Below are 576,716 nucleotides of genomic sequence, written 5' to 3' on the forward strand. Positions count from 1 at the left end.
CAGTCCAAAGGAAGCCCCAATCCTAAGGAGTTGGAAAGTTTTTCACTTACTCAGGTCCCACAAAATTTGAGGGCTAGTTCTAAGCAACAGCTGTTCTGAACTGGTGATAACCAAAAAGACCCATGTGGTGTTTGAAGGATTAATCACCCAACAGAGCACTTGGAGTTCGGGGGTGATCTCTGGTAAGCTTATTAATATGTGTATTGGTTCTTTTACTTTAGGATTAAATGTGCTTGCTTAGAAAGAGCTGTATTGTAACTGTGACTGCTGGCAGGTACAGCTGTTCATAACCTCTGTAGAAAAAGCAAAGTGCAGATGCTAGCCAGTCTTGCTAGCTGGGAGTATCAACATAGTCAGGGAACAGTGCAGTCTGGAAAAAGCACTGTCAAGAGGGAGAGAGTTATGTGTCTCCACTCAAGAGGGGTGACAGCCTTAGGTTAGCTACTTAGGGAGGAGCCTGGGGCGCAGAGTGGAGTAGTCTTGCTAGACCACGGAGGGAGAATAGAAGGGCCTCCTTGTCTTGAACACACACACCCTGGGTCCTTGCCATGAAGGGTTTGAAGAAAAGGACCAAGATCTTCCTTGAATTTGTTTGAAATTCTATGGGAAGCCACCGTAGAGAGGACAGATGTGATGCATTTTTGGTGGCCTGCATTACTGAGGAGATGCTCTGTAGCCTTCTGTTCTAGTTGGAATGTCCAAAGTGCTGAGGCTTCATGACCAGAAGTTGCATTACAGTAATCAAATTCAGAGATGACAAAGGCATCCATAAATGAGACCACATCTTCGTTTGATAGACTGGGATGAAGTCTCCTAGCCAAACAGAGATTGTAGAAAGTGTTACTAGCAGATGACATTATGTGAGAGCTCAGCATCAGCAAGAAATTCAAACACACTTCTAGACTATGGACTAAATTGAACAATTGTGGGTGTATATTTTCAACCAATGGAGACTGCACGGTGGCTGCAGGCTCTTCAGTATACTCTCCTCTATCCACCAGCAAAACCTCTGTCTTGTTTGGGTTCAACTTCAACCAGCTGTTCTTCATCCAAGAACTGACCTCATCCAAGTACTGGATAGTGGTGTGTTTGTCTGTGGAGAACAGGTAAGAATTGTGTATCAGCTGCATATTGTGGCACCCAAGTTCATGTCATCTGACCAGTTCATCTCATGCTTGCATGTAGATGTTGAAAAGGACTGTAAGAGAGAATTGATCCTTGTGGAACTATGCAAGAAGAGTCTATTGGTAAAGGTGCAGTTTCTCAACACTCCAGTTGTGAGTTTTGGCCCACTTGACCCACGTAGGTGCATATTCTATGGCTCGCCCTACTCACTGGTATATTCAGATCTGGCACGAGATTCCCTTCTACAGCATAGAGAAGGTGCCGAAGCACTTGTGATCTTTCTGTACGGCTTTAATGCAAGATTTAAGTGATGCAGTGGGCTACATATTTCCTCCTCAGAGTGAACTTCTAAATTAAGCCTTTTCCAACCAGAATTCACATTTTAAGCCTTCATCTCTACCACAGAGTGCTGACAATAGGTTTTTTGAATGCTTTATAATATATGTTCTCTTCAGCTTTGGTTTAATATGGCAGAAGAATTCCAATTACTTATAAAATAACCATTCCAGGGAAACCAAGCTTACACGTTTTATATAAGCCATCATTCCTAGGAATTTTTCAAGAATGGATGGAAGTTAATTTGCCTTATTTCTAAACTGCATTAAAATGACAGTACTTTAAAAGAATGGCACTTGGCAGTACCCTGGGATTTCCTATTTAATACCGAATTTCTAATTTCTTTCTCTGCTTCTAACCATGTAGAGTCTTGGCTCTATGTCAACTGCATTGGATAGAATGTAATTTTTTAGGAACCTCTAACCTTCCAGCCTAATTAGCATCTTTGGTGTCATTTTCATATGCGCTTAACTCTCATCTTCTGCACCATGATAGTCAAGCTTTGTTTTAGACAAAGTCTCCTCCCCTATCATTTTATAAAAATGGATGCAATTATAATTTGACATTTCCTTCTTTTTGTCTGTGTTCTTCATTATTCTTCTTAGAAAGAAGGATGATCATTTTATCCTTGATCTATTCTGGCTGCATAGCAAGTGCATTATTACTATTATTGCAGATCTTTGGGGTGCTCTCAGAGTCCCCCTTTCCTATTTGGTTTATCAATTATTTTATGAAAATTATTTAGGTTTTAAACTATTTAATTTTCTTACACAACCTCACTAGGTACAATAGATGAGGTGAAATACACCAGTATGAGTAAGTTCTTTTCAGGTCAGTTAGGCAGCCCGGCAGGGCCATCCTTAGGATTTATAGTGCCCTACATAGTACTACTAGACTGATGCCCCTGTGCCCAATGGTAGCTTCAGGGAAGAGAGGAGGAGGGAGGATTTTTTTTTTAAGAGATGTGATTTTACAATCTTCAATAACACACCAATGAAATATTTTTAAAACAAATTTTAAACTAATATCCTGTAGCCTAACACAGCAAATTCAGAAACTGACAGTACATACCTAGGGTAGGCAAATGCCTGTTAAATGGCTTCATTACCACTAGAATGGCTCTTTCACAGGTTCAGGAAACCGAAATCATCAGCTCCAATTGGGCACAACATACAGTGCTGGTACTTCAAGGTCTCTCTAGCTCTCTTTGGCAGTCTTCATGGTAGGTCTCTGCTTTGCCCCAGCTTCCAGCCTTCTGAGCTGTATTGCTCCCATTTTAATCCTGTCTCCAACTGGATCATGCCCTGCAAGGTTGGGGAGTAGGGATCACTGTGCTGAGTACTGTCCTTTAACCCCTTCCATCTGAATGTGGGGTTTGTGTACCCCACACAGGCCCTTCAGACAGTACAAACACCTGGAATCCTAGAAAGATTCATTTAATGGAAGAAAGACTCTAGTATACCTGAACCTCCTTAATCTGGGTGTCCCTTATCCAGGAATACCCATGGTTGAGAGATCCCAGCAGGTGGCGGAGGAAGTGTCTTGGTGCTCTGCCACTCCCCTTCCCTCCCCCCCCATCTAGGGGAATGGTAGTGCACCAAAGCAACATTTTTCTGGAGGCTTTTCCTCACTGCTCCCATAGGGCACAAAGTCATGAGTGCTCCCAGGGCACCAGTTAAGCACCCCATTTCCCTCACTCAACTTCCTTCCTTCTTAGGTCCTGATCCAGCACCCTCCCATGGTCCAAAAAATTCTTTTATCTGGTATACCCTGTTATCCAGGGTTGCCGGATTAAAAAAGTTCAAGTGTACCTCAAAATCTGGCCTTGGGACTATCACAGAAGTTGTGGAACAAGACCTCCTGATTAAGATGGAAGGGCAGAGACCATCTCTGTTAGAAAACACAGGGACATTCAGATCTATTTTATACAAAATGAGGTGCAGGAGATTCCTAAGTAGGAGAGCAAGCTCCTCAGTTCTCTTAGCTGAGGAGGTGGCCCTGGAAACACAATATTCAATGCAGAAAAAAACTGGAACAGCAAAGCTCATCCCAAAGCAGATGCATTTATGACCATCCAAATAGTCCAAGTTGGAGGAAGAGATAATAAAGAACCCAAGATAAGAGACTTTCCTAAGGAAATTCATTAAGAAGAGATGGGACCCTCTGCAGCACCTCCAACGGTGCTCAGGGTATGTCTACACAGAAAAAAAAAGGCAGCTGGTCCACGCCAGCTAACTTAGGCTAGGTCTACATTAGGAGGCAATATTGAAGTAAGGTATTCAATTCCAGTTACGTGAATAACATAGCTGCAGTCAACATACCTTAGTTTGAGTTACCGTGGCATTTCCGCTGTGGGAGTCAATGGGAGAAACTCTCCTGTTGACTCTCCTTACTCTTCTCGATACAATGGTGTACTGGACTCAATGGAAGTACGATCAGCAGTCGATTTAGCGGGTCTTTAAATCAATCCCAGGGAGCTCAATTCCTCGAGCGCTGGACTCCCACTAAGTGTAGAGAATGCCTGGGATTGTTTCACTTCTGTGTCAACTTCTGGGCTTGGGCTGCAGCTTGAAGTCTTGGACCCTCTGAACCCACTGACACATCCAACTGGACCCACTGACACATCCAACTGGAGGGTGTTCTCTGCCTTTTTCTGGGAAGAAATTCTCTTTTGGCCTTGTCTGAAGTAGGTCACTCTGTGGCCTGGAAGAAAGGATGGCACTTCAGCAGAGTACACCAACTGCACCTATTTTCAGCAGAGAACAATTGGGAAGCTTGCCTGAAAACTGGATCGAGAAACTGGGCATTAAAATCTTGCATCTGGATTGGTGATCACCAGCCTTTCTGAGGAGGACAACTCATCCATTCACCCACAGTAGTGACAGCTTCTTCACAAAACAGGATAGATAATTTGTACCGGTTTTCTGCTCCTTGTGTGTCTGATTTTCACAACCTTGTTAAAACTAGTCACTGTCACTCTCTCTTTTCACCCTTAGATCTCTTTGGATTGAATATATTGGTTGTTCCTTCTGAACAGTTGTTTTAAATGCTGCATAATTTCCCATAGTAGATATTTTAGATACAAGCTGATTCCAATCAATTTGCTTCACTTCATATTGCATTCTTTCAGATTCTGTCCTTATAAATCCAATATTTTTGCAATGAACTCCCAAGAGTGTTTCAAATATATTAGAGACAGACTGAACTATCAAAAAACATTTAACATGGTAGGCAATCACTACTAAAGGATGAAACTGAAGTCCAAATCATGAGACTGATTTCCAGCTTGAAAAACTCCAATCAGTTCAGACAGAACACTGAAGATATTACAAAAAAGATGTATAACTCAGATTCAGAACACATTTTTTGTGACATGCTATTTGCAAAGTTGGTAAGAGCCAAGATCATCACCATGGTATATTATGTGATCATGGCAGAGCTGTACTTCTTCTAATTAACTAGAACTCTTGGCAGAAAATGTTTGCTGTAATCCAAGGATTTCCTTTAAGAACTGTGTCTCAGTTTCTCTGAAAGTCACTTGCATGGTAATATGGTTTTCATGGAAATACATTTTTCTAAAGTATCTGGGTGAATGAGTGAAGTTTTGTCTAATTATTCCAAAACTACATGGGATATAGTCTTATCTTAAAGGTGAAGCAGGCTAGAATAGATGTTGATAAACTCCTTGTTTCATTACAAAATTTTCCTGTCTTAACATTGTCATCATCATTTTGAGGTCTTTTGCAATAAAGTGAAATATATAATTACATTTCATTGAATGTTATATCTAAAAATACTCAAATATACTAGGGATGTTAACTGGTAAGAATACCAGTAAGAATGAGACTTACTGGTACGTTTACCAGTTAACTGGTTAACCAGCCCATGCCAGTTAACTCCAGCGGTGACCAGCTACACTCGGGAGGAGGAACCCTTCAGCCACAGTGGGGCTAGTGGTGGGACTGCAGAGTTGCGGCAGGCCCAGTGGCAGGCCATAGGTTGAAATGGTTAACTGCTATCGTTTAATTGGTTAACCATTTTAACATCCCTAAAATATATTCATCTATAAAAAGAAATAGTCATGATTTCTTCAATTTAAATTTAATAGTTAGTTGTAAATTGAATACAGGAGAGGCACATTCATCTGAAGATCTCTGAACCACAGGATAAGAATCTCCTCCCCCACCTTCTTTCTTAAATTTTAGAGCATGCCACTAGGATTTGCAAGAACAGCTGGACTTCTCTTTACTGCACTGTAGGCACAAACTTATGCCTATAGCACAGTCTGCAACATTTTCTTCAGGAAGCTAGCAGGCAGTGGCTCTTCACTGCATTCCATGTTTTGGCTACATGAACTATAATGAAAGTGACAGCAAAACTGCTGGGGAAACCACTTACTATTAACTAAAAGTGAGGACTTTCATTTTCAAACCCGAGTGCCCAAAATTAGGCTCCTGCATCCATATTCAGTCATCTACTTAGAAGTGGCCTGACATTTGAAAGTGGGGGTACCTTAATGTCTTTGAAAGTCAGGCTACTTCTAGTAAATATGGGATTTAGAGGTCTAACTTTAAGACAGAGTTTGAAAATTTTGGCTAAGAGATTTAGTTACATGGATTGTGCTGTAACACACAAGAAACATTAGAAAAATAAGAGGGACTATGATTTCCAAATATTTATAAAAATCAGTTGGTGTAATTGATAATGAAGAATGAAACTGCAAATCTCTTCATTCAAGGTTACAAGCAAAACCAAAAGAGAAGCTAGGAAGGATTATCTATCATTTGTACTGCAGCAACCTTCAATGTGTGAGATTTAATACACACACATGGGATAGTCTCTGATCCAAAGAGCTTACAATCTAAATACAGGACATAATACCATTCAGACAAAGTATAAGCAAAATGCCAAAAATAGGTATATTGCGTGAATGTCTGAACATTCACGTGTGTGTGTTTTTGAATGTTAACAAAAATTTTTGTAACAAAATAAAATTGGCTTTTGTGTGTGGCTAGATTTCCCTGAAACCTTCTCAATCTTAACACTTTTTAACAAGGTATTTTGTTTACAAAGGTTTGAAAAATTCTATTTTCATTAGGGGGTATTGGGTCCTGCAGTGAGTGTATTACACTAGAATGGCAAAATAAAGTAATAAACAGGTCAGATACTCATTCTAAAGAATTCAGAAAAGCATTAATCTTCAGGAAATTAGTGAAAAGATAAATTTATAAGCAACGTATTTGTATGGTTTGTTCATTTTGAAATCAACTGCTTGATTAGTTGCCATGACTTTACAACCAGATTTATTGAATGTATAATGAACACAAATTTTTAAAAATGTTCCTACCTTCAAAACATATGGTATGCTTAAGAGTTGATTTTTATCACTATATATCCTATACATTTTACATTGAAAGGTCTAGGGTAGATAATTTCTTACAGATATGTCTTACACACTAAATATATTAGCAATACTTTCTTGCAATTCCTAGTTCAAATTTTGAATTCTCCTCATAAATTAAGAAAAAAATCATTTAAACAATACCAACACTGGCTACAGATTAATCATTTACATATGAAGACTAGAACACTAAATGTGTACAAATTAAAATAGCTATTACTTTTCTTATTCTGAACTGCCAACATACAATTTTGGCATTTACATTAACAATACAAGAGATCCGTTTTACATTTCAAGGATGATACAAAAATGAAATGATAAAAGGCAACATTTTGTAAAAGGTTAAGGCCACCATGGCTAACTCTGTGTTACTAGAGTCAATACAGCAGTCACTTCCAATTTCTTAGGTGTCTTGAGGTTAGAAGTTGATTCGACTAAGGCAAACATAATTTCTTTCTTGTCCAGAATGACTGAACAGATTTCAAGACCGCTCCTTTGAAATGGATTGTTCAGGTCATGTTACTTCAGAGCCAGGTGACTTACAGCTTCAGAGACCTCAGTGCTGATCTGTGCTGAAATGCTAGGTGGTTTGATGTTCAGATAAATGTCATACTGTTGGTCCATTCCAAGATAACTGTCACTCATGATATACAATGTGTAGATATACCTAAAACATAATAGGAGTAGCATCAATTTTTTTTTTCCAATATGTCAACATTTAAAGTCAAACTACTGGATAATTTTAATTCAAAGCTCATCTTACTTTCCAGGAGACTCTGGAGTAAAAAAAGCAACTGAGACAGCATTTCGATGTCGGACATATCCAACTCTTTTCAGGGCAATGAGTTCTTTTTTATCTATTTCTCCCAGTATCAAAAACCATCCTTCATCTTTGGCTTTGGGGAATCGAGGAGCAACTGCTTTACTGTCTTGCCTTCCCTGCTAGGCAGAAAATACAAGTGAATACAACTGGGCATCTTCCACTCAAACCATCATTTGTCTTTGAAGAGCACCACCACCATAATGGACAAGATGATACATATTTTACAGAAAACTTGAACTGAACAAGAACACTTTTGTCATTTTTTTAGAAACAGCCTTTTGGAAAAAAGTTATCCACAGGAACATACAAAAGAGAAAACCCAATAAACGTAATATTATTCCATATATTGTTGAATGGGTTTATATTTATTTTTTAAGAAATCAAATTATGAATTAAAAATCTGCTTCTTTTGACAATTTCATTTAAAACACGGTGATTGCTATTTTCTCAAAAATGGCTGATTGTATTCTTAGCATTTTTAAATAAAATTAATCAACATTGTCTGAGATTAGTATAAAGGCAATGACAATACTTGAAGTCTTTATTTTAGGTTGATGTAGCAAATTGGAAGATTATTTCTGTGATTCTTTAAGACAGGTGACTTTATTTCTGGAAGCTGAATGTATTAATAATGATGCACACTCACTCAGCATTCACTTAGTGTAGTACAGATGGAAAGGTTTTGCTAACAATCCACAGGAAGAAAAAAAAGCACTAACAAAGCAATGAAGCTTCATGCAGAGTCTGATCATGCTGCCTTTACAATCAGTGCTATTGTTTGGAAAAGAAAGGTACTTTTAGGATGACATTCTTGCAAGGTAGAAGTCAAACCCTGATCTTAAAGCCTGAGCCAGCTACCTCAGCACTAATGATTTTTACAAAAGCATTAATAGTACAATAGAAACTTACTGTATGTACACTACACTTCCAGTAACTTAGTGACTAAGTATCAAAATCTGGTATATTACAGAACGAAAATTATGAATACCCTACCTTGTGATGCCTCATTTGGACTCTCTGCAAGTTTATCTGGAGGACATATTCTTGATCAGCATGTAAAGTGATCCACTTTTTGTCATCTCTCATATCTGTTGCCAGAGTAGGGATAGGCAGTTCATTCTGCTCCCCAGATGAGCCATTCCAGCATCCTCTAATGCTCAAACTAACATCTATAACTGGCAAATGGGACAAGAAATTCCAAGCCTGTGGAAGAACAGATCATGCACAAAATGACAAAGTTCATTTTCAGCTACAACACAAACCTCTGAACTGCATTCTGCTGTCATAATATTAGAAAATGTCATGATGTATTCTACACATTAATGTACATTTTGATCTTACTATTAGGTATTAACAAATCTGATGCATTTTAAATTATATAAACTCCAGCTCACTCTAAGAAAAAGCCTCCCTTATTAACCCCTCTTACAGTATTTCTAAGCAAATAAATCTAATGCAAAACTCAAGTGCACTATATATGCTTCAACAAGATTATGATATTTCTGAACAAAAGGAAAAATCATTATTCCTGATTATGTATTTTTTCTATAAGCCACTAAAAACTAGTATAATTAAGGTCTGAATTAAACTTCCTCAACATAATCCATAATGAGTGAGTCAGTGCAGTGCTAATCAGTGGCAGGCAAACCTCAGAGAGTTCAGAGGATCAATTCAGATAATTATCCAAAAGTTCAAATACTTATCCGAACTTAGCCATACTTAAAGTTTTCTCGCATCTATCCCCATGAAGCATCCCTGTCCTTATAGTCTTCCTAAAGGCACCCGAGCCTTTCTTTTTTCACTTCATGAATCTGCAACAGTCCTTCTGTTATCTTTCTCCCCCAGGATCCCACTATGTTGAACTGGTACTAGGAACAGAAAACTGTGTGGGTGGAAGTAGTGATCCTTCAGCCCCACATGAGATGATTTGTGCTTTATTTGTAAAAACATTGTAGACCAATTGAGCTAGATCTTCAATTGGGGCAAATCAGCACAGCTCCATTGTCTTCGGTGAAGATGTGCTGACACATACTAACCGAGCATCTGACCCTTTAATTATACATGAAGTCTCATTTACATGTTAACACTACTGAGCTCAAGAACTTCATTATAATATTGGTTGAAAAAGTTTTCCAGCTGTAGCCAAACAATGCTAAACAAAACTTGTTTGAACTGTGTTACTGCCTGGAACTTTGTGGAGATGTATTATGTTTCAAGAACATAGGTTGATCCTGTATATAGTGTATTTCCTTACCATGTTTTGATTGTGTCAGAGGATATTGTCTGGTAACTATCCCACAGTATAATAATTCTTTACTGTGCAGACACTATCATACTGTAACACAGTATCACTGAGTGAAAAACTGAACTAACCACAATGTAAACGAATTACTGTCTCCAGATCTAAGACTGTTAACTTTGGAAAGCAATGACCATCCTATGGCAGTTTTGAAAACTGTATGTTCTAGACAAAATTAGCTTCTAGATTTTGAAATTTGAAAAATTTTACTTTTTTTGGCTATGCAAAATTACTCACCTTTTATACACACACATATATATACATATGATGATGAACATTCCTTTTTGCATGTGTACATATTCACATGTACAATGCATGAACCCACTAACACATGCACGTAGCCAATATACAATAGTGATAACCACATAAGAATTATACTATAATTTTCATGAATCTTTGATGGCATCATTCACACTTTTACTAATAATCCTTATTTCCAGGATTCATTTTAGCATTTCCAGGATTCATTTTAGCATTTCAAGAGCTGCCATTTAGAAATTATCAATCTTCCTCAGAAATATTTCCTTTTTTCCCAGATGTAGTTTTCTTCCTCTTACCTCCCCACCTCCCGCTAATTTCACTTATCTAAAGCTCAGGTTAGTCACCCTTCAGACCTACATAACGGCAGATTTAAGTGCTATTATGAACTCACATCATAGCTTGACGCAGGAACTTTGTACCACTGTAAGGGAATATTCTAAGCTTTCCCATGGGATACTTATCACTTGCTTTGAACCCTGAATGGTTTCAAGATATCAGACTTTAAATCTGTCATATTTTTATATACAGAAAACAAGTTTTTGGTCTTTTAAACATTTTAGTATTTTTTCTTTTCCTTTGACCTCTGTGCAGTTGTATGTGCGGCAACTAAGGCACTTGACTTTACAGATGAAGTATCAAAAGTAATCCCAATAGAATTAACCCCCTCCCCAAAAACTCAATAATATTTCTGCAATAGTTTTTGTGTGAAAGATGTGTTGCATGTACAGAATACGTAATGATATTAAGGTATTATCAGCCAATATTTGGGATGCCCTGCATGACTCCAGACATGAGTAATGTGGCCATCCCAAACTCATATGATTGAAATTTTTCCTTTACACTGTAACACATCATATATCCCCTCTCTATATGTATCTATATTTACACCCTCTTCCCCATACACTCGGTATGTACACATCACATACACACAAGCTATTTTTGAAGAAACTGCTAAGACATTTCAATACCAGCCAAACATATTTATCTGAGGATTAATCTTCATCTATTGAATCAGACGAGAACACTGCCATGCATACAATTATTTAATTAGAAGCCAAATCCTCTGCCAGTCAGCAGCCGTTCCAGGCATACTGATGGGGCAGTAGATGCAAATCTCACAGTAGTACTGCTTTTTCTCATTACTACTGCAATTAGCACTTAAATTGATGCTTTAAACATACTAATTTCTGGAATAATTCAGGATTTGTATGTTACCTGGGATCGCCTCACTGCAGAGACGGCACCAGATTGCTACGCAAATTGAAGCACTTTTGAGCCAAATAACCATCATCATATCAGACAGAGCCAATTTGCATTTGCTTTTAAAGATAACAGAATGGCAATTTATGCAAATAAATTAAGTAAGTTTACTTCTGAGTTCTCCCTGAACTAATTATAACAATGTTCTAATTTTTCATCACATCTAAAACTTGGACTGAAATCAATATGTATTATGTTAGAAATGTGTTGTTGTTAAAGAAGGCCTTGTTTTTATTTAAATAATTTTATTCAAAATTTTGATGGTAATTTAGTTAGAAATGCAGATATCGGTTATGGACATTTAAATGCTTTCCTTTTTGTTTTCATGCCAGTGTTAGATTTAATACAATCTAAATTGTCAAGTTCTGTATTTCCCTTTCAATTATGAAGAATTTTTTAAAAGCCAGAACACATTTTGATGTTTTTTTCCTTTACATGTCTATTAGTGATCAATATATTCGTGTTACTAATATTATATTTACTGCTAAGATTTAGAAACAGCTTAAAAAGTGAAATAAAGGGCAAGAGATATCTTAATTAATTTGGGACTATACAGGATTTTTATCTTCAAAAACAGAAACTGAACATTGGACCATCTACAAAATATACTCCCAGCAAATATTCTGTTTGAAAGAATATTTCAGGAACCAACTATATTTTAATGCGTGTTTTCATAGAGCATAGATGACTACAAAAAAGGTGGATAACTATCAGTGGACTGAGTGTTCTACACAAACATCTCCAACAGGCCAAGGAGCAGTGTTAACATCAGCTATGACCCATATGGGAGTAGGTGGATAACAGGGAAGGGGCGGATGGAATAACTAGAAAAGAAAGAAGGGTGGGAGGAAACCCTTGTAAAATTAGATCTTTCTTGAAATTAGAGTAACAATATGGTACAGTTTATAAATTTATATTCTGCAGACTATAAGAAGATATTTGCTGATAGGATGGAAAAAGACTTTCGCACCTACTTTTCCTTTCCAATCACACTTACAATAAACTCTAAAATCACTACAGAAAGCATTACCTGTGTAATGTGTACAGCTTGCAAATCACTGCCTACAATGGAAGTAAAAACATTTTCTTTTCCTTCAGAGACAGCAATCAATTCCGGAAGACACTCAATAGGTCCTTGATAACCTCCACACAAGCTCTTTCTTTTGCCTTGGTTCCACTTCCTGACAAAGACAACAAAACATATTTCCAATGTGGCATTAAACTATTTTACAGAGGTAGATTAGAAAAGGGTGGTAAGAAGGAAAAGAAAGAGAAGGTAGATATTACATGAAAGTATCTGATGCCTTTTGCTCAGATTATTGTCTTGAAAATTTTCCTGATAAGAATGAAGCTCCTTTCTCCTTAATGAATTATAAACAATAGAATCTGAAAGGTTGATTAAAATGATCAGATCTGCTGTTGGACACAGTGTTTTAAAATGGAATAAAATGTATTGCTAATTATGTTGTAGCCCAAGGTCAAAGATCATTAAACAGTTTCTATTCAGATTCAAAACGAGTTCAATAATGAGAAGAGATATTCACCATTCAATAAAATCTGTAATATTAATAATTTCAGTTTATATCTTACACTTTATATATAGGAAATCCCCAAACTTGAGTAAGATGGGGTTAGCTGTCTTAACAGTATGATTTTCTATTGCCACAGAAGAGTCTCATTCTTATAGTTATTTAGAAGTGATTTGCTATGAGGCACATTCTTTGGAGATACTGAATATTTGTTTTCCATATTTTGATATCAGGACTCAACACTGACCTCTGATACTAAATACTAGTAATTTATTTTTGCATTATAATAATTATTATATTACCTGGGTTGTATATCAGTTTGATGTACAGTACTGCATGGCCAAGTTAAAATAGGCCAAGGTAGGGGTGTACTTCTATTAGTAAATAGTATAGATCACTATATAAATAGAGTTAGATTTGGTGGAGTTGGGACTCATTCAAAAAATTCAGCCCTTGTTCCACTGTGTCATTTAAGACAGTGGAACAAGGGATGAATTTTGGAAGGAGTTCCAGTTCCACCAAATCTAACCCTGAAATACCATCCAGGGTTGCCTGAAACATTTAATGAGTTCTGAAGAGGTGGGTGAACTTATAAATAATTAAAAACAAACAAGTTGTTGGGAGAGAAATAGCAAGAGTGAGATGAGTTTAGCCTCTACTCTATTAACAACATTTCAGGACACAATGAAATTTCAACCAATATTAGAAAATGAAGGCTGTGTCTAGACTGCCGGTTTTTTTCAAAAAAAGTAGACTTTTCGAAAAAACTTCACCTGCGTCTAGATTACAGCTGCGTTCTTTTGAAATTAAATTGAAAGAACACGGCTTTTCTTTCGATGGCGGTAATCCTCATTTCACAAGGAATAACACCTTTTTTCGAAAGTGTTCTTTCGAAAAAAGGCGTTCTTGAATGCAAACAGGGCTTTTTCGAAACAGAGCATCCAGACTGCCTGGGTGCTCACTCTCTTTCGAAAAAGCGGCTCACATTTTTGAAAGAAGAGGTTGCAGTCTAGACACTCTCTTTTGAAAGAGGCTTTTTGAAAGATTCTTTCGAAAAAGCCTCTTTCAAAAGAGGCTTGTAGTCTAGACGTACCCGAAGAGTTAGAAAGAACTATAAACATTTTGAATAATCACATACCTAAAAAGGTGAAGATGGTGTTGTTCTATATTGGGCAAAGTAAGCAGAGAAGAGTCGTGTTTCCATCGGCCTTGGATAATCATCTGCACCAGACTAGTTATATTCAGAGCAGTCACTAACCAGCCCTGGTTTGCGGCAACATCCAGCATTGCCTAAACAAACAAGACATTTAATACAGGAATACAGTTGCAACTATCTCCTCGTTTGTGTTCCATATACAAGCAACAAACAACATTTCTTTACTGTGAAAAGTACAGAGATTTAGCTGCACAGAAAATGGGAGACTGACAATGAGTAGTAACCCAGCTCCTGTTAAAGTCAATGGAAGTCTCTTTGTTGACTTTAATTAGACTTGGGTTAAGTTCTAAATCATCACTAAAAATATATCCCAAAATGTAACAGCAGAGGTCCATTTTGGAGTTTGCCTTTAAGAACATAACACTGCTTAGGGGCACTACAGCTCCATAGAATGGGACTTCAAGGACAGTCCAAGCATTGTTTGCAAGGTACAACTTTAAGGATTTGTTTTAAAGGGATGAAAAGCTACCACTAAATTCAATATTGTTTTTGAAGATTTCTGTATAAGAAAGAGTTTATGGATGATAAACCTGAAGATCAGAGGTAAAATGACTTGTTAAGGCCTACAGAGCAAGTCAGTGTCAGAACTGGGATTTAAGCTCAGGTTCCTGACTCCGAACAATCTCTTCAGACAGACAATATTGCCTCTCAAAATGGTAAATGGGCCAATGCTAGTTTCCAGAGTGACTTAATTTTTATGTAGTTGAATTTTTAACAGAAAATAGAAATAAAAATAAAATGCATGCATAAGTAGCCACAAAGACAGGTACTTGTGTTCAACATTATGTACAGTGATAGCTTCACTGACTTCAATGAAACTGCTCACAACATGTAATTTAAGCGCATATGTAAGTCTTTCTAAAAGTGTGTCTAAGTGTTTGCTTGTTGAACTAAAAGAGAAACTGAGAACTTTCAAAAGGACACAGTTAAAAATTGGAATATTTAGTTTCAATATAACACTTTTACACTGAATACAAATATTTAAATATATAAGAGTTTTTGCATTATGCACAATACAACAATTATTAGAATTACTGGGGCATTTCAATTGGTAAGAGATTCTGCTATAATACATTTATTGGTTTGCAAACTACAGAAACACTTAAAATAACAAAATCATATTCTTTGTGCTAGGTTGTGCTAATTTCATATCAAGATGTATTTTCAAAAACAATAATTAGGTAAAAATTTGAATGGAAAAGTCAATAATAATTACAATTCAGTAATCATTTCATATTGGAAATTCAATAATCATTTATGTTCAATAATAATTTCAGTATGGAATACATTGTTTAATCTAGGTTCTTCGTCTGATACTAGAATCATGTAGACTCTTTTTAAAGAAGATGTTTAAGAGGTATTTGTGTTTTTTCAATACATGACACTGTTTGATGCCTCCTCAAAACTTGCAATACTTCTAGGTCATTTTATAGTCCACTAGTGGAATAATGAGGAGCTTTCTATATTAGCCTCTACATTTAATCAAATGTTTTACAGACAAACAAAAGGCAACATTTACTTAAGGCAAACTAAACAGTTAAATCTTCTTTAAACAAAGGAGTTGTTTACACATGCAGAGCTATTTCAATTAAGTTATACTGATTCCAGAGAAATGCTGAGTTTAAAAACACACAAGTTGGTTTCAGTCATGGTCAGACACACATCTTACATTAGCAGATTACATTGCAATTCCAAAAGGTTTTGTTCCAGACTAGGGTGATAGGATCACCGACATATAGAAAAATATTTAAAATGTTGTCTTAAATTACATACGTTTCTCATGAAAGATGAGGGAAAGTGTCTTCCAATTAATAATATTCTGAATGTAAGGAATCTTTTTGTGGAGTAAATCTGAAATTTTTCTACTTTCCTGATAAATATATATTTAAAGGCAAAATTATCAATGTTGATACTGTTATGATCTCTTAAGAAACTCAAGTTGCTTTGTATTTTTTTCTACAGAAAATCCGATGAGGCTGGAAATTAAATTGGAAAGGAGCAATCACACAGTCTTGAAACTTGTGTGTCTCTTCACACACAGATTTCTAGTCAGACTGAAGGAGATGATACTCTAAAAGCATTTAGAAAGGACAAGACTGCCATTTCAAAAATTTACTTACTGGTAAACTAACCTTTTCCTGCTTGTAGACTGTACAAGGTATTTCTTAGCCTTGTAAAATCTCACTTATCAAAAGGTAGCTATATCTCCAGGACAGACATAGCTTTAATGGCCACTACTCTTTTCCTGTTCTTCTTCCTTCCTTACCTTCTCTATAGGTGTATTTGAGGACCTTTTAGTTTTCTGGGGCTGTGAAGGCAAATGAGGTCCTACAACAGAGTAGAGACCTCTGGTTTTTTTGGACTTCCCCTCTACTATGTCCAGGCCTCCTTCTTGTTAAGTTTCATAAGCCTGTGCAACAGCTCCCCCATTTAGATTTAATGTGTAGGCTTCCACCGAGGGTGCTAACATCTCGCACAAAAGTCCTGTGATAATGGATGAATGGTGATGGGGACAGGAGCAGTGATCTCTGGGATTCAGTCCCTCGACACAAATATGAATGCAGGCAGCAACTATGTGTTGGTCGACTTATGCTTGGACTTGTGAGACAGATGTGCAATTTGGTAACTGTAGCTGCAACTGAGTGGTCCTTCCCAGGATTCCCTCTACAAACCCTGAATGCGGAAGGGGCTAAAAAGGTGCAGTAAACATAGGCTGTCCCCGCAAGCTGGATGGTTGTGTCCAGTGGAATCACTTTTTCTATGGTCCGAACATACAAATCAAGGTAGTGAAGCTCATACTTTTATAGATTTTCTAAGCATTGAGGGTATGTCTAGACTGCATCCTTCTGTCAGCAGAGGGATGCAGATTAGGCAGGTCGACATTGCAAATTAAGCAGGGATTTAAATATCCCACGTCTAATTTGCATAAAAATGACCACTACATTTTGCCGACTCAGCACTTTGTCGGCAAAAAGCGGCAGTCTAGAGGGGGATCTGTTGAGAAAGAGAGCCTTTTTCGACAGATCCCTTATGCCTCCTGAAAGGATCTTTACAGGATCTGTCGAAAAAGGCTTTCTTTCTCCACAGATCCCCCTCTAGACTGCTACTTTTTGCTGACAAAGTGCTGAGTCAGTAAAATGCGGTGGCCATTTTTATGCAAATTAGGTGCGGGATATTTCAGTCCCTGCCTCATTTGCAATGTCAACCTGATTAATCTGCATCCCTGTGCCAACAGAGGGATGCAGTCTAGACATACCCTGACTGTCCTGAAAGAACTGCCATAAAAGCTTGAGAACTTGCAAGACATGACATTGATGTTGCTGCCCTAAAAGAGATCTGTTGGTTAGATGAAAGCTAACTGAAAGAAGATGGCGATGACTATGCATTCTTTTGGAAAGGGAAGCCATGTGAAGACAGGTATATTCATGGTGTTGGTTTTGCCAATAAGAACAAAATTTCTAGCCAGCTTTTAGAACTTCCAGTGGATAGTAACAATCCATCTCATGACTCTTTGTGTTAAGCTTAGTAATAACCAGTATGCCACAGTCATCAGTGAATATGCTTCCATACATGATGACGATGATGACACCAAGGAGCAGTTTATTGTGCTTTTGATTCAGTCCTGATTGCCATAGCCAAAGATGACAAACTTAACATCAGAGGGAACTTCAGTTCAAGAACTGAGTGACAGCCCAAACTCTGCAGAGACAATATAGGGGAAAAAAGGGACAGAGAAAACCATCTCTAATGGCATTCTATTCCACAGCAAATATGTGGAGCATGACTTGCTTATCACAAATACCATCTTTAGGCAGAGGGACAAATATAAGACCATCTGATACCATTTGCATTCCGGACAATGGCATTTTCTGGACTGTGCCATCATCAGAGCCCTCGATCATACTGATGTCCATATTACATGAGAGGTACACGTGACTGCTGGATGGACCATCATTTTGGTCAGATCAATTACAAACATGCATCTTGCAACACAAAACCATATACAACAGAAACAAATGTGGAAGAGATGTAACATCAGGGCACTTAAAAATTACACTCGTTGTGAGACCCTTCAACAAAGCCTTATTGAGAGGCTATCTGATTTACCTGAGATCATCAATAATATACAAATTGTGAAGAGTTCAAGACCATTATTAACAAGGCATGTGGTGAATTAAGTGAATTCCTCTATCACTGCCATCAGGATTGATTTGATGAGAACAATGAGGAAATTGTAGCACTACTTCATCAGATGAGAAGTTAATTTTGCACTTGGCACAAAGAACCCTCTAACCAGCACAAATGAGAGACGTATTATCATCTTCAAGTTGTAGTTCAAAGGAGGCTGCGTGACATTAGTGGTGACAGGCAAAGACCAAGAAGATCCAGAGATTTGCTGGACAACATCAACTGAGAAGCTTTTTTTCCAATCAACAAATGCCATTGATGGGCCAAGCTAAAGCAGCACATTCCTGTGCACTCTCAGGACTGCTCCACTCTTCTTAAGAACAACATAGCCCCCAATCAATCCTGAATGGAACATTTTGAGATTCTATTGAACCCTGAATGTGAAGTTTCAGAAGACCCCAGCAAGTCCATTCCTCAGTATACTGTAATAGAACTTCTTACTGACACTTCATCTTCTAAGAAAGTTTGACATGCCATTACTGAATACAGAAACAAGGTGCCAAGTCCAAACAGCATTCCTCTGGAAGTCCTCAAAGCTGGTAGAACAGCATTTGTGCAAAAACTTCATCAATTTCTTTTTAACAAGGTTTGAGTTAACAAGGAATTTCCACCTGCTGTAAAAAATGTCTATTTTATTATCTGTAGCAGGGCTGTGCTACTGTTCCAATCTTTTTTTCTGTTTGTCTTGCTGTGATCTTGATTCTTATTCATGATCACATTCTGGAACTGGTACTGAGTATCACATGGAAAACTAGCTCCTGAACATGCAGTATCCTCATTCTAAAACAAAGTTAATCAGGACTATTATTACCAACCTACAGTATGCTAACAACTGTGCTATTCTTGTGCACACCCAGCCTAACTTGCAATCCATCCTAGATGTTTTCTCAGGTACCTATCATTACCTGACGGGAACATTGGGAAGCCTAAGATGCTCTAGCCAGTGTGTTTCAATATCAGCTGCCACCCCTTCCTCCACAGATTGTCATTGGTGGTTAAGCCCTGGAAAAAGTTGAGTAGTTCCCTTAAGTTGGTAGCCACTTCTTCCAGACAGACAATCTTGATGTTGAGATTGAACATAGGATCTGTTGTGACAGCGTACCCTTTGGAAAGTTTTTTTGTTGTGACTTTATTAACAGAGGTCCGTAGATGGTAACTAAGACTTGTTTTTCAATGCAGTAATAATACCCACTCTTCTTCATGGGTGGGAGATGTGAGCAATATACAAAGTCATCTTAATCATCTAGACTGATAAGAATAGTGCAGCCCTAGAAAGATTCTCCCTATCAGATGGGAAGATTGTGAAACTAATACCATCACTCTCTCTGTGCAGCTAACATGTAAGTGTTGAGGCAAAGATTATTAAACGCCAGATGTGCTGGGCTGATCACTGGAAGTGGATGACTGATACTTGTATTCCAAATCCAGTTCTCTTTTCTCAACTTAGACATGGTAAGAGGACCTATGCGGGACAGGATGCATATCCAGAAAGTGTATCTTAAGAAGGGAGGCACTGATCTCATTAATTGGGAAAAGCTGGCTGGCAATAGACTGCAATGGTTTGTATTGTACAGGAAGCCTCAGCCCAATTTGAAGAAAATCTCCTTGCTCAAGTGGCAGTGAAACAGGAGAGGGGAAAGTACAGCATCCTGGCCAGAAGTTGTACTTTCTCTGAGCAAACAACTATCACATATGTGGGAAAACCAGAGCTCAGATTGGACTCGTTGGCCGCTGCAAGCCTCATCAATGACTTTCCCCTTCCTCCCCCGCCACAGCAGACATGCTCGTATTGAGAGATAGCTGCTGCCAGCTGTGTTAATAACGGTTATTGTTTTGCATATATGAATATAGTTTTCTTTGTGCTTCCACTATGCTGAGTTAGTTTTTTTTGTAATCTCCTTTTGTCATTTGTAAACATTTGTTTTTTTCCCTAAAAATAGAGTGGATTTTTGTTGAGAGTCGGAGGAGATAGGTACAGAGAGTAAGAGTTCACAGAAGTGAACTAAAGTATCCTTTCTTATAGACTCTCTTGTAGACACTGACAGAGGCCTACTCACAGATACCCCTTATACAGTACTGAAAATGTGTGTGTGTGTGTGTGTGCGCGCATGTGCGCGCACACGTGGAGAGGAAGTTGGGAAGGGAGAGAGAGAGAGAGAGAGAGACTGTTTGTTCCAGTTTATTGGTAGCAACCCAGAACAGCAAGTCACCTTTTCCTCTTTTATATTTTGTTCCTTCACCCACAGAATTTATCCACAGAATCTCTGTCTTGATGTGAAATACAAGACAGTAACATTGTGATGGAGCTGGGACAATGGTAAAGTTTGCTTGTTTCATTTGCTATTATGTAAACAGACACACATCTTCATTTTATGCTAAATGCAAAACATACATATGCTTGAGACTCAATGAAAATTGAAATCCTTGTAAATGCTGAAGATAAATTGAGTCATTTTGTTTCCTCTAAATTGGCCATATATAAAACCTAGTAGCTAAACATTAGAAAACAAACTCAACAGATTTATTTCCAATAATAATAATTATTACTATTACTTATTACTATAACAACCCGCTGAAATAATGGTACTTTTCTTGTTAGCCAATCCTTTAAGTAAGCCATTTTATTAATATTTTACAGCTAATAATAGGTTAGACTAGAATAATAATGTTGTTCCAGAGTGAAAAATTGCACATGAATAAATCTAGTTGCTGGAACACCTCATTTCAATTTTAATTCTATTTAATTAAATGTATGAATTTTAAAAAAATATGAGAGAGACACTGATTATGCAAGAAATGTTCTTGCAATAAAGTAAAGTAAACTAAAAAGTACGTGAACGCACTTATTTTTTGGATAGGAAAGAGATGCGCTGAATGGAAGAACCTGGGAGCATTGTATTATTCTTAATTTTGGTATAAAAACGACAGAGAAATAAAAGAAAAAAGTAGGAATTCTGCATCATCATATTTTAGCACCATTCCTGCACTGTTTCGGCCCCGATCCGACACGGAGATGGGCTGTGCTCATGTGGCTCTTAATGCAGGATTAAGGCCTTAGCTTTTAAGCCTTTTAAGTACTTCTTGTCTTTAAAGTGCCATGTGCTCTGACTTTGCTATATAAATAATTGCAGCAACAATTAATGAGGTGTACTACAGCACTGTTTTGGCCTTCATGCCACTCAGCTTGACTAAAGGGACTGAAAGTTCATTTACTACAAAAATCAACTCTAGGTACTCCATAAATGGGACTTCTGGGTCACTCTGCAACAAAGCAGATGCAGAGTAAGATAGTAAAAACAGTCATTAAGGATGAGTAAATATTGTTTAAAGTTGATATTCCGATTTCAGATCTCCTATATTTGAGTGATATTTTGACACTGATTTTGACTATTTCTCTTGTCCCCAGGAATGCCTCCTGTATGAGAGTGTCACTGCCCACTTCAGATAACTCCGTCCCCATAAAGGAATTTTCAAGGGGTATTGGGTGGCTTTTTCTCAAGTTGGTGGTTGGGGGAGGGGTACAAGACAAGTCATATGAAAATCTACTCTTTATTCTATATCTTTGTTACATGGGATCTTTTCTGTTATCACCATTGGGAGATCTTCATTTTCCTTCCCTCCTCAGGTTTCTTTTTCTCTCTGACCAAGGGAGGCCTTCTCCCTTTATTCTATATGCTTCCTATTTTGTGTTGTTTCGTGTGTCCTGAATGTCCTTTTCTCCAGCAAGATCTGCTGATGCTGAGAGCAGATGGTAGAAAGCAGCAGGAAGTTGTCTCTTCTCTTTCTGGCTCTCTGCCAGTCCTTTCAGGGGCTTCTCCTCTGCTCCCTCACTATGGTACATCAGAGATACCCATGATATGCTACATTTCCCACACAGCTCCCCTGGCTCCTTTATGCTTAATCAATCACGGTGGGCAAACTATGGTCTGCAGGTTATGTCTGGCCCATCAGAGCTTTTAATTAAGCTCTCAAACTCCACTGCCCTGCTCCAGCACTGTGCCAGGGAGCAGGTAGGGAGTTTGTAAGCCCCGATGCCCCACTCTCTCTGGCAGGAGCGCTGGGCACTTGAGGAAGAGTGGGACAAGCCCCATACCTCACTCCCTGGCTGATGGTGTGGGCCTGGACAAGCAGTGGGTGGGCCACAGCACACCAGGCCCACCTGGCACAGTGTCTTTTCTGATTAAAAAACCCACATTGCCTTTGCTGCTGGTGTTTTTTAACACAGTGAAGTAGACTGAAAAATTTTAGCTAACATACAATTTGTGTTCAAACAGAAGCAAAATTGTGTGGTAAAATAAACAAATAGCTCAGTAATGAAATCTTCTGAAAGCACATTGCTCAACACAATTATTTCAGTAGTACTGATTTTGAAATAAACTTGTGTTGTCCCTGTTTGAACATGAATTGTTCATTTCTCAAGCATTTATGGCTTATCATACAATTTCCTTACCCAGATGTGGTTCTCAATCAAAACCTCTGAGGTAGACTTCACTCTACAAGAGATTTCTATGTAGGTGACAGGGACTCTTGTCTCTCAAATTGAAAGTTAAGCTAATTAGCAGTCTCAAATGCCAGAGGACCTTGACAAGCTAGCTGTCACTTGCAAGATCTGAAGGACCAGGTAGTGAGAATCTACATAAAAACTACCAACATAAGATCCTTTGCAATCCTACATTTATGATTCTGTGAAATAAAAGGGTAAAATAATCTCTTGTACTCAAGATTCCTTTTTTAATGCATCCAAGGATTACATTAGGCCTTCTGGCTACAGCATTGAACTAGAAGCTCATGTTCATCTGATTATCCATTAAAATCTCTAATCTCCATATCTAGACTTGCAGGAAGATCGATGCTGAAGTCAATCTTCTGGAATTTGATTTGGAGGGTCTAGTAAAGACCTACTAAATTGAACACTGAAGGCACCCCTGTTGGTGGAAGTATTCCTCGCTGTTGTGAGGAGTAAGGGAAGTCAACGGGAAAATCTCTCCTATTGACTTCCCACTGTGGGAATAGAGCTGAAGTTTGGCTTCAAGTACATTGACTCCAGCTATTTATGTAGCTGGAATTGCGTACCTTAAGCAGACCTTCCCCTGTAATACAGACCTTGCCCAAAGCATCTTTCTAGTCACTCCTTCCCAGGATATTGTCCCTCACCCTGTAAATAAGGGTTACATTTTTAGTTCCTTTATCTATATTTAGTCATATTAAAATGTATATCATTTGCTTGCCTCCACTTTACCAAGCAATCCAGACTGTTCTGAATCCATGACCTGTCCTCTTTGTGGTGTACCGTTCCCCCAATTTCTGTTATCTGTATCTGTAATCTTTGACACTTCAAGAGATTTGGCATTTCTGTCAAATCTCTTCTTTCTTTTGGACAATACAGAGTAATACAGAGTAACACAGACTCTTCAAACCTTTCTTAATCTTGTGTATCAGTTATGTTGGAATACATTAATTTAAATAAAAGTAAACTCTTAATGATTGTTTATCTAATTGCCATGACTATACAAGCCGCAGACAGACCCAGCTGAATTAAAGAGGAATCACTGGAACATTAAAGATAACGTAGTCAATAATCTCTCTCTCTCTCTAAAACTGATTTGTAAGCAACAATTCAATTGGCTGTAGTGACCTAGTGATGAGAAACAGATTGGACATATGTCATAATCTCACTGGTGGGTGATTTGGTCCTTTACAGATTCTCTGGTTGCATACTAATTTGCGTACCAGTGATGCCCTGGCTGAATTGCACATTGAGGCAGAAGCACATGGGCAGCCTGTAAACATAGGCATGCTGAAATTTAGGAAATGGACCCTCACTGTCCTCCTTCACATAGTGCCAGTTTCACCTGAAATTTAAGATTTCAGTGAAAAAAATCCATATAAATGCAGTTACATCATCCAAACAACCATAACTCTGCTATGTATGATGCCACAAGGGAAAAATATGAAAATATTAATATATTTAAAAATCAGTTTTAATCTAATCTGAGGCCACAAACATCCAAGTGTATTAATCCCAATCTGATTATTAATCACAATTTGGTTACTGTACAAAGTCAATGTAGGGAACATGCATTAACTGTGTATTTCTTCCCTAAATATGTTTGGGTTTCTTTTAAGTGTAAACTTAGAGCTACATTTTTGCTCAATTTATAGTGTTTGATTCTGGGATAATTACAACATTGCTGTCATCTTGGTGCATCCTAATTTACTGAAACACACACAGGTTTCAGACCACTTTAATGTGGATTTGTTTGTTCTGGGATTACACTGTACTTCACTGAAAATAGAGGCCAAGTTCCTCAGTGCAGTATAAACTAGCATAGTTCTGTTGAACTTGGAGGAAGCAATGCCTGTTTACACCCGATGAGGCTCTCCGCCATAATTTCCACGAGAAATATAGATTTTAAAATGCAATAACTGTACAGTTTTCCTGAAAATTAACAACACAGAATAATGATAAATATTTTTTGGACCTGCTTAGCCTATGTGACATACTACAGAGTGTAACTTTATATTGTATTCCACATCAAGATCACAATATAAGGCTAAAATATTCTTTCCAGATGTTACAAGTAAGCCAGATATCATAAACTAAATTCCAAACATATATTTTAAAATCATGATTACCTTGCCATAATTATATCCACCAGTAACAATAATTAAAAAGTCTGCTGAATCACATATATGTTTATATCTATTTAAGCAAAGCTTCTTAGGGTCAGTACCTATGGAAGTTCATATACAGGTTGGACCTCCTTGGCCTGTCACCCTTGGGACGTGACCTGTCCCAGATGAGGGATTTTGCTGGATCTGGCTCCACTTCTACCAGCCTCTCCATCACTGGACCGCCCGTAGGCCCCGCTGCCCTGCTGGTCTCCGTCCCTCCTCTTTGCCTGCCATGCTGGGCAATGCAACTCACAGCGCACTGGGCTCCCGCCTTGCTGAGCAGCCCAGCTGGAGCACACTGGGCTTCCGACCCCTCAGGGCAGCCCAACTGTTGTTGAGAAGCCCCGCTGCAGCGTCCTGGCCTCCTAACCCCACCGGGCAGACCTATTGGGGCATGCCCAGCTTCTCAACTGTAGGGATCTAGCTCCTTGCCCCACTGGCAGCTCGCTCCCAGGAGCCCACAAGCCCTGCCAGTCTGAAGGGCTCCTAGGCACCAGCTCTCCTCCAGGATTCTCTGGTCCTGAAATATCCGTGGTTGTGCAGGACCATGGATGTTGCTGTACCAGAGAGACCCGGTTTACAGAAGTTCAATCTGTACTGGCTTCCCAGTGTGTTTTGAACTAAATAGCTATCCAACTTCTAAACTTCAGCGTAGAATTACAGTAGTCAGAATTTTTCCAACCAAACTTAGTTTAATCCAAAAATGCTGATTCAGTAGGTTGAAATGTTGCCAAATCTCTTACAAGTTTGGCTAAACTTTCGTCGAAACAGCACCAATAGCACCCAGCCACTCCAAGAGATGGAGAGAGCACTGAGATGTGCTACTTCCTGCCTTCCGCACTCAGATCTGGAGGATGGGCAGTGCTCCCCATGACTTCCAGAGCTGGGGACCTGACAGGGAGGCAGAGTGGTGGGATTTCTGCTTCTCAGCAAATGATCTAGAAGGCTTCTTTGAAATGAATAAAAGCCTTCCCTGGAAGTTAAAAAAAATATCTATTTCAAGTCTCCTGAAAATGTTCATGTTTTTCGTATTTTGCTTAGCTTCAGGACAAAAAACTCTCTCAACCATGAAAGAGAGATTTTCATGCAAAAGGGATTCCCTTTTTTTCCAGACAGCTGTACTTCAGAGTACCAGGTTTAGGAAGATGACTTTTTGGGGAAAAAATGAATTACTTTTGCTCTGCAAATGTAAAAAACATTTTTTTCAAATGTGATGAAGCAGACTTGTATAGCTGTATCCCCATAGGAAAAGATAGCTTACTTTGTTTGCAGTTAACAGGAATGTAGTTAGTAGAGCAGGAAGCACTCTTGTATTGTTTTCTGTAACCCCTCTCTACACATTTTTGCTTCCAGTCCCTCTTCCATCTGCATTGCCATCCAATACTACACATGCTCTTCTCTATCTCTCACCTCCTTGAAGGTTTCACTGAGGCATGCAAACTAGAATGTTCCTAAATGCTTTTTAAGACCCTCTTTTTGTTTGTCCCTCAGTGTCTATTGTAATAATATCCATGTGATCAGAATGTATGCGAGAAAGCACAATTCTAAGTTTCTTACTGGTTTTTGCTTTAAAGTTTTCCAGGGACAAGCCAGCCCTGAACGGTGATACCGGCAACATGAACATTACAGTATTTTATCCAACCAGTCCAAAATACATTAAGTTCCAGAAATCCACTGTATTCTTAAATTGTTATTAACTTATAAATTGATATATTGTACTATGCTCATCAAGCCAACAGCACAATAAGTATTTTTGAGAAATTCCCATGGAAACGAAAACCCACTCTCACCAATATAAACAAGCTCCAAGTTCTTAAAGATACCATTATATTCAGTTTCAAAGCTTATGTCAGTCTACCAAATGCACCAAAAAATACAGTCATTGTTTTTCAAGATCAATATGCCCCTTTTAAAGGTTAAGGCCAATTCCCAAGTAATAATACAATATTTTGTCAATAATTAAAATATTTTAAGTGCATTTATAAGAATTTCTTTTCAACAGCAGCAGTTGCTCACAGTAACTTTCTCCTGAACTTTTAGCCCCATAAGGTTAGCATTCAGGAAGCTCAGCTGCTGTCTAACAAACTTAATTAATCAAAAAGTCATTTCCGAGCAGTAACTATGAGTAAAAGTGCTTCAAGTGTGCTAGCAAGCCTACAAGTTAATCAAAATGCTAATGCAGTACAAATTAAAGTTGTGATTAACATTTCACAGTAGCTGCTTAAGTGAATTGATCACACAAATGGGTTAAGCATTAGTCATTTCCTCCAGCCCCAACTGGGAAAAGGTTTGTCATGGGTGGGGGAGGGATTGTACATAAGCAGCACCATGTCATCATTAAACTGTCACCAAGTGCTGCCACATAATAGTTTACAAGTTTATCTATGGTGTGCCAAAAAAAATCAAGTAAAAAAAAGATCATAGGTCTGCAAAATAAATTGCCTCTGTAAAGGCAGCTGGCATATAAGTTCCCCTGAATATCTAGTATGTATAGATACTCCACTACAACACTATGTATCTGTGTTTATTATCTGTAAATGAACACTATCCGTGCAGCACACATTCTAGGTGAAGGGTTTTGATTACTCTGTTGCTTCTGCTCTTCTGAGCTAGGATAATATCAGTCCAAATGTGGAAGCAGCTAGTATTACAATTGTGACTGACTGCAGCTATCATCATTGGCATGGCACACACATTCATACACAGCATACGTACCGTCAAAAAGAATGTATTTCAGAAGCTGGGTCTATACTTTAAGATTTATTTAGCTTTTCTCCCCCTTTTCCCTCCTTCAAAGACTCCCTGTTTATTTTTAGTTAATATACACATCCATTAAAATGGAGCAGCTGTCCTTTACTCCAGGCACTTCTCAACAATTCTTAAGTTTACACCCATAAAATGGACAACTCCTGTAGCTGTCTCCCTTAATCCATTAATCACATTATCTACAGCAACCAGAACTAACACAGCAGCTATAAACATACTTAAGGTCTTTAAGATCTCCCATCAGAGCCTTCCTACTTTTGACAGCTAGAGAAAACAAGTGGACTTTGGAACATGCTCTGAAAGTAGGGCTATTAATGACAAAAGCGATGGGGGAAGCAAGCTTCAAAGTGGAGGTTACACACTCACTATCATATGTGCAGGACTATAGGTCAGGCACCTTTGCTGGTCACAAATGTGCTGGTATGGAAGCAAACTATCTTCTAGCTGAGGAGTGCTGGACACAGTCCCATCTAAGAGCACATCAGTCAGTCCCATCAATCATAAGATTTTCGTGTATATGTTAAATTTAACTTATTTCTGTCACATTTTCAGGTGCCTTCTGAAAGGCAGCTAATGCAAAAGACCCAATTTAATTAGCATAAGCTCATTATTATTCATTACTTTACAGTACCCCAAAGAGTGTGCTAACCAGGAGTTTTGGTCTCTGCTCTGAAGACCTAATACTCTAAGTCTGGACATGACATAGCACAGGGATAACAAACCAGTTGTGAATAGTCAGGATTATGGCACTACAATCCCCTGGTTACTCAGTTAAAGGATGTGCACATTTCTCACTGCAAATTGTACTTCTGTCTACAGTTCTAAACCCGACTTCTCTTCTGTCTTCTCTCAATGTACAGGTATCCTACTGAGATGTGCTTAACACATCTATAGGCAAACACTCTTCAAAGGTTAAGGCTGAACTCCATGGCAGTCCTATTCCCTGGAAATACTAAAAGGTTTTATCAACGATTATACTACAAGTGGAGTCTCGTAGCCATTTCAAATGCAAAGCCAGCCGCTGTCATATTATTTCTCAGTGAAAGTGACTGCCCTGCTGAAAGTAATAATATCCATTTCACAATCTCAATTATCCATTACAATTAATACAAATATAGTAGGTAGTTTCAGAATAGGAGACTAAGAGCTGATCGCTAAATACACAGCCAGAAAGTATAGGGCTTGAAAAGAGAAACAAGAAAGAGATTAGATTTATTCTATTTCACATATTCTTAAATCAGGGAGAGGAACAAAGATGGGGCATTGCTTTTAAAATAATAAGCATTACTACTGCAATATCAAAACATTAGATGAATAATTCAGTTAAAAATAAACAGCAGTTTTATCTTTGACTATAATTGTCTTCCTCACAAGACTGAAAATAATATCATACTTTGTTGAAGCCTGTGCAGTTGTAGTCATATTGGTGTTGCAGGATATTAGAGTGACAAAGTGGGTGCAAGAATATATTGGACCAACTTCCCTTTGTGTGAGAGAAGCTTATGAGATTACACAGAACTCTTTATCAGGATCTGGCAGGCACAACAGAAGTCGGTCCAGTGGGAGATACCACTCTCACCCTTGTCTCTCTGAAGAAATATCAATTAGTTATGCAGCTGTTGGCATGGTCAGCACCATTCCATAGAATCTTATGTCCTCTTTTAGTGAGACAGGATGGTAGTGGAGTATGGGAATTAAGATGACCATGCAGAGATAATTTAAAAATAATTTGTGCTTTGGTAATGTTGAGAGATTTCAGCTGAAACTGATTACTATTGTGCTAGATTTTTTACATTATACTTAGCAAAAAACTGCACTCTTTGGGTGAGGATCAATCTAAATAGAAAAGACAGAGTATGAAAAATGGAGTAATAGTCCCCTTTTACAGTTGGGGAACTGAGGCAGAGAAAGATGAAATGACTTACTCAAGATCAAACAAGAAGTCTGGGGGCAGTGCTGGAAACTGAATCAAGATCTCTCAGGCTCAAGTCCCACACAATAAGCATAAGTCCATCCTTCCTCTCACTGTAAGGCTACGTCTAGACTACAAGCCTCTTTCAAAAGAGGCTTTTTCGAAAGTATCTTTTAAAAAAGCCTCTTTTGAAAGAGAGCATCTAGACTGCAACCACTTCTTTCGAAAAAGTGGAGTCTGGATGCTCTCTTTCGAAGAAGCCCTGTTTGCATTCAAGAACACCTTTTTTTGAAAGAGCACTTTTGAAAAAAGGCGTTCTTCCTGTAAAATGAGGTTTACCATGGTCGAAAAAAACGCCACGTTCTTTCAATTTAATTTCGAAGAACGCGGCGGCAGTCTAGGTGCAGTGGAAGATTTTTCGGAAAAAAAGACCTCTAGTCAAGATACACCCTAAGTGACTTCATTAATCCTTGTTTCTTACTTTTCAACTGTAGGTCAGGACCATTCATACAGAAAATTCCTGAAACCTGATAAATGACTGCAAAGACATTAACTGCCAAGCTGCCAAAGCTGTCATTCAGACCACACAACAACATTCCCTGGATTTGTGCAGCAAATAGAAATGGACAATATATGCCCAGTTGCCAGTCTCGAGTATGTTTATGACAAATTTCACTGTAACAAAAACCTTGTTACAATGAACTGAACCCATGTTTAAATTATGTTAATTATCCAAAGGCTGTAGTGAAATGCCCTTTCTTTGGCAACAATTGTATTTGTTGGGACAGAAGTGAGACTGCTGGAATCAGTTTATTGTTCTGTAATGTGGGGGTAAAGCTCTTTAAATGACATTTGATAGTTAAAGGGGTGGGAAAATCTCTGGCTCTGGAAAAGTAATTTTATGATAAAGATTGCAAGCACTCTGGATTAGGAGAGTAAAGGTTTTTAGACGAGTGCCCAAATGAAAGTAAGCTTATTGAAACATATTTACTATTGCTTACTCTGATAGAGGCTTTTGTAACAGAAATTAAAGTTTAAAAGAGATAAGAGGACGTTCAATCCAAGGGGAAAGAAAGTGGGTGCACCCTGGTGTGCAGCTCTGGCAAGAGCTGGCTGAGCTGCAGCAAAAGACAGCAGAGAGCTATTTAAAGAACTGGCACGGACCCAGGTTGCAGTAGACAGTACCTGTAAGAATTGGTTAAAGTTTCACCACTGATTCAGTATTAAAAAAAGAAGTTATTTTAAGATGGAAATGAATCTTTACTGGTCTCTAAGGGTGTGTCTAGACTACGTCCCTCTTCCGAAAGAGGAATGCATGAGGGAAATTGAAAATGCAAATGAAGCGCTGATTTACAAATCTCACGCTTCATTTTCATAATCTCATCCGATTGTTTTTTTCGGAAGAGATTTAAAAAAAAAATAAAAGCAGTCTAGATGGGGTTCATTCAAACCCCCCCTTTTTTGAAAGAACCCTTATTCCTGAAAATATGAGATTTAGAGGGTCCTTTCGAAAAAGGGTTATTTTTTTAAAAAGAACCCCATCTAGACTTTTTTTTTCAGAAAAAAAAATCTGTTATTTACTATTAGTAAATAACCAGTACAGGCAGTCCCCGGGTTACGTACAAGATAGGGACTGTAGGTTTGTTCTTAAGTTGAATTTGTATGTAAGTTGGAACTGGCGTCCAGATTCAGCCGCTGCTGAAACTGACCAGCGACTGACTACAGGAAGGTGTCCCCGAGAAAAGCCTAGTCTGCTGGGTGGGCGGGGGGCACACTAGCTGCGCCCCCCCCCCCCAGCAGACCAGGGAGACGCGGGCGGCGGGACCGAGATGCGCCGCGGTCCCGCCGCCCGGGTCCTCCGCGGCTTTGCTCCATGTCTCCCTGGTCTGCTGGGAGGGTCCCCCCGTCTCCCTGGTCTGCTGGGGGCCCTCCCCCCCCCCCAGCAGACCAGGGAGACGCGGAGCAGCTTTTCTCGCCCCGGAGGACGCAGGCGGCGGGACCGCGGCGCGTCTGGGCGGTCCTGCCGCCCACCTCCTCCGGGGCAAGAAAAGCCCCGTTCGTAAGTATGGATCCAACATAAGTCGGATCCGCGTAACCCGGGGACTGCCTGTAAATGTATAGAGATTAGAACTTAGTCACAATTAAGCTTCCCCCTTTGATCCTTTAAATGAAATGAACTGGTGAATTTAATCTCCAAATTTGGCTCAATAAATTTTCAGAGGACCTACCTCACTCATCACCAGATCTTCTCAGCACAGAGCTAAATGTAATGTACCTGGTGAAGACACACTATGTTGATGGGAACATGCTCTCCTGTTGACATAATTAATCCACCTCAGTGGGAGACAGAAACTACTACGTTGGTGGGAGCCACTCTGCAGCTGACCATGGGAGCCGACAGCATTGTTGGGCTCCTAGGCAATGTGGGAGAGGGGCAGTTTCATGCTCCTGGTAGAGGTGAGATATGGGGAAGGGCTCAGCTCTGCCTGGACTGTGGCGTACCCCTTGGCTAGCCCTCAGTGCTGCCTGGAGTGTGCCACATGGAACTCCCATTTCCCCTGGCAGCCCTAAGGGTCGCCAAGAGCTCGGGGCCCTTTTGAATCACTGGGCCCCAGGGCAACTGCTTCCTTTGACCCCATCCATCTCCATTGGTAGACATGCTGCCGACATAGTGCAGTGTGGACACTGTGTGAAACCAATGTAACTTACATCGCTCAGGGGGGTAGTGTACACTAGGCCTAAGAACTAAGTGGTAGACTCAGAAGCAGAAAGAATGATGAGATGAGTGAGGAATATGTGGGAACCTGGAGGGTAAAGAGGTGAAAAGTAGGAATCTTCCATTCCGCAAGGGGCCCAGGGCCTCTCTGTTGAGGCATAAGCATTTGAAATTCCTCTCCAGAGCTGCTGCCTTGGCTCCTGTGTGGAGCCCACCTTTGATATGCCCAATGTCAGGCTTACATTTGGTTCACATCTTGAAGTTATCTGCACACATTTAACAGCTAGAGACATTTTAAAAATAAGTAAATAAATAGAAGCTTAGTGTTTTAAACACAAGAAGAAAGCTTCTAGGAAAAAAACTGAGTCACAGCAATATCTGAGTCTGCGCATTTTGACTCTTGATGTCATTCCACCTCTTCCAATGTTTTACTTACACACACACACACACACACACACACACACACACACACACACACACACACACACACTCTTCTACAATCAGTTCCTTTCTCACAACTAAGATTTTTCCCCCCACCTCTGTTGACGTAGAGTTCATCAACAGGTCAGTGCTATGAAGAAAGTAACAACCAGTATGGAACGTGTAACCCTGTCTACTGTTTAAGCTTTAGGAACTTTAACCTTTGTTTGGAAAGCGTGACTAATATGAGGAAGCAAATAGTCTCTCAAGAGACATAAACCATGTGACAGTTTCAAAATACAAAAATGTTTTTCCTCCCTCTTTTTTTTAGAAGCAATTTTATTTCCTGCTCATATAGCTATGCATACATCAATATCTACAGGTAGAAGACAAAGGAACAAACAAGTTCTGTACAGTAATATGATTATTTGGGAACTTTTTCTTCTGTTTAATGCAACTCCTGAATATGTCACTTTTTAAAAAGTGACAACAATTTTTATAAATCACTACCTTGCCATATGGATTAGCACATTAGTACAAATATTTGTAGTAAATATAACTAAAAAGTTCATAAGTTCATTTTCTTTTTCAACTTTTGCTATGTAAGTAAAACCCTCTGCAATGATAAAATATTGTGTAAATGAGTTAGCTGCTTTATGTGAAACTGAAATGAAAATTTGGACCTAACTATCTGACTATCATATGAACTCCATTCATAATCAAAATTTAAAAAAATAATTTCTATTTAAAACGAATCTTTATCACTTTCATTTTAGTAATTAGAAACACAGGTAGAGTTCCTTTCAATGTGTTTGGCAAGTTTCTGGCTTCAAAAATAAAAAATATCTGTGATATGATTTCCATATTCCTCTTATTCTTAATCTCAAATTCACCCGGTTCAATTATTATATTACAAGTGGTGCTGCCCCTAACAGGTGGTGTATTTTCCTAGGCCAAGGCCTGAGATTCACTCCAGCCTCTGGGCAATGCTGTGCTTCCTAGCAGACAATAGCACACTCTTTGGGAGGAGTATTGCCATGTGATCGCTCTCATGCACTGGTTCTACAGACTGGCAGTTTGGCACAGCCAGTAAAATGACTCTTACTATTTATATGAATTACAACAGTACATAAAAGCACTATTAAAGATCTGGACCTTCTTATGCTAGGTGATGTACCTACAGATAGTAAGACCACCCTCAAGATGTTATAATCTAAGTAGACAAGACAAGGGAAGTATTGCTATCCCTATATTTCACAGATGGGGAACTGAGGCAGAGACTGATCAAGAGGTTTGCCCAGGGCTACACAAGAACGGAATCAATCTCCTGAGACTCAGGCCAGTACTTTAAACCACAATACTATTCCTCTCTAACAGCAGCAGGTAGAAGCTGGACTATTTTTTGCTTCAAATTACAGCTGCATTTAACTTCCTTTCCAGAACTGTGTAAATATTCCTTTTAGAAGTTGCAGTGACTATTTCAGATTTAGATTGGTGCTCTAAAATATCTTTGACAGGGGCAGTTATGTATGTTATAGGTATTCTTTATGGTTAAATCAGAATACCTGGTGTGTATGGACTTTCTGTTCACAAATCTGGACAAAATCACAGTTTGGATAGTGATAGTTTGCTCTTCTAGCCCTGTGGTAGGTGAGAACTGGGAAATAAAGCAATTGAAAAGCACATCTAAAATTAAATTGTTAACATTTTAAGGAAAGTTTTATTTCAGCTTTGAGGTGTCTAGAGCACTTTTGGGTCCTCTGAAAGATAGTTGATAAATATACAACAAAATAACAATTGCCCATAAAAGTTGGGCCTGCAAGGGAGCGCATCTCTCAGCGAAAGGATAGGCTTTCCAAAGCCCATTCACCTGTAGTGAACTGCAGACTAGTTTCAGATAGTACAATGGGGATACTCTGTCATAGGCACTGGCTTCCTCCTTGCCCAAGGGTGCTCAATTTCCACTCTGTTCCAGGTCCTGCCTCACTCCATCGCTTTCTGCACGTTCCCACACCTCTGTTGCCTCTTTCCACCCCTGTTCCACTGCACGCCTTGTGCCTGCTCAACCCCCTTGTCTTTATTTAAATTATGTTCTGTAATAATGTGGGCACTTTCTAAATAAATTTGTGTCTGTCTTAGGTGGTTCCAGTCCTCACTACATTGGCAATACTTCTCCAGAAAACAATGTGGATTTTTCCTGGACCAAAAATATTACAACACATTAGTGCAAAAGAGTAAACCAGTAGACAAGATAATTAAATGGGTTACTGTACCTGACATATTCTTATAGATTGGTCCAACACTGTCTTGGTATCAGTAGCATAATCTGGGCAAGGCAGCATGGCACGACTAAAATAGGCTTGCAGCAGAAGATGCGTTTTTGTGTGTGAACTGTCAAATGAATGAGGGTTGACTTCAATGGGGAGATGTTTTGCCAGGTCACTATTCATCTGATCTTCATTGTGTCTCACTGGAAGATCTGCATACTCTTCAGCATCCTTAACAAAAAATTAAAAGGAGGGAAAACAAGCTTTTAGTGCATAAAAGCAAGAAAGCAATTGTGATTAAGCAGGATTTTTTGCAGAGTCCTTTTTAGGACATTTACAATAAACTAGATGGAAATCAGAGAACACCGCTGAGATTTTGCTAAAAGCAACCATTTTAGTCAGTGATGTTTAAACATTACTTTGCTTACTCAGTTATCCAAACCACAGATGCTTCTAAGAAAAACAGTAATTTGTTAAAATACTCAAAAACCATTAAAGCATTTGAAATACTCTTGCTATATCTCATTTGTATGTTAGAACACAATAGTGAAGATTTGATAGTAAGTACTGAAACTGAGTATTTGAGGTAGACCCATTAGAGGTCTATCACCTGAAATGGCCCATAAAGTGATATAATGAATTGAATCTTAGACTTTGAGCAAGCAGTCAATAATTTACACAATTTCTGTTTTTAGCTAATACCTATTTTTTTTCTCCTTTTCTTTACACATTCAAGACACATAGTAGGGTTGAAATAAAATACATCTATTTTGCTTATTTTAAATATTATAAACGTATACTATCCAAGCAACAGAGTATTACACTCTGAAAGTATATTAAAACTAATTATTGAGGGCTAAATACTAGCCTCCTTCTCTGCCTTGCAGAGGGGCACACACATTAGCTATTCTTTGCAACTGATGTCTGTGCAGCCGAGGGCTTTTTAGAATTTGCACAGAAGACCTGAGTAACAACAGGAGTTCCCTGTGTGTTCACATGCAAGGTTTTGGGGATGACACAGGGACAGGCTGGGCCAGCAACTAGGGCAAAACTCGTGAATCTTGTACTGCACTAATAAACAACCCTCTGTGGACTGGGAATTCAATAGTAGGAGGAATATTGCAGCCTCCATACTGCAGTTCTGGCCACTGAGTGGCTCTACTTTAGTTCTCTAACCCTGAATTGAGAGGAATTCCTTTTCCTCACTTTTCTCATGCACTAAGTGTCTACTACACCTTAGCTTAGTGTGAGAAGGATTTCATAATTTCCTAAAAGTATGATTTCATTTGCAAAATTTCAACACATGATGTCTTTTGGACCTATAATTAAAGTAAACAAATTGCTTTTACCAACTTGTCAATGAACATTTTGATAGTCTGAAAGACAAGGCTGCTATAAAAGGAGAACTCCTTCATTACTGTGGATTGAGCAAAGAGACTGTTAAAAGATAAAATATTCAGGGTTTTGTATCTATCTTGCACTACAGTTTGATACTATGGGTTTTGGTCTGTAGTATCCAGTCAGACTTCCTGCATATCCGTATTAATTAAATGTTCACAACAGTAAATAATTCAGAGTGATATACAGAAAACAATGCTCTTTTTAGCACATCTTGAGGAACTACCATAATTCATAGTATCTCAATATCTGATTTATGTCCCAATTTATAGTACAACGTTGGCACTTCTTTGATATAAGTTCTTCTGTTAGTTTAATTATAAACACCACAAACATTATTTTCCAGTTACATTGCCCTTGCATATTGTAACATAAATGTGAAGGAATGACTCAGTCTAGAAAGTTTAGGAACAAATAGAAATAAAAACTGTCTCAATTTATTTCATACTTTGAGAGCAGATTAAAAATGAAGACTGGCTAAAGACAACTGCTGCTTAATCCTTGATGTCTCTGCCAGATCTCTTGTGAAAACGGCGGTCATTTATTCACCTAAGTCACAATCTTTTTAAGCCCTATAGAATGTTGCATGCTTGCTCTGCTCTTTTATTTAGCTCACATCCCCTTCAAAGATATTTTAAAGAATATTTACCAAGGAGATTTTTTACTTTGTTTTGCCTTGCTGTTTCAAGCAGCAGCAGGAGACAGGAGCAGGAGCAGCTGAGCGACTTCATATCTACTAGTATTCCTGAAAATACACTTTCACTAGTTTTACCCAGTAGAATGTGTTTTATTTACTTCCAAAACAGTCCTCTTATTTCAAACAACTTGCCTACTTTATTTCCTGTATGCAACTGCTGACTGTAAGCAAGTGAGGTTCATTTTCTTATCTGCATCATGTAAGTAATTAAAGGAAATTGAGAATGGGTAGCGAAGCTTTTATGCAACTGGGAATGAAGCTGAATGGAGGGCACTAAGGTCAGCAGAGTCCATTATATTTTTATGTGAGAGGCCGGTATGTCTGCCCTGTCCTTGTTTGTTTAGTGTAGGCTGGACAGACTACTAACTGCAAATCTGTTTCTCTGATTTGCCCAGCTGTCCTTGAATAAAGACATCTTCCCTTGCAAATGTTAAATGACAGTGATTGACAATCCTATGATGAACTGTGCTTGTAACCCTCTCTGATACTGTTTTCAGATAGCACAAGAAAAGAGAGAATAAAGAAACATCCTTCATAATCATCTCAAATGGGTCCTGCTGTTCACTCGGTATTCTCCATTTTCATTTCCCTTTTCATTAAAAACCTCAATCTGTTCTGCAAATGCTATAGACTCAACTATGTCAAATAATGTATAAAATATATATTTTATTGCATTTCATTTGAATGTTACATAATTAATCAGACCTGGAATTAGGTTGAATAACAATTTAATGTTATGACACTTCTTAGGACAAATTTTGCAGTTAGACCAAAAAGCATTGCTACACATTTTCTTCCTTTCCTTGTTTGTCCCTGATGTTGTGTTAAATCAGTACAATTGTAGCTGACAGCCCACATGCTATATAATCTTTATCTACATGAACATCTATTAAAAGCATAAAATGCTTGGATGATAATCAGCATTTGACTATTATGAATTCATAGCCCCGTCACTCTTCTCTGCTGGAACATTATTGGATTCACCCACCATATCTTCTTCTAGCCCGAGACGACTGTGGAAAAGAATTTCAAGCAGCTAAACTGCTTCCCTCTTCTGCTTTGCTCTTACTGTTCACAAGGAATCAACCAAGAGGTTAAGGTGGCCAGAGGAGATACGGGGAGACAAGAAGGTGGCAGGACCAGATGGATTCAAGAAAGTGTGGTTGGAGCTGAAGGGACAGCATGGATCAGGGCTTGAAAATACAATACAGAAGGGATGGAACAATTAAAAAAGGCAGAGAAGACCTTTTACCCAGAATGGCCCGGGATCTCCTAACTGCTCCTTTAACCCATAAGCCCCAGGCTCACATCAGAAACACACCTGGCATCACCACCAGCTTCAGGCTATTTCCACACTTCCTCTCTAAACCCCTCCCCTAAATTGCTTCTGTGATTGAGCCTGGTTCTCTCAAGTCCACATTTGCTTCTGAGGGATTACAAATAGCAACTTGTTCTCACCACTGAGAAATGTCACATCTGAAACTGCACATTGCATAGCTATGTTATGCTCAACGACCGCGATAATCTAATCAAATCACTCCTTAACTTTCTCTCTGGTTAAAGATCGATCTCTGTGAATTCCCCACTATAAGGCATATTTTCCAATCCTTTAATCTTTCTTGTGGCTCTTCTCTGAATCCTCTCCACAGCTCAGAAATAATATTGAAAAACTCAACATCCAAAATGAATACTAGTATTCCATTAATGGTCTAGGTAGTGCCAAATACAGAGGTAAACAGAACCTTGTTACTCAAGATTCCCTTGGTTATATACTCAAAGATCCCATTAGTTTTTTGGCCACAATATTAAACTGGGAGTTCACGACCAGCTGATTATCAACCAAGATCCCCCAATCTTTTTCACAGTCACTGCTCCCCACTATCAAGTGATTAATCCAGTAAGTATTGCCTTCATTTTGTTCCCTACCTGTATGACCTTACATTTGGCTGTACTGAAAAGCACATTGCTCGCTATTGCCCAGTTTACAAAGTGATCTGTATTACTCTGTACTAGTGATATGTTCTTTTCATTAGTCATCGCTTCTCCAATCTTTGTGGCTTCTGCACACTTGATTGGCAATGATTTTATCTTTTATTTCAGGTCATTGAGACACTTTGTTAAATAGCATATCACAGCACAGGGGACCTCATTTGAAACATATCCATTTAATGATGATTCCCCATTTTCAACTATGTTTTGAGACCTCTTAGACAGTTTTTAATACATCGATATGTGTTATGTTGATTTTGTTTCAAACTAGATTCTTAATCAAAATTTTATGAGCTACTAAGTGAATGGCTTACAAAAATTCTAAATGTATTGTGTCAACACAATTACCTTCATCAACTAAACTTGTAATCTGATAAAAAAGATATTAAGTTATTTTGATCAACACTATTTTCCATAAACCCATTTTCATTGGCTTTAATTACATCACCCTCCTTTAATTCTTTATTAACTGAGTTCCCTATCAGCCATACAATTATTTTGCCAAAAATCAATATCAGGCTGCCAAACCTATAATTACATGAGCAATGCTGCTTACATTTAAAATATTAGAAAATATTAGAAAAACATTAGCTTTCTTCCAGTTCTCTAAAACTTCGCCAGAGTTCCAAGATGTCTTGAAAATCAACATTAAGGGGCCAGAGAGCTTCGCAGTTCATCTTTACATAGCTGTACAATTATTCAAGGCCTGACCAAAAGCCCATTTAAATCAAAGTCTCAGGATGTACCCAACTCAGGGTCTGATCCTGCAAGCATTTGCTACCAGATTAGACCAGATCCTACAAAAATACTATAGTATCTATATGCTTTTGAGCAGCCATAAGGAGTTTTATGGCAGATACTCTGATAATAAGTATCAGACTTAGTATTTATTATTTCACATTCTTCAGCTCACTAGAAACACTAATATATTTTTCCTAAATCATTGATTATAAAATAAATGATGAAATGTGGATTTGTACTGCTAGTACATCTTCTGTGAAATTAAATATTTTTATTTTTAAGCAGCTGCACAAGCTGCCTTCTACATTTAAATAAGAGATGAAAGGAACCTTATACAATATACACAATTGTAGGAACAATATGAGGAATTAAAAGAAGCTTTATGTTTTTATTTAAGTTCAGTCATGGGAACAGTAAAACCTAAAAAGTTAATGAATCCTAGACTTTAAGTAGCAGTTGATTAATTTGTAGCAGTGAAGATCTAAACACTGCTAGTTTCTCACATTCCTTGACTGAAGCAGTAGTCTTTATTATTTTTTAAAGAATTAGTATATCTGTAAGTACCATGAAATTGACCAACTGAATTAGTTTTTTTTTTGGATTGATCATGTAAACACAAATATTACATATCTTTAATATTTTTAAAAATATTGACACAGAAAGAAACAAAATCTTCTATCTATAACTATTGATTGCCATGAATTTTCCAATATTCAATTTTTATAATCAATTAAAAAGGACTCAATTCGATTAATAAAACATGATGGGAAATTTTTTCATGTCACATGTCAATCACAATATCTTCATTAGCATATTGGAGCTAATTAAATAACATTCGAACAGCCATAATGGGTCAAATCAATGGTCCATATAGCTCAGTATCCTGTCTTCCAATGGTGGCTGATGCAGATGCTTCAGAGGGAGCAAGCAGAAGAGGGCAATTTTCAAGTGACCCATTCTTTGTTGCCCAGTACCAGCTCCTGGTAGTCAGAGGTTTATGGACACACTGAGCACACAATTGCATCCCTGACCATCTTGTCTAATAGTCATTGATGGATCTATCCTCCATGAACTTACCCTAACTCTTTTTAAAATCCAATTATACTTTTGACCTTCACAGCTTCCTCCGGCAATGAGTTCCACAGATTCATTGAACACTGCATGATATAATATTTCCTTTTCTTTGTTGTAATCCTGCTGCCTATTAACTTAATTGGATGACCCCTGGCTCCTGTGTTGTGTTGGAATGAATAACACTTCCTTATCCACTTTCCTCATACCATTCATGATTTTATAGACCTCTTATCATATTACACCTTAGCTTTCCCTTTTGCAAGTCCTGTTGTCTTAGTCTCTCCTCATATGCAAGCTGTTCTATAGTCCTAATAAGTTTTGTTGTTTTCGTCTGTAATTTTCCCAATTAATACACCTTTTTGAGATGAGGTGACCAGAACTATATGCAGTATTCAACATCTGGGAGCACCATACATTTATATTATGGTATTATGATGTTTTCTGTTATCTATCCCTTTCCTAATGGTTATAATGTTCTGTTAACTTTTCTGGCTGGTGCTGCACACTAAGCAGGCATTTTTATCCAGATATCCATGATGACACCAAAATGTTTTTTCTTGAACTTTAACAGCCAATTTAGACCCCATCGCTTTGTATGTATAGCTGGTAGAACATGCAGTACTTTGCACTTAACAATGAATTTCATCTGCCATTTTGTTGCCCAATTACCCAATTTTGTGACATCCCTTTGGAACTATCAAGCCGTGAACTTAACTATCTTGAGTAATTTAATATCATCTGTAAACTCTGACACCTCCCCACTCAATTCTTTTTCCAGATTATTTATGAATATGTTGAACAGTATTGGTTCCAGTACTAATTCTCAGGGGGACTCTTGTTTACCTCTCTCCATTTTAAAAGCTAACCATTTATTCTTGCTCTTTGTTTTCTATCTTTTTAACTAGTTACTGATCTATGAGAGGACCTTTGACAGCTTACTTTGCTTAAGAGCGTTTGGTGTGAGACCTTATCAAAGACTTTCTAAAACTCCAAGGCAGGTTACATACCACAACAAGTAGTTAGTTCTGCAATTTCATATTGCAGCTCTAGCAGAACTCTCAAGTGGATTGCATCGGGTCCTAGAAACTTGGTGCTATTTAATATATCAATTTGATCCAAAACCTCCTCTATTAAGACACCTCACATCTGCGACAGTTCCTTAGATTTGTTACCTAAAAAGAGTGACTCAGATATGGCAGCCTCCCTCATCTTCTGCAGTGAAATATGCTGCAAAGAATTCATCTATCTTCTCCACAACAGCTTTGCCTTCCATGATTGACCAATGGCTCTGCTGATTGCTTGGCAGGATTTCTGCTTCTGATGCACTTACATTTTTTTTTAGTACTTTGGTGTTCTGAAGTTGCTCTTCAAATTCTTTGTTGGACTGAAATATTAAACTTTTGCACTCAACTTGCCAAAGTTTCTGCTCCTTTCTATTTTCATTGCTAGCACTAGATTTCCAATTTTTAAATGAGACCTCTTTGCTTCTAACTGCCTCTTTTACTCTTTAATCATGATGGTATTTTTTTATTCTCTTAATTGTTTCTGATTGGGGGGGGGTATACATTTATTTCTTCTTCTTCGGTACTTCCCCAAATCAGCCGTAGAGATAATTTGACATTTGGTCTATTCCTGTTGGACCGGCCAACAATAGAACAGATTTGATGCACTCATGAATGGAGCCTTGCCTCTGGGCTGCCTCTGCCCCTCAGTTGGTGGAATTTTATCCCAGACAAGCCACCTGGAGAATGGTTTTTGCTGGAACATCTTGCGGCATTCTGGCGACCAGTGTTCCCTCTAAGCTGTGCTATAACATAGCATCACAGCCCCACCCAGTCAGAGGCTCAGGGCCTGATTAATTACCTGTGAAGCTAGCGACATGTCAGAAAAGCATAAAATGCTATCTGTGGACAATGGCTCCAGTAGTCTGACCAGAGCGACTATAAATGTCTACATCACAAATGAAGTTGTTACACTTTAATATACAATGTTGATATTTTGTGAAGAAAGCCACCAGCTTTGCCCAGTCTGAGCAGCATAGCAAACATGTTTTGCAAGTACATCACAACAGAGAGGATGCAACTCAAATAAATCCTGAAGTTTTAGTTCAAGCCTTTATTACTATTTTTAAATACTTTCCGGACAGTTCGCAAGCATTTCACTCTTGTGACGATTCCTTTTAATTTCCAATTAAGCAACATGCTCATTTTTTCAAAGTTCCCCTTTTTGAAGTTAAATGCTCCTGTGATGAATTTCTGTGGTATTTCTCCACCGAGAGAATGTTAAATGTAAGTACAGGCAGTCCCCAGGTTACGTACAAGATAGGGACTGTAGGTCTGTTCTTAAGTTGAATCTGTATGTAAGTCGGAACTGGCGTCCAGATTCAGCCGCTGCTGAAACAGACCGCCAGTTCTGACTTACATACAGAATCAACTTAAGAACCCCAGGCGTCCCCAAGTCAGCTGCTGCTGAAACTGATCAGCAGCTGATTCCAGGAAGCCCGGCGCAGAGCAACTCTGCCTAGGGCTTCCTGTAGTCAGCGCTGGTCAGTTTCAGCAGAAGCTGACTTGGGGACGCCTGGGGCAGAGCAGCTGGAGTGCTGCCGGGTTGGTCCAGTAGCGCCCAGAGCGGCGCTGCGGGACCAACCGGCAGCGCCCCAGCTGCTCTGCCACAGGCGTCTGGAGAAAAGCCTAGTCTGCTGGGGAAGGCGGGGGGGCCTACTAGCTGCGCCCGTCCCCCCCCCCCCACCCCAGCAGACCAGGAAGACGCAGGCGGCGGACCAAGACGCACCGCGGTCCCGCCACCCGGGTCCTCCATGGCTTTGCTCCCAGTCTTCCTGGTCTGCCAGGGAGACGGGGAGCAAAGCCTCTGAGGACGCCAGCAGCGGGACAGCCGCAGGGCGTCTGGGCTGTCCGCTGCCGGCTTCCTGGAGGCTTTGCAAAGCCGTGGGGGGGGGGGAGGGGGCTCGGGCAGCGAGGCAGCCCAGGCGCGCCTGGGCTGCTTCGCTGCCGACTTCCCCGAGGCTTTCCAGGTAAAAATACATGAATCCAGGTATTCCAGGTAAAAATACATGAATGTTTACATTTCAATTTTTATCTACAAATCAATTCCTGTACATTTTAGAAATGGGGGTAAGAAATTAATATTTACTGTGTTAATAATAAGACTTATTATTTGTATTACCACACTTCCTAGAAACCCCGGTCAAGACTGAGGTTCCATTGTGCAAAGACTGCTCTACCTCAACAAGTTTTCAGTGAAAGGCCCTGTCCTACAAGTGAGGCTGCTTGCAGATGTTGCAATCAGCTGTGTAAGCAAGTTGGGGATGGGATCTTCAAACACACAGACAAGGGATGTAAGCGACTAATCGACTGAAACTTATTGGATAGTCGACACGCTAGTCAACTAGTTGCTTCCCCCCCTTGCTGCCTCTATCAGAAAGAGGTGGGCGGGGGGGGGGGGGGGGATGGGAGAGGGAGGGAAGAGGAGGAGGTTCTGGGGGGAGCTGGCTTAAAAGCTAGTTTCCCCCAGTTCCAGCTCCATAGGAGAGGGCAGGGGTGCAGCAGCAGTGTTCCAACTTTGAAATGTACAAGAGTCCCCGCCGAGGCTCTTGTACATTTCAAAGTCGAAGCAACGCACGGAGCCAGTGGCGTAGAGAGGGAGAGGTATGGGGGGGGGCAGTTGCCCCCTGGCGCCACACCAGAGGGGTACCAATTTAGCAGTGGAGGGAAGGATGGCATTAGGAGTCCTAGGACCCCGCGGGCGCTGGCCAGACAGCAGAGGGAAGGACAGAACTAGGACCCTATGGGCACCAGCTGCTTCCACACCTGGAGGAAATTGAAACAGAGCATGAAGCGCCCAGCGGGGGTGGCACACAGGGCCGGGGTTCAGGCTGAGCATACGCAGAATGCAGCTGGTGCACAGGTCATGTCTGCAACTACAAGCCCCACAATCTCCTTCACCGCCAGTCGGTCCAAGGTGCCGCCCATTGGGCCGCAGCATCCAGGTCCTCGCCTGTATCCTGCCCTTCTGAGAAACCACAGCTGCCGATCGGCCAGAGGGCGCATCAGTCTGGCTGGAAGTGGAATGGTTCTGTGCACCAGAGGGAGCCCCATGTGGCAGTGGGACAGACAAGAGGTCGGTCTGGCTGGGAGGTGGGGGGGGGGTGTCCATTTTCAACAATTAATCTTTTTTGTGTTCTTTGTTTATACTTCTGCTAAGTCCCAATTTTTAAAATTAAATACTTCTCGGCAGTTTGATTATAGCACTGTTTAGTTCACCATTATGTTTGTACATACCACTGATTTTCAAAGAAGTTTATGGGAGTTTTGACTGGAAATTCAATAGCTAGTGGCAAGGATTGGCAGAGATGGTCTCCCTAGCCTGTGTTTGTCAAACTGGGAACAGGTGACACAGAATGACTCTCATGATGGTTATCTGCTTTGTTCGTTCCTTCTGAGACACTTGTCATTGGTCAGTCACAAGACAGAAAACTCAGCTAACCGGTCTTTTGGCCAAACTCTGTATGGCTGTTCTTATGTTCTTCTTATGTAGACACATTTCCATTAATTTGCTTTAAAAAATATCAACCATATGGTTTTAATTTTCTATTGTTGCCTATAATATAATTCAAACAATACAAAATAATACTAAGTAACACAAACACAAGTTCCTGGACCACACTTTCTTCCACTGTCCATGCTCTTCCAACCCAGGCCACTGTTACAGGTAAATAGTTAAAACATCTCACACTTTGGATCTAAGTTAGGAAAATATATTTATATGACCAATACTTTTTCATTTTATCAATTTTTTGTTTTGTTACAAGTATAAACCAGATTTATAAGGAAAAACATCAAAGGAACACAGATGTGTACTGGCAGGCAGCTGGAATTCAGTCAAGCACAGATTTATGTGCAGAAAATTAATACATGCAAAAGGAAACACCTCTTTTTTACCCTTGCCAAAAGTGAGCACATGCTTAACAGCTGGATTTCAGGAGTATCCCTAAAATTAGGTTACATAAAAAAATTGGATTAGAGAAATACCTTCTAGCATTGATGTAGATAAAATTATATCAGCATTACCAACTCCATTATAAACACTCATAAAAGTTTGTTCTTTGGTTTCAGTTTCATAGGATATAATTTATGTTTTTTAAAAAAATCCATTTAGATGTTTCTTTATTCTTAAAGATATAAAGGGTCTAGGACAGTTTCCCAATTAGAGACAGTAATAGATGAGTATTATTAGTTCTAAACTTTCTGAAGTGCAAATATCACACACGTTTTCCAGATTCCCATTCTAGGGGGAAAAAAAGACAATTCTGTCAGACTGCTGAAGTCTCCATGATAGACACTTATATTTAGAATGGAAACTCTTCATTAAGCTAACTCTTTGAGATAGACCTTCGCGCCATTATATCCGTTAGACTGATGTCAAACTCCATTGTCTTCAAGAGGTAATTTTTAAGGAGCAAATTTGAGGGGATGTTATTAAATAGTAGCTTGGTGAAGGCTTGGAATGTAAGATTAACTGCCAAAGGCAATAGATTGGAAGGTAAGTAAGTTTAGGAAAGGTGCAAGATACATTTATTACCCGGATATCACCTCCATATATGTACAGTGTATGTGTGTACTCCACCAGGTTGTGAGAAGTAAGGGAAGTTGACAGGAAAGTTTCTCCCATCAACCTCCCACAGTGAGGATGCTGCGGAAATTCGACCTAAGATATATAGACTCCAGCTAAACTTCGGGGGTAGCCGAGTTAGTCAGTTACAGAAAAAAAAACAGCAAATAGTCTGGTAGCACTTTATAGACTAACAAAACATGTAGATGGTATCATGAGCTTTCGTGGGCACAACCCACTTCTTCAGATGACCGGAGTTATGAGTTGGGGATATGAAAACTTGAAATAAACAGGAGAGGGAAAGGGGAGGGGGGGGAGAAAAAAAAAGGGAGGAGGGTGGGAGACAGAGCATCATTAAGTATCTGGAGAATGGGTACTTAAACTTAAGCAGATAAAAATCAAAGTCAATAGATAGTTTCAGAATTGTGTATCATAGGTCAACTTTCTCATCTAGTGTAGATATGGCCTCAGTCAATCTAAAACAGGTACAATAGTACTTCCTTTCTTCCTCACCAGTGTGTTGTGAAGATAAAAACAAAGTGCATTCAGGTACTACAATGATGGTATCATATACACACCTTAGATAACACATACAAAATGTGGGCATGAGGCAGGACTGGAGAGTGAGACAGAGGAGGAAATAAGAGTAGATAAATTGATTGTAGGTGAGTTTGTCCAGACTTAAAAGCTGAGCATAGAAAGTGTGAACTAGATCTGAAAAGTGAGAAGTTAGTAAAGGGATTATAACAAAGGATTGACATGGTCTGACCAGTAGAAGTGAAATTGGATTTAGCAGCAGCATTTGAATGGAATAGAGATGGAAACACAGAGACTGCAAAGAAAATGGTTGAAGGAATTAAGCTGAGAGTAGACATCAGGTTTAGGTTTAGAGATGCAGAGGAAGGGATCTATTTTAGTGGTGTTTTAAATGAAGGAAAGAATGGAGAGCTGTTTTCTATAATTGAAAATACTTGGTTTGAAATAAAGTTAATAAACAATAGCTGTGTCCTTGTGTATACACAGTACTGTAAGGTTCTTTACTACTTTAAATATACATCTACGTGTAATGCCATTAGGGTAAACAGAATGGGTTTCTAAATTCTCTCTGGTGTTCTGGTATCCCCAGGGATAGTGGTGAAGGCAGAGGAGAGTCCTTCAGACATGCCACTGGCAACACTGCCACTTGTATTAATTTTCTAATATGTTTGGACCTTTAATACAGGGACAAGCACACCTCAACGCCCTTCCTGTGAAACCAGTGTTTTTCCTTTATCTTTTCTATTCCCCACCTGAGAATTGTTTTATGCATTTTTATAGCTAAAAAAATAAATGATAGAAACATCTTGTGGGAGTCAAAATGCATTACAAGGAAAAATAGCTGAGTGTCTGTATAAGGGGCCAGGGGGTGGCTTTCGGAGGGGCATGTTCTGTGCTTCTGCTGCAGTACAGGGGGCGGAGGAGCTTGCTGTCCCCACTGTGACACTGGAGGAGCTGTCAGCTACTGCCGCCACAGTGAAGGAGCTTGCTCTCCCTGCTGAGGTGCCACGATGGGAGGAGTTCTATGCCTATTAGTGGAGCACTGCCCCTGCTTGCTCCCCATGAGCCAGGCAGTGTGGTCTGAATATGTTTAATCTCCTCTGATTTTAAAAGCTAAACAGGGACAGGATGGGAGACCTCTAAGGAACACCTGAAGTTGTGGAACACATCTATCTGTTGTAAGTAATGGAAATCTTTACCTTAATTCATTTTTTGAAATTGAACATTCAAAGTTTAATTTGTAACTAAGTTCTGGGATCTCAAGAATAGCGAATTTCAGCAGTTGGCTCTATTTACATAGTTGATAGGATCACAAATATCAATGGACTGGAGAAATAGTGTACATCTGAATTCTTAAGCTTCTTTCTTAATTAAACGATAATGAAGAAAGAAGAGTACACAGCCTATTTTGGTTTTTATTAAATGACGGCACCTTAGGAACACCACCCATTCTACAAGTCAATTACAATCCTAAAATCAAGGGAAATTTTATGTGAAGAATAAGCTGGAGCAGTGGAACAGTTCAGTGATTGCTTAAAACTGCCGGAAGAGTTTAGATTTCACAAGTTCATCTCTTACTTAAATGTCCAAGCTAAAAATTACTGATAGCATTTCTGATGTCCTGAAGCCAGGTGTCTAAAAGACCTTTGCCACTGCGCAAAAGGTCAGTTATCTTAGCTACCAGTATTAGGGAATGACTCTAATACTTAAGACTACTTCCGAAGTGTAAAGTCAAAATACAGACATTATCTTCAGCATGGAGATGCTAAAAGAAAACGTGCTAACACAGCGGAAAGAACCAATGATTTGGTACCTGAAAAAAATCTGTTTAGTACATACTAGTCATATGTGCAATAATAATTTGAATTTATACAGTGCAGTTTTAAAGCCCTCTAAGCGCATTACAAACATTAAGTTTCACAGCTCCAGTGAGAGATACAGTAGTAAGTAATGAATGTAATGTACTTATTTTACAGATGAGTCAACTGAATACTGGTTAAAATGATTAGTTGTATTTTAAAGTTTTGTTACTGTAAAATGCACACAGTGCTAAAACATATTAAAAATGAACTATTGATCTCTCACTCACTTTTGGTTCTTTAGCAGTGCTGGAACAGTTTTTGGAGTGGGGATGCTGAGTTGCACCTCCCACGTACAGTGCCCATACCCTAGATAGCCCTCTAGAGTTGGAGGCAGGTGCAGGACATGGCTTGAAGGCGGGGGAGAGGGGCTCAGACAGAATAAGATGGTGAGGCTGGGGCCACATCTAGGATAGGGAATGGGAATGGTGGCTGGGCGAGACCCTGGGTGTGGGGCCAGAAGTGAAGCCCCTGGGCATGGGGTTGGTGGCAAAGCAGAATCCCCAGGGGCAAAACCTGAGGGTGCTGCAGCACGCCCTGCACCACCATATCCCAGGCTTATGATCACGGTCTACAATTTAAAACATTTTCTTGTGGAAATTTGGGAATGATCTTTTAAATAAAACAGATCCCAGAATAGGTCCTTGAGTGCCTAAGTGAAGGTTATTTATCTGCAATGGGAGGTTATTCAGGATGTCTGGTTCCTATTTATACTCCAAACGCAAGAGGTGCTGCATCGTTTCAGCAGCGATGTCCATTGACTGGTACATGTTTCTTATGTTGCCACATGTTCCAGGAAAAGTTTTAAAAGTCTGAAAGGAGCAACCTGCCTGTAGTCATCCTTGCAATCTGCAGCAGAAGGAACAGTAGGCAGGTATTGGGCTACAAATAAGGACCACATATCTCAAAAAACTAGAGTAAGGAGCAATGATCAGCTTGGGTGCCAGAGCATAATAAGAAATGGCTGCTGCAGGATGATGGTGAAGTGTACTGTGAAGGTGTGGATGGAGTGGCAGGTCACCACATAGCAGATCTTGTACCAAGGGATGTCTACCATGTGCTTCTGAAGGTGTTCCCAACCCTTGCATGGCACGGCTATCTAGGTATGAGCCCCTTCCTGCTAGAGAAGTATCCATGGCAAGCATGGCTGTAGGGACAGAAGTGGCAAACAGGATGTGAGATTTGGCGAGATCAGTCCACCAAATGAGGGAGTCGTGGACACAACTTGGAACAGTCAAGAGCAAGTCCAGATGGTGAGGTGGGCAAGACCCCCCGGAAGCTCTTGGGGCAGGGCAAGGTGAGGAACTTAGACTAGCCTCTTCATACTATCTCTAGGACTCAATGATCCAATGTGATCTGTCCTCAGTGGCAGGTGAAAAAGGGCAAAATGGCCCTCAAAGGTGGCAAGAGGGGATGGAGGTGATGATGCACAGCTTCAACTGATGTGTCAAAATTAAGCCTTCAGATGGTCCTGGCATAATGGAAAAGGTAGTGATGGCTGATGGGTACAGACACTGGGATCTGGGTGCCTTTGAACTGGCTCCTGGAACTAGGTGCAGGTCGACTAATATGGCGGGCTGGGGGAGTTCAGGCATGAGAGGAATGACAGCTTTGATTACCAATAATAAGGCTTGGATCATAGATCCCCAGAGACTGGAAGGCTTCCTTCAGTGTCCTGGCAGATAACAGTTTGTCTTCTTCAAAGGGAAGGTCCTGAATGGTGGAAAAAGGGAAAAGCCTCCCTGTAGTCAAGCCTCTCAACACAAACTATGCCCATGGCCAGGAAGTTGTTGTAGAAAATACAAGTGTGAGGAGAGAAGATTCTGACTCTGACTGCAGGGCAGTAAGAGGGAACTGAGGAGTGCATCCTCCCATACATTTTCTTATAAAACTGCCTGGAGCACATGGCAATGTAAGACACCCTTATGGGTCAATAGACACTGCTGCTGAGAACTTCCAGCTCTGGCAGATGGTATACATGTGCACCCCTATATTTGGTGTATGTATAGGGACCATCACGCAAAGAACAATTACCACATTCTGGGGACGTTGTGACTTTAAAAATCCCATTTCCACTTCCCACACATTGCCTCCTTCAGCAATGTTCTTTACAGTATCAAAATGATATGCCTTTGTTCAAGATATGCTGCAGTTCAATCAAGTTTTTAAGTTGCATTATTGTGTATCAGCAAGTTTACAAGCAAGTGTCTAATGGTTTAAATTAAAAAAAATAATAAGGTGAAACCATGAAAGCAAATGTCAGAATAATGCAGTATATAAGCAGGCCCTTAATTAGTTATACTCAGACCATGGCAAATAAATATGATGACAGATACCGAAGACAATTCAACATGGTGGCAATAGAGAGCTAACTTTGATAAAATAACTCCTCCCCTAAAGCAGCTCAGAAGCATTCACATAGTTGTGAATGTTTATATAGGTAGCACTCTAAAAATGCAGATGGAAGAAAAGAGGAGAACTTACAATTGCAAGGCATTACATTTGTCATTGAAAATTTAGGATGAAATTTTCAAAGATGCCTAAGGAATCTGGCCGCTAATTCCCATTACTTCAATGGAAAAATTAGCTTTAAAATCTTTTCCATGAGTTCTCAACTTTGGCATGGTAAATAGGAGCTTGCAATCACCCTTCTCTTTTCTATGGTCAGCTAGGATGGGGACCTGAAACCCACTCCTCTTGTAATATGGGGTCTTGTAACATGAAAGAGGCCGAGAACCACTTCCTTAAGTAGCTTTCATATATCAGCCTTAACTTTTAAAATTATTTCAGTGCATGAAATTGACAATGTGATAATACACAGTAAGAAAATCTTTGCAAGTATGTACTGAAATATGATTGTCGTGAAACAAGTAAATTTTTCTCTAGTTCCTCTGAGATTTGTCCACATTTTGAAGATGAATATGGCTGAATTGACTGTGTTGGCTCAGTTAGCTGAGTTGCTAACAGAGATGATGACAGTAATAAGTCATAACAGCAGAACTGCAGAGGAGAACTTTCCTAGCAGCTGTCTCCAAGAGAGTGATCAATCATGTTCTGTTTTAGGCTTTGATCCTGCACTGGGATCCTCTAGTTGCAGATCCCTGAGCCAATGCTGAACCCCACTGAAGTTAGTGGGATTCTGCTTAGAGGCAGAGGCCTGCATTAGTAGATCTTGATGCAGGATTAGGGCCTTGCACACCAGTGTTAATGAGTAAATGCTCTATATGTTGAAAAATAGATTTCAGAGTTGCTGACCTGTGGCAGCTTCCAGATTAGGAAGTCACAGACACACATTGGTGCATTTTTCTACAAGATTAAACTCTCTGGAACAAGACAACTACAACGTGATCAGAGAAGAAAGAGAATAAAAGGTTCAGAAGTATGAATACCTGTAATGTGGTAAAATGACTAGCAGCCTCTGTTCAAGAATGGCTCATGCTTGGAATAACAGAAGAATAGTGTAAATTTTGAGAAATATTTGCTAAACTAATATATCTGATTACCAAGTCTGATTACTGCTCTTACTTGCAGGAACACAAAATCTACCCAATAATAGTGTTTTTTTTTTTTTTTTTTTTTTATAAATACACAGTAAGAAGAAACACACCAAAAGCTGTAGGAGGAAGTAAGAGCTACTGCAACTAAATGTATTGGGCCAGATCCTTAGCAGGTTAAAATTGGCTCGTCTCTACTGAATTCCATGGAACCAGGGCAGGATCTGGCCCAATGTTTTGAGTAAATTATGATTTGTAAACTAATGTTGAGACAGGAGAGACTAAAGTTGGCAGTGGAATAACTGTCAGAGGAAAACTGCTCTATCATGTCTTTCTCTCAGCTTATAAATACATGTAGAAACAGAGTTAAATCGTAAGGATTTTTTCATCTGCCAAAATTGACAAGGAATGATAACTAAGAATTAAAAGAGTTACAAATATTTTGGCACTGGTGTAAAGTTTCAAGAACTTCTATTAAAAAACAAAGAAAATAGAGATTTTCCATACCAGATGTCTGGGAAGATCCCATTTGGATTTGAACTACTTAAATTTGCAATCATGTATTTATACATCTAACAGAGCTTCTGTTTCCCTTAGAATCTGAAAATTAACTAGCTTTGTAGCATCTTCCTTGATCTGCCACCCGTGCCCTGAGGATTAGAGACTCCACCTGAGCTTGTTTTACAAGCATAACAGAAAAAATTAATCTCTGCTGGCAGCAATCCCACTGGGATACTGATGAATAATGATATCCCTCTCTTGCTGCCCTCTCAGTCCACTAGAAAAGCCACTCTAACCCAGCAACGTGGAAACTGCTGAAACCATTCCAGCTGTGGATTAGCAGACAGTCAAGCATCCATCTGCTCTGTGTGAATCAAGAGAAAGCAAACATGCATTATTATAGCTAAAGTAGCATTCACAATTAACATCTTATAGCATCATGTATAGTAAATATTAAGATAATCATATACAAGAGAATAAATGAATCCATTGCTTACACCTACATGTTTTATATTTTCTTTTGTACTTTTAACAATACTTACATTGAATTTCATATTAATCACCTATAGCATAAGTGAAAGGATTTAAGACCTATACAATGAAATTTCTCAACAAATTTGTATTTTAGTTGTACCTACAAAATGTGTGTGCGCTTCCACTAAGTATATTCACATTCACACACATTAAATAAATACATGCAAGTACAAATGCCTACCTTACCTCAGCAGGAAAAAGGAAGGTATTTAGTTATTCCTTTACCTTCTGGGGGGTAGAAAGAGGCCTGGTGGAATATCTCCTCCCTTCCCCCAAAGGCTGGCAAATTTGAAGATTGGGTCTATTCATTGGCTCCCACCTTTTCCCCACTGGAAACAGGTATAAACTGCCCAATCAGGGCAAGAGAGCATTTTACTCCTATATTCTCATTATGTTGCAGGCAGCAAATATAGGGTGGAGTTGGTCAAAGTCACAGCAACTGGCTCAGGGATTTCCCTTACATATTCCAGGCTGGCCAACCTGGTAGGGCTCTGGCTCAATCTAGCGTTGTCCTGCTGGTGGCCTTTTAAGGTGTGACTGTGCAGTTAGGTCTAGACATTGGCCTCAGCTGGTAGCAGGATTCATGCTGCAACAGACAGTTCTATCCAAGTGGTGGAAGGTAAAGCAGACATCCTACTTCTTCAGAATCTCCTCCTGAGGTTTGTCTCGTTTCCAGTGCTGCTACCGTTTCCCTGAGGTGAAGTGAGAATGGCAGATGCAATGCACTATATCCAGTAGGGCCAGTGGGATCTGCTCCTTTGCCAACTGGTGTGTGTCTGCCAGTTTGGGTGGGTGGCAATTGGCTGCCACTCTAAGGAACATGCTCATAAATACCCATTTGCAGACAAAATTATCCTGCTGCATGCATAAATTACCTGGCTTTATGTAAGAGAGATACTTATACACTGAGAACTGGAAATCAGGCCCACAGCTTGTTAGTCTTTGTAAGGGGCCTAAGGAAGCAAAGTCTCTTCTCTTCTCAGCTTTTTTAACTTTATTGGGTACATGCCATAGGGTTTTCAATTCCTCAGCAAATTGACTTTTAATAAGACTGGGTCTATCTAACCAGTAATCCTGGATTTTTTTCAGACTAGTTTCTCTGAAGATAAATTTTTTCCCTAATAACAGTTCCTCCTCCTTTGTTTTTGCTACACTCCCAGAATACTCATGCCTATGTGCTAGCCAGCCTTTCTTCTCTGTATTTGTTCAAATGACCACTGGTCTAAGAACTGATAAGCCAGAGTCCCTCTTATGACAACGCACTGCTGCCCATGACATTGATTTGCCCATCTGTTAACTGATGATGACACCAAAGATTTTTCTAATTTATCATCATAATCTGTTTGATCAATAAGATGAAATATCTGCACAGGAGATTTGGGTACCCATATTTACTCATCCAAACCAATTCTTACAGCTGTGAGTGCCAAATGTCTGCACTAACAATGTCCGCTCTGTCCTTAAAATGTCAAATTTTGACATTATATCTTTTGCTTAGATATAAAAAAAACCAAACATTTTCGCTGGATGGAAAGGCTGCTGAGGTGAAGCAAAATCTGGATCTGTCTGTTCACTAAAAGCAAGTTTACCATAATGTGGTTCTCACAGGTCCATCCATACACAAATTTTATATTTATTCTTTAAAATCCTAAGCAGAGTTTTTGCTTTTTGGTGGTAGGAAATTGTCTACGCTTTATTTTAGCACTATGCTAAATACTGAAATTATTAGGAATTCCAAGGAATTGAGGGCACCTCCCAATACCTGGCCCTATATGAATCATAAACAATGAAAAGACTGTTTTCTAAAGTTTTGTCTCTAATGTTAAAGAACTCCACAGCCAATGAGGCTCAAATTAGAAAAGGTAACACATGAACGTGAACAAGTACAAATCTTCTGCTATATATTTTCAAGATATTGTGCGTCTGACTGTTTCTTCATCTGTCAGTGAGTCCTTTTGTTCAAGAACTCTTCCTAAATGGTAAGAGCTAGGACCACCAAATTTGGAATGCAACTTCCTCTTATTATATCTTAAAGCAAAGTCAGGGTTTGTTTGTGCCAGGACAATTGGATGTGTGTGGAATGTGACTGTCTCACATCACAGCAGGGACAATTAGACTCACAAATGATCCCAGCTTTGGAGAGCAGCTGTTGACTGCAGCACAGTCTCCTCCACCGGAGCCTGACCCAGAGAGTAGCTGCCAGCTGACCCTGGGCCACCATGCTATGCTGCCCCCAGCAAGCAGGTGCTAACCAGGGTGGTTGGGTGTCCTGCACAGCCCCCCTACTTTGGAATGGTCCTAGTGAGAAACCAGAGAGCGGCTGCCCCCCCGGCCCGGGCAACACTGGGTAAATCTTATAGGCTATGTCTAAACAGCAGCTATTCTGGAAGAGCTTATTTCGAAATAGGGTATTTACACACAAAATGTGTTTCAGAATAGCGCTTAACTATTTTGAAATGGAGCGTCCACACTGATTGGACACTGAAACACATTTAAGGCCACCTGGAACCAGTTCAGGCAGGGCATCAGGTCAGTAGTTACCTCGTGTGGCTGCTGCTTGAGACTATCTGAGGCTCATGCTTAAAGCTGTTTCTCAGATTTCCCTGCTTGCTTGCCTATCTCTCTGAGGGACAGCAAAGCATTTTCTCTTTGTGCTCTGGTTGTCCTGATTCAGGACATCACATCTCTCTCTGCTATGGAGCCGGGACTGCTCTGGGCAGTCTTCAGCTCTTGGAGCTTTTGCTGCAAGTCATTCAGCATTTTCTGCAAGCTGCTTCCCAGGCTCTGAAGGAACCCAACCCCCAGGGCTTCTTAGAGACCCTCCTTGGTTATTTGGGGGAGTGGCTACAGGACCTGGATGCTGCCCGCCGTGCCCTGCCGCATCTGGCGTCTGGACACCAGTGCAGACTGGTGGAACCACATCATTCTGGAGTGCTGGGGAGACCAACAATGTCTCCAGAAATTTCGAATGAAGGACATCTTCCTCAAGCTGTGTGAGTGGCTCGTCTCTGACTTGAGGCAACGGGACATAGACATGAGGCTCGCCGTCCCCCTCCAGAAGCGTGTTGCCATTACTCTCTGGAAATTCTCCATACTGGACAGCTACTGATCCATGGGGAACCAGTTCGGCATGGGAAGATAGACCGTTGGGGCTCTGCTCATGCAGGTATGGCATTATCGGGCTATTGTCCCAGGAGTGGGGTGGAAGGAGGGAATGGGCTTCCCTAGGGTAAATGGGGTAGGGAGTTGGTGCAAGCCCCCTCCTTGGAAGGTTTGTTCTGTCCCATCCTCAGAAAGCCCTGCCTGGGGTGGCCATGATTGCAGGGGGTTGCTCCTGGTCAGTGTGGGAGAGGGGGACTATGAGAAGGGAGGGGAGGCAACTCTCAAGCACCCTGGAGCCCCTGTGGTTCTTGGTTTATTTGTCTTCTTCTGCAGGTGCTCAGGGCCATCAACAGCATTCTTCTCGGCGGAGTCATCTGCTTGGCAGTTATGGACGCTGTCATTGAGGGGTTTGGCGCCCTGGGCAAATTGCGTATCTTATTTCGATTTTAGAGTGCAGTCTAGACATACCTAAGTGACCTGGTTCTTTTAAAGTTAGTTTATAATTTATCAAGCAATTCTGTTTGTTATGATCATTTACACCTGTATAATCCCATCAAAAGCAAAGGTAAAAATTGAAGGAACAAATTGAAGACAACAGGATTGCACAATATAGTTGAGCATCTAATTTGGTCTGAAGACCTTCCAATACTGGAAGGCAGGAAGACTAGCTGTAGGAAAAAATAACTTTTGCCTACAAACTGCTGAGCACCTCTGATATGAAGTCAATGAGAAATAAGACCTACAGTGCAATTTCTACAGTAAAACTTTTGTAGTAAAACTGCATTTTAAGAAGTTTCCTTCTTTCATCTGCCTTGTAGATGTTTCAGTAATTTTTTAAATTATTTTTGCCCTGCATTAAAAAAAGATACCTAACATTTGAAAACTCAAAATTTGCTGGAACACTCTGACCACAGGTTGATTACCATGGGAAACCCATTCAGCTTTTAGTAATTATATCCAAATGCTCGGAGAAGATACCTTTGTACTTAAACTGATACCTTAATTATGACTAACTGCAATGCCAAGTGCCATACTGTAAGTAAAGACATACACAATACAAACTCTAATCTGTACAGGGTCAAATTGCCTGCAGCTTTATCAAGTAGAAAGTTGCATCAAATCAACCAAGTCCTTATAGGACTTGCCTTAAGAACACGAGAGTTGATGACTTGTCGCTGGGATGATCTGCCACAGCTACCTGCTGTTGATAAAGTCTAGTGAAGTAAATAAATGAAACAAGGCTAATGTCTAAAGTAATACACGGGATACCTGTGGCCAAGCATTGGAACAGTTAGGAAAACTAAACTTTCATGTGTATTTATACAGATATTAGAAGGTAAGGCCTGTCATTGACCAGACAAAGTAATTTTACATAGATTACACTTTTAGGAAAGGTGAAGAAATTAAATGTAATAGAATTTTTTATTAATGTGCTTGCAAAAGTGAAGTAAAAAAGAAGTTTTAAATTTGTAGAATTTCAACTTCAAACATTATTCACTTTATTGAATAATTACTATACGTAATAAATTTGAATCAGAAACTTGTAAAGTTTCTATTACTCTTTCCATAACTACTTTGAATTATTTGGTGTTACGAAACAGTAAACATTTTGTTTGCACTAAAATGACAGTTGAATAAGCGACTCGATTTTAATTTTGTTAGCAAACATTTTTATGAACACTAATCATAATAGTCATGACTTTTTTCCAATAAAAACAAAAAAAATTGTTTAAATCTTTCACCCAGCATATTCCAGTATAAATAGAGCATTCAGCGAATTTAAGTGGCAGGATTGTTTATGCAAAATTTGGTATCTGTAGGTAATTGCGAAGTATGACTTTAGTTTGCACAAACAAATCCAAAAATAAACAAACTCTTCAAAATATATAATAGATGTTCCTCCAGTCTATTGCAAGTGGTATTCCTTCCTGACCTCAGCGATGGCTGGAATCTAATACCAGGTGTGCTTGAGGGAAACCCATAGAGAAAATGAGCAAGCAAGGGAAAGCAAATCTGCCTTTTGTAAAGCCACCAAAATCACCACTGGTGAGCACACACCACCACAAAAGAAAACATGACAGATGTGAGAACAAGTGGAGGAAAAATTCCCAGGTGATGAAAGCAGGAATGAAGTTTGTTTAATCTAACAAGGCCCCTTCCAGTAGTTCTGCAAGGGAAATTGCTGGCCATTTAAACTAGACCACTGGCTGGTTTCCAGACTGGTAGCTGCCACTCACAAAGGACCAACTCTCCCTCCATTTAAAAGCATTGCTACAGACCTAACTGTTGAAATGGTAAGCAATGCTTTCCCTGAACTGGAATAGGTAGCTGTAGGACAACTGTAGCATGCTCAGGATTATGGAATCACTATCATAAAGAGGCGAGCCAGGAACATCAATGACTTCCTCACTGCTTTTATCCACTGCCCGATTTGTGCACACAGATGCATGACATTAAAATCCTTGATTTGAAGACGAAAGAAAGAAAGAAAGAAAGAAAGAAAGAAAGAAAGAAAGAAAGAAAGAAAGAAAGAAAGAAAGAAAGAAAGAAAGAAAGAAAAAGACTCTATTATCATAAGCTACTGAAATAAAATGATTGACCCGGATGGCCTAGAAGATTAAAACTCAGAGCCATACAAGGAAACATGCTGTATGTTACTTCCACTGAGATTGTACATATATTACTATTTTAATGAACAAACTGAAATTGAACCATGATTTTCACATAGCAATGAGACTGTATAGCAATTTAACAAAATGATGTATATATTCCCTTTCATGAGATTTTTTTCTTATCATTAGACTATAATAAAAACAAAAAAATTAAATTAAATTAAATTATGCTATAGTCATGGGGAGCATATATCCCTTTTTCAGTCTTTTGTCTAGTCACTAGGAAGCATATAGTACAAACTTTTCACTGTAAACAAAAAATGTAATAGGTTCCGTGGGTTTAATTTTAGTTTGAATTCAGCAAATTTAAGTTGTTTTAAGGTTCTTCTTCAGTGCCTGTTGAAGATAATGGAGATAATCCTATTGACTTAATGGGCTTTGGATCAGGCCCCAAGATATTCATTTACCTAAAGCGTTTCTTTGGTATTTAAATCCAGTGGCTTTAAGAGGGCTACATTTTTGTTTTAAGCATAAAAGTAAAAAAGGATAGAGAAAGAGAGAAATCTGTGTGTCTGGCTACAAGTCCACAGATACCAGGGGTGGGCAATAATTTTCGCAGAGAGGCCAATTCATGAATTTTGGTACTGGTCACTGGCCAGCTCTATCCCGTGGAAGGGGCATGGCTGGAGCAGAAGGGGTGGAGGTGTCTAGGACCAGAGACTCTGAAAGAAATACAGAGCAAAGCTCCAAGCCCCACTGCTACCACATTGCCTGGGCAGGCACCCAGGTTACTGTGTGGCTATTTAAAATGCTTACGGTTCCAGGCGCTTCTGAGATAGCACTCCAACTGGGAGCCATGTGCCATTTAAATAGATTCTTCTGCCTGAGCCACCACCTGGAAATTCTGTTGCACTGGCAGCAGGATATAAGCAGCCATATCAAGTCTGTGGTCTGCATCATAGTGTTAGGTGGGCCAGATCCAGCCACTGGGCCACATCTTGCCAGCCCCGAGGAAAAAATGGTAAACCAATGTGCTCCATTTTTCATCTCATCTGCATCTCTTTTAGCTGTGCAAAGGAGTGAATTAGCTGGCCATATTTGTTCAATGACAGATAATGAGGAATTAATTAATAAACAAACAAATGGAAAGCCCCATCAAATTTAATTACAAACTGGGTAGTTCAAAGGATTTCTTAACATTGAATTGTACTTGTTGATGCTTGACATTGCTTTCATTAGTGTTTGTCAATATACTTATTTTATAGAATTTGATGCAAAATGCATTCAATATTTTATTTTACTTTTTTATATACTATGTTTTAAAATTCTGACAGCTATCTTGAATATTTTAAATAGAGAGGTGGGGTAAAAATATTTTAAATAAATAACTAAATAAAGAATAAAAAAACTTTGCTTGCACATTTGTTCTAGTGTTTTTAACTGACGAACAGAAACAGATATGGAATAACATGATTGTAATAGAAGGGAAATTTTTTTTGTCATAGATGAAAGCATGAATGTCTACCGAAGTAATGGGGCTCATGTTTTATTTCTCAAATGTCAGATTTCTTCTTCTGCTTTTTAACTTAGTTCTCGCCTTGTGCTGTAAGAAAAAAAAGATGTGCCACAACCAGCCAGCCATGAGTGGTGGGCATTGTCATTTTGATTTACCTACTGATTGTGCTTTACTGGGAAGGCAGGCAGCACCAGGTGTTTTTAGTTTAAAGTTCGCTCCAGAACTAAAAATCAAACAATGATGGTATTACTTATGTCTGGGGAGACACTCAGAATTGAGGTCATCAGACTAGAATGCCTGTAGCGAAAAATTCACTATGCCCTCTTGTTTGGAAAAATGACTATGTACAAGTACTACAGAATGAGCTGTATTCCAAGCTGCTTCATCTACTGGAACTAGAGAAAAACAAGGTAATTCTCATTTATGAATTAACTCAGTTTTCAGCTACAAAGTTATATGTTACTAGGGCTGAGCTAGAAATTGCCAATCAGCTATGAAAACCACAAAATATAGAAATTACAGTGTTTTGTTTTACTTTCTTGTAAGTAATTACATGTATTTACATTAGGGTAGTGCATGAGGTCTTCATTGCACAACTGAGTAAAACAAAGATGAGTCAGGGAGCTCACTGTTTAGGATAATGACAACATGCAACAGATGAAAGGACAGACCAACAATGGACAGTATAACAGTGAAGATAGGTTCTTTTGCATAAATAAGCAGTTTTAATGGTCAAAATAGTCACAAGTGGCCAAACCACATTAAAAATGGTTCTACTTATGAATAAAAACGTGGATTTTAAAAATGATTTTGTACTGCAAAATTTAATTTTGATGATCAAATTTCACCTGTAGCACGCAATATAACATGTATGCTTCAATGCAAAAAGCAGTCATTTTGTTTGACCATTGCATAATATATTGTTTTTGCTTGTTGAAATGACCTCCAATAAATTTTCTTTGTGAAATTTAGTAAAAATATACAGCTTGTGTGCATAGCATTGTCCATTATGAATGCTGAAAATTTATTGTTTGCAGTTCCTATGTTTAGAATTCTTAACTTTTTGTCATCTGAATTCTGATTTATCATTGTAGAACAGGAACTAAAAGACGTGCATAAAGTTTGATATATATAAGAAATCAATATTGTTTTATTGGATTATCTCCCCCATTTGCTACATATTATTGCACACATTGCACATTAGGCCTTTGATTTTGTCTCAGACATTTTTAATAAATTTCACAGCAGAGGTATGAGAAAACAGTAAAGATGCCATAAAAAGGGGGAAGCAGGAAGCCTGCAGGTTTTGGTGGGATGAGGGGTTTGGAGAACAAGCCTAGACCATCCTCATCCCATGGGGGGCTTCTGTCCTGGGCCCAGCTTCCCCCTCCAGGCATAGACTTCTTGCCTATAGGTGACATGATAGAGTCAAAGTTCAAGGGAATTACCTCACAAAGCAGCCTGGAGATCCAGATATCATATTGACTACAGCTTCAAGAAACCCAATGGGAAATGACCCAGCCATGTGGAGTGAATGGTATCTTCCAATACTATAGGATCAGCATGTTGTAGCTGGATTCCTCGCTGACCAAGTGGCAGACCATTCCACCACTCTTAGGGCCCTGGCTGGGGCCTAGTGGAGTGAGGTGGGCCTGAAGCCCCATATCTGACCATTACCCACTTCGGTGATGGCCCTCAGATGAGGCTATTTGGTTGTGAGGCCCTGCACTAAAGCTCTGATATATTGACTCTGGCCACTAGGCCACACTGCCCTGCATTAAAGGGTCATTCTATTGATTCTAGCCATTAGGGCACTTAGTCCTGAGCTTGAGGATCTTTACATTGACTCCAGACATTAGGTGAGTGGCTATATTGTCTCAGGCCAGTCCAGAACCCAAGGGCCACTATTTTGACTCCGGCCATTGGACTGCACTGTTGAGAGGCCCAAGACGGTCAGGTAAACTGTAACCACAGTGTCAGCACTCCACAATCCATCTTGAAGGAAGATAGGAGATGCATACTCTCCCCACTGATGTTCATGACAAAACCATATTCTTAATTATTAATCATTTGATTGTTATGCTCTTTAGGGAAAAAATCCTACAATTACAAATTAAAAAATGAGTCTACAAATGGACCTGTATAGGTCAACAACTAAACAGAACATGATATATACAAATTAAGGCCCTGATCCTGCAAAAGCTTATGCTTGTGCTTAACTTTATGTGCTGTGAGTAGTTCAATTGAAGTTATTGGCACTAACTTCCAGTATATGAATCAAGATATTCATAAACCTTTGCAGGATTAGGGTCTAACATGACTGATAGCTATTTCATATGAAATGAAGCTTGAGTGGCAAAGCGTATGTAATCAACATTCCCTACACCAAAATCCATTCTTAGAAAGAACAACCTGTTGAAAACAGTCAGTTTTAGATTTATGTCCATAAAAAATTTAAAATAGTACCTTCTCTTGAAATTAACCATCTCTTAGAACCTATCTTAGAACCTACCCTGTTTTGTAGAAGTGATCTGTTTTTTCATAAATAGGTTCAGAGAACAGAGAAAAGCAGCAAAAATAATTTAATAAAATTACCTTAAATTCTTAATGCCTCACACATTTTTACTTGTTAACAACATGGTGGGACCAATAATGTTTTATTGACATCTTGTGGAGAACATAAAACAAAAAATTGTCTACATTTCTGTAGAAAATTATTTCACAATTCATTAATTTTTTCTTTCCTCCCAACTAAGTGAAACCACCTCAGAAATTTCTTGCTTAAAAACAGGGTATGGGTGGTAATAACTTACATATTGATAGAGTAAGGTTCCAGTTCTACAATGAAAATGTACTCTGTTCTAATGCAAGCTTGCATAAGCTCACAAGTGCTTAATTATGACTAGAATAAGATTGCCATAGACATGCACTAATGGTGACATATAGAGTATAAAGAATGGCAGTGAAATAAACCCTAAAAAAGAAAGTCATAACAGTTGTTGAAACAGGGAGAGGTGATCATAGACCTTTTCTGTTTTAATTGACTTCTCACGTATTTTTGGTACTTAAATGCCAGAAAGCATAATAGTTATCTCACTAGCTCACCCCATTTGGTACCACAGCAGTGCCCAATTGCTGCCTAATTCCAAGAGGGGTAATCCAACACAAACTACAACAGCAGCATATTGCCAGACTTAAGAGACAGGGGCTGGATGTGTGTGCACTTGGAGTATAAACTGATGCTTAAATCCTGGGAAGAAGGGGGTACATCTCCACAATTACAGCATAGTTCTAACCACTATTGCACTCTTTCAGGATTATAAACCTCCAGGTAAAAAGTAGAAAGAAAAAGCATGCCCTGCATAAGATTTACATTTGCTTAGTAGATTTTAATTTTTTAGAATAATTTTGACAAATAATATTAATGTTTATTTTAAAGCTTTAGATTTTTACAGATGCAGGAAATTATGGGGAGAGTTAGACATTGGGGAACCCAGACAATAATTACTTAATGACAGTTGATGCTGAGATTAAAACATGCCAAAATATACAAAGTAAATATCCTTATATCAAATTCTAATAAGTTCTAAACTGGCATTTTTTTAAAAAAATCTGCCTATCTATGAATTTTTATTACCACCATTAGAAATATTTTTTGTCTGTGTGTGTGTGTGTGTGTGTGTGTGTGTGTGCATGCATGCGCATGTGTGCACACATGCATCCTGAAATTCACTTCACTAATATTTACCAACAAAATCCTAATTCTTCCAAGCCTTCATTTAAGATATAGGAATAATCACAGAGAACCCAATGAGCTCCCTCTTGTGGGGAAAACACAGAAAAACAGAAATAAAAACAACATGACAGGCAGCTAAGCAAAGGAGGTAGAACAGGGGTGGGGAACGTAAGGCCCAGGGGCTACATTTGGCCCTTAGCTTGCTTGAATCCAGCCCCTGAGGCTTGGGGCTCCCCCACTAGCATTGAGGACCCTGCACTAGCCTTCCAGCCCTTTGCCACTCTCCCACAGAGCTGGAGCACACAAAATCTACTAGCCTTGGCCCCCCCCAGGCTCTGGTGTGTGAGGAGAATGTGGGGAGTGTTTTTCTTTTTCTCAGTCAGGGACCACATCAGTGAAGGTTGGGGTTGGTTTTTTTTTTTGCTTCTCATTTATGTGTGGACTCCGACTAATTTTTAAGCGGATCAGCAGCTCCCAACCCTAAAAAGGTTCCTCACCCCTGAGATAGAAGATGGGAAGATACTGTCATTTTTTTTCAAAGTACAGTAAACTTCCGATAATCTGGCACCTTTAGGACCTAGGGGGTGCCGGATTATTAGATATGCCGGACTATCAGAAGGGGGGGCTATGAGGGGTCTGGAGTGGGGTGAGAGGGGATGCCACCCCAGGTCCCTCATAGCCCCCCCCTTACGATAGTCTGGCTCTGCCCCAGGCGTCCCTGATTCAGCCGCTGCTGGTCAGTTTCAGCAGCAGCTGAATCGGGGATGCCTGCAATAGAGCAGCTGGGGTGCTGCCGGGTTGGTCCCGCAGCGCCGAGGGGCGGCGCTACGGCACCAACCCAGCAGCACTCCAGCTGCTCTTGGGGACGCCTGGGACAGAGCAGCTGGGGTACTGCCCGGTTGGTCCTGTAGCGCTGCTGCCCCTCGGCGCTGCGGGACCAACCCGGCAGGACCCCAGCTGCTCTGCCCCAGGCTGCTCTGCCCGGCAGGACCCCAGCTGCTCTGCCCGGGGCTTCCTGGAATCAGCCGCTGATCTGTTTCAGCAGCAGCTGAATCGGGGACCCCTGGGGCAGAGCAGCTGGGGTCCTGCCGGGTTGGTCCCGCAGTGGCTGAATCCCGACACCTGGGGCAAAGCAGCTGGGGTGCTGCTGGGTTGGTCCCTTAGCGCCACCCCTCGGTGCTGCGGGACCAACCCGGCAGCACCCCAGCTGCTCTGCCCCAGGGGTCCCCAAGTCAAGCGCTGATGAAACAGATCAGCGGCTGATTCCAGGAAGCCCGGGGCAGAGCAGCTCTGCCCCGGGCTTCCTGGAATCAGCCGCTGTTCTGTTTCAACAGCGGCTGAATCGGGACCCCTGGAGTAGAGCAGCTGGGGTCCTGCTGGGTTGGTCCCGCAGTGCCGTCCTTTGGCGCTGCGGGACCAACCTGGCAGCACTCCAGCTGCTCTGCCCCAGGCGTCCCCAAGAGCAGCTGGGGTGGTCCCGCAGCCCTGAGGGGCAGCGCTACGAGACCAACCCGGCAGCACCCCAGCTGCTCTTCTCCCGGCTTCCCCGATTCAGCTGCTGGTCAGTTTCAGCAGCAGCTGAATGGGGGAAGCCTGTCCGGCTGCCCCAGCACTTCCGGGTTCCTGATGGTGCCGGACCATCAGGAGTCCCAGAGCATTGGATGCCGGACTAATGGAGTTTTACTGTATGTAGTATAAATACCTCTGAAGTCTTTGCAGAAAGATAAATCCTATGTCCATTTGCTAAGATAGTAAGGGAGATATGATAAAGGTCTATGCATTCATGAATAGTACAGAGAAAGGGAATAGGGAAATGACAGTTAATTCTTCACATAGACAAGAATTGGAGATCATCTAATGAAATTAATAGGTACAAGGTTTCAAAAAAAAAAACCCATAAGAAAGTACTTCTACACACACAAAAAAATGCACAGTTAACCTGTGGAATTAATTGCCAGGAGATACTGTGAAGGCCAAAAGAAGAAATGAAGTTTAAAATAATCAAAAAATGTTCTTGAAGGATAAGCTATTAGCCAAGATGGTTAGTGACAACCCCATCCAGATGCTTTGAATGTTCCTACATCTCTGAAAACTAGAAGCTGGGACTGGATGCCTGGGAATTGATTGCTCAATAATTGACCCGTTCTGTTCATTCCCTCTGAAGGATGCCCCATGCCCATTATTGGATGACTGGATATTGAGATGGACAGACCCAATATGACATTCTTATGTTATGAAACCCAGAAGATGACCAAAAATAGGGCATGAGCATGGAGTGTAGGGCTCACAGGAAAGCAATTGCTTTGGTCACAGGGAAGGAAGTTGAAGAAAATCTTGCTTTTTCCAATCACTTTCTATTTTGAGAGAAGAGACACTATTAATGCTATGAATTCAGAGGACCAGAACCAGTTTACCACGAGATAATTTGCAGGTATCTAGGTGTATAATTCAGAATGGTCATCATACGCATGGAATATTGAATTGTGGCAAATGGAGTTCTTAAAATACCATTAGTGGAATCACTGATTTAGAGGCCAGAAGTCACCCAATTTGACCTCCTGAATAAAACAGGCCAAAGCACCTCACCTAGGTAACAAGTGTCTGTGTAAATTACATGTTGGTAATTTGTCATGAATCAGTGTAAATTACATCCTAAACCTTCATGTTGATTTCTTTCCCTCTTACAATGTCACACTTCTGCTTCCCCAGACTGCAATTATACCAATGATGGTTGATGGCTACATTGCACCATGTCACCACATGTGACTGCTGCATTTCGCTCAAAAGAATTAATCTTTCTAAAGTTTGTAGGGCTGAAAAATAATGAATAAAAAAGACATACTTCAAAGCTATAGACTTTTGCGGACACATTTTAACAGAGTTTAAATTATCTTTAATTCATGTATTCAAAGGAAGTCAAAATTTTAAAAAGTCACATAAGCAGAACAGTTAAAATTATAATCATGTTTTGCAATGTTGACATGCCTTTTTTACTATAGGCTACTGCTTTCAGTGCCAGCATCATTAAAAGATTCTTCAAATTACTTTTTAAATATCCTTTTCCCCTAGGATTTTCACTTACATCTAATTAGACTACTTACCCCATGCCATGTAACTCCCTAGTGCCAAAACTGCTAAATGTTTCAATAAGTAGAAAGAGGTCATCAATGGAGCAAGACAGATGTAATGTTATTTGTTAACAATAGCGGTGTGAAGTGACTGCTTTAATTATAGAGCTCATTAATTCAGTGTTGAAAAAAACTTGGTGATAATTTTTTAAAAATGCCTAATCTTTTCAAGACAGCATCTGATTGTGAAAAACTAATTTTACACCTTTGATAAAGAATGATGAAATAATAGTTTAACTAGTAATTAAGAAAATCAACATCTGCATGAAAATAAGCAAAACTGTAGACTATAAAGTTTTTTCATTATTAAAATAATAAGGATTCCACACTTCCTTTCCTCAGTTTTATCTTTTCAAGTTTATATATCAAAGAATTAGGATCTTGTTTGATTTTATTTTTAGTCTCATTAGCTTTTAAAATGCAAACAGATATTTTTGTAGTCTCTTGTATTGTTAGCAAAAATCATATGTAGGAATGGGCATCAGCCAAAAAGTTTGGGTCTGAAATTTTCCAAAGTTTGAAGGCTGACACACAACTGGCTAACAATGTTAAATGAAGTCCAGTCTAGATAAGTACAAGATGATGCACATACGGAGGAGAAATTTAAATAATGATGGATTCTATGTTAATTGTAATCATTCAGGAAAAACATATGGGCAACACTATGGACAGCTTTGTGCCCAACAGTGGCAAAAAACAAACAAAATGTCAGCCTGCATTAAGAAAGGGAGATATAATAAATAAATAAATAAATAAATAAATAATAGCAACAGTAATAATGTAAATATTATCTTAAATTGTAAATCTAAGATATGTTCTCATCTGAATACTTTTCTGGGTTCCTTAGTAAATACAATGTGTGTCAGAAATAAAAGGCCAAAGAAGGACAATGACAATGATTAGAGACATGACAAGAATTTCATATGAAGAGAGATTTTAAAAGTTTGCCTATTTGAGAGAGAAGGTAACTAAGTGTACATACGCTCTGCACCCCGCTAGCACACATGTAAATAGCACTGTAGACTGTGAGGCACAGCTTAGATGAGTGAACATATACCTGAAACCTGTGGTTATGTACCCTACGAAGGTTATGTACCCTTCTTGACATGTTGAAGCCTCCCCCTAGCTAGCCAGCCTTTCATCACTGTCGGGGCTGCAGGATGCATGCCACTGGGGGCTCCAGCAGTAATTTAAAGGGTCTGGGGTTGCAGCTTCTGCCAAGGTAGCAGTGGAGGGGGTGGCTGGGAGCACTTGGCTCTTTTACATCACTAGGCCATGGGGCAGCTGCCCCTTATTCCTGCTCATGTGAAAGTCTTCAATATACTCTTAGTCAGTCTGGGGTTTGTCTTTATCATCAGATAAGATAGACATCTAGCTACGGTGTCTTGTACATTTCTCTCTAACATTCAGCTAAGGAGGTAAGTGACAGAGTTCAACATGAGGCAACGGAAAATTACCACACTTTGAAGACTATCAAAGTCATTAAATACTTCAAGGATAAGAGTAGAAATGCTATTAAATAACGCTTGTTTATGTGCATGCATATGTACTGGTTCAACAAGTTATTTGTGCCTTTTAGATTTAAGAAATATATACGTCAAGATAAAGAAAAAATTACTACTTACTGCCAAGACTGAGAGCAATTCTTCAATACTGCATTCAGGTTTCAACCGTTCCTTGAACATCTTAACAGTCTGATGCTTCAAATAGTAGTAAGAAGCAATGCGGCCATATGTCAGAGGTTCAATGCTACGGTTATCCTATTAGAAGAGAAAGAAAGCTTAGCATGAAATGTATAAAAAACATGCAGAAACATTTTAAGATTACATTTTAAAATACATGGTGATGAAAAAGGAATTTCAAAATGGTTCAAGAGCGTGACACTATTCTAGTTGCCAATTTCATTGGACAGTTCTCAGCACAGCCAGTCTTGTGAGAGGTTTTATTTCTGAAGACACACATGAAAGTTCAAGATCTATGAGCAGGAGTTGGTCTCCCATTGTCCTCTCATTGCAGGAGTTTTGGGTTATTGCAGGGCAAATCTATGGAAGTGTGTAACAATTAGATAATTAAATCAACACACAAACAAATTAAACTTTGCTGAGAAAAATAACAGATTGGCATTACAGATGAACTTTATTGTATTTTTAATGACTGATTTTTAAGAAAGTATACATTAGTCTTACCTCCCCGATTTCAATACAGTAGGAACATTCCAGGTCAAGGAGAGATTTCTCAACAAGGTTTGACAGGAACTTATTCATGGTGTCATGGCTCACATCGTCTAAATTATAATAACTAAATAAATTTAAAACAGATTAATTACATAAGCACACTATAAATATTTAACAATAAATGCACCTTCTAGAAAGACTATGAATATAACTAGGCTTCTGTCTTACAACATGCACAAGCAATGTGGATGAAACAAGAATCTACACTCCTCATGCAATTAAATGTAGAATTTTCCCCCTTTACAGCTGAAAGAGAAATCCATGCTCCTTTTCTCTAACTCTTAAATGGATTGCCTGGCTATACTGAAAGAAGGAGAGGAGATATCTAATATGGATTTAATCAGGCCACAACTTTATAATTAGATATCTGGGACTACCCAGCAGATAACATATACAGTGCAGGAAATCCTCCCTTGTTTTTTCCCATAATTAACTAGAGGAGTGTGCCTTTACTAGCTCCCCCTATTTTTCCACCCAAGTTCCTCCATTCTGCAGATTTATTGCTAGGACTGTACAATACTGGGGGGAGGGTCAACCAACTCCCCCCCAAACTTTTCCATCCAGAATCATCCAGTGAATCCATTGCTGAGACCTTACCAACCACCCCGTCACAGGAGGGGTAAGGTAGACTATAATGATAATTCCTTCCCAGCCCCTAGTGTAATGCCTGCAGCAGATATAGCCAATAACCTGGTGTATTTACCACATGAATAAGGAAGGAGGTGCTGCTGATCCTGCTCAGTAGAGAAGAGGGATGTGTCCTTACACGAGTTGACATTTAAAACCCCCACATTCCTAGGTAACCAGTCAGTCACCATGCTGGCTTCTTTTCTAGCAGTTTTACCTATCCTCCCTCTCCCCATAAGCTATCAAGAATCATTCTATTCTTCTGGCCAGCTCCACCAAAAATCATTTATCTTAAGATGCATGTGGTGACCGGGAATAGCTAAAACAATGCTCATATCTACATGTGAAAAGACAACATTTTAAACAGCTTAGGATAAATCAAGCAATATGAAAAAATTTATTTTGTGAACTGGAGTGATTTCCAATTTACGTGGCTATAAGCTTAAACAGGCACTAATTAGTCAGGTAAGGATATGTTTCTTTTAACGGGTAAAATGATGGAGAAGGAAGTGTTTTTATATTTTCCAGCCTAATTTCCACAAAACTGAAATTAATAAAAAGGCTTTCTACAATAGGACTATTTAATACACACCATAGTGTACATTTATCACACTGTATAGTAATATATATAGTATTACTATTTTTTTGCTATTTGAACTAAAGAAAGATATTTATAAATGTGCTAGAACCTTTTGCTATAACTATGCATAATAAAAGGCTAATTAATATTTTGGACCAACTCCTACACACTTTGTGATGGGCCAAAACCTCAGGTTATTATACAGACAAACCAAATGTGACTTTGATGGGAGTTGTACCTGAATAAAACTGGAATAAGGACATATGAAATTGCCCCATATGACCACTCAGGAAATGAAGTGAGGAATTGGCTCTACAATTGGCAAAGTAAATGAGTATATTCTTGAAGTTTGGTTTTAAATGTTTAAACACTATTTTGAAATAGAATTCAAACATTTTTAAGATAGAAAAAGTTCAATAATTCAAAGACATAAGAAAAAAGGGGACACACTGCGCTCCTGTGAACTCAAATCTGTAACTAGATGTGCTTATATTTTAATAAAAAAAGTCATTCAAAAATAGCACACTGAAATGGATGCAACAGTTAAATAAAGATGCTCTTTTAATCGCATTTTTGCTTTAGAAACATTAGGACTCTTCCTCAAATTTCCCAGCATTACTATCACCCATTCAGCTACCCCACTGGTGATAAACATAAATATGTTAAAGTAGTACAGATGCTGCAGCTACCAGTGTTTTGAACCTCTCTTCTGAGCAGTTACGTGCAGCACTATGTAATTATTTTTTTAGGATCAGGCCCTATATTAGTATTCAATCTTACCAAATTCTTCACTGTAGCTTAGTCACTATTGCTGTTTTATACGTTCTTTTGCCTAATTTGCTATTCTTCACAGCTTCAGAAATCATGACACCCAGATTTCTTTTGAGAACCTTATAAAACAGTATTTGTGCAGATCTTTTTAGAAGTTTTCTAAATTTGCCGAGGTCTACACTTTTGGCAATGTTACAGGGAAGAAAAATCTTCTAAGTGCCCAGTGCAAATCTGTGAAAAGGAGTATCTTCAAATTATTTGTGATCTTGAGTGAAGTACCATTAACATCTGTTAACTAGAATCTGTATTAGAATAAATATAATATTAACCACATGTAAGGGAACTTCTCAGTCACTCAGTGCACGCTTATCCCCATAAACAGTATAGGCATTCAACTGAAAAGGCAGCATTATTTGTTTTGAACAATGATTGTATGAATGAGATTACACAATATTTTGAAGAGTGCAGCGGATAAAATACTGATCTCCATTTGCATACTAGTATGTTCAGTATACAAACTGTACTTTTCATCAGTTCTGCTATGAAGCTATATTATCCAACTATTTAATTAGGATAAAGAATAAACAACAATGCTGTTTCATGCTCACTGCATTGAATCATCTAGTCATTATGTTCCCTTTGCTATAAACAGACAGCCTATCTTTTTATCAGCACACCATTTCATTTATTTCACTGTGAAACCCAGTTTCACAATAATTGACTTGTCAGAAGCTCTAATTTATGAGGCTGGGCTCTGTAAGCCTTTTCCTATATTGGGCTCAACCTGCACACAAGCAGGGTTGAATATTTACAATGCTGTTAACAGGTGCTGAGTTGTTTAATGATTCTAATAGCCAGAAGCGTACTGAGAAAGCCAGCGGGATCACAATTACAGGCTGTTTGAACACAACAATTACTCGTCCCCTGAGAGGTGTGAAAGTCAAAGACAGTTTTATACTAACACCATCTAGCACATGGGCTAGACAGGCTAACTTCCATTAGTAGTCTATTGGGAAACAGCAATAACAAACCCCTAGGTTACATAAAAATGTGCAAAGTACATAAAATTTAAACAATCAAAACTGAAGGAACTAACTTTTTATTGTCTTTTAAAATAATATTATTTAAACCCTGCAAGCCTAGTAGAATTTAGCAAGAATAATAAACCATGAAACATGAACTTATTTATCTAATCTAAGAAAGTGTGGAATTTCATCAGTTGAGAATGATAAAGAGATGTATAGCAACATAAAATGTAGATGAAGTTACACAAAACATTTTGGATTTAATGTGGATAGTGGCAATCGTTTCCTGTTTTACTCATGTAGATCTGACCTGAGATCTCTCCAGGAAATTTTTCATCAGACTTGAAATGGCCCCGCTATAACTGTCAGTACTGTGAGGTCATTTGTTACAGCGCCATGTTTTTTATGTTCAGGTTATATGGTACTAACGACTTAATTTTTAAGACTTACAATTCTGAAAACAGAATACCCTTTATGTGGGACAGGCATTCGTCATCATCTTCACATGTACTTTCACTTGGCGTAAAGCCTTGCATAGCCAGATGGGTTCACTGGGAATGGCATTTTCTCATCCTGTCCTTAGAAGTGATATGTCTGAGTTGAATCCATACTATTGAGCACATCAGTGCTAGGAGGAGCACTGTAAACATGTCCCAACAGTGCTTATGGGTGTATATCGTGTTGGGGAAGTCCCCTTACAGTGGTTGGGTTTCAAAACGTTTTATTGGGGAGGGAATTGCCCAGATTCATTAGCCCTGTAGGGCTAATGTGTTATCATTAGAATGTGTCCAGTTATAGTTTGTATGAGTACATTTGTCTATTTATTACTGTTTTGTATTTGCTTACTATTTCTATGGCTGAAAACTCATATAATTACTTTTGGCAGGTTACCTATCTATTTTATTGTATTCCTTTGTATAATACCATGGCAAGAACTCTAGGTCTTGTTTTCTGGATTTGCATTGTGTCATCAGAGGACCCCAAGACATTAGGTCCCACTTTCTCAGTGGTGAGAAAGGAATTTGGCAGCACGTTTACTGCCTTAATTCAGCCTTTCACAAGTAGTTTCACAGCATAAGTGAGTTTTTAACACAAATTCAGAAACACTGGACACCTGTAAATCTGAGGCACTGCTTCAAAGTTGCTTAGAAAGTTAATTTTTCTGTTATAATCCCAGATGCATTGTCCATTAAAGAACAGCTGGATCACGTGAATTGGCTTCTCAATCTGTAGATTCTGTGGTCTAAAAACTCTCAGAGAAGAGATCACCATTCACATTAAATTGGGGAAGAGGAGATAAGGCATACTTGTGCAAATGCCAAGCACGTGAAGATTTAGGAGCAACAAACAAAACTATAGTGCAGAAATTCCTCCTCATCTAAGTTTCTGATAAACAATATCAACCTTTCTCTACCTACTGAACAGAAACTAATGTTTTGCTAAACTGATATACAGTATAATTTTTGTTTAGCAATTAAATCAAGCAACTTCATAATCTCAAAACATGCTGTTAATCTGATCAGCATCAAAACATGCTGGTAGTGATGAAAACTACTATATTTACAGATACAATCCGGAATAAGTATTAGTTACGTTATATTTCTGTGCTTCCTAAGATATTTGGGAAGAATAAATTCTTGTTTCCCTGCTTAAATAGTAACACAAGTGTGCTTCATATTTATGACATAAAAACAATATCCTGAAGTAAATAAACACAGGAGCCAAAAGCTCATAGTAGATTAACAGGTGTTTATTAACATGGGCTATCACTCCAGGTTATGGGTATTAATTATTATACTGCAATGTAGTCCCATCCTCTTACCCTGGACTTGGATTAATATAAATTCCTGTATGCTCATTTGCTACTGCCCTTTAACTTCCCATTCACAATAAACATGGGCCCCAGAACTTTTGAGTCTTCCCTTCAGTTCTTTTTATTTAACCTAACCTTCTGAGGTTCTTCAGCTACTAAGAACAATTCCTTCTTAAAGTAAAATGAGAGTGAAAGGTGATAAAGGCAAAAGGCTAGTCACACTGGGAATTTCTGTACTGGTCAAGTTTACTATTGCAACCTTTAGTGTAGATTCACTATCTGGGTTTAAAAATGACTTTGCCAGTGTAAATTATCCTGACTGACACTGGCATAAGTTGTTCTGGTGAATGTCACCCATTTAAAAAAAATGTACCAATATTACGGAGTTGCCCTAGTGCAGCTACATCAGCGCAAAATTCCAAAGTGTAGACAAGCTCTACATGGTTTAGGGAAGAGATGAAAGAGAGGACCCACGAAAGAGCTGCATAAAGCAATGAATTGTCTGGGGAAGACTATTCTGGTTTTCTACTTAACTTTTCTATTAATACAAAGTAACATCCAATGAAATTAAAAGGCAACAAATTTAAAACTGATGAAAGGAAATGTTTAGTCACACAGATCAAAATTATGCAGGGGAACTCATTACTACAAAATATTATTGAGGGCAAGAATTTAGTGGGATTTTAAAAAGATCAGGGAGTTTTGTGAATAAGTGCATTGAGAATTATACTGCATTTGTAAAGAAAACAAACTTTCCCATTCTAGGAGCACATGTCAATAACTAATCAGCGATAGAGAAAATGTCTATTTATAGGTCATTTAATAATTGCCCAATATGACATTTATTACACCTGCCTCTAAAAAAAAAAAAAATCTGTTTTTGGCCATTGTCATAAATCGCTGGACTAGATATATCATAAACACAAGTATTGTATCCTCACTGAATTCATTTTCTAGAGATAGCTGCTGTGATAGGCCTGTTAGAAGTGTCAGAAATTTAGATGCCCTTTGAAGAATGAGCTTATAGAGGAATAGCATGAAGGAATTAGTGATTAACAGTTGAGAGTTTTGCGTACTTGCTGTTTGGTCATTGAGAAATAACTATGGTTTGATTATGCAAATTATGCTACTTTAAATAGTTAATAACTATCAGTCTAATATTAGAATCTGCTTCTTGAAAGAGAAATAACCACAATTATGTTAGACACAGTTAGCCAATCATTGAGCAAAAAATGCATATGTGAGATATAATGTAAAATTGTGTTCTAATAAGAACATGTAATTGACTGACAATTCCATTTTCTATAATTTATGCTATATTATTCTTTCATTGTGGTAAATTTTCCATGCTTGTCACAAAATGGAAAATCTTTTTTTAAGGACAACCTTTGAATGAATCAACAATAAAATCTGTCATTACTGAACATTCAAGTTTATATAAAGAGAAGTGATTTAAAGACTGCTCTTCAATTTGAAACTATGTGGAGAGAAAGTCTGTCATCACGTTTATGTTCCAACTGCAAAGTTAATATTTCTTAGCTTCACACATGTAGTAAGTTTCTCTCTCTTCTATTTTCTGATTGTATAGCATAAAATACTGGGGCTTGATTTTCAAAAATGTTTCAAATAGTCATCTCCCTTTTTAAGTAAAAGTTGAACTAATGAAGTCTATCCTTTCATAACGTTAATAGAATGGACAGAGTTCATTAATTTTATCCAAAGCCAAGGATCCCTTTTCCTTGCTAATGAGATGTAGTCTTCTGTCTGGGTCTCCAACCTGCCAGCTGAGAGTCTCATCTCACATTATTTTTTTTCCACAGAACAGAATGCTTGGCCAATCTCATTCTCTCTGGCCACAGCCCTATAAATAAATATTGATATAGAAACACTGCCTGGCATGGCAAAGTACCTGCTTGCAATAAGACAAAAGCTTTAACTCAAAACACAAATTTCAAATCCCTATAATATTTAGAACCATTTCTAAATTAGTAAATGTACTAAGAATATTTACTATGTTCTTAGTACAATAAACAATGGACCTGAAACTGGACATGTTGTGATATATTCATTTGGACTGCCCTGCTCATATGCATATCAAGGCCTATTCATGATCTATTTAAGAAAGTGACTACTGTTCAGCATTCCGTGAACAATAAAAGCTGCCAACAGGCCCACCCTCCAAATCAATTACTCATTTTATCAATAAAGTTAGGAATGCAATTTACAGAAAACAGGACATATGGATTCAACAATTCAATAGACCAGGGAAATTAATATATTTCCAATGGCATAACAAAGTAAATTGCTATATCAGGCATGACAAATTAGTTAAAATTTGTTGCAGAAATATTTTCTTAGTATCTACTTGATGCATTCTGAAATATTGAGATGGTGCCTCACAAAATTAGAATAATAATGAAAAGTTCATAGTTCATTTTGGGGGATTTATTTTAAGATTTTGAATATCATGACAATTTTTTATTCCTATTTAACAATGGAAAAGAGAGGCTAAACTGTATCAGATACCTGGATCCTTAAAATGAAAATAATATTTTGATTTTTATTTTTCTCTCAAAAAAGAATTAATATGGTTTAAACAGTCATTAGTTTTCAGTAAGACTAATGATTTTATTATTAGACTTTGCATGTATAGTTTGACAGATTCTCAATTTGTTTACATAGCATTAGCACATGTGTAACTAAAAATAATAAGCAATCAAACAAATGAGAATTTTAAGTCTATTACAGTGTTTCTTAAACTATGTTCGGGGGAACACTGGTGTTCCGTGAACAACTCGCAGGTGTGCCGCGACCTCTTCTTTTTTTTGTTACTTCTTTGTTGTTTTTTTTTTTTGTCTGACAACAATTTATTTTTTTGAAGAAAATTTTCATAGGCGTTTTGCATAAAAAACGTTAAGCCTGTTCGTTTGGGAAAAATGACATCACTGGGCATTTATATAATGCTTTTCATCCCCCAAAATACCAAAGCACTCAACACGTCACACATGCAGAAATTACTTCACTGCAAACACATGTTGGGTGAAAAGCATTAGCTGTTTCATAATAGAGAAGAAGGCTACAAATGAGCTTATGTTAGGAAGTGATGAAGAATATTATAGCCAACTGAAAACTGTAGGAGGAAATTCAGATACCATGCACATACTGTAAGTATTAAAATGGGAATATAGCCAGAATACTTCTACTAATGTGAAAGTGACACTAGATCCTTAAGGATTGCATGTACTTAGGATTTTGTTTTATGTCATTCAAAAATGAAGCTCCTCTATGGCACAATACCTTCCATTACTATATTTGGATAAGCTTAGATGTAAAAGTATGGCTTAAATGAATCTGGAGTCCTCCTTCTGACACACACGGGTTTTCCTAAGGTGTTTCTCAATGAAATACTGATCAAGGCTGACACTTGACTGTCCCGCACACATAGCAGCACTACATACAGAGAACACTTGGTCAGGTTTATTCACCTCTCTGGGTACGTCTAGACTGCAAGCTTCTTTCGAAAGAAGCTTTTTTGAAAGAGAGCATCCACACTGATTGGATGCTCTCTCATACAAAAGGCCACCCGGAACCACTTCAGCCAGGGCATTAGGTCATGAGATGCATGCTTACAGGGAACCCCCCTAAGCCAGCCGTTTCTCAAATTCTGCTGTGTGCTTGCCTACCTCTCCAAGTGACAGCAAAGCTTTTTCAGTGCGTGCTCTGGTTGCCCAGCTTTGCTGGACGCCATGCTTTTTTTTTTTTTTGCCATGGAGCCAGGGCTGCCCCTGGGCATGCAATGGCCCCACACAGCCATGCTGCAGGTTCTGTAGCAGTTTAAGCAGACTGTTTTGGTGGTCCTGCCCCAGCTCAACTCAGAGCTCATCTGTGAGTCCCTCTGCCTGGATGTGGGAGCAAGGCCCTTGCACCTGCACCCCATGGTCGAGAGACTATTCTGGAGGCTGGACACCAGTTCCGACTGGTGGGACCAGCTGGTGATGGAGCAATGGGATGACTAGCAGTGGCTCAACAACTTCTGCATATGGAAGGCCACCTTCTTGGAGCTGTGGGCTTGGCTTGCCCCTGCCCTCTGGAGACGCAACACCTACCTGTGGTCCGCCATCCCCCAGGAGAAGCGGGTTGCTATTGCCCTCTGGAAGCTTGCCACCCTGGACAACTACCGGTCAGTGGGCCATCAATTCAGGGTGGGGAAGTCCACCGTTGGGGTTCCTCCTCATGGAGGTCAGGCACTCTTGGGGGTGGCTCCTGGGATGTCTGAGGCAGGGAGGAGGGGGACGGGCACCCTCCAAGGGCCCAGGCACTCCCTCTCATTCTCTGTTTTTTGTGTTTCTTTGTCTCCTTCCGCAGGTTGTGCGGGCCATCAACTCCACCCTGCTGCACAGAGTCATCTGCCTGAGAGACCTGGACCTGATCTTGGTCAGATTTGATGCCCTGGGCTTCCTGAACTGCGGAAGAGTGATTGATGGGACCCACATTCCGATCCACACAACAGATTCAAGCCACCGAGTACATTAATAGGAAGGGCTATTTCTCCATGGTGCTGCAGATCCTGATTGACCACCGTGGACAGTTCCTGGACATTTTTGTTGGGTGGTCAGGCTGGGCACACTATGCTCGCATATTCAGGAACTCTAGCCTCTACCACAAGCTGGAGGCTGACACATTCTTCCCGCAGCGGGACTTTCATGTGGGGGATGTACAGATGTCACTGTGCATCATTGGGGATGCGGCCTACTCACTCATGCCCTGGCTCATTTAAGCTTTACACTGGCCACCTGGACTCTACCAGGGAACAATTCAACGCGCACCTCAACCGGCCCTGATGCAGGTTGAATGCACCTTCGGGCACCTCATGGCCAGGTTCAGGTGCCTCCTGACCCACCTCGATGTGGGGAAGCACAGCATCCCTGAGGTGGTCGTGGCACGTTAGGTTCTCCAAAACATTGTGGAGAGCACAGGGGAGGCCTTCCTCCCAGGATAGGAAGGGGGTAGAGGCCTGCCAGGAGGGAGGGGCATTTGAACAGACGCGGACAGCTGCCATCCGCCAGGCGCATCAGGTGAGGGTGCGCATCCGGGAGGCCCTGAAGGAGAGATTTTCTGAAGGATCCTAGTAACTCTCCCCCGGACCTCCCCAATGGGGGCCTGTGACTTGCCCTCCTATGCCTTTCCCACCACAACCCATCCCTACCCCCCTTCCCTGTACAATCAATAAAAACGATTGTGAGTTGAACAATGAAAACTTTGTATATTAAAAAAAAAAAGTAACTGGAGAGATGGGGGGCTAAGAACCTGGATGGGGGAGGGAGGGATCAGGTCTGCGAGTGGCATGTGGTATGGCTGCAAGTGTCACCTCAGGTCCGGGGACCTCAACAAACTTGGGGTTGGACGGGGCCTGAGGCGGGGGAGGGTCAGGAGAGGGGGATGGAACGGAGTCAGGTCTGGCAGGGGGAGGGCAGGGAGAGGTGGCATGGGCATGACAGGAGGTGCTGGAGTGGGGAGAGTTAGAGTGGGAACAGAGCCGGGTGTGCTGCACTTCCTGGATGGTGGCACACGTTTTCGCCTGCTGCACGAGCTGGCCCCACATGCGATTGTGCCACTCAGTGTCATCGTGGACCTTTTGGGCCAGGGTTTGCTTCGTCACGCAGGACTGCAACGTGCGCTCTCATGAGGGCCTCGTAGATCCTCCAGCACTTAAGGCACCCCTGGCTTCGGGGGGCTTCCTGTGATGGTGTGGATTGCCCCTCTGGTCCGGCTGTGGAGGAAAAGAGGGAGAGTCATCCACGCAGACATTGTCCCTGAGACCGTGCCCTCCTCTGTGAGTAGTGAGCAACTGTCCTTGGTGCAGGGGATGGTGATGTCCCGAGAGCAAGGCCATGTGTGGGCTGCACAGCAGGCCCTGCTTCACTAGGGACCTGAGGTAGCGTCACTGCTCTTCTCCCTCCCCACACCATGGACAAGTAGGCCAGGAAATCGTCCGGCCACCGTGGGATCCCATGGATGGGAGACAGGCCTGGAGTGGCCTGGCCCTCCCTGGGGCTTGCACCTGGCAGCGCTGTCTGCAGGAGCGGGTTGTGGCTCGCGCATGCAGGCATGGCCATGTACTATGTGTGGCACTCCTTGGTCTATGTGGGGGTCTACGCGCACCCTTATGCCCAGCCTGCTTCTGGCTGGTGGGAGGAGGACGTCCCTCCCAGGGGCTGGATGTGTGTGGGGCTTCCCCCCCACCCGTGAGCAGCAGCCCATGTGTGCTCCGGGGCTGGCTCCAGAGACAATGTGGTGCACACTGCCGCTGCACATGCACAGACAGCAGCACGCTGCCCAGGCCGAGCATGCTGAGCGACAATCACACCCCATCCCCTCTGAGCCCGTCTCCCCTGTCCTGTGTATGACAAATTGAGAGCGCTCACCTGATGATCCCTCCCCGGCATCAGATGATGCCTGGGAGATCTCCAGGGCCTGAGGTACCGGCTGCAGGCTGAGGGTGATGATGCTGCCAGTGTCGTCCTCCTGCTGCAGCTGTTGTTCCTCATCATCATTGTCATCCTCCTCAAGGAGCTCCGGGCGGGCGAGCATGGGTGTCTCCATGCCCGAGTCCACCAGTACAGGTGGGTAAAGGGCTTCCCCACCCCTCAGGATCTGGTGCAGCTCTTTGTAGTAGGGGCAGGAGTGGGGTCCTGCCCGGAGTGAGAGCTGCGCTCCCTGGCCTGGGCGTACCCTTGCCGGAGCTCCTACACCAAGGTACAGGGGTGGTGCACCCTCTGGGCCAGAGCCTGGGCCATCCGGCTCTAGATGTCAGTATTTTGCCTTGGGTAGTGGAGATCCTGCATCATTTCTTCCTCCCTGCACAGCTCCACGAGGGACAGGATCTCTGCCCTGGATCAGGAAGGTGCCTGGTGTTTGCTGTCCCTGGATGGGTCCTTGGAGCCCTGTGCAAGTCAGGGAAGTCTTGGAGGGGCTTATGGCTGTTCCATGGGTGAGCAAGCCTTTAGCACTCAGAAAGGCTGGCTTTCTGCCACAAGGCTAGTCCAGGGTGCCTGAAGCTTTAAGAGCTGGCAGGAGAGAGGAACTACAGAGCTGTGATTAGTATGGATGGAGTGTCCACCCTGGAGGCCTCTTCTTTCGAAAGAGCTCTTTTTGGAAGAGCTCTTTCGGAAAAGGCGTTTTTCTGGAAGAGCTCTTTCGGAAAAGGCGTTTTTCTGGAAGAGCTCTTTCGGAAAAGGCGTTCTTCCTTGAAGAATGAAGTTTACCAATGTGAGAAAACCCTTGCATTTTCGATTTTCTATCAAAAGAACACAATAGCAGTGTGGGCATAAGTGAAGTTTTTTGGGAAAAATGGCCGTTTTTCTGAAAAAACCCTGCAGTCTAGATGCAACCTCTTACTGTTCATCACCACATGTACAGAAAACTGTATTTTGTTTATCACATATGCTGTTCTCCTGGCCAAGATTATTCAGAGATTATGGCTCAAAGTAGCAATTTGTCCATGAGTTAATGTTGAGTTATAACTTGATATGTAAGTTTTCATTATCATGGACCATCATTAGAGAAATGCTTCAGAAGCATAGCCCATCAACATAAACCTCTGATAAGAAATGTTTTTTAAATCCTCGAGAGTTTGCATATTTTTCAAATAATAACTGCATTATATCTACATCTACCTATGTGATCTAAATTGTATTTAAGAAACTTCTTTACAAAGGAGACTTGTGTTGGAGCAGGATACTGATGGATAGAAAACATCCACTAATTAAATAATTTAAACATGAAAATCCAGTATTAAAATTCATTTCTTTATAAAGTTCTTCTATGATAATTCACAACCCTGAATTAGCATTTGTGCATGCAAATCCACAATGTAGTTTATCTCAGCAGCCTAAATAAGCACAAAACCACGCACACAAGAAAAGACTTTTTGTATTTTCCATTTCCAAAATGCACTTGTGAAGGTTGCTTAAGAAAGATTCAGGATGAAGACCTAGATGCAAATATGGAACTAATTAAGAACTAAACTTGGTGTGAAGGCAACTTATTAGTTGGCTATTTCCACTTGTGAACTGCTTATAAGAAATTCAAATTAAAAATGCTGCCATGGGTCCAAGTGCTATGGAATTTGTTATGTGGTTTCAGGAATATTATGATCCTGTGTTAGAGTTATGTCAAGTTATAACTCAACATTAATTTTCAAGGACAAATTGCTGTTTTGAGTCAGAATCCCTGAATAATCTTACCAGAAAAGCAGCACATATCATAAACAGAATTCAGAGTTTTCTCAACAGGTGGTGATGATCAGTAAGAGAGAAATTAAATAAATCTGATCTATGCAGTGGTGGTATGGATGGGGGACAGTCAAGTGGATGCAGAAATGGAAGGAATAGGGATACCTGCTGACTGGTTTTGTGAGGGAGATTAGGATGGGATTGTATGGGGAACACAAAATGATGTGGAGAGAAGAGGCAAATATTTCAGATTCTTAACAGGGTAGATTAACTGAGATAGTAGGTGTCCCTTCAGAGTGGAGTCAGATGTTATTTAAGAAATGGCAATATTCTAAGGACTAATCCTTTGTTCTCTACGATATTTTGGTTGGTGAATGTACACCAAAACAAAGTTGAAGCAAAGACGGATCTACATGATTAGAGTAGCACACAATGGTTTGCATAACAATCTTCCCTAAAGAAGGTAAATATCACATTGGTAGTTATTCTATAAGTGATTAAGAAATTCAGCTGGTGATAGATTGCCCACAGGAAGCAATACATAATATGTCACTATGATCAACAAAAACAGGATTAAAACACTGAAGAGAACTACTGTATATAAAGTAGAGATGCGAACATGTATCCGAGTACATAGTTAAATGATGAGCATGAGCAAGCTGGTGTTTGTGGGGAGACGCCTGCTCCCCCTCACCACACTGCTGCCTTGTGCATGCTGGCTCCCATGGAGCTGCTTGCCCTCCTTTCCCCTGTGCTGCTGTCTCCCACAGAGGCGGCATCATGGGGAGGGGACAGGTGGGAGCCGGTGTTTGGGGAGAGGCAGCACACTAGGGGGGTAGGGGAGACAGAGGTTCCAGCTTGTGGAGATCCAGCTTAAAAGCCAGCTCCCTGTGAGCACCAGTGCCTGCCTCCCCCACAGTGCGTAAATAACCACATTTTAACGTGCCTAATATAAAGCAATTTGATGATCTGGGATTTTAATTTATGGATATTGATTTAGCAATTTTGATTGGGTCCTCTTAACAATATGACTTTATAATTGGTACTGAAATGAAAGTTCTCTCAGTTATCTATCAACAGATGTTTTCATTTTCAGAAAAAATGTGAACAATTTGCATGTGGCTTCCTTTCCTAGGAAGGAGTCTGTATTAGCCTGACTGTCAGACATGTTGAGTATTTGGGATTCTAATTATAAACAAAGGGAACTCAGTTATATTATTTTTCATTTTACACTCACCTGGGGTTCATGATAAGACGACGGAAGAAGTAAGTCCAGGTAATATAATCCATTGCATCCTGCTTGGAAGTAATAGTTCCAGCAGCAATTTCAGCATTCAAGTGATCAGAGAGCACTTCCAACAAGCTAAAGGGCATGACACAAAAACGCATCAGTTAACTTTACAACAGATAAATATATGAACATAAGAACAGCCATATTGGGTCAGACCAAAGGTCCATCCATCCCAGTATCCCGTCTGCCAACAGTGGCCAATGCCAGATGCCCCAGAGGGAGTGAACCCAACAGGTAATCAACACATGATCTTTCTCCAGTCATCCATTTCCAAACAAACTGAAGCTAAGGACACCACTCCTACCCATTCTGGTTAACAGCCATTCATTGACCTAACCTCCATGAATCTGTCTAACTCTTTTTTGAACCCTGTTATAGTCCTAGTCTTCACAACATCCTCTGGCAAGGAGTTCCACAGGTTGATTGCGGTGAGTGAAGAAAAACTTTAGTTTGTTTGTTTTAAATCTGTTGCCTATTAATTTCATTTGGTGACACCTACTTCTTATATTGTGGAAATAACTAAATAACTGTTCCTTATTCACTTTTACCACACCAGTCATTATTTTATAGACCTCTATCATATCCCCCTTTATTCTCCTCTTTTCCAATCTGAAAAAGTCCTAGTCTTTTAAATCTTTTTAATCTTTCTTTATATGGCACCCATTCATATGAGACCCATTCTCATTCTTTTAACCTTCTCTGAACCTTTTCCAATGTCAATATATCTCTTTTGAGATTTGGCGACCACATCTGTATGCAGTATTCAAGATGTGGTCGTACCATGGTTGGCTATAGAGGCGATAAGATATTATCTGTCTTATTCTCGATCACTTTTTAAATGATACCTAACATTCTGTTCGCATTTTTGACTGCCGCTGTACACTGAGTAGATGTTTTCACAATGACTCCAAGATCTTTCTCCTGAGTAGTTGTAGTCAAATTAGTCCCCATCATATTGTATATATAGTTGGGATTATTTTTTCCAACGTGCATTACTTTACATTTATCAAACTTAAAAATGTCATTTGCCATTTTGTTGCCCAATCACTTAGTTTAGTTTTGAAGCCCTTCATAGTCTGCTTTGGTCTTAACTACTTTGAGCAGTTTAGTATCATCTACAAATTTTGCCACCTCACTGTTTACCCCTTTCACCAGATCGTTTATAAATAAATTGAATAGGATTGGTCCCAGGACAGACCCCTGGTCTCAAAATACTCAATAGTATTTTGAGGAATTGTACATAACCATCACTCACAGGCCTGGGTCTATACAAAGCAAAACCGCCTTTTTAAAAGAGTTTAAAATTTTTAATCTAAATATATTTTCCCCATGGGGGGAAAATATTCTTGTAATGTCACAAACATTATCAGTTAGAGCAACAATCTAATATTAATGGGATGCAACTTGCGTATACTAATGAGCTATACCTCAATTAGTTGACAGTTACGTCTAAAACACAGTCATCTTAAGTCATATTTCGAAACGAACTGTAGCTAGGGTGGCCAGGTGTCCGGTTTTCTACTGGACAGTCCGGTACTTGCACCGTCTGTCCGGTAGAAAAATTCAGAAAATACCGGACACACGCAATGTCCGGTATTTTGTGAATTTCTGGCTGGGCGCTGGATGGAAGCCTAGCGGGGGCGGGGGAGAGACTGGGAGGCGGAGCGTGACTGGCTTTGGGAGCCCTGTGGTCATGTGTAGAAGCCAGGTGGGGTGGGTGGGGGCAAGTAAAGGGAGCACCTGCTGGGTGCACAGCTGGACAGACCCCAGCTGTGGCCAATGGCTGCTCCCCCCCCCACCAGGTCTGCTTCCTGCCGCCCCCCTTCCTCTGTCCCTCCCATCCTTCCCTCCAGTCCCATGGCCCCCGATCCTCCTCCAGCTCTGCTTCCCGCCCCCCTCCCGGCCGGTCCCCCCGCCCTTGCCGGACAAGCGTGTCCGTTTTTTTAACGGGGTCTACCTGGCAACCCTAACTATAGCTATCCATAATATTATATGGAGACTGCATGTTCACCTGGCTTGTGGGATACTTGCTGTATTGATATATTGTGTGGCAGAGCTCTGGCTGTGCCCCAGGGTTCTGAATTTCATGTGGATAGTGTTCAGCCTTAGTGTGACCCTCCAAACAACCTCTTTTTTTTTTTTTTTTTTTTTTAAAGAGGTAAGGGTAACAGCCTACTGAGCTATAGTCATCACAGGCTAGTCCATAATATGGGGTCAAACTCTGGGACAGACTCTGTTTTGGCATGGGAAGGATTGGGGGGAACCCAGGCCCACCCATTACTACAGGTTCTGGCCCAGGAACTCTAAGGCAGCAGCAACAAATGGGGTTTGTTCTACTCTCTGTCTGGCAACTACTTTCCTGGACCACTTCCCCAAACGATTTCTCCCAGAATCTTTCCTCTGATACCTGAGCAGCCTATCCTGCTGCTTTCACTGCACTCTGCCTGACTTGAGGTCCCAGCTCTCACTCAGACTCCTCTCACTCTCAGATCTTTGACTCCTTCCTTTCTCCTCATGTGACACTGAACTAACAGAAGAAGGAGCCCTTTAAAACCAGTCTGCACTGGTTCTTGTTTGGCCACAGGTGTGCGAATTAGCCAGACTCCCTTGGCTCTGGAAGGTAAGGGTGTTCCAACTGGCCTGGCTGTCCAGACTGATTCTGGTTCTAGGCCAGCCCCTGCCAGTTTACCCAGGGAACAGAGACCTACTTAATCTGGGGCTAACATACCTACTTTCAAGTACTATCCTATCACCATCTAGCCTGACCCGGTCACAATTGGCTTAGTTTTATAGTGGCTGGTAAAGAAAAACAAGCAGGAATGGAAATAATGGTTCAAGATAAGCAATCTCTGAAGCAAACACTTGAGGACTGTTAATAAATAATGTCCAAATGTTAAGGTTTGAGTATTTTACCTTCTCTGGAGTCAGCCTGAAGAGACAAAGTCCAGGAATGCAGCAGACCAAACAACATTGGCAGTTTAAAAAGGTTTTTTTCCTCTCAAGAGAGGGAGGAGTTATTTGGGTTAGCGAATCAGAAATACAAGCGCCTGGTTCTGGGAGCTGAAGAAGTTAGGCCTGCCTATATTATCATCAGGGGATACTAAATCTTTAGGCGAGACAGATGTTTGTATTCTGTTTATTATTTTACATTTCTTTCCTCCTAAATATTTTGTTCCTACTGTTAAAATAAAGAATACTTTGGTTATATAATGGCTTTTTTGTAACTGTGAATCACTGGCTATAGGCTCTGAAAGGGAAGAACTACAGATGTCTGAACTCAGCTGGACTAGCTGGATAAACATGGTTGATACACTAGCTAAGTGTACATTGCCCACTAAACTCAAGCTGTCAGTTGAGCCCAACCCCCCCCTTCTGTACACACACAAAAATAAGATCAGAATTTTACTGTCACTTGGACTCAAGCTCTGTTAATTCGCATGTGGAGGTAGGTCAAGCTGCAGACCCACGTCAGAATGTCTGCATAATTATTAATTATTATTATTATTTCCCTTCACTCCCTGGTGAAGAGGGAACAGCCACATGCAGTGCAGCATAGATGCTATATCACAGACTTGAAAACACCATTTCCACATGCCTGTGTCTCTCAGATCCACAGTTCAGAATCAGAAAGGCTTCATGGTTTATTGCCAAAATCATATGATGTGGGTAAAATAATTTGCATTTTATTGCTCTATTTTTGGTCAAGGATTACATCATACGGAAGATTTCCTTTAGTTTCTTTTTGTTTGTATCTATATTATACTTTTCTTTGCATGTTTCCTGGTGTGCCAAACACTGAGCATAAGTGTTTGAAACAAAGCACATATGTGTGTACCATATGACTGGATAAAGATTTATAAATGCTAGTTGTTCTTTAGGAAAACAAATGGTACATTGATTATCTACGATAGAGGAGATTATACTAGCTTCTGTTATATATACTTACATTGAATCATGGATTAGTGAGTGAGGTTAGGAGAGAATCAGAAATATTTCTTAGTTTTCCTATTTTTTAGAAATCTTGCAGCTCCTACTTTGAAAGAAATATTGCCAATTCTTTACAAGACCAATTCTCCTTTGAGCTTGATCTGTATTTCTTAACAAGACTAGAATGGTATGAAAATCCCATGTGAAAAGTACTTAAATCATATCTGACCCCCTCCCACTGAGCACATTTTCTGATGGAGTTGTCCGATGCATCAATAACTATTCTACAAACACTCAGAAGCATACAAACATTTATCTTGTGATGTACTAAATACTTGGAGAAAACGTCCTCCCAGGATATGATTGGTGGGGAAAAGTAGAAAGAAGAATCTGTCATTGAGGACTATGGTTGGAAAGATTACTGTCTTTAGAGGTCACAGTATTTTGGTGCCTCTGTGGGTCCCATTTCACTCTCATCTACTGCATATTTGCTGTATGCACTATCTATTTTCTTTCCAGACAAACTTTACCTTGATTCCACTGGAAAAGGCTCATAAAGAAACTTTTTGTAGAAGTCTTTCTTAATATCATGGACTAAAATCACAGCTTTGCCTTGGTCATCAAACTGTGGTCTACCAGCACGTCCCATCATCTGAAGTACATCTACAAAACGAACAACACATAGATTTATTTAAATATAATTTACAGTAGATATATTGTTTTTCTATAACCTCATTTACCCGTCTTTGTTACTCCCACTGGCTAAATCTTGTCTAAAATCAGACTGAAAATTCTTTGTGGCAAAGACTTTATTTCTAAACGTCTGAACTGCAACTCTCATAATGCAACAACTACAGACTTCTATCACTGAAGTGTCAGGCCTACCTAGATTAGCTGGCAGTGGCAGCAGGCTGTTTCACCAGAATAGGGGGGTTAGTAACCCATACTGAGTGACAATAGATCGTTCTTACAGGAGAGCCTAGTTGAATGCTCACTCTCTCACGGTCCCCATCCAGTTGGGGGAGTACCTGACATCATGCTGGGAAATGGAACACTGGGCACATATGCTAGTTTGGAAGGACAAAGAGGCTATCAAGAAAGCACATTCTGGCTTCTACTATTCTGTATGCTTCTACTATAGTGTGTCTAGTAGTGCCCCACATAACCAGTGCAATGTATTCTACTCTTTCTGGTGCTTTGGTGCTGGCAAGTGGTGAGGACTTTAGAACATTCAGTAATTTTATGAGGCTGCCAAAAATATTCTGAGGAATGCAAGTGAAAGAAGGGACACTGTGATTTTTAACACTTTACAGCTCAATCAGATCTGAATGGAATTTCCCAGAAAAAGAAAAGGCCACTTGTATTATCTGAAGATTATCAAACAACTGCAAACAACAGAGATGTTGTTTTCTCAAGGAAAGATCTTTTCTCAAGGAAAAGATCACAAGAACACTTCATAATGGAAAGTTTTAGGTAAACTAAATACAGGCAGTCCCCGGGTTACGTACAAGATAGGGACTGTAGGTTTGGTCTTAAGTTGAATCTGTATGTAAGTCGGAACTGGCGTCCAGATTCAGCCGCTGCTGAAACTGACCGCCAGTTCTGACTTACATACAGATTCAACTTAAGAACCCCAAGTCAGCTGGTGCTGAAACTGATCAGCAGCTGATTCCAGGAAGCCCGGGGCAGAGCAACTGTGCCTCGGGCTTCCTGTAGTCAGCGCTGGTCAGTTTCAGCAACGGCTGACTTGGGGACGTCTGGGCAGAGCAGCTGGGGTGCTGCTGGGTTGCTCCAGTAGCACCGCTCCTCGGCGCTACTGGACCAACCCAGCAGCACCCCAGCTGCTCTGCCCCAGGAGTCCTGATTCAGCCGCTGCTGAAACTGACCAGCAGCGGCTGAATCAGGACGCCTGGGGCAGAGCAGTTGGAGTGCTGCCGGGTTGGTCCAGTAGTGCCCAGAGCAGCGCTGCGGGACCAACCGGCAGCGCTCCAGCTGCTCTGCCCCAGGGTCCACAACAAAAGCCTGGTCTGCTGGGGAGGAGGCCACACTAGCTGCGCCCCCCCCAGCAGACCAGGGACACAGGGAGCAAAGCGGCAGCGGGGGGGTGCCTCGCCTCTGAGGCTTTGCTCTGGCGCCGGACCGCTTTGCTCCCGGTGCCCCTGGTCTGCTGGAGACCGTCTCCAGCAGACCAGGGACACCGCGAGCGAACCCGCAGCAGCGGCGGGGTCCCCCGCTTCTGAGGCTTTGCTCTGGCAAAGCCTCAGAAGCGCGGGAACCCGCCACTGCTGCGGGTTTGCTCCCGATGCCCCTGGTCTCCTGGATACGGTCCCCAGCAGACCAGGGGCACCGGGAGCAGCTTTTCTCGCCCCGGAGCTCGAGGTGGCTGACCGCTGCCTGTGAGCTCCGGGGCGAGAAATCCCCGTTCGTAAGTGCGGATCCGACATAAGTCGGATCCGCGTAAGTCGGGGCTGCCTGTATAGGGCTCGCAATCCCTCTATGATAAGAATTCAAGCAGGATAGAGTAACATTCAAACGAAAAGACCAAAATCCTTTCTTAAATACCACTTTTGTAGTGATGTCTATAAAACATATGATCAGAAGCGTGGTGGCCCGGCACCCAGTTGTGACTACTCTGAGTACGAAAGTTACTAAATTATACAAACACACCTGTCTTTGTTGTTACCTGGTCCCCCACCCTATCTCACTCAGTAGGCCTCTTCATGTCTGAGTCTGTTGTGCCTGGTTACTAGCTATGATTGTGAGTTCTCACAAGCAGGCACTGTTTTTTTTTGTTGGGTTGTATTTCATCACACCCATGAATGCTATAAGTGAAACCTGAAAATAATTTTCATGCATGAGTTACTGTTTACCTTTTAACTTTTTCATGTTTTCTGTTCTGTATTTTCTATGAACTATATAAACAACAATAATCTTGATGCAGTTTGTTCATTGTTAAACTAAAACTGATGTTCAACTGTAAAAGTAATGGATCCCAAATGGTATTCATGAATAGATGCATACAAGGAAGAATGATGAAATATTTCCTGCTATTTGAATATAGTGCATTAAAATAGTGTACGATAATGCATATGAAATGGATTTACCAAAAGGCATCAGGAAATGATTTTTGCCAACATCCACTGTATAGCTAGCCAAAACCAACATTTTCTTTTCTGACTATACACTGCCTGAACTGTTCTTAACTACTGGATTCAACTACTGAAACGTCAAATACAAGACTCAGCCAGTTGGCGTGAATCAGAGATTGGCCCACCCCAAACCCTCTGATTTGCATTCTCCCCAACCATACTTAAATTCAAACGTGAACTTAAAGACGTAGGCTGTGCTATTATTTTCAAACTACTGGCCTTTATGCAAATATTTGAGAGACCTCATTCTGCCCTCAATTGTACAGTAGTCACCAAATTCAGCCCTAGTACAGGCAAGGAATTTTAATGGAGATGAACCAGTTTATACCGCATCTGAATTTGTGCTGTGCTCCTAAGATATTTTGAATAGAAATTATACAGGCATACTTGAGGGCAGAACTGAAAGTGAAACAGAGGTTTTGGTCTACACTACAAAGTTTTGCTGGCATACTATTATGGTTAGGAGTGTGGACACAGGCAACATAGCTCATGCTGTAGATGCAGCTATGCCAGGAGTGGGCAAGATACAGTTGGCAGGCCAGGTTCAGCTGCCAAGCCATCTGATTCAGCCCATGGCCCATCTCTGCCACCAGGCCAATCGGGACTAGTTGGCGGGGAGTGTGCAGCGTCTCCTCACCAGGGGCGCGAAGCACCAGAGAGAACTACTTCCTCTCCCACCTCTCCTCATCGCATGCTGTGCCTAAAGGGAATCGCCCCTTCTACCTAGGCCCACACCTTCAACCTGATGCTCCATCCCTTCTTGGGATCCGGCCCGGGAATCATTACCAAATTTTGTGAAGTGCCCCCCTACAAAATTTATTGCCAACCCCTGAGCTATGCAGACAGAAGAATGATTTGTCAGCATAGGTAATAAGAGTATGCCTACAATGCAAAGAAAAAATCCACTGTGCCAAATCTCAGAATCAAGGTCAACTAATTTGGGCTGATGGGGATTGGGCTGTGGGGCTAAAAATAGTAGTGCAGTCATCTGGGCTCTGAAACCTAGTAAGGTGGGAGGGTCTTAGAAACCTGGCTCCAACCTGATCCTACACTGTTATTTTCAGCCCTGCAGCCTGATCCCCATGAGCCTGAATCAATAGATATGGGTTCTGAGACTCAGTGATGCAAGTTTTTCTTTGCAGTATAAACCTACCCTGTTTGAAGGCAAAACCAGGGATGTACAATAATTTGTGTTAATGACACAAAGAACACTCTGCTCATCAAACTGCTGATCCTTAAAACTAATCTCCTTTTCCCCATGACTCTCAAATACCATCACTCTATTTTATAGAAAGTTAAAACTGCAACTACAGCAAACTAGACCACATGAAAACATAATTCAATCCATTTACAACTAGCCATTTCCCCTTCCACATGTATTTGAATTTTCTGTTAAATTACAGAAAGCAAAATTAAATCTATGAAAACGGGGAAAACGCTATTATACAAAATGTGTCATTTCCCTTTGAAAATGCTTTCAAGAATCAACAGGCCCACAATACCCAAAGCTTATTTGAGAATCCACACATAAGTAGGGGTATATCTATACTACCACCCTAGTTCGAACTAGGGTGGTAATGTAGGCAATTGGAGTTGCAAATGAAGCCCGGGATTTGAATTTCCCGGGCTTCATTCGCATCTTGCCGGGCGCCGCCATTTTTAAATGTCCGCTAGTGCAGACTCCGTACCACGCGGCTACACGCGGCACGGACTAGGTAGTTCGGACTAGGCTTCCTACTCCGAACTACTGTTACTCCTTGTGAATAGGAATAGGAAGCCTAGTCCGAACTACCTAGTCCGTGCCGCGTGTAGCTGCGCGGCACAGAGTCCGCACTAGCGGACATTTAAAAATGGCGGCGCCCGGCAAGATGTAAATGAAGCCCGGGAAATTCAAATCATGGGCTTCATTTGCAACTCCGGTTGCCTACATTACCACCCTAGTTCGAACTAAGGTGGTAGTGTAGACATACCCTAAGTGTGCATCTCTACCCTAAGAGAGAAGTTGATTTACCCAAACCGCCCCCCCCCCAAAAAACCCAAAAACCAAAACAAAACAGAGGGGTTCTGTGATTATTGTGCCTTAATGATTCCCATTTGATATTTTCAATTAATTTATTTACTTTTTAAAAGGGTTTTCCTAAATTCCAGTCTCGCAGGCTCAGCCAGAAATCTGAAAGTCAAATTAGGTTCTTGTCTGCTAATTCTTTGCCACTAGTAATAAAAACAGGTATCACTATTCTTACAACCAAGGAGTGCTAGATTTGTCCTCATGAAGAGTTTGTTAATATTACAGTTACAGCAAAGAAAGAGTGATATAATGGACTCTCAGAAGTACTAAGCATGCTGCTGTGGCTATGCTCCCAGGTCATTCTAGAGCCTAGAAGCAAGAGACTTGGCCTAGAAATTGATCCAAAGTTTTCTGCGTAAGAGTGTAGAGCACTGACATTAAATAAAGTGTATGATGGATTAGCAAGATGGACATCCTTGAATATACTGGGTTCTAATGTTTTCAAATAAAAGTCTTCTATCAAAAGGGACATGTTTGGTTGAAAAATTATTAATCTCTACCTATATTACAATTTACATTTAGATAATTCCTAGGAATACATGTTTCTGCCCAAGAATCAGATACTTTAAAAGCAAATTATCTTTCTTTAATGTAACAGATACATTGGACCGGGAAACTTGTAATAATTGGACCAGGAAACCTGGTTCTTCACTAAGCTTAGTACCATTCATATGAATGTTCACCCTTGCCTGAATTTTTCAAGTCCTTCCAGTGTTAAACCATATTGCAACAATTTTAAGAAACTCCAGAGAATTATCAAAATTTGGGTGGACTAGAGGCAGACATGAAATAAAGTTAGAATTTCAGATCTTTGCCATGCGGGCTGGGCCCTTCACCACATATCAGTCTCAGGCCCCAGACTCTGCTTGCTTGCCCCAGGTCCCCTAGAGTTTGAGAGGCCTGGCAGCTGCCCCTGATCCTAGAACTAGTGGAGTGGGCTGGCCAAGAGTCCTCTAACCTGCCACTTGTGGCGGACCGATTGCTTCAGCCATGGAGCTTGCAGGGCCCCAACCTTCGACTCTCACTATGTAGATATCCCAGTTTCCCAACCCCATGGGGCCACCCTGGACTCCCAACCCTGGACTTCTGCCCACCCTGGACCCCTGCTATGCAGCTGCCCTGGACCCTGGAGGTCACGAGGCTAGCCAGGAGCCCTGGACTCCTGCTATACTGGGTGGACTGGCCTGCTGGGTGGCAATCCAGCTTTGGCCCCACTGTGCCAAGCAGCTGGAAACAGTGGACCCCAGCCTCACCCTCAGCATACAGCTGAGCTGGGGCATGAAGCCCACAGGTTGCAGGAAGAGAACTGCTGCTATAGAGGTTGTTTAAAACCTTTTTCCTATTAGATATTAATAAAATAAACTCAAGGAAATAATTTGTTTTTCACATTTTTAAAAAAGAATATATAATTTATTCATGGGGCAAAATGATTTACAGCATTCCTTTAAAACGAACTGATCATGTTCAAATGGTCTTTTGCTTTTAGGGTTTTTTTAAAAGCCTCCTCGTAGGATGATACCAACTCAGAAGTTTTGCAAAAGAAAGGTCTCCAAACAAGGAAAAGAGAATACTGTATATTTAAAAACTTCTTAACAGGTTTTTCCATGAGACACATTTAAACAACAAAAACACAATAAATAGATCTATTCGAACTAGTGTCTATTATGAGATTCAATTTCTAAAACTTTAAATTATTATAGTTCATATTTGCATATGTTTGAAATACATTCCAGCAACTAAGTATTTGCAAGATTACATGAATACCTGTAATGGGATAGTCCACATAACGCCTTGTTTTTCCATCGTAAAATTCTGTTCCTTTAACAATTACTAAATGAGCTGGAAAATTTACACCCCATGCTAACGTGCTTGTGGCAATAAGAACCTACGAGAGAAAGAAAGGTTAACGTAACAAAGACAACTTTTAAAACCGCATTTAAATCTCATTTTTCTATTACTAAAAGTACAATTTACCTGGATTTTGCAATTTACAAACAGTTCTTCCACAGTTTTTCTGTCTCTTTCATGTAGCCCTGCATGGTGCATGCCTATTCCAAAGGCCAGAGTCAGCTTCAGATTAGAATCTCTTACTGTCACTATAACATCATTCATCTGTAACACAGAGGATGGTTACATGATTTAAATAGTACTAGATATTCTTCTCAGAAGTTTTTAACATTTTAGGGTTCTTGTTATTAATAAATTATCTGTTGTCTATCAGAAACCACAATGTGCTACACCCTGTCTATGCTCACAGAGTTAAACAATTCCTGCTCGGAATAGTTTATAGTCTAAAAAGACAAGAAACATATGAAGGACATAAGAGAGAAATAGTTAAAATGTATAGCGTTTTATAGCCATATTAGTTGAATAATGTATTCATCATCTAATTTTTTAAAACCAAATTTATTATGCATACATTGTAGCTCCGCAGGATTCTCCTAACATGACAGAAAATATACTGCTTTTAAAAAATAAGTTATAAAAATGTCTGAGAATAAAAATACACTTTAAAGAATACTGATATGCTTTTACCTATTTAGAAAATCTAGCTTGGCAAGCAGAGCAAAGCATTTTAAATAATTTTAAAGGTATCTTAGTTACTTTAGCAATTATGGAATTGATGAAAGTAAACAAGAATACAACATTTGCTAAAATACTGTTAAAGTTTTGGCTACTCGTACAATTATCTCATGATACCTAGGTGCTTTTGACTGATTTATTTTATTAGTCTAATGACGTATATTTAATAGTTAATATAAATACACTATACTAGGTTACCATGTTAATACAGAATCCGGGTATCTTTCTCTTCCATAAAAAACAAGGATTAAATTGGTTGATTACAGTGCCTAGAGTCAATCAGAATATTTCTTCAGCAATAATAGTTTTATAATGTTAGCTATTTTAAGCAGAGATCCTGTGCTATTCCTTTTGGTCATGTACTTCTACTGCATAAAATATCCCAAATTCACACTGCTAAGAATTTATTCAGAGTTGTTGTTCTTGCTTTTTGCAATCTGCAGTGGTTATTTTCTTCTTCTCCTGACTTGTATTACAGCAGCGTCCTGTGGTGATGTTAGTCATACCTGCAAAGCGGTGTAATTTACCACAGGAAAACTAAAGAACCCTTAGCAGGAGAGCTGGTGCATGCAGGACTATCCTGTCATTCTAGCAGCAGGGAATCCTAGTTACTTCTAGCGAACTCCCTTACTTTTACATAAATCAATATAATAAACAAAAGTATTTCTACCCATCGGCAGAACTGAGGACTTAAAAGTCTGATGACAATTTATTTCACAGCAGAACTCCTTTTCCTATACCCATTTATTGCATAAGTATTAAATGATCACAATATAATAAGATAATAAGGTAAACTTAGTATTTTTTACACAGCAAACACCAACATGACATACTATTAGATGCAAAGATTTTACATCATTATACATTTGACTAAAATTAATATATTTGAAAAGAAATATAATCATCCTTCTTACCATTTAAAAAAGGTAACCCTTTTCTTAAATTTAAGTATAGAAGGAACATTATAAATAGAGCAACATGACTATACAAAGATTTGACTGAAATGATGGTATGTGCATATACACTCATTAACACATTAATATTAAACTAATTTAGGGATCAAACCTGTTCCAGGTGAAGTCAAGGGGACTTTTTCTTTGGATTCCAATGAAAGAAGAATTGGGCTCATGCTGGGTAACTTGGGCTTCCTAAGTTTTTGAAATATGAACAGAACCCCTCCCATTCTTCCCCTGAGTGTAGTTTGATGAAGAAGGTCGCTATTAATGAACACCTCTGAAACTGAACTGGAATGTGTAAACATTGCAAAATATTAATTACAAAAAAGATTATAAAATGGAAGAAATAAACTTTTCTCTGGTCATGTTAGATTTCTCTGAAACTATTAAGTAGTCATTTTTTCTGTTCCTGCACATATGTAAACTGTTGAACCATTTACTTTAAGTTAATAGAACTGCTTTTTATATTTTAAAATTTATTATACTTAAAAAGCTTTTGTAGAAAGATAGGATTCCATTTAAGTAGATACATTACCCTGTGCCTGAAATACATTCCAGTCAGAGTATAATTCAGCAAGTTGATGACAATACTGGCTCCAAAAGAAAGGAGGAGACCAGATTGGACAAGAATGAGCTAACAGATTGTGCAGCCCAATTCTGTCCCTTTGAGTGTGATATATTGTTTCAAGATGCTAAAAACCCATACTTTCTCAGAGCATATCTGTTGTGCTGGTTTTCCCATTTTCACAGAATCCTCATTATTAGTACTCTGTACTCTTTTCAAAGCATGTCAGACTCAGACCATATGCCACTGAATAATGCTTATCAATTGTCTAAAATGCCCAATAAAAGAAAGATGTGCCAAACAAAAGAATTGTGAAAGTTATGAAGTCTTTTACAAAAATAATTACATATTTCACATCCGCCACAGATGTTAAATGAAATAAAAACAACTCCTTGTTATAACTAAACGTTAATTTTTATGACACAAAAGTGTGTCATAAAAGCAACTTCTTGTAGAAGGAAGTTACACTTCAGTAACGAAAGAAACATTTAGAGCTCATTCTTGATAACTGCTAAAGACACATAATCAAGTTCTCTTATTAGTATTTTGGCCCAGGTATTCTTATGTGCTAGTATTCCAAAACAAAAACAAGTAATAATCTCCATCCCTGACATCCTTCTCACTTGTGTGTGGCCCCCAACTGATTTTTCTGTAGATCAGTGGACCGCACCACAAATAAGGTTATTTGAGTTAAACGGGAGAGACAGAAAAGCCAAATGGCCTTTTCTCTCTCCCATATTTTTTCATACATATGTATACATACTGCCCCCACAATACACATAATTATCTGTCTCACACTCCCAGTAAATAAATATATATACACCACCCAGTTTCTCTCTTTTGGAATTCAGAGGTCGTTATGGGCCTGACTAAATTCCAATCAAAGTCAATAGGAGGAGTCTTTCTACTGACCATAGTGGGAAGTGGATGTGGCTCTATATGAATTTTATGAAAGATCATGATTTACAGAAGGTATATTTGGAACTTAGCTGTATCTAGAGGTTTCACACTAAACATTCTTAAAAATACAATACATAAGAACGATGAATACATTATGAGAAACCTATGTGGTTATAGTTCAAATGCTGTACACTGGTAGTTGGTTTGTTCCCTCGTAACAATGAAATATATGAAGAAATTCAAAAGTCTGGCAAGGGAAGGCAGAATAAAATAATAGAAAATATTAAATTAACTTTCTTTTGCTGGGAAAATGCTATCTAATTATAATGTGGCTCAATAATAACAACACATGCCACTTTCTTAATTAGTTTTAATTTTCTATTTTGTCCTTAAGACAAAAAGCAATACAAACATAAGAGAAAAGAAAAAGAGGAATATGAAATTAAGGGGTACAAATTGGTTCTAAGAATTTCTGCTGTATGGAGACAGCCTTACTGCTCCACTCCACAGCCAGACTGCCACAGAGGTGAGGACAATTTGGAGGAGAGGGAAAAGATTGGTCTTTCCCACACCTTCCCTCTACCCCCAGGTAGTTGTCTAATCCCACCTCCTCCTTAGTGAGCAATCTATGGTGCCACCAACTCCTACTGTTGTATTTGGTAAATTGGGACCTTAAGATTCTAGCACATTTCAAAATCTCAAAGGTGGGGTCTCTTCTAGTGTAGTTAAAAGGAGTGAATGGTCCATAAGCTTGAACAATTCACTCTTGACTGACAGCTACAAACCAGAGCTAGTGCAGCCAATCTCCGTGGACCCACTGTTAGGTAAATTGAGGGGCATCAGCTGGTAATGGGATAAAGCTCTCAATGTGTCTGTCTAGGGAACAGGCATGGACACTGTCTCAGTGTCTCTCTTGCACTCCAGGCAAGAAAACCCCACAACTGGTCAGTAAGGTCGGGAGCCAGTTTAAGCAGTCTTATGGGGTTTATTAACTGGAAATGGAGCCTAGTATTAGCCCTAATGTAGCATAAAATGGCCATACTGGGTCAGACCAAAGGTCCATCTGCCCTGTTTCCTGACTTCTCACAGTGGCCAATGCTAGGCATCTCAGAGGGAATGAATGGAACAGGCAATCATCAAGGGATCCCTCCCGTCGCCCAATCCCAGCTTCTGGCAAATAGATGGTAGGGACACCATCTCAGCCCATCCTGGTTAATAGGCATTTACGAACCTATCCTCCATGATTTTACCTAGCAGCATGAATGACTTCAGTAAACAACACGAATCCAGGAGTTTTTCTGAGAGTGCTGTTGTATTTTTTAAAGTAAAGTACGATTTTCTATCCATCCGAAGGCAAAATAAAACTACTAACGTCTAGGGTAAAGCTTCAAGATGCCAACTGTTTATATAAATAGATAGTTTATATTTCCTCTACTTAATACTCTCCTGTTAAACTTTACTTGTACCAATTCCAAAATCATTGAAAATAAAACTATTAGTTTGAGAGAAGATACTACAGAAACAACATTTTGCATTATGTAAACAGACTTGGCAGTTATTTTTAAATTATTTTTAAAAAATAATGTTGGTAAAGAATATAAAAACTTGTTTTAAAGGATTTTTCTTTTTTTTTTAATGTATTCAGATGTTCACAGTTGTGCAAAATGAATTTTAAACATTATTTTATCATTTTGAGTTTTCATAGTTGTGGGGAATTAGGGTGTGTTATACAAAATTATTTAATGACAGTCAACTCTGACTCAAAAAGTTAAAGCTTTAAAACCATTAAAAAGACAAATTGTCAACATCACATCAAAATATATGAAGTAAGTATTCTTACATCAAATTGTAATAAGTTTTCAAGCAGCATTTTTCTTGTTTCTAATAAAATCTTGGATCAATAACAAGTAAAGGGATCTTGGGGTGGTTAATATTGGTTTTAAACAATATTAATACCCATTTGGACACCTACTTGGGTATTCATAGGATCAGCAGGGATGATGCTATGCAGAGTGGCCAGTCTCCTGCTACAACCTCTCAGCTGTACAGAGCTTTAACAAGGAAGATTTAGTATCACTGAAATGAAGCATAGTGGAAGTCGGACTGTGAGAGTCTGGCTCTCAGAGTCATTGGGGAAGGAAAATGGTATGTGTGTGGGATAACTAGCAGCTTGGAAAGGAGGGGACAGACAGATTGGGCAAGGAGACAGGAAGAGGGAATCACGATAAGATAAGCCTGGAGATTGGGACTTGGAATACAAAGGGGAGAGATAGTGCTGGAAGAAGACTTAACTGGTGAGGCAAAGAAACAAAAACATGGATGGGAAGCCTGAGGAATGGAAATGGAATAGGCCATGAGAGTGACACTGGGACAAGGAGTTGGAAGAAGGAGTACTGAGACAGGGATATGTTGGAGAAATAAAAGAGGATCAAACTTGGGTAGAACAAGCACAAGTTATGTGCCAACTAGAGCACACTCTCTTTCATAGTCTGAAATGGAAATCAAATTCCTGAATCTCAGCAATCCTCTATCAGCAAATAGCTGTGAAACCCAGTGGACCAGTGTATATCCAAGCCCCCTAATGAAGGTGTACACAAGTGTCAGTTTTTTATTGTTATCATTTATTCTGTTGGCTCAATTGGCAGAGGTCTGGGGTGTGTACTTAAAGGTTCCAATTCTGCTGATGATGCATGTGGCTGTCAGTACGATACCACATGATGAAATCTGTTTTTTTTAAAACCAGGGAAATTACACACGAAAATACATTAAAAGAACATTCAGGTTGCTAGATTATGCATCTTAATTTGCCTCTCTCCCTGATTGTGGGATTGCATTACGATTCATTACATGATAACATACTACCTTTTCCATAGACCCTCCTCAAGGGAATGAATCGGAGTCTGCCTCTTGCTGCAAAAGCTGGAAGAAATGTGGTGAATGAAGCAGGGAGGGGATTCAGGAAGACAGAAAATTGTCTCCTGACTAAAGAAGTTGAATGCTGCCTTGGAGTTTCTATCCCTGTCTCTGTCAATGAGTTCCTATGTGAAGGTAAGTCACTTAAATTAAATTTTCACAAGTGCCACAACTAATGTGTTCCTCATTTTCTGGGTGCCCACCTTGACATACTGGGGTCTGATTTGCAGAAGTACTAAGCGCTCAGAGATATAATTTTAAGTCAATGGGCAATGGGCTTTGAATAGGAAAAATATTATTCAATGCTAAGTACTCTGAAAAAATCAGTTCCTAGGCACTCAAAGTAGGCACTCAGAAACTCATTGACAATTTTATGTTAATTTCTCTATGCCTTAGCTCCCATTTGTAAAATTGGGATAATACCACTCCTTTATCCCATACCTGTGTTGTGAAGATAAATTAAATTAATGTTTGCTTGCGAAGCATTCAGCTGCTATAGTGACAAGTGCCATAGAAAAGCCCATGAGAAAATTAATAATCCTGTTTTCAGAACAGGGTTTGAATAGTGTGTAGTAATTAAGGCATGGGGCCATTCATTGAACAATGAGGATACAACAAAATATTGAATGGCTGTTCATTAACTGATCACTATCCATACTGTGCACTGATTGAGGCTGGAGTCCAATGGTACATGTAACTAAGGATAATAACTAAAGATACTAATTAAAACACTGTGTAAAACACACTTTTTTTTCAACGAAAAATCAGAATAGTGTAAATGGCAAAGTGTTAAATTTCACAGAATATGCTTGGAATGAATATAATCTAATTTAGGCTATGTCTAGATTGCAGGCTCTTCTGGAAGAGATTGTCATGGCTCCTTCCTCCCTCTGGCACAATAAATGCAGAAGTGGGGGCCAGCAAGTGTACCCCAAAGCCTTATCTACCAGGCTTTGGTATAAAACTTCCGCCAAAATCTTAAAAACCTAGATTTTGGGACTAAAACTTCCGCTGCCACCACCCAAATATTAATAACGAGATTAGGGGAAAGATCATTTGGGAAATCTCACCCCATTATAAAAATCAGGACACACAAGTAACCAATGCCAGGTTAATAAAAAGAAAAGAGAAAACTTTTAGTATTACAACAATATTCCTGTTGCAAGCATAAGGATCAGATAGAAAGGTAACAAAATATACTTATGGAGGAGTTACACCATGGGCTAGATCTTAGTTAAAAAGAAAAGCCAAACATCTCTTAAGCAGTGCCAGATATCAGATCCCATACTCAACCCTTAAAACAATAAAGCCTAACGAAACTACCTAAACTTTACCCTACTTACAGAAAGTGAAGAATTGTTTCTAGGAGAGAAAGAGAGACATGCTTGTCCCTCCCTGTAGCGGCAGAGGACTCCCCAGACACACAAAAGGAGAAAGGAAAAGACCCAAATTCCTTTGTCCCAGTTTGAAAGTCCCACCTTCATTCCTAGTGGTCACTCCACCTGGCAAGGTGTAGTTAACCCCTTAATCCCCAGGCTGCTGGCTAACCCTCATAATCATGACAGAGATCTTCCAAAAAATCTTCTTCTGAAAGAGTGCATCTACACTGTCATAGCACATCGAAAAAGTGATCTGCTTCTTTGAAAGATAGCGTCCACACCAAATGGACGCTATCTCACATTTAAGCTGTGATTACAATGGGCGGAATGGCCACCACAGCACCTGTGCCTTTTCCTCTTTGCTCTTCTTGCGGAAGAACTCCTTCTTCCCTGTCCACACACGCCGTTTTCCGAAAGAGTTCTTTTGGAAAAAGGCTTCTTCCTCATAGAAAGAGTTTACCAATGTCAGAAAAACCACTCAGTTATTTCGATTTTTTTTCCAAAGAAAGTGATTGCAGTGTGGACACAATTGAAGTTTTTTTCAGAAAAACAGCTGTTTTCCCGGTGCTCAAATGCACGTGCTTAAAGTTAGGCACATGTGCAACTGTTTTCTAGATTGGGCCCTAAAACAGGTCAAGTAAACACTAATGTTATGTTTACTTTCCTTTTAGAGTGATATTGAAAAATGAAACACACATATACAACTAAGACACATTATATTACTGTACCTCTCTTTCATCCATTTTCAGCCATTGCTTTGGATCATCTTCAGTGGCCAAGAAAGCAATCAACTCTAAGGCAGTGAGTCTAGTCTGACGTCTTGATGACACAAACACAAGAACAGGTTTGGCTGGAGAATGGCTCCTAATAGCTGTTATAAAAAGACAAATTCAGAGTGAATCCATCCATGTCAGAAACCAGAATTTCCCATTCAATAGCTATTGTTAGCAACGGAGACTTTTCAACTAAAAGTGCTAAGGATTTAAATCCATTCTTCACTTACATTTTATGTTTATGCATTGACAAGAATTCTAAACCAGAAAGTGACCTTTCCATAATTGCCACAAAACCTAGTCACAGTGAGGTAAAAGAGCTTTAGCTCTGCACTTGAATGACAGGTTCTAAATAGTTAAAATAACCATGTCTTTTTAAACATATTGGCTGGGTCTAGACTGGCCAGTATTTCCGGAAAATCAGCCGCTTTTCCGGAAAAACTTGCCAGCTGTCTACACTGGCTGCTTGAATTTCCGCAAAAGCACTGACTTCCTACTGTAAGAAATCAGTGCTTTTTGTGGAAAAACTATGCTGCTCCCGTTCGGGCAAAAGTCCCTTTTGCACAAAACGGCCAGTGTAGACAGCTGAGATTTGTTTTGCGCAAAAAAGCCCAGATCGCAAAAATGGCGATCGGAGCCTTTTTGCACAAAAGTGCGTCTAGATTGGCCATGGACGCTTTTCTGCAAAAAGTGCTTTTGCGGAAAAGTGTCCGTGCCAATCTAGATGCTCTTTTCCAAAAATGCTTTTAATGGAAAAGTTTTCCATTAAAAGCATTTCCGGCAAATCATGCCAGTCAAGACATAGCCACTGTCTATATTTGAATATTTTCAGATTACAGCAATTCTTTATGATCTTAGAAATGGGGATAATAATGGAAATACTGATACAGCCATGACAATACTCTGTCAAACAAGCTGGAGAAATAAGTCTTCAATACATTGAATTGCTATATGTCTTCTAATAACATGAGCTGCTCGAAGTAAATAAACAGCTTGTATGTATTGCTTCATTTACTTTTACTATGATGTTATATGTATTTGAAATGTTTAAGTATGATTTATTTCATATATAATGTTTCCAGTCTACCAATTAATACTACACATTCATACTTAATTGATGAAAAACAAGTGCGCTACACTACCCATATCTCTATGTATATCATTGTAAAGTTATATAAATACATAGTATAATTTGTATGACTTACAAATATAGATGCCAATAGACCTATTTATTTTAAAGCTCAACATTTAATGGATTTTTGTTGCTTCAGGAACAGGTGTGGCTGAAAAGCCCAAGACAGATTTATTGTTCATTAGTGTTTTTGTACAATACGCCTGTGGAGGTGTAAATAATATGAACTGCCAAAATGGGTCTCTAGTCCACAATCAATACTTTGGTTCTGTCACAAGGCTAATTAGAACAGCTAAAAAGTCACCTCACAACTGTCACCTCCTGATCAACAGCAGTTCACATTACAAAATTTATTTTGGAGGTTATTTTTAATTGATATAATAAATATTCCTTATGTAACAAAAAGAAAACATGTTTCAATAAAATATGAGGGTTTTTCTTAAATGAGTCCTGCCTGCTAGCTTTGACACATGGGTCTAAATTTTATGGTTATTGCTTTGACATTAGAATTATGAGATTAGCTTGACTTGTAACTTCTGTTCACATTTTTTTTAAAATCTTACACAGAGTGATCTTTAACAAAACAGATTAATAGTGTGAATGGTTTTATGACTTTCTAAATCTCAAATATTTTCACAAAACCCTGTTTTCATAGTGCTGACCTCTAAGAAAAAATACATTTTCATTTTAAAAGATTGCTCTTCGTAATTATTATGGTCACTGATTCTGCTCCAAATATAATTACATTCCTCTGATTTATCCTGCCTTAACAACCAGACCTGACGTTTGAGATAAATAGTTTTTGGGTCACCAAGAGAAACATCTCCCCTAAACATTCCAAGAACATATATAAGAGCAGGAGTTCCTAAACTTTTTGACACGGGGACCAGAAAATCAATTCACGAGCTTTTGGAGGACCGGTAACATTCATTTGCATATTCATTAAGCAAATGATGAATCTTCAAATAAGTTGTTTCTGATCCTCTCAAAGCCCCCAGTGCCAGCTTTAGTAAAGCTTTTGATACGGTCACCCACAATATTCTTGCCAGAAAGTTAAGGGAATATGGATTGGAGAAATGGACTGTACGATGGATAGAAATCTGGCTAGACCAGGGTTTCCCAAACTTTTTACTTTAATTGGAACCCGTTTTTTTTCAGTACTGTTTTTTGCAGCCCAAAAATATAAACGCATATAAAAAAGAATAAAAAATGAATAACTGTTCAGTGTTTCACCCGGCTGCATCCTCCACCCAGGTCAGGCCAGGGCTTGGGGGACCCGGCGCCACATGGGTACTCCAGGAGGTGGGAGCAGGAGCAGATTGGGGGTAGGGTATTTGGCTACGAGGGAGGGTGCAAGGAGAGGTAGGGTTGCCAGGTGTCTGGTTTTATACTGGACAGCCTGGTATTTGAGGATTCTATCTGGGAAATAAATTGAGAAAATACCGGACATATAAAATGTCTGGTATTTTCTAATCAGGTAAGTTTTATTATAATTAGGTGTATCAATCCGTAGCCTCGAACTGCCTGCTGGTAGATGTGCTCACGTTGCGAGAGTGTGTCTACCAGCCAGGCAGTTTGCAATTACTCAAGGGAGGGTATGGCGGGGGGAGGGGGGCAAAATGGAATCCTCGCGGACAGATTCACTTGTGTGCCCGGGTCAGTTCTGCTTCCCGCTGGCCAATTCGCTCCACCTTCTCCTCCCCCCAACTTCTCCTCCCTATCTCCCCTGTCCAGCCCTGCTTCCGGCAGCCGGTTCCCCCTCACCCCCCACAATCTCCCCCTCCCAACCAGCCAATTCTCCCCCGCTTCTCCTCACGATCTCCCCTGGCCAGCCCCGTTTCCAGCAGCTGGTTCTCCCATCCTCCTCCTCCCAATCTCCCTTGGACAGCTGCCTCCCCATCCCCGCTGCCCCTAACCCTGCTTCCCGGAGGCCGGTTTTCCCCACCTCCTCCCAGCCTGCCCCACTCTCCTCCCAGCAGCCACACTGAGGCCTGGTATTTTTTTCCTGGCTGCGGCCCATAGTTTGGGAAATGCTGTATAAGAGCATATGTTATAAATGTGTCTCAAATGGACTATGCAAAAATGGTTAGAAACCCCCACTTTTTTTTTTTGTAAATTGAATGTATGAAATGTCCTGTTTTTGGCAGCTTACCCTGAAATGCAGGTTTATTCATACTAGCCATGCGAGGACAGTAATGCTGGCCAGGGAAGCCCTGAATGTGTACTTCCAATGGAACTGGACGTACAGATGGTCGGAAGTTGAACAGACCCATCTAAAGTGAAAATATAAGCATTTTTAGTTGAAGCTTCAAGTATTTTGGAAATATTACTGGCTGCTTATCTGAAGCACAGATATGTACAACCCTTTTTCAGAAATTTTCCACATACCTGATTAATATTTAGCCAGTCAGCAAGGTCTCTAGCATTCGCTAATGCTGTGGATAAACCAACTACTCTTACAGGCTTTTCTGTGTGAGATGAGATGAAGTTAGTTCGAGACACAATAACTTCCAGTACTGGGCCTCTCTCATCCCCTAAGAAATAAGAGAAATATGCATTAAAATTTAACATGACCATATATTTAGAATTCCATGCAGATCTAATGTGAGAACACTTTTTCAAAATTAGCCACAATTGTGATGAAAAATAATGCTTACCTAGCAGATGGATCTCATCTATGATGAGAATGGCAACTTTCTGAACATAGCTCCTGTTTTGCCAGCTTCTACTGACTCCATCCCACTTCTCTGGTGTAGTTACAATAAGGTCAGCTTGGGCAATAGCTTTCATATCAGGTGTCACATCTCCTGTCAATTCTACTACCCTGTAATTAAGTTAAATGGTCATTGCGACTGGATCCAACTCAATTTTTAAACCAATGAACCTTTCTAACCTTCTGGGGTAGGGTCTCCAAACATTAATCCAATTAATCCAAACATTTACCCATTAATTTGAAAGGGAGAGAAAGAAAAGTTTACATGGATGTTCAAAACTATTAATAACGTTGCAAGACAGAGACTGAAGCAAAAAAGATAATAAACGAATATTACTATGGATAGTACACTTAAGTCAAAACAGTCTTCTATGATCTATATGTTAAGATCTTATATATTTTCTAGTGGTGGAATATTGCCCTGTACAACTTGCCTAGCAGTGATGACTGTCAGAGAGGTTAGTTAGAAGCAACTGCTGCTCTCAATTGTTAGGTTCCATTAGGACTCTGCAACAAAGATAGTCAAGCTCAAACTCCCTGTTTTGATGGCTACCATTGGAAATGGAATGTATTTGTTTTTCTATTCCTGATCCAGTTTTGTTCCCCTCACCTTCTTTCCGAAATCTGCCACTTCCTTTGGTTTTCTGTTTTTTTGGCACTAATTTGGAGTTAATTCTTGTTGTTGGGGGTTAGCTTGCCTTTTCATTAACTTGACATCTATCCAATTTTTCAACACCAGCTTACTGATTTAGGTCAGGCTACCCTTGAGACAGATGGTTCTTTAGACTGAATGTTATCTTTTATTTTGATATTTTTATGGCAACTTCTTTGCCAATTCTACAGCCTAATTTTACACTTCCTAAATTTTGCTACATGGAATTTTTTGGCTACATGGAATTTTTATCTCCCCAAATCAATGTTATAGTCCCATAGATGGGACTAATTTCACATAGAAAAATATTCCTGGATATTAAAAATAAGCTTTCAAAATTGTCAGGATCATTAATTTATTCACAGTCATACCCCATTAAAACAAACCACAAAGAAATACAACAAAATAACTACCTTTTAGGAAGGGTGGATTCTGACATGCTTACACAAGGAACAGTACCTTCTTCAAGGAGTAGATCTATTTACAACCACTGAGGAGTGCATTACTATTCAGCCTGAGCAAGGATTGCGATATCTGGATATAAACAATCCACACTTGGAAGTTGTTGATAATTATGGGTACTTTTAGAAAGGACTAAAACTACTCAGATACTCTTTGTGTCAGCTGCAAAGGGCCCAATCCTGCCGATCCAAAGTATCCCAAATTCCTGATGAAGCCAATGTAAATATATGTACAAAAGTTTTTTTTTACAAAAATGGAGCTTAAAAGATATGTGAAAGGTCATATATGGACACTCTATAGACAGATTAAGCAATTTACGAGAACCAGTAAAAAATCTTTGAAGGAAAGATAATTCTGAACTGTAACTTCAAAAAGACCAAGATAATAAAGACGGAAATTGAACTTATTTGTTAGCTTGTCTGGTTGAACAAAACAAGAAAAATTAGCAATGTATTAAATGATCTTTCAGTTTTGTGTCACCTATTTTTTTCTATGCAGCGTGTGCTTGCTATGATACAGTCAAATTGTACCAATGCTCCACATAAAAAGTCTGAAAGATGAGAAGTATTTGTACAAATAGCAAGACACTATACATATTCAACTGGGTTTGTTCACACTTGCAGGACTGTTCTGGGAGAAACATACTTTTTACCAAGTTTTTCTTCAATCCTGACTTTCCAATCTTCAATTCTCTCTCGTACCAGTGCTTTTAAGGGAGCAATGTATACTGCCTGCAAACACAGACACAAAAGCAGAATTAACTAGAAAAAGCTGTGTAAAAATTTAATTTACAAAGAATAATTTCCTTTTAGACATCTAAGGACTTGAATTAACTTATTAAGTATAAATCATTAAGGCATAATAATTATTAAAATCACATTTAGTAACTTACAACAGGATCCTGATTAAGACAGACATTATACTTTAAAAATTCTTTTGTTCCTTGAGCCAATAATATTCATATAAATTAATGACTAAAAGAATAATTTATAAAACTGTAATGCTATCATTACACCTAAAAAGTAAACACATGAAATCATTATAAAATGAGTTTACATAAAGTACTATCATTTATTGCCAAGAACATAAAACCTGAAAACTAGGATTCTGAAATGCACCAATCCAAACAAAAATAATATAATATCTTGAATGGATTTTAATCTCTTTAATTGTATTACTAAAATTAAATAAAGATCATTATAAAATGTGCTACTTTTAAATAACATCACAAAACTTCCCTAGAGAAACACTTTGTATGCTGATGTATAATAGGATAGTTTTTATAATATTCATTTAAAGATTTAGGCTCAGGTTTTCTAAAGCATTAGCATACATCTGAACATGTAAAAACTAATACATATTTGGGATGTGAATGGGTAATACTGGCAGCCCTGAGGACTGGAGACTGCTCCAGCTGGACTAGAGTGGTCCCCTGCCTGGGACCCCACTTAAACAGTTAACCAGTTAAACCTAAAATTTCACTGGGTTAACTGATTAAATGGGATTTTACACTTTAGAATATCTGGCCTATAAATTTTGAAGACTGCTTTTTAAAGCAAAATTTCTTAATATTCCTTTAATATATACTTATTGTGGTACAAAGGTCCCATATGATAAATTATGGATGTACTTTAGTGTTCTATTTTATCAGTATTTTACTATTTTCTTGTATTCCACTTCAATTATTACCAACAAGTTAAAACACACTTAGGTTGAGATTTCCAAATCACATTTCAGTGGAGGTTTTGTGACTAAATCACATATTTAGAATAGGACTGGAAGAGACTCAAGAGGTTTTCTAGTCCAGTACCCTCTACTCAAGGCAGGACTAAATATTATCAAGACCATCCCTGACAGGTGTTTGTCTAACTTGCTCTTAAAAACTTACAGTGATGGATATTCTACAACCTCCATAGGCCCAGTATTCCAGTTCTTAACTAACTTGATAGATAGGAAGTTTTTCCTAAAATCCAACCTAAACCTAAATCCCTTGATGCAATTTAAGCCCATTACTTATTGTCCAATTCTTAGAGATTAAGAAAAACAATTTTTCTCCCTCTCCGTGACAACCTTTTATGAACTCAAAAACTATTATGTCTTCCCTTTATCTTCTTTTGTCTTTAAACATTTTTTTCCAGTTTTGCCTTATAGGGAATGTTTTCTGGATGTTTAATAATTTTTGTTGCTCTCTTCTGAGCTTTATACAATTTGTTCACATCTTTCCTGAAATGTAGTACCAAGAATTGGGCATAATGCTCATGCAGAGTAGAGCAGAAGAATTGCTTTTCAGGTGTTGCTTACAACATTCCTGCTAATACATTCTAAAATGATGGTGTGGGTGGTGGTGTGTGGTGGTGTGGGTTTTTTTTGCTTTTTTTTGTTTTGTTTTTTGTTTTTTTGCAAGAGTGTACTCTATGCAATTATCTAAATCATTGATGAAAATACTGAAAATAATTGAATAAAATACTGATCCCTGCAGGATCCCACTTGATACACCCTTCCACCTTGTTTCTGAATCACTGATAACTTTGTCTGGGAATACTTTTCTAATCAGCTATGCACCCCTTATATTAGCTCCAGCTTTAATCTCAATCAGAGAACCCAACTTTTCAATTTTGATGCTTTTGATGGTCAAGTGCACATCTGGCTGAACAATTTGGGACCTCCACCCTAGTTTATTCATGAACAATGAATTTCACATATAAAGCCAAGCACATCTGATTGTTGAGCATTTAGGCCAGGGTGGGCAATAATTTTTGGTGGGGGGGCCACTCCAAGATTTTGGAAAGTGGTCAAGGGCCACACTTTTCTGTGGAGGGGGTATAGGGTCTACGATGGAGGATGGGTACAGAATGGTGCAGGGATAAGGAACTGGTGTACAGGAGAAGGTGTGAGGTCTGAGAAGGAGTTTGAGTGAAGGAGGGGGTTATGATCTCGGTCAGGGAAATGGAATGCAGGGTCTGAAAGGGTGTTTGGGTGCAGGAGAGGATTCTGGACTGGGGAGGCATGGAGGAGGGGGGGTACAAGGTTTGGGAGGGAGTTTAAACCCGTGGCAGCTGTGTGCCTGAGGGTCCCGGCAGAGTGATCTATGGGCCAGATCCAGTGGCTTTGTGGGTCCGATCCTGCCCTCGAGCCATATTTTGCCCAGCCCTGATTTAGGCTCTCATAATCTAAGAAATAAGAACTGAAATTCAGGTTGAAAAGACAGAGAATCAGCTTGAATTACTGGCTTTCAAACTAATTTGTTGATATAAGGAGGAGATCTGGCCAGATATCCTGACTTGGAAGGACAAGGTAGTTTGGAAGCAAGACCTTGCTGATGGGAGGAATTAACAAGAAATTCATCACGGATGCAGAGAAGTCCCCAGAAAAAAGATCTCAATATGCATTTAAACTTAAGCATGGAAAATATGCTTGTTTATATAGCTGTGGTTTTTACTTTGGTTAAATATGTAACAGTTGAAACTAAAAGGATAAAGTACATGAATTAGTACCATTCAGTTTACATGTACTTTTGAACTTTAGCTAGGAAAGGTATTTTGCTGGCACTACTAATTTTTATAAAGTTTTGGATCGCTGAAAGAAGTGTACAGACACTGCAGATTTTTAATAAACATTTTACAAACCTTTGATGTGGGATACTTGTTGAAAATTCTGAAGATGGCTAACTCAGCAGCAACAGTTTTTCCAGAGCCTGTGGGGGCTCCAAGAAGAACATTACAGTCTGTATGATACAGCGTATGAAATATCTGCGTCTGGATAGGGTTGAAATGGGTGAATTTGTAGAGGGTTTCATACTCTCGATATCCCAGAGCTGTGATAGGCAAAGGCTGAAGATCCAGTAGTTCTAAAATAATGGAGTAATCATTTAGTACATGTCAAAATATGCAGCCTTGTAAAATACTTTATTATAGGACAAAACTAACAAGATGTTGATTAGGTATAAACTTATGTATTGAAGGGAAACAACTCAAATTTGAAGTCTTTTTTTGGTAATTTCTTATACTATAAAGGGCTCTAATTTAGGATCATATGGATCCCAGAAAGCAACAATGAAAACTGTTTTGCAGTTTGACATGTTTCCTCAAGGTACAACTGTTAAACATTGTGAGCTTTGAAGTGTGCAATTTACATAGATTCATCTGTACATCAAAAGCTTTTCTTTTTTTTAATACTTGAGTAGATCTAAAGCTACTATACCAATGAAAATATATGACAATTCTTATGAAGACAAAAGTAAGTGAAAATGATTTATAGAAGACATCACAGTCCCTAAATTCCAGTTATACGGAAAACAATTCTCTGCTTTTAAGACGCATAGTAAGGATCCTTTAGGGACAAGGATAACATATAAAATAATATGAATGAGGGATATATACATGTTTTACATATAGTTATTTAAAATGTCACAGAGATAGATAAGATATAAATACACAGAATCAAAGAAAATATCCCTTCAATACATAACTCTTGGAATATCCTGGGAGACATCTGCTATCCAAACAATTAGAGATTGTGGAATATGGAAGCTAATACATCTAGACAGATTGGATTTAAATTCCTACAAATTAATGAGACTTGTAATGATTCTGTTATGCAGATGCTTTCTTTGAAGTTTTTTTTGTGGTTGGAAATCTGTCTTTTCAGGTGCCCCACATTAAGGTATGCTATGAGAGTCATAAAATCTGCGTAGGCTGTGATGCCTAATATTCTTAACATGCTTTTCACTGATACCTTATGTCTGTTTTATCATTCCCACTAAATCTGTGATTTCTTGGGGTCTGTTGAGAGAAGAGAAGGTTTTCTGCCTAACAGGGCCTCTACGTACTTCACTGCTGAGTGGGAACCAGATGGGAATTGAAATCAATTACCATAAATCCTAAGGGCTCCATAACCGGTGATGTGTAAATATCTTACTATTTTTTCTAAATAGTAGTCAATGGTCAATTAGGTAAAAAGGTTACACATGCCTGTCCAGACAGTACAGTAGAACAATAGCTGAAAAATTCACAAAACACATGTGATTTTGTGTATGCCAAAGAAAAACACTGCACGGGAAGTGAAGTGAATACTTCTGAATGCTCCCAATTCACAGACATTTAAATGAGCCAAATGTGATTGTAGAGAAAGTGTTTTACAGTGATGTCAAACACATTGACTATATGAGGCATTCTAAGTATCCAGATTAAAAAAAAAAGGTATGTTTCTGTACCAAAAAACTTGACTCAGTCACTAATGCTGAGATTCAAATTGGATGCATGCTACACTCTGCTATAATATATAATTTTAGTGGAGCTGGTCAAAATATTTCCAATTTTCAATTAGATAGATTTTTTTTCTTAAAAATCCACCTATTTTATGTATTTATTTGGTTTTTAGAGTTCCTTTTTGGTAAAAAACATGCATAATTTTACAACCAGGTTAAATTTCCAGCTGCAAAGACTAGTGCTAAAAATATTTTAAGTCCCAAAGGCATTCTCTGAAAAAACATGATCAAGTCTACGTACGCTCAATTTGTTTGCACCTATGCTTTGCTTATGGGAACTAGGTTTTGATGAGGCTGAGAACAGAAAACCTACTTTCCAAGGCATATTCATATGCTTTCTATGCTCAAGAATAAATGCCTGGAAACTGGCTGGACTTCTGTTGTAAATAACTGAACTTCTTTGCTCAAGGTAACAAGATGATGAATCATTTCATTCATTTGCAAATATTGCCCTCCTCCCCTGAAGATCTCCTCAGAAATAAAGAATCTCTTAAGAGTCAGAAGAGACTTAAAGTTGTCCTTTTCATGACAAAACAGGATTGTTGCACATTTACCAATATTCTGTCAAGTCTAGTTTTCAGATCTCAAGCAATGGGAGTTCCATTGCTTTCTCTGGGTTATTACTCCACCGCCTGACAACTCTTGTCAGTAAATTTTTCCTGCTTTTTAATTTAATTTCAATATTAATAGCTAAATCCCTTTGTATAGCATCTCTGTATATAATTCTTTATTTCTTTGGTTTCTAAATTTGTCGGTAAGTAAAATATTATCTTGTTCCCCTGTAATCACTTCCTTGCCACATTTAATTTATTTACAGAGAAAATCTGACACCCTGACTCACAACAGTAACACTTTACTTTGTGAATACTTCTATATTTTTTCAATTGGATGACTCACACAGGTGCTATTCAATATGCCTTTCCAGTTTTGGAATTTATGGGGCAAGACTAAGAGACAGATTCTCAGTTTTATCAAGTAGTACCTTATTTGATAAGCATTCCCATCTTTTCCAGAAAAGTTATTACTGATGTAAGTAAAAGACCTCAATATTGATGCAAAAAAGGGTTAAAAACTATTAATTTCTTTTGATGTTCTCTATGTCGTTACTGAATATTAAGAAATAATGAGAAGTATGTTCTAGCGAAGATGCCTGAAAACATAACAATACACATAATCTTTAGCTGATTATGTGACAAATGTTCAAGCTAATCAAAGAAATCCTAGGAAGCTTTTGTGTCCCAGGGATAAGCCAATGTAAGGAAGATTATCCCTCCTTAGACATAAAACCATGCTTATTACTCCAAAGAGTTTTTTAAAAGATTTATTTTAAGCTTTACTTCGCTTTAAATTTATACTATTTTATTTTTGACATATTTAAAAGATGCATTGTCCAAAAGCACAAATTTCAATAGCCAAAAAAGTTAATAAAACCATTGTAACAAATAGATTGTAATTCTAAGGAGCTCTGGGCCAAGGACAAACCCCCTCAATGAGTCATATCTAAACTAGGATTTCTCTTTTGGTATACAGTACCAGTTAGGTAAAAATGTAATCTTTATCTAAAGAAAAAAAACCATGTAAAACATTCATGTTTTAGGATTAGACCCAGTTGTGAAAAAGGAATGTAGAATTGTGTTATCAGAGCAATAAATCTAAAGGGTGGGATTTTTCATCATTCCAAGAAAATGTCTAAGTAAACACACACAAAGAAGTCTAGAAATATTGTTGCTGAAATTAATTCTATAAGTACTCTAAAACTTCATTCAAGAAAAGCCTATGAGAAAAGCATGTGCAGCTGGAAATATTTTAATTCTTTTGTTTGTTTATTAAGTGTTGAAATGGCAAACATCTTTGTGAAGTGCATTCTTCCAAATACGTTAGCTAATACAAAGCTCCTAATATCATTGCTATGTAAATCTAGTGCCCTTGATAAACTAATTACTAAAATGATATGTTATTTAAGTATATTTATATTTGTGGGAAACTAATTAAGTACTGTCAGTGATCAAGAAATTCACACAACCCAACTAAAGTAGACAAGATTAATCTTTCTTAAAACTATTATGTAGAATCAATAACTTCTAAAGACGGTCTTTAAGAATGATTTAGTTTTAAAAGACTTTTTAAAAAGTGAAAATGTGTATGTAAAAAATATAGGTATTTAGACTTTTTCAAAACAGAACTTCATTTCCTGCTGAATGCTAGTAAAATTGAAGGAATACAGGCAGTCCCCGGGTTACGTACAAGATAGGGACTGTAGGTTTGTTCTTAAGTTGAATTTGTATGTAAGTCGGAACTGGTACATATTGTAGGGGAAACTCTAGCCAAACATTTCTCCAGAGCTCAGTTTTATTCTCCCACACCTCACTTCCCTCAGTCCTTTATTCTCAAGCTGAGGTGTCTGCTGAGAAAAGCCGCTCTGCGTCTTCCTGGTCTGCTGTGGGGGGGCGCTAGCTTCGCGTCTCCCTGGTCTGCTGGGGGGAAGCAGCTAGTGCGGGGTTGCCTCACCCCGTTTGTAAGTAGGGATCCGATGTAAGTCGGATCCATGTAACCCGGGGACTGCCTGTATTACAGAAAAGGTATTGAATAAAAAGAAAAGAACTTTAAGAGGCTATCTGGGGATTTTCCCACTAGTAATACAAAGGCAATCAGAAATGCTGTATATTTGCATGTTCATAAGCTGAAGGTGTCATCTAAGCCAATCTTCAACAGCATGTCAATAAAAAAGATAGCAAATAGCTTTGTGTTCTCACATATGTATTGTGTTACTGTTTACCTTTCCTTCCTGGCTATTAAATAGCCATAGTTAATAATTGTGAGTGAGTTTTACGTCAATCATGGAGTCACCCAAAGTGTACAAAAAACCCAATTGTAGCTAAAACAATAGGAGTCTCTTACTTCCGATTCAGGAGTATGAAACAATTACAGGTTGGACCTCCCTGATCCGGCACTCTCAGGGCCTGAATGGTCCTGGATGAGGGATTTTACAGGACCATGGGAGGTTATATCTGGCCCCCTGCTACTGGCTCCTCCCAGATCTGGACCAGCCGCCAGTCTCCTGGCCAGCTTCCCCCACATCTCCCCACTGCCAGCTCTGTTGCCCTGCTAGTCCCTCCCCGCCCTTCCTTGCTAAGTGTGCACATGACCTCAGCTTGACTCAGGTCGCAAAAGTCTTCTGGATGTATTTCAGAGTTCCTTGGGACAACTTCCTTAGACCTTTCTATACTGACTATATGCCGGTACAGTCTATTGCAGTCTATTCCAAATAGAAGTCACATCTCCCATTGCTAACAGCAGCAGCTGTGAGCAGCGTTAATCCATTTTCTGCTGAACACTGCTCTGCAAGCACATTATTGAAAACCCTGCAGGCTCTCTGATAGAGACCAAACAGAATACATTTTTTGCAAAGAGGGTTTGTTGACTGGGGTAGCACATGCAGCCCAGAGAGGGTGGGCCAGGAGCAAGAGCCAAAGAGAAGGAGGCCAGGAACAAGAGCCGAAGAGGGGAGCAGGGACAAAGTGAAAAAAACAAACAAAAAATAAAAAAAACCTTCATTCAACAGCCAGTTTCAAAAATTAAGAAATTGCAAAATTTCATTTTCATAGTTTGACAACCCTGGAGACTGATGTCCTGTTATCTTCTGAACAGGTGCATGGGGCCATTTTCCTTCCAGTATGAAACAGACTAGCAGTGGAGAGTCAGATCCTCAGATTAGATGATAGGTCACTATCCAACTATACAGCCTTTTCAACTTGCAGTCATTCTATTGAATCAGCCACCAAAGGTGCTATTTTAGGTACTCACTCACTCTTGGGCACTCAAATCCCATCAATCACACTGTCACAGTCAGGAAATAGGATGGGCACTAGAGTTTTCCCACAGTGCAACTACATTTGTAGTGTCAACACGGGAGCAAGATGCTGGGCGGTCTGGAAGAGGGTTATTTTGATTTGAAAATCTGTGCATCATGGATGCCACAGCACTAGGTTTAAGAAGTAAAAAAAATCCTCAGTCTACTATTAAAATGCAATGTAGATACTCATATCCAGAGCTCCCTGACATGGGTCAGCTGACTTGAGCCCAGCTAACTTGAGACTTACAGTGCTATGTAGACATACTCTAAATTCCTTTTAGTAATACTTCTTTTCAACCTTTTCTTTCCCACCGTTTTAAATTAATCTTCCTTGGCAATATTAATCTTCCATTTTTACAAAATAAATCACTTATGCTTATAATCAAGTCCCTGTCCTTTCTGGGTTTGCAATTACATCCACTTTAGTATGACACATTCACTAAAGCACCGTGTGGTCCTCTTCCTGATATCTGGCTATATACTTTGTCTATGCTTGTGACAGCATGTAGGAGATGTGGAGCGCACAAAGCATCAAAAAGCAGGCTGGTGCCCACAGTGTTGTGTGTAACTATATGACAGTGGAGACAGGCTGTGGCAACTCCCTGCACTAGCGAAAGGCTGTGGTACTGAGGACCTTCCAGAGCTGGAGTCTGGCTATAGGAAGGCCACTACACTGTAGATGTAGTACTGTAGATGTGATAATTACTGCTTGGACATGTAGACAAACCTGTATGGAAATATACATCAACAGAATAATGATAATCTTCTGATAATGATGAAATATTTCAAAGATCTACTGTGCAAAATGAGCACAAGAAAAATTGAAAAATACCCAATACTACACGAAAGTACTACAGAATGTTTGTTAAGCATGGTAAGAAAGTTTGAGATATAGATAATGGTTTTAAATGGTGAGTAATAAAACAGAAGAACTGACAAGCTAGTATTTAAAGGAGCAGCAGTTCAGCTTCATAGTCAAGGAGAAACGGAACTGTTGGCTGAGTGAGCAGGTGGCTCTATAAATAATCCTGGAGAAATGCATAGTATGTGAAATGAAATTAGTTTATAAAGTAGTTTAGCATAAACAGCTCTCCTCTGCCAAATGTTAGAGAAATGAGGATTCAGAAAGGATACTTCACTTTAGAGAAATTTTAAAAACATCACATTATAATTTGGCATATGGAAAATACATATATACATATGGAAAATATAATCTCAATTTAAGAAAAATGAGAATGCACAATCTAACTTATTTTATATAATACAATGATACTTCTCCAGCTCTAGATGTTGATCCTAGAATCACTAACAAGCAGGACTATTTTAAGAAGAATTAAACATCATGCTATTAAAGACAAACATATTTAATTTTAGTGATAGGCTTTTTAAGTGCCCTTCTACACACACTTTTGTCAGTAAAACCAAAAGAGTTGGATCTCTATTATTGTATTAAAATAATTTAAATATGTATTATCAAGGCAAATCTTTAAGGAACCAAAACAATAAGGTTTCTTATAACTTTACCTGTGTGAGGTGGATGTCTTTCTGGAAGAATCAGATGCTGAAAATTGATGATACAAACAGCCTCTGCTCCTAACCATCTATCAGATACAGCTCGAATGTAATATTGGGAAGGCAAAGGTTCAAAAATAGGGATTGTGAAAACCAGCTGCTGAGTTTCTTTAGAAATGACCTAATGTAAAGAATAGAGATTCATTTTGAACAGCTAAAACAGCTTGTCACTCTCTCACAAGCACAGGCAACACAAGCAAATAAAGTATATGCACAATATGAAGTTCAATATGTTCATGCATGTGTGGTAGACAGCATAGATAAGGTAAATGACCCCTCCCTTCTCAACTTCAGAAGATTCTGCTTCCATTAGCTACAAAACGGGCAAGATAAGCTCTTGGTCATTCAGTGCTTTATTTATATGTTGGGATGGAACCACAGTGAGTACAGGCAGTCCCCGAGTTACGCGGATCCGACTTATGTCGGATCCGCAGTTACGAACGGGGCCCTCCCTCTCCCTGGTCTCCAGCAGACCAGGGAGAGGAAGCAAAGCAGAGCAAAGCCGCGGAGCACACGGGCAGCTGACAGCCCAGACGCGTCTGGGCTGCCCTGCTGCCCCCGTGCTCCGCGGCTTTGCTCCGGACGCCTGTGGTACAGCAGCTGGGGCGCTGCTGGTTGGTCCCGTAGTGCCGCTCTGGGCGCTAATGGACCAACCCGGCAGCACCCCAGCTGCTCTGCCCCAGGCATCCTGATTCAGCCACTGCTGGTCAGTTTCAGCAGCGGCTGAATCAGGACGCCTGGGGCAGAGCAGCTTGAGTGCTGCGAGGAGCGGCGGCGCAACTGGACCAACCCAGAAGCACCCCAGCTGCTCTGCCCCAGGCGTCCCCAAGTCAGCCGCTGCTGAAACTGACCAGTGGCTGACTACCGGAAGCGCCTGCCCCGAACTTCCTGGAATCAGCCGCTGATCAGTTTCAGCAGCAGCTGACTTGGGGATGCCTGGGGTTCTTAAGTTGAATCTGTACGTAAGTCAGAACTGGCGTCCAGATTCAGCCTGATCAGTTTCAGCAGCGGCTGAATCTGGACACCAGTTCCGAATTACATACAGATTCAACTTAAGAACAAACCTACAGTCCCTATCTTGTACATAACCCGGAGACTGCCTGTACTACATATTTACAATCCTAATAAAAGCAAGCATTACAGATTTGATTTTTCATCTGCATGTAACTGTCCATCAGAGAAGCCAGATAAAGGGGTGAATCCTTTAATGGATTTTATTTTTGTAACAACATTAATGGACACCCATGTAGAAGCCCAGTTTTAGCATATGCATCAAGAATCGAAAGGCACAAAACTGATTTTGAAAATTTGATGATGATGTGTAAATTTCAAGTTTGTGCCAACATAGAGATTTAGAGTAATTATTCCCAAGGTATCTATTAGCTTTTTTATTGTTACATGCTTTGATATTTCACATAAGGATAGAGTTACCTGTTTTTTCTGAATGACAAAATACTCTGAATGATAAATGTGATCATTAGTAGGGTCTTCTACCCAGATCCACCAGGGCTCTCCAACTGTGCCATGCACCTAAAAGAAGTGAAAAAGTTCTCTCATTGAAAGTACTTTATTTGGAGATCTAGTTCAGTAAGATGTGAGTTTACTTTTTAATATGACAAAATCAGGGGAGCAATTTAAAACTTCTGATGAAAACCTTCCATCTGAAATTAGTCATTAATTGTACTTGATGCATTATATTAGCAGGAGTGAATGTTCTGTCTCTGTGGCTGTTCAAATACCAAAACTTGGGTAATAACATAAGAGGAATCCATGTTTCTAAAACTAACTTTCTTTATTAAGAGAACTATTTTCAGGAGCTGCAACTGCAGCTAGCATCCAAGCCATGTGCTTAGTTTACATTTTTGTTTATTTAGACGGTAATCTGCTTTGATTTGTTTGTCATTACTTAAAATCCTCTTTTTGTAATTAATAAACTTATTTTTAAGTTTGAGTCTAAACCAGTGAATTTGGAGTGAAGTGCCTGGGAATCTTAGCCCAAGAGGTAGGGCTTTTGCATTTCCTCTCCACATTGGGGTGGAGGAAGAGGGAAGGAAAACTGGATAAGAGAGTCATACTGGTTGGGATTTTGACTAGGGCAAGATTGTACAGATCTGGGATTCTAGGCTAGAAAGCTGGTGTTTAGTTTGACTGAAACCGATTGTTGGTTTACAAAGTGTTTAAATATTTGCTCGGGGTTTTTCTTTTTTCATTTTCTTCGCCTGTCATTATTAGCAATTGAGAAATGCCTGTTAAATGTGTGAGAATTAGTTTATTTTGTAAAAGATACAAATGGTTCTTGTCAAGAAATGAAGGCTCCAATCCTCAAAACCAGCTCAGCTGTGTTCAGCAGAGGACCATAATGTAAGAAGGGGTAGAGGTGACTGTTTTAACTAATAGTAACAAAGTTGTTTCAACTAATAGTAAAAAAAACAGCTATTGGGGATTGCTAGAGTGGAACAGTGCTCTGAAGACCCTACTCCATAACCATTTATTTAAACCAGCACTACAAGACCCAGGGATCTCCATACTACCTGTGTGGCTTTGTATCACTCTTCAATTCTGTCATACTGAAGGAATGCTCACTACCCTATTAGAACAGCTTTTCATAGCCCCTGCTATGCTAGAGTAGGGTAAAGGAAAAGTTTTGTAGCCAGGGATCTGGCTAATAGAATTTAGTTGAACTGAAGGGCTCCTATCTTTGGAAATCACTGTAATTAAAGAGAAGAATGAACTCATGTCTCACCTTTTCTACAACACACAGTAAATAGCTTTCTTTGCAAAGGTCTTCTCCCAATAAATGAAAGTATAAAATGAACAGCAAGATTGTTTCTTCACCTACCTCTAGAACAATCCAAGAAATATGATCAAACTACTGTGATTTCCAGTTTTGTATTACTTTACTTTATTTGGCCCCTAGACACTGTTATGGTGCATGCTCTAGAAATGTTTAACTAGGTTAGGCATTTTAATTAACTACATGAATTTTTACAATTCTGATTTTGCTGGTGCATTTCTAGTCTTATTACAGCTGGGATTCCCTTGTAGTCAGTTTTTGTGCTGATGACAGCTCTTTTTGTATTGTTTTCTTCTGGCAGTTTACCAGCATACTAGAAGTAAGCTGATGGGAAAGCAATTCTTTAATATTTTGCCAACTGTTAAATTTAAAAATGATAATTAATTTTCAGTGACAATTAAAATCACTATAGTTCTTTACTATAATAAAGTTTCTTTCATAATTAATTATAAGCTCACCAGATATACAGTGTCACAGCAAAGCAAAAAATGCAGCAACCTTTTCGGGATTTGATAAATTCCAATATACATATTCACATATTAAGAGCGCCATAATACAAATTGACACAATGCTTGTAATGTTTCCAAATCAGGCATTAAGAAATACTGTGCCAATAAGCTTGGGCAAAAATCTATTGTCCCCTATGCTTCCTCTTTACTAGAACACAACTCAAACTAAAACCAGATTATTGTGACTTCTTTGGTAAATGTTATGGTTTGCCTTGAGAAGGCAATGATATAAATGGATTCAAGTTAAAGTGTTTTGTCCTTAATAATATATTGGCTCATCAGTACTGAACTTTGTATTGGTAATACTGATGCAAGACAGAGGCTCAATTAAATCTTTCAAATTATCTCCTTTTGTAATATAAAACAGTACATGTTCAAAATTAAGGCATCAAAATTAGTTGATGCAAAGTTAGGTTAGCAATTCAATAAAAGATATTCTTTTAATCAGTCAAGGATGTGAACAGAAAGAAATTGCATGTATTTTAATCACTACTCCTATTCACAATCTTAAAACAGAACCTTTCCAAAAGAAAAAAAAAAAGACCTCATGACTAGAAAAAACAATTTTTTTAAAAGAGTATAAATCTATTTTTAGAACAGAAGTCTAATATATTCACTTTGTGGTCAAGTTAAATTTGATGCATGCATTTTTTGTTTAACAGAGGGGTTGGCTTTAAAAATGGAATTCTAAAATGTGCACCTTAACCCAAGAACAGGCATTTAATTGCTAGCTTTGAGAAGTACAATCTATCCAGTCTCATAAAGGTGGAGAAGACTAAGAGGCTACGTCTAGACTGCAAGGGTAAGTGGGAAAAAGAAATGCAATTTCAAGTACACAATTTGCGAAAATTTTTCTGCTTTACTGTCGAAAGAAGCTTTTCCGAAAATTGGCGCATCTACACGGCACCAACTTTTGGAACAAAGTCCTCTTTTGACACATCCCTTGTTCCTTGTAAAAAGAGGTTTACAGGGATGGTGAAAGAGCGTGTCCGCTTTTCCAATTTTTTTTCTGAAAAAGTGGATGTGCTGTTGCTTTTTCGGGATACCTCCGTTATCCCAGAAAAGTGCTGCAGTCTAGACATAGCCAGACTTTTGTGCCTAATGGAGAAGTGAAGCCTGTTTGTACCCAAGGTTTTATTTTGCATGAAAAGTTTTACCATATATCCATACAACAGCTCCAAGTGGTCACTCATTCCATTACAAGTTTGTCTTTGTTAGTTTAGCTTCCTAAGAAATATAGACTAACTGAATAAAAGTGTTCAGTTGGGAGATAATGGTGGTGAATGGAGGAATCATACAAGTATAATTATTAGTTCAAATTCTCACCTATTCATACTGATATAACTTACCTGTGACTAGAACTTTAGCCTATATTAATATCATTTTCCTGTGTAGACAAGACCTTATACTTTGGCATGGTTTAAAAATGTAAATGTGCAAAGGTTCCAATAATAACATCTGTTCTTAAAACAACTTTTTTATGAAATTACAAAAGAGTACAGTATTATTTACACTAAGTTGAATGATAAAATAGTTTCTTTAGGTATATTTTTCCCTAGGCACCTCAAAATTCATTCATCTCTGTAGATTATGTTGTCTTTCTAACTATTTAAAATTACATTTTTACATTATTCAAGTAGTTAAATTCTCACTATAATTTTCAGCTAATTACTAAAAACTGGAAGAGTGCTTTCCCCCACCCTTTTTATTTCTACCTGATCGTTCCACTTGAAGTCAGGAGTGATGTTCAGCCTAACACGGAGCACAGTACGTGTAATTGGCTGAATAGCTGCTTCCATTGTAATGGAGGGAATTTGATGGACACACTGTTTGACCTTTAACCCAATATGCACATGACGTAGCATGTGACCTGCCAAAATAAACAAAAAAAGCAGGTGAAACAAATGTGCATTTACAGGAGAAATAATACAAATCAGACTTTTAAATAGGGTTTTAGAGATGGTGGTATTGCTTGCTTGCTTCACTGTTTGGTGTGCAAGTAACTGACTTTTTTTACCCGGTATGTTGGAATATTTTTTAATTATTCAACTTGAATTAGCGAATGTACAGATCAGAAAAAAAAATCAGCATTAACTCTTCTGCTGGATTTTACTTTGACATTTTAAATACAATGATAATAGTTATACTGCTCACAGTGCAAAGCTATATTACGAATGGCAGTCTAACCCTTTCTGATGCCATTATACAGCATTTGTATACGAATCCCAATACAATGGTAGATAAGAAATCCTATGCAAATACTGGCTATAACTGAGAAAAGATACGAAAAACTTTCCCCATTATTTCAGTATTTATCATTAAACTTAGGAACATAAGAACTTGAAGTTGGGCCAGAGAGTGGGGGGTCGGCGAGCATAGCGAGCAAGGGGCAGCCCCCTAGTATCTTTAAAAATAATATTTTTTTTGGTTTTCTCTCTGTGGCCAACATGCTTCACAAGATGGTTGTATCTCCCTGACTCAGACCTTATCTATACTAGAAAAAAATGTGCTGATTTAATGAAGGCCTTGCTTACACCAGATAAATGTACAGATCCAGGCCTGCCAACAATAATTCTGGGCTCCAGGGCAGAACAGTCAATTGGCTCCACACGTGCACAAGCTGTGCCTGCCTAGACACAGTCTACTTGATATTTGGGTGGCGCTGCACCTTCACTGGCTGCTGTCTAGAGACCTGGGTGTGCTCTTCTGGCCTGGTCAGAACTTAAACCTGCTTGCTTGAAGGGTTGACAATTGTCTAATTACGCAAACCCAAAGATCCTCTCTCACCCCTGCTCCTCTCCTGAGGCCACAACTCTGTCTTGCCTCTCCTCTGAGGTCTCACCCCAGTCACTTCATCCCTCTTTCATCAGGTGACTAGCTTTCCCCCACCCTCACTAACTTTCCCCAAGGTGGGATTGGGATGGAGGTTCTGGGATGGAGTTTGGGCACAGGACAGGGATGAGGGTGGGGATGCACAAGGGGGTTAAGGGAATGGTGTTTACTTCAGGCATCTCCCAAAATGACCAGCATAACCCTCTGGCAGTGGCTTCTGCGGGAACAGGGGTCTCCATGCACTGATGCCACCAGGCACCATCCCAGCAGCTCCCCTAGGCCACTATTCCAGACCAATGGGACTTGGAACTGTAGAGTCAGTGCTCAGGGTGAGGCAGCACATGCTGACCCTCCCCACAGGGTATACTGAGATTTGCTGACCACATCGGGGAGCAGCACGGGAAGCCTGCCTTGTCCCCACTGTGATGCTGATGGTGATCTCTGTGAAATTTCCCCCTTTTGTGCCCCTCATCAATGGGCCTGTAGAGATCTAACTCAATTTTTTTAGAAATGCCCCATCTTATATGCATTCCTGTTCGGTTTAAGAGTACCTTACATTGATTTTATTTAAGCTGATTCTTGCCTACTTAAGTTGAATCGATATGAGGCACTTATGCTGATATCTATGCATGGAGGTTGTACTGATTTAAGTAAATCAGTATGTAAATAGATTGATTTAAAACTATATAACGTTATCACGTAGACTAGGCTTTACTCAATTTAAAATTGATCTAGTTAAAGCAATGCAAACTCCCCATGTAGACACAACAGGTTTAATCCTTGCTTACGTGTGTATATTAAGTGTATCTATATTAAGAGTGTGCACCATTTTTACTAGATTGGTTTTAAATCAATTTAATTAAATGGGTACAACTTCTCCAGTCCAGACATGCCCTTATTCATCTTGTCATGTCACTATTTTTCTTACAAACAAAAGCAAAACATCAAGACATATAAAATATTGGTGTTCCTACAGTTCAGTTATTTAGCTCAAAAAGACTGTACAGAAGATCAGTCCTACAATGTGATGCATGTAGGTGAAACCTTGTGCCTGTATGAAGACCCTCTGCAGCTCTGTAGAGGGATCTGCCTCTATTGGCATTGCAGAATCAGGACCTATCAGGTGACGCGGTGGTGCTGTTTTAGAGTCACACCGAGAGAATGTTATATGAAATATCTATGACTTCTCAAAATTCAGAATAATATAATCTGCTAACCCAAGAAACTGGCTGCTTAAAATATGCATTTTTAACTTGATAAAACTTGATTCCACAAAGACTAAACTAATTTTTTCAGAGAATGTGACAATCAATTGAACTGTAAATAAATACGTCCCAGGGGAAGACACTTGATTTTCATTACCCATTTTGTTTTAAAGTCAAGGTTTATATGAACCTTCTAATATTGTTTTTATTCCTATAAATGTAATTGTGGATGTCCTCATTACTGATATATAGCGAATCCTTTATTAAATGACACTGTGCTCTTGGCTGCAATGATAATCTTGTGGCAATGAACTCCTCAGGTTAAATGAAAATGAATTTGATCATTCAAAAACAGGCATGAACCATTTATTGGTAGCATCCCTTGCTATTCCCCTTTCATTCTTTTTCACGTAAACTGTATACAAGTTGCAAGCAATGAATGATCTAATTTGTCAACTGTGAGAAATCAATGGGATTAATAGAGCTGAATCTCTCTAGTCCATTGCTCTCTGGTCTGGCAACATCCATGCTCCAGTATGATTTTAGTTAGTCGGATGTCCACTTATCATGAGTGTGGCCAAGTTTCCCATGGATCCATAAAATTTGTTTACCGATCAGTCCTGGCTCTCAGTGTTCTGTGTTGTTATTTAGCTCTAAATTACCTTTGGATGTCTTCTAAGAGCCCAGTAAGCAGTAGAAGTATTGGTAATGCTGCTATATAGACCTGCCCTTGTTAGGCACATTTTCTGGTTCAGCATCAGTTAGCACCTGAGGGTGCTGTACTAGAGAGGTTCAATCTGTATCAAGTTTCTATTCAATGTAAAGTTGAGAACATAGAGGCAAAGGTTTTGTTTAAACATTGCTTATTGTGTTTTTTTTACCTATTTCGTCTTTTCTCATGTCCTTCATCTTATCTATTGTGAGGTTCTTCTCCTCCAGTTTCGTGAGGACCGATGGTGGTAGCACTGAGAACTGTCGCAAAGGGTTGGCCCAGCCCCACAGCCTCTTGTCAATGACTTTGCTGAGGTTCAGTAGTCGGTATGTCATTGCAGGCCATCGTTTCCTAAGAGCAACCTCAAAAAGGGCTCGAACAATACGAGCTGCATTCTACAGAGTGAAACATCAAGATGCAGAAAAGTATTAAAATCAGAGCAAAACATTTCTCATTGGATATAGCATATACAGTAGGTTTTGTTTCAGACTACCAAAATAATATTTTAATTAAGTTTTAGCTAAAATATTCCTGAAAAATTTAGTTTGCAGCTTCTACCTAATGATTGTTTGCATCTCTTAAAACTGCTTCATCATTACTTACTGCAATTATGACAATAAATACATACAATCACAGAACTGTCAAAAACATGTGGTCCTGTGGCACCTTAGAGACTAACAAAAATATAGATTATCATGAGCTTTCATGGGTGATTTTTACCTATGAAAGCTCACGATACTATATATTTTGGTTAGTCTCTAAGGTGTCACAGGACCACTCATTTTTAAAGTTACAGACTAACATGGCTACCCCTCTGAGACGATCGTAAATGTTTCTACTGCTGTAGGAAACAAATGATTTTTGATGGTAATACTTTTTCTTGTTATGATTAACCTGACCATGTTAAAAAAATTAAAATGGAACATTCATGTTGTGGTGGAGCATGGTCTCACGAATAAAGCCCAGGTCTGGTAGTTAGGAGTACTATATTCAATTGCTAGGTCTGCCGTAGGACTCCTGTCCCTGGTTTTGATTTCCATTCCCTATAAACTTAACTTAGCATCTGAACATTAAGATTAATTCTTCATATATTTTACATCAGAAATATTCTATTTATCCCACACTCATCTACTACAACAATGACAAACATTCTGCAGGCCAGTTCCGGCCAAATCACACAGCATGCAAGCCCATTGTTTCAGTGGGATTGCCCAGGTGTAAGGGAGGAAAGAATTTGACTTTACTGTGGGAAATTATCTAGCAGTTCTATTGGTGATTCACTAAGCAGTGCAGCATTCACTGTATGCTAGATCTGCAGTGCTGATTGGAGTTAAAAAAAAAAAAGAAGTACTAAAACATTTGTCACTAAAGCATGCAGCTATAATTCTACAACTGAGAAAGAAAAAGCACATTTTTTTAAATAGTCACTGTTCAGAGTAGACATGCATTTTTTTTTAAACGTATGATTCTAAGCTCTAGCACCCATGTAACTGGTTACACACATTTATGAATTGAGCACCTGAGTACGGGACCATAATACCTGCTTTAAAATGCTACAGTTAAGAAACAAATAAAAACTATAAACTGCAATTGTGAGACCTTTCTTAAAATGATCTTGTTCTGCACATATCACAATCTTTATGGTATGTATAATGATCCCAGCAAGGCAATGTGCACTATAAAAAGCTAAGGTGGCATGAAAATCTTAACTCAGAATACCTATACTTTTCAATGTTTAATTCTCATCTCTAATGCCATTTAAATACAATTTTTATTATTTCTTCTTAAAATGGTTTGGCAGGATGTGACAGCACTAGTCCACAACATGCTGTGCTGATTATTAACGAAGAGACAAATATTCCTAAATTGGCCCAAAAGCTACAACCTTATAAAACATCACACACATTTAATATTGGTTGACATATTAGTTGTTTATGAGGTGTGCATTATATCATCTGCCTTTTTCTAAGGTCAGAAAACAGATGACTTCTTCAGGGGAATTTCAAGTGGCCCCGACTTTCTGAGATGGACCCTTGACTTGTGAAGAAGCAGCAATATTGCACAGATTTCCTGTGCTGTTGTATCCATGGGATGACCAAGCATCCCCTCAAGTTGATGACCAATTGGGTGTTAAATTAAGCCATAAATCAAGAGCTGTCAGCTTAGTGTAGACCCCAGCAGTGGAGGAGTTTTCCATAATATCTGAGGTCCCCTTTCATGTTTCTTATTAAGTCCAAACACTACCTGTCGCAATGCATAAACATCTTGAAGTTATATTTTGCCACTCTACAAGATCATTCAAGATACTCCCTCTCAAATAAGCATATGTTCAAATTAAGCAAATGCAATCTGTATATGGCTGGTGAACTTCTACGGTGAATCTAGTTATTTAATCTTATGTGAAATAAACTTAAACCAATTCTTATCACTGTCGTTTTCCCACACCCATGCAATCTACTTATGATTTGTAAAACTAAGATAGCACATTCTGGTGTGAGCCAATTTTATAATGTGTAAAATTAGAATGCAAAAAAGCTAAACAGAATGATTTTTTGGGAGTAAATTTAAGGAAACACTGAAGTTTAAGACTAAACTGCAACTTCGTACAAGGCGTTAAAGTACAAAATATAATAAACAAAAGTTAATGGCTGCTGTACTGGAAAACTAATTTAAATTTAATTTCAAAAGTACAACTTTGCCTTCTAAATTAGCACATACCAATTATATTCTGTATAAAAATCACAATAGTTAGTGCTCAGAATTTCAAATCATATGTGCATACATGTTTGAAAATCTCGGCCCACATACCTATCCATACATCTGGGTAAATGAAATATGTGAAGACAGACAAAAGAATAGATTTTATGGATTTTTTTTACCTGTGCAACATATGCAGAGTCTGAAATGAGAGAGAAACTATCAATCTCTCCTCGGCTAATATATGTTTGAAGAAGGATATTTATCTTCCCATAACTGTTCTCCACACCTCCAGGAGCAGAAAGTTCACAGAAATTGTTCAGCAAGGCATCCAGCTCCTCTATTTCTTCTTCTCTTACCTAAAACACAATTAATAGGTTTGAAAAGGTTGGAGTAACGTGGTAAAAACTTTCACACTAAATTAAGTTTCCATTATCTCTTACAGACATTATTTTAAAAACTGTCTACTTTTACACAAAATAAAAAATATCTCCTAGACTGTAGTTAATAGAACCTAATTTAAACTATCTTAATAGTGACACAATTACATTTTATTATTCATCACTATCTATTAAGGTTGCCATTGACACACAAAAATTTGATATGCCACAAAAATTGAATCTTCTGACCCTACCATCTTCCATCTGATGAGATTTCATTTTTTATTTGACCAGAGTAAAACCTCTGTCCATCTGGATTAGGGCAAATTTGAATTAACATTAAATGCATTCATTATAGTCATATAGTTTGCATGTAGCATAATATGTTCTTAGCTCAAAACTGTGAAGTACTATGATTCATGATATTAGAATTTTCATTGTTAATAAGATTAAGTCTTAATACAAGTAAAGAAATATTCATATCTACAGTTTGAATAATGCATAACATTTTACACTCTCACTGATGAGAATTCAAAGCACACCATAAATCTACATATTTTTTGATTTACTGACAGTCTTCATTTTAAAGTTTATTTAAAGAGGGTAAATGTTTGGCCCCTATTGGGACCCAGTTGGGGGCCATTTCCAACAGGCTATGGATGTCAGTTAGTCATGAAACTCAGAGTGTAGAGTTAAAAGCCCCACTCATTCTCCAACCACTGGTCATGCATTTTATGGACTTGGTGCTGTGGATTACGGTCTACTTACATTAAAAAGTGTCCTTCTGGATGAAGTGATACAATCTTACCTTGATCTGTTCAAATTCTTCTGCCTTAGATACTATAGCAAGAATATCACCTTCTGTTTTGTGAGCATCAAAAAGTTCATTGAAAGTCTATAAAAATAAAATGATTTGATTTATTATAAAAATAAAATTGTGTAAACAATTATTTTGACCTACAAACTTAAAATTAAAAATAATTCTACAAGTTTTCCAAGATTTTTAAAAGTAACTAAGTGTGGATACCCAGCTCATGACTTCTTAGAAGAAGAAAAGGTCAGCAAGCCTTCTCAGACCTTTCTTTAAAAAAAAAAGAGCTGCTTTTAAGTTGTCTTCAGTTGGGGACCCAAAAACTGAAGTACCCCAAATCCACAGTAACTTCTGGAAAAAAAAATCTTGGCTATGCTAGAGGTTCAAATGTATAAATGAATATGTCTAATTATAAAACAACAACAGTTAAAAAATGTAGAAGGCCATTATCATAGTTCTTATTCAAGGAAAACTCCTGTTACTCACAAGCAAGTTTTATAGACAGAGTTTCAGCTCCCATCCTCCAACAGAGTAGAAACAGTTTTTGGTGTATACAAATATTTCTGCATGCTTCAGCAGACTAACATTTGCCAGTGCTGAACAGATAAACTCTATCACATGAATGAAAAGGTGATTGCATTTGCACCCACAGAAACATTTATATTAATGGGCTCTGAGCACGGAAGAGCTGTTACTGGCAAATGGATATGCAGGTGAATATCAGGGTCTTAGGAAGAGGCAAAGAATGTAGAATTCATCATCCAAAACCAAATCTGACCAAATCAATGCTTCTGAACTTTCACTATTGCCACGTGCTTAGGTGTTTTTTAAGAAACCATGATTTGAAAAAGACATCTGCATGTGCTATAATATCTTCCTGTGACCATTCTATATAAAGGGTTAAAAAGAAAAGTATACCAGAAGTAGCAGGTTGTTGTACCTCAATAGTATTATACTTAATGTAATAGTGGCTGGCAATTCTGCCTAAATCTGTAGAAGAAAAAAATTCAGTTCTCTCTTCAAAACGAATCATACGGGCTTTGTCTAGCTTCCTGCCAACTTCAATCACCAATTGTTCTCTGTGCTTCTCTAGTCCGGGATCCATCTGAAGACCATGCACAAAGTACAAAAGTGCAAAATTAGGTATTTCACTGAGATAATCCAGCTTTTTTAAAGCCAGAAACAAAACACAGTTGCAAAACAAAATCAGTCCATGATTATCAAACCAATAATTAGTTCAGACCTCATTGGTGTGTCATACTCACAATAAGTCCACAGAAAGTTGCTACACATCAAAAATGAAAAAAAATAAGAAAATGCAGTTTATTCTGGTTCATCCTCAAATTATACTGCATTTCAACAAATGGGGAAGTTAATTGATTCTGGGTAGTTACAACCATGAATTACTAATGATGATGTTACTGTATTTATTACTAACATTTAATTGTGACTGACCTGATGGCCCATAGTTGTGCCCAGCACTGGTTGCCCCTGTCTGCTGCTCCCTGGTTGCAGATTCTAGATGTCTACTCCCTGGGTACAGCTCATAGCCATCCGTCAGGGACTAAGGGCTACACCATAGCCCAATGGTCCCCAGTGCGGTGCCCAGGGGTGTCATGGTGCCCTCCAGAGCATTTGTGTGTGCCCACTTACTGACCAGGACTGGCCTGAGCCATTCTTGTGCCCTGGGTGCACGGGCAGCCCCCCGCCCTGGGCGCACAGCGCATGCACGGCCCCTGCCCTGGGCGTGCGGCGCATGCATGGGCCACGCACCCAGCAGCCCCAAAAGGTTGGGGACCACTGCCATAGACCAATTCACTCTATCCATACTTTCAAGTCTAATGCCTTGGGGACTCAGCTCCAGAGCAGTATATCTTGACCTAAATGAGTCACAACTCCCAAGGGAAGGAAGGTGTCAGAAGTGGCAAAAAGAATTTGAAGCATTCAACATTTTATTATAATTAATGAAAAGATACTTGCATACTTCAGGGGCAAGTATTCAATGTTAATCTCTTTTGAAAGAGACATATATAGGCTTATCATGGCTACATTTTTATTCTTACTTTTATAGTAAATGTAAGCAGGGAGCACAAAAAACTTTTGACTTTGCCAAATTGAAAAAATTGAGCAATACACTTCCATAGGTATGTGCCTTTGTGATTAGAGTCCTCAGAACTCTACAATGAGGAATCCTGAAGGACTTTAACAACAGAGAACACGCCTAGAGCAGCCCTTACCAAATCAGACAATTTCACCTCCTAAACACCTGCAACTGCAACAACAGGTCAGGCGCAGCTAAAAACAGCAGCCTCCTAGCCACTACAGAAGACTGAACACTATTCATGCGCATAAAGTTACGCACGTGTGTAAGTTTACAGAATCAAGGCCTAAATCAGAAGAAATTTCAGTTTCTTTTTATATTTACATTTTAATGAAATATTCAAAATTGAAATGAAAGAAAAAAAAATCAGGAAGCCCAAATATGGGCTGTCAAAACGTTGAAAAGGATGTCATTTTAGAAATTCTTTGATCCATTTTAATATTCATCTTCTTCTTTGTTTCCCCATATTCCTAAGCAGCAAAGCCTTTCTTTCAGAATATCAGATATACATATTTATTTACAGGTTTCCTAAGAGGACTAACAAGGGAAGAGTCTGGGATTTTCCAAAATTTAAAAACATTGTAAAACACCATCATATAGAAGTTATGTGGACAAAAAACTTTGCAGAGTGGGAGAAGCATGATTAAATCAATTAATAATTTGCCACAGAACTCAATACTGCTGCCAGAGACTTAGAGTGCAAAATAATTCTACAGAGTTAGGATGTTTCAAAACTCCCACTGTTGAGTCATAGCTAAATATAATATTTGATAACATCTTAGATTATGTAAGGTTTGTAAACCATATATAAATACATGATAATGCAGTACTTTATTAATTGGTATATGAGATGACTGCACTCAGAAAGCCATAAATCAGTGCCCATAAAAATGTTCATTATACTATAATGTATTGAGAACTATGGAAATCTTACCCAATTTCCCTATAGTTTAAATCCAACTTCCAACACTAAAGGACAAAGATATTAGACCTGAATCCTGACACAGGCATACTGTTATAAACGTTTTACATACTCAAAACATGGATATTGATATTCATGTGACAAGCTATGAAGCTATGCAACAAATTGTGGAGATGTGAAATAAATTAATTACCATGAACTTTTGACCATCTCATCTGCACTCTGACCATTACATCGCATCCAAGAGGACTATATCTACCACTAAAGCCTCTAAACAATTTCAAACAGTTGCCATTAAAAAAAATCTTCCAAGCAAATATTTCCTTCATTTTTCTCTTCCACCAGTTTACATTCCTTTCCTGCTTATCAAATTATTTTTGTTGCAAGCTCTAGTAGAGCATATATATTATGGTTAAAGAGAAAACAGACATTTACATTTCCCGTAAACTATGAACCACCCTGAAATGTAAAAATAGTGAATTCTACTGGGAAAAATATATTTGTGTTCTGATTCTAATACACAAAATAATATCTATAAAATATTAAACAAAGGAAAAAACCTCTTAAAACGATCAGGTACCAAAAGAAAAAGACTTCTAATATAACTAAACATTTGATGTTATTAATCTGTTAAGTTAACAATTCTGCTGTCTAGTAATTTATGATTGTGCAAGTGGCAAGGTCTTCTAAAATAAATACTTGACACAGGAAAAACTGTGTGTAAAGCGGAGTTATGGCTTCAGAAAGACTTGGCTGTATAACTCATATCTGACTTGTACTTCTGAAATGCTAACAGTGACTAAGGCATGATAGGTGTTTTGATAAAAGTGAGTGCTATGCATTGATTGCAAATTTGGCCATTGAAAGCATATTTTGTAAGCTAGCAGATAAAAGTTTTCAACAGAAGGGACCTTTTCAACCTCTTTTTTTAAACAAAATAACACTCTGCTATAGAAAATATTTTCTCCCTTTCAAACACACACAAAATTGCTGATGTCATATAAGCAGAAATAGCAAATATTTATCCTTACATCAGGAAAGGATTACAGAACCAGAAAGCAAGTTAATTTTTTTTAAAATGCGTTTTCTACCTGATAAGCCTTGTGACTGATGCCATATACTAATGGATTTGCTCTCATCCGTACATAAAGGTAAGTGTAACTTATCCACTTTACTGCTTCCTCCACATTAGTTACTGTTCCAAGAGCAATCTGTAAGTTGGAAGAGAGATACAAAAATTGAACTTGCATATTAGAGGAAAACAGAAGCATTAAGTTCATAAGATGCTGAATTCAAACCATTAGCACTAGATTAGAGAAAGTGTCTGTAGCTTTCCATTTAATTATACTAAAATAATAATATAAAAATCCCTTCTGAACCACCTATATATACACATTTCTAAAATATGAATCACCATGGTACCTTTTTCACAATATATTTCAGATACTTGAGAACATAAATGATTTTCTCTAATGTTTATAATTTTTAAATTAAAAGATCACACAATAGATACTTCTACTACAAGGAATTTGTATTCCTTCTATTAACAAGGCTCATGTGAATTTCATATTTCAAACTTTAACCACATAAACATACTCCCTGCCTGAGATAATGTGAGTTTGCAATCTGACTTAAATCAATGTTTCAATTATATACTGATACGTGTTTAAGACGACATATTTATAAGGGAAAATGTCCTGGAATTGTGGCAATAGGATGGATATAGATATTTTGCAAATCTAACAACACTGGCATATCAGACTTTTACATCTTCATATGCTGTCTACAAAAATAGGATTTGGACTCACCTGCCATTTATCTTTGAACTTTCACATACACATGGCCTCTAGCCGGGGCCAGTGGTAGGCAAGCAAGGCACTCACCATGGGTGGGAAATTCCAGGGACACCACGCTTTGGGCATTTTGTTTTGTTCCACTATGCCTGGCCAGCCTTTTTTCCTATTATTATTGTTATTTTTTGCTCTGCTGATTGGTCAGCCTTTCCCCCCTTTTGGCTCAGTCGCCAATGGCAGGGTAAGAGGCACTGTGAAAATATTTTCCACCCTAGTTAGCAAAATGGCTAGGGCTGCTCCTACATCTAGTACACAGTTGTGGTTTCAGAATGTAACTGAAAGGTGACAGATGATAGCAAAGTCTGCAAAATCAGTCAAAAACAAGCTTGCTTCTACTTTAGTCATTCTAATTACTCTTTTTAAATTTTAATTTAGATTTTGCTCAAAAGTAAATATGTCCATAGTAAAATGTGAAGCTAAGGAAGAAAATGGTAAGAATGTGTTGCGTTGATAGGTTGTTCGTAAGACTTCAAAACCTATTTATGCTTTTTCATTATGTTATAGACTAGTCACTGAATGCTACATGGAGAAAGAAGTAAAAACTACTTGTGAATATTTGCTGCCATCTAGCGACTACCTAAAGTTCCTGTGGATAAGAACAACATTGGTTTAACTAGCAGCAAATAAGAAAGTACAGTACTTTCTACTGCAAACTCGTAAGAGTAATTATGAAACAAACGCTCTACAAAATGAGAAGGTAGCATCTGGTAGATCTTGAAACCTAGGACTGGTAAGTGGCATAAAAAGACAAAGTTATTTTCATATTTAGCAAAATCAGAAACAAAATTCAAAATTTTGTATTCAACAGTCTTAGTGCAGCAATTTGTATTTATTATTATTAAGTTATTATTTAACTCCTTAAATAGTCACTTAGCAGCTATAAGAAGCAGCACTGACAAAATATGTGTCATGTTGCAACTGAACTGCCTTATTGCTACTTTATATCTACAGGATAGACAACTATTAAATACACTGCCCATACAAATAACTGACTGCAAATTCATTTCCGAAAAACTAAGGCTGGGTTTTAAAAATCCAGCTCATAATATGCACTAACATGAAAAAGGAAGTTGAGTTATCTCTTGTAGGAATTTTTCAACTAATTGTTCAAAGCTTCTGACAATTCAAGTGTGACTCTAAAAATATTATAAAAAAGAATTGTAGAAGCAATAATAAATAATTTTAGTTTTAAAAATTCCTATAAAAAAACTCAGGGAGTTGAGCAGCAATTCACAATTCAGCTTATTTTTCCAGTTTTATTTTAAATAAGTAGATATTCTTAATAATACATAATCTGCATAAATATTTCTACATAATAAAAAGCGATCTTTCTTCTTTTGAGCACATATATAATAAAAGAATTGCAGAGAAAATAGGGTTAAAACATTTTGAACTGTTTTGATGCAAAATTTGCTAGTTAATTGAAGTATTTAATGTTCATGTATAATTGATTACAAAGACATTGCACAAATGTTTTTGCATGTCAATCTCATATTTGCTTTTTAAGCCAGCACAGCAGGAAGTCTCCACTAAAGTGTCTCATCAGCATTTTTCTATCTTCATTTGTTCTGGAAGCACTAGGATATTTTGAAAAGTCACCTATTTTTTTTTTATAACACATACTTTTAGATAAGTGTCAGGACTTAAATATTTTTTAAAAACTGACTAATATCTTATTCACCTCTCTCTTTTGACATCTGTTCTTCAGAGCTACAAGCATTTCATTAAATGGAATAGAACACTATGCTATCATCTCTCCCTGTGTGTATCCAGGTCTGACAGGACCCGTTTCTCCTTTCCCATCAACCACTGAACCCATAATGTTTAAATTAAGAGTTAAAAAAATTAAATTTTGGCCCGGAGGCTGATTTCTCTTTATAAATATGGCTCAATCAGAAGTACTTTCAGTTTTAAAGGAGAAATTGTCCTTATGTCTTTAATAGAAGGTTGCTTTCTCATTCTTCATTAAAAATAACTTGAGTAAAAGGCAAAGACACAGTGAAGAGGGCGAATTTGTCTAAGTAAATTTGAATTATATGTGAAACATTCTACTTAAGTTTAGGATTATAGGAGGTTCTTGTTTTGTAAATATAACAACTATTTTTCTTAACATTTCTGTGCATCCTTTTTACAAAGATTAATTTAAGTCAATTCACTGCATTTTAAACAGTATCTTTGCTTGAGTTAAAAACAAAAGCTCATAAATCTTGCCAGAATCCATCACATTCTCCTTAATTCTTTACCTTTCCATGCTAAATAATTTTAGGCTTGGTCATTCCCTCTGAAATGTAAGATCAACCACTGATTAACTTTTCGGGATCGATTCTATTTCAGTTTCTTCTGAAATAGCTTGTTAATACTCACCTCATTGTCCTTAATTTTTTTTTATAAATCTTGCTAGCATAGGTGCAGCTTTAGAGAATTGAGTAATGGGTGGATTGCCACCATATATCTTCTAGACTTGATATAAAAGGGGTTAGACAACCAGTGGTAATATGCTGGTGACCACTCTACATCCTCATTCCCACTGTTGCTGCCACAGTCAATCGTTAGATGATTCTGAGGTGGAGGGGAAACTGTGTAGACACAGCTTATATGAGGCAATCAAAACTGAACACACTACTTCAGATGATGGTGTGCCACTGTTTAGTTTAACGGTATCCTATTTCCATTTTTTCAAAAGAGTTTATGATGATTCCTCTAATGCTGCAAATTTACACCAGGGTGTGAATATCTAATCAGTATATAACTATTGCTGATCTCAGAGAGATAAATGATCAGGTTGCCATCTAGAAAAACAATAGACTCTTGTAACTGGTATGACTTAATATTGATTTCCTGTAATCAAGCAAACACTAAACTTTCCTGCCATGTCATGATAGTAGGATTAATGCTGAATATCAGAGGCCATAAAAATGGTTGCTTAATGGTCTTGTCAATGCTTTGCTTTTCAGCATTTTCAGTTATACCTACAGTATTGCTACTTCTACTAAAATATTCATAAAAATAATTAACACACTTCTCAACAGATTCTCACATGGTTTTGCTGCACCGAACTAGTAGACTTTAATTAACATGCACCAGCTGGAAATCTGGACCTTAAAGTACAATAGCACAATTATGTTACAATACATTTGGTCTTTTAAAAAATAATCAAACTTTAAAATGTTCAGAATTTCATTTGATTCCTTTGCATATTCATGTGATGGACCAATAGTCAAGAGACATTCTGCTTAGTATTGCAGCATATCACAACTTCTTAATTTAACAGTTTAAATAACAATGATATTTTTTATTCATTATTGTTTTTAATTACCGCAGCACCTAAGTGCCTCAGACCAGGATGCCAGTGCTAGATAATGTACAATCACGGAACAAAAAAAGTCATGCTTATTTATTATTTTCCTAATTTGATATATCAAATATTTCTTTCTATACACTCTCTTACTCCAAAGTTTTTTAAATAAAATGACTATATTTTAACATATTGCATATTATCTATTTTTTTGTGATCTGGTGAATCTAACTACTAAAGTAAATGTACTATGCGATTCAGTTACTCTCCAATACTTCTTTTTCTTAGTCTCTCTAACTTTATAGTGAGTTGCTTTACATTTCATGCTGTAGGTAACTGCGTGACATAGGATATTGTCTTTGTAATAGCCTTTGTATTACCTTTGTTAAAAAGCTTTATTTTTACAGAATGCTATTTGGGTATTCTCTTATTGTTAAAGGTCATTTCAATTTCCACTGAGTCCATCTTTGGGCTTAGAATGGATTTTATTAATGTCTGAAGATATTAAATTATTAGCACTGTGAAATACATGCTTAAATTATGCTACATAGCACCTGTAAAATACTACAAGTTGAACCGCTGTGGTCTGGGACTCTCTGGTTTGGCAACATCCGTGGTCCAGCAGGTCAATGACCTGGGGGAAGGAAACCCAGTCAGCAGCCAGAGCAAGACAGGGCAGAGGCCCTGCCAGCCGAAAGTAGAACACTGTTCTTGTGGACACGGAGTCCCTGCTGGCCACAGGTGTGGATCTGCTACCAGCCAGAAGCGGGGAGCTGCCAGCAATCGGAGGCAAGGAAGCCTCCACTGTCCAGGGGCAGGGAGCTCCACTGGCCAGAGCAATGTGGCAGCCAGGAGTGAAGCTCCCCAACCAGCTGGGGGAACACACTGGCCAGTCCAATGGCCAGGAGGGAAAACCCAGGAGAGCCCTATACCTGACCTCCCCTGGTTGGCAAACTTCCTCCTTTGGAACCACTGAGGTTCCAAGGGTGCTGGACCAGGAAGTCCAACCTGTATCATAATACATCTCTGTAATAAATGTATAGCCACAATACTACAGATTTCTTACAATTCTTCATAAACAGGCTAACTTTGGTATGGGTGTCAGTCTTACTAGGAATATGAAATACTGTACTACATAGTGGGTTTTTTAAACTTAAAATAATTTGGTGCCTATCAGCTACTTCAAATGAGTATCATTCCAAGATTACAGAGGACTTTCTCCCTCATCAGTCTTGCTTTATTAATACTCTTTTTCCCTGTGACTTTTCTACATGAGGATTAAATGCCCATTTGGATACATACCAGCTCAGCTGGTACTATGGAATGATATTTACCTTTCCAAGTCTTCTGTAATTAATGTTGTTTGATGGTGTCTAAGCTAATGAACTGTGGATAATTTATTATTAAATGGAAGAAAAACAAATAATGCTACATTAAAGCCTCATAGTTCAAAATCACAAAGCCAGAAAATGCAAAATTTAGGGTTCCAAAAGCAATACTAACCTAGCTGCAGTGCACGTATTGCACATTTGTTTGCCAACAAACAGCTGCAGAAACTCTGAGTTAGCAAAGCTTGGTACATTAATTTGTTATGTGTTTGTACAGTGCCTAGCACAATGAAGTACAGATTAACTGGAGCCTCTGGATGCAGTTAGGCTAGAAATAATAAATCATAATAAATTATACCAAATTCATCTTTGCAACAAATTAAACAAACATTTAAAGTGTATACTGAGACTTTTCAGAATATTCTAGAAGGAAGCAGGATAGGAAAAAAAAAAGATAAATGTTCCTAAAGCAACGTTTACCTATCTTTGATCTGAAGTAAGCAAGAACACAGAATGATAGAATACTAGAACTGGAATGGGATTGTGTGAGGTGAACAATTCTAGTCTCCTGCACTCATGGTGGGGAATTTAAGAAAAAAAAATTGCACTTTTAAAGAAGGTCTAGAAAGTTAATCCTTTCCCTTAGAAAGACATTTGTTTTCTACTTGCTCTTTTTTAACCTTAGAAATCTCAACAACGTCACTGGAATTAAATAGACATTAAGAAAAAGAAACTCCAGAATGTTAGAAAGATTGACTAAAAGTTCGTTTTCTCTTGAATTAGTTTAGATAATTGTGATGCTATCATTTCACTAGTTCTTCATTTGTCCTAGTCTCTTTTATGGCAAAAACAACTTAAATTTCTAGTGTAAAGATAAAGCAGAAAAAAGAGATCTTGCAGTCACTGTCGCTTGTTCTCTGAAAACTATACAGTCAGAGAATATCTTATTGCCGCTATATAAATCCATAGTACATCCACATCTTGAATGCTGCATACAGATGTGGTCACCTCATCTAAAAAAACGTATCTTAGCATTGGAAACAGTTCAGATAAGAGCACAAAAAATATTAAGGGTTTGGAACAGCTGCCATATGAAGAGAGATTAAAAAGCCTGGAACTTTTCGGTTTAGGAAAAGGAATATTAAATAGGCAGCAAGTTTAAAACAAACAACAGGAAATACAGGTTATAACTTCCTTAACAGGGACTCTCTGGTCCAGCAATATCTGTGGTCCAGTAGGACCACCGATGTTACTGGACCACAGAGCCCATGTATATCGAGGTTGGGCTCTGGGACAGGAGCAGCAGGAGGGGATGGCAACTCATTCGGGAGCCCCATGTGGGGGGGGGAGGGGAGAGGAGCATTAGGGAGTCCTTGTGGCTGGACATTAGCAAGGGGCCAGCAGAAAGGGGTCTGCAATGGAAGTCGCAAAGCTCTGGCATTGGAGCTCGGGGGGTCAGCAGTGACAATCATAAAGCTCTGGTCCCTACCGCAGAGTTTGGGTACAGCAGCGGCAGCCATGGAGCTCTGATGCTGGCCATGGAGCTTGGGGACAGTGGTGGCATCTGCGGAGCTCTGGCCCTGGTGGGTGCCTGACAAGGGAGATCTAACATGTATTTCTTCATGCAACACACAGTCAAGCTGTGCCAGAGGATGTCGTGAACCTTTTAACAAGGTTCAAAAAAGAACTACATAAATTCATGAAGGTTACGTTCATCAATGCTTATTAGCCAGGATGATAGTAATGGTGTCCCTAGACTTTGTCAGAGGCTTGGAATGGGTGACAAGGGAGGAATCCCATGATGATTCCCTAATCTGTTCATTGCCTCTGGGCCACCTGCCATTGGCCACAGTCGGAAGACAGGATACTGGACTAGATTGACCTGTAGTCTGACCCAGTATGGCCATTCTTATATTCTTATGTAAAAATAAGTATTTTGGAGGGAAGGGGAAAACTATTAAAAAGTCACCTTTTTATTAAAAATTCATCCTATTTCATACATCATAAGAAAACAAATAAAAGACATAAACCCAATATTTTCCTATGACGTTTCAGAGATTTTGATGTATGTTTTTTCAGGGAAATATGCACACTATCCCTAACACAAATTGTGCTATCAGAGTTGTTAGCATCAGCTCCTATGTTAATCAAGCCCTCTGAGAAGCTCAGAGGAGTCACAACAGGGATAGGGTTCAAGAGTGACTGTGTTTTCTAGTGGAAAAAAATAGTAAAAAATATTTTCCCTTACCAAGCAAAGTCACTAATTCCCAATGAGCACTTTGTTAAAGGAATGTTTCAAACTGAAAGGGACAGATCTTCAGCAGATGCCACTAAATTGCTCTCTATGCCAGTTGATGATCTGGCCCAGGCGGTTTCTAAATTAGTTCTATTTACTATAGTATAGCTTGATTTTGTTATTTAAATGTGTTATTTAATTCATCTATGGGTGCATTAAAAAAGAAAATAAATTGCAGCAAAGACTACATGTGTAAAAATTAATTTAAAAAAGCAAATATTTCAGAGTTATTAATGAGAAAACAGTATTATAACATTTAGCAACTTGTAGTGTTGTAGGCACTACCAAGCACAGTTAACATGTTATTGTTCGGATTCATTAGTTCACTTTCCTTTGAAGCAAGATCTTTATTTATATCATTGTACATAAATTCATAATACATTTTTAGATTATTGTGGATTTGGATGGGATCAGATATGGGGTTCTCGGACTTCATTACAATCTACTGTTCTGTTCCATAAGTGTTATTTAGCAATGGTGTGTATGTAACTAAATCACACTTCCTATGTTATCTTATAAAATTATATCAACTAAAAATAATATCTTTAGAAAGTAACACGGGGAAAGATTTACATGGCATTATCAATTATCTTCATTATATTCCATGAAAAGGGTCCTCCTACATCCATCAGAGTTAAAGGTTTATATCACAGATGTACTGCACATTAATCAGTAATTACCCTGTAAGAACTGTGCATCTGTCAATGTGATTTACAACCTTCTACCTTCTTCCTCACCTCAACCAGTAATTACTATTTCTATTAGAATATATGAGTTATGGGCATCAGTCATATTAATACTGGCATATCATATATGTTGTGCTATGCCAAGTAACAGTTTTGTTAATTCCTGCAGGGAGTGGAGAACTCACACATTACTTTTCACTCTAGTTTTCAGTGAATGTCGGTACCGGGGGCTTGTCCGATTCTTTACACGGAGCCAGCACCTTCCACTCAACGATGACGCACTGTACACCGAGGCAACCAACTGTGGTCCCGTGGCCTGTGGTTCTAGATGGGGATCTAGGGAAGCCTCCATTAAGAGATTTGGGAGGCAAAATTATCCTTTTGCGTTCTTGAAGTAAAGACCCTGCAGATCTTGCACTTATCTTCTATGTGGGCCACTTAAAGCAGGAGTCATGTGGATCGTCCGTAGGCACAAACTTCCTGCACTGTCTGCACTGCTTGAAGCCAGGGAGCAGAGGTACACCCCAGCTCCCAAGTGGGGAAAAACAATAGGAGTAACCGTAATAAACTTGATACTTAACTAACAACTACTTAACACTTGAAAGAACTACCTGCAAGCCAAGCTAGGGAAAACATGCTTGCCCGAGGCAACCATCATTGGCGGTTAGGAGGAACTAAGGGAGGTGGCAGTCAGCAGGGTACTAAATACCTAGCTACACTGGCTCCACTCTAGGGTCTACCCTGCTGACCTACGGTATTCTGCTAGGGTAAAATCTTCCCAGCTACAGTGCATGCAGGGCACAAACACCTAAATTGGAATGCAAATGACCAATCACTCGAAGAACAACATTTATATCCCATGAACTCTGGAAGGAACCCGCTCACTAATCACAGATCAGCAACATCCACCCTCCAGTCATGGGCTAAAAGTAAGTCCACGTCTATTTCTGACTGGGGATCAATGCTTCTGTGATTGATGAAGTGAAATCCTGCTAAATCCACTGAAGAGTGCTCTCCTCTCAACCCACCTTGCTCCTCTTCTTCTGGTGGCATAAGTTAAGTCGACGGGAGCGTGTCTCCCATTAACACAGTGCAGTGTAGACATGTCTGTAATTTGATCTAAGATAATTCAGCTCCAGCTACATTATTCACATAATGATTCATGTCAAGGTAGGTTGACTTACTCTGGTAACGTAAACAACAACTAAGATTGTGTTTTTATGATCTACTGTGGGCATTTCACTAGTCATCGTTTTTTAAGGGATGGGAAAGAATTTTTCCTTCACTGCCAAAATGGCTCAGGTGGGGTGAGGTTTTCACCCTGTCCACAGATCAGGGGCCCAGTGGGGTAGAGGTTAAGTCAAGATGCCACAATTCAGCAGGTGTCCGGTGCAGATACTTGTTACAGATATGATACAGTTCCTAATAAATAGCAGTTGGAAGGTAGATTTAGGGGAAGGCAGCCATTAAAGAAGCTGGAAAAAGGAAGGTTGGAGCTCTTAAAGCCAGACAACAGGGATACAACTCATGCCCCACTTTTCCTAGTTTTTCTTAACTCTCCTATGAGAAGAGCACTTAAGGTTCCCAACCAGCATTCCCAGGTAAGTTAAATGAGGAGAGTTGAGGCTTAATTAAACTATATCTATTAGGGAAGTTAGACAGTTGTGTAATTGAATAATTATGTAACTGCATGACATTTTAGTGGTTATTCAACTATTTGATAATCCCCAGAGATGGGGTCGGCAGCCAGTGCACTCCCAGCCCCACTCACGGGGAGCCCTGCCATTCCGTGCTGCTGTCTCTCAATCAGAGGCAGCAGCATGGGGTGGGAGGTCGGAACTGGTCCATGAGGGGAGCTTCCCATGAAGACTGGCTCCCCTCTGCCGCCCTGTGCTGCTGCCTCTGATACAGGCCTTGTCTGTGGGGAGCTTATCCCAACCCTCCAGATTGGGGCTGCTGCCATAGAGCAGCCTGTGTCCACAGCAAGCCCTGGATCTATCAGAGGCAGCAGTGTGGGAGGGGGGGACTTGGCAGCACTGCAGAGCTGGTGCTGGGAGCAGCCAGCTTTTAAGCTGGCTTCTCCCAGCACTGATTCCTGCCTGCCCATCCCCAATTGCCTCTTAGGATGCAGCAAGTGGGGGGCAGGTGGGTCTGTGGATTTGGCACATATGGGAAGCCTTCTTAAAAGCCAGCTCTGCATGCATATCAGCTCCCACCTGCCCCCTCATGCTCTGCACTGCTGCCTCTCTGTCACAGGCAGCAATGCGGGAGGGTGGAGGTGGGAAGTAGATCCAGTGCTCGTGGGGAGCCAGTGTATAAGCCAGCTCCTTATGGGTACTGGCTCCCACTCTCCCTCCCCCCAACCTCACTGCTTCTAATACAGAGACTGCAAGGGGGGGGGAGGTTGTGTGTAGTGCAAAGGATTAACCGATAAAACTAGGCCTATCAGTTCATCATGTAGTTGTCTACACACTGATATCTCTAATATCCATTGTCTCATCTGCCTTTCTGTTCACTAGGCCAATGGTTGTGGAAAACTGGAAAAGCTTCATTAATAAAGTTTCTGCATAAAACTTCAAGCTGGGAGAAATTAATTACTATAGCTCCCTGTACATTAAAAGGTCAGATTTTACAAAGACGGATGTACAGCCAGCTATACTTTTATGAATGTTAAGTTCACAATAGAAAATCTTTTTAAAAAATACAATTGTATGTCTAAAAATCACAAAAGTAGAAACCTATCACTATAACCTACAAAACAAAACTTGATATTGCTTTGGCAATCTCTTGTGGCATGTTTCTGAATAGGAATAATGTCTTTTTCACAATAACCATTATGCCCCAGTGTTGGGTTAAAACAGAAAACAGAACACTTAGGAAGAACCATCACTCTACTAGAAATAAAAAGTTATTAAGAATCTCCCTGTTCAGAATACTCTTGGCCAAGAGGTTGTGTCAGAAATTTGTCGAAGTTCTCTTTCCAATCTCTCAATCATATATAATTTTTGTTTTGTTGTAGCCAAATTAATGATTAAAATACATTTTCTAGTTAAACACTTAATAAATATTTAACAGGTATCTCAGCTAAAATCCTAGTTTTTCAATTACAGGATTATTTATACCTATTAAATTGAACTTTTTATTGGCATATCTTATCAGGTAAGGTAGCTAATTGGTAGGATTGCTTTAACTTTCTTTACCCTACTTGATTTAGAATACATCCTAAAATTTCTTGAATGTCCTAGAAAAAATATTTTTAAATTGGTTACTAAAATGATCAGCCTTTGAAAATTTATATTTTTGTATGCAGACTGCACTTTGCTTTAATTATACAAATATGACATTTCCTAAGAAAATATATTTTCATTTGAGATTTTAATTTAAGAAAACCGGTGACTTGCTATTTATAATATCTGTTTCAAGTACCACTCTAAATCTAAGATCAAAGAGAAAGAACAGGTCAAACCAGAATACGTTATATTTTCTAGCTCCAGTTCAATCAATTAAATATTCAAGCTTTTAAAAATAACGGATAACTTTTAGAAAATGCGACTTTTTAGAAAATGCATATACACATTTTAACTTTAAATGTTTTCCATAATTAATATATTTTTATAGAACAATGGATCAATCCAGTTAAGCCAATTAAAGCCCCTAAAATAATTGTGCATAAAAATATAAAATATTTTAGGTTTTTTCTTATATCTGCTATGTTGGCTTTCCATATAGTGATTTGTAAAATTTAAAATTACTTTCAACTGTGCTTGTAGTTCCTTGTGAAACTTACCTGTGCAAAGTATTACTTATTGTTCATTTCTCTTAAATAAAAATATACACTAATATATTCCTGTTATTAGGTGGAGTTTCTATGAATTAATAGACATGTTGAATATATGAATATTACATTTTTGTGACTAAAACTGGTCATCTTAACCTTTTTTTCTCTTAATAACTTATCAAATGTTACCTCTGCATTTAAGTGGTCAGCAAGGCTTTCAAGAAACTGACTCTCAATTGGGTTCTGCTGAGTAAGGAGAGTCAGGTAATGGCTGAGTTTATCATGAGTTGTAATAATGATGCCTTCTCCAAATTTGTCAAACTGAGGCCGTCCAGCTCGACCAAATATCTGCATGACATCTAAAATTCCAAGGTCAACAAAGGAGCCTCTTTTTGCAGCATATATTTGTGTTCCCTGATTGAGGAAAAGATAATAAAAATTAACATAAATACACATGAATATAATCCTGATGAGCTGAATACCGAAATTAGGCAAATATAACATGATCTCAAAAGTGTACCTTAACTAATCCTTTCATAATCTATAATATATTTAAATATTTACTATACAAACTAAATTCTGACTGGAGAGAATCAGTTTAACAACATTTCAAGTCAATAAGCCCTCCTCCCCAACCACAGCAAACATCTTGATATACATACATTTTTAGAGATTGTTTTAAGATACATTCACTTGAAGATTTGTTTTAAGATGCATTCACTTGAAGATCAAGATAAACTCTTACCTTAATAATTACAGCATGAGCAGGGAGATTGACACCCCAGGCTAATGTGGCTGTACAAACCAGGACTTTGATATGTCCATGAGAAAACAAGTTTTCAACCAAACTTCTGTCTTGCCTCAGCATTCCTGCATGATGGATACTAAATCCATCTGGAAACAGTTCACGTAACTGCTTGTTTCTGGACCTTTGCACCTAAAATGGGCAAAGGAAACATATTAGTTCACTTAGAGCTACAGTATGGTCAATACCATACTTAAAAAAGATTTGAATGAACACCTTTTCAAGAAAAACTCAGTACTATTATGAACCATATAAAGAATTAACCCTTTCCACTAATGGGAAAATAGAAGCACATACAAAGTATTTATACACCGCAAGCAAATCAAATTGCTTGCTGTAATTACTTGCAAAATAATGTATTCACTTGGAATAGAGAAGCTAGATTAGCATTATACAACACAAATTGACTGATTCATGGTATGAAATGTTATTTGAAAGCTTACATTTTATTCCTTTTGAACATAAATTCTCCTTATTGGCAGGAATGATTGTCAGCTCCCTGCTAACTTAAGTATCTTTTTATATTTCATTACCAACTGAGATACTATATATTTATCTGTGAATTGCTAAAGCGCTCAACATTACTGTTTTTCAGAACTATATATTATAAGTAATTTATTCTATATTCAGTTGTGGCAAAATGTCAATTTTTGCTTTATCATTAGCCCCAATTCTGCTACTCCGTACATATCATATCTACTAAGCGTTGCACAGTGGGCAAAGCAGAACAGAATTTGGATTATGCTGGCATGTTGCCAAACACACACAATACATCACTGCAAGTATAGAAATAAAAGAGATGAGAAGGACTTAAATTATCAAAGAGAAAGAGGAAAACAGATACTTAATGACGTTTGTATCTACTTTATTTCCTGAGTTCTTAATTGAGGGTTTTGAAAACTAGTGGGAAAAAGCATATTGGGGTTAAGGAGAGACGTAAGGAGGGGGGACAACGCTTCTCAATGCATGAGCTATACTGTCTCAATAGTACTTATTTATTCACTTAAAGAGAACCAAAGTAAGATTAAAACTGGTGAAACATTCACAAAGATTCTTATGTAAGTCAGTAGAAAATCACATTATATTTAACTGCTGAACTGCTCAAGAGGAATAAATATGAAACTTAGAACAGATAAATACAGAACAATGCATTTCACTGGAACTATTCTATGAAAGTTAGAAAAGGAAAATAAACTATTTTAGAGAATACACAAATGTGCAAAAGGATACCATATGCAGTAAAGCAATCTCTATAAACGAAAATCTCTTCATCTGCCTTATATTCTTAATACAGAATAAATGCGAATTTGCTTCATTGTCAAAGTTGAGAATATTAAAATCAAGGAACTTCTGATTTGATTTTAAATTCAATGGACCCCAAAGCTACAGAGTTTGCAATGTAATTAACTTCGGTTTGAAAAAATGTAACCTCTAAGGGTATGTCTACATTGCCACCTTAGTTCGAACTAAGGTGGCTAATGTAGGTATTCAAACTTGCAAATGAAGTTGCAAATGATTTAAATATCCCAGGCTTTATTTGCATGTTCCCGGGCGCCGCCATTTTAAAATGCCGTGTAGTTCGAACTCCCTGCCCGCGGCTACACGCGACACGGACTAGGTAGTTCGAATTAAAGCTCCTAATTTGAATTACCGTTACTCTTCATTGCAGGAGGAGTAACAGTAGTTCGAATTAGGAGCTTTAATTCGAACTACCTAGTCCGTGCTGCGTGTAGCCGCGGGAAGGGAGTTCGAACTACGGGGCATTTAAAAAGGGGGGTGCCCGGGAACATGCAAATAAAGCCTGGGATATTTAAATCCCGGGCTTCATTTGCAAGTTCGAATGCCTAAATCAGCCACCCTAGTTCAAACGAGGGTGGCAGTGTAGACATACTCTACGTGTGATTTTATTGGCTTGCCCATGCATGTTGGATTGTACACTATGACATCATTTGAAAATACAAACCACAAGTATAAATTCATATCAAAATTTCATTTTATTGATATTATGCACTGTAGTTAGGTCATATTGCTCATTACATGTAAGTAAATTAAGTTATGGTACATTTGGATCAAAACAGTTGTCTCAAAATATGGCTTAAGTATCACAGTCAAAAGCTAAAACTATAGAATATAAAGCATTCAAGAATGTAAAGCATTCACCCAACAATCCTTCACTTGCTGGCAACAATACTGCGGGAAATCGTATCAAAAGCTTTGCTAAAGTCACTGACTTCTCCATGTCCACAGAGCCAGTTACTTCATCATAGAAGGCAATCAGGTTGGTCAGGCATGACCTGCCCCTGATGAATTCATGATCACCTTCCTCTCTTCTAAGTGCTTCAAAATGGATTCCTTGAAGATCCCCTTTTCCAGGGAATGAGGTGAGGCTGGTTAGTCTATAGTTCCCTGGATTGTCCTTTCCTTTTTAAAAATATGGGCACTACATTTGCCTGTTTCAAATTGTCCGGGACCTCCCCCCACCTTCATGAGTTTTCAAAGATAATGGCTAATGGGTCTGCAATTATATCTATCAACTCTCTCAGCATCCTCTGCTGCAGTAAATCTGGCCCCATGGATTTGTGTATGCCCAACTTTTCTAAATAGTTCTTAACCTGTTCCTTCTCCACCAAGGGCTGCCCACCTCCTTCCCATACTGTGTTGCCAAGTGCAGTAGTTGGGGAGCTGAACTTGTCTGTGGCAACAGAGGCAAAAAAAGCAATGAGTATTTCAGCTTTTCCTACATCATCTGTCACTAGGTTACCTCCCTCACCCAACAAGGGTCCCACACCTTCTCTGATCACTCTTTTATTGCTAACATGATTGTTTTGTTAAAAGGAAATTTAGTGTTACCATTATAATTGTTAATGCTAAATTGTATGCAGGCTCACTTATGGGAATCGGGAAGTGGGGGAAGAGGCAGTTGCCCTGAGGTCCAGTGATTTAGAGGGGCCCCGGGCTCCTTGTTGCCACCACTGCTACTGCGCCAGTGGTTGGAACCAGGCCCTTTAAATCAAAACCAGAGTGTCACCCACTTTGTCAAGTGTTCGACACAGTCAATCTAAACAGTGACATGATCCTTATGGGAATATGAAGGTGCATTATATCTCCATATGCATTCATTCCCAGCAGTGAATGAAACATTGTGTGAAGAACAAATATATTTATATTACTGCTCCTCCTTTCATGTAAAAGATATGCTTTAGGATTGTTTTGGAACACAATGGACAGGAGATCAGATCAAATGATCATAATGATTCCTTCTGCCCTTGGAACCTGTGACTCTACTTCACAATGTTTGGATGGGAGTTCGGGGTCAGGATGTCACTGAGTATGAGGCAGCTGTGCTAGACCCACTGCCAGAATGAAGAGGAATTCAGCTGATTCAAAAAGGGGAAGAGGAACTCTTCAGTGGCACCTATTGAGAGCTGACTGAGCACTCCTTGCAGCTGGACTCAATTCAGATTTACGGAATTCCCCTGCCACTGATCTGGCCTGAAATAAGATATGATCTCCAGTTTTATATTGTGGAAAGGAACAGAATGACAGGTTTCTTACCTATTAACCCCACTTTCCATAATTATTCTATTTAAAAAGAAAAAAACCCCATAAGAATCTAATATTTTAACTGGGGAGCACCAGTATTATTTGGTTCATATTTAAAAATAGCTCTGGGATATCTGGCTAGAAAATTCCAGAGAAGCCACAATAACTAAAACAATTGTGCATAATTAATCTTTCCTTTGAAGGATGCTTTTCTACATCTGTAATTCTGTAAGCATTTTTATTGTGAATACACATGATGCTCTCTTTTAAGGCTGATTTTTTGGCACAGGGCATTTTTCCTTTGTGCAAATTATTTTTATATATATTTAAACAGTAGTTAGTAAAAATATACTGCATCAATATTTAATTCAGAATCAGTATATAATCTGCTTGTCTAAAGTTTGTAAGATTGATCCTTTTAAAAAAAAATCCCTATCAAAACTAAGTAGCTCACCAAAAGACATCATAATCCATACATTATAATTTTAAAAGGAGGTTAAACTGATACTTTAGTGATCAAATGAATTAATTCCAGATTTCCTTTCCAAATAGCACATAGAAATTATGGGAAATGACGAAAGTGTTACATCTGGCTGAAGTACATTAGCCTCTGAATGTTATCTTTATTTACCAGTACACATATTATGTGTTCATGGCTAGAGGAAAGCACACAAGATGCCATACTGGGATTTTAAATTATTTTCATCTTGTAATTATATTAACAGCTTTGCCCCTTACAGATTAATAGCCTTATTTTTCAAGAGAGACAAGCTGGGTAAGATAATGTCTTGCATGCAACCAACTTCAGTTAGTGATAGAGATAAGTTTGTGAGCTGTTCAGAGCTGCTCTTGAGCTGGGGAAGGTACTCACAGCTAAATGCAAGATGGAACATATTGTTTAGCATAAGTTATTAGCACATATAAGGGATCATTCCTGATAGTGACCCGTGAATACCTCTATAGTAATAGGACAAAAAGGAGGGTTTAGTGCTTACTGATTGTTGCAATAAACCATAAATCCAATGTCTCTGTTAAGTCCATGATTTTGAGGCTATGTCTACACTACACTGGCTTTGTGGCTATGTCTATACTACACTACACCACACTTGCTTGCACTACCAAGTTGTGTCATCAAAACTTATGTTGATACCCAAATGCTAACACAACAAAACTCACAAGAAGGTGCTCACATTTGCTCCCTCTGTTAACAGGTCATGTGCACCTTGGTGGGCACCATTATAATGTGAGCAATACACAGGGGTATGTATCCCACAGTGCAGTGTTGTGGGAATGTGGCACAGCCCTGGTTTCATAGTTTATAATGATCAATTTTCTGTCTCTCTCTTTCTCTAAAAAAAGACTTTCCTGCAGGGCAACAGAATGATGCCATCGCCCTCTCTACCATGCAAGTAAAAGTGGCCAGAGAGAGGGTGTTCGATGAGCGTAGCAAGCAAGGGGCGCAGCCAGATAGTAAACTATCAATTATCCTACTCATTGCTTGGGCTGCCATCACTAGCTGGGTTTTGAGCAGGGAGCTACATCATTGCACAGAGGAAGTGACCTGGAATGGCTCCCCTCAGCAGATAGGAAAAGCACCTCTGTCCTGTCCCCTCTGCTGCCTGTCAGTGCATGGCTGCTGGGGAGAGTGGCTAAGCTACCTGGAAGTGTCCCCAGAGGGAAATGCAACACAAGGACAGAGACTGCCTCACTCCTGGCAGGTGTAGCAGAGTAAGCCCAGGAGCAGCAATTGAATTGTAAAGAAGGATCAGGAGTTGGAGAAGTAGCAGAACTGGGCACATCAGGCCCAAAGAGTGCGTGGCCATGGGCTCTTCGTGGGCCAGTTTGCTAGCTCAGTGCTCCCAAAAATCTGGAGGGAGGAAATGACGTTACCTGATCTCCCCCCCACATCACCACTGAAGAACAGGGTGTTGAAGCCAGGTGTAGTGCCCTAAGTATTAGCCTTTGTTTCCTACTCTAGGTTTGTTTTACGGTCACATTTAAAACTTGGTAAGTCTTTCTCCCATACTATTCGCTTCTAGACAGGGTTAGGTGGTATTCGCACAGAATATTGGTGATTTACTGGGAACAATCAGGTGATTTTTATAGGTTCCCTCCAACTTGCTCTAGTTGTGGTAGCTGACACTCATTTAATTCAGACATTACATAGAAAAAAAAACAGTTTGAAAAATGAAAATAATTAACTACTATAATGAAAATATCAATCAGGACCCTTTCTCCTGGGATTAAGTTAAAACTGATTATTTAAACTGATAGCTAGAAAACTGATGGGCTCTCATGATGTACTTGCTAAAGTTTAATTTAACTTATTCAGCACCAGTAAAAATAGCATATATACTATCCTACTGAAGAAGTAGAAGAGAAAAAGACAATGCATAACAGAAATGTTATGCTATCTTAGAGAACTTCCCCCAATTTTCAGCAGGTTTCCATAAAATCCCTGCAGATACTGCTAAAATCTTCCAAGGATTTTCATTTTCCTCATGCCTTTTCATTATATTTCAACATAGACCTATGTGAATACTCCAAACCCAATACTGAAACTTACTGAACAGTGGAAACAACTGCTGAAAACAGTTACAATATTTATGCTCTAATTTTAAAACATCTCTATACTGCCTTGTGATTACCCACACTTTTGTGAACATTTAAGCTACAATGTTAGTGATCACAATACTTGTGCAATAAAGAGAGATCCACAAGGTGGCTCTCAATACTCAATATTTAAAAATACAGTTAATCTGTTTGAAGCTAAATAAAAAATAACAGTCTTCTAATCTGAATTTTATTTAGAGCATTTAAACTTGCAGTTAATAATTGAACCTTAACTGTTGTAGTAAGCTGAGACACAGTAAAGGCATTTCTCTATTATTTTGGAAGTTTCCCTTCTCAGTCCCATGATAGAGAAATGCTTTAGGGTACATCTACACAGCAACATTATTTTGAAATAACTAGCATTATTTCAAAGTAACTTAGTCCACATCTACACAGCAGGCAGTTATTTCAAAATAATGTCAAAATACTGTCCAGCTGGAGGACTTACTCCTACTCCAATTGTATGAGGAGAAAGGGAAGTCGGAAGAAAAGCGCTCTTTCGAAACAAGTGCTGTACAGATGCTTCCAATTTTGTAACTGACATAGCTTAGTTTGCATAGTTTATTTCAAGTTAAGCCCTATTGTGTAGATGCACCCTTAGGCTGTGTCCAGACTCAGGGTTTTTTTCGAAAAAAGTAGCCTTTTTCAAGACTGCAGCCGTGTCTTGTCTAGACTGCAGCCGCGTTCTTTCGAAATTAAATCGAAAGAACGCGGCTTTTCTTTCGACGGCGGTAAACCTCATTTCACGAGTAAGAATGCCTTTTTTCGAAAGTGCTCTTTCGAAAAAAGGCATTCTTGAATGCCAACAGGGCTTTTTAGAAAGAGAGCATCCAGACTCACTCGCTGCTTTCTTTCGAAAAAGCGGCTTGCTTTTTCGAAAGTACTGCTTGCAGTCTAGACGCTCTTTTTCAAAAGATACTTTCGAAAAAGCCTCTTTCGAAAGAGGCTGCAGTCTAGACATAGCCTTAGAAAACAGTGCATCAAAATAAATTAAATTATCATCAAACGTTTTTGTAAAAGATGTAGATAGAGCCTTTGCAGATTGCACCTTAGCTGTGTCCACATCTTCATAAAAGAAAAAATTGTGCAAAAAGAAATCTTACTGGTAGTTGGCTGTTATATATACACAATATAAGAGCCAAGTCAATTATTTATGTACTTATCTCTGTTGAATTTAAAATTACTTAGAAGAATTAGTCCTATATCATAATTAAACATGGAAAAACTTTCACATCAAAACCTGAAGAAAACAAAGGGCAGCTTGGAGGTCTTCCTAACTCATGCATCTTACTTTTTCCAAAATGCTCAAATTTCATTATCTTTGTCATCTATTAGGTTTTTTAAAACTTTTTAAAACTACTAGAAGACCCCTTTCCAATCTCCCACATTTTTCATAGGGCACTAGTTAACCTTCTCCTTATCTTCCTTATTATATGAGTATAAAAGCAAGGCAGCTGCTAGTGTCCTTCCAAATTTTCCTATGTGATCCTTCTGAAGAGAGCCACCCGATACCAACAGAAGCTAAATGGGTCTAATTTCACTCACTTTTCCCTAGTGTTTTCAACTACTTTGATTTTATCACGCACGATCCCTGTGATATTTAGTGGTTTTCTTCAAATTCCAACTTTTAGAGTCACCTACCTATGTGAGAATCTTTTCTAACATTTTCTAAATCTCATGAGAGTCTGAAAACATGAACCTTAAAGGGTTAAAAACCAGACAGCAAATAAACAGACCTGGAAATAAACAAACTATACTTGTAAATTATTGTTTTTGAAGTCTAATGATTTTTAAGTCAATCTCATAATTTTGGGGGGATAATTCATGGCTTTTGCTTACATGTGCTAGGACTGTATTTTGCTCACTCTAACGCTACCTCTCAAGAAGATTCTTATCTTGGGGAAAGAAAATATGGTGTGTATGGGGAGGGAGAAAGATGGGTTGAAATCAGAGTCAGCCTGTCTGAGTCGCTAAAAAACAGGAGCACGGAGAAAACTAGTAATATGTACCCTGAGTATATCCCATATATAATATGATATAGAAAGGAGGACAAATAATTAAAAGTAACCACGAGTCAGTCTATTGGGGGATCACTTTCTTAACTATGTGGTATAGAAAATACCTCTTCATGAGATCTGCAATTTCCATCTCGTTAAAAAAAAAGAAAGAATTCATAAGAGGTAAAAATCTACTCTGTTTCTGTAATTTTATATATGCCAACACAATGTGTTCAAAAGGCAGGAAATGAGTTTTTCCAACTAGTGACATTAAGACACATCTCACACTAACTAGCCACCTCTTTGATATTGTACAATGAACCTGATGCCTGCAAATAACAAAACAAGCATATTCTGAGAGAAAACAGCATCAATGGAAAGTTTTAGACACCTAAGAGCACACTATGGGACCAAAGAAACCTACCACAACCATCATCTTTCATTTGCTCCTTAGAGGAGTAATCCTGTAGCCACTTATAAGGAACTTGATCTATCTGAGGACCAATTCAAATAACTGCATTTGGCTTTTTAGAAACTGCTCCCCATGGAACCACAAATCCTCCAGGATCTAAGATTTCACTGAAGAAACACAATTTGTATTTTGCACTGTAAGCTTTTTTCCCCTCAAAAATCTCTTTCCTTGATTACTCTGACCTAAGCCATGTCAATTCTACAGATGATGATGAACACAAGTTATGTTGACTACCTGAATTGGCACTGTGCGTACTTATCAAGAGATTTGCATCATTGAACTTTTTAAGAGTTCAACATGATTTAAAACATGATAAAAATCTCAGATTGGTACATTTTTACATGACAATTATCTCTAAATTTTTAGAAGTGATAAATGATATTATAGAGTAATGTACATAAATGGAATGATTTCTTCACTCCTGATTCTTAAATGTTGGGAACAGCCTCCTAATCAACATTTTCCAACTGCCCTTTCTTTACCTTCTACAGAAATCGGCTGAAAATCCAACTGTTCTGTGTATCATTCAAATGCCACACTTCTTTTTGCTCTGTCATGCACTAATTTTTATTGCACCAAGCTGTAACTTCAGGACTTGATCCAAAGGCTACCCAAGTCAATGGCATTCCTTCCCACAGATTTCAATTGGGTTTTCAATGAAATCCTTCATCTATAAGCTCTGGCTAAGGCTCATTAATTATATGAAATACTTCAAACACAGTCATGTACATTTATGGAACCATATCAGTAATATTAATGGCTCCAGCCTAGTCACAGACTTCAGTTTCTAATCACTCCCCATGGTAAAACTGTGCAACATAATAAATGCACCAGACTTAAATTGTTGCAAATTTTACCATCTATGGAAGAATTCTGTGTTCAATATACATTAATCAATTTAGTAATCACACATGTAATGCTACTGGAAATCCCCTGCAGATTCCAGAGCTAATTGGTTTTCAAATATGAATATAAAGGGCAAAATAAGGCAAGGCTTTTTTCAAACTATTGACATTCTAAAGAGTCTTACATGTTTCCCATCCATTCTTAGGGTTTTAGAATTATGTCAACAGTTATCTGATATTTTAGAAATACCAAATTAATCATCTATAGACAAGCTGTCACCCTAAATCTTAATTTGCCTACATTGAATCTTTTCTTGATTACACATTTACCCCTCCAAAAGACTAATGGATCTAGCTGTCCTTCTAGTGGCTATCAGGATATATCCAGGTCTTTATGACCGTGTCAAATATGGCTTCTTTAGATCACCATTCAAATGATTTAAAACAAGATGAAAATCTGAAATCCATATTTAGGCAGAAGTGCTATATCACTCCATAAAATATCTAACGGGTTAGTGTAAAGAAAAAAAAGAGAGTTGCCATTTACTGACAAATGACGCTTGAGAAGGGTGTACTATAATTCTCAGTTCAGTTTTAGTCCAATTCATAAGACAAACACTGTCTTTAACAGTGTTTGTAATGATTTACTCCTGCATGAAGTAGATGCCAGTTCACTGTCTTTACACTAATAGACTTATTAGCTTCAATCAATTCCATAATCACAGAATGGCCATTTGATCACTTTGAGCATTTTTCAAGACTTTCATATTCTTTGTTGATTTGCTTCATCTCTCACTTTTTAGAGAAGGACATGTAAATGGACCTGGACTTGATATGATTCACAGTCATTTTGTGTATGGACTTAGATCCACAGCCATCATGTACACTCAGCCACCATAAGTTGGAAACAACACTACAGAGGCAGGAGAATTTGGTCTTGACTTAGGCAGACAGATAGAAAAGTATCAGCTTCAGCATTACTAACAAGATAAGTATATATTCAAAGTCATGGGAATGGGGAGTAAATGGATGAGATAACCTGCAGTGTCTGCAGCCTTTGCCCAATTAAAAAGGATCAGGTTTTATTGTTGCAAGTGTATCCCACCAACAAAGCATAAAGATAAATAGACCCGAGAAGTTTAATTAATTGTGAAAAAATGCAAAAGGTAATGATTAGACAGCAATAGGCATGTGAATCGCTGTTTAATAAAAATGATTGATTAGTGGTTTTTGCATAGCTGTATTTTAAGTAAAATAATTTGCTAAGGCGAAGATAATAGAAATCCTCATTTCAACTATGGTAGATAATGAGGTTCAGAAAATAAGCTCCTTGGAACTTGATGCTGGGAAACTGCTCAAAACTAAAGCTACTAGGATTTTTAACTCTTGCATAAACTAGACCATGTAGAAGCCTGAGCCCACGACAAGATAAGATCCTGACTGGCCATCGGGAGACATCCATCTGTTTTGGAAGTGATAAGCATTAGATGCGTGGCATGTATACTCTACTGATGGATTGTTATTTGCAAATAAATACATGTTTAAGCTTCACTGTGTGAAACTCTTTTACTGGGAAAAGACCTCACAGGCACATAAAGCTCCAAGTCCACTGGGAATGGGTGTTTATCCTGAGTCCATGGACATTTAAAGTTGGGTTCCTTATGCCCCAAGTGCCCACAAGGATGGGTATAGAGGTGACCTCTATAATTACGCCTTGATTGCCCATGAGAGAGTATGAGTCTGTAGCATGCAAGTAACAGAAAATACTGCAAATAGATAGTCTTTTCTAACTCTTGAGGCCCTAACTAGGTCAACCAGCTGTGTCTCTTCATGAGGCCCTTAAGAGGATTGAGAGGATTAGATGTCACCATAGGAGTGGTCCTATGATCTCTGTTGCAGTGGGAAGCACAAGGCTAGGTGTGACACCAAGTTTTGTGAGGTTTATGTCAGAGTGGTGGAGCAACTTGTCACATAGTTCTAACCTGAACCTCTTCAGCATATACTGAGTGCAAAACCAGTAACATATTTTCTTAAATGGTTAATCAATTGCAGTAGTCTTAAGAGCTGAACAGAGCAATGGATTGTTTAAGACAGTGGTTTATAAACAAGTATAATACCTTCAATATTTTAAATTTCCATAACTCATACCTCCAATTCCACATCTACAAACCATTTATAAATGGAACTTTTTCCTGTAAAAAAAATGCCGTAATTTTTTTATGCAATCCAATGAAATTTGAGGGAAATTCACCTAAAACAAGGGAATATTTTAAAATGTAATTTCTATAGCAGATTAAAAATGTCACTTTCAATCATGGGGGGGGGGATATATTTTGAAAATTCTTCACTGAGGCATGAAGTAGCAAAGGACTTACATTTTGATATTAGTATGAGGTCAAAAAATATATGCACAGCCTTCTGTTAAAACAGTATACTAAATGAATCATAGTGTGACATGTATTTTGAGATGAAAGCACTTTCACATTAAATTTTGTAGAAAATTATTGGAAAAGCTTCAAATCCACCTTCTATTACTACGTCAAAATAACTCCATTTGCTTTCATATTTTTTTTTAAATTTTGCTTATAGGTTGGTAGAAATATTAACTGTCAAAATACTGAAAACCTCTATATTTGAGAATCTCTGTTTAGATTTGCAGATTCCACTTGCTTCTTTTATCTAAATATTCATTTAGGACACATCTATACAACAGCATTATTTTGAAATAACAAAATGAGCATCTGCACAGCAAGCCTGTTATTTCAAAATAATTTTGAAATAACGGGCTTCTTATTTTGAAAAAGCTATTTCAAAATAGGGTGTGTGTAGACAGGGCAGCTGAAGTTATTTCTAACTAAGTGGCCTCCAGGAAATCTCACAGCTGCCCTGGTGGCCACTCTGTCCACACTCATCAGACCTCTATAGTTCCCCTTCCCCTGCAGTCTTTAAAGCTGCAGGCAGAACGGAAAGGGCTTTCAGGATGAAGCAGGCCCTGCCTGCATCATGCCACATAGCAGGAGCCTGCAAAGCCTTTCCTGCTGCCATGGCCAAGTCCACCACTCCAGCTGAGACCCCCACAGCTGCCAGCACAGCTTCAGGAAGTTTCTAAGCCCCTGCCCAGTGCCAAAAGAGAAAGGCACCATAATGGGTCTTGTGAGGAGATCCTGGATCTCCTTGAGATCTGGCTTGAGGAAGCAAATATGCAAGAGCTCTGCACCAGACACAGGAATGCAGACATTTATGGCCGGATGGCTCACAGCCTGGGCCACAAGGGCACAAGCGCACCCAGGAGCAGGTGCACATGAAGGTCAGAGAACTGAGGCAGGCCTACACAAAGCAGGGGGTAGGGGAGGAACACCTTCCTACTGTAAGCCACCACTAAGGAGGATGAGGATATGGACATACACTGCAGTGCTGCATGAGCCTGCTTGCACTTCTAGGGCAGCATCCATTCCCAGATGAGGTGGAAGACCCCGAGGCCCTTCATGGGAACCTGCTGGGGGAAGGAAGTAAAGGGGACCCCAGGAGCACCCTCACTAGCAAATGGCATTCATTTCTCATACCAACACCCTCATACCTTCTCCAATACCCTGCCCCCCCAGCAGGGATAGAAGTGTTCTCTCTGTGGGATGCCACCACTGCTAGACCCAGCAGGTGTGGGGCACAGAAGGAAGCTGACCCACTCCATGGCCCCACTCCTGTCTGCAGGCTCAGTCTGGCTGGCACCTTCCCACACCTCCTTTGTCCCTTTGACGTGGGGGTAGTGAGGCTCCTCCTGAGACATCTGTGCCCCTGCAGGAAAGGGCCCACTGTCTAGGACACAAATGGCCTTGCTCAAAGCACATCACCCTCATTTCACGTGAGACCTTTTGGTGTCGGCTCAGAGATGAGGGCTGGCTTCAAGCATAGTGTTTCCAGAAATGACTTTTACTGACAGTTCCCAATAAATATCTAATGTTTCCATGCCTATCCATAGTACATGATACAGTCTTAGGAAATGTGCTACAGAACTTAGTCTTTTGTTTTCATTTCGTGGAACATGTTCCTTCTGACATGTATAAATACTACTTGGAAGACATTCTTTCTTTCCTACAAGTGTTGGTGTAATGACAGACATAATGAAATGGAGAAGACAAGACAGTTTTAGAAGATCTAGCTTTCTAATTTGACTTGATTTGACATATCTTACCATAATTAGGCTTGATGAGATAACAACGTCCCAGGAAAGACAATACACAGATGTCAATATTTCTGTACAAGCATACAGTTAATATGTCTCAGTTAATATGATATTATATAGAAGATAGCAGAAATCAGACCTGGCTGCAGGGCAAGTAAAACAAAAAATGAGTAACAAACGCATAGCGATATTGAGCATATATTGATCCATCTACAAATAAGATTAGTACCATGTTACCCATGGTACTTTTTTACCCAGCAGTTTCATCAACAAAGAAAATAACTGCCCTGCAAAAAAAATGTACATATAAACTAAATATCATTTTGGGGGGCTCAGTGAAATCTTATATCTCATTTTGGGGCTACATTTCAAATGCTCATCACTTTCTTTCATATATTTTCTTGAATCCAAAACTGAAAAACTTCTTAACCATTGTCTCATTACCTTGCCACTATGAATTTCAGATATTTTTAACAAGTAATCTGACATTTTGAACATAATCATTCATTGGCTTACATATGTGACCAATATGTGGGTTTGTTGCTTTTCAAGCTGTTAAAATGAGATGCAGAAGCATTCAATGCACTTGATCATACAGATCTCAGATATCACTAGGTAGCCCAGTGGGACAGTTTCAACAGTCCACTAGCTTTCTGATTCACTTCTTTTAGCCGATTAAAATATTGTTTGTAAAATCAGATTAACATCTCTACCAATTATAAAAGATATTGTGATTCTATTTAATATGCCTTTTTCAGTGATTCTATGATTATCCAATTACATTATATTTTGAAAAGACTTCTGATCTTAAGAAGAAGAGCTATTGTGAAATGTACTGTTTTTATTTCAACTGGTATGGAGACTATGTTTTCTAAACAAAAATTAATCTAAAAGTATTTTGGAAAAATATCAAAACACGTTACACAGTCTGTGCTAAACCAGGATAAAATACTTAGTTCCGTTATCAGCCTAATGTATATTTCATGTCACAGTGTGCATTTGTTGCCTATATTTACTTTAACAATGCCTTTAAAGAGAAAAGAATATTCAATACAACAAAGGAAGATAACCATCAAGTTGGATATCTCTGAAAAGGCGACATTTGAAATGGTCAGTGATAGAGAAGATCACTGTGAGAGCTAATAGTCTATAAGAGTATGTGTATTCCTTTTACATGAGCACATAGAGTGAAATCTGTCTCAAGCAACCATGTAAGTGACTGAGGAAAAATTGTCACTGAATGGAGGGAGTCTTCCGAGGAAAAAACAAATCAAACAGAACTGTACTCTATTGCGGGAGGGGGAGTGTGGCAGGGTGTTTAAACAGTATGGTAGAGGTTTCATTATGAATTTACGCATTAACATTTCTGAAGAAAGACTTATGATTCTGATGTTCAGGAAATGTCTAGGTGATTGTAAATTACCAATATGCAGTAAGTTTCATCTGAGGAACACAACTATTATGAAGAAATTGCATTGCATATAGCTTTACTTGGCTAAGGAATACACAATGAGGCTTGGAGAAATGTGCTGAGAAAATAAGAACTATAAATAGAATAAAATGAAAGGAACTACAAAGTGTCAGTGTTTAGTAAAAATTCAGCTGTCTAATTCTTCTCTAGGATATTTCTATTACTTTAGTTCTCACCACTACCTTTTCAAAAAATAGAGGAAGAAAATACAAGATAAGAAGAATTGAAATGATGAGTGGCAGATTATCCAATAGGTCGAAGGTGGCAGTGCTCCCCAGCAGAAATCCCCTGAGAGAAACCCACAGCCCTGGAAAAGGCATCATGAAGAAGGGTGGGGGAAGCCTCTATACCTTGATCCTGGAAGAAATAAATATTACTCTCTGGTAATATACATCACTGAATGTTGACCTACATTCTCCAATTGTCTTGAAAATATATAATCGCCCCACTTAGTAACCTTTCCTGATTTGACACTTCTGTGCTGCATCCCCATCAAACACTATGCTGAATGTAACTCAAACCTAGTGTGACTTGTCAGGTCCAAAAAGAGAATTACTTGATGATAGTCGCTATGGGGTACATCTACATTGCACCATAACTCAAAATAAGATACACAATTTGCATATCTTATTTTGATGCTATTTTGAAATAGCTTATTTTGTCATTTGGCGCTATCTACACAGTGCTTAATTTTGAACTAAAGTACTATTCCAAGATGTCGCATACTCCTTGTAGAATGAGGTTTACAGGGATGTTGGAATAGTGAGCCCAAAATAACGGGTTTGCTGCGAAGATGCAGGATAGCTATTTTGGGAAACTCCAGTATCCCTAAATAGCATTGCAGTGAAGGACGTATCCCAAGAAAATAAGCCTCATCGGGATACAGAATTGTTAATACATTTGCCAGACAATCAGCCTGCAGTAGCAAGTCTGGATGTAAGCAATATAATCACCCATGAGATTAAAAGTCTAGCTGATCATTATACATCAGTGAAACTACAATACACTAAGTGCTGTCATATACACAAAGCAAGCAAACTAAAAAAACAATTTTTTTTGTTCTGATAACTTCTTTCAGTTATAATTTTATACCTGAAATTATAGGAACTAAAACACTTTCAGAGAAATGTGATTTTCAAGTAGATGGCATCTCTTTAAAATATGAAATTCAATTTAGCATCGTCACTAACCTTGATTTGCAAATAAGACACAATTGCAACTGTGGTCTGGTGTGTCACCAAACAACACAAAACAAAACAAAAAAACCCACCAGAAAACAAAAACACCCCTGCAAACCAATCCAAAAAACAAAAACCAAAAAAGAAAGGACACATGAGTCTTTGGTTACTGCATACAATCTATTTGTGAAACATATAGCATCAGGATCTCTTCTGCAGCCAAGATCTTCTTGGCACAGTATAGGGTGTTTATATTTTTATAAGACCTGAGGGCCATATATGAGCCAATTTGATTCTGAAACTGTCTGGCTCAACCCCGGATTTGACTCTGGTTAGAGATCCCTCAGGGCTGCTGAAAACCAATGACAACAGCTGTCAACAGTTCCAAAGGGAGAGTCCATACCAGTTGATAATAGTCAGAGCTCAGCTGAGCTCTAGCCTGCTCCAAAAACTACCTCATTGTTAGGGCTGGGAGAGGGATAGTGCAGGAAACATCTACACTGCCTTTATACCAGCCAAAAACACCACCTACCCTGGGTGGATTCTCAGTTGGCCAGATATTGCCAGATTTTGGACCCATGATATCTCCAGATACTGGAAAGGAGAGAGAATTAGATCCATTTTTCTCTGAAGGTCTGTCGTCTTATGCAATGTGATGAACTAGCTAGTATGTGTACATCACTACCTTGAACTGGATTGCATAGGGACATAAATTATTTCAGGGTCACCAACAAGGAAGGGCAAGGGAGCAACTGTCTGGAGGCTAACAAATTGCAAAAGGTCTGGGCACTTTATATCACTGCTGGAGCACTATGCTGGTGCAGGAGGATGGGGGGTTGGAAGGAGGGCAGCAGAGGACTGTCTGCCCCCAGCCCTGCCCCTATCTCCTGAGGTCCTGCCATTTCCAAGAGCATGGAGCTGGGTCTCCCCACCTTTCCCAGGGGCCCAGCAAGTCTGTCAGCCCCCTTGAACTAGAGGTTTAAGTCTGCTTTTTCAATAGACAGATTATATTCCATCCTGTGCCCCTGTCATTGAGAATGACCAGATGTCTATACCATAGACTAAACCATACAATAAACACAACAACTATAAAGTTATTAGATGGCCAATGATTTTTTTTTATATGTTTAACAATATGTTCACTGAAAAACTAATAATATATTACTAAAAGTCAAGTTAACAAGCAATTAACAGGAAAACAGTTCCAAATAAAGATTTACGCTGCAAAATGTCATCAGGATGTGGCACTATTATACAGTATGAGTCATTAACATTTCTTAAAAGCATCAGTAAATATTTTTTTTCAACTAGCTTCATTTAAATGCTGTAACAGACCATATGTTCTGAAGGATAACTGCAGAAAAGTTTCAAAGCAAAGGGTCAAAAAGACAAGATGTTCTAGCTCCCATAAAAATGAGGTTATAAACTAGACAAGACTAATTAACTCACCAATTCAGATTGTAAGGGATGTTTGAGAATGCCGATGGAAAGAGTACTGGTTAAATATACTGGGTATTAAATTAAGTGTCTTTAATAAGTAATACAGCTTTAAAATTTATGTAGAATTTTAAATGGAGCAAATGCAAACTAAAACTGTAAGTATACGGAGACAACCACATGTACCTGTATATGCAAACCTTTGAATCCTACAAATGATGCAAGTAGGAAGTCCTGAAAGTAAGTAGAAGATATAAAGCGATAGGTGTTTACAAATCCATGCTTTACAAACAGTCAGAATGGATTTGTAAAAAACTAATCATATCAAACCCATCTGATAGCTTTCTCTGATAGGATAACAAGTATTGCGGATAAGGGAGAGGCGGTAGATGTGGTGTATCTAGACTTTAGTAAAGCATTTGATAAAGTCTCACATAACCTTATAAATAAACTAGGGAAGTACAACCTGGATGGGACTACTATAAGGTGGGTGCATAATTGGCTGGATAACCATTCTCAGAGCGTAGTTATTAATGGTTCAGTGTCAGGGTGGAATGGCATAACAAGTGAGGTTCCACAGGGGTCTGTTTTGGGACCAGTTTGGCTTTGTATCTTCCTCAACGATTTAGACATTGACCTAAAGAGTACTCTTATTGAGTTTGCAGATGATACCAAGCTGAGAGGGGTTGCAACTGCTTTGGAGGATAGGGCATAATTCAAAATGATCTAGACAAACTGGAGCAATGGTCTGAAGATATAGGAGGAAGTTTAATAAGGGCAAATGCAAATTACTCTACCTAGGAAGGAACAATCAGTTTCACACACACAGAATGGGAAGTGACTGTCTAGGGAGGACTACTGAAGAAAGGAATCCAGGGGACATATTGAACCAAAACCTAAATATGAGTCAAAAGGGTAACACTTGAAAAAAAAAATCAAACATGATTCTGGAATACAGGCAGTCCCCGGGTTACGTACAAGATAAGAACAAACCTACAGTCCCTAATTTGAATCTGTATGTAAGTCGGAACTGGCGTCCAGATTCAGCCGCTGCTGAAACTGATCAGTTTCAACAGCGGCTGAATCTGGATGCCAGTTCTGACTTACATACAGATTCAACTTAAGAACCCCAGGCGTCCCTAAGTCAGCTGCTGCTGAAACTCTGCGTCGGGCTTACTGTAGTCAGCCGTTGGTCAGTTTCAGCAGCGGCTGAATCAGGACGCCTGGGGCAGAGCAGCTGGGGTGCTGCCGGGTTGGTCCAGTAGTGCCGAGGAGCGGCGCTGCGGGACCATCGCAGCAGTGCCCCAGCTGCTCTACCCCAGGCATCGTGGGCAGAAAATCCTGGTCTGCTGGGGGGGAGGGGGCACTAGCTGCGCCCCCCCTGCCCAGCAGACCAGGGAGACGCGGAGCAAAGCCGCAGAGGACGCCCGCAGTGGGACAGTCCAGGCGCGCCGCGGCTGTCCCACTGCGGGCGGCCTCCGAGGCTTTGCCCCGTCTACCTGGTCTGACCAACAGACCAAGGAGATGGGGAGCAGCTTTTCTCACCCCAGAGAACGCGGGCGGCGGGACCGCGGCTCATCTGGGCGTCCCGCCACTCCCGTCCTCCGGGGTGAGAAAAGCCCCTTAACTCCATTGCTCCATCACTAGGGCAGCAGTCTGGCCACTCCAAGGGTGGGTGGGACTTGAACCCACAACAAGTATTCTGTCACAGCAAGTATTTGATTTTTATTCAGCTTTGAAAAGTTTTTTTCCCCCAATAGTGCAACATTACAGAATATAGAGTAGTAAAATTAGGTAAATAGGCATGGAGCAAAATAAAAGCATTCCTTCTTAAAATAAGCAATATATTGTTACCAATATATTTAGCTGCAGCTTTCCTTTTCTGATCTGTTCATTCAGCCTCAATTTAAGCAATTTTAAGTTTCCAAAAGTATGTTGCTAACTTTCTCATTCAGCAAAGTGAAAAAAAAATCCTTATTTTCCATTTTCACTCATCATGAGAGAAAGCCTTTTTTAAAGCACTATGAAATGACAGAATTCATTACAACTTCATATCCAGCTGAAAATTGGAATTTAAAATACCAAAGTGCAGAGGGGAAAATGTTCTAAGGCTGCTAGAAGCATTAAACTTTTGCACTTTGGAACAAGGTTACATTTGAGTGAAATCTTTGACACACAGTACTGCACACATATTTTGCTATGATACATGTTTTATTATTTTCTTAAGTGATCGTTAAATGTTGAATACAGGAGGAAAAATAAAACTTTTACCCTTACTTCAGCACACAAGAGTTTCTCTTCTTCCTCCTTTATCTCCCATGGCAGTGAATATGTCATTCAATTTTTACTAACAAAGGAACAACTGGTTACCTTCAGAAGCAAATTATCACCTGAAGAACATTTTATTTCCCTTGCGTAAGACTTGGTGCTTGTTAACAGATTTATCCCAATTTATATCGCACACTGATACTAACAGGTAGCAATTAGATGAACATCTTTAACATACTAAATTAAAAATTTGTTGGAATATAAACATCTGTGATGGGGCTTTACCTGTATCAACTGGAAAGATATGCAATTTGTCATACTTTGGCACCTGGGAAGATGAGTAGGTAACTGGCTCCCTTGAAAGAGATGGAGGAACTAAGCCTTAAGAAACTCCATTGAGGGAGAAACTGTAAAAGAGACATGTCTTTCTCACCAGGGAAAAGTCCAGTATTAGGCTAACAGTTTGAGATAATGTAAGCAACACACTAGACGGGGAGTATAGTCTTCTGCAGGGGAAGCTCTACTATAGGGTTGTGTAAGTATGAGGAGAGGACTTTGGTAGCTAAGGGGCCAGGAGAAGTAGCCAGATTCACCTGGTCTTGTTTGCGATACCTCAGAAGAGGTTTGAACTTAGAGGAAACCTGGAGGATAGAGCCACAGAAGATCATGAAAACACAGTTTCTTCTTTTAGAGATAATTGTACCACTGGCCCTTACGTGGTATTATCATATTGTATCCTAGAAAAGAAATTTAAGAATGCTCTTTTCCCTTTCCACCTTGAGTAAGACAAAGAGAATTAAAATTTCAATATTTTTCTATTACTAAGAAGAAAATTGTAATAATTATAAAACAAATATGGAATTCAAATATTAATGCATATTTGACATTTAATGAAGCCTAATGTATTTTGGATACAAATCCTCATGGTATTTTTTTTAACTTTAATAACACATAAAATATTGGATATTTTAAATAAAATAAAATAAAATGAGAATATGCATTGAAATAAGTTTATATTAAACAAATGGGTATATGTCAAATATTTAATAGTATCTAAAAATCATCTTCTAATAACTTTCAAACATTTGAGAGACAATTAAGTGAATTAGAGGGACCTCTTTTGAGTTTTAAAAAAAGGGACAAATGGTACCAATTTTTTGGTATTATACTTATTTTACTTAGTAAAATTCATCTATGTCTATTTGGTCCAGACTGGAAGATGAGTGGTGCAGGTATTACTTCTCTTTTAAATTCACAAAAACTCGGTGTTAAGTGTATTTTTAAGGATTTTTTTCTGAGAGCACTTTAAAATTTAAATAAGATTTAAGAAGAAAATTATGCGTTTTTCCTATCCACTTTCTTCCTTTCCATTTCTCTAACTTATTTGAGAAATCAGTGGTTTTCAAACTTATTTGATCATAAACACCCCACGTCTCTGGATAGAAAGTAGTTTACCCCTCCCCCCAACTCCTATCAGGATACACACCGATAAAAAAGAATCAACATGCAATTTTCACTAAATATTAAAAACCAGTAAAGTGCCAATTAAAATGGTACCAACAAGACATTGAAATAAGAGCAAAAACAAAACTAAAATTGTGCTGAATGCTAACAATTCAATGTGCACACTGAGAGGTAACAAACAGATTAATGTACAAATGGCAATAATTTTGTATAATGCCATTCAACCTTAATGGAAATCTGTCAAAATCACAGCGCCATCTAGAGTCAGATTCACAGAACTATCTGAAGACTTGATACATCTGAAGTAATCTGCTTTGCTAGTTATTCACTGATATGGATAAAATGTGCATAGTATATTTCCCCCTCAACCCAAAAAAGCAGAGAATCAATAAAGTGTCACTGTGGCTAAGTACCACAGTAAAAGCAGCAGCAAGGGGCAAAAAGATATCCTTTAAAAAGCCTTACTGAAATCAAGATATATCACATATACTGTCCCTCCCCACCCCCGTCCCAGTTCCATTCTGCTATCAATGCTGTGAAAGAGGAGAATTAGGATGGCTTGGCATGATTTGTTTGAGATATACCAGATACTTGCAAGTGGATGGTTTAATAATTTGTTCCAGTATTTTTGGGGGTATCAAAGATAAGTGGACTGACGTATAATTGCATGTGCCCTGTGTGTTCTCCTTTACAGAGATAAGGGTACTATGTTTGCCTTCACCAATCCTCTAAGATCTTACTCCATGAGTTCTCAAAGATAACAACTAATAATTCTGAGATTGCTGCAGATGGTTCCTTGAATATGCTAGGATAAATTTTTATCAGGACTGCCTGTCTTGAATCCATTTAGGTTATCAAATATTTTTAAACCTGTTCTTTTTCTATTCCATTTCATGTTACTTCCCCCTTATTGTTAACACAATTAATGTTAAGTATCTGGTTATCATTAATCTCTTTAGTAAAGACTGAAGCAAAATAAAATATTAAACACATCAGCCTTCTTGATATCATCTGCTATTAGCTCTCTCTCCTTGCTGAGTTGTGGATCTATGCCTTCCTTCATTTTTTCTCTTGGTCCAAATATATTTAAAGAAGCTCTTCTTACATGTCTCAGAGGACATAAAAGGTGTCTTTCTGATTTTGTTCCTACATGCTCATGATATTCCTTTGTACTTATTCTTGCTAATTTGTCCATGTTTCCTCTTTTACAGATTTTCTTTTGGATTTTCAGGTAGTTAAAGAGCTTGCGGTGGAGCTATATTTGTATCCTACTATTCTTCGTATGTTTCCTTCACATTGGGACACTTTGTTGATGTGCCTTGAATATGATCTCTTTGAGAAACTGCCCACTTTCCTTAACTTTTCCCCTTACGTTTTCTTCCCACAGAACCTTACCTACCACTTCTCTGCATTTGTTTCAGTCTGCATTTTGAAGCCCATTATACTCATTCTGCTGCTGTCATTTTTTAAAAAAGCATAATGAAATCTACAATTTGAGGGTCATTTTCACCCAAAGTGGCTTCAACCTTCAGATCACAACTAAATCTAAAATTGCTGTCTCTCTGGTTACTTACTATACCTTCCAAAATAACAGTTATTAGTGTTCTACTTAAAAACAAACAAACCAAACTTACAGATACAAAAGAAAAAATATTTAGACGGTATGGGAAAAGTTTTAATAATTTCTGAATACCCCTCACTATAATAGAAGGTCTTTGTGTGTTTTAAAAGTTTAGCAATATTTTAACTTGAATTGTTTCGCAAAGAAACATTATTATTTCAGCTATTGATAATTGCCAATGCAAGTACTTAAAGTTGCTGCCTAAGTTGAGAACATATCAAATATGTGCTCAATCTCATCACTTGTCTTATCTGAATAAATAAAATTTGTTGCTTTAAACATATACACTGTGGTAAATAAACATGATCATATCAAACATAGCTAGGCTTTGATGTTTACCTTACTAACAAAGTTTCCTAATTCAAGGAAACAGACACTATACTGCCTTTATTTTTAAAGTACAAAATGTCAATAAAATATATTTGTCAGGTAATACAAGCAATACCAATCCATAACTTTCATAGTAAGTATGAAATGATCAGTGACCAGTGGCTAAAAGGATGTGGTCATAAGGACAGAAATTAGAAAAAAACACTGAGTGCAGTCCCCTCCAAAATAGAGTGAATGGGAGTTTGGTCATTCATCTAAATGGTACTGACTTCACACTACACCTTCAGGTTTTATATATTGTGCTATTAAAGTATCTAAGTGGTATTTAGTGATTTTTCAATATACAAATCCTGAACTATCTTTCAGTAAGATGTCTCTTTTTATACATGATATTTGATAGATAACCTTCTATACCATTCCTACTTTTTTTAAAAACTGGCCAATCCTTCAGTACATGAGAATGAACAAAATATATGTGGACAAAGATTTTGTTCTTAATGCTGATAAAACCACATTAAAAATACAGCTTCTTGACCATTAAATAATATCCATTCCATGGACAAAAGTGACAATATGTAATGAACACAATGGATTGCAAATCGCTGGAATTTGTTTAAAAGCATTAAAACAGTATAACACACACTTCCCTCTTTCTCCTCTTTTTTTCCTCCTGATTTTCCCTTTGAAGCAGGATGCAGGTAATCAAGTCGTTGAGACAATGCCCTTTCTTGTTGAATGGCAAGAAACTGCTTTTTCTTTGTGATCCTGTCTAATATCTGTTTTTATCCTGCTTCAAAGACCTTTTAGCACCAGACTCTGAACTGTCATTCATGCTTAAATTTGACACTTTACACCGAGGTCTTAACACGGATGCTAATTACATTACCCATTACAAAGATAGCGTCCCCAATTATCACCTCTAATATCATTTGCTCACAGACCTTTACCTCTATCCCTCATCCCCCTTCTGTTCTGAAATTTGATTTTTCCTTTTCATATGTGTTCATTTTTTTGATTGTATCCTTTGGTATATGTGGTCATGTCAATTTTCTTCCACAATTTGATCTGAGGAAGTGGGTCTGGCCCACGAAAGCTCATCACCTAATAAACCATCTTGTTAGTCTTTAAAGTGCTACATAGTCCTGTTCTTTGTTTTATATAGCACAGTGTGTATAGGCCTCTCCAGGGGGCTCTAGAGACTGCGTAGGGAAAAACTTCCAGCACCAGTGCACGCGGCAGGCACACACACCTATGTTGAATGGACATGAGCAATCACTTGAAGAAAATAATTTTCTCTCAGTACCTCAGTTTTCCTTTTCCATCCGTAGTTTGTCTTGTCTATACAGATTGTAAGCTACTGGAGTTATGAATTAGCACTGACTTGATTTCCTGGGGTCTACTGAAATAAATATTTAATAATAATAATAAACACTGCTACTACTAAGACTTGGCCCTACAGTTCCATTTTGCTACCATTTACTGTCTGTTCCAAAACAGAAAGGGAAAAAGTGGTAAGGATACTTGCAACACAAAACAAAAATTAATTACAAATGGTAGCATGAAGAAAACTCACTTTTCCTCATTTACAGCTGATACTACAGGCTTCTAGTTTACCTGTGAAGAACAGGAAATTGAAAATCCTTCAGATTGTCTCTCACCACCCCTTACACACACAGCTGTTTCATTTCTCCACTTAATATGAAATAATTTGTGTTAAATGCATACCTCCCTTGTGAGTTTTATTTAAATTTCCTTATCTTTCAACAAACAAATTTTCTTATGGAGTATCCTCTAAATACAATTTTTTTGCAATTATTTTTAAAACTATATATTTCAAGGGGTTTTTGTTCTTTCTTCTTCTTTTAGTTGTTGGGAAAGACAAGAGCAACACCAAATTAGCTCAAACCTTTCTGGCTAACAAAGTTATCTTTGTTTTTTTTTTTATTCTCTCATACCTTCTACTCACTTTCCTCACACTTCACTCTGAATTCTTGCTCATACATCTCTGACCTAGATTCCCTCCACTCTGCTAGTGACCCTAACCTAAATATTTTGTTCATCTTCCCTTGATTGAGCCTCCACATCCTCTTTCATTATGCTCTGTGGTGAAAATTCCTATCCAAGATCTATTAAGCACCCATAATTCAAATTATTCTTTAAGAATCATGTACGCTCCATTTTTGAATGTGGTGCAGTGCATTTACAGTTTAAGAAGAACAGAGAAAAAAAAACTAAAATATGCTCCTGCTCCTATCATTATGAGGAGTAAACATTGTGGTGACTGACGTAAGACTCTAAATACAGTAAAACTCCATTAGTCCGGCATCTAATTCTCCGGGACTCCTGATGGAAGTGCTGGGGCAGTCGGACAGGCTTCCCCCATTCAGCTGCTCCTGAAACTGACCAGCAGCTGAATCGGGGAAGCCAGGAGCAGAGCAGCTGGGGTGCTGCCGGGTTGGTCCCGTAGCGCTGCCCCTCGGGGCTGCGGGACCAACCCGGCAGCACCCCAGCTGCTCTTGGGGACTCCTGGGGCAGAGCAGCTAGAGTGCTGCCGGGTTGGTCCCGCAGCGCCAAAGGACAGCACTGCGGGACCAACCTGGCAGGACCCCAGCTGCTCTGCCCCAGGGGTCCCCGAGTCAGCCGCTGCTGAAACAGATCAGCGGCTGATTCCAGGAAGCCCCTCGTCCCCCTTCTGTTCTAAAATCTGATTTGTCTATTTTATATGTGTTCATTTTTTTGATTGTATCCCTTTGGTATATATGGTCATGCCAATTTTCTTCCACAATTTGATCTGAAGAAGTGGATCTGGCCCACGAAAGCAGCTCATCATCTAATAAACCATCTTGTTAGTCTTTAAAGTGCTGCATAGTCCTGCCTCTTGTTTCTGGACAAATGAGTTTCCCTACCTGGATGAAAAGGGATGTTGTCACTTAAAAAGCTGTCTTCAACAGGGGAATGAAGGGAGAAAGGTTGCAGCAAGGATGGACAGAGAGTCTTTGGAAGCAAGTTTTTTGTACTCTCATATTAAAATTAAAATGTGTATTTTAGATGAGGGTTGTCTTTTGAAGACTTTATTTAAAAAAAACCTTCCCATCTGTCTGAAGATCCAAGCATTTATGGCTAAAGTTAAATAGATTTTTAAAACCTATGTAAAGATTTTTTTAGTGACGTGACTTTATAATCTTTAGCAACAAACTAATGAAATTTTCAACTAAGGTCCTGTAGACTAACAGATTCTGAGTAAATATGTAATGCACAACTGGTTTTGTCAGCAAATTTAGAAACTGACAGTATATAGCCAGGGGCGGAAGGGGACTGGCAAATACCTGTTAAATGGCTTCATTACCATTTTAATGACTCTTTCACAGGTTCAATGTTATGCTAATAGCTCTGGCAACCTAGATGGCTTTTCACTTTTAAGAGCTTCAGGGGGTAGTGGAGTTAGTCTGTTACAGGAAAAAACCAACAAATGGTCTTGTAGCATTTTATAGACTAACAAAACATGTAGATGGTATCATGAGCTTTCATGGGTACAGCCCACTTCTTCAGATGACCTGCGTTATCTTTTAAGTTACTTGATCTTCTCTGGAGGAAGGCTCACCAGGCTTTAACAGCCTGGTATGGGAGCCTGCAGGAAAAGTCAGAATATGGACAGGAAGGGGGGAGGAGAAAGGAATGCATTTCATTGCTTCTTATACTCACCTCCCAAGATAATGACCTGGACAATTTGGAGAACTGGTCTGAAATCAAGGTGAAATTCAATAAAGACAAATGTGACGTACTTCATTAAAGGAAATAAAAATCAAAGACAACTACAAAATGATAGTAGTACTGCTAACAAGGATTTGGTGGTTATTGAGGATCAAAAACTGCATATGAGTCAACAGTGTCATGCATGAGCAAAAAATGAAAATATCATTGTGGGTTGTATTGACAGGAGTGTTTTTGTGTAAGAAACTCAAGATAAATTGTCCACTCTAATCAGCATTGGACTAGTGTCACCAGTTTTGGGTGCTGCCACATCTTAGAAAAATATGGACCAACTGGAGCGAGTAGAGAGGACACCAATAAAAATTATGAGAAAGGTTCAGAAAATCTGACTGATGATGAAAGGTTTTTTTTTTAAAAAAAAAAACTCAACATTTAATTTGGGGAAGAGAATATGAGGTAGTGTCACAGGGCGGGCTCACCGCTGAGATACCTCCTGCTGGTAGCTCTGGGAAATTAGTCCTGTCATCATGGGGTACCTCCTTCTGGCTGGTATCACCCTCTTTCATGCTTTGTACTCTTGTTCCAGACATGAGTCACTCCCAAACCACGGCATCCTTTTCAGGACAATGTCCTCCAGCAGTGCCATCTATAGTAGTCTCTTCTCCCCCTTCTGGGGGTTAACAGCAATCCTTGGTCTAGTGTCTGCCACTGTGCCCAATGACAGCCTCAGTCCAGCTCCTCATTTCAGGAGCAAGCCACAGTCCTTCCAGGCCATACAGAGATAACACTACAGAGACACACTGAAAGCGCATCTTAAGAAAACTAATGTGAACATCACAAGCTGGAAGGAGCAAGCCACTAATCAACCCCAGTGGTGCCATATCCTCCATCAGTTAGTGGCTCACGTTGAGGAAAAGTACCTTGCCCTCAAAGCTGGAGAGAGAGAAACTGGAAGGAAGAAGAACATGCTTTCTCCCAGCAGGAAGCTTGCCTGTTACAAAATGGCTGTATGTCCTGTGGGCAGATTTGCAGTTCCAGGACCCATATGTAAATCTATGGCAGGTATCAGTAATGCATGAACGAATGAAAGAACGAGACATAACTTATGCTAGTAAAGACATGCCTGATGGATGTGACTACATACCAGAGTACATGCACTACCTGGTTCTCGACTCAATCAACAAGACTCTGGGTAAACTGCTATTTTTAGCTTTAGTATCTCGCTGCCTCCCCGTTGCTCAAGGAAAAGCTTGACAGTAGGGAGTTGCTGAAGCCTTTAACTGACAGGTAACTATACTGACAGGTAACTATGGACACAGCTTGTTTTTTCACTGCAGCATGTTGCTACACATAGTCTACATGCTGTCACCTGTAATGTGTACTATAATCCGTTGCTATGTCTACACCCAAGTTCTATTTACTGAAAAACAAATATGACAAGGCAGTAAAATGTGCTTTCTAGGTTCTGAAAGCACCTTTTTTAGCAACTGGAAAAAGAAAAACATACAATACAGGCAGTCCCCGGGTTAGGTACAAGATAGGGACTGTAGGTTTGTTCTAAAGTTGAATTTGTATGTAAGTCGGAACTGGTACATATTATAGGGGAAACTCTAGCCAAACATTTCTCCAGAGCTCAGTTTTATTCTCCCAAACCTCACTTCCCTCAGTCCTTTATTCTCAAGCTGAGGTGTCAGCTGAGAAAAGCCGCTCCACATCTCCCTGGTCTGCTGGGGGGGGAGGGGGGGGCTAGCTTCGCGTCTCCCTGGTGTGCTGGGGGGAAGCAGCTAGTGCGGGGTTGCCTCACCCCGTTTGTAAGTAGGGATCCGATGTAAGTCGGATCCATGTAACCCGGGGACTGCCTGTACTGGAAATGGCCATTCCAAGAAGATGAAAGCAAGGAGCTGAAAAACCTACACCTAAATATCTACATAAGATTTACATTTTAGTCTCCTAAAATTAGGTTAAGAATATGCATTATGCTTGTTCGTCTACTATACAAACCATCATGCATAAGGAGACACAAGAGCAATTATGAAAATGCACTTGAATCTAGGACAGTATAAAATATGGTGAGTAATTTCATTATTAGCTATGGACATTAAAAAGTATATGAATTTTTTATTAAAGCATTTTTCTAATTACTTTATGTTTTCCTAAATAAACACATAATTAACTTTTACTTTCTGTTATTCAGATTTTTTTTTACTATTTATTCATATAGTGGAAACATACCAACTCCAGTCTGTATCCACATTTAGTGCTCAGTCTTATTCACATGAATTCAACAAAAACGCTTAGTAAGAAAGAATTATTTATATGGGTAATGGCTACAAGATGGGCCTTGATATATTTATAGAACTGAAAGAGCAACGGTATATTTGTATTAATTTACAAATGAATTCATGGATTTTAAATTTTAAGATACAATAATAAATGAAATAGTAAAACCTAGATACTTCAAACCTGCTTTTCATTTTTATGGAAGGTAATACCATTGGAAATAATCACTGGGTATTGTTATACTATATTATACTATATTACTCTACATGTTTAGACAAACTTTCACAAACTGTACTCATCACAGAGCTTTAAATGAAATACTGTACACAAATATTCAAACATATTGCCAAGTACTAGTATCTTTAATATGATAGTTATTGCATGACTGGCTTCTACAAAGTTAGCAGAATTCCCAGCCCTGTCCACTGAAATTTATTGAGCACCAAAATAAAAGAATACAATTCTGATCAAATTAATTTCTTATTTTTGTGTTTCTTTTATTATTATTATTTACATTCTTAAAAAGTTGGGGAAGTAAAATGAAAGCTATAGCGTCATGTTTTACTATAATATGTCGAATTAATCTTCATAATGAAACTCATATAATTCACCAATTACTTTTGATATTATACAGTTCCTATAAAGGTTGAAGGGAAAATGACAGGAGTAAAACATTTCCCTACTACATGAATGCCATCTTAGACTCAATGAAATAAGTCATAGGAAACATCACAGAAGGATATCCCATATTTGTAATCATGCTGAAGATTTTTGTTTTGCATTATTAGAAAAAAAAAAGAATGTCTATCCAAGCACTTTCATATACATCTTTTAAAATAAAATCAGCATATCTGCAGTCTTTTTGAACAGATCAACATTTGTGACTGCAATCCTCAAACAATTCAAGTTTTGATATAAAATAGATGTTTGGATTCAGTCCAAACAAATGCATATTGAACAACTAAACACTGAAACAGCGGGGGAACTTGCTCTAGCAAATTATTTCAGTGTCTTTTATATTGAAGCATGATGGATAAATATCCTGAGAGAACAGAAGGATCTATTTCAGACAGTACATCAACCACCTAACCCTGATCAGTGCTCACAAATGTTTTGATCTAAATATACCCATGTCCATTTATAGCATAGGGGTCACCTTAGCAGACAGTACAAGCTCAACTGAGTCCATCTGCACTATTTTATATTTCAAATTTAAAAAATACCTGCAACTTTTATAGCCTTTAACTGTCCTATTCCAACCATTGAAATAGGAAGCAGATTATACAATAAGGAGATAGTGGGAGGTCTAAGACAGAGTAATGATTTTCACGGAAAAAAATGCTACCATGTGCATTCCCAAATGAACCTTCACATCCAAGGGTATGTCTAGACTACATGCCTCTGCTGAGAGAGGCATGTAAACTAGGCTACCCGACTCAGTCAAATAAGCTGTGATTTAAATATCCCTGGATTCATTAAAATAAACATGGCCACCGCGCTGTTGGCTCAGCTGATCATCGGCACAGCGCGCGAGTCAAGACGTGGATCGGTCGAAAGGGGATGCCTTAGTTGACCACTCCTATAAACCTCATTTCATGAGGCATAAGGGAGCGGTCGACAAAGGCTTCCCCTGTTGACCGATCTGCATCTTGACTTGCGCGCTGTGCTGACGATCAGCTGAGCCGGCACAGCGCAGTGGCCATGTTTATTTTAATAAAGCCAGGGATATTTAAATCTCGGCTTCTTTGACTATGTTGAGTAGCCTAGTTTACATGACTCTCTCAGCAGAGGCATGTAGTCTAGACCAGAGGCCTCCAATCTTTTTGGGCACAAGATCACTTTTTGAATTTAAGTGCAATCCAAGATCTACCTCACACCCAAATACCCTTGCCCCGCCCCCTTCATGCCCCTTCTCCGAGGCCCTGCCCCTGCTCACTCTATCCTCCCTCCCTCCCTTCCAACCTTATTCTCCCTCCCTTTCATCAGGCAGGGGCAGAGGGTTGGGGCATAGGCTCTGGCCTTGGGCTAAGTGATTTGGAGTGTGAGAGGGGCTCTGAACTGAGCCTGGGGCAGGGACTTGGGGCACAAGCGGGGGTTCAAGACTGGGGCAGAGGATTGGCGCTGGCTCCAGCTGGACACTGCTTACCTCAGGTGGCTCCTGGGTGGTGGTGCAGTGAGGCTAGCTCAGGCTCACTCCTGCCCTGGCCCTGAACCACTCTCAAAAGCAACCAGCAAACTCCCTCTCTGCTCTGTGGAGACAGAACACAGGAGGAGCGGGGGGCACCCTGACATAAGCACCCTTCTTCTCCCTTCCCTGCTCTGTACCACAAGCAGGAGGCTCCCAGAGAGGAGCAGTTCCAAGGCAAAGGACAGGAGATGCACAGCTGTGCTGTGAAGGGCAGCTGAAGTGCCCGCACTTGATAGCCTCTTGGCCAAACCAGTCAGGATCACCTGTCAGAGGCTCCAAGATCTACCAGTAGATCCCGATCTACTGGTTGGTGACCACTGGTCTAGAAATACCCCAAAGGAATCACACAGAATGTGTCTCAAACTGGCAAAATATCTTCAAACTTCCATTGACAATAAAATTGCAAGTCCTGAACTACAGAAGCTGATATATATTATACAATGGAAAAATATGTTTTGTCCACATAAAAAAAAATCTGGTCAACTCTTGGCTGAACAACTTTAGCACCTCCATGCTTTGGAACAGAGACCAGAATTTGGTAGAGTGGTGGCTTTGCGGCAAGGCATGTGTCTATGGTCCCTGTGAAAACTGACTACAATTTGTCTCAGTTAAAAGCCTTTCTCCAAAAAACCCCCCCACAAAAAAACAACCCTTTCCCCCCAAACAGTCTGCATATTTTCAGTAGTCACAGTTCCAAGCTTCAGAATCTTATTTCTTTAGGTCAAGCTGTAGCAGCTCATCAGTTTGGCTCTAGAGGTCTTTGGTTCAAACCTCAGTCTGTTGACTAAGAAGCTTGGCATCATACAAGCTTCAGTTCTTCTATGTTCCTAGTTCCTATGTTGCTACATTACATATGTGCCATCCCAACAGAGCAACTAAACATGATGCCTTGGAGAAAGGCTTTTAACTGGCCTAGAGGGTAGAGAAGCTGTACGTTCTCTGCAATGGCTGCTCCAAACTGGGCTGGAACTGGGGCGGAGACTGAGAGCAGGGACCTGTCTCTCCTGTGCGTTCAGTGACTTTTCCCACTCCCCTTTCCCCCACTCATACCGTGGGCAGTGTGGAGTCACCAATACCAAATTGGGCTCACCCAGCCACTTTGGTGACTCTGATTTGAATGCAGAGGAGGCAGACTGGATGGGGGAGTGGGAAGGAGTAAATCGGGACAAGTAGTCTGGTGAATAGGGTTACCAACCTTCTAAATGCAAAGAACCAAACACCCTTGCTCTATCCTCTTTTCACTCCATCTCTCTGCCATCCATCACTCACTCTCCCCCACATTTGCTCATTCATTCATTTTCATCATGTTGGGGTAGGGGTTTGGAGCATGAGGCGATAGAGGCTCCAGTGTGGGGACAAAGGGGCTCAGAACATGGAAGGGGGCTCTGGGCTGAGAGCTGGGGCATGAGAGAGGGTGAGGACTCCAGCTGGTGGTGAGAGTTCTGGGGGAAGGCATGGGATAAGGGGTTCAGAGTGATGGAGGGGTTTCGGGTGCAGGGAAGTGAGGGCTCCATCTAGTAACGTGGAATCTGGGGTGGGACCATGGATGAGGGATTTGGAGTGTAGGAGGGGACTCTGGGATGGAGACAAAGAGTTCCAAGTGCTAGAGGGGACTCAGGGTTGGAGAGGAGGCTGGATGATGAGAAGGGAGAATCACCATGCAGGCTCCAGGTGGCAATGATTTCAGATAGCTTCCAGGAGCTATGTCCCTTTAACTTCTAGGGCTGCGGCAGTGGCAGATGGGAACTCTGGGTCTCTGGCAGCAATCTGAATGGCCAGAGGCTTCTGGCCACTGTAGAGGATGCAGCAGCAGCATCTGGCAGCCCCAGACACTTTTTAAATCGCTGGGCCCAGGCAACTGCTTCTTTTGCTCTTCCCTGTCAGCAGCCCTGCCGGTAGGATCCGGAAACGCTCCTGGCATTGGACCCTACTGGCAGGACTACTGATGGAGGAACAAAAGGTGCAGTGATGTTAAAGTGCTTCCATGGCAGTCAACCGTGTATGGGCTCTTACTTTTCACTTTTTATATACATACACTTTTGTCTTCTAGTCTAAATAGTACAGGAAAAAAATACCGTTCAGTTGTCGAACTAATTTCTAAATGTCTGTGCACATTAGTAAACCGTTAGGAACAAAATTAAATTTTGCAGTGTTTTCATATTTTACTTTGTGAAATATAGTCAGTATGTCTGTTCATAGTACTGTCAACTTTTATAGATAGAATATTCTCACTTACAAATCTGGCTGTAAACAATATGCTAAAAAATATCTAGTACAGATTCTCTATAAAGATATTCATGGCAGTTCAGAATTATGAACTAAACACCCACAAACCTTTAGTGGCATTAAAAATTACTGGGTCAGACTAAAACCCTCCATATATTCTTCAAAGCAATATGAAGTGATTTTCAAAGGACACTTCAAAGACAACATACTTCTTTAAAGGGAACTAATGCAGAAAGCTTAAAACACAAAATTCTTATGACACAGGGGGTCCACGAGCATCTTCAGTGGTAGAGGTTAACTTATATGTATATCAAACATATAGAACTATAAATTAATGAACATATCCCTAATTTTCAAATATTTGACTTTGGGTAGTGGAAGTAAGTTATTTCCAAAGGGAAAATTGCCCATCTTCCACATTCCACTGTCATTTTGATTCATAGACTGAAACAAAAATAAGAGTTTTCCTACTTTTCCAATTTCTAGTCGATTTCTTAGCTTTGAGTGACTAATACCAAACAATGAAAATATTCGCTCTGTGCTTGCAGAAGAAGTTACTGCTGTGAAAATTGAAGGAACCCTGTTTCAAGGGGCCTGAGTGGTAATCCCCCTTCCCCAATTCAGGAGAATGACTTTGTTCAAAACATCATTGGTAAATATGTAAACATATGGTTTCATTCCAGCCCTGAAATTTATTATGGGATGGGCATAATTGAGGAGTGATTTTGAGATGCAATAAAATGGTACCATCATCTTCAGAAGTTAGGCATCTACCTTTATATCTGGGCTTAAGAATATTTGCAAGAAAATGAGGTGAAGATAGTTTGTTCCATTCACTTCTTTATTACCTGTAGTTTAACGTTCTAGTGAAGTATTTCTTTCATCACTGTCTCTTGAAGTGCCTTCCAAATTTCAACAGCATTAACAGTGTATCAACAATTTCTCTAAAGTTTAAGGCTATAGATAACAGGTTTCAGTATACTGACATATCCTCTACATTCCTCTTTAATCCATTGTTAGATTGATTAAATAAGTAGAAGTATCTCATCCAAACTTTGTTTTCTTCAACAAATTTACAAAAATAAGTCAGTTCTTAATAAAGAGTTTAAAAGAATCAACCACAGAATTCCCAAACATTTTGAGGGAGAATTAGTTTTCTTGGCATAATGGTTTATAGCATGGGTGGGCAATAATTTTTGGCCAGGGACCACTTCAAAATTTTTTGAAGTGGCTCCAGGCTGCCCCAGAAGGGGCGGGGCCAGGATGCTTCTGAGCTTCCCCATCCCTGGACTATAACTGATCTGGGGGTGGAGCAGCCCCTTTACCTCCCCCTTTCCACTAGGGACCCATGCCCCTGGCAGAGTGGGAAGAGTCTTTGCATGCTCCCCCACCCCAGGCCAATCAGGGTTTGGGGGCAGGGGAGCAGTGAAACCTCCTCCCACCCTATATCCCCCCTCGCCCCTAGGCCAGGAGCACATAGCCAAATTGCTCCCCGCAGGGCAGGAGGAGGCTTCACACTCTCTCCCTGCCCCCAGGCCAATTAGGGCCTGGGAGCAGGGGAGCCGTGTGAAGCGTTCTTTGTCCTGCTCCCACCTTGAGCGAGCGTAGTGCTGCGCGCTCCTCATAGGGTGGGGGGAGGGCGGAGGAAACTGTGTAGCTCCCCCCGCTCCCAGACCTATCAGGGCTTCGGGGTAGGGGGAGCATGTGACGTCTTCTCCCACCCCGCAAGCAGTGCCATGTGATCCCAGCAGGGAAGGAGGAAGATTCACATGCTCCATCCCAAAGCCCCTGATTGGCCTGGGGGTGGGAAAGCTTTTTCCTGCTCTTGCAGGGGCATGGGTACCTAATGGGAAGGGGGGGGTAAAGGGGCTCCTCAAGGCCCGGATCCAGCCTGTGGAGGCCTTCGTGCCCATCCCTGGTTTACAGAGTTAGCTGTGACTTCAGTCCTCCTACTCTCTTCAGTGAAGCTGAAGCAAAATGGTTATTACAAAAGAACTTTGAAACTTCAACAACATTTTTTTTTAATCCTGGAGAAGACGTATTTAAATCTTTGGCTAAAAAGGTGCATTAAATGGGAACTAGAGCCATATGTTATTAAGGAGCATATTTCCATCCTTTTCTAAGCATCTTATCATCTTTGATATGTCTGCAGCAGTGTCCATGACTAAACTGTGCATGCGACAATTGATTGTTCAGTTTATTTCAGCTTTCACTGCCACTTCTTTTAAATATTCTGTTGTGCGGGCATTTCCAAACATATCTATTGTTTCTCAAAGATAAGAAACCCCATCTTCTGTTGTCACACAGGCACATTACTGAATCATTGTATATGATGTCTTAAACTGGCAAATTTCCCCTCCGTATTTCTTGCACGCTGTTCAAGTTCTCTCTCAGACAGCATACCTTCCACCAACGTCTGCTCTACTTGATGGAGTGCAGCCTGGTCATAAGGACTCACCATGTCAATAAAGCTGTTTATTGTTAATGTGAAAAGGAGAATTTGTGGCTTAAATGAACAGAACAATCTTTTCATCTATTGTTTCTCATTGGTATTTGATAGTCCTTTCTACAAACACATCCATGGTGGTAGTATTATCGGATGACTGAAGTCTTTTGCTTGCTACTTATACTTTGTTGTCTGAAATATGTTTAGTGGTAGCATTGCTGCTAAAAGTACCAACGGATAACTCTGAAGTTGTTGAATATTGATAGACAACCTAAGTCTCTTACAATTGAATGGGATCCTGAAACAAAATTCAAAAATGTTGATTTTAAATAGTGGCTTTTCTTAATTCTTCTCACTCTCTTATTTAGTTAATCATTTCCGTTTTTTCCAGCAAGGATACAGATCCAAATCCAAGCTTCCAAAAAAGCTGACTGTGCTTAGCATACACTTAATTTTGGAGTAAACCCCATTGAACTCACTAGCACTTCTGTTTTTTTGAGGAAACAAGTATAGGATGGGATTCCCTTGGGAAAGCTGAATTATGTCTAAGTAAAATAGGGAGTAGGCTTACGGCATCACCATTATGGTCTGTGACCATGATGTTCCAAAATGAGGGGCATGCATTATGTAATATAAAATAGACACTCAGTGACAACTAGTAACTCTAGATTTCTCATATTGCAGCTTCCTGTACTGTATACTTGGGTGATAGATGTAAACCTAGTTAAACAAGTCATAAGGACTAGCAAAGCTGAACTTTTTTTCTAGAAACATCCAACACAGCAAACAACTTGGGAATTTACTTGTTAAATTACACATACTAAACAGCATAGAGAGATGCATTGCAAAGTGAATTATTTAAATTACTAATCAATTGATCCACATTGTTTTTCAGCCATAGCCACATCTTCATCCACATCATTTTCTCCCAATAAGCAGTTTTTCTTCTGATGTTTCATTCTTGCAACATCTTCTTGCATCATCTTCTTGTACTGCTTATACTTGATATATTTTGTTTTTTTTACCCAGGGAACAAATTTCTTCAAAATATTCACAGATAAGGTCTCATGCCCAGAGGCCATGACAGTTTTTCTCTGGCAGAAGTGTGGGAGAATATTGGAAGCTGTGTGTGTGCCGAATAAAGTCTTCCCTTTTTCTTTCCAGTCCACTATTCCTTTCTATGCTGCCTGCATCCTTTCCTATGCATTGTGTCTCTGTGTTTAGAACATGTTTTAACTAACTCCTCTGCCATGTTTGGCCCAGGTCCACCACTACATAGGCATGGAACAAAAACAATTCTATCCATCTTTCTTTGCACATGTTACTTTAGTCTGCTGAGAAACAGAAAGCTCAGAACTTTAAAGAAACAAGAGCTGGCAGGTTTGGCTAGACAGACAAGAACAGTTAATTTCATTTTTATGATGCAATAAGGGTAAGTATAGCATGTTTGCAATGAGATTCAATTGTCACATTTTTAAATGAGAAATCTAGTATTTTATTCATGTATTTTATTTATTTATTTTATTAAATAAATCTAGTATTTATTTAAAAAAATCTCCTTTAAATTAAAAAAAAACAGATTTTTTTAAATAAAAAATACATGGATTTTTATCCACTCTATCACATCACTGTACTCATGCCAGATTGTACGGGGCATTTCTATTAAATAAACTTTTCTACCTATTATTGTCACCCTAGTTTTTATTAAAAGAAACCTTAAATAATAGTCTATCTGAAACCAAAAGTTATTAATGTCCTAGTTATTAAACTTCACATGCTCAAAAAGATAAGTATTCAGGGAAATTTAAAAATAACCTCTTTAAAAACCAAACTGAAATATTGTTTTAACAAGAACCTGGATGAAACAGATTATACCAGCACTGACAAAAGTGATGATGTATTTGTCATTTTTAGAGAAGTGCAATCAACACAGAATAAATAACCATAGGATAATCTAACAACATGTGTCACTGTTGAACTCTTCAAATTCAACTTTACTAAGGAAAAACATTTCAAATGACAATATAAATCTGTAAAATGAGTTCTCTTGAAAATCTCACCTATGCTACTGAAAATAGGCATCTGTTAAGATCAAGCTGTCTCAAAGCTGAAAATGAAAATTTCATACTAATGTACATTCCAATATTAAAATAGTGAGAATTTTATACCATCATGAGAATATATATAAATATATGGGGGCATGCAGAACATGTCGTTCATGTAAGCCCACGACCATGGGGGGCCCAAATCAAAAGGTGAGTGTTTCAAATTTAAATGATAAGACATCTGATTTATTAGTAACTTTGATTTTTACTGTTCTTTTAATGAATACTAAGGTCAATTAAAACTACACAAACTTATTTAAACTGAGAAAATGGGGAAAAATAATTAACATTAGTTAAGCAGTAATGCTCAAGAGATGAGCCGTGAGAGGAAAGGGGTGCTCAAAGTCACATCTTGCTTGCCCCTCCTCTAGAACAGCTAGCTACGCCCCTGAGTATATGAACACACGGACCTCAATAAACCAAGTCTCCAAACAAAGAGTAAAAAGTATGCAAATATAACACTACCCAAAAATAGAGAGCACTGAAGTCACAGCTAAATCTGTAAACCATTATGACAAGAAACACTAAAATAGCATGCTAAGATAAATTATTACCCCTAACATTTCACTCTGATGGCAGACATATTTCTGCTCTGGTGAATTGCAAGAGGAGCAATATCCCTCTATACTGAAATCCTGCTGTGCTGGAATCCAGTAATTACATGAATCTAAGTCTATAGCTAGAAAAATCCAAGTCGGTTAGAACTACTGGGCTAGAGAAACAGTCTTTCGGGTTGCTGAGTCCCAGATCATCAGGGCTTTAAAGATCATTAACCCATTAATTAACTTATCACTTACTTGTTTTTCAGCTTGTCCATAATCAGATCCTTGCGTTGGCAAAAAGTAGCAAATATGACCATTGTTTTTTGCTTTTTCTCGAAGAGCCATGGCAGTTCGCACAGTGGCATTTCTAGCATGAACAAACACCATCACCTTAAGATAAAAGAAAAAAATGTTGATAAATAACAAAAACTTAATAAAATAATAAATCTCTGGAGTAATGGAGTTATTTCTGCTGAAATAAATGGCATCTTTTTTATTGAGAAATACAGAAATGTTAGAAATGTTTCACTTCATATACTTCTGCAAAGCCATTTCAATTTATACAAACTGTTATTTATTATCCTGCAAAAATACCAAAATAATTTCAAACATCTTCAAAGTGCTATGCTTACCTATTTTAAGCAGCATATCTAAAAACAGAGAGGAAGGGTTTCTCTAAAAGTTTAAGAAGGAGATGAGAATTTACATGCCCAAATTCCATTAACTTCCAATGTCAAGTGGATGCTTAACAGCCCTTTATAGGTTTGAAAAGCTCTTCCTCAACTGTTATATGTAGGGGAAAAAAAGGTCTAATTTCTGAAGCAAATCATGCTCTCTACTAAGCCTGCTTTGCATTGCACATGTAGCCTTAAGTCCTCACTTTGGCCCAGACCCGGGCAACACTGGGTAAGTCTTCTAGTTTCAAAATAAACTGGTAAATTAATGACAATTTCTTTACCTTAAGTTCTAGACACACCAAATCCTATCATCCCATTACAGAAAATCTAAAATTTTAAACATGCTATGAGAAATTCTAAATTAAGAGGGCTATAGAAACAATGCAGTTAAAAGGCTATATGGAAACAATGTGTGTGCACATTTGATCATCATGTATTAGGAAAAATGACCTTACCAGACAAGGATGAATACCCTTAATATTATTACAAAACAATTGCACTATCAACTATAACATTAAATACACATTTGTAGATTTTTATATTACCATAAGTATGTTGTGTGTTCATGTAATGGAAGATTATTTGTGCTAATGTATACATAAAATGTGACAGATCAAGAAAATTTTGTTCAATCTAGACATTAACATCAGAAAAAACGACGGATTTATTAAAAATAGGAAAAATAGTAATTTCAGTCTAAAAATCCAAATGAGAAAGTCACATCTTTGATGATGTCAAAAGAATAATACAGGAGCAGAAGGTAATACAGTAGATACACTAAGAATTTATCTAGAAAATATATTTTTCAATTATTTTGTAACATACAGAGCTTGGAATTTCATTAAGACCTCAACAAACTAAGAAAGGCTGGTATGTAACACGAGTTCATGCAAAGACAGATCGAAAATTCAAATCAGAAAGTATTTGCCAGTTGATGGCTGCAGAGGGAATCAATTGTTTTATAAGGGGTAACAATGATGAAAAAAAATCTTATTGAAGTGTACCAAAATTTTTCTTAAAATCTTGAGTTCTGGTCCCCATTACTGGATTTGCTGTTGGAGTGAAAGTGGAGTGGTGAAAAAAAAAGGTTTATACTTTCATAGTTTCACAGTTTAAGGCCAAAAGTTCATCTAGTTTGACCTCCTGTTTATCACAGATCATTACATTTCACCTCAGTAGCCGAATACTGAGTCCACTGACTAGTTTAGGCTGAAGTATTTCAATCCACAGGAAATTAAACTATTGTGTGTCACAAAGAGAGAACAGGAGAGACTGAGGTGCCACCCATGCAAGATGCCCCTGCAAAAATCTATTTATATATTTTAAAAGTGTGTGTATCTGTCCATCCACGAGCCCATTTGTTCAAGAATTGGTCCAAAATAGTAAAGAGCTAGAATCACCAAATCTGGTATGCAGATTTTTCATATCCTAACAAAGCAAGATCAGGGCTTGCTTGTGTCAAAAAAATGGGATGTGCATGAAATGGGATTGTTTTCCATAATACAAAATGGGGGGCTGCTAGGAGAAAAAGTTATACTGAAGAGTGATCACAGAGGGGTGGCTGCATCAACTGTCTGCCACAGGGGCAGCCCAAGCAACTACCTTCCAGCCTCAGCTCTAGCACTGGACGGGAGGCCAGGGGGGTGAGCTGTATGACCCTAGGGAGCTGCTGCTATCAGCAGCTCAGCACCCCTGTGCTAGTCAACCTGGTGAGCAAGCATGGCCCTAGGAGCCACCGCTGCACCTCAGGCAGCCGGCAGCACCCCAGTGACACCCTCACCACTGCAGACAGCCCAGGTGAGACCCCCAGAACTCTCAGCCCTCTGCCCTAAGTCTCCCTAAACCCAACTCTCTGCCCTGAACCCTGTACCTCAACCCTTGCTCTGAGCCCCCCGACTCCTAATCTGACTCCTCTACCCTCTGCTCTGAGCTCCCTACCTGCAACCCCCCTGCTCTGATTGCTGCACTTCACCCCCTGCCCTGAACCCTCCAATCCTCCTAATCCCCTTCTCTGACTCCTGCAACCTCCAAACCATGCCTAGACTCCTGTATCGCCCCCAAAAGTTAAGCACCCGAGCAATCCTGGGTATATCTGCTAGTATTTTCATACTATTCAGAACAGTATGTAAGAAGGAATTATATTTTGAAGATTATTTTTTGTTATATCCAGTAGAAAAAAAATACTAGAAAAATAGTATATTATCTATGTACTTTCTCCAGACCATTCTCCCTTCTATCTGATATTGCTTTCTTTTTCACACTGAATTATCTCCTTTACTTGGAGAAAAAAAAGTTTCAGTTACACATGAAAATAAGGGAACTTGCAATAAACTTGATCCTTCGAGAACAGCTTTCATCCTATTTCTTTAGGGCCAAACCTCAAAATATTATTAATTTATCTTGAAAGATGTGTTAATATTAAAGATTTATTCCACAGTATACACGTTAAAATACATAATCTGTCAGAAAGAATTTATAACTGAAGAATGGAAAAGTGAAGTCAGACTATCGAACAGATGAAGGGATGGCATGACATGCATAATTTTGTGGTTACTTTGATTAGGTCATGCATGCTTCATGGCAGCAATTATCAATTTATTTTAATTACGTATTTTTGTTAATTACATGATTCCATAATAATCCTTTATAGCAGTATGTCTTTTTCAATTATACCCTTTTGCTTAACTAGAAACATCCTCAGATGTGGTAAATGCCATTGATGACTGCATACCAATTGCCTGTTGTTTACATGCCACATAATGGCAAAATCGAGTTTAAATTTCTCCAAAATGGGAGACATTCAGACCTGTAAGGGAGAGTAGACTATGATCCTAAATCATCATTAATCATTTCAGTGTGATTTGTCACTTGATCATTTTGTGATTTATTTCCTAGAACAGCCTGGATAGAGCTAAGTTAGAACTTACAATGATCGCTACTTAAGCGGTGGAGGCCCTTGTCTGATTTGTTGGAAAAGATGAGTCGCTCTGATAAAGACTAGGAGATGTGGCAGGGAATGACAGCAGGTCAGCATGGTCCTATCTCAGCTGACCCCTACCCCAGGTGACTAGAATAGAAGGAGGACTAGATAGGTGTAGGGCAATGCAGGAAAAAAACCCTCTTTTATCTTGACTAGGCAAAGTAACACCTATCCTCCTACATAAAGAAATGATGAAATACCAGGTTTTGTCAGGCACGGTGCTAGCTGTTCATTTCTCAGAAGATTGGAAACTAATTTTTCCACTCACTGACTGACAGGTTGGCCAACAGGAAGCGCTTTTACCCTCGTCTTTTCCATAGTGGGGGTGAAGGGCTTAATTTAGGGGAAATATGAAATATAAGTTAGGACACGATATCATTATTCATTATGTAAATGTAGGGTGAATACTCCACGGGGAAGGGATACAGTGATCAGATAAAGGGCACTGCTAACATATACAAGAGATATTCTTTAAAGGTATGTCTACACTGCAGGACAAAGTCAAATTAAGGTAGCTGAAGTTGCATATGTTAATTGAGTAGCTGAAGTCAAAGTATCTCAACTTGGCATTTGGCGCTATCTACACTGCAGAAGTCAAAGGAAGAACACTCTTTCTTCAACTTCCGTTACTCCTCATGAAATCAGGATTACCTGCATAAACAAGAGCATCTCTCTCAGTTTGAATTAGCCATTTCAACTCGACCGCTAATCTGAACCCTGGAATATCAATAGTGGCAGCTTTGATCATCCTCTGCAGGGTAGACATACCCTAAAAAGAGCAGAAATTGGGGTCTTTTGGCTGGTATGTCAGGGGGCAAGCCTCTCCCCACATTTGAGAACAGAAAGTAGTAAGGTCCAAGCAGCGGGACTACAGACTGGGATGGTTGATGAGGAAGACTCAAGGAATCTCCTCACAGGTATATATTCAAATGATTATGAATTACCTACACAGTACACTTTCATCTGCTGGGTATTCACAGACATTTAAGAATAAAATTATGGTCTAATAAACTACAGCAGGTCCCCGAGTTACGACCGAAGCTGTCGTAAATGGCGGACCCCGAGTTATGAATGCAATCCATGCTTACGAACAGTTCAGTCACGTGTGACTCTATGGGGTTCAACTTACGAACAAACTGAGTTATGGACCAATTGCTTGGTCTGTAACCAGTTCGTAAGTGTGGGAGAGGCTTTACATTTGGTATCCCCTGTCCTAGCAGCACTGCTGGACAACAGCAAATTCCTTTTAGGAAAGGATCCATTTCTTACAATCCTCTCAAATCTTTAGGCGTGTGTGCTTGACAGCCTTCGCTGAAAACACTGGTAAGTTTTTTAACATCTAAAAATATACTTCATTTTACAGTTTGTTAATTTGTTTCCTTGTTTAAAACAAGAGAATTGAACATTTTAATCTACATAGATCAAATTGGGCTGTTTCACTAACAAAAATAACTGCAAATTCTCTCAATAAGAAGCTGAAAGCTGAGAAGCAGCGAAAATGCTGTAGGTATAAAGCCTTTATCCAGGACATGACCTCTAGCTTCAAAGCAGTGGGGGATGAGGAAGGACTTGAAAATTAAATGAAAAGTTAGATGTAACCACAAGACAGTAATAAATAGTGAAGGATGGTGCATTGCACAGGACTAGGGGAGCTGGTACATCAGACCCTTTGTTGTTTACAAGTTCTACCGGTATTTAATAATTTAGAAATAAAATATTTTATGTTATATAAAATAAAGTATATATAATTTCTTCAGTATTTTAAAAAGAATTAACATGTTTGCTTAATTTGGGGAATGTTGTATCCTCTTAGTCATTTTAAGTTCACAATAAAATAAAATAAACAGATAGGACTTTGAAGACTGGTATGATCTTTCTTGTAGCACGTCTGTTTAAACTAAAGAAAATACTTTGAAAAATTATGCTCTCTAGATTCAAGCAAAAATAGCTATTGATTAGGTCAGAGAAGACTGCTCAATTACTAGTAGGCTTAATTCCATGACCAAACTAACTATAAAAATTAACTTGAAGGTTAAGAATTCATTGGAATGAAAGACACATGATCTCAGTATGTGTTGTAGCACAATCTACTCTAAAAGTGAAATTCCCATCCATCTGCAAACTTAAGTGATTTAAGTCTATAGATGGTAGAGTATGTGTAGACAAAAACTAATCACGTCAGATAATTGATAAAAAATGGAAATTAGCAAGTGACAAATTATCACTCATCAGCTTCCCAACATGTGTGAGAGCATGTATAACAACACAAGGCAAATTACAGCTATCAAACAAACCATTGCAGTGCGACAAAGTGCAAACAGTTGTCTATTACTTCGATCTCTCCATAAAGTATGAGAGGAAACTGAATAAACCACAGCAGTGTATGCTACAAGAAGAAAATTATCTTATGTCAACAAACACTACAATTGGCTTACCCCTTTGTGTAGGAGTAGTTCAAAACCATGAATATATATCTTGGCCTGGTTTATTCCTGGGTTTACACTTGTAGGTAATATCAAATCAAGATATGCAACTTGAACTACATTAATTACGTAGCTGAGTCAACATACCTTGTTTTGGGTTTCCTCACAGTTCCCACAGTGGGAGGTGGACAAGAGCAAATGCTCCCATTGGCTTCCCTTACCAGGGATTTTAAATTGTGTGTCATCTGGTAACTGTGTAATTGACAAATATTTTGTCAGTTATATGATTAATTGCTGTGGCTCTGCATTGCAAGTAGTTTAGGAGCTGGCGGACAGGCAGCCCCACTCAGTCTTGGCTCCCAGGACTTGACACGGACCAAGACTGAGCCAGGCTGCCCACCAGCTCCTAAAATACTTTTCCTGCAGCGAGGGTAGCTCCCAGGATTCACAGCGAGCCAAGACTGAGGTAGGCTGATGGTCAGCCTACTAAAAAAATTACTCACAGAACTGCGGTGGTGGGGGTGGGCAGAAGGCGGCTGCATGTAGCTGGAAGCATTAACCAGTAAGTATCTGCTTATTGGTTAATTGTTTAACTGGTTACAGTATTACTTCCCTATCCCTTACCCCTTCCAGAAATAAGAGTACTGGCAGCTGGTGGGCACCCCCTCTGAGTTTGATTTAGTGAGTCTTCATTAGATTCACTAAATCAAACTCCAGAAGATCATAGAAAAGATAGAAAGTATGGCAAAATACCGTCTTAGCTTAACCAAGAGATCTTTCATGATCTCAAAATAAAAAAGGAGTCATGTAAAAAGTAGAAACTAGGACATATTACAAAGGATGAATATAAGCAAACAATACAGGTATGCAGGGGCAAGATTAGAAAGGTAAAGGCACAAAATGAGCTCAAACTAGCTACAGACATAAAAGGTAACAAAAAGATACGATAGTGGTTTCCTCAGAGGATAGGACAAGAAGCAATGGGCTTAAACTGAAGCAAGGGAGGTTTAGGTTGAAAATTGGGGAAAACTTCCTGTAAGAGTTGTTAAACACTGCAATAAATTGCCTAGGGAGGTTGTGGAATCTTCATCTCTGGAGATATTTAAGAGCAGGTTGGATAGGTATCTATCAGGGATGGTCTAGACGGTGCTTGGTCCTGCCATGAGGGCAGAGGACTGGACATGCTGACCTCTCAAGGTCCCTTCCAGTTCTAGTGTTCTATGATTCTATGACTACAGCAGCATCAATCTTCCATCTAGTGAAGACATGGACTAGATTAGGAGACAAAGAACAAAGAACCACTTGTCCAGCTGTGGACCTCACTTCCATACTTTGATATAGGAAACAGTAGAGGATAACAGACTGGTAAGCAAGGATTCCTGATTTGCTATTATTTATAGAAAACATTAAATGCAGCTGGAACTTATCAGGCACTTAAATACGCACAGCACAATTCACAGGGCAGATGCAGAGTGAAATCATCATATTTGCTTTACACCCTTGTACCATTTATACAGTTGGTTGGGTACCAAGTTAAGAGGAAGTTTAGAAATACCATAAATAAATCAGAGAACACGAAATTAGAAGACAGATTTTAAAAAGTGCTGCGTCAAAGACCTTTGAAACCAAGAACCTGATTCCTCAATACTGGATTTCAATTTTAAGCCAGCATGGCTCTATTGATTTCAAAAGAGTTATGATCAAATCTCGACGCTCATCCTCTCCCAGTGACTACAATCTGAATCTCCCCTACATTAATACAGAGGCCAAACCTGGATTCTCATCAGGTTTAAAAAATGTCCAATTTCTGCCAATGATATTCTGTCCTCTTGCACTTCTGGCATCAGTGCACCCACCACAGTGACCCATAGGTCATTATTCCCATGTAACAATGGGAAGAATTAGTCTTATCTGTCCAACTCTTTTCCTGGTACCATTCTGCCGTGCAGAGCATGCATAGTCCCAACACAAAGAAGGTAGCTCCATATCTCTCAAACATTTTAAGAAACTTATTTCTAGTTTTTTATTTTATAACAATTATTCTGCTGTTTTAACAGTATATCCTTTACCAACTACTGTCATTATGAAATCCCTGTTTTATTGGGGATCAATTCTCTGCCCAACACATTGGATTATATAGTTTTATTTCACCAATTAGACTCTTTCGTGAGGACGTCTGGCAGCCCTATGAAAGCTGATGCTTTAATAAGAAATTTCAATGTAACTTGTTTAGTGGTCTTATTTTCTGTATTTCTCTAGTTATTTCTGACACTTTTTATGGACAATACTGTATTATAATACTGAATGTCATGGGACCATGTGTATGTTATCCAGAATCTCAAAGGACCCATTTTCGAAATGCAAAACTTCACACAACAATTACATTAAAAAAATCACAGATATTGCAACATTTGTTATCCACTTTTCCCTGATGTTCATTCTTCTTCCACATTTCAAACAAATTCTAAGCAGCTGGCAGTCTGAAAATAATTCTGAACATTTCTTGCATATGTTTTCATTTTGAAGTTAACTCAGTGATAGTTTAATAGTAGGCAAATTGGAAGGAAAATACCGACTACTAACAAGGAAGTATTACAAAGTTGCACCCTATACTCGTCTGTGAAAGATGTAGGAGCCAAGATACATGTCTTGCTTATACTTACAATATTCTCGTGGCCTTAAATCATTTTTTTAATTTGCATATAACAGCAGAGATTATTAAACTTATTAAACTTTATTTTTATCTTTACACTAAAAGACAATCATATCCATTTAATATTTGTGTACTGCCTGCCAGATGCACTGCCTATGAAGCTGCTGACTTTTTCACATTCAAGATTTTATGACTTTTTTTATCTAGTTAGATTTGCTATTCCTGAAAAGCAATAGCAATAGCAATTTACTTAAGCTTTCAAGGTGACACAAAATTAAGAATAGCTTTTCTTATAAAACTTTACTGCAATATTTCCTGCCTTATCTTTCCCCCTTTTATAAAAACACAGATGCTCAATTCAACAGATGTGTAGTAAAACTAATCTAATTTACACTTTTGCAGTTTAACCTTTATTACAATTGAAATTGATACCACAGTGTATTTTAAGGGTACTCACCACCTCCATTTTATGACCCTATTTTCAGTAACTTTTATAACCTCAGCAAACTTTAACAACTTGGGCTGAAATTTTCCATGCTAGATGTCTGTATCAATACTAATATTAATAACAATAGCTTGTATTACTACTACTACTACTACTACTACTACTACTAAACTTCAGCCAAAACACTTTAGCTGATTCCAAAAGTGATGCTCTATATATGTCAAAAAAATTTACATTTCATTGGCTAATCTCTGTGCATTAAATTATACAAATATGTTGGGGATAGGAATTTAGAGTAGAGAAGTGGTTCCACAGCTACAAGGTGTGTAATTAGATCTGTACTCTGCAGTACAAAGCTAGCCCTTGTGTCTAGTCTCTGTAGCTCTTCTTGTGAAACCTAGTCTTTTAATGACAAAATATGCAAAGTAAGCACAGTGCAAAATGTTATGTTAAGAATGTGAAGAAAAATGATTTTTGTTGAAGATTATTTCAACTTTACAGCTATGTCTGCTTAAACTTCAAAAAGCCTTATACTGTACATGTTGTTTGCCTGAAGCAAGTAGCAGTACTTTACCAAAGTACTGAAAAGTGTATTAGTCACAGTTTGTGAGAAACAACACAATGAACATAATTATTACAAAGTGTGGGTATTCATATGAGCAAGACTTTGAAGGGCTGGTTACTAAATTTCAATCATTAAACCAAAAAGATAATATAAACACAGTAAATTCATGTTATAAACATGTCAACCTATACAGTGCAATTTATACCTGTTGACAGTAATGACACAAAGAGAACAAGGATGACTGGATACAATTCCCACAAAATGCTAAAATCCTATCTAATAAGAACTTGATTTTTAGCAGTCTATTGTTGGACACACATAGCATTGTTGAAAGAAGTGGGGGAAATGGCTGCAAGTAGCAGTATACATTCTCACCTCTCAGATGCACAAGTTGATCATTTTCAAAATGAAAAATGTGGGAAATGTAGTTGGGACTGTACCAAGGAAGGCTTTGATGAATGTTAAGGGAAATTGGTGGGAAAGTGGAAAGAAAATGGGGCTCCCTCTTTCCTCTCTTACTCTTAATGAAATGTACTAACATTAGTAACTTAGTACACCTAAGGATATAGTGGCCTTAAAAGTTTTTAAAACCAGACTTGACAAATCCTTGGTTGTGATGAGTTAATTAGTATTAGTCCTGCTTTGAGTGTGGTTTAGACTAGATGACCTCCTGAGGTTTCTTCCAATCTTAATCTTCTATGATTCTATCATTATGAAGCTCTAATTAGAACTGAATATTTATTAATAGAAATGAATCACACATTCATTTTATCTGTGGTGTGGGCTACAGCTTACTGCTTTTGAATGTATTACTTAATCCTCATTTTCTATTTGACTTTGAGTCTATTACTTATCAAATTCAATGTCAAGTTTTCATCCTTTACACACAAAAGAATACGGAGATGGGGAAGCAAAGGAGCCTCTATAACTTACCTAAGCAACAAGAAAATATTTTTAAAATCAAATTTATTTCCCAACTCTTTCATTCACATTTAAAGTAATTCTCATTTTAAGGAATAATTCTTGGACACTGCATTTGAATTAAGCTATATGTAAAATAAATCTAGAAAACTGATGACTGCCAAATGAGTATACAAACTAGGTCTAATGGCATGTATTATACACAACTTTCTTGGTCTTTAGAGCATAACATTTTGGCAAGTTAAAAGCAGGCTGCACTTACTCTTGCCCTGCCCCCTTCAGGGATTGCAGGGACATGCCAGTCACCTCCAGGAGCACAATAACCACAGGGATAATTACTCCAGACATGACAATAAGTGTTTTAGTTTGCTGACCACCTAACAACCTTCTTTACAGACATTTGTAAATAAAAGAAAAACTCTAAGATTTGTTGCAGTAGAACAACCATGTGCAACAGTAGTCATATTTTAAAGGAAAAGATTAGTCATCAATAATCCACAATGTCTCATCAGATATCCAATCAGTAATGTTGAGAATCTATTTTTCATTCTCAAATATCATCATTCACTACTGTCTCCTGCAAATGTTGACTTACAAGTTCAAAAAAAAAAAAATCCACTGCTTAGGATTGTTTAACCAAAATGATCTCAGATTTCCGAGAGCATGCCCACCCTCAGTGGAACCCATTGAGCACACTTCAAAGTTATCACAATGCATATTTATTCAATCCTATTTCTGTTGATATTTGATACATTTTAAACTTTTCTTTATTACTCCTCATCGGTTAAAACAACCTTTAGAAAGAATAGCAGCATACCTACTGGATAGGACACTTCCAGTTAATATATATGTCTGATAAGGAAAAGGGTAAAGTTATTAATAACAAATGGTAGCACTTTATAGACTAAAAAAACATGTAGATGGTATCATGAGCTTTCGTGGGCACAACCCACTTCTTCAGATGACTGGAGTTTTGAGGTTAGGATGTACAGATCCTATTTTGTACATGTACATGCATAATAATTTTAATAATCCAAATAAAAATAAATGAAAACATATGTTAATACTAGCAACTGAAGTATTAACAAAAAGTAAATAGTAGAATTAATTTATTTTCATAGTTACTTATACAAAGAGAGCTTTTATATTGTCCTGCAATTTATATTTGTACATCCCTGATCTAGAAAACAACATGCATTATGCTTAACTATTGGCATTCATAAAGACCTCTTTCACGATTAGAATTTCATTGTGCTAAGCACTCTACATAGAACACTTATTAAAAGCCTGCCTCTTCTCCAAAGAAATTACAATTCATTTTACTACAGAACACAACAGATAAATAAACAAATGGAGGAAAGATGATGTAACAGTAGAACAACTAAGTATTAATAAATTAGCATGAGTCATGGGCTTGCTATCTGCCTAATACACAGGTTAGCTTTGCTCCATGGAACAGGCCATAAAATCCATTTTTAAAATACAAATATTCAAACAAGTACTGGAACTACCCCCTTATAGTCACAGGCTACACAAGAGTTTTTATACAAAATATGCCTTGTGTGGCATCATTTGAAGACTAGTAACATGCTGGTCCATAATATCATTATAAACTATATGTCTGTGAAATTATAGATATTCATAAATGTCACACTTTAAAATCTGTGACTAAAAGGCATCTAAGGGGGAGTCGATAGCCTCTTTTCTTTAGCGAAAACCTATGTGACACCTCTAACCAGTCATGGCCCATATTCAATGGACTGGCTCCTTCGTACAGGAGAGTGGTTCAAACAGCTATGTGTCTCGGGAACCACATTTGCAGCCACCTTTAACAACAAGAGCCACATGACTACTGATTGTCCTGTGCACAACATCATCAAATATGCATAAACAAGCACATTAAATATATAACTATAAATGGACCAAGTACTCTAACATTTTCAAATAATTTTAATATAATAAACCTAAATGTAGAGACTATTTACAGCATGTATTTATTTGCCTGCCTGTCAATTTGATTCATGGCTCTCTCTCTTTGGGTTCTATGCTTCAGATGGTAATTTGAAGGGACATTTGTGGTTGGAGAGTACAATAAATTCACCTGTTGATTTTAATCTTTAAAAGTGCAGACAAAATCACATCCATATTGGTGTGCCAATTCATCAGAGGTCTTCAATCCCAAACACTTAATCAACAGATCCCTCTTGGCAAGTTGTGAGCAGATTTCTTTTATTTCAGATACCTTAATAAGAAAAGGATTATTCAAAGGCAAAAGTTTGTTATAATTCTTTAAAATCACTAAATCTGGGACCACAATTCTCATTCAGCTCATCTGGCACATGGCAGAACTTCTTATGACGTGAGGGATGGAATCTGAAGCATTAGGGTTTTGCCTCATCACTTTCTGTATGTTTGAAAAAGGACGGTAGTCACCTTTACTGACACTGCTGTGTAGTAACTACAGTTTGATAGTGAATGTTCTGACAACTGTGTAAAGTTTGTACACAGTCTTATTCTTGCTTTGAATCTTCACATTTAACTCCTAAGCACTGAGTGACAACACACAGAAATGCAATGTAGAGCAAACAGTCCAAGTTACCCAAGAGTGAAAATCGATCGGTTTCTCCACACCTAATAATGAAAAGTTTGAGTAGTTCAAAAATATCCACAAAATGTACTAGCATGCAAAAGCCACCTTATATCACTGTACCAAACCAATTCCCTGTACTCCATGTCACATTACTCACAGAAAAACCAGAGTTGCTGGTGGTTTTCTAACACAGATCCTGACATAATTGATCAATTGAACTATATCTGTCAACACATCATTTAGAGAACTTTGCAAGAAATGCTTGCCATGATATGAAAAAAAAATATCATTCATCTGTTTTCAGCACTTGTTTCTGACCAAGCATAACAGGAGCATTGTCAATTGTTATTGCTGTAATTTCTTCTGATTTTATGAACTTTTTCAAGGTATCCAACATGGTGATTTTAATGTCTTCTCCCATTATTCCATTTTGCAGGGGAATCATGTCTAATAATTCCTCCATTGGGACAAGATTAGGAGTTGTAGCTCTGATTAATAGCAGTAGTTGTGGGATGTCATTGATATCCAGGCTTTCATCTAACACAAAGCTAGTCAAATCAGAAAACAACAACTTCCTTCAGGATATTTTCATTTTGTTCTGAGGTAAGTGATGCCTGTCCTGACACGGTTGTATCAGATTGATGACATTTTTTCACCTCTTTCTTAAACTCTATTATTCCAGGGAACAGTGTTGTGTAGTCTATTAAAATGCAGTGTTTTATCCTCTCATTGTCAACATAGGGTTTCTTCCCTTTCATTAGTTCATGTGTGATTTTGTAGGATACAATTGTGGCTTTTTTACTTTTGTTAACATGAAATATGTTTTGTTGTTTTACTCTTTGCTGCTTGACATAAGTCTCTCTTTCCTGAGCTCCCACTTCTCTCTAAAGGATCTGGGGTTTTTTTTGTATTTGTGTTTTTTTCATTGTTTTTGCTACGTGTAGTTTTGTGCTCACAACAGGTGGCACTAATGGCCAAAAGAGTAGTGCACAGGATTGTTCAAAGAATTCTAATTGGCTTTTAACCAAGGTTCTAGTGTTAGCAGTTAAAGAAAGGGGGAGGGAGCAGGGGTTCCCTCCCTCTAGGAGTGACATGAACCAGCTGATTCATGGCACTCCAGGAGGAACCCTTGAAGTTTTGTAGGTCCCAGAATCTGCCACAGTGGAGTATGTCTCCTGCACATGCCACTTTGGGCCTGAAGCTCCTATTGGCTGGAGTTCCTGGCCAATGAGAGATGCAGGGGCAGGTCAACTCATGTGGCCTCAGAGCTCCCCTGTTCCCTCCCTTATCGTCCATCAGAATTCCTGTGCCTAGGGACTGCAGGGAGCCAACCTAGCTTCCCCCTTCAGGGGTGAGCTAGCACTTACAGTTTCAGCCTCACGGAGAGGCACCAACATTGAGAGCTTCTGGTCCATGACAAGTCGCCATACCATGGGCTGGATCAAATTAAGTAGGGGGTGGAAGCCAGCCTGCAAGCCAGAGGTTCCCCACTCCTGGAATACAGTGTAACACACCAAGTGATAACAGTGTCTCATGGGTTTAGATTGCACCACAAAATATGCTAATTATCTAGTGTGTGTTTTTTTCATCTGGAGAAGTGTAAATATAAATACAGACTTCAAAGACCTTAGGGAAACTTGAACAGACACCACAATGGAGTTATGCCAAATCACTGTCATTGAAAAACTTAGAAGAAATATGTAAACTTACTATGTTCTCACAAACCTAAACTTAAACAGATACATAACAGTATTACTCTGTTACTCCAATTACCAACTCAATGTTTCACAGTGGTAAATTTCATAATGAATTCGGAAACAATCAAATTTAATTTCAAACCTCTACACTCATCAACTTAAAAGGCAATTCCTCTTTGAAATCAATTCAAAAGTTTAAGAGGAAAATAAGTGAAACGACAGGAATAAAATTTGAACCTAAATTTTAGTCCAGATTTTAAAATGCCCGAATTCATTTAGTTCAATGAAAATAAAAATATAATACAGCTTAACATATTTCATAAAATGTGCTGGACTCTTCTGCAGTGTAATAGGGCCAGAATATGCCAGTCCAAATACTAACTAGTGGAATATGAGAACAGTGGGGCCACAACACATCAAAGGCTAATTGGTGTTACTGACAAGAAATAAGATGTCAGACTCCCTGTCAACTATAAGCATCTTGACATTACAAGGTTCACATATATGATACCTTCTCCCATAGGTGCCGACTTCTCATCTTGCTAGGGTGTGTGTGCTCAACTCCCCATCCACTCCAGGCCACACCTTCAACTCCATCTCCTCCCTGAAATCACCACCCCTTTTCTTCCCCCTGTGCATACTCCATTCCTACTCCTCCCTCTCTCCCCCAAAGCTTGAACGCCACCAATAAGCTATTTGTGGTGTTCTGTAAGCACTGAGAGCGAGGAAAAAGAGTTGGTAAGTGTGGGATTGCTGATGTGTGAGAGGCATTGGGGGAGGAGGCCTGAAAGGCAAGCTAATTTTTCCACGGGTGCTCCAACCCTAGAACATCCACAGAATAGGTGCCTATGGCTCCTCCTGCTGAATGTTTTAAATGGCTGTTAGCTAGAAGATGGTTGAAATTGCCTGTAACAAACAACTTGCATGTCAAATGGACGCTTACCCCAATTTGCCTTGTTTTACAATAGGCTATATAAAAAGCACTAGCAAACTCAATATAAACTAAAATTTTATACACACAATCAGTAATTTACACTGCTCTATATGCTACACACTGAAATGTAAGTACAATATTTGTATTCCAATTGATTTTTTTGGTAATTGTATGATAAAAATGAGAAAGTAAGCAATTTTTTCAGTGCCAGAGTGCTAGGACACATTTTTGTAAGCAAATAATGTATTAGGCAAGTTGAAACTTAGGAGTATGGAAGAGAATCAGACTCCTGAAAGGAGTTACATCAGTCTAGAATGTTTGTTGAGACCCATTGGTCTAGAACACTTCAACCTCCACCCCTAGAAGTCCAGAGAAGAGATACCAATGTGTCCCCATGTCAATCATGCAAATGCATCTTTCTTTTAAGCCTCTGTGCAGTGCTTTGCACACTGGAACCTTTATCATGTTTCTGAGGGTACATCTAAACTACCGGCTTTTGTCGACAGCATAGCTCTGTCGAAAAAGAGCATCTAGACTACAACTAATTCTGTCCAAAAAGTAAGCCTTTTTTCAGAGTATAGACGCTCTCTTTTGAAAAAGCACAGTGTAGATGAAATGATGCCTTTTTTTGACAGAACACTGTCGACAAAAGGCATTATTCCTCGCAGAATGAGGTTTACTGCCATTGACAAAACTGATGCATTCTGTTGACTTACTTTCAACAGAACGTGGCGGTAGTGTAGACACAGGCATAGTTTTGTCGACAAAAGTCCACTTTTGTAGCCAGAACCCTGTAGTCTAGACACACCCTCTGGTACAACCACAATAGAAATAATTCATTGGGATGAATGAGCTAATGAGTTATGTGAGAGATTAGATGGGTGAGACCCATTTCTATTTGTGTCTGTTTTAAGCGATACAAAGCTCTTCTTCAGGTTTGGGCTCTGTAAGAGCTGGTTTACTATGCTCAGCTACCTAGGGAGCAGAGGTTATTCTCTGAGTCCTATACTTCATGGGCAGCAGCTTCTCTAAGTCCAAGAACAAGCCAGGCACAACTTTGGCACTTGTGTTATCCCCAATTGAGGTCCATGCTTTGACCAGCTATACTGTAATACTTTGGCTTATTCCAGACCCTTCTTAGGGGCAGAAAGTAACACGATCCCTTTTCTTCTCAGAGCCAGATTATTTCTTGGTCAGAGATGGGGTTCATCCCCCATTCTAGGGATTCTCCTGATCCTCAGGGTCAGCTGGCCAAACAGCACACTTCCTCTTTGAGCCTGCTGCCTCATTCTGCTAAGGCATCCCCTTTCTCAAGCTGAGCTTCCTTCTTTGGAAAACGAGGTTTGGCTTTCCCTATCACATCTCCCCAGGACAATCTAGGGATATGATAGGCACAGAGGATGTATTCTTGCATACCAAAGCCCTTGGTCTATTAATACATGTTAAAATAACAGAAAGAGAAAGGTGAAAGCAAAAAGAGAAAGAAAAACAAGCTTATAAGAGTATGTATGTGAGAGGGAAAATTACCCAAACTTGGTGGAAACTTTTGACTTTAATATTGCTGTGCCTCAGTTCCCCATCTGTGAAACAGGGATATCACCTTACATAACAAGGGTGTTGTGAAGGTAATTCTCAATAATATCTGCAAAATCACTATGATACTATAGTGACGAGTGCCACAGAAAAGCCCCTGTGAAAATTGGTAAGTTTGTCTTCCGAGCAGAGTCTGAATAGTATACACTAAAGAAAGCTTTTTAGCACCTCTAAAAATTAGGCTCTGATATAAAAGCACAATACCTGCAATGTATGTTTTATTAACGGCAGTTTCATACTTCGGAAAATAATTTCTACAAAGCTTTTTTTTTTTAAGTTTTAAATTCCTTTTTCTTTGCTCTCACCATGTGATTCATCTGATTTTTACCTCTTTCAGGGACAAACTGCTCTTACACTTTTGCACACAAACCCAATCAAAGGAACAGTTCTATTGCACCAAGCAACTAACCTAATTTCTGCTAATTTAAATTCTTATATTCTCTGTCAAGAGAAAATAAAATATTTAACAGTAATAATGCATATTTAAACACACAGGGTTTGATTTGGCCTCATGGAAACTGATGAACTTGAATCCTAGGGAGGACCCCCCCCCCCCCCAGTGGGGTCTTCTGACAGAGAACAGCTTTCAACTCTAGCAGATCTGGCAGGCTGTCCAGATTGGGTTGTAAACCAGTACATTACCTGACAGTTCAGTACCTGTCTCTTCGCTGCTCTCTTGCAGTCTGGACTAGCTAGCTCATGGTCCCTACTTAGAGTAAGATCTGTGGTCAACTTATGCTCTATTCCAGTCAGACTATGTACCATAAAAAAACAAAAACAAATGTGACAAGTCAGCTACTTGCAGGTCTGTCAGACTGTGGTTAGTCAAGCTGAAATGCTCACCAACAGGCTTCTGTATATTCCCTTTATGTATATCTGATTTGTGTCCATTGATTCTTTTCTGCAGAAACCGTCTAGTTTGTCCAATATAGATAGCAGTGGGGCACTGCTGGCATTTGATGGCATAGATCAAATTACTGTACAGTCAAATGACCCTTTGATTTTGTGGCTTACGTTGTTTGCTCCAGTGATGAATTCAACAGCGTAGACATGTGGGAAGAGTTGGCATTGTAGGGCTGGATTCCTGGAGGTTTATGATGTGGTTGTGTGGCATGGTTATCTGAAAGAATACCTTTCAGGTTAGGTGGTAGTCTGTATATGTAAAGGGAATATACAGATGCCTGTTGGTGAGCATTTCAGCTTGCCTAACCACAGTCTGACAGACCTGCAAGTAGCTGTCTTGTCACAAACCAGCTCTACAAGCCAAATACACAGAGAAGCCCTGGAATCTCAGTTCATCCACAAATTCAATTCACATGCTAATGGACTCAATCCTGATATGGGCTGGTGAGGACTCTACCTACTTAATAACAACTGAAGGTGCTAACAGCTCTCTGAGTGGTATCCTTCATGTTTTAGGAATCTATCTATTGACTTTGATTTTTATCTCCTTAGGTTTAAGTACCCATTCTCCAGATACTTAATGATGCTCTTTCTCCCCCCTCCTTCCCTTTCCCTCTCCTATTTATTTTGAAGCAAAATGCAGGACAATGTAGCACTTTAAAGACTAACAAGATGGTTTATTAGATGATGAGCTTTTGTGGGCCAGACCCACTTCCTCAGATCAAATAGTGGAAGAAAGTAGTCACAACCATATATACCAAAGGATACAATTAAAAAAAAATGAACAAATATGAAAAGGACAAATCACATTGCAGAACAGAAGGGGGATGCGGGGGGGGGGGGTGGGAAGGGGGAGGAAGGAAGGTAGGTAAGTGTCTGTGAATTGCTGATATTAAAGGTAGGGAGAGTGGGATGTTTGTGAGTTAATGGTATTACAGGTGATAATTGGGGAAACTGTCTTGGTAATGTGTGAGAAAGTTCAAAGTCTTGTTAAGTCCTTGTTGGCAAGTGTCGAATTTTAACATGAATGACAGTTCAGAGGATTCCCTTTCAAGTGCAGATGTAAAAGGTCTTTGTAGCAGAATGCAGGTGGCTAAGTCATTTAGAGAGTGTCCTTTCTGGTTAAAGTGGCAAGAAACTGGACACATGGCCAAGAAACACTGGAGATATTCCACAGAGATTTCAACAACCTACACCCCACCATCAACCTCAGCCTAGACCATTCTACACGAGAGATCCACTTCCTGGACACCACCGTACAAATCAACAATGGAAAATTAGACACCACTCTCTACAGAAAACCCACCGACTCATACAGTTACCTACATGCATCCAGCTCCCATCCAGAACACACCACACGATCCATCGTCTATAGCCAAGCCCTTCGGTACAACCGCATCTGCTCTAACCCCACTGACAGAGACCAGAAGCTTCAGGATCTCTACCAAGCATTTATAAATCTCAACTACCCACCCAGAGAAATAAAAAAGCAAATTGAAAGAGCCAGACGAATACCTAGAAACCATCTACTTCAAGACAGACCCAAGAAAACCAACAATAGAACACCACTTGTCATCACCTACAACCCCCAACTTAAACCTGTCCAACACATTATCAATAAATTACAGCCTATATTGGAACAGGATACCATACTCAAAGAGGCTCTGGGAGACAGACCCATAGTCTCCTATAGACAACCACCTAACCTCAAGATGATTCTTACCAACCACCACAGGACATACCACACTAATACCAACCCTGGTACCTTCCCTTGCAACAAACCCCGTTGCCAGCTTAGTCCACATATTCATTCTGCTGATACCATTATTGGGCCTAACCAAGTGAGTTATAAGATCAAGAACACATATTCCTGCGCATCCAGAAATATAATCTATGCTATCATGTGCCAAAAGTGTCCGTCTGCTATGTACATTGGACAAACATCTCAGACACTTCGCCAAAGGATTAATGCCCACAAAACAGATATCAGACAAGATCACAAAGAGAAAACAGTTTCTTGCCACTTTAACCAGAAAGGACACTCTCTAAATGACTTAGCCACCTGCATTCTGCTACAAAGACCTTTTACATCTGCACTTGAAAGGGAATCCTCTGAACTGTCATTCATGTTAAAATTCGACACTTGCCAACAAGGACTTAACAAGACTTTGAACTTTCTCACCCATTACCAAGACAGTTTCCCCAATTATCACCTGTAATACCATTAACTCACAAACATCCCACTCTCCCTACCTTTAATATCAGCAATTCACAGACACTTACCTTCCTTCCTCCCCCTTCCCACCTCCCCCCCCCCCGCATCCCCCTTCTGTTCTGCAATGTGATTTGTCCTTTTCATATTTGTTCATTTTTTTTAATTGTATCCTTTGGTATATATGGTTGTGACTACTTTCTTCCACTATTTGATCTGAGGAAGTGGGTCTGGCCCACGAAAGCTCATCATCTAATAAACCATCTTGTTAGTCTTTAATGTGCTACATTGTCCTGCATTTTGCTTCAACTACCCCAGACTAACACGGCTACATTTCTATCACTATTTATTTTGAGTTTTCATATCCCCAACTCATAACTCTAGTCATCTGAAGAAGCGGGCTGTGCCCACGAAAGCTCATGATACCATCTACATGTTTCATTAGTCTATAAAGTGCTACCAGACCATTTGCTGTTTTTTTCTGTAACAGACTAACTCAGCTACCCCTGAAGCTTATGTACCATAAGGTTCTCTCAGACTGAACTTCACGGGTGAAAACCAGAAAGTGCATCCCATTTACTGCATCAAAGGCAACTAAAGCTATTGTATAGCAACAAAACAAGCCAGAGTACTTTACAGACCACACAGGAAGACAAGCCTGCCTTACACAAGATTTTCAAACATGGCAAGCAATTTTGAGTGACTCCTTTTTTGAGGTCTCACCTTGAGACAACTTAAAGATGTCTGATTTCCAGACAGTGCTGACCATGCGCCCTGTGCAAACTAGGCCCCATTAAACTGTTTGAAATTAAACTCCAATATAAATGGTACTAACTTTTGAAAATATTGGCCAAATCTCTTCCCTTAGAGAGCTTAACCTGTTTTAAACAATACATGCTGAGCAGGGTTAAGGCACTGAAGAAGAGATGAAGTAAGGAAAAAAATCACACAAATAAAAATGAATTACCAGAAGACACTATCAATTTTTTTTAAATGATTATCTGCGTTATTTTGAATTGTTACTAAGAAAGTGCCTAGTCAGGGACCCTGTATAGCAACAAAATTGGACTATTTCAGAATAAAGCAGTGGTGAGAAAAATCAGAAAGGAAATTAAACTGAAAAGACTGTCATCAGACTTCTCCTAAACCAAAGTGGTTTAAATTAATATTCCTTCGTTGATTTGTCGATTACAAATACATTAGTATGGCGTGTGAAGGGGTAATAATTACAATAAAAGGTCTTACAATTTATGAAGTTAAAAGTTAAAACCAACACTACAAATTCTCTCCCCCACCTCTTCTGCTTCCAACTTCCCTGCTGTGGCACTACTGGTGAGTGTGTGCATCTGTGGGGAGACTTGAACTCCTGCTGCCAATGCCAGCCATCTGGAACCACTAGTCTCTCTACAGCTGCTGGCCGGCCCTTCTCCCATTCATAGTTTGGTTAGAAGTGTCTGAGGTGCTCTTCAATGGCATTCTGTCGTCCTGTAGCACCGGAATTTTGTAACTAATAAGTCAGGTATAATAAATGTATGTTATAGTAAAAGTTTAGATTAAACTTAAATACAAGAGGTAGGCTGCAGACAGATTTAGACAGCTTTGTTAACTTAGCCACAGCTCTGTGTGAGTATGTCTACACTACAGCACTAATTCGAACTAACTTAATTCGAATTAGTTAATTTGAACTAAGCTAATTCAAACTAGTGCATCTAGACCTAAAAACTAGTTCAAATTACCATTTTGCTAATTCAAATTAGCATGTCCACATTGAGTGGACCCTGAACTGAGGTTAAGGATGACGGGAAGCAGTGCCGGCAGGGCATCAGGTTAGGACTTAGAGCGTGGAGCTGCTGCCTCAGGCTAGCCAAGGGCTGTGCTTAAAGGGACCCGACCACCACCCCGGACAGACAGTTCTCAGGGTTTCCCCTCTTGCTTGTCTAACTCGATGAGGGACAGCAAAGCAGTCCTGGCTTGCAGTGCCCTGAATGCCCACACTCGGCACATCACAGCACTCGGCCATCAGCCCGGCTGCACTTGCCACAGGCTGCCATCCAGCGGGGAGGGTCAATCGGGGGGCTGCAGGAGAGCTTTCACCCCGAGGAGCCTGCAGAGCCACCCCAGTCCTCCCCATCGGGGACTCATACCCCATTCCTCCCTCACCTCCTTCCACTTACCCCTCCCTAGCCCCCTTCCTGATGTACAAAATAAAGGACATGTGTGTTCAAAAATAGAAACTCTCTTTATTGAACAAAACTCGGGGAGACTGGGAAAAGGAGGTGGGAGAGGGGAAGAGAGAGGGTGGGAGAGGGGAAGGCAATTAAAATGATCAGGGGTTTGGAACAGGTCCCATATGAAGAGAGGCTAAAGAGACTGGGACTTTTCAGCTTAGAAAAGAGGAGATGGAGGGGGGATATGATAGAGGTCTATAAAAGCATGAGTGGTGTGGACAAGGTGCATAAAGAAAAGTTCTTCATAAGTTCCCATAATAGAAGGACTAGAGGACAACAAATGAAATGAATGGGTAGCAGGCTTCAAACTAATAACAGAAAGTTCTTCTTCACAAAGCAAATAGTCAACCTGTAGAACTCCTTGCTGCAGGAGGCTGTGAGGGCTAGAACTAGAACAGAGTTTAAATAGAAGTTAGATCAATTCATGGAGGTTGGATCCATGGAGTGGTATTAGCCAGGGGGTAGAAATGGCGTCCCTGGCCTCCGGAGATGGATGGCACGAGACAAATGGCTTGGTCATTGTCTTCGATCCATCCCCTCCAGGGCACTTAGTGTGGGCCGCTGTCAGCAGACAGGCTACTGGGCTAGATGGACCTTTGGTCTCACCCAGTACGGCCGTTCTTACGTTTTTACGTTCTAAGCTCAGGGCTCAGGGTCGGGGGTCTCACTGGACCCCCTTGATTTTCATGCACACCTGCTCCTGGGTGGCCAGGCTGGCAGCTATCCTGCCCTAGACGACCACTTTCCTGTGCCTAGTGTGGAGGTCGTGGACGTTGGAGTCTTCTTCCCAAACCTGGATGAGGTCCCCAATCTCAGCACTAGACCAGGTGGGCGCCCGCCTCCTGTGGCCTCAGCAGGTTCCTGGGAGCCGCCAGCCTGGTCCCGGGAAGAGGTGGAGAGTTGGGTGGCAGCGTGTGTCTGGCTCACCCATGCCAGGTGCAGGGAGTGCTGGCTGGGTGCTGGCAGGCTTGCACCTAGCACGGGCACCATAGCCAGACCATGCCCCTTTAAGGGCTCCGGGGCTGGGAGGGGGGCAGAAGAGTTTTCCTGGTGGTGCCCAGAGTGGCCACCAGGGCAAGCTGGGGAGGGCTAGCCTCCCACTAGTTCGAATCAAGTGGCTACACAGCCCTTAATTCGAACTAGTTAATTCGAACTAGGTGTTAGTCCTCGTGGAATGAGGTTTACCTAGTTCAAATTAAGCGCTCCGCTAGTTCGAATTAAGTTCCAACTAGCGATTTGTATGTGTAGCGCCTATCAAAGTTAATTCGAACTAACATCTGTTAGTTCGAATTAACTTTGTAGTGTAGACGTACCCTTTGATATTAGCATGCAAAAATGGAATATTGTAATACATAGGGATGTTAGTGTTAGAAAAGGCCTTATAGTAGATAGAAAGTAGTTTAATGTTGAAAGACTTTGTAACTTTGTTAAAGTGACTTAAAGTACCCCTTTGTTCCATGCTGCAATTCTGTAAATGTATTGTTTGTGTGACAGAGAGAATATTTTAGGAGAGATAAGTGTGAAGGCCATTGCATGCTCAAATGGCCAGAGGAGGAGCTGAACACTCAGAAGCACCAAATAATAATGAAAGCACACCGAAGATATAGGCTACCCAGGCAGACTGACGAACCCTGAAGCTAGAGGCAAGCACCCCTTGATAAGGAACCAATCATAACTTTCGCCGGAAAGAGAACACCGTCAGCATACTGCTATCAGATGACTGTGAGAACAACTTCTTCCCAATAAGCACATGTCTTAGGAAGATTGATTGTGATGCTGAATGACTGATTACAGCCGGACGAGGCAAAATGCACAGACTTGCATGGAAGAAAAGACCTATAAAGGATGGGGTGTCTTGTACGGTTGTTCGGCTTCTGTCCTGCTAAGATCAAGACCAGGAGGGGCATCAATCTGGACTGACATCACATGACCTATCTGGCCCATAGGGTGAGCCAACACCTAACCTATCTGGGCGTAGGAAAGGGGTGGGTGGGTGTGAGTGTGAGAGAGAGAGAGAGAATGCATATGCTACTTCGTTATATTGCCAAAAAATGTGGCGTGTTGTCTTATTCTCCTGAAAAAGATCCCGTGTGCTTTGGGTGTATGGCCATGGGTGTATGGCTTCTTTGCATAGTCAATAGGAATATGTCCCATTTTAGCAGATTATGTAGCACATTTATGTCACACTGTAAGGATTTTCACTGCCTGGAGACATTGCTTGGCTGTCACTTGTGGGCTGCCTGTGATTGTTATCATCAGTTTAGGGCATGAAAATGGAAAAAGGAAGCCAGTCTGCATGAGAATGGTGGGGGAAGCTGCCGTAGAAAATGATGGTGGTGTTTTTTACGGTACTGTGTGTATCAAGCTAGAGGATGCTTTCTTAGTTCATGCATTGGAGCTTGGGCCTGAAAATATACTTATTTTCTCTGGTTGCGACATTTCTGTACCGGAAGTTCCTGGTGCCTCTTAGTACAAGGCAGTCAGTACTAGAGCCCATTTTCTGATTGGAGAATGCCTCTTTTTAGGCTGGTCTCTTTGAGGTGATGCCTGAAGACTGTTTGGTAGGCTTTTTTAGCAAAGGGAGCTTTTGGTGTGGGTAGCTGTGATCTCTGGTCAGAAGCTGCTGCTGGAGACCTTTGGCATGACGGAGATCTTGTTTCAAGATCTGAGAATGGTTTGAGTGATTTCTCCATTAGGAAAAGTTTGAGTCATAAGTCTCTAGCCTTCAAACTTCTCAACGACAGATTTTTGCAACGTGCACATTTCTTCAGGATACGTGTTTCTCCCAAACAGTGGATGCACTGGGCATGTCCATCTGAAATTGAGATTGAAAGCCTGTAAAACAAAGAATGTTTGAATCTGGGGAAACTGGGCATGTTATTTAAGCTCGGTCCCAAGATGCCCCTAAGGGGTGGGATGGAAATAAAAGGAATTTTAAAAAGTAAGTAAAAGGGGAAATTAACGAAGATAAGTGGGGTAGAAAAAAAGCTTTAAGGAACTTATCCATGAGTAATCAGAAAGAACAAAAAAACCACTTTAGCACTTTAAAGACTAACAGGATGGTTTAACTAGGTGATGAGCTTTCGTGGGCCAGACCCACTTCCTCAGATCAAATAGTGGAATTCTATTACTAATCAGAAAGAGAAATTGACGAGCTGCTGTGTTCTGACTTAACGTGGTACAGAAGGAATCAAGGGATGGTTGAAGGTGCATGACAGTTATTTGCTCACACTGGCACAAGGTCGACATTGTGTGCACGCTGCCACCCATCATATTGTTGCTACAAATCTCAGATACACCTAAAATGGTGCACCAAAGGGACACTCCTCAAAGAAGATGGACAGGATAATGAGCTAAATGGACCTTTGGTCTGACCTGGTATAAGCCATTCTTATGATTTTATCTATAAAAAAAAAAAACTTAAGAAAAAATGTGTTTTTATATATATATATATATATATATATATATATATATATATATATATATATATATATGCCTGATGAAAACAGTTAAGAGGGAAAGGTCAGTGTTTTCATTGCCTTAATGTGTATTAGAAAAGTAGATTAAGAAAAATGCATGAAGGAACCCTCTCCCCTCCCCCGCAATTCACCAAAGGTTAATATTACAAGGTACTAATCTAAAATAATATGAGGTGCAGTTCTTACTGAACTGAAAAATGCATGAAGGAACCCTCTCCCTCCCTCCCCCTCCCTGCAACTCACCAAAGGTTAATATTACAAGGTACTAATCTAAAATAATATGAGGTGCAGTTCTTACTGAACTGAAAAATGCATGAAGGAACCCTCTCCCTCCCTCCCCCTCCCCGCAACTCACCAAAGGTTATTATTACAAGGTACTAATCTAAAATAATACGAGGTGCAGTCCTTACTGAACTGAAAGGTATTATAAACAGAATGAAGGTTAAGAAGGAAGCCAGATCTTCACTGGGATGAACACAATCCTTAATATTTTACTGACTCCTACAGGCAGTAAAAAATATTCTGAAATACAGGAAGTCCCCGGATTACGTCAGTCCGACTTAAGTCGGACCCCTAATTACGAAGGGGGGGGGGGAGCAGCTAGTGCGGGGTGTCTCTCCCACTGTCGCCGCCTCCAGCGGCGCGGGGGGCGCTTCCCCCCAGCAGACCAGGGAGACGCAGGCGGCAGGACTGCCGAGACGCACCGCGGTCCCGCTGCCCGCGTCCTCCGCGGCGAGAAAAGCCGCTCCGCATCTCCCTGGTCTGCTGGGGGGGTGGGAGGGGGCGCAGCTAGTGCACAACCTCCAGCAGACCAGGCTTTTCTCGCCGATGCCTGAGGTAGAGCAGCTGGGGGGCTGCCGGGTTGCTATTAATAGTACAGGCAGTCCCCGGGTTACGTACAAGATAGGGACCGTAGGTTTGTTCTTAAGTTGAATTTGTATGTAAGTCGGAACTGGCGTCCAGATTCAGCCGCTGTTGAAACTGACCAGCAGCGGCTGAATCGGACACGCCTGGGGCAGAGCAGCTGGAGTGCTGCTGGGTTGGTCTGGTAGCGCCGACCCTTGGCGCGGTGGGACCAACCCGGCAGCACCCCAGATGCTCTTGCGGACGCCTGGGAGTGAGCAGCTGGGGTGCTGCTGGGTTGGTCCCGCAGCGCCGCTCCTCAGTGCTACTGGACCAACCTGGCAGCACCCCAGCTGCTCTGCCCCAGGCGTCCCCAAGAGCAGCTGGGGTGGTGCCGGGTTGGTCCCGCCGTGCCAAGGGTCGGCACTACCAGACCAACCCAGCAGCACTCCAGCTGCTCTGCCCCAGGCATGTCCGATTCAGCCGCTGCTGGTCAGTTTCAACAGCGACTGAATCTGGACGCCAGTTCCGACTTACATACAAATTCAACTTAAGAACAAACCTACGGTCCCTATCTTGTACGTAACCTGGGGACTGCCTGTACTATTAATAGCACAGAAATAATGGTGTCTGTTCTTGTACAGAAGGTTATGCAAGAATAGCTCCTCTATTACTATGCAAATATAAGTCATTAGATAACTAAAAATTGCATCTCTGCAGATGCCAACAGAGTTGAAGGACAGTTATTACTCAACATTATAAGAAGAGGTGAACTGACACTAATTTCTACAACAAGAACATGCATGAATTTGTTGCAAGTATTTCTCTTTTCTTCTGACATACAGTAAAATCATCATGCATTTCTACATTTTTATAAGTTATGCATTTCTCGTGTGGGGATTCCAAAAATAAGAACAGCAGCCTGTGCTGTGGTCTCTAACATACCCTGGTTCAGCTCTAGGGAATTTGTACACATGTGTTGGTTTGTTGTACTAAGTGGGGAGAGACAGGCTCTAAAAATTACCACCTTCAACCTTATTGGAAAGAGAAAGAGAAGGGGTTGGACTGGGAGCCACCCTAATGCCACTTCTCTCCTCTCCCCTTTAATGAGCAGAAAAAAAAAAAAAAGACAGCACAGCTGGGGGGCCAGTCTCTCTTCTCCGACCACAGGGAGTCAGTCTTTTAAGTTCATGAGTGCACTGTACCATGCGGCATGGTCCATTTTTACGGCAATGAAATTTTCATGCCTTCTCTTTTCATGGATTCTGAAGTGATTCTGAATTCCAAAGTGTGTCATCCATGCTTGTGAGCATATTAGGCAAAGTCATTGATGTTCTTCTTGGTAGCTATAGCAATAGCATGACACTATGGTCTGGGTGTGGTGCACTGCTATGCGGATTTATTTAACACAGCCTTCTGAAGACCATCTGGTTTTATTGCACCAAAGTGTATGCTGTTCTTGATACTGTTCCTGTAGTGCTTCATTGGATGACCTTACTTCTGATGTCCTTGTGCCAATTCTCAAAGAAAGTGTGGAAATCAGGCTCAGGAGTTTTTTGGGTTCTGATTTGGTTGGAAATTGCTCTGTTAGTAAGTAAAATTAGTTCTCATCTTTAAATCGGTGACTCATCCTTTAGAGGGTCTTGCCACTTATCCCGTGATTGTGTAATTTGATGTGGGACGATATCAAAGGCTTCTTGAAAGTCCAAGTAAACTATATAAAATGAATCACCCTTGTCTATGAGACGTGATTTCCCTTTAACAAAAGCCAGGTTGACTGTTCACCAACAGATCATGCTCATCTGTTCTGATAATTCTGTTCTTTACTTCAGTGTCAATCCATTTTCCTGGTACTGAATTTATGCTATAATTGCCAGGATCACCTCTGAGGCCTTTACAATTGTTTTTGTATTAGCCACCCTCTAGGCATCTGTTACAAAATCATAGAATCATAGTACTGAAAGGAACTTCGAGATGTCATCAAGTCCAGTCCCCTGCCCTCACAGCAGGACCAAGCACGGTGTCTGTCTCACCTGCTCTTGAATATCTCCAGTGATGGAGATTCCACAACCCCCGTAGGCAATTTATTGCAGTGTTTAACCTCCTTGACACTAGGAAGCTTTTTCTAATGTCCAACTTAAACCACACTTGCTGAAAATTAAACCCATTGCTTCTTGTCCTATCATCAGAGGCCATGGAAAATATTTTTTTCCCCCTCCTCATAACACACTTTTAGATACTTGATAACTGCTGTCATGTCCCCTCTCAATCATCTCTTATCTAAACTAAACAAGCCCAATTCTTTCAGTCTTTCCTCATAGTTCATAATTTCTAGACCTATAATCATTTTTGTTGCTCTTCTCTGTATCTTCTCCAATTTCTCCACATCTTTCTTGAAATGCGGTGCCCAGAACTGGACACAATACTCCAACTGAGGCCCAGAGTACAGTGGAATGACTTCTCGTGTCTTGCTTATATCACATTAAAGGAGTGTTGTGAGCAACAGATTACATACAATGGTTAATAGTGCTGCAATTTCATACTTGAGTTCCTTCAGAAATTTTGGGTGAATACCATTTGGTCCTTGTGATTCACTGCTGTTTATCAATTTGTTCCAGAAACCTCTTCTATTAATATTTCTAGCAGGGGCAGTTTCTCAGATTTGTTACAGAAAAATACAGTGTTATACTGTAGCTGATATAATTTAAACCTATGTACTTTTAATAACATTATTATTAAATCTTTCTCTTTCCAATGAGGTTGAAGGTTGTAATGTTTAGAGCCTGTCTCTCCCCACTTAGCACAACAAACCAACACGTGATTACAGATTCCCTAGAGCTGAACCAGGGTATGTTGGAGTATTGATGTGGGAATCTTATCCACATCATTGGCCATGAAGACTGATGCAAAGAATTCATTTACCAGCTTTGCAATGCTCTTTTCTTCCTTGGTTGCCCCTTAAGTGTCTTGTCCATTCTGTGGCCCCATGAATGGTTTGGCAAGCTTCCTTCTTATATACTTAAATAAATGACTTGGAACAAAAGACTCTAGTACAGTGGTTCTTAACCTTACTACAGCCTGTACCTCTTTGGTTCTCAAAATATGTTCTCGCACTCCTTACTAAAAATTGTTGAAATAGGTCAGTTTTAATAAAAATCGGACATGTCTCTCACTCCCAGAAAGGGCATCTCGCACCCCCAGGAGGTGTGTGCACCCCAGGTTAAGAACCACTGCTCTAGTATGTTAAGTTAGATTGAAGTCTTAAATGTATTCTATCTTTGTTGTGTTATACTGTCGCTGATATAATTTAAACCTATGTACTTTTACTAATAACATTATTTTATTTTTACTAGAACCTAGTTCAGTCCTTTGATTGAAATAGAGTATTAATTAATCTCAGTTAAGGTACTCAACTGCTGTGTGTTTTGTCTAGGAGCAAATGGGGTTTAACCAACTGTGCTGGCTAGGAAAGGTTGGGACTAGCAGAGTCCCGAAAAGATTGCTGGCAAGAAACACAAGCTGGTTTGTCAGGGAGCTAGCAGAGCAGCCCCAGAAAGTGTCCCAAATTATTTGCAGAATAAAATGAAACTGAAGCAATGAGTAGTAATGCAAGAGGACAAGAAAACAAACAAACAAAAAAAGGGACAGATTTATATGCAACTTTAGTTATGGTTATGAAATTAGAATCTAGATAAAAATTCTTGAACAGAAAATATAAATTTGAATAAGCAGGTAATTTTTCCATATTATTAAGTAGTCACAAGTGTGAGTATAAAGTAGAGAAGTCTTTCCTAAAAGAAGCCTTACATAAATTTAATCCCTAAGGCACCAAATTCTAGACAGGCTTCCTACAAAAATACTGTTTATTAAATCTTATCTAACAACATAGCTATAAAAATGTCGTCAACAGTTGCTTGTGGTAACTAAGCTTATTAAACTCCTATCTTCCCACTGCTTTGGAACCCAAACAACAGCTGGAAACCAGATAATAAAGAAATTCAATCCATCATTCTTACAGATGAAATTAATATCTGTCAAATTCACTTCTGACAATTTAATAGGTTTAAAATAGCTGCTTAGATTTTTTTTTCATTTAAAGTAGCTGTTGTAAGAAAATCAAGTAGTAATTTCTAAGCACTTCCAAGTTCAAGTTAATTATTGTAACCAGAAAACTATTATAGATAATAAGAAGCACAGTGTATGTATTACAAACAGCAGCTCTGTATAGCTGAATTAAAAATATAAACTTTTAGGAAAAGTAGACCTGGTCCATGATACAGATAACCCCAGGACTGAGGACAGAATAAAGGACTAAAACCAGTACCAAATGATAATTTAAATTAATCCATAGTTTTTTCTAATGCATTCAGCTAACTCGAAGCATTTCAATATTAAGTCTGCATTCAGAACAGGACTGCAGGAAAGTAGCACATTTTAATTAAATATGCAATTCTGGTGAAATAATGCACCAGGCCCAATCACAGCAAGCAAGCTGCCTACTGTTGACACAATGCAGAAAATAACTGCAAAAGGTAGTAAGAACAAATGCATTAAAATCAGTACTTAATTTTTCAAAGATATGCTAATTCATATACTGCATACAGTTAAAGCATTTATGTTTGTTTATTTTTGTCTTTTTCAATTCTGAGGTGTGAAATAGAAAGAATGAGAAAAGACAAGGTTACCACCATTATTTTCAGGTGAGGCATGGTATACATAATACAGTGAAACCTTTGTTATCCGGCATTCTGTTAACCAGAAAACTTTGTTAACTAGAATTTCCCCCAGCCACAATACTGTCACATCTTCAGGTGCACAGGTCTGGATTGGTTTACTATGATTGGCTTAACAATTTTTTATTTAAGAAGTACTAATCATCTTTAACTCAAAATAGAAATGTGAGAACAACTGCCTCACACTACAAAACTACCAATATTAAAAACCCGAGTTTTAATATTATTGTCCTAATCCCTGAGTGTACTGGATAACACAAGTTTTACTGTAGCAGATTAAGAGTTTATTCTCCCTGTAGCCAAAACAATTTAAAACAAAAAAGGTGAAACAAGACTGACTGATCTCAACTAATGCATCCATGAAGCTTCCAAACCTTGCTCACCAGCCAGCTACAGAGGAGAATAAAAGGCGTATTTCACACTACAAGGGCTGTTCCATCATAGTCCACCATCAGCACTTGCACAGAAATTACCCTGTGGCAGGGATGCACGTTGTCTCCAGTCCAAGGACAGCACAGTAGTCATTATCCTACTTTGCTTCTGGAGTCCTCCTGCTTTACTAAGGGCTTGTTTATATAGTGCAGTAATTCACATAAGAGGGATGTGGAATTCTGAAGTGCACCAACATGCACACTAGGGAACTTTCAGTGTATGCCATCAGAATCTATACAGGTCAGTTAGCATCCAACATGCTGATGTGCTTTAGAATCCATATGCCACTGCCACACATTTCTGTGCTGTGTAGAAAATAAGCCCCAAGACACAATGTTTTCAGGAGCTCCAAATGTACAGGGACAATTCAACCTTTAGAGTGGTATTAACACTGAAAAGGAGCAAACTAGGATATCAATAGCTCTGCTAGAGCCTTTTCATACTTTAGTGAAAGAATCCAGCAGAAGGGAAAGGTTCTGGCAGTGGGAAGCAACATACATCTTCAGCAATTCCCTAATTCGATAGCCCTTTCCTGCTGTCTCTCCCTTCCCATCCTAAAGCATTTCATGATGTGTGTAGCTTCACCCAACAGTGTGGACACAGCCTACTTTTCACTGAAGTGTGTCTCCACCCATACCCTACATGCTGCTGTCAATTGTGTGCAGTATAGATGTTGCCAACAGCTAAGCCTTTAGGAAATCACAAAGTATTGTTAGGTTTTTTGGTTCTATTTGAATAAATTAATACTTTAAAACTTTATTTTTAATATTAATATTAATATTTAATATTGTTTGACTAGTCCATTGCTCAAACATTTGTGGACCGGTCAAATATCATACAACTTAGCAACACTGACTGGTGAGTCGGCTTCTCTCTCTCTCTCTCTCTCTCTCTCTCTCTCTCTCACTTTTATATCATCCTCATCTATTTGAATAACTAGTTACCAATATGAAATAGAAGGTGGAAATATTACAGCAGAAATTGTTGCCAATAAAGCCTTAAGACAAGGATGGAAGTGATTCGGTTTTGGCAAGTATCATTATTTTTGTACCTTTCAAAATTAATGTCAACGTAATGTTTGACAAGCAGGGGAGCATATACACAGCAGAGAAAAACAAATCTAACAAACCAATAAATGAAAAGCTTTGTTAAATATTTAGTTGCACCCAATTTCACATCCAACCCACAAATATAGTTCTTTTCTAACATTAGTGTTCACATATGATACATACATGCAAATAAAAATGTGAATAAATATCAACATATAACCACTCTCTCCTTCAGTTTCACATACTAGAACCCAATCTTATTCATCCTTATGTCTGCACTTGAAATTATAAACCAACACTTTTTAAAAGGCTATGCTTGCCTATGTGTTTTCAATCATTTCAAAATCTGTTCCCTCTATGCACCTCTAGTTATTCAATTCTACTTGACACTCCGCAGTGTCCTCAGTCATAAATAAATAAAGATCTCTACCAAAATCTTTTTCAACCATCACCTGGCTCAGTTCATTCTACATCCTCAGCAGATAAACAATCTGACAATGATCTCCATGTTCAAGATATTTTAGTGTTGCTTTCTGTTCCCATTTGCTCCCTTATCCCGTTTTTTATATATAATAACATTCTATTGTCTAGTTTTACTTCCTTACTTCAGTTACTTAACACTGCCCTTCAATTTGCAACAAAAGTCCATATGATGGACATAAATGGTACTCTGTAATTATTTACGTATATTGTTTCAGCCATCATTATGTTTCAGTAATCATTAAAAACACAGTAGAAAACTTTAAGAGTGCAGAGTCTGCAGGGATCAAACAATGTGCAACACATTAGTGCACTATAGAAATTACATTCCCAAGCTGGCATTACTGCTCCGGGTAGAGAAGATACAAACAAACAAAACACAACAAACAACAAAAGATATTTTTCTTGTTTTTACTGTTTGTTTTTAATTAGAGTGGGTTGGGTTTTTTTGTTTAAATAATAATAAAAAATCAGGAGCTGTAGAATATACTCGTTTAGTTTAATAGGAGGCTGTAAATAATTCAAGTAGGAGAGAAAAAATGGCTTAAGATAAATCACTCTATAGTAAACTTTGAAGGTTATTACGGCACAATGACTGAGCCATTGCTTCTGAACCATCTACCTCATTGCCTTTGGGTAGGATAGGCTTCCTTGTGGATTATGGTTTTAAAATCCTCTCTCTCAATGTTTTGATCCTGCAGGATGAAAGGGATGGATCACTTGATGACTACCCGTTCTGTTCATTCCCTCTGAATAACCTGGCAATTCCCACTGGCAGAAGACATCATACTAAGCTTGAGGGTCCTTCGCTTGACCCAAAATGGCCATTCTTGTGTTATGTACTATAAATCAGTGTGTCTCAACCTTTTTTTTTTTTAAGTACCCTTTTATACATAAGTACTTTAGTAACTACAGGTTTTCAGACACACAAAGATTTTTTCTACCATTGCAACACATTTGTTTAAACAACTAAATCGTAACTGGGTGGGCGATAAAATTTTTGGATGTAAAAAGTACAAAAATAATAAAGCACTGTAAGGCAAAAACAAAAATTCAGATTTCTTCAAGTTTCAGTTGTGTTTACATACCCCCCCAACTTCCCTCAAGTGCTGTACTCGTACCGCTGGTTAAGAAACACTGCTATAAATAATACTTTGATTTTGGAAGACTGTTTAGTTGTATATTCACCACAGTTATACATTACAGATGTGGTCTCCTCACCTCAAAAAAGATATTTTGGCCTTGGAAAGGGTTCAGAAAAGGGAACTAAAATGATTAGGAGTTTGGAACGGGTCCCATATGAGGAGAGGTTAAAGCGACTGGGACTTTTCAATTTAGAAAAGAGGAGACTTAGGGGAGATATGATAGAGTATATAAAATCATGAGTTGTGTGAAGAAGGCTGATAAAGAAAAGTTATTTATTAATTCCCTAAATAGAAGAACTAGAGGACACCAAATGAAATTAATGGGGAGCAGGTTTAAAACTATTTAAATAAAGTTCTTCTTCACACAGCATGTAGTCAACCTGTGGAACTCCTTGCCAAAGGAGGCTGTGAAGGCTAGGACTATAACAGAGTTTAAAGAGAAGCTAGATAATTTCCTGGAGGTTAGGGTCCATAAAAGGCTATTAGTCAGGGGATAGAATTGGTGTCCCTGGCCTCTGTTTGTCAGAGGCTGGAGAGGGATGGCAGGAGACAAATTGCTTGCCTCTCTGGGGCACCTGGTGTTGGCCACTGTCGGCAGACAGGATACTGGGCTAGATGGATCTTTGGTCTGACCCAGTACGGCCGTTCTTATGTTCTTATGTTCCAGAAAGAAGAGAAGAAATGTCAGTGTCAAATCTAGCTGGACCTGCCAAGTAAGCCTATAAATACCTAGGGGGCTGAAGCTCATGATTTATGAGAAGAGGCTGAGGCATTTGGGTTTATTTAGTCTACAGATGAATGAGGAGGATTTGATTTCAACTACCTGAAGGGAGATTTCAAAGAAGATGGAAAGGGACTGTTCTCAGTGGTGACAGAAGGCAGAATAAGGAGCAATGGTCTCAAGTTGCATTGGATATTAGAAATAAATATTTCACTAGCAGTGTGGTGAAGCACTGGTATGGGTAACCTAGGGAGGGGAACAAATGTGCAGCTCACTACTGACTTTGCCAGATACCTATTCTCTTGTACCCATCAGCCCTAGCACCTTAATCCTACTTAACTATTATTATTACATTGTAAAATTTAGTTTTTTAGATTTCCATTTCTTAATTGTGCTACGCCCCATATTGAGCTCAGATTTCTTGGTGAAGAGTGTGAATTCTGATTCCAAAGGTACATAATTATTTTAATAATTTACAGAAATGTTTGAAAGACTCTGAACAGAACTAGCGTGAGGGGAAGAAAATCCAGAAAAAGTAGTGGAGACAGGAAAGAGACAATAAGGACCAAGTGGACAGTTATAACAATTAGCAAAACAGACTATGAATGGCCCTAAAAAAGCAAAATGCAAGGCTCAAATAACTGAAGAGAAGACATGATTGCAACTGTCAGGATAAGAGAACTTTTGAAGCACCAAAGTATTGCAAACCCACAAATTGAGCTGGGCACCTGCTAACACAAAGAAGGCTGTTAAAAATGTGAAAGTAAGTCATTTTGTTTCAGTCAGCTGAAGAAGTACATTTAAGCCTTCAGATGTGTGAAGTGGGTACTGTTTTGAGGCTCCTTCTCATATCACCACAAGTTTTTCTGCCTTAACAGGTGAGTGATAAATGAAATAAGACAACTGAGTGTAGGTGAAAGAGGAAGGGATTTGAAAGTCCAAGCTGTTGCTGATAACTAGGAACACTTCTAACTGGGTGACTCCAGCTATGCAGTGCTAGCATCAGGTGGCTCATCTTTAGGAAAGAAATGCTCGTGTATGACTGCAATGCCATCAATTTTTTTCTACTAAGTAACACTCAATGTTGAAAGACCCTTTTTTAGATGTGGAAATAGCGAGCTTTCTTCTGAACATGTACAACTGCTTGAGCATCACTGCAAGCCCTTTACTATGTTACATGAATACCAGGTGCCACCAGGATCAAGATTCCCTAGTGTGAACCAAATTGTGCATGAATCCTAGGATGCAAACAAACCAAACCCATGACCCTGATTAATCAAAAAATGTGAATATATGCAGTTAATGTTTAAAACAAATGTTGGTACAACACCTCTACAACTATGCATTAATACTAATCTTTGAGGGCCTATGCTGTGGACTGTGAGGTGGATATCCACAATACACCAGCAGGGTAACCCTGACAGTGGGTCCTATGTATACACATCCTGTGTAATTTTTTTATCAACCAAAGTTAGGGAAGACAAATTACAGTATCAGAAATTAAGACACTTCAAATAAATTCTAAGTGCAATTCTATACAGTGGAAAAAGACAATGGTGCCCAGATGCAACAGCGCTTGGAGGAGAAAAATTGTAATACAAAAGACAGCAGCAGCTTCATAACTCCAGTGCTGCATGAAAAACATTCACAAGATTGTAGGCAGGAACAGGGGCAAGATGTTTCTTAAAAAAAATTTTAAAGGGAGGAAGGACTTGAGTTTTTCAAAAGGAAGAGAAGAGAGTAACTAAGGTAGAATTTCAGATAATCCAGGTTAGGACCTAAGAAAGTCAAAATGGCAGAAGATTAAACAGTAATGGCTAAGGAACAGAGAAGCTAGAAACAAAACCACTATGTTTGGGAAGCAATAGAAAGAAAAAAACAACATTGCAGAGTTCATTGAGAGTCAGGAAACATGAGGTACAAAAGTAGAATGCACAGAAGTAGATATCAGAGGACTGTTGAAACAGCACAGAAAGCATGGGGAACAGAGGACTTGTTTTGAAGGCTTAAGTAATGTAAGAGAAAGTCACCTCGGCAACAAAAATGGCTGCTAGAACAGAGATGGTCTCAAGCTGTCAGGGGAACTTCAGAAAAAAAGCAAAAAAGTGTGCCAAGGTCAGCTTGGAAAAAGTTATTTCCCCCCCCCCCCACCTCCCCCCAAAGGCGTTGATAAAAAAAAAGGAAGCTATTACAATTCTGGCCCCATATTGTAATTATTAAACTTTTTTTTTAGTATACTAACTTTAAAAAGAATTCCAGACAGACACAAAACATTATTTGATCTGAGGAAGTGGGTCTGGCCCACGAAAGCTCATCATCTAATAAACCATCTTGTTAGTCTTTAAAGTGCTACATAGTCCTGTATTTTGTTTCAGCTACACCAGACTAACACGGCTACATCTCTATCACTATTCTACATGCAAGGCACTACATTTAGCCGTTTGGAATGGAAATCCATCAACCATATGAAGAAACTTGCACAGATACAGACAGACATCATCTTTCTATCCAAGTGCAAGAAGATGGACATCGTACCCAAAGGACTGAAAGTGAACAATCCATTAAGATCAACATACTGCACTGACTACAGTGAAAGACTCTGCCTCACACTATCCAAAAAATTAAGGAATCACCTGCTAAGTATTTTATACAAAAAACAGAAAAACATCAAGAATGACATTTCTAACTTAGAGAGTCTCATCTCAGGACAAACATCCACACCGACTGACACCTTGCAAGAGTTTTGTTCCACCAGACAAGAAATCTACTATACACACTTCTATTCCCTACAACAAAGAAAAGACAATAAATTGTCCAAACTGCTCCACCACAAGCTACAACAGCAACAACCTCAACCCACCAGATAATATTGTTAACCTCTCCAGCTACAAACTCAATCCAGCAGAAGAGTCTGTCTTATCCAGGGGTATCTCTTTCTGCCCCACGTCCCCCACAAACTGGATACAATTTTGTGGTGACCTTGAAGCTTTTTTTCGCCGCCTCCGCCTCCGAGAATATTTCCAAACCACCAATGAACACCAATCTGACCTACCAGATCCCCCCTATCAACACAAAAGGAAGAATAATTCTATATGGACTCCCCCTGATGGTCGGAATTACAATCTAGATTTCTATATACAAAGCTTCCGCAACAATGCACAGACTGTCATTATTCGCAAACAACAACAAGCGACACACAATCTCAGCCACGCTGAACAACATGCCGTCCAGAGTCTCAAAAACAACCTGGACATTATAATCAAACCAGCTGACAAAGGGGGTGCTGTGGTCATTATGAATAAGGCCGACTATAACTAAGAGGCAACCAGACAACTCTCCAACACCACATTTTACAAACCTCTCTCCTCTGATCCTACCTCAGAATACCAAAAGAAATTACTCTGTCTCCTTAAAAGCCTCCCTACAGCTACTCAGGAACAAATCCACACAGAAACACCTTCTGACCCCCGACCAGGATTTTTCTATCTGCTTCCCAAGATCCATAAACCTGGACACCCCGGACGCCCCATCATCTCTGGTATTGGCACACTCACTACTGGTCTATCCAGCTATGTAGACTCTCTCCTCAAACCCTACGCAACCAACACCCCCAGCTATCTCCGAGACACTACTGACTTCCTAAGGAAACTACAAAACATCGATAACCTCCCCAATAACACCATCCTTGCCACCATGGATGTAGAAGCACTATACACCAACATCCCACATGAAAACGGATTACAAGCTATTAGAAACACTATCCCAGAGGACACCACTGCCAACCTGGTAGCAGACCTATGTAACTTCGTTCTCACCCACAATTATTTCCAGTTTGAGAACAACTTATACCTCCAGATCAGCGGCACAGCCATGGGTACACGCATGGCCCCATAGTATGCTAATATCTTTATGGCTGACCTAGAACAACGTTTCCTCAACTCCCATCCCCTTTTACCCCTTCTCTACTTACGCTACATCGATGACATCTTTATGATCTGGACGCATGGCCAAGAAACACTGGAGACATTCCACAGAGATTTCAACAACCTACACCCCACCATTAACCTCAGCCTGGACCATTCCACAGGAGAGATCCATTTCCTGGACACCACAGTACAAATCAACAATGGAAAATTAGACACCACCCTCTACAGAAAACCCACTGACTCATACAGTTACCTACATGCTTCCAGTTCCCATCCATCATCTATAGCCAAGCCCTTCGATACAACCGCATCTGCTCTAATCCCACAGACAGAGACCAGAAACTTCAGGATCTCTACCAAGCATTTATAAACCTCAACTACCCACCTGGAGAAATAAAAAAGCAAATTGAAAGAGCCAAACGAATACCTAGAAACCATCTACTACAAGACAGACCCAAGAAAACCAACAATAGAACACCACTTGTCATCACCTACAGCTCCCAACTTATACCTGTCCAACACATTATCAATAGATTACAGCCTATACTGGAACAGGACACTAAACTCCAAGAAGCTCTGGGAGACAGACCCATAGTCTCCTATAGACAACCACCTAACCTCAAGATGATTCTTACCAACTACCACAGGACATACCACACTAATACCAACTCTGGTACTTTCCCTTGCAACAAACCCCACTGCCAGCTTTGTCCACATATTCACTCTGCTGACACCATTATTGGGCCTAACCAAGTGAGTTATAAGATCAAGAATACATATTCCTGCGCCTCCAGAAATATAATCTATGCTATCATGTGCCGAAAGTGTCCGTCTGCTATGTACACTGGACAAACGTCTCAGACCCTTCGCCAAAGAATCAATGCCCACAAAACAGACATTAGACAGGATCACAAAGAAAAAACAGTTGCTTGTCATTTCAACCAGAAAGGACACAGTCTTAATGACCTGCTAACCTGCATCCTACTTCAGAAGACATTCAAATCTGCACTTGAAAGGGAATCCTCTGAACTAACATTCATGCTAAAATTCGACACTCTCCGCAGGGGAATTAACAAAGACTCCAACTATCTTACCCATTACAAAGATAGCTTCCCCAATTATCACCTCTAATACTATTAACTCACAGACATTTCCCCTTCCCCACCTCTAATATCATTAACTCACTGGCATTCACCTTCCTTCTCCCCCCCCTGACATCCCCCTTCTGTTCTGTAATGTGATTTGTCCTTTTCATGTGTGTTCATTTTTTTTAAATTGTATCCTTTGGTATATATGGTTGTGACTATTTTCTTCCATTATTTGATCTGAGGAAGTGGGTCTGACCCACGAAAGCTCATCATCTAATAAACCATCTTGTTAGTCTTTAAAGTGCTACATAGTCCTGTATTTTGTTTCACAAAACAAATATGTATGTAAGTAACAATAAGAATCAAGTTCACCGTAGCAAGGCTTTTCAAACCTGATGGGTATAATCTGAGAGCAGTTCAAGGCCTGAATGAGATCAGTTCTTGCTCAGTACGGAGACAAGGAAATAAGATAGCAATAGGCCAACAATGGCATCTGACAGAAGAGATCACCACACAAAAAATAAATGGGATCTGAGTGGAAAGGGGTTGGAGACTAAGTTACTTAGACATCAGAACTTCATCAGAATGAAATAATACATTTTTTTTTTACCCCAAGCAAAGAACTCAGATTGGTGTCATGGTTATAAATACATACTAAATGTCTAAAGCAGGGTTTCCCAACCTACGGGTAGGGACCCAAATATGGGTCACCACAACATTTCAAAAGTGTCTCCGCAGGTGGCTCTGCCCCCTCTCCGCTCCCTGTTTTTTAATTGCCTTGAGTCACCAAATCTTCCTGAATTGTCAAAATGGGTCCCTATCTGGAAAAGGTTGGGAACAACTGGCCTAAAGGGAAGAGTCTTTAATAAAATGTTATCTTTAAATTTATAAAATCCTAGAAGCTAAAAAATGTATTATATTTAAACAAACAAACGAATTGGACCTTAATCAGCTCAATTTCAGCTATGGTTATCTTCACAGTATCCTGGAAATAGACAGCTCCTAAAGCATGGGCAATTTTTTTTCATAGTGTGGACCTCAATTTAATCCAGATATTGTCTCATGATCAATATGCCCCCTCATTCATTATTCACATCCCTTCCTCTGCTTATAGTGGCTTACAAAGAAAAATTAGGTTTACATTTTCTTTAAATGTAAGTTGCCCTTCACAGTAAGATCCATCTATTTATGCCACACTGTCTCTCACTATGATCCAGTGTGACAAGATAGAGCTGGTCAAAAAACAGGTTGTTGTTTTTTTCCCCCCTCAAAAACTTTAAAATTTTCACTGAAAAGCTGAAAACCGATTTTACCTATTTTTGGCAACTGAAAGTCATCAGCAGAAAAAAAAAATAAAGAGTCAAAGGAAAACAACTACCTATTCACAAAAGATTGTGTTTAGTTGTCAACTCAATTTTTTGTCCAAGTCTAATACAAAATTCTGCCCTATATTGTCATTGTTCAGCTGACTTGACAGGGAGCTTCCAATAACTCTTTTAAATACATATACATACATACATCCTACCTACATACATACCCACACACTGTAGTAATTTCTAATATCACTCTTAATTCATGACAAGAATGAGTTGTTCCCAAAGTTGATTTAAACATATTATTTCCCAACTTTCACAAATGGTTTACCTTGTTCAATTTAAATTTCACCAAGAAGTCCTTCTGATCACATGTATAACACTTGAAGTAGGAATGACCTTTTCTGAGCAAAATATCAGAAAAACAGAAATGCAGACAGACAAAAAGACAGGCTACAAACTATCACGTGTTTGTGTTTGTTATATATGCTTTCTTTTGTATGCATGCTAATATGTGAGAAAGATATCAGTGTGTAATAAAATGTGTGTAAGATTCAAATTGACAAAAATTAGATAAGCAAAGAATTAAAGAGTTAAGATGCCTCAAACAACTTAAACTCAGCAACTATGATGCATTTTAAAGCTGTGCATTGTCCCTGTTCTATGCTGATTTCTATGTGAAAGGAGAGAGAATAAAATCCTTGCTGCAAACTCTAATGAAGTGCGTTAAAACATATTTTTTATAGCTTGAACCTCTCTAAACCAGGTTTCTCTGGTCTGGCACCTCTCCTCATATTTGTTTGGTCCTGTTTAGTATGCAACTATGTACTTGTTGTGGAGTTATCAAATAGAAAATGGAGGTATAGTGAAAAATTGTTACAAAACAGACAAAAAAAGGGGGGGGGGACCTTCTTGTCCATTGAATTGTTAATACATTAAAGAATATACAACAGCAGTAGCTTCCTATGCCATCAACCAGTGACTTCAGAAACGATCAGCTCTTGGGTGCAGAAAGAGCAAAGCCAACCTAGGAAGGTACAATAAAATACCCATTTGATTGTTAAGTAACTAGACACTTGCAGGTAAAACACTGAGAAACAAAACTTGTTTTAAAATGAAAGTTTTGTTAAGTTTCAAAGATAAAAAAGCAGTGCTTGTGTGGTCAGATGTGAATTAGAAAAAAACCCAATGTACCTACTTTCTCACTTCAGTTATAATGCATAGTAAAAACGTAACATCACCGTAATTGAATTAAATTACTTCATCTAATTCTAGGCTGTGTGTGCCTGGCTTATATTTTGAAACAAATAACTGTGTGCTATTCTCACAAAATCCCACCAATGCTGGCTGAGAAGGTAATCACTGGTAGTAGGACTTCCTTTTTCCTCACTGCTGCTACAGCCTCTTCTGTGTATAATTATCACTTTTTTTTGAAATAATCAATCATTTATTTGAAAAAAAGCAAATCAGTCAGGAAGTTCTAACCAACCAGCAGGTTTAAGAAGAAAATGACAAAAATGAGAACACAGTAAGTTAAATATAAGTATGAGGAACAAAGGTACAACAGCTTATGCTAAGCATGTTTAAAAGTTTTTAGAAAGTCTTTATTATATTTCAAATGTAATGGCTTCAAGGAGATGTCACTTGAAGTCTCTGTATTTTTGATAAACGAGTCTTGTGATGGAAATCTACATTTTTAGTCAGCAGTACAGAAAGAGCAGTTTAACTTAAAAAGCACCTGGCAAACTTTCTTATCTCTGTTTTCTGAGTAGCTGTTTGAAAGTTTCCATAACTGGACAAAAATGTGGTTGGTCTAAGTCATTCATTATTATCCTTTCCCACAAGTTACACAGGAGGAGGGGGTTCACCAAGAGGAATTATATAGCTCCACTTACATTTGGTAATTCAAAGTGAAGCCCATAAATGAGATGTCTCATTAGTTTGAGCAGATGGATCAAAATTAAAGGCTGAACCGCCAACTTTTAATTTCCCAGTAGCCAGGAAGAGCTTGAAGTCTTGTAGAGAATGATTGTTGAAAAATCAACATGAAACGATTTTCTCCATCTGTCATAACACATGCCTGTGTAGAATACAACTACCTCCTACTGTCTTTACTCTTTAAAAATGAAAATGCACATTACATCCATTAAACACAGGAACATACAACTTCAGCTGAATATCACATTGCAATCCATAGTATAATAATGTGATACAGACAAACCAGCATGATTTCCGTAAACTAAGCCTTTGTAAAATGTCAGAATTTATTCAAAAAGGTAACAGATAAAAGGATAACCTATGAATATTATATAATAAGAATTTCCACCTAGCAAAATTTTTTGTAAAGACTCTCAAAAACATACTGAGGAAACTTGATAACCACAAGAGGGAAGCACTAATTCCTGTCCTGAAATTTAAAAAGGATTGTTATTTCCCTCTACTTCTGCTTGTGTCTCAGAATTTTCCCTATTGCATCTTATGATCCAGCGTATATGACTGCATACAGCTTTTTGGTCCTCTGAAGTAGAAATAGTAGAGACTAACATGAAATATTCCTCTTCTGACAGCCACACATTACTACCTTAATATCTAGAACCTTCCAGCTAGTTACTACATTCCAAAGAACATGACCCTTAGCTGGATAAAATAATCTTCTAAGATACTACAAAGAAACATACTTACACGTAAAGAGGAGGAAATCAATTTAGATTCTCAGCAAATAGGTATCTTGTGGAATATCTAAAGAATACAGAACTGGCAAACCCTAATAAGGCAATATTAAAGAAATGGGCTCATGTGCAATATGGATGCAAAAAAAAATCTCTCTCTCTCTCTCTCTCTCTCTCTCTCTCTCTCTCTCTCTCTCACACACATATATATATATATATATATATATATATATATATATATATATATATATATATATATATATATATATATATATATAAAAGATTTTCCTGCTGGGCAACAGAATGACATCATCACGCTCTCTGTATTTATTCTTAGATGGTTTTGAGAAGGGGACTGAAATCTGTTTTACTTCTAGATCTTTTACTACTATGGATTTGTAAAGAAATCATGTCAAACCAATCTGATAGCTTTCTTTGATAGGATAATGAGTCTTGTGGATAAGGGAGAAGTGGTAGACGTGCTATACCTAGACTTTAGTAAGGTCTCGCATGATTTCTTTGATAGGATAATGAGACTTGTGGATAAGGGAGAAGTGGTGGATGTGCTATACCTAGACTTTAGTAAGGTCTCGTATGATATTCTTATCAATGAACTCAGCAAAAACAACTTAGATGGGGCTACTATAGGGTGGGTACATAACTGGCTGGAAAACCGTTCTCAGAGAGTAGTTATTAACAGTTCACAATCCTGCTGGAAAGGTATAACAAATGGGATTCCGCAGGGGTCTGTTTTGGGACTGGTTCTGTTTAACATCATCAACGATTTAAATATCGGCATAGAAAGTACACTTATTAAGTTTGCAGATGATACCAAGCTAGGAGGGGTTGCAACTGCTTTGGAGGACAAGGTCATAATTCAAAATGAACTGGAAAAAATTGGAGAAATGGTCTGAGGTAAACAGGATGAAGTTTAATAAGGACAAATGCAACATGCTCCATTTAGGAAGGAACAATCAATTTCACACATACAGAATCGGAAGCGACTGTATAGGAAGGAGTGCGGCAGAAAGGGATCTAGGAGTTATAGTGGACCACAAGCTAAATATGAGTCAATAGTGTGACGCTGTTGCAACAAAAGCAAGCATGATTCTAGGATGCATTAACAGGTGTATTATAAGCAAGACACGAGAAGTCATTCTTCTGCTCTACTGTGCACTGATCAGGCCTCAGTTGGAGTATCATGTCCAGTTCTGGGCACCACATTTGAAGAAAGATGTGGAGAAATTGGGGAAAGTCCAGAGAAGAGCAACAAGAATGATTAAAGGTCTAGAGAACATGACCTATGAAGTAAGACTGAAATAATTGGGCGTGCTTAGTTTGGAAAAGAGAAAATTGAGAGGGGACATAACAGTGATTTCTAAAAGGGTGTCACAAGAAGGAGGGAGAAAACTTGTTCTTCCTGGCCTCTGAAGATAGAACAAGAAGCAATGGGCTTAAACTGCAGCAAGGAAGGTTTAGATTGGACATTAGGAAAAAGTTCCTGTCAGGGTGGTTAAACACTGGAATAAATTGCCTAGGGAGGTTGTGGAATCTCCATCTCTGGAGATATTTAAGAGTAGGTTAGATAAATGTCTATCAGAGATGGTCTAGACTGTACTGGGTCCTACCATGAGGGCAGGGAACTGGACTCAATGACCTCTTGAGGTCCTTTCCAGTCCTAGTATTCTATGATTCTATGGAGGGAGTCAACATGTGTTAGTATTTGTTGCTGCACTGGTCATGAACCGTAAGGACCATGGCCAGTTGTCCTAGATGCATCACTGAGGAGATGAAATTTTATAACTGGTAATCCAGAAGTAGACAATAAAAGAGGGATAGACAATTCAGACATGTGGATAATAACCCCACCCCCAACTGCTTCTTGACTGCACAGTAGTCTCAAACATAAAAACTCACTTCTGAAATCTCCAGTGCAGACTAAACTGGAGGACTAATTGTGATTTTAAGGTAGGACATGCATTAGAGCAAGAGATAGGAGATATTCTACTAAATATTTTTAAAACAACGAACATATTTTCCTGAGATGTTCATACTGATCTCGTATAGTACACCTCTTAAAAACAAAAGTGGGATTAGGAAGTAGGCCAGAGACCGAAAGCTATTCTGATCACTCAATTTACGTTTAGGTACCTTAAAAATTTGACTTTAGAATTGTTACTCGGGAAAGAGAGAGACTCTTTACAGCAAATTCTGAAAAGCATCAGATGAGAGATGAATGGTTTAGTGACCTGCTGTGTAAGTGGCAAGGAAGAAATGAAATCTGTTAAAGAAATGGCCTTCTCAGTAATGAATGATACTACCACCATTATAAGAGCAAATGTATTTACACATTTCCCAGCTGTCCGTGGCTGACTGACTGACATACATCAAACTGAAATAAAATCAGCTTGTTCAGCTTGTAAGGGGAATCACTTCAGAAGCCATTTCATGATGCAATTATACTACTTCATTTTATTATTCTAAAATATAAAAAGTCTAAAATCCAGATCTGCCATGCATTATCATTCAAATCTAATTATAATCATATGATATAGTTACATCAGTTGTTTTAAAGTTATATAACTTGTTTTGAAGTGCTATGCCAAAATAATACGTATTTTCAGTCTTATACATCTTTGTTAAAAGTTAACATTTAATCTGTACGTTTTCATGCATATTTCTCATTAAAATATTTTTACGGTTTAGAAAAAAAACCTCAGAAACCTCCACGTTAATTCTCTTATACTGCAGAAGAGCTACGTGAAACATTTATTTAAAATACAGACTAGAAATTCTTGTTCAGATTTTTTCCCCCCAAGAAACAAATTCTGAGTAAAACACAACAACAATAAACATACCTGATGTCCAGCTGTTATTTGCTTCAAAAGGTTTTCGTAACATACTTCATCCATATTATTCATCTGCTGCACCTGGATAGTAGTAAGTGGCATGTTACCATTTAAAAATAAAGGCAGTCCTTCAATCTAGTTGAAATATACTTTATATTAAATCAATTGAAAGAAATCCATCAAAAAATGTATTGGAAACAAATATTAATGTCTAATATATATAATATAAAACAGTTATTTTTCCGTCATACTGAAGTCCTAGCATCATATGAACAAAATCAAACATTAGTATTTGAATATCAGCCAGATCTAAGAATTTGCTAATAAAGCAAAATGTACTTGCCATCTATATAACAACACCTACAGACATACGATCAGCTGTCCAAGTCACTGAGGTTCATTTCCTCCATCTAAGTTCAAAAAAATCCTCCTTACATTAAAAAGGATTTTCTCTATAGGTATACATAGTAGCATGGGAAGTGGAACAATTTTGCAGAGTATTTTATACACACAGTTCCATTAACCCACTGCATTATTATTTATCAGTAATTCCATATCAACAATTTACCATAAAAAATTTTGTCATCATGCCAATAAGAAGAGAAATGGCAAAGATGTTTGTTACATTCAAACAAAATTTATACAACATTAAGGTTGTGATCAACCAAAACGAAACAATGGAATTCAAAGTCAGAGCTGACACTCAATCCATAGCTCATTCTGTACATTTAAGAAGGGAAAAAAAGACACTTGATCTACTCAGAATAGTGGAAAGCATTGTTAAACACAGCTTTAATGGAAAAAAACAATGAAAAAATATATCCAACTATAGTGTCACATGAATGCCATGAGAAAAAGAATGTAATGTTTCTTTATAATATGGCGCTATCACTAAGAGAAACATTTTATAGATTATGTTTCGTATACTACAGACTAACATCATGATACAGTTCTAGGTCTTTCCTGCATGGAAAAAAGAAGAAAAAGAAAATTGGGTTAAACGAATAAAGCACAGTATGGCATTTAAATCCTCTTAGCAGACCATCACATGTTTACCTAGTCCAACCTCCTCTTTTCCATTCAAATTGTAATAGCTAACGAGAAGGTCCATTACAGTATCAACATTTAGCTTTTACATAGCATTTAATAAAAGAACTTTTTGAAGGGTCATGATACAGGCAGTCCCCAGGTTACATGGATCCGACTTACATCGGATCCCTACTTACAAACGGGGTGAGGCAACCCCGCACTAGCTGCTTCCCCCCAGCAGACCAGGGAGATGCAAAGCTAGCACCCCCCCCTCCCAGCAGACCAGGGAGACGCGGAGCGGCTTTTCTCAGCAGACACCTCAGCTTGAGAATAAAGGACTGAGGGAAGTGAGGTGTGGGAGAATAAAACTGAGCTCTGGAGAAATGTTTGGCTAGAGTTTCCCCTACAATATGTACCAGTTCTGACTTACATACAAATTCAACTTAAGAACAAACCTACAGTCCCTATCTTGTACGTAACCCGGGGACTGCCTGTACAAAGAAAGAAAAGGAAAGGAAACCAAAATGAACCAACTGTGGTAAGTGGATCAAAAAGGATAAAATAAGAAAGGATAAGTGAATGCTAATAATAGCAATGCTGAGCTCAGATAATGATAATAAATTTAGAATTAGGAGAAAATTAAATCATTATCTTTTCTTAGTGTCAAACATACATGGGTGCCTCATAAAATATACATGAAAATATGGGCACTATGGGTGATGGCATCTAAATTTTGGTGAAATAAGAAGAGCCCCATTTGACTGTACCAGCTGAAGAAAGGCGCATGTGATGGGACAAACTCTGGTTTAAGTTATAAACGCCTTGAGATAAAGATCACTCCTGACTTAGTTTTAAGCACACTGTTGCTATTCAGCATCACTACTTTAAAAAAAAAAAAAAAAAAAAAAAAAAAAAAACAGAGAATTTTTATCACAAAAATAACAACAGAAATGCAAAGAAAAGAAACTAATTTTTGTCTGGCCATGCTGGAAGAAAGGAGGCCATGGATGTGCTTTAATTAGGTCACAACTTTATTCACTTACAATATCTGGAAGAACACAGCAACACATTACACAATATAGGGTCATCATTTTCTTATTCATTTCCACATAACCCCCAGCATGCTCCCAGCCATCCGATAGCTGGGATCCTGCCATCCTTCCCTCATATAAAGTGAAAAGGGGTTAGGAAAGCAGGGAATGGGGGATCAGCTCCCCATGTTCCAGTAAAAGGAATCCCTCTTTTCTTAGATCCTGTAAGGTATGCTTTCCTTCAAATTCTTTTCCAAACCATTTTATCCAGTAACTATACCCCTTTCATACATATCTGCCATATGTATGAGGAGTCAGAAATTATGCTTGGTTGCCTCCCTCCCCATTCCAGAGTTCCCAGATATTAACGGATTCCCTCCTTTTTCACCAAAGTGAGTGCTCCGATGCTGCCAGTGCATAAGAAGCATCACCTCGCCCACAGTATGTCCCTTCTTCCATGTCAGTTCAGCACTGGCTTACCTAGCTCCAACTGTGCCACAGCCTAATGACCACAAAGTCTACTTGTACACTCATTATGCCATACTGTGCCCACAACTCTATATCACCACTAGAAGATTATTTATTTAAAATAAACAAAGGAAGTATTAAAGCTTCTCTTTTATCTTTGACAATTAACTATTTTCTACTGAAACAGTTGCTAAACTAAATGTATCACTGCTGCTTGATGAAGTCTTCTTGGCTAAAATTATAAAACAAAATATGACCTTTCATAAACTTGTATTCTACATTTTAGAACTCTAATTTGTGTATCATTCAGAGATTAAGTAATAGTGCAATTTTACAACCATTTCATCCCTCAAACTAGAAACAGGAGAGGCTTCCAAAATATTAAGTTAATCTTTTCACAGGTATCTCTGGAGGAACTTCACCTGGGATGAATTTGCAGTATGTGCATTAGGGATCTTGAAGAACTAGATAAGTTCATGGACAATAGATCCATTGGTATCTATTAGCAAGGGTGGGCAGGGATGGTGTGTCTAGACTGTTTGCTCCTAGCTGGTGGTAGAGATGTAGCCGTGTTAGTCTGGGGTAGCTGAAGCAAAATGCAGGACAATGTAGCACTTTAAAGACTAACAAGATGGTTTATTAGATGATGAGCTTTCGTGGGCCAGACCCACTTCTGGGTGATGGGACGGATTAACTGATAACTGCCTATTCTGCTCATTCCTTCTGGAGCATTGGCCACTATTGTAAAACAGGATACTGTTGTAAAAAAAGATACTGGGCTAGATTTACCTTTGGTCTGACTCAGCATGGCTATTCTCATGTACAAATGAGTATACTTCATCTTTGTCTGGCTACCCTGGTAAAGTGGTATACCTTTTTAAGGGCAGTGATACAGACACTGCTTCAAACTAGAGAAGATGACCACTGGCACAGTCACTCATCCTCTTGAAATTACTGGAATGGGGGGAAGTACAGAGGTGCAAGACAGGAAGAAGCAGTCCCCTTTCACTTGGCTCACGAAGAGCAGCAACCATCCTTCTACTCCGGAAAAAGCTGAAATACCAAGTTTGGTCAGGAACTATTTTGGGATCTATGCTACACTCTTGTCTCAGGGAGACCAGGAAGGGAATTTTCCTTCACCACCAGGTTGTCCAAGATATAATGCAGTTTAATTTAGCTACCCCACAGTGGGAGGGCTTTTATTGGGGCAAACATGACATGGAAGGTTGACTGTGATATCCCAGCCAATCAAGTCTAAGGTAGGTATCATCAGAATGGCCATACTGGATCAGACTAATGGTCCATCTAGCCAAGTATCCTGACTTCCAAAAGTGTTGTCACATGATTCAGAGGGAATGAACACAACTAGCTATCAAACACAGATTTAGTCAAACACGTGTCAGGTATGATCTAGATCAGTGTTTCTGAAAGTGCTCCGCGAAACCACTTTAAGAAACACATTAACTGTCCACCCCAGTTTGTTTATTTACTGGTGTCATGGCCACGGAGCCTCGCAGCTCCCATTGTCCTTTGCAGCCAAGGGGAGCCACGGGAAGCTGGGAGGGCCGGGCCTCTGCTTCCCGCTGCTCCGCTTGGCTACAAAGAGCAAAACGGAGCCAATGGGAGCCACAAGGCTCTGTGGCTGCGGTGCCAGTAAATAAACAAGCCAGGGTGGGCAGTTAATGTGTTTCTCAACGTGGTTTCGCAGAGCACTTTCAGAAACACCGATCTAGATGGTGCTTGGTCTTGTCATGAGAACAAGGAATTAGACTTGACGACCTCTTGAGGTCCCTACCAGTTTTATGATTCTGTGATCAAGTGATTGAGTATCTATTGTCCACTACCTGGTTTTGGCAGTCAGATGTTAGGGTGACCCAGTCTACAAGAATGCAGTGCTGGCCATCTTGGCTAATAGCCATTGATGTACCCATCTTACATGAACTTAATCTAAGTGGGCTTTTTTTTGAGTATGCGTTATGTGAAGTACTTATTTTTTGTTTTAAATTTGTTGCCTATTAATTTCATTGGGTGACCCCTGGTTCTTGTATTATGGGAAGGAGTAAATATTTCCTTATTCTCTTTGTCCACACCAACAACAATTGTAGAGCTCTATCATATGTTACCTTAATCATCTCTTTTCAAAGCTGAAAAGCCCAAGTCTTTTTAATCTCAGCTCATATAGAAGCTGTTATATACTATTAATCATTATTGGTGCTTTTCTGTCCCTTTTCTAAAGCCAACATAGCTTTTTTGGAATGGGGCAACCAGAACTGCATGTAGTTCAAGATGTGGGCATCCCGTGAATTTATACAGTGACATTATGATATTTTCAGTCTTATTATTTATATAGTTCCTAATGGAGCCTAACGTTCTGTTTGCTTTTTTTTTGGCTGCTAGTGCACATTAAGCAAAGATTTTCAGAGAACTATCTATAATGACTTCAAAATCCCATACATGAGCGTTAAAAGCTAATTCAAATCCCATCATTTCTATGTATAAATGGGATTGTGTTTTCCAATGTGTATTACTTTGTATTTATCAAAATTGAACTGCCTTTTGTCACCTAATCACTCAGTTTTGCGAGATTCCTGTGCAACTCTTCACAGTCTTTGGACTGAGTTATCTTGAATCCTCTGCCAAGTTTACCACCTCACAGTTTACCCTTGTTTCCTTACCATTTATGAATTTGTTGAACAGCACTGTTTCAAGTACAGATCTTTTGGAGTCACCACAATTTACCTCTCTCAGTTCTGAAAACTGACCAGTTATTCCTACCCTTTCTTTTCTATCTTTTAATTAGTTCCTGATCCATGAGAAGACCTTCTCTCTTATCACATGACTGCTTACTTTTGGTAAAAATATTGTCAAAGTTCTCTCAAAAAATCCCATGCACCTTACAGCCATTTCACTTTTGGTACCGTAACTTTTAATTTCTTTTTAACTAGATGGCTCATTTTTGTGTAGTTCTACTTTCTGAAGTTATATGCTGCCATGGTGGGCTTCTTTTCCCCAAGGATGTTATATTTCATTATGTTATGCTTGCTATTAACAAATGGTTCAGTTATATTCACCTTTTGCACCAGATCTACCACTTCTCTTAGGATTACATCAAGAACGGTTTCGTTTCTCCCCTTTTGGGTCAAGGACTAGCTGCTCCAAGAAGCAGTCACTTATGGTGAGAAGAAACATGGTCTGTATTCCATACTGAGATGACAAGTACCCAGACAAATGGAGAGAGATGAAATCCCGTCATTGTTGAGTTTTCTATTTTTATCGACTCTAATTTTCCAGCAGATTTCACAAATCACCATCCCCATCTTGCTCAGCTGGTTGATAATATAGTCCAACTTCTTATTCAAATATAGAATTTCTATCTATAGAGTTTCTATCATTTTATTGATTGATTGATAATTTCCCCCCTCTATTTAAGTCTATGCCTTCTTTCACATATAGTATTACTTGCACACCAGCACACCCTACTGTGTCATTCCTATATACAGTAGAACATCCGAGGTACCAACTCCAGAGTTACAAACACACACACACCTTATTTGGAACTATAATTATGCAATCAGACAGCAACAGAAATGAACATTCAAAAAACAAACAAAAAACAATCTGAATACACTACTACAGTGAAAGCTTTGTTACCTGGCACTCTGTTAACTGGAAAACTTTGTTAATTGGCATTGCCCCAGGCCAAATGCCACCACATCTTCAAGCATGCATGCCTGACTCCTGCCTGTGCAGCCAGCCATTGCCAGGCTTCTAATAGCCAGCATTGCCACTGACATAAGCAGGCACTTCCTTCTACCTCAGCCTGCCTCGAGCTGCCAGGAGCTGGATCTGCCAATAAGCAGTGGGGTGGTAGAACTATACGCTTTGTTATCAGGCACATTCAATTAACCCGCAACCCCAGTTCTACATGAATGCCAGATAAAGCTTTCATTGTATATTAAATGTATACTACAAAAATAAAGGGAACGTTTAAAAAATACGCTAAAGGATTTTTATTATGGTCTGTTAACCATATACTGTATTTAAAGTCCTATCAAGCAAATCTGCTTCAGCCCACGTTGGGAGATCAAAAAAAAATCTCTGTTGTGAATTTGTGCCTATCTGATGATCTGGAATAGAACCCATCTTCTGTATAAATAACAATACGTTTTTCAAAACTGTGTTCTGATTTCACTTAAACAGAACAGCATAATTTGCAGAGTATTATTTTGTACTTTCTTTGACCAGTTTTAATTTTGTGCAGGTCAAGTTGCACGCTGTGGTTAATGGTCCTCTAAACATATCAAAACAGAGAAGAATAAAAACACTGTGTTGTCTAGTGCAGTGTTTCTCAACCTTTTTTTTATAAAGCACCCCTTTTTCAGAAAAAAAATTACCCCCTTTAAAAAAATTGTAAGTTCCCCCAGTACCTATAGTTTTCAGACACACATTTGTTTCTACCATTATAACACATTAGTTTAAAAAACTTAATCGTAACCAGGTGGCTGATAAAATTTTGGGGTGTAAAAAGTACAAAAATAATAAAACACTGTAAAACTTAAAACAAAAATTCAGTTTTCTTCAAGTTTCCGTTGTGTTGGTGTCACCCCCGCCCCTCACCCAGACTTCTCTTGAGTACCCCTAAGGGTACTTATACCACTGGTTGAGAAACACTGGCCTAGTGTTTGGATTTAAGACCAGCAAAGAAACAATCAAACATTAACAGATATATTTTATTCACCTTCTACATGGAGAATTCAAAAGCAGTTTGTTTTATGTTGCAAAAGAGAAAAAAGACATCCCAGTCTCTCAAACTTTCAACACCTAATGAAGTGTCCAATAGGGGATTGAGATATTCTTGGCAATGGAAATTACTTATCCTATAAAGCTAATGCATTTTTCCTATCACAAAGCTCTTTTGCACAAATCCTACTTAAGTGAGGTAATGTTAAGTGTAAGCGTAAAGAACAGGTCTTGGATAGGGTCTGATCGATCCTGACTTTATTAGCTATCCAGCACCCCACCAGGGCTCGACTTTCCCCGCAGTCTGCCCCTTCCTGGGGTCAAAAACCCTATCCTGTGAGGCTCCGACCATCCGTCCGATCACTCGGGTCTGTCTCACTAACTCAGTGAGAAGATAGGAAGCGACCCAGGGCACAGCCAGTGGAAAAGCCCGTGGGTTGGTGCTTTGAGGGGAGTTTCCCCCACCGACCAGACGAGGGTCACGGACCCCAGTTCTTAGGGCTTTGGGTTGGGGCTCAGAGTGAGGGTGGGGACTTGGGGTGTGCCCGAGCCCCTCTACCTACCTCAGCCACTCCGGGGTAGTGTGGCGTGAGTGATAGCCGGTGCCTGTGGGCCAGAACATGTAGACGAGCGATGGGTGTAGGTGAGACGCCTGCAAATGAACCCCAGGACAGGAGTGGATTAGGGACCCTAATCCACTCCTGTCCTGGGGTTCATTTGCAGGCGTCTCACCTACACCCATCGCTCGTCTACATGTTCTGGCCCACAGGCACCGGCTATCACTCACGCCACACTACCCCGGAGTGGCTGAGGTAGGTAGAGGGGCTCGGGAACACCCCAAGTCCCCACCCTCACTCTGAGCCCCAACCCAAAGCCCTAAGAACTGGGGTCCGTTACCCTCGTCTGGTCGGTGGGGGAAACTCCCCTCAAAGCACCAACCCACGGGCTTTTCCACTGGCTGTGCCCTGGGTTGCTTCCTATCTCCTCACTGAGTTAGTGTTTGTCCTGGGGTGCGCCCCGGTATCAGCGTCCTGGGAGAAGCAGCAGCCTATCCCTGCTGCCTCCAGGCTACACTCCACGCTCCCCCCCTCTCTGGCATCGGCGGTGCCTTCTTTAAACATCCCGCCATGCCCGCGCAGAAGTCACTGAGGCTGCCCTGCCAGTGCTTTGGCCCCACCCCCACCTTCTTCTGCTGGGCGAACCAGAAACTGGAGCCAGCTGGTGGCCACCAAGCAGGCTCCGCAAAGCTGTCCCAGCTCACGTGCCGGCTTTTCGACACAGTACACCGGGGTCAGCATCCCGTGAGTGTGGGACCCACCAGAGTCCCTGTTGCAGTAAGGAAAAAAAAAATCTAGCCAACAAGGAAGTACTTTAGTTAAGCTTTTCCAGTCTAACTATTAGGTTTTTTTCAGGAAGGAGATGCCCTTCTGCTCTGGGCTGAGATTTATCTGCTCTTTTGAGCAGAACAATATGCAGATGGAGACAAATTTCAAGGTCTTTTCTGTTTAAATTCTGACAGTTACTGAATGACTAAGAGGAGATGTTTGTAAAATATCAGACCCATGCTTTACATCCATGTGTCTCTTAGCAGCTGAAAGTATGTGGGGAAATGATAGGGTCCCTTATGGTTATAGATTATGGCTGTTTCTACTGGTGAGAGAAGGATGCTGTATGTTTTGAAAGGGCCTTGTGAGCAGTCTATGTACATGTTCTGGGAACAGATTGCTAATTGGCCAATCTTTACTTTTTCAGAGAAGGTTACGGAGAAGATTGTAGCAAGGCAACTCTGACAATACCTAGCTGCCTTATAACCCCTTGGTATGCCAAACCAGAAACAAACACTGCATTTATTGTGTTGGCTGATGATCTCCTTCTAACAAAGAATACCAATTAAGAGTCCATGATAATATTATTAGCTCTAACCGCTATTTTAGTGGTTTATATCAAGAGTTGCCTGTAGGACTCTCTCCTTGATCATAGCGAGGAGAGGCAGGGAGAGTTGAGACAGAGACCTGGTTCTGCCAAGTCTCACACTCTGTTTAGGCAGGTTCGATACCCGTTTCATCCTGGAAGAAATCTTCTGACATGATTTAATTCTCTTAATTGAAGATAACAGCTGCTACAAAATACAGGACTATGTTGCACTTTAAAGACTAACAAGATGGTTTATTAGATGATGAGCTTTCGTGGCCAGACCCACTTCCTCAGATCAAATAGTGGAAGAAAATAGTCACAGCCATATATACCAAAGGATACAATTATACAATATACAATTTGGTATACATGGCTGTGACTATTTTCTTCTACTATTTGATCTGAGGAAGTGGGTCTGGCCCACGAAAGCTCATCATCTAATAAACCATCTTGTTAGTCTTTAAAGTGCTACATAGTCCTGTATTTTGTTTCAGCTACACCAGACTAACACGGCTACATTTCTATCACTAGCTGCTACAAGGCACATTCAAAAGACTACACAATGTCCATCCCCTCCATCTCAAATCTCTGATGACATTTTTCTGAGCAATATAAGGACTTGTCCTAGCCTGCAGTATTAATGGAAGTATTTCATCTGTCTACCTTTTTTAATTTTTTCCCTCCTGAAGAGAGGCAATTCACTGATAATTTCACTTCCTTGTGAGTTTCTTTTTTCCTTTTGTGGAAGATGAGGGGAAAAGAATTAGTTATTTCATGATTACTTCAACAATACTTTGTTAAGTACTGACAATTTTCTCCTTTTAAACATATAAAGCTTATTCCAGAGTTGCTATAAGGAAACTACATTTTTTAATTTTTCCAAAGAAGCAGTACGAATAAACTAAATATTCAAATGAAGCATTAAGAAATTATTGAAGAACGGTAACAGCAAATATTATTGAAGATACTTGAAACAATTAATGAAGGTTAAAATATGCACATCATAATAAGTACCATATGGTAAACTATCCTTGTGTGCATAGACTTGAAATGACTCCCCCATGGTTTTAAGATACCTTTCTTCTCTGCATTGCAGATGAAGTGAATTATTTAAACAATCTAATTAGAAAGTCACTTTTAAATGTTTTAAAAACATACCATATTAACAATAGAACCCTGAAACTAACTTTTGTTTGAAAACATAATTAAAAAAACCCCGGCAACCTACAGTCTAGTAGGATATTCTAAGACAGTATGACAAGCTAGGCTACAAAATAACATGTTTCCTTATGTTTCTTTTTTTCTAAAGCAATGAGAAAGTAAAACATTATTTACTTTACTTATTTCTTATTTATGTTTGAATTAGTTCTCTTGCATTTAACTGCAGAATTGGTATTTGTTCTGTCAAGTACATTTACCTCAGACTGATTTAATATGTATTACTTAATTCTAAAACAAATATAGTTAACTTACATGATCTGAATAGCTTGGTTAGATGTTCTGTCTATTTCTCATTTTGGAAAAGAATATAAAAGACTGAGGGTGTGTCTAGACTACAGGGTTTTGTCGACAAAAGTGGACTTTTGTCGACAAAACTATACCTGCGTCCACACTACCGCTGAGTTCTGTCGACATAACGTCGACAGAACTCAGCAGTTCTGTCGACGCTGGTAAACCTCATTTTACGAGGCATAACACCTTCTGTCGACAGAGTTTCTGTCGACAGAAGGTGTTATTGCATGTAAACTGTCCTTTGTGTCTACACTACCATGTCGACAAAGCAGCTTGCTTTGTCGACAGAACTCAATGTAGTCTAGACGCTCTTTGTCGACAGTATCTGTCGACAAAACTTCTGTCGACAGAAGCCTGTAGTCTAGACGTACCCTGAGTTAAAGTCTATTTTCATGTCTCTCGCTATCAAAAACTAAATACATGAAAGCTGATAACCAGGGGCAGCCCATGGATGTAGGAAACCTCGGCTGCCTAGGGTGCTGAGTTTAAAGCGGCGCCCAATAATGACATCAAGCCATTGAGGGCTATGGAGGCAGGGGCGCAGATCCCACATTCTGCCTGGAGCACCAGTTGCCGGCAGCTCTCCTCGAGCCGCTTCTGCTGATAACTCATCCTATAACAGGTTTTAATCAATTACTCATATGGCATTCAGTACATCAAATCATATCTTCAATGGTTATATCCAAGCTGCTTCCTGTGAGTTAAGAGTGATTACTTCTCAGGTAACCAACAGGAAAATAAACCAAATTTCATAATTTCTACCAAACATAGGGAATTAAATGAGACAACTGGACAAAGCAATCTGCTTTGAAAACACACTTAACAACAAGACATTGGTAAGGAAATTCATTCAACTGATGACAATAATCACTATTTAATCAGGATAGAGCTTTGTTATCACACTCTGCTTGATGTGGAAACTGTTGTTGTTCGTCCATCATGGTTGATGAAGACCTAAACAACACTAAGTGCTTTGAGACTGGATACAGTGTGTCCGAAGATGACTTATCAGGCCAATTCGGGCACCAAATGTCCTGGAACATGTCGGGCAGACATGTGTAGGCATTGCAATCGTTGCGCTGGTAGCTTTGGACTTGCACAGCACGCGCTTGTGTGGTGCTTCAGACATGCACCTTGTTTCGAGAACTTGGCATCCCTTGTGAATGAGACTGCGCCAGGCAGGGCAATTGTGTGCCAGTGATTCCCTGGTGGTTGTATCAATTCCGAACGACTTCAGGGTGGCCTTGAGTGTGTCTTTGTAACATTTCCTCTGTCCACCATGTGAGCGTTTACCAGTAGAGAGTTCCCCAAAAAGGAGCTGCTTAGGTATACGTTCATCCGGCATACGAATGACATGACCTGCCCATCGAATCTGTGCACTTATCAGCATAGTGTGGACTAACGGTAAACTTGCTCTAGAGAAAACCTCAGTGTCTGGTATTTTGTCTTGTCATCCGATGCGTAATATTCTGCGAAGACAAGTCATGTGGAAGTGATTAAGCTGTCTTGCGTGCCTCCGATACACAGTCCACGTTTCACAGGCATACAGGAGGGTGGTGAGTACCATGGCTCTGTAGACCTTCAATTTTGTTGCTTGGCTGATTCCTCGATGTTCCCATACAGTGGGGTGCAGTCTACCAAAAGCAGAACTTGCCTTTGCTATTCTGCATGTGACTTTTATGTCAACGTTAGCTGCATGGGAAAGAGTACTGCCGAGGGAAGTGAACTGGTCCACTGCCTGTAGCATCGGCCCTGTGACTGTGATTGTGGGTTCTGTGTACGGTGCAAAAGGGACAGGCTGATACATGACTTCGGTCTTTCTGCTTTTGATAGTGAGTCCAAAGTTGTCACAAGCTGCGCAGAACTTGTCCACACTGACTTGCATCTCTGCTTCAGAGCCAGCATAGAAGGCACAATCATCGGCAAACAAGAAGTCTCTCAGAACAGTCTCTTTCACTTTTGTGATAGCCTGAAGTCTCCTCAGGTTGAAAAGATTCCTGTCCACTCTGTACTTAAGGCTGATTCCGGCAACGCTGTCCTGGAAGGCATCATTCAGCATAGCAGTAAACATGATGCTGAACAGTGTAGGTGCGAATACACAGCCCTGTTTGACGCCATTGGCGATTGGGAATGCCTTGGAAGATTCTCCACCGTCTAGCACTCTGGCCATCATACCATCATGAAACTGGCATATCATCTGAATGAATTTGGGGGGGCAGCCAAACTTTGACATGACTCTCCACAGACCTTGTCGGCTGACAGTGTCGAAGGCTTTCATGAGGTCAACAAAGGTCGCATAAAGTTCATGATTGTGCTCCTGACACTTCTCCTGAAGTTGGCACGCGGCAAAGATCATGTCAATAGTCCCGCGGCCCTTACGAAAGCCACATTATGACTCTGGCAGGAGGCCACACTCCAGATGAGTGACCAAACGATTTAACATCACTCTTGCAAGGATTTTTCCTGCGATGGAAAGCAGCGAAATTCCCTGATGATTGTCACATACCTGTCAATTGCCCTTCCTCTTATAAAGGTGTACAATGGATGCATCCTTGAGTTCCTGAGGAATGGATCCTTGTTCCCAAAAAGACTGGAACAACTCGGTGAGCTTCTCTGTGAGTATGTGACCACCGGCTTTATAGACCTCTGCAGGTATAGCGTCTGCCCCTGGAGCTTTGCCGCTGGATAGCTGGCTAACAGCTTGTGAAACTTCGGCTACTACCAGTGGATCATCCATGGCACCGTTGATGTCAACCTGGGGAATCCTCTCAATCACCTCGTCGTTGATAAATGACGGACGGTTGAGGATGTCTTGTTCCAGGTAGGTAGGCGGAACGTTGTGTTGGTGATAAGGAGGTCGTGTGCTGCACAGGTCTTCAGTAGGAGTAGGTCATTGCTGTTACATTTGCCCACTCCATGTCTGCCAATGACTCCATGCCAGGCTATTGAATGCATCCTACTCTTGCATTGAAGTCACCGAGCAGGATCAGCTTGTCGGTGCTACTCACAGCGGATAGTAAGGCATCCAGTTCTTGATAGAACCTGTCTTTCATCTCGTTCGGGTTAGTCATTGTGGGAGCATAGGCACTGATCAGAGTGGCTTGGTTTCTATTCTGTAGCGGAAGCTGTAGTGTCATAAGCTGATCTTTCACACCCTTGAGAAGACTGGCAAATTGCCAAACAAGGTGATTCCTGACAGCTAATCCAACTCCAGCATCGCGACACTCATCAGTGCCACGACCGCTCCAGAAAAAAGTATATCCACCTCCAGTTTCAGTTAGCTGACCTTCATTAGCAAGACGAGTCTCACTGAGGGCTTCAATATCAATGTCTCGACACCACATTATCGGTCAGGGAGTGTCAGCACCTCTGGTGGCTGAACATGTCGCATCCTTTTAGGGTGGTTCATCCACCTTTGACTCCCACCTGGCACCCAGCTCTCACCTGTGGCTCCTCGTAACTGTTTGCATGTGACAGCGGCCACACCCCGGGCAACGGCTTCGACTGGCCGGACAAACCAGGTGAGGGTAGCAGACGGGCCCAAAACCCTCGGTGAGACAGGAAGTTGTCTATCCCAGCATGTGAAGACAGACTCCAGCAGATTGAGTGGATGAGACCAATCGAAGGTCCAACAGTCAAGAAGGCGGTCTCCGCAAGTGTCGTGGAACGCGTAGAGCAGGACAAGACACAGAAGACGTCCTAGTCACCCACTGCGCCCAGTCCCATCTCCAGCCGTCTTGACTTTCGTCTTGCTACTGGATCCAGATGGGATTTGGGAAGAGAGAGTGAGGTTGACGCTGCTCAACTTTTCCTCACTTAAATCCAAACTGTGCGCGCAAGATGCGGAAACTACAAGGAGGTAAATATTGTTTGACCACACTGAAAATTCTAATTTTCAATCTTTGGGTACGTCTAGACTACATGTCTCTGTCGCCAGAGGCATGTAGATTAGGCTACCAGGCATAGGAAAATGAAGCGGCGATTTAAATAATCGCCGCTTCATTTAAATTTACATGGCTGCCGCGCTGAGCCGACAAACAGCTAATCAGCTGTTTGTCGACTCAGCGCGGTAGTCTGGACGCGCGGGTGTCGACATCAAAGGCATTTGTTGACCACCCAGGTATACCTCATCCCAGGAGGCATACCTGGGTGGTTGACAAATGTCTTTGATGTCGACACCCGCGCGTCCAGACTACCGCGCTGAGCCGACAAACAGCTGATCAGCTGTTTGTCGGCTCAGCGCGGCAGCCATGTAAATTTAAATGAAACGACGATTATTTAAATCGCTGCTTCATTTTCCTATGCCTGGTAGCCTAATCTACATGTCTCTGGCGACAGAGTCATGTAGTCTAGACGTACCCTTAGTTATGCAAGATGGTACTATTATGAAAATTTGAAAGTAACTTCTGAGCCCAGGCGTTTGTGAAGAGGCCTACTTAAAATGAATGAGGCTCCCACACTAAAGAATAATAAAATTGGGATTACTCAACCATGGCACAAATGGGTAAGAAGGCATTTATATACTAGAATCAATAACTGTGTATAAACACACACACAAAAATCTTACAGATTTTCCACAGTCGTTTACCTTATTTGTTGTCTTAATTCCTATAAATGTCTGTCCCAGTGGTACAGGTCGAAAACGGCCATCAAAGTAGAATAGTCCAATGTAAGGATTAACATGTAGGAATGTAGCTACATCAAGGTAATTGGGTAATGTAGCCGAAAGGCCCAAAATCCTGATCATGCTCTGTGTAGATTCAACCTATATATATAAAAAAAGAATGACTTAGATATAAGTAAAGGATCTGAGTTTTATAAATTAGATACAGAAAAGGATTAAAATATATTTCATAAAATAAATCTTAAACAGCGTGATACAAACAGCTAATAGTTTAAACATAAGAGAACAGAACATATGCTGGTGTCTCCTATACTCTATTCAACACACCTCATATCCATTAAAACATTCTAATATCTCTTCTCATTAAAACATGTTACTGTACCCAATAAAGTTAATAATTTTGTACTACTATAAAGAAGTTGTATCTGTAATAAAAACCACATTTAAAAAGATAATTACAGGGTCTAGTTGAGGAAGAGTTAATTAGCCTCCCTTGCTCTAACTCAGACCACAGATGTGAGGTTTATGAACCTGAAGACAAGACCAAGATAGCTGTTTAAATGTTATAAATAGGTTAATTCATGTCTAACATTGCTGTCTGCCCTTTGCACTGATATTCAGTCACTACTGAAAAAAAACTCAACTAATGACTCTATAACAATGTTTTTAACGTAATGACATAATATATCAAATTTCTTGATTAGAAACACACATGTAAGCTTTTGTTGTATGACATTTCTTTTCACGACTATGTATATTACATGTATTCAGACAGTAATTTTCAAATACATTTTCTCTTTTCTTACTATTCTAGTTTAGTTTGCATAAATCTCAGACCAATCTTGCTCAGTCTCCAGTCCTGCACCTAGGGGTTCTGCTGCTGCCTCTGCATGTGGGGTCTGCCTGCCAGCCCCATGCCCGGGGCTGCACACATTTCCCTAAGGTGATACAGGACCACGAGAGAGAGTGTGTGTGTGTGTGTGTGTGTGTGTGTGTGTGTGTGCGCGCGTGTGTGTGTATAAATAAAATGGCAGAGGTTAAGTAACTCTGCACAGTGAAAGATGATCTGCAGTGTTAAAAATAATAGTGTAGATGTTTAGGCTTGGGCTGGAGGCCAAGTTCTGAAACCTGATGTGGAGCGAGGGTCTCAGAGGCCAAGGTCCAGCCTGAACATATACACTATAACTTCAGCCATGCAGCATGAGTGTAAGTCAATTGACCTGCTGTGACGGGGTTGCCCTGCCACGCCACCTCTGGGGCGAGTGGATTAGCACTCCCAGGTGCTGCCACGCATGCTGCGGTGGCAGTGTAGTGGGATTAAAACCCGAGCTTGTGCAAACGGAGGGGGCAGAGGAGTGCATTGGCACAGAGGCGGCAGAGAGCCAAAGAGAGCTGGCAGCAGCAGGGGAAGCTGCAGGGAGAGGTCCCAAGCCAGAGAGAGCTGGGCTCTGGATATCCTCTGGGAAGCCCGAGCGGAGGCTGCCAGGGATGAGGCTGCCTTCCTCGGGGAGGGAATTCAGCTGCTCACCTCCTCGACCCTTACCAAGGAGTGGACAGACCTGAGGGTTGGTGGACACCGTGGAGGACGATCACCATGTGAGGTGCCAGTTAAAGACCCATCTTTGAAGGGCCCACATAGGCCTACCCCGGCCTCGTCTGGCCAGTCCAGGAGGATCCCTCGCGAACGACCAAGACGGTGGTTCATGGACTTCCGGGGGTAACCCCGACGCAGAGTTGCCAATGCGCGTCAGGCTGCTGCCCCAATGGGAGAGACGATGGAGTTGGTGGGTAAGACCAGTTGCCAGCTCTCCGGGGAAAGGGCATCACAGGAATATCTAGGAGGGGTAGGAGAGGACTAGGGCAGGGAGTAAACTTGCTCCTGTGAGGGTTGGTGAGTTGCGTTTTTTTGCCCCCGCCAGGCGGATAGTGGAAGGATTCCCTACCCTTTGGGCCCTGGGCCAGGACCTGGTTGAGAGGTAGGGCCCGGGTCCATTTTCCGCCCTGCGTGTCAAAACACACCTTCATTACTTTAGGGGCTGAAGCTGAGGATGGTCTAGCCTGGCTGCAGGACCCGAGACTGTAAAACTATCTGGATATAATTCAGCTCCAGTTGGTATAAAGGCCAGGAGCTGGCCCCAAGGCGGGCCTAAAGACTAGAGACCCATGGGTAGTGCCCCGTGGGCTACGAGCTGCTGTGACACAGGCCCCTGGCCCAGTTGCTTGTGCAGACTCTCTCCCACAGGTGAAGTGGGCCTAGAGTAAACTCGGGACGGGGTGCTCCCCGCATCCTCGAGGAAGATTCACTATCACACAAAACCTTAGGCTTTCCCTGGTGGGCTTTCCCTGGTCTCTGAGATTTGCTGACATAAGCATTTTTTGACTTGATGTTTTTAATTTGCTTGTTTGGTGTTTGCTGTGCTTCATTCTTAATACCAGTCCCAGACACTTTCATCTTCTTTTCTGCACAATTTTGGAGATAAGAAGTTGAACTCAGACAAATTTACAGAGGCATTTGCTTTGGAAAACCTTTAAAGGTCTATGTCTTTGGTGGAGTTCCAGTTTTCTCACCCATATGCTAATGATGTAAATAATATCTGAATTGAAGATCTGTAGTTTGGTCTTTATATTAGATATTCAAAGACAAAATCTGGCTTAGGTTAGCAAATACAGCCAATTTAGGGCACTATTTCTACTGAACATTCACATTAGATTATACGTTACTACTAAGGTTTATGAACAGATTTCTCTGTCCTTTTGTCTTTTAAGATTGTTTGATTGGTGAGTTGCTAGGGATCTCTTATTTCATAACTAATTTTAACCCTGTCTTTTTAGCAGTGCTGGAAGATCTTGGTCTTTGCTTGCATTTTTATTTTTCACTTAGAAGAGCTTTATGATCAGAAAAATCTAAGTCTGTGTTGTTATGTCATAAACTGTCTGTGTTGCATCAGTCTACACCTTTTTAAAGATGAAGACAATGGGAATGCCAAACAGGAAAGACTGCAACTTTATTTGACACTAGTGTTCTGGAGGCTTTTCCTGGTATCATACTGTAAGTTCAAGAAAAAAGATTACTCATGCAGCATATTGTTTTCACTCGTTGACTTTTATTTTAAAAAATGTTTCTTTAATGTCTTTGTACTATGCCAAGTGTGATATCTTAATTTACAAATATAGTTTCAGTTTATCTGATCACCATATAAATATTCAACTGAAAAAGATGTTTTGTTTTAATCTCCTTCTCTCACCAACTAAAAAACACCCCCTACCGCTGTAGCCAGACAGGAACCCCTCTGTAACATCCATTTTTGCTTTCCTGGAGCATACAGGGCACACAGAGCAGTGAAAGCCTTGAACAGAATGCCCAGGCTGTTGTGACCCTGAATGGCTGTAAACAGAGATACACCAATTGCTGACCAAGAGGCTGCTGAGGAGTGCCCTTGACTGAAACCCATATTGATACAAACACACAGCCGACCACGGCGGGGAGGAATCTCTCGCCCATTAAAAAAATATGTCTAGTTCTCACAACTTAGTTATCGCTCTTGCAAGTGTAAATTAAGTTGAAACTCCCTTGTAAGAACTGGCGCCACAAAAACGGACCAGTACAATTTGGCATCTTAGATAAGAAAAAGGATACGGGCCCCTATGGGTATAAAGATGGGTCCAGCAGCACATTTACTCTGAGTGTCAATCTACCATCTATCTGCTGGTCGGGTTAGGTGTTTGACCTCCCAAGGTTCCAAGGGGACGCCCACCTCGTATTCGTCTTTCCTAGGAATTGAGGGACCGGCCCTTGCTTGACCCGCTGGAGTCGAGAGGCACAGAAGGGGGAAAAATTGTACCTGGATGTGGTCCTTTGTCTTAAGTGTACACATAGACTTAGAGCTCTTTAAAGATTAAGCTGTCACTTGGTACCATTATTTCTATTTTCTATTTTTATTTTCTTTGTAACCATTTTAAGATCTATATTTGCTACCAGTTAAGAAAGAGAGCAATAGCCATTGTAACCATATGCTTTATAAGCTTCTTTAATAAACCTGTAACTGTTTAAGCTTTAACGTGATTCCTTCAGTTGCTGTAACAGAACCAAGCACAACTTAAAAGAACTTCAGCCGGTCATAAGGGACAGGTATAGGAAGAGCTTGAGCATTTTGGATCGTGTCACTCCCAGGCGACAGATCCGTTGGGGCATCTCTCAGTCTTCCCTAGACTGCCCGCTGCGAAGGGATCCTGTACCTTAGCAGCTGAAATCTGAGATGTAATAAGCTCTTCCTTGTAAAATCTGGGGTGTCTGTCAGCCTGCTGACTGCCCTCCGCAACAGGAGGGTAGCGACCCGGTCCTAGCGGTAAAGTCACGGACATTAAACCTTTTCTCGGTCACTCACACGCGCACGCACACACACGCACGCACACACACAGCCCTGACCATCGGCTGACAACCCCATAATAATTAACAAGGTTTCCTACAAATTTCCAACACACAAACATCCCCCCTCCAACCCATTATATTGGGCTTGGAAATATGAGAAATTTCATCACTATTTTTTTTACTTGTAAACTACTGATAACAGGATCATTGTCTGAATCATAACCGCTTTGCTAGAGTGGCTTTAATTCCAAAAAACTGGCATAGATTTAATCTAAGGATACTGGTGCAGTAGAGAGGAAGTTTCACACTAGATACCTAATTAGTTTCTCTGAAATGCATGAAGGATGAAGGAAGTGCCTGATTTTCTGCCTGATTATCTCCTATCCAAAGTAGAACCAAATAGGTCTTGAATATCAGGAGAGCAAAGGACTGGGTGCTTTGCATAAAGACAAAGCAAAGAAGTGTGATACCCTGATTGATGTGGAAGCATTAAATGTTCTTGAGAAGAGAGAGAGAGCTGCAGATAGACAGACAGACAAGGTTTTCAGGGGACATGAAGAGAAGATTTCTGATGCGAAGATAAGCCTAACTTTCACACCTCTGTGCAGAGATGGTTACAAGCAGCACAATAACTGATCGTGAAAAAAAATCATACATACATAAGGAGAAGTAGATGTCCAAGTGGTCAAAGTATACTTGTAAAGTAGTGAGTACTGCAATCACAAGTTAGGTTTGGATCATTAGGCTGTGCATACAATAGGATTGCCAACTTTCTAACTGCATGGGAGGACTGGGGCAAGCGGCTGGGGTAACAGGGATTTGAGAATTCAAACTAGGGATGCAGCCTCTGAGACAGAGCTAGGATGAAGGGTTTGGGGTCCAAGAGGAGGCTCTTGATTGGGTCAAGAGGCTCAGAATGTTGGAGGGATTCAGGGGGCTCTGGAAGGGGGTCAAGGTATGGATTCCAGGAGGGAGTTTGGATGCAGGAGGGGGCTTAGGGCTGGGGTAATGGATTGAGCGTTAGAGGAGGCCAGGGTGTGGGCTCCAGGGACACAGGAGCTGACAGTCATGCCAGGCCGCTGGCCAAGGTGGTGGTGGTCCCAGCTCTACTCTGCCGGAAAAGGAAGGGTCGGTGGTACCCAGCCCTGCTTGGAACATGTCATACCGACTCCCAGCCCTTAGAGTCCCCCAAGGCACATGGTGCTCTAGCAGTGATTTAAAAGGTCCAGGGCTCTGGAAGACACCATTGCTGCAGTAGAGGTAGAGACAGTCAGAAACTCCAAGCGCTTCAGAATCGCTGGGCCCTGGATCAGTTGCTCCCTTTTTCTCCCCACCCCCCATCAATGGGCCTGTCAGGTCTCACGTAAGAGGCAACATGTCCTTCTGGCTCCTAGGTGCCGGGACCTGCCCAACTCCCATTGGTCACAGTTCCTAGCCAACTGGAGCTGCAGAGCCAGTGTGCAAGGCAGTGCCAATGTCATGGACAGGATCAATGCATGGAGCACCCCTGGCCAACCCTGTTCCTTGGAGCTGGAGGGACATGGGCTTCTTCAGGGAACCATAGAGAGACAGCCACTGTGGCCAGCTGGACTTTTTGCAGCCTGTGTCAGCTGTGTTGACTGGATCCTCAGGGGTCCCTTTTCAATCAGGCATTCCAATGAAAAAGGAGATGCCTGGCAAACCTAGATGTGAGTTACTCATTAGCATAAGAACACAATAATATTAGCTAACCAAATTCGGCATAACAGCTTCCTCTTATCATAACTTAAAGCAAGTTGTGCCAGGAAAATGGGATGTTCCGGGAATGAGATTGCATCTCATAAAACCATACAGAAAGGCTGGTTGTTTGGGGCGCCCTCTCCCCTCCCCAGCAAACCTCCCACCATCCAGGCACATGGGCGGGTGGGGGAAGGGACTGAAGCTCTCCACTCTGCCCAATTTATATGGGGACATTGCTGGCTGTTCCCCTTTGTTAGGAAAAGAGGAGAAAGTGCATAGTTTTCTGCGTACCTCACTCTGGCTGAGGAGCACAAGGGGCAGACCAACCTGGATCTGTCTCAGCCAGATGGAATGCACCCCTCCCTCGGCTGTGCCTCCAGTAGCAGCAGCGGCCATGTAGAGGTGCACAATGGTCACGCTTGAAAGTTCTGACATAGGTAGCAAAATTACCTCAGCTTGGATAATATTTCTGTACTTTCATATACAGTCAATGCACTAAACATTTCTCCTTTCCATGTCCAACATCTAGCTCCCTCCTCCTCGATATTACAGACAAGGGTAAGAATTTCTCAAAAGATATTTTCCCCAATTCTTGTCTCAAAGCATATAATCCAATTAAAATAAAATCTCTTACAAAAATGTCCCTTAAAACTCAGTTTTAGAATAGTTGGGGTTTTTTTTTTTTGTTAATTGCTTTGTTTTTTATTTGTTTTTTTGTTTTTAATATGGGTGGGGAGGAGATTTATAATGGATTTTTTAAAACATCTTAACTACTCAGTCACTCAAAATTTTTAGGAATGACTTTTAGCAAAACATCCAAAGCCAGACATTTAAAAAAGTTAAGAGTTTTAGTCTGAAGCTTCCATTTTTTTAGAAACAGTTTCCTTTTCCTCAATACTAAACAATAAGAAATAATATACATTATGGTTCCATTAAAGGTTAGCAAGAGAATCAGTCTACATATATAATTTCTTGTCTTTAATAAACAAAAATGGTAAATGGAAGAGCAAAAAGAAAATGTTACAACTAGAAAAATCTAAAAGCATATTACTATTAAAACTTTTCTAAAAGACCAATCTTATGTAGGATTCATTTTGAAAATCCATGCCCCTTAAGAATTCAGAACAGAATGCATTTGTTACTAGGCAACCACCTGGTTGAGTAATTTATAAATGAGTTTAATTCTGCCTCTGCTGAATCCAAGGGTTTAAAATACTCTGATCTCTTCATTCTCCACTGACAGCACTTTTTTCAAAAATCAAGAAGTATGGGGGGAGGGGAGAGAATAAATGAAGAACAATGTATTCACACCATCCTGCCATGGCTTAGGAGTCACGATATTTTTTCTGTAGCCAACATGGTAAGTATGAATTATGCTGTCTCTCAAGAGCTTAAATATTGAATGTTAATTTTAGAAGTGTCATGGTCCTATGTAACCACCGTATTAATCCTTTGTCATTCACAAGTTGAAAAAAAGAGTAAACTGTTTCTTATTATTTAACATGTTTATTATGCTAGCGCCTACACACCCACCAAAAGTGAGGCCAGAGCCCCCACTGTGCTAAGTATTGTTCATATAGTAGTCTGTGGCTTCCACCCTGAAGAGATTAGAATCTAAATAGACGTGACAAACGCAAGATGAGGAAAGACGTATAACACACAGACAGGCAATAATGTGATGGCAGCAAGAATCATGTTAGTTCCACATTATTTTGAGTTCCACATTGTTTTGGATTTGGATGGCTTTCCTTAGGAAGGTTTCAGTTAATGGAAAGAAAAGGGGATAGATTTGGAAAAGGGAGGTGTAGAGAAGGTCAGGTATGGACTGAAGTTAAGGAGAAGAGAGTGAGGGTTTATTAAACAAACAGTTTATAACAAACTGGGGTGTAAATCTACCCATCACTAACCTACTATACACTGCTTACAAATGCTAAATGTTCCCTAGTGTAGTGAGTCTCAAACTGTGGAACGGATCTACTAAGGGAGTCACAGGAATGCATCAAGAAAGGCATGAATTATGAGCTTTACTAATTTTTAAGAGCTCAGGCTGAAAGATCATGCACCCCCACTGCTAGCGGGGGAGAAAAAGGGGATATCTGAAGTACTGCCAACCTAGAGCTGACAGCCAGAGCACCACCAGCCAAGTTCTCCTCTTACACTAGCCCCTCTTCAGGACGTAGCCCAGGCTCTCTTTTCCCCATCCCCATTCCCTTAACTGGAAGCAGGAGGACTACAGCTGTCAACCCCAGAACAGAAATCTGGCAACAGAGAATTAAATGTACTGGGAAGAGAGATATTGACAAATACCACTTTTCACATTATCACCCTTGCTTCTGTGCTGCTGCTGGCACAGTGTTACCTTCAGAGATGGGTTACAGTGCATGTAGTTGGGCAAATGGGATTAAATTACTATAGAAACAAAGAAGGGGGAGGGTGAAAATAAATGTGATTCTCTATATTCCAGTTCCCTATTTCCTTTACATTACATCCTGTTTCAAAGTGAGGTAGATCAAAGCACATTACAGATCAGCAGGATCCATCTGAATGCACATGTAGTGCGCAGCAGGCTAGTGAGAGGTAGATGTAAACTCCAGCTTGTCACAAACTAAATGTCCATATAAACAAGCCCTGTCAGGGCGAGGGAACAGGAGGTTTGGTGCCCTCACCAGCAGCAGAGGAGAGAGACTATGTAGTCAAGACTGGAAAGTTCTCAAATTTCCAAAAGTACTTTCCCTTGCTACTTCTGTGCCTACTGGCTGCAGTTTCTTGACTTATCCGTATGATGAGATAATGTGCACTCAAGGGGTGAGACTTCTAAAGTGCACTTACAGGTTGTAAGTGTATATGAATTAAATTGTATAGACCTTCCTGGTACACATTAAAGGTTCCCTAGCATGCTTTAACATGCCTCAGACCAATGAATGTACAGCACATTAGTGCACTTTGAAATGATGCTCCCTTAATGAGCATTAGAACACCATGTTGTAAGTAAAGACCTCTGTCTGGTTTCTTTCTGGCTACCAACTGAAGCGAGTATCAAAAATGTTGAGGGGAATCTCGTCAGCAAAATTTTGGGTCTGAGTGAGGCTGGAAGGAGAGGGGCCCCGACTGGGTCCTGCCCATTACTGCGGTTCCTGTTTTAGCTGCTTCTTCACCTACCAAAATATATTCTTTAATTTGTAAACAAAAAAGAAAAGATGGACTCTGCTGCCATGCAATTCCAGTATGTCTCAGACTCTCAGATGGTGCTTGGTCCTGCCTTGAGGGCAGGGGACTGGATTTGATGATCTCTTGAGGTCCCTTTCAATTCTAGTATGCTATGATTCTATAACTCATTTGTAGAGCTAACTAATTACTGTCTAATGTATTGGCCTTTTCAAAAAGCACATAACCTCACCAGGATCTCTATTTTAAATTTTAATAAATCTTAGAAGCATAAAACACAGTGCTGAAAAAGACACTGAGAGGTCATAAAGTCAGTCCACTGCACTGTGCAAAACCATGTGCACCTAGACAATCCCTGACAGGTGTTTTTCTAACCTGTTCTTGAAAGCCTTCAAGTACACGGATTCCACACAACATCTCTTGGAAGCCTGTTCCTGAGCCTAACCCTCCTTTTAGTAGATTTTCATGTCATGTTCTCTGCTTGCAGATTAAGTTAATTACTAATTGGCCCAACTATCCTGGACATGGAGAAAAAATGATCACTTTATAACATCTCTTAATATATCTGAAGACTATAAACAGGTCCCCATTCAGTCTTCTTAAGACTATAAATGCCAAGTTTATATTAAACTGTCCTGTATCAGAGGCAGTAAAGGGGAGGTGGAAACCAGTGCCCTTTGGGAGCCGACTTTTAATTCAGCTCCTCATGAGCATCAGATTTCATGGAGCCACTTGCCCATCCCATCCCCACACTGCTGCCTCTGATAGCGAGGCAGCAGTATGCAAAGTGAAAAAGGCAGATGGGAGCTGGTACACATAGGGGCTCTCCATGAATGCTGGCTCCACGAAGACACCTGCCCCTCCCTTGCTGCCTCCCACAGAAGCATTGGGGGGGGGGGGGGAGAGATAAGGAGAGGCAGGGAGGAGCCAGTGCTCGGGGGAAGCCAACTTAAAAGCTGGCTCCCCATGAGCACAGGCTCCATGCAACAGCCTGGCCCCTGACCTATGCTGCTGCTTCTGTGGTAGGCAACAAAGGGTGCGGGCAGGACAGAGACAGCTCCGTGGGTCGCCAGAGCAGCCTCTGTCCACAGGGACCTGACAACCCCCTCCCCCGCGACAGGGGCTTCAGCCATCCCACACTGCTGCCTCTGTAGCAGAGGCAGAAGCACGGAGCAGCAGGTGGGAGCTAGTCTACACAGGGAACCGGTGGAGGGGGCTGCCTGGGAGTGGGGCTGGCAGTGAACTAGCCATTAGCCCCATTCCTAGGAACTATCAAATAATTATATAATCACTAAATTTTGATGCGGTTACACGATTATTCAATTAAGCGATACCTAACATCCCTAATGCCAACTGGACGGGGACAACTACATCCAGTGACTTACAATACAGGCTAATATCACTCTGGGTATGTCTACACTACCCCCTAGTTCGAACTAGGGGGGTAATGTATGCATACCGAACTTGCTAATGAAGCCCGGGATTTGAATTTCCCGGGCTTCATTTGCATAAAGCCGGCGCCGCCATTTTTAAAAGCCGGCTAGTGCGAACCCCGTGCCCAGCGGCTACACGTGGCACGAACTATCTAGTCCGTGCCGCGCGGCTACACGCGGCACGGACTAGATAGTTCGTGCCGCGTGTAGCCGTGCGGCACGGGGTTCGCACTAGCCGGCTTTTAAAAATGGCGGCGCCGGCTTTATGCTAATGAAGCCCGGGAAATTCAAATCCCGGGCTTCATTAGCAAGTTCGGTATGCATACATTGCCCCCCTAGTTCGAACTAGGGGGGTAGTGTAGACATACCCTCTGAGGCGTAGAAAGAGTTGTATCCTGTGTAAGTGTGTCGTATTGTCAGCATATATTCAATTTGTGATTCACTAAGTGTAGTATGTTACACTTGTCTTGATTCAATTTCATCTTGCTGAATTCAGACCGATTCACCAGTTTCTCAAGGTCATTTGGAATTCTAATCCTGTCCTTCAAATAGCTAGCAACACCTCCTAGCTTGGTGTCATTCACAAATTTTATAAGCATGCTTTCCTATTTCATTATCCAAATCATTAATGAAAATATCAACTAACAGACTCAGAACAAACTCCTATAAAATGCCACTAGATACATCTTCCCAGTTTGACAGCAAACCTGTAATAACTATTCTGAGCATGATTGCTCCCACCCACAAGACTTGTACCCTGTGAAGAGAGGAAATTAGGTTGGTTTTGCATTATTTATTCTTGACAAATCTGTATTAACTATTATCCACTAGGTACTTCCAAGCTGACTGTTTAAAATAATTTGTTCCAGTATTTTTTTTCCTGGTATCAAAGTTGGCTGACAGGTCCATAATTGCCTGAGTCCTCTTTCTTCCACCTTTTAGAGGAAGGTACAATGTTTGCCCTTGTTGAGTCCTCTGAAACTTCATTTGTGCTCCATAAGTTCTCAAAGATAATTGCTAAAGATTCCAGCTAGCTCCTTCAAGTACCTTATGGGGAATTTCATTAGGCCCTGCTGACCTAATACTTCTAATTTATCTACACATTTCTTTAATCTGTCCTCTCCCTAGTCTGGTTTTTGTTCCTTCTTTCCTTAGGAGGAATATTCTAGAAGACAGGAAGACTGGTCATGGGCCAATATTCAAAAAAGGAAAGGACGATTACCCACACCTGGAGGCTTTATGTTAATTGTAGGTAAAGAGACTAAGGGTATATCTACACAGCAAAGTTATTTCGGAATAACGGCTGTTATTCTAGAATAACTATGTGAGCAACTACACAGCCATTCCGTTATTTTGAAATAATTTTGAAACAATGGGCGGCTTTATTCCAAAATCTGTAAACATCATCCTACAAAAAATAATGCATATTCATGAATACCTATTTTGAAATAAGGTATGCATAGACCCTCCACTTCTGCTATTTTGAAATAGCCCCTTATCAAGGCCATTCTAAGTTACTCCTCCCCAGTGCCTTCTGGTGCTCTAAACAGAGATAGCACGTCTACATTAGGGAAGCCTCAAAATGGCTTTCCTGCAGTGTAGATGTGCTATTTTGAAATAAGCTATTTAGGAGTAACTATTCTAGAATAGCTTATTTCGAAAAAATGGCAGAAGGAGAAGCAGCAACTGGAATGAGATGAGTAGCGGTGAAGAGGATGGGGAAGAAGGAGTTAAGTTTATGGGATATAGGCAGAAAAGTCTACACACTTTCATGACCAACAGCCTCCCCTCCAGAACCTACAAGAGAACCCTCATTCAGCACATGGACAAAGATGGTCCACAGAAATATAACTTACAACTGCCATCAGTCACTTCATTAACTTAAATGGCAGTTTTTTACGTGGTGAATCTCATGATTCTAGACTTGCTGATAGCCTATATGGATGTAAGTATGATGTCACATAATAGAATTTCAGTAGGGGGGAGGTTCAGTTGTCTTCATTAGAAATCTAGGAAATTTATGTTTTAAGGATATGCTCACTCTGGAAAATTTAAAAATCCTGTTTTTTTCCTGGGGGAAAAAACCCCATAGAAATCACTGTCTATCATCTAAATAAATAAATAAATAAATAAATACACACACACACACACACACACACACACACACACACACGGATCATCAAGGGAATCAGCCAGGGAGCCTGCTTACCTGCCTTTTATAAGTATACTCCTAATAAAAGTTGAAAAAATAAATGTTCTAAGTGGTATTAATACAATAAAGACAAGCTATTGGGGTAGAATAACATTCACCCAAAAGCATGATCTTTGACATTTTTCTTTACTACAACTAAAACTACAAACGCTGTCTATTTAGTAGTCTCATGTGATTATTATGAGCTAATAGTTTTTCCAAGTGTAGAAAACAAGAAGCTGATTTAGCATACTTATTCTGAGGATATACTTGGACAAAACCAATATAAAAACAAGTGCTTAATATTGCAGGAATGCAGACAAGGGTTTTTTTTTTTATTAATGAGATATTCATTTGGGATTTTTAGTATAAACCAGGATTTTTTTAACTCATGCTCAAAGGATTTGGGAGGCACTAAGCAGAAAATAATTTTGACTGCTATTCTGAACAACTGCTTAAATATCTTTAATCACATTGCAAGTCCCAAGTATTTTTGATAGAAAATAACATGGTAAGAAAGTTGAAAAGCAACATAAACAACTGTGTTTTCCCCTCATTTTAAAAATTACTTCAAAGTTCATTTTATTGATTTTGCTCTTTTGGACACAAGACATATTAAGTTTAGGGTGAATACAGGGTATATATTAGGATTTTTGCAAGCTTTGTAATATTGTGTGTTATATTACATACGGTGAGTATTCATTCTAAAATATTTATGTGCTAGAGTAGACTGCCAAGAGAGACTTAGATTTGTCTTCAGTTGTATCAAAGCTGTCTAAAAAATTAATCTTCATTTTTGGGAGACAAAAAAAGAGACAAGTTTGTTTAACAAAAATATTTTGACCAAATCTAGGTACAGTACTATGTTTTCAATTTTATTAAATTATTGACAGAATTTTATAATCTTGTTCATTTTATGTACATAACTTCTGATTTCTTGGAGAGGGAGATCACAAGCTCTCAAATGCTATTCCCACTGTTTAGCTAAGAACTACTGTAACTTGCAGTATGTCTTTGTGAGGGATCTAACTCACTCAGTAGAAAAAGTGTCAACAAGCCATCAACATCTCTAGATAATAACAACCAGATATTGCAAAATATGCATCACCGATTCAGAAAACAGTTCAAGTATTTTAAACTAATACGATAAAATATTATAGAGCTGTAGAAATTTTGATTAAAAGGTTTAAACATTTTGATTTTACATCTGTGTTATGCTGAAAACTACATAATTTTAAACATCAAAGCTACAAATTAGTTTCAAAGAACTCTTTTGATGTTATACACACAGTGTATCAGCAGTGCTCAAAGCAATTTTGCCACTAAAAAAGTTTAGTAAAGTCAATTTAAATCACTTGCAAAAACATTCTTCAAAAATTGAAAAAGTGCAAAATGTGCATTAATGAGTTGTTCAATCTACCAAAGGTAAGGTTATGTCAGCAATACTATTGTACACATTTTTTTCAGTTGTTGCAAGATCATAGGTTTGGTGCTTGAAACAGAAGGGCTCTCCCAAAATGGACAGAAGCCTCTTCTACAACCTCTTTAATCTAAGGTGCGATTTAGGGCAAAGCTCCTACCATCTTTGGTAGCAGCTCTGGCAACTCAGCTTTGGATGATTCATATTGGTGGACTGGCACAAAGAAGTTAAAGCACAGAAAGGGATCTGCCCTAACATGCATGACTTCAAAAGAAATATCTATTGCATTATTTTTAAATTATAATTTAACATTCTTACACACACATTTATATATATATATATATATATATATATATATAAATTTTCAAGGGCCCTTTAATTTTGTGCACGTCTCAATTCCTGAATACCCAAGAGTAGACTGTGTACTTAGATACTTACATTTCTAAGTTAACTCATTGGAAGCCTCCTCATCATTAGATCCAAGTTGTCTCAAGTTTGGCAACAAAAATCAGTGAACACTTCTGACAACTTCTTTCTTGAGGCTATAACACTGAATGTGCCTTGCTGCCCCCCATGTGCTTAATCCCCTGCCTCCCCCTAAAACTCCATTTTTTGAAAATGGCTATAGCTACACAGGTAACATGTACGAAGTAATACATATTGCAGAATGACTAAAAGGGAAATTCTAGCACATTTTCTTCCTTAAGACCTCAGAGTAAAATCACACCAAATATATAACGCACCTTATTAGTCAATATTTTAAAACAAGTTTTGGTATAAATCGGTAAATAGTTATCAATATTTTGAGTTATAAACCCAATATTCAGAGCTATTATCAGCAAGAATTTCTTCATGTTCTAGGACACAATATATATTTTATTCCATAGGTAATTATTATTTCAACAATAAAAATAGCAGATTTTGTTTATCTCCATGTGTAAAATGGATGTTTTTAAAAAGAGTGTTGAACTTTCAATTCTTATTTATGAGCATAGCACAACTATTGATCAATCAAAACACTGGAGTATTTTAATCTACCATCTTCAGTCATACTGAACAGCATCTTAGTCAATGACAAAACATGATGAAAGGTGGCAGAACATGGCTTGTTACAATTCGTTATGAGTAATGGGCAAACATGTCCCATTCGGTTATTTTATAAAGATAAATCAGGTGATTGCTAACATGCTTTTTTTTAAAAAGAGGCATAATTTTAAAAACAATCCTTTGATATATCAAGTTAGTAACCTTAAGCTACAAAAAAGGGTTTCTATCTGCAATTTTTGTGAAGGAAATTGTGGGTGAGACAGGATCTTTCCTATATGGGTCATTCTAAATGCTCAAGTATTGTAAACTTTATGACCCAGGGGGTGCCTGATTATCAGATATGCCAGACTATTGGAAGGGGGGGCTATGAGGGGTCTGGGGTGGGGGCACTGCGGGACCAATCCGGCAGCACCCCAGCTGCTCTGCTCCAGGCGTCCCCAAGTCAGCCACTGCTGAAACTGACCAGCGGCTGACTCCGGGAAGCCCAGGGCAGAGCAGCTGGGTTGCTGCCGGGTTGGTCCCACAGCGCCAAGGGGCAGCGCTACAGGACCAACCCAGCACCCCAGCTGCTCTGCCCCAGGCACCCCACGTCAGCCGCTGCTGAAACTGACCAGAGGCTGACTCGGGGAAGCCCGGGGCAGAGCAGCTCCAATTGTCCGGCTGCCTGGAGCACTTCTGGGTTCCAGCTGGTTCCGGACTAGCAGGAGTGACAGACCACTGGATGCCAGACAACTGGGCTACGTCTACATTGGCCCCTTTTCCGGAAGGGGCATGGTAATTTTTGAAATAGCAATAGCGAAATGCGCGGGGGATTTAAATATCCCCCGCGGCGTTTAAATAAAAATGTCCGCCGCTTTTTTCCGGCTTTTAGAAAAGCCGGAAAAGAGCATCTACACTGGCCCCGATCCTCCGGAAAAAGCACCCTTTTCCGGAGGATCTTATTCCTACTTTGGGCGCTTTTTCCGGAGGATCGGGGCCAGTGTAGACGCTCTTTTCCGGCTTTTCTAAAAGCCGGAAAAAAGCGGCGGACATTTTTATTTAAATGCCGCGGGGGATATTTAAATCCCCCGCGCATTTCGCTATTGCGATTTCAAAAATTACCATGCCCCTTCCGGAAAAGGGGCCAATGTAGACGAGCCCCTGGAGTTTTACTGTACTTTAATTTATGATGATAGACTTAGTTCATCAAATCCGACATCTGCAACTGCAGGCAGAGTAGCAAACATTTATTTTTGTATGAAGATGTGAGCATTTCTTGATCATGTTCAAAGGACCTTAGGTAGATTTCATAGTACCAGTCACTATTCAGATCTGCCTCTTAAGCTCTCAGTTTGAAGCACAAGGAAAGCAACAGCAAAGGGATACAACAAAGATACTACAGGAACACACCCCAAGTTACAAACATCCTACTTACAAAGATCCACCCATGAAAACAAAAGCTCACCTGTAGCCTCAGGGGATTAGGCAAAAAGCACAGAGGGCAGGGAGCAGCCGGATTGCTGGCCAAAGAATGTTGGAAGAGCGGGGGATGGCTCCACAGCCGGTGGCTGTAGAGAAGAGTTACTTTGAAAGGGAAACCCACACATCTTTCTAGCCACCAGTTGAACAGATGCTCTCTAGAGTGCTTCAGCCCATGTTTGCACCACTTGCCACCTCCTGGTCATCTGCAGATGGTCGCAGCCCACTAGGGTATGGGGGAAGTGACTGGGCACTTCTGGACCTAGCGCTCAGCCTACAGGGGCAAGGATGTCCGAGGGGATGCTACAGAAGCTGGTGCAGAGCCCATGGCAGGGGGATGGACAGGGATATCCAGAAGTCCCCTTCAGAATATCCGCTTACCTTCTCATCCTTCTCTAATTAAATCAGCTTTTCCTCAAGTAGAAATAAACTATTTTTACTATTTGTCAGTGTAAATATACAATATTTCAGTTACATTATGCAATAAATAAGCTTTTGTGGGCTAGCCTAGGACTCTGACCACCACTTATAGCATTGTTTCAATGGAAAAAAATGTGTTCTTAGTTCTAAACAACTGATTTACCAATTAACTTTTGCAACAAAACCCATTAGTAAATTGGAGACCTCCTGTACACGACTGAAACATCCAATCATAAGTCATAGTGCCCATGCATACTCATATGTGGAACACACATAAAGAGCAGCTCTCCATGAAGAACCAGTCACTATTTAATTTGTAGGATTGGCAGCAAGGCACTGCTGTTTAAGGCTGCACTGCTGGTGGTATTCCAGAGCGATTGTAGGATGTCATCTAGTTTCTTAATCAAACAACATTGAGTAAGACAGGGTCCTAGCAAGGAGACATTTTCAATGGAAGGAAGAAGTCAGATTGACTTCACATCACTCAAAAATAGGTCAGCTTGTTAGAGATATCAAGATTCTGCTGAATGAGAAGTAGATGTTTGTCCTGGGCAGACACTAATAGCTGTCATCATCACAATCCAGCATTTGGGTCCAAAACTGGGGCCTTTGTTCATCCAGGAAGATTAAATTTAAATAAATACATACATAAAGCTTTCAGTTCTCAGTAATATTGAAAAGTCAAGTTTCTCAGTTTGCCTTCAAAACACTCTACGGGTATGTCTACACTACAAAGTTAATTCGAACTAAGGGACGTTAGTTCGAATTAACGTTGATAGGCGCTACACTAGCGCTCCGCTAGTTCGAACTTAATTCCAACTAGCGGAGCGCTTAGTTCGAACTAGGTAAACCTCAGTCTACGAGGACTAAGCCTAGTTCGAACTTACTAGTTCGAATTAAGGGGTGTGTAGCCCCTTAATTCGAACTAGTGGGAGGCTAGCCCTCCCCAGCTTTCCCTGGTGGCCACTCTGGCCAACATCAGGGAAACTCTACTGCCCCCCTCCCAGCCCCGGACCCCTTAAAGGGGCACGGGCTGGCTACGGTGCCCGTGCCAGGTGCAAGCCTGCCAGCACCCAGCTAGCAGACCCTGCACCTGGCACGGCTCGAGCCAGCCACCCGATGCCCCCCAGACCTCCCCCTCTTCCCGGGACCAGGCTGGCGGCTCCCGGGAGCTTGCCCGGACCCGCAACAGGCAGGCACCCACCTGGTCTAGTGCGGACATCGTGGACCTTGTACACAACCTCCGCACTAGGCACAGGAAAGTGGCCGTCTAGGGCAGGAGAGCTGCCAGCCTGGCCACCCAGGTACAGGTGTGCATGAAAATCAAGGTGGTCCACTGAAACCCCCGACCCTGAGCCCTGAGCTTAGAATGGCCATCCTGGGTCAGACCAAAGGTCCATCTAGACCAGTAGCCTGTCTGCCGACAGCGGCCAACCCTAGGAACCCTGGAGGGGATGGACCGAAGACAGTGACCAAGCCATTTGTCTCGTGCCACCCCTCTCCAGCCTTCCACAAACTTTGGGCAGGGACACCACTTCTACCAACTGGATAATACCACTTCATGGACCCAACCTCCATCACTTTATCTCACTTCTCTTTAAACTCTGTTCTAGTGCTAGCCTTCACAGCCTCCTGCAGCAAGGAGTTCCACAGGTTGACTCTTTGCTTTGTAAAGAACAACTTTCTGTTACTAGTTTGAAGCCTGCTACCCATTCCTTTCCTTTGGTGTCCTCTAGTCCTTCTGTTATGGGAACTAATGAAGAACTTTTCTTGATGCACCCTCTCCACCCCACTCATGCTTTTATAGACCTCTATCCTATCCCCCCCTCAGTCTCCTCTTTTCTAAACTGAAAAGTCCCAGTCTCTTTAGCCTCTCTTCATATGGGACCTCTTCCAAACCTCTGATCATTTTAGTTGCCCTCCCCTCTCCCATCCTCTCTCTTCCCCTCTCCCACCTCCTTTTCTCAGTCTCCCCCAGTTTTGTTCAATAAAGAGAGATTTTATTTTTGACCACACGTTTTCTTTATTTAGTACATCAGAAAGGGGGGCTAGGGAAGGGTAAGTGGAAGGAGGTGAGGAGTGGGAGGAGCCCCCGATGGGGAGGACTGGGGTGGCTCTGTGGGCTTCTGGGGGTGGATGCTCTCCTGCAGCCCCCCAATTGCCCCCTCTCCCCAGATGGCAGCCTGCGGCAAGTGCAGCCGGGCTGATGGCCGAGTGCTGTGATGTGCCCAGTGTGGGTACTCCGGGCAATCCAAGCCAGGACTGCTTTGCAAGTGGGGCACCCCTGAGAACTGTCTGTCCGGGGTGGGAGTCGGGTCCCTTTAAGCACAGCCCCCGGCTAGCCTGAGGCAGCAGCTCCACGCTCTAAGTCCTCATCTGATGCCCTGCCGGCACTGCTTCCAGCCATCCTTAAGTCTGGTTCAGGGTCCACTTAATGTGGACATGCTAGTTCGAATTAGCAAAATGCTAATTCGAGCTAGTTTTTTAGTCTGGATCTGTTAGTTCGAATTAGCTTAGTTCGAATTAACTAATTCGAACTAAGTTAGTTTGAATTAGCGCTGTAGTGTAGACATACCCTCCATCATGTACAACGTTATCAAATGAAGCAGTTGAGACACGTTACTGGGCACTCACAAAAACAAATCTTTAGATTCAGCCTCCTCCCAGGACAAATATTTGAATTGGAACTTCCATAGCTGAATATGCTAATGTTTGTTCCACTTCAGGATCCAGCAGGAAACCTGCCTGACATCTGGTTATCTGGATTTGTGGGCTTAGTATTACTCACTGGGATTACAAAAGTGCAATGACAAATATAAGGGACTTCAGCTGGTCTTTCCTTGGTTTGCTGTGTGGTCTGACAGGGAAGGAGGAACATGCTGTGGGAATAAATGAGTACCCCCTCATTTACTCTAAGATAGGCTGTACTCATTCCACACAACTATCATTATTCACCTGAGGGAAAATGAGTTAGAGATAGCAAAAGGGTTAATTTGTACCATCAGAACAGAGTTCTCATCCTCACTTCAGCTTTCTTCTCCTTCTTGGATTTGTCCTTGTGGTAATTGGCCAATTTGGTCTTGGTAAAAGAAATGTCACAGGAGAAATATTCATATAAATTTTGCAAAAAAAAAAAAAATACGTGACTATTGGCAATATTTATTTTCAGCAAAAAAGAGTGGCACACACAAAAATCAGCAAGGGGATTGTAAAAAACAAAAAATTAAGTTGGTGACCATAGGTATAGAAATGGCCTTAGGAAAGTTAAATTTGTGCCATGTGCACTTGTGGATCATAAAACAGACTGGCATTGACAAGAATGAATATCAAATTGAAAAAGGTACAAAAGGTCAAATGTTACTAAGATGGAACAGTGAAGCTCTGTGAATCCTGAGATACAAAGTCACTAGCAAGAAGCGTTATGGATCATTAACTAAAATAGAGATCAGTTGACTTGGGAACATCTGAAAGATGCTATTAAAGAAGCTTCAGATAAATAATTAGAAAAACGCAGAATAACAAATGTAATCATTGTTCTGATGGATGAAACAACGAAGGAAAAAGCTCACAATAAGAACAGAAAGACGAGGAATACTGAAGATGAATAAAATGATTAACAATAAATGCAAATTTGTAAAGTCTAAATGGATTAATTAGAAATTCAAAGTTGAACAGCTGGACAAAGAACTAATCAAGTGAGATGTCAAATAAAAGAGAAGGACAAATATGGACAATACTTTAAAGATCCTAAACGGTAATAATAAGAGATGGTGAGACAACATAAAAAAATGTAATGGTGAAGTGCCAAAAAGCTTTCAACTAGAGATCAATAAAGTAACTCTGCCAATAATAGGTGAAGAAATTATGCTAGCAATAAAAAGAGTTCTGAATAGAAAAGCACTAGGTTCTATTGGAATACCAGTTGAACTGTTAAAAACCCTAGAGGATAAAGGCTTGAAAGGATTGTTAGAGGTAACAAAGATGATGTCTGAGACAAGCAAATTGCCGTAACACTTTACAACTTCACCCTGTGCCCAAATGTATCATAAAAAGGATAAATAGGAGTTCCATTTTATCTTCTTTATTTTATTCATTACTTTATCATGTCCTTTTCTATTAATTTCTTCTCTAAATTGAACAATCCTAAATTTCAAATCTCTCATATGGAGGCTTGTCCGATGGCTCTAATCATATTCATTGTCCACCTCTGAATACCTTGTATTTGTAGTGCGCATCTCAAGAATCTTGTATTTTTCTATGCTCTCCATTCCCTCCTACATTCCATGCTGATATTTAGAAAATACCAGATTATTACATAAGATTATGCTTTTATTATTGCTTTACATAAACTTTTCTAGCAGCACTATGATCTTCCTTATTTTCAGTCTACTACTTTTCAGTCATTCTTTGCCACAAATGGTAGCATATCAACAGATTTTGGTTTCTACTGAAAAATCCCAACAACATCTACATTAATATTAATATTTCCAGCTGAAGTAAAATACTAATAATTCATTAATGAAACATTAAGTCTTAAAATAGTCATTTTCACATATAATTCCCTTTGATTAGTAATGAAAAGCAGTACACATAAAATTTAAATCATATTTTTTTTTTACATCCCTTCCCTGTCATTTAATGTATGAGAGGTCAGATTGCTAGAAAAAAAATGAAATATATACCTGATTCCCTTGCATTGTACCATTTATTACAACTAACCAAATTACATGCTGCCAAAGTACCATGAGTAACATTTTAGAATACTTGATTTCTTACTCTGAATTCTGTTTATTCCTGAATTATTTCTGAAAGTCAACCTGAAGATTTTTACTCTTACCTGACGTAAGGTGCGTGCCACTAAACTCTCCAGTACTGGTCCTCTGTCTTCATGCAAAAGATGAACTTCATCAAGAATAAGGAGCTTCACAAGTTGAGAGAGCGCTACATCCCCAACGCTCTTTCTTGTCACTACATCCCATTTCTCTGGAGTGGTGACGAGCATCTGGAAAGAAGAAGAATCTTAAGCATCCACAAAAGGAAAACTCATGCCAACTACATCAAAGAAACTATTTTATCAAACTAACACTGCAGGTAAAAATTTCAAAACCATTTAAGTGACTTAGGAGACCACAGTTATACACACTGCTGCAATTAAACCCCAGGGCTGGCCAATGCCAGCTGACTACGGTTTGCGTAGCTCAGGCTTACGAGCTGTTTAACTGAGGTGCAGATGTTCAGGCTCTGATACCCTCACCTCTCATAGGGTCCCAGAAGCTAGGTTCCAGTCCCAGCACAAATATCTATACCACAAAAATTAAGCAGCCCTTTAGCCAAAGCTGTGCAAGCTCAAATCATCTAGCACAGGCATTTAACTGCAGCACAGACATACTATTATATCTTTTGGTGAAACTTTGGGTAATAGAAATGTAGCCGTGATAGTCTGGTGTAGCTGAAGCAAATTGCAGGACTATGTAGCACTTTAAAGACTAACAAGATGGTTTATTAGATGATGAGCTTTCGTGGGCCAGACCCACTTCCTCAGATCAAATAGTGGAAGAAAATAGTCACAACCATATATACCAAAGGATACAATTAAAAAAAATGAACACATATATAAAATAAAATAAAAGCATGCTTCCACAAATTGTGGCTCCTCTAGGAGATCCAGACATTTCTTCAGGAGCTCTAACCAGGGACTAAAGATAAGTTTTTCCAAAACCAGCTTATTGTTTATTCATGCAAAGTTACATAACAGCATAGAAAAAGTGGAGAGAGAGAGAGAGAGAGAGTGTGTGTGTGTGTGTGTGTCCACACACATCCTCTCCCCCATCTTACCTGAAATTAGGTGATTTCTGTTTAGCCTAAATACATCAATCTTTAGGATAGAAGAGAGACAGCCCTGTTTCTTATCGTGTATCTGTCACGATACCCTGTTTCTCTCCCCATCCCTACTCCTGAGCAGCTGCTGACTCATACACCCTTTCTTTCTCCAAAGGGAAACTTCAAAGTGTTCTTTTGATCTCTAGACTCTGGCCAAGGCTGAGTTACTTCGCTGGTGCCTGGAAACACTATCTCCCCAATTACTTACCCAGCTATTATTATCTTAACTCTCAATAAATTGTTTACCCCAAGTGTCTTACCCCTACCATTATTTCCTTTACTGCTTGCTCTTCCTAACTGAACCCTTTTAATTCACTCCATGTTTCAAGACAGATCATCAAACAGGTAAGCTGTTGTATATATAGTAGTCATAAAAACAGTACAAAACTTGCCCCCATTCTGCACACCATCTGATGACCTAATCAGACATGATAGGTTACAGATTTATGCTGTAAGAAGCACTATCTTTAATTTGCAAATTGCAGACAGTAGCCACTATCAAAGATAAAATATTTTACAACAGATATCATGGTTATTCTGTGCTTTAAGTACACAGAAAATGGATGTATTATATACCCTGCACAGTAAAAACTGTCAAACAATGGAAGGTTTTTGGGTGTTTATTGCCTGGCATTTATTGTAAGGACAGTCATTTGTTATTTATTTACACCCTTATAAATGATGTGATAAATCACTGTCCTGATAGTCATAAATCTGATACTTCAAGGACATGAAGAACACTTACCTGGCTCTCTTTCTTTAGGTTCAGTATAAAAGCAACTTTTAACTACTTATATACAGTTTACAGTGCTATCATTATATTTGTAAAGCAAATTGTAAACAGAAAATAGAATAATTACAGTTCAGACCTGAATAATTCATTGAGGCTATATTATAAAATTAAGAAACCATCAAATTTTACTCATATGAGAAAATAAAAAGAGCCTTAGTTTTCCTCTAATGAACAATGAGGCGTACAGATTCTGATTAACTTGTCAGTGTTAACAAAGGCTGAGGATTTTTTATTAGTGAATGCATTGCTCATGAAGGAGTACGATTAATACTTTTACATTTTTTCCTATTTAGTAATAGAAAATGGATAGAATTGACCACTTTTCCATATTGCCTCATCTGTGAAATTCAGCATAGACTAGTAAGGATTATTTCAAATAGATTAATTCAGCCTGAAGTGTATTTGAAAATTTGCTTCATTTGCTATGCCTGTTAATAAGATTACCAAAACCCTATCATAAATTGACAGTGTAGATGCATGTCATCTAAGAATTGGACTCATAGAATTAATTCATTCTATATATGCCATTGAGTACTATGGAGATTGCTTTCACTTATTACTGATGTTGGCCAGTGATTTAGAAGGTAAGGTCCATACTGCCTTGCCAGTTTCCAGGATTTTCTAAATAGTTTGTCATTAAAAATGGGAATCCTAGATTATAAATACTGCATAATTTCTGGAACATTTAGCTGCAAATTATGAAAAATCAATCTAGGATTAAAAGTTAAATCCACTTTGAGTACAGTTTTCTAAAAGACATACGTTTGGAGTGTGAGTACTGAGTTTGAGTTTTGATATAAAATGTAGCTATATTAAAACAGAAGACAACATTTTAAGAACTCTTTCATTTATTTACACCAAATGAAAAAAATATTTTTACTGGGAAAAAAATCATAACTAAACAATCCTTCTAAACTTTGCACTGAGCAAGAATCAATGCTTCACACCAGAAATTAGATTTAACCCTAAAGTCTTGCAAGATAAAATACGGCATAATTTTCTTTCTTGTTCTTCCAAACTTTTAAAAAACTCAACTTTTCAAAACAAGGAAATGTTAAGTGTACCAATGATTTGTTAGAATAGAACAAAAGGAAATGTTATCACATTATCTGTACCCAGCATGTGCCCAGTCATTACATTGCATGTAGCGACTCACGTGATGCTACCCACATATTTCTATGGAGACCGTGTTTTTGAATATGCATAACTTCAATATACTTTATACAAAAGAGGGCAAGTAACCTATCATTCAAGACCCTATAATGCCCTGATGAAAGTGTATATTTTACTAGAAGACTTACCTGTTAGAGATCGTGGGGCAGAGGGAACTACACAGGTCAGCCCTGCCGGCACTCCCAGTCTCAGTTTGGGTACCAGAGAAGAGGACCTGCACAGGATGGCCCTGGTGATGCTCTCCAAACCCAGCACAAGGGGGAGCAGAGAAGGTGGGGGCTGTATGGTGGGGCAGAAGAGAACTGGATGGCCTGGAGATGCTGTGTGTGAGGGTTGTGCTACCCAGCCCCAGCAGTACTCCTGAGGAGCGTGGGGCTTCTCTGCCTCCACTCCAGCTCTGCAGCCAAAGACAGATGGATTTGGGGCAGAGGGGCCATTACCGGGGTGGTGGTTGACAAGATGGACAAACCTTGGTCCCAGCGAGGTGAGCTGAAGCAGTACTAAAGCTAATTTATTAATACAGATTATTAAGGGTAAGGTGATACTCACACACGCATATATCACATTCATACTGGCAGTTGAAGGTAGGCTGCAGATGTGGTGTAGATATCTTTCAATTTCACATGTGGCTTAAGCTGGCCAGGCATCAGCTTCCCAGAAACCGACTTTAGGGTTTACAGCTATCTCAGAAGTCCCTTGGATCTACAGGAGGGCTACTGCCTCTGATTCATTCCCAGGTTTCACATGTTTATCCAAAAGGAGATAAATTAACTGGCGAGTGGCCAGGAAGTTCATCTACTTTTCAGGGTCTTTGTTTGCCTTAAAAGCTCATGAATCTCAACTGCCTTTTTGGTTGGTTATTTCTCATTCACACTTCACATTCACTCCACAGGTTACATACATATGCATAAGTCTACATAGAATCCAGACTCATGGCCTTGAGTAACGAGAAATTGCATTGTCTAACATACTAAAGATAACATACCAAAGGCATGATGAAACCCTTAACATAAATTCTACCCAAGAGCCACGGTCAGGGAAAAGGGAGAAGCAGAGGAGTATGTCCAGTCAGCTATATGCCAGTGGAGAGGAGGGAGGGGGTCATGTCCGACTAGTTCAAGTATATACAGATTGTACCTCCCTAACCGGGACTCCCTGGCCTGGCAACATCCGTGGTCAGCATAGACCACGGATGATCCTGGACCACAAAGCCCAGGAAGAGGGAGGTCTGGCGGTCAAGCAGAAGCACCATAAGGGGCATCGGTGACTCAGACAGAAGCCCAGAGTATGTGTGGTGGTGGGACGGGGGTGGGAGGAGAGGGAGAAGGGAAGGAAGGAAGGGTGGCATGGCGGGGAGTTCTGGCCCCAGCCGAATGCCGTAGCCCCAGTGGCCAGGGAGCTCTAGCCTGGCTGCAGCCATGGGCCTCCAGCTCTGGCCAGAGAGCTCTGACCCCAGCAGCAGCCAGGGAGCTCTGGCACCGGCCCCAGCCCTGGCCATGGAGCTCTGGCCGCGTTCTGGCTCCAGAGACTGGGGAACTCCAGCCCAAGCCCAGCGGTAGCCAAGGAGCTCTTGCCCAGGCTGTGGAGCTCCACCCTGGCATCAATGCTCTGGCCCTAGGCACAGAGCCAGGCAGCTGCAGAGCTCTGCTCTGGCTGCAGCACTCTGGCCCTGGCAGTTGCTGGCCAGGAAGAGCCCTCAGAGACTGGAGCAACAGAAGTGGCAGACTGGAACCCTAGCCTAGTGGCAATATAGACCATGAGGTGAGGGACCTTACCTGGTGGTCCAGCAAATCCCCTTGTTCAGGAACAGTCAGATCCCAAGGGTGCCAAACCAGCAAGGTCCAACCTGTACTATTTTTTAATCAATTGCCAGTAATTCTAAAACTGCTTCTGAAGAGTCATATGACACAAGAAAGTTTATGCTATCTCAAGATTTACCATGCAATAATATCTAAACATAGATATTATGTTTAGACTTATTATTTAAATACTGCTTTGCACTTGCAGTTGATAATGATGGACTTTAAGGACCTCCATGGTAGTTCAAAGTGGAGAAATGTACAACTATAATTTATTAACTAAATTGTGACACTACTAATAGACACAGCTGTTATCACTTTGAAATGAGCCATGTCAATGACAAAAATTAGCAGCTGTACTTCCATAGAACATTAATTAGCAAACTGTAAAGAAATATATTTAGCAATGCATATTAAGAATTTAAGGTGTGAAATACTACAAATGCAAGCTACTTAACTAATTTGTTAAAGCTAAATTGGTACTGTTGAGATCACACTGATTTTTAAACCATAGTCTTGTTATCAGAATTTTTAATTATAAACAGATGCATATTCTTTCTACTCCTGTTTTTCTGAAATATGTCTAAACATTCACCACAGTGCTCTGTTAGGTCATCAAATCTTAATTTAAAATGGCACAAGACACTAAATAATCACTCAAATAAAAATCTACATACAATAAGGTAATTCTTAAGGAAGACTAGAGACCTCTGGAAAAATGTCTTGTCAGCAATTGTGATTACATATTGGGTTTATTTTGGAAGTGGAAATCACAGAAAGAAAAAAATTACTCTAGAAAAACAAACTTTCCATGGCCTATTTCTGAAACAGTACGTCTCCTAAACTAAAACTCTAATTAAAATACAAGCAGAAATAAAAAAGTTGACTACCAGCAAATGTTAGAACTACAGATTAAATGTTTATTAAAATAATAAACAAGTACTCTTATTATCCACCTCATAATTAGTTTTTAAGTGCTGCACTAGCACTTCTCTTATAATTAACTTTCAGGGACAATGACATGTTTCATCTATTAAATTATAAACTAAATTTTAAGTAATCAGAAAGCTATGCTACTTATTCTTTACAAAAATTTGAATTGAATCTTGAAATGTCTTTCTATTGCATTCTCCTGTATCCTTTGACTTCAGTTATCAGCACAGTGAGAAGTACTTTCATTTATATCACTATTTCCCCACTCTGTTTTTCTCAGCACTGAAATGGCGAGAAAATAAAGTGTCACATTTGCTTAATGAATTGGAACTCATGCAAGACATTTCAATCTGGCTTTCATATTAGGGCATGGCTGAATAGAAATGGGTTAACTGTCAATATTTTTACTGTCAACTTACATTTCTCTCTGCCCATGTAATTTTTTTTTTCCAGAAGCATTCCAATTATTATTAGGAAACGTTCCAGATTTAGCTTTCCCATTGCAAAATGCACATAGCAGACTCACCCAGACACCATAATTATGCAAAAGGTCTTGCGTAGCAAGGTTAGGGTGTATAGTAATTTGATATTAATACAAATGGCCATAACATGGAAATTTTTTAAAGCTTTCAGTTAAATTCTGTTCAGAAGAACAGCCTAAACAAGAAACAATCAGATCCAAAAATCAGTCTTTTGTCTGTTGATCATCAAAATGATGGAGCTCAGCATCCATAGATATAACATGTTCATGCTCAAGGACAGCAACAACTGCTCAGAACAGTAATATCCTGACAGTCAATCCACAAACTGTAGCCTCTTGGCAGACATCTCTCTTTCATCTGCTCTCCTACCCAAAGAACCTCAGAAATTTGGCAAGCTAGAGCTAATAAAACTTATGGAGGAAACAATCGTCTCAGAATGAAAGTGTGAGGATTCCATTGGTCCTAGGATTCCATTGGTCCTAGGATACTTAGGATTCCATTGGTCCTAGACATTGTAAGAAAAAGCCCCCCACAGGTGGTAGCTCCCAACTGTCATTTTGAACAAAATCCATCTTCATTTTTGTCATTTGTCCCAGGGCTCTTTCTCTGTCCCAAATAGTTGAGTTTAAAACGTGATAAGGACATGCAAAACAATGGAAAGGAGATAGATATCTACGTGGATTTTTTAACTTTAATAGAGGGGAAGGACTAACAACATTTTCCTCTCATAACCCTCCAGAAACTAGGTGTTTCTTCTTATTTTGGTTCCGTCTAGTGTTAGATGGCTTCTATATCAAATAATCAATATTCAGGATGGACCCTTTTCAGGATAATCTCTCAAATTCAGTCCACCTCTGAACTAGGTACTTCAGGTTGCAAAAAAAACATAGGGTGGTCTTCTTACTCCAACCTAGCGGAATCAATTTTCTTTCAGGACCTTGTGTCTACTTCTGGGAGCTGGCCCCTTTGACAACAGCCACACAGGGCATCAGTAAACAGCTTGGTCCCTCAGACCCTAATTTCTGTCTTCCATCAAACCCATCTCAAAGGTCTCCCAACAAATATCAATTCTTGCATCTGAAATGTGCTTATGTTTCATGTAAATCTGAAGATCATCTTCCCAGAGTTTCCTGTATGTGATCAATAAACTGCCAATGTCAAATATGACCTTAGTGAAAGTTCACAGTCTTCCAGGCATAATCTCTCAAATTCAGTCCACCTCTGAACTAGGTACTTCAGGTTGCAAAAAAAACATACAAGCAGGACCTAATGATCATTCGAGTTACAGCCATAACTGCTAAATCTTGATTCTCAAATTCACTCCGTACAAACTCTAATATTGTTTTCCCCTAACTGAATAACATACAATGCATGTGAAAACATGGAAGCAGTTTGAATTGGTCCCACAACATGCCCTTGACCCAAATCACTGCAGACAGATACATGAAGCTGAGCAGTGACCTCCTTCCTGCTTTCCTACCCTTCTGTGGGCTTGGTGGATTTACGTCTGTAATCCCAAATATCCATATTGTTTCTGAGATTTCTGGAAAACTGCAAGTACAAAAGATGATTTCATAGTCTCCCCCTGTCCTGCTAATCCTCATTACAAGGTGGACATAATCAATAACATTCTTATAGCCAAAGCTCAAACTCTTTTGAGACTCAAATACCTCCACAGCTGCAATCTTGCACCAACACACCTAAAGACAGTATAACTACATTTGCTGGACTGCACCCCAGGCAGGCTGACACATTCCTCAATACTGCAGAAAATGGATACCTGGTGAAACAGGTATCCATCCATCCTATCCCGAAGTATAATAAAAAGTGTGGCTCTTCAAAGCATTGTAAAAAAATGAAACCATGCACTTTATATTACATACACACAACTCAGACTCATTTCCTGGATGGCAGTAAGAGGCAAAGAACCCCACAGACCAATAGAGGAGGAAGAGGGATGGAGGGTGGGAGCAAGGACCAACATCTCTCCCCCACCCTTGAAGACAGACCTCTGCCCTGCTGCTGCTATTGTTGCTGCTGCATCCCCTCCTGGATAAGAGGTCTGTCCCCTTTAAGGCTAAGGACATTCAGCTACAGCTATTGCCTGCAGCCATTGTCAAGGGTGGGCTTACACCCAGGACTGATATTGGCGGGTTGCGCCAAAGGGACAAGCCCACGAGGGTTGCCCTTCGGGGCAACCCTTTGGGGCAGACAGAGGGCAACGATGTATGTTACGTTCTGGTGGCAATTTGTTGAATGTGTGTGTGTGGGGGGATATCATTTGAGAGAGAGAGAGTGGTGTTTCTTTTTGTTTGTGCTGGTGAGAGCAGCACATTTGTTATTTGTGTGGTGGCCTATATAGTGTCTGGTGAGAGCAGGGAAGGTGGGGAAGGATTCTGGGTGAGAGAAGATTCCCTCTATCTATCTGCACTGAAGATCAATGAAAAGGTGTGTGTGTTGTGGGTTTTTCTCTCTCTCGTTATTTTGTGTCATGGCATGGGCACCACTGGAGGAGAACTTGAGTGGAGACTGATGGATCATGGATTAGAACCAAATTGCAAGCCCACTCTGTAGCGGTAATGAAGGCAAAGAAAAGTTACTTCCACCCGCATTGCATCTGAACAATGTTGTCCAGCAGAATTGTTTTGAGTGGTGCGAGACCTCTTACAGTCTGGCCCTCATGATGAGAGGAGCCCTTGGCAATCCACTGTGAGTTTTTTGTGAAGCATATTTTAGAGATAAGATTGCTTGCATCTGGTCCAACTTGAACTCTGGTTATCAGGTAAAGTGGGGTACAGAATGCGTCAAGCACATATTCTAGTCGGTTTTCTTTGGATTGGTTTCAGCTTTTGTAGACCAAGGATGCTGACAAAGTGCTTGGAAGAGTGTGACCAACCACATGTTCACTCAACCCCTGCCCCACATGGCTTATTAAATCAAGCCTGAGAGGGATGACTGGTTGGGTCCAGGGAATTGCTAATGCTTCTTTTCGATCCAGGACAGTTCTTGCTGCCTTGAAAAAGGCAGTTGTAAACTGCTCCTTAAGATGCCTTCCCTGGACCTATGCAACTTAAGTAACTATTGCCCAGTCACGAATACTCTCTCCTTGGGAAAGCAGGTGGTGGTGTTACAACTCCAGGCTTTCTTGGAAGAAATGGATTATCTGGATCCATTTTAGTTTGGCTTCAGGCCTGGTTCTAGAAAGGAAAGAGCCTTGGTCGCCCTGGAAGATGACCTATGCCGAGAGATAGACTGGAGGAGTGCATCCCTATTGATTCTGTTGAATCGCTACTGCAATGTGCTCTATGTAGGGCTGCCTTTGAAGAGTCTTTGGAAACTTCAGCTAGTCGAGAATGAGGCTACTCGAGTTGTAACTAATACCCGCTATACAGAGCAAATCATGCCAGTGCTCCAGCAGCTACACTTGAAGGACAGTCTCCTCCTGTATGAACCTGTCCAGGGATTAAGATCAGCTGAGGAGGCTCTGCTCTGTGTTCCTCCACTTATGGAGATAAGGCTGACATCTATGTGGAGCTTTTGCTCCCAGGCTATGGAATTTCCTTTCCTTAGGACATTCACCTGGCACCACATGCATTGTTTTGGGGCCAGGATAAAGCCACCCTTTTAGTGTGCCTTAGCAGGTTTTATGCCCCCCTATTGGAGACTTTTATTCTACTTTTTATATATTGTGTTTAAAATATTGAGGCGGCTTACAGAATATCAAAATAGAGAGGCAGGGCAAAAATACAAATGAATGAGCAAACAAATAAATGAAAGCTTTCAGCTTTAAGCTTGTAAGGAAAGTTTACATTAAAAAAAATTGTTCAGGGCTGATTTTAAATTCATAATCTGAGATTTTGCACCACACGAACACACTTCTAAAATCCAAAGGGAGAAATTTTGTTTTATAATAAAATATTGTCTTCCCATCCACAGCAACAAAAAGAAGGTAATGCTCCCTTTGTTTAGGTTGTGAACCATTAGGATACAAGCAAAACACTGATAATCCTGAAAAATGAACATTCAAACTATAATCTATAAGAATTTACAATAAGGACTGATCACTCTTCTCACATTAAGCTCAGACCTTTCTGAAAAAATTAATATGTAATCTAGTAAGCCAAAACACATAAACTACTGCACATAACTTGGGGGCAAAGTACTGCAAAGATATATTTGGTTTACAGGAAAAAAAATGTTTTCCCCCCATTTTTCCTGAAAACAGCCTAGATTCTGGGAGTTGAGCTGGGTTCTTTCCATCAACCTCAATATTAAGAGTTTCTGCAGGAACAATTTTGTTGATGATGCACAAGATGGAATAAAATTCAGCTTTCTTCATTCCTCATTTGACATATTACAAATATTTTATTTAAATGAAAATATAATTAAATTAACAATGGAATGACTGAAAAGTAAATGTTTAGTCATTAAATTGATACTAAGGTAAGACTTTGTATATAGCCTTGTGGAGAAAAAATAATACCTTCTTCACCCCACCGTCAGAGCACAATTTCAAAACACTTCTATGCCACAATCAGTCCAATTTAGAAAGCAGTTTCTGCCAGTAGTGGTCTAACCTCTGCTATATGCATTCCATTTGAAAATTAAAATTACCTGAAAACTACTATGAAGAGGGAATATTAGGAAACCATTGCTTCAGTGTCAAAGCAGCTATGAGATTGTATGCTCACTAGAATAGCTGTCATCACCACATGCAGACTGAAGATACCCAAAAAAATATGCCTAGATGATTACATTGAACCTCTGGTTAGAAAAAGAACAGATTAGCAGGCCAGTATATACACCACAAGAGTGGAAAATTCCAGAGGACTGTAATACAAGATTAAAATGCATAGGAACCCATTTTGGAGAACCTTCTCCACCCAAAGGGAGGGGGGGGGGAGGGAATGGCATAGTTACTCATCTTCTGTTCATGTTGACATCAGTGTTCATCTCATGTTTTTCCTGCAACTATGAATTCTCGATAAGAGATATGAAAAAGTAATTCTTTACATTACATTTTTCCCTGCCTCTCGGTAACTTGGGAATATTTGTCAACAAGTCTTCCTCAATAAGCAGTTGCAACATTTATAGTTTGCATCTTATATTGATTATGTGTCAAAGGCATTACATTCCTTCTATTCTTTTTCAAGAAAATTATGGTGTAAGTGACTCAGGTATGGTCCCTACAAGGTGAATGATAAGAGCCATAAGGGCTATACTTTAACTTAATAAGGGAATATGAACTTTGCTTGCGTCTGCAGGAAAATAAAATTACCAACTTGTGCTCTTCAATTTAAGTTAAGAAACTTTTAGAAAAGTTTCTGAAGTTCTATCCATTCAAGCAAATACAGACCTTAGCACTGCCTTAGCATTACTTAGAATTTTGGCATTATTCTTCTAAGCACATTGATAAATGTAGGCAGTATTTTGCTACTAAAACAATATCATTGCTGACTTATCCCTCAGATATACTAGGATCACACTGGAGTGATATGTCAACTCCAAGCCTCTTTTCTAAAAGCCTTATGTAGAAATTGAACAGAATTTGTGACTCACATGGAAACTTGTGTTACTCTGTGTACTAGCTCTCATGAAGAAAAAGCCAAAACACTGCTGTCTGGGACGTCGCACAAAGGAAGGAAAATAAAATCTACAGAAGATCACTGTATCAATCCCTAACAATGGATTACAATCTTTTACAAATCAGAAGATATAAAAATTAATACATTTACATCTTATTCTGCTCTACTACCTGGATGAAATCACTATTAATAGTAACTGACTTAATCTATAGTCAGGTCTAAAACCAAATGAAGAACAATCCTGGAAATATATAGCCTCCAGGTTTTGATGGAGCATCCCTATCATACCTTGTCTGATAAACTCCTCTACAAAGGGTAAGTTAAAACAAATGAGAAAGCTGAATGGCTGTTATCCTGTTTTATTGTATTGCACACTATATATGTTTCACATCACACCCATCACTATCGTGTCTAAGTATGTTCCAACAGCGCTTTATGCAACATATGTTTGTTCCTTAATTCTTTTCCCAAGGGTAGGTATGTGTGCAGCAGAATGTTTTGTTTTTATTATAAAATAATAATACACGCATACTTTTCCACATGTTTATATTAGAGATAGCAAGGTTGAAGAAATGTGCCCACACTTGGAATAGAAAGTGGTTTCTTCCCCTGTGCACTGAGGGCATCTGGCATCTTATTTTATGAGGGAGAGCAGCTCAAATATATCTGTTAACCTTTACTAGCTGTAGAACATATTGGTCCATCTCCCTGCTTATTAAAGAGTGTGCGCGCCTGTTTTACAAATTTTCATGTCAATTATATAAACACACCCAGGAGTGCATGTACAAAAATACCTTAATCTGGGATGCATGAAAGAGCACATATGAACTTTTGAACATTAAAGGATAATTATTGTATCTACTGACCAACAAGCAAGTAGTAAAAAAAGGCTAGCCATTACTCCGATCTCTACATGTCCCATCAGTAAGATGCCTGGCCGTGCAGCCCGTCAAGCACTGCTGTAAAGATTATGTCCTTGTGGGATCTCTCTAGATGTAATTTTGACTCCAGCACTAGAAGTTCTGACCAACGACTAATCTCCATGAGCACTCTCTTGGTCATAAGTCTTATCTATAATGTGAGCTGGGATCTTATACATAGCATATCAATGTAGTCTAGACTACAGGCTTTTGTCGACAGATACTGTTGACAAAGCTTCTGTCGACAAAGAGCGTCCAGACTACATCTAGTTCTGTCAACAAAGCAAGTCGCTTTGTCGACATGGCAGTGTAGATGCAATATTGCCTTCTGTTGACAGAACTGTGGACAAAAGGTGTTATTCCTCGTAGAATGAGGTTTACAGCCGTCAACAAAGCTGCCAAGTTCTGTCGACGTTATGTCGACAGAACTCAGCAGCAGTGTAGACGCATGTATAGTTTTGTCGACAAAAGTCCACTTTTGTCAACAAAACCCTGTAGTCTAGACACATCCAGTATGTAGGTGTATGAAAAGTCTTGTATCCTCCTCATCATGAAATAATTTGAGTATCTGATAACAAAACAAATAATATTTGTTATACAAAAGCTCACTTTATTATTAATAATTTTGCAAAACCAGATGTATTTTCCATACTATGTTATTCCTTTTTTTCTTTTGTTTTCTTTAACTATCTCTATTAATTACAGTTGCTTGTTCCATAACTACTTGTTTGTTCCTTTCTCTTCCCATTAATCACTTTCACTTGTCTCCTGTCTTTCTTGAAAAGGCAGAAAATTGTGTTTTAAATAATTTTAGAGGAACCTCCTGCCCAATATTGTATATGTACTTATGTGTCCTCCTGATGTCTCTGCCCTTTAAATGCTAATCCACTATGCTCTTCCCGTACAATGATTAATGATACCGTGGCCATTCATATTGCTGAGTAAGAAAAAAGTTCTAACTGAACGTGCTGAAGCTAAATGTGGGGGGCAGAGGATAACGCCAGTAGCTGAAACACAAGCTAGAAACAAAGAAAATGCAGTGTCCTAATGCAAAATACAGATGAGATATTTTAGAAAGTAGACATTTAACAAAAAAAAAAAAAATTGGTCAGATAAGATTTATAATTAGAAATTAGTTCATCACTTGTAATAGAATATTCTTTTTAATAAGTTTTACTTGAATGAAATTATCCAGAATACTGTAAAATAATTTATAAACATGAAAATTAAAGTATGAAATGTTTAAGAGTGCCAAAAGGATTTTTGAGCTTAAGACCCTTGTACTTTCAGCAAGACTTAGAGTTGGTCTACCCTAGTCGGGTCAATGCAAGACTGCTTACATCAACTCATTTGTGCATATGTCTACACACCAACCGGTCTACCTTTTTAAGCATCATCCTGTGTGAACACAAATGAACTAACCAACTCCCACAGTGGCATAGAGAAACTGTCAATGCTCTTAGGTCAATGCAGTTCAAGTGTAGATACTGCCCCACTGAAGTGTTTAAGGTTAGGGTTTAATCACCAAGATCACAGGAGTCTAGTAATTCATGACTTTACCAGACTTCCATGACTTATTTGGCTTTAGTGGTCAGTAGCTGAAGCTAGGACTGTGTCCACCCATACTGCTCCTGCTGTATTCTTCCTCCCTCCGACCCTTCCTGCTCAGTCTTCTCCCTGGTTATTTGTATTCACAAACAGGTCACAGGCTACTCTGAGTCTTTCTTGATTGTCCTTTACATGTCTATGACTTTTACTAAAAATAACCATTACAGAATTATGTTGACCTTACCTGTCCTCTAGCAGCTGTTTCATAATGCCATACAGAGATTGCTGTGGTCATTATTGTAAACTCCACTGCCCAGTGGTCATGGAGACTCAAAACCATTCCTACCCTTAAAAGCCCCATGCATTTTTGGTATTCCTCTTCCTGATTGCTCAGCTTTATTAGCACACAATTTACATCTATCTGCTGGTCGGGTTTGGTGTTTGATCTCCCGAGGTTCCAGAGGCGACGCCCACCTCGTATTCGTCTTTCCTAGGAATTGAGAGACCAGCCCTGGCCTGACACGCTGGAGTCGAGAGGCACAGAAAGGGGTAAAAATTGTACCTGGATGTGGTCCTTTGTTTAAGTATATATATACATAGTCTTAGAGCTCTTTAAAGATTAAGCTGTCACTTGGTATCATTATTTCTATTTTCTATCTTTACCTTTTTCCTGTAATCATTTTTAAGACATACAGGCAGTCCCCGGGTTATGTACAAGATAGGGACTGTAGGTTTGTTCGTAAGTTGAATCTGTATGTAAGTTGGAACTGGCGTCCAGATTCAGCCGCTGCTGAAACTGACCGCCAGTTCTGACTTACATACAGATTCAACTTAAGAACCCCAAGCTTCCCCACGTCAGCTGCTGCTGAAACTGATCAGCAGCTGATTCCAGGAAGCCTGGGGCAGAGCAACTCTGCCTCGGGCTTCCTGTAGTCAGCGCTGGTCAGTTTCAGCAGCGGCTGACTTGGGGACCAACCCAGCAGCACCCCAGCTGCTCTGCCCCAGGCGTCCTGATTCAGCCACTGCTGAAACTGACCAGCAGCGGCTGAATCAGGACCTGGGGCAGAGCAGCTGGGGTGCTGCCGGGTTGGTCCAGTAGTGCCCAGAGCGGCGCTGCAGGACCAATCGGCAGCGCCCCAGCTGCTCTGCTCCAGGGTCCAAAACAAAAGCCTGGTCTGCTGGGGGGGGGGGGGCACACTAGCTGCGCCCCCCCCCCCCCCCAGCAGACCAGGGACACGGGGAGCAGAGCCGCAGCGGCAGCGGGGTGCCGCGCCTCTGAGGCTTTGCTCTGGCAAAGCCTCAGAGGCGCGGGAACCCGCCGTGGCTGCGGCTTCAGTCCCGGTGCCTGTGGTCTGCTGGGGACCGTCCCCAGCAGACCACAGGCACCGGGACTGAAGCTGCAGTAGCGGCGGGTTCCCGCGCTTCTGAGGCTTTGCTCTGGCAAAGCCTCAGAAGCGCGGGAACCCGCCCGGTGCCCCTGGTCTGTTGGAGACTGTCTCCAGCAGACCAGGGGCACCGGAGCAGCTTACGAACGGGGCTTTCTTGCCCCGGAGCTCGCAGGTAGCAATCCGCCACCTCGACCTCCGGGGCGAGAAAGCCCCGTTCGTAAGTGCGGATCCAACGTAAGTCGGATCCGCGTAAGTCGGGGACTGCCTGTATATATATATATATATATATATATATATATATATATATATATATATATATATATATATTTGCTAGCATTTAAGAAATAGAGCAATAGCCTCCCTGTAAAATAGAGCAATAGCCATTGTAACCATATGATTTATAAGCTTCTTTAATAAACCTGTAACTGTTTAAGCTTTAACCTGACTCCTTCAGTTGCTGTAACAGAACCAAGCACAATTTTAAAACTTCAGCCGGTCATAAAGGGACAGACATAGGGAGAGCTTGGGCGTTTGGATCTGTGTCACTCCCAGGTGACAAGATCTGTTGGGGCACCTTTTCAGCTTTTCCTAGGCTACCCACTGCGAAGGAACCCCTGTGTTCTAGCAGCTAAAATCTAAGGTGTAATAAGCTCTTCCTATATAACGGGGCTTCTGTTGGCCTGCTGGCCACCCTCTGCGACGAGATCCCGGTCCTAGCAATAAAGACACGGATGTTAAACCTTTTCTCGGAAACACACACACACACACACACACACACACACACACACACACACACACAGCCCTGACCGTCGGCTGACAACTGTGTATATATATTCAGCAGATAGACACTCCACATCTGACCCCAGTAGCAACTTTACCCCGTATGTCACATATGTTATGCAGGTGGCTATAATCTTAGGAAATGTTTTTTCCCCCCTCACTGAAGGCTAATCTTGTGAGTAAACAACATACACCACATGTAACTCATATTCTACACTGAATGATTCAGTAGTTGAATTGTTCTTTAGTGCTGTTGGGATAACCAGTCCTCTTGGACAGTTCTTGTGAAGGGGTTTGAGAGCTCAAATTCGACTTCAACTCAGGTCCAAGACCTGTCATTTTTGCAGTATGGACCTAGATCAAGTTACAGACCTGAGGGAGGTGGTTTGCACAGTGCACTATGGACATATTAGCAGAGCTGGGAAACACAGGTATGGCCACTGTAAACCCAGGTATATAATACAAGGTGGACATTCAAACAAAGATTAGGACATTGGTTTTAAAGTTTATATAAGTGTGGATAGCCAGCAGCTCCCATTGACTGTTGTTTATTGTTTCCACCCAAAGGGAGGTGCAGGAAGTGACATGGGCAGGGCTGCTGCTTCCCACAGCTCCCCTAGGCTGGAAACAGTAAACCATATCCAATGGGAGCTGTGAGGCTTTTTGACTATAAAGTACAGTAATGCAGGCCTGCCAGTGGCTTACCTAGGTGGGCCCGCAATTTAACTTGGAAAACCAATGGACTGAAAAACACCAAGAACATGTGTCCATGTCCCATAAACCCAGGAATAATGAACACTGCAGTCATGCCAATAATCAGATTTACATTTTTTTGAAAAGTTTATCCAAATTACATAGTAGTCATTCCAAACTATATTTTCAAATGGCATAAACCATTAAGAATAAAGGGGGAGAGAGAAAGCTGAATCTTTTATATAGAATTTTAGAATACTCTGGAAAGAAAGACAAAGTAAGTCAGTACAGAAAGCTGAATTCAATGAAAAAAATCACAATTAATCAGAAAGGACAAAAATACATGGAAAGGCTATAAATGAAAAGGGAGAAATGTAAACATATAACTAACCAAAACTATATTATTTTATAGGATCATCGCACTGTTGAGGTCAATGGACAAACTGGAATTAACAATAAGGTTCATTGTGTGCAGACAATTGGCCAAACAGAAGGAAAGTGAAAGCCACAACAATTCAGGTAGGTAAAAATTCACAGAAAAACCCAACCGATAACCTCCCAGTTTATGTCAATGAAGCCAAGATAAAGAGAGAGGTTAAGGTAATGACAGAGGATTTAATATTCAGAAGGACTTATGCCTTTGCGGCTTTCAAGACTACTTAAAGTTTTCAAGACTAACTGGCCAGAATATTACACTTAACATAACCCGGTAGATGGAACATAAGAATGGTCATACTGGGTAAGACCAAAGGTCCATCTAACCCAATATCCTGTCTGCCGACAGTGGCCAATGCCAGATGCCCCAAAGGGAGGGAACACAACAAGTAATCCTCATGTGATCCCTTTCCTTTCACCCACTTCCAGACAAAAGATTAAAGTATAGCTTGTAGTGATGGTTAAACACCTTACTGTGAAGGTGCTGTTGCTTCACTTGCAAGGCGAAAGCACTGCAGGGAGCACAGGGCCAGCAGGGGATTCAAGCAGTTCCCCATTGGCCCCATATTCCCCTTAGTGTTTCAAAGCAGCAGTGCCGCACAGAGTCCAGGATCAGCGGGGGAGCGTCTAGCTGACCCAGCTGTCATGTGGCGCTGCCGCTTTGAAATGCTGCATGTAGCCCGGGGCCAGCTGGGGAGTGCTGGGCTCCACAGCTCAGCCGCTTTGAAGCGCCTCCTGCTGTTCCCTCCCCCTTGCTGCCTCTTTCTGATAGAGGTAGCATGGGTTGGGGAAAGCAACTAGACAACTAGTGTGTCAACTATCCGATAAGCATTTGCTTATTGGATAGTCAACATGTAATTCACATCCCTATTATGCAGGAAGTCTATTATGCAGGAAGTCAGTCTACCACCATTGACTGCTGGGGTCAGATGTGGAGTGGCTATCTGCTGAATATATATACACAGTGTGAAACAAAAGCTATTAGAAGTGCTCGCCCTGTAGAAGCGAAGCTTCCTTAGGGAAGCCTTCGAAGACCATTTTAAGAGTATGCCAGAGTAGTATGCGGGCCTGGTATTTGTAGCCTTGTAGAAATTGTGTGGTGACTGCTGTATATGTAGAAATATAACATTATCAATAAATCTATGACCCAGATACTTAAAAGCACAATTTGTAGTGGAAGTAAACAAGTTAGAAAGCAATGAAGATAGCCTCTTCAAACTAATGAATGAAAACCAAGAAACAAGTGAAGTTTTCTTGTTCCTGAAAACCTATTATCAGAATTACAAAGATATAGTTATTTCTCTCATTGGCTATGTTGCCTCCTGCATTACAAGTGCAAAGTAGCTAAATAATAAAATTATGTTGCTCTATTGCACAGTATGACAATGGGAATTTTGGACTGTTGATCTACATTCCAAATTGGGATGTTAAATATTGAATAGTCAAGTAATCTCATGAATTCTTATCAGTTAGTCGACTAGTCTATAGTCCCATGGGGTAGGGCTGGCAGCCAGTGCACGCTGGCCTCATTCCCAAGGAGCACTCTGCCACTCCATACTGCTGTCTCTGTATCAGGGTGCCAGCCAGGGAGCTGGTCCATGAGAGGAGCCAGTTTAAAAACCAGCTCCCCTCGCGGACCAGCTGCCTGTTGCCCTGTGCTGTTGCCTTTGTTAAAGGTGGCGGTAGCCCCTGTCTGGCACGCGGGGGAGAGAGGTATGTCTGAGCTCCCAAACCTGGCATGAGCTAGAATGGAGCTGGGCTGCCTAATACACTTTAAATTCAGACCTGAAGTGGAGATAGGTCCCGGACCCATCACAAGCCAGGACCGAGCCGGGCTGCTGGCCAGCCTGTTAAAAAAATTTAGGAAGGCGGGTGCAGGGAAGGAAATGCATCTAGTCTATAGCATTAACCTATAATCTTTTGCTTATCGGTTAATCAATAACACTATTACTTCCCTAATAGTTATATAGAAATTTCATGTAATCAATTACAGATAGATTAGAGATATGACTAAGTTTGTGAACATGCAGATCCACCAATCAGTGCACTCTGTTTAGGTGAAAACAGATGAACTGAACACATGAAGCTATAATAGAAGCTGTAGAGAAGTTCCACTACTACATTGTAGTACCTTTCTACACTAAGTCTTCCAAGCACAGTTTGGCACAGAGTGAGATTTCCTATTAGCATGAATGTATGCAGAAGCTGTTTGATACCAGAAAAGCTTCACAGTCCTGGTTACAAAATGATTCTCTCTGACTGAAATAAGCTGTAGTTTTGTACAGGCCTCGTGTAAAGAATTCCATGGGGTCTACGTTACAGATATGTACCATGACCATTTCAAAATACTGAATCAACATTTTTTTTAAATTTTGATGGTTGCTTATGTTAATTATAAGTTTAAAAATTCAGAAACGTGAACATTAGAGACAACCTACGTTTGACTTAGAGAGTACAGCTTGATCCTACACAGGAGGATTCACAATTTCAGATAGATAAAAGACAGGAAAATGGATTACAAAATTCCCCTGTAAATTCTATGTATTCCATTTAAAACTTGACATAGTGGACCATGACAGTCATAATAAACTGGAATTAAATAAATGTAGACAATCAGACAGATAATCCATTTTCTAACTGTGATTAAAGCATTCAAGATATGCTTCTTAATAGAAAAATATGTTGTATATACAAACTAGTTACATGAACTCTAAGGAAAAACTATGCAGATTAACTGTATTGAAAAACAACAACATAAGCACACCTGTTCCATATATTTTTTTCTAGAGTAAAAACAGTCTGTTTGGAGTCAGTAAAAAAATCACATGTTAACAGCCAGGACAACAGATGAAAGAGAACAGCTTGCATGCTTCGTTAAGTTCAGCTCTTATATTGTAAAATATATAATTAGTTACACAGCCAGTAAGTTTAAATAAAGATTTAAATATTTTAAACAGGAGTTGGAATTCCAAATGTTATCCTACTCTTTTTTTCCCCCTTTTTGCTGTCAATTGCTTCACTAATTATGATTATACTAGCCTCAGATATACCACTGTCAGATCTGATTGATGCCAATAGTCCCTTTAATCAAATCTGACAACTTTCAGCTAGTGTCCGCCTCTTGGGGTACAAACAAACAACCTGTTCACTTTAATGCCTTCCCTATGCTCTTTTTTTCTTCATTTTGCTCTTGCGTCTACAGAATAAATGTATTATATTACAAAAGCAAAAATATTCAAATATATATAAATATGAATGTACATAATTATGCACTTTGAAGCTTGACAATGGTTGCAGCTGGTTCAAGAATGACAACTTCTATTTATTGGATAAGAATTTACTATTAATAGACAACAGTATTTGCTGGGAAATCTACTGGCAATTATGAGAAACATCTAAAATAACCATGTGTCCTTTATCTCAGCCCATGTTAAAAATGTTGAGTACATTTTCTTTTCCTACATAAATGTCATGTCCTATATATCCATTAATATGGGACTTAATTAGCAACAATGCAAAAAACCAAAAAAATGCTACGAAAATCCCCTTTTTTCTTATTCAAATATAGATGCCAATATTTTAGACTAGGACTAGCCACCTGATCTCAGACCCAGGATAATGTGTGGGTTTGAAAATTAGGCTCCACACTCTGTGTGTGGGGGGGGGGGGGGGAGGGTTTTTTGGGTTTTTTGAAGTATGCTAGCTTGAGTTCAGCTAGTTTGAGTCTGACTACTCAATTAGTTGCCATTTTAAAAAAAATGCAGGTTCAGTTCCAACAATTAGTACAAAAACACTCTCAAATTGCTTTGAAACATCACTACGCTATAATGGTAGCCAAAAAACAGTGGGATCCCATTCTCTGGAATATATGTATCCATCTTTTCCCTCAATTTTCTAGGAATTGCTTTTAGAGCACAGAGCTGTTTTTGGCTACCTATTTGCCTCATGTTGCACCCTGAAAACCATATTCCTGGGATAGGGTACAGCAACATTGGTTCTTCTGAGTTAGTGTCACAATACGATTACTTTAATGAGTTGAACAGAGTGGAGTAAGGGGAGGAACAGACATTTATTTGAAAAGCACTTATTATACCTATTCATAAAACCACAGTACAAGCACTAAATATTTTCCTTCCATATATTAATTTATACTCTAGAGAAAGTTATTTACTCAAGTTATCTTGCTAATTGGAGATAGTGGACCTATAGTAAAGTACAACTCATAACTAAGAGAATATAACCATAAATATTACTAGAAAATATCCTGAGACCAACAGAGCTACACCACCATGGCATGCAAGAAAATTAATTTGCATTCCCATAGGATATGATACCTGTCCATAGCAAAATTTTATTATGCAACTTTAAATCACAATTTAATCCATGAGTTCTCACAAATTATTGTTTGCTTTGTGGAATCTCTCTGGAATAAGACACTATTTTTAATAAACTCTCAAACTTCAATTCTAGATGCATTTATTTCAGTCACAAACATGGGATAAATTAACAATCATGAACAATTATACTTTACATAGGTATATTTACTGAAATAGTCTGTAAACATTGTGATTTCTTTTAAACAATTCTTAAGGACTTTCACTGTGATTCAGTTGTGGAATCAGAATACACTTTATATCTATAATTTACAAAATAAATTGGGATTGTGTACAAACACTTATATGTAGTCTTATTTAAAGTAATCATATTAAATGCTAAAGAAAAAAATACACTAAATACAGTGATTGTGGAAAAAAACAACCTAACTTAAGAGAATGTAACCTGTAAACTGCTTTAAATGTTATTTCTCAATTTAAATCTATGAGAGATGACTACACAGAACAAGCCAAAAAAGCAAATACTAACAAAACGTATTTTCTCTCCACCAACTCCACACCATTCAAATAAGCCATCTTTCTTCAGAGGAATATTCACTCAGCAGGCACAGATGATATTCTGCAATTTTTACAGCTAAATCAAAGATAATTGGACTTGTGAGTACCTTTAAATTGTACTCTGGGAAAAGGGTCTACCATAATGTATCATTTGCATTAACTGTAAGGACTGCTTTTTTATCCTTTAAAATTTGCAGTGCTTTTCTGGCATGTAAAGAAGCACAAAACAGCTATGCAATAGTTTTATAGACATATGTAGATTGTTTTGCATGGAACATTTTAAGTTATTTTATAAGAGATCATTAAATCAGGGAAAAAAGGAAAAAAATAATCTATAACACTAGGCAAACTAGAGAACTACAATTATTTTAAAGCAGGCTATCAATAAATTTAATGAGATTCTTCAAAAGAGGGATTCGCTTATTAGTTTTCTTAATAGTTTGTCTTTTATGCAGACAATGGCTATCTTTGGAAACACTACAAAAATATTTTTGTTATATTTCATGCTTTAAAGAAGTTGCTCGATCCTATTAACCATATGCCTATGAGCAATATCACTTAACAAAACTAATTATTCAAGCCTCACTCTCTCAGCATTTTATAAAAAAATTCTAAGTCTTTTTAGATCATCTTATGTGAAATTCAAGAACAACATATCAACTTTGCTTATTATAGCTTTGTATTTCATGTTTTAAAAGCTACCATTAGAATTTACAGCCTTGATCTTACATTAGAAAATACAAAATCACAGCTGTATTTTCCCCGCAGCCTGTGAACTATCACAGGTGTTAGCTAGAATTTTAATGCATTTGATAAAATATCTTCAGCTACCATGAAACAGACTAACAGTTAAGAACGTCTCCACATGCAGGATAGTGTCTAAATTAACTCATGCTGATCTTTTGTTGCTACATATAGTAGTCAATGCCACATGCAATTCAAATTGAGATGGCAAAAGTCTAAAATAGGAAAGACAGGTATAAATACCAATCTTTAAAAATACAATTAACAGTAATCATTGATAGAATTGTTAGGGTTTCTTGTAACCCAAAAGCTCTGGTGTTTTACATCTAGCTTTAAAATAAATCTAATACTGAATATTTTATTGAATTGTTATTTGAATTAAATGCATAATCTTTCATTAATTTATGAAGTATGGCTAGTACTACAGTGAGGGTTATAACTATTTTATTCTAGTTGCCTTAAGCAATGCACGTCTTGGTCACAAGTCTGATGAAGAATGTTTTTTACAAAACACAGAAATGCAAAATATCTCTCCCCCATATTGATATATTTCTTAGGTCATTATTTAAAATATAATGGGCTTAAAATAACATGTTAACTAGCTTAATTTCCAATGATAGAGAGAACAACTGGCCACTAAATTGCAGCGTATTCACCTGAAGTTCTATAGACATGAATTTATAAAGCATAAATTTCATTTTCTGACACAAAACAGGTATCAAGTAAAGTATTTTCAGTGTCCGAACAAAATAGTGTAATATATGCTATTCTCTTAACCATTCTATAAAAAATAAAAGCAATATATTAAGGAGGCTACTAGCAGAAACCTTTAAATATACACTATAGCATTACAGATCTAATGCAATTGGCAGGATGATATTCCCATTTAGATACACTGTTAAGGGGAAAATTTGAATTACTTTCTAATACACAAAATAATGATGCCTGCTCAGATAGACCTAATTTTAAGGCTGTAATTTAAAAAAAAAATGTTTGCTGAAAATACTACAAACATTAACATAAGGATTTTTATTATTCAACAAACCATGATATATTTTTTCAATGTTCTTCCCTATTAGACAATACAACCTTTTTTTAGTCTCCATTTCCCAATGATATTCACCTTTAAGAATTTAGCTAGGAAATTCATGTAACTAAATGATAAGCCAAACAATAATAGACTGCCCAAGGGTATGTTTGTCACAGGAATATTTGACCAAGAAAGAAGGAAGAGCAGCAAAGCATTGATATGTTTATCATCAGTACGGCTTCAGTATCATATATATAGTAGCCCAGTGTCTGAGAGTCTGTAACGCCAAAATGCTAGCTGTTCCCTCTGGGGGGCGCTGTTGCCTGAAATGCTGGCTGTTCCCTCTGGGGGGCGTCGTTGCTGAAATGCTGGCTGTTCCTTCTGGGCAACCCATGCTGCATGGGAAGTGCGGGGCCCAAACGGGCACTTGCTCTGCTTGCTCCCCTGCAGCGACCCGGCTGAGCGGTACAGAAGTCAGCCAAGCGCCACGGCAGCAGGGGAAGGGGGCGGGGCGGTGACAGTGGCTCCAGACCCCGCCCCCTGGCAGTGAACATCACCGCCCTGCACCCCTTCGCCTCCCGCCGTGGTGCTCGGCTGACTTCTGAGCCACTCAGCCGGGCAGCCGTATGGGAGCAAGTGGTGCAACCGGCTGTTTGGACTCCGCGGTCCTCCGAGTGAGAGGCAGGAGGAGGAGGAGAAGAGAAAGAGAGAGACAGAAAGAGAGGCAGGAGGCGGACGAGAGCTGAGAGAGAGTGAGAGAGAGGCAATAGAAAGAGGAGAGAGAGAGAGAGAGAGAGAGAGAGAGAGAGAGGTGGACGGAGCAAGAGACCAGAGGCTCAGGAGAGAAGACTGACGTGGAGGAGAGACCTGAAAATCCCGTCTTATGACAGGCTAATTGGCTAGTAAAGAGATAATAGTTCAATTTTGGGGAGGTTCAATCTTTTAAAATTCTTCTTTTCCTGAATAGCAAATCTACAGTTAACAGCACCACTAAATAAGACCATGTCTACACTTAAGAAGTTAGGTCGAGACAGCTATATTGTTCAAGGGTATGAAAGATCCACACACAGCCTAAGCTGGCAATTTGGGAGGGCTCAAAGGACAGGCTGAATGGGTTTTTAAGCTTTATACCCATAGATAAGATGCTAAAATGCTATTCATTTGTTAATGATCTAAAATAATTTAAAACTTATTCACTGAGTATATGAAATCAGTTAATGGCCTCAGTCTGAATCACTATGAACAGATATTTTCCTCCTGAAAGACACCACCCTGCTAGTGTTATTATTGGCAGTCTCTTTCATGAAAAGACAAAGATGGCAATGAAGTTTCAGGGAGTAGCCGAGTTAGTCTGTATAGGATAAACATAAAAAAACCAACAACAACTAGTCTGGTAGCACTTTAAAGACTAACAAAACATGTAAATGGTATCATGAGCTTTTGTGGGCATAGCCCATTTCTTCAGTTGAGCAGAGTGTTGGATGTCCAGGACCAAAATAAATAGGGGAGAAGGGAGGAGGGGTGAAAGAAGGAAAAAATGGGACAGGGGAGCAAGAAGAGGCAGTGGGTAAAAAATTTCAAGGGGAAAGCATAGTTGGAATGTAATAGAAAAAACAAACAATGTTGGTCATAGGCATTTAACAATTCCACTTTCTGCTTTAGCTTCATGACTACTGTAGATAACGGTTGGGATATATTAGGAGGGCTATAAGAGGGAGCTGACTCATCTGTTGCTATTTTGTGGGGGAAAATTTCAGTCTTCAAGTCCTTTCAATAAAGCATTAAAACTTTTTAAACACCATATAATCTCCCTTTAGAAACACTATACAGAAAATAGACCATCCTGGCAGTCTCATAGCAGAATAATGGATCACTATTTTGTACCACAACTCATTAGGCAGGTGGGGTGCTGTGAATCCCATTTACCACACTAATCACCTTATTGCTGTTTGTTGTGTCCACCTATTATCTCATTTTACAGCTAGATTGTAAGCTCTTCTGACATTCTTCATTCTATAGCTGCACAATGCAGTTAGAGTCTCTAGCTGCTACTACAATGCAAATAAAAATCAATAAATAGATGTAAATTCTGAGTTCAAGAATGAACTATGCGTGGCCACACTTGGCCAAATGGATATAATGAAATACCCAAGAGCAACATAGCAAGGTTGACCTAACTTCCTAAGCGTAGACCTAGTCTTACTCTGTGCTGGTATTTACTGAAGATCTGCCATTCAAGAAAAGAAGAATTTAGGTGATTCCAACCCCCTTCCCCAGTGAAGCCATATTGATAATAATTGCATCATTACTTTGCTGTCCTTACTAATTCCTTGATCAAATATTCTTCTATTAAGCATGATGTTGGACAGTTTATTGTTGTTTAGCCTTATACTTGCCAACGTATTTCCCAGGTACATTCTCCAAGGTGAATCTCATTGAACTTTGAACTTTTTTTTCTTTCCAATCCGCTAAAGGGATCCGTTACCGTGAGGTAGGTAAAATTTGAAAATAGGGGTGGAAAGTCCATAGATGATTGAGAGAACCTTCAAGGATAATTAGAGCCCTGCAAATCCAAAGATATGCTAGAGAAATCCACAGCTCATTTTTGCAAATATAGATGTGGATGCAGATACAAATTTAACTACAACCCTGCAAATTTTGTAGATATCCACTTTATAGCCATGGGTACCCATTACTCCTTTTTGCGGATACAGATACAAATTTTGTATCTGCCCAGAGCTCTATGCGATAGCTAACCCTTTCTATCAACAAAAATATATAGTTCATTAATACTAAGGACTTATACTCTAAGTTACAATGTCTTATTATAATTATAAGATGACAGCAATATATTTTTACATTATTAAAATGATGTAAAAATACTAGAAAATTTACTACTAGAAAATTTACCTGATGTTGCTTGGGTCAGCAATATCCCTATAAAAATCAGGGGGGTGGATCTTCAGCTCCCCCACCCTCCCTGAAAGGAGGCTTGGAGGCTGGGACAAAGAGTTCAATATGCAGGCTGCCCCTGGAAGAGAGGAAAACCCCAGCCCTCTCTCACCACAGCAGCTTGGGGCCAAGTGAGAAGTGCCTGTCTATAGCCACTGTAGTGGGCACAGTCAGGGGAAGGAGCATGGAATATCAACAGATCTGAGGACAGATCACCTCACAGAAACATACAGAAACAAACTCTCTCAAATATATAGTAGATAGCTCTCCCTTTCTACACCTCTGCCCCTGCTATCCTGGTCAACATTTCTGGCCCCTTGCTTCCCCCTCTGATCATTACATAGTATAAATGTCTCTATGAGCAGAGCCCTCTTTTTCCATGTTATGAGAAAAATACATTCGAGGCGTAGCCCAATGTCCAGAAATAACCAAACCCTTACCTTGCTTTATGTTATGATAAGAGGAAGCTTATACCAAATTTGGTGGTCCTAGCTCTTAACGTTTAGGAGGAGTTCTTGAACAGACCTACAGACATACTCACTCTCAGACAAACTCTCTCAAGTATATAGTAGGTAACTTCTCAAACAAAATATACCACATTTGTAATTTGGTAGAACTTAAAATCAATCTACCTTTCTTCCTAAAATATCAACAGGAATATTAGGTTTAATAGAAATGCAAGCTATCATAGTTTTCACTAAAAGGAATCTTTTCTGAGCATTTTTTCCCTGTAAGTAAAGTTAATTCTCCAATTAAAAAATAAATTGTGAGAATATTAATTTGAATTTCAATACAAATTCAATACTCTCATGGTATGCGTTCTATTTTTATTTGCTTTATGTATATATCCTAGCATGAACTCATGAACAAAAATATTTGAGAAAAGTGAATTTTAAAGAGTTATTGCAGAATAGTTCTAGAAAAAAAATGCTTATATTCTCAAATAACACTGGCTTCTAAGAGTTAACCCACTAAATATTTGCATTGAACTCTTTGCAAGCTAGTTAAATGCATTGTTTCAATATTTTGTCATTTTTAATAGTTTGAGAAAGTTACCTTCTGATTGCAGTTGATTGACACTTAGAATAAAAAGCAAAAATCATTAAAATATGCATTGCAAAATTATTCACTTATTTTCAATAAATAACTTCTTATGTATCTTAGATTTCCACCTTGAAGGATTAAGAAAGCTCTTTGTTTCACCTGCAGGTGACACTGTTGAGCTTACTCACACAATCAGAAAGCAAAAGCAGTAAATATTTCCACTCAATATATTCAACTGCAGTCTGAATCGATCATGTATCCAAAACACAATTATTTTCTTCATATTTGTACATTAGTTCTTTAAAGTTCCACTGTAATATCCAGCCTCTGCAGAGACAGTGACTAATGCAAGTGCTTCAAGTGCAAGTTTAGATATATTAAAAAAACCTGAATTTATTCAGATAAAGTTAGAAATAAAATGAAAAAGGTGCACATTGTAGAAAACAGATATATATTCAGAGCCAAGGCTATTCACTTTCGAACTAATGCACTGTTTCATTTTAGTGTTGAAATACAATGCACGACAGATTATAAAAAAAAAAACACGTATTAATAAAAGTAAGATTGAGACTTTATTTTCAGAAAGGTTTAGAAAAACTTTCAGGAGAGCAGTCAGATGTGAACAAAGTTACCTCCAAAAAAACAAGAATGCACAACATTAAGTATGTAATTTAAAAAATCCTATATAATTTAACTATAGAAATTGAGTGGAAGACATTTGTTGTGGTACAATATTACTATAATTTTACTTAGCATCATTTCAACTGAATTTTACTTCAGAAACAAAGCAACAAATTAACGTCTTCCTTCCCTTTCTGGGCAAATTGAAAAAATCCAGATAGAAAGATTTGTGTAGACTGAACACAGAATATCAATATTAATTTTAATAGCATATTTTCTTAAAGTGTGGGGCACCTATTATTAAAAGCAGAGTACACAACTTGTGTTCTGTATCTGAATGTCTTAGGGAAAACAGTATATAATGTCATGTTTAGAAGAAAAATAGTTCAGAAATAAAATTCAAACTCATGGTTAGTAGCTGCTCTGTCCAGCCCTCTCTTTCAGAGCTTTGAGATAAAGTTCTCACAGCAACCTATTCAGGGTTCTGCAATTACCTGTAGTACACCTCAGCCAGTCTTCAACCACTGGACCTGAGCTTCAGCTGGATCTGCAATCCAGCATACACTCAGAGCTGTCCAAGGTGCTGCTGCCTTCCTCCTCAGTCCCTGTGTCAAGCTCCAACAAGGAACTGCCAAGCTCTGGCCCAGCAGCTTTTTTAATACCAGCTTGCTGGGTCCTGAATGGCAGCAGCAGAAGCAACCACTCTCACTTGGAGGACCTCTCTTCTGCTCTTTTCCCTGGAGAAGGGTTGGGCAAAGTCACCAGCCTTCAGCAGGGGTCTTTGGGCTTAGTCCACCCTGTCACATAAAGGTTGGGAGTGTTACTGGTCAATGCACCACTACACCTGGTGGTCATGCACTACTTACTGATGAAAAGACTAAACAGCTTAAGAATGCCAGAAAATAGGGTGTTCTGAACCAATGAGGCAGAGGGCCAGAACAGTACTGATTTATTGCAGCATTTATCATGTAGTCCACTAACATCTCTTTTACAGTAACTATAGCTTATACAAGAATAAGTAGGCTTTTGTGCATATGTTTATATTTTATAAATTAGAATTCTGTGTTGCTGTTATACTCCACCATATAATACAGCATATGCATAAGTTACATAAAAATACCTTTTCTTATTTGAAAAGACTCCTAATTTTTGCTCTGAAGACTGAACAAGAAATCTCTATCTTTTTTATAAAGAAGATGCTATAAGTAGTAAGGAGGCAAAGGCATTTGATACAGAGTCTGTAGATTTTTAAATCTTACCTATCTCAAAAGATAGTCTAGATGGGGTGCTTTTCTACTACATAGTTCTGCCATAAAGGTAGAATGGACAATGAAGAGGGAAGTAAGATTTTGTTCTGTAAAGTATAAATCCACCTGATACAAAACAAAATTCATAAAATGACACAACATGAGATAAGGAATACTTTGGATTACAGAAGTGACATGGCATAAAAAGTTTGTAATCTTTCTAAAGGCAACTATGCACGCATCTTACAGCTCTGACCACCATATCACCCTTTTGGAACGTTGTGTCTCATAGGAAAAATAAATGTTTTTTGCACTTCATTTAAAGGGAGGGAAAACAGAGCTTATCTTTTAATATTCAGTATAAAGAAAGCTTTCTTTCATTATGATTATACTTCTGAGAAATATTATATGAGTTCTCTCAGGAAGAGAAGAAAAAATTCTCACTGCTGTTATTAGCATTAGATTGCGATGCCCTTTAGTTAAGTCACATTTCCCAGTCCAAAATAGAATATTCTGCTCCTAGAGTTCTGTATGCAAGTGCAATCACTTTAGTCATGGTGGAAGAAATAGCGGAAGTGTTAACTTGGTATAACTCTTTTCAGATGCAAAGATGTGGAACGGTAGCTACTGTGGGAGTTTTTCATCTATGGCTCATAATCCACTTCAGGTAGGCTACAGAGAGTTGGTGGATAAACTCATGATTGTTTGTTTTCCTGGCTTTCATCTGCTTCTACAGATGTCTAAAGCTTTGATTGTAGAGCGCTTGGTAGTTGTAAAGTATGGAAAATAAAGAAAAGGATCCTGTCTAATGATCTCCTTTAGGAGATATTCTGACATAAGAAGAAAAAAAAAGGGGGAAAGAGTAATTCAGAGTACGACAACGCAGTAATTAAATGCCCACAGCTGGCCAAGGTCAGCTGACTCAAGCCCATGGAACTTGGGATGTGCCACTGTAAAACTGTATCATGGATGTTTGGACTTAGGCTAGCGCCTGGGGTCTGAGACTTTGTGAAGCAGGAGGGGGGAATTTTACACCCTCACAGCCCAAGCTTGAGACAGTTAACAGATCAGCAGCAGGTATTGAACCGCAGCATAGACATACCATTAGAGTCTGGCATCAGGAATAAGACTGGTGCTTTGAACAAACCATTGAAAATTACTAGTTGGAAGATAAAGGAGTCACCATCAAGAAATCAATGTCTATCAGAAAAGGGAACACCTGGGATGCAAACACTACAGAGATGAGGGCTAGTTAAGTATCTAACAAATATAGACTACAAAAGCAGGGAAGAAGTGGACTAGACAGCAGTGGAGCACATAAAGAAGGAAAGCATATAACAGAATGTACTGTAGAGCAAACCGAGACAACAAAACACCTCATAACATCTTACCTAATATTTTCCACACGTATGCAACTGCTGTAGTTGCCAAATAGATATAGGGTATAAACACTTCCACTAACCATTATAAATCAGTAAGGGAACATGGACAAGACAGATCCAGAATACAATTTGATTAATAAATTATAATGATTCTCTCCTCTCTATTCCCAACAAAGAAATCCCAAGGAAAGAATTGTGTATCATGATTCTGGATCTCGGAATACTTATCAGAGACCGAAATGCATTACCAAGGAAATGACTGATCTAATATCTTTCTAATCGTTTGAGTTACATAATATGGTTGTTTCCCTACTGGCCAACAGGAAGTGTAATTTCAGACACATTGACATCACCAACAAAATGGAGTTACTTAATACTGTGGTATACAGCAGCTCTGAAAACCTGAGCATTCATCTTCATGGTTGCTGCTTGATTCCTGCTCCACAGGAAGCCTCTACATATCTCATCTTATGATCCAAAAGCTCCAATGGAAGTATATCATGGAGCTGACCTAGAAAAGGACACAGACCACTTCTCAAAAAAAATACCAATCTCCAAGCTATTATTCTGGACTATATCCAGATTGGAATATACTGCACCGCACAATTGATCCCTCTACCCTACCCTCAAATAATCCACATAAGTTATACACTTTTGCTAGAATAATCATACAGTTTGAGTACTGTAGCTTAGTACATCTTTCTGAGATGAAGGAAAATAATATATTGTTAATGTGCACTATCCTTTTCAATCCTCCAGAAATTACTTAAAAACAAATTAGTCAAGCAAGCAGAGAGACTAGTCCTCAGTCCAAACTATATGCTTAGTTCAGTAACTCTGGAAGTAGATCAATGAATTGGTATATATGTGTCGAGTGGCTTACTAACAATTGGATCATTAATTTCTGACAAAGTTGAAATATAGCTTTCTTTTTTTAAAAATACTCAAAATTCCCTAAGTCTGGATTTTTTTAAAAACATTTTTGGCTTGAATCTAAGCATGAAGAAACTGAATGCAATAATTAGTGTTTTGAGAAATTTGTCTGACTAAAAATAATCAGAAAAAGTGTCGTTTTCATTTTCACTACTCTGGAATTACTCTCTCATTATTACATTATACAGAGATACAACTTTTAGTAGTATGTCTCGTCCTGTAGTTAGAAGCTTGTGTACTGCCCACTACACTGACAAAATAATGAACTGCCGAAACTTGGTGTCTCCATTTTCCATCATTTACAAAAGAAAATATATTACAAATTCACTATTTGCTCTTATCTATAAATACATTTTATTAAATTATGAGGATTGTACTATGTTAAAACATAGTAGATCACAGACAAGAGAGACTGACACTGCAGACTTAAAGCTCTCTCTTACTTACAGTCCTGTAGCAGCTTATTTTTATTTAGCAGTCAAGAATTTAAAAAGAAAAAAATATTGTCCCGTTTTATTAGAAACCTATTTCAAAAGGGCATAAAACTTTTGTGTCTCGATATTTAAGTTCATTAGCTCACAAAACCTATCTAGGTAATCATCCATATTTCTCCAAGGTCCTAATGCCGTTTACCATCCTCAACACCACTCATCCCATCAGTTCTGACATTCTTAAAGTCTCTGCCTAACTTCTCACTTCTGCTCTGTCATCAGAAGTGCAATTAATCAACTAATCTTTAAGATGTCAAAATCTATTCACGCTTCTAAACGATTTTTCAGGAGCAGAGGAAATAATCTCAGCACCAATACTGGACAAGTTCCTTTCCTACTAAAACGCCACTTGCATACATTCTGTTTTTATATTTCAGAAATGGCTCTTTGAAAAACAAGTTGTTTATATCACTAATGTGTTACTTTTATGATCTTCTGAGGACACTGATATTTTTCACATTTCTTTCAATTTCAAAACTACACAGTGTTGATTTTTGAAGCATACATTGCCAGTGACCATTGTTTTCATATTTATTTGAATATGGCAATTCAACAAATCATTTGTATGTGTTTTTACTATTTTACAGTTGCACAATAAAAATATTTCTCATTTCATAAAAACTTTAAAAAGCAAAATGCTGGATCAAAAATTACTTAACCCTTTTTAATCTAATTTAAACATAAACCTAGTATTCATCTACTCAGATCGTCTACTATTTTGAGAAAAATAGAGGCAGTATATGTGCGTATGGCAATGACACAGCTGTACCTCTTCAGAAGGTAGTAGATTTCAGTCTTCATCAGTCAAAAAATACAAAAATGCTTTTCTTTAAAATTATATGTATTGCTGGATTAAAGTTCAGAACTGATCAAAGGTAAATAAATGTTACATTTACATAAATTCATATAGCCAAGATGGCTACTTGTATGCTGCAATTTCAAACTAGCTGTTTCAACATTTCAGTGAAAAAAATATAACTTTAACCAGTGCTGTTGTAATATCCATATTGCAATTCCTCTGGAGTGCAGCACATTTAAAAAAAAAAAACTTGACTCTTGCAAGTCCTTGACACTCTACTACAAGTTGAGAGGCAAAATGGAAACTTCTTAAACTGGGGACTAGTCAACAACGAATGTAATTAAAATGACACTTTTTTAAGCAGGCTGCTCTGAAATAAAATATACAGGAGCACAAAAGCAAAGAATTTCCTTGTAACAGCAGGCTATTGAAAAACAGACATTTAAGTTGATTGTATTGACATTTCTTAATTTTTTCCACAGTAAGGGCCTTTTAAACTATTTGTATCATATCAAGTATAAAAATGTTTATGACATGCAATGGTGCCCTATTAAATTTGCCAATACTTGCCATAAAATGGCACTTTTTTATATTGTGGTGTTAGAGGAAGAAAGAGAGGAAATTAGGTCTGTGTTGTTCTGCTCCTGAGACAGGACAGCAAAAGGAAACAACGGTGGCTCCAGGAAAGAATTAATCTGCGATTTTCTGGATCCATGACAGTAGCAGATTATTGCCTTTATCTAGAATAACCATCCCCCACGTATATACGTGCGTAAACCTCTTTTTTTTTTTTTTAGGAAGAGCGGCTTTATGGCAAAGATTAGTCAAGGCTTGCAGCATTGGTTGTGCTTAAAGAGTAGACAAAGGTCTGAGTTCCTTTGGTACCTGTGACCAGGAAATCATCAGTGCTGGAAGGATGGCTGGACCTGTACTACTCACTAGAGTCAGAGGGCGTCCTTTAGATGGCCTAATGTCCCTAGCTGCTGATTGACTGTCGCAGGGCTACAGGGTGGGTGGGCAACTCAAGGCAAGCTCATTGGTTGCTGACAATTTCTTCATTTGCACCAGGAAGCAGCATTTCTTAACTCTCTTCTGTGGTACTAGCAATGTCAATCAGTGCTGGGCAAGTGCCAGTGCCTGAAGTGCACTGCTCATCAAAGTTGAAGTGTTAAGCAACTCATGTCCAGCCAGCACACATGCCAGGTAGCGGGTGGACTCCATAAGGGGAGTTCTGAGTCCCTCTATTTCTGGGTGCAAGGATAGGCCAGAGCAGCCCACAGTGCAGCAGGCCCAGTGCTACTGAAGCAACCTGTGCCATGCTATAGGCAGGAGGCTGGTTAAGTGGTTAAACATGGTTACATGGGATTTTACATCCCCAAAGGAAAGGCACTCCAACTGACCACCATGGAAGGAAAGAAGGAACTGAGAGGACACGGAGCTGACCAAGGAGTGCAGCACTTAAGGGGCAACACAGCTGACCCCACAGACACCACTAGTGCAAAAATTTCTGGTGACTACACACATGGATACAAAGCATAACTACAATGGTATCAACATGAGTAAGTACTTGAAGAAGAATGTGGCTTTTACACTCAAAATAACAAAAGACTTCATGGTTCTTCAACAGTAAAGAAATTCCACGTTTCTACCAAGTGAACAAGAAGTCATCTTAAATGTGTTCTCCTTTTATTACAATGTCATAGACCTCCCTACGTCTCTTTAAACAGCCAACTTCTTTGCATACACAGCAATAAAACATCCTTAACAAAAGGACAATTCAGCATATATGCAACTAACTAAAGTGGAAAGCACAACGTGTATCAAATCACATTATTCAATGTTATCTCCCTGTAGGCATTAATATGCTTGGGTGCCAGGAAGTCATATCTGTGATCCTCTAAAGGTTACAGCTGTCTACTACAGGCTAAGACATCATGCTAACAGAGCCATCTGTTTATAATACAAAATGCCAGCATAAGGCAGCATCACAAAAACATGTTATGTCTCCTAGCCTAGTAATTTACAAACAAATCTGTACTAGTTCAAACCCATTCAAGTTCTCCATGGTCCAAGGGATTTCAAAGATATCTGAAATTGTTCACTGTATGGGCAGAGCCATACAAGGATTGTTTTCTTCAAGGATTGCTGATAAACAGTGTTCAAAGCTGTATCAAACATTTTGTCAATTGCATAAAACAAAAGGGTGTTAGTCTATTTTTAAGTCCAACTCAACAACCATTCAGAAAGTTATCTGGCAAAAAGACAACATCTAATGACTGCTGATATGCCAAAACTATCATTCTATGCATATTCTGTAATATAAACATTAAGTGGCATGTATAAATTTAAAAAGACCCACTACCCGGTCATTTTCCCCAGGGAGAAGCTGAGGAAACAACAAATCCACACCTAGCAGAAGTTAGTTATGTCATTTGATGCACTACTAGGAAGTGCTCACATATTAGGTGATCAAGGTGGTAAAGAGCCTGTATAGGAAAAAAAAATAGACTCCAAGCCACAGTCAGTCAACTGTGCACAAGAAAGAAACTTGTACTTCACAGCAATCTGGACTTAAACTATATAATAAGGTCCCTAAATATTGCACTCTGGAGAAGCAAAATGGAAAAAAAAATGCAGCTCTATTTGAACTAAAGCCCCTCGTTTTAAAAACTGAAATAAACACAAAAATAAGCAATAGAGGGAGTATAATAGCTATTTATTATTTTTATACAGTTATCACATTCAGTTTTCAATGTGGCAAAAAAAAATTTGCATTGACAGTACACACCGTCAGTGCAGAAGTTATACTGAGGAAGAGGGAGACCAGAAGTTTTGCAGGTGGATTAGAGACAGTTCAAGTTTTGGAGGGAAGTCCTTTAGGTATCTTTACATGCAGGCTGTGTCTAGACTGGCCAGTTTTTCCGGAAAAACTTGCCAGCTGTCTACACTGGCTGCTTGAATTTCCGCAAAAGCACTGACTGCCTACTGTAAGAAATCAGTGCTTTTTGTGGAAATACTATGCTGCTCCCATTCGGGCAAAAGTCCCTTATGCGCAAACCTTTTGCGCAAAAGGGCCAGTGTAGACAACTGAGATTTGTTTTCCGCAAAAAAGCCCCGATCGCAAAAATGGTGATCGGGGCTTTTTTGCGGAAAAGCGCATCTAGATTGGCCACGGACACTTTTCCGCAAAAAGTGCTTTTGCGGAAAAGCGTCCGTGCCAATCTAGATGCTCTTTTCCGAAAATGCTTTTAACGGAAAACTTTTCCGTTAAAAGCATTTCCGGAAAATCATGCCAGTCTAGGCATAGCCGCAGTGTAATGAAAAGACATCTGTAGCAACTTCAGTATGTTCAGACTCCAGGATTTTTGAACTGATTTTTTTTTTTTTTGTAACTGTTTCCATTGTTTGGAGGACACTAGTGAGATGGATCTTTTGATAGAAGCAAACAGAATTTGGATCATCTCCTGAAAGTAGAATGATTCAGCTATTAACTCTTACAAGATCCAAGCAGCAAAGTTCTAGCCATGTTGATCTCAAGATTTGAGAGAGAGAAGGTGGGTGAAGTAATAGCTATTATTGGATCAACTGCTCTTGATGAGAGACTAAAGCTTTGTTTACACTACGCATCTTTTGACAACCAAGCTGTGTCCACCTTGAACTTCAGGAACCTTCTTAGAGTCAGGTATATATTGAAGTATGTTTAATATATGTTTTATGTTCCTTCCACTTTGGGATCTTGTATTTTACTTTATATATATTTATTTATTGTGTTTTAAAAATGTTGTAAGCTGCCTTGAATATTTTAAATAGAGAGGAGGGGTAAAATATTTTAAATAAAATACATAAATTAAGTCAGCGTCTTTCAGATGAAGAGCTATAAACCACATGCCCTTCTCTAGAGAGGGGATGACTCTACAAGTAAAATCATATGGAATCATGGTTTGGAAATTGAGCAGTGAAGACTCCATCCTCCATTCTTTTTGGGTACCTGAAAGTAGTTTGAACAAAACATTGTGCCCTGAAATGGTTCTGGGATGTGTTCCATAGCTCCCCTCACCAAAAGGAGGCCATCTGTAGTTGGAGGGTGTCAAAGTATAGTTGCTGCATCTGTGCACCAAACTGGGGAGTGTTATGTGGGCATCTTATAAACTCTATGACAAAGCTCCTCTGGATAAAACCTAGGGCCTTCTTTTCTGTTGCTATAGCTTTTCTTTCTGGAAGGTAAGGGGTAGCCAGTAGGTGTACTGACATGCAGAATGGCTGATGGCTCTATAATGACACTCAAATATCATTTACATGATGATTGGGTAGTTGATGTAGACAGGCAGATTTTGTGGACCACGGACTATTTTTGAGGAGGCTTGTAACTATGTTGATGATGTAGCTGTGGGTCCCTGTAGTGCTATGATTAGGGCACCAATAGAAGATTCTCTTAGGTGCTGGTGTATACATGCCCAAAGATCTTAATATGGCTCCAGAGTCTTTTAAGGCAAATAGGGAATTATCTGTCTTCTGGCTGGCGAGATATAATTTGTCTTTATAAAAGGTCTTCTATAATGTTTTGCACCTCAGTGGGGAAGCCTGAGGAGTGTAACTATGATTCCCTCCTCAAGACAATCCCTGTTGCCAACACATGGCAGGCCACATCTGCTGACCCCAATATAACTTGTAGCATGGACCAGATGAGTAACTTGCCTTCCTGAAAAGCCACCTAGAATTGGTTGTGATCTTGCAGTAACAATTTTGTCAGAATACTCAGCCATAGTTGATAAAGTCATATCTAACCATCCGGGCTAAGTAGCTGGAACTGGAATCTTGCTGAGAAGACTACCTTTCTACCCCGCATCTAGAGAAAATACCTTAACTCTTCAGAGCCAGGCTAATTAAAGCATCATCCAAAACTCTCTTGGAGTGCTTACCTCATGAGGATTGTATTAGCAATGTGGGGGAATCCTCCTGAAGTGAGTAGGGCCATTTGGAGGGTAATTATTGGGGCCATGAGCTCAAATATGAACATCCTAACTGACCCTGCTTTATGTAGCCTGTGACCATGGTCTCGGTTACCACCTCTGCCTCAGTGCACTGGAACATTACTAGTTACTAGAATAAATTTGATTGGCAAATATGTCCTATAGAGAAGGTGCTAAGAATTCAATCTGTTAATTTTAACCAAGCAAAGTTTAAGGGATGACTTACTTACACAGTTATAACAAAAAAAAGGAAACAAAATTTGATGAGAGGGCTCTTCAGTCTCGGAAACACAGGCATAACAAGATCTTATTGCTGGAGGCTGACAAAATACAAATAAGGTGTATATTTTAACAATGTCAGTAACTGATCATTGGAACAAACCCGGGCTATGGTGGAACCCTCATGGTGGGAAACTTTCAAATAAAGATTATATTTAGAAAACAAAATCTAGTTCAAACATGAATTAATTTGGGGAAATCTCATGGTATATATTATGCAGGAGGTCAGGCTAGATTACCATAATCTTTCCTTCTGGATTTATAATCAATACATGTGTATTTTTAACATAGGAAAAGAAATTTTTGTCTAATGAGATGTAAGGTTGTAAGAGATGTAAAGTATATCAAAATTAAGAAAAAAGTAGATCTCAATTGCATCAGTTTTAATCACTACTGGATTAATTACGCCAGTGTTCGAACTGATAATCAATATAGCCAGAGCTTATTCATGAAATTAGGAGACAAAGTGGTAACAAGAAGTTTAAGAATGCAAATACAAAAATATGGAAAAGTGGCAGAAAGACTGTTTGCCCAAAATGTATACCTGAGAAAAGCCACTTTTCTAAACCAATAAGACAATACAGTAAAACATAATTGCTAACAAAAAAATCTGTATGCTACACAGAACTGTTCAAGAAGCCATGTAGTCAAATTCAGTTATCATAATGTCTAGAATTTCTCAAGAAGCAAAAAAAGCACTTCATTAGTGATATCTGATACTTTTCATCATAAATATTCTTTATCAGAGAATATACTGAGATTAGTCATCAAGAGAATCTTCAATGTTATTAACCCTTTAAAAATATGATTGATAAGGAGATTGAAGTAATACCTTCTTATTAGAACAATTTTCAATAAGAGACATTACCTCATCTACCTTGTTCTCCTAATAACCAAGGACCAATACAACTACAATACCACCTCATATTTTAAAAAGGTCTGACAAAATATTCATTTTCAATACACATTATAGTAATATTTCAAACTTATTTTGCATTTACCCTGTAAGAACTTGACCCTACTTTACACTCTCTCTCTCTCTCTGTGTGTGTGCATGCATGCGTGTGCAAGAGCATGAGCAAGAGAGAGTATTTGTGTTTTGTGCAGAGAGTGTCAAGGGAGGCAGAAGAGGACTTATTTTTAAATGAGTCACTAGTACCACAGTCATCGAAAGGTAAGAAGACGCAATTAAAAACTGGAATCCATAAAAAAAGTACCTGGTTCTACTAACTATTATAAGCAATGAGGAGCACATGGGTTTACTCAGGGACCTAATAAAAGTGGGATGTGATAGGAAAGTTGTGGGTATATTACAGGATTGTAGATGGAACCACAAATTTCAGTGAAAAAATTGATCATTTTAAGTTGTGTTTCAGATATATCTGAAAGTTTTCTCCATAGCATAAGCATTTTCAACTTTGGTCTCATTTTAAACATACACAGTAAAAATTACACAATGTTATATTTCAACTGTCACATTGAAGTTTTTAAAAAAAAAATGAAAATTGTACACATGCATGCACATAGGCACTATTAATCTGAAACAAAACATACCTGTGTTCGCAGAATTTCACCTTTTGACAACTGCATGTCACCGGTCAACTCTTTCACGGTGATGCCTAGTGGCTCCAGACGCTTGCTGAAGTAATTTGTCATTTCAGCTGCCAAAGCCTTCATAGGAGCAACATATACAATCTGCACCAAAAGGACACTAGCTTGATAAATGAGCAAACTGCACAATGTCATTTGTTTCATGGCAACCAATACAAATCACAATTTATTGTGAAATATGATTCTAGGCACTTAGAGTGAAAAATCTTAATAGTGATATATGAAAAGTAGTTATCTTTGTTGGATAAGTGTGCCACTGTTTAGAAAACAATGGATTTTGTTTATACAGCCTCATTACTTTGAGAATTGGTTCTGCATCAAAGCTAAATGTATTTTCATAGCTTTTCACATGGGTAATAAGATTTTCAGAACACAAATAGGAATTGGTTTAATAGTAATGAAGTAAATCACCAGCATTTTCTATGATGCTTGGAGAAGTATAATACCCTTGAAAACTTCTTGATTTCATATAATGTGTATAACTGCATAATGGGTTTTATCTTGCGAGCTAAAAAAGTTGGTTTTGGTTCACTGAATTCCTACCTTAAACTCATCTTTTTTGATAACTCCTTGCTGAACATGCTGGCGAATTTCATGCAAGACAGTTAGCATTGCAATGTTAGTTTTCCCAGCTCCAGTAGGTGCACAGATCAGCATGTTCTCATTTGTATTGTAGGCAGTCTCAAAAACTATTGATTGGATTCGGTTCAGTCTTTTCATGCCTTTAAAAACAAGTTGCCCAATCTGAAAGAAAATAAAGTATTGCAATAAAAATGCAAAGGCAAGCAAAATTAAAGGGATAATTTTGGTATCCTCTTAGAAACTAGTTACAAGCCTTTGATCCCAAAGGCTAAGAATATCAATGCTGGAAACTACAAATTTATTTTCTTATGTATTCTAAATAGGATAACTTCTAAAACAATAACATGCTTATGAATAAGTGACTCTTAATTACACAACTTTAAGTTTTAAACTATTTCTTTTACGAAAAACAGACTGACAAAACTTCATTCAGTTTATGAATATTAGCATAAATATTCATAAATGAGTTTTATGTATTTTAAACAATTACATAATTGTTAAGGACAAAATGAATACCTTTATAGAACTTTATAAATTACAAAAAGGTTCTAAGTTGATGTCCTAAGGCATATAGAGGAAACAGTGCCCCCCTTCTCTCTGGTGAGTAGAACATTTTCAGAGCATTGTCAAACCACTACCTAGATAGAATGCATAGCTAAATGAAAAGTCAAAAATATAAGCTAACATATTACATTAAAAACAATATTAAGAGAGCATTAATGTTACTGAGAGATTAGGAAATGCCAGAATTAAAATTGTCTTACAAACTTATGGTGGCCCCCTTTAGCATATGCAATATGATTAAGGCCCTTCATTTTCAGGTTTTATTTTATTTATTTTTTCCCAGGAATGTATCCGTGTTTTCAACTACAAACAACAAAAGCAGGTAAAAAAATCAGGGAAAAAACCTGTAAATATTTTTTGCTGGGTAAATATATAGGGCTTATATTGTTGGTTGGAAGGATAGAGAAAAATGTATTCAGATACATTATAGCTTTGTGGAGTGGAATTCAATGTGGTTTGCTGCAGACCACCACCTTTGAGTTTAAGAAAACAATCCATCACTAATCCTCAAATAAAACTTTGGTTTGAATAAACAGTGCACGGTTTAGACTTAAAACTATTATCCTATAAATACTTACATTTAATTATTGGGCCACAGCATTGCAGTGCATACTCTCAACTTCATTCTTTTCTCCTGTTTTTTTTTAATACGTTTTGAATACTTGTTTGTGTTCTCAAAAGTATTCTGATAGATTTTTGCTTTCTTCCCCTTTTAGTGTGTTAGATCCTTAAATCATTATCTGCTAAATGCTTGAAAATGTGCATGAGGTGGGAGTGAAATTCACCAGTACTTGGAGCATACACAATTAGTGGGAGGGAGATAAAAGTATTACCAGCTGGGAAAGTATAACCCTCCATGTGACACCCGCTCAGGTAACTTGTTCCAACTCCCTGCTCGCCCTCCTCACACTCGCCTCATCCCCTCCCCATGCTATGTAACCTATTGGGGAAACAGGATACATTCTCCATCCATGCTGCCTGCTTAGGAGGCTGCCAAGGGCAGCACAGTAGCTCCTGGGAGACAGCAGTCTCTGCACGGAACCACGCAGCATCCCAGACAGGTAGTGTGGCAGGAACCAGAAAAGGAAGGCTCTGGATCCAGTTTCTTTCCTTCTGGTTCTGCTCCTAGTCCCCACATCAGCATTTTAGAGAAGGGTATGTATGTCCCTCCCTTGCATCACCCCTGACATTGAGATGCACATACACTTCAGTACTTGCCTGAGAGCCTATTCATTGTGTGTATCTTCTTTAATACTGCATAGCCTTACTTCAGCAAGTAGCTTTGCACATACTCACAGACTAATACGCAATACAGAATATCATCAGAATACATATCTTGTGCAGTACATTATATTTTGCTAATAAAATAAATTATTTTTATATAATGAATGATTCAAAAGTAGTGTGTGTGGCAAAGTCCTCACCCAGGCTCCTGGCCCTGGAACTCCTCCTTTGGCCACAAATCAACCGGAACCCTTTCTTGTGCAGTCACCCGTGCCTTTTATTGTCCATGCCAGTTTCCCACCACCTTCTATTTACAGCAGGTCTAATCAACTTTGGAAGCCCTGGGGTCAACAATGATACTCACAGCACATGCCGAGGGCTGCAACTTAAGTGTAGTTGCATATACATGTAAATATATATGAAAATATATGCAAATAGCTTCTTTCACACTGACGGGCAAGACTACACAACACGCAGGCCCCATTTAAGTCAGTTCTGCTGATATTAATAAAATGCAACATTTACCTGATTTCCACCCAGATGACAGCACTTTTAATGAGCAATGGCAGTCCAGGAATTTAACTACTAAAACATATATCAACAGAAGACCATCATATGGACTACTTTTTTGTTTTGGCTGCCACCTACGGACCACAAACAAATGGGCCGAGTATTGAGTAACCCTGATTTACAGAGCTTGGTTTGTTTCTTCCTGCAACAAATTCAGCTAGCCTCTTCAGCTGGCGGGGGAGGACAGAGGATGTTAAATTTTGATTAATTAACTAATCAAATAGTCGATGGGATTTCCATTGACTATTCAATTAGTCAATAAGAACTACTGTATTCTGACTTTGAAATGTACAAGACCCCCCACTGCAAGTGCCACATGGAGCCTAGGATTAGCGGGGGACTGCCTACTGGCCCCAGCCTCCATGCAGCATTCCAACTTTGAAATGTACAAAAGCCCCAGCAGATACTCTTGCATATTTCAAAGTTGGCTGCTGCTTCACCCCTGCCCCCTCCCACAGAGCTAGAGCTGGGGGGAACCACTTTTAAGCCGGCTCACTCCAGCACCCCTTACCCCTCCCCCTTTGCTGCCTCTTTCTGATAGAGGCAGCATTAGGGAGAAGCAATTAGTTGACCAGTGTGTCGACTACCTGATTAGTCGCTTACATCCCTAGGGAGCACACTCAGCCACTCTCTAGCTCCTCCCCTTCCACTTCCCCTCACAACTGCCTCTCTGGCAGTCTTATCGAGCCCTCTAGCTAATGAAGTCCACAGCTGTTTCTCATTAGTCCCTCAAGCACGGGCTTGCTCACTGGGGTCAATTGCCCTTTTCAGCCAGGCTTTATTGGCAAAGTTCTGGCTTAGTTAGCAGCCTGTCACAAGTGATGCTCAGAGGCAAAACAAGTACTTCTTGTAAAAATTGGACTTTTTGGTTTAAAAAAAAAAGTTAAAACTGAAAATGACAAGGCTTAAATATGACACACATGATCATACACTACTCTTTCCACAGGACCTCTGTGTTATTCAGTAACCAGTAGTCAGGATTATGTAGTGGAGAATGCTGTCTCTTGGGGTATGTCTTCACTTATCCTGAGATCATTGTTCTGAAGAGCGATCTCCTAGGCTTTGATTTAGTGGGTCTATTAAAGACCCACTAAATCAACCACTGATGGTACCCTGTCAACCCTGGTACTACATCAGGTCATGAGGAGTAAGGGAAGCCAATGGGAGAATCTCTCTCATCAAACTCCAACAGTGAGGACACCACAAAAATTTGTCCTGAAGCACAATGACTCCTGCTATACTATTCTCATAGCTAGAGTTCCAGATAGTAGGTTGACTTTCTCCTGTAGTGTGGACCTGGACTTGTTATACATACACTACACACAAAACTGAGGCTCTCACTCAGGTTTGAGTCCAAGACCCTTTTCTGTCAACAACCAAATCAGATTGATTTTGGAGAGCAAATTCAGGTCCTAAGACCTTGATGAGGTTTCTGGGTCAAGCCCTGCTGTGACTTCAGTCCAAAGCACTGTTATTTTGTAACATGTATGCAGCTAATAATACAGATTTGAATCAGAGTATATATAGCGCACTATGGAAACATAAGCAAAACTATGAGTCCCACGTTAAGCACCTGTAAGCCCAGATGTATGATGCAGTGTGGATGTTGGAAATATCCAGTCCACAGATACAGATTTAAAGTGCAGTGCAGACACATTCTCTAAGACATGCCCCCATCTCATTTATGGAAGAAGTTGGGTGTCAAGTGAATGAGACAAAGGAATGCAGGAAGAGAAAGGATCATGATATAAGAATTGCCATATGAGTTAGATGAATGGTTACTGTGTCTTTCCACAGAGGCTAATAGCAGGTGCATCAAAGAGAATAAACAGAACAAGTAATCACCAAGTGATCCATCCCCTGTCTCCCATTCTTAGCTTTTGGCAAACAAAGGCTAAGGAGACTCAGAGCATTCTTCCATTCCTGACCATCTTGGCTAATAGCCATTAATGGACTTAAACTCAATGAACTCTTACATTTCTTGAGAAGGCCAACACTATGACAGGGTTCAAACAACACTAGCTGTCAAAGAGTTCCACTCTCCTTCTAACATGACTGGTTCTGTCCTTCCTACTCATATTTTATTAATCTTCCATCCTCTCCTCATCAGGAGAGTCCCCATTAATAGATCCTCCCTAAGGGATATGTCTATTCAAATCACGTGTTCCTCCACACCAGTCAGCTTTCCCTCAGTCCCTTCTTGAAAAGTGTTTGTTCATAGGATATGGGGAATTTGTCTTATTTTTTTTCTAAGAGTGTGTTAATTTGAGAATATAGTGATTATATGTTTTCTTTACATTGTTTTTTGTGACATTTGATGAGCTATACCCACACTGCATGTATAGGAGCAAAATCTTGAAAGATGTGGCTGGGGAGGTAGGTCACTGTAGCAGTGTAGATATGTTTTGTATCTGCTCTGGAAGGATATAGAACTACTTGAGTCCTTGTCTGTGCGGATAATGAAATCTACTTCTTTGACTGTGTGCTCATTTGGTGAAGAAAGGTTTGACGTGTTTTAAGTCGTGTAACCTAGACATTCTCTTCCAAATATATGTTGTGGTATACCAGTGCCTGATTAATCAAAGGGAAAACCTGCAGTCTTATCACACTAAGCTCTAAATATTTAAGCAATAATGCTATTATAAGTGAAATATCACCTGGCACAAATGTACTGATTATGGCACAAGAACACAAAATAGCTAGCAAAGTATCTGTGCATGAAAATTATCTTAATTTTCCCTTGTGCGCAACAGTAGCAGTTCTACTCAAACTCAGGCTTGTACTTTTGTTTACAGCATTTGAATTTTTACTTCTATACCTATCCCAAATATATCTGAATATCTGTTACAGTGCAGTGAATCTTATATTTCGGAGGGGAGGGGGCGGAATTTCTCTCCCTTTAGCTATTTTAAAGTATATCCGGAACTTTTCAGGACGTCTCCTTAAAATTTTAAGTAGTTGTGTTTCAAAAGTGCAGCAATCCTCACTAGTAATATCCTTTTATAGGTTATTCCGTTTGCAAATCTGTAGGTGGAAATCCATTTGTTTCATATCAACTGAAGTAGTTGGGAGTCCCTTCATTTTCATCAGTGGGGCTATAATAAAGTGTTAATGATTTTCCTACAGAAGCAATGATTGCACAGCTATAATAAGGTTCGATCGATGTATTTTACAGTCTTTTTATCTAGTCTTCATAGTCTTGGGTTTCCAGTTTGTGCACTATTTAATTTTAGAAATTATTTAAAGCACCTCTGAAAATGGTTGCATTTTTTCTTTGTTTCTTACAGTTCCATTTAGTTAGGTTTTTCATATTGTGTAAACTGTTTTCAGGTGTTATTGAGGGAATTATGGGAGAACAATTCACACACAGGTAACAAATACATAATACAGCTAAATATAATATGCAAGCAACTTACAGTATTATATCTGAATGTCCTTTTTAAAAGGAAGATATAATATAACAGTTCATCTGGAAACAGCTTGTATCAGGCCAGCAGACAGACTCGCCAGGCCACTGAAGTGAGGCAGGACAGGCTCTACAGTCCCAGAAAGGGCAGGGTCTCATGCAGAAGGGGAGGGCTGGGGCAGCTGGCCCTCACTGCCATGCAGACTGCGCTGTCCTGTTAGTGCCACCTGGAGCGTCCTGCCTGGGGCTCTACAGGGTACTGTGCAGTGCTCTAGTGACTACTGATAGGGCCTGGTGCTCTGGCTACCACAGTTGCCTCCTTTGCCCTGCCTCTGTTGGTGGGCCTGTCCTATATTATGGTGAAAAAAATGCCTATAGCCTAGAGTAAGCAAAGAAACAAAGCATGCATTTAAGTGAATTATTACATCTGTTATCAATATGATTATACACAGGATTATATACACATTATATATGATAGTCAGTATGTGCTTACTCTTTTGCTCAATCAGAGTCTGAAAAACAATATCAAGTCAAGAGTCTGTTTATTATTTAGGACCCAACATACACTTTCCTTCCTCCTCTCCTCCCTCCACCTGGCATTCTGCAAGGGACCTTTGTGTCTTCTGTGGAAGGGGCATTACTCATTTTCCTTTTTTTTATTAAGGTAAGCAGGGTAGCTCTTTGTATTAATGTATTTCCTTGTGAAACATACAGTATTAGAGCATGTAGTTAGTGCTTATATGTTTATAAATCCTAATAAATAAAAATTAATATATATTAGTACACAATGTAAGGTTCACTTAAATAGGCATATAACAACTGTCACTGCTGTACGGATACTAAAACAACTTTCATTTGTATGTGTTAGCAAATACCTATTAAAGTAACTTTAGGTCTAGAATAAGCAACACAGAAGTAAATGAGAAAAAACAGACTGATTTTAAAATATGTTAGGCGTGAGGTTGTTTATAAATTAAACCACTGGAAAACGAGTCTAACAGAACATTAGTCATTTGGTCTCATGCCTGACCCAGCACACCTATTGTGGACTCCTGGGGCCACATAAGCATAGTTCCAGGAGGCTTGTACAGCTTATTTCATTAAGATTCTTAGGCTTGTGCATAGAACCAAAATGCCTGGTGGTTCTTCCTGCCTGGAGCAGAACACCATTGTTACAATTTATTAGATACAAAAGGGCCTTGTATGCATTCTCCATGTTCACTAAATTCCACACCTAGTGTATAAATACCATAGTTAGCAGAAACCATTTGTGACAGACAGCGAACTCTAATATCACAAAATTTCACTAGATGGCTCATTATGCTTCTAAGTCTGCTTAAAGCTATTATGCTAGTACTTTATCAGCAGTGCACAGTTTTAATGCTTCCATGCACAGATTTAAGCTATTATGTCATCACACAGATATCTGAAGCAACAATAGCAGATCAAATTTCTTTACCTTCTCCCTTGCTTTGCTACTCTCCCAGAGTCAATGATTTGAGTACTACTTCTCTAAACTGTGTAAGTATTTTAAATTATTCATACCGTGGGCTCAACATCTGTAATTTAAAAATACGTATTTGACATGGATAAATTTCATTTTTCTGGATGGATTTTACCCAGTAATTTTAGACTCAGATTATTTCTTATTATTTTAAATGAAAAATTTAGTCATTGCGTCTTAATTGTACAGCATACAATTATCTAATTAAGATAAATGTCCTTCAGAACTAAATTCTGTTATTTTAAAATAACAAATTAAGGAGTGTATTACTCATTCATCATAATAAAGTTGACTAATTAGTAATACAGGTTGCATCTCTGAAAACCAGCACTCTCTGGTCTGACGAGAGAGCCCAAGAGCCTAAAAGCTGGAGGGGCCAACCAGCACCAGCGGCAACAGGGTCAGCAAGGGACTGGGGCTGCAGTCCCCAGCCGGCCCACAGTAAAATCATGGAGTGCAGGGCTGGAGCACAGGGAGCCAGACCCCAGCAGCAGCTCCATTAAGCATGGAGCCAGAGACAGAGCCCAATGGAGAGTGGGATTGGGACATTGTTGCTGAAGCCAAAGCCTGAGCTGTTCAGAGAGCTGGCAGCAGCTGGGCCAACAACCCAGCCAGTTGGCAGGGGCGGAGAATCATGAGGCAGGGTGCCTGCTGGGCTTGGGGGCTGGTGGAAAGGAAGCCTTCCCTGGTCCGGCAAATTCTCTCGTTTGGGACTGGTCAGGTCCCGATGGTGCCAGATCAGGGAGGCACAACCTATATTTTAAAACTGGACATTTCAGCAGCTATGCCAGAACCTCAGTCCACCCCCTCCTCTTTTCCCCAAAGCTCCACTTCCATCCCTCCTATTGCTCACTTTTCCCCTAAAACCTAGTCATGCCTGCAGAACCAGGGCTGAAAGCTGAAGCTGCTCAACAAAGGTAGGGCGCAGCTCCAGAAAAGTAGGAGCTGTCATGAATAATGGTCTGGCATCTCCCTGCCTCCTCCACTCGCAATATCCAGACCACAGATGTTGGTCAGTAGATCTTACTGGACATTATCAGGTTCCCTTTTCAACCAAAATATAGGACTATGTAGCACTTTAAAGACTAACAAGATGGTTTATTAGATGATGAGCTTTCGTGGGCCAGACCCACTTCCTCAGATCAAATAATGGAAGAAAATAGTCAAAACCATATATACCAAAGGATACAATTAAAAAAAAAAATGAACACATATGAAAAGGACAAATCACATTTCAGAACAGAGGAGGGATGCGGGGGGGAGGGGGGGAAGGAAGGTAAATGCCTGTGAGTTAATGATATTAGAGGTGGGGAAGGGGAGATGTCTGTGAGTTAATGGTATTAGAGGTGATAATTGGGGAAGCTATCTTTGTAATGGGTAAGGTAGTTGGGGTCTTTGTTCAGCCCCCTGCGGAGAGTGTCGAATTTTAGCATGAATGCCAGTTCAGAGGATTCCCTTTCAAGTGCAGATTTGAATGTCTTCTGAAGTAGGATGCATGTGATTAGGTCATTGAGACAGTGTCCTTTCTGGTTGAAATGGCAAGAAACTGTTTTTTCTTTGTGATCCTGTCTAATGTCTGTTTTGTTGGCATTGATTCTTTGGCGAAGTATCTGAGACGTTTGTCCAACGTACATAGCAGACGGACACTTTCGGCACATGATAGCATAGATTATATTTCTGGATGCGCAGGAATATGTATTCTTGATCTTATAACTCACTTGGTTAGGCCCAATAATGGTGTCAGCAGAGTGAATATGTGGACAAAGCTGGCAACGGGGTTTGTTGCAAGGGAAAGTACCAGGGTTGGTATTAGTGTGGTATGTCCTGTGGTTGTTGGTAAGAATCATCTTGAGGTTAGGTGGTTGTCTATAGGAGACTATGGGTCTGTCTCCCAGAGCTTCTTGGAGTTTAGTGTCCTGTTCCAGTATAGGCTGTAATTTATTGATAATGTGTTGGACAGGTTTAAGTTGGGAGCTGTAGGTGATGACAAGTGGTGTTCTATTGTGGGTTTTCTTGGGTCTGTCTTGATAGCTTCCCCAATTATCACCTCTAATACCATTAACTCACAGACATCTCCCCTTCCCCACCTCTAATATCATTAACTCACAGGCATTTACCTTCCTTTCCCCTCCCCCCCCCCCTGCAACCCCCTCTGTTCTGAAATGTGATTTGTCCTTTTCATATGTGTTCATTTTTTTTAATTGTATCCTTTGGTATTTATAGTTGTGACTATTTTCTTCCACTATTTGATCTGAGGAAGTGGGTCTGGCCCACGAAAGCTCATCATCTTATAAACCACCTTGTTAGTCTTTAAAGTGCTACATAGTCCTATATTTTGTTTCAGCTACACCAGACTAACACGGCTACATTTCTATCCCTTTTCAACCAGATTTTTCTGTCAAAAAAGAGGCACCTAGCCATCCTTCATCTTGAGCGTTATACATGTAGATCAGATCACAAATTTAAACTTGCAGCTTGTTCTCTATTAATTGCGTTGGATTTTAATATATACCATAATCAATTGACCTTAAATGTTTTACATGTTAAAAGCCCCATCTTATATTCACTTGCCTTACTGCATTTAAGTAGGAGATAATCTTACTTATATTACATGACTGACATAAGTAATGTTACAGAGAGTCTATGAACTCAGCAAGATCTGTATAATCCTCAGCCATGTAATTAAGTAATTCCTATGCTATGTTGGCCCCTCCGCCATGTTGGTTTATATAAGTAATCAAACTAGGTTAATCAGAATTTTTTGTTAGTGGTCTACTGGCCTCTGCTTTTGCATGTCCCCTTCATTCATAGCAGGACAAGGCATCATCTAAACCACTCTAGACAGATACTTGTCTAGCCTGCTCTTAAATATCTCTAATTATGTAGACTGGATAACTCCCAAAGGCAATTTATTCCAGTGCTTAACCATACTGACAGGATGTTCTTCCTAACGTCCAACTTAAACCTATTTAAGTCCACTGCTTCTTCTATCATCAAAGGTTAAGGAGAATAATTTTTCTCCCTCCTCCTTGTAATAATCTTTTAGTACTTGAAAACTGTTACATCCCTTCTCAGTCTTCTCTTTTCTAAACTAAACAAACCCAATTGTTTCAGTCTTCCCTAACAGACCACCTTTTCTGGGCCTTTAATCATTTGTATTGCTCTTCCCTGGACTTTCTCCAGTTTGTCCACATCTTTTCTGAAATGTGGTGCCCAGAACTGGACATAATACTACAGCTAAAGTCTAATAATCATGGAATAGAACAGAAGAATTACACCAACACTAATACATCCCAGACTAATACTAGCTTTTTTTGTGCAACATCAACAGAAAGGGCACAAGCAAATGAGGGTTATGCACTATTCTATACACTAGGGATGTAAAAGTTTAACCGGTTACCTGATAAGAATTAGCCTTAGCAGAATGCTTACTGGGTAACTGGACCTCTCCCAAATCCAAATCCCAGTGGATGGACAGCTACGCCTGGCCAGAGTAGAACAAGCTAAATCAGGCCACCTGGCAGGACCCTGAGCACGTTGGGGCAGCAGCTCGGACCATGTGGTGGGCATGCAGGACCCTGGCAATAACTACACCAAATCAGCTGTATGACAGGCAGGCGGGACCCTACCTCTAGCTTGCCAGAGTGGCTCCATTCTCAACCATGATGAAAAGCTTGCCCTGGAGTAGTCTCTGCCACACCTCCTGCATAGACCCAGTTGGACCGCAGCTGCAACTGCCCATGCTGTACCACCAAAGGCTAACTGGTCATTTAGCCAGTTAACTCTTTTGACAGATATTTATATCCCTACAGCAAATCCAACTGGTGATGAATATTGAAAAATGTATCCCAGGATGTTTTATCAGAAATAGGAATACATACATATATTTCTGATAAAGCACAGTGTATGTGAGAAAGAGTATCCCAGATCAGAATGATTCGAGGGTGGGAGGTATTACCCACAACTCTTCTGAACTGGGATATGTTTATAGCCACTTGGGTCAGTTCCTAGTTCAAGCAGCAATTATATACTAATTAGTTCTGAACACTTAAGCATTCGATTATGTAATATATACTGTACATTTTTAAAAAAACAATTTTGAATTTGACAGTTTTAGGAAACTGTCAAAAGTTAAAGAAAAAAGATTCACTGGGGTCAATCATTCTCCATACGGACTACCAAACAAACCATCTTACTGATCATTCCTACCTCTCTATCTTCCTATCTGAAGTCGTAGACATCTCCAAAGTTTCTCAACCTTCTAAAGTCTTGGTTGAAGCAAACTCTGGACCAGTCCTGACTGTACTCTTCTTAGGATAATAGGACCTGGAATAGCCCTATTTTGGAATAGTTACTAAGTTTGTGTTTTTGTACACCTCCCAACCCCAAATAAAGAACTCTCTAATTCTCACAATTGCATAGCCTTTAGCAACAACAAGAAATGATGTATTCAGTCACTAAGGACAGCTTAAAGTTGGATATTTTCAGAATTAACTGTTCTATAATATATTTTCTAGAATATTTGTTTTTATATAGGCCCCCACACACTAATTCTAGAATAAGAGTGGTCACATGAAGGTTTATACTAAAATAACCATTCAAAAATAATTATTCAAGAACAGCTATTTCAGTAAGTTTCCAAGTATGTTTAAAGATTCAGACTAACATGGCTATCCCTCTGGGACTTTTCAAGTATAGATAATAAGCCTTAAAACATTTTGGCTGAAATGTCTCATGCTTGCTCTCAGAGCAGATTTATTTTTTAAATAAAAGTTAACCAACAATATTCAGGTATTCTTTAGTTATTTGAAGGTGCACAATGAAGTGTGTTTATGAATAATTAAGAATCTTTCCAAGTGCCTTTCTGAACTCCCTTGTGCCATGGTGTTAACTCAAAAGTAGATTTGATTTATAACTTCAAATATGCAGGTACAGTACTTGTTGTGCTGAATAAGAATTGTTTTCTCCTTGAAAAAAGTTCAGAAATGATTCCATTACAGAAGTTTTAAAACAGCATCCATAGCATTCACATTACATTGTCATAAACTATTGAAATATCACACTTGCATACATTCAAGTAAAATCAAAGAACTGCAAGATCAGCTATCAAGTATGTTTTGAATAGGAAAAGTATATATTCTTCCAAATAATTTGTCAAAATTACTTCATTCATACTCAACAATAGTTTTCAACCCTACCTAAGATGCATTTTCAAACAGTGATATACAGGCAGTCCCCGGGTTACATGGATCCGACTTACATCGGATCCCTACTTACAAACGGGGTGAGGCAACCTCCTCGGCGCTACTGGACCAACCCAGCAGCACCCAAGCTGCTCTGCCCCAGGCGTCCTGATTCAGCCGCTGCTGAAACTGACCAGCAGTGGCTGAATCAGCAGACCAGAGACACGCGAAGCTAGCGCCCCACCCAGCAGACCAGGGAGATGCGGAGCGGCTTTTCTCAGCAGACACCTCAGCTTGAGAATAAAGGACTGAGGGAAGTGAAGTGTGGGAGAATAAAACTGAGCTATGGAGAAATGTTTGGCTAGAGTTTCCCCTACAATATGTACCAGTTCCGACTTACATACAAATTCAACTTAAGAACAAACCTACAGTCCCTATCTTGTACATAACCCAGGGACTGCCTGTAAAGAAACTAGCACATTTTGGATACTACCACAATCAAATGACGGTGATACAATTTTAAATCTAACAGTATAAAACAAAGATGAAAAATACTGTATAAATTACATTAAAATGAAGAGGTTGTAGAAGTAATTGTAGGAACTAGTATATAAACATTTCCCCAACCTATGAAAGCAAGAATAAAACAACACATTTCTAGTCTATTCTAAAATAGATACAACAGAACATAAAGAACTCGCTGATCTTCCTATACAATATCTTTCAAATTCCATTTTCTAATTCTACCACCACCACAGATTTTTGTGTTTCCTCTTTTCTTGTTTTTCAGTGGCTCAGATAACACAGTATGTTACTTCTTAGCAAACAAATAATTTCTTTATGAATATGTTTTGGAATAAAGGGTAGGTAAATCCTGTAACTTTCACGAAACTCACTGATTAATCGTTTCAAACACGATATGCATATTGATAGTTCATTTTTGATTATTAGTTGAATAAGGTTTCAAAATACAGAAGAAAACAAAATTTTTGATATCAATAACATGCTGCTCTTTCAGCTTAAGTACTACATGCTTGTCTGTAATTTGGTGAAATCTATTTCCCATCAACCTTCTAGAATTTAGATTTTCTACTATTTGCAGTTAGTATGCGATTTGGGAGTTAATGAAGACCATAAATCTCATCTGGGTAACAATTTCTTTTAGCTAGTCACATCTCTTTCGCTTCCTTATCTAAAATGATGAAAAAATATTAAAACTGGCTGATACCTAAATTAATACTTGGTTCAAGAAATCAAAACAGGCTCCATTTCTGTCACTGGAATAAAGACGAAATCTCAATTACAAAAGGAAAATTCAGTTTCCAAAGTAATGCACTTAATGGATTCCTTTAACTAATAGAATTTAAGTTAGATACACTTCATGATTTGTGTTAAATAATATTTGCTAATAAGATGGAGGCTTTTAAATGTGGTAGTGTGCATGACTTAATGTAGACTCTGCCCCTCAGCTAACGTGGTTTCCATAGGCATGGAAATTAAACTTAAAAATAAAACCTCTATTTAGCCAAACTATGTTATATCCTCCAGTATAATTTTAGTTACCATTTTAAATTCTAATCAATATATATTTCAAATTAAACTGAAGACTGAAGACTAAATTCTGCTTTCAAACGATTACACTGAATTGTTATTAAAGTTGACATGTCATGCCCTGCATAATTTTTCTGTTTTCTTCTTTCTGCAGTTGGTTCTGGCATCTACAAAATACAGGCAGTCCCCGGGTTACGTGCAAGATAGGGACTGTAGGTTTGTTCTTAAGTTGAATCTGTATGTAAGTCGGAACTGGCGTCCAGATTCAGCCGCTGCTGAAACTAATCAGTTTCAACAGCGGCTGAATCTGGATGCCAGTTCTGACTTACATACAGATTCAACTTAAGAATCCCAGGCATCCCCAAGTCAGCTGCTGCTGAAACTGATCAGCGGCTGATTCCAGGAAGCCCAGGGCAGGGGCTTCCTGTATTCAGCCACTGGTCAGTTTCAGCAGCGGCTGACTTGGGGACGCCTGGGGCAGAGCAGCTGGGGTGCTGCTGGGTTGGTCCAGTAGCGCCGCCGCTCCTCGGCGCTACTGGACCAACCCAGCAGCACCCAAGCTGCTCTGCCCCAGGCGTCCTGATTCAGCCGCTGCTGAAACTGACCAGCAGTGGCTGAATCAGGACGCCTGCGGCAGAGCAGCTGGGGTGCTGCCCGGTTGGCCCAGTAGCGCCCAGAGCGGCGCTATGGGACCAACTGGCAGCGCCCCAGCTGCTGTACCACAGGTGTCTGGAGCAAAGCCGCGGAGCACGCGGCCAGCAGACAGCCCAGACGCGCCGTGGCTGTCCTGCTGCCCTTGGGCTCTGTGGCTTTGCTCTGCTTTGCTCCCCGTCCCCCTGCAGCAAAGCGGCGGAACACGCGGCCGGCGGACAGCCCAGACGCGTCTGGGCTGTCCGCTGGCCGCGTGCTCCGCAGCTTGGCTCTGCTTTGCTCTGCTTTGCCCCCCGTCTGCAGACCAGGTTTGCAGATTCCGCCACTTTGCTTCCTCTCCCTGGTCTGCTGGAGATCAGGGAGAGGAAGGGCTCCGTTCGTAACTGCGGATCCGACATAAGTCGGATCCACGTAACTCGGGGACTGCCTGTATCACATTTGCACTGCAAAACCTTGACTAGCGACTGGTTGCACTTCTGGATCATGACAGAATGCAACAGAAGCAAATTAGCAATTCTCCAGCTATTCTGTTGCCCAAAGCTAAGATGTCAGTTTCTGTTATTCTGGCCGACAGTAGCTCTGAGATGTATGTTACAAATCAATCCTAGTCTCTTATACCTCTATTTTTAATTCATTCTTTTTTAGGAATCCAGGTGTGTGGAGGGTATTAATAGGTTCTCTTCACTCTATTCATATCACTGCCATTTTAATGATTAAAACAAAGTGGACAATGTTTTAAGTTTTACAATGTTGTCCCGATTAAAGTATCATGGAGCAAGTGGTTTCCAGAATTATCTTAGCCACTCCCCGCCACACACACTCAGAACATTACAAACCCGGATGTGTGGCATATGCTAGAAGCAACTCTGCATCTAGGTAATATGAAACAAAACCTTTTTCTAAAAGTATAGAGCTTCAAAGTTACCTAGTTACTGCTAGATGCATTTATGATTCTATTTAAATATTAGAATGAGTAAGGCTATGTAAAAAAAACACAGAGTCCTGTGAACCAGTAGGTTGAAACCCTATAGGCCAGAAATGTATATACAGTAAACTTCTGATAATCCGGCACCTTTAGAACCCAGGGAGTGCCGGATTATCAGAAAATACGGACTATCAGAAGGGGGGGCTATGACGGGTCTGGAGTGGGATGGGAGGGGATGCCACCCCAGACCCATCATAGCCCCCCCCTTATGATAGTCTGGCTCTGCCCCAGGCGTCCCAGTTTCAGCAGCAGCTGAATCGGGGAAGCCTACAATAGAGCAGCTAGGGTGCTGCCGGGTTGGTCCCGCAGTGCCGAGGGGCAGCGCTACAGCACCAACCCAGCAGCACTCCAGCTGCTCTTGGGGACACCTGGGACAGAGCAGCTAGGGTACTGCCTGGTTGGTCCCATAGCGCTGCCCCTCAGGGCTGCGGGACCAACCCGGCAGCACCCCAGCTGCTCTGCCCCAGGGGTCTGGATTCAGCCTGCTGGTGAAACTGACGCTGCTGGTCAGTTTCAGCAGCGGCTGAATCCCGACGCCTGGGGCAAAGCAGCTGGGGTGCTGCCGGGTTGGTCCCGTAGCACCGCCCCTCGGCAGGACCCCAGCTGCTCTTCCCCAGGGGTCCCCAAGTCAGCCGCTGCTGAAACAGATCAGCGGCTGATTCCAGGAAGCCCGGGGCAGAGCCATCAACCCACAGGGCTGGAGAACAGAAAATCTATTAGCCTGGGCCCTCCAGGCTCTGGTGTGTGAGGCGAATGTGGTGAATGTCTTTCTGCTTCTCAGTCAGGGGTCTCTCACTTTGCTTCTCACTTGTTTGTGGTCCCTGACTGATTTTTTTTGTGAATTATAAATACACGGCATGATATTATTTAAATCATAGTCTCCATCGATTCTTTCTAGAATACAAAAATACTTTCAGTTTGTGAGGGGAAAAATTAAGGTTTTTTTATTGGTTCATAAGTGAACGTAGCACAAAGCTAGCGGTACACAATTGCAAGCATTTTTTATCAGAATGTTACATATGTTGTATTATTTACAGCTAATGAAGTGTTGAAAAACCCTGACAATCTGATACTGTATTTCTCAAGGAAATGGTTAAAGACCATATGCACAGGGTTAAGGGTCTTTGGATCAGCATCACCTTCTAATCTAACAGTGAACTGAAGATTACAAGCCTTCCTCTAAGCTGAGATATTGTACCATCATATCTTTATCATCTCTGTTTAACAATAATGGACAAACTGTATTTGAATGTACCTTCTCTAATGCTGCGTGAAGATTACAACAACTTTGCCATGACTAGAATGCTGAAGTAGTCTTTTTTGCACATATCATGACAAACTAATTACTAAAATCCTGGGTCTATCAGTTGGAACAAAGTTAGTTTCATGAATGATCATAGTTCATGAAAATATTAAAGTAGGCTTAAAGTAGCAAGATCATCAAAAATGTGCCCAGACGATTAAGAAAAAAAACCTGAGAGGAAAAACCCAGAAAGTCCTATCATACTTCCAGTCTCAGAGAAATTTGGTTTTGTCATCTAAAAATTAAAGAATTATAAGCCTACTCTAACTGTTAGCTGGAAATTGGTGCTGACTGTATGAAGTCAGCAATCATGACCCAGTAATACACATTCCTATCACTCCTCTCTGAGGTACAGAAAGTTTAATGACCTACATTCTGCATTCATAGCTGTATAGCACAGTGACAGATCTATTTAGTTTTATATTTGTAAACACACTTTCCCGAAATTTTGTAGCTAACCCAGAAAACGCTAACAATTTTTTACACTAAAAGCCTCCGGGAGAGGAATAAGGATCTTGCACAAAAAGGGATTTTTACGCAAAACGGAAGCTCCCACACTGCTTGGTTTTGCACAAAAACCTCTTGCGCAAAAATGGATCAGAAGAGATTATGCAAATGAAGCACGAGAAAATGCTAATCCATTCTTCATTTGCATTGTGTCTTCCGGCAAAACGCGTAGTGTAGACATAGGTGGGTAGGACATATCTACAGTAGGTGGGTACACACAAATAATGATCAGAACAGACACTTATCCTGTATGCGAAATCCAAATGCCCAAAATTGAACTAGTCAATACTTGCATGGAATTGAGTCTTTCAAAACAGAGAAGTTTTAAATGTTGCATTAGTATTAAATGAGGAATAAAAACAAAATTCTCTTTTGATTACATATATTATAAAGAAATTCAAGTCAGTCAACAGAATAGCCTAAAATATACTACTATAAAAGTAGTATAATACAAACAAGCAATTACTCAACCTGAAATTTAATGGTTATTAAACTAATGGGATGAGCAGAGAGATTGGTATTAGCAGACAGGCTTAGCAGATAGTAACTCGGTAGCAAAAGTACATACAGAAAGTAATGTTTCAGCTATATGGCCCAAGTGTGTCAATTCACACAGTTATATTGCTGTTTTAAAACAAAAAAGATGAACTACAATATTACTTTAGGATACTTAAAAGAAAGTCTATTAAATCTACATTTTATGAAACATAGGTACAAAAACTTACTATATACGACACAATTTTAATATCGCCAACTGAGAACATCAAAGAACATGAAAAATGCATTTGTATAAAGGCATTTTACTTTCAGGAAGAAGATTAGAATACTATTGCTATAACATACACAGAAATTTAAAAGTCCAGAAATTAGAAGATTGTACTGTAGCTCAAAAACACAAATCCTAGAAGTTAAGATTCTCACTCCATTTTAAATTTTGCTGTCTCTCTAACTGTCCTCCAGTTATTGGCAGTGTGCCAATACTATCAACTTCAAAGGAATTTGAATGGTGCTTCCTGAGTTAAAGTAGAATGTATGATTATACAGAGTCTAAACTTGTCAAGGAACAGACTACAGGTTTTGCCATTTGTACAATATATAGTACATACTGGATGTTATCAGAAACATGAAATAAATAATGTTTATTAACAAGAATGTACTAAGTATGATATTATACTGAAGGATAATACAGGGAACTGAACTGGATGACCTCTTGAGGTTCCTACCAGTCCTATGATAGGCTATATCAAGTACAGGAAGAACTCATATTCCATATTCCAAAATGGGGGATATTTGTGACCTGCACTGTCGTGAACTTTTCCTGCATAGATCCTAACTACCTTGCATAAGTATAAAGAAGAGAAATAAATAACAAGCTATTACTGGATATCCAGCCCATAGTGGTATGGTCAAGGATAGAATCTGTTTGAATGGACAATAGGGGAAGCAATGTGGTATGAATAACAGACTAAGTTCATTAGAATGTAGAGGGTTTGAACCCCAGCTTCTAAATAGTGGGTAGCTCTATAGTTGGCATGCAATGTAGGTGTGTGTCTAGAACAGCAGAGGTGCTGTTATTTCTGAAATTTCAGCTATGATCCTTGAACATGTAAGTACACGTGTTGGACTACACAAGCTCCTGAAATACATGTGTTGGACTACACAAGCTCCTGAAATACATGTCTTTGTTTAATTGGAAGTGATCATAGGGAGCAGACTATTCAGCTGGAAATTAAAGTATTTCCACATTTTTTCAAAAAGTTTAGTTTTTTGAGGTTCAATATTCAAGTTTCCCAACTTTCAAAGTTATTTCCATTATGCATGTCTTCACTTTCAAATTGTCTTTGTTACAACTACAATATTCCATTCGTGTTTTTTTAATTCTGATATCCATTTACCAACTGTGAACTTTTGTTTGTTTTGCAGTTTGGCACTGCTAGAACCATTCATTAGTAACGCTAATGTGTAACATAGGGCCACTTTTTACCATCTCGACAGAGATCTTTTTCTTATTTAATTTTCGTTTATAAATAAACATATCTTTTTAAAATAAAGAGTTGCCAAAAAGGAGGGGAGGGAAAATTAAATTCACTGCCATGAAACAAACATCATAAATGGTAAATTATTGTTTCTTCCTGTGAAATCTGGTCTTTTATGTGCTTTTACCCCCATCCTATACTAATTTCATGGGAGAGAACAGCATTTCTCAAATTGGGGGTCCTGACCCAAAAGAGAGTTGCAGGGGGTCACATGGTTATTTGGGACAGGATCCCAACCTTACTTCTGCACTGACTTCAGAGCTGGGCAGCTGGGGAACAGGGGTCACTGCCTAGAAGCCCAACACTGAAGGTAAAGCGAGCAACAGCAGCACAAGCAGTGCACAAGGATAGAATCATAAGGTTGGAAGAGACCTCAGGAGGTCATTGAGTCCAGCCGCCTGCCCAAAGCAAGATCAAAATCATCCCAGTAAGGGCTTTGTCACGCTGGAACATAAAAACCTCCAGGGATGGTGATTCCACTACCTCCCTAGGTAACCCATTCCAGTACTTCACCACCCTCCTAGTGAAATCGTTTTTCCTTTTTCCAACCTAAACCTCCCCCACTGCAACTTAAGACCATTTCTCTTTGTTCTGCCATCTGTCACTACTGAGAACAGCTTCTCTTCCACATCCTCTCTGGAACCTCCCTTCAGGTAGTTAAAGGCTTCTATCAAGTCCTGCTCCCTCATATAGTCTTCTCTTTGATAGAATAAACAAGCCCAAATCCTTCAGCTTCTCCTTGTAAGTCATGTGCTCCAGCTCCCTAATCATTTTGGTTGCCCTCCACTGGACCCTCTCCAATACCTCCACATCCTTTTGGTAATGGGGGTCCCAGAATTCAACACACTACTCTAGATGTGGCCTCACAAGTGCCAAATAAAGGGGAATAACCTCTTCTCTAGATCGGCTGGAAATGCTTCTTTAATACGCTATTAGCCTTCTCGGCTACAAAGGCATAGTGTTGACTCATATCCAGCTTCTCATCCATTGTAATCCACGGGTCCTTTTCTGCCAAACTGCTGCTTAGCCAGTCGGTCCCCAGCCTCTACTGGTACTCTTGGGATTCTTCCATCCCAATTCAGGACTCTGCACATGTTGATGAACCTTATCAGATTTATTTTGGCCCAATCCTCCAATCTGTTTAGTTCGCTCTGGACCTTATCCCTATCCTCCAACATATCTACCTCTCTCCCTAGCTTAGTATCATCTGTAAACTTGCTAAGAGTGAAATCCATCCCCTCATCCAGGTCATTAATAAAGATACTTACCCAACCAGCTCTAGAAACGAACGTTGGGGCACCCTGCTTGAAACCAACTTCCAACCAGACATCAAGCCGTTGCTCATTACTCGTTGGGCCTGACAATCTAGCCAGCTTTCTATTCATCTTACAGTCCATGTATCCAATCCATATTTCCTTAAATTGCTGGCAAGAATACCGTGGGAGACCGTATCAAAAGCTATGCTAAAGTCAACGTCTACCGCCTTTGCCACGTCCACAGAGCCAGTTATCTTATCAGAGAAGGCAGTCAGGTTGGTTGGGCTTAACATGCCCTTGGTGAATCCATGTTGACTATTCCTGATTACTTTCTTCTCTTCTAAGTGCTTCAAAATCGATTCCTTGAAGTATTACAATAAAGATACAGCCTCTGCCCCGTCCCCCAACTCTAGGACCTTTATAATGACAACTCCAAGAAAATCTTGGATTTAAATGGCTTAAGTTATTAAATTTACATTTTTAAAAATCCCACGGCCATGAAATTGACTAAAATGGGCTGTGGTTTTGATAAGGCACTAACTAAAAGTATACAACTATGTGTAAGTAATGTTCAGGATGTATATCAAACAAACAAATCCAAAATTATGACTCATTTTCACCTACCTGGTTAAAACAGTATACCATAGCTAGCTAATGTGTTGTCGTAGCCTTATTGGTCTCAGGGTATTAAAGAGACAAGGGGAGTGATGTAATATCTTTTATTGGACCAAATCTGTTAGTGATAGAGAAAAAAAAAAGTATTTTTCCAACAGAAACTGGTCCAATAAAAGATACTACTTGACCTACCTTCTCTCTGATATATGGAAAGTAACATTATGATCTAACCTCAGACTAATGAATACTGTTTACCACGGGACAAATTAAGTAGGCTATTGGCAGTCAGTATAGGACACAGTTTGTGCTCTGTCAATTATCATCACCCCAGTCAGGCCATGGATTACGTGAAACTGTGGAAAAATCCTTCTAAAGCACTTGAGACTAACCAAGGTTATTCTTCCCAAGGAAAGATAAGCTGAATGTGCAAAAGTTATACCAAAACAGTGGGAAACAATTTCTCCATGTTGGTAGTAGACCTACTTAAATCATCACAATGCAATGTAGTGCCAAAACAAGCTGAAGCCTACTTCTAAAAGGAAGAGAAAACAGGGAGCAGGAGGAGGCACAGTACTGCTGATACTGCTATGTAAAGAGAAAAGGGTCTGTCTTCAACTCCAACAGGCTGGACACTGCCAAGACAAAACCAGGATAAGAAAAATGATATGGGTTTAAAAAAATCTGTGGACAAAAGAAAAGCCACAGCTCAAAGAAAAATCAACTTTATTAAGAGACAGCTGAAGAATTGGGCGTATAGCCAAAACCAGAGCAGATGCACCTATATAACTAAAATCCCAGAGCAACAGAAAGGAAAAAATGGGTCAACACAACTCGTGACACAAGATGGAAAAAGTACAAAATGTCTGAAATGTACAGACATGTGAGGAACAAAAATAATTTTAGGAACAAGTAATTTTTCATTAAAAATTGATTTAACATCTCCTGTATTCACTGTTACAAGCTTTATCTTTTCATACGTCAGCAGAGCCAAAAATGATAAGCTACTTCAAGCAGTTTCCTATTTTTGGATGGGGCAGTCATCCTTGGAGAAGCCTCTCGCATAATGTCACCTGGATCCTTAATAAGCTCCAGTTCCTTTTGCTGGCAATCTCCTATGATTCAGCTCTCTAGTCAAGTCACAAAATTCAAATCCCTTCCAGGGTACCATGAAGCAGTCTAAATTAATCTGCATAATTCCCTTGTCTCCTTAGCACCAGGCACTGACTCTGTGGATGCTCTGGAGCTGGGCACCCTACACACACTGGTGAGCTTCTCCTCCCCACATCCCAAGTAATGGCTCTTTCCAGGAGCAGGCCCCATCCATCAGCTTGCCCCTGTTCCCATTCCCCACACAGCCCAGCATGATACCAAACAGCAGAGCTGATAGCAGCATGCAGAAGGCACTAGTTAGGAAGGGGAAGAGCAGAAGTGTAGCCAGACAGGAACCCCCCATTAACATCCATCTTTGCTACCCTGGAAACATACAGGGCACACAGAGCAGTAAGATCCTTGACAGAAGGCCCGGATATGCAGGCTGCTGTGACCCTGGATGGCTGTAAACAGAGATACGCCAATTGCTGACCAAGAGGCTACCGAGGACTGCCCTTGACTGAAACCTATATTGATACGAACACACACGGTCCGGAGGGGGGAGGAATCTCCCGCCCAGTTAAAAAAAAATGTCCAGTACTCACAATTCAGTTCTCTCTCTTGCAAGTGTAAATTAAGTTGAAACTCCCTTGTAAGAACTGGTGTCACAAAGACAGACCAACACAACTTGGCATCTTAGATAAGAAAGAGGATACGGGCCCCTATGGGTATAAAGATCGGTCCAGCAGCACGCTTACTTTGAGCGTCAGTCTATCTATCTATCTGCTGGTCGGGTTAGGTGTTTGACCTCCCGAGGTTCCACAGGGACGTCCACCTCGTATTAGTCTTTCCTAGGAATTGAAGGACCGGCCCTGGCCGGATACGCTGGAGTCGAGAGGCACAGAAGGGGGTAAAAATTGTACCTGGATGTGTCCTTTGTCTTAAGTGTACACATAGACATAGAGCTCTTTAAAGATTAAGCTTTCATTTGGTACCATTATTTCTATTTTCTATCTTTATTTTCTTTGTAACCATTTTTAAGATCTATATTAGCTAGCAGTTAAGAAATAGAGCAATAGCCATTGTAACCATATGATTTATAAGCTTCTTTAATAAACTTGTAACTGTTTAAGCTTTAACCTGACTCCTTCAGTTGCTGTAACAGAACCAAGCACAATTTAGAAGAACTTCAGCCGGTCATAAGGGACAGATATAGGAAGAGCTGGGGCATTTGGATCGTGTCGCTTTCAGAGGACAGATCCATAGAGGCATCTCTCAGTCTTCCCTAGGCTGCCTGCTACGAAGGGTTCCTGTATCCTAGCAGTTAATATCTGAGATGTAATAAGCTCTTCCTGTAAACTCTGGGACATCTGTCAGCCTGTTGGCTGCCCTCCACAAAGGGATCCCGATCCTAGTGGACAAAGACACGGACGTTAAACTCCTCGGTGCGCCCGTCAGTCTCTCCTAGACTGCCCACTGCGACGGGGCCTTGTGTCCCAGCAGTTGAAGACTCAGGTGTCTCACACACACACACACACACTGCCCTGACCATCGGCTGACAAGAAAGCAGCCCTGGGTGACACATGACCCAAACGCCAAGAGTAGGAGTGAAACCAACCCGTTCCAGCCATTGATACGCTGCACTGTAGCTCTGCCCAGCAGGTGTCTGAGAAAGTCTGGTTCAAGAGTGACTTTCACTTACATCCTCGGCAGCCAAGCCCAAGCAGAAAGCAGAAGCCACCTCCTCGAGCAGCTGCTGGGCAGGGTGGCAGAGTAGCAACTGGGAGGAATTGGCATCAAAAGCAGCTCCCTCCTTCACATTGAGGTCCTTCCCACCAGGGAGATAAGCCAAATGTGAGGGAGGTGGGAGACAGTGGGAGAACAAATTACCACCATTGCTGCTACCTTGGGGCAGGGGAAAACATGGTGGCATCAACGCTGGGTGGGAGGCGGGAGGAGAATACACACAACTTGCCCTTTGGATTGTAATCCCCACTATGGGAGGCACCAATTGAATATGGGGCACCCTTGAAGGAAGGGGTGGAACAGGGATGGAGTGGAGGGCTTATCCCTGAGCGGGAGCATCAGAGTATTTGCACAAGAAGCACTGATTTTGTACATTACAACATCAGTGTTCTTGCGCAAATACTCGCGGCCAGTGTAGACAGGCGGCAGGCTTTTGCGCAACATCTTGCCAATGTAGACACAGCCACAGAGTCTTTGTACCTCAATTCTCTATCTGTAAAATGGGAATGATAGCACTTGCCCACCTCACAGAGGTATTATGAATATATATCCATGGAAGACTGTAAGGTGCTCAGATAATAAAATAATAGGGGAAGAGCCATAAGAGAAAGATACATATTGATGGTATCAGGCTACATTTCATATCAAAAGAATGCATATGGAATAATGACATAACTACTCCACAGAACCTGAGCAACACCTCAAAATATGAAAGGGTTGCAAATTTCAATGCAAATTGCAATGCAATGAGGTTCTGTTTGAGAGGAGTCAGGCACAAAAATTCTAGGGCAGAGGCAGCCAGAGTAAGGATCTTCAATCATTCAGAGAGCTTTCTACAATTTTGACTGGACTTTCTCTGGTCTGTGTTGACTAGCAGCTTGCTCCTACCCTCTCCCTCTTTTTGTCCATCTCCTCACCCCAGTTTCACTCCATGCCTTCCCCTTTTTCTTTCCATTTGGTTTATCCTCTAATCTAAATGAGGATTCAAAAAAATTTGTGGCGCTGTTTGCTGCCAGCACACACACTGTTCATTCTGCTGTGGCTGTCTTATTTATATAAATTAAATGCACCTTGGGGCCCTATCCAGAAATCCTATTAAACAGATTTCTTCTGAAGCTTGGCCAGGTCACTAAATTCAGGTAATTCCATATAAGGCTTGAAAAAGCATGTTCCAGGGAACAACCATAGAACACAGTGCTAGCCACCCCTTATTTTAGAACAAGGAGAATCCAGCTGCAGCTCAGTTCTAGCAGCGCAGCATAAGGAGTGTGATGATGCCTCTGGCAGGACAGTTCCAGACCATTTAGAACTTTATAGGTTATCTCCAATATTTTAAATTCCAGCATCAATCCATCCTGCCTCGTGGCAGGAGTGCCAATGATCAAGTTCCATCTTCTCTATCACTAACTACTATAATAGGTAGTAGCCAACAGAAGTTAACTGTAGGTCAGTAGTAAATTCAACCGCAAATTTCCCACATCAGCACATAAATTTCAGTCCTTTGATTTGGTGTGCTTGCCTGATGTCAATGACTGAAAGCCTCAAAGATCAGGGGGCAGATGGAAGTTTGCTCACTAACTAGATTGGAATTGCAGTCTCCCAGCCTATATATGGATAATATTCAGAGTTTAAAAACACTGAGCCCACAACAGAGCTCTGCAGATTGTAGATGATAAAGTCAGGAAAAAATTTTTCAACAGACCAGAACCCTAGTTAATATATTTAAAAAGCAGTTCAGGATTATTTATCTGTCCCTGAGTGAATCATCCCAGAAATGCAGATAAATGCTCTAACTTCCCCCTCCTTATCCTAAAACACAGATTTTGTCAGGACCTTTGCTGACCAGACATGCAATTGCCAAAGCTCAGTTCACTTACATGGTTGATTTCAGGGGGAACTGAGTTATACAGAGGCTGTAAAAACAATACTTAACAGAATGATCTCTGGGATTTGGACAAAATGTTTCCAGTTTTTATAGTAAGATAGACTGTCTATAACTCTGTGTATGTGCCATCTTCCTCCTTTCTTATACTTTTAACCAGATAATCTCCCCTTAAAACTATAGCTTATGTAGAGGTTTAAAATAAAATGAAGTCAATTTAAATACAGGCAGTCCCCGGGTTACGTACAAGATAGGGACTGTAGGTTTGTTCTTAAGTTGAATTTGTATGTAAATCGGAACTGGTACATATTGTAGGGGAAACTCTAGCCAAACATTTTTTTTAGTTTTGGATAGCATAGGGAAAGGTTAACTCCCCTCTAATGTTTGTTTTGCTGTCTGTTCCCCTGTTCAGAAGATTTCTCATCTATTTCTGTCCCTGTGACAAACTCAGGACTAAAGGAGTAACTCATCAAATACCAAACAGCTCTGCACCATGCTTTGAGCTAATAGCTTTATTTCCACACACCACCCAGGGTTCTAGGAGGAGGGTCCTTTTTTTGCTAACACAATGAGCCCAGCACTTTGTTTGTTTTGGTGGAGTCTTTGTTTGCCCAGGGAGCCCAGCATGTATAGGGGGAGGAGGGGCGGAGAGGCTGCTTTTGTCTGCTGTTCGGCAGCCTGTTGCTCAGGGGAGGGGGCAGCCTGTTGCTGGCAGGGGGGAGGGGGGAGGCGTGCAGGATGCGAGGCCGCGGCGGGGGGGCAGCGGGCATGGGGAGGCACTTTTCCTCTGCCCAGCAGCTCTGCGGGATCCCTGTCCCTGTGGCCAGCTGCTGCAGGCAGAGGCCAGTTGGAGCCGGCCGAAGAGGAGGAGGAGGTGGATTCTAGGACCCAGGTGAGCGAGCCCCGGGGACGCTGCTGCGCTCCGGGAGCCCGGCATGTATAGAGGGGAGGAGGGGCAGAGAGGCTGCTTTTGTCTGTTCGGCAGCCTGTTGCTCAGGGGAGGGGGCAGCCTGTTGCTGGCAGGGGGGTGGGGGGGGGCAGCGGGCGTGGGGAGGCACTTTTCCTCTGCCCGGCAGCTCTGCGGGACCCCAGTCGGAGCCGGCCCGAGGAGGAGGAGGATCCTAGGACCCAGGTGAGCGAGCCCCGGGAATGCTGCTGCGCATGTGCGGGAGTTGCCTCACCCCGTTCGTATCTAGGGATCCGACGTAAGTCGGATCCACGTAAGTCGGGGACTGCCTGTATTCTGAATAGTGGCTAGGCAAATGCAGAAAAGTAAAAACATTTTTCTTTACAGAGATGTTTTAGTTTGGTTTTGTTGTTTAAAATTTGATTTTTCTTTATTTACAGAAATAGATATCTAACAAAAAAATCTCTATTAAGTTCACTAGCATTTGTCACAGGACTAATATACAAAGCCCAGGACTTTCTATTTTTAAGTACATATGGCATGAACTTCACTCATTTAGAGAGAGGGAGATTCTGATCTTTCACCATTGAGGTCAATGTAATTTTGCTATTTGCTTTAACAGAATAAAGGAATGACACCATAAAGAGTGAAAACCACACATGTTCAACTGAAGAAGTCAAGTCTTGTATTTTTTGGTTTTCTTCCAATGTACACCATGGAAAGACTGTATAGTTATTCTATAAAAGGGCAACAAGAGAAGCTATTATGATTATAGTGCTCTTAATAAGAACATTTCAGAAATCTGTTATAAAAAGGATACCACATCACACCACAACCTCCCCTTTTAAAGAGGGACCAGCAAAATTTACAATCTAACCATAGTGTACTAGAATATTGCCTGATAATGCCTACTGTAACTCTAAAATGTGAGATTTTAATATCCGTTTTCAGCATAAAACTTTTTTCAATGATAAATCTTTATCCAAAGCACAACACTGAATATATTTTTTTAAATCTGTAATTCTTTGGTAGAAGTTCTAAAATTCTGAGAGAAGTTCATAGCATTTCAAATTAATTTAGCTCTACCAGAACTATCAAACTACCTAATGAAAACTGTTTCTAGATTTCCAAACATATAACACATTTAAATAAATGAGCCTTGAAATTATTCAATTATGTAAATGTTTGAGTACTTAATTTTTCTTTTTAATAGGACTGTATCTTCAGGGAATTTGTATTTTCAAGTATACATTAAAAATTCTACCATAGATTATCTATCTATCTATCTAGATATATAGATATAAAGGAAATAATTTAAGTTCCCAAAGACACACTTATTTATTACAAAATATAACAAAGCTTTTTAAACTACCAACAAGTTTTAGGAAGTTTTTAAAAAAATCTCTAATATTCAACTTCAAAAGCAATCAGGTAATTGTGAACAGTCAGCCCCATTTACTAAATTTCATTGCACTGCTTGCCAAATTTTATCAGATTTTCCAAGACTCTTAATTTAATTACATAGTACCTCTGTCTATGGGAAGCTGTGTACTACTAGTAAGAGTATGACAATTTCCCCCTTTATACCAACTCAGTCTTAGAGTCCTAGAATAAGAACAGCTAAAGAATCATTTCTCAAGATAAGATGCTTGTGCCTCAAAAATACCACTAAAAGTATTCCTCACCTACGTTAATCATCACCACCACCTATTATTGCAGATCCTAACTGTCTTATTAGGACACACATATAATCAAGTGACCAAGGTTTTACAGTCTAAAAAGACAAGATATAATAGGGGAGTGAGAGGAGAGTACGGAGGCAACAACAAGAAGTTTTAACAGAGATCGCTGCATGCACAGTTCATGCACATAGCAAACTAATCGCTCACTTCTCCAGTCATTATCAGATAGCGCCATTCTCTATGTATTGTGGCAGATTCAGATGCTACATATTCAATGACTTTGATTTAAAATAAACTTTGTTAGATTAGGGAACATGTAAGCGCATTTACCAAACATTAAAAGTACAACTTGTAACAATACAAACAGGAAAAGTCAGAAGACCACAATATCCCATTCTTCCGATTTGTAATTTGACACGTTTGTCCATGGAGAAGGGTGATGTAGTAGATCTCTTTCTTGCTTCCCCACATACTCCTGTTATATTGGGGTAGGCCTGAAAATTTCTCTCCTGGACCAGACACAAATCTGTTTTTGAATTCACACTCAAGATCATTCTCTCTCCTTTTACCTCAGATTTATGGGATGTGTCAGCACTATGATTCAGAGAAGCAGATATATTTGGTTTACATAAGTATTTCTCCTTGCTAACTTGCTTTTTAAAGATCCCTTTGAAAGGGTGCTTGAAAATCAGAGCCTTCCTACCAGCACATAGATCATAGAATACTAGAACTGTAAGGGTCCTCAAGAGGTCACTGAGTCCAGTCCCCTGCCCTCAAGGCAGGACCAAGCACTATCTAGATAGACATCTATCTAACCTGCTCCTAAATATCTCCAGAGATGGAGATTCCACAACCTCCCTAGGCAATTTATTCCAATGTGTAACTACCCTGACAAGATGTTTTTCTTAATGTTCAACTTGCTGCCATTTAAGCCCATTTCTTCTTCTCCTATCCTCAGAGGCCAACCAAGGAGAACAATTTGTCTCCCTCCTCCTTGTGACACTCTTTTAGATACTTGACAACCGCTATCATGTCCCTTCTCAGTCTTCTCTTTTCTAAACTAAACAAGCCCAATTCTTTCAGTCGTCCCTCATAGGTCATGTTTTCTAGATCTTTAATCATTTTTGTTGCTCTTCTCTGGACCTTCTCCAATTTCTCCACATCTTTCTTGAAATGTGGTGCCCAGAACTGGACACAATACTCCAATCAAGGCCTAATCAGCACAGAGTAGAATGGAAGAATTACTTCTTGTGTCTTGCTCACAACACTCCTGTTAATGCATCACAGAATCATGTTTGCTTTTTCTGCAACAACGTCACACTGTTCACTCATTTAGCTTGTTGTCTACTATGACCCCTAGATTCCTTTCTGAAGTACTCCTTCCTAGATAGACACTTCCCATTCTGTATGTATGACACTGATTGCTTCTTCCTAAGTGGAAAACTTTGCATTTGTCCTTATTAAAACTTCATCCTATTTTCCTCAGACCATTTCTCCAGTTTGTCCAGATGGTTTTGAATTATGACTGTATTCTCCAAAGCATTTGCAACCCCTCCCAACTTGATACCATCTTCAAGCTTCGTAAGCATGCTCTCTATGCCAATATCTAAATTACTGAGAAAGATACAGAGCTGAACCAGTCTCAAAACCAGACACCTGAAGAACCCCACTTGTTATGCTCTTCCAGCATGATTGTGAACCATTAATAACTTCTCTTTGAGAATGGTTATCCAGCCAGTTGTGCGCCCACCTTATAGTAGCACCATTTAGGTTGTATTTCCCTAGTTTATTGATAAGAAGATCATGCAAGACCATATCAAATGCTTTACTAAAAAGTGTAGGTATACCACATCCACAGCTTCTCCCTTATTTTCAAGACTTGTTATCCTATTAAAGAAAGCTATCAGATTAGTTTGACATTATTTGTTCTTTAGAAATGCATGCTGGCTGTTACCCATCACCTTATTATCTTCCAAATGTTTGCAGATGAATTCCTTAATTATTTGCTCCATTATCTTCCGTGGCACAGAAGTTATGCTGACTGGTTTGTAATTTCCTGGTTAGCTGTCAGTTGGCAAAAGGTTTAAATGAACTCTTTCTGCAGGGTCACTGCCAGAAGTAAGTATGGGCAGGCTGGAAATCCTCTGGTATATAGATGCACATATTAGTACTTCCACAGGTAGTGCACTTCCTCCCTAGCCTCGAAAGTTGAAGTGTGATGAACGGGCTCTGAGAAGCTGCCTGCAATATCACTAGATCTGGTCTAACTTTATGTTACAACTGAGCGCACTTATCTTTCCTTGCTTCACTCTGCCCTCTGCATACCTGTCTGCAGGTAAAAGGCACTGCTTCGTGAGGAATGGAGTTTCCTGCTAATACCTCATGCAACTCTAGGTGAGCCTTGGTCACAGGTCAACTACAAGATCAGTCTGCATTGCAGAAAATGTGAGTCTCCCCACCTTCACATGTGCTCTCTCTCTCTCTTCTAGAAATAATGGCTTGGCACAGGATGTGAGCTGCAGAATTGCACTCATTGGGCCTTTTCTCTTGCTGCTGCTGATTCTCTCCCAAAGCTGAGGGGAGCCAAGTAGGCCCTGGAGCCATTCAGTAGAAAGATTTTTTTAAAGTGAAAAAAGGGACTAACTACTAACAGTAAACTGAATCCTGTTGTCTGGATCCAGGTAATATTTCCAAGATGAACCTAAATCAAACTAATGCCTTGTCTCCACTTACTGGGAGATCAACACTACAAAGATTGATCTTCTGGGGGTAGAATTAGAGGGTCTAGTAAGTGTTCACTAAATTGACCACTGATCATGCTACCATTGACTCTAGTATTCCACCAGGTGGCAAATAGTAAGGGAAGTCAATGGGAGAGTTCCTCCTGTGAATGCCCCACAGTGGGGACACCGTGGAAATTTCAGCTGAAGTATGTCGACTCCAGCTACGCTATCCATGTAACTGGAATCGCATACCTTAATTCTACTTTGCCCTCTAGTGTAGACCTGGCCTATGGGTAAGAGGTCTGATCTGCTTCCAAGTTCTATGAGAAAAATAAATCTACCATACAGTTTGCTAAACATGTCAAGCTCTGGACACAGTAGTAAAAATGTATTTACAGAGACTGGACATTTTGATCATTCTAACTCACTAACATGTATTTTAAAAATATGAATAAATATTAGCAATTTTCAAAGGCCCCCTATGCATCAGTTGGTGATTTCTAGTAGATACACCAGTAACAGTGGATCTGTTCCTTCCACCACCCCCACCCCAATCCTCCTGTCACCTGGTACAGAAGCTGATTTAAGTGACAGGTTACATATTACATTCAGTAATTCTGGAATTTGGTATCTGAACTCATTCTGAACTCTTGGACGAATACAATTCAGTCCTGGTGACCTATTATTCCAGACAGAGGTATCGACTTGTTCCAAAACCTCCCCCTATTGATACCTGTCTGGGACAGCTCCTCAGATTAGTCACCCTAAAAAGAATGTCTCAGGTGTGCAACTCTCTCACATTCTCTGCAGTGAACTCTGATGCAAAGAATTCATTTAGCTTCTCTGCAAGGGCACTATCTTCCTTCAGATTTCACAGCAGTTTTCCAGGCTTTGAGTAACATCTCATAACACCCTTGTGACTCAATTAAATATTTTTCTACTAATATGGATCATGATGCAAAAAGAGGCTAAGTGATTTGCCCACAGACTCATAGGACTGTGAGTGGACATTTCAACAGAACTTCAATCCCACTGATGCTACAGATGACAGCCACATCTTAAATGAGTCAGTAAACAACTATATTGTACTTTAGCCCCCTGACTCAGTCAGTTTTTAGCATGGAATGAGAGTTCTAAATTCCTGCTGAGCCCTTTGCTTTTCACCTTTGAGTAGTACCCTGCACAATATTAGCATTTAAATATAGCTTTTTAAATAAACATTTAAAACATTGCAAAATGCAATAGTAATCTATCTTCAAACAACTAATTATAAAAAAATAAGTTAGAAAACTATTATTTAAATTACCTTTTCAAGTATTTTACTCACCTCATCTAAGTCTTTGATATACACAATTTTTTCCTCAATACCAATAGGCATTGGTTCACTATGAGGGATCTTTACTTCTTCATACATTTTGTTGTTTTCTCTCTGGATTGCCTCTGGTAATAGCATCTGCAAACATTTGGGAAAGAAATTACTGGAAGAAAAAAATGGCATTAAAATATGCCTGATAAAATGAACTGAGTGACCAATGATTTATCTCGTCCTCACATAAACAGTTAGCAACTAATGTGACTAAACATGAAGTTACATTAATCCATTTATAACAGTACAGGTGGCACCAAAAATAAAAAATCTGGGAGGAGAAAACAGTGATTTTACTATCAAGAGGTTGGTTCATAATACAGAGAGGAATTAGACAATACTTGTTTTCTATTAAAAATGATAATCTAATTCAATTTAAGGAGAGAATTATTAAGCCAAGATTTTCGAGAAGTGTACATTGTTAGACTCAACTCAACAACATCTGAAAAACAACCAAGGAAGAAAAAAAAACAACTTAAGTCTCCATGGAAGTGAAAACCAACCCATCAATAGGGAGAAATGTCTATGTAAAATAAAATATTTGAAAATAATAATCTGCAGAAGCAAAATTAGTATAGTGCTTCAGTTAGTAGTTAAAACCTCTGAGGGAACAAAAGAAACTCAGCTGCATATTATTTGCTAGGATAGATCCATTGTGCAGAAAAGGTCATACACCAAAGGTATACCTTAGCACCCCCAATGAATGCTGATGTTTTCATAGCTTCAGCCTGGGAATCATAAACATGTGGATAATGAATTTTTTCAAAGTCCATCTCTCTCTGTCTGCCTAGGACTGGCACACTTCGAGCATTCAGAAGAGCTTGTTCTCTGTAAGCAGAAAAGTAACTGAAATAATTCTGTCAATCATAGGCCTGCCTTGCCAAAACACAACAAAAACAAATTCAACATGTTAATATTGTAGTATTAATATGTTCTCATAGATGTAGTTCTTGTTCTCCTCACTCTCAGGTATATAATGTGTATCATAATTTATAGCTCTCCATATTTAAAAATTTAAACTGCTATGTTTTCCTCAATACCAAATCCAAGCCTTGTTTACTTGTTCTTCCTCTTGCCCTTCCTACTTTTAGAGAACATGGAGAACAATACCCATTAATGAAGGTGTTGACATATTTAGTATATAAATCTTACACTGCACTCAAGGAATATGGCTTACCTCCCTAATCTACATCTCTAAACCATGTGGAAGAGACCAAGAAAATTCTAATTAAGCAGATGACTGCTTTCTTATCCCAGAAAATTAGGTTTTTATATAAAAAAATTCGACACTTGTAATAAAACGTGACTTGAAGTCAGAATCATATAATCACCAAAGGTGAACTAAAAGAATATAAATGATTATGATACATTAAAGTAGCAATTACAGCACAAGCATTTTTCAACTTTTGGCGTTTATTACCTTTGTATCCGCAGCTCCTTGGGATCAAAACACATTAGTCCTTCTCCAAAAATGTCTCCTTCTTCCCCAGATCGTTTTTCTCGTCTGGCAATTCGTTTTTCTTCCCGACGATATTGTTTCATTAACAGCTTTTCTTGTTCAGACTGAATTGTGACTTGACAACCATAATTGGGTTTAGTGTTGTCACCCGCAAACTTTTTGCACTGTTCTGAAGCATAGAAACAGACATGGCTCTCTGTGAACACTGAAGACTGTCTTATTTTTCTAAATGATTTTAATAGGTTATTTTTTCCAAAAGTTAACACAAGTGCTACTTTACTAATGCCTAAAATTGGTTAGTCTTAATTAGATTTCAAATGTACTGAATTCCTTTAAAAATGCATAGAAAGTTTTGCTCCAGAGAGAATATAATTTAAAGGCTATTATTAGGAAAATATGCTTTCATTTACACAACTCAACTAGGGAAGCGGAGAGGTAACTGGTTTGCAAAACCTACAACAGTTATGTTCACTGTAATGTTCCATTGCTCTACACTGTATTCATATTACACACAGACATGTTTCCATGTCAAACAAAGGAATTCTAATGTATACTGCAGACAAAAAAAATGGTTTCCAGACACAACTGGTATGCCATATTTATCCAGAGTAGCTCGCTACACCAAAAATGTTAAAAATTGTGTTATTTAATTTAACATTGGAAGTGTAGATCAACCATAAAAAGCCACTCACACATGTTCCACCTACTATTGCGCTTTTCTCTGGGAAGATCTAGAAGTTTAGTCTGCAGATACCCACAGGAGTATTTTTAAACAAATATCTTCCAGCAATGAAATTCCCATCCCAAGATCAGATTCCTAAGGTTTGCATGACCATGCTAAAAATACCTGTATAGACAGGATATTGAAGTTAAGGTTCATACTCGATCTTGGGCTCAGAAGTCCATTCCCTTCCCTCAACATCAAAGCCTAAGCTCCAGCCCAAGCTGTCACATCTATAAAGCTATTTTAGTGCAGGGCAAGCCCCACAAACCCACATCAGTCAGTCCAGACTGAAAGGCTGGTTGCCGCAGACTGTATATGCTTACTACGGTATGTATTTCCTACCTTACTGCCAAAAAAACCCTACTTTTGCATTTGCAGCTAATGTAGTAGGAAATAAATTAATTGCGCACAATTATTTTCTACATGGTCAGGCTCCAATCTGTCTAGCAACCTAAAGACTGAACATCGAGGAAAAATATCCCTGACCATCTGAGTCTACATGGGTTACAGAAGGCTGGCATACATTGTGACATAAATCCACATAAAAAAAACCACACACACACACACACACACACACACACACACACACTTCCAGCACTCTGCTATCTACTCATGCTACTCATGTCAGCCCTAAGTTTTACAGGATAGCAACTTTCTATTTGAGATTTAAAAAACCGAAGAGAAGGAATTTATTGCTGGACAAGTTAATTTTGATGATCCTATTCATGGATTTCCCCATTCTTCAAACAGCTTAAATTCCTTGGCAGCTCCTGGCATACAGGGATCTCTGGATGGACAGTTTGAGCACACTTTTTTTAATATAATCTGCAGTACAGTCAAACAAGTACTGCCTGCTTTTGCTGTTCCTGATCCAGTTACAAGTGAACTGATATAGACAGGGCACAAGCAGCCCAGGCATGAGCAGCTTCTCTCTCATCAATCTAACCATTAGCTGCTGCTGCATGTAGGTTGTGTGTCTCCATTGTTTGTGTCGTTCATAATGCCTGAAGGGTCTTGGGGAAAAGAGAGTTTGCTTGGCAGCTCACGCTATTTTTTTTCAACTGAAATATCTTTTCCTACTCCCAAGTTTATATGAATGTTTCTATTCCATACAGTTTCAAATTTTTTTTAAAAAAAGATATGATATAACATGGGATTAACAAGCAAGTAGAAAGAAGGGGGAAACAGTAAGAAAAACAATAAGGCTCCGTCTGCACTCCATCATTTTTACAGATGAGGAATGCAAATGAAGTACTCATTAGCATTTCTTGTGCTCTCATTTGCATATTCTCTTCCAATCCTTTTTGCGGAAGAGGTTTTTGCGGAAAAAAACGCAGTGTAGACAGGGCCATTTTGCGCAAAAAAAAAAACCTTTCACAAGAACTCTTATTTATCAAAAAATGAAAAAAGGATTCAAAGAAAATATGCAAATGAGAGCATGAGAAATGCTAATAAGCACTTCATTTGCATTTCCTCTTCCACAAAAATGATGCGGTGTAGATGGAGCCTGAAATGTTTTAGTACAGCATAGCAGTATGCACAGTTCTCTTAACCAATTAGTAGCAGCAAACAAAATGTGTCACCTGCTTAGGCTTCACCAGATGGCAATTTTCTCTATTCATTGCAATTGAGATGGGTTTTGAAGAAGGAAGGTAAGGAAAGTGGTGAGTTGGACCTTCCATACAGTTGGGGAACTTCTAGAGGAGTCAGCTGACTCAGTCTGTTTCAATGTCAGTTCTAATATAATTATGCCACGATGTGTTGGGTGAAGTCAGTGTCATAGCCTAGTATTGTCTTTCCTGAGTGCTCAGACATTTTCCTTTACTTTTTTATTTTTCTGAGTTTGTAACACGAATTTAAAATTAATTATAATGCAAGGCAGTTTACTTTATAAAAACAAATCCCTGTGTGCCACCTTGACCTTTCTTTCACACCTCATGCTTTTGAAATGTGGCTATAATGCTAAGGTACTCTTCTCTTGTGATTTCAAGAATAGGAGCATGCAGTGAAAGCAAACCAGCTACATGAAGAATAACCAAACATTAACTCTGCATGACAGTATGGTGAAGAAGGAACATCACAACATCCATGACAAAAAAAAATGAGCATCTGGGAGCACATTTAAAAAAAAAAAAATCAGACAGAGGCAAGCAAATCATGTACCCTTCTTCAGTGTGTGTGTGTGTGTGTGTGTGTGTGTGTGTGTGTGTGTGTACACACACACACACACACACACACACACACACTAGTAACAACTTTTTAATGGGATGAAGAAAATTTTTATGGATTTGTCTAATCAGATAGTTATTAAAAAACTCTGGCTTCTATCAGTTTTGAAAAATGGTCAACAGTTTCTTACCTTGTAGAGACTGCAGCTTGTAATCATTTGGCCATGACAGAGATCTCTCCACAATCATAGACCTATTCTGTAGTAGTTTCTCTATGAGTTCAAATCCCTCAGGGCCTAACAGTTCGAATAACTGCGGGAAAACAGAAATCAAAAACATCATTCCCCTAAAACATTTTCTCCCAAATTACTACAAGAATTTATAAGCTAAGACTTTCATAATAATCATAAACTAAGTATACTAATAATAATTTATGTAATTATAAACTAAGAATTCAATAATAATTTTACCCTGAGTGAGCATGTAAATACGGTAATACTGACCAAAACAGATCACACCTATTACTTCTCCAGTGTCCCTTTAATAACAGTTTTCATTTGACAATGTCCAAAATCTGTCATATATGTTTATTAATAAAATAGCTGAAAACTGAACTTCTTACTCATAAATTCATATAAATTATGCTTGAATCTTAAAAAAAATGTTTTAATAAAATAAAGGGTAGCCATATTAGTGTGTAACTGAACAAATGATCTTGCAGCATCTTAGGATATGTCTACACTACCCCGCTAGTTCGAACTAGCGGGGTAATGTAGGCATACCGCACTTGCAAATGAAGCCCGGGATTTGAATTTCCCGGGCTTCATTTGCATAAGCCGGGCGCCGCCATTTTTAAATCCTGGCTGGTTCGAACCCCGTGCCGCGCGGCTACACGCGGCACGGGGTTCGAACCAGCCGGGATTTAAAAATGGCGGCGCCCGGCTTATGCAAATGAAGCCCGGGAACTTCAAATCCCGGGCTTCATTTGCAAGTGCGGTATGCCTACATTACCCCGCTAGTTCGAACTAGCGGGGTAGTGTAGACATACCCTTAGAGACTAACAAAAATGTAGATGGTATGATGACTTTTCGTGGGCACAACCCATTTCTTCAAATCAGCTATTCTGACTTACAACACAAGACATTTATAGTAGAGACTACCCCACATAAGTAGAAACAAACAACAAGGATATTTGATTTCTTAATACCTTTTCCTCTAAAGATACCCTTTTCAGTTTTCTGATACATTAAATGGCATGATGTGTCACAGAACAATTTTAAAAGATTTGTTTCAAAGATGTCTCCAACTTCTTCAATAATCCCACATAAAATATAATGCCATATGTGACAATAAAATGCTAACAGATCCATGAAAGATTACAGAAAGTCAGACTTTGCCTCCCTTTGATTATATTCAACAAAAATTCTTTATCCTATCATTAAATAGTAACCAATAAAACATATTAGAAATCAGAATATGTGGACTAAAAACAATATAGGCACAAGATTGAGTCTTTTGAGCCTATAAATCATAGGATTTAGAAATCTCTCAACTGCAGCTGCAAGAGAAGTGTGTCAAATGACACCCTGAAAAACGACATCTTAAATAGAAAAAGTTGTTCTACTATTAATAATGGGACTCATTGTTCCCTTACTGGATAATTTTAGGTAATTTCCATAGCTGTGAAAATTGAGATTAAGAGCATGATGAAATATTCTGCTACAGAAAAAAGTTTACCTTCACCTTCACAACTAAACCATATAAAAGACAAAGTGCATTGTGAAGTTTTTAAATCTTTTTTTCCTGATTCCTCTGGTAGTGAATAATACCTGAGTTAAGATGCAAAATAAAATGATCCAATGGCAAATCTGTAACCAAAACCTAAATGTCTCAAAAAAATCCTTTGCTTTTATATTAATATATATTGTTCAGAGATCTAGGAACCATACTAACACAAAATGTGTTCATCTTCACTTCTAGAGAACCCTGGAATATTGTTCAATTGTGCAGTGTGTAAAAGTCTTTTAACCTGAACGTCCATGGTAGTGATAGTCAATCTATAACTCCAGATGTCTTACTCAAGCCAACTGAGACCACATGTCTGGAGTGGCCATTAGATAAGTATAACCTTATTCTAATTGTTCGATATGTTAATCATGCTGTTCCAATAAATGTAATGCTTTTCAGGCATGTTTACAATCAATGTTAACCTTGCATAGCAATAAGTTTTCCACTTCTTCAGCTCTAAAGACCACTTGACAAAGGTCACAACAAGCACATTTCCACATAGGAAAGATTTTTCAGATCAATTCCCTATGCATTAAGGTTCAGGAAAGTCAAGTTTTCACATATTATCATTAACATTAGTAATTAAGAACTCATTTCCTGGCAAGGATATGACATCATTGGAAAGCCGTTGCCTAGAATCTTAAAGATGTTCACAGCTGTTACTGAATATTTTCTTGGCTAACAAAAATTACCAATATTTACAAAATATTTGTATTACACTGTATTGCTGTTTTCCCCTCTATTAGTGTGCCTTTTTCTCATGCTATGTCTAGACTGCAGGCTTCTTTCAGAAGAACCTTTTTTCAGAAGAGATCTTCTGAAAAAACTTCTTCTGAAAGTGAGCGTCCACTCACAAAAGTGCATTGAAAAAGCAATCTGATTTTTTGAAAGATAGCATGCACACCGAATGGATGCTCTCTCATATTTAAGCTGTGATTACTATGGACAGACTGGCCACCAGGGCACCTGTGCTTTTTCCTCATTCCTCTTCTTTCAAAAGAACTCCCTCTTCCCCATCTACACATGCCTTTTTCTGAAAGAGCTCTTTCAGGAAAAGGCTTCTTCCTCGTAGAAAGAGGATTAGCAAAGCCGGAAAACCCCCTCTGTTCTTTCGATTTACTTTTGGAAGAATACCATTGCAGGGTGGATGTAACTCAGGTTGTGTCAGAAAAAATAGCCGCTTTTCCGACAAAATTCTCTAGTGTAGACATACCCTCAAAGACGCATTCTCTTGGTGTGTCACTCCCTCACTAAGTATGTCTCAAATTGCTTATTACTTTGTATTACACATTCTCTATCTGGACAGACTGGCACTTTCATGCATTATTTCAGTAGTTTCTGCCCTTTATTTCACATTCTGTCCCCATTATATTGTATTTTCTATATGGCAAAGCCTTATAAAATCTTTTAGCAATTTTTAAACTCATTCTATGATTATGAATGGCCAATGTGGGGTTAATATATTCCTTCTGTTAATAGATTGCCTATACTAGACAGCTTGTGTCAAAAGGTTCTGTATATCTAATGGAAGACCAATGTACTTTTATAGTATAATCATGCTAAAAGTATTCCGACATATGTTTTTAATCATCTAATTACTCATCATCACTTTACACCACTATTTATAGATTATGTTGATAGAATTAATTTGACTTCGCATTGTTTCGAGCCAAGATTAAGTTGCTGCAGTTTTAAGAAAAAGATATCTGCATGTCTACATACATGTCCATTTTTAAGTGTTTTCAGAAACATTTTTTCAGCCTTTAAAGTACACTATTTTGTCTAGCATCCCAGAATATGAGGTTTTCATTTTGATAATGGTTAATGTGTTAACATATGATATAGCATGTTTATCTACTGCAGTTTAAGATGCACTCTTAAAAAGATAGCAGGAGAGACAGTGGGTTTCCTTTTATCTCAAACTCAACCTTCAAAACCCCTAGGGGACTATCACTTGATTTGCAATTCTTATTTTGCGTCTCTTAACATTAAGAAAAAAGTAAATAGGACATTTATGCAAAATAATTATCTCTCATTCTTTTTACCATTCTTACCTCTGAGACGCCATATAGCTTATTCTAATAACCATCAAAGATTATTGCCTTCGCCCGTTCCATATGTATTTGTGACATTCCCAGGTACAATCTAAGTTAATGAGCAACCATGCCACCATTGTTCTGCAATTTTGGGTGCCTTATGATGCCTTGCTGAAGGAATCCCAACTTGGGCTAGTCACAAACAATCATCTAGCATGTAAGCTAAACCTTGACTGTTTGCGCATAACTGCAGCATGCCAGACACACCAGGCACCCTCTGGCTCTTACCAGCCTTGGTTATACTTCACAGTGACTCCAATACGCTCCCAGACTTAAATTTGCCCCCAGAAATAGGTGTCTTCCACTGCATAAGGCCTCTCCTTGACACTGCAAATTTATGTAAGGTCCATTATTTCTTTAATGGAAATAATATGAATACAACTTGCTATGCTGAACAGCATTCCCAAACATTTCAATTTAAATATATTGATTAAATAAAACAGTAAAACCAACTTATTAACAATAAACAGAGATTTTAAGTGAGTAAAAGCAAGGAGGCATAAAGATCAAAAATGGTTACAGGAAAAATATACATAAAATGCAACTGGTGCCTAACAAATTATGTTTAATTCAAAGCACAGCTCTCTCACCAGATGCTTTTAGAAGTCTAACTGATCAAATTTCTTTGGTCAGAATCCCTTTTCCCAGAATCGAACAGATACTTCCTTTGTCATTTCAGGTGCCATTAATGTGATAGGGAGGTAGAAAGTTAAGTGTTACTTCAAGTGTTTGTCCGTCTTATTTACTGCATCAGTACACCACTTGAAAAACATTCCCAGCGGGATACCAGGAGACAAAAAGTCTATCGGGAAAGATGTTTCTTGTTGCCTTTTCTTTGCCTATTTGAGGTTCCTTTTTTCCTCCCTTCCTGTTTCATAAGCAAATTATGATTTTTCAAATGATCATGACAATACTGTGCAAAAGATTAATATGGGGATACAGACTGTCGTAGAATTATATCCAGAAAAAGTAAAACTGGTGGGGCAAGGACTGATCTTTATTCTGTAAAGCAGCATACATACCTATGGTACTATATCAAAATAATATTAACAAAAAGTTTAGAAGCCTACATAAATGGCTATGTCTAGACTGCAGAACTTTTCTGGGATACCTCCGGAAAGCGTTGCTGTGTCCAAGGAATGTGTCTGCTTTTTTGGAACAATTTCCAAAAAAGCAGACACGTTCTTTCGCCATCCCTATAATCCTCATTCTATGAGGAAAAAGGGATGTGCCAAAAGTAGATGAGCCAAACTTCAGAAAAGCCTCTTTCAAAAGACTTTTCTTTGCCGTACAGAATACCTGTAATTAAATAAGAACCATTTTTCTTTTGTAGTGGGCTTAGCTTCATGCAAATTAGAAAATTGCTTCATAATCCCCTCATTCCCATAAGATCAATAATTGATGTACTAAAATAATATTAATACCTGTTAACTACTTAGTACAGGAATCCAACTTTTCCACCTGAAAAAAGCTTTGTAAGTATTCATAGCTTTTATCAACAAAGCAACCAGAGTGCAACCTAACTGAGTTTTCCACCTTAAAAATAAAATTAAGAAAATAGCCAGAACATGATTCTCCTGCACCAGTCCACACTAACGTTTTATTTTTCTATTAAATATATAATAGATCTGTTAATAGTGCAGTTTACGTCATCGTAAATTTGGCTGCATTAAATAAAGGCCAGTTGACCAGTGAAGCGACTGATTCGTATGGGTACAGTGGTACTCCCATGAGTTTTGTGTTATAAAAAATAATGTATCTTTCTTTAAAAACTATTTTATAATTAAAAAAGATTTTGTGCAATGATTTTATATTAGGGTTAGCTATTTGTCTGGATCTTCAAAGTTCAACTTTACAACACTGGGTAGCTGATCCTTATTTGCTGAACAAGTTACATGATTACTGTCAATTTGGTCATTTTATTTTATACACTAAGGGAAGAAAAACTGGCCTCCAATTGACTTATTACATTCAACAGGGTCAGGATTTCACTGAAGAAGTCTTTACCTATTGTACTGATATACTGAATTATTAAAACTTAATTTTAAAAACCAATTTTTTTTATGTTCAGATTACTTTTTTGACTAACTCTGAACAATATGATTAGTCAGTTTTACTACAGTAAGTTTTCTAGTCCATTTTCTAATTCTCATGCATTAACACAATGCTAAAGTGGTCCAGGTGGTTTTATTTCTTAAAAAACCCTTTTCTGATAGCTTTTTCAAACAATAAATAATAGAAAAAATATGAAGTTGTTATGAAGTGGAAGATGATAAATTGTTGTTCTTAACAGCTAAGGATGGGACAAGAAGCAGTGGACTTAAACTGCAGCAAGGGAGACTTGGGCTAGACATTAAGAGAAAATTTTCAGCTATAAAGGTAATTAAACACTGCAACAAATTACCTAAGGCATTTGTAGAATCTCTTACTGAACGTTTTTCAGAACAGAATAGACAAACTGGTTTAATCATGAGTCCTTCAGTGATCTGAAACTCAAAAAAAGCATCCTACAAAAAGTGGAAACTAACATCACAAACACATAGGGACCAATTTAGAAAGAGCACACCACAAAATGTGATTAAAACTACCTAGAGACAAAAAGTAACTGCCGTCAGTGGTCGCGATTAAGCAAACCACCCCCTTCCCTTGGGTTCGCTAGGACTGTGCAGAACTCTGGTCTGCCCCCTTGCTTACCTGGGAAGTCGTCAATACATTTAGAACAAGTACCAATTTGTGTGTTTTAATTAATGAGCATAACTTTATTGATGCTGCCACTTAATGAATAACAAAGTTAAAAGATAACAGCTAAGAATTTAAAAAAATTGAATAAAAAAAGGAAAATACAAAAAGCAAATTGTTTCTGCTAGCGTGATTACAAGGATATTTAGTGACGTCAGCTAACTCGTTATCTAGTTTTTTAATTTCTTCTAGATTAATTTTTTAAAAGAACTGCAACTATGAGGACCCTCGATCTTATAGCTTATCAAGATGATTTTGTTTTTCTTGATTTTTTAGAACCTTTTTGTTAGGTTTTTTGACTCTTTTTGTTAGATTTTTCAGAGTCTTTTGTTAAGTTTTTTGACTCACACCATCAGGTGTAACAGCATCTCTCTACTGGCCAGATAGAGGACGACGAATGCTGTTACGATGCCTGCCTCGGTATGAACCTCCTGCCTCTTGTCGTCATAGAGCAGCACGTGAGTTCAGTTTCCAGAATGAGTTGTAAATTATGAGGTACTCGCAGTCGTTACTGCAGGGTATTTATGGCCTGATCTCTCATTGTCTATTCAGTTCTGTGGTTAATTTGAGATGCAAAAAAAAAAATATTCTCTTAAGGGCTAGCAAATTAGCTGAGGATCTTGTAAGGAGATGCAAAGAATTTTTTTTACTTAGACCAAATTTGGTGTGTTACTCAAGAGCTAGTAAAGAAGCTCTTGTAATTTTTTTCTCTTAAACCAAACTTGCTGTGTTGTTGAAGAGCTAGAAACTCAGATGAGGATTTTTACTCTGACAAATGTTACTGCTTAACCTAAATGATCATGTTTCCTAACACATTTCCTAATACACTCCTTCTTAACAACAAAAGGACAATTCATGTAGTCTGCGGTTAAGCTACTTCCTCTTAAACATAGCTGTCTGTGCTTTTGTTATGGCTTAATTTTAAAGAGCTGCTAAGCATACATGACAGTAACAAGAATACAGTCTACAAATATGTTACAAGCAAGAGGAAAATGAAGGACAGGATAGACTGGTTATTCAATGGGAAGGGGGGGAAGACCATAGAAAATGTGAAAATGGAGATATGCTAAATGACTTTGTCATCAAAAAAGTTAGTAATGATTGGATATCTAATACAACAAACACCAGTGAAAATTAGGTAAAATCTGAAGCTAAAATATAGCAAAACCAAGTTAAAAATTACTTGTTGTTCGTCCATCGTGGTCGATGAAGACCTCAACAACACTAAGTGCTTTGAGACTGGACACAGTGTGTCCGAAGATGACTTATCAGGCCAATTTGGGCACCAAATGTCCTGCAACATGTCGGGCAGACATGTGTAGGCATTGCTGTCGTTGCACTGGTAGCTTTGGACTTGCGCAGCACGCGCTTGTGTTGTGCTTCAGAGATGCGCCTTGTTTCTAGAGCTTGGCATCCCTTGTGGATGAGACTGTGCCAGGCAAGGCGGTTGTGTGCCAGTGATTCCCAGGTGGTTGTATCAATTCCGAACAACTTCAGGGAGGCCTTGAGTGTGTCTTTGTAACATTTCCTCTGTCCACAACACGAGCATTTACCAGTAGAGAGTTCCCCAAAAAGGAGCTGCTTAGGTATACGTTCATCCGGCATACGAATGACATGACCTGCCCATCTAGTCTGTGCACTCATCAGCAGAGTGTGTAAACTTGCTCTAGAGAGAACCTCAGTGTCTGGTATTTTGTCTTGCCATCTGATGCGTAATATTCTACGAAGACGAGTCATGTGGAAGTGATTAAGCTGTCTTGCGTGCCTCCGATACACAGTCCACGTTGCACAGGCATACAGAAGGGTGGTGAGTACCACGGCTCTGTAGACCTTCATTTTTGTTGCTTGGCTGATTCCTCGACGTTCCCATACAGTGGGGCGCAGTCTACCAAAATCAGAACTTGCCTTTGCTATTCTGCATGAGACTTTTATGTCAATGTTAGCTGCACGGGAAAGAGTACTGCCGAGGGAAGTGAACTGGTCCACTGCGTGTAGCATCGGCCCTGTGACTGTGATTGTGGGTTCTTTGTACAGTGCATAAGGGACAGGCCAATACATGACTTCGGTCTTTCTGCTGTTGATGGTGAGTCCAAAGTTGTCACAAGCTGTGCAGAACTTGTCCACACTGACTTGCATCTCTGCTTCAGAGCCAGCATACAAATCGCAATCATCGGCAAACAAGAAGTCTCTCAGAACAGTCTCTTTCACTTTGGTGATAGCCTGAAGGCTCTTCAGGTTGAAAAGATTCCCGTCCACTCTGTACTTAAGGCTGATTCCGGCAACGCTGTCCTGTAAGGCAACATTCAGCATAGCAGTAGACATGATGCTGAACAGTGTAGGTGCGAGTACACAGCCCTGTTTGACGCCATTGGTGACTGGGAATGCCTTAGAAGATTCTCCACCATCTAGCACTCTAGCCATCATGCCATCATGAAACTGGCGTACCATCTGAATGAATTTGGAGGGACAGCCAAACTTTGACATGATCCTCCACAGACCTTGTCGGCTGGGGTGTCAGGGAGTGTCAGGGAGGGGTAGCACCTCTGGTGGCTGAACATGTTGCGTCCTTTTAGGGCGGTTCGTCCACCTTTGGCCCCCACCTGGCACCCAGCTCTCACCTGTGGCCCCTCGTAGCTGTTTGCATGTGACAGCGGCCACACCCCGGGCAATGGCTTCGACTGGCCAGCCAAACCAGGTGAGGGTAGTCGATGGGCCCAAAACCCTCGGTGAGACAGGGAGTTGTCTATCCCTGCATGTGAAGACAGATTCCCGGCGGACTGAGTGGATGAGACCAATGGAAGGTCCAACGGTCAAGAAGGCGGTCTCTGCAAGTGTTGTAGAACACGTAGAGCAGGACAAGACACAGAAGACGCCCTGGTCATCCACTGCGCCCAGTCCCATCTCCAGCCGTCTTGACTTTCGTCTTGCTACTGGACCCAGATGGGAATTGGGAAGAAAGAGTGAGGTTGACGCTGCGCAGCTTTTCCTCACTTAAATCCAAATCACACAGAAGTCTCGACACCACATTATTACCATCAGCATTATCGCAACCTTCGAAGTCCTGTGGTGATGGGTGAGTGACGAAGCAGCAGGTGTGGACACACTGGGAGCTGTAGTCACAGACTTGCACACAGGTGGCTCAGATTTAATGGTCATTTCTCACTGATCAAAGCAGCAGTGAAATCCGGCGTCTACCTGGGCGACTGAGCAGTCCTTTTTAGGAACACACTGCTCAACTCTGTAGAATTGGGGAAGGGGTTAGAAAAGGTGCCCTAAACATTACCTGCTTCACTACATCCTGGCCAGTTTACCGCGGCTGGTGGGAATCTCATTATGGCGGTCGAACAAATACAAATAAACAGATTAAACGTATGGTGACATCGCTCACCATTGGAACTTGGAACGTGCGCATGCTTTTGGACAACCCTTCAACAGACAGACCATAGAGAAGAACAGACTTGGTTGCCAGAGAGCTTCCAAGATGCAACACTGATATTGTAGCCCTCAGTGAGACTCGTCTTGCTAATGAAGGTCAGCTAACTGAAACTGGAGGTGGATATACTTTTTTCTGGAGCAGTCATGGCACTGATGAGCGTCGCGATGTTCGAGCTGGATTAGCTGTCAGGAATCACCTTGTTCGGCAATTTGCCAGTCTTCCCTAATGGTGTGAATAATCGGCTTATGACACTACAGCTTCCGCTACAGAATAGAAACCAAGCCACTCTGATCAGTGCCTATGCTCCCACAATGACTCACCCGAACGAGATGAAAGACAGGTTCTATCAAGAACTGATTACAGAGAAGGCTCAGATCCTGCAGAGATGGGCTGAACATTTTGAAGACGTCCTCAACCAACCGTCATTTATCAACAACGAGGTGATTGAGAGGATTCCCCAGGTTGACATCAACGGCGCCATGGATGATCCACCGGTAGTAACTGAAGTTTCACAAGCTGTTAGCCAGCTATCCAGCGGCAAAGCTCCAGGGGCAGACGCTATACCTGCAGAGGTCTATAAAGCTGGCGGTCACGTACTCACAGAGAAGCTCACCGAGTTGTTCCAGTCTTTTTGGGAGCAAGGATCCATTCCTCAGGAACTCAAGGATGCATCCATTGTATACCTCTATAAGAGGAAGGGCAATCAACAGGTATGTGACAATCATTGGGGAATTTCGCTGCTTTCCATCGCAGGTAAAATCCTTGCAAGAGTGATGTTAAACCGTCTGGCCACTCATCTGGAGTGTGGCCTCCTGCCGGTGTCACAATGTGGCTTTCGTAAGGGCCATGGGACTATTGACATGATCTTTGTTGCACGCCAACTTCAGGAGAAGTGTCAGGAGCAGAATCGTGAACTTTACACAACCTTTGTTGACCTCATGAAAGCCTTCGACTAAAAATTACTTAGCCATTAGTTAGTTCTCGAAGAGCTAACTGAGGAGATACCTTAGCCAGTAGCAATCATCTTCAAAAACAAAGCACAGCAAGAGAGCAATTACAAGGACAATCTATAAACAAGAGAATAAAAACTACCTAGAGATTTACAGGCCAATCCACTTAATTTCAGTGCCCAGAAACATAATAGAGCAAATAACTAGGGCCCCACCAAATTCAAGGTCCATCAATTTAATATCCAGAGGGTTTACAAATCGGTTAGTTTCATGATTTCAGATGTTTACATCTGAAATTTAATGGTCTTCTAACCAGGAAAGTTCTCATCCAAGAGGGATTGTGGGGAAGAGGAAACAGACAGTAAAATTGTTGTGGAGAAAGAGTGCCACTTTCACTTCTGTACTACTTTCAGGAAAGGGATAAGGATATTCCTGGAAATGGAAGTGGCCAATGTTTTCTCAGGGGCTCACAATGGGTTCTCCAAATCCCAAAAGCAGCTCCAGAGGCTGTAACCTCCAAGCAGGTCGCCACAAGTCCCAGAAGGAGCCATAGGGCAAGAAGCCCCAAATCCAAACTGGAGGCATAAGGGGCAGAAACCTCGAGCCTGGGCTGCCAAAAGCCTGGCTGGAGCAGTGAAGGGTGAACGCCACAAGCCCAGCAGGAGCCGCTCAGGGAAGAAACCCAGAGCTTCAAGCTATATGGGCAGAAGTCCAGAATCTGGGGTGCCCCCGTGCAGCTGCCAGCAAGAGAAGCCCCCAACCCCAGCAGTAGCTACTGAGGAAAGGAGCCTAAACTCCACATTTGTAGCCACAAAGGAGCTGTGAAGGATGAGAAGGAAGGATCCCAAAGCCCAGACTACAGATGTCAGAAGCAGATGCCACCAGCTATGGTAGGAGCTACTGGGGCAGGAAGTTCCAAGCCCTAAACTACAGCAGGAGCCCTGGGAAAGTAAGGCCAAAAGCTGGAAACCCAGCTATTAGGCTCCTCTAGTGCACAAATTAGGGCCTGCCAAGCCCAGCCAGATTTGCAGTTGGGAGCCCTAGCTCATAGCAGATAGAGAAGGTACGATTTCACAGGAAATAGCAGATTTCCAGATAAGTAACAAACATTATGGATTTGTCAAGAATAAACCATGTCAATCCCACATAATTGCTTTTTTAACACCAATGTGGATGGGTGAAGCACTAGATGTGATATGTCAATGTGTAGACTACATGATTAAATAATAAGCCTGGGCTTAGCTGTTAATCCTGTTTACTACACGCATTCCCCTGCCTTGCTGCCTCTGTATGAGAGGCAGAGGCTGTATCAGAGGCAGCAAGGCGGGGGGTGAGGGAAGCGGGAGCCAATGCCCATCCCACACTGCTGCCTCTGATAGAGAAGCAGCAGCACAGAGGGTGAAGGGGGCAGGCAGGAGCCAATGCATGTGGGGAGCCAGTTTTTCAGCAGCTCTCCATGGATGCCTGCTCCAGAGACGAGTTTTCCCCACCTTGCTGCCTCATACAGAGGTAGTGGGGGGTGGGGGAAAAGGAGTCAGAAGCAGGTGCTGGGAGGAAAGCCAGCTTAAAAGCCAGCTCCCTTCCAGCGCCAGCTCCACAGCGCCACTTTCTCGTCCCCTGCTGCTGCCTCTATCAGAAGCAGCAGCGTGGAGGGTGGGGCAGAGGCGACAAGCCTCGGCCTGCTGTGGACCGAGGCTGCTCAGGGGACCTGAGCTCCTCGCACACAGAGACTACTCTGTTATCTCAGAGCAGCCTCTGTCCATGGGGCACTCGGACTTCCACAGACAGGGGTTGCTGCCATCTTGTGCTGCTGCCTCCACATAAGAAGCAGGCGTGAGCTGGTCTGCGTGGGAAGATGGTTTTTAAAATGTTACGTGGTTATACAACTATTCAATTACACTCTAACATCCCTATTATATATTGACTTTAGTAAGGCTTTTGATAGTGTCTCATATGACTCTAATAAACAAATTAAGGAAATATAATCTAGACGGAGGTACCATAAGGTAGGTGCAAGTGTGGTTGGAAAACTATTCCTACAAAGTAATCATCAGCGGTTCACAGTCAAGCTGGAAGAGCATATTGAGTTGGGTTCTGCAAGGTTTGCTCCTGGGTTCAGTTCTTTTCAATATCTTCATCAATTATTTAGACAATGGCATCCTGAAAGTACACTTGTAAAGTTTGCAGACGATACCACACTGAGAGGGATTACAAGTGCTTTGAAGAATAGGATTAAAATCCAAAATGATCTGGACAAACAGACAAATGATCTGAAGTAGACAGGATACAGTAGACTTCCGATAATCCGGAACCTAGGTGGTGCCGGATTATCAGATATGCCGGACTATCAGGAGGTACTATAAACTGATTATATAAATACTGTATACATTATATACTGTATATAAAGTGTTCTTAACCCTTTTTATTGTACATACAGTATACTGTAATGTTTTAGTTTTTTTAAGCCTTTTTTACCCTTTTTGCTCAGTTCAGCTGCTGCCGCTGTTACCTTGTGACTCATTTTTTGCCGAAGCTCACTCACTAGGCTCTTGCCATTTTGATACCGGACTATCAGGAGTGCCAGACTATTGGATGCTGGACTATTGGAGTTTTACTGTAGTATTAATAACCATAAGTGCAAAGTACTCTACTTAAGAAGGAAAAATCAGTTGCTCACATACAAAATGGGAAAGAGCTGCCTAGGAAGGATTTCTGCAGAAAGGAATCTGGGAGGTCCTGGCAAAAATGCAACACTGTTGCCAAAAAAGAACAAACAAACAAACACACACACATCATTCTGGGATGCATTAGCAAGAGTGCTTCAAACAAGAGACAAGAAATAATTATTCTGCTGTACTCTGTGCTGATAAGGCATCAACTTAAGTGCTGTATCCAGTTGTGAGTGCCACATCTCAGGAAAGATGTGGACAAATTGTAGAAAATCCAGAGGAGAGCAACGAAAGTGATTAAAGGTATAGAAAATATGGCCTATGAAGAAAGACTGAAAAAAAGGCGGTTAAGTATGAAGAGAAGAGAAGATGAAGGGGGGACATAAGAGTCTTCAAGTACATACAAGGTTGTTACAAGAATTGTTCTTGTTAACTTCTGAGGATAGGACAAAAGGCAAGGGACTTACACTGAAGCAGGGGAGCTTAGGTGGGGCATTAGGAATATGTTCCTGTCAGAGTAGTTAAGCCCTGGAAAATTTTTTCCTAAGGTTGTAGAATCTCCATCTGTAATAGACAGGAGGAGACCTAACCAGCACCCAGTGACTAAGGGGTTAAACTCAGGTATCTAGCAAAGATGTTGGCCAGGCATCTGGGAGAACCAATCAAGATAGAGTGTTGAAATTTGAATTGGATATAGGTTCCTTGCCTGCTTTCTTTGTGTGGGAGAGAGAAACTGGGAGTTGAGACACAGAATGATTTATACCCAGGTAGGACTACTATGTCTCCAAGGAATTTGGGGTATGGGAGTGGACTGAGCAAACAGACAATTGGAAGTAAGTAAAGGGAAAAGTGAATTCAGGGTAATTTTTCTGTATTTTGTAGTTTGGTTTGAACTGCTCTGTGTGAATATATGCCTCCCCTTCCCATTTACTACCATCTAAGCATTGTGCCAAGACCTTTCTGTGTTTTGTTTTTCTTAGTTGTTCTATAACTTCTAGCAACAAAGTATGCTTTGTCAAGTTTATCTTTTGTTTTGTAATAAAAATCACTTTTTAAAGGTGATGATTTGATTCTTGTGTCCTGAAAAGTCTGTCTGCATGTATCTGCATGCCTCAGACTGCAGCTTGTTTTTCTCTTGTCTTTTTTCAAGCTCTTTTGTGGCAAAAAAGCTTGGGGTATCCCTAGTGGATGGTTTCAAGTGTTCACCCCTGATTTTTAGGGATAAAAAAAGCACTTGATGTTGGCAGCAATTCACCAAAATCTGTGTATTATGATTCTGGAGGGAAGATTTTTGTAACCTGTGCCTGTAGAGGCAAAGTTTTGAAGCTCTCATGAGGTACCTTCTACACTTGGAGTGCCAGTGGGGAAAAGCCCTGACACCATTATTGAATGTTTTTAAGAGTAGGTTAGACAAATACCTGTCTGAAATGTCCTAATTATTACTTAGCCCTGCCTTGAGTGCAGTGGACTAGACGAGATGATCTATCAAGGTCCCTTCCAGTTCTACATTTCTATGATTCTGTGACAAAATCTGGAACTTACAAAGCCTAATATTGGAGCCAATTTAATCTAATCTTTATTTCACTTAATAGTTTGATTGATTAGAATGGATGAAAAGCTTTACCCAGGATAGGAAGGTAAGCATCTGTGAACATGGACCTCTGAGAACGCCTTTGGTTCAGTTTCAAACAGGAAAAAAGCAGCAGCTGGAAAGCATCTGTGCTTCTTGGATGTGGATTGCACTATGGGAATAAGAGCAGCAGCTTATATGGAGAAACTAAGCCCTGGATTTAGCTGTCGGGAGGACGGAGGTATCAGGGACTCTTACTCATCATTAACCAGATGCACCTAACTAATTTTATAGCTACTGTAAATGGCAGCACATGCTGTTTTCCAGACTCTGGTTTGGGAAACGTATTTTGCCCATTACTTTCAACATTCCATAGTTGTGGCACAGATTGCACTAATAAAAATAAACCAAAAATGAAACATTTCAAAAGAGCATTTTTCATACATCGTCAGTATTTTAAAAATTCAAACTAAATATCTCACAGAGGTGTCTTAAATGCTGTTTTGTCTATACCTGCAGTAAATGAAGAAAAAAAAACCCTCATTTCTGCTTATGGTATTTCTCTAATGGAAAATGCCAGCCAATACTAGAACTAAGATGAGCCTTTGCTTAGGTCTCACTTCAGCCAGCCTAAAAGACCAATTACATTGCAAATTATAATTTGTTTTAGAAGCATCCACATTTTTCTCAAAGTTCATATTAGGTCTCCCTATATTAATATTTATACCACAATAATTCTAAAACCTGGTCTGTAAACACTGGTGATCTGTGGAACGCTAGCTGACCATAAGGTTCTATGTTCTTTATTGTTTCTTTCTACTAAATCACATAAGAAGATAGCTGAAAAGACAGTAAATATTTTCCCAACATTAATCTGCCACATTAGCAGTCACTATTGTTGCCACACAGATGTCATATGATCACAAATGCATAGTCCACCTCTCCTCACATTCATGAATGTAAATTAATCTTCAATTAGATTAACTCTCTCTAAAATTAAGGAAAATGACTTTTAGTAAGAGAGGATACAAACAACGAGTAGCACTGCAGATATAAAAGGCCGATTTATAAAGCCATGCAGGGCAGCCAACAGGCCAAAACAGAAAGTAGCCTTAAAGATCTATTCTGTGAATGTGTTCCCTTCATGGAGCAGACATAGATCCTTTTTTGACATGACAGACCCTGAGCATTATGTAATTCAGATACACGATCTGATCACTTAGTTAACAAACATGGTTTAAACAAAGTTTCTTCCCTTTCCTTGGATCTGTAAAATATTAGTAGAATAGAGGACTGTCATGAATTCAACTGTCTCTTTAAAATAAGAATTTCATGGTCTTGAGAGCAAATGAACAGAAATGTGGAGTAAAAGACAGTCTGTTTCTAACAGAAACTTGTTGAAAACTTGAGAACTAAAGATGCTCAACAGTGTTCACATGGAAAACTAAACACATACCAGCACAGTATCAGCACAAAGAAAAAGGCTGACTTGGAGTCAATTTTTAAAAGAATACAGTAACTTAAACAAGACAGACCTAAGTGAAATTACAAACAGGATAAACATCATAGTAAATTATTAATAGTGCAAATAGTCTAAGCCACTTATTTAACAGTAATTTTAAGGCACAATTCTTCCAAAGGAATTTCTATCAAAAAGAGTGTGGTTAGAACTTTATTTTTTTTAAACATTTTTAAAAAGTGATTTTAACACTCTCTTTTTCTAATTTAAAAGCACCTACAAGAATTTTGCTCTAAGTTTAATTAAAAAAAAAAAAAAAACACCAGACACAACACCACAACACCTTGGACAGTGGCAAGAATGTTCCAGGAATATACTACAGGTTGAACCTCTGTGGTCTGGGACTCTGTGGTCTGGTGCCAGATCACGGATATTGCTGGACTAGAGAGTCCCAGCACAGAAGTTGCTGGGAGCAAAGCCAGCCGGCGTGGCTTCCAGAGCCTACAGGGCCATCAACGCCCACATGGCACAGGGGTCACAAAGCCCTGAGCAGGCAGTTTGGGAGACAACGGTGCCTGGTGGCTGGGGAGAGGAATCCAAGGGGAGTCTGGTGCCTCCCCATCCCAGACATCTCCTGGTCCGGCAAACTCCTTGTCTGGGATAGTCAGGTCCCAAGGGTTCTGAACCAGGGAGGTGTTAAAAAAAATAGCTATAGATATTCTTTTGGTGGGAAAAAATTGTAATACTATGGACCAGAATGGTTTTACATTAGGGCTGTCAATTAATGCGCATTAACGTCTACAAAATATCTACGATGAACGCAGGGCAGAATTAACGCGTTAATCACAGATGTTCATGCGGAGCCCAGGATCAGCTGTGCAGGGCTGCCCTCTTTGAAACGCCGCCACGTTTCAAAGGGGGCAGCGCCACACAGCTGATTTCCAGCTCCCCACTGCACTGCCTTTTTGAAATGTTGCCCTGGCATTTTAACGGGGCAGCCTGCACTGAGCTTGGGATCAGCTGGGGATTCCAGCTGATCCCGGGTTCCTCACCACGATGAAACGCCACTGCAGTATTTCAAAGGAGCTGCACAGCAGAGAGCCCGAGATCAGATGTGCTGCACTGACCCCTTTGAAATACACTGCTGTGTTTCAAAGGGGCAGTGCTGCACAGAGCCCAGGGTCAGCTGGGGACTGGCGGTGTTTTCCAAGAGGCTGATGCCAGGCTCCCCACCTACAATACTTCAGTGAGGTGAATTGAAGTTTTTTTACTTTATGTTCTGTGTTGGAATTGAAATCAATATATTTGAAAATGTAGAAAACATTCAAAATATTTAAATAGATAGTATTCTTGTTTAACAGCACAATTAATCACAATTCATTTTTTAATCGCTTGACAACCCTACTTTATATATTATAATGAAATTGAATGGGAGAGATTTAATAAAAATGGAACAGGCCAAGGAAGCACGAACCTGAACATATATGAGAATTAAGCATTCCTAGAACTTCCAGGAGATGTTCATAAAGCTTCTAAAAAAAAAAAAAAAAATCAGACCCTAAATGAGAGTGTAGGATAGTTACATACATTACCTGTGAAACCATACAATTGTACATAGTATAGATATAGCCCTGTCGATCCCACGTGTTAGAGTAATAGGTAGCTGCGGTAATATTTTTTATTGGACCAACTTATGTTGGAAAGAGACAAGTTTTTGAGCTTCACAGAGTTCTTCTTTACGACTGAGAAAAGCACTCCCAGCAACAAAGCAAAATGCAAGATAGAACAGATAGCTTAGCATGAGCAGTTAACATATATTGTAAGCGATGACATGATGGGTGGACTAGAATCAAAGGCCCTCAGAGGAATGGAGCTAAAGAACTATGTCTCCCAAGCAATCTAGGAAAACTGCAAAGGTTTAGTCAATCAGATCCCAGACAGTCACATAAAAAGGAGCTATGAAGCCAAGAAGAGCAAGCTCCTTGCTTAAGCAAGAGGAGTGCAGATGGTACTCCTTGATAGCCAAAGGAACCTCCAGCACCATGGACAGCTCTATGCTGGTAAGGACATTGGGAGGAAGAAAGAGCTCCTGACAGGCTGCTCAACCTGACCATTCAAGAGCCCTGAGCTAAGCGTGAAAAGCAAGTGAAGGCTAGGGCCATGGGGAAGCAGCCCAGGGAACTGAAAACAGTTTTGTTAAAGGGATCATAAAATCATAGAATCATAGGACTGGAAGGGACCTCGAGAGGTCATCGAGTCCAGCCCCCCGCCCTCAAGGCAGGACCAAGCTCCACCTACACCATCCCTGACAGATGTCTATCTAACCTGTTCTTAAATATCTCCAGTAGCATGGCTGCTACTATTCTTAGGGTCTCTGGGTTAAGACACAGAATAGTGGGTGTGCCCAGGGCTATCCCTATAGGCCACTAGGAAAATGGCCTATAATCAGACAGCAATAAACCCTCCCTCCTTTCCGCCCCCCTCTCTAAGAAGACAAAGAGAACTATTCAGTGGTCCAGCTAGAGAGCTGGGACCAGAAAAGCAGAGGGGGAAAAGCCACTGTCTTCAGAGAAGAAGCGCTGGGGATACAACTCAACACCAGCACCAAGACAATTTAAAGACACACCTGCCCAGAAGGGGCATTCATGAGCTATGGTTGTCAGGCCTTTACAGACTATTCAGGAGTGATCATTCTACCAGTAAGTAATATTTTGGTTATTTCATTAATCTAACAATTTAACTGGCAAAAAAGATACATGTTAAAGTAAAAGAGTCTGCAGATTACAGTAATGACAAGGGGAAAAGAATTAGTAGTATAAATCTACATGTGCTTGCTTCCATTGTATTTTGAAGAAAAAAAATGCGGCTTTATATGAAATGTGGACTAGATACGAATACCATATACACTGTTGAAAATATTTTAATTGATTTTAACCACTGACTTGCAAATAAATTCTAAAAATTCATCTCTTGTGGAATAACATATCATTGCAATTTCATAAACTAACGTAAGTGTTGCCTGACACTCTCTAATCAGAATTTTTCTTTCCATACAGAATAATTTTAAATATTCACACTTAAAAAATAAATTCTTATAGAGCATTATCAATTTGGCCTTGTAAATTAAAACTGCACTTATTTTTTTCTTTAAAAAGTGTGTCCAAGTTTCCTGTTTATTGCAGCAAATTAAATGAATGATTTCTCTGAATAATGAATGCCCATTATTTACACGGACTTAATTTGGTGGACCAATTTAACAGAACTGAAGACAAGGTCACTTTACAACTTAATTAAAATGACTTGAAATGTGAGGACTATTTATTTCCTGCATGCTATTAATTAGATGTGTTTTAAATAAGGTTAAATCTAGGTAGTTTAGTGTACTTAAAATCCACCTCTACATTTTCTTTACTATGTGACTTTACTAATTGATAAGTTTTCTGATCTTAAAAATTAACATATGCTGATTTTGAGTGAAACAGAGGAACAATTAAGTTGTATGCATTGTTGTAGTTATGTTGGTCCCAGGCAAGACAGGTGAGGTAATATCCTTGAATAGAGCATGTGTCAACAAAACAAACTTGTTTTCATACAGAATTTCTTATATGAAAGAAGGAAAGTGAAGTTTACTAAACCTTTTTTTTTTCCAAGTTATGATCATTTTCTTGATCTAAACCACCTAATACCAGTCTCATTTTCCTAAACTGATTTTGTATAATATCACTTAAAGTTGAAAAAAAAAATAAAAAATTGAAAATTTACTTTCAACTAGCCACATTCTTTCAATACTTCTGGATCTTTTTCTTCTATATGCGTTTTATAGATTTCAAGATTAGCATCTGATTGACCACTTAATGAAACCCTGAGAAACCAATATTTATTTTGACAAGATTGTCTTCTCATATTTTTCAATAGTAACCTACCACGAAAATTTGTCTTAATTGGTCAATTTTTAATAAGTTCTGAGTCACATCCATTTATCACTAAACAAAACAGTGTTCTTAAAGTCATTAACAATACTTTCTATAATCTGACCTAAAAGTAACTCTATGACATAATTTTGAATTACTAAGCATGGTGGTTGATTCTTGATTTCCCAATGAGTTTGAGAATGGGACAGTATTTGGTCCACAGTTCAAAAAAATAGACAAAAAGGTGTCCTTGTTTCCTTCCCCAATAATCTCTACAGCAGTGATATGTGGGAGGAGACACAAAGGGCACATGCCTCCCAGACACTGCAGGGAAGAGGAACAAGGAACTATCACCCCTATCCCCAAAAAGCAAAAAAAAATTGCAGTAACTTTTGTCCCCCACACCACCAGATTAGTGAGTCCAACTTTCAATACTGTTTCATAAGATGATGCTGGAAAGCACTGATTTATTTTAGAATAATGTGGGACAATGTAATCCTTCAGTTTGACAAGAGATGACTTAAAATATTTCTGTTTTGAATTTAAAATTTCAACATCAAATTTTGAATTGTTTAAAGAAAATCCCAGGGACAGCTCAGTTTGAACTTCACTGGAATCAGATATAATCAGTTTTTGCAGATGTATTAATCTTTCCATTATGAAAAGAATCATCTCCTTGAATACTATCTAGTTCAAATATTAAGGGACTATCAAGATGGAAACATTTTCAACATTCACTGCCAATTTTCTGCGATTTTGTCATGCATTGCTGAAGAGATGGTATGTGTATCCGATGTAGTGAGAATACTAAGAAAAAAAAGTTTTTGGCAACACTAATCGGATGCTTCTGCAGTCACTTCTTGCAATCTCCAAACAACATTAAGTTGTGTGGGCTAAATATAAGCAGAATAGCAAGGGATGTACTGCTAGGTGACTTAACGTTTTGTTTTCTTGCTTCTATGTCAGATACCCTGGACACTTAAGTGGCTTTCGTAATGCATATCAAAGTTGCTATTTTTTATATTAGTTTCAAAGGGTGTTTTAATATGCTTTTGGGTTTTTTTCATATTTAAAGCAGAAGATATTAAAAACTGACATGAAAAGCTGCACAATCACTCTGTTCCCCCATTCTCAGAATGGCAAACAACAGCCTCTGAGCTTTCCCTGTGATCAACTATAGGATTTTTTCAGACCCATCTCACTAATGGAGCCTGGAATTCCTTTTGTCTAGAGTTTCTGCTAGGCTATGTCTACACTGCAGAGCTTTTCTGGGATACCCACATCCAAGGAAATTTTTTTTGGAAAAGCAGACTTTTTTCAGCATCTCTATAAACCTCATTCTACGAGGAAGAAGGGATGTTCCGAAAGAGGGTTTTTTCCAACATTTGGGCCCGTGTAGATGGGCCAAATGTCTGAAAAGTCTCTTTTGGAAGAAAAGCAGAAAAAGATATGCAAATTGTGGTTCACAATTTGCGTATCTTTTTCTAACTTTTCTTTGTAGCGCAGACATAGCCCTAATCAGCTTCCCCCTGATCCATCCCCTATAGAGTTTAGGAACTAGGAAAAAAGAAAAGAAAGTAAATGGGATTGTGGTGAGAAGCATACTGGAAGCCAACAGAACAAGTACTGCAGAATACTAACATTCAAAAATATACAAAATAACTTAAAAATCAAAAGCTTTTTAGGAAGCAATTAAAGGCTTCAAACAGATTTTCAACCACAGATAAGCTCTAACTGGATGCTATGTGGTAAGAGGGATGTTAGGAAACCAGTTGTTACATAGAAAATTAAAAAGGGCAGAAAAGCCTAATACTATTAGAAACTTTATATACAAAAAAATTACAGAAAGAGAAGTATGGTAATTAAGATCCCTTTTTATGCCTATTTGAGAATACAACTTTAACTACCAAGCCAAAACATGAACTTTAGTGTGAAGAATAAGTAAGATAAATCCATTCTTAAGCTGTACTCCACAAATCTATACTGGCTGTCTAATGGTTTCCATTTTGATTTTGAGACAATAGTTTTCACCGCGGAAGCCCTAACAGACTTGAAATCTACCTGACTCATGTGACAAGGCAGCATGTAACCCTGTAACCACTGAGATTTTCAGCGATTAAATGGTTACCCAATTACCTGCTTTTAACATCCCTATTTTCAATGATCACCACAATACATCACCCATAAAGCTGAAATGATTTAACTGTTTTCTGCTGATGTTAATTTCACTCTTTCAATTCATCTGCTTCATCATTTCAAGGAAGGTTGTGAAGAATTTCAGTGAAACCATGTCTTCTTGTTTTAAAGCCTTTCTTAACATGCATGCAAAGGAAAATATGTAGCAGAGTCAGAATTTGCTTCTTTAATAGTTTGATGCCAACATCCTGTTCTGCAAGAGTTTTCAACCCACCCTACATTGATCTCTGTGGTATTGAATGCTTTTTTTCATAGTCAACGAAGGCAATACGTAAAAGGAATTCATGTAGTGTTGGTTAGGCTACTTCTTCTTAAACATAGCCATCTGTGTTTTTTCTATAGAATTAATTTTAAAGAGCTGCTAAGCATACATGACAGTCTGCTCTGTGAATTAGTAATTTTTCGGTCCCTGTTCTTCAGCACCACTATTATTGACTCGTACAGTGACAATTACCTTTTGCATCTTATTAGGATTCTGATATCTTCAGCCATCTTTAAAGAGTCATGCCAATACTTCTCAAAGTCCTCCTTTAATCATATCAACTTGCACAAACGGGAGTACAGTAAACTTCCAATAATCCGGTACCTTTAGGACCCAGGGGGTGCCGGATTATCAAATATGCCGGACTATCGGAAAGGGGGACTATGACGGGTCCGGGGTGGAGGGTAGGAGATGCGCCCCTCGGCACTGCGGGACCAACCCAGCAGCACCACAGCTGCTCTGCCGCAGACTTCCCCAAGTCAGCCGCTGCTGAAACTGACCAGCAGCTTTCTCAGAGAAGCCAGGGGCAGAGCAGCTCCAATTGTCCGGATGCCCAGAGCACTTCCAGGTTCCAGATGGTGCCGGACCATTGGATGCTGGACCACTGGAATTTTACTGTACTTAAGTTTGTCAGAATAATTTCACTTCATATTCTTCTGTTTCTCTTACAAGTTCTGTATTTCCTCCAAGTTTCGTCTCTTCACTCTTTCTTTCTTGGCTAATTTAATGCATTGCCTCAACTTATTAGTAAAGTTTTTATGATCCGCATCTGTAAGATGCCAATCTTTCTTGAAAATGTTTATTTTCAAGATTCCCTCATTGAATATTTTTGGCTGCTATTTGCGATTTGCCATCTGTAATGCTTTTTTACCCATCTTTTTGTGGAAGCTGAGCCATCATCTGAGCAAGCAACCGTCATTACTGGTGTTACATGATAGTACTACTGAGACATCTTGTACAATCCACTGTTTATCAGTCAGAATATCAGTCTTTCACATTGGGTGTCATTCATGTCCACATCCGTTTGTCCTTCTCCTTAAACCAGATATTACCCTTAAACCAGTTATTACCAATAAATATTTCTTTGGTCTCTGCTAGAGCTGCCTTTCTCGCGCGGATTCCATTCGCTGACGCCATACCTTTCAATGAACTTTTCACTTTCTTTTCCTTCTTTCAACTTTGGTGTTGAAGTCTCCCATTGTGATCACATATGTGGATTTTTAAGTGATTGTTTCCTCAAGTTCCTGATAGAATTTGTAATATTTACTTGTGCTTATGGGAGCAAGGATCTGAATAATCACAAGGGTGCTGTTTGTCGTATAATGGGAAGTGAAGCACTCCACGAGCGATGACTTGAACTCAAAGGAGATGAATTCTGAAGACGCTTCTTTGTTGATGAAGCCAATTCCCTCTAAAAATGCTCACACCTTCTCCTTTTTTAACATGATAGTCCTGTTGTCTATCCACATCACTTCCATCTCTTTCTTCACTGTGTTTCACAGAGACCAGAGATGTCACAGACTGTCTATCTTCTCCTCCATCAGATGGTTAATCAGTTCATCTCTTGTCAGTGCCCTGCTATAGATGCACAAGACAGTCTTTTTTCTGGCCCCTCAGATTCTTAATAGACTCTCAATGACTGAATGCCCCATCACCTTCATGGAATGGACTGAATAGTTCATAAGAAATTGGGGCCCTTTTATTCATGTTTTAGCCATTTCTTCATTGACTCATTGGCTATGCTGTCAGTGATACATTTACCTCTGCAGCTTAGCTAACACCCAACCTCAAAGAGGAGGACAGCTGTCCTCTCTCTGGATTAGCAGTCTGACACCTTAGTAGCATAGCTGAACTCTGCTATGCATTCTGCTATCCTCACTGATAGACAGGGTCAGTGCTTCACCCTCACCAGTGTTGTAGTAAGATTTTGCATCAGTGACACAATCACTACAATGAAAAAACTGTATGGAAAGCACAACCCAAAATTAGCAATAAATTTCAAAGCATCGTTGTCCTAATTAGGGATCTTAGTACCCCAGGCCTATGTCATCCTAATCCTGAGATGTCCTGACCAGACCAAATCAAAAAGAGAGGCCAAATAACACTGCTACCAGTCTAGCTAAAATTTCAGCCACCACATAGGACAAAATAGGATCAGACTTTAATAGCCACAAGAACAGCTCCTGCTCATTCTCAGATCATTTCTTTTTTCTGCGGAAAATAAGAGTTATTGTTTTCTTTGGTACCATTTACTGAGAGATTGGGAGGGGAGCAATACCTTATAGAAATTTTCTCCAGCTAAAGAGAAAGAAATAAGGAATGTTGTGATGGTGCATTCCATTGACTTTATGAAAATATTCCTATGAATATGAATGACATAGTGGGAATATGCTTTATGTGACATATCATTTGAAAGGTTATAATCTGATGACTATGTGTATCCCATTTGTATGCATTTATCATTCCTGTATTTCAAATTAGAAATATGAAGTATAAATTTGTGTTATTAATATAATCATGCTAAGTGAGATTTAGTAGTAGTACTCAAGGAACTTGAGAACAAAGAACAGTGATCTGTGAATAGACTTGTTTTTCCTGGAAGCCCAGTACAAGGGGCTTTGGTTGGTCCTACCAAGACATGTGGCCGTGTCACCTGATGCTGGTACCCATCTTGGATACTCTACTTTTCCACTTAAAAGTAAAAAAAGAATTTTAAAATTTTACACAAAAGAATTCACCCTTATGCAAATCCTATTTAAAGGAGGGGGAACGAGGTAATTTTGGTTATTGGTTTTCACTGACTACTCTGCCTAACATGACTACTAGAAACATCTAAAGATTGAACAGAGAGTGGAGAGGGAAGGACTGAGCCCAGAATAACTCTGAAGATGACATATTACATGTAACCAGTTTCTTAGTCTATTAAGTTTAGTTTGTGTGTTCTATTTTGTTTAGTAACCTATACTGCTCTGTCTGTTATCCCTTATGAACACTTAAATCCTATCTTTTATGCTTAATGAAATCACTTTTGTTTATTAATAAACCCAGTTTAACTAATTGTTACTTGGGAAAGAAATCTCTTCAACTCTCTCTTTAGCCAGAGAAAGAGAGCAAACATGAGCTTACCTTGTATAAAACTTTATACAGAGTAAGACAGATTTATCTTGGTTCAGGCCCCCTGAGGCTCTGCAATTGGGTGCTTTGCCAACCCCCTTTGGCTGAGCCTTCCCAGAGGTGAGCTGATCTCAGCATCTGTATTATAATGCAGAGAGGACTGTGATCCTATTTATGGGCCACTGCTAGAGGAGGTCTGAGGGCCTGGCTCAGCAGGACAGAGTTGAGGGCACCCATAAGGGCTAGAAGGTGAAGTACAAAGCAATCTTAAATGTGGCAATATAAGTAATTCAGCACATCAACTCACAGTCTCCAGGAGATCCTAGTAATCAAACCCACATTATTACTAAAATAAAAGCCTTATTTAATACTTTACTTTTGAAATGTTTTAACTTTTCCCCTTCTTTTCTGTATCTTTAATAAACAGTTAAAATGTTTAGTAATAGTACTAAGCAGGGTGAGATATCTGTACACCAAATCATGGACTTTGTTTAACACAGTTAAACATTGCACAGTGGCTGTGTTACATTAATCCCATTTGCCTATATATTCCATCTAGAGTCAACACAGGTGACCAAAATAATGTCTTATATCGGGACACAAACAGTCATACAATGCTTTCTCTCTGCCCCAGTACCCTACAATATTTTAAACCATTATACAGACTTATGTATCTTGACTTAAAATATTGTGATAACACAAAAACATTGATACCACTAAAATTACCTAAAGCCCCATGACAGCTGTGACTACAGCTTTAGCAATATGACAAGTCTCAAAAGTTACCAGAATAGTCACTGTCTTTTATGTTCACGAAGAAACTTTACTTGGCATGAACAGGCTTGAGAGGGGGACCTGCAAACTTGTAATGAGTAAAAAAAGGAAAGTTTGATATCTTGTGTCATATTTAAATAAGTAAATGTTGAATTTCTCTAGTCTGATACTTCCTGGTCTGGCAACATCTGTAGTCTGGCATATAAGCACTGACTCCATGGGTGCTGAGGAGTTGGAGCACCCATGGGGAATAATTAGTGGGTACAGATTGCAGAGCACCCACCGTCACCAAGTTCGCTGTCCTCTTGCATGCCAGCAGGCTCCCACTCATCTATCCTACCCCTCGCTCCCAGGGTTTTGGGAGCACTATGAGTCAGCTGTTTGCGGCATTCAAGCTCTGGAAGGGATGGGGAGGAACAGGGATGAGGCATACTTGGGGGTGGAGGTGGAGAAGAGCGCTTGGGGGGAGACTGGGACCCCAAGCAGCAGCAAAAGCCTACCAGTAGCCAGTATCGGGCCCCCTGGGCAGGTGGTAGGCAGCTGGGACCCCAGGTGGCAACTGGGCCAACCTAGAGTGGAAAGTCTGCGGGTGCTGCAGTACCACCCTCCCACACATACACACCTATGGAGACTCACTGACACTGTGTTGATCACTAGTTTGGTAAATTCTCTAATTAGACACTAATCAGGACCTGAGGCTTTCGGACTGGAGAGGCTCAACCTGTACTACTAGAGTATTACTAATATATCTACTGTACCTCATTCTGAAGTTCATCACCACTTTTACTAGATGCAAGCATCTCATACAAAGTACAGCAGAGATCATCTGTTGTTGGTTCTCCAGGGGTTCCTTTTAGTGATTCATTTAGAAACTTCCCAACCTCACACCACAGAAAAGAATCATCCACTTTTTCCAATGATTTAAGATCAGAGTTGTCATGATAACAATTCTGGAAGTGTTCCAAATGGTTATTCAGAAATTTCTTGTAGTCTAAGCTTATAGTTCTCTGTTCAGTTGCATCCCCGTTTATTGGCAGTTCTTCAGAGTGATCAAGGTCATGCATGTCAAATGAAAATACTATATTTTTACCAAAGAATACTCTGTTATCGTCATTTTGCTCTTCACCCATCTGTATAAGAGAAGTAAGCTGTTCTTCAGTGAAATACGAAGCAATCCGACATGTGGCATTACAGGCAGCAGTAGCAGAGGATGAGGGAAAGGGCCCAAACATCTGTTTGATTGCCTTTGTTTCATCACGACCAACGCATTCCTTCATGTGAAAGGTCTTAAAAAGAAAAACAGCTCCGCTTTCAATTGCTTCTTGGCCATTTTCAGCTCCTACTGTGTACAAAAACAAAAGGAACTTTAATACATAAATTCTAACAACCAAGATAATTCAGTTTTCCTGGCTATTGTATAAATATATTCAATCTGTTGTTCTACAGAGATTAGATAAGGTCACTCCAAAACTACAGGGAGAGGTCAGTCCAAAACTATGTGAGGATCACCTGCAGTGTTCCCTCTAAGCTGTGCAACAGTACAGCTTCATAGGTGATTCATCAGCTCTGCCTAGTCAAAGGCTCAGGGCTCCAAGCATATAGATGACTAATCAGCTCTGCCCATTCAATCACCTGTGAAGCTGTGCTGCTTGGAGGGAATACTTGCCCCTCCCCACAATGTTTAGCAGTTATGATTAATCTGTAAGTATGGACCAGAGAGTCTAAAGATCATTGGAAGACAGGTGTGCTAATACTAGGATTCAAAAATAAGCCAATAAGAACAGGCCAAAAAATTGTATGTAAGGCAGAGAGTTAACAAGCAAAAAAGTTAGTCAAGTAATTACAAAAGAAAATCAAAGTAGATCAGAAGAAATCTAAAAGAACAGCAAGAATGGTGTTGATGGGACACAGCAGAAAGGATCTTTATGAAGCATAGCATATCATACTAAAGGTAAGTGTCTCCACAACTGTTTATGTATAAAGTTTGGGAATTATTAAGCTTTCTGTTAATGTCTTGTATATGGCTGTTCACCATGTACAGAACATAATTACGTAAGCCATTTCAATTATTTGACAATTATAGTCTTGAGTACTTCAGCTAGTCTACTTGTGCTAAGGGGCTTATGTTTAAATTTAGGTTTAGATTATTTTTATTAGTAAAGGTTGTTTATCTACTGTATATTTTAGAGCATTTGTCCCTGTGTCTGTCTGTTAAAGAACTTCTCCTAAATGGTAAGAGCGCCTACCACCAAATTCAGTATTCCTCTTATTATAATTTAAAACAAGATAAGATTTGGGTTGTGCCAGGTAAATGGAATATGCCTGGAATGGGATTGCTTCTCATAAAATAATAGAAAAAAAGAGAGAGATTCCACAGATATGTGAAAGGAGCTGGCTGGGGGCACACACATCTAGGTCCAGGACTGTCCTATCCTCCAGCCAGACACCCACAAGGCACCCTTTAGGAAGCTTTAAAGCTCCACCCATCCCCAATTTGTAAAGGAATATTGCTGGATGTTCCTCTTCATCAGGGAGAGAGGGGAAAGTGAAGTTTCCTGCATACCTCACTCTGGGTATTACAAGGGGAAGACGAACCTGGACTTGCCCCACCCAGGGGAGAGGCACTCCTCTCCCACCCGTGTCCACTGGAGCTGAAGCAACCATGGGCAGCTGCTTCTCACCTACCCCCAAGATGGTGTAGTAAGAGAGGGCAGAGGTAGTCCTCTCTCACCAGGGCAGCCTACATACCGAGTCCCTCATCCCCAGCCCCAGCCCAGAGCAATTATTTAAATGAAGTATGTACATTTTCATTTTGTTTTCCAAAAAACAAACACTGAGTTAAGGACTTGAGCTACAGGTAAATCTTTTACTGCTACATAAAGAAAATACTTAATTCTGGAAAAGTGCTGCCTGGTTATTAATCCTGTGAATGGAGAGTTATATCCATGTTCTCTGAGGGATGAAGAGATCTAGACTGTTCTGGGAAGTTTCCTGAAAGGCATAGTGAGATCCCTGGTAAACTCTGGCAACTTCACTAGGTCAGATCCCCTCCTTTCACCTTACAGCTGTGGTCACCAACCAGTAGATTGCGATCTACTGGTAGATCTCAGGGGCTCTAAGAGTAGCTCTTGAGCCCTCTCTGAACCACGTGCCTGCGCATTACTTTTACATTAGATCTCCTCATTTGAGGAGCAGCTACTCACCGAGCAACAACACAAGTGAGTAGCTGCGAGGAATGGTGGAAGCTGGGAGGTTGGGAGGGCTGAAACACCCCAGCCAGCTGACTGTGGCTTTCAGCTGAAAGAGGCTGCCCCGCGCTCCAGCTGATCAGGCAGCTTCTCCTCTGCGCCTGCCCACGTGGAGCTTGGTGCACCCTGGCTGAGCGCCATGGCCAGCTGGCCGGGCAGCCACTTCTCTTCCCTCCAGCCCGGCTTCCCTGCACTCAGCTCAGGGAGGCTGCGTCTAGCTCCAGCTGTGCTGGAGCAAGCTTCCCAGGCTGAGCGCAGGATCACAGATGCCCATCTGATGGACTGTATATGACTAGCAATCGCAGACTACAACCCAGACTTCAAGACACTGGCAGATACTGTTCAGTCACAAGCGTCACGCTGAGACTTTGTTATTGGAAGAAAAAATATATAATTCTCAATACTTGATTTCAGATTTACAAAATAGCAGAGAACAAAATGTATAATTGTAAATGCTTCATTTGACATTTAAATAGCATGAATTACAAACAGACCATTTATTTCATAACTATAAACGTGATTTTAATTTTATATATTGCATAATTTAAAAATAAACTGTTTAACAGACTGTATAAAGGCAGGGGATAGCAAGTGATGGACAGGAGAATAGAGAGGGCGGGGCTTCAAGGAAGGGGCGAGGCTTCAAGGAAGGGGCGGGGCGGTAGATCTTCGCCTGTTCTGAGACTTAAAAAGTGATCTTGGGTGTAAAAAGGTTGGAGACCACTGCCTTACAGGTTAGCAACTGGGGAACCTGAAAATAAGCAGGCTACTCACAGATCCCTGGAGTAACACTGGACCCCCTGCATGTACAGATCTACATAATTTAGTGTCCATTTTAATCATGTAAAATACTGAGTAACTCTCAAAGTCTCAGCTTCATACTGCTTTTATTATCTAAACTGTATTGGGAACTTGAATGTTTTGAAACAAGCTGGCATCTGTGGTCGCAGTAGTGACAATCTGATGCATCTACCAAAGATCAAAAGTATATTTCTATTTCTATAAACAGTTCTGTGGACTCCAATTAGCAGAAATGTAAGAAAGCCAACGTGCCTTACCAATTTTAGCATAAGTCTAAGTCAACACTGGAAAATCCCACTTAGCTACAGAAGTCTACAAAGCATGAAAACTTAACACTCATTCACTCCTTTGTGACAACTTCATTAAATTATTTTTAAACTTTGTTTTATACTGTTCACATAAGCTGCTTTGTGAACTCAAGTTATTCAGCAGTGTCCTGGCACACCCAATTCAGCACATGATTAGTGATGGAGTGAAATAAGTAATTTAACTGTCCGTCAGTATATGTTAGTTTAAGGAAAGGAAAAGGAGAGTGGAAGGGCAAGGTAGCCACTAGGGTTGCAACAGTGTAGCTGGTTAAACAATTAACTGGTAGAGGGATGCTTATTGGTTAAGGCTATCGGCTTCATAGAAACATTAAATGCTCCGCATTTCAAGTATTTTCAGAGCCAGCGAGCAGTTTTTTCTGCACATGTCATTCAGGCAGTCATGTGCACATTCCATTGGACCACCAAGCTAATGGGTTGCCATATCTACAAAACTGGTTTACATGGCTTAATTCCCACGAGCGATATTTACCTTGTGTCTGCTGTTTGAAATTTCCGAAACAGTAACCAGGAAAGAATATAAGCTTACCACTACCAAACTCAGGAAGATCATTCTTAGCCAAGCAACAATTAAACAAGAATGGCGAATACCCCCTACCTACCTCACATCTCCTTGACCAAGGAGTAGAGACACAGGCTCAACCTCACTAATAATGCTAACTGGAATTTTTTCAACAAAAAAGTTTTTTTTTTTTAAAGAGGATTTTGTCAAAACCAAATCTCCCTGTCCCCCACACACATTTTGTCTGATGAAGTTTTGCTTCTTAAATATACTCAAGTTTTGAAAATATTCTCATTTTCAAAGACTGGGAAATTCCCTCCCGACCTTTTAAAAAAAAAAAAAACAAAAAACAACACTCCACACTGTCCCTTACACTGGAAAAAGAAGTGGGAAGGGAGCCTAAAAATTCAGACACTTCTTCTCTGTCTCTTGTTTCCTAAATGCCTAATTTCAGAATGATAACATTATTTAAAAGTCCATTCTTTAATATGGCAGTGACTTCTGAACTGATATTGATACCACTGAACTTATTCCTTCCCTTCTTCACTTGTTGAGGTGCCAAAAGTAGTTGTAACACCTTTTAATTATTGGGATGATTAAAAAGCAGCACAAGACAATATTCATAACAATATGTGTAGCAACAATTCCAGAAAAGAAAATTAAGTCAAATTTAAAAGACTACCTGGGGACCAGCTCCAACCTTCTCAAGCAGATTGACTTGAGTTTCCAGGGTCTCTCTCAGGAAAGAACAGTACAAAATGTATAAACCAAATGTAATTTGGGTTTGCAGGCTGATACTACTAGATTACTAACAAATTAAGACTTACCTATTTGTTTTGCAGCCTGTAATATAGTTTTTAAATCTCCATTTATTGATTGCTGTTCCTTCTTGTCCAAACTGTCTTCAATAAATTCTACTATCTTCTTCCATGTAAGCTCAGAGCTCATTAACTGTTTTTGTAATTTTGACCTTTTATTCTGAAATAAGAATAGATGAATCAAAGAATAAATGACAGAACTGTGCATTTTGTTCAGAATTATCATGCAATTGGTAAAAACAAAAAGATATTTACTTTCATTATATAGGTAGGACCTCCCTGGTCCAGCAACCTCGGGACCTGACCTATCCCAGATGAGAGATTATGCCAGATCAGGGGAGTTAATTTCTGGCACTCCTACTACCGGGCCCTTACTAGCCCTCGCCCAGCTGCCGGCCAGACCCTGCCATCAACCCCACTGACCTGCCAGCCCCACCAGGCTTCCCGGCCCCCCTACTGGGGTATGCTGGGATCCCTGCCCCGTGAAGCAGACCATGTATGTTGCCAGACCAGAGAGTCCCAGTTTAGAGAGGACTATATATTTTGGAGTATATATTGAAGCACTATGCACACACAGATAGCTGTTGTAAAAGGACACACTCTGGACACAACAACCTCCTGGGAACAGTTTTATATTAAAAGGTAATGTGTGGGTTCACACTGAGAACAATTCACGCTGCCATCAAAGGCCAAAGCGTTCTTCCCTCACAAATTAGGCTTTTCAGCATTAGTGATAAAAACACTTTGCACTTTTACAGCTCTTTTCATCTAGCAATCTGGATGGTTATGAGGATAAGCCAAGTCACCTTATTAGAAAAAAATGACTTTCAGTTGCTACAGCTCATAATGGATTCCTGTGCCATAAACACAACAATCAGAATGGCTAAGCAATAGATGTTTTTCACTAATATACATTTCTTTTGAAGCACCTTTGCCTTACATACAGGCATACAGATGCTGTTTTTCCACATTACTATTACCAATCCTCTAAGGGTATGTCTACACTACCACCCTAGTTCGAACTAGGGTGGTAATGTAGGCATACCGCACTTGCAAATGAAGCCCGGGATTTGAATTTCCCGGGCTTCATTTGCATAAGCCGGCCAGCGCCATTTTTAAATGCCATTTTTAAGTGGAACGAGGTATACAGATAGTTCGGAATGGCTTGCTAGTCCGCACTATCTAGCCCGTGCCGCGTGTAGCCGCGCGGCACGGAGTTCGAACAAGCCGGCATTTAAAAATGGCGCCGTCCGGCTTATGCAAATGAAGCCCGGGAAATTCAAATCCCGGGCTTCATTTGCAAGTGCGGTATGCCTACATTACCCCGCTAGTTCGAACTAGCGGGGTAGTGTAGACATACCCTAAGTTAGTATTGCTTTGCTCTACTTTGCTTCTTGCTCCTTTGCCTTTCATTTTAGAAGTTTTTGATCTGAAATACTGTTAGCAAGTCTTACTCCTTTGGTTGTTCATAAGGATTGTCTTAAGTTTCAGTTGCCTTTGTAGCTATTACCGTACATTTTTTCAACAATCAGCCTTGCCTTGATCTTAATTATTTACTATTTGTAGTGCAGAAACTCTCAAGGGGTCCAGTCAAAATTAATACCTCATTGTTCTCTGTACAAACCTAAAAAAGAAAAATTTACCTGTGCTCAAGTAGCAAAATCCACAGATTCTAACTTTCAGTCTTAAACTAACTTGGAGCACTGTAGACAAACCTATCAGCCACTGGAACCAGACTAGTCTCCCCTTCTGGACAGCTCACCAGTTTAAATAAATTAAGATTTCATCCATCTTAACTTCAGTGATTTAAGAACTATTACAAACCCAACAAACTTATTGTACAGTTAAGAGAACAAGTTATTTAGTTCATCAAGGATAAGACACAGCTGTGTTCTCTGGTAATAGAAGAGTGTTGAAATATATATGTTTACCAAAATCTAAGATATCCAACCACCAAACAGTGTGTTTGTTTTGAGTTCTATACTTTGTCATCAAGCCACAGGCATACAGATGCTGTTTTTCCACATTGCTATTATCAATCCTTCGAAGTTAGTATTGCTTTGTTCTACTCTGCTTTGCCTCTTGCTTCCCACACTTCTAATCTACTTGTTATAGTTGACAGAATTCCATGCGTTTTTTTCACCCAAACTTGTTTCCAGACATTTGTAGCCAGATTACAATAGTCCAGGATCCAGACTTGTGAGCTGAATGGGGCCAGAGACTGACATCCAAGAGGGGTGAGTATGTTTATTTTACCACCTCATTAGGCTAGGGATGGAAGTCTCTCTTTCCCCTCAGACACATCCTGGTTCTGTTCCAAATTTAAGACAGAGAGAAACATGGACGTGTGTGAATCAAGCATAAGGGTCAGGCCTAAAGGGTACCCATAGGAAAGGGGGAACCAGTAAAAGAGGGCTGTGTACTGTTTAAGCTAAGGGGTATGTTACGGAGGCACTGGACAAACCACCAGGGAGAAATTGAGCCATATGTTAAGCCCAGGATTGGCTGGGTACGCAAGGCGGCAGGCAGTGCAAACTGGTGGTCCCAATTCCTCATTGTACGTGACATTGCAAGTCTTGATGGAAGCCCCACATCAGGCACATGACGTATATAACCTTGATTAATACAAGTCCCAAATAGGCTGGCAAGGGTATAAGACCACAGTGGTAAAGGGGGAAGACGCACATCCCCAATAAGACTGGAGGGAGAGGTAGAGGGATAGGGAGAGGGAGAGGGAGAATTATACAAGCTGTATACAGAAGGGGGAGATACACATTCCCCAAAAGGGCTGACAACTGATCCGTGGGACTTGAGAACATGAGATCCAAGGGGGAGATGCACATCCCCATAAGGCTGACCTAAGTGGAGATTGAGACCATATGGTCAGCAGTCAGGGTTATTGAACCCTGACGCACAAGGGGAAGGTGAAAGCCGACCCAAAAAGGAATATTTTGGAGTACAAGTTCACAAACCCCAGCAGGCATCAATTTTAAAAACAAAGTATGCCACAGCTGGAGCAAAGGAAGAGGTGGTCAAATGGTGAAATAATCAGGAAGGCAATAAAATAGACAAAGCAGTAATAGTGATGCTGGAGGTCCTCAAATTAAAAGAGCAGAAAAATATGATAATAATAATAATAATAATAATAATAATAATTAGAACAACAGTAAAAGCAAGGCTATCCAGATATATGGTTTACTCATACAAGTAAAATCAGGAAAATGAGAGATTGGAAAGGTTGTTAAAAACCTGGAAAAAATAAAGCAATGTCCCCTGTTGTTAAACAACAAACTGCAAGCACTTTTACAATGCCTAAAGAGTGGGGACAGAAATAGACAAAGGTAGCCCTGGCAAGTTTAAAGATAAAATGGGGTTCATTGCATTGCAACCACAATCATACGAGGGGCAAGCCAAAAGGGAACTAAAATTAGTGCCCCATTCTTCCCTTCCTTCAAGATCCTTTAAGGGTCTTAAAATATATAACATATAATACTAAAAATTGCTAGTAAAAACAAATTGGGCACATTGGTGCAAAATTCAGGAAAAACCCCTCATGAAAAAGAAAAGAAAAAAGGTATACTATATATTTGAAACAAATATTGCAAGAGTTTAAGCACAGCCCATGGTCTGACAATACCATGCAGACCTTTTAAGCAAATTGATGAAATATGTATTGGTTTCCAAACCCTTAATTTCAATCAAATAAAATACTACTGTTGTCTGACTTACGAAAAACCTGTACTAATAAGTTTATTATTAGCTGACTGTAGAAATAAACATTTGGATTTACCCAGTGAAAGGAACCAGAAGATATGGGGGCTAGTTAAAAAGCCCACCCTTCTTATTAAACTAATAATGGACAAAACCTGTGTCCCTGAAAAAGAACTATTCAGCAGAAAAGCAGGCTAAGGTACATAGACAATTGAAAGGAAATAAGCATGTGAAAGAGAGGGGAGATAAGAGGCTTGGGCCCTGTGTGGGTATAGTAGAAGAATAAGGAAAACACTAATACAGGCGTTGGAAAGTTAAATTACTGGGAATGAGGATAGTTTTCATTTGAGGAAGAAAGCAAGTGACTGAAGGTACGAGGAGGTGAGGAGTTGATTCTGTGGAGTGCTGGAGAAATTAAGCAATTGTCCTACTGTATTAAAGAAAACCTGTTATAAAAGAAAAAAAAACCTTCTTGTTTCTTTGGGAAAATTTGCTAAATGGAAATTAAGGGATTCTATTAAACTTAATTAGTCAAATGCATGACAGAGAATGCATTGCAAATCTGTTTGGTAGGTTTCAAATGAATTAGTTTTATTTTGTCTTGGATAATGCCCTATCACCTAAAATTGCAAATTGATAAGACACATTGTACCAGACACAAATGCTTGTCTTGGGGCATTTAACCCTTGAGGTGGTTCTAAGAAAAATTGTTTATTTTACATAAAACACCTCATACACTTCAAAAAAAAGCTACAATAGGTGTGTGTTCTTGCTGTGTGCTTTAAAAGCAGAACTCTGAAATTTCGCTCTCTTTCTTTCTTTGGGCTGCTCCTAACTTTGAATCTGAAGGCAAGTGTGTGTGAATGCCTGGCTGTTAATAAACAGTTTGAATCTTCTATAAATAATACTAAAATGATAAAAAGGGCCTGTTATTCAAAATTTCCAAGAGGATAATAACACACTGTCCTGCAGTAAACTGGCCAAATAAAAGATATGGAATATATAGCAAAATATTCATAAGCCCCTAATTGAAAGAAATCTAATATTAATGTTACTGTTAACATGGAAATAAATTTAGTACTAATGCTGCACAAGATACTCTCTCAGAAAGAGAAAGCCATTTAGGCTTCCTGGAATGGTAACTGGTAAACACCTTGTGCTAAGGAAAATCACTATAGCAGTATATACCGTTACTACCTGTAAATAAATGTGAAGCTTCACAACAGACAGACTAAAAACCTCCTTTAACTTAATCATTGAGCAGGGAAGTAATATACCCAATCCCTCAGAAGCTGGTTTCCAATAAAAGCATAAGTAATTTTTGGGTAACAGCAGGCTAATTAAAAAAAATTCAACAAAATACTTGTAAAAGTAAATAGGACAAGAGATATAATGTGCCACCCCCGTGGGGTAAGAAAATGTTCTTTTATCTTTCAGAACCTCAGAAAGCACTGGTGTCAGCTGAAAAGCAGCTGAAGAAAAAAACATGGTTCCACTGTCATGACATACGTGTGTTTTGTGTTCTAAGATTGTTTTCTCTGTATTGCCAATATTGTTGTTGTGTATTGTCTTTTAAATGAAAGACCATTCTAAGTAAAGCAGTAGCATGAGCTAGAAAAAGGAAACTGTTCAGCAAGAGAAAGGGAAAGAAAAAGGATTGGGCCAAATCAAACAGCAGTTATAGGAAAACTCAGTGAAAGGACAATAGTTTACTGTAGTAATTGTTTAAGGTAGGTAAATGCTAACAATGTCTCCACAGGTGAACAAAAATAAACTGGAAGGTAACCATTCCTGTTGCAGCTCCTGCTTCTCCTATGAAGCCTGACGAAGGGAGCAAGGAATGTGCCATGCAAAGGACTGGGAGAGGGTTACCAATCCCCTTCCACCGGGTTTGCTTTGCTTTATTTGCCACACTAAGGAAATATTTAGCCTTTGCAGAATTTACACACTAACCATGAAGGGGTTGGCCAGAGGTAACAATAAATATGAAAATGAAGCACGGGCAAGCAGGACATCAGAAAATTTGAGTAAATCCATACACCGATGCCCACAACAATGGGGAAATGAGTAACCTCACCATTGTAATAACAGCCGACTGCCCATCTCCCACTGGTGCCAGGTGCCCAAAGCCTAGAAAGCCTCAAGAATACCTGGAGAGAATTATGTAATTGCACGGGATTCCCCATCCTCAATAAAAGACATTTTTAAGCAATGCTTCCGGTCCTCACCTCGGTAATGTTTTACACCTACTGGGTCAAAGTGCACACCCCGTCCGAAGGGGGTAAATAAGCAATGTGAATGGGTGGGGTCCCATATGGGAAAGATTACCAGCCTAACAAACTAAATTGAACACTGCCTCACTCACCAGTGGCAGGAATTAGTTGATAACATTACGGGGTGGTTTGGTGCTGGTAACTCAGTCAGCCACTCCTATGCCCTAGCATATCAGGCAGAGAAACACAACCATATTGAATGAAGAATAGAAAATGTAGTAATATCAAATGCCCGTGGAGAACTGGATACTAGCAAGGCTGATGGGTTAATCTTAAACAACCTAAAAGATTTATCAAGCTCTGTGTCCACCTTGCTAGACGTAACCAAGTACTTGGACCAGAAATTAATCAAACCAGAAATTAATCAGATTATTGATAAATGGTACCAAATAAAGGAGCTGGAAGATAAATGTTAAAGGATGGGGCAAGCTCCAGCTATCACCGCACAAGTTATTGTAACAGACTTCTTGAATGGCCAAGTCCACCCAGCTCTTATGGAAGCGGTAAGACCCCAACACCCCTCCGTGGGAATGGGGAAACAGAGAATCCATGAGTATTCAAAGGCCAATATGAACAGGCTATAGCATAGTCTTTAACCTTCGAGCACCATTGGGCATCCCTCATATACAATGGGCTAGAATGGTAGCCTCCCTGCCTGTGAAGAGGAAGGGCCTAATCACTAATAGAGGGTATGGCATATTTGAAGATCTCTGGTGGCACTTTGTAATCCAGTGAACATTGCACCCACTCCAACAAGGAAATTCTATGTACATGTCCATATAATGTTTTAACGAATCAGTCTAGGTTCAAGGAGACCATAACTGAGAAATTAATGCTTACAGAGCTGGTCCAAATGAACGGTACCTACTGGTGTGTGACTGCCCAGAACCACTCCAATGAGTTAAATGGAATGCCCTGCCCCTCAATACACCTATCTGTGTGCATAATGGTCCCTCGATTAGCAACCCTGACCATCGATGGAACGCGGCTGTATCATATTCCGCCAATGACGGGTAACCTAGCAAGGGATCCAGGGTGGCACTACGGCAGTAAGTAGTGAGAGGAGGGTCTATTGACCTTGCAGGCAGAAATCAAGGAGTTGGTAGCCGAAGCCCAGAGATGCATTCAGAAAGGCCAACAGAGGTACACTCAGATAGGGGAAACCGTGAACCAAGCTAATGCCAAGTACCCAAAGGCCCTGAACCAGGCAGTGGAGGTTAAAGCTATGATCATGGGCAGCACCATCTCAGGGAATGAGATACCCTGGGAATGTATTTGGGTGTTTTGCCAAATTATGTGGGTGTATCGATTATAACATTCCTACTGGTACCGGTGTTCTACCGACGGTTCCAGAGTAAGCTAAAACATTAAATTATTGTATTTAACCTGGCGGGTTTATGAACCCTAAGGTTAAGAGGAGGGACTGTAGGATGAAAATTTCTGAGGCAGACTATGATATTTTGTTAAGAACATCTATTCTATTCTAAATTGGAGTCTGGGACTAGCACACACACAGTACTTAATGGCTACCCCATACATACATACGTAGCCCAGAAGACAGGACATGACACATGCAATGGTGCTAGGAAACTGTTAAGTACTCCTAATGTCTCTGCTTTAATCCCCAGATGGACCACATCCTGCAGAGATACCTTCTTGAAGCTGAGTGACAGAGATGCAGCCATGTTAGTCTGGTGTAGCTGAAACAAAAGACAGGACTATGTAGCACTTTAAAGACTAACAAGATGGTTTATTAGGTGATGAGCTTTAGTTGTCCAGACCCACTTCAAAGTTCATCACCTAATAAACCATCTGGTTAGTCTTTAAAGTGCTACATAGTCCTGTCTTTTGCTTCTTGAAGCTGACAGACATATCACCACTTGACTGAATTGATGTCTGCTTTGCTTAAATACTTGTTTTACTGGAAACACTATGTAACTTTATATTATTGCTCTTACCTTGCCTTACTATTAGCATCTATCCAGGATCTTCCCCCTTCCAACACTCTGATCTGCCCATTGAGCATCCTATATAATTAGTTGTAACCTATTGTTTGGCAGGTGTTCACTGAGCTCAAACAAGTGACGTGACACTCCACCCAGCGCTGTGTGTAATAAACTTCTGCTTGCTTCACATATGATGTCCAGATTCTATTCCTTCACTAACATTTTCAGACATTGTTACTAACATTTGAAGTGAAAACTGGTATTTCCACCAACCTCTAGCATCAATTTCTCCTCTAACATTCAGTAAGCAGATTAATAAGCCAGTCTCTCATCCCCCCACAAAATTGTTTAATGAGGCATATATGCTTTGGGGTTTGTCATAAAGGGCTGCACAAAAATGTTGCAAGTAGAAATTCATCTTTCAGGATGGCAAAACTATGATTAAGATTTTTATTTAACAAATACAAGGCTTTAAGTTGCCTTTCAAGAAAACAAATATGCTGGCCACTATCGTCTTGCTCAGATTTTTTAAATGGTTATAATAGTCACTGATTAAACTTTTATTTTAGTAGTAAAAGAATGATGGTACAAAAGACACAATAGCAACTACACAATTTTCTGCTTTGAAAGGCTGATGCATCTCCTAGGAGGCCAGAAAGTTTAGCCAGTCATTCTGAGGTTGTCCAATTGCTCAGGTGAGAAAATTTAACAAGGGCATACTCCAGGGAGGTTTAAGAGACAGCACTACAATTTTTAAAAAGGCCAAAGTGGAAGGAACGACAACCTATATTCTATTGCTCTGAGAAATCATCTCTGTTTAATCTTAACCAATGAGCATATTTAGCTTTTTAAATGTGTGTGAAGAAAGAGTATAATTATCTCCGCAAAATGTAAGAATTAACAACCCACTTTTATTACAGCTAAGTGTTCTGTTTCCAATTACTAGTGGGAGAAGGAAATATTTTCCAGAATCATCACCCTTGCTTGATTAAATCTGCAAAAATATTAGTGATGAGGAAAAATCCCTATGGGAAAAAACAAACTTACAAAGGCATTTCAAAAATAGATTATACTTCAATGAATTAATGAAAGACAATTACTCTTCAGCAATCAAGCCCCAAAAGTTTGCTCATTTTTGTTAATTATATATAGCAATTATTTTATTTTGCAGTTAATTTCCTACTTGTGCTATTTCCAAATATTATTGTTACCAATGTGAAAAAACAATTGGCTAGTTAAGGCATGGCATACACCTTTGCCACATTTATATGCAGGATCCCATACTCTATATAATCAGACTTCATAGACAGCACACCATAGCAGCATAAAAGAACAAAAGCCATCTATGTATCCAATAGCATGGGTAAGTCAACTAGAGACAGAGGTGAAAGGGTTTACAGGATCTGCATATCTCAGTGGTCCCCAAACTATATGGGCCAGCATAGATGGCAACTTCACAAAATGGTAGAGTTACAAAGCCCTTTTATGAAGCCAACCTGCCCCACGCAGGAGTCATAGGAGCAAAACAAAAGATCGGGCCTTGCACCAAGCAGGAAATGCACTGGGGGTTTATATTTAAATAGTCTTCCTGATCTTGCCATTATCAAAAAAGCAGTTTACTTTAAGGAAACAAAACTAATAGATTCTTGCAACATACAACAAAAAAATAAACTTAATATTTTTACCATTACATCACCCGATTCTTCACTATATTCATCTTGTTTAGTGACATTTGAAAAAGAGCGTAAAGCTCCCGTAAGACGAGGTAAAGCCATCTGTTACTCATTCAGTGATCCATAGGATGAGAAATTAAAATCACAATGCAACGTGCAGAGATCTAAGAAAGAACAAAAAGAACAAATGACTCTTTGCAATACTTTAAAAACAAATTAGGTAGATACAAAATTAATCTTGAGCATCTAGAACTATGTTATGGACTTCATGGAAGTAAGCAAAAGCAGGGTCTTTTCTTTGACAAACTTACAACAGAGATTATGTCTACACTACATCCATCTTTTGAAAGAGGGATGTAAATTAGACATACCGAAATTGCAAATGAAGCAGGGATTTGAATTTCCTCATGCTTCATTTGCATAATCGCATCACGGCGTTTTTCCGAAAAATGCTATTTCAAAAGTGAAACTGCGGTCTAGACGCGGTTCTTTCAAAAAGAAAAGCCCTTTTCGAAAGATCCTGTACTCCTCAAAAAATGAGATTTACAGGATCTTTCGAAAAGGGCTTTTGTTTTAGAAAGAACTGCGTCTAGACCTCGGTTTCACTTTCGAAATTTCGCGGTTTCACTTGCGATTATGGAAATGAAGCATAAAAAACTGCAAATGAAGCCAGGATTTGAATTTCAATATGTCTGATTTACATCCCTCTTTCGAAAGAGGGGTGTAGTTTAGATGTATCCATAGACTCAGAACCCAAGCAAAGATCCCAAAAAGGCAAAAAACAAATGTGAAGAAAGAAATAGGGGAAAATAAAGGGATGGGAACTAAAAGGACAATAAAATAAAATAATGTGATGGGGATAAAGAAGGTTAACAGCTAAGCATAGGTTTACCGGAATACTTACTGGCTAACCAGTTAGGCAGACCTTGCCCAAACTCCAGTGGATGGCTAGCTGTGCCAGGCAAGAGAAGCCACAGCTAGAGTGGGCTGAGGCTACAAGGTAGGCAGGTGGTACCCCAACCCTGTATGTGCAGCCTGAATACTTTACATCTTAGTTTTTAAATGCATGTGATTTTACCTTTGAAAAAATGTGAACAAGGTGAGGGGAAGGGAGCCACAAAAACAGATTACATTCTTAACTATGATCAGCACCAGGCAGGAAACCTTTCAGACTTTGTTGGTTTAAGGATAAGCCTTCATGGCAAGACTGATCCATAATTTTTAAAGTGTTTATCCTTAAACAAAAATGAAATATATTCCATGTTCCAAATTCCGATAAATTTCATTACAGGTGGGTGAAATTTTCATCTTTATATCCCAGCTGATGATATAATTTCACTACCACTTCAGCCTTTTCTTCAATCAAATAACAGACCTACTTTCCTCCTCTGTCCCTACTCATGTGTCCAGGCTATGGACAAGTGTATTTTGATTCCAATGTATTTCTGAGCCATGGAAGGCAAACTATTTGACTAGCATGGACAAATACATACAAGTGTATTTTTAAAAAAAATATTAAATATGCATATTTAAATATCAGCATGAGTGAAACTTGAAGGTAAATTATGGTAAATTCACTTCTTTACTCACTAATGAAGAACAACTTCTAAATGTAAAATTACACCATAGAATAAGTGAAAAGCAAGGCAATTCACAGATACAGTTAAGACTACTTCAACTCATTCCCACTTGTCCTGTTGTGCTAGCCACTGCAAAACAGAACATGTGATATCCTAAAGTGATTTTGAGCCAAGAACAGAAAATAAGTGATTATGCTAGAAGACAAGCCTTTTGTTTACACTTCTGTGGTATTTTCGGATAAATTTGAAGTTAAATCTTCCGAATATTTGGATTGCGCTGTATTTAAATTTTTTTTTCGAATTGTCGTTTGGCCACTTGAAGACCAGAGTTTCCCCAGTAGCAAGTTTTTCAGATGAAAATGTAATCAAGTTAGCCTACAATAAAAATGCCCTTAAAATAATAAGTGATAGTAGCATGAAGTGGAGAGTCTGACTTCAGCACTTTTATTGAATTCTTCATTGTCTTATTTGTGTATCTCAACATTAAGATTAACTGAAAGTTGTTTTAAATATTTGTCTATAATCTTTGCATTTATAAATCTTTGAGGATTTTACATTACAGGTCGGGCCAATGCTAGAACACTAATTACATTCTTTGTATGCAGTCACAAATGCATGTTAAAGACAGGGGTAAAAAACAGAGTTAGTTAACAAGCTGTTAATATCCTATTAAGCAAGTGGTCATTTGGAGCAAACAAATCATATATACTGCATTTTCTTAGTTAATATGAAGCCATTTCAAAAATCAAAAGAAAATCAAAATTAAATAAATGAAATTTTTATAAATAGAAATATCAAAACTAAAAGTAATTTAAAAATTTATTGTTTTGAGCTAAAAGCACAAGACAAATTTTTCAAACATTAAAGTTACCTCATTCTATTCTTTACAACAAGAAAAAGAAAAGGAATTAAGTCCATCAGGATGTGCCATAGATTCACGAAAAAGGATTTTTAAAAAAAAAGACGAATCTATACATAGAAAATATTCTCATTTTAATTTGATATAGCAATTCAGAGAAATATACAAGACAGAAAATCCTAAGGTTTAAAACATGTTATATTAGAGATTATAAACTCCAGGAAAAGAGGAAGTTTTGAAAGAATATCGATAACTAATTTCATGACATACATTCTATGTGTTTAGTTAAAAATATCAAGTGACCCATCACATTTCATTTGGCTTCTTCCTTCTCATTTTCAACAAAGACCCAAATAAATGACAGCAATACATTAAGTATCCATTTACAATACACCTCAGATTTTTCAATTACTCTTAAGATAAATAAATACATGAGCAAAATCCCTTACACCCAACCCAAGTGCCATTAATGTAAATAATGCACAGAAATGCAGCACATGGCATTAAAGTGGGAAAGTTTCTGGTAAAAATTGTTCAATAAGAGCTTGCATGGTACTCTAAGAATCAATAGTAAAATCAATCCACAATACCACAGTCATTAGATATTTTCAAATTTTATCCTTTATTGAAGATGACATATGACCTTCAACATAAATAGATTTAGTAACATGCCATGCAACTGCCAGACATTCGTCTTCTGCACAAGAGAAATACCCTTTAAAAACTACAGTGGATTTTCTTAATTTATTTACAATGAAGGTTGTTCTAAGATATTATTCATCTTCGTCCAAGACATAGTCAGTACATAAACAAGAAACTTCCAAGTAAACCAGGTGTCATTCAGGAAGAAATGTTAATCGCTCAACATATCACAGTCATCATCAAAACAATGCTTCAGGGCAGAGTTAATACGCACTTTATTGTAGATTTCAGGTAACTGAACTGCATGAAATCCTTGTGGTTACACAACTATTCGATAGTGCTCAGAGGCGGGGCTGGCACCCAGTGCACTCCCAGCCGCACTCCTGGGGAGTCCCTTGCCACCCGGCACTGCAGCTTCTGTATCAAAGGCAGCAGAGCAGGGTGGCCAGGGGAACCTATATTTAAAAAAAGAAAGATACAGAGGCAGCCATGCAGGGTTGCAGCAGAAGCTGTCCATGGGGGGTCCGAGCTTCCCAGGGACAGAGGCTGCTCTGTGGGATACACAGCAGCCTCTGTCTGCGGGGAGCTGAGACCCCCAGTGGACAGGGGCTCCTACCATGAAGCAACCTTTGCCCGCAGTGGATCCAGGCTCGCGGTGGACAGAGGCTGCTCTTCATTCTGCGGAGGCAGCCTCCATTGGATGCATAGCTGCCTCTCTCTGTGAGGCACTCAGGCCTGCTGCAAACAGAGGCTGCTTAATGGCAGCCTCTCCTGCCCCCATGCCCAACTGCTGCCTCTGATACAGGCACTGTGGAGCCAATAACAGGGGGGAGGAAAAAAAATCAGCTTTTAAGACAACTCCCCCAGCACCGGCTTCTGCTCCTTCCCCCCGTTGCTGCCTCTGATATAGAGGCAGCTAAAGAGAGGAATGGGTGTTGTTGACACATTGTCATCCCTAGTGTTTATCTATATCTTGTTAGAAGTTAACAATAGTTAACCAAATAGTTCCTGTCTATGACTGTATTCTGTTAATTCAGAAACCATAAGAAAATACTGATATTTAGATGAAATTTGGGTGTCATGTCACTGTCTAAATGTTTCTTTAAAGTTTGTGGTTAACTGTTCATAAACTGCTTAATGGGTAATATTTACATGTGTCAAGGCTGTTCCCCACTCTGACACTTCAAGTGCAGAAGGTGGGGCGGGGGGACTTGAAAATACCTTGCCACTAAAGGCATCTTAAAAAATCCTACATCATACAGTTCCACACTGCCACCATCCAAATGCAGAAACTTTAAGAACCTAGGAAGACACACTGGGGAATTTCATTTTGTGGGGTAACCCCTCACCCCCCAAACTCTTTAGCCCTCTCTGAAGAAACCTTGAAAAACTGGATGCCTTATTTAAAAATAAGCTATTTTGAAATAGCTTATTCCAAAATAACGCGTCTACACAAAATGCATTTCAAAATAGCATTTTGTTATTTCGAAATAGCGCGTCCATACCAAGTGGATGCTAAATCGCATTTAAGGCTGGCCAGAACCAGGTCCGGCAGGGCATCAGGACAGGAGTGTCTTTGTGTGGCTGCTGCCTGAGGATATCTGAGGCCGGTGCTTAAAGGGACCCCTTCCCCAGGACAGCCGGTTCTCAGGTTTCCCTGCTTGCTTGTCTACCTCGATGAGGGACAGCAAAGCATTTTGTCTCTGCGTGCTCTGCTTGCCCTCACTTGGGACACCACAACACTCTGCAACATGGAGCCAGAGCTTCCCCCGGGCACTCAGGTACTTCTCTTGGATGTGTTGCTGCATGTCTGGCTGCACTTTCTGCAGGCTGCCATCTGGGAGGTCCATCGGGGGGCTGTCAGTATCCAGGAGGCCCTGCGGGAGAGCTTCCACCCTGACGCGCACTAACAGTCTTCCTGGTCTGCCCCACTAGGGGCTTTTGCCTCATTCCTCCCTCACGTCCTTCCACTTATCCCTCCCCCCCCATCCCCCTTCTTGATGTAAAATAAAATACGTTTTTTCATAAACACAAACTGTCTTTATTTAACAAAACTGGGGCAGGGAGGGAATGAATCTCTGGTGAGACTGGGGAAAGGAGGCAGAAGAGACAAGGAGAGAGGATGGGAGAGGGGAGGGGGAAACCTGGGAGGAGGGAGCTGGAAGGGGGAAGCAAGGGGAAGGGAAAGCTCAGGGTCTCACCAGACCAACTTGATTTTCATGCAAACCTGCTCCTGGGTTCGCATGTGGCCTTTGGTGGACAAGTTTGCACCTATGCTGCCATAGACAGTGGCGTTCCTCCCTCTAGTGCAGAGATCATGGCTGTTGGGGGCAACCCCCCCAAACCTGAATAAGGTCCATGATCTCCACCCTGAACCAGGAAGGCGCCTGCCTTCTCTGGGCACTGGCAGGCTCCTGGGAGGGGCAGACTCCTCCTGGGGAGCGGTGGAGGGTGTCAGCCAATGGTCAGGACAGCGTGTGTGTGTGTGTGTGTGTGTGTGTGTGTGTGTGTGTGTGTGTGTGTGTGTGTGTTACACCCGAGTCTTCAACTGCTGGGACGCAAGGTCCCATCATAGCGGGCAGCCTAGGAGGCGGAAGGGTGCCCCGAGAAGTTTAACGTCCGCGTCTTTGACCGCTAGGATCGGCATCTCTTTGCAGAGGGCAGCCAACAGGCTGACAGATGCCCCAGAGTTTATAGAAAGAGCTTATTACATCTCAGATTTTAACTGCTAGGATACAGGATCCCTTCGCAGCGGGCAGCCTAGGGAAGGCTGAGAGATGCCCCTACGGATCTGTCCCCTGGATGCAACATGATCCAAACGCCCACACTCTCCCTATACCTCTCCCTTATGACCGGCTGAAGTTCTTTTAAATTGTGCTTGGTTCAGTTACAGCAACTGAAGGAGTCAGGTTAAAGCTTAAACAGTTACAGGTTTATTAAAGAAGCTTATAAATCATATGGTTACAATGGCTATTGCTCGGTTTCTTAACTGCTAGCAAATATAGATCTTAAAAATGGTTATAAAGAAAATAAAGATAGAAAATAGAAATAATGGTACCAAGTGACAGCTTAAGCTTTAAAGAGCTGTAAATCTATGTGTACACTTAAGACAAAGGACCACACCCAGGTACAATTTTTAAGGGAACTGTGTTTTTTACCTCAGGTAACAAATAAGACATTGTGGAAGCTGTTTTGTCACTGAATTGGTAAACTGAAGCATTAGAATAATCCCCAGTTCTGGGGACTGTCTGCCCCATTCTTCACTCATTCGGGCAAACTGCATGGCTCCCCTAGACCAGCATTTTTCAAACTCTGGGTCACAGCTTGTAAGGGCAAGCTGCTAACCGGTTGCAAGAGGTTTTGTTTTGCTGTGCCTCCATAGTTAAGGGCAATTGCAGCACCTGTTGGCCCACAGATCACCACTGCTAGCCACCAGGAGCTGCAGGACACCACTTCCCACAGCTCCCACTGACCACAAACAGAAATCCACAGCCAACAGGAGCTGAGATTGCCCTTACCTGTGGAGACACAAATCAACCTCATAGCCAGCTAGTAGCTTGAAAACCCCTGCCCTAGAACCTAGTTACAAGCAGGGATGTAAAAGAGGAGACAATTAGTCAAAACTACCTGACAAGCCTAGGTTTATCGGATAGTTGAGTGGACTACTCACATTCCCCCCACCCCGCTCTGCCTCTATATCAGAGGAAACAAGGGGGAAATAGTAGCAGGAGACAGTGCTGGGGGGGAGCCAGCTTAAAAGACATTTCCCCCCAGCACCGGCTCTGCAGTGCCACTTGCACCCCCCTCTCGAGGTGCTGCCTCTATAAGAAGCAGCAATTGGGGGGGGGGGCAGTTAGGGGAGGCTGCTCCAGCAGCAGCACCTGTCCATGGGAGTGTCACAGCAGGGAGTTGGGATCCTCTGCTCAGGACAGGAGCTTCTGTGGCAAATCAGCCCCTGACCTCAGACAGTCCCAGACACTGCGAAGAGAAGCTGCTCCAGCAGCAGCTCCTATTTGTGGGGGGGGTCCCAGCTCCCAGCTGGGATCCCCAATGGACAGGGGCTGCTTGACCCACTGCAAGCCAGGACTGAGCAAGCCTGGTTCAGTCCTGGCTCGTGCAGGGTCTGGGAGCTATCCCCGTTGCAGCTCTGCAGTTTAAATGTAGGAGATGGGCTGGCTACCTGCACACCCAGCTCTTACTACATTTAAACTACAGAGCCACAGCGGGGCTAACTCTTTCTGAGCGCCTTTCCTTATTGACTAATCGTATAGTTGATACAAATTGTAACAACTACATAATTGCCCAGTTACCTGCCTCTTAACATCCTTAGTTACATGATCATTTCTTTAAAGATGAAAATAATGAACCTAGTTCTATGTAATACAGAAATGATACCTTTGTCTCGCTCTGATACAGGGTCATTACAATTTTAAAAATCATTATTGGGATATAAATCATTAGGATGTAAATGTGCAGCTGTTCTGAGGAAGAGATTTCCTGTATGGAGACAGCATCAAGTGGAAGAAAGGAAAAGTCCATCAGAGTATCACTCAAAGGGAAAAAGTATTACCTCAAAGCAAGTAATTCCATTCTACCTTCCAATTACTTGCTCAGCATAAAATGGATATTTGAATGAGAACAAAAGGAAGTAGCAACAGATAGATATAAAACCTGCTGATTGCAAACAATTTCCAAGTGGAAAATTGCTAAATTTTTGAGTAAGCTAGGAGTGTCTAACCAATGTTATTTATGGTAATTACACTTCATTCTAGCCATGAATTAGTTAATTTTGTAATGCTGTAATCCAATGAAAGGAAGTAAACTATGTTAGTTTGAAAATCATTTTATTTCAAATATATCCTAACTACCGGGAGGGGTTTTTAGACAAGGCCAATCATAAGCTTGTTTAAATGACAACCACTCCACACATTTCACATTAAATAGCAAAACACCTGCTTTATGGGGACAATGTCTGGTCATTTCCTATGACTCAGAATGAAACCAGTGACTACTGAGTAAAAAATGCTTTGTATCTTTTCCTACCACCAGTACTCTGTGCTTATCAGTCATCTTGCTGCCCTTGATATTTCTTAAAATTATACTCCTCACAGTATTAAGATGGTATGTATGTAATTATGTATGTTCTGAGATTGGACCATGTGTCAAGTTCTAAGTATGTATCATAGTCAGTAACTTATATCCGTGGAATGATGGTTCAGTCCAGAAAACAACCTACATTAAATGTGGTAGGTTGAATAAAGCAACTAGATACTATGACAAAAATGAATCATGTCTTCCCATTTGTTTCCCACCTGAGTTCAGTCTGAAGGTTCACCTTTTCTGAGTGATGATATGTTAGGGGAGCCCAAGGCATGGAACAGGCACAACTTTTAAAAACAGGTTATTGTAAAGCAGGGATACGGAACCTAAGTCCCATGGCCTGCCAGGGTCTCCATCCTGCCCCTTTCCATCCAGACCCCCCATTCCCCACCCTTACACTGTTACCCAGCAACCCACTCCCACACATTTTGGCCCCATCCCAGAGACTAAGGTGATGCCACAAACCCTACTAGTCCCAGCCCCCCAGAAAAGTTAATTTAGGCCTCACAGAGAAGTCCTGAGCCTCGGCGCTCCTCTCCCTGTGGAGCTGGAGTGCGAGAGAAGAAAGATGAGTGTCTCTCTTGTTATTTTTCTGCTCTCTCAGTTGGGGGCCATGTTTGTGATGGGTTTTCCCCTCTCCTTTTTACTTAGGGGCCAGATCAATGTGGTTTGGGGTATGGGGTTTTTTTTGTTTTTGTTTTTTTTTTGGCTGCTTTCTCCTTCTACATGAAACCTTGGTTCTTTCACAAAGTTCCTGTGTAAGTTTGGGATAGCTCCAGGGGATCCAATCTAGCTCCCTTTAACTTCAATAGGATTGTATTTAAATTTAAATTAATGCCCTTAATTATATATACAGGCAGTCCCCGAGTTACGCGGATCTGTCAACTCTGCAGACCAGGGGGACGGGGAACAAAGCAGAGCAAAGCCACGGAGCCCGAGGGCAGCAGGACAGCCACAGTGAGTCTGGGCTGTCCCGCTGCCCCCGTGCTCCATGGCTTTGCTCCGGACACCTGTGGCACAGCAGCTGAGGCGCTGCCAGTTGGTCCCGTAGCGCCGCTCTGGGCGCTACTGGACCAACCGGGCAGCACCCCAGCTGTTCTGCCCCAGGCGTCCTGATTCAGCCACTGCTGGTCAGATTCAGCAGCAGCTGAATCAGGACGCCTGGGGCAGAGCAGCTTGGGTGCTACTGGGTTGGTCCAGTAGCGCCGAGGAGCGGCGGCGCTACTGGATCAACCCAGCAGCACCCCAACTGCTCTGCCCCAGGCGTCCCCAAGTCAGCCGCTGCTGAAACTGACCAGTGGCTGACTACAGGAAGCCCCTGCCCCGGGCTTCCTGGAATCAGCCACTGATCAGTTTCAGCAGCAGCTGACTTGGGGATGCCTGGGGTTCTTAAGTTGAATCTGTATGTAAGTCAGAACTGGCGTCCAGATTCAGCTGCTGTTGAAACTGATTAGTTTCAGCAGCGGCTGAATCTGGACGCCAGTTCCGACTTACATACAGATTCAACTTAAGAACAAACCTACAGTCCCTATCTTGTACGTAACCCGGGGACTGCCTGTATATATATATATATATATACACACACACACCTTTGTGGCACCTACAGATCCTGTTGTGCTGAAGGAAGGGGAGCTGACAGCAATAAGCCTCTGTATATGGCCTGCAACTGCTTTTTTGTGCATTAGTGGGCCCTGACCAAAGAGAGTTCCCCATCCCTGTTGTAAAGTCTAAAACACTATTTAAAGAGAATCCTTCCTTTCCTCAATCTACTTCATAGTAAACAGTTCATATAACAAAAATAAATAAACCACCAAAGTGCACCTTTGTAATCATGCTATGGGAACAGGCAAGAATTAATTTAAATTGAAGAAGATTGCAGATTTCTAAAATAGGGATGAAACAGTATAGTTGATTAACCAATAAGCAAAAGCTTATAGGTTAATGCTATAGACTATGTGCATTTCCCCCCTCCTCCCGCCTCCGCACTAGTAAATTTTTTAGCAGGCCTGTCAGCAGCCTGGCTCAGCCCTGGCTTGTACCAGGTCTGGGACCTACCCCTTCTGTGGCTCTGCATTTAACGTATATTAGGAGTTGGGCAGGCAGCCAGCCTGGCTCAGTTCCGTCTCACACAAGGTCTGAGAGCTTAGACTCCCCTTCCTCCCGTCTTCCCCCCTGGACAGGGGCTGCTGCCACCCCACACTGCTGCCTCTGTGTCCGGGAAGTAGCACAGGGCCACAGGCAGTCGGTCTGCAAGGGGGGTTGTTTTTTAAACTGGTTCCCCTCATGGATAAGCTCCCGCCTGGTACCCCAAACTGCTGCCTCTGATACAGAGGCAGCAGTGCAAAGCAGCAGGGAGCTCTTTGGGTGTGGGGCCAGAGCACCATTGGCTGCCAGCCCAACCCACGGGGACTACAGAATAGTCGAGTAACGGATAAGAATTCATGAGGTTAATTGACTATTAAATTAACCAGCATTGAACATCCCTATTCTAAAAGCAATCACAGCTCTGAGTATCACAAAGATACTACTATAACATGCTACAGCAGTATTTCCAGCTCCACAGAAAAAGATGGGGAAATAAGTGCTCTTTACCCATTCTTGTATTTATTCTATGACAATTCGCCCCACTATTTTTTATCTGTTGCTTTTTCAAAACAAACATAGCATACACAAAAATCACTATTCCTTTCAATTGTTTTCATTTTTGTTTTAAAGAGCATCATACTCCTGTAGGCCTGTAAGCCTTAAGTAATACGGATAATAAAGATAATCATTAATATTTGAAAGAAAAAAATTCATATTCTGGAAATAAGTTAAGTGGGGGCTGAGTAACTTAAAAGGGTTCAAATGTGTTCTTTGCATACTGTGAAAATTCCATGAAAGAACTGAAATTTGTGAGGTGTCAAAACAGAACTACATTTCTAAGAAATCTCTTACTAAGCCTTGCCACCAGGGGATGTGTGTATGAATGGTAAAGGGAAACCCAGGACCGAATTCAAGTTGAAGGACTCAGAGCCAGCCCAAGTTACGGCCTGACTGGGTGATAGCCCGGGGCGCCCGATTGTAAGGGGCACTGTGCGGTGCTGCAGGGCTGAGCAGAGCCGTGCATTCACCACATGCCTAGGGCAGAGCCACGCATGGACTGCATGCCCAGAGCCCGGAACTCAAGAATGAGCTGCGCACCCGGGGGCAGGGCCGTGCATGCGCCACGCACCCGGGGGTGGCGCTGCACACCTGGGGCGCAAGAATGACTCGGGCCAGTTCTGGAAGGACTAGTAGACTTCTCTGTAGGATTCTGTGTTTACATGGGAAGACAAATTGATGCTCCACATTTAGCCTTTGGGACTAAAAAGAGAAAGATCAGACAAATATATATATATATATGGGATCTTTGCCTTCATAATGAAATATTCCCAAAACACATCTAGGGTTGCCAAGTGTCCAATATTCATCCGGACAATCCGGTATTTTCACTTCCTGTCCGGTAAAAAAAAATTCAGAATATACCAGACACCCGAGATGTCCGATATTCTCTGAATTTTTCCCTAGCCAGGAGGCGAAAGTGCTGGGCACCTGGCAACCCTACAAACACTAAGTGCCTGGCCTTCCTCCCCTCCCCCGGTCCCCAACACCTTCAGCCCCCATGCTTACCTGGATCCCCTAGACAAAAGAACGGCACAAAAGACCTATTTTAATTTTTTTGGCTTAAGTTCTTGGAGTCCTTTTTTTGTTTGTTTGTTTTGCTCAACAACTTTGGTCTCCTTTCAACAGAATTTTTTCCTGGTGTGTTTGTTTCAACCATCTGGCAACCCTAAACACATCCATCTAAAAACATTCGACTCCCATGACAAACACACACACAGCCTCATTTCTTCTGGAGTACTTTTTTTTTTTTTTAAATAAGGAAAAATAAATTACTTCTCATGTAATTCTAGTGCTGCACCATCAATGCAGGAGGATGAGAAGTAGCTTGCTATGCTGATCGAGTTCCAGGCCTTGCTCTAGAGCACTTTCAAAAGCCCTAAGAGTATGTCTATACCGTAGTTGGGAGCACGCCTTCCGAGCCTAAGTTGACAAACTCACACTAGCAGAACTCAAGATAATATTTACCAAACACAAACACAAACACAAACACAAACACACACACACACACAGTTGAAGTGTTATCCACTTCTTTATTTTTAATGACTATGTTGATATTTTACTTATCCTTGGGCACTTGTATGGCATTTGGAACATTTCTGGTTTTTGCATTCAGATCTGTAATCCTCTCCAAAAGGAGACTGCAAGGTTTGGGATCTACTGCCCTGCCTCAAACCTTCTGAAAGACAGGAAATAGAAGTTCTGAGCTAGACAGATCTTATTCTGGCATCTTAAAACCAAATCACCAGATTCACAAGTATATCCCCCCCAAAAGTACTGTAATGACTAAAATAAAAAGCCAGATCTGAAGCTCTAGTCACCACAGTCTTCTCCGTCCAGTGGGGATAAAAAAATCTCTAGTTCTCAGTAATTTATAGCATTGTTTCTCTACTAAGCAAGTTGTCTGGCCTTAAAAGCACATTCTGATGGCTCTTACTGTCTCCTCACCAAGTCCCAGCAACTTCAAAATGATTTTTCAAAGGCTCTCATAACAAGAGCAGCTACAGCTAATACAAAAATGATGTAACTGTAGATTGTTAAGAGCTTCAAAAACTGGTTTAGAGTAGTGCGATATTTTATAAACTGGTATTATCAGAATTACCTCAGTCAAACTATTGCAAATTTTTTCAAGACCAGGACACATTACTGAGCATTGACCCTATCAGAAGACCAAGTGTCAGCAATGAAAAACATACATCCCTCCTCTTAATAATTTAATAGAAATTTTGTTTACAATCTAGTCTTCCATTTCAACTAGTCTTAAAATTAGCAAAAACCAACATCTGTGTCTTACTAAAATAGTTTTAATGCTTGAGAATGAGAAAATTCAAATGGGAAGTAATCAGCTAACATTAAAAGAAGTATAATAGCACAGGTGCATGTGTTAAAAAAAGCTGGTCATTTCGATACTAAACACTTATTTCTCTGGCTGTGCATTGAATTGCTAATCTCAGAAAGGACAAACCTCATTTCATAGCTCTTCCCCAGGCTACTCAGGAAGTATTAACCTTCTCAGGTCTTCTGCCTGATAGGCAAGAGATCCATTCACTGACTTGGGGTCTCTGCTGTCTCACCTACTGTTCAGGAAACAGGAAGCTTTATATGTAGGGCCTTATAAATGTCATAGCCATGACAAACGTGTCACAGAATATGAAATAAGCTCTTCCCATGAAATCTTTATCTCCCCTATGCTGCTGGGAATGATTTGCCCTTCCCCTGCAAAGCCACTCAGACCCACCAATATATGTTTCCTCCTACTACAGGAAGATCCAGTGCTGGAAAGCAGCCCCAGAGGTTCCTGCAACTGGAGGAGGGTTGTGGTCTGATCTCTCCCTTGCTGCTGGGAGTGGCCCTGTCTGGCAGCTCCTACTTCAGGGGTGGACAATTTAAAAAAAAAAGGGGGGGGGGGTTGCCCACAAGGGCTAGTCCCTGGCTGGCTGACACCATTGTATTTACCTGTGCTTCTGCAGGAATCGGGTCATTGCAGCTCTCGTTGGCTGTGGATCACCATTCATAGCCAATGGGAGCAGCAGGAAGGGGCGCAGACCAAAACACTACTTCCCATCTCTTCCAATGGCCACAAACGGTGAGCTGCGGCCAACGAGAGCTATGTTCACCCGATACTGGCAGAGGTACAGGTAAATATAGCAGTGGGGGCCCATCAGAGACTAACCCTCTGGACTGGATCTGGCCCTCAAGCCAGAATTTGCCCACCCCATACTAAATGCTAACCTTGGTTGGGCTGAGTAGGGACTAAACTTGTTCTTCCCCTGCATAACTGCTCTCAGGGAGGAGATCAGCCCAAGACCTTCCTGCAGCATTAGTAGGTGGGTCTGACTCCTCCTGACCGCCCTATAAGAAGTTTGCAACCTCCTCCCACCAACACCCACCCCCCAAAAGAAGAATTTTGCACCAGGCCCAACACGGTTATCACACAATTAAATTTCAGATTTATACATCTGAACATTAAATTTATCAATTTCTAAATCCTATGGCTATGAAATTGACCAGAATGGACTGTGAATTTGGTAGGATCCTACTTACATTCAATCACCTGTAAACTCATGACATCTCCCACTGTTAAACAGCTCCAAGGGCTATAACAGGCACACGTGCCCCAAGCCCAAATGCCCATGTATCCATTCTCTTTTAGTATAAATAACTGTAACATCTTTCAATATCGTTATTGAACTGTTACATGCTACCAGGGAATCCATTCCAACAGTTTGCGACCAGTAGTGCAGCTTAACAGATGGACACACAACAGGCTGAAGACTTCCCTCCTTGCTTTTTGAGCAGATTTACTTATATACCAGAAGCAGCGGTTAGTCTGAAATAGGTTTAAACGGTTTACAGCATGCTTGCAGATAAATTAGGGATATGAAAGGTTAATTGGTTAAGTAGTTAACCATTAACCAGTGGGGGCTGACTGTTCTGGTCCCAGGGAGGGGGCGGAGCCTACGATTGATAGGGTGAAGCAGCCTCTGCCTGTGCTTCACCCAGGCCCACCATGGACAAGGCCAGCTGGAGCAGCCCAGCTCTGCATAATGGGGGGCTGCTGCAGCCTAGTGGGGCTGGAGCAGCCTCCCTCCCACCCACAGCCCCTTTAATTGGTTAACTGGTTAAACATAATGCAGATTTCCTAAAATTATAAACAGACTAAATTAGAGTCCACTTGTCTGATCTTTTTTGATAGAACTAGTATGATGAACAGCACATAACATGCCAGCTGACTGACAAAATGGCAACTTCCTATTTCATTAGTTTGTATTATATTTAAGACAATTTAAAATTAGTACTGATTTACTCTTCTTTGTACTGAAAGGAAGTGCAGCTTTCTTTTAAACGTTGCAGTGCGTGCTAACTGGAAACAAATCCACCAGCTGCTGCCCACTCCTTCTGGGCAGTTTGCCTGCCTCAGTGACAATATGCTCATGAGAACTCTTTAAAGATACCTGAATAATTTCTCATAAAAGGCTTCACTATATTTTGATCACAGTTGATAAATGTAGGAAATAAAGCTATTCCAGGAAAAGGGGAATGTCTAGAGTTACTATGATTGGTTGACACACTAAGGGAGAAATAACCCCTTGGGATCTCACAGAATCAGATCAATAATTTTCTGTTGCAAAATGTTTGAAGTGCATGTTACACATTTACTGATGCCCCCTTTAAATGCATGTATAGCTTTCAAGCATGATGACCATTTCTATATATGTGTCTAAGTGTATTTTGTGCTGACTGCTATATGCTTGTTCCTTAACAAAATTTACCTGTTTCAAAATTAGAAAACTTCCAATAAGAATACTACTCTCCATAGGAGATAAAAATATTCACCCACCTTTCTGAAAGCTATGTGTGCACCACAATACAAGGAAATATCTTCTGTATGTACTCAGCCCCCGTTACCATAGCATGTGACCAACACTATTCAGCCCGTTACCATAGCATGTGACCAACACAAAGTCTTTTGTGTACAGGCAGTTCCCGGGTTACATGGATCCGACTTACATCTGATCCCTACTTACAAACGGGGTGAGGCAACCCCACACTAGCTGCTTCCCCCCAGCAGACCAGAGAGACGCGAAGCTAGCGCCCCCCTTCTCCCCCCCAGCAGACCAGGGAGACGCGGAGCAGCTTTTCTCAGCAGACACCTCAGCTTGAGAATAAAGGACTGAGGGAAGTGAGATGTGGGAGAATAAAACTGAGCTCTGGAGAAATGTTTGGCTAGAGTTTTCCCTACAATATGTACCAGTTCCGACTTACATACAAATTCAACTTAAGAACAAACCTACAGTCCCTATCTTGTACGTAACCCGGGGACTGCCTGTATTAATCTTCACAATCCAGTGAGGCAGGAAGCAATACCCCCATGTTACAGTTACAGAAACTAAAGGCTTGTCTGTGCAAGAGATTCTCAATTGGGATAAATGTGCCCTCTGTAGGTACTCAGAGGTCTTCCAGGGTACTCAACTAATATAGATCTGGGTTTCAAAATATGGGTGTGGGAGAGAGTGGGCCAATAGGAAAGGTTTTACAGGAGTCATAAGTGCAGGGCCAGCATTAGGGAGTGGCAAGCAGGGCAAATGCTTGAGGCTCCATGCCACAGGATGCCCTGAGAAGCTAGGTTACGTGCTTCAGCCTCACTGCCTTGGATTCAGATTTCTGCCAAGACTCACCAATGAAAAAGAGGCTTAAGTGTTACACTGAAATACAAGCATAATATTTATATTCCAATTATTTTAGAATGACATAGTAAAATGAAAAAGCAAGCAATTTTTTTCCATTCCACCGTGCTGCGACCCTTGAGTATTTTTATGTCTGATTTTGTTAGCAAGTAGTCTTTAACAGAGGTAAAACTTGGGGTACATGAGACAAATGAGACTCCTGAAGTGGACAGAGTAGACTGGACAGAACGAGAACCACCGGCCTACACGACAGCGCCTTGGCCAGCATTACTATGCTGGCAGAGCCCCCTAGTGTTGACACAACATAAGTCAGAGGTATTTGATTGCAACGGAAACTCTTCTGTTGGCATGTATGTACCTACAGTAGGGGTTCTGCCAGCTTAGCTATGACATCTAAGGGAGCATTTCTATCCATGGTCTGAGCCAACACAGTATGCCAGCTAAACTTCATAGCTTAGACCAGGCCCAAGATCACAAAGGAAGCCTGCTTGAGTCTCCCATATCTCCAGCTAATACCCAAATCAGACCATCCTGCCTCTATTCTGTTCACCTAATAGGAATGTTAAATATCAGTTAACTGAACAGTCGATTAACCTCATGACTTCTCAACAGTTACTCGACTATTCTATAGTCCACAGGGGCGGGGCTGGCAGCCAGTGCACTCCAGCCTCACTCCTGAGGAGCCCCCTCTATCAGAAGCAGCAACATGGGGTGCCAGGCAGGAGCTCGTCCGTGAGGGGAGACAGTCGGAAAACTGATAAAGAGGCAGCAGCACAGGATGGCAGCAACCCGTCAGAAAGGGGGAGGGGTCTGAGCTCCCAGACTCAGCACAAGCCGGAACTGACCCGAGCTGCCAGCCCACCTGGCTCCTAATACACTTTAAATGCACAGCCACAGCAGGGGTAGGTCCCAGACCTGGTGAGAGCCAGGACTGAGCTGGGCTGCTGGCCAGCCTGCTAAAAAAAATGTACTGGCGGGGCAGGGGAAAAATGCGTGTAGTCTATAGCATTAACCTATAGGCCTTTGCTTATCGGTTAACCAACTACACTATTACATCTGTATCACCTAGGAGGGCAATATACCTCTGAAAACCAAGAGTAAGTATCTACTCTAAAAGACAGAATTGCAGGTTTCACACACTGCACCACAGAACATGAAAGACTGCTAGGAGCTAGGAGAAAGACAAGCAAATTGGATGGGTTCTAGTAGCATGCAGCTATTGGGAGGTTCGGCCTATAAGACTGTAATAAATGGTGGATTCAAACTTACGGACATCTGTTCAAAAAGATCTGAACAGACAACACAATTAGCTCAATTCAAACTAGCTTGCACTGTACACAGATATTATCTTAAAATGCTTGTACATCTCTCAAATTGAGAAATGTACAAGCATTTTTTTCTTTGCCATGTCATAAAAGGTTATTTTGGTGTTCAATAAAAACATGTTGCTTAAAAAGTATTTAACAGAAAGCTCAAATATTGCTACCAGGAGCATATCTATGCTCTTGAAACTACCAACAGGCTGATGTGAACCTGGCACCTCTGAAGCTGAGTATAGGAGCTTCTACCCTCTGAGCTCCCAGCCTCTGCTGTAGAGGTCTCTTGGTCTTAACAGTTGCTGTGGTCTAGATGCCACTGCCTGAGACAGCGAACCACATGAGGTGTGTGGGTTACACTATTATTTGGCATAATAATATTTCCCTTTGCTACTCAAATTATATTAGGAAAGTCACTTAAGTTTTTAACTGTACTCAAACAGTAAGCCCTCAACATTACAACTGCAATTTATTATTCTTAACTTTTTAGTACTGGGTATTTATGTTGTTACACAAAATACATTGCATGGATTCCAAAATCTAAAATCTTTCTTGAGGCATGTCACATAAACTGTAGTTTTATAGAGACTGGCCAAAAAAGCTTATTAAGAAGTGCATTTATCAGTTAATGCTCTGCTATTCAATTATATTAATTCCAATTTCCTGTTAGAATATTATTTCTGGTGCAATTGCTGGAAATCTGCCAGTTGAAAAGTGGTTATATCATTAGGATTTTCCTAAGCTTTCTTTTTTCCCATATTTTATTGCTACACTGGCTTTCACAATAAATTGTGTTCAGTACTTCTCTAACAATAGCCACCACTACTTCAAAAACTTTCTACATATACATACATTTGGAGGTAAAATAAGTTGCTCTCAACTATTAGATCTGGTAATCAATGTACTCTTTACATAAGAACACCTATACTGAACTCAAAATATAATGCTTCGTGGCCCTTCTCTCTGCACAATGCACTAACATCAAAATAAAGTCAATATTTCTTTGAAATAATTCTATCAATGTACTCTTTACATAAGAACACCTATACTGAACTCAAAATATAATGCTTCGTGGCCCTTCTCTCTGCACAATGCACTAACATCAAAATAAAGTCAATATTTCTTTGAAATAATTTCTATTACCTTATGTTAGTTTACATTGCAACTATTCAGCACATGATATTGTATGATAAACAAAAGACGTGTTATTTAACATTTCAAATGTATAAAACTATAGGAAAAACATTACACAGGTTTAACCTCAGAAGGTTAAAATTATTTTTTTAATGAAACTTGAAGTCTGTGGTTGTTAGCACTCATTCAAGGAAAGTGTATTTGTTCTGTGCAAGTGGATTCTTCTAATTCTGTTTCTAAGTCTCTTTATTCTCTGTCATTCCTTTCAGCAAATTCCAATGTTTTTATTAATTACAGAGAATTTAATTAAATATCAATAAATGAACTATTTCAAATGTTCACCTGCTCATAAAAGCACTTATCTGGCAGCAATTTATGATGTAACAATAGTCCTTAAGGAACCAGAGCACTTAATGCAAATTAGAAAGGCGTTGAATGCACAATGGAATCTGGCATCTATATTCCAAGAACTCCTTAGAATTTATAAGAAGCTGACATAAATGGTGATTGTTCTGAGAGCACTGATGAGATCTTCAAATTTGCCCTGCACATACCTACCCATTATTTCTACAACATGGGTACAGGCAGTCCCCGGATTACGTATAAGATAGGGACTGTAGGTTTGTTCTTAAGTTGAATCTGTATGTAAGTTGGAACTGGCGTCAGCCACTGCTGAAACTGATCAGTTTCAACCGCGGCTGAATCTGGATGCCAGTTCTGACTTACATACAGATTCAACTTAAGAAACCCAGGCGTCCCCAAGTCAGCTGCTGCTGAAACTGATCAGCGGCTGATTCCAGGAAGCCTGGGGCAGAGCAACTCTGCCTCGGGCTTCCTGTAGTCAGCCGCTGGTCAGTTTCAGTAGCGGCTGACTTGGGGACGCCTGGGGCAGAGCAGCTGGGGTGTTGCTGGGTTGCTCCAGTAGTGCGGCTCCTCGGCGCTACTGGAGCAACCCAGCAGCACCCCAGCTGCTCTGCCACAGGCGTCCTGATTCAGCCGCTGCTGAAACTGACCAGCAGCGGCTGAATCAGGACGTCTGGGGCAGAGCAGCTGGGGTGCTGCCGGGTTGGTCCGGAGCGGCGCTGCGGGACCAACCCGGCAGCCCCCAGCTGCTCTACCCCCGGGGTAGGCAAGAAAAGCCTGGTCTGCTGGGGGGGGCACTAGCTGCACCTCCCCCTCCCCCCAGCAGACCAGGAGGACAGGAGCAAAGCCGCGGAGCACGCCCGCAGCGGGACAGCCCAAGCGCGCCTGGGCTGTCCCGCTGCGGGCATGCGCCGCAGCTTTGCTCCTGTCCCCCTGGTCTGCTGGGGGGGTCCAGCAAAGCCGCTGGACCCCCCCCCCCCCAGCACACCAGGGACACCAGAGCAAAGCCACCCAGGCGGCGGGAGTCCCGCTGCCTGGGCGGCTTTGCTCCGGGGAAAACAAGCAAAGCCGCCCAGGCAGCGGGACTCCCGCCACCTTGGCGGCTTTGCTCAGGTGTCCCTGGTCTGCTGGGGGGGTCCAGCGGCTTTGCTGGACCCCCCCAGCAGACCAGGGAGACCGGGAGAAGCTTTTCTCACCCTGGAGGACACGGGTGGCGACCCGCCGCCCGTGAGCTCTGGGGCAAGAAAAGCCCCGTTCGTAAGTGCGGATCCGACATAAGTCGGATCCGCGTAAGTCGGGGACTGCCCGTAGTGGAAAAAGTCAGTTCCCCTTTTCTGCACATAAGTAAAAGATATTTTAAAACATAAATAGGCAGGATCATTTCTTGTTTGCGTTCAAAAATTAATTCCATGATGTTGAATATTGTTACTAAAACATAATGCATGGTTGACAAAATACAGCTGTTTCATACAGAAGGCAGAAAGGCATGTATTCTTTTCCAATAAATGTAAACAGTAGAACCTCAGAGTTACAGACATCGCAGGAATGGAAGTCGTTCATACTCTGAAATATTCTGTAACTCAGAACAAGGTGTTACAAACTTCAGCTGCAGTGTGGGGGGAGATGGAGGGAGTGGGAACAAGAAGGGCTATAGCCGCAGGGTTTGCTGGTGTTGTGTCAGAACTCTGGGAGGGACTTCTGATCCTCACTGTATCAGAGCAACAGGCAAGGGGTTCAGGATTTCACCCACAGGGGAGCACCAAGGCTCTCAGATTTTACATCTGGGGAAGAGTGCTGAGATTCCAGGCTTCAGTCCCATGATATCCAGTTTCAGCCTTGCAGGGAGCGCTGGGGCTCAGTGCTTCAGCCCCACAGCTCCATTCCCAAATTCTCACCCATGGTTCAGGATTTCCCACAGCTCAGCAAAGGGAGGATGTGTCAGGCCTCACCCTGGGAATGGATCTGTGGGGCTGAAGCTTTGAACCCCACAGCTCCAAAGGGTCAGAAGTAGGGATATAAAATCCTGGGTAACCAGTTAACTAGTTAAAATGTGAAATCTACTTCACATTAACCAGTTAACCAATTAAGGGGGGCTGCCCCTGCCTATGATGCGACTTGGCCTGCCACAGACAGGAGCCTCTGCCTGTGACACACCTGGGCACGCCACAGATAGGGGCTGCTCCAGACACCCAGAGCAGCCCGTCTGTAGCAGGTCCTATGGGTGGGGAGCTGTTCGGTTAACCAGAACTAGTAAGCCTCACCCAGGAAGGGCGATGCTTACCTGTTAACCTTTCACATCGGCTGTAAGAAACTTGACGGCTCTGCCCCACAACTGTTGTTCCATCCCTCAATTCTCCTCCCCTCCCCACCATGGCTGAAGCCTTGAGCTCCAGAGCTAAAGCCCCAACATAGCACAGTATTTGCTGTTTTGGGTTTTTTAGTCTCCCTGGCTGCCTGATTACTTCTCATTCCACATGGTGCCTGGTTGAACCAATATGTCCATACCTTTGAGATACTACTACACACTGTTTTAATGTCTCTCAGAGGTTCCTTCAATTCCTCTTGGAAAGTGTTTGGCCAGGTGTCCTAATATATTTCATTGCTTTATATTTTCTCAAGTCCCATGTTACAGATTCGCTCCTGCTAACTATTAACGACTGGATGAGGTTCCTCCAGAATGTCACCATGACTTCTTAAAACAAAGATAGATGAGAAAAGTGCATCTAATACTGCTTTAAAAGAAGTAACACTTCTACTACAATTTAATGTAACCTATTATTAGGTAAGCATTACCCTTGCCAGATGATGCTTATCGGTAACCAGTTAACCAGCAACCTGGAGGGCTGCTCCACCTCAGATGTGCCCCCCACCCATGGGAGCCCAGTTAACTGTAACATTTAGCCAGTTAACTGATTAAATGGAATTTTACATCCCTACTACAATTTCAATTAATTTGGCTAATACGAACTACAAACTCACTCCTACTCCATACAAAGGAATTAAGAACATTTCCTACAACCCCTAAATATTAATATGTTTTGTTTTATCTTCTTAAGCAATGGTAACAAATTTAGCATACCTCATATTCAAAAAACAACAAATGGTCGGATAGCACTTTATAGACTAACAAAACATGTAGATGGTATTGTAAGCTTCTATGGGCACAGCCCACTTCTTCAGTATGCCCACGAAAGCGCACGATACCATCTACATGTTTTGTTAGTCTATAAAGTGCTACCAGACCATTCATTGATTTTTCCTGTACAGACTAACTCGGCCACTCCCTGAAGCTTCATATTCAAAAGGTAAACTTGTACACAATAGCTCAACTTAAATGGCCCAGATCCAGAAGTTTTAACGTTGACCACACGTGCGATAAGGATCCTACACATGCCTAAGTCTTGAAAGACTACAGGACACCCTAATTCAAAGCAGCACAAGACCCTGCCACAGCAGATGCAAAACCTGCACCCATCTCCACTGATCAACACCTCCCCGAACATGTCTTTCAATATTCCTGCACACACCTATCACCACATCTGGTATACCTCATCTAGTACAGCAAATGCCTCCAACACCTACCGTATTTTCCGGCGTATAGGGCGACTGGGCGTATAAGACGACCCCCTAATTTTTTAATTAAAAGATAGGGTTTCATCTTATACCCCAGCGCCCCTCCGCCTCCTTTGCTCCCGGTGTCCCTGGTCTGCTGGAGACGGTCCCAAGCAGACCAGAGGCACCGGGAGCAAAGCCACAGCAGCTTTGCAAAGCCTCGGGGGAAGCTGACGGGGGGGCAGCCCAGGCGCGCCTGGGATGCCCCCCCGCCCGAGCCCCTCCGCGGCTTTGCAAAGCCTCGGGGGAAGCCGGCGGGGGGGCATCCCATGCTTGCCTGGGATGTATACCCGGCATACAAGACGACCCCCGATTTTGGGGGGATTTTTTTTAACATCAAAAGTCGTCTTGTACGCCGGAATATATGGTATGTGGGTGAAACCAATACAGTCTTAAATGACATCACACAGAACTGACAAGACAAAAATATACCAGATCACCTGTTGATCACTTTTCACAGCTTGATCACTCCATATTTTGACTAATAAAGTCCTTGACCTGAAAAGAAACTTGCACAGCACCTTCAAAAACTTTTCTAGATGCTACATACCACAGACTCAATAGACTATTGCAGGGGTGGGCAATAATTTTTTCAGGGGGGCCATTTCACAAATTGTGGGTAGTGTCGCTTGCTGGCTCTGCCCTGAAGGGGTGGGGCGTCGGGCAGAAAGGGCTGTTACTTCTAGGTGCCACGCACCCTTAGTGGGGAAATGAAACTTTGTGTGTTCCCTGATCGCAGGCCAATTGAGGCCTGCGGCAGAAAAGCTTGTGAAGTCTCCCTGCTAGAGCATGGGATGCCTAGAAGGAACTGCAAGTCATTTTGAACAGTGAATGACTCCACACATTCCCCCACCCCCAGGTCTCAACTGACCAAAGGACTTGGCGGGATAGCTGTGGGCCACCTCAAATGGCTTGGTGGGTCAGACTTGTCCACGGGCCGTATCTTGACCACCCCTGCTATAAACACAGTTTTTATGTCTCATTAAAATGACCCCTTGTTGTATAGCTTCAGAAGACTTTACTATCCACTTGGTCTTGAACAGTCTCTTGCAACATGTGTTAACTCTTTCTGCTTAAAAATCTGTTGCATGTTATACTCGTCATGGAACAGCTAATACCTTTACCATACCTGAAGAAGAGTTCTGAGTAAGTTTGCCTCTTTCATAAATACCAAACTGTGTATTTTTCATATCCTGCATCTAACAGCACTTCAGCAGCATGGCAAACAAACTTATATTTGACATAAAACCCAAATTTTATTCATAAACTTTTGCAAAACCTGACCAAGTGTTCTTTTTATTTTGTTTTAAATCCCATCTGTATGTTCTCCAGCAGTGTTTGAAATCCAAACATGAGAACACTAAGCTAGTGCTTGGAAAGTGAAACTGACTTAATCGATTTGTCAAACAACAAGAGCTGCAGAGTAAACTGGATTTTTAAAATGTTTAATGTCTAATAATCCATACTTGATAACAGCATTGTTGTCAAATGATGTTCTGTTGGCAGTGTCCCTATAATACATCCAATCCCTCCTCTCCCTCCCTCCCTCCCTCCCCCCAAAATATGCCGGCAAGGGAAGCAAGCCCTCTGGAAACCAGGAGCATTGAAAGTTCACAGAAAGCAGCCAACCGAGACGGGGCTGGCTACACACCGAGCAAAGGCCCCAGCAAGGCTGCAGGACACTGACAGCCCAGTGCCGGCTGCTGGGTCCGGAGCTGCGGGGAGACGCACAAGGGCCCCGCGCACGGACACAGGCTCCGCTCCCCCTGTCTCTGCAAAGTCACCCCCTGCCCAGGGCGCCGGGGCGAGGAGCTCAGGGGGAGACGGCGACCGAGGGCCCAGGGCACCAGCTGGGGAAACTGAGGCACGTGGGCGGCGACATCGGTTGTAACTCGGCGCTGCGCAGCGTGCGCGCCCCAGCACCAGGCGGGTTCCGGGAGAGGCGCCGCCCCGCGAACAGAGGAATAAAGCCCCCGCCGCCGCGCGCCCCCGCTCCGGGCTGAGCAGACCCACAGCGGGGCCCAGTAGTCAAATGCCACATTGGCACGGCCCGACCCCCTCCCGCCCGGCACTCACCTGCCTTCCGGCTGCCGGGCCCGGCGCGACACAGCGGCGTGCGACACTGCCGTAAAGCGAGGCAAAGCGGGTGGGGTTGACACGTGGATCCGCCCCCTCCAGCCCAGGCTTCGCTCAGCCTTCCGCCCTGCTACGCCTGTCCCGTATTGACCGCTAGCCACGCGCAGCACCTGCCCCCTGCTTCACAGCCCGACCTGCGCAGTTCCCGCTGTCCCTCCCCCCCCCCGCTATCGCCTCTCCTCCCTGTCCCACATGTGCCCTACCATCGCTTCTTCCCCCTGCCCCATCTGAGCCCTTTCCTCCATTATCCCTTCTCTCCACTATTGCTTCTCCCTGCAGCCCCAGCTGTGCCCTACCCTCTCCCCATCACTTCTCCATACTGCCCCACCTGTGCCCTGCCTCCCATCCCTTCTCCCCGCTGCCGCACATGTGCCCTGCCTCCCCCCACTTATCACTTCTCCCCGCTTGCCCCCCCGTATTGTTTCTCCCCACTACCTGCTTGTGCCTTCGCCTGCCCTCCACCCCTCGCCACACCTGTGGCCTGCCCAGCTGTCCCTGCACCATTGCCACCCCCAGTACCCACTGTCACACTTGTGCTCTGCCCCTTTTGTCCCTGTCCCCTCATCCACACTTCTGCCCTACGCCCACTATCCCCTCCCCCACTGCCACACCTGCCCCCATTATTCCCTGCTCCCACTACCACACCTGTGCCTTGCCTCCTGTTCCTGCCCCCACTGCTGTACTCTACTCCATCCCTGCCACCACTGCCACACCTCTACCTTGCCCCTACTATCCCTTCTCATGCTTTCCCCCACTGCCACACACTTGTATCTTTCTCACCATTCTATTCCCCAATGCCCCACAGACTTCTCACAAATCTTTAGTCTCCTTTCCTTACTGCCAGCCTGTCAGTCTCTACCATGGACGAACAGGATTATGGATTCGCTTCAACACAGAGTCGATTAGGGATAGACTTGCTTTATTAGTCTCACTATGTCACTGCTACTACAAAGTTGATGTTGCTGTGTTGTGGTTATACAGCTATTACAAAGTGCACACCAGAAAGCACTACAGAGCAATGCATATAAGAGTAAGAGGCACTTGGAATGCTTATGTCCCGTCTCTGATCCTCGCTTCAAGGGCCACAGTTGACATAGCTCCAGCAAGGGAAATCCAGGGTACCCTCTGAGGTCTAGGTCCCTGGTGAAACTCACCAGGCACAGCACTCTCTATACTAGTTATATTCCAGTTTGTTTACCGGGTGTGCGTGTAAATGCCATTCTTAGCATTCTCATGAGCTGAGTCTGAGGTCAAACTTATTTACCACTTAGTAGTTTCCCAGCTCAAGTGCATGTGTTAAAGCTGATAAGGGCCAGCTGCTGTTTGCGTTTACAGACTCCAAGGCTGTACTAGGCTGGGTACAAAAGACAGAACTATGTAGTATTTTAAACACTAACAAGGTGGTTTATTAGGTGATGAGCTTTTGTGGGCCAGACCCACTTCCTCCGATGAAATTGTGGAAGAAAATTGGCACCACCATATATACCAAAGTGATACAAACAAAAAAATGAACGCATGTGAAATTGACAAATCAAATTTTAGAACAGAGTAGGGGTGAGGGGTGAAGGTTAGTGTCCATGAGGTAATGACATAGAGGTGATAATTGGGGAAGCTATCTTTGTAATGGGTGAGATAATTACAGTCTTTGTTAAACCCATACATAAATCTTATTATCTCACCCATTACAAAGATAGCTTTGGTATATATGGTTGTGCCGATTTTCTTCCACATATTGATCTGAGGAAGTGGGTCTGTCCCACGAAAGCTCATCACCTAATAAACCATCTTGTTAGTCTTTAAAGTGCTACATAGTTATGTCTTTTGTTTCAGCTAGACCAGACTAACATGGCTGCATCTCTATCACTATTCTAGGCTGGGTACAGGGAGTATGGAAACTTCCATCCCAGCATGCTGAGCTGCAGGCCCCAAATATTCCTGCTTATATGATACTGCCTAACTCACATACTGCTCAATAGACTGGTCTCTGACACCCACCCACATGTATCCTACCCCCCACACTCATTCTCTATTTATACCCACATACATCTCACCCCTCATGCTGCTCTCTTCCCAGCTCCCCTGCTACTCATATAGGCTATGTGTACACTGCGCATTGTTGCGCAAGAAGATATGCAAATGAGGCACAGCGATGAATATTGCTGTGTGTCATTTGTATACACAGGGCTCGCCAAGTGGCGGTGAGCCATGCTCGCCAGCCGCGCGCATTCGCACTGTTCTGCGTTCTGTGCATGCGCAGATCGCTCTATGCATGCGCAGATCGCTCTGCGCCGGCTCTTCTGGGTTGTAATCTACTTGCCACGAGCGAGTAGATTACATTATTTTTCAAGCTCTGTGCCTAATGAGCCGCCATTTTGTGGAAAGGGCTTTTGCACAAAAAGGAGCTGTCTAAACTGCTCCTTCTTGCACAAAAAAAACCCTCTTGTGCAGGAGCCGTTCTTCCTGAAAATAAAGCTGCAGAATGACTCTTGCGCAAGAGGGGGGTTTTGCCCAAGAAGGAGCAAAAGTCCCTTCTGTAAAAATGGCGCCTCATTAGATATGCAAATAAGGCCTCATTTGCATATCTTCTTGCTCAATGCGCAGTGTAGACGTAGCCATACTGTTCTTACTCACACACATTATACTCCCTTTACTGCCTTTTAGAGGTTATGTGAGGAGGAAAAAAGAGGCTGAGAATAAGAAGAAAGTCCAGATATATGTATAAAGATGATCAGTCATCATTCATTCGAGCAATATCAGTTAAGCTGAAGAAGAAATGTCTGTGAAGGTTTCACACACTCACACCCATGCTTTGTGAAATTGACTTATGGACATAAATATACATAACTCGAAGATGCTTGGAACGCAATACCTCATCTAACCTATTCATGTCACAATCTGCTGGATGTGTAATCTTATTTGCTGTATCTTATTTGGTGTTATGTATCACTCTTGTACATAAAGTTAGAAATATAGAGTATAACATGGTTTATGGTTTTAAATGTACAAATGAAAGCCATTATGACTGTTTCCCTCAATGTCTGGATGACCACCTGTGAACAGCTTCCTTTCTCCTTTAAGAAGTGGTTGGTGTTAGGAATTCAAGGGAACACCCCCTCACCCTCTGCCCTAACTGGTACAGTCTGTCCTGGAAATTTTCCATGGAAGGGTGGAATGTAGAAACAGAATTGACACCTAAAAAGGGAGGCTATTTAAGTTGCAACGTTTTTCAGTTCTTGGTCTTTGGCTGGCATGTCACTGCCAAGAGAATAAACCAGAGACCCCAAAGGAAAAAAGATCTTCCCTGGTTTGGAGGCTTAGCTGAAAGAAGAACAGTTTTAGTGTATATTTATACTGCATAGTGTTATCTATGCATTTTCTGTATTTTAAAATTTGTAATCTACTTTGTTCTGCCTGTTTTCACTTGCAACCACTTAAATCCTACTGCTCATACTTAATAAAATCACTTTTATTTACTATCAAACCCAGTGTAAATAATTGTTACCTGAGTGGGCAATCTGTGTGTGCATTCTCCTTTCATTGTTAAAGGGGGCTAACTTGAATAATTTACCTGCATAATTTTTTCGGGCTCTGATCCCATTTGGGGAATGGTTTCCCTGGAACCTGGCCCCAAACTGCATTTTCCTCAGTCCTGAAGGCTACGTCTACATTGGCATGATCTTGCGCGAATGCTCTTTAACGCAAGAGTTTTTGCGTTAAAGTATTTGCACAAGAGAGTGTCTACGCTAGCATGTGCCTTTGCACAAGAGATGTGCTTTTGTGCAAGAGCATCGATGCTAGTGTAGATGCTCTCTTGCGCAAGAAAGCTCCGATGGCTATTTTAGCCATCGGGCTTTCTTGCACAAGAAATTCATGTTGCCTGTCTACACTGGCCTCTTGTGCAAGAACAGGTGCACAACAGGGCTTATTCCTGAACGGGAGCATCATAGTTCTTGCGTGAGAAGCCCTGATTTCACACATTAGAACATCAGTGTTCTTAGAACATAAGAACATAAGAACAGCCGTACTGGGTCAGACCAAAGGTCCATCTAGCCCAGTATCCTGTCTACCGACAGTGGCCAGCACCAGGTGCCCCAGAGATGGTTGACTGAAGAAAATGATCAAGTGATTTGTCTCTTGCTATCCCTCTCCAGCCTCTGACAAACAGAAGCCAAGGACACCATTTTATCCCCTGGCTAATAGCCTTTTATAGACCTAACCTCCATGAAATTATCTAGCTTCTCTTTAAACTCTATTATAGTCCTAGCCTTCACAGCCTCCTCTGGCAAGGAGTTCCACAGGTTGACTACACGCTGTGTGAAGAAGAACTTTCGCTTATTAGTTTTAAACCTGCTCCCCATTAATTTCATTTGGTGTCCTCTAGTTCTTCTATTTAGGGAACTAATAAATAACTTTTCTTTATCGGCCCTCTCCACACCACTCATGATTTTATTGACCTCTATCATATCCCCCCTCAGTCTCCTCTTTTCTAAACTGAAAAGTCCCAGTCGCTTTAACCTCTCCTCATACGGGACCCGTTCCAAACCCCTAATCATTTTAGTTGCCCTTTTCTGAACCCTTTCCAAGGCCAAAATATCTTTTTTGAGGTGAGGAGACCACATCTGTACACAGTATTCAAGATGTGGGCGTACCATAGTTTTATACAGGGGCAGTAAGATATTCTGGGTCTTATTTTCTATCCCTTTCCTAATAATTCCTAGCATCCTATTTGCCTTTTTGACCGCCGCTGCACACTGTGGGGAAGTTTTCAGAGAACTGTCCACGATAACTCCAAGATCTCTTTCCTGATTTGTCATAGCCAAATTAGCCCCCATCATACTGTACATATAGTTGGGGTTATTTTTCCCGATGTGCATTACTTTACACTTATCCACATTAAATTTCATTTGCCATTTTGTTGCCCAATCACTCAGTTTGGTGAGATCTTCTTGGAGTCCCTCACAGTCTGCTTCTGTCTTGACTATCCTAAACAGTTTGGTATCATCTGCAAACTTTACTACCTCACTGCTTACCCCTTTCTCCAGATCATTTATGAATAAGTTGAAAAGGACTGGTCCCAGGACTGACCCTTGGGGTACACCACTAGTTACCCCTCTCCAATCTGAAAATTTACCATTTATTCCTACCCTTTGTTTCCTGTCTTTTAACCAGTTCTCAATCCAAGAAAGGACCTTCCCTCTTATCCCATGGTCATGTAATTTACACAAGAGCCTTTGGTGAGGGACCTTGTCAAAGGCTTTCTGAAAATCCAAGTATACTATATCTACTGGATCCCCCTTGTCCGCATGTTTGTTAACCCCTTCAAAGAACTCTAAGGGTATGTCTACACTATCCCGCTAGTTCGAACTAGCGGGGTAATGGAGGCATACCGCACTTGTAAATGAAGCCCGGGATTTGAATTTCCCGGGCTTCATTTGCATAAGCGGGGAGCCGCCATTTTTAAAACCCCGCTGGTTCGAACCCCGTGCAGCGCGGCTACACGGGGCTCGAACTAGGTAGTTCGGACTAGGCTTCCTATTCTGAACTACCGGTACACCTCGTACCTCGTACCTCAAGGTGTACCGGTAGTTTGGAATAGGAAGCCTAGTCCGAACTACCTAATTCGAGCCCCATGTAGCCGCGCTGCACGGGGTTCGAACCAGCGGGGTTTTAAAAATGGCGGCTCCCCGCTTATGCAAATGAAGCCCGGGAAATTCAAATCCCGGGCTTCATTTGCAAGTGCGGTATGCCTACATTACTCTCCTAGTTCGAACTAGGAGGGTAGTGTAGACATACCCTAACATATTAGTAAGACAGGATTTCCCTTTACAGAAACCATGTTGACTTTTGTCCAACAAATTATGTTCTTCTACATGCTTCACAATTTTATTCTTTACTATTGTTTTGACTAATTTGCCCGGTACTGAAGTTAGACTTACCAGTCTGTAATTGCCAAGATCGCCTCTAGAGCCCTTTTTAAATATTGGTGTCACGTTGGCTACCTTCCAGTCATTAGGTACGGAAGCCGATTTAAAGGATAGGTTACAAACCACAGATAATAGCTCAGCAGTTTCCCATTTGAGTTCTTTTAGAACCCTTGCATGAATGCCATCCGGTCCTGGAGATTTGTTAACAGTAAGTTTTCCTATTTGTTCCAAAACCTCCTCTAATGACACTTCAATCCGGGACAGTTCCTCAGATTCATCACCCACAAAGGACGGTGCAGATTCAGGAATCTCCCCAACGTCCTCAGCCGTGAAGACTGAAGCAAATAAATCATTTAGTTTCTCCGCAATGGCTTTATCGTCCTTGATTGCTCCTTTTATAGCTTGATCATCTAAGGGACCCACAGGTTTTTTTAGCAGGCTTCCTGCTTCTAATGTACTTAAAAAACATTTTGTTATTTCTTTTTGAGTTTTTGGCTAGCTGTTCCTCAAAATCTTTTTTTGCTTTTCTTATTACATTTTTACACTTGATTTGACAGTGTTTATGTTCCTTTCTATTTATCTCACTAGGATTGGACTTCCACTCCTTAAAAGATGCCTTTTTGTCCCTCACTGCTTCTTTTACATGGTGGTTAAGCCACGGTGACTCTTTTTTAGGTCTCTTGCTATGTTTTTTAATTTGGGGTATACATTTAAGTTGGGCCTCTATTATGGTGTCTTTAAAAAGTTTCCATACAGCTTGCAGGGATTTGGCTCTAGTCATTATGCCTTTTAATTTCTGTTTAACTAACCTCCTCATTTTTGTGCAATTCCCCTTTTTGAAATTAAAAGCCAGGGTGCTGGACTGCTGAGGTGTTCTTCCCACCACAGGAATGTTGAATGTTATTATATTATGGTCACTATTCCCAAGCAGTCCTGTAACGGTTATATCCTGGACCTGATCCTGCACTCCACTCAGGACTAAATTGAGAATTGCCTCTCCCCTTGTGGGTTCCTGCACCAGCTGCTCCAAGAAGCAGTCGTTTAAGCCATTGAGAAATTTTATCTCCGCTTCTCTTCCTGAGGTGACATGTATCCAGTCAATATGGGGGTAATTAAAATCCCTCATTATTATAAAGTTCTTTATTTTGGTAGCCTCTCTAATCTCCCTTAGCATTTCAATGTCAGTATCGCTGTCCTGGTCAGGTGGTCGGTAATATATCCCTACTGCTAATTTCTTATTATTGGAGCATGGAATTACTATCCATAGCGATTCTATTGAACATGTTGATTCTCTTAATATTTTTATTTCATTTGATTCTACATTATCTTTCACATACAGTGCCACTCCGCCACCCACCCGGCCTGCTCTATCCTTTCTATATATTTTATATCCCGGGATGATTGTATCCCACAGATTTTCCTCATTCCACCAGGTTTCAGTGATGCCTATTATGTTAATCTCCTCATTTAATACGAGGTACTCTAGTTCACCTATCTTATTAGTCAGACTCCTAGCATTTGTGTACAAGCACTTTAAAAATTTGCCACTGCTTGTTTGTCTGCCCTTCCCTGATGCATTGGATTCCTTTGTATGTGGTTGTTTGTCTGCTCTGGCCCATGATTTGCCCTCTCCCCTCCTCTCTTTCTGACTACAGCTTAGAGAATCTCTATCAATGGATTCTCCTCTAAGAGAAGTCTCCCTCCAATTTACATGCATCTCCGCACCAATCGGCTTTCCCCCATCTCTTAGTTTAAAAACTGCTCTACGGCCTTTTTAATGTTTAGTGCCAGCAGTCTGGTTCCACCCTGGTTTAGGTGGAGCCCATCCTTCCTGTATAGGCCCCTCCTCTCCCAAAAGTGTCCCCAGTTCCTAATAAATCTTAACTCCTCTTCCCTACACCATCGTCTCATCCACGCATTGAGACTCTGAAGCTCCGCCTGCCTACCTGGCCCTGCGCTTAGAATTGGAAGCATTTCCGAGAACACCACCATAGAGGTCCTGGATTTAGGTCTCTTTCCTAGCAGCCTAAATTTGGCCTCCAGGACATCTCTCCTACCCTTCCCTATGTCATTGCTACCTACATGTACCACGACCACCGGCTCCTCCCCAGCACTACACATAAGGCTATCTAGATGCCTCGAGAGATCTGCAACCTTCGCACCAGGCAGGCAAGTGACCATACGGTTCTCCTGGTCATCACAAACCCAACTATCTATGTTTCTAATGATCGAATCACCAACTACTAACACCTGCCTCTTCCTAACTGGCATTCCCTCCCCCTCAGAGGTATCCTCAGTGCGAGAGGATACCGCAACATCCTCTGGGAGGAGGGTCCCAACTACGGGATGGTTTCCCTCTGCTCCCATTGAATGCTCTGTTCCCTGAGACTTTCATCCTTCTTAAGAGCACTGGGGCTCTCAGACTGGAGGTGGGACAGTACTACAGTGTCCCGGAAAGTCTCATCAACATAGCTCTCTACCTCCTTTAGCTCCTCCAGTTCAGCCACCCTGGCCTCCAAAGCCCGAACTCGGTCTCTGAGGGTCAGGAGCTCCTTGCAACGGGTGCACACATACACCACCCGCCCACAGGGCAGGTAATCACACATGTTACACTCAACGCAATAAACAGGATAGCCCCCACTCTGCTGCTGGGCTTCTGTCTCCATTTTTTTAATAATAAGTTTAAGTATAAACTGGGATTCTTTTTAAAACTCTGGAGTATAGTTCTTGTGCAAGAACTCACTGCCAGTGTAGACAGTCAGCATGTTTTTGTGCAAAAGCGGCTGCTTTTGTGCAAAATCATGCCAATGTAGACACAGGTGAAGAGTTTTGATATTTGTATTGCTCCTCATCAGGAGAGAGGGAGACGAAGAAGAGGGGGAGTGATCTCAGCTCTGTGCCTTGGCTGGGGGAGACCTGGTGATCTGGCCCAACAGGACAAGGTGGTGAGAAGTCCCAGAGAACAAAGAGGTGAGTGTCAGTGGCTTTGTCAGCACTCCAGGAAGGACCCCCCAAGGGGTTTTCTGTGACCACACCCCGTCTATTACATTATTGAATTTTAGTGTGAGGCCACTGTTGCACACACTAGTGTGTGTTTGCCCCAAATTCTGTGTAAAGTGCATCATGTGAGTTGTCAAATGAAAGCATAGGCTATGCTGACTCTGTCTAGGCTACTCAAGCCTGAGTATGTAAAATTATGAATATGGACTTTGTATTTATATTTTAAATGTTTTCTACTGGGAGGGGAGGTTGCTCTGAAGTATAAATTGACCAGGAACTTTGACTGGTCCTTAGGGACTAGGAGAACCTGTTTGGCGTCAGTGAGATTGATTTTTTTTAATAACCCCTCATCGGTTCTGGTTGTGGCACAGGGAATGCAGGAGTGTCTAAGGGAATTTGCTTGTGAGGCTTCTTGCTGGCCAGAATGGCAGCTGAAGTGCTTTGTGTGACTGGTTTGGTGCCTTACAGAGGAGATCTCCAGTATTGGGCTGTAAGTAGCCCTGGTTCTGAACAATTCACCCTGAATTGACACAGCAGTGCCCAGACTGACCGGATGTATTACACTGTCACAATGATTACCCCCATAATAAAGCTTAATTAGCTGTATTATCATAGCATGAGTGAACCCTGAATGCAAGCATGCAAACTCATTACTGTAAGAAGCACCTAAATGGATAAATATTAACACTCAAAGTTCAGCTAGTTACTTTTGTCTTCACTTTTACCATCCACAGAAACATTTAGTATTGCCCCTGTCAGACAGAGGACAGTGGACAAGTTACATTTTCTGTTTGTTCTGACAATTACTGTGTTCATGAAATGCATACATAATTTATGTATATGCTAATATAGAGTTTAAAGTTATAGAAAACAATTCAAGCATACAGCTAAAGGACTGGATTGCTACAAACCATTGGTACAAGGAGGTCATGATGAACTATACAAACAGAGAAGAGGGATTCTTCCTTTGTATAAAAACTTGAAAAGTAATGTTAAAGGACTATATCCAAGTTTGTCATCGATTCTGTGTCTTCCAATGACATGAAATGAACCAAGATCATCACTTCAAACAAAGATCTTAGAATACAATGATTCACTAGGGCTGTGTCTACATTGGCGTGATTTTGCGCAAAAGCGGGCGCTTATGCGCAAAAACATGTTGCCTGCCTACACTGGCGGGGAGTTCTTGCGCAAGAACACTAACGTTCTAATGTGTGAAATCAGTGCTTCTTGTGCAAGAACTATGATGCTCCTGCTCAGGAAAAAGCCCTCTTGCGCAACTGTTCTTGAGCAAGAGGTCAGTGTAGACAGGCAACATGAATTTCTTGAGCAAGAAAGCCTGATGGCTAAAATAGCCATCGGAGCTTTCTTGCACAAGAAAGCGTCTACACTGGCACGGATGCTTTTGCGCAAAAGCACATGCCAGTGTAGACGCTCTCTTGCACAAATACTTTAACACAAAAACTCTTGCGTTAAAAGTATTTGTGCAAAATTTTGCCAATGTAGACATAGCCTAGGTGTACCAAGAATTGGATGCTTAAACTACATTCACATAATGAGCTGTCCTTCCTTTTCTGTTTGTGTAGCCAGATCATTCTAATGCTGGTGTGAGGTCTTAAGTGGCATGATGAGGTCTGGGGCATTATGCTGGGCTACTGTAAAAATACATAAAAACATTATTCCTGTCATGGATAACTTATAGTCAGAAAAACCAAACCACCTAATAGAAACAGAATCATAGAATACTAGAACTGGAAGGGACCTCGAGAGGTCATCAAGTCCAGTCCCCTACCCTCATGGCAGGACCAAGCACAATCTAGGATAGACCATCCCTGATAGAAGCCTATCCGACCTCCCATTAAATATCTCCAGTGATGGACATTCTACAACCTCTCTAGGCAATTTATTCCTGTGTTTAACCACTGTGACAGGAGATATTTCTTAATGTCCAACCTAAACATCCCTTGCTTCAATTTAAGCCCATTGCTTCTTGTCCTATCATCAAAGGGTAGTGACAACATTTTTTCCCCTTTTCCTTGTAACACCCTTCTAGATACTTGAAAAGTGTCGTCATGTCCCCGTCAGTCTTCTCATCCTCCCCTTATGATTCAGAGACCTCACTACAGATACAATATGTCTACATTTAGCCAATCTATTCTGTGTGTACATGTCACTAGCATCAGTAAGTCATTCCTCAAGCCCAGTTAGGATTGCTATAAATGAGGCTTATTTATCACAGAGGAAAGAATGAAGTATATATGTGTACAGAATGTATTACACTTTCATTTGCAGTCAGTAATACAAAAATATTCTCAAACTGTGGTTATATTATGTAATGTTTGTCTCATTAGAGATTTAGTAAACCACTGTACCAGGACAGAGTTAAGGTTATTTTTGGACTATACAGTAATATATTATTCATTGTGTGGGTGTATATATGTATATGTAAAATATTAGGAACTGTGCCAAGTCCTTTGTTCCCCTTGAGCTCATGTTGCTTTCTGGACGTCATGACTTCACAGAGACTTTATTTCATCCTTCTTCTTATCTGCTATGCTTTGAAGCTGTGCATTTTCTATGGGTCTTCAGTTTCCCCTGCCTTGCACTGCACAGCAGAGCTTAGAAGCATGCCAATGAGCTCACATTTCTCTATCCTTCAAGGATCTAAAGTGAACAGTAGGTCTCACATACTCTATGAGGCATTGACTCTACCAAATTATAAGCCCATTTTTGTAAAAAATTGTTTATTAATTAATCTGCACCCTAAATACCCAGAGAAGATATTCACACCTCCCCATTAACTGCTGGGAGTGAGCCTCATTAATGCTGTTCCTACACTAGATAGATAGATAGATAGATAGATAGATAGATAGATAGATAGATAGATAGATAGATAGATAGATAGATAGATAGATAGATAGTAACTTCCTTCTTTTAATATGCTAATCTATATCTATCTCTACAAACTTTTACTCATGTGGGATGTCCTTGCTTATGTGAGTATATGTAGCATGCAGATTTATGACTAAAATAATGCATACATTATCTCTAGTATTTCTACTTATCAAAGTAATATCACATTCAGGAAAGATATACAACTCAGTTGACTTTTACAGTTCCCATGTGAAAAGCATCATGAAAGTTGGTGAACAGTAGGTCCCTGATAATGCTACTGTCCTATTCCCAGTCACTAGTTGTTGACAATTGCTAGTTGTTGACAGTTGTACCATGACAGTAGAACAGTAGGGTATTAAATGGACTCTTTGATTTCTCTTTCAAAACTATACACAAAAAAACTAAGTGTGGTACATTTAACAGTTAGCTAAAGTGTACTTCAGACCCAAAAAAGTGAGAGACTACTAATTAGAATAATTCTTTTTATTTTCACAGCAGCAAACATTACATCACAGGAAACTTATTTATTGAATCACTGTAGTCGAGAAGACTCAATTTCATCTTCAGCTGAAGTTATAGGCTAAACATGACAGTCATACTTGACTCATTGTTGATCTCTGTTGTGAGTATCAAGTGACTGGAACAAAACTCCTTTCTGCAGATGCCACTGTTACAGAAATTGTGAGAAAAATCCCAAATCAATGTTATTATGTGGAGATAATACGACTTCCTGAAAAAACATCCAACATCTCTATTGCCCATGATTATGAAGCAATCATGCAGTTCATGACAACTGCAATGCTTGCAAAAGCTCTTGTGTATAACTGAGTTGCTGTCATTCAAATCAGCTGCAATTCTTTCGTGTTCTTATTCCCTTGGCTTTTAATACTTTATTTAAAAGCCACAGAGAGATTGTAAGTGGCTGTCAGTTCTTGAAACTTAATATCTTCTTGTGAGACACAGTATATTTCTACATCCACCGCTGCATAACAAGTCACAGTTCTAATTTGTTATTATAGCCTTGATTCTTTTTCATTCTAATACTGGCTACAAAAAAAAAATCAATTATTACACACAAAAATCTCAATTATTAGTTTCAGTCTATAAATATTGTCTCACATTGAGCATGACTCTATTTAGATTTACCCACTGTGCTTCACTCACTCACTTTAACTTTTAGAATATTCCTTCATGGCAGTTATATATCTTGTCCAAAGAACTAAAAATTAATCACCACAATACTCCTATGAAGTGAATGAATATCATTACTCGAGCAGAGTGAATAACTTTCAACAAATAATTATTGTTATCTAGTTAACAATAGTTGGTTAATTAACATATTTATTGCCCAGTCAGCCCTGCTGTGTTAGTGGGACAGGGAACTGAGCCCCAGTCACCAGCTGCAAACATATCAAAGGTATAAGACAAAGAACCAAACTCTGTCCTTGGAAAAGCAAAAGCAACTTGACTGCCTTTAGTGGGAGGTGAATGTGTGCTCCTAATGGCAGAATGGAGTCATGTGATCTGGGAAAACTTCTATTACAGGAGTAGCTAGAGGCCCCAGCTGATGTCAGAGGCCCATTGCTCTGGGTGCTCTGTTGATACACAATCCCTGCCCCACAGAGCACATAAGGTCAATAGACAGGAGAGGCACATGAAGGGTTATTATCTCCATATTAAATGAGAAGGAACCTTAGGCCAAGACAGGTGACAGAGTTAGTGGCCGAGTTGTGCACATATCTACCCTTATGATACCATCATAGGCAGGGCTTGACAAGCAGCAGTGAGCCCCGCTTGCCAGCCACGCGGTTTGGCATGCTGCGCATGTGCTGATCACGCTGCGGCGCTGTGCCGGGCTAAAATCTATTTTGTCCTAATCTAGATTGCCCTAATTGTCAAGCCCTGATCATAGGACCTAACCACATCAGCGACAACATCAAGGGCTCATTCACCTGCTCATCTACTAATGTGATATATGCCCTCATGTGCCAGCCATGCCCCACTGCCATGTACATTGGCCAACCTGGACAGTCTCTATGCAAATGAATAAATGGATACAAATCAGACATCAAGAATGTTAACATACAAAACCCCCTAGGAGAGCATTTTAACCTCTCTAGACATGAAAGTTACCATACTTAAGCAAAAAAAGAAATTCAAAAAATTCAAAAATAGACTGCAGTGTGAAACTGTTAAGCTGGAATTCATATGCAAATTTGACACTGTCACAGTGGGTCTGAATAGGGACTGAGAATGGCTGTCTCATTACATGAAGTAATTTTCTCCTGTAGGTATTCTCACCTTCTCATCACTGTTGGAAGTGGACCACAACCACCCTGATTGAATTAGCCTTGTTAGCATTGATGCAACACATCACCTCTGTATGTTATGCATAAATCCCTGCCATCTAACTTTCACTTCATGCATCTGATGAAGTCAGCTGTAGTCAACAAAAGCTTAGGATCTAATACTTTATTAGTCTTTAAGGTGCCCTAGGATTTCTTGTTTTTGCTAAAACAGACTGAACACAGCTACCTCTCTGAATCAATAGTTACACTATTCTCTTTCCTCTCCTTTGTCACAGAAGCATGATATTTTAACTGCCCCCCCCCCCAAACCAAAAAATAACACCTCTGATGGGAACTTAGATGTTATATTCAACAGGAGACCAGACTGAGTGAATACAAGAAAATGTTTTAAGACATTTTTCCAGTTCTGGCTTTCACTCTGAATTCTTAACAGATTTCCTTGATCCATAGTGCTTATGTATCTCAGTCATGTTTCTCACTTGAACTGTGCTTGCATATTTTCAAGATGAGTACACAGTCATGTTTCTTGACTTTGCATTCACACGTTTTGCCAGTTCCTGTTCAGAGGAGAATGAAAAAGGAAAGCAAAACAAATGGGAGTAACAGCATCTCATTGAAACAAAAAAACAAAAAAATAATGTTATTTTAATAAAATCACCATTTGCAACTTGCTTGGTTAATAATGGATAGAAAACAAAATTTGTCATAAGCTGTCAGTGTTTGCTTGAAACACCGCTTTTGTGACCAGAAGTGAATTCTTCTGGGGAATGTTATGAGAGGTCTACTGATTCATTGAGGTGAGTGTCTCTTTACACTACCTGAATATACAGGTACACTCTCTAGTTAGAGGAGCTGTAATACAGGCTGAAGAGTTTTTGAGCCAGGGAAGAAGATTTGAAATCAAGTGTTGTTTTGTTAATTTCTGTATATAGTCTGTGGACAGTGTTTAAGAACAGGTTGAGAAATGGCATCTGCTCACAAACAGAAATTGGAAAGTAGTAATCATTACTAGAATATATGCTTTTCTGCAGAAATCTATTTTTTCTATTCCTCTCTAATTTTGGAACAATTGACAGGTACCTCCATGATTAACAATTCGGCCTTACATATATTAAACACCGTATTTGAGGAGGATTCAGTTGAGAAATATAAAAAAAATCTTGGAGCCAGAAATCTAGCCAATTCAGATTCATTGTTGTCACTATGGTGAAATTCATATCCTTCTGAAGTGAACAATATGATTGCTGATGTTGTAGTACCAGATTTGAAACCTGAGAGGTAGATCTCACCTATCACTTCATGTTCTTTTTGTTTCTTTCCTCTCTTTTTCCTTCTTTGTGGATCTTCTAGAAGTACATTTTTGTCTCTGGTCTGTTATTGCCAAAATTCATACTGCTATCAATTTTCCTTTACATTTGTCAAAGTAGTGCAACCTGTACAGAAACAGTGTGATAGGCAGCTTAGAGGGCCAGGTCACCTAGGCTATGTCTAGACTGCAAGCCTCTTTCGAAAGAGGTTTTTTCGAAAGATACTTTCGAAAAAGCCTCTTTCGAAAAAGAGCGTCTAGACTGCAAGCAGTTCTTTTGAAAAAGCAAGCCGCTTTTTCCAAAGAAAGCACCCAGGCAGTCTGGATGCTCTCTTTCGAAAAAGCCCTGTTTGCATTCAAGAACGCCTTTTTTCGAAAGAGCACTTTCGAAAAAAGGCATTCTTCCTCGTGAAATGAGGTTTTCCGCCGTCGAAAGAAAAGCTGCGTTCTTTCGATTTAATTTCGAAAGAACGCGGCTGTAGTCTAGACGCAGGAGAAATTTTTTCGAAAAAAGGCTACTTTTTTTGAAAAAACCCTTGAGTCTGGACACAGCCCTAGTAGTTAGAGGATTCGACTCAGCCCTCTGCTTGGTTGAGAAGCCAACATCTTTAAGGTTAGGCAGGCTAGGGGGACTCTGACCCTCCCTCTCAACTGGGTCATAGCTGAGGGCTCTGTGAACAAAAACCCTTGAATAAGAAGAAACCTCCTAGTCAAAATGCATTGTCCTGGACTACTTCCTACCACTCTGTTCAGTATGGGGCACTGCCCCTTTAGTACAATTTGTTCAGCTGCTTGATTCCTATGAGGTCCTGTCTTGGGTTTTGCCTAGCCATGATCCCAGATTCTTTCAGGCAGGGCATCTACAAGTTGGAGAGGGTAAGCCCCATAATGTCTGTGGGGTTTATTCATTCAGTTACATCCAGTGCTGAAGGCTCCTAGGCTGTTTTCACAATCGCTCTTGGTTGTGGAGCTGGTGCTTGTTTCTTGTGGCTAATTCTTTTTCCCTTCAGGCAGGGAGACAGGTGGATCCTGCCTCTTTGCTAGACAACCCCAAACTAAGACAGGCTGTCTTTTTTTCCCCCACCAGTCCAGGCACTGGTTGCAGATATAGCAGGGAGGGGTTAGGTGGTTTCGAAGACTCTTTAACCCCAGTGATGTTGGCTGACAATTTCTTTGCAAACAAATATCACTATCTCATCCTCAGAATATGATGTTGCTAGAAAAAGAAAAAGTTTTAGACATACACATCTTTTTTTTAAAGCAAGATAATCTACCATTTTAGGTTGGTGTCAACACAGTTACTCATAGCCCAGTACTATATAAGGTTCAGTGCTGCAGTAAGGTATGGGTGGATGGGTGACCCCTCTCATATTCCTAGTAACTTCAAAAGGCTCAAAACACACATAGGTGTCCACTACTGAGAGCTCACTGGAGAAATAGCACCAGAGTCCTTAGCACTGCCTCTCTCAGTCAGTATATTGAAGTTATATATTCCTGTGTGACTCCTTCCTGGATGATTGCGTTCTGTATTCACTTAAGTTGTCTTCATGTAAAAAAATCACAGATGATGGGAGCAAGGTATGTACCAGAAAGAAAAGGTCATACTCTCCTAGTCAGATGCAGGTGGCAACATTTCTATTTGATTACAGATGCTTTTGGGTCTTTCAAAAGCAGCCCATGGTTCAACTAAAAAAACCCTCCAAGATTTTTCAGGGATTGTCTTCATGAATCTTGGTGCTGTTTGGGCAACAAAAATGAATAGGGGTTTGGAACGGGTCCCATATGAAGAGAGATTAAAAAGACTTGGACTTTTTAGCTTAGAAAAGAGGAGACTAAGGGGGAGGGGCCAAGATAGAGGTCAATAAAACCATGACTGGTATGAAAAAAGTGAATAAGGAAAAGTTATTTCCTTATTCCCACAATAAATGAACTAGGGGTCACCAAATGAAATTAATAAGCAGCAGGTTAAAACAAACAAAAGGAAGTTTGTCAGCACTCAGTGTAACCCACACACCTAGTGTGGTTACTGAATAATGCAAGTGGTACCTAGACCACAGCCACAGTTATGATCAAGAGACCTCTACAGCATTAGCCAGCTGGCTTTTAGCTCAGAGGGTAGAGGCTCCTATATTTTGCTTCAGAGAGCCCAGGTTCAAATCCTCCTGCTGGTGGTTACAGAAGCACACAGTCAACCTGTGGAACTGCTTGCTGGAGAGTTAAAAAAAGAGCTAGATAGATTCATGGAGGTTAGGATCATCAATGGCTATTAGCCAGGATGGGTAGGAATGGTGTCTCTAACCTTTGTTTCTCTGGTGGTGGGTGACAGGGGAGGGATCACGTGAGGATTACCTGTTGTGATCCCTCCTTCTGGGGAATCTGGTATTGGCCACTGTCGGCAGACTGTCTACTGGACTAGATGGACCTTTGGTCTGACCCAGTATAGCTGTTCTTATGTGTTGTGCAGATGGAGAGCTTTAGTAAAAATATTGCTAGGCTGACAAGAGACCTCCTCTCATTAGCAGTGTCAATCCATCTCCCTGAGAGGCAGTAGCTAAGTCAACGGGAAAAGCTCTCCCTTACAGGCTGCATCCACACTGCATCCAGGGCTAAAAATAAGCTACACAATTTGAGTTATGCAAATTGTGTAGCTTATTTTGAATTTATTTCGAAATAGGTTATTTCAAAATTTTGGCGCCATCTGCATAGCACTTATTTTGAAATAAATCACTATTCTGAAACATCCCTTACTCCTCATGGAATGAAGTTTACTGGGATGTTGGAGTAATGATCCCGTTATATTTCAAAATAACAGGCGTGCTCAAAAGATGCGGAATAGTTATTTCAGGATACTATCCCGAAAGAGCGCTGCAGTGTAGATGTAGCCTAATATAGCACTGTCTATGTAGATGTTTTACATTCCTGAGTGACATAATTATTCTAATATAAGTCTGTAGTGGAGACCTGGCCTAAATGTGAGTCCCAAATACCACTCTCTCAAACAGAAGTGCAGATATCAGCTTGGAAACTCTTTGGGTTGCTTCCCCTAACTCTTTAACATCACTAAAGGAAGCTAAGTATCAGAATCCTGCGGGGGGTGAGGAGGAGGGGAATGAGAATAAACTATGTTTTCAAACGTCAAATTCTATTTTTTGATAGGTTGAATCTCTATAAACTGGGACTCTCTGGTCCGGCAATATCTATGGTCCGGCATGACCACAGATGTTCCAGGGCTTGAGAATCCCAATGGAGCTCTGGTTCCTAGGAGCCCTGCAGACTGGCAAGGTTGCGGGCTGCGGTAGTGAGCTGCCAGTGGGGCCAGGAGCCTAGATCCCCACAGCTAAGAACTCAGACATGCCCCAGCAGGGCTGTCCAGAGGGGTTGGGAGCCCGGCATGCCGCAATGGGGCTGCTCAACTAGGCTGCCCAGTGTGTCCCAGTTGGGCTGCTCAGCAAGGCGGGACTCTGGTGCGCTGCTAGCTAGGTTGCCTGGCAGGACAGGCAAGGGGGGACAGGAACCGGAAGGACAGTGGCTGGTCTAGTGCTAAGGGAGCTGGTAGCAGGGAGGCTAGATATGACCTCCCTTGGTCTGGCAAAATCCCTCTTCAGGGGCCAGAGGGAACCTGGGCCAGGGAGGTCCAACCTGTACTCAGTTTGGCCCTAAGTATCAAACAATAATTGTGCAGTTTTAGTAATTAACATCAGTGAAACATTTTAAAATATTATCTTTTATTGAAAAAATATTCAACATGTCCACGTGTAAGTCTGTTTCTTGGGGTGTGTCTAGACTACAGGGTTTTGTCGACAAAAGTAGACTTTTGTCGACAAAACTATACCAGCATCTACACTACCGCTGAGTTCTGTCGACATAACGTCGACAGAACTCAGCAGTTTTGTCGACACTGGTAAACCTCATTTTACGAGGCATAACGTCTTTGTCGACAGAGTTCTGTCGACAAAAAGGGCAGTCTGGACAAGGGGGTTACTTTTGTCGACAGAAAAAGACCTCCAAGCAAGCCCCCTGCTGGACAGTCCTTCTTTAGGAAAAACCTCTTCTTGGCCCTGTCTGTAGCCATGTTTTAAAGGCACAGACATCCCTGGCAGGCATTGTGACAGGAAGCTGGCTACTGTGAGACCTGTCAGCCCAGAGCTCTCCCAGCATCACCTGCACGTGGCCATGTGTGCAGCTCCAGCGCCATGAGGCCCCCAAGAACCTTTGAGGGAGACAGCCCTGGTGCCCACAGGCGACAAAAAGAGAGCCCCAGCCTGGTCTGGGACAGAGGTCCTGACCCTGCTTGAACTGTGGTGGGAGGAGGAAGCAGTCCAGGCCCTGCACACCAGGCGCAGGAACACCAGCATCTATGGCCGCATGGCTCAGGGGCTGGCCAATAAAGGGCACCACCCAAGGACACTCCAACAGGTCCGGGCCAAAATGAAGGAACTTCGCCAGGGATACATGAAGGCCCGAGAGCAGAGCTCGGCTTCAGGTGCAGCCCCAATGCACTGCACCTACTATCAAGAACTGGACCGCATACTGGGAGGCCAGGAACCTATGTCTGCACCAGTGTTCGTGCAGACAGGGTTGCACACACCAGTGCAGCAGAGCCGGCAGGCAGTCCCCAGGGAAGATGTGGAGGAGGAGGAGGAGGAGCAGACAGAGCACACCCTGACCCTGACTATGCAGCCTGTCCCAGAGATGCAGGAAGCCTCGCAGGCACCCTCCGACGCTGGAGAAGGAACATCAGATGAGTGCAGGCAGGGTCACAGACACAGCACAGGGGAGGCGAGAGCAGAGAGGATGCAGAGCAGTTTTCACAGCAGTTTTGGTCCTCCCTCATGGACAGCTTGCATCTCTCTGTGAATGTACAAGCAGGCGGGCAGGGGGTGGGTATGTGGGTGGGGGGCATGGGAGACCCAAGGTGCAGCAGGCCCCTGTCCTACTGTGGCTGTACACTGATCTGGCCTGGACAGCCACAGTGGAGGGCGGGAGGATCTAGGGGGTGGAGGTGGACATTGTCCTAGCCACAACGGGTCCCCTGTACAGCTGAGGCAGCTGGCAAGGCAGACGTGGCCTACCAGTAACAACATTCCCATCCCTTGTTGTATGGACTTGTGTGTGAATTGCTAACACTGATCGGTTTTTCCCTCTTCTTCTCCACAGCTGGATCTGCTGCTGATGTCTGCCGAGCAACTCCTGTGCCACCACCCACCCGGTCCCACAGCACCCGCAGGCATTGGAGGACCTACAACGACCTCCTGAGGAGGCATGTGGAGGCATTGGAGAAAATTGAGGGGACCATGCCAAAATGCAAGAGACCATGGCTGAAAGAGCGAGGGAGGAGGCTCAGTGGCATACTCGCCTGCTGCAGGACTTCCTCCCAGAGTGGAGCACAATGTGTGCCACCGTCTGGGAGTCCCTGGCTATGCCAGGTCCTCTCCCCCTGGGGACTCCTCCTGCCCATCCAGCTCCAGCCCCCTCTGACCCCCCGTCCTCTCCCTCAGCCCCCTCTGACCCCCCTTCTTCTCCCTCAGCCCCTGCCATCCCTCCAGCCCTGCCCCTGCCCCCCCCTGCTAGAGCAGAGTCATTGTCAGCCCCAACTCGAGCCCGAGGACGGCAGGGTCCATGGACAAGGGGTGGCAAAGCCTTGCGGCCCAGGTGAGGCCGCCATTACCCTTAAGTTGTCTGCCCTCCCTCCCTCCCTCCCTCCCTCCCTCCATGTTGGAAATCCCACCTCCTACCACAGTTATAAACAGAAGTTAATAGTTAAAAAAAGTTTATTTTTCACAGTTGTTAAACAATTCTATTTTTTATAACAGATCTAAATTCTAACGTTACTCCTTTATAAAAATATTTTTCAAGTTTAACACGGTGTGTGTGCCTTAACTGTTCAGAGGCTGATGCAGGGATGGATTGTGGGAGGGAAGGTTTTGGGATGGGGGAAGGCCCACAGACCCCATTGGGGATACCTTGGGGAGTCATAGGGCTACAGCTGAGAAGCGCTCACGCAGAGCCTCCCGGATGCGAACCTCCGCCTGATGGGCTTGGCGAACGGCAGCTGTCCGAGGCTGCGCAAACTGCCTGCCCTCCACTTCAGCCATTGGCCCCCATCCTGGGAGGAAGGCCTCCCCTTTGCTCTCCACCAGGTTGTGGAGGATGCAACATGCTGCCAACACCTCTGGGATATTGTGTTCCCCCATGTCAAGGCGAGTTAGCAGACACCTAAACCTTCCCTTCAACCGGCCAAAAGCGCATTCTACCTGTAAACGGGCGCGTGTCAGGTGCGCATTAAACACTTCCTTGCTCGGGGTCAGATGCCCTGTGTATGGCTTCATAAGCCAGGGCATGAGGGGGTACACCGCATCGGCCACAATGCAGACTGGCATCTCTACGTCCCCGATAGCAGAGGTTCACTGGGGGAAGAAGGTTCCTGTCTGCAGCCTTTCGTACAGGTGTGAATTGCAGAAGATCCGAGCATCATGTGCCCGGCCCGACCACCCCACACATAGGTCCGTAAATAGTCCACGGTGGTCAACCAGGGCCTGCAGCACAATGGAAAAGTACCCTTTTCTGTTGATATACCAGGCGGCTTGATGGGGTGGTGCACAGATGGGAATGTGCGTTCCATCAAGCGCTCCTCCTCAGTTTGGGAATCCCAGCCCTGCAAAACCAGCCATGATCATGTCTAGGTCTCCGAGGCGGACAATCCGATTCAGCAGCTGTGAGTTGATGGCCCTCACCACCTTCAAAAATAGACACATACAAACACACACAGATTATGAAGTCAGAGGGGTTGCCCAAGTCCTTTGGCGACCATCCGCCCCCCCAAGAACCCAGAACTCCCCCCCCCCCAGTGATTGCTCCCAGTAGTATCATGGTGTAAGACACAGGAGCCCTCCACCACCTCCCCTCCATTGCCCCCCACCCACCCTTTTTCGGCTACAGTCCCCTTACGGACTGCCCTCCCCCCAACTCCAAGGGACTTACCTCCATCAACACAGCACCTACAGTAGATCTCCCCACACCAAACTGCTGTCCCACTGACCGGTAGCTATCAGGAGTGGCCAGCTTCCAGAGGGCAATAGCTACCCTCTTCTCCAGTGGGATGGCAGGGCGCAGGTGGGTGTCCTGTCATTGCAGGGTGGGGGCAAGCCAGTTGCAAAGCTCCAGGAAGGTGGACTTCCTCATCCTGAAGTTTTGGAGCCAAGCCTGATCATCCCACTGCTCCATTACGAGCCGGTCCCACCAGTCCGTACTTGTTTCCATCCTCCAACATCGCCTGTCCGGGAAAAAGTTCGGAGGCAGGAACAGTGCTGCTGCATCCTGAAGGAGGGGCTCCAGTATGGGCTCAGGTTCCGGACCAGGCATTAACAGCATGATAGTCTCATGCAGTTGCAGCAGCATTTGAAGCACTGTGGAAGCTCTCGCTCCATGGTAAACAAAGGTTAGGAAAAACCTTAAAAAAAAAAAACCCACACTGCTGTGCTGTGCCAGGAAACAGGGCACTCCAAACAGGCACTGCAAAACCTTTGCTATTCCTCTAGGCAGCTGCAGCAGCAGAGCCAGGGCTAGTCAGGGGGGTGGCCCTTTTAGCATGCGTCTCTGCAAAGTGCAGGCAGCAGAACAAGGAAGTACATGCTGCCCCTGTGACCTGGAAAAGCAGTTCTGGGTACTTTCTTCTGTCGACAGAGCGCCCTGCAGTCTCGACGCTCTCTGTCGACAAAGCAAATAGTTTTGTCTATGGCTTGATGTAGTCTAGACACGCTTTGTCGACAGAAGTTTTGTCGACAGAATCTGTCGACAAAACTTCTGTCGACAAAACCCTGTAGTCTAGACGTACCCTTGGTGTCCCAGAAAATTCTTAACGATTGTTCATGTGTTTCTTAATATGTAAAATAAGAATATTTATTATTTTGATATGATCATCATGATTCATATATCATTTGAAGCTTGTGTAGAGAACCAGTTAGTAGCCTAAATAAAAGAACTACATATGAACTGAATAATAAAGATGATTTGATACAGTGCTCCTATTTAAAACTGCATTACTATCTTATTTTTATTTGACGGGTGAACATAAAATTAAAGTATGCTTTTGTGCCATGTGGCTCACTTAGGTTTCTCTCTGTTTCTCTTGAAAATAGCAATGGACTTAATAATATCAAGTGTTTATAGGTGATATTTAAGCTTTTTTTTTTCCATGTGATTCTTATTTTTATCATGTAGCTGCTGGTAATCACAAAGTACAGTACAGCAACAAAAATCAGTTCTTCTGATGCTAAATTTACTTACTGAATTCTGATACACTTGTATTGGATAATACTTACGCTATTTACTTCACAGGGTACAGTGAGGGTTTGCATTTAAAAAATAAATGCTATATAAATTGGCTAAGGGTACGTCTACACTGCATATTTATTTCAAAATAAGCTGTTCTGGAATGGTTATTCTGAAATAGCATATTTCAAAATAGCATGTCTACACTTCAGGGAAGCCTCAAAACTAGTCCAAGCCAGGCTTCCCTAATGTAGACATGCTGTCTCGATATAGAGCCCCAGGAGGCACTGGGGAGGAATATCTTAGAATGACTCTGCTGAGGGGCTATTTCGAAATAGCAGCAGTGGAGCGTCTACACACACCTTATTTCAAAATAGCTATTTCGGAATATGTGTTATTCTTCATAGAATAAGGTTTACAGATTTTGGAATAAGCCATCTGTTATTTTGAAATTATTTCAAAATAAAGAATGGCTGTGTAGATGCTCATATTGTTATTCTGAAATAATACTAGTTATCTCAAAATAAGGGTGCACCCGAAGTGTTATATTTGTTATGCTGTATATCTTAAGTCACTATGGGTGTGTCTACACTATGTAGGCATACTGCACTTGCAAATGAAGCCCGGGATTTGAATTTCCCGGGCTTCATTTGCATAAGCGGGGCTCCGCCATTTTTAAAACCCCGCTCGTTCGAACCCTGTGCCGCGCGGCTACACGGGGCACGAACTAGGTAGTTGGAACTAGGCGTCCTAGTTTGAACTACCGTTACTCCTCTTTTCTATTTTCTTCATTAGGATTTAACTTCACTTTTTAAACTATGCCTTTTTATTTCTCACTGCTTCTTTTATTTGGTTGCTAAACCACAGTGCCACTTTTTTGGTTCTTCTACTGTGTTTTCTTTAATTTGGGGTATATATTTAAGTTGGGCCTCTGTTATCAAGTCTTTGAAAAGTCTCCATGCACCTTGCAGGGATTTTACTTTTGGCATTATACCTTTTTTTCTGTTTAACTAACCTCCTAATTTTTGTATAATTCCTCTTTCTGAAATTAAATGCCACAGTATTGGGCTGCTGAGGTGTTTTTCCCACCACAGGGATGTTAAATTATATTACATTATGGTCACTATTTCTAAGTAGTTCAGTTATATTTATCTCTTAGACCAAATCCTGTGCTCCACAAAGGATTAAATCGAGAATTGCCTCTCCCCTTGTGGGATCCAGAACCAGCTGCTCTAAGAAGCGGTCATTTAAAGTGTCAAGAAACTTTATTTCTGCATCCCTTCCTAAGGTGGCTATAAAGGTGGCTATTAACTATAAAGAATATATTTCTGGAGGGAAATAGAACACAGTGTTACAGTGGACATATCTAGTAGGGGTTCTAGTGGTATTAAGCAAGCAGTTAGCGAGAGAGATTTCTTAAGAAGGCAATCATTCATCATCATCCATGTTAAGAAGAATGGACAAAGAATTATGTAAAGGATTCAGGACAGGGTGTCATCCATCTACCATGCACATACTGCTCTTGTCTGACCACTAATCCAGGCTCCAGTCCAATTACTAGGCTGCCCACATCCTGGTTCATAACACACCATTACCTGTTGTATAGTTATAAACAGTGCTTTTTTTGTGACGGTACGCCACAGGACGGTGTACCGGCACCTATTTTCCCATCTCACTTGAATTGAATTGGATTTTCCTCTGTTCCCAACCTATTTGCTGTTTCCTGGGGTGGCTTGGCTTCTGAAGAAAGCACACCAGGGACATGCAGCTCTTAAAGGGTCCGCGACTGCATTTTTGCTCAACAACTTTGAGCATAAAGTATGTCTATGCTACAGAGAAGATGGAAGCTACCACTGTCAATCTTTCAGGATTCAAGTTAGTGGATTTAGTTAAGACAGCTAATTCAAACTGAAAGGGGTGCTCCAGTTGATGCCAGGAGTCCTGCTTCCACAAGGAGTAAGGGAAGTCAAAAGGACAGTGTTCTCTCTTTGACTTCCTGCAGTGTGGACTGTGCCAAAAGCTGAGTTAAGGTACTTCGACTTCAGCTATGCAATTAATGTAGCTGAAGCTGAGTATCTTAATTCGATCTTATTCTGTAGAATAGACATATACTTATAGACTACTGAATTAAACCAGAAAGCAGGATGAGTCCCTCCATAAGTGCCTGTCTTATGTATGGAAAGAGGAATTGGGTGTTATGAGGGATTTCAGTTTGGAAAAAACATCATTAGAGTTTCTAAAATGATCTATAAAATTAATATACAAATATTGTACCCAGACAAGGGAACTGTTTTTGACCTCATTAATTCATTTTGATCTCTTATAATCACTAAACTGGAAGCTGAAGGTTGCCTAATCATGACTTGAATACAGTCAAACAGAGGACAGTTCTAATCAGTAACATACATTTGGTGCTTCAAAATGACTCATTTCCCAAAGCTGAGGAAAATTATGAGCGGAATTGACTGGGAAGTCAAATTTACACAGAAAAATGTGAATGAAAATTGGGACATGTCTAAGAACAGTTTATTAGATATTCAAAAAGCTCCACTTCTATGATCAAGAATGAGTAAACGTTTGGCTAACAGTCTATTCTGGTTTGTAGTGCAGTGAAGTCAATAATATATAACAAATGGCATAAGGGATCGGTCGGCAAAGGATTCCCCAGCTGACAGATCCGCGTCTAGACTGCCGTGCTGTGCTGGATCAGCTGATTGTCGGCACAGCGCAGAGGCCATGTTTATTTTAATGAAGCGGGGATTATTTAAATCCCTTCTTCTTTGCCTGTGCTGGCTAAACTAGTTAACCTGGCTCCGTCGACGGAGCCTGTAGTCTAGACATACCCCTACTGCTGGGTTGCTGAAGCCCTAGCCCACTACTATCAGCCTCACCTTTTATAGGGCTCTCACCTATTGGCCCTTCTGCCCTGGGGCTGTCTTGTTCAGCAACATCTTTAGTCCTGCCAGACCACAGATGTTGCTAGATGAGAGAGTCCTGTTTTAGGGAGGTGCAACCTGTAGCTGATTTTTACCTCTACAGGCAGTCCCCGGGTTACGTACAAGATAGGGACTGTAGGCTTGTTCTTAAGTTGAATTTGTATGTAAGTCAGAATTGGTACATATTGTAGGGGAAACTCTAGCCAAACATTTCTCCAGAGCTCAGTTTTATTCTCCCACACCTCACTTCCCTCAGTCCTTTATTCTCAAGCTGAGGTGTCTGCTGAGAAAAGCCACTCCGCATCTCCCTGGTCTGCTGGGGGGAAGCAGCTAGTGCGGGTTTGCCTCACCCCGTTTGTAAGTAGGGATCCGATGTAAGTCGGATCCATGTAACCCGGGGATTGCCTGTATATACAGCATTGAAAATACTATTCTGAGTCCAGCTCTCATGTTAACAGTTTAAAAGGAGGTTGAATATCTGGAGAAGAGGCAGGAAAGAGCCTTAAAAATGATAAAAGGGCTGGAGAAAATGCTTTACAATACCTTAAATAATACAGTAATTTTAGTTAATAAAAAAGATTGAGAGATTGCTTGATTAGTATAAGCTGCTTCATGGGGAGACTGGATATCAAAAATCTTGTTAAAAGACATAACAAGAACTAATGACTGAAACTGAAGCCAGACAAATTCAAATAGTCAATTAGGCACATATTTTTAATAGTGAAAGTGATTATTTCTTGAAACAAACTACCAAAAGAAATTGTAAAAATATCAAGAGGAGGAGAATTCAGATCAAAACTGGATACCTTTCAGGAAGTGATGCTTTCTTCAGACACAAGGTACTGGGATCAATACTGGTGTTTCTGGATGAAATTTAATGGCTTGTTATATTTAGGATGTCTGGCAAGATGATTGGATTGTTCTTTCTACCCTTAAATAATTATGAAACTATGATTAATAAAGTTTTCTTTATCAGAGAATTATTTATTTTATTAAATGCAGAGATTTTGTAAAAGTAAAGATAATTAAGTTTTGAATCTGTAATGCTCTATTTAAAAATGAACAACCTGATTATTTTTTCCTCATAAAACAACACAGTCACAGCTGTCAATATCTTGTCTTTTCAAAATAAAGTACAGGTTGGACCTCCCTGGTCCAGCACCCTTGGGGCCTAATCAGTCCCAGATGAGGAATTTTGCCGGATCAGAGAAGGTTATATCTGGCCCCCCTGCTACCGCCAGTGCTAGACTGGCTGCGGGCCCCACTGCCCTACTGGTTCCTGCCCCCCACTTTGCCTGCCATGCTGAGCAACCTGGCTCACTGCCCGTTGGGTTCCTGCCCCGCTGAGCAGACCAGCTGGGGCATGCTGTGCAACCTAGCTAAGCAGCTCCAACTCCACTGTGCAGCCCCACTGCGGCATACCTGACTTCTCAGCGGTAGAGATCTAGGCTCCAGGCCCCCTGCAACCCTGCCAGTCCACAGGGCTCCTAGGCACCAGCTCTCCACCAGGATTCTCTGATCCTGGAACATCCGTGGTCATAGTGGACCATGGATGTTACTGGACCAGAGAGTCCTGGTTTAGAGGTTCAAACTGTAGTAACTTTGTTCATTAGGTTATTATGCAATCTCTTTCATAAAAATTAGGGGAGTTTATTTTACAAAAAATGAAATATTTGAAATTTCAAGCATGCAAGTTAATTATAATTCAATATTAGGCTGGTATTCAAATAATTTCCTCTGCACTGCTTTTTTAGGTCTTTGCCAGATCTGTTTGAGCAAGTCTAATTGTATATTATTCCAGTGAATTAAGTCAGAATTCAATTAATATGCTTTCATAAAATAGTCACTTCACATTAGCCAGGAAAACTTATTTTTGTGTGCATTGTTTTGGACTGATTGTTTCTGCAACTAAGTAAGTAGGTAAATAAGTAACCAAATTAAGAAATGCCCCCTCCTTCCAAGAAACCCAACCATGTAAAATGACTGGAATGTAGAGGCTGATATTACTGCACCACACCCCAAATTCCCCATTAGATTTAGACTTTATTGGGACTTTTTAGCTTGGAGGAGACGACAAAGAGAGACTATGATAGAGGGCTATATAATCATGACTGGTATGGAGAAAGTAAATAGGGAGAAAGTAAATTTTCCCTCATAATGCTAGAACTCGGGGGTCAAATTAAATTAATAGCAAGAGCCCTGTGTGAATACAAAAATGTGTATCTGCATCCAATTTGTGATCTGTAAAAATTGCCATCGGATCTCTGCAGATATCCATGAATCTGCAGAGTTCTACTTACTGTGGCCAGGCTGAGGCTCTGAGCCCCCTCCCCCTTCCCTTCATCAGAGTCAGGTCAGGGAGAGCCACATGAACTACTGCAGGGAGCCAGCAAGGAGTTGCAGGCCCTCCACCTGCTCTTTCTTCCCTCCCTTCTGGAGGGCAGGGAAACAGCCAGAGGGCTGCTCTTAGCCCCTTCGCACTTTGGGCAGGGGGAAGGTCTGCCACAGTTCTCCAGTCTCCCAGGCTGGACTCCACGCTGGCCTGGCCGGAGGGAGGTATAGTGGTGCCTGGAGGGTGGGAGGAGAAGAGGAGAATGGGGAGGGGGAATCTTGTTAAGTATTTAGGCAAGGTCCCCAGGCCCATCTCTTCTAGTGCCACTGGTCACTGCTACACAGTAGCTCGGACCACCTGCCCCAGGCAGGTAAAGGATCTACCATGGCTCCCCATGGCTGCCCACTTGGCTATTATAATTACTGGGCTGCAGCATCAAGACCCGCATCCTGTCAGAGCTGGGTCAAGGAGAGCTGTGCTGGCAGCTGCAGGGAACCTGGGTCCTTCCACCTGCTCTGGAGAGTCTGAACTACCAGAGCAGCTCTCTTCAACCTGGCTCCAGATGCAGGAAGAAGGTGAGGAGGCCTTGAAGTTCCAGACCGACCATGAAAAGAACCACGAGGGCAGCTGTGGGGAGCCACAGCAGACCTGCCATCTGTCCTAAGTGGGAGGCCTGTGTAGTGCCTGGCCCATGTCCCTACTCACCCAGGCTCTCTGCCGAGGGTAGATGGAAGGTCTGTGCTGTGATTCCTAACAACTGCTCATCCAGCTTTTACCATTAGAGCCCTGCCTAAATACAAAATTTGTATCAACATCTGAGCTGCTATCTGCAAAAATGGTCCCTGCATATAAAACACATACCCACAGATTCTTAGGGCTCTATTAAAATCGGCAGCTTGTTTAAAACAAACAGTAAGTCTTCAAACACTGCACCCTCTGGCAAAGAGTTCTGCTGTGAAGACAAGATTATAGCAAGGTTCAAAAAGAATTGTATACATTCATGGAGGATAGGTCCATCTATGACTATTGCTAAGATGGGCACAGATGGGGGTCAGTAGCTTCTGTTAGCCAGAAGCTGGGAATGGGTGACAGGGGATAGATATCTTCATGATTACCTGTTCTGTTCACTCCCTCTGGGGCACCTGGAACTGGATACTGTATGAAGACAGTATACTGGGTCTTTAGTCTAACCCATTCTTATGCTTTTATGATTTGAAATGGTAGAAACATTAATGCTGAATTCTAACAACTTGTCTCAAATTATTATCAGGACTTTTAGCCACCTAAGCAGACTATTTTTGTGAACTATCTTTCAGTCAGCAGGCTACAATTATTTGGATATTCCTAAAGTAAAATAGATCCAGACATCAACCGATTCTAACAATATGCCTCTGTGATCACTGATATCTTTCAGTTTGATTTTGGTTGTAATATGAGGTGTTTTTGACCTTTTAAAACTCCAATGTGTTTGGTTCCTTAACCTCAGCAATCTCCTCCCTTCATCTGTGCAGTAGTGTTGCTGTAACCTAGTTAACGGCCCCCAGATTTAAACAAGCGAGACTGATGGCAGAACATTTTTAGTGAAGGGTGCTTGACTCTGGAATCATTTCCCCCTGTTTGTCTGAGGGGGCTTGAATTTGTTGAATATTAAGATCTGTCTCTGTTAAGTGTGGGTATGCTGGATTTAGTTGGGTCCTTCTCAAATCCTAGATTATATGCTTAGGACAAATCCCCCTTGTCCTTGACTAAGAGCCAGTCCCTTCTCTCTGCTCTCCAAAGGCAGAAGTTTTTTTCCCAGGAAAGGACTTTGCTTTCACCAATAAAACAATATTTATCTGAATTGTAAGTTCTCAATACCAGGGGTTACTGATATAACACAATATGCCAAGTTCTCAGTGATTAAATATACAGGTGGATGATGTTCAAACCAATTGAGCCCCACCATCCACCCTGTTCTGTCCCACACGTAAAACAGACCTAACCCTTTGCTATTGTCACTCATGTTAGAGTGCAATAAGAGCTCGGAGTCCTGAGTTCTGCTGCCTGGACTGTACATCTCCAACATTGCTGGGCTGGACTTCAAAGTTAGGCCTGGCTGCTACCACTCTGTCATCATACTCGGTTTTTGTTCTCTTTTCTAGTACAAACTGAAATTACAGAAAGTCGCAGGAACATTTTTGCCCATTTCACATCTGTGTTTGCTGATTGGCACATAGCCAACCAGGTGGCCTACTGCCAAATCTCTGTCCTTGTCCTGGAGTGACATTTCTCTTCTTGAATGGGAATTTGGCAGTTTATAGCCAATCTCCTGTTGCTACTCTACTGCCACAATGAGGCGTGGACCAGCTTCAGGAAACTAGGCGGTGGAGGCCTAACTCACTTTTAACCAATCAGAGCTTTTTCTGTGGAAGAAAGGTTTTTTCTGCCTCCGGTTGCCCTCATTTGCCTACCCTAGCTCCTTCCTTTTCCGCCATAGTTATAGTCAATGAGAACTGAATTGGATCACATGCATGTTTCCCTTGCTTGGCTTATTCAGACTCATTTACATTGCAGGAAAATACTTTATGTTCAGGAGAAATGTGAAAACTATCATTCTTTTAAATGTGAATTCTTTCCCTCTAAACCAGTCTTAACTGGTGCATTTAAACAAATCCCCTTTAATTTGGTAAATTGGTCATTGTTTTCCCTAAAGCAGAAATGTTTTCTGTAGAGTCTATGTTAAGGGGTGTCGTCACTACCTAATTTTTACTTGTGAGATCCTCCTGTTTACTTATAACTAGCCAATAGCCCGTCATAAGATGGGATTTTTGAGTCTCTCCTTCACATCTGTCTCTCTCTCTCCTCCTCCCACTGCCTCCCCCTCTCAGCTCTCCACTTCCTGCCTCTCATTCGGGGGACCACAGAGCCCAAATGGCCATTTGGGCTTTGTGCTCCCCATGCTGGAGCAAGCAGCACAAGCACCCATTTGGGCTCTGTGTTCCCCATGTTGGAGAAAGCAGCCGTTTGGGCACCGCGCTCCCCATGCTGCATGGGGAGCGTGGAGCCCAAACGGCCACTTGCACCTCTTGCTCCCGTGCGGTGGCCCGGTTGAGCGGCACAGAAGTCAGCCGAGCACCACGGCAGGAGGCGAAGGGGGGCGAGGCAGTGACATTCACAGCCAGTGGGCAGAGCCTGAAGCCGCTGTCATGCCACATATCACTGCCCCGCCCACCTTCGCCTCCTGCCATGGTGCTCGGCTGACTTCTGCGCTGCTCAGCCGGGCCACCGCTGGGGAGCAAGTGGCGGAAGCGTCCGTTTGGGCTCCCCCGCAGCAGCCTTGCTGAGCAGCACAGAAGTCAGCCGAGTGCCATGGTGGGAGACGAAGGGGGGCGGGGTGGTGACGTACATGGCCAGGCCCTGCCCCCTGGCCGTGTACATCACCGCCCCACCCCCCTTCACCTCCCGCCGTGGTGCTTGGCTGACTTCTGCACTGCTCATCTGGGCCGCCGCGGGGGAGCAAGCAGCGCAAGCGGTCCCATGCTGCACAGAAGTCAGAAGAGCACCACGGCGGGAGTCGAAGGATGTGACTGAGGCAACAGTGCTGCCCAGAGGCAACAGCCAGCATTTCAGTGTTACAGAGTCATAGACATTGGGCTACTATATATATATGATTGTCTCATTAACAGTGTCAGTGAGATACCAATATCCAATCATCTGTACTTCTTGCATAATTATGCAAGACATGATTAATTAGGCTCTGTGTGCTTTTGTTTGAGGTCATTCATGTTACATAGGCGTTATTCGATTCCCAGACCTATGTTAGCACATATCTCTATTTGGGAGTGTGGGGAAGTTAGGTTTTTATTGCTTTTACCACTGCAGCTGTTGTTTTCCCCTTTCAACTTTCCTATAAGCAATTTTTATTAGTGATTCCTTCTTCAGTGGTAACTTCCAATTAACATACTTCCCTCCCGGGTGCTACTGTATTTCCCTCTCAGGCTCTGAAGATGGTGCCATTTCTTTTACCTCACATGCATCATTTGTTGCTGATTCCGAAGATCATTTTGCGTCACTGGAGTTGAGTATTTTAAATCAATCTGACTGGTCTAGTGCAGACCTCAGGTAGTAACAGAACATCTTACCACTCTGGGTCGGTTCCCAGTACCAGAGCCTGTTCCTCCAGACTTTAATAAAGTACATTTCCTTGTTTTAAAAAGGAGTTTTTGCTGAGTGTGAAGTGAGAGAAAAGACCTAATAATGCAGAATCATATGCTTTATACATTCAAAACTGATTATAGACACAAAGGAAAGCCCATTGCATTCCATGGCAATGATGACCTACATTCTTTGGCAAGAACCTGGCATTACATGTCACTTCTGGCAGTGTGACATTTTCAGGAAGAAGATAAAATTAAGGTTTCTATTGAATTAAATATAAATAATAGTGATTATACTCTGCTTTTGAGTATTTAATTTAATAATAAATTGAGTTTTCCCTGCGTATCTTCCAGTCTGCTGCTGGAGTCCAACTGCTTTCATTTTAAATACTAGCAGTTTGTTTTACCAGGGTTTATATTATTTTAAAGTTTTTTTTGCAAGAAACAGGACTAGAAATGTCCTGTTTACATTCTCTAAAACAGAAGATGAGGGACTGTGGTCACAGTCTTCATGAATTTAAAGACACTGATTTTCTTATCCTTCCACCAGTCTCCCTTTGTTGCCATGCATCTAACAACACAGTCTTCTGAGGGAATGAAGAATTATTGGGAGTACATTTTAAAAATTATTGAAAATGTCTTTAAAACTGTTCTAAAACAGCTACCTAATAATCTCACAATTTTAATAATATACCTATGAGATATAAGCATGTAAGGCTTCAAGCCTATCATTGGTGTACAGTTAAATATTGCAAAATCTTGGTTGTGGGACCTACTGTAATTTAGGGGAAGACATTTACACATAGGAAGAATGCAAGATATCTGTCTATAGCATTTAAATATAATAGTGGTATGAAAGTGTTCAGTAATATGATTGCAGCAACGGAGGCTTAGATTGAACTTCCTAACTGTCAGGGTGGTTAACACTGGACTAAATTGCCTAGGGAGGTTGTAGACTCTCTGTAACTGGAGATATTGAAGAGCAGATTGGGTAGACATCTATCAAGGATGATCTAGACAGTGCTTGGTCCTGCCACGAGGGCAGGGGACTGGACTCGATAACCTCTCGAGGTTCCTTTCAGTTCTATGATTCTGTGATTTATTATTTATATTATTGTATTGCCTTTTAGGCGTTTTCATGTTAGCAGTGGTTCAGATATAGATGAGTTGTTGGCAGAGTGCAAATTTCACTAACACATCAGCGATTTAAGTTTTTAGCAGCATAGCAGAGAGTGGAGCCGGGTGTAGTAAGTAGCAGGGAAGATCTAGGATAGAGGCCCAATGAAAGGAAAACATCTAAGAGGCCTTGCAGGCCAGACTGGGGAGGAGCTGATATTGGGGAAAAGGTTAGTATAGAAGCCAGAAAAGTCCCCCATCAATAATGGGACCATTCCGCCTGCTTACATACTTGCATGTTGCTGGAAAGCTGATTTGCATTATGGTGAAAATATACAGTTTGTGTAAGCAGGATCTGAAGAAATGCTTCCATTACAGCTATCTGGAATGGGAGAGAAAACCTGGGTTTGCTCCTGCTTTGCTTATATGTGTTAGATATTCACGAGATGGAGAGGTATTTTCCTCATTGTAATCAACTTAAGTTGTGACCCAACACCAGCTATTTTTGTATTTAATGCAGGGATGGCTAAATACGGTTACCAGTGTTAGTAATGTTGTGGGAATACAGATAAGTAGGACTGTGCTCACTTGTTCCAAATGAAAAGGTTCATGGCAGAAACAATCTTAATAAATGGGGCTTGACTTTCAGAGCTTGATATGAGAGAGAGAGAAAGAAGGTGGGGGTGAGGGAAGTTATTCTGATCAGGAGGCTGCCTGGTCTCTCCTGCCTGCACTGGTTTGAACTGTTCCCCTCACTTTTCAAAGAACAAAGCTAAATAGAATCTCTTTTATATTAATAGTATTGTTTGTTCTATCTTGCTGACTAATAGTTGAAATCATTGGGAGCTGAAATCATTTGATGTCTGATGGCCAGAAGTCAGCCAAGAAGTGGAAGGCAATGGATGGTGGCTGAGAGCCAACAGGATGATGGCAGAGCGGTGATGAGCGGCCAACAGGGTGGTGGCTTACAGATGCAAAAAGTAACAGTAGTATAACGAACGGCCACAATGTCGGTGGTGGAAAGGCATAATGAATGACAAGCAGGGAAGCAGCAGACAGGTGAGACGGATGGCCAGCAGGACAATGGAAGAGAGCAGTGAGCAGGTAGATGGTGAGTGACCAGCAGAGTGAGTAAGATGTTTCTTTACCTCCCCCCATTCAGGATGAGAGGTGAATTCTGCATATGCATCTCTGAACTCAGTCTGCTCTGAACAAGGGTGGCAACTGTAAGTGGGGTACAGAGAAGGGATGGGCATGTGACGGGGACATTTAGGGCATGTCTACACTAGGAAATTATTCAGAAATATCTAAATTTGACTTAATAACTCCTGATTTTACAAAATTGAAATAGCATGTCCCCACTATGGGGAAGCTTTGAAATTAGTCCAAGGCAGGCTCCCTTAATGTGGATGCGCTACCTCGACTTAGAGTCCCAGAAAGCACTGGGGAGTAATTAGTTTGAATTAGTTTGGGGAGTAATCATTTCAAAATAGTGGTGGTACCAGAGCATCCACACTAATGCTATTTCAAAGTAACTATTTCAAAATTAGTGTTATTCCCTGAGGAATAGAAGAAGTACAGATTTTGAAATAAGTGGCCTGTTAATTCAAAATAAGAGGCTTGGTAGTATGGACGTTCCACTTATACATTTGACCTAAATGGGGTTATTTTGAAATAAAGCCCTAGTGTTGACCAGGGCTGAGATTGTTGGACTTAAGAACCTGAGAAGGAAAAGAACATTGCGCAATCTACGTAGAGTAGGACTTTTTGTTAGAGAAGAAACAGGTGCCTCAGGAGCGGATGGAATAAATGGACCTCTTTATTGCAGATACTCATTATCCTCAGGCCCCCAACACAATGTTCCAAGTGAGAAATGACTATTGATTATTCATGGTTACTTTTTTGAACTCTGCTTATGGTGTTTTCCCAAATTAATGTTAAGTTACTTTCCTCCCTTTTATTAAAAGTTACTTTTCTAATGCTAAGACTCTATGTTTGAGAGTGGGGAAGCACTACCTCTCAGAAGAGTCAAGGGCTTGTGTGTTGATTTTACAGGTTACTGGGGCTACAGCCAGTTCAGTTGAATGGATGGAGAGGAACCCCTAGATATTGAACCCGGCCCTGGCTGCTGCTGGCTTCACCTGGAAAAAGAGTTATATTTGTAATGGACTTGGTATCGTTACTTATCTTAGATTATGACTGGTATTAAAAAGGAATTTTTCTACACAATTTATAGTTACTATGTAATTTCTAATCAGTACACATAATTTCTTTACCAATTCGTTGTTTTCTTGCTTTTTTAATGGCTGCTGCAATTAATTTATCAACTTTTACTTGTGGTGGGTTAAACAATTTAGCAATCATGTTTCTGTTTCTTACGTATTCAGCCCTTAACACCCTGAATTATTGTTTCCATTGTCTGGTGTTCAAAATAGTTAATGTTTTGTTTACATAGATGTAATTTTTCATTTTAAATAGGCAGGCCCACCAATGGGGTAGGGAGCCTACGGGGGAAATTGACCCAGGACCAGGAGATTCTATAGGGCTTGGGGCTCCAGCTGCTACTAATACTGCAGCAGCAGTGGTGGCTGCAGCCCCAGGCCCTTTAGAATCACTGCTGGAGCCCTATTTTGTGTGCTCCAGACAGCTCTGAAGGCTGGCTAGAGGGGAGGGGCTCCAGAGCCTCTGGGCAGCACTGTAAGCTCACTGTTCCAGCCTCCCCATTAGTTCGAATTAACTTTAATATCGGCTACACATACAAACCGTTGAATTAAATTCGAACTAGTGAAGCGCTTAATTTGAACTAGGTAAACCTCATTCTATGAGGAGTAATGCCTAGTTCGAATTAAGTAGTTCAAATTAAGGGCTGTGTAGCCACTTAATTCGAACAAGTTGGAGACTAGCCCTTCCCAGGTTGCCCTGATGGCCACTCTGAGCCAAACAAGGGAAACTCTTCTGCTCCCCTCCCGGCCCCGGAGCCCTTAAAGGGGCATGGTCTGGCTACAGTGCTTGTGCCAGTTGCAAGCCTGCCAGCACCCAGCCAGCAGACCCTGCACCTGGCACAGCATGAGCCAGCCACCCGCTGCCACACAGCCCTCTGCCTCTTCCCAGGACCAGGCTGGCGGCTCCCAGGAGCCTGCCTGGGGCCGCAAGAGGCAGGTGCCCACCTGGTCTAGTGCTGAGATTGTGGACCTCATAGAGATTAGGGGGGAGACTCCAATGTCCACAATCTCCGCACTGGGCACAGGAAAGCAGATGTCTAGGGCAGAATAGCTGCCAGCCTGGTCACCAAAGGCCACATGCGAGCCCAGGAGTAGGTTTGCATGAAAATCAAGTTGGTCCAATGAGACCCCCGACCCTGAGCCCTGAGCTTAGAACATAAGAACATAAGAATGGCCATACTGGGTCAGACCAAAGGTCCATCTAGCCCAGTAGCCTGTCTGACAACAGCGGCCGATACCAGTTACCCCGGAGGGGATGGACCAAAGACAATGACCAAGCCATTTGTCTCGTGCCATCCATCTTCAGCCTTCCACAAACAGAGGCCAGGGACACCATTCCTACCCCCTGGCTAATAGCACTCCATGGACCCAACCTCCATGAATGTATCTAACTTCCCTTTAAACTCATAGTTCTAGCCTTCACAGCCTCCTGTGGCAAGGAGTTCCACAGGTTGACTATGCACTGTGTGAAGAAGAACTTTCGCTTATTAGTTTTAAGCCTGCTACCCATTAATTTCATTTGGTGTCCTCTAGTCATTCTATTATGGGAACTAATGAAGAACTTTTCTTCCCCTCTCCACACCACTCATGATTTTATTGACCTCTATCATATCCCCCCTCAGTCTCCTCTTTTCTAAGCTGAAAAGTCCCAGTCTCTTTAGCCTCTGTTCATATAGGACCTGTTCCAAACCCCTAATCATTTTAGTTGCCCTTTTCTGAACCCTTTCCAAGGTCAAAATATCTTTTTTGAGGTACAGAGACCACATCTGTACACAGTACTGAAGATGTGGGCATACCATAGTTTTATACTTCCCCTCCTTCTTCCCCTGGCTTTCCCCTTCCAGCTCCCTCCTCCCAGGTTTCCCCCTCCCCTCTTCCACCCTCTCTCTTCCCCTTTCCCACCTCCTTTTCCCAGTCTCCCCAGAGCTTAATCCCCCCCCAGTTTTGTTAAATAAAGAGAGTTTCTATTTTTGAACACACATTTCCTTTATTTTTTACATCAGGAAGGGTGGCTAGGGTGGGGTAAGTGGAAGGAGGTGAGGGAGGAATGGGGCATGAGCCCCCGATGGGGAGGACTGGGGTGGCTTTGTGGGCTCCTCGGAGTGGAAGCTCTCCTGAAGGGCCTCCTGGACCCTGACAGCCCCCCGATTGGCTCCCCTGGATGGCAGCCTGTGACAAGTGCAGCCGGGCTGATGGCTGAGTGCTTTGATGTGCCGAGTGTGGGCACTCATGGCACTCCAAGACAGGACTGCTTTGCTGTCTCTCATCGAGTTAGACAAGCGAGCAGAGAACCCTGAGAACTGTCTGTCCGGGGTGGGGGTCGTATCCCTTTAAGCACAGCCCTTGTCTAGCCTGATGCAGCAGCTCCACACTCTAAGTCCTCACCTGATGCCCTGCCGGCACTGGTTACCGCCAGCCTTAACTTCGGTTCAGGGTCCACTCAATGTGGACATGCTATTTCGAATTAGCAAAACGCTAATTCAAATTAGTTTTTAGGTCTAGATGCACTAATTCAAATTAGCTTATTTTGAATTAACTAATTCAAATTAAGTTAGTTCAAATTAGTGCTGTAGTGTAGACATACCCACCTGTTATAGATGTTTTTGCTGTTATTGTATAGACATTTGTTTTCAGGGGAGGGATCACATGAGGATTACCTGCTGTGATCCCTCCCTCTAGGTCACTTTTGGCAGACAGGATAATGGGCTAGATGGACCTTTGGTCTGACCCAGTATGGCTTTCCTCTGTTTTTATGTTCAGAGATGCATACTAATATTTTCATAATAAATATAGTCAGACCACAGTCTAGTGATTATGAACATCAAGATGAAACTTAAGAGAAAGTATAAGACATGGTTTAAGAAACGAAGAGACATGGCCAGGAAGAAATACGGAACGTGTACAGAGCAGTGCTCGAAGAGAAGATCAGGAATGCGGGCACAGAGAAAGCCCTAGATAAGAGAGTTGAAGAGATAAGTTGAAGAGTTGAAGAGCCCTAGATAAGAGAGCCACAGTGATAGAAGAGGCAATTGAGCAGATAGTTCCGGAAGAAGCAAAGATCAATATGAAGTGGATTACGCAGGAGACACTGAAGTTGGTCCAAAAGAAGAGAGTATTGAAGATCAGAAGGGATGTCTCCGAGAGGATGGAACAGCAATATAGAGTGAAATGCAATGAGGTAAGGAAAGCAGCCAGAATGGATAATGGCGAAGTGGTTAGAGGAGCAGTGTGAAGATATAAAGAAGTATTACAGTGAGTGTAAGATCAGGGAGGTGTATAAGATGATGAGGAATATTAATAGGAAGTGGCAGCTGAAGCAGATGGCAATCAAAGACGAGAATGATAAGGTGCTCATGAACAAGGAGAAGGTTGTGCAGCGATGGACGAGATATTGTACTAACCTGTACAAAGCACAGTTGGACCCTGTAGTGAATCATTGTGGCCTCCCTCTGACCCAGAGGAGGTTCCCTCAAAACCCCTTTGACCCAGCCCCACCCACAGGAAACAGGAAGCTAGGGCGGGGGGTATAAGTAGGGAAGCACCAAAACAGAAGCTACTGCTGAAGGTTATACAATGGAAGTTACAGCTATTCAGGCATATCTGCAGAATGAAAAACGAGCAAAAAGTTATGACCCTGGTATTTGGCATAATAGATGGCCCGAAAAGGAGAAGCAGACCACACAGAGAATGGATAGATGATATAGTAGTTTGGTGCGGGACTAGCCTACAGAAACAGCCACTTCACACTGGACAGGGAAAGATGGAAGGAATAGAGAGGGAGGTATTGGACACCAATGGGTGTTGAGCCCATGGTTGTTGTTGTTGATGATGATGATGATGGACTATTAAAATAGATGCTTACAGTCTTTGGTATATATACTGCTCTCCCCTGCTGAACACTCTATTTTGGGGAAAATGATAGGAACAGAATTTTTATCCATGCTTCTTAGAGTTTGTTTGCTTGTGGTATTAACTGAACTTTTGTTAACTATTTGAAAGCACAAACTATAACAATCACTACTTCCCTTAAACATAAAATAAAATAGTATAAAAATTAGACCACAATGAATTTTAAATTCAAGTTTAGGCAAATGTTTTGAGAGGATAAAGCTTTGATAACACATGATTTTGTTTGCAAGAAAAAGGGGCAACTGGTGATTCAAAAGGACCCAGGGCTCTACCACTACTGCTGCCAAAACTGCAGCAACAGTGGTAACCAGAACTCCGGGCCTTTTAAATTACCGTCGGAGGTCTGGGCAGTTCTGAGGGCTGGCTGGGGGCTGTGAGGACTTTTGTTGCAACACAGAAAAAAGTAGCCATAGGATGCACACAATATACAACACAGGACAACATACATGACATGCTTACAATTAAAGATGAATGGAGCTAGAATTGTACTAATAACTATGCAAGATAAGGCACTGAGAGCTTAAAATTGCAAAGACAATGCATTTAAAAAAAACTAGGTAAACAAAAGAGTTAAGCATTTAATAAAAATTATTGCCTTTCAACTAAAACATTAATAAGAATTAATAAATATTATATTACCTTATTTGCCCACTTCATATTAATTTAATAACTTAAGGTATTTTCCATTACTTCACATTATTTTAAAAACTCTGATATATGAAAAGAAGGGAACTCCATATATCAAATATAAGTCAATGGCTAGGGTTAGAAGCAGAGTCCACATTTCTGTTGCTTGGCAACCATATCTTCAAGAAAGTTAGGAGTATGTCTAGCTGTTGTATTTCTGAAGGGTTAAAGTAATTAATTTACTGGACTTATTTAGAGTGCAGCTTTTTACCTTGTTTTCTCTTTTTTATGTTGCTTTGACTTTTTCAGCAGTGGAGAATTCTGTAATACATTTAACTGTTAAAACAAAGAAAGCAAAAGGGAAGGTGGGAGAGCAACAAGGATACCTGAACAGAGAGATAACTTGACAGTGTTAATTAATCTTAAAGTATAGGCAGCAGCAGCACATTTATTAGTAAACAGCGAAAATATAAGGGAAAACATAACTACTTAATAAAAAGATTTGAGAAAGAAGGTGGTGGGGCTCCTCAGGTTGAGGCAGTTGGGAATACCCCCTTTCCCCCATGGTTTTTATCCTGGCTCTGAGAGGAGAGTGGAGTTCAACATCTTCATTAATGATATAGACAATGTCATAGAGAGAATGCTTATAAATTGCGCAGATGATACCAAGCTGGGAGGGTTGCAAGTGCTTTGGAGGATAGGGTTATAATTCAAAATGATTTGGACAAACGGGAGAAATGTTCTGAGGTAAATAGGATGAAGTTCAATAAGTACTTCACTTAGCAAGGAACAATCAGTTTCATGCATACAAAATTGGAACTGACTATCTAGAAAGGAGTACTGAATAAAAGGATCTATGGATCATAGTGGATCACAATCTAAATATGAGTCAACAGATAGACACTGTTGCGAAAGAAAGAAAGAAAGAAAGAAAGAAAGAAAGAAAGAAAGAAAGAAAGAAAGAAAGAAAGAAAGAAAGAAAGAAAGAAAGAAGAAAACATCATCCTGTATTAACAAGTGTGTTGTAAGCAAGGTATGAGAAGTAAGTCTTCAGCTCTCCTCTGCATAACATCTACATGATCTTGACAGTGAATGGTGAAGAGAAAGAATATATGAAACCATTCTCTCTCTTTAAGAAACTGTTGCTAAGCTCACAGGGTATGTCCACACAGCAAAGTTATTTTGAAATAACAGCCGTATAGAATCATAGAATCATAGAATCATAGGACTGGAAGGGACCTCGAGAGGTCATCGAGTCCAGCCCCCCGCCCTCAAGGCAGGACCAAGCTCCACCTACACCATCCCTGACAGATGTCTATCTAACCTGTTCTTAAATATCTCCAGAGAGGGAGATTCCACCACCTCCCTTGGCAATTTATTCCAATATTTGACCACCCTGACAGTTAGGAATTTTTTCCTAATGTCCAATCTAAACCTCCCCTGCTGCACTTTAAGCCCATTACTCCTTGTCCTGTCCTCAGAAACCAAGAGGAACAAATTTTCTCCTTCCTCCTTGTGACACCCTTTTAGATATTTGAAAACCGCTATCATGTCCCCCCTTAATCTTCTTTTTTCCAAACTAAACAAGCCCAGTTCATGAAGCCTGGCTTCATAGGTCATGTTCTCTAACTTTATTTCAAAATAACTTTACTAGCATCTAAACAGCCAAACCACTATTTCAAAATTAATTTGAAATAGCGGAGCGCTTATTTCGAATTTGGTAAACCTCATTATACGAGGAATAATGCCAAATTTGAAATAGCAATTTCAAAATAAGTGCTGTGTAGACACATCGAAATAGGGGGCCTCCAGCCTTCCCAGGATGCCCTGGTGGCCATTCCAGCCTCAACCAAGAATACTCCTTTCCCTCCTCCCCTCCCCGGAGCCCTTAAAAGGGTAGACTCTGGCCATAGTGCCTGTGCAGGCACCAAGCCTGCCAGCCCAAAGCCAGAAGTCACTGCCCCTGACCCAGAGGCCCCAAAACATGAGCCAGCAAGCCACTGGCTGCCAGCCCTTCACCGCTCCCCAGGAGCCGTCTGCCAGCTCCCAGGAGGCACCTTCCTGGTCCAGAGTAGAGATCATAGACCTTATTCAGGTTTGGGGGGGATGCCCCCAACATCCATGATCTCCGCACTAGATGGAGGAACGCAGCCGTCTATGGCAGGATAGCTGCCAGCGTGGCCACGAAAGGCCAGCCCAAAGCCAGAAGTCACTGCCCCTGACCCAGAGGCCCCAAAACATGAGCCAGCAAGCCACTGGCTGCCAGCCCTTCACCGCTCCCCAGGAGCCGTCTGCCAGCTCCCAGGAGGCACCTTCCTGGTCCAGAGTAGAGATCATAGACCTTATTCAGGTTTGGGGGGGATGCCCCCAACATCCATGATCTCCGCACTAGATGGAGGAACGCAGCCGTCTATGGCAGGATAGCTGCCAGCGTGGCCACGAAAGGCCACATGCGAACCCAGGAGCAGGTTTGCATGAAAATCAAGTTGGTCCGGCGAGACCCCCAACCCTGAGCTTCCCCTCCCCCTTCTTTCCCTTCCTTCCCCTTTCCAGCTCCCTCCTCACAGGTTTCCCCCTCCTCTCTCCCAACCTCTGTTCTCCCCTCTCCTACCTCCTTTCCCCAGTCTCACCAGAATTTCATTTCCTCCCCCCCAGTTTTGTTAAATAAAGACAGTTTGTGTTCATGAAAATCCATGTATTTTATTTGACATCAGGAAGGGGGGTTAGGGAGGGGTAAGTGGAAGGATGTGAGGGAGGAATGAGGCACAAGCCCCCCATGGGGCAGACCAGGGAGGCTCTTAGTACTCCTCAGGGTGGAAGCTCTCCCGCAGGGCCTCCTGGATACTGACAGTCCCCCAAATGGCCTCCTGGATACTGACAGCCTTCCAGATGGCAGCCTGCAGCAAGTGCAGCCAGGCTTCCAGCAATGTATCCACGAGAAGCACCAGAGTACCCAGGTGCAGCTCTGGCTGCATGTCGCAGAGTGATGTGGTGTTCTGAGTGAGGGCAATCAGAGCACGCAGAAACAAAATGCTTTGCTGTCCCTCATCGAGGTAGGCAAGTGTAGCCAGACACGAAAACCCCATCTTGTTTTTCCACGAGCCCCATCTTGTTTCCCCCCCCCCCCCAGAGAGCAAGAGAAAGGCAGTCAGCCTTTGATGCCCTGGGAACACAGGTGTGCTGTCCCTGGCTCTACCATAAACAGAAACCAGACAGTAAATGGGCTAGCTGACGACCCGGGGCCTCCCGTCGCCCTGATGGCTAGTACCAGTAATTGACACGCCTGCACTGTCCCAGGAGAGGAATCTTCGCCCATCACATACCAGAGGTGCCCATTGTCTGCATTTTCCCAGGTGTAAATTATGCTTTGCACCCTTCGTGGGAAACTTGGCATTCAAAGCCATTTTTCCTAATTGGCCACTTGAAACCAGGAAGAAGCCTACATGACCCAAGAGGTATAAAAAGAGGTTCAGCAGCCCGCCCAATTTGAGCTCCAATCATCTATACCTGCTGGCAGGTATTGATTGTCTCCCGAGGTCTGTGGGACGCCCAACCTCGCCCTACTTCTTCCCGAGGGATTGAGAGAAAGACGCTGGCCATGCCAAGTCTGGTACGCAGGGGTGAGAATATATACCTGCTATGTGTATTTTGCATGCATTTAATAAGAGCTCAGAGAACCAAAGGGTTTCATGGTACCTGTAAGTGACTTATTAGTGTAATTTCTGTCCTGTCCTTTGTAGTGTCTGTGTTATCTGTAACACAGTAGTAGCATTTAACAACTAAGTTTACCCTGTAACAATAAAATAGTAACTGTTTAAGCTTTAACCTGACTCCTTCAGTTGCTGTAACAGAACCAAGCACAATTTAAAAGAACTTCAGCCGGTCATAAGGGACTCACTGCCCTGACCGTCGGCTGACAGAATTGGCGTAGTCGGCAGGATTGTGCTACTGGTTCACATACAGCAACATGAAGCCTGTCATGATAGACATGGATTTTAGTGGTATAGAGAAAGGGTTTGCCCAGGAAGGTTGGGGCAACCCAAAATGGGATAGAGAAATGTTAGAAAAGGATTGGGGAAATCCTGAGGAGTTGTGGGTACAGTTCTGTAAGTATAGAACTGCCTGCAAGCTAAAGAATGGGACAAAGCCTGAGTCTATGGAAAGGAGCCACTTTCCATGTAGCAAGGAAAACAGGATCAGGCCCAGACAAGCAGGCAGGTAACAGATAAGATTGAAAGCCTTGTGGTAGAACTGAGAAAAAGGCAGTAAGTACTGGAAATCTAAATCCTTAAACATACTTACAAGTGTAATATCTGAAACAAGGCCAGTTTTTATTTTAGAGATAAGAAAGTGTTTTAAGAAAAGAGAAACACAGAGAATTTAAACTCTGCAGAGAATGGAGAGAATTGAGCAGTTGTGCAAATGCTAAAATGGTGTAGATAGAAAATTGTGGTTTCTTTGCAGTCATTCTGAAGGAAAAATGGGCCCTTTTTCCAAAGGAATGTCTGTAAATAACCCAGGCAAATTTGACTCAAATCTGAACATTTGATTAGAGAGACTGCTAAAAGAACTCTAAAGGGAGGGGGTTCTATTGGAACTGAACTACCCCAATGAATAAAAAAGGGAATGTAATTGTTGTATAGCTATGTAGAAATAGTGTAAGAAAGGTTCAGAAAGAATGTATGTGTATCTGTGTGTAAATATATATATATATATAGTGTAAATAATATGAAGTTTTCAAGGTCCAGTAATCTTGTTTGTTTGTAGGTTTAAAACAGATTGGTTTGGTAAGACCATTTTAGTCCAAGTTGTTTAATGAAGGTACAGGAAAACTGTAAGCATAAAGAAAGAGTTACACTATATGCAAAGTATAATGTGGCTAAGTAGTGTTGTAAACAAAGATTGCACATTTTCCTGTAAACTATAGAATGAGTAAAAACTGCAAACAGACTAAAATGCTGTGAAAGCTCCAGGAGCCACACCAGGTTGTGATTTCCTTTGTGGTGCAAATGCCCTAGCTAGCAGCACAAAGAAGCTTTGCAGGTAATAGCTAAGTATTATCAGCAAACTAGCTGAGATCAGAAAGTTCAAATTGTAGCCCTCCAGAAAGAAAGAAATAGGAGGTTGGGTATACTAGGAAAAGTTTAAATGTAAGCAGTCTTTTAAGAAGGCAGAGAGAAGACTGAGAAATTGGCATTTGTAAAAGATGTTACCCCTTTTAAACAAAATCTTGCAAAGGTTCGGGCATAGCCCTTGGTCTGATCAAGTGTTAACTGCTTGTCCATACAATTTCAGACCTAAAAGACAAAGTGGCTAACTACCTGTAAATATGTAAATGCTTGGCTCCAATGAAGAGGGAAACAGCTGCAGCTTAACTTCTATGGAAACCCTGTAATGAGGTGTTCTTCAAAATTGTCTGAATATAAGAATACAAATATGAAACTGGAAAAATGTAAAAGCCTCTGCTGCAGACGTAGAGAGGTAGAAATGCATGTCCCTCAGTACCCAGACAAAGCTAGACTCCCTTAAGGATGGGTGCTGAGAGTTAAAGCAACTCTCAGATGTATTTTTTTTTGTTTTGTTTTGTTTTCCTTCCCTCAGGAATATGCTTAAGAAAAGGACCAGGAGGTATGAGGCTTAGTGAACAAGCTCACCCTCCTTACCAAATTAATAGTAGACAAACCTGTGTCATTGGAAAAAGTCATTTAGCAGGAATTAGGATGGACCATAAGAACGAAAAAGCATGTAAAAAGGGGAAGGCAAAAAGTTTGGAGCCCTATGGGCATAGTTAAAGAAATAAGGAAAGTAAAGCAAACATTAGAAAGTTACTAGGAATAAGAAACATTTTCTTTGAAAGAACAAAGCAAGTGATTTGAGGGAATGTGAAGATAAAAGGTGGACTCCATGGGAGTGTGGAAGGGATTAAGCAATGGTAGTAATATGTGAAGGGAAATCTTGTTTTAAAAATGATACCTTGTTTCTTTGCAGCCTCTTCATTAAGCACTGTGCAAATCATGTAGGCAAAGAAACAATCAAATGTAAACATTTTGTCTATGGACACCTTTGTTAAATCTGCAAAGGAAAATTAAGGATTCTACTGAAACTTAATTGGTTAACTGCATAAAGGAATGAGCTATATATATTGTAACTCTATTTTGTGAATTTCAAATTAAATAGTTTTATTTTGTTTTGGATAATGTCCTCTTGCTTAAAATTGCAAACAGACAAGGCACAAATTGGTTAGTGCTTCTGTTGGGCATTCAACTTTTAAGGACATTTAACTTTCTAGAAACCAAATTATTAGTTTAAAAACTCAAGCTTTGAAACTTAACTGTCTCTTTCAAGGCTGAGTTGATAACACTTTTGGCTTGCTTTTAAATTCAACATTATACGTAAGTACAGGCTGCCTGGTTATTTCAAAGGAAAGTGGACAGGGAAGGCTGTTGCTGTTTCAGCAGACACATCCACTGCACCCCTGTCCACAAACATAGAAGGAACAGCTCAGCTTGCAGAGCTGGCAACAATCAATTAGCTTGTGAGGCAGGGGCCAGTACCATCTACACTAACTCCTATGCTGTATGGGCTGGAGCCACCCAGTGGATAACTAACTGGGAAATAGGGGGAAAGCCTGTTTGGAGATTGGAATATTGGAAATGGTTATACCAGCATGCAACCCAACATGCCTTAAGCATAAGTCATGTGTCCAAAAGAAACAACACTCTAGCTGCACAGCTAAATAACCTAGCAGATGCAGCAGTACAATTTTTTTTTGCTGCCCAGGTGGATTGGGAACGCCTGTACATTTGGCTACATGAAACCTTGGGACACACAGAAAGCGATGAGGTGGTGCGGCAGGCACATGCCAGGGGGTGGCCTATCACCCACAAACAAGCCAGAAATCTGGCACAAGCTTGCACCCTATGTGCTGAACTCAGAAAACATATAACAGAAAGGCAATGATTTGCCAGGCTAAAAGATGGAAAAATACTATGGGCAACCTGGCAAGTAAATTATATTGGTACACTACCCACCAGTAAGCAAGGGTGGAAGTATGTTTTAACTGGAATGGAAATTGTTTCAGGAATTGGTTTTTGCTTACCCAACCCGATGGACAACAGGGTTGTCTACGATCATGGGACTAAACCACTTAATAGCCCTTGTCCCAACACCCCAATTTGGGGACACAAACCCATGTACTGCACTCCTATAAGGGAAAAGGAGTCTGGACAACTGCAGATGCTGGGCTAACACCAATAACCATCACTGAGGCTTGGATTGTATCCAAGACCGGCAAACCTTATATTTTATTACAGGAAACTGAGGCAATAGCCCTAAACAGTGCTCCAGTGGGATGGATCCCTCCCAATGCTGGTGTGGATCCGGGAAACCACCATGAACTTTTTGTATATATATATTGCTTGCTGTTGTAGCGCTTGCAACCACTGTTGTTAGTTACAGACTATTGAAATGAGACATGGTACTCCAACTCGCCATGGTCTTCTTCCTCATCCCAACTGCTACTGCTGTACCAGAACACCTTACTTGACTCCTCTACTGGACTGGGAATCGAGTTTGTCCCCCTCAGCCCAAATGACTGGTGAAACAAAGTGACATCTTCCGATGGGGACCGGTATGGTTCGATGACAGCGACTACCGCAATCCTCTAAATAACTCTGGGGGGAGGTCAAGGGGTGAGGCAAGGGAAGTGGCAACAAACGGTATGGGATAAGACATGCTGTAACTAAAAATGTAAAGCCTCATGGCTAGATTGTCTAGCCCAACACCTAGGACTTTCATTAACTCCCTTCCTTCACTCTATTGTAAATACTATATTAACCATTTTACTTGTTGTAATTGCTTGCTGCATGCTTCTATGTATTGTTAGGCATTTTGTGTACACTGCTACCTCCTCTGCACAAATCTGGTATATGGCGTTGGGAAACGATCCTAATCAATCCCTTGATCCAAATTATCTGATCAGACCCTGCTGATAGGGCGATTTTAGCTTCCTCCAAGGAGGGCAAAGGGTGCTGGCATCACCGCCATCTTGCGTTCTGGGACATAGTGAGGCGTGTCAAGGGGGTGGAATGTAGCCAGACACAAAAACCCCATCTTGTTTTTCCACGAGCCCCATCTTGTTTCCCCCCCCCCCCCCCCCCCAGAGAGCAAGAGAAAGGCAGTCAGCCTTTGATGCCCTGGGAACACAGGTGTGCTGTCCCTGGCTCTACCATAAACAGAAACCAGACAGTAAATGGGCTAGCTGACGACCCGGGGCCTCCCGTCGCCCTGATGGCTAGTACCAGTAATTGACACGCCTGCACTGTCCCAGGAGAGGAATCTTCGCCCATCACATACCAGAGGTGCCCATTGTCTGCATTTTCCCAGGTGTAAATTATGCTTTGCACCCTTCGTGGGAAACTTGGCATTCAAAGCCATTTTTCCTAATTGGCCACTTGAAACCAGGAAGAAGCCTACATGACCCAAGGGGTATAAAAAGAGGTTCAGCAGCCCGCCCAATTTGAGCTCCAATCATCTATACCTGCTGGCAGGTATTGATTGTCTCCCGAGGTCTGTGGGACGCCCAACCTCGCCCTACTTCTTCCCGAGGGATTGAGAGAAAGACGCTGGCCACGCCAAGTCTGGAATGCAGGGGTGAGAATATATACCTGCTATGTGTATTTTGCATGCATTTAATAAGAGCTCAGAGAACCAAAGGGTTTCATGGTACCTGTAAGTGACTTATTAGTGTAATTTCTGTCCTGTCCTTTGTAGTGTCTGTGTTATCTGTAACACAGTAGTAGCATTTAACAACTAAGTTTACCCTGTAACAATAAAATAGTAACTGTTTAAGCTTTAACCTGACTCCTTCAGTTGCTGTAACAGAACCAAGCACAATTTAAAAGAACTTCAGCCGGTCATAAGGGACTCACTGCCCTGACCGTCGGCTGACAGCAAGCAAGCAGGGAAAGCTGAGAACCGGCTGTCTGGAGGGTCCCTTTAAGCACAGGCCTCAGATAGCCTCAGGCAGCAGCCACACAAAGTAACTCCTCACCTGATGCCCTGATGGACCTGGTTCCGGCCAGTCTTAAATGCGATTCAGCGTCCACTCAGTAGAGACATGCTATTTCAAAATAGCAAAATGCTATTTCGAAATGCATTTTGTGTGTAGACGTGTTATTTCAAAATAACTTATTTCTAATTAACTATTTCAAAATGAGATATTTCGAAATAATGTTGTAGTGTAGACATACCCACATAGACTGAATGCTCGTGATAACAATCTTGTGAGCTGGTGTTGAGATTAATATAAAAGCTTTGCACAATGGTTTCAATACAACTCAGTCACCACCCTTTGTGGCAAAACCCCAGCCTCTACGGTGCTAAACTTCTGGAAGTGCCTTGTGACAATTGTCTGTAATGAGTCTAGAGTGACAGCTAATAACCATCAACCATGGGGGAACAAAATCCTCAGAAGAGTCTATTGGCACATAAGTATGTGTCAATGTTCCTGCTTGCACTTTGTTAGCAGCTGCCTAGGGAGTGAAGGTGTCCCGTGGCACAGAAGATGTCACCATCTGCCACGCATGAAAGATATGACATCCCTCGCCTACCAGGAACAGCACACATGAGGATGGGATCAGGCTCCCTGTACAACATTTGTAAAGCAGATCTGCCCTGTGCTCACTCTGAACAGTGTAGTCCCCTTTACCCTCACAAACCTGGAGACACAGCAGGTCATGATTATCCAAGTGGCATTGACAATATTGACATCTTGAGGAATGTGTTGGCATCACCAATGAGATTTCAGTCTCCCAAACATGCAGCCCCTGAACTTTCTTCAGTTACTGAATTGGTAACTTTGAATTCTCTTTTGCCAGGATTGTTGATGCTGGAATATGGTTTCGAGAGCCAGTAAGGAGGAGGTATGCTGGGTCCCCCAAAATAACTGTTGGCACCAACACATCAGAGAGAATCACTTAGTTTCTGGGAAATAATGTTCTGTCTCCGTCAAATAAATTCCCAGTCTCCTCAGCACTCTGATGTCATGAACATTTCCACTGTTTCTAGCACTGGCATTTATGAACCTGCTTCTGTGGTTCATTGAACCTTACAGACTAAGTAGTAATCTTTTAAGTTCACATACTCATTTGCCCCTTTTGGTGAGCAAAATTTTTGGATGTGGATGCCATCAATGGCTTCTGCACAATTTAGAAACCCCATCCTCTCAAATCCAGGTACCATTTCTGGAACGTTGCTTATGGCAATCACTCATATTATCCACGCATTGCCTGGCAAACCTGAGTCCAACAATGGACTTTCCCACCCCAAAATAGCTTGCAACTGCCAGTGGTGCCAGGTTCCATAGGGCAATAGTTATCTGCTTCTGCGCTGATATGAGTTGAGTGTTTTGAGGCTGGATGGTTGGCGCAAGCTGCTCATCCAGCTCCATGAATCTTTGTTTCCTCATTCAGAAGTGGCTTGTTCCCCTTTCATGGAAAGCCATATCCTGCATGTCATTAAGTTCTGATTTAATTCTATCCAGTGTCTTGCCAGTCACCTACTGAACCCTATAAACATGGGCCCCTCAGTAAGGAGCATGAGGAGAATGACGTCATCATTCATTTTCTCTACGTCTTCCACTCAATTTTCACCAAACGAGCACAATATCAACAACGCCTAGTGTGACCAGTGTCACAGGGGAGCCAGCTAAGGTTACTCAATTAGGGCCAAACTGCAAAGGATGGGGGAGCCATTTCCAAAGTTGGTGGCTATTACAATATTAAGATTTATCAGGCCAGTTCAAAGCCGCCTCTATGATACCTTACTGGTTCCCCAGAAGCCAACAGCACAGTTCCCTTAACCTTGCATTAGCCCACCCAGACACCCAAATCCAATGTGAAGATCTTATTCATCACATAAGAAAGTTCTACCAATCGCAAAGGATTGGACACGTTAACCCCCCTGGGTTAATTAATATTTCACATCTTACCCTAAATCCATGCTTATAGTCAATTATTAATAACTAAGTTAATATTTATTTAAAAAGAAAGAAAAGAAATGGAGTACTGGTTAACAGATCAGTATCATAGCAGTCATACAGTTCTGAGATCAGGGTTCATAGCAGAGTTGATAAGCTTTGTAGTTACAAATAGCTCTTATAGCATTAGTCCAGAGTTATACATTCATTGTCCATTTTAGTGGTGTCGAGGGGTGACCTACTCTGGGAGGTGCTTCGAGCTTAGCCCCCCTTTGCGGCCTTCTTGCCGGGGTCTCTATACATGTCCCTTTCTGGGGAATGTAATATGGCCCTGCGGACAAAATCTTTACCCAGGCCCTAATGGCAGGGTTGGTATGACTGGGTGGTCATAGTCTATTCCCCTCTTATTATGAACGATATGGCCCAAAGGCCAAATACTATCCACAGGCCCTTATAGCTAGGTTAATACAACCTGGTGGCCAGAGTGTATTCCTCAGTCCCTTTTGCTAGGGATAATATGACCCAGAGGCCCTAAGTCTATCCTTAGGCCCTTATATCCAAAGAGATATGAGATTAAAAAAGGATCAGATCCCAAGAGCCTTTATACAGAATTCCAGCAAAACCAGCAAAGAGTCCTGTGGCACCTTAGAGACAAACAGATTTATTAGGTCATAAGCATTTGTGGGTAAACCCGACTTCATCAGATGAATTGGAATGGAAGTTACAAGCAGGGGTATACATAAGGAAAAAGTTGCTCATATTAATAAAGCTCATCAAGTCAGGGTGGAAGTGGATCATTCACGCTTTGGTGTGGGATGTGAATATCCAGAGAGAGGAAATTGCCTTTGTAATGCATTAGCCAGTTGAGATCCTGATTCAGTTCTAAATTGATAGTGTTGAATTTGCAAATGAATTCCAGTTTAGCTGTCTCCCTTGTAACTGGTTTTTGAAATTCTTTGTAGAAGGATGGCTACTTTCAGATCCATTACTGAATGTTCAGGGAGATTAAAGTATTTCCCTACAGGCCTAAGTGTGTTAGTGTTCCTGATGTTTGATTTGTGACCATTGGATTTAGTGCCACAGGATTCCTTTTTGGTTTTTGGAGATACAGACTAACACAGATACCCCTCTGAGAGTTTTCCAGCAGCCTTTTGACCATTCAGTCCTATGTGAACAATAAGCAATCACAGACACTTCCAAATAAACCCATCTCCCAAGCATCACTGGTAATTAGCTATATAGATTAGCATAAGATGATGGCCATCATTCACAGATGATTTGTTATGCACTTCAAAGAGATGAATACAGTAGAGACAGGAACCATTTGATTACAGTGTTAACCTCTAACAATAGACATGCAAATACACAAAAACACATAAACATTACTTGCAGAATGTCCCTAAAGGTTGAATTTCCATAATTTATCCTGCAGGTTGTTTAACCCTTCATCACATTCAGCAAAGTGGTTCTGAGAGTGTCTCCTGTGATGCACAGAATCCTGGGATACCACTCCTGAAATGGTAGTGCTGACATCATGTAACAAAAGAAGCAGTGAGGGCATGGGCAGTCATGTACACAACATTATACCTGTCACCAGCATATGCAGACACTGTTTAGGGAACATGCAAAAACATGTAAATGGCCAATTAATGAAATGTGTGAAGTGTAGTTATAGCCTTTAAAGCACATTCCACTACACTGGTAAAACTTATTAACATCCCCTGAAATTACTACAGAATGTACAAATACTTGAGTCTGACACTGAGATGCCGAATGTCTCTCGTCTCTCTTTGTATGGTGGGAGTTAAGGGTGCTCAACATCTTATAGGATCAGACCCCCCTATTACCTTAATTTTCAGATGCTGAAAGCAGTGCTTGTGCAGAGGATGAATGTATTTCCTTCTATCTCACATTCACTGAGAACCTGATAGGAGCAGACAAACACAATGTAGAAACTTATCATACCCCATTGATTCCAGGATTAAGCAAGTTGGCCTACACTTTCTATAAATCTTTAGATTTTAGATACTAAGTGATTGGCAATAGTGTGATTTTGGGGTAAGATCTGAGTTGTGTATTGACCTAGTTGTGTGGCAGGTCCTTTGAGATCAGAAGAGACTGTTTTGGTGAGACTGATTTTAAAGAGCCACTCATCTTTAAATCCAATGTTTTTGGTGGTGATACAAGAACTGGAATGCCAGAGGAAACTGCTTTTATGACTTCTTGTTAGCCAGTGTGGTGAAACGAGCGTTTATTTTTGTTGCAGTTTTGGTATATCTCATGTGAAAAATAATCTCCAGTTTTGGGATGCCCTACTTCTCAGCAGTTTGTCCAGAATTTGGTATTCTCTGATGGTGACCCACAAAGGCATGGTTACAGACGGGGTGGAAAAATCTCTTTAGATGAAGAATGGTGGCTGCACAAGTGTTCCATGCTTTATGTCTTTGCTATTGCAATTATGGGATTGTAGCAACAGCTGAGTCCCACTTTGGCTGTTAGTCAAAAGTTTTGAGCTTTTGATCCATGCAGTCAGAATATCTGACTTGGGAAAGTACGTTTAGCCTCAGAACAATCATTTTTGTAGGTAAAAAAATGACAGATATATTCTCAGCTGAAGAGTTAGTTATGCCACCAATAGGTCACTTTTCCATATATCCATATAATTCTTTTATATACTAAAAATAAACACACTCTCATGCACATACACAAGTCAGGAGCATGACATAAGTCATAACTTTGCTAAGAGAGTAAATATTATTTGGTAGCATTTTAGCCTTCCTTGAATCTATTGAAGTTTTAAGCACTCTGGTTGTTCCTCTTATCTGTTCTCTGGCCACATGGATCTTGTGTACAAAAACTGAGTGTAAACTTTGCTTGGTGTGGCACTCGATCCCTCTTCACCCTGGTTTACACTAGGGAGTTATTTCAAAATCACCCACCCCTTATTTTGGAATAATAAGTGGAGCATCCACAATAACAAGCCTGTTATTTCAAAATAATGGGATGGTTATTTAGAAATAATAACTCCTGCTTTCCACAGGGAATAACGCTTATTTTAAAATAGTTATTTTGTAATAGTATTAGTGTGGATGCTTTGGTGCTGCTATTTTTAAATAACTATTCCCCAAAGTAATTCAAAGTAATTACTCCCCAGTGCATTCTGGGGCTCTAATGCTATGTCTAAACTGCAATGCTATCCCACATGTTCATAGCAATTGCGTTATTTTGAAATATAATGGGCTCGCTATTTCCATATCCATGTAAACCTCATTCCACAAGGAGTAAAGGACATTTCAGAATAGCAGGGTAGACAGCACCAAATTACAAAATAATCTACTTTGAAATAAAATTGAAATAAGATACACAATTTGCATATTATTTTGAGCTGCGGTGCAGTGTAGACACACCCTAAGTTGAAGTGGTGCATCCACAATAACAGACCGTGCCTCAGACTGATTTAGAGGCTTCTCGGTAGTGTGGACATGTTATTTCAATTTTTGTTATTTCAGGAGTTATTAAATAGATTTTAGTTATTTCAAAATAGTTTCCTAGTGTAGACATGCCCATAAGTGACACCTAGGATGTCGAGAGGTTGGTAAGTCTTCTACAGCCTTAGCTAAGAACCAGGTGGCTTTTAGCTCATGTATTAGAGGTTCATGCAATAAGATATGAAGGTCCCTGATTCAATCCCACCCACCAGCATTACAGAATTATGAGCTAATTCAAATGAGATTGTCATAAACTGCCATTTGTGTAACACAGCAAAGGCAGGAGAAGTATATCAGTCTTGTTTCACTTCATTTTCTGGCCAGTTTTCACTCGGATTCATGTAAGTCTTGCAAGCCAGAAAACTTAGAGGGATAGAAATTTATGTGTCCTCTCTAAGGGTATGTCTACACTGCAAAGTTAATTTGAAATAACAGCCGTTATTTTGAATTAACTTTAATAGCATCTATAAAAGCAAACCGCTATTTCAAATTTAATTCGAAACAGCGGAGCACTTAATTCGAATTTGGTAAATCTCATTCTACGAGGAGTAATACCAAGTTCGAAATAGCTAATTCAAAATAAGTGCTGTGTAGACACTTAATTCGAATTAGCTGGCCTCCAGCCCTTCCCAGTTTCCCCTGGTGGCCACTCTGGGCCAAACCAGGAAAACTCCTCTCCTCTCCCCCAGCCTCGGAGCCCTTAAAGGGGTAGAATCTGGTCAGACTGCACGTGCCAGATCCAGGCCTGCCAGCAGGCTCTGCCCCTGACCCAGTGGCCCCAAAATAAGCTACATAGCCAGTGCCAGCCAGCCGTCCCCCGCCCAGGCCCCCAGCACCTAGAAGCCAGCCATGGGTCGTAGATGCCGTGCTCCCTCCTGGACTAGTGAGGAGATCATGGACCTCATTGAGGTTTGGGGGCAGACCCCCAATGTCCGTGATCTCTGTGCTAGATGGAGGAACGCGGCTGTCTATGGCCGCATAGCTGCCACCATGACCCAGAAAGGCCACAGGCGCACCCAGGAGCAGGTGAGCCTGAAAATTAAAGAGCTACGGCAGGGATACGCCAGGGCCACTCGAGGCAGCTCCTCAGCAGAGGCCAACACCTGCAGTCTCAGGGCAGCTCCCACTCCCGGGGACAGCTGGACATTCTGACGATAGCCTCTGTGCAAGCACAGGGCTCTGATGGTGCAGGGCAAGGTCATTCTCACCTCACAGAGAGGGGCTGGCCTTCACCCACTGTGTCCCCAGGGAGAAGTGACCACTTCTCTTCTTTCTCCACAGCCGCACCAGCTGCATGTGCAGGGTGCACCACCCTGCCCGGGACATGCTCCCGCACCCGAAGGCTCCATAGGATGACCACTACATGGCAGGGGTACCGAGAGCAGCTGCTGGGGGCTCTGCTAGCCCTGACCTGCATCATGGAGCAGTGGGCACAGGAAGAATGGGAGTTCTGGAGGGAGCTGCTTGCCCAGGGTCGTTCCATCTGTACCCATCTGCAGACCCTGGTGCAGAGTGTGCTACCTTGTGCCACTCCAGTGCCTGCTGCCCCCACAGCTACTGTTCCTCCTCCCACTTCTTCTCCCCCTCCCACCTCTCCCTCCTCAATCTCCTCAATCTCCACACCTCCCACCTCAACCTCCACGTCCTCCTTCCCATCCCCCTGGGGATGCCGAGGTCCCTGCACCCACCATGCTGGGAGACATATGACCCAACGAGACTCCCACTCCTGAGCACTGAGCTTCCCCTCCTCTTTCCTCCCCTTGTTTCCCCCTTCCAGCTCCTCCTCCCAGGTTTCCCCCTCCCCTCTCCCACCCTTTCTCTTCCATCTCCCTTCTCCTTTCCCCAGGCTCCTCAGAGGTTCATCTCCCCCCCCCCCAGTTTTGTTCAATAAACCCAATTTCTATTTTTGAAAAAAGTGTATTTTATTTGACATCAGGAAGGGGGGCTAGGGAGGGGTAAGTGGAAGGATGTGAGGGAGGAATGGGGCATTAGCCCCCGGGGGGTGGGAGGACTGGGGAGGCTCTGAGGGCTCCTCAGGGTGGACGCTATCCTGCAGGGCCTCCTGGATTCTGACAGCCCCCTGATGGACCCCCTGGATGGCAGCCTGCAGCAAATGCAGCCAGGCTGATGGCAATGACCCCATGAGATGCACTGGTGTGCCCAGGGGCAGCTCTGGCTCCATGTGGCTGAGTGCTGTGGTGTCCCAAGTGCAGGCACTCAGGGCACTCCAAGACAGGACTGCTTTGCTGTCCCTCATTGAGGTAGACAAGCAAGCAGGGAACCCTGAGAACTGTCTGTCCGGGGTGGGGGTAGGGTCCCTTTAAGCACGGAGATCAGTTAGTCTCAGGCAGCAGCCCCACACACTAAGTCCTAACCTGATGCCCTGCCGGCACTGGTTCCGGCCAGCCTTAACTTCGGTTCAGGGTCCACTCAGTGTAGACGCGATATTTCAAAATTGCAAAATGCTATTTCAAAATAGTTTTTGTGTCTAGATGCGTTATGTCGAATTACCTGATTTTGAATTAACTATTTTGAATTAAGTTAACTCGAATTAACACTGGAGGGTAGACATACCCTAAGGGAGAAGGGGAAACACAGTTTTGCCCAGTTTTATTCACGTGAATTGTAATACTGCTTAAGTATAGAGTTGTGCTGCTGTATTTGGCATTTGTTTAGATTTTGAGTGTTTAAATGATAATTATAACTGTACTCATGAAAGGGCATAAGGATATTGTGGGATGTGCTGGAAGTGAAGAGTGTCACCCTCAGGGACTTTTATTGATTAACAAAATCTAGGTTCAGCATAGTGAAGAGGGAAAGAGTTATTTTGTCGAGACTAAGAATGCTATTCCAAGGACCAGAGAGCAGACTTTGTCTAAGTGTCTTGTTTTACTTTGGGTTCCCTACTTGAAGTTTCTGTGCCCTTTGTGGAATGAATCTTTAGGGCTAGTCCAGTAGCAGCTGGGCACAGCTCACTTTGAAATGAGACCCAACTGGATCAGAGCCAGATCAGAGTTCACCATGGATACGTCTACACAGCAGTGTTATTTCGGAATAACTAACGTTATTCCAAAGTAACATAGTGCGCATCTATACTACAAGCCTTTATTTTGAAGTAAAGGCATGATGGAGGACTTCTTATTGCAACTCACGGTAACCCTTGTTTCATGAGGAGTAAGGGAAGTTGAAGGAAGAGTGTTTTTCCGTCAATTTCCTGCTGTGTAGAAAGCACCTAAAGCTGAATTAAGCTATTTCAACTTTAGCTACACAATTAACATAGCTAAAGTTGCATAGCTTAATTCGACTTTAGCCCTGCTGTATAGATGTACCCCATTTGACCTGATTAAACTGGTGGTGGAGCAAAGCTGATTTCAGTGACCTAACAGAAGGTGGTAACATATACTTGCTTCATAATTGCCTGGCACATCTGGCCAAAGTACCAGCAGATGAACACTGGAGCAGGCCCTGGAAGAGCAGTTCACTCTGAACCATAGGAGACTGATGTCCCTTAATTATCCTTGAGTCTAACTGGGCCTGGGATTGGTGTATTAGATGGAGTCTGTAGTGAGGCTAAGAATTCTGACTCTTAATTAGCCAGTCAATTATTTGAAACTGTGGAGTTCATCAAACTCCTAAACACAATGCTTTGGGTTGCTCATTTTCTTATATGTCAATATATACTCAATTTTTATGTCTTTTGATTTATTTTCCCTTTTCCCAAATAAAAATATACTTGTGGTTCCATATCCGCAAAGGACTGCTGAGTGCTTGTGAGTGGGGAAGTGCCCCTTGCAAAAGTTTTTGGGGAGGTTTTAATTTAATTTCTCAGAACCAAAAGTAGGAGTTCAGCTGTAGGTGGGCCACTGTTTTATTTATTTCAGAATGTAGCACCCTCAATAGATTGAACCTAGCTCTTGTTATTGTCATTTGTTCTTGGGTTACACTCAACGCCCAGGGGAACTAGTTTATTTGCTAATGTCCATCTAGATAAAAGACAATACTTAACCCATGCAGTTCATCCAGTACAGTTGTTCTGGCCAGTTTTCACTGTCATTTGGGCTAGACTCTCTATTTTGGACCCTTTTTGGGAGAGTGTTTCACATTGCATACCTGCAGTACTTATTTGCAACATAGAATTCATTAACAGCTTTCTATACTAGAGTCATTATAGGCTTGGTTGATGGAAATTGGAGATATCTACTAGTTTCCCAAGCACCTGAGTGAAAATTGATACTCAAATTCTACATTTGGATCTCTAATGCCTATAGGTGACTTGACTGATTTTTCTCTAAGATGGAATGAAATATACTACTTTGTTCCTCCTGCTCTTTCTGCAGTGAGCTGATACTAAGCAAAAACATTCAGACTTGCAAGGCTTGCACAGTGGGAGACTCTGTTTTGAGAGCAAACTTGTGCTCCACTAACTTTTTCCCTGAAGTAGTAATACAGCCCCAAGGCAATTCTAGTGTAAGATAAATGTGGATGTGCAGTAATGCTGATAACATTGGACTTCAGTCCAGAGAAATCTTGCAAATGCAAACATCAGCCTCTCACCAGCTAATCAGTAGGGATTATTCTGAGTTTGTATCATGTTCAAGAGATATAGCAGGAATAAAAGCCACACCTAAAGTCATCTTTGGAACCAGTCAAGTTATTTTGAACCATTAGAATACATCAATGCTTTTAAATAGAATTTGGACATTTTAAATTTGTTGTGTGTATATATAATACATTTTAATATGTATTTTATTTTAAATGAAAGGGTCTCAAGGCTATTTGATTTATTGCTACTTTAAGTTTTCCTTCTGTGAAGGGATGCACCCTCCCTCTGCCAGAGAAGAGATGAATGAGCTTTTCAGGGCCTGTTCACCTCCAAAGAGATGCAAGTCTTGTTCTCCCTAGAGGAGGGGGAGCTTACAAGGAAAACATGCCACAAGAAGCAGATTGCTTTGCCTTAGACAGCCGAGACAGGTCCTCTGAAAGGGAGACAGCAACTGGCCCTCTAAGGGTGTGTCTAGACTACATGCCTCCTTCGACGGAGGCATGTAGATTAGCCAGATCGGAAGAGGGAAATGAAGCCGCGATTAAAATAATCGCGGCTTCATTTAAATTTAAATGGCTGCCCCGATCTGCCGATCAGCTGTTTGTCGGCAGATCGGGGCAGTCTGGACGCGATGCGCCGACAAAGAAGCCTTTCTTCATCGGCACAGGTAAGCCTCGTGAAACCAGGTTTACCTGTGCCGATGAAGAAAGGCTTCTTTGTCGGCGCATCGCGTCCAGACTGCCCCGATCTGCCGACAAACAGCTGATCGGCAGATCGGGGCAGCCATTTAAATTTAAATGAAGCCGCGATTATTTTAATCGCGGCTTCATTTCCCTCTTCCGATCTGGCTAATCTACATGCCTCCGTCGAAGGAGGCATGTAGTCTAGACACACCCTATGGGTTGCCTCTCCAGGTGTCTGGTTTTTCAAAAGGGACACTGGCGGCTATGGTCGGTACTGCCAGCTGTGCCATTAAAAGTGCAGTCCTACTGGTCATTTAAGTGATGTTTAAATTGCCTCCTTTTTTTGGTGGGAATTAGAGCTGGCTAGGAAAGGGGGTTTCCTGTCCCAGGATAACTTTCAAGCTTTTGAAGTATTTCCTGTTTGGAAATACCCTACCACAGGCTATCCAATAGACTGGTATTTAAGCTCACCTGGGATATGGGATATGGGACTAAAGACATATCCCCACTCCAGATCAGGCAGTCTAGGCTATATAGTCCTATATCTCTTGTTTCACTTTGTATGATTAAATATTGTCTAAAGCCAAGAGAGACAGTGACTCCATAGCCCCATGGTTAGGGCACTCACCTGGGATGCAGGAGACTCAGAGGAGACTTGACTGTTGGTTTTGCATATCACAGGGGAGTGTACCAAACACTAGGTTGCCTGTTATTTTGCGATGGGCCTCTGCTTCTGACTTGGTATTGACTAAGAATTGCAACCTGGACTATAGAAACCTTCCGGACTGTAACAGCTTGCTAAGGGCTTCCCCCAGCTTGCTAAGAACTCACTGTCACATCCACAGTTGCATTTGTGCAATTTTACTATCCAAAGTTAGATTCAATCAAGAAAAACACAGTTCTCTCAACTTGGACTACAGCTCCCGAGAATTCCCAACTTTGAGGCCTGCTGACAGAGGAAGAGGGAACAATTGCCCTGGGACCTGGCAATTTAAAAGGGCCCATAGCCCCAGTTGCTGCTGCAGTAGCTCTAGAAAACTGACAAACTTGAAGAGGGAGTTAAAGCAAAGAACATTAAAGATTATGAGGAAGCTAGAGGAAATGACATGAGAAAATATTAAAAAGGATTATAGTTTATCTAAGCAACAGCTCCAGAGTGTAAGTTATTTGAGACAGAGACTATTGTTTACTGTGATTGTTTGGTGCCTAACATAATGGATCCCAAAACAAGCTGGTCTCTAGAGGCTATCATTATACAAATGTTACATATTATTAGTAGTAGGGGCATGATTTATTTCAAACATGTACAGAATCTCATATCCTCTATGTCTTTAGTATTTAGTGTGGTACCTGGGGAATAACTAGAAGTAATGAGATGCAATAAAGGAAAGGAAATTTCTGGTTGAATAATGTAAATTACTTCCTAACAATGCAGCGTTTTCCATTGTGGAATAGTCTCCCAAAGTAAGTGGGGGAAGTCGATCATTTGGGATAATTAAAAGTGGATCACAATAAAAAATGTGCTGCTGAGACATTCTCACATTTGATGAGGAGATGGACTGGATAATTAACCATCTCTCACTTCTATGAACTAATAATTGAAGAGCTAGTCTAGCTTTGCATACCATCAGTCTGTAACCACAATGCAGACACATTTTTGTTCCACTATTTCATTTCTAAAATAAATCTTGTAGATTTTCCTCTTAAATTACATTCTTATTGCTTCCTACTTAACATGAAAGCCTTTAGAACCGATTGTGCTAATGACCTGGACTCACTGGCTACAATTTAAAAGGCAGAGTAATGCATATGGATGCCTCAGTTTTTGGATCCCCAACTTGATTTTAAGAGGGTGGCTGCTCAGTGCTCTAAAATTCCTTTGAAGTGCTGCAAATTGGGTGCTGAAAACCACTGTTTTCTTGAAAATCTGGGTTTGAAGAATCTGCTCCTGTAAACTGTGCACAGAACTACCCTGGAAGTCAATGGAAGTTCCATGTGCAGAGAGTTTTCATATGTAGGCCCAAACTTTAACCATTTATTTGTGTTACATTTATTGTGGTATACTTGTCATATGGAAACAAATCTGTTCAGATGCTGAAGATAAAAATATGTCCTATAGTTTCACTATAACAGATGTATTTTGCCTGTTCCAGCATCAGACATAAATCAGATATGTTACAGCACTTGAATAGTGTACTTTATGTGTTTTCAGCACTCATTTTATGCTTGAAATGAGAGCTGTTTAAAAGAATATTTTCTTTGCACTGAATGCAAGCTGTGTGTTTGGAATACAGTATGAGGCTAGGATAAACACTGATGCCATTTATTTTAGTGAGAAAGGGAAAAGCTCACTTTGTAAACCTGCCACAAACCCGTGTATGTTATGTATCTATAGGCAGAATGTCTGACATCTTTTGAAGATTTGATGCATTTCCATTCTAAAGTGCTTTTTCATTTGCTTATTTCTCAATTTTGGACACAAGTTTTGCTTTCCAGCTCTTGCCCAATGTATATTTTTAAGGAAAAGGCTAAACAAAAATTAAGACTATAAATAAACACATTATTTTAAACTGACAAACATATATTCCACAACTTCAGAACGGTTCTAATGCCTCTCAGAGTATGTACCCTTTTGTATTCCACTGGAAATCTGCTTGGATTTGATTAGGTCTTAAGGTTTAAAGCACATTTGCAGTAACGTTTTTCTAACCACATGCACTGTTTCACTAATAATCTCCCAGGATTCTGATAACATTATGCATGTGAAATTGGAATGAGCTTTTCAGTTAGTCACTGAGCTGGACATTTTATTTCTACAGGATTTAATGGCACATTCGTAGGCGCGTACATAAAGAAGGATCATTCCAAAGGCCTCATTCCAGCTGCTGATGTTTCCATGGATCATCTTCTGTAGAGCACAGATCTTCATTGGGTAGAATATATTAGTTTTATAATTTTTCTTTGAAAACATCGGAAATGCCATACAAGAGTATCTCAATAAGCATTCAGATGCAAAATGAGGCACTCTAATGTTAGGAAACACCAATTAACTCTGCCCTTTTGTGCATGTGACTGACAGCAGTATTTTATAACATTATTTTATGCTATTTTTTTCTTTTCATGACTCCTGTCTCATTCACTGCAGAGGTTGCATAGCGACTGAGACAGGGATACAGAATGAATGACACAGTGACCTTGCAGAACTGTGATGTATTTGGAAACAAAATCTATTTGCAATACTACAGTGTCGATGTATAGAAAATACTGTTTTAGCCCAGGCTACGTCTACACTGCAGGGTTTTTGCTCAAGAAGTCTCTTGCGGGAGTTCTTGTACAAAAACTTCTTGTGCAAAAGCACATCTACACATCAAAAGTGCATTGCAAAAGCGATGTGCTTTTGTGCAAAAGAGTGTCCACACTTCATAGACGCTCTTGCACAAGAAAGCTCTGATGACCAGTCACAGAATGGCCATCAGAGCACCTGTGCTTTTTCTGATAGGCTCTTTTTGCACAAGAAACCCCTGCGGAGCGTTCACACATGCTTTTTTGCTCAAGAGCTGTAGCGCAAAAAAGGAGTTATGACTCATAGAAGGAGGTATACATACACCGCAAAAAGCCCTCTGTTCTGTCAATTGACTGTAGATTTTCTTGTGAAAAAATGTGCTTGAGGTGTGGACACTCTGCAAGTTTTTGTGCAAAAACAATTGTTTTTGCGCAAAAAACTTGTAGTGTAGACGTAGCCCCAGTGTTTTTGACTGTACATTTACTTGCTGACTGGACTTGCTGGATGTTGTATAGTGAAGGAGTCAAAGCATCACTGAATAATGGGGAAAAATATTTAATATTGCCTTATTCTCTGCATGCTTCCCAACTTAAGCTGTCTGTTATTTTGGGAGGTGGGAATTTTAGGGGGTGCAGGAGTCAGGGTTGGGGGGCAAAGAGGGGCTCAGAACAGGGGGCTGTTGTATGAGGAGTGCTGGAGTCAGGGTTGGAGAGTGAGGAAAGGTTGAGGACAGGGGGATGGGGGTGTGTGGGAGGGTGGGGGTTTCAGAACTCAGGGTATGTCTACACTACCCCGCTAGTACGAACTAGCGGGGTAATGTATGCATACCGAACGTTCAAATGAAGCCCGGGATTTGAATTTCCTGGGCCTTATTTGCATAAGCCGGCCGGCGCCATTTTTAAATGCCGGCTTGTTCGAACCCCGTGCCGCGCGGCTACAGATAGTTCGGAATGGCTTGCTAGTCCGAACTATCTAGCCTGTGCCGTGTGTAGCCGCGCGGCACGGGGTTCGAACAAGCCAGCACTTAAAAATGGTGCCAGCCGGCTTATGCAAATAAAGCCCGGGAAATTCAAATCCCGGGCTTCATTTGCACGTTCGGTATGCATACATTACCCCGCTAGTTCGCACTAGCGGGGTAGTGTAGACATACCCTCAGAGTTTGAAGGTGAAGAAGGGCTTGGGGCAGAGGGCTGAGAGTGTGGGGATGCAGGAGCTGGCAGGGGCCATGCTGGCTGGGGCTGGGGCTGGGGCAGGGACTCTGGTGGCTGGGCAGCATCTGGGACTGGTCGGGGTTGGGGCTGCACTGTTGGGTCAATAGGCAGGAAGCTTACCATCATCCCTGCCACTGCTAGCACAGTGGGGTTAAAACTGTCTTGGTTCCCATCTCTGGCCTCTTGCTGCTTCCTTTTGTCATTGCACAGTAAAACTGTCCCTGTTAGCATCCCCCTCCCTTTCCATTTTATGAAAATTGATCACATTCCAGGCACATCCCATTTTTCTGGCAGAACCAAACCCTTAGCTTAGAAGCTTCATACCAAATTTGGTGCTCCTAGCTTTTAGGAGGAGTTTTTGAATGGATGGGTGGACAGACTCACTAGCTCACAACTCTCTCAAAGATACAGTAAATTTAAAATATAAATATGATTTTATATAATATATACATATGTATATTTAAAAGTGTGTATGTCCATGGGGGCATCTTTACTCTGTGGACTAAAAGCAACTTTGAGTGATCTCTTTCATTGGAGTAACAGCCGCTTTAAAACATTGCCGAAGTATGTATTTACAGGTACCAGAGGAGCTTTTCAGGTGTATTGGATAAGTGACTGAGGAGCATTTTACAGCCTTTCAGAAGAAATGTTTTTAAATTAAGCTACAAAAAGAAATGCACCAAAAAATCAAATATGTGATAAACCTGATTATCTAATCCCCTTGAATTTATGGCTGGCAGATTCTGGACTGCTTATGTGAAAATACAAGAAAAGTCAGACTTACCCTTTAACAGTCTGCCACCTGATGATTTGTGGTACAAACTTATTACATCGAGTAAACTTATTGGTGGTAATTATGGTTATGCATATAGTAAGAATTCTTTGGTTATGCTGACAGGTAGAGGTATTTGTACCATGTAAGTCTGAGCATTCCTTTCTATCTTTGTGTTCTTCTACTTTGGGGATTTTTAAAAAATAATCTAGTCATATCCTGAATATGGGAAGGATATGTGTTCTTTGTGTTCTTCTACTTTGGGGATTTTAAAAAAATAATCTAGTCATATCCTGAATATGGGAAGCAGACAACAGAATTAAGACCTCATTGCTATTTACAATAAATACAATTATATATTTTTTTATTAGTTCAGTGTAAAATGAAGCTTGTTGATAGAGGGGAAAGATTTTTCATGCAATGGTGAGAACCAAGAGAAATGAAGTCTCTATTTCTTGAGAACATGTTGGGAGACCATGAAAGGGGCAGGGTATGGGCAGGTCATAGGGATTCTCAGTGAAAAGGAGTGAAGTATCTTGTGGGAGTTGTCTGTGCTTGCCAGAGACAGAGATATTTACTTGGAGCCAAGCCTGCCGAAAGCAATTCTGGGATCCAGGGCAGAACAGACAATGTAATCCTATGTATGCACAAGCTACCCCATGCAGACATAGAACACTCATGGGGAAAAACTGTTCAGCTCACTGTTCAGCACCCTCCAGCTGCCCCCACCCTCCAGTGCAGCCATCTATGGTGGGGAAGGTGCAAGGACAAGGTATGACTGGGGAGAGGGCAAAACTGGGTGGGAAGATGTAGGGTGGAGTGGGGTTTTTGGTCAAGTGGGAGCAAGGCCTGGGGCAGAGCCCGTGGTCAAGCACCCTCGGGTAGTTTTGAAAGTCTGCGCCTATGCACACAATGTGCTCCTCCTGATATTTGGGTTGTGCTGGCTCTGGGAGGGAGTTTGGATGCGGGAGGGGGTCAGTGCTTACCTTGGGTGGCTCCCCAAAGTGACTGTCTCACCACTCTATTAGCAGTTCCAAGAGGTGGGGCTCAGCGGGTTTTTGAACACTGCTGCTATAAGCAGGGAAGTAGGTTCTGCAGCTCCCACTGGCTGCAATTCTTGGCCAATGGAAGCTGCAGTGTCAATGACTGAGGTGGGGGTAGTGAATGGAGATTCCCTCCTGAGCCTCTCCAGAGGGCACCGAGTCTTGCTGGCTGCTTCCAGGAATGGCACAGTGTGAGGGCAAGCAGGAAGCCTGCTTTAGTCCTGCTGTGCTGCTTATGGTGTCATCAAGGGTGCCCTGGGTTTTTTAAAATTGCCCGGGCTTCCCACTTTGCACACACTTCTCCTCCCTCACACTCCCCATCGGCTGGCCAGCTTGGCATAAGGGCATTGTTGTGGGGAAAAGCTAAAATGAGAAATGGGAATAATGCTCAGGATCTTTGCTGGAAGGAATGAAACAAGGTGGCAAGTCAACTCATGATGTGGTGGGGAGGGTGGAATAAGTCATAGGAGCATGATACAGGGAAATTTAGAGGGTAATTGTTCCAAGCCTTTATGGCCTCATATGGAAATGGGAAGGGGCATAATAATACTTCAGTGATAGAGCAGTTCTATCGCCACATGACCATCACTACTATTCAGATTGCAACTCTAGTCGAGATAATTAAATGAAGGGATCTCCAAGTGTTGGTCTATTTGTCCACCTCCATCTCGTTGTTGCAAGTGGGTAACGTAGTAGGACATGTCAAGAGATGATGGCAAAGCGAGAAGTGGGGAAGGAAGAAACAAGGAAGAAGTGGGAAAGGAAGGACCCAAAAGCAAGCTATTCTGCTGCATTGGAAAGATAGAAAATATGGCAAAAGACCGCCTTGGCTTAATCACGAGATCTTGCATGATCTAAAAATAAAAAAGAAGTCCTATAAAAAATGGAAAGTAGGACAAATTACAAAGGATGAATATAGGCAAACAACACAGGAATGCAAGGGCAAGATTAGAAAGGCAAAGGCACAAAATGAGCTCAAACTAGCTATGGGAATAAAAGGAAACAAGAAGACTTTTTATAAATACATTAGAAACAAGAGGAAGACCAAGGACAGGGTAGGCCCACTGGTCAGTGAGGAGGGAGAAACAGTAACAGGAAACTTGGAAATGGCAGAGATGCTTAATGACTTAATGTGGAGAAATTGGAGAGGGTCCAGAGAAGAGCAACAAGAATGATTAAAGGTCTAGAGAACATGACCTATGAAGGAAGGCTGAAATAATTGGGTTTGTTTAGTTTAGAAAAGAGAAGACTGAGGGGGGCATGATAGTCGTTTTCAGGTATCTAAAAGGGTGTCATAAGGAGGAGAGAGAAAACTTGTTCATCTTGGCCTCTGAGGATAGAACAAGAAGCAATGGGCTTAAACTGCAGCAAGGGAGGTTTAGGTTGCACATTAGAAAAAAGTTCCTAACTGTCAGGGTAGTTAAACACTGGAATAAATTGCCTGGGGTGGTTGTGGAATCCCCATCTCTGGAGATATTTAAGAGTAGGTTAGATAAATGTCTATCAGAGATGGTCTAGACAGTATTAGGTCCTGCCATGAGGGCAAGGGACTGGACTCGAAGACCTCCTGAGGTCCCTTCCAGTCCTAGTATTCCATGATCTATGATCTACACTCTTGCCCCTATTGTAATTACCAGTTGGAACAGAATACCAAGAAATGAGAGGACCCTCTATGACACAAATATCTTAAATCAAGACTGAATCTCTCCCTAAGAGCTATATTCCAGTCCAACCACAAATTATTGGATTAAATACTGGAATTACCACTTCCATGGTATTGTCTATCAGATACATTGGGAGACTGCTTGGTCTTTCTTGCTCCTGCAGTAACAGTATCAGATTCTCCTGGTAATCCAACTTGCATTCCTCCAATGTGTGAGCAGAGTGTCTGTCAGAGAAGGAGGATGAGGAAAGCATAAATGCAAAGGTAGGAGAGGAGGGAAAGACAATGCCACATCTAGATGAAGTGAATATTTATCTGTATTCGGCCAATCAAGTAACCACTGGCCCAAATGCATTTCATTCCAGTTCTGAGTTTGTTTCTTGACTTGGAAACACCAACTTCACACCAGTGTGAACCCACTTGAAATCTGTGCATTTATATGAGAAAAAGCTAAAGTGAAAACTCTGAGGCTGGGATTGTACACTGGAAATGGTTCTGTTGTGGCACTGGATAACAGTAAGGGCTAGATCAGGGGTGGGCAATTTTACCAGGGGAGCCACGTCATGAATTTTGGTATGTGGTCTCAGGCTAGCTCCAGGCTTTATGGAAGGGACTAGGCCTCAGGCAGAAGGAGTGGGGCTGGGGACTGCACAGAGAGAAACTTTGACACAGATTGCCTTTAAAAGCTGAACTTCCCAGATGCTCTGGCTGCGGCACTGTACTTATTATGCACAGCCACTTGTGACCAAGCACAGAATAAAGCAACATGAAACAATTTTTTCTGACTTTTTGCTTTGCCTAAAGTTATGAAAAAATGTAGGGTCAACTCTTTTTAAAAAATTAGCTTCCAGCACTGCCAGTGGAACAAAAAATCAGTTCTATAGGATAGCACTTAGGCTATGTCTACACTATGTTTTTTTTGCAGAAGGGCAATGCAAATGAAGCACTGATTAGCATTTTCTCACACTTCATTTGCATAGTCTCTTCCAATCCGTTTTTGCACATGAAGATTTTGCGGAAAAACATGCAGTGGGGACGTTTCAGTTTTCGCAAAACCCCCTTTTTGCACAAGATCCTTATGCCTCTCCCAGATCTTGCGCAAAAAGGAGGTTTTGTGCAAAACGGAAATGTCCACACTGCATGTTTCTGCACAAAAAACTCTTGCACAAAAACAGATCGGAAGAAACTATGCAAATGAAGCATGAGAAAATGCTAATCAGAGCATTTGAATTGCCCTTCATTTGCATTGCCCTTCATCAAAAAAACCCAATAGTTTAGACATAGCCTGATTGTCTGGAAAAAGAAACATCCATGGTATTTACAAGAAATGAACTCCTCCCTTCTCAGATAGGGACTTTTTATTTTGGTGTAGCATGTCTATTCATAAAAGACCAACATTTCTTTCTAGTGTTGTCTGGTAGCTGGATGCATCACATTTATCAACACACTTTTGGAAAAACAGTTTAGATCTGCATCACTGCCTAATAATGGAAAAGAATTGGGCATAGTAATAACTCATTTAGCACAATAAAATTACTACAGTATCAATAGTACATAACAGCAGAGCTCTACGGATATGTCTACTCTAGCCCCCTAGTTCCTTAACTAGGGAGGCTAATGTAGGCATTTGAAGTTGCAAATGAAGCCCGGGATTTAAATATCCCGGGCTGTATTTGAATCTTCCCGTCCGGGCACCATTTTTAAATCCCCTTAGTCTGAACTAACTGCCCGCGGCTACACGCAGCAGTCAGACGTTAACTCGAACTAAGTCCTTAGTTCAAGTTAACTGTTACGCCTCATTCCACAAGGTGTAACAGTTAACTCATACTAAGGACTTAGTTCGAGTTAACGTTTGACTGCCGCGTGTAGCCGCTGGCCGTTAGTTCGGACTAAGGGGATTTAAAAATGGCGCCCGGACGGGAAGATGCAAATAAAACCCGGGATATTTAAATCCCGGGCTCCATTTGCAACTTCAAATGCCTACATTAGCCTCCCTAGTTCGAACTAGTGTATACATACCCTAAAAGAATCACTTGAATTTCTGCGGCTTTTGGACCCTCATGAGGTTTGCGTGACTTACTTATTTCATTTACATTAATGAAATTGATGAAAACGGGCAATGATAATGCGATAACTAAAAGGTCTATCATTTTTTTCTGACTGGAGATCTCCAACAATAGTGCTTTATATTGTCTAGCTGCAACTATAAATCTAGTCAATACAATGTCCTCAAAATCTCAACAACATAAATACAACTTGGATTTTATTTGCATGCACTATTTTAAAAGCAACTGTTTAACACTTTTATTTTTTTCTGTAGCTCCTGTTGAGTTGATAGCGATTCTTCTGTGCAGAGGGGGCTCAACATCTTCCACACTACCATCTTCCTAGCCACTGTCAATCTCAGAATTTGTATTTGAGAGGGACCAGGAAGACAGTCAGCTCATAGACACCAGCAGTATATCTTGTTGACCCCCACCACTCTGGGGAAGCCCTCAACTCTGGAGGCAGTTTTTCTAGAGACAACCACTCTGGCAGGAGGCCCTGAGAGCATTGGTTCTGTTGTAAAAAGTACAGAAGACCATGGAGCTAATATAGAGAAACCAGGCTATGTAGAAAGAACAGGTTTCCAGTGGATTTCTTTTTCTGAGTAAATAATGACCTGGTCAGTGGGTGAGATGGGATACATTTATTCAGCCAGTAGGGTGTCAACTAGCTGAGTTTTCTTTCTCTCTTAATCCAGCCAGTTCCCCTGAGGTCACTTGATATGAATGAAAAAGAAACTTGGCCATCTTTATTTTTTCCAAATAGATTACTGGAGAAAATCATTTAGGTCATCTTCTTTCCAGTGCTCAACTGTACCTTTTAATATTAGTAATGGGCAAAATATTTATTAATAGGATCTAACTCCAGAATTGCTGATGTCATAGTGTACTACCAACGGCTGATAGAATGAGAAATAAGACTTATATCTTATAAATATACATGTATCTCACCCAATATATTAACGATATGCATACATTCAACGATCCCACTTGTATTTATGGCTATTACTTATGGGCAGTGTGGGCAGGTTAAAGTTACTCTGACGGTGTTCTCTTCTCATTCCCTGCTTGCTTTGAAATTTGTAACCCAGATTGCATTAGTAATATTTTGTAACATTTAACTTCTAAATTTGTACTGACTGGCCTGAGGTCTATTACTTTAAAAATAAATATTAAATATGGAATAAGTACCTGAATAAAAAAGAAATAGCTTCAGGGTCAAGCAATTGTTTCCTGAAAAACAAACTTGGACTTAACTTTTTAGTCAGTTTTTTCTAGATTATAAAGTTATTTGAAATAATTTAGCAACATGGATGGTAAACCAGCGGCATTTTAAAGTTATGAAATTGTTTTTAAAGTATACTCTGAGTGTAGTACCTCTATTCCTGCAGGCTACAAGCAGTGAGCTGAAACTAATAACAATAACAACCTGACAAACTATGATTTATTTAACAACTTACTGAAACTGAAATGTTTGCAGAGGAACCAGGTAGTTTAGTCCTTCCAATGTTTTACATGTTAAGTCTTGGGTAGTTGGAGACTATTTCGATGCAATCAGCAACAATCTTTTCAGACTGGGAGGCAGTGTGGTCCAAGGATAAGATACTTGGAGGGAGTAGATCTGAATCATATGCCCATGTCTGCTACTGATTTGGATATCTCACTTCAGTGCCCTATGACTCAATATTTCCATCTGTAAAATATGAATGCTGACCTTTGGAAGGATTTTGAGATCAATGAGTGCTATATAACAGATAAGATTATTACCTTATTTACTATTTAAAAATATTAATCCATTGTAAAACCACCAGGGCAGCCAACAGACTTTGCCAGGCCCTGGCCAAGGAGGGGAGGGGCAGCTTTGGGCCCCTGGAAGGGTCAGGGCCTTGGGCAGAAAGTGCAGGGCTGGGGGCTAGCCTCCACCAGGGATCCCTTCAGTGCTACCCAGCATGCTCCACCCAGAGTGCCAGGGATGATTTAAAAGTCCTGGAAGCTACTCCATTTGTCCGTCCCAGTGGGTGGGACTGGGGTATAAACTCCATACCACTGACAAATGGAATCATATAAGTTAGGCCAGGAATAGCACAGGGTCATCCCAGTCAATGATCAGTGACTTTGTGCTGGATGCTGAATGAACAGGTAAAAATGGCTACTATATTTGTTCTGTACCAGATGAGGTATGTATTTATCTGGTTATTTCATCTGTTAGCATTCAGTGGTCTTGCGATAAAAAGATTTGCTGATTTACAGAAGATTTTAAATGTGTATAAAAACAGTGGATGCTCTTAAAACTTGCACTTATGGATTTTCACAACCCTTAGTAAAGCCAGCAAGGAAATTAGGGGAAAATAAGACTGCCTAGCCCTTTGCATCACTGCATTTGGACTCCCTGAGATCATAACTCTGGGTCTCCATGAAAAGCAGTCATATAGAAACACGTGTAGTTCTGTGCGTCTTTACAGCATATCCTACTCTTGAATAATCAGAATATAAATAACCGGATTTTCTTTAAGTGACAAAAAATTTACCTCTAAATTTACCTGGCCTTCAGCTTTTCCATTCTTCCCTCCTATAACGGTGATTTGGTCTCTCACTCTCTGGTTGTGCAGACAGTGTCACAACTTGCCCTATTACTTGGGCTCCTGAACTGCTCTGCTGCTGAGGCTGAAAGCCCAGATGTAGGACCCATTTGGCATCTTTCTTCCTCTAGCCATATGGCCATTGCCAACAACAACAACAAAAAAACCCTGCAGGGAAATGCCAGGTACTGAAGCACCTGCAGAACACAGTTTAAATCTGGACTCACACACAAAGTTGATGTTCTCACACTTTCTGCAGTTTTCACCCTGAATTTTCTCTCCTGTATACTGACTGGATCTTTGCTCCAGCTTACTCCCACCTTCTGCTCCCTAGTCATATGCCCTCTTTCCACCCTTTATCTTTACATCTAGCTATTTCTGTTCTAACACAACTCCACTTAAATTATATAAACAACAAACCAAAATATTGTAGAACTAATATAGACAGAGCATTGTTTGCTCAGCTTGTGTGTTTATTCCTTTCTCCTGTGCTGTCTGCTATGTCTAGTTGAACTGTAATGTCTTCAAGGCAGAGACTGTATTATACTTTCTTGTGCAGTGTGTGCCACAATGGGGGAGGGGGCTTTTTTTACTTGGTTCCTAGGCAATACCTTAATAAACATGATTACAATGACTTCTGTCATAAGTGCTAATAATTAGAATTAGCAGGGCTTGAATTGGAGGAAAAATAGTGATATTCTGCCCTCAATCAACTTCCACCTACTTGAGACACCAAAATGAGATGCCTCTTAACAGTAGACTGTTTAGTTGTTCTTATTATATATTTTATTCGGCTCCTCAGGCTTGACTAAGTTGACTTCTGGTCTATGAGTGTTAAATACCTTCCACAGATTCTGATGGGATCCTTGGGTTTTGTTCCTGTTTGGTGAATTCTGGGTTTCTAGGATAGTCCTGTAAGATTAACATCTCATTTTCTCTCAGCTGTGGTCTCTTGGCCCAGTGACCCTAGAGGGAGCAAGGAGTGGTGGTACTCTAAAGATCACCCACCCACTCATTTATACCTCAGGGTATGTCTACACTACAGAGTTTTGTAAAAAAAACTGCCATTTTTTCAACAAAACCTGAGTTATGTCCACATTGCAATTGCATTCTTCCGAAAGTAAATTGAAAGAACAGAGGCATCTTTCTGATGTTGGTAATGCTCCTTCTACAAGGAAAAAGCATTTTCTTTTTGAAAAAGGTGTATGTGGATGAGGAAGTGGGAATTCTTTTGAAAGAAAAGGAAAGAGGAAAAAGCACAGGTGCCCTGGTGGCCACTCTGTCCATAGTAATCACAGCTTAAATGTGAGATAGTCGTCATTCAGTGTGGATGCTATCTTTCAAAAAAGCAGATGGCTTTTTTGATGTGCTTTGGCAGTCTGGACGCTCTTTTGGAAGAAGTTTTTTCAGAAGATCTCTTCCAAAAAAAGGTTCTTCTGAAAGAAGCCTGGAGTCTAGACATAACCTCACAGATAACTGAGCTGACTTTCATAATATGATCCTGTTTTTCCTTCCCATGGGCTTTGATCAGTAGTGGAATATGTAATAATAACGACTTGTTGATAACTGCAGTTATAATGAGTATCTGTTAGCAGCCCATTGAGCTGTGCATATGCTTTCCAGAGCTGGTGCTTCAGCTGGGTGCTAACTCAATATAACCAACTGTAGAGAGGGACTTATTGGCATTTGAGAGGAGTAGTTATAGAAAGATCCTAGAATAGGATGGATGCAGAAGGTCAGCATTGATGAATTATATAGGAAGATACAGCCAAAAGAGAACCTACTGCAGAAGGTTATACAACAGAAGTTACAGCTATTCGGGCATATCTGCAGAATGAACGACAAGCGAAAGTTAAGACCCTGGTATTCGGCATAATGGATGATCTGAATGGGTAGATGATATAGTAGATTGGTCGTCTACAGAAACAAAGTCACTCTGCATTGGACAGAGAAAGATAGAAGGTAATAGTGAGGGAGGCATCGGACATCAACGGGCATTAACTGGTTGGGGCATTACAAAGAAAATTTCCCCTGCCTTTAACATCCACAGTTTCACATCAACAGCTATGAATGGGACACATCCAGCCCACTTAATTAGCCTAATTAACATGGGTTCTTCATTTGACAGGTACTTCTTTTGCTGTTAGATAGATATAGATATCGAATCCTAGCGCAGGAGGTGACCTTAGGAGGTCATCGAGTCCAGCCTCCTGCCCAAAACAGGACCAATCCCAACTCAATCATCACAGCCAGAGCTTTGGCAAGCCAAGACTTAAACCTCTAGGAATGGAGATTCCACCACCTTCCTAGGTAACCCATTCCAGTGCTTCACCACCCCCCTAGTGAAATAGTTTTTCCTAATATCCAACCTAGACCTCCCGCACTGTAACTTGAGACCATTGCTCCTTGTTCTGCCATCCATCACTACTGAGAACAGCCTTTCTCCATCCTCTTTGGAACCTCCCTTCAGGAAGTTGAAGGCTGCTATCAAATCCCCCCCCCCCTTCTCTTCTGCAGACTAAATAAGCCAAAATCCCTCAACCTCTTCTTGTGGGTCATATGTTCCAGCCCCCTTATCATTTTGGTTTGCCATTCACTGGGCCCTCTCTAATGCATTCACATCCTTTCTGCAGGTTTCTTGCTTTCTGTAATTTCCACTCCAACTCATTTGATGAAGTGAGTTTTACCAACAAAAACTCTTGATTCTATGTGCCACTGGACTCTTCATGTTTTTTAGAGTTACTGAGTAATGCAACTACCCCTCTGAGATTAGTTACAGTTGCTTCATGTTTTGAAGATGTTTCTTGCAACCACGTAGACTAGAGGGTTTTTTTTAATGAAAGGTGAGGAGACATGAAAAACATGTCTGAAGCCCCAAGAAAGCAAAAGGGCCAGACTGTTGAGCCACCACCATTCAAATATACACTATTAGTATCTAGTTCTCCTAATTACAAGATCCTTAGCATTTGCAAATTCATCAGCCAGCGTTTCATACTTTCTAATGCAACAGACAGACTTTGTTTCTCTGTCAAAGAAGCTTTGAGGCTTGTTTTGAATTCAGCTGAAAGAACAAACATACAAAATGCAACTTGAGCATTGAAAAAATTGAGATACAACAGTCTGGAATGCTAGCGTGGTGATTGATTGTATAGCCTGAGCTATGTTTTCAGTGGATGTGTAATGGCTCAGGTATAACATTTTTTTTCTTCTGTACTTCAACTTTCTGTATTTCTTCAGCTGCAAAACGGGCCAGGATTCATATATAATATTATACCAACTTAAATATATGTTAGGAAAGTGGCAATCTCTATAGGAAAATGTTTACCCAAAAACACCCTCTATACACGAACGTGTAACAATTATTCAGTACTGTAACAAGGGTGCGGCAAGTGGGGTGCCCACCCTGGGCACATCATAACCAGGGGTGCAAAGATACAACAACTAAAAATAATAAGCTGTAAAAGTAAAGAATACGACGAGTGTTAACCTAAGTTTACACAAGCCTGTCTCTAGGCCTGAAATGAAACAGGCATGCTGCAAGGCTTATAAAGTCTCGGTTTTCTAGAAAGGTGTCAGGCTTCAGCTTTCTTCATTTTAAGGTGAATTTACATGGATTGGGCACATTGAGCATTAACAGAGTTACTGACATTGAATCCAGAAAACAGTTCACATTGGATGCAGTGGTTTTTCAATGCGCGCACGTGCAAATTTGCTGTCCATGTGTTCAATGCCATGTCAAAGTATTAAAGATATTGCGGTGCTAATGCTATGCATAGGTATTTGATCCCCTACAATACTTTTCCATTCATAGACATTATAAATAGATTCCTTTACTTCAAATTCCCTAAACAAATGATGTATTCAGAAACTTCTCAATTACCGGTCAAAAGTAACTTTCAAAATTCTAAAAAAAAATTAAAAATATTAATTAGATAATATTTTTGGTAACTTGTGACTAAATTTAATTTATTTTATATAAAACACTTACTAATAAGTAAAAAATACATTTCATATGCGTAGTTATATTCTGAAATTTAACAATTTATATTTTATTAATAAAAATATCTCACATACTGATCATGTCAAAGCATCCAGCTGGAGTTGAGTTTTGAAGGAGAAAAAGAGCAAAGGAAGAAGAAAATTAAAAAATATCAAAACAGCGGACAAATTCTTGACTAATAGTGCTAGTACTAGTCAACAACAGGATAAAAATCAAAATATGCAAAAGCAAATACAATTACTTGAAGCTGAGAATAAATATACTGATGTATATTTGGAAGAAGAAATGGAATATTGTTTAGAAAACAACTCGGAAAACAATACAGATAAAAAATCTTTGCAACACCAACAGGAAAATACAGATTAAAAAATTAACATGTTATTACTCCAAATTTTAATTTCAACCATCTCACATCCTGGCCCAATACAAGTGATAAAATAAGATGTTGGCTTGTCGAGAACAGTCCCGATCAAGGGTTTGTTGAATTTAAAAATTGCTTTTCAAATTTCAGTGTCTGAAGATGGGTAACATTTTTCAGTAGACTGGTTCTCAAAATGGAGAGTCTGAAGTACGAAACTGACTACTATATTCAAAATCTCAGAATTCCCTCTTTTGCTTTTCTTGTATATTATTTTGGAAACAGATTTCAAACATTGTTAGTTCTACAGACTAGAAACATTTATACAGATTGAAAGAACATTAAAATTCATCTGATCATAAGAAAAGTTATTTAGAATAGAAATGATTAGAAAAATTGGTGGAAACATTGATGATGCTTTAGAAAAAGCCATGTAACTGTAAAAACAAAATTGGGGAAGGACTGAAAACAGTTCTGGATGTTATTCTTTTTTGTGCTAGGAATAACATTGTGTCTAAAGGAACAACTGAGACTATCGGTCACCTGCAAGCTGGCCTCTTCCTAGATTTAATAGAATTAATTAGTCACTACAACCCACAACTGAAAAAAATATTGACACATATAAAAAAAGGGTCCATGAGATATTTTGCCCCTGCAGTTCAAAATGAACTCATTACTTTATTAAGAAATAAATTTCATGTAGAAATAATTAGTGGGATAAAAAATATTATTTATTGATGTTTGATAGTTCACATAAAGTACAAATGTTGCAAGTTATGAGATAAGTTTATGTATGTTAAGGAAAAGTCAGAATTGAAGAAACTTTTGCAGATTTTATAATATCTTATCAAAAAACTGGCCTTGGTTTGTCATATGAAATTTTGAATAAAGTTGAACAAGATGGACTTGATATAAAACATGTGTGGTCAGGCATATAATAATGGCACCAATATGGCAGGGATATATAAAAGAGTATAGACCAGAGTACTAGACACAAATAATTTAGCTAAATTTATCCCGTGTTTGGCTCATTCCTTACATTTAACTCACTGTCATGCTGCCCAAGTATCCACAGACATGATTACATTTTTTGGCACAATCTAAAGATTTTTCTGGTTTTTTAAAGTTCTACTGCTTGATGAGAGATTTTAACAAATTCTGTATATATTATTTTAAAACAACATTGTGATACTTGGTAGTCATCAAAATCTATGGCTAGAAAATCTATGCATGATCAGCTATCAAAAATAAAATGTTCTCTGCAAAAAAAAATTCTGAAGATTCCTTAGACCCCAAAACAATATCTGCAGCTGAGAGTTTTATCAAACATATAGATTATATGTTTATTTGTAATTTATTGTTTGGAATGAAATTTTCTAAGACAGAATTTATTAATGTAGCTCTTCAAAAGAAAGATACGAATGTTTGTTAAGCTGTTCAACTAATTTCTGGTTTAAAAAACACAAGTCAAGAAAACAGAAACTATACTATTAAAGATATATTAGAAACAGAAGCACCTGAACTAGACAATAAGTTACAAATTTTACCTGAGTTACCAACAAAAAGAAGAAAGCGAGTTAAAAGATTAGATCCCGACAAGTCAGATGATGGAAATATTAATTTGACCTCAAATCAAGCTTACATAATGGAGATAAACCAAGAATTTGATTCCTTGATTACCCACTTCAATTGGAGATAGTGCATTAAGTGAAATCATTGATGATTTTTCATTTTTAACTGGATTGATTATACAAGAAATTGATATATTTTAATTGAAATAAACATGTTATTAATTTAGCAATGGTATATGAAAATGATTTTAATATTCATGAATTCTATATTGAAATTGAAAGTTTCAAACATATTGTGTCCTCAATTTCAAACAATCTATCATTAGTCTCACCTCTTAATATACTACAATGATTATATGACTATTCACTTGTAGATATTCAGATTTATCAACTGCTCTTAGGATACTCTTCACTTTGCAGTAACTACAGCTAGCAATGAACGAAACTTCAGTAAGCTAAAGTTTATAAAAAATTACTTACATTCTAGTATTCAACAGCAGAGGTTATCAGAACTGTAAATTCTCTTCATTGAGCATGAAATATCCCAAATAATGGATTTCAGTGATAAAATTGAGTTTGCCACGCTAAAGGCGCATAAAGTAACTTTATAATAAGTTTTAGAATTATTTTATCATTTATTATATGTTCCTTTATTTATATTATTTGTTATGAATCACATTTTATTTATTGATTGTTATTTTTTAAATTATCTATGTAAAATATGTTACTAGTATTATTGAAAATATATTTTTGTTGTATTACTCAATTAATAATTTGTGTTGATTTTTCTCAAAGTAAAGAAATATAAATTAGTAAACTAGAGACTTTTTAATTTGGGAGGGAGAGGGTGCAAAAATCCCTAGTTACGGCACTGCAATTACTTATAAACTTTACCATAATTGTAAATATTGTCAATAACCTTTTGAAAGAGAAGACTTCCAAGGAAGATTTCATGAGTTCTTGATATTACCACATGCTGAAACACAAAATATAATTGTACATTCCTGAGCTCTAGTACTTTTCTTGGGGAGGGCTTATCTTTCTCAGTCTCTGTGAAATGGTGTCCAAGACCCCCGTGGGGCACACCAGAGCATTGAAATCTGGGAAACAAGTGATAGCTGTGGTCGCCTTTAAATTCCCTTTGTGTTTCTACAACAACAGTCTGCAATTTGCACAGCTGCAGCTATTCTAATCCACTTCTTCTCTTGTGGGGCGAGGAAGGTTGCCATTTAAACCCAACAAACTGCCAAAGCCCTGGAACACAATCTTTTTAGCACATCCTTCTGTTGCTCCACGGATGAATCCTGCAGTCTGTCCCACTTTGTTTTATAATCTCTCTCTACTTCTAGTCCCAGAGTATGTGACTCTGATTATGTTCTGCTAGGCTGCTTGTGCACAATAGATCCAAATAGTTTTGACAAAATACAACATCTTTGAATGCGCTCCACTGTTTCTTCCTGTAGTCAGACCATTAAATGCTGCAGTGTACGCATTTTTATTATATGTGTATATTAAAATATGAGATATAATTATATATTTATCATGTGATACAATATAAAATTCTGCAACGTACAATTTGTTATATACCTCCATGTATGTATCACACTCTGTTACTGGCTCTGCACCTAAAATGAAAAAGAATTTAAAGTTTAAAAACAAATCCCTAAAATTAAAGTAGTATAAATCAATGACAGAGGTACCATTATTTCTGTAAGACCGTGTTCTTTATTCAGGAACTCTTAACGGAGTTGTCCACAATTTAGGAGACATAAATTGAGGTACTCCTTAAAATAGAGACCTCATGAAAGATGGGAAACAAAGGGTAGGAATAAATGGTCCATTTTCAGATGGAGAGACATAAATAGCGGTGTCCTTCAGGGGTTTATAGTGGGGCCAGTGTTGTTTGAAATATTCATAAATGATCTGGAAAAATGGGTACGCAATAAAGTGGCAAAATTTCGCAGATTATCCAGAACAGCTCCAGAGAGTAAAGTCCAAAGCAGACTGTGAAGAGTTAGAAAGGGATCTGACAAAACTGAGTTGACTGGGCAACAAAATGACAGATGAAATTCAATGGTGATACAGGTAAAGTAAGGCACACTGGAAAATATTCCTAACTATGTATACAAAATGATCGTGTCCAATAATAATTATAGCTGTTGCCACTCAAGAAAGAGACCTTGGCATTATTGGGGATAGTTCTCTGTTAACATCCACTCAATGTAGAGCAGAAATCAAAAAAGCAAACAAAATACTGGGAATCATAAAGAAAGGGATAAAAATAAGACAAAAAGTATAATTTTACCTCTACATAAATCCATGGTATGCCCACATCTTGAATACTGCAAGTTGCCCCATCTCATAAAAGATGTGTTGGAATTGGAAACGGTTCAGAAAAAGTCAACAAAAATTATTTGGTGATATGAAAAAGCTTTCATATGAGGAGAAATTAACAAGACAGATTTGTCAGCTGGGAGAAGAGATTACTAAGAGGTTTTATGATACAGAGCTTTAATGATTGGTGCAGAGAAAGTGGATAAGGAATTGTTATTTACTGCTTCCTATAAAACAAGAATGAGAAGTCACCAAATTAAATGAATAGGCAACAGGTTTAAAACAAACAAAAAGATTTTTTCACACAATGCACAGTCAACCTGCGGAACGCTTTGCAAAAGAATGTTGTGAAGGCCAAGACTAAAACAAGATTAAAAAATAACTAGATAAATTCACAGATGATTGGTCCATCAAGAGCTACTAGCCAGGATGGTGAGGGATGGGGTACAATACTCTGGTTTGCTAAAAGCTAGAAATGGGTGATGGAATGGATCACTTGATGGTTACCGGTTCTGAACATTCCCTCTGAAGCACCTGGCATTGGCTACTGTTGGAAGACAGGATATCAAACAAGATAGAAAATAGAATACGAGGATTGGAAGGGATCTTGAGAGGTCATTGAGTCCAGTCCCCTGCCCACATGGCAGGACCCAGTATTGTATAGACCAGGGGTGGCCAAAACATTCTGGGGGTATGTCTACACTACCCCGCTAGTTCGAACTAGCGGGGTAATGTATGCATACCGCACTTGCTAATGAAGCCCGGGATTTGAATTTCCCGGGCTTCATTAGCATAAGCGGGGAGCCGCCATTTTTAAATCCCCGCTGCTTCGAACCCCGTGTAGGGCGGCTACACGGGGCTCGAACTAGGTAGTTCGGACTAGGGTCCTATTCCGAACTACCGTTACTCCTCGTGAAACGAGGAGTACCGGTAGTTCGGAATAGGCACCCTAGTCCGAACTACCTAGTTCGAGCCCCGTGTAGCCGCCCTACACGGGGTTCGAAGCAGCGGGGATTTAAAAATGGCGGCTCCCCGCTTATGCTAATGAAGCCCGGGAAATTCAAATCCCGGGCTTCATTAGCAAGTGCGGTATGCATACATTACCCTCCTAGTTCGAACTAGGAGGGTAGTGTAGACATACCCTGGGCAAAGAGCCAAGAAATCAGTGCCCCTTTAAGAAAACATGAAGCAAAAGCCTCACTCAGTTTATGTGGCTAAACAGACAGCTTATTGATCAGTAAAGCCAAGTGAGCCAAACGTGGTCCCAGCAGTGCAGGGCCCACTAAGGCTGCTAATACAATAAATCCTAGTATCTTTATACCCTTAGCCAAACAGTCTGATGTCAGGGCATCCAATTACAGAAATCCTCAATTAAACTTGGGAAAAAAAAGCCTTATCAGCAAGATGGTGGACAGGTACGAGGGAGTACATCTCCTGTCCCAAGCAGCCCAATTAACTCATACCAATAGCCCATTCTGTAGGCCTCTTCTCACGGGGTGACAGAAAGTTCACTCTGGTCTATGTGCCAAAGAGGAAAGCTGAAATGGTTTCTGTTATACAAGATGGCTTCTAGCTAAATATGAAATGGTTTCTACAACATTTAAATGCATGTAGAGGCTTTTTGGCCACATCAGGCTCCTGCTGGCTGATGCTATCTTTACTTCTACATCTTTCATGGCTGCGCCGCACGCCTCCCTTGCCCAGGTCAGCACAGGGAGCCGGGAGGAGAGGGCCATTCTTGGGGATGTGGAGGCATCTTATGAGCCACGGCGGGGAGAGGGGGGAACCTCACGAGCCGCACCCTGGGGGAGGGGAAAAGCTGCATGTGGCTCGCGAGCCTCGGGTTGGCCCGTGGTTGTTCTAGACCATCCCTGATAGACATTTATCTAACCTTCTCTTAAATATCTCCTGAGATGGAGATTCCACAAGCTCCCTGGGCAATTTATTCCAGTGTTTAACCATCCTGACAGTTAGGAACTTTTTCCTGATGTCCAACCTAAATCTCCTTTGCTGCAGTTTAAGGCCATTGCTTCTTATCCTATTCTCATAGGCTAAGGAGAACAATTTTTCTCCCTCCTCCTTGTGACACCCTTTTAGATACCTGAAAACCGCTATCATGTCCCCTCTCAATCTTCACTTTTCCAAACTAAACAAGCCCATTTCTTTCAGCCTTCCTTCATAGGTCATGTTCTTTAGACCTTTACTCTTTCTTGTTGCTCTTCTCTGGACATTCCCCAGTTTCTCAACATCTTTCCTGAAATGTGGTGCCCAGAACTGGACACAATACTTCAACTGAGGCCTAATCAGTGCAGAGTAGAGCAGAAGTATTTCTTCTCGTCTCTTGTTCACAACACACCTGTTAATGCATCCTAGAATCATGTTTGCTTTTTTTGCAACAGCATCACACTGTTGACTTATATTTAGCTTGTGGTCCACTATAACCCCTAGATTCCTTTCTGCTGTATTCCTTCCTAGATAGTCGCTTCCCATTCTGTATGTGTGAAACTGATTGCTCCTTCCTAAGTGGAGCACTTTGTATTTGTCCTTATTAAACTTCATCCTGTTTACCTCAGACCATTTTTCCAATTTGTCCAGATCATTTTAAATTAAGACCCTATCCTCCAAAGCAGATACCCTCCCAGCTTGGTATCATCTGCAAACTTAATAAGCGTACTCTCTATGCCGATATCTAAATAGTTGATGAAGATATTGAATAGAACCGGTCCCAAAAAAGACCCCTACGGAAACCCACTAGTTATACCTTTCCAGCAGTATTGTGAACCATTAATAACTACTCTCTGAGTATGGTTATCCAGCGAATTAGGCACCCACCTTATAGTAGCCCCATCTAAGTTGCATTTGCCTAGTTTATTGATAAGAATATTATGCGAGACTGTATCAAATGCCTTACTAAAGTCTAGGAATACCTCGTCCACTGCTTCTCCCTTATCCACTCGTTATCCTATCAAATAAAGCTATCAGATTGGTTTGATATGATTTGTTCTTTACAAATCCATGCTGGCTGTTCCCTATCACCTTATTATCTTCCAAGTGTTTGCAGATGATTTACTTAATTACTTGCTCCATTATATTTCCTGGCACAAAAGGTAAACTGACTGATCTATAGTTTCCAGGGTTGCTCTTATTTCCCTTTTTATAAATGGGCACTATATTTTCCCTTTTCCAGTCTTCTGGAATCTTCCTGTCTTTCATGATTTTCCAAAGATGATAGTTAAAGGCTGAGATACCTCCTCTATCAGCTCCTTGAGTATTCTAGGATGCATTTCATCAGGCCTGGTGACTCGTAGACATCTAACTTTTCTAGGTGATTTTTAACTTGTTCTTTTTTATTTTATCTTCTAAACCTACCCCCTTCCCACTTGCATTCACTCTATTAGGCATTCCTTCATCAGAATTCTCGGTGAAGACCGAAACAAAGAAGTTATTAAGCATCTCTGCCATTTCCAAGTTTTTTGTTACTGTTTCTCTCTCCTCACTGAGCAATAGGCCTACCTTTTCCTTGGTCTTCCTCTTGCTTCTAATATATTTATAGAATGTCTTCTTGTTTCCCTTTATGCCTATAGCTAGTTTGAGCTCGTTTTGTGCCTTTGTCTTTCTAATCTTGCCCCTGCATTCCTGTATTGTTTGCCTATATTTATCCTTTGTAATTTGGCCTAGTTTACATTTTTTATGTGACTCCTTTTTTATTTTTAGATCATGCAAGATCTCCTGGTTAAGGCAAGAGTCTTTTGCCATATTTTTTATCTTTCCTATGCAGCAGAATAGCTTGCTTTTGGGACCTTAATAACATCCCTTTGAAAAACTGCCAACTCTCTTCAGTTGTTTTTCCCCCTCAGTCTTCCTTCCCATGAGACCTTGAGTTCTCTGAGCTTACCAAACTCTGCCTTCCTGAAATCCATTGTCTCTAATTTGCTATTCTCCCTTCTACCATACCTTAGAATCATGAACTGTATGATTTCATGATCACTTTCACCCAAGCTGCCTTCCACTTTAAAATTCTCAATCAGTTCCACCCTATTTGTTAAAAATCAAATCTAGAACAGCTTCCCCCCAGTAGCTTTTTCAACCGTATGAAATAAAAAGTTGTCTTCAATGCAGTCCAAGAACTTATTGGATAGTTTGTGCCTGTCTGTGTTAGCTTCCCAACATATATCCAGATAGTTGAAGTCTCCCATTACCACCAAATCCTGCACAAATCCATTGGTCTGATCCAGTATGATTGTTATGCTCTTAAATTATACAACATTAGAGATATACACAATTCAAATGCAACTGCAAATCCTTAAAATTATTTACACTACCATGTGCCTATATTAATTCAGTTTATAACAGTCCTGAGCAGGTTCTTAGGATCAAATTATTTAGGGGGTCTGTCTTTCTCCCAGACAACATTCTCTCTTCTTTTGAGGTTGCATGTGGAATACACTATGGAAGGGGTTCAGTTCCTGACAGAGTACCCAGAAGTCTGTCTTTATTTTGTTGGGAAATACTGAAGGGCTACATCTACATTGGCATCCCTTTCCGGAAAAGGGATGCTAATGAGACGAGTCGGAATTGCAAATCCGCGGGGGATTTAAATATCCCCCGCGGCATTTGCATTTACATGGCTGCCGCTTTTTTCCGGCTTGGGGATAAGCCGGAGAAAAGCGCCAGTCTAGACGCGATTCTCCGGAAAATAAGCCCCTTTCCAGAGTATAAAAAATAAGCCCCTTTGAAGTACGAATAAGAAATCCTCCGGAAAAGGGCTTATTTTCCAGAGAATTGCGTCTAGACTGGCGCTTTTCTCCGGCTTATCCCCAAGCCGGAAAAAAGCGGCAGCCATGTAAATGCAAATGCCGCGGGGGATATTTAAATCCCCCGCGGATTTGCAATTCCGACTCATCTCATTAGCATCCCTTTTCCGGAAAGGGATGCCAATGTAGATGTAGCCAAGGTGAAACCAGTTCTTCCAGGAACTCCACTAGGTAGGATCTGGGAGTTTCTGTTAGCCAAATGTTTTGAGCTAAAGTTAGATCTTTCAGTTTCTGTGCTGAACATTGCAGTTTTGTTGCTACCATTTTTTTATTTCAGCATCCCATTTTTTAAAATTCCTTCAAGCTGGGGCATTTAGGTTGAAACCGTATCTGCAGGTGTAACAGGTAGAGATATCCTTGGTCTTTTCCCCATCAGAAATTCTGGTGGTGACAGTCCAGATGGAAGATGTGTTGATCAATATTACAGTGAGGTTTTTTTTTGGAAGACCTACTTTTAAGGTCTTAAGTGGCCTCTCTAGTTCCCTATTGCTCTGTGGGTATGATGGACTACTTGTGCATTCTGGGCAAATGCTAGGAATATTTCAGAGGTAAATTTAGGCCCATTATCTAATATTAAGATTTCAGTCATTCCATGTCTTCCAAATGCTGACTTTAGTTTCTGGATGACCTGTGCCAATGAGGTTTGTTTAAGTCTAGCCAAGTCAATATAACCGGAGAAGTAATCAACTATAATAATATGTGGGTCCTTTCCAGAAACAGCAAATTTGTTGCTACTCACTGCCAAGGTCTGCCAGATAGCGTTGCAGAGAGTAATGGCTCTGGCAATTGATTTTTTTTCTTATTAAATTCCTTGTAGTCCTCTATTAAGGACTGAATTTGTGGCAGCTCTGACATTCTGCATCTTTTACTGGACATTGCCAACTGTGGCTTGATGTCTTGCCACATCTTCAACTGCCTTATCAACACTACTGTGATAAAGCTACAATGTTCTATAGCACTGTAGTGTAGCTATTTCCTATAGTGATGGATGAAGATTTTCTGTTACTGCATGTAATCCACATCCACAAATGGTGCTAGTTAGGTTGATGGAAACATTATTTCATCAATCTAGACATGTCTACACTGAGGTTAGGCCAGCACAGCTACCATGCTCCGGGGTGTGAATTTCACACATACTCCTGAGTGCCTGTTACTATGACAACCTAACTTTTAAGTGTAGACCAGGCCTACAGCTTTTCCATTTTTCCTAGCTATAATCTCTCTTACGTTGAAAATTTGGTTTTACTGCTCTTTTCACATTTGTGTCTTTACTCTGTTTATACTAGCCAATTAGCCCGTCATAAAATGGGATTTTCAGGTCTTCTCTCCTGAGCTCTCTGTCTCTGTCTCTCTCTCTTCCTACTGCCTCCCCCCTCTCTCTCAGATCTCCTCTGCCTCCTGCCTCTCTCTCCGTCTCTTTCTTTCTCTTCTCCCCTTCCTGCCTCTCACTCTCCCTTTCTCTTCTTCTCCTCCTCCTCCTGCCTCTCTCTCCCCTCTGTCTCTCTCCGCCCTCCTTCCCCTTCCCCTTCCCCCCCGCCGTGGCACTTGGCTGAGTGTGCCTGCTCATCCAGGCTGCCACGAGGGAGGGGGGGTGGGGAGGTGATGTATATGGCTTGGGTCGGGGATGTTTACATCACCGCCCTCCTTCCCCTTCCACCCCGGGGGAGCCCAAACAGCCCCTTGCGCTGCTGGCTCCCCCAGCGGCACGGCTGAGGGGCGCAGCACTCAGCTGAATGCCACAGCGGGAGGGGAAGGGGGGCAGTGATGTACACGGCCCCGCCCCCTGGCTGTGTACATCACCGCCCTGCCCCCTTCTCCTCCCCCCGTGGTGACTCGGCTGAATATTGCATACTCAGACGGGCCGCCGCGGGGGAGGAGGGGTGGGGCAGTGACGTACACGGCCAGGAGGCGGGGCTGTCTATGTCACCCCCCCCCCGCGGTGGTCCGTACATGGCTTACCCCCTGGCTGTGTACATCACCACCCCACCCCCCTTCCTGTCCCACCGGGCCCACCTGAGTTGTGCTCAGCTGGGCCCCGGCGGGGAAGCAAGTGGTGGCAAGCGGCCCATGGCTGCACTCCCCCCCTCACCAGGTCTGTTTCCTTCCCTCCTCCTCCTGTCCAGCTCCACAGCCCCCGATTCTCCCCCAGCTCTGCTTCCCACCCCCCTTCCGCTTGCCGCCGCTTGTGCCATCAAATATCCTGTCACTTCCTAAGTCTTTTAGCGTTCCATATCGCAATGTTCAACAACACTGTAAACTGCAGTGATGAAAGACTCAGCCTTTTCTCCTTGTTCTTGTCATTTCCTATTAAATTTGACCCTCTTGTATAAGACATCCAATCTGTGAAATGGGCATCAAAAGCCTCTTTCACTTTCTATTTTTTCTTTTCTTCATCGGGGCAAAGAACAGAGGATCTCATCATTAGCATCATGGATGGCAAATACCAGGCCATTTACCAAGTGTTCTTGTGTTTCTCTATTGACTAAAAGCTTTCTAGGATCACCTAGAATTCTAGATTCAGAACAGCCTGCTGCTTAAATTGCCAAAATCAAATTTCTTTAGCTCAACCATTTGCACTATGGAATCTGTTGCTGTCCTGAGACAGGGTGTGGCTTCCATCCTTTGACAGCTTTCATAGGTTTCCTTCCTGACTTCCCACTTTCCCCACTCAGTCCCCAGTTACCAGTCTGGGAGTCTGTATTAAATTTAAGACCCCAAAAGATGACACAATCTATGCAGATCCACTAATATCTGCACTCTAACTAAGATAAACTGATCTCTGGAACAGGCAAGTGTCTGCTGCTAAAGTCCTGCTGAAACTTTGTAATGCTAAAATGATGGATTAAGACTTCAAAGGGATGCACAGCTGGTAGCAAATGGTAATAAGAATTGTACAATTCTTTGTAATCTGACCAACAATGAAGGGTGCAGGGGACAAAGAAGAGGTTGCCAGGAACTAATGAAATGTCCTTTGTTCCGCAAAATAGAATTAACTGCATTTGAAGGAACTACCGTGGCTTAGAAATTTCACATTACTGAAGTGAGGAGATAAAAATAAACTGGGGGGAGAAGGGGGTGTTGTTTAAAGGAAATCAACAACTAAGATCAAATGTGTTCTAGACTTGAACTCTTGCAGGTTTTATTGCTTCATTATTACATCTTAAAATGTATTGCAGTACATTAAAAAATTCATCAGTCTTGTTTTGAAAGAAGAACTCCTAGTCCTTTAGATGATTAGCAAGACATGCCTTGCAAGTCACATAAGGAAATACTGGGCATCAGGATTGTCATGATGTTGTCGACTCTGAGAAGACTGCAGTGTTTCTGGGAAAAATACTATTACTGTCCCTTCCCCCATGGTAGAACTGACTAAAGTTAATGTTCTGCTGGAAAGTGTTAATGAATGGCTACCATCTTGCAGGTTCTTGATCTATAGCCTGTCATAGATCTGGTAAATCTGGTAACTGTGTAATAGGTTATTATTCTGACCATGCTCCAGGCTCAGATTTCACTTCCTTTTCGTCTTTCGCCTCACACCCTCTTGGGATCCTTCCCAGGCAGTCAATGCCAGGCCTTTCTGCATGATATCTTCCATAATTTTCCTATCTTGTGCTTTCCTCTGGCTTCTCAGAACCTTCTGTTCTCCTCTCTAGCCACTGTGGGGCTTCCTTTCTCATGCACAAATGTAGTATGAAAAGGTTGAATTGAACAGGGCTGACTGGCTTATTACTTCTTAACCCTTAAAGAATCAGACAACCCAATTATAGCCCCAAATATTGGCTAACTGCTCAGGTTAAAGGAGCAATATTAATATGAGCAGCAAAGTACACCTCTGATACTTCACGTGTCATCAAGTAACTCTATGCTTGAAAATAGAAATCAGGTCAGAGAAATTTGGATATCAACAGCCAGTGCAACACCATATAGTAGAGAGAATTACACTCTACATAAAACAATGATGTGGGCTCACTAGCTATCCTACTGAGACTGACATGCCAACTTTTAAAAAAAATCAGTCAAAACAAAGAGAGAGAGAGAGAGAGCAGTAAAATGACTACTAACACTGCTAGCCATTCTTTGTGGTGGATGTGTTGACTAAAAACAATCATCTTGGATTAGCTCACATCATTGAAGCATGTGCTATTGGACTGCCTGTCACAATTACGGGCACAGATATGTGTGAAATTACTCAGAATGGTTCAAAGCTCTGTGGATGAATATGATGTGACATAGGATATTGAAAATTGCGTGCCTGATATGAGCAGCTACTTCTCAAAAGCCAAAAATATAAAAGACAATTGGAGAGGTCGCTAGTGGGCACCATCCTACTTAGCACTAATTCAGATTGATTGATTGTTAAGTTATAGATATTAGTGCTAAGCCAAATATTTCCTGTTCTTTTCTCACACAGAGTAAGTGGAAGACACAGTGACTGATCTAATGCCAGATACAGATGTTCACATAAAAAAAAAGCAAAAGTCTTGGGTATTCATTGGCCTATGGAGGTCCAGACTATATTTCACTGTACTGTACACATTTTCATTTTCATTTTAGTCAGATACTCTCATTTAAAAAAAAAAGGACCAGGCAGAAATACCTTGGCCCAGTTCAAAGGCAAAGGCTATTATTGCTAAGTGGCCTCCAAAGAAATCATATTGACTGGATTTCCACTGTTTTTTATCAGCTGTGTGAGATGGAAGTTTTCTGGTTTTCAAATTTTTGGCTCTATGAGGCACTACTCATTCAGCGCTATCCTGAGATCAACTGCCAGTGTGTCAGAGCTTTCACCTTTCTGGCAAGGCTCTGTGGGGATACTGAGGAGTTGTGGCAATCACATCTGTTTCCAGTGCTTGCTGACTCCTTGGATTTTTATGTAAATTTAGATACCATTTCTAAATCCACTTGATTTTTCCTGTTCTTTATTTTCCTGCATCTCTGGAGTGGCTCTTCACAATGTTGATTGTCTTTTTATCACACTTTTAACTGAGTAGCTGAAGTAGTTGTGTTTCCAGTGCCTCTCCTAAGAAAAGGAGGATTTTTCAGCTACTATAGTTCATGTGGTTTGATGTGCTTAGCACACTGTGGGACACTGGTCTTTTTTCCCCCTGCATTGTTAATATTCCTTCTTTGTACAGCACTTCAGCAGCCTCAGTGCTTTGCCCGTGGGCAGTGGTCTGGACACATCTCTTGATGTGATGAATTCTCTCACTATGTGATTACTTTTGTTTCAATTTCTTACTGTCTGGAGATTATTTTTCTATGTCTTTTATCTCTTGTCTGCTAGAAGTATTGAGTAAGATGACAAGCCCTTGAGGATTACTTTAGGGTATCACTTTGTCCTGGAGGCTTGACTTCAGATTCTGTGGCCAAGCCTCAAGGCCTCCAAAAAGATTTGTTGAAGATGTCTGCCTCAGAGCTGATTGTGGACCCAGTATCCAAATTGCAGCTTTTCATCTCTCTACAGTAGGGACATTTGAAGGAGGAAGACTTAACAATATGGACTAATGGTACAGAACTGCCCCTCAAAACTGCTGTCTAAAGCCTGACACAAAGGCAGCCTTTTGCCTCAGCTCTTAGAGTTTAAGGTAAGTAATTTCAGTGCAGAATACTATGAAGCTCTTCTGAGCTTCAGTTTTCATGCTACAGTCTTGATGCAGCTAAAGGTGTGGCTGTGAACAGAATGACTGCTTCTGAGGTCAAGACTGGTAGCACCAGAGCCAAGTGGCATCATGCTGCTGACATGCATGAATCAGAGTAGCACTATGTTGGTGATGAAGATACCAATACTACTGGAAGTGCCAGGTCATTATGAGCTGGTGGAGCTAAGTTCCACCAATAATGCCCCAGCTGTCAACCACTCTGTAGAAAATAACACGTGTGTAGTGGGAGTGCTAAACTATAGGATGTTGTACAGTCAGAAGCCACTGGGGGACTCTTTAGGAGTTGAAGCTGGTCCAGTTCTATCATCTGTCTCTGGATAATAAATCAGAGCTGATTATGTGCTAATGCAAGGGAACAGAGGTAAAATTCTGACAACATTTAAATCAATGGGAATTTTGCTATAGACTTCAAAAAGGCCAGGATTTCCATGTCTGTATTGCAGTACAAACCTTATGTTGTCACCATCTTGAAAATCATATGTCCCTCCCTATAGCTGTTTGTTATCTGTTCAATGTTTCACTTACCTTTCCCACCTCTCACTGTAGATGGACAGTATGAGACATTTCCACAATTCTCCTTATGCAACTTCTTTCTGCCTTCATGATTGGAGATTGGAGTGGTGTGGAGAGGGCGAATAAAGAAAAGTTATTTATTAGTTCCCTAAATAGAAGAACTAGAGGACACCAAATGAAATTAACGGGGAGCAGGTTTAAAACTAATAAAAGAAAGTTCTTCTTCACACAGCATGTAGTCAACTTGTGGAACTCTTTGCCAGAGGAGGCTGTGAAGGCTAGGACTATAATAGAGTTTAAAGAGAAGCTAAAAATTTCATGGAGGTTAGGTCCATAAAAGGCTATTAGCCAGGGGATGAAATGGTGTCCTTGGCCTCTGTTTGTCAGAGGCTGGAGAGGGATGGCAGAAGACAAATCGCTTGATCATTGTCTTCGGTCCACCCTCTCTGGGGCACCTGGTGCTGGCCACTGTCGGTAGACAGGATACTGGGCTAGATGGACCGTTGCTCTGACCCAGTACGGCCGTTCTTATGTTCTTATGTTCTTATTCTATGGGTGCGTCTAGACTGGCAAGATTTTGCGCAAAAGCAAAAATTTGCCAGCTGTCTACACTGGCCACTTGAATTTGTGCAAGAGCACTGACTTTGTAATGTACAAAATCAGTGCTTCTTGCGCAAATACTTTCACGCTCCCGCTCGGGAAAAAGCCCTCTTGTGCAAGAATACTTGCGCAAGAGGGCCAGTGTAGACAGAGAAGAACTGTTTTGCGCAAAAAAGCCGCGATGGCTAAAATGGCAATTGGGGCTTTCTTGCACAAAATCGCGTCTAGACTGGCCATGGATGCTTTTGCGCAAAAGCATCCATGCCAATCTAGACGCGCTTTTGTGGAAATACTTTTAACGGAAAAACTTTTCTGTTAAAAGTATTTCCGCAAAATCATGCCAGTCTAGACGCAGCCTATGGGTTTGTGGAAAAGCCTCACAAGCCATTTAGTCTCCTGCAAGAAATATTACTGTAAATCTTCTTTGCAACAAGAATAAGAATGTTGACTGGAAATGACTAAATGTATTTTAAGTATGAATTTATTTTAATTTTGCTGATAAATGAAAGTTGAGTGCTTTTGTTGTGCAAGGTTTTTTCCTATTTGTAGAGAGATTTTATGTTGAATTTTCCATAAACTGATGACCTAATATCATTTTAAGACATTTCTCCCAGACTATTCCAGCTTCCTCAAAAGTGGTTTCATTCACCTAGATTTTGGGGGCATGTGGAGGGTTCTCACAGACTTACCAATCTTTGTGGTATACAAAACATTTGATATTTATCACATTGAAGGGTTAAACTGGACTTTTCCAATTTGACATGTGCTAATAATGATTATTCAAACCTGACTGGACCACCTTGGACTCCCAGATGGTCTTCACACTTCATTTGTCCAAAGAACTTAAAGGAAGGTGCTATAAAGTAGAAAAAACAAAAAAACAATGAACAGTCTAGTAGCACCTTAAAAACTAAGAAAACATGTAGATGGTATCATGAGCTTTCATGGATACAACCCACTTCTTCAGCTATTCCTCTAAAGCTATAAAATAGAGCAAGTGAAATTCCTACACCATGAAGTTCAAGGAAAAGTCTGAGAATTCTCAGCTTTCAGGTCAACAAACTATGAGGGAAGACTCATGTTCCAGAATCTCCAAGACTGATCACCATAGAAAGTCATGACATCAATCAGCAGGGTCTAGCTCCTCAAAACTACGTAGGCACCTAACTCCCATTGATTTTAGTGAAAGTTAAGAGCCTAAGTACCTGTGAGGATCTGGACCTAGGCCACTCCAGTCTTTGACCAGTCCATTTTCCAGAAGCACCTGAAGGAGGTTCACTAGAAAGAAACTGTGTGGCAGCAGAACACCACTAAGTAGCTCTGACTGAAGTTCCATATGAGATTTCAGAAAATTACAAGAGCTGAGGAGTCTCCGAAGTATCTTAAGTATCTTACATCCCCCTCCCCCGAGTATGTCTATACTACAGATTTTTTTTTTGAAAAACAGCAGTTTTTCTGAAAAAACTTGAGTGACGACCACACTGCTTTCAATTTTCTTTAAGAAGAATGTGATTGAACAGTGGTTTTTCCGACATTGGTAAACCTCATTCTATGAGGAAGAAGCCTTTTTCTGAAAGAGCTCTTTCAGAAAAAGGCGTGTGTGGACAGGGAAGCAGGAGTTCTTTCGAAAGAAGAGGAAAGAGGATAAAGCACAGGTGCCCTGGTGGCCACTCTGGCCATAGTAATCATAGCTTGAATGCGAGATAGTGTCCATGCACTGTGGACGCTATCTGTTGAAAAAACAGATCGCTTTTTCGATGCACTTTGGCAATCTGGACGCTCTCTTTTGGAAGAAGTTTTTCCAGAAGATCTCTTCCAGAAAAGATTTCTGAAAGAAGCCTGCAGACTAGACACAGCCCCACCCTCCCTCATACACACACATACACACACACACCCTCATGTGAACACAGCCCTGGTCTACACTAGGGAGTTATTTCGAAATAATAAGCAAAGAGTCCACACTGCCAAGCCTGTTATTTTGAAACCCAGCTTTCCATGAGGAATAATGCTTATTTCTAAATAGTTATTTTGAAATAGTATTACTGTGGATGTTCCATTGCTGCTATTTCAAAATAAATACTCCCCAGAGTCATTCAAAGTAATTACTCCCCAGTGCTTCCTGAGGCTCTAAGTCGAGATAGCATGTCCACATTAAGGGAGCCTGCCTCAGACTAATTTTGAGGATTCCCAGTAGTAGGGACATGATATTTTGAGAGTTATTATTTCGAAATAAGTTATTTTGAAATAATTTCTTAGTGTAGACATGCCCTCAAAATCCACATTGGGAAGGTACCAGAACAAATTCTCCAGCTTTAAATAGCTCTAAATATTGTTATATAAAGAAACATTAAAATGTTTCCTATGTGAGAAAGTCTTAAGAAACTTGCAATTATCATCTCAATATCTGGTAGGTATGAGTTGTTAAACTTCAGCTTACCAGGAGAGTCCTGAAAAAACTTTTTGTTATAGTATCTCTGTGCAGGGTTGGGTGTGGAGTGGGAAGGAAGGATTAGCTACCATGCAAGAATCTAACAGAGAAGTTTTATAATTGGCTCTGAAATTGAGGTCCAGGCATCAGATAATAATTTGATTTCAATATTAAAGTAGTTAACCATTTAAACTAAAGATTTGATCAGTAAAATTCATCTTTTGGGCTTTAAAGATCAGCGAGCCAGTTTTAGAATGCATGAGTATTCATTATTTGTAGGTATAAATTTGGTGTTTAACTAATTTAATTCCAATTCAATATTGAGACTAATTTGTTTGATTTTGATTGGCTATTTTAATGTTCTTAATTTAATTTATCAATTGTAGCTTAGCTAGGTGATAGACTTTCTTGGGTATTTTTTGTAAATGTTTTAATAAAATCTATAAAATTGATACTAACTCACATTTCTTTCAATAAGACACAGAAGTCCACAATCTTTGATGTATCTGAGACCCAAGGGAGGAACTCCTCTGTGTTAGACTTGAAACTAAAATGTATATAATGAGATGTTTTACTGCATGCATATTTAATTGTTTCTTTCCTATAGTTGACGCTAATTAAGTTACTTTGTTAATGGGGCTGATATTGTGCGTCAAACTTGGAAGATGTGTACATCAAAAAACAAGACAATAAGAATAGAAATGAAATCATTTCCCCGAGTCTCCTTACTTTTAATAGTCTAATTAAAAGAGCCTAGCTTTGTTCTGCTTTTTTATTATAGTCATGGTGATAATGGGATTTTGCTGAGAATAATAAGCCTTGGTGATACTTGTAGGTGATGTGGTATGGTGTCTGATTGGAATGTATGAATATATAAGGAACAGAACAAGTACTTGGGTGACTTGCAAAAGTCATTGGACAGATAAGGCTGCTCCACAGAATCATTATATTTCAGCTGGTACTGCTATTATGGAAACTACCCAGATTCCATGGTAATGCCCCAAGCTATCTGTCTTGTGTGGGACGCAGCCAATGCACTGTGTTTACATACAAGCTTACCTGAAAGCTTTCAAAGCTTTGTAGGTTGTTGCATCTGTGCCAGCATTTTCAGTGCAATTTCTTGGAGCAGCGTATGATGTCTACAATATGTAATATTTGTTATATAGGCAGACCACATGAGTTAGCATAGTCCTGTGACCAAGGCACAGTAGGTCTGGATTATGTCCTTTGGCTCTGATACTGACCTCTCTGTGATCTTGGGCATGTTTCTTTACCTCTCTGTCCCTACACCTTTTTTTCCATTTGAAGAAACGAATAGTGACACTTACCTCCCTTTTTATAGGGCTTTGAAGTCCAAGGATGAAAATATTATATAAGAACTAATTATTTCTTTCACTAATTCACACTTCTGCTTTGTTTGGATGATGCTTTGAATGTCTCTGTCCTGCATGAGGGGAAAGCACAATGCTAACACCTCACATTAAAATTGCAGCTGCTGTGGTGGAAAGTCATCCACTTCACTCATAGCTTCTGCCACATGGATTTGTGCCTGGAAGCCCAGAGTCTGTTACAATGAGGAAAGCTATTTAAATATCCCCCGCGGCATTTTCATTTTCATGGCCGCGCTTTTTTCTGGCTTGGAGATAAGCCGGAGAAAAGCATCCAGACTGGCGCGATCCTCCGGAATAAAGCCCTACTTGCAAGTAGGAATAAGAGATCCTCCGGAATAGGGCTTTATTCCGGAGGATCGCGCCAGTCTGGACGCTTTTCTCCGGCTTATCTCCAAGCTGGAAAAAAGCGGCGGCCATGAAAATGCAAATGCCGCGGGGGATATTTAAATCCCCCGCGGATTTGCCTCTTCCAAAGTGCCACATTTGCATGCCTATTCCGTAATAGGGGGCCAATGTAGACATAGCCACACAGTATAGTGTAAATATAATATCAAGAAATATTTTTAAAAATTGAAAAAAATCCTATATGATTTTTCCTGGGTTAGAGACAGGCATAAGAGGTAAAAAGAATGAACCAAACTTGTCAGATATTAGTCATGTTGTTAAATACACTCCCAGGAGTTACTCAGATACTTCAGTGTTGACAGTGGCATAAAAATCTGGATTGAAAACAGTTTCTACTGCTATCTGTTGGTAAAGAGCTATAAGAATAAATGGCTAAATGCTGAGCTTCACAGAAATAGATTGAGGGGCATGCTGATATTATTTAAATTTTTATGTGTACTTCCATAATACTACACAGTTGAGGAGGGGTTTGAGATGTGTTTGATTTTCTTTGTCAGAAGGTTTTAATAGACTCATGGATTATGAAGAAAGACCTAACTTATTCACAATAATAGAACATTTAATCTTCATTTTCTAAATGTGATGAGTTCGCTGACATCTTATTCTCCTAAGAGAAAACCCTGCTCAAGTTGTGCAAGAATATTTCACCAAATGTTGTGGCTTACGGACCTTATAACTGATGAAAAATGTGTGCATCTTATCATACAAATTACAAAAGAGAAAAATAACCCTAAATTATCAAAATACAATGCTATATGGGCACACAATTAGTGGAATGTTTTGTTTTTCTTTGCAATATAGTCTATCACTCAAATGTTAGTTGTCTGTGATTATTTCTGATAATGATAAAGTAAGTTAATGAGCTATAATTAGCTATAGAGTAATTTTGATCACACCCCTCTTAATGCATTTGTGGTTATTTTAAAGTACACAATTTCAAAAACAAGTATTTTAAATATTCTGGACAAAACCCAACACTGGTGACATAAGTCACCTGTGACATAAGTGGAGTCATATGGGGGTGTGTGAATTTATCTCTCTGTGACCTGATATCTAGTCACTGTTTCCTCGGTATACTGCAAATGAGAATCACTACATGTGCAGTCCTAGGAGCAACATCTGTTTAATTGTTTCCCATTCCAGTTAAGTTTCCATGTAGACCATTAATCTTAAGAATAAAATAGTGATTTTTTCTAGTGGGAGAAGGGAGGGGAAGGATAAGCCTTACGCTATGCATATTGACTATCACCACATGTCTAAGTCTCCAGAAGCTGTGCAGCTGCTTAAGGGTATGTCTACGCTACAGTGTTATTTTGAAATATCTTATATATAATAGTTATTTCAAAATAGCTTATTTTGAAATAACGCATCTACACACAAAATGAATTTCGAAATAGCATTTTGCTATTTCGAAATAGCACGGCCACACTGAGTGGACGCTTAATCTCATTTAAGGCTGGCCAGAACTTTGTGGGGCTGCTGCCTGAGGCTATCTGAGGTCTGTACTTAAAGGGACCGCCCTGGACAGCCAGTTCTCAGGTTTCTCTGCTTGCTTGTCTACCTCAATGAGGGACAGCAAAGGATTTTGTTTCTGTATTCTCTGGTTGCCCTCACTTGGGACACCATAGCACTCTGCAACATGGAGCCAGAGCTGCCCCCGGGCACTCTGGTGCTTCTCTTAGATGCATTGCTGCGAGCCTGGCTGCACTTTCTGCAGGCTGCCATCCGGGAGGTCCATCGTGGGGCTGTCAGTATCCAGGAGGCCCTGCGGGAGAGCTTCCACCCTGGGGAGCACTAAGAGCCTCCCTAGTCTGCCCCACTGGGGGCTTGTGCCTCATTCCTCCCTCACATCCTTCCACTAACCCCCCCCCCCCACCATCCAACCCCCTTCCTGATGTCAAATAAAATACACGTATTTTCATGAACACAAACTCTCTTTATTTAACAAAACTGGGAGCGGGGGGAGGGAATGAAACTCTGGTGAAAGGAAGTGGGAGAGGAGAAGGGAGGGTGAGAGAGGGGAGGGGGAAACCTGGGAGGAGGCTGCTGGAAGGGGGAAGCAGGAGGAAGAAGGGGGAGGGGAAGCTCAGGGCTCAGGGTTGGGGGTGTTGCCGGACCAACTTGATTTTCAAGCTGCTCCTGGGTTCGCATGTGGCCTTTGGTAGGCAGGCTGGTGGCTATCCTTCCGTAGATGGCCGAGTTCCTCCATCTAGTGTGGAGATCATGGACATTGGGGGCATCCCTCCCAAACCTGAATAAGGTCTATGATCTCCATCCTGGACCAGGAAGGCGCCTGCCTTCTCCGGACCCTGGCAGGCTCCTGGGAGCTGGCAGACTGCTCCAAGGGAGCGGTAGAGGGCTGGCTGCCAGTGGCTTGCTGGCTCATGTTTTGGGGCCACTGGATCGGGGCAATGACTGCTGGCTCTGGGCTGGCAGGCTTGGAGCTGGCACAGGTACTATGGCCAGAGTCTACCGCTTTAATGACTCGGGGAGGGGGGAGAGAAGTGTTCTTGGTTGAGGCTGGAGTGGCCATCAGGGCACCCTGGGAAGGCTGGAGGCCCCCTATTTTGAAATAAGTGTCTACACAGCACTTATTTCAAAATAGCTATTTAGAATTTGGCGTTATTCCTCATAGAATGAGGTTTACCAAATTTGAAATAAGTGCTCCGCTATTTCGAATTTATTTCAAAATAGTGGTTTGGCTGTGTAGATGCTAGGAAAGTTATTTTGAAATAACAGCTGTTATTTCGAAATAACTTTGCTGTGTAGACATACTCATACATGTTTGTTCTGCAGTGTTTGTTACATTACATTTGGTACAGGATTCATGGATCTGTTATTAATAGTATGTTGCTAGTACCTTATATCACTTTTTTGGGCATCTTCAAGATGACTCTGAGGCAGATGTTGGCTTCACAGAGGTCTTGGTACATAAATTATATAAGATAGGTTATTCTATGGGTCAGAGTAAATGGAATGTGGCTAATGCAATAATTAACAAATTTCTCTTCTTCCAGGAGATGTTTTTGGCAGATTCTGGAGGATCAAATCCAAAGCTTTGTGATGGCTTTGGGGACACATGATTTTTTTCCTTTCTCCATTGCAGTTCACTTGGTGGCATTTCACGCTGTATGTACAAATGCTTCAGGGCAGGGAATGTGTCGTACTCTGTAGAACATCATGTCAGTCTATGGCCCTTTCTAAAATTCATTAATAAATAACAAGCAGCTACTGTTTACTCTTTTTCAGAGGGAATGGAATGGAAGAAGGCCAGCAAGAGGAGTAGATGTCTGAATTTCTTCTGTTTCCTTAGCTAAGTGGACATTGGTCAAAATCCATGCTTCACTGAACAAAGACCCCAACTACCTTACCCATTACAAAGATAGCTTCCCCAATTATCACCTCTAATACCATTAACTCACAGACATCTACCCTTCCCCACCTCTAATATCATTAACTCACAGGCATTTACCTTCCTCCCCCCCCCCCCCCGCATCCCCTTTCTGATCTGAAATTTGATTTGTCCTTTTCATATGTGTTCATTTTTTTTAATTGTATCCTTTGGTATATATGGTTGTGACTATTTTCTTCCACTATTTGATCTGAGGAAGTGGGTCTGGCCCACGAAAGCTCATCACCTAATAAACCATCTTGTTAGTCTTTAAAGTGCTACATAGTCCTGTATTTTGTTTCATGCTTCACTTCAACTGCCTTCTGTTCTATTTCACCTTTTAGCATGGTTTTCTCTCATTTTGGTAGGGATTATGAGGTGGAGATCAGACATGACCATTTCAGGTAAGAGAGTTTGTATAGATTTAAGAAATACATTGGATTTTTGTGTGTGTGTATGTAGAGAACTGTTCTATACATATGCTTTAAAACCAACCCCAGGGAAGACCAGCCAAATCTCTCATTTGCCTGGTATGAGCTCGAGGGGCTACCTAACCCGTTGACCAAGTGCCAGAGAGGGATGATTTTGCACAGCATTCAGTAATGCTTTTTCAGTCTTCTGCTTTTTCCTTAACTACCTCTGACTAGCCTGAGATTTGAGCCTCATGTCCAAAGCAGAGTATGGATCTGAGGCTTGGGATATTCTGAAATTAGAGCGGTAATGATCATTGTTTTTCTGGTTCAGGGTAAGGGTGCCTGCAGTTAGTCCCTCCTGCTGAAAGATGTTAATTTGTTTTTTGCTCACTCACTAAACTCTAACAGTCCCTCTTTCTGCTGCTAGTAGCAATTAATAATCTAGATTTGTAGCTGTGACGGGGAGGACTTGCTGTCCAGGAGCAGAGCCGATCCACCCTGCACTCAGCCCGTGCCTACCCCCACACTTTATGGGGGGCAGAGAGAACACACGGCTGTCTGAGCCATCTGTTCCCGTGTGGCAGCCCAGCTGAGCGGCGCTACAGCCGGGAGATGCCGAACACTGCCATGGCACCAGCATGCCGGGCTTTACGTCACAAAGGAGGGGGCGGGGTCTGGTGAGGCAATGAGGAATGTGTGTCAGGGGAGGAGCTAAGAAGGGGGGTGGATCAGGTGGGCGGTTCAAAAGGGAGATGGATGCGAGCGAGAGGGGGAAGAGGGCGAGGATGCGAGAGAGGGCGAGACACCCAGATGGAGGAGTGGCGAGAGTAGATGGGCGAAAGAGAGGAGGCAAACGGGCAAGAGAGTAGAAGAGTTGGGGAAAAGCCAGGAGAATTCCCACGTCTGGGGTGAAGACACAGAGGAGTGGACAGAATAGGAATAAGGTGGACCTACTTCAGCGGCTCGGGGTGGGGGGAAGAAGCCCAGGGTGGAGCCTCAAGGCCCACAGGCTTGTGTGTTTCGGCTGTAGCCCCACCAGCCTGACAGGTCTCTGCCTGCTCCTGTCCTTATGGCTCTGGGTTGGGACTTGTGAGAGGGGGCGGGTCCGGGTCCCTCTACCCCCACCTGCCACTGGCAGGAGTGATACACTGGAGACTACTGTGGCTTGAGACAATAATAGATGGTCACAAAGGCTGGAGAGTTGGACAATTGTACATAGAAGGGATAGCCGGGTAGCCGCTAAACCCCAGGGTAAGCTGGGGAAAAGAGGGAGCGTACTCCTCCACAGTAGCCATAAGAATTTACATTCAAAGTGGACGTAGCCAGGAAGGAGAGAACTGGCTTTATGACTGGATACTTTCCACCATGTGGAGAGGTGAGATGAGGGGCCAATTCATTGTCTCATGAACAGACTGATAGTGCCCATGTTGCATAGCAACATTTTTCCATTTTACACTGGAGGAAGATGAAAATAGATGCACACTAATTATTGTTAGTGTTACTATTTTGCCAGATAGTGTAACACTAAGGGCTGAGTTCCACATGTAGAAATGTTTAATAAAATTGCAAAAGAAAACCTGCTCCAGCTCCAGTCCAGAAACCTGCAAAATGTAGATACCTCCCCTAAGCACCTCTAATAGGCATTGTATTGTATCCATGCTAGTAAGCAGTGAGTCTGTGCATAACAAAAAACAGAAAAACAAACAAAAAAATTTATTAAGGGGAAAGGGAACACAAAAACAAATTGGGAAAATACAAAAACAATTATGAAAACTTTTCCTCCCAGTTTGTTAGTGTCCTTTAAGTCCGTTTCCTACTTTGTGGTATGAAAGTCCAACAGTCCAATGTCCCTTCAGTACATCTTTCCCCCTTTCCCTCTGCTGCATATCACTAACATTTTGTTCCTGGGCATCAGACAAATCCCAGAGCCCAGGAGTACAGCAGCTGGATTCATCTTCAGCTTCTGAGAAAAGTGAAACCTGTGCCACTTGTACAGTTGCTGCTTTGCCACCTGCTAACATCCAGCATTAACCACCAGATATGAATACTTATCTCCCCCGGGTCCAGTTGGCTTACACTTGGGTTTTACACCATGCTTAGCAAGTGAGACAAATGCTATGGTGATCTCTGAGGTCATATTAAGTTCAGTTCTGTTAATCATTAGTCATACAACAAGGATAATGACATTTCATTATCTCTGTATCTAGCACTTCAGTAAATTTTAACCCAAAACAACCAGAATTGGTCATATTGACAAAGAATATATGTCAAGACAAATAAGGTTTGCTCATGAGATCTTTTCTTCCAGTTTCTCAATAGATGGCAGCAGAGAGTTCCTTCAGATCATATGCTTATTTCAATCTTCTCTATATTTGAGTTTGTCTATCTGTCTGTTTGTTCAAAACTCCTCCTAAACGGTAAGAGTTAGGACCCACCAAATTCAGTATACAGCTTACTCTTATCATAACTTAAAATAACGTGTTTGGTTGTGCCAGGAACTCCAGGTTGCAGATATGAATGCCACAAATGCAGCAGAGGAACTCACACTAGGCAACACTCTCTCCCTCCAACAGCGTGAGAAGGTTCAGCACCTGCCAAACTCCTTTTGTGGAATGTTTACTTCCCTACCGGGACATACTGTGGTCATCTATAATAAAATTCAAATGACCCCGAGGACTGTGGTCCAAGAAGCAACTCTCCCTCTTCCCTGGCAAAGGCGGGAAGTGGTCCAGAAGGAAATCAAGACATTGATGGAATTAGGCATGATAGAACCCTGCCAGAGCAAGTGGCGAAACACTGTGGTGGTGGTCCCGAAACCGGACGGGACCCTATGTTTCTGCATTGACTTTCACAAAGTCAATGCGATTTCCAAGTTCGACACTTACCCAATGCCCCGAGTTGATAAGCAGCTGGACCAGCTGGGGACAGCCAAATATATCACAACTCTCGATCTCACCAACAGGTACTAGCAGATCCCTCTTGACCCATGATCCAGAGAGAAGACCGCCTTTGCTACCCCAGATGGACTCTACCATTTCACTCACATGCCGTTCAGCCTACATGAGGCATTGGCAATGTTCCAGCAGCTAATGGACCGCCTTTTGAGCACCCACACCAGGTATGCAGCAATCTACCTGGAGGAAGTGGTGATGTACAGCAAAAACTGGGACACTCACCTGAGGCAGCTAGCAACCATCCTCTGGACTCTGCAGTGGGCTTGGCTTACCACCAACCCCCAAAAGTGTCGAGTTGGGTGGCAAGAGACAAGGTATCTGGGGTATACCCTGGGCAGAGGACAAGTCCGTCCCCTTATTGGGAAGGTCCAGGCATTACAAGGCCTGGCCCCAAAGACCAAGTGGCAGGTCTGACAATTCCTAGGCCTGGCTGGTTATTATCGGCGGTTTGTACCCCAGTTCGCAAAGATTGCAGCTCACCTCTCTCCTAAAGAAGGATAGCTCCCAACAAATCGGCTGGACTGTGGAGTGTAAAGAGGCCTTTCTCATATTGAAAAGGATCTTGTCACACGAACTGGTACTCTTTAGCCCTGATTTTATCTGGGAATTTTTGTTATAAGCAAAACCCTTGCTTTTGTCGGCTCTCGGCCAGTGAGGAAACCTGACCCCCACCCGGTTGGGTTCCAGCCGGAGCTTTAAACTTCTTGAACTTCTTGTGTTAAACATTTGTCTGTCTGCTGCTGGGCCTTATAAACTGCTAGCCCAGGATGTGTCACAGGTTGGGCTTAATAAACTGTTGGTCAGCCTGCAGCTAGGTTGAGATGTGCCATGCAAAGTGTGGGGCGACTGTGGCACTGCAGCTGCCCTCCTGCTGGGCAGTCTAGGGAGTCAGCATGGCCTCCCGCTGACCTGGACCCTTTACAAGGATCCAAGCAATGCCGGGTAAATGCGCTAGTTGTATACATTACATTAGTGCCTTAAAGCCCTACCTGCAATCAGAACACTATTGTGTTAGCTATTGTACTTACACACAATAAAAGAAAGTCACCACTTCAAAGAGTTCATAATATATAGGCAAGATTGTTGAATAGATTTTTCTCTCACACTCAGTGATTTGCTAGTTGTGGCCATTGCACAAAATGAACATGTGAAGAGGTATAAACTGCAGGTGAAAAAGCACTTAAAAAACCGTAATTCATTTTCTTTGCAAGCCTGCCCAATGCAAAGCATCCCTACTCTGATTCTCGACTACACTCAACCCTATTGTGATCATTTTTAATGTACTGTGTGGACTGCTTAGTTTTGACAAATTTAAAATGAGTCTAACCAAGGAAAATCATTTTTTGGGGTTCCAGGCAGGGTGGTCTGATCATTTGCCAAGATTAGTATGGGGACCTCCATCTAGCCACTTTTGGTCAAAATGTATACGATATTAGTACTGTGCACAGAATAAAGTAACTTGTCCCTGAATTCTAATCTGTGGTCTGTGGCGCATGTGCCTATTGTCCACAGAGAATTGGCTAGGCATGTGGTTCTGGCTCTCCTTGCTGTGAGCTTACTTTAAGTGAGGAAGATTTAAGGTGGGAAGTGCGGATGGGGGGAGAAAGAGAGGGAGCAGAACAAGACAATAAAAATAATCTGACATCCATAGTGTACATAATACACCAATTAAAAATTTATCCACATCACCCCTGAATTTGGCCCAATGATACTAGAGAATAGCAATATTTCATAACACTATAACTTAGGGTAGCGTTTATGTTACATTCTGTTTTTGTGAATGGGTACTAAGCATATGTGCTGAAGCAATGCTAGATTTTTTCATAACTTTATGCAGTTATAATATTAATCACTTATTATGATTTACTTTTCATTTCTAGCTTAGTCTTTTAATATAGTTCTGGCAATTTTATACATTTTATATATGGACATATTTGTTACTTCATAATAATAGATAATCTATTACTTTAAAAATACCATCTGACATACTATAATTAAATTTAATTTATAATCATTTAAATGTGATCTCTACAGATGCATAAATGTTTTGATGAGCATCCTCAACTGAGAACTTGTATAGATGGAACAGTTTACTTTTTTATATTTTGCAACAGATATAGTTAATGATTTGAACTTTCCACATATAACACTTTAAAGCCGTGTAATTCTAAAATGTGAATACAATGCAAACATATTATGAATGAATGAGTTTAATAAGAAAAAATGTAAGCTATGTAGTGATAGTGGGATATGACACAATATACTTCAACTGAAGTCAGTATTTTTTCCATCTGAGATGACTAAATTTGTATTTGTCAGTGTAAATGTATTTAGTGAATGTCTAGGATGATGAAGTACTAACTTAAAATAATTACTTTTCAAATGCAGTACTACTTGTATTCATTCACCTTGCTACATTAAATTATAAAAGTATTGAGCCATGCTGTATCTTGCTATGTTTGATTTCTAATACTGACATCAGCACATACTGGAATTCAATAAATGGTAGCTCATCTTCCAAAACTTTACATCGTGTTCAAGGAAGATCCCCTCTAAACTAAACAGGGAAATATTTCACAGTAAATGAATGGTGGCAGCAAATGCATGCCCTTTACAACATATTACTTTGACGTGCTGCTTCTCATATTAACAATATGGTGTTACATCTATTTGTTGATACACAATGGTTGCCTGTACAACTACTACATAACTAATTATATTCTCAATAATAATTAGCACCTTTACAATGTCACATCTTCAGAGTACTGCACAAACAACTGATTGATCAGTGCTCACTGCTCCTTTCATTTTCTAACCTTTCATCTGAAATCCGTAGACAATTAAAGAAATTGTCTATTTTAATTTTTAATAAACCATTATCAGCTTATTACTGAGAGATAAGTAAGGAGCCAATGACATGACTGTTCATTAAAACAAGAAATGATATTATATTTTCCTCATTTATTTTCACAAAAAAAGTAATCAATTAGTAGCAGTGTGCCCTCCTGCTGTATATTTCATATTAAATAATATTTCTGAACTATTTCGAGGTCTTGTCTGCACAGGCTCTGAGATGCACTTACGGCATCACACCTTTTTCTTTCCTTCTTTAAGTGAAGATGGAAAGTTTTCTTGATAGTCAAGCTACGTTTTCTCTTTCTTAATTTCATTCTGTTGCTTCATCATTCCACCCTGGCAAAATAATTCCTCTTCACTAATATTTCAGATAGTCCTAAATATATATTTGCTGCTTTTTTCTCAAACCTGAAGTTGTCTGTATCACATAGGAACAGTTTAGTCAGTCTGAAATAGACTGGAACCATGATATGACAAGTATATAAAAGCTGATGTGCTTTAGGGCTAAGAGATTATCATGCCATCTGACAACATACAGGGAAATTGAAGTGAATATAAATTACATGCCACTGTGATGTAAAGAGGCCTTAGTGTCAGTTAGAGTTATGATTTGGATTTTTTTAACTACTGGTTTAGTTGTACTGGGGCAAACCTCTAGCACAGATGTAGTTTGTACCGATGCAATGCATCCTAGAGCTGCACCATTGAGCTGACAGCTGAGCTGATAGTTTTCATGTTCTGACTACTAGGAGTTTCCCGGCATCAGGGGCTAGACCTTGGGTCCAAAGCCAGGTGGACATTTAAGATTTAAGGCATACTTATTGCAAAATGCTGATTCATTGAAAGTGAACCTAGGTAACCTGGGCCAACCTTCAGGACATCTGCTGAGACCTGTCTCCATCCCACCTCTCAGAGTCTCGATGCTGATTGACCAAGCAGGTGGTTATTGATAAGGCAGATTCAGGTCCTTTTGTTCTCTTTAAAGACCAAACAAATAAGTCACAAGCAATCATGTATTTGATTATGCTGCTTCTCTCCAATTATTTTCTCTGTGCAGTTCCTGATTATCTCTAATGTGCCAGTTCTTTTCAAATAGTTGTGGAATGATGACTATGAGCAACTGTTGATAGCTCATTTGGGAGAATTTTATTCTGATCAATCTGTGTGTCTCAGGGGGCTGGTTAGGGGCAGGACATCACTAAGGTCTGTTGCAGGATCTCAGCCTATTGGGGAAAGGTGGTGGAGAGGTGGGGACTTCAGTGAGAGATGCTGACATCAACCAGACTACACAGAGATGCAAGGTAGGAGCAACTTCAGAGAGCCCCCGTTATGGTTTTATGGGAGGCCCTCCCAAAAAGATGGAGCTGGAATAGTGCTCTGAGATCAGAGACTGCTCCCCTCGGGTCCAGGGGGCAGCCTTTGGGATATCTGGTGACACGTCACAATCTCCCGCTTCTCTGAGTCTTTATACTGTTTGGCTGAGCAGGAGCTATTGACAGGGAGAAATTTTACCAATTTTCCAGTTTAACCGGTTGCTGCCCTTTCTTTGCAGGCTCCAATACAAGTTGCAGGTGACCCTGCACAGGATGGGCAGGGGGCAGTTATACCTTAGTGCTGGGAAGAACAGGAAAGTAGAAACTGGAAATCCATTTTCTAGTCTGTCATCATAGCCTGCACCCCAATGGGCCATCCTTGGTTAGGGCAGTCAATGCAAACATGCAGGTCCCTTCCTCCTTCAGGGACAAGGGAAGGAGTTAGACCTTCAAATCTTGGCTCTGGGCGGCTTTGGGAGGCTACGTCTAGACTGCATCCCTCTGTCGTCAGGCATGTCGAAATTGCTAATGAAGCAGGGATTTAAATATCCCACGCTTCACTAGCATAAACATGTCCGCTGCTTTTTTTCAAAACGAAGCTTTTTCGAAAAAAAACCCAGCAGTCTAGATGCAGATCTGTTGAAAATAAACCCTTTTTCAACAGATCCTGTATTCCTCAAAAGATGAGGCTAATCCAGTCACTGCCAGCGAGTGCTGATTGGCAGGCTAACAGCAGCTGGGAGGATCAAAGGCTAGGAAGCAGACTGGCAGAGAGGCTAATGAGGAGTGAGCAGGCAGGAAAAAGGAACTCCTGTCATCAGACTGCTAGAAAGCTGTCCTGAGACAACACCCCAAAAAGGAACAAAGAGGCCACCAGACCACACCGCCTGATGGACCAACAGAATGGAGTTCCAGATTCTTGGACATGCGGGATGGACTGACAGCCCCACTGAGCTGAGCAACCCAGAGCTTCATGCTCCCCGTTTGGCCTATGCATCGATGCACCAACTCACTGAGCCAGATAGCTCTGAAAGGGGAGAAAACAAACGAATGACCTAGGGAGATGTTGACAATGGGCGCATCAGGAGTCTTGGTTGCAGGAAAGATTCTGCCACTAGAAACTGCTCCAGGCCTAAGAACAAGCACCAGCCTTTTCCTAACTATAGAACCCTTTGCTCTAAATCTGGAGAATCAAGGGCCATATGCCCTGTGGAGAGGTAGAGCTCCCACATTACCCACCCATTTCACGGGAAGGACTCAGACACTTTTCTCTCCATTGGGGCGGAAGAGAGGGTAGAGACATGATAAGCCCCGAGGCCTCAGAGGATGGCTGCAGATGGCTGCAGATCCTTTCCTTTGTGGGGACATTGGACTGTACATTGCACTCAGAAACTTGGTGAACTGGCTGGAGGGCCAAGGCCTTAGATTCCTGTCACCAAACCTGGTTGATTATACACCTCCTCTTATTTGCATTGGCACTACTATGTGGGAAGCAATCCCACAAGATCCTAGAATGAGAAGCCAGGCCCAGTAACAACTAATGTGATACAATATATGTTCAGTCAGAGAGAAACCTTGGAGTCCCTGCAGGCATTGTTGCAGGAGAACTTGTTGAAATTTCAGAACCAGAAATGAACTGACAACAATGGGTCAGAATGTGAACATTTTAACCCAGTGAGAGGGTTTGTTGTTCCTGCCAACCTTGAGTCAAAACTACTGGCTAAATGGCAAGGATCACTGAAGGTTATAAACTGGGTAAGAGCAGTTGATGATGAAATCTGCTTTGCGGGGAAGAAAAACGAGACAAAAGCTATATCATGTGGACCTATTGAAAACTTGAAAAGACCAAGAGGGCCTCCTCATCCTGCCTTTTTCACCAGAACCTGAGCTCAAGTTGCCAGGGCCCTTAATCTAAAATGCTGGCATGAAAAGAAACAGCAAGTACAATGAAGGCCTCCTGTGACGGACCCGGAGGGGTCCGCACTAGAGGCGGGGACGGGACTCCCCCTCCCGCCGGGGAAACCGCACGCCACAAGCGGCGCGCCGACCGGCGCCGCGGCCCTGGAGCCAGGGCAGCGGGAAGCCCAAACCGGGGCGCCCCGCCAGAAGCGGGGGAGGGCGCGGACAGAGCCGAAGCGGCCGGCCCGCCCGCCCCGGCTTACGGCTCCGAACAAAGCACGGGCCCACGCCGGGGCGAGCGCGGCGGCACCGTGCGGGCGGGGCGGATCGCCTGGACGTTACTCCCCGGTGCCAATAAAGGTGGCGGCCGGGCTGCTGGGGGGGGGGGGGTAGGAATGAGGAGGTGGCGGCCCTGGCTTCCAGGGGCACCAAGTTCCCGGCCCCCCGGGCGACCAGGAAGGACGGCGTCGGCAACAGGCGGCTCGCACTGGGACGGACCTGGAGACTCCGGTGCGGTGAGTGACCCCCGACCTGCCCCGTCACCGGGGCGGGCCAGCAGGGAGTGGAAGGAGCCCGAGGCAGGGCCCTTTTGGCGCCCGTGGGCAGATGAGTTGAGGGCTGCCCCCCCGTCCGCCGTGGAGGGCGACGTTTAGACGCCAAGCTCCACTTAGGGCCTCGGGCTGGGACCCGGTGGTGAGGGAGGGCCCGGGTCCCCCACTCCCCCATCCTCCCTGCAACCCTCGAGAGCTAGGACCTGGGTGGACGGGACCGTAGGAGGAACCACCCAAGGACCAGAACCCCCTCCCCCTTTCCCGACCATGCCATAACCCGCCCCCTCTCTCCAGCTGGAGGAGGGGGCCCGGACTCGGGGTTCGCCGAACCCTCTCTGCCGTCAATGTCCGAGAGGTGATCACACCCTCAGCAGACCCTGCCGACGAACCCTGGGGTCAGGGACAAGGAGGGCAAACGAAGGCAGTAGGTCCACGGAGCCCCGCCCCCCTCAGCTCGTTGTGAAGCCAAAAAGGGGGGGTGCGAGACGCTCGCATCCGTAAACCCGCCACACCTCCCATTAGTGTTTTTAGCATGGCCAGGCCATTCTGATAGAGACTACAATCAAATGGGTCTGCCAACCCCAAAAGGAGTTACAAGATGAGTGGAGGGGGGTCATGAGTAGGGTCACTAGCCATCCAGGTTTTTCCAAACATGACCTCTTCTTTGGTCAGGTCATCCTCTGGGCAGATTTTGGAAATATTAACTATATCTGTGATTTTTCCTGGTATTCAATGCTGAATGGCTGAAGAGGCACTGTTTGGTCACCCAGAGCATCACAGAAGGAAGAGTGGCATGGTATTATATTGCCACCCTTCCATCTGCACTGCTGCTGCTGGTGGCATTGTCTCTTGATCTTGGTGGTAGCAAAGCAGTGATCGCTGGCAGGTCACCCTGCTCAGAATTCAGTGCCAAAACTAGCCACAACACACAAGGAAGGTTGGAATAATATGGTATTGCCACCATTCTATCTGCACTATTGCTGGTGGTGGGGCTGCCTTCTGTGCTGGGTGGTTACAGAGTAATGGCTGCTGGCCAAGTGACCAGCTCAAGATGGCAGCATCACTGCCAGCAGCAGTGTTGAAGTAAGGGTGCCATGTTATGGTATTGCCACTCTTCCGTCTGCACCACTGCTGACATTGACAATGTCTTCTGAGCTGGGTGTCCCTGCAAATGGCCACTACCTTCTGACCACTCTGTTCAGAAGCCAGTGCTCTTACCAACAGCAATGCAGAAAGAAATGTAAGCTGATATGGCACTGCAACACTTTTGTCTGCATCATGGCTGGTGGCAGCATTGCCTTCCAAATGAGATGACCAGAGAGCATGTGCCACTGGCCAGGTGCCTACTTCAGAAGTCATTGCCACCACCAGCAGCAGCAGAAAAGAGAGGTTGGCACTCTTCCTTTTGTACCGTTGTGTCTCTACCTTTCAAGCAGGCCAGTCGGAAAGTTAGTGCTGCTTTCAGGAAGAACATAGGAGGAATTTAAACTCTCTTATTCAGACTATCCAGCTTTTCCACTAACAGGACCTGATGACTAATCCAACCAGGTAAAGCTCTCTATTTAAAAGTGTTACTTGGCAATCAATATAAACACTCCAAGGTTATTTTTTTGTCTTGATATATGGGAAATTCTAAATGATTAGTAGTTCAGTTCCTTAAGAAAATAAATTGTTAATTCTGCCCTTGTCACTTCAAGGTTAGATGAAACAAGTCATCTCATCTTTGGTTATTCAATGTGATCAATGAGAAACCAGCCCCTCCTCAAACTGTTCACCATGGATTGAATACCTTTGGACACTGGATGAGTCAAACTTGGTAGGGCATATTGTCTTCATTAGTAAGTACATGTAACCACAACCCTGTGAGTGGTGACTCATTGCTTCTAACTAGAGGGACAGACATATGAAGCTGAATTATATCAGTACCGTTTGTGGCTGTAGAATTGATTTTTATCCCAGACATGTACCCACCTAACCTTTCTATTTTAAAATACAATTGACAGTGCAACTAGACTTCTGTAAATAATTAGGTAAAAGTCCAATCATTCTGTATTGAATTTTGTACTTATCCTTATAGACAGAATTCTGATAGACTTTTGTTGTCAGTTACCCTATATTAAGAGTCTAGATCTCTATTGATATGGTTCATGTCTAAATGGTACATCCTGAATGATCACTGCATGACTCACAGTGACATTTCAGGGAACTATATATGTTAGTTTTAGTCATGTATTGAATATGCCAGAGGTTTTCATTCAACTGGTTCTGTAGCACTTTGAACCCATTATTTCAGGTACTATTTACAGAATGGTATAAAATCTTGAGATTACTGCTGCTGCATTGTTGTCAATGACAACCATAACAATCCTTGCTATCCAAAATAATTTTGCGAGGAAATCTAGCAAGTTTGAATTCTGATCAATCAAATTTAAAAAAGCAAATTGCTTTAAATGCTCCTAACTACAATATACTACTTTCAAGGAGATTAAGGATCTGATTCTGTGAGGGGCTGAGCACTAATTACATGGACTTTGAATTTTGTAGTTTTGGGGTTATATTATTATCAAAATATTAATATTATGGAATCCAGTATCTTAGTAAGAAAAAAAAGGAAAACTCTTAAATGGTACAAAGGCCTAGTTTAGTTGACAATTTTGGGAAATGATTGCCATGGATTATATAATTAAGACATTGGGTTCTGTTTCCTAATAAATCCTCATTCCAATCTGCAGTCTCTCTAGTACTAGGGTGACCAGACGTCCTATTTTTAAAAAGATAGTCCCGTATTTAAAAAATGGGCAAATTGGCCCATATTTTCTGTCTCTTTCCTCCTACCAGTGCAGCTGGATCCTATTATTGGGTATATCCTTGCTCCCCAGCTGGCCACCCACCAGCAGGCCCCGCCTCCTGCTGGTCCATCATTGCAGTCCCTGCTGTGTGTCGATGTAACCCAAATGCCTACTGGGAGTGGTTCACAGTCACATCTAGTGGCACTTACACCACTTACAACTAGAGATAATAATAAGGGAGGGCTACAGCCCTCCCTGAGACACAGTTGGCTTTATAGCTCAAGCTATAGAGACTCAGGGTACGTCTACACTACAGCACTAGTTCGAACTAACTTAGTTCGAATTAGTTAATTCGAACTAAGCTAGTTCGAACTAGCGCATCTAGAACTAAAAACTAGTTCGAACTAGCGTTTTGCTAGTTCGAACTAGCGCGTCCACACTGATTGGACGCAGGGGGGCATTTAAGGGCAGCTGAAACTGGTTCTGGCAGGGCATCAGGTCAGCAGTTGCTTTGTGTGGCTGCTGTCTGAGGCTATCTGAGGCTCGTGCTTAAAGGGACCCCCCCTGGACAGCCGGTTCTCAGCTTTTCCTGCTTGCTTGCCAACCTCGCCGAGGGACAGCAAAGCGTCGGTCTCTGTGCCCGTCTGTGTCGGTGCTTCCCTTCGGGGGGGACCGCCGCAGGTGGCAACATGGAGCCACGGCTCGCCCTGCACCTTCTGGTGCACGTTCTGGACTTGTTGCTGCAAGCCTGCCACCAATGGCTCGAGGCTGCCTGGCACCACCTGGGGAACGTCAGCCCCCTGCCTCTCCGCCTGGCCGCCCTGGGGGCCGTGGAGGAGCCGCGGCGGCGCCCCGGCACCGGCGTGCCCCGCCGCATCTGGCGTCTGGACACCAGCAGCGACTGGTGGGACCGCATCGTCCTGGAGCGCTGGGACGACCGACAGTGGACCCAGAACTTTAGGATGAGGAGGGACACCTTCCTGGAGCTCTGCGAGTGGCTCGCCCCTGCCCTGCAAAGAAGGGACACTCGCATGAGGCCCGCCATCCCCCTCCAGAAGCGGGTGGCCATCACCCTCTGGAAGCTCTCCACACCGGACAGCTACCGATCCGTCGGGAACCAGTTCGGCGTGGGGAGATCCACTGTCGGAGCAGTGCTCATGCAGGTACGGCACTCGTCGGCCACCGAGCCGGGGGGTAGGGGGGCTGCGAGGAGGGGATGGGCCGCCCCAGGGACAAAGGGGGGGGGCGGGAGGAGGCGAAAGCGCCCCGCACCGGAGGGGTCGGGCTGTCCCGGCCGTAGTACACGCCGCCAGGGGGGTTGCTTCCGGGAGTGGGGCGCGGGGCACTGCCAGGACACGCACGCTCCCAGCCACCCGGGCGCCCCACTGATTGACGCTTTGCTGTGTCTCTCTCCGCAGGTGGTCAAGGCCATCAACCGGGTGCTGCTCCGCAGGGTGGTCCGCCTCGCCGACCCGGACGCCGTCATCCGGAGATTCGGCGCCCTTGGCTTCCCCAACTGCGGGGGGGCCATCGACGGGACGCACATCCCCATCCGTGCCCCGGAACACCAGGCGTCCCATTACGTGAACCGCAAGGGGTACTTCTCCGTCATCCTGCAGGCCGTGTGTGACCACCGGGGACAGTTCACGGACATAAATGTGGGCTGGTCCGGCAAAGCACACGACGCCCGGGTGTACCGCAACTCCTCCGTGTGCCAGCGGCTGCAGGACGGGACCTTCTTCCCCGACCGCCACATCTGGGTCGGGGACGTGGACATGCCCGTCTGCCTGGTGGGGGATGCCGCCTACCCACTGCAGCCGTGGCTCATGAAGCCCTACACGGGGCACCTCAATCCCTCCCGCCAGGCCTTCAATAACAGTCTGAGCAGGGCCCGCATCGTGGTGGAGGGGGCCTTCGGGCGACTGAAAGCCTGCTTTCGATGCCTCCTCACCCGTCTGGACCTGGCCGAGCACAACATCCCTCCTGTGGTGGGGGCATGTTGTGTGCTCCACAATTTGTGTGAGCGGAAGGGGGAGGCTTTCTTGCCAGCCTGGATGGCTGAGGCTGACCGCATGGCTGGACACTACGGTCAGCCCCGCACCGCCGCCGTCCGGGAAGCCCAGCGGGGGGCCATCCGGATCCGGGAAGCCCTGCGGGAGAGCTTCCAGGTGGAGGAGGAGGAGGACTGACCTCTCCCTGCATGCCCCACCGGGGCCTTCTTCCACCCTACCCCCCCCTTCCCCTTTCCCCTCCCTATCTACTGTACAATAAAGACACCTGTTTTTCAAACAAAAACGTCTGTTTATTTCAGAGAACTGGGGTGGGGGAGGGAGGAATGAAGGTGGGAGAAGGGAGGGGGAAACCTGGGACGAGGGAGCTGGAAGGGGAGGGGAGGGAAGGGAGGAAGGGAAAGGAAAGCTCAGGGGTGGGAGTCCGGCTGCCTCTCCCGTCTCGCCACACTGCGGGTCCGGGGGCGTCGGTGGGGAATGGTTGTGGAGGGGGGGGCAGAGAGGACAGGGGGTGTGGAGGAAGCAGGAGCGGAAGCAGGAGCGGAAGCAGGAGGAGCAGGGGGAGCAGGGGGAGCAAGAGGGGGAGAAAGAGGGGAAGCAGGGGGAGCAAGAGGGGGAGCAAGAGGGGGAGCAGGGGGAGGAGGAAATGGAAAGCGGTCCAGCAGGCTCTGGAGGTGGCCTCGCAGGGCACGGCCCTGCTCCTCCAGGGCCTCCAGACTCCTCTGGCGCAGCCTGAGGTCCTCCTGGACCCAGTGGTCCTGGAGACGGAGCTGTCGGTCCAGGAACCGGAGATGCCGCCTCTGGTAGTCCTCCTGGTTCCTGGCTGTCCTGCTTGCCCGGGCGCGGGCGGCTGCTGCAGGCGGTGTGGTGCGCCCTGCAGGCCCCGGTGCTGCAGCTGTGGTGCAAGAAGACCAGCGGTCAATGACCCCAGGGGCCCAGGTGTGTGAAACCCAGCTCCCCTCTGCAAGGCCAGGGCCCCTGCAGGATCCCCAGCTGCTGCTCCGTGGTGGGCAAGGCCCAGGCGCACGGTCCCGGGGCTCCCTCTCGCCCCAGCCCCCCGTACACATAAGGGGAACACGAGGGTACTCACAGGTGGACGCCTCCCCGGCCTCTGATGATGCAGGCGAGCGGCTCTGTGGGGTGCCTCGGGGGTCCCGGGTCCTGGGAAGGCTGGCAGCAGGCTCCTGGCTCTCAGAGCCCTCCTCCTCCTCCTCCGTCTCCAGGAGCGGTCCCTCTGCCCCGGGGTCAATCACGTCCCGGGGGGCAGGGACGGCATGAGGCCCCAGGATGCGGTCCAGGGCATGGAAGTGGGGGCAGGCCTCCGGGTCAGCCCCTGGCAGGCAGGCCCGGGAGTAGGACTGCCGCAAGTCTTTAATCTTGCAGCGCACCTGCTCCCGGCTGCGCTGGTGGCCCCTGGCGGCCAGGCTGGCAGCCATGCGTCCGTAGACGGCCGCGTTCCGGTGGCTAGTGCGGAGATCGTGGACATTTGAGGCTTCCCCCCAAACCTCGATGAGGTCCACGATCTCCGCACTTGACCAGGCGGGCGCCCGCCTTTTGCGCCCCCGGGCAGGCTCCCGGGAGCCGCCAGGCTGGTCGTGGGGAGCAGTGGAGGGCTGGGAGCCCTCGGATGGCTGGCTCATTGTGTGGCAGGTGCAGGCTGTGCAGGCACGGGTGCTTGCAGCCTTGCAACTGGCACAAAGTGAGTAGCCAGCCCGTGGCCCTTTAAGGGCTCCGGGGCCGGGAGGGGGGCAATAGAGTTTCCCTGGTGTTGGCCAGAGTGGCCACCAGGGAAACCTGGGAAGCCTTAGCCTCCCACTAGTTCGAACTAAAGGGCTACACAGCCCTTAGTTCGAACTAGCTAGTTCGAACTAGGCGTTAGTCCTCGTAAAATGAGGTTTACCTAGTTCGAACTAAGCGCTCCGTTAGTTCGAATTAAGTTCGAACTAACGGAGCGCTAGTGTAGCGCCTAGGAAAGTTAGTTCGAACTAACGTCCGTTAGTTCGAACTAACTTTCTAGTGTAGACATACCCTCATACACTAAGTTTCAGAAGTCCCAGGTTCAAATCTGACTATTGGTGGTTACACCAACTCTTGGCCAGCAGGCTCTTCTACCCCCATTCTTTTCCTCCTCTGGGTTTCCAGCCAACAGTAGCTGGTCAGTGCAGGCAGGCTGTGGCTCATTATGGCTACGTCTACACTGGCCACAATTTCCGGAAAAGGGATGCAAATCAGGTAAGTCAGGATAGGGAAATCCGTGGGGGATTTAAATATCCCCCGCGGATTTAAATAAACACGTCCGCCGCTTTTTTTCTGGCTTGGGGAAAAGCCGGAAAAAAAGCGTCTAGACTGGCACGATCCTCCGGAATAAAACCCTTTTCAGGTAGGAATAAGAGATCCTCTGGAAAAGGGCTTTATTCCGGAGGATCGCGCCAGTCTAGATGCTTTTTTTCCGGCTTTTCCCCAAGCCAGAAAAAAATCGGCGGACGTGTTTATTTAAATCCGCGGGGGATATTTAAATCCCCCGCGGATTTCCCTATCCTGACTTACCTGATTTGCATCCCTTTTCCGGAAATTGTGGCCAGTGTAGACGTAGCCTATGTGTCCCCTCTACTGCCCACCCACAGGATTTTACATGCTTTTCCTCTCCTTTCTATGCCTTGTTGACCCCTCCCTCAGTCCTGCTACTCCATATCCCCACAGGTGGGGTGCTTCCTCCTCCTGTGTGGAGAACCAGCCCTTGTCAGATCATTCAGCTCACCAACAGCCTCTCTAGCAGGCTCCTTCTTTCCTCAGCTGCCTCTGGCTGGAGAGGCTAGCAGCAGCTTGGAGATATTCGCTGACTTTCTACACTGTGCAGACAGAAAGGAACAACTTGCTTTTAGCCATAGGAGAAGAGAATTGGGAAGAAAGAGATGACCTCTGGAAAAACATGGGCTGGGTCCAGACCCACTGATAGCATGTTGCAAAAGGGGCAATTGCGACAGCAGAAATGGCTGGAGCCCCAGGCCCTTTAAATTGTTGCCTGGAGTGCACAGCACAATGTAACGTGCACTTTTGCTGGCTCTGAGGATAAAGGTAGAGTGTTGCACTCAAGGTGGTACTGAGGGCAGACTGCCCCATCCCCATCCCTTCCACCTGAGGCTCTCTCTCTTTTGGGAGCATGAAGCCAGGACCTCCAACTAGCCATCGGGCCCACAAAGGCTGTTTATGCCACTGGCCAGGGCATCCCTACCCTTATCTCCCTTCATCTGGAAACATCTCCCATCCCTTCCCTCCTGCACAGTGCTGAAGGGTTGCTGCTTGCCACATTGTGATGCGAACCCTGACAGAAATCTGAGGAGAGAGGCCTGTGACACTTCATGCCCCTCACATGTTGCCTTGAGAAGACATGACGCCAGGTACCAGGAGTTGCAAGTCCATTCCGTGGGCCCCAGCAAGGCATGGAGAGTGGAGAGGACTGGCTAGGAAATGTTGGATCAGGTAGGTCAATCACCCCATCCTTGTGTAAGAGGTATACAAGGATGTGTGCTTGTCACCTCTCCCCATGCAAGCCTTAATAAGAAGGTAAATAAAAAGACTCCAACTACATGGTCTTTCTTTTTAAGGGGGGGCTCAGTCAACTTGATGTTAATTTGAACATTTGTACTGTATACCTCTGGTTGATTGACATTGAAATGGCTTGAATATGAGTAATTTTACCAGGTGTCTCTTTTTCAGCACAGGGAAATATGGTAACCCTATCTAGTACTCTTCCCCACACTCTGTTTTCTTCTCCATTGCTTCCCCCTGATCTATTATATTTTTCTCACTTAACCTTCTTGCACTTCAGTGTAATCTGTCCTTTTTCATATGACTGTTGTTCCCTCGGTTAGTGCTTGTTTTCTTCTTGGGCTTATTCATATTATATATCTTCCCTACATTTGTCCCATTTGTTTCCTTCTCCTCATTTTCACCCATCTGTTTTTTTGTTTCACTTTCCTATTTTTATCTTTTCCTCCTTTCTGTTCTGTTAAGTTTTTTTTTTAAATCTTTTAACACACTTATTTCTTCCCTCCGTCTGGGTGCATTTATATATATCAGAAGATCGACAATATGGAAGTATAGAGCCATAAATCGAAAGTTCTTCAACCTGATGACATATCATTATGTCAGTGGATCTGATTGGTGATCTTTTGGCTGATAGTGCTAAGTCAAGACTTCTACTTCTCATGACTTTCTTCTAAATTGGACTCTTCAAAGACTTAGATAGGATCAAAGTAGATTGCCAAAGTGTAGGCAATAGTAATTATCTTGTAACCTTTCTGCCAGGTAGCACCAGCAGCAGCCACGGCCGGGTTCAATATCTAGGGGTTCCTTTTCAGCTATCCCACACAGAAATGGCTCGAGCCCCCACGCAGTGGCCAAGGAAATTCAAACACACTCCTGGGTGCCTCTGAGAGCCAATGCTTTCCCACTCACAAGCACAGAGTCCGAGCATAGAAAAGAAACCTTTAATGAAAGAGAGAGAAGTAACATGGTGTTAGCTTGGGAAAACACCACAAACAGAGTTCATAACCAAACTACGAGTAATCATCCCAGCTCAAGTAGATTGAACAATGTCCTTTTCCTCTCATACTCACAAGTCCAGCAATGTAAGTGTCCCATTCACATGCCGAACCTTTCTCTGTACCCCACTCACAGTTGCTGCCCTTGGTCAGGGCAGACTAAAGCTCAGAGGTGACCTTCAGAATTCACCTCCCACCCTTGGGGGGAGGTGGGGATAGGATAGGAGGCATCTCACCCACTTTGTTGGCCACTCGCTGCTGTTCCTGCCAGCTGCTCCCACCAGCCACCTGCCAGACGCTTGCTCCTGCCAGCCGCCCTGCTGGCCACCTTTTGCCGCTCTTGCTGGCTGCCTGCTGGTAATGTGCTCCTGCCAGCCACCCTGCTGGACGCCTGCTGCCGCTCCTGACGGCTTCTTGCTGGCCGCTTGCGTCTGCTGTCAATGGGTTTGGATCTGGGCCAAACCTAGTGGTTTCAGCTCTCTGTGATTCCTGGTTTTTCAGTGATTTTAGCACTTGACCCACAGAGTAGGGCAGCATAAAATAAAGAGACACCTTATGGAGTCTGTTTTAGTTCTATCATTAGAACGGGGGTGGGGTGGGGGGGAGAGAGCAGTGTGAGAGAAACAGGTTAAACCAGTCTTGTAGCTCTACTCTGCTCTCCCCCCATCTAATCCACTTGAGTCTGGAAGGGAAAGGCTTGTCCAGCCGAGATTCTTTGTAATGACAGCGACTCTCCTGCAAGCACTGGTGGTCATATTTTACAATTCCTGCATTTAGGAACAACATGGTTTGTGACCCCACAAAAGCCAAATTAGTTACAACAGGCAAAATACCATTCTAACTATACCATCTACCAGGCTTATAGCACTGACTGAACTGGATTTAGATAACCACACCGAGGATTTCTTTCCAGCAAGAACTGTATTTACATAATAGTTGAATACCTTACAGGGCTAAACAACTGAGTGAGCATAACCACACCTAAGATTCCTTTCCCCTTCCAGCTGGCTGCATTGGAAGCATTGATTCAGACCTCGCTTACAATCTTTTATTTTTAAGAGGAAGCGCAGCCAATCACCCTTTTATTTATTGTTTGCAGTTTTGTAGCCATTTTTGTTCCAAGGTATGAGAGAGACAAGGCAAATGGGATAATATCTTTTATTGGACCAACATCCACTGGAGAAAGAGACACATTTTTAAAATACACAGAGCTCTTGGAATCTAATGAATTGGAAGGAGCTTGAAAGCTTGTCTATTTCACCAACAGAAATTAGTTCAACAAAAGATATTGCTTCACCCACCTTGTTTATTCTTTATTCATGTCAGTATTTTAGTACTGTTTATAAAAAATGGAGTTTTGTTCATAAGACCCTATGTATCCTCAAAATTTACCCCATCAACAATGAAAGCCTTCTACAATTCTTGCTGCAGTGAATACATAATCATAGCCAATTTTCTGTAATTCCCTTGTCTCAGTATATGGCTCTAAGTACCCAGTGTGAGAACCTACTGACTATTAGGATACCAGTGTCCTACCAAAAGTTCCATTTACTACTACAGTGCCTCATATCCAGCTCCCCGCTAGCAAATGACTTTTTCCATCAACAGAACTAAGTTTGCCTATTCTTACCATTTTATTTCATTTATCTCTGATCAGCTTACTGAGTGCAGTTGTCATATATTTCCTTAATCCAAACCATCATAAAACTTTTATGCATTCCCACCTGCAATACTATAGTCTTTCATGGTCTCAGTGTAATCAGTTCCCATGCTTTTCTTTACTGAACCCATCAAAAAAGCTAACATTGTTTCCCTCTGGACTGTTAGATTTTTATTTTCTGTATTTTATTGTACAGTTGTGGTAGTGGGATCAGACCTTATATAATATACTTGTATGTATTCATGTTCAGGTGGCTTTTCCATTGTCAAATATTTTCCATGTCCTGTAATTTTGTGCAGTAGAATTTTAATGTAAATACTTTATATATGTGCATCCATGCAGACGATGGTGCTGCCTGATAGCAATCCATATTCTTCCTGATAACAATTCAAGTGAAGTGTAGATGGACACATGTTCATTTTCATCATCTGAGTCAGATGCCACCAGCAGAAGGCTGAGTTTCTTTTTTAGTAGTTTGGGACCTGTAGTTTCTGCATTGGAGTGTTGCTCTTTGAAGACTTCTAAAAGGATACTTCACACCTAAAAGGATACTTCACACCTAAAAGGATATGTCCCACTCAAAAAGGGGCTTCAGATTCCTAAACATTGGGTAAAGTGCTGTAGCTACCTTTAGAAATTTCACATTGGTATCTTCTTTGCATTTTGTGACATCTGCAGTGAAAGTGTTCTTAAATGAATGTGTGTCGGGTCATCATCTGAGACTTCTATAACATGAAATATATGGTAGCATACAGGTAAAACAGAGCAGGTGGCCTACAAATCTTCCCCCAAAGGAGTTCAGTCATAAATTTAACGAATGCATTAACTTTTTAACAAGACTCATCGGCATGGAAGCATGTCCTCCAGAATGGTTGCCAAAGTATGAAGGGGCATATTATCTGGCACATAAATACCTTACAATACTGGCTACAAAAGTTCTATGTGAACACCCATTCTTGCTTTCATGTGACATAAATAAGAAGCAAGCAGCATTATTTCCCATAAATGTAAAGAAACTTTGTTTTAGAGATTGCTAGTACAAGAAGTAGGACTGAGTAGACTTTTGGTTTCTAATGATTTACATGTTTTTGGTTTGGGGTGCAGTTGTAGAAGAAGAAACTCCCTTCATTTGTAAGTTATACTTTCACAATAAAGAGATTGCACTACAGTACTTGTATAAGGTGAACTGAAAAATGCTATTTCTTTTGTTTCACTTTTTTCAATGCAAATATTTATAATAAAATTAATAAAGTGAACACCGTATACTTTCAGTTCTGTGTTGTAATTGAAATCAATATATCTGGAAACAAAAAAAATGATTTTTAATATAAATGTTAATTGTTTATCACTGTGATTAATTTTTTGAATCATAATTAATTTTTGACTTAATTGGGTGCATTAAATGTGATTAACTGAATGCCCTAATATTTATATTAATCCAGCTAATGAGGAAGTGAAAGCAAAAACTGAGAGTTTTTAAAAGAGAGTAAAAACTTCAAAACACAAGCAAATACAATTAAGAGTGGTATATGGTGCAGAAACAGCAACAGTCAGCACAAAACTGTACAGAAACTACAACAGATATTATTACACACACACACACACACACACACACACACACACACCCCTTCTTAGACAAGTCAACCATTAATTTTACCTTAACAGAGCTAGCATGGTGACTTTGTGTGGTAAGAGTTGATTCACAAACTTTTTAGACACTACTTATTCTCAAAATCCACCTATTATATGTAATTTTTATACATTTACATTCCCTATAGAGCCCTTCACTCCTTATGTGCAACTGTTTCAATCTCATTTCTGTGGTTTTGAAGAGCGGTATGTGTAGAAGGGTGAAGATAGCTAAAATGGAGCTGGTTCTGCTGAAAGAAAGGAATTATAATGCAACTGTTAAATTATAAGTACATTTCAAGGAAAGTAGGTTATGGGGCACGCTAAGCTTTGGATCTGTAATAAAAGCTTTGCAGTGATAAGAGAAAGGAAATAATGTGTTACTGAAAATACAATTGCATATTAATATTATCTATGACAGACTTCTCAAGTGGTGACCATGTTGGCCATTCAAGGTCCTTCACCCAGGCATGATCGATTACTATTCTGTCTGAATAACGCTATTGACTCAAATGGACTATTTCATCCAAAACACACCCCTACACATTCACATTCCACACAGTGACAACATTCTTGAATTGAAAAGCTCCAAAGACCTAACGCATACAACGGGTCAAATTCAACCCATGTGTAAGAGGATCCAAATTGCTATCCTTTCCATTTTGCCTATTTACACCAGCTCTGAATTTGGACTGGTGTCTAGAAAACAATTAAATAATTCAGCCACATTACACAGTCTTATTTCATGTGCCTTGTACAGCTGCCTGTACTGTGTCTGTGTAGCTGCTTTCTTCTTTTCCTCCCTCTAATGGCAGAAATTGATGGAACATGTCTGGAAAAACACAGTTTAAAATATATATGTGCTATTTAACACTTTGTATGTCATTCAAGCCAAGAGATTTTTTAATCTCTATAGAACCTTTTTATTTAGATTCAGATGACTATATAACTCAGTCTAGTGGGAAGCCAGTACTAGTTCACTCTATTACAGCTGCTTGGGACAGGAGAAGAGTGTCTTGTCCTCTCTTTCTGGGGATGGGGAGGATATCTCTCTGATGGATGGCTTTAGAGAAACAAACAGAAAGGATAGATGATACTTTGGAAGTCATTCAATCCCACTTCAAAAATTACCATAGAACTTCTTTGTACGGCCACACAGAGTAGAATTGTTTAAGCTCCATTACATCATGCAGTGTTGCATTGTGAAATGAAGTGACTGTGATGTGATTGGAGCAGCTGATATACATCAAATTATTTGACAAAAGGGAAGTGTAGTGGAAAATCAAATGGACAGTAGAAGTGAACAGAACAAATAGTGAACACGAGTCTGTTTGCTCAGGATCATTTTCATTTTTAAATTGCTTTATAGTAGCCCCAACCTGTGCTGAAGATAGGAGGTTTTTTTCTTGTTCTTTCAACCTTGTCAGAAATCTGCTAATGAATAATCATTCGACATTTAGATGCCATGGTGATAGGTATGGTGTTAGAACCAGATTAGAATGGTTCTTCTCATGGGAATGTGATATTATCTCTACTGTTCTTGCTCATTCAACCTGTTGCTCCTGTTTCTAAACAACTGTGACAGATGCAACAGAATTCAATGTCAGAATCCTCATATAGGGTCCTACAATCTCCCACTATTTTCCACACTGATTTCTTTGAGTCAACTTCAGGAGCGTCTTCTAATTTACAACATCTTGGATCCCTTCCAATATGACTTTATAGCTGTCATTCTGATAGATAATCTCTTCATTAATATAGATGGAGACCAAATATCTATATTAGATAGCATCGTTAGATGTACCAACAGTCTTTGAAACTCTTTGGTTTGAGGTACTGCTGGCCTGCTTATACGATTTAGCATGAGAGTGTCCAGGTGTGATTTAGTATACGAGTCCAACACTGGATTGTTCAGGATTAAAGTACAGTACTGGTCCCAGGTAGCTCCACCTCTCCAACCCTGCAGAGCATATACCAACTGGAGACTGGGTTGAAAAGAGAGAAAACCAGCTCATAACGGAGAGACTGAGGAGGAAAAAAGATAGATTTACCCTGAAGGCCGCTGACATAAGGGGTTGTAGAAGCCTCCATGGAGGAACAGAAGTATATGTTGATTTTGACTCAGGCTGACAGTTTGACTTATTTCTCATTTTAATTTTTTTTATTTGGACCTAGAAGCTGAGAGATAGTGGCAAGAAGTGCCACAAGAAGGGTAGGTCAGAGGGTCCCCATGGAGACCAAACACTGTTGACCTTCTTAGGGCCCAGCATCAGAGCTTGGGGAGTGGGATGTCCAGGCTACCCTACCACTTCCCCAATAATTGAGTCAGTATTATCCTGTCCACTAAAAATCCTGTTACAGCAAGGTCTTGTTAAATGGGATCTACTTATTCTTATCCAGCAGGAGCTTCGTTTCACAAAAATATGGTAGGAAGGGAAAGTTTTGTGAGCATATCAAATGTTATATGTGTTATAATATAAGCAGAGATAATGTTTGAAATGATGGAATACTCTCAGGGTATGTCTAGACTATCTGTCCCTGCCGGCAGAGGCATGTAAATTAGACTACCCAAAATAGTCAATGAAGCAGGGATTTAAATATCCCCCGCTTCATTAAACTAAAAATGGCCACTGCGCTGTGCCGGCTCAGCTGATCATTGGCACAATGCAGCAGTCAAGAGACGAATTGGTTGGCATGGAAAGCCTTTGCCAACTGATCCCTTATGCCTTGTGAAACGAGGTTTATAGGATCGGTCGCAAAGGCTTTCCTTGCTGACCAATCCGCGTCTTGACTGCTGCGTTGTGCTGAAGATCAGCTGAGCTGGCACATTGCGGCAGCCATTTTTAGTTTAATGAAGCAGGGGATATTTAAATCCCCGCTTCATTGATTATGTTGGGGAGTCTAATTTACATGCCTCTGCCGGCAGACGCATGTAGTCTAGACATACCCTAAAAGTCTATATGTAATGGTGGTTATTGCATGTCTCAAATGCTGATGCAGGTGTTCAACATCATCAGGGAACAGGAGATCATGCCTTCTTAAACCTTCAAGGATGCTTCAGTTGCCATATATATAAAAGCAAAAGTGATAAAGTAGTCTCCAACAGTCATCATGGTATCTTGCTTCTTTCCCCTGCCAAGAAGATTTTGACATTTCTTGCTCAACAGAATCTCCACCATCACTGATAAGAGCATCTCAGAGAGTAGATGTGGCTTTCATGTGGGATGAAGAACAATGGATATACAGAAATGCCAAATACAGGAAAAGTATTAGGAACAAAACAATGACATTGACCTCTACATAGTATTTGTAGATGTAAGATCTTGAAACACTACTAGTCATGTGAGTCTCTGGAAAAATCTTCCACAAAGTTGGGTGAACATCCAAATACATCACCATTGTGTGGTCATTCCATGCTGGCTACAGACAACTGTGCTTCATCATTCTCTGTCACAAATGGTATTAAGCAGGGTGGTGTGCTTGCACAGACACTACTTACAATTCTCTTTGTTGCTACACTATCAGATTCCTTCGAAAGGGAATTTACATGCATTTCTGCACAGATGGCAGCATCTTCCGTCTCCAGCATCTTCATACTCGCACTCAAGTGATCAACTTGCTCATCTGGGAATTCTTCTTCATTGATGTGCACTTGAGACGCATAATGTCTAAGACATGCAGCATGGAATTGACAGCTTGTCTAGATTAGAAAAATGATTTGAATTCTCTATTAGCCTCAAGGAAACTGAGGTGGTTTACCAGCCTTCTCCGGGAAAAGTGAATTCTGAAATCGCAGTTGATGATACACTACTTATTGCAGTAGAAATATTTTGCTATCTTCACAGCACTTTATCTAATAATGCCATGTTTGATGATGAAATCATGCAGCACATTTCTAAAACTAGTTCTGTCTATGGTCTTACTCTGTCCCTGCCTGTGGAATGGGAGAGACATTTTACTTGACACCAAGGCTAGTGACTTTTGTGAAGTTATGTTATAAGCACTCTTCTTTCCAGCTGTGAAACATGGACACTCTAGAAGGCTCTTGAAGTAAACAGCATATCCACATGCACTGTCTGCATCTCATCTGTAACATCACATGGTCAGACAAAGCACTGGAATCCTGGATTGATGATGCATGACTAACATTGAGTCCCTAATTATACAGGTGCAACTTTGTATGGATGGATGATACGTTACTTCCAAACATGAATTTTATGGACAGTTGAAAACAGGAGTACATGTGCAAGGAGGCCAAGAAAAATTAAAAAAACACTCTTAAAGCTCACTTAAATGCTTGCGAAGCTGACCTCAATACAAGAGAAGCTGCTGCTGCTGCCAGATCAGGATGTTGGCACACTGATTAGTCTGTGGTTAAAACCACTGGCTACGTCTAGACTACATCCCTTTTTCGTAAAAGGGATGTAAATTAGACGTATCGCAATTGCTAATGAAGCGGGGATTTAAATCTCCCCGGCTTCATTAGCATAAAAATGGCTGCCGCTTTTTTTTTCCACACGGAGCTTTTCCAGAAAAAAGCGCCAGTCTGGACGCTGATCTTGCGGAAAATAAAGCCTTTTCCGAAAGATCCCTTATCCCTTATTTCAAGAGGGATTCTGTGGTCTTGTTGAAGTCATGGGGTCTGGGACTTCCAGAGGTATGCACTTTGGACCTTGGAAAGTGACCAAACATCAGTGCACGAGAGCTTAACCAGAAGTGGCCTACTTGTGCAATAGAACTTTTGCTTATCTATGTGCATGAAGGTTCTCAAATACGTTTCAAAATTGCCATTGCAAAGAAGGGGGCAAATGGGACAGCTGTGGCCGGGGGTATCTTTTCCTGGCCCCTGGCCTGGTGTTTTGGGCTGCATATGGCAACCTTTTCAATATACTTAATATAATTTAGGCATGAAATAAAATTAAGATATGACAACACTGATGAAATGGAAGAATTGTAAAACTCTGTCTTAGGATCAAATATCTGTCCCCAGTGACTTTCAGTTAGTGAGATGGGAGAAGTTATTGGGTGAATTATTGGATACTTTCCTACATAGCGTATATTTAAAAGGGGAACAAGCTCTTTTGGATTGTATTCAGGGACAGCCCAGTATTATCTTGCAGGTGTTTGTTTCCTTTTTATGGTATCAGTATCTTTCAGTCTTACAGAACATCTCTCTTTCTGGAAGCAAATGTTTGTTGATTGTTCTGACCACAGCATGCGGACATTTAACACTGTTAAAATGAACCTTGTGTCTTATTTGGCCCAGCTGCAGGAGCTGTCCATTCAATACAGATTTAAGAAATTAGAGAGATATAGCACTGTGTAAATGCTGATTTATATTTTTCATTCTTATATTTACAGCATGGCTGTGTTCTGACATCTTCTGACTTCCTCTCACTTGCCTTGTCTCAGTAGACCTAACCACTTCTCTGTTTCCTTCTCCCATTCCCAGCCCTGTGCATTCTTCTAGCTGACCTACTGTACTTAGAAGAGGCCTCATGAGCCTATTACACTCTTCTACGAACTTGCAATATCATGTATGGAAACTTTTTGCCACATGGATTCATACTGAAGATAATGAGCTTCCACATAGAGGCAGCCAGTGTTCACTTACATAAATTATGTTGTAGGATTGGGGCCACTGGTTCTAGATTCATAGTGGAGATTGTCTTATATGAATGTCAAGGAGCATATACATTTAGGATACTGTATATGTAATTATTATAGAGCACCAATACTCTATTGTTATATACACAAGATAAATTTCATAGATCTAGACTTGGATGGATTTGCTTTAGGAACTTAGTACCAATACAGAATTGCATATTGAGCCACCAGAAAATAGAATACAAAATAATAGCTTGTACAGACACATCTACCTTCTCTATTCAAACAATGGCTAGTGTTTTCCCTTTCTTTTTCTGCCTCACTTATACTCCATATAAACATCAGCCCTCTTCTCTGCTCTACATACAAATAATGAGACAGTATATATATTTTGTCTTGTAAATCATATACACTTCATTATGTGCAGTGGTAACAAGTCCACATGGTCCTTAAAAATACAAATGGAATTCTTAAAAAAGGACGTATTAATAGCAATAAATTGAACACAGTTAATAAAAATATCATTCAGATTCCACTTTTGCCCTGAATATTATATTTTATTGCAGAAAATTTCTGTTATCAGTACTATCAGTTTAAATCTTATTTGGGATTCAAAATGGCAATGGTGTCTGCACCTATCCATATTCTGATTTTACCTTTCTTAAGGGAGACACCTGGACATGATTATTCCAGTTCATGATGCTGATAGAGGAGGCTTTGGGAAGCAATAGGTAGAGAGAGCCTTCTAGTCTGCAATGCATGTATGGAATTCTTCCTGCATATGAAAGGACTAGGTGACCCTTACAAATCAGAAGGAAACAAATTTTTTAATGGAAGACAATAAATATAAAGAAGGGGAAATTATAATTGTGGTAACAACATATAACTATTTATTTTCAAGGTCAGCAGATGCCAAGGTATAAATATTTCTCTACAATTTTCTTTGAAAGCATATATCATTTTCAGGAAACCAATGCCCTTTGACTACTACTATTTTACATCAAACAGCTGCTGTACAAACATTAAAGGAACTCTATTTATGCAAATTACATTACCTTAGCAACTAACAGTCAAAGTCTTGAGTACAATGCCAAGCAAATATAAAATAATGCCATATTTTAAATTAAATTAACTCCTTCCCTTAATAACTAGCTTAGGCTACGTCTAGACTACATGCCTCTGGCAACAGAGGCCTGTAGATTAGGCTACCAGGCATAGGAAAATGAAGCAGTGATTTAAATAATCGCCACTTCATTTAAATTTACATGGCTGCCGCGCTGAGCCAATCAGCTGTTTGTCGGCTCAGCGCGGTCGTCTGGACGCGCGGGTGTCGACATCAAAGGCATTTGTCGACCACCCAGGTAAACCTCATTCCAGGAGGCATACCTGGGTGGTTGACAAATGCCTTTGATGTAGACACCCATGCGTCCAGACTACCGCGCTGAGCCGACAAACAGCTGATCGGCTCAGCGTGGCAGCCATGTAAATTTAAATGAAGCGGCGATTATTTAAATCGCCGCTTAATTTTCCTATGCCTAGTAGCCTCATCTACATGCCTCTGTCGCCAGAGGCATGTAGTCTAGACGTAGCCTTACATCAGGAGTGATGCATTTAGGCATGTTTGGGTGTACACTGTGCTGTCTACCAGAAATATGCTAACTACCTGGTCTGTGTGAAGAAAAGGGAGGCAAATTGGTTCTGCCCCGCTTAAGTAATAAAGAGGAAGTGGAAAAAAAGAAAGAGAGAAAGAGAGAAAGAAAGAAAGGCCCTGAGACTGGAACATCAGTCTGGTACTCAGTAGATGTAGGTTCAGGTGTCTGCTCTTTTAGAGACTTCTAGGGCAATCTCTTGCAAATCACTTAGGTGTCTAAACCTCGGTTTAGGAGCAATTCCCCTGCTTAGACGGTGCCCAACTTTTTGATGAAGAAAATCTCTAGGTATCTAAGTTTCTGCCTCTGGAAATGTGCATTGCTGCCTCAGGCAGTCATCCTGATGCCTATCTCACACCTAAGCCCTAGTAACTTAGCTTACTAGGTAACACCTATTCCACAGTCGACATCAAAGGCATTTGTCAACCTCCCCGGTAAACCTCATCCCACAAGGCATACCGGGGAAGTCGACAAATACCTTTGATGTTGATCCTGGAGCATCCAGACTACTACACTGAGCTGACAAACAGCTGATCGGCTCAGCGCGACAGCCATTTAAATGTAAATGAAGCAGCGATTATTTAAATCGCCGCTTCATTTTCATATGCCGGGTAGCCTAATCTACATGCCTCTGTTACCAGAGGCATGTAGTCTAGACATACCCTTGATAGCAGTGGTAGATTGGTAAATTGGGTGGCGGAGAGCATCCATGTATATTTGGGAGTGAGGAGGTAGAGATGAAAGTGGTCACCAGTGTGGAAGGAGGGCTGCCAGGGCTGAAAAAGGATAGAAATATTGAGTTGAGCCAAAAATTGAGGATGAATGGACAAATTCCAAGTGACAGCCTGAGGTTCAATACAAAGTAAATGTGAGATACTGTTCATAGTGAAGTCAGTATCTCATTGAGGAGAGTGGTGCATGGCTGGCCCCAAAGTTTGACATTCAAAGGAGGACCATTGTATCAGAGCTGGGTTTAACTATTTGGGTATGGGGTCTCTTTCTTGGCCTGTAAGGGATGAGAGCACTGGTTAAAAAAGATAAAAAGTCCTGAGTCCTTCATGGAGGGAATTCAGAAGGCCTAAATTTCAGCCATAGAACTGACGGAGACTTGCTCAATGCTAAAGGATTCACATTTAGTTTTCTGCTTTGCCTTCCACTTCCAGTCCTGGCCACATCTCCCTTTCCTTAATCACCTTGCACTGGCAATACTATGGGAGAGCCATTTACTGCCCGTGCTTTCCTTCTCCCATCACTCTCCTTAGCATTTCCCACTCTTTCTGGTCTGAACTAGGTGTGTATGTGTTATGCAGATCTCTCTCTTGCTGAGTGCTTGGATTCTTTCTCCATCCCCGTGTCTCAAGCAAAGCAGAATACTGAGGACAGAAGTGAATGGATTAGGGCACTCCTGAAGTACTAGAAATATGAGAGAAGGTTGAAGGTAACTAGCCCCCTCTACTGTCTCTTCGTTTTGACTTCTTCCCAAAATCTGTCTGTGTTCTTCACTGCTGTGGCACATTTTCAAAATGAAACTAATCACTAATGTCTCACTATCCTTAGGAGACAGAGTTCAGGGGACCCAGCTGATCTTTGTTCTTCTGCAGAGCACAAGGGAAGAGTGGAGTTATGGCATGTTTTGATGCAGAGATATCAGCAGGCTGGAGAGGAGCAGGGGTGCTGATTGCAAGGCCATTTTAACTTCACATGGTTGGCTTGAAAGGTATGGGAAAAACTCATATCTTAATTCAGATATTGCTTTGGTGGATTTAGGAGAAGCTTCAGGAAGTAAGTAGAATTGAGAGACTCTGACGTATATCTTATTTATCCTGAGTGATGGAAGACCATGGTAGCAATGGGCTGCGAAGGAGAGGGCATAAATATGGGGAATGATGATGGGCCAGTCTCCTAATAAAGACAAAAAAGAAGACCCTCAATGTTCATCCTGGCATGCTAACAGCAAATAGATAAAATTAGGAGATAAAATCAAATAATTTGCAGGGGAGTGAAGATTAGTCTTTTTGAAAAGTGACTGTTTACAGCCAACTGTGATACAATTTGGTTGCTGCATTTAAGGCCCCTTTGACAAAACAATAGTTGTAACTGGACATAATTCTAATCTGACACAGTTTTGAAAAGTCTTTTATATAGCTGCATATGTAGCAAAAGTAGGTGTATGTGGAGGGGAGAATGAGGGTTAAATTTAGCTGTCAAATGAGAATAGTGGCTAAGAAAAAAAGAGTCTTGCATAACTGACCTGGACGATATTTTGAGTTGATCATATACAGTAAGAACTTAATGCAGGAAATGAGAAGACTTGTTTCAGCTATTGTGTGATGTGTCTGTTTTAGTGGGACACAATATATTACATTATTATCTATGCATATTATAATCCAGTCCATTTCCCAATAAGCTGTCATCCAAATATTCAAAATATAAAATGGCCCCTTTCTTCAGGAGCTGTGGTATGGCCTGATCTATGCTCCATTCCTATGCCTATTAAAGTCAGCAGCCAAATTCTCAATAACTTTAGTGGGAGCAGAATTGGACTCATATTGAATTATTACACTGTCAGTGAGATTCTGAGTATCTATCATCATTCCTTCCCTTGTCATGTGTCTGTTTCAAAGTATAAATGAACTTGCAAACAACACATGCTTCAGGAAATTTATACATCTGGCTTTATTGGCAGCCAAAAGCAATGTTATGAAATACTGGAAGCTTGACAAACTGTCCAGCTTTAAAAACTTGGATTACTTCATGTTCTGAATTTAGCCTCATTAGAAAAAAAGAATATCATTAAGAAGGCCAGACACAAGATTTCTTCATGACTTGTATGAGAAATCATACTAATACAATAGATTCAGCTTACTAGCAATCCTGATTACAACATTGTAGACCTTTTTTTCTGGAAACCAATCCTCTATATTTACATAATTGTTAATGGGAGTTGGACATTGGCCACAGCTTGCAACTATAGGGATCCACATGTCCAGAATGCAGGGCTGTGGCATCTTGGGTGATTGACATTGACAAAGCAACACCCAAGAATTGATCAAGGGTTAGGCATGGTAGGAAGTACTGTCCAAATAGACCAGAGTGACAAAACCCTTCATGCCAAGTATTTAAACCAGGGAGCTGTCTGAGCAATGGCTTGCTACTGCTGCACACCTCATCTTTTGCCTTATCTTGTACTTGAGTCCTACCTTCACCTTCAACCCAATATGACCTTGGTACCTGTCTCTTGACTCATTTTGGTATCTAGTCTTAACTCTTTCTTTCAACCGTAGCCCAGTGGACAGTATTGGCCCAGCTGCCTATGTCTTAGTTGCTTACTGAGAACACTTGAAAGTTTCTCTTCCACTTCATGATCACTCCCTAATTAAACGTATATATGTCACCATCATGTTGACTGTGGTACTTTTTAGAACCTCTCCTTTTTAACTTGCTTCCTGTGTTTTGTATGCCGACATCATCGTTCTGTGTCCTTTATTCTTAGCATAATATGCAGTAGACGTCTGTTCTATTTTCACTGTTGAACAAATCAATATTTCTTTTAAATGAGAAGGAGCAAAAAAGGTCATTGTCCTTATTGTAGACAAACTGGGTTTGTCTTATCTGAAATCAAAACCATCCTTTTTTGAGTTATGAGTGGTCAGAAAAGGTTAACTTTTTGTAAAAACACAGAAATGTTCCATTTTGGAGACAAGGTAGTGAAAATGTCTGAACCAATTTTCTTCAAACTGTCTAAATCAACTCTCTTGTGCACCTGGACCAAGAATATGAAGTTTTTAAGTTAAAGTAATTTCATTGTGCAATATAGTTGATATTTAGTGCATGTGGAAGTATATGTGGTGCTTTACAAATTATCATGCATGTTCCTTGGCTGTAAACACTTCAGTCTCATAGTCCAGCCTACAAGATGCTGAATGGCTGAATTCTTGCAGCTCCCATTAAAGTATATGATTTTTAGTCAGTGGAAGTTGAGAACACTCAGGGCCTCACAGAAGGCACAGAATACCTTTCAGTTTGTGGCATGAAGCTTTTCCAGCAATTCCAGTGTTTCAGAGAGCACTGTTGTCTGAAATACAAATAGAGGCAGCATAGCATTTGTCCTGATACAACATTATTCTGCTTTCATGGTAGCTGACTGTTTGAGTCAAGTCCAAATGATTTCTTCCCTGAAAACTATCAATTTCTTCATAACAAGAAACAAAAAAACAGGACAATGTAGACTTTAGAGTGCTACATAGTCCTGTTTTTTGTTTCAGCTACACCAGACTAACATGGCTACATTTCTATCACTATTCATAACAAGAGGCACTCTAATCAGCCACATAATGGATAAAGCCAGATATTATTATCTAGTATTTGCATTGTGGTAGCACCTAGAGTTCCCAACTGAATAGGTGGCTTCATTGTACTATCTATGGGTATGTCTACACTACAGCACTAATTTGAACTAACTTAGTTCGGATTAGTTAATTCGAACTAAGCTAATTCGAACTAGCGCATCTAGACTTAAAAATTAGTTTGAATTAGCGTTTTGCTAATTCGAACTAGCATGTCCACACTGAGTGGACCCTGAACAGAGGTTAAGGATGGCCGGAACCAGTGCCGGCAGGGCATCAGATTAGGACTTAGAGTGTGGAGCTGCTGCCTCAGACTAGCCGAGGGCTGTGCTTAAAGGGACCTGACCCCCACCCCGGGCAGACAGTTCCCAGGGGTTCCCTGTTTGCAACGCAGTCCTGGCTTGGAGTGCCCTGAGTGCCCACACTCGGCACATCACAGCACTCGGCCATCAGCCCGGCTGCACTTGCCGCAGGCTGCCATCCGGGGGGGGGGGAGGGATCAATCAAGGGGCTTCAGGAGAGCTTCCACCCTGAGAAGCCCACAGAGCCACCCCAGTCCTCCCCATCGGGGGCTCGTACCCCATTCCTCCCTCACCTCCTTCCACTTACCCCTCTCTAGCCCCCCTTCCTGATGTATAAAATAAAGGGCACGTGTTCAAAAATAGAAACTCTCTTTATTGAACAAAACTCGGGGATACTGGGAAAAGGAGGTGGGAGAGGGGAAGAGAGAGGGTGAGAGAGGGGAGGGCAACTAAAATGATCAGGGGTTTGGAACAGGTCCCATATGAAGAGAGGCTAAAGAGACTGGGACTTCTCAGCTTAGAAAAGAGGAGACTGAGGGGGGATATGATAGAGGTCTATAAAAGCATGAGTGGTGTGGAGAGGGTGCATAGAGAAAAGTTCTTCATTAGTTCCCATAATAGAAGGACTAGAGAACACCAAATGAAATGAATGGGTAGCAGGCTTCAAACTAATAACAGAAAGTTCTTCTTCACAAAGCAAATAGTCAACCTGTGGAACTCCTTGCTGCAGGAGGCTGTGAAGGCTAGAACTATAAGGGTATGTCTACACTACCCCGCTAGTTCGAACTAGCGGGGTAATGTATGCATACCGCACTTGCTAATGAAGCCCGGGATTTGAATTTCCCGGGCTTCATTAGCATAAGCGGGGAGCCGCCATTTTTAAATCCCCGCTGCTTCGAACCCCGTGTAGCGCGGCTACACGGGGCTCGAACTAGGTAGTTCGGACTAGGGTCCTATTCCGAACTACCGTTACTCCTCGTGAAACGAGGTGTACCGGTAGTTCGGAATAGGCACCCTAGTCCGAACTACCTAGTTCGAGCCCCGTGTAGCCGCGCTACACGGGGTTCGAAGCAGCGGGGATTTAAAAATGGCGGCTCCCCGCTTATGCTAATGAAGCCCGGGAAATTCAAATCCCGGGCTTCATTAGCAAGTGCGGTATGCATACATTACCCTCCTAGTTCGAACTAGGAGGGTAGTGTAGACATACCCTAACAGAGTTTAAAGAGAAGTTAGATGAAGTCATGGAGGTTGGGTCCATGGAGTGGTATTAGCCAGCGGGTAGAAATGGTGTCCCTGGCCTCTGTTTGTGGAAGGCTGGAGAGGGATGGCACGAGACAAATGGCTTGGTCATTGTTTTGGTCCATCCCCTCCAGGGTCCCTAGTGTTGGCCGCTGTTGGCAGACAGGCTACTGGGCTAGATGGACCTTTGGTCTGACCCAGTACGGACATTCTAAGCTCAGGGTCGGGGGTCTCAGTGGACCACCTTGATTTTCATGCAAACCTGCTCCTGGGTGGCCAGGCTGGCAGCTATCCTTCCCTAGATGGCCACTTTCCTGTGCCTAGTGCGGAGGTCGTGGACGAGGTCCACAATGTCCGCACTAGACCAGGTGAGCGCCCGCCTCTTGCGCACCTGGGCAGGCTCCCGGGAGCCACCAGCTGGGTGGCAGCGGGTGGCTGGCTCGAGCCGTGCCAGGTGCAGGGTCTGCTGGCTGGGTGCTGGCAGGCTTGCACCTGGCACGGGCACCGTAGCCAGCCCGTGCCCCTTTAAGGGCTCCAGGGCTGGGAGGGGGGCAGACGAGTTTCCCTGGTGTTGACCAGAGTGGCCACCAGGGAAAGCTGGGGAGGGCTAGCCTCCCACTAGTTCGAATTAAGTGGCTACACAGCCCTTAATTCGAACTAGCTAATTCGAACTAGGCGTTAGTCCTCGTAAAATGAGGTTTACCTAGTTCAAATTAAGCACTCCGCTAGTTGAAATTAAGTTCGAACTAGCGGAGCGCTAGTGTAGCGCCTATCAAAGTTAATTCGAACTAACGTGTGTTAGTTCGAATTAACTTTGTAGTGTAGACATACCCTATTATACAGACTTTTAGTAAGAAATAGTTCATATCCCCAAGGGGCTTACAATCATGATGGTCAAAGCTTATGAAGTGCACAAGGGGAAATGGAGACAGAGATAAATGACTTTCAGAAGGTCTTGCAGCAGATCAGTGGCAGAGTCAAGTACATACCCAGTTTTCCTGAATCCCAATCCAGTGTTTAATCAACTGAACACTGCTCACAGTAGAAGCAAGGTGAGCCATTATGCAAAACAAATCTGTTTAAGATGTTATTGATCCTTTGACAGATTCAAAGATCGTTATTCTTTTTTATCTCAGACATGGGTACCTCATAAGAATTGCACAATTATTTTAGGATATAGTTGATCAATTTCACACCCCACCACCACCACAACTTTAACCACCTGACTAGTCCACTTCCATCTTTCAATGTTATTCACATGTGTAGTAATGTGTGTCGATATCACACAATGTGTGTGTGTATTTCTTAGAAGACTTTCCTAGCATTGCTCAGGTCAGGGCCAGCTTTGGGCAAAAGGGTCCTGTGCAAGCCACTTTCTGGCTTCTTCTCCCAGACAGACTGGGGTGGGGGAGGGCCACTCAGGCTGCCTGCCAGCTTCTTCCTGGAGCCTGCGCAGAGTGGTGGGGGCCATGTGGCATGATGGGTAACTACTCCCTGGGGCAGCCCTAGGAAAGTGGGAGCTAAGTTGCTGCCCAGCGGCTGCTCACTTGAATATAACTGCCCCTCTATCACTTCTTTCTCTTTCTGTTTGATGCAAAAAAACTACATTCCACACACATCCCATTGTCTTTAAACAACCAAAACTGCCCTTGCTTTAAGTTAGGTTAAGAGGAAGCTGCATACCAAATTTGGTGGTCCTAGCTCTTATCATTTAGGAGGAGTTCTTGAGCAAACGGACTCACAGATGGATGGATGGACACACAGACAGATGCACAAACTCTCTCAAATATAGAGAAGATAAAGTTGATTAATAATTAAACAAGCACACATACAAATTCCCCTGGAGAGGAAATAGAGAAATAAACACACATGACAGATACTAGCTATGTTGCTATAATTCATTTCTGGAAGAGTGCTCAGATATATATCAGTGGACTGCATAGAACCTGAACACTATTCTTAGATATCACATTTGCTCAAAGCAATTAAAATTATTTTTGAGTAAGAGGGGGCGATCAAATTCTTATAGCTGTGTTTATACACATTGCTTTTCCTTAAACATTCTTTGAAGAATTTTGATTAATGCAATTATACCTTATTCTATTCCATAACAGTATTTTAAAATGTGTTTGTAGACTGTACTTATGGTGCAGAAGCAGCAATGTTTAAAAAGAAAATTGTGGATTGGTGTAATAAAATAGCGTATCTGAATATTGACTGTAAGAGTGCTCAGGAATGAAGTGGAAAAATTCTAAGAAAATGTTTTACAGCCAGTTAATGGTATTAAAGAAAGTAGACATTCATTTGTGTTTTCACAGATGTTGTGTGTGTCCTCTTGATATACTGTCTTTATGACTGGCATCTGAGCAGTTGCTCATAATCAAGTTTTAAATAAAACATTCAACTTAGGAATTAAAAAAAAATAGTGTGCAATTTTACAGCCACAGCTATTTGCATTTAATTAGTGGAAAATGGGCTGAAGCACTTGAGTGATGCTAATCAGGAATTTACAGAAATCCTAAATGTGCTTAAGTGCAACATTGCATATCTGAGATGCCACAGGTTGAACCTCCCAAATCTGGGACTCTTTGGTCCAGCAACATCCATGGTACAGCAGGGCCACAAATGTTGCTATACCAAGAGCCCAAAGAGAGGAGCAAAGTAGGGACTGAGGAGCCCTGGCTGGGCCAGGCGGCATCTGGGGAACCCCTTCCTGGGCTGGGAAACCCTTGGCATCAGTAGGGCCAGGCAGCAGCCAGAGAGGGCCCTCCCACCGGCCAGTGACAAGAGGTCCTGGCCCCAGCTGAGGAACCCCCAGTTGCCGTGGGGCTGCTGGTAGCCAGGCAGCCCTGACCAGGAATCCTGGCAAACCCCTGGTGGCAGCAGGGCTGGGTTGACCATGCAACCTCTGTCAGGGAACCCCTCAACTGAAGTGGGGCTGGTGAAGCTGGGAGGCTGGAATCCCCAGCAGCAGTAGGGTCATCCCTAGAAGGGAGGCGTGGTGGCCAGGCAGCCCTCATTGGGGAACTCCTGGCAACAGCAGGGCTGGCAGTGGCCGGGCAGCCCCAACCAGGAACTCCAGGAAACACCCTGCAGCAGCAGGGCCAGCAGCAGCCAACCAGCCCCTGCTGGGAAGATGGTGGAATGCTGTGGTTGGCCAGCATTAGGGGGGCCAGCAGCAGGGCAGGGAGCCCTAAGGGGAGGAGCCTGGGAGTGGGTTAGCCAGCAGTGAAACACTGACCTCCCCATGTCTGCAAACTCCCTGGTCTGGGACAGCTCAAATCCTGAGGGTGCCGGACTAGGGAGATCAAACCTGTACAGATGGCAGTGCTCCAAAAAAAGTATGAGTAACTCCTGAAATGAGCCTCGTATGATCAGAAAAGGCTGCTGTAGAATACACTGTAGCCTACATAGTAAATAGTATATCACTCCATGAATACATCACCAGCGTATTGATCTTAGTGGAGTTTAAGGTGCTAGCATTGACCTATAAAACTGTAAGTTGAATGTGACCCACCAATTTGAAAGACTGTCTCCCCAAGCCATATTTATGCAGCTAAGGGTAGTGAAGTACTTGGAATTTTAGACTGTTATTGATATAAGATAGTGGTATCTTCTTGCAGGACCTTCAATTTTCCAAATTCACTTCCCTTTCTTGTTTCAAAATAACCACAATCTTGTTGAGAGCCTGAGTGAGAATAAAAACGGTATAAGCAAGGGTAACGTCGTGGTAAGAGTCTACTACAAACAACTTAGCTGAAAGAAGAGGTAGCTGACGCCTTTTAAAAACAACAAAATTACCCAAAGAACAGGACTTAGTGGCGAATGGGGGACGTCGACTATGCAGATGTCTATTGAGAAAATACAGTAGGGCACAAATTATCCAATAGGTTTTTGGAATGCATTTGGGACCATTTTTTTTTTTTATTTTGGAGATGGAGAAACATAATAGGAACTTCTGCCAACAGTCTCAGATCCCACAGTGCATTGCTTCATTAGCTGCTGGTGTTTTTCTGTATTCAAATCCTCTTAGCACTCTAAGGCAATATGGAATAGTTATCCAGACTTCCCCAACCATGGTTAGGCAGCATGGTAGTATACACACACCAACATGACTTTGTTGCAAAAAAGCTGCTGTATGGACAAAAGTCATCTATGTTTGTTGAAACTGGGTCAGAAGAGAGTATCACAATCTTGCTAAAGAAATATGGCTATATCTGTAGTGTAAATGAAGACTTAGGGTACGTCTACACTGTACCCTTACCTCAAAATAAGCTACACAAATTGTGCAGCTTATTTCAAGGTAATTTTGAAATAAAGCACTATTCCAAAATGTCCCTTAACCCTCGTGGGACGAGGTTTACAGGGATGTCAGAATAGTGAGCAGAATTTTGAGATAACAGGCATACTCAAAAGACATGGAATAGGCATTTCAGGATACTTCCGGTATCCTGAAATAGCGCTGTAGACGTTGTCTTAACTGCAACCTCAAAATCTCTCCAAGCTCTTTACAGACGTTAATATATAATGAACCACCCAAATCTCACAAAAACCAAGGACTGAACTGCAGAGTTAACCCTGGTGGCCAACTTCAGACCTGGAGTCAATTTTTTTATTTCATTATTTAAAACCTTAAGTACTTTTCTAGGGGATATGGTGTCAGTTACATTCTGATGCACCCCCAAACAGCAATTCCAAAATACAAGTTAATTGAAGGTTAAGCAAAACATGTAATAATCATGAACCATTTAAGTCAACACCAAAACAGAATATAAATCCAAATGGCAGATATGTAGCCACAGGTCCTGAGTAATTGCATACTCCTATTGCCATGTACAAACCTGAAACACTGAGTTCAGGGTTCAGAAAATAGGAGCCAAATAGCTACAGGAACAAGAAACAATAAGAAAGAAGCATGCTCACATGAGCACTCTCACTTTCTAAAGAAGCCATTTCAAGTCTTTGATTGAGAAAGAGGATCAAAGGTTTCAGTACTTGCTGTTATCAGCCAATCACCTTTAGAAATTTCTTTTGTCCTAGCCAATTATTCCAATTCCATGCCAAGCTGGATTCAACTATAGTGCCCATTAGCTGTGTTAACTCCAGTCTTATCTAAAACAATAAATCTGTGTTTCAAATGGTATTTTTGCCATTTTTTATTCCTCTTTAAGTTTTGCTAATTATTTTATTTTTCTGATTTATGCATCCCACCCCAATTTGTTCTAAGCTGCCTTTTGGAAAGTCTTTTTCCATCATGTAGACAGTGACAGTCCTTGGAAATGAATTAAATGCCCACTGAAGTATTTTTGACTTTCATTTTTGTACAAATGATCAGTCTTTTTTTCTCTGAACTTGAAACAGACCCCACTGCAGCATAAGAGATGTCAGAACACAATGGAATGATCGGCTAACATTCTACCTTTGTTGCCACCTCAGGATTGATGCAGAAGACCTGAAAATGAGCAACTAAACTTTCCATTGAAAAGAATGAATATCATTTTGCTGAAATTAAAAAGAGAAAGTTCGATACTCTATCAAAAAAGCCAATGAGGGGTGTACTTAAATAGCCACTTCTATAGTCATTGCCTGAAATAATATTTTTGGTGCACCTGAACGCATTTAACATAACTTCAAAAAGATTGTTACAAAAAACTGACCATATTTCTAGAGATAACCAGTTTCTAAGGCTAAGGCTACACTGGCAGGTTACTGTGCCACAAATCAGCCTCCAGCTCTGTAATTCTCGAGGAGTCCACACAGGCAAGGCACTTAGTGTGCACTAATTCTGCAATTGCTGTGCCCTAGGTAAACCACCTCAACAAGAAGCATAGAGCTTGCTGTGTTCTGCATACAGCACTGTAGACCAGTGTGGACAGTTGAATACTTTCCTGCATTATGACTGGTCTCCCGAAATAGCCCATAATCCCTCATGTCCCCTCTGGTCTTCGTTTGGAACTTGGTTGTCTGCACTGCAGGCCGGGGCATTTCCCCTTTCAGAGCCTGCTTGCTGTGGTGGATTGCTCCAGAGCAAACCATTCAACAGCATGAGCATTTTATCTGAATACAGAGGCTGGAGTCTGCGTGAGAGTGTGTGTCTGTGAGAGTGTGTGTGAGAGAGATATTACGGTGCAAAGAACTAGGGAGGGAGGCGGGGGGGGGGGAGGAGCTGAGATGTTGGGGTTTTCCCCTCCCCATGCCTCAGGAGGAGATGTTTCCTGCTGCTGTTTGAAGTTGCAATGCAGCATGCCGACATCCCCCAAAATACACTGTCGCCCCCCCACCAAGCACACACGCGTGCATACATGGACACACACACATTCCCTCTCACACTCGCCTTCCTTCCCCCCAACTTCTGTTGAAAAGCAGCTGTCATTGTAGCCGGGTGACCATGAGGCAATGGGACTGGAAAACCTGCAGCATGTGACACTGACTGCCCCATACAGCATTGCAAAGCTTTCCCAAAGCACCCTGTAGCCAGGTGCCAGTGGGATAGGTACTATAAGTCACTGCTTAATGTGGTGTTGCAAGAGCTGCTAATGTAGAAAAGTTCCACCATCACAAGGAGCATGTGTGGAAACACAACAGCAGTTCCCCTGCAATGCTCTGTGAGCAGTGCTGTAACTACCAGCACTTTACATTACTAGCTAGACAGGACCTAATGCTAAGTCTACACTTCTAAAATTAAAGCACAGTCACAGCAGGAGCACCAGAAAGGCGCACACAGTAAAATGGCAGTATAGACTTAGCTTGTGCTCTCTGTATTGGCACCGAATAAATCTAGAACAATTTTGACCATTAATCAGGGAGAGAATCCTCCATAGAATTTACTTGATAGGATTGTTTTCCTGAGGGATCAGAACAAATGTTGAATAGTTTCTGAGCACCTAAAGGACTTTGCAAACAAGCACTTCCCTATCCCCCCGTCCTCCCCGCTCCATTCAGTTAAAGTGAAGTCTGGCAAGTTTCTGCCAGCAGGAGGAAAGTTGTCCATAATTGAAGGCAATGGTAGGAGGCCATATTATCCAAGTTAGAGTTGTGTGTGGATCTTTATCTTCCCAAAAGAAAAATGATTTTTCTTCTTTATTAACACAAACCATCAGTCGCATCCACATCCTTAAAGAAGAGGTTATCTGGGGTGCCATGCACAGCCAGTTATTTGATGTTCCTGAAACAGCATTCTGCCAAGATGAATCATTCCTTGAGTGGGCGCTGGCAGAATTGAAATGCAGGAGGCAAGTTTGTATTTTTTTCCCCATGTAGGGGCTTGATAGCTTTTAAAGCTTCACTGTTTGAGCACTAATGATAATGTCTCTGTTGGTAAACGCAAGAAGCATTACTGTGCACTCAAAGTGAAAAATCTTTTCTGAATTATTTTCTGTGGAGGGCCGGGAGCAGAATAGTACATATAACAGGCCAAAATGGGGGAAGTCCATTAAAATGAAATTAGAAGATAGCCCTAGCCTCTCTGAACAGTGACAATATAATTTTGCAGTTTAAAAAACAAAGTAGAATAAACAGAAAAATGAACACAATGCTGGAAAGTTGAAAAATCCCAAAGGTTTCCTCTTAAAACTGAAATCCCCACGTAACACAGGAGAGTTGGTAATGCACTTTTAGGCTTATCCCAAAACCCTTAACATTTTTCCAGTACCATAACTTACCTGCAACCGTGCTTTGCACTTTTTAAAATACAATCTTTTTTGTTGAAGGATTTTATCTAATTTAGTTTTTATTAAAGAAGTTATCTTTTTCAAGAGGGAACCAAGAGTTCTGCGGCAATAACTCTTATGTTTGAAAGAACCACTGAATTTGTGAAGGTTTTCACGTAGAGCATAGTCGATGTTCTACAGCATACTGAGTTTATACACGTCTTCTTTGATATTAAGGCCTTGTCCTTTAGAAACTTAAAGTTTATGAGTAGCCAATTAAAATAGAAAACTATGTTTGTGTGACACAAGTCTTTGCAGGGCTGAGGCTTGTCTTTGCCAGGCTAAGGCCTATCTTTTGTTCTTATCATGCAAGTGTCATTATTTAGGGCACACATTTTAGGAGGTTAAAATTAGATGCCTGTCCAGGACTTAGGCAGAGTACAGTGAGGTGAGACCAGAGTGGCAAGGTGAGAAACTTCAATACAAAGCCATTTGAAAATGAGAGACAGAAGTCTCCTTTCTGAGCACTGTGGCCCTTCATAGATAAGATCAAGAGTGTTCAGTAAAATGTCTGTTTGTTTTGGAGTCTGAATTAAGCGAATCTGTTTTACAAGAGCCTGATTGTCTCTAATTTTTTGGGTTGCTCTCACTTGAGATGGGGGGGGCAAATGACAGATTTTCCATTTTCACTTTTTTAAGAGGAGACTAAGCTTTAGATTTTCAAGATTTCTAAAGTAGTTTTAAAAACTGTAATGTTGAAGACCGTTTATTAAAAGATCAATTTTATTTCTGCCTTAATGTTCTTTTTCCTGAAAATTTTTGTTAGGGTTAAAGGATTCTTCCCTGTAGAGGATACCAGCTGCATAGGGGACAGATTGCTTTCTCGGCCTACAAATGTGACTCTGTCCTTATTGTTTCCCATCTGGCTTTTCTACCTTCCCAAGACTGGACTCAAACAGGGATTTAGGGTACTCAGCAACTTGGAGAAAAAATGTTGGGTGCTATGAAACTTGAGCATTGGTCCAGAGAGCTCTGAGGAGCTAAGCAGTTACAACCTGTCACCCAGTGGATAGAAAGTGAGCTCTGATAGAGCACTGTAGCCTGGGATCTGATTAATGAAACAGGATTCATGCAACTGCATTTGTCCTGCTTAGGACTGACTCCCTTGCACTATTTACTCTTTTGGCCTGAGTCAGATGTCCTGATAACCAGACTCAGCCCAACTCCTACACTAATTCCTAGGACAGAACACCCATGTCCTAGTTGTGAAAATAAAACCCGTTTCTTTATTCAGAGCTGCTTATAAAACGTTGCAACCAGAAATTGTTTACAGTGCAAAACAAGAATATTTCTGTTCCTACAATGCCCATGAAAGGGGTTGTGTGTTCTGGAGCACTACCTATTCATACCTAGAGATGGCTGGAATTCAAACATTTTCTGAGGAAACAGTTTTAATGGGAAAAACCCCAACATATAGCACCTGAAACACATTGCAAAAGCAATTTGTGTTTAAATTATTGGTAAATCAGAGGCAGGGTTCTGTGAAAAACCTGCTGAGGAGCCTAGAGTCTCATAGTTTATGTTTCTGAAGTTGTCTTGCTGTGCTGAGGAACCCAAATCTTCCAGGATCCCTGGCTCTGGGACATACAGCCATGGCAAGGGCTGCAGACCTGTATTCCTGAAGTCTTGAGACAGACTCCCAGGGTCAACAGTCCTGCCTGCCATTCAGAGAGCCCAACAAATCATATAACCCAGGGTGCAGGCTGGCTTGGGTTTCTGGAAGCCCTGAGGTCCCATCTCTAGGGCAATCCATGTGGAAGGGCTTCTTTCAGTCACAGATCCTGCAAGCAACTGATTAAAATTCATTCTTGTCCATTTCACAACAAATAATAGCAAGAATGAGACTAACAAGAATAATTTTCATGTGACAACCAAAAAGCAGATTTTGTTTCAGAAATTGCAAGTGTTAGCAAATTTTATTTTAGGATTTATGGGAAATTTTGAAAAAGAAAGTGGATTCCTTTTGATCCAGGAGAATCTCAAACTTAAAAAAAAAAAAAAAAAAAAAAAAGGCAATATATCCCATCAACCAGAAATCTCATGTTTCAGCCAGCTCTACTGGCACCTTATCAAGAGACAAACTACAGGCAGAGGAACTGACATCTGACTTTTACAGGGCACTGCCCAGTCCATTTTTTTCCCTCTTCTGATGTATTGTATATTGATCATTGTTATTTGCAGGATTCCAGACTTTGGCAGCACAATTACCTACTCTAGGGCACGTCTAGACTACATGGCTCCGTCGATGGAGCCATGTAGATTTGTTTACTCTGAAAAGGGAAATGAAGTGGAGATATAAATAACTGCCGCTTCTTTAAATTAAAATGGCTGCCATGCTGTGCTGATCAGCTATTTGGCAGCACAGTGCTGTAGTCTGGAAGCTCTGCGGTCGACATCAAAGGCATTTGTCGACCTCCCTGGTAAACCTCATCCCACAAGGCATAACGGAGAGGTCGACAAACGCCTTTGATGTCAACCGCAGAGCATCCAGACTACAGCGCTGTGCTGCCAAACAGCTGATTGGCACAGCGCAGCAGCCATTTAAATTTAAATGAAGTGGCGATTATTTAAATCGCCACTTCATTTCCCTTTGCCTACAATCCTAATATACATGGCACCGCCAACGGAGCCATGTAGTCTAGACATGCCCCTACTGTGCTAAATCCTCAATTAATTAATCTTACTATATATTTTAGAAATGTGCATCTGTTTGTCAGTCCATCCATCTGTGAGTCCATTTGTTCAAGAACTCCTCCTAAACAGTAAGAGCTAGAACCACCAAATTTAGTATACAGCTTCCTCTTATCATAACTTAAAGCAAGGCCAATGTTTGGTTGTGCCAGGACAATGGGATGTGCCTGGAGTTCGATTGTTTCTCATAACATGGAAAATGAAGGGTCAGGCAGGAGGGATAGTTATACTGCAGAATTACCACGAGGGGCAGCAATAATCCCTGTGGCCAGCAATGTCGGGGTGGAGAAAGGGACAGCTATCTGTTCCATATTTTAAAGAGTTTGTCTCTTTGTACATCTCTTTTTCTGTGTGTCTGGCCTTCCTCTAACTGGAGGACATGCACTCCTCCCTTGGCTGTATCCACTGCGGCTGCAATGGCCATGGAAAGTTGCTTTTCACCTGGCCTCAAGCTGCTGTGCTGAGAGAGGGCTTGGGGTTGTTCTCTCTCCCTGGGAAAGCCTGCATACTGAACCCTTCATCTCCAGCCTCACCCCAGAACAATGATTTAAATGAAGAAAAACAATACCTATTTGAGTTAAAGACCCGAACAACCCTGGGTAAATCTTCTCGTTTTAAAATAAAATATGTGCATTTCATCAGTTTCTAGTTGTGATATAGTACTGAACAATAGCTATGGTTAGAAAAGTGAACGTGTAGAAAGATGACTCCTTTTTACCTGACATTTTGGTCTCAGGAGCCTGAAAAAAACATGTCTGCTTATGTTAGTTAACAGACCTATAAATGAATGAGATGGCTTCTATTGTGTCTCAGGTATAGAGCATCATCTAAGTTATAATTGGAATATCATTATTGCTGAAGACAATGCTTTCATTGACAGAAAGAACAGAGTAACTTTTTTTCAGATTCCAGGTGGTTTTTTACTGTCAATAAAATGTGAAAGGTTTGTGGGGATTTTTTTTAAACTAAACAAATTTGATATAGAAATCATTACAAGAAATAAATTTATAGGGTGGCAATTTTTAAGCACTTTATGACATAGAGTTTACTTTGATTTAAAATTTGTCTTTTGGACTGTAAGCCACTTGTACATACATAATAGCTGAATGCACAGTGAAGAATGCTATAAAATTTATTTCTACAATTTGGGGTGTAAGCCAATATTTATATTAGTTATTCAAGCAGAATATGAGCTGAATGAATTTCAAACCTACAAAGTCAGAGGCATGCAATAAACTTATGATAGAATTAAAGACAGCAAATGATGATTTTGTAGCTATTGTATAGGCTAAATTATATTTTCACTTATACTTGGCATACGAAATGCTAACACACAGCCATATCTGCAATACTTCTAGACCATTCTAATCACTGAAAGAACACAATGCAAATTGAAAAAATACTGCAGAGGGCAACCAAAATGATTCTTGATTTTACAATTACAATGTAAGTTTTGAAGGTACAAAGGAAAATGTGAAGAGATTTGTTCCCCTTCAGTTTACACCCTAATTTATGCAAAATTATTTCAGGTTTTCTGAAGCAGTTAACACTTTGGCATCATCATCTGCCATTACAGGTAAAGTCACTTGTGCCAGGAGCATTTACCTCCAGGAATCAAATAACTCTTTATGCAACTAGTAGCTGAAAACAGAGAAATGGTTGGCAAACACAGAAGGAGAAAACAAGCAAGCAAGCAGTGGAACATAAGACAATTTAGAAATAACTACAAGCCAACTGACCCAACTTGCTTCTTGTATATGTATGTTTATCTTGTCTACAGTTGGGGTTTTAGCCACTGTCATAATTAACTAGAGAAAGCTGCACCAGTAAAAAATAATAGCTTATGCTGGTACATAGCAATCCACACTATGCATATAGAGGCAAAAGTCTCCAGAGTACAGACAGCTTTAATATCATCTTTCTTCATCATTACACGCTTTCAATACCTTTGTTCTCCAGAAATAAGGTGTTTCTTTAAAGTCTCTTTTTTTTCTTTCCCCTGGAACTAGTTCTTTATACACAGTACCTTTTAAAATCAACTTGTTCTGCCTACTTTCCTACGTGCTTCTAGGCTCCTAATGTTTAGATTGTTCTGTAATAATGAGTTCAAGTTAGATTATTAAAAATCAATGATACATCAGCAACCCAAGCTTATTTGTGCTGATTAAATCAGATTGTTCTAACTAAAAATAGAAAAGCATGATGCAGAAAGATACAGTCACCAACCTGGGGTCCAGGCCTGTCAGTTCATACACATCTGAATTGGTTTACAAGTCTACAATTTTTATAGAGCACTTTTCTACCTCTTGCTACAGCTTGTGGTTATTTGCATAATTAGCATTATCCAATCATCATCCAAACACCATTAAATGTTGCTTTTATGTTTAATGATCTGGACAACATAGGCTTTGAGCTTCCAACTTAACATATTCACAACAGCTCATAACACTTTGGCCTGATAAACAAGAGAGGCAATACTAGGGTTAGCTGTGTAACTCTTTTTAAAGCAATGATTTTGTTTCACTCTTTGAAGTCAGAAGAGCCTATGCATCTGCCAAATTTATTCATTTCGTGTGGTTTCAGTTCTCTCTCAATTTGTAATTGGCTCTGACTACTGAAGTAACAAGCACAAAAGCAATCGTAAGCAGCTGTTTTTATACTTTTATAGGTTATACCCTAGACAAATTTCCATTTCTTTTAGGACACCTCCTATATAAGCTTAATATGCTCAAAGCCAATATACTGCTGGGTTCTCTTGATATAATTGTGTGGGATGCTGTAAGCTCAAAGGCCTACATGGTAACAGTTTTCCAGTTTATTAACCTGTTGTTGGTGTAAAAATGTACTTCTAACTTTGTCAACTTCTAAATTAAAAATCCCTTGACTTTTAAAAAGAAGTATTAGCCTCCAAGTCTTTTATTTCTTTGCTAAGAATAAAAACAATTCCCTTCCTCTGTATTTTTCCTGACCTATTGTAATTTGTTGTTATTTTAAGCATGACCTCCTCCAAGTTACTGATATCTACAATGACAATGTACAGTACTCCAGAAGGACACTGACAAATACTTTACACAGCAACACCATAAGCTCTGTATTGTTGTAGTTTATTCCATTGGGAATAAAATCTACAGTGACAGTAGCATTATTTTGTTTAAAAGCTTCAGAGGGGTAGCTGAGTTAGTCTGTACAGGATAAGCTTAAAAAACAACAAATAGTCTGGTAGCACTTTAAAGACTAACAAAACATCTGAAGATCATCTAAAGCCAGTTATCTGAAGAAGTGGGCTGTACCCACGAAAACTCATGATACCATCTACATGTTTTGTTAGTCTTTAAAGTGCTACCAGACCATTTATTGTTTTTTAAGTTTATTCTTTTGTTTGCTTTTCTCCCTTTCACTTACATCTATTTATATTTTCAATCACTTTTGCCTTGCTATTTTTTTCCAAAGAGCATGTGGCATGATTTAAGATTCTCATGTTGTTTTCTGATTCCCTTTTAAATTATTTACTTTTTTTTTTTCAGTTGAACTTCTTTGCTTATATTCTACTCTGGTCCAACCCTTTCAAAGGTTGGTAATTTTTTTCTTACTATTTATTTTGTTTTTCCATTAGCATCTTCTAGAATCTTGGTAGTTAGGGTACTGTTAACCACATGAAAATTGTGTAGTTCTAAATCTATGCACACAGTCCTAAAAATGACACATCACATCTTGAAAAATTTTCCATCTATAGCTCAACTTTAAACTTTGGTCTCCAGACAGTTTTTTATCCAGCAGCCTATTTTACTCCTTATTCCATTGCTCTTTCCTTTACCCATTAATCTCTACTGTGCAACCTTGTCAAATACTTTTGCAAATCTGCGTAGATTATGTCCACTGAATTTCCCTTATCTCTTAGCAATAATATCTTCAAAGAACTCCAACAGGCTCGATAAGCATGACAATCCCCTGCCAGAATTCACACTTACAATCCATAATTTGTATTTCTCCAGGTGTTCTCCTGAAAAGTTCCCTATGAAATAGTTTTGAAGATTTTTCTCATGTTAAATTAATATCTATAATTTCCTGTTTTACTCACTTCTGGTCAGTTCGGAATGTTTATGATGTGGAAGTTTTCAGTTCATGAACATTTCTATTCACTATAAGAAATGTTTTAAAATATCATATAAAGTTTCACTGATTTTTCCCACACTTGCATTTTGATCATTCCTTGGGGCAGCGTATTACAGTCTGTTGAGTGTTGAAAAAAACAGATCTGGTATACTTGAATACTGTGTACCGATGTGGTCGCCTCATCTAAAAAAAAAATAAAAAAAATCTTGGCATTGGAAAAGGTTCAGAAAAAGGCAACAAAAATTATTAGGGGTTTGGAACAGGTCCCATATGAAGAGAGATTAAAAAGACTTGGACTTTTCAGCTTAGAAAAGAGGACACTGAGGGGAATATGATAGAAGTCTATAAAATCACGACTGGTGTGGAAAAAGTGAATAAGGAAAAGTGATTTACTTATTCCCACAATATAAGAACTAGGGGTCACTGAATGAAATTAACAGGCAGCAAGTTTAAAACAAATTAAAGGCAGTTTTTCTTTACTCAGCACACAGTCAACCTGTGGAACTCTTTGCCAGAGGATGTGGTGAAGACTAGAACTTTAATAGGGAAATGGATGATAGGAGGGTGCTCACAGGAGTATCACCTGACCTGTGGCCATCCCTCCTTCTGGGGCATCTGTTATTGGCCACTGTTGGCAGACAGGGTATGGGCTAGATGGACCTTTGGTCTGACCCAGTATGGCCATTGTTATGTTCTTGTGTTGGTATTGAGAGTTGTATTAGTGAATTAAAGCCAGACTTGCATCTTAAATGTGCTCTTTGTTATCTATATTTGATCAGACTTGATAAGAAGTTATAGCAGCATGTTGGTCTGAAATTACCAAGCATTCAAACTTGATTCTTTTTGGTACAGCTTTTTGAGGCAAAAGTCACATAGAAAAATCAACTTAATAGGTGCTCTTTTTTGGAAATTTTTATAAGAAACTTTTATATGAAAATTCTTCTTTATCTTCTCATATTTCTCTGAAAGATGGAGAGTAAAATGACCCGTGCCTCAATTCTGTTTTATGCAACATCTTATTATTTCCACACATGCCTTAGACTAGAACGATGATCAATATATTGTGTGAGTCTCTCTCAGCCAATCATGAGGATGGTCAGCTAGCACAAAAAATAGTGTTGTAGCACAGATAATTCATTTCCTGCCTGCTGCCCCTCCCCCTCAACTCTTTTCCTACCTTGTAGGTGCTGATGCACATGCATTCCCCATAAGGCATTTTTACAAGATTCAAGATTTCAGAAGCAGTGAAAAAGCCCTTTTGGTTACAGTCTAACAGTGAAAATTCATGTTCAACTGTTTATCCACTGGAGAGGGGAATCTCAAGTAGGAATTTACTGGTGTGACTGCCGCTGGAATACTATGTTCAGTTTTGGTGTTGACAATTCAAGCAAGTTGCTGATCATTGGAAAGTGTTCAGAGAAGAGTGATAAGGATGATTAAAGGATGAGAAAGCAAGACATATGGTGACTGAACTCTTTGAGCTTATCTTTACCAAGATGGTCTGGGATGTATCCCAATGCTCAGGTATCCCTAACCTCTGACTGCCAAGCTGAGGCTGGACAGCAGGGTATGGATCACTCAGTTATTGTCTGTTCTGTTCATTCCCTCTGAAGTACCTGACAATGGTCACTGTTGGGAGACAGGATTCTGGGCTTGATGGACCATCGGTATGACCCAGTTTCTACAGAATCATATTTGTTCACTGGAACTACTAAAAAAATATTGTGATGGCATCTCCACTAGCTCTTCTTACTTCAGTTAAATATTAATCTCAGTTTTACAGGAGCATAAAAGTATTTTCTCCTGTATGGCTGGTTTATATACATAGCTCTTCACAACCTGATCCAGTCTCCCTCTTTGGACGGACATCAGCCTGCTGTGATTTGATACAATCATCAAATCCCAAGTTTTTCTATTCCTAACTTTGGATCTCTCTCAAGCGGTACATCTAGACTGCGCGGCTCTTTCAAAAAAGACTTTCGAAAAAGCGTCTCTCGAAAAAGAGCATCTAGACTACAATATGCGGATCAGAAAATTTATCCACTTTTCGAAAAAGAGCGTCCTGACTGCTGGACGCTCTTTCGAAAGAAAAAGCCACCCAGAACCGCTTCTGCCAGGGCATGGGGGCAGCATTTCTTTTCTGCTGCCTACCCTTTGCAGAGACACGTGGTTAAAGGGACGCCCCTGAGCACCCGTTGCTCTGCTCCTGCAGCTGCCTTTGCTGTCCCTCTAGGAGGTAAGCAAGGTATTGCAGTGCTTGTTTTGAGTGCCCAGCTTCCTGGGACACACCAGCAGGTTTTTTGTTTGGAGGTTTTTCTGATTTAGACCCCTTTTTTGGGGCATAGAGCCAGAGCTGCCCCTAGGCAGGCAATGGCCCCACACCATCATACTGCAAGTTTTGCTGCATCTGCATGACACAGTCATGAGGCTACTTCCCCATCTGGACCCAGACCAGATGTACGAAGGGTTCACCCGTCATGCAGCCCCACTGCCGTTGCCTCCAAACTTCTTCATGGACAGGCATTTTTGGAGGCTTGATACCAGCTCTGACTGGTGGGACTGGCTCATTATGGAGCTCTGGGATGACCAGGAGTGGCTCCGCAACTTCTGGATGCAGAAGGCCACTTTCCAGGAGCTGTGTACCTGGCTCGCCCCGGCTCTGCAACGGCAGGACACCCACCTGCAGCCTGCCATCCCCCTGGAAAAGAGGGTCGCTATTTCCCTCTGGAAGCTGGCTACCCCTGATAGCTACCGCTCCGTGGGACACCAATTTGGAGTGAGCAGGTCTACTGTTGGGTCCATCCTGATGGAGGTAAGTCATTTTCGGGGGACAGTCACAGTTTGAGGGGGGGAGGGAGACTGTCAGGAAAGGGCAAGGTGGAGTGGGAGTGGGAATGGGAGTGGGAGGGAGCTCCTCCACTCACCCTGAGCTGCTGGGGGGTGGGGAGGAGGGAGTTCTGAGGAGGAGATTCCTGGGGTGTTTGAGAGGGAAGGTGGGTGGTGGGTTCTCCTTTCCTAAGAGATAAGGCACCCTTTCTAAAATTTTGTAGTCTGTCTCTTTCTGCAGGTGCTGAGGGCCATCAGTTATGAGCTGCTGAACTGGCTCATCCATCTAGCAGATCTGGACAGCGTCATGGCCGGCTTTGCTGCCCTTGGCTTCCCAAATTGTGGACGAGCACTTGATGGGACACACATTCCAATCCGTGCACCGCCCCATCGAGCAGCCCAATTCATTGACAGAAAGGGCTGCTTTTCAATGGTCCTCCAAGCCCTGGTTGACCATCGTGGCCAGTTTACTGACATTTGTGTTGGGTGGTCAGGGCGGGCACATGATACCCGCATCTTCAGGAACTCGTACCTCTACTGGAGGCTTCAGGCAGGAACATTTTTCCCGCATCGTGACTTTGCGGTTGGGGATGTGCACATGCTGGTGTGCATAGTGACTGATGCTGCCTACTCCCTGATGCCATGGCTGATGAAGCCCTACACCGGCCACCTGGATGCGAGCAAGGAGCAGTTTAATGCTCATCTTAACTGGGCTCGCAACCAGGTGGAATGTGCGTTCGGACGTTTAAAAGAGAGATTCCGGTGCTTGCTCACATGGCTAGACATGGGGGAGAACAACATCCCTGAGGTGGTGGCTGCGTGTTGCATTCTCCATAACCTGGTGGAGAGGAAAGGGGAGGCCTTTCTACCAGGGTGGGGTACAGGTGCTGATGGTCAGGAGAGTCACTTTGCCCAGCCCCGGACAGCTGCCATCTGCCAGGCTCACCGGTCTGCTGTTCGCATCCAGAAGACCCTACGGGAGCGATTCTCTATTGAAGGCCACTGACTCTCCCGAGGGGCGCCTGTCTGGGAGCTTGGCCCTGGCCCAGTACAAGCTTCCCTCCTCAACCCTTATCCTGACCCTGTTTGTAGAAATAATAAACACCAGGGTTTGTCTGAAAAGAATAACTTCTGTTTTATTGTTATAAATGTCAATAACTGAAAGAATGTATAACTGTTGCAAACATAAAAAAGCTTTTGTTTATTTTTGATGGAGAAAGTATACTTTCATGACAAACTATGTACAATAAACATTTTTTTAAACACAATGTTTGGTATTTATCTGGGATGATGGGGGTGCTTGAAACCTGGAGGGGGGAAGGGGACTTGAAACCTGGATGGGAGAAGGGGACTTGAAACCTGGAGGGGGAAAGGGGATCAGGTTGCATGGTGCTTGCCTGCTCGCAGACTCCTGCTGGTGCCTCGTGTTCGGGGGTCCACCATGGCCTCGGGATCGGGTAGGGTGACTGTCTATTGGCTGGATGACAGAGGGTAGGTGCACTTGGGGCTGGGAGGCCTGGGGGAAAGAGGGGCTGGAAGACTGGGGGAGGAGGTTGGGAGAGAGGGAGGTACAAGGGGGGAAAGGGATGGTGCTGTGGAAGGGGGGTTTGGTGGGACAGGGTTGGGGTGCTGGAGGAGCAGGACCAGGCACAGGAGCAGGCAAGCCACAGACCCCCCTGAGAGTGGCACACAGGGACGTGCGCTGCTGGACAAGCTCCTCCATCAGCTGATCATGCCACCGAGCCTCTGCCTCCGCCCTCTCTTGCAGGATGGTGTTGAGCTCCTTCACTGCTGCCACATTCTGCCTCAGAATGTCTGCATAGACATGCCTGTGTCTGCGGCTCCCATGTCCCCGGGATGGAGGTGGGGCTGGGGTGCTGTGGCCCTCTTGCATGGCTGGTCTGGCTGTGGAGGAAAAAAGGAAGACACAATTAGTCGTGTGTGCAACAGCTGTCCAAAAGGGCATGACCTCTCCTTCAGACAGGGGACTCAGACATTCTGAAGGTAACACCATGTGTGACCTGGGCATCAGCCTGAGCATCACAGGGGTCCCGAAGTGCCAATAGGACCTCGCACTGACAACACACCTGGGTGTGTTCCGGACATGGTTTGGTTTATGCCACCACGTGGCGCACCCCCATGTGTCACACTGTACCACTGAACATGTTGGCACATGCACAGCCAGCTGCATGATGGCCATGGTGAACATTACAGGTTTCCCTTGTGCATCACCCACTGTGCACCCACCTCCCCACCCTGTGTGTTACACGACCTCACTGCACTCACCTGCTGCTTCGTCTCCGGCATCAGATGACACTTGGGAGGCCTCTGGGGTCTGGGTGACTGGCTCCAGAGTGAGGGTCACCGTCTCCTCGATGTCCTCCTCCTCTGGCACCATCTCCCCATCTCTAGACTTCCTGGACTGCTCTGGGTCCTGCTCTGGCACTTCCACCACAGGGTCCCCCAAGCCAGACTGGATGAGACGCAGTGGTGTGCGTGCTTCCCCACCACCAAGGATCTGGGACAGCTCTGAATAAGAGGGACAGGAGTGGAGGGCTGCCCCAGAACGGGAGCTCTCCTCCCTGGCCTTTACATAGCCTTGGCGCAGCTCCTTAACTTTAGAGCACACCTGGTCCTGGGTGCGGGGTGGTGCCCTCTCTTAGCCAGGGCCTCTGCCATGTGGCCAAAAATGTCTGCATTTCACCACCTAGTGTTTAGGGTTTGAGCTCTGGCCCAGATCATGCCAGTGCCCAGCATTTAGAGCCCCTGGTTGGGTCCCCAGAAGGCTGTCTGGAAGGCCCAGGAGGGTCTTGGGGCTAGGACAGCCGTGTGCTCTGGCTTCTTTGCTGCCATAACTGGCTGTGAGGGTGACTGTCCCTTTAAAAGATGGCTGCAGACAGGAACCAGAGACATGCAAGGCAAGCCCCAGATTGTCCACGAGGGCTTCTTCCTGGAGGCCCTTATTTTCGAAAAAAGGGGCTCCCCACGTCCACACACACTTATTTTCGATGGATCTTCATTGAAAAAGGTGTTCTTCCTCGTGAAATGAGGAGTACCGCCGTCAAAAGAAAAGAAAATTCTTTCGATTTAATTTTGAAAGAACACAGCTGTAGTCTAGACGCAAGTAAAGATTTTTCGAAAAAAGGCTACTTTTTTTGAAAAAACCCTGCAGTCTAGACACAGCCAAGGTGTAAACATTATGTCTGAAGCCATCTTTTGCCAGTGGAATCCTGTAGTCTGGCCAACAGAAGCATATCCACTCCCACCGCCTAGTTACTTGGACATGTTCTCCCCCAAAATTCACCTGGTTAAAGGATTTCCGGTTTCTTAGTTACTGCCTTTAGAGATAATGCGGCAGTGAAACAAGGACACATAGGCCCCGCAAAAAATGTATTAACCACTAATACTTTTGAACAAGCAGGAGAAGTACAGATCTATGGAAAACAAAACAAAAAAAAATCTTGTAATGAGCACAGTCTTCCTCAGTGTGTCCTCACCATCCCTAGGAGTCTGGGCAGTATTCCCTTAAGTTGAGCTCTTGGGCGGCCAGCCAGGAGAGATTCAAATGCCAGCCAGCTGAGTTGCACTGCCCCATAGGGAACATCATGTATTTCTACCAATGGTGCACATTCACACAGGCCTTGGTGCCCATAACAAAATTTATTCCATGCATGGATGGAAATTAAGAGATAACAGGCTCTTAATACATTTAAAAAGCAGAGCTGCAGTGGGGATAGGTCCTGGGCTGGGATCTAACCCTTCTGTGGATCCCTCGCTTACTGACTAACCTACTAGTTGATGGAAAATCCATTGAGTAGTTGATTAGGTTATAAACTAAATTTAACATCCCTAGACATGTGACAGGATATTATTGTCCATTCGTCAAAAAGATGATTCTCATCTATCATACACGGTAGGAATTCCTGTGTGGCAAAGGCAAGACTGCTCTGTATATTATCCCATATCTGCATGCTTCTCAGCAGGGCCCACTTAAGCTGTTCTGTGCACTCAAAGGCAGGTTTCCAGTGTTCAGAGATGTTGAATAAAAATTCTTGACTGCATTGTAAAATTCCTGTTAGTTAATTTCCGCACTCTCAACCAAAGACTGCAGCAGGGTGTTTGTTTGATGTGACAAATCTTTCTCTCAGCATCCTGCTAAATTATTTTGTGGGGTACAAATATGCAGGGCAAATTTTGTCACCAATTAGTTGTTTTTCTCAATTGCCGCTACCGTCTTTGGAAAAGTGGCTGTTTGCTTACTAGTAAAAGCAAGCCTCAGTTTTGTGCAAGGCTCACTGAAGATTTTTCTTGAACAGTGCTGGGCATGTGTCTTGAGTGAGAAAATATGCCTTTTGCCCATCAACAAAATTCTCTGTGGTGCTGAGAAGGTCAAGGTTAACAGATGGGAAAAAGTCTTTCAATTCTTCAACAGGAAGAGTGTAAATGTGAACGTATTCATAAACTTTCACTATGAAGGATTATCCCATGAGATTCCCGGGGCCCTATGCGGAAGTAAGAATAGGACCTCTGTACCCTTCAAAGCATGTCGTAAGAGGTGACTAAGGAGGGTTGAGCATGGGGCTAGCAACCCCATCCTGTAAAAATAAACATATGCTACAAAAACATCAACAATTTCAATTTGAAGAGCAAGCCAGCCTTCCTTAACTAAAAAAGGTCCTCATCGAGGGATTATGACACAGGGCAGCCAAACCCAAAAGGCTAGAGAGAATTAGAAAATGTGGCACAAGAACAGAGAGGCTTGGAAAGAAATTGTTGATGTCCTGTGCTCCCATAGGAGCTAAGGGCAAAGAAGAAGACAACTACAAAGGACTCCAAATCAAATGGAAGATAGTCAACAGCTGTTTGCAGGCAGTTGTGAATGATATGAGCAAAATGAAAGATCTCTTCCCCTAGTTTGACTTGCAAGTTTTCACCATAAATTGTTTTCCCAGCATGTTTAGCATCATCAGTATTTGTATTAGCACTGCCTGCACAAAGCCCAACAAGCTTTTCACTAAGGCTGTGTCCAGACTCAAGGGTTTTTCGAAAAAAGTAGCCTTTTTTCGAAAAAACTTCACCTGCGTCTAGACTACAGCCGCGTTCTTTCAAAATTAAATCGAAAGAAGGCGGCTTTTCTTTCGATGGCGGAAAACCTCATTTCACGAGGAAGAACGCCTTTTTTTGAAACTGCTCTTTTGAAAAAAGGCGTTCTTGAATGCAAACAGGGCTTTTTCGAAAGAGAGCATCCAGACTGCCTGGGTGCTTTCTTTCGA

General features: G+C 40.9%; 1 protein-coding gene across 2 annotated transcripts; it reads right to left on the minus strand.

Annotated features, from left to right (window-relative positions):
• Positions 1–6,747: 6,747 nt before the first annotated feature.
• On the minus strand, positions 6,748–417,687 carry ASCC3 (activating signal cointegrator 1 complex subunit 3). 2 transcript variants are annotated; one of them, XM_006118439.3, is made up of 42 exons: positions 417,549–417,687; positions 392,549–392,700; positions 382,943–383,093; positions 377,997–378,580; positions 350,466–350,586; positions 347,344–347,551; positions 346,610–346,751; positions 345,885–346,010; positions 313,135–313,335; positions 312,535–312,675; positions 272,025–272,189; positions 249,930–250,106; positions 234,657–234,728; positions 187,355–187,489; positions 148,123–148,314; positions 147,567–147,791; positions 135,233–135,352; positions 132,059–132,223; positions 131,116–131,202; positions 130,110–130,286; positions 127,400–127,625; positions 124,197–124,351; positions 120,610–120,708; positions 119,131–119,299; positions 112,114–112,334; positions 109,133–109,218; positions 107,318–107,484; positions 107,049–107,194; positions 106,813–106,933; positions 103,484–103,626; positions 95,434–95,571; positions 95,224–95,344; positions 88,773–88,905; positions 84,262–84,387; positions 69,927–70,038; positions 69,366–69,500; positions 35,201–35,425; positions 14,173–14,324; positions 12,536–12,686; positions 8,679–8,888; positions 7,626–7,801; positions 6,748–7,529 (listed from the first exon to the last, which is right to left on the minus strand). In XM_006118439.3, the coding sequence occupies exons 2-42, from the start codon at positions 392,636–392,638 to the stop codon at positions 7,382–7,384; spliced, it is 6,639 nt and encodes a 2,212-aa protein (XP_006118501.3). In that variant the 5' UTR covers positions 392,639–392,700; positions 417,549–417,687; the 3' UTR covers positions 6,748–7,381. The 2 variants fall into 2 exon arrangements, with proteins under 2 accessions (XP_006118501.3, XP_075780049.2); XM_075923934.2 differs by having other exon boundaries at positions 7,626–7,804.
• Positions 417,688–576,716: the final 159,029 nt, after the last annotated feature.

This window comes from Pelodiscus sinensis, chromosome 3, assembly GCF_052426305.1.
Source record: "Pelodiscus sinensis isolate ZL-2025 chromosome 3, ASM5242630v1, whole genome shotgun sequence".
Classification (NCBI taxonomy): Eukaryota; Metazoa; Chordata; order Testudines; family Trionychidae; genus Pelodiscus; species Pelodiscus sinensis.

What these genes read in the sequence shown, in the direction of transcription:
- ASCC3 (XM_075923934.2), bottom strand. Translation starts at nt 392,638, where the DNA reads ATGGCTTTACCTCGTCTTACGGGAGCTTTACGCTCTTTTTCAAATGTC. An exon ending in TGGCACGCACCTTACGTCAG is followed by an intron (nt 250,107 to 272,024) that starts GTAAGAGTAAAA and finishes TTATATATATAG; the next exon opens with GTTGAATCTACACAGAGCAT. An exon ending in ACTGTATTGAAATCGGGGAG is followed by an intron (nt 69,501 to 69,926) that starts GTAAGACTAATG and finishes CTCTTCTAATAG; the next exon opens with GATAACCGTAGCATTGAACC.